The 576,716-nt window shown below is 39.1% G+C and overlaps 9 protein-coding genes and 1 long non-coding RNA gene across 24 annotated transcripts in view; 4 read left to right on the top strand and 6 right to left on the bottom strand.

Annotated features, from left to right (window-relative positions):
• Window positions 1-24,111, bottom strand: part of txk (TXK tyrosine kinase) — a 38,100-nt gene extending 13,989 nt beyond the window's left edge. The window contains exons 1-7 of the mRNA XM_052039695.1: window positions 24,033-24,111; window positions 9,730-9,781; window positions 9,514-9,613; window positions 6,536-6,741; window positions 4,929-4,994; window positions 3,971-4,025; window positions 263-342 (exon numbers count right to left, since the gene is read on the bottom strand). Coding sequence (XP_051895655.1) covers window positions 263-342; window positions 3,971-4,025; window positions 4,929-4,994; window positions 6,536-6,741; window positions 9,514-9,613; window positions 9,730-9,781; window positions 24,033-24,048 — 575 coding nt within the window. The 5' untranslated portion in view covers window positions 24,049-24,111. The remainder of the gene's footprint in view (window positions 1-262; window positions 343-3,970; window positions 4,026-4,928; window positions 4,995-6,535; window positions 6,742-9,513; window positions 9,614-9,729; window positions 9,782-24,032) is intronic.
• Window positions 24,112-28,768: 4,657 nt separating this feature from the next.
• LOC127580258 (tyrosine-protein kinase Tec-like) lies at window positions 28,769-145,640 on the bottom strand. Of its 8 annotated transcripts, none has more exons than XM_052033438.1 (19): window positions 145,366-145,640; window positions 126,502-126,640; window positions 125,653-125,858; window positions 101,756-101,860; window positions 74,721-74,802; window positions 72,546-72,674; window positions 71,183-71,220; window positions 69,711-69,934; window positions 64,247-64,312; window positions 61,856-61,910; window positions 58,589-58,668; window positions 52,576-52,703; window positions 49,601-49,675; window positions 47,681-47,852; window positions 43,513-43,729; window positions 42,661-42,725; window positions 40,475-40,593; window positions 32,856-33,013; window positions 28,769-30,353 (listed from the first exon to the last, which is right to left on the bottom strand). In XM_052033438.1, the coding sequence occupies exons 3-19, from the start codon at window positions 125,788-125,790 to the stop codon at window positions 30,282-30,284; spliced, it is 1,923 nt and encodes a 640-aa protein (XP_051889398.1). In that variant the 5' UTR covers window positions 125,791-125,858; window positions 126,502-126,640; window positions 145,366-145,640; the 3' UTR covers window positions 28,769-30,281. The 8 variants fall into 8 exon arrangements, with proteins under 8 accessions (XP_051889398.1, XP_051889388.1, XP_051889379.1 ...); XM_052033428.1 differs by lacking the exon at window positions 145,366-145,640 and adding an exon at window positions 145,156-145,339; XM_052033419.1 differs by lacking the exon at window positions 145,366-145,640 and adding an exon at window positions 144,954-145,121.
• Window positions 145,641-164,486: 18,846 nt separating this feature from the next.
• Window positions 164,487-169,598, bottom strand: LOC127580317 (uncharacterized). The gene is made up of 3 exons (XR_007957807.1): window positions 169,504-169,598; window positions 168,726-168,836; window positions 164,487-164,576 (listed from the first exon to the last, which is right to left on the bottom strand). It is a non-coding gene; the product is annotated as an uncharacterized LOC127580317 (long non-coding RNA).
• slain2 (SLAIN motif family, member 2) lies at window positions 169,279-207,101 on the top strand. Its single transcript, XM_052033504.1, has 8 exons — window positions 169,279-169,895; window positions 179,806-179,954; window positions 191,659-191,829; window positions 196,891-197,052; window positions 197,935-198,300; window positions 199,224-199,367; window positions 200,792-201,089; window positions 204,076-207,101. Exons 1-8 carry the CDS (start codon window positions 169,471-169,473, stop codon window positions 204,140-204,142), a joined length of 1,782 nt encoding a protein of 593 aa, XP_051889464.1. The 5' UTR covers window positions 169,279-169,470; the 3' UTR covers window positions 204,143-207,101.
• A 7,666-nt stretch (window positions 207,102-214,767) lies between these two features.
• On the bottom strand, window positions 214,768-233,501 carry pglyrp5 (peptidoglycan recognition protein 5). 2 transcript variants are annotated; one of them, XM_052033598.1, is made up of 5 exons: window positions 233,341-233,501; window positions 229,624-229,677; window positions 226,943-227,144; window positions 224,154-224,272; window positions 214,768-215,256 (listed from the first exon to the last, which is right to left on the bottom strand). In XM_052033598.1, the coding sequence occupies exons 1-5, from the start codon at window positions 233,345-233,347 to the stop codon at window positions 215,081-215,083; spliced, it is 558 nt and encodes a 185-aa protein (XP_051889558.1). In that variant the 5' UTR covers window positions 233,348-233,501; the 3' UTR covers window positions 214,768-215,080. The 2 variants fall into 2 exon arrangements, with proteins under 2 accessions (XP_051889558.1, XP_051889568.1); XM_052033608.1 differs by lacking the exon at window positions 229,624-229,677 and having other exon boundaries at window positions 233,341-233,481.
• Window positions 233,502-235,154: 1,653 nt separating this feature from the next.
• slc10a4 (solute carrier family 10 member 4) lies at window positions 235,155-240,982 on the top strand. The gene is made up of 3 exons (XM_052033529.1): window positions 235,155-235,864; window positions 236,659-236,869; window positions 240,248-240,982. The coding sequence occupies exons 1-3, from the start codon at window positions 235,389-235,391 to the stop codon at window positions 240,761-240,763; spliced, it is 1,203 nt and encodes a 400-aa protein (XP_051889489.1). The 5' UTR covers window positions 235,155-235,388; the 3' UTR covers window positions 240,764-240,982.
• A 166-nt stretch (window positions 240,983-241,148) lies between these two features.
• zar1 (zygote arrest 1) lies at window positions 241,149-243,502 on the top strand. Its single transcript, XM_052033543.1, has 4 exons — window positions 241,149-242,024; window positions 242,916-243,008; window positions 243,088-243,162; window positions 243,256-243,502. Exons 1-4 carry the CDS (start codon window positions 241,296-241,298, stop codon window positions 243,397-243,399), a joined length of 1,041 nt encoding a protein of 346 aa, XP_051889503.1. The 5' UTR covers window positions 241,149-241,295; the 3' UTR covers window positions 243,400-243,502.
• A 2,737-nt stretch (window positions 243,503-246,239) lies between these two features.
• fryl (furry homolog, like) lies at window positions 246,240-501,773 on the bottom strand. 7 transcript variants are annotated; one of them, XM_052033379.1, is made up of 64 exons: window positions 501,546-501,773; window positions 499,290-499,349; window positions 426,258-426,457; window positions 410,332-410,385; window positions 403,567-403,706; window positions 402,508-402,604; window positions 398,868-398,947; window positions 394,846-394,926; window positions 393,760-393,928; window positions 391,490-391,582; window positions 390,877-390,975; window positions 388,141-388,242; window positions 387,106-387,150; window positions 383,560-383,663; window positions 381,876-381,984; window positions 376,564-376,650; window positions 375,237-375,408; window positions 368,435-368,567; window positions 360,977-361,084; window positions 360,185-360,422; window positions 359,885-360,070; window positions 357,407-357,493; window positions 356,291-356,559; window positions 355,714-355,903; window positions 346,394-346,518; window positions 345,894-345,951; window positions 343,480-343,571; window positions 338,211-338,383; window positions 337,548-337,708; window positions 332,441-332,551; window positions 331,997-332,151; window positions 330,866-330,965; window positions 329,361-329,529; window positions 325,736-325,995; window positions 324,983-325,123; window positions 323,124-323,292; window positions 322,809-322,896; window positions 319,718-319,830; window positions 319,166-319,316; window positions 316,819-316,922; window positions 316,149-316,334; window positions 315,269-315,473; window positions 312,734-312,855; window positions 312,436-312,623; window positions 311,405-311,499; window positions 309,107-309,714; window positions 304,483-304,580; window positions 302,916-303,086; window positions 302,157-302,297; window positions 299,814-300,017; window positions 298,394-298,555; window positions 295,536-295,610; window positions 291,534-291,710; window positions 287,018-287,218; window positions 283,887-284,057; window positions 281,174-281,382; window positions 277,775-277,982; window positions 276,740-276,889; window positions 274,641-274,739; window positions 268,895-268,963; window positions 260,830-260,847; window positions 254,155-254,265; window positions 249,302-249,486; window positions 246,240-248,149 (listed from the first exon to the last, which is right to left on the bottom strand). In XM_052033379.1, the coding sequence occupies exons 1-64, from the start codon at window positions 501,739-501,741 to the stop codon at window positions 247,891-247,893; spliced, it is 9,381 nt and encodes a 3,126-aa protein (XP_051889339.1). In that variant the 5' UTR covers window positions 501,742-501,773; the 3' UTR covers window positions 246,240-247,890. The 7 variants fall into 7 exon arrangements, with proteins under 7 accessions (XP_051889339.1, XP_051889340.1, XP_051889341.1 ...); XM_052033380.1 differs by lacking the exon at window positions 260,830-260,847; XM_052033381.1 differs by lacking the exon at window positions 387,106-387,150.
• A 45,532-nt stretch (window positions 501,774-547,305) lies between these two features.
• Window positions 547,306-575,600, top strand: ociad1 (OCIA domain containing 1). Its single transcript, XM_052033559.1, has 8 exons — window positions 547,306-547,961; window positions 558,510-558,594; window positions 562,437-562,490; window positions 562,574-562,621; window positions 562,989-563,118; window positions 563,860-564,056; window positions 566,188-566,343; window positions 573,439-575,600. The coding sequence occupies exons 1-8, from the start codon at window positions 547,872-547,874 to the stop codon at window positions 573,474-573,476; spliced, it is 798 nt and encodes a 265-aa protein (XP_051889519.1). The 5' UTR covers window positions 547,306-547,871; the 3' UTR covers window positions 573,477-575,600.
• On the bottom strand, window positions 566,353-573,427 carry LOC127580286 (uncharacterized). Its single transcript, XM_052033516.1, has 2 exons — window positions 571,131-573,427; window positions 566,353-568,346 (listed from the first exon to the last, which is right to left on the bottom strand). The coding sequence occupies exons 1-2, from the start codon at window positions 572,361-572,363 to the stop codon at window positions 568,242-568,244; spliced, it is 1,338 nt and encodes a 445-aa protein (XP_051889476.1). The 5' UTR covers window positions 572,364-573,427; the 3' UTR covers window positions 566,353-568,241.
• Window positions 575,601-576,716: the final 1,116 nt, after the last annotated feature.

The following is a 576,716-nucleotide window of genomic DNA, read 5'->3' as shown; positions in this document are numbered from 1 at the left end:
CAGAACATTCTACGCAAAAGATGCATTTCACTTTGTGTTTCGATGTACATGTGACTAATAAAGAAATCTAATCTTAATCTAACCTAACAGCAGTTCTCTATTGGACTGCCAGCTTTACTGTGAGTTTTGGGCTATGCTTCCAGCTGTATGTTGAAACCTAAGCAGGGACCGTGATAGAAAAACAGTCCAGAAAATATTTGTTACTTTAATACTTCCATACCTGAATTGATAGAATATATTGTCTCATAAAATCATTGCTTACCCTCCAGCCTTGGTAAAAACAGACACAGTGTAAATCCCCTGCTGGCTAGAGTCTCTGACAATAAAAGCCCCTTCTTTACCCTGAAAAAAAAATACATGAAAAGATACTGAACTGTTTTAAAAACCTATGAACTAAAACTTGCAAAAGATTTGGGTGATGAAATTGGACTAAGCACTCATGGTGAAAAGAAGCAGAAAAATAGAAGTGGGCCATTCAGCCCTTTGAGCCTCCTACACCTTTCAATACAATCATGGCTGATCATCCCAATACCATGTTCCTGCTCTCTCCCAACACCACCTCATGTCTTTTGTGTTTATAAGTCCATCTATCTCCTTAAATATATTCAGAAACTTGGCCTCTGTAGATTTCTGTGGCAGTGAATTTCACAGGCTCACCGCCCTCTGAGTGAAGAAATTTCTAAATGTCTTTCTTCATTTCCTGAGACTGTGACTCCTCATTCTAGATCCCCCTTCCAAGATCCCCCTTTCATTCCCCCACCACTGCTTACAGCCTGTCAGAATTTTGTAAGCTTCAATGTGATTTCCTCTTATTCTTCTGAACCCTGGGAATGCAGACCTGATCAATCCAGTCCCTCCTCAACAGTCCCACAATCCCAGGAATCAGTCTGGTTAACCTTAATTGCCCTGTCTCCATTGCAGGTGTATGCTTTCCTAAGTTAGGAGACTGAAACTGTAGTTAATATTCCAAGAGTGGTATCACCTAGACCCTGTATAAATGTCATCAGATTCCTTGTTCCTGTACTCAAAACCTCTTGCAATGTATCATTTGCCTACTTAACTACTTGTTGTACCTGAATGTTTGCGTTCAGTGACTGGTGTACCAGAACACCCAGATCCCCTTGTACGTAAACACTTCCTAATAGATCACCATTCAAGTAATACTCCACCTTTCTGTTTCCCCTACCAAGGTGGATAACTTCCCATTTATCCACATTATCCTGCCTAATATTTGCCTGCTCACTCAACTTGACTAAGTTGCTTTGATTCCTCTTTGCATTCTCCTCACAACTTACAATCCCAACCAGATTCATGCTGGTAACAAATTAAGAAATATGAAGTTTGGTTCTCTCATCCAATCATGGAATAGCTGGGCTGTAAACACTAATCCCAATGGTACTGCACTTATTCCTACTCTCTCTTTCCTATAAACCAATTTCAATCCATGCCAATACATTATCCCGAATCCCATGAAATTTAACTTTGTTCATTGACCTCTTATGTAAGACTTCATCAAAGGCCTCTGAAACTTTAAATGCACCACATTTTATCTAATCTACCAATTACATCCTGAAAAAAGCCTCAGCAGGTTTGTCAAACATGAGTTCCTTTCATAATTCCATGGTGACTTTGTCTAATCTTGTCAATGTTTTCCAAGTATCCTGTTATCAGTGACCCTTGTAAGAGCCTCCAGCATTTTCCCTGCCACTGACATTAGGCTAACCAGCCTATAGATCCCTGTTTAGTCTCTTGCCCTATTTTTTCAAAAATGGATTTGTATTTGCCATCCTTCCATCTGCAGGAAACATGTCATGGTTTATGCAGTTTGGAGAATAACAATCAATGCATCCACTATTTCCTCTTTTAGTACTTTGGGATGCAGATTATCAAGTGCTGGGGATGTATTGTCCAGTAACTTCTCCAGCACATTTTTTACTATTACTAATTTTCTATATCACACAACGTGGTCATCACTACAATGGAGAAATAAAATGCAGATTGAGTGATCACTTTGCAGAACACCTGTGTTCAGCTACAGGGGAGACCCTGAGCTTCCCGTTGCCTGCCACATTAATTCCCCATCCTACTCCTACTCTGAGCTATTGACTGTGGCCTCTTGTACTGATACAACAAGCTCCAATACAAGCTTGAGAAACAACACTTCAATTTCCGTCTGGGCACACTGCAGCATTCTGGACTTAATGTTGAATTCTACAACTTGCAGTAACTTGATTTTTTTTATATAGAGAAATACAGCATGAATACAGGCCCTTCAGCCCAACAGGTCCATGCTGACCACAGTGCCCACCCAGCTAGTCCGAATTTCCTGTGTTCGGCCCATATCCCTCTAAGCCCCACCCTTCTATGTACCTATACAAGTGCTTCTTAAATGATTTTATTATACCTGCTACAACCACTTCCTCTGGCAGCTTATTCCATATACTCACCACCCTCTGTGTGGAAAAATTTCTCCTCAGTTCCCATTTAAATCTTTCCCCTCTCACTCCAAGTCCAGCCTCACCAAAGACTTATACAACTGCAAAGTAATGTCCCAGCTCCTATACTCAATGCCCTGACTGATGGAGGCCTGCGTGCTGAATGCCTTCTTCATCACCCTCTCTACTGGGGACGCTGCTTTCAACAAAATATGCACTTCTACTCCTAGGTCCCTCTGTTCCATTACACTCCCTAGTGCCCTACCATTCACAGTATGAGTCCTATGCTGATTTAACTTTCCAAAATGCATCACCTCACACTTATCTGTATTGAAATCCATTTGCCACTCCTCAGCCCACTTCCCTAACTGATTCCCTGTAATCTACGATAATCTTCTTCACTATCAACAACACCTCCTAATTTTGTCTTTTTTTTATTTATTTAGATAGATTTCTGTCTATCAGTTGCCCATCTGTGATATTGGCTGAGCTAGTTTATTTTTTTCCCCCTTTATATCTACTTTTTCCTCTGGGAGTGGAGAACATGCCCAGCCTGACCAGCTGGGCAGGTCTTCCTGCTCTGCATTTCGCAATTCCTACGTTCTTTTGTCTATGTTCTCACTCTCTAACTGCTTCCATTCACTCATTGACTAGATATGCCACTGATCACCCTGGTTTCACCCTATCAGGGACATTCCCCTCTGCCATCCTCCCACCAGCTTAACAAGCTTCTTTTGTCTCCTTCCCTTTTCTGGCAAAGGGTCATTGACCTAAAACGTTAACTCTGTTTCTCTTCCCACAGATGCGACCTGCTGAGTATTTCCAGCATCTGCAGTCTTTTTGATTTTCACTATTATTTTATTTAATTGCATTTCCTGTATTTGTTCAATTGATTTCCTATTTCTTTGTTTCCCATTGTAAATTCTCCTATTTGTGATTGTAAAGGGGCTACATTTGTTTTCACTAACCCTTTTCTCTTCACAGACTTGTGGAAGCTTTCACAGTCCACTTTTATATTCCTTGCAAATTTATTCTCATATTCCATTTTTATTCTCGTTTAATCAATCTCTTGGTCCCTTTTTGCTGAATTCTAAATGTCTTCCAGTCATCAGGCATGCTACTTTTTCTGGTAATTTTACATGGTTATTCTTTCGATCTAATCCTGACCTTAACTTCTTTTGTTAACCATGGTTGGGTCGCTTTTCTTCAGCCACTGAAGTCAAACAAAAAGAAAAAAATATAAATGGCTACTGGTTCACTAAGGACATGTTTTGCACCACTGATGAAAATCAATTTCATTCACTTCCTCTTGAAAATATTAAAAGAGCTTAAAAGATAAAAATAGTCTCATAAGTGACTAACCACATATATTTCTGCTTTTTTAAATGCAGTTCCATGTAATATCCCACACAATAATCCTAATGCATAATTATTTGTAAATATTGGTCAAAATAATATTTTTTTAAAACATAACATGTAACTTTAATTTAAATGTACATCCAAAATATAATTGTGGAAAGTTCTATATAATTTACCTCTTGCCGAAGAAGCTGTTCTGCTTTGCTCCTTGTAATATTTTTACAATACCACCTAGGAGAAAGGGAGATTGCTATTATCATCATTTCTATGTGTGATGTTTGGTATAGCAGTGCTGCACTTACAATGAAAAAGACCAATACTTCTTTGTACAGCAATTCCTCGATTTGCAAAGGGAAAAATCAAAGAAGCTGGGTGAAATGCATCATTGGCATTTCAGTACAGTGTATTCCAATGTGTGTAGAGTGGCATACTATTCCTTACAGTTTAAATTAGATTTGTGAATCTAAGACATGTAGCCCCAAAGAGTCAATGTTGAAAATGTGTAAATTGAACATTCATAACTTGAGAAATTGCTGTATTCTTATCTCAGACAGGTTTTTTTCATTTCTGTCCATTCTGGAGCTCTGGATCTCAGCTGAGAGAAGCTTAATGATCAACGCTTCTGTTTGTTGTATCTTTCCATTGGTTGACAATCATCACCACTGGCCAACTTTAGCAATATTTCAATAGATACTATCGGCAAAGTTTAAAACTGAAGGTCTCCTGGCTCATGATATTGGGTACAAATAGAAGGGAAAAAATTTGTATCTCACAAGTCTAGGAAAGATTTTAAAGCATCTGGAGTGACGGGACAACCGCCACACAGTTTTGCAACTTTGACTGTTGACCTGCTCAACAATTGGTTCAGGATTATAAAATGCAATGAATTGAAGCACAAATCTTTCATATAATTCCATTCTTCCAAGTCACCCTGGGAACTTCGGCACCACCAAACAATTTGTATCACACAAATGTATCATAGGACTGAGTACCACATCAGTTTGTACCACACATGACAGCACCAGGATATTGCTGAGTTAGAGGCACATATTCATTTTTAAAGGACTACTTCTTAATAATATAACAGAATTCTTGCTAATATTGAAATGGCAAGCAGTTACAGGGTGAACTTACTCAAATGCTTCTATATTATTAGATTTCTTCTCGGTCACATAGTTGCTTGGAATGAATCCTTCGTTTCTGAAATAACACATTAATTATTCTCTGTTTTACAGCAATCAGATTAATGAAGCATAGTAAAAGCATTTGACAGTCTGCAACCTAAATGCAAAGTTTGGGAAATGTGCTTATTCTTCTCAAAGTTAAACATTAAGATGCTTTTGTGTTATACTATGGCATTACACAAGCAAATTCATCATGGTGATGACTATTGAATGGTTCCCTTATATGTTGACGTGGACTCTTGACCTCACAATCTACCTTGCTTGACCTTGCACCTTATTGTCTACCTGCAATGCACTTCTCTATAGCTGTGACACTTTACTCTGTATTCTGTTATTGTTTTTGTCCTGTACTACCTCAATGTACTGTGTAATGAATTGATCTGTACAAACAGTATGCAAGACAAGTTTTTCACTGTACCTCAGTACAAGTGACAATAATAAAACAATACCAAAACCAATACCACTGCAGAGATGGGGAAGGAGACAGCAAGGTCCACGCACAAATGAGTACAGGCTGAGAACATAGCACCATATCAGTGCCAAGGTACCTGGACAGCAACACCAGGCACCCAGGAAGGAACTGAAAGTGATATGAAATGCTAGAAATGACTATACATAAAACATAGATTACTTTAAATATTTATTCCCCTCAGAGTAAAGAAGTTCCTTCTTAAAATTTTTAAGTATACTTTTCCCTCTCCTCTGTTTATGCCTGCAGCTATTTGACTTGAATCAGTTTGATAGCACCTCCAGAAAAGTCCAGCAGAATCTACCTTCAGGTAGGGCTTTAAACTAAAATTCTGATTCACCCGGATGTTAATGATATCTTGATGATGTTTGAAGAAGAGTAGAAAATACTTCTGCCTCCCACCCTCACACAATAATCCCATAAAAATAAATGATGTGTTAATAAATAAAATAAATAAGCTGTTGCCGTTCATGAAACACTGTTGAGAGAAATTGTCTGCCATATAATACAAGTCAGCATGATCAGAAATCCACAGAATGATAACGATGTTTCAATGATAGAGGTCATTATGTGGTTGCAACAGATCTGGCATTCTGCAACATAAACTGGAGATGAATGGATTCCCTCTGGACAAATGATTGTAGCAGCATATACCAACTTATCCCAAGTTCTCTGCTATTCTTGTGTACCCATGGGAGGACAGGAGAGGTAAGAAAGGGAACTGTCGGTGGTGGCTGGGTGAGGATATTAACATTTTTCCCTTAAGAATAGACCATGGAAACCACCACAGATTTTAGGACAAATACAAAAACTATTATTATCATTTTTGAATGAAGCATAGGTGGAAAGAACTTTCAGTATGAATAGATTACTCCCTTATTTAGAATTTTAAACAGAGCCACGTTTTAAAGCTGAAGTCACATAGACATGAACAATATATCTCCCAGGACTACAGTCTCACATGCTGTTCTACAGCTGTGATTTATGCTCTCCAGAGAAGGAGCAATGAGTTGTCTTGTCAAATCCATCATAACTCAAAAACATAAATTCTATATTTTATCAAATGTGCAAAAAAGTGTCATTCTTACCCATTCTTGTCTCTTGCTTTCCACCAGTGAGGGTCATGTTTCTGAAGTATTACGTATTCTTCGTACCTCCTGATACTCAGGTCAGTCGGTTCCTGGGCACAGAAATCATACAGAGCGATCACGATGACCTCCCCTCCATCCTCATCATTAGCAGGGGGAGGTGGTGGTGGCTTCCTTCTTGATGGGACCCCTACTGTCCTGTTCACCTGAACAGTGACATAGCATCATAAAATAATAAATAAAATGCACTCTATAAAAATATTGTTAACCACTGCAAAGTATATACCATCAAAATAATGATAGCACAGTCATCTGTGCTAAATATATTTTCACATCCTTTAGCAGTACAGTGGATGCATCTTATAAATGGACATATTGACATTCTTTTCAGCATAATTAGTTGCTTTTGAAATGCACTTCATGATGTAACATTAGAACAAGATCCCTTTCAAAAATGAAAACCTGCAGACGATGAAAAACAGAAAATGCTCGGGATATTCAACAGGTGAGGCAACAGCTGTGGAGAGAGAAATAATGACTCAGTTTAATGACCATTCAGTAGATGGAAAAAGTTATTGACCCAATGGAGAGAAAGGGTTTCAACGGTTATAGGCATAGAAAGGGTTTAGACGCGTATAGGCCAAATGCAGGCAGGTAGTACCAGCTCTGATAGACATCTTGGTTGGCATGAACGAGCTGGACAAAAGGGCCTGTTTTCATGCTGTATGACTATGACTCTATGACTCTAAAATATTAACTCTGCTTCTCTCTTCATGGATGCTGCCTGACCTACTAAACATTCCCTTGAAGTCAATGTACATAAAATTAAGCCAATGGAAAGGCCCTAAAATATCAGTCCAAACAATTCAGGTAGACTCCCACTGCTTCCAGCCTTTTACTTCAGCTTTAGCATCACTTTGAAGAGGCTGCTGCTTCACAGCAGCACTTACATTGTTGAGCAAACATACTTTTAGACTGGATTGTGGATGGAATTCACATTGATGATGGCTGATAAACTCAAAGAATCTGAATTACTATCCTGATGATGGGTAAATATAATTTGCAATGTTTTTTTAAACAGCAAGGGTGAGAATTTCCTCAAGAAGTTCTGCTGAGAACTATGGCAAAAGAGCTATGGGAACCTCAGATCTCCAGGATCTTTTGACAAATTTATAGTGGAAGAGTGACTGAATCCTGAAAAAAATCCCCACAATGTTTATGAAAATAGCATGTAATATTATGCTTGCACTACACAGTGTTAAAAAAATCATAGCCAATTATATTAACAGAGGCTTGTTTAAACACTACTTAATTTAAATATTCCCATTGTATAATTGTTAATCCCAAGTGTTATCCGAAAACAGTATTAAGGTGATAATGTTATCCTGCCTTCTGATGTATTGATTTATTTGTTTAAAAACAAATATCACAATGATGATACTATGTGCCTGTGTCAACAGATGTTTCTTATAATGGTTTAATAAGTCTACTTGCAGAGATTGTATTTAAAATATATTCAGATGTGACCTAAACAGTAAATTAGTTAAGAGGAATCTGTAGAAGTAAATGAAATGCTTCACCAACAAACCCATATAATTCAAAGAAATTACTTGTTTTGTTAGCTGTGCAAGTGAAGTTCCTTTTCTCACCCAGTGCATAGAGTCAACTATATCTGATGAAAACTTCAGGAGATTGAATTTGAAAGCAGAATACAAGGTTAATGGCAGGACTATTGGCAGTGTAGAGAAACAGAGGGATCTTGGGGTCCACGTCCATAGATCCCTCAAGGTTGCCGCACAGGTCGATAGGGTTGTTAAGAAGGCGTATGGTGTGTTGGCCTTCATTAGCCGGGGTATTGAGTTCAAGAGCCGCAAGATAATGTTGCAGCTCTATAGAACTTTGGTTAGACCACGCTTGGACTATTGTGTTCAGTTCTGGTCGCCTCATTATAGGAAGGATGTGGAAGCTTTAGAGAGGGTGCAGAGGAGATTTACCAGGATGCTGCCTGGATTGGAGAGCATGCCTTATGAGGATAGGTTGAGCGAGCTAGGGCTTTTCTCTTTAGAGAGAAGGAGGATGAGAGGTGACTTGATAGAGATGTACAAGATGATAAGAGGCATAAGTCGAGTGGACAGTCAGAGACTTTGTCTCAGGGTGACAATGGCTAACACGAGGGGGCATAATTTTAAGTTGATTGGAGGAAGATATATTGGGCATGTCAGGGGTATGTTTTTTACACAGAGAGTGGTGGGTGCGTGAAACTCACTGCCGGCAGAGGTTGTGGGGGCAGATACATCAGGGACATTAAAGAGACTCTTAGATAGACACACGAATGATGGAGAAATGGACGGCTATGTGGGAGGGAAGGATTAGATAGATCTTAGAGCAGGATAAAATGTCGGCACAACATTGTGGGCCAAAGGGCCTGTTCTGTGCTGTAGTGTTCTATGTTATATGTTCTATGTTCTAAAACCATGCTTTTGGTAAACTAGTTCCCTGGGATGTTATACGAAGGTTAAGCGTTTAGTCATGACTTCTAAATTATATTTAAGAGAAATAAATGATAAATTAATTATGATAAAAGGAAGAATTTAAGTATTTAAAAACAAATATATAGCACCCCATGATAAACTTTAATGTAAATACTATTAATGCGGTTATCTGTAATGGTTCAACATCCTTTCCCAGTGTGGATTCTCCCAGTGATAAAGAGCCTCAAGCAACATTTATGATTGCCACTTTCCTAAAAATCTTTACCTATCTGTCACCTCAAGTAAGGCCACAGTTGTTCATTGTTCCTTACCAGTGCAAATAGATTACTAACAGATTATTTATTAGATGGTCAATCTGACATGAAAATTGCCTCTCTGTGATTGTTGTGAAAAATTTTCCTCTCAACTGGACGCATAGATTCACATAAGGTGAGGTGTTATTTTTTGTCATTTGTCATGAAAACATTACGAAAATACTTCACCTACTCGGTAAATATTTGAAGAAGGATACGATGGCTGGCGCTCATTCAAAGGATAGTCATCCATGAGATCATTATCTTCCAAGCTCATCTGAGTTGTGACAGCACTAAGATTGAATAAAGATAAACAATGATTAATTATATTACTGTATGGATTACATGGATGCTCAATAAAAACTTAGAAACATACTTTCAGCTGAAAGGAATTAAAAACACAGCTTACCGCTTTTGAACAGAGCAGCAGCAGCAGCAAAACACTGACTGGATGGTATGGTCTGTGAAAACAGGAAATTTCAGCAACAGCACTACATTAACTGGAAAGACAAAAGCACAAGTGCAGCAGATAACAGAAATCTAAAACTAAAGCTATTTTAAAAAGGGGGATGGTATATATTAATCATGCACAAATGCAATTATTTGGGACAAGTTTTATTCTGGAATTTAACCAATATACATATTTAACAATCCACATCCCTCAGCCCAAGAACTGCACTGCCTTCATTAAATCCAGGTAAATTGTAATCTGGGACTATGTTACAAAAATAAACAGCATAAAAGATTGCAGAATTTGAAGCATTAAATGAATTATACCCATGGCTGTTTTGCATTGAATTATCTGTGATCATGTTGATTTAAAAATCTATTCACCAAATCAATTTACCCAAAACAATACCCACCCACAATATCATCCATGTCCCAGAATGGAATGGATCCGTTTGTCACATTGTGCCTTGTAATCTTGGGTGAATGGGCACGTGTGATCACATTAGTCCAAATTGTCAATGATCTGCGGGTGCAGTGACCGACATTCTGTTGAAGCCTCACTCGGGTCTGTTTCACAATGAATGTTACAATTACTTTAAATCACTTTAAATTCAGCTTTAATGAATTAAAATTCTTTCAGTTGATCCACCTTTGGTTGTTAAGAGCCATAGCCAGCAGTCAATTCTACACACTCATTGGTCTCTGTGTTGCAGGAATTACCTGAATAAATCTTCTGCTTAAATTGGTTTAAATTCCGGCTTAATGAGGCCAAAACGGTTACATTATAGTCATTAATTGACTAAATTACAATCAATTATGCTGATTGTTTGGAGGTTTTATGTTTGGACCTATGCTAATGAATTTGCTGGGAAATTTGAGCATTACTGCACTCTGGCAAATCCAGTTCAAATTCCAGGACATTCTGGGTGCAATTTCCTGGATATGGAAACTCTTTGCAGTAATTTCTGTCCACCTCCAGCATGTGCCAGTGGATCTCCCATTCATAAAATCCCCAGCATATCAGAGCTGAGGCAATTTTACGGGAGAGGGCACCCTGCTCAAGTCCTGGACAGAACAAGCTGCAAACTGTCCACACTCACTACTGACATATGTGGTAAGTATAGACTTACCTTTCAGTGATCTGTTATTGTGAATTAGCTGGCAGAAGCTGCCCTGATTCTCATCAGTGAGTCACTGAGAAGTGCCAGGGCCTTGCACAACAAATGCCAACACATGAGGTGAGGCAAGAATGGAGGCAGTTTGGTGGTCAGCTAAAGCAAGTCCTACCCCACAATATACCTGTGAAATATTTTGACAGCTGGTAAACCTACACTCCCAGACTTAGCCAAAAGCCAAACTATCAAGGGCTTTAAAACATCTTAAAGATTAAAACCTAAAAAAACTTTAAAGCACTGTTCTGGGTGCAATTTCCTGGATATGGAAACTCCTTGTAGTAATTTATGTCCACTATTAAATACTTCAAAACACATTTAAACAATTAATTCAAACAAATATATATGACCTTCTTACTCTGGAGCCTGGCAGCCATTCCTTTCCATTCAAATGAAAGGACTCACTCTTCCTGAATCTGATATATTCAAAAGTTGCTCAGAGAGCAGCTTCTCCAAGTGCAGTTCTGGGGATTTCCAGCAGGTTCACAGATGGGAAATCCCTGCCTGAGTTCATCTAGTAAGTTCAGTACCTCCATGTTTGTGCGGGAATCCCAAGCGCCTTGACATTTTCAGGAGTGAAAATTGACAGTTTGTTGCGTTATTGCAGGCACTGCCCAGCAAGTTCCAATGCTGAATGCTAGATGATACCATCTCTGAGATTTACCTTAGGCATACCTTCTGCTGTGCAACTCTTGCGCTGATAGACTAGGAACATTAGGATTTCAGCCACAAAGAGTTTATATTATTTAGCATATACAAGAAATTTTGTATAATGGATTTACTTATAGGTCAATACGTGTCTTCTGAATGAAACAATGCAATTAATTTATCTGAAGTAGTGAGCACTTACTCCCTTAGAACAATGTCAATACCATGTAAATAAATGATATGAACACTACCTTGTTATTTCTTTTTTTGCACTGTATTTATTTATTTTTAAATTCATAGTAATGTTATGTCTTTGCACTGTACTGTTGCTGCAAAACAACTAACTTCACATCATAAGTCGGAGATAATAAATCTGATTCTGATTTTGATATTACACTGGTCTATAAGTTTAGGTCTGTTCCTAATTAACTAACTCTCCCACGCTTACCTCCGATCACTCGTGTGTGAGTTCCTGCTTCTCAAACCTTCAAAATGCTCTATCCTTGCCTTAGTTCCAGGCTAATTTTCAGTAATGTACTGAACAATTTAGCAGCAGAACCTATATAGTAACTGAGTTTAAGCTACAGTATTTATCATATGTCACCATAAGTCTGTATCCAAATCTTCACAGTGTCTGGATCATTGTAACACAGATATCATTTTATGTTTAAAATATCAGGCATATTTTAGTCCGGTTACATATTTATACATTTATATTATCTTTCTAACTGACGTTTCAAATAAAGATTTGGGGCAGAACCTTTAACCTCTACAGAGGTGCAAGCAGGTAATACACCAGTTACACATCAACCACTCGTCAAGCAAAAAATGCTGGAATACTCAACAAGTCGGACCACATCTGTGGGAAGAGAAACAGAGTTATATTTGTTCAAAGGTACTTTGACCTGAAATGTTAACTCTATTTCTCTTCCAAAAGATGCAGCCTGACCTGCTAAGCATTTCCAGAATTTAGATTTCTTGCACCTGCAGTTTTTTTGATTTTTGACCACCCAATCTAACCTTTAGTCATAAAATGTAACCAATCAGCAAACATCACCTTCACACCCTGACAATGTATATCTGCTCTTTCCACAGGTACATTCATTTCATTTCAAAGCAATCACAATTACACCACAAGTTAAATATCTTCTAGCGTTTCCTACTTTCAACGTTTCAACCTAGTCAAAATCAGTTCCTTTTCATGACTCACAAGTGTACGTCCAATGATGGACGGAGTAGTTTATTATTCATTTCAAAGTCAGAAGTTGAAAGTTCTTCCCTACAATTCCTGGAGGTAAGCTACCTCCAGCCCTTTGAAACTAACCTACTTTCATACAGTTATTCCTTTCCTTGCGTTTCTTATAAATGATGGAGTGAAATTAACCTAAGCAGTTCTGAAGAAAACTTTTCAAGTATTTCACGTTTTTTTCAGAATCTCCATTTTCCCTTTCACTCCTTGTGCTCAGAAATCCTGAGACTGGGACTCCCAATTCAGACAGCTGATCTTTATTATATCATTTCCTATCCTATATATTTCACACTGGCAATTTATATGAAAAACTTCAACTTTATCATAATTATATTTTGCAGCTTCCCCACAGTGCATAAAAAGCTGCCATGTAGCTTAACCTGCCTCCCTAAGATTCATGAGTTATACATAAACATAAAGGGAATCAACATGAGATTATTTTTAAGAAACTAAAATATTATCATGAAGTTTACCCAATAAACAATGCAACCAAACTCACCATAAATTGTCAATAAAGGGTTACAGTTTAGGAGGGTGCAGAGGCAGCAGTTAAATAACCTTTATTGACAGATTCCAATGAACTAATATAGCAATCTGACAGCATGTCTGAATAATTCAGTAACACTTGATTATAACTTATCCTAAGTTAGCTACATAATAGTGATGTAATGATAAAGCAACCTGAATAGAGTCATAGAAACAAGCCTTTTGGCCCACCGCATCCATTGTAATCCCACTTGCTGGCATTAATACTATATCCCTCGATGCCTTGCTCATTCAACTACCTGTTCAGATGGCTCTTAAATGTTGTTACTGTTCTTGCCTCCACCACCTCCTCTGGCAGCTCATTCCAGATATCAATCCCTGGGTTATGAAAGCCTAATTTACAGACACCTTTACTAACGATTGAGCTCCCATTATAGCATTAAATTCAAATGTTCGACATAGGTACATACATTCACTCCTACCAGTTTCTTCTCTCTCTCCACTTCTAATAATCGTTCGTTCTTATTAGTCTTATTTTCTTTTGACGCCACTCATTGCAATACTGTGGAGGTACGGTTACCATATTGAGTGATATTTGTGTATTTTCTGACATGGACAAAATTGACTTATGGACATCTATAAAAATGGAACCCATTGCCCATTGGCCAGGGATGTACTCTTTGTGTGAAAAATTTACCCTTTAAATCCAAAAAAGAATAAAAGGGGATACATTGGGCATTTAGTATAGGTAAATCAGAAAAGGGATGGAGAGGGAGAATGGGGAACAGAAAATAATGTTTTGTGAATATTTCTGAAAGCAGTGAAGTTGGCAGAAGTGGTAGAAAGAGAGAGACAGAAGTAAAATAAAATTTCCCTTGTTATTTAATACTTGCTTATCATCAGTTTCACAGTAAAATCAGTTAATATTTCTTAGTATAGTACTTGGCAACTTTTAAGCAAAGAGAGAATGCTCATCGTAAACAAGGTTTGCAAATAGTTTCAAAATGTCTATGTTGTTAGAATGTATACAGGACTTGATAAATTTCACACTGTTAGAAAAAACTTCTAAGTGTCTCATAGTTTTGACGGAGTGGGTGGTGAGTTTGGGCAAACTTTGCAAAAAAAGGAAGTATCAGCAGTGTCGAGAAGGTACCTTATCTCAATGGCCTGTCGGTAACCAGGCAGATGGCCTGGATCAGACAGGTTGGGCGGAGGATTTTTTCACTTGCTAGCCCATTCACCTGCAGCATATGCCAGATGTTAGCAACAGTTGGCAAAAAGAGAGGTGGTTGTCCCTCCTGCAAACCAATGAGAAAATGGGGGCAATGCATACCCTCAAAAAAGTTATGTCTGCTCATAGTAGAGGACATTGACATTATTACAGATTGATCATAAACATTGTAATGAGCATTATTTATTACTTATTTATGAGATGTGTACATTATTCCAATGGCTGTCTTTATTGTTCATTCATAATTGCCTTCTAAGCTGAGGTGGCAGTTAACAGTCAGTCAAAAGAGTCACAAGTAGACTAGATCAGACAAGGATGGCGCATTTCTTTTTGCAAAGGACATTAGTGCATCAATGGATTTATGAAACAGTCAACAGTTTTATGGTTGCTATGACAGAAACTGACTTTTTCCTTCACATTCCTTATTTATCTACTCAGCTGAATTTAAATTCTCCACCTCTCCTGGTAGGATTCAGTAACCCACCATTACAAGATGAAGGCATCTTCCAGAATATATTTTAAATGGTACTATAATGAAGAAGTAATCTTTCATGTTATATGATTTCCAAATGTAAAGCATAAATAAAAATGCAAATCTCTACAACTTGGCTGAATCCTGATTTGACCTTCATATTAACATCGCAGCCACTTTAGTTTCTATCTTTAAAATGTATCCTTGCTTCATTCTCCCCTTATAAAAATAATATAACATAAAGATTAAAATAAAAATAAAACAATTAATCATAAAATTATTTGAAAGAATGTGGTATTTGTTGCTGATGGATATACTTCTATCACTGTCAGTTTTTAACACTTTTGAAACAGAATGCAATAAACGCTGTCCTAATCTTTGTTAATAACATAGCCATTTAGATCATATAATTCATAAAAATAAAAGCAAAACTATTCCCTTGTGTGAAGGAATATAATAAAGGACATGAGGGGAACTCTGGCCATCTCACCTACAGACTGAATATGAAACTTATACTGAACTAGCATCAGATTTTGAGGTCTCCTTTAGATGATTCTCTTATTAAAAATCCAACAAAGTTCTTCCATATGAATAGAGAAATGGGTTAAAACCATATATATATATAAATCTAAATTTTTTGCCTGTTTTGGAGTTAAGATAAAACTACCTGGATAATTCTCAGTCTCTCAGGTTTTATTAAATTTGGCAACAAGGAGTAGAATTAAACAGATTTATTGAAGAGTATTTTGCACAAGAACGTCACAAAACTGAAGTGTAAGCAAGTCATCCTTGATCCCAAGGGACTGCCTATATGGAAATGTTATAAGGTTTATTATCAGTGTTTGATGATGAACGTCCATTTTTCTTTTAAAATGTGCATCAGTCCCATTGCGTCACAGTCCAACAAAAGTTCCTGAGAATGATTGAATTCACTGAGTTAGATCCACAGTCATACAGAACAAAAATAGGCCTTTGGCCTACCAAGTCCACACCAAACATCAATTTACACTAATCCTACGCTAATCTCAATTTTTATTCCATCAACTCTCCCCAGATTCTTGCTAACTAACACACATCCGGGGCAATTTACTGTGGCCAATTATTCCAGTAAACCACACGTCTTTGGGATGTGGTAGGACCCAGAACACCTGGGGATATCCACACAGTCACTGGGAGACTGTACAAACTTCACACAGTTAGTACCAGAGGTCAGGATTGAACCCAGGCTGCTGGAGCTGTGAAGCAACATCTCAACTAGTTGTGCCACCATGCACTACAGATTTCAGCTTGAGTTCTTCCTTACTCTCCTGTCTAATCTAATATATGGTATTAGTCCTATATGTGCCTCTGGACTTCAGTTTTTCTTAATATGTCTTAACATCAACACACCACTTTAGCCATTTTATCCATTCTTGACTCTATTGAATTTATTATGTTGTGGCTTGGAACATTAGTTTTATTAGCTTTATGAATGTTTATGCTAGTTTTTAACAAGGTATCCTATAAAATGGATGGTATATTTTTAGATACAAAACTGTAAAGATGTTATTAGGATTATAGATATGACACATCAGCACTACCAGTCAGGATATGGATTGCTAAATATAGCAAAACTGGTAGGAGGTGTAGTTTTGTTCTTTTAATGTTCCACTTATTCATAAACTGAGCAGAAAGAATCAGAGAAACTTTCAAAGGAATACAAATTATATAAATTTGATAGATCATTTAATACAAATCTCTGTTGTTGATATAGTTAAAGTTAATCCTATATCATGAAAACATTATTTATGACTATTCCTCCAAATTCAAAAGCAAGATTTTCATTCGGGTAATGAGAGATTTTAGCATAACACTATTACAGCGCCAGCGACCCGGGTTCATTTCCCACTGCTGTCTATAAGGAGTTTGTACGTTCTCCCCGCTTGTCTGCATGGGTTTCCTCCAGGTGCTCCAGTTTCCTCCCACATTCCAAAGATGTACAGGCTAGGAGCTGTGGGCATGCTATGTTGGCGCCGGAAGAGTGGTGACACTTGCAGGCTGCCCCCAACACATTCTCAGTAATGCAAAAAGATGCATTTCACTGTGTGTTTCGATGTACATATGACTAATAAATAAATATCTTATCTTACCTTCTTCGGGAACAGTCCCAGTAAGCTCATTACAAAACTAATCTACAATTAGCTACCAATTTGAACTAGTTTTATTTATTCACTTCTCAGGATCTGGGCATAGCAAACAAGGCTAACATCTTTTGCCCAAACTCAATTGCCCATGAAAGGCTGTTGATAAGACACTTGATTGAAATACTGTAGCCCTACTGATGAAAGAATTGCTACAGAGCCACTAGGGAGGGAGATCCAGGATTTCAACTCACTGACAAAAAGGGCATTTAGTTCCAAGTGCAGATGATGTGTAACTTGGAGGGGAGCATGTCCCTGCTGCCCTTAACCTTCTTGGTGCTAGAGTTTCTGTAAGAGTTGCATAAGTGCTAACTTTTACGGCAGTGCATCTTATAGATAACACACTGTGGCCGCTGTGTGCTGGTAGTGAATTTAGTCAGTAATCTGAAATATAAGGAAGAAATTGGCTTTTATGTAACCCCAGACAAGGTTGACTCTTTACTGTCCTCTGAAGTGGCTTGGTAACTCATTCACTTTTATTATGACCACTATGATGAATCGGAGAAAGGATAAAGCAGATGGACCACACCATCAGATTTGGATTGTATTAGCTTTCATCAAGTCCTCAAATGCAACTGCTGTACAGCTTCTCAATTGTTATTCAGAAATTTGTACTTCTATGATGTAAATGTCCTTAAATTAAATACCTTGGGTGTGAGGCTCTAGTCTTTTACCACTTGATTTTCAGGGTCACTGGTGTCAGGAACATACGGGAGCTGATCTTTTTTACCTGTTAAACTTGAGAAGCGCAGGCCAGTGGTAGTGTCATTCTCAAAGGGGCTGACCAATTCAAATCAGGCTAGAAATAAAGTCTAGGATCTTTTGGACCCACTTACTGAATTGCCATTATAAGCAGAATCATAAGCAACGATGGCAGTTGCTGGGAATTCTAAATGTTACAAAGGCTTAAGAGGATTATTATCTTAAAAATTCTTCATCTTTCAGTAGAACTTCCAGTGCTTTATTAAATAAGATTTTACCCTTTTCAAATACACTATCCTCCTTTTTTTATTCTCTTCACTTCCTGCTCTCAGTCTCTATAAATTTGACTATTTTAACATTAATAATGTGCCATCAGTAGCTGGAGCTGTAAGTAAAGAAAATAAAATGACCCTCTACATTGTGGGTACAGAGGTTGAAGGTGCAGAGAACTTGGCCCTCCAGAGAGGACAGGCAGCACACAGGTGCAGGATAAAGAACACTGAGGTTTCTGTCTCTCCCAGGGCACCGCCACCAACTTAAAAACGTTCTCATTTTCTGCCAGACAGCAGGTGCACAGAGAAGTTCATCTTATCACGCCATCTGACTTTTTTTTCTGTGGAAGTGGTTTATCGTCATTTGACAGCTCCTCCCATTGGCCAACTCAGACATTAGAAACTCACTGTTTGTGTACGACTTTAGGCCTTAACCTATAATTTATCAGGCTGTTGTGCAAATGTATGTTTCCCCCTCTTCTTTAATGGCTGTTCTGTGATTTTTATATTTTGTAATCAACTTTTTTTCACTTCAGTTTCTTTAAAATATGGAAACCTATTGGTAGGCAACTATCCAAATCAAGGTAAATTGGTTTATTATTGTCACATATACCAGGTACAGTGAAAAACGTGCCTTGTGTACTGTCCATACAGATCAATTCATTACAACAGCACATTAAGGTAGTACAGGGTAAAACAGTAACAGAGTGCAGAATAAAGTGTTACAGTACTGAGAAAGTGCAGTGCAGGTAGACAATAAAGTACAAAGTCACAACGAGATAGATTGTGAGGTCAAGAGTCCATCTTATGGTACTAGGAAAACATTCAATAGCCTTAAAACAGCGGAATAGAAGCTGTCCTTCAACGTGGTAGTACATGCTTTCAGGCTTTTGTATCTTCTACCCGATGGGAGGGTGCAGAAGAAAGAGAGAGTAATTTCAGAATATTTATGTTTTCTTCCTCTATAGACACAGACAGACCTATTTTCTTTTCAAAATATTCTGTTTTGTTCCCTGGTTGATTATTCTAGGTAATATTAATGCCTGGTTCTTGTTCTGGCTATCCTAAGTCATAATATACAAACTATTGGGTAATTACATTAAAGAATAATCTCATCCATTGCACGGTAATCAGCACCAAATGATTCCTTGCACATTTAATATTGTGACATTATTAAGATAGTTTGAAGAGTGGCTATCAAATGAACTTTGGGTTTTGATACATGGATGCGTAACGTCAGTCTTGGTGCCTGCTCGAGGTAGCGCCATAAACACCGAATACCTGCACAGATGTTTCCTTTTGTCACTGATCTCATTTAGTTCTTTATGGTTTGAACCTTAGCCCAAATACAAACACCATTTTGACCCAATTATGACAATGGTGCAATCAAGTCAAAGTTTTGAAATCCAATCACGCCTTTGGAGCTGGTTCTCTGCTGATCACAGACCATACTGGGACAATATAAATAGTGGTTTAATTTTTCCTTTTGGCCAAAAAATGGGTAGACTGCATTAAAGGATTTAATCTTCTGAACAACTAGTGGTGGAATCTTTCTCCCCAGAATTGACACTTTTAATTAAAACTGTTGAATGAATAAAACTAACATTAGTAACAGCTGTTTAAGCAAAGTAATCTGTGATATTTGCAGCTTCTATATAACTTTCCTGCAAATTTTTTCTCTGTCAATTTTCTCCACTTCCTCCTCTCCATTTCCAAAGATATAAGCTCAAGGGAAGCATGCTGCCCTTGAGTATATTACCGATGCAACCATTATTCATGAGTGAGCCTTGTCAATCTGGATAATGTAAGCTTTGATTCTGTAGAGATATAGTATCGAGTCTAATTCTGTCTGTAGCTGATATTCACACCAGCACATTGTCGGCAGTGTGTGTCGACAGCGACGAGGAGCTGGAGCAAGAAGTATGGCTGACCTTCAGTGATATCTTATGCGTATCTCCAGCGTTTGCCCCAGCAGAACATCCCAAGGCATTTTCCAGAAGCAATTTCAAACAAAATTTGATGCTGAGCTGAAGGGTAGCTCTTAGGAGGGGTGACTAAATGTTAGCCAAAGAAATAGATTTTTAAAAGAAACTTAGAGAAGAGAAAGGTGCAAAGACTGATGGAGGGAATTACAGCACAGGAGATCTAATTGGCAGCAGAAGTTTGGATGCACTGTTATTTCTGGAGGGCGAAGCTTCGAAGACCATCTGGGAGAGTAGTTGGCAAGAAGGCCACACGAAGGACTCTGCAGCAGGTGGGCTGACACAGGAGCGGAGATGGGTGAAGTTGTAGAGGTGCCTTGTGCACCACCCTATGCATATGCTTCAATCTACGTGTAAGCCACATAGTTCAGCTGGGACAGGAAACATAGTAAAATCCCAGCCAATTAGAAATATATGGAAAATTTTTCTCAAATCCTATCAGACAATCAAAATTAGTCCAGTTCATTTCACATAGTTTTTGGTATTATCAAAAAGTGCAAAAGAAAAAAAGTAAAATGGCAAAGCACTAACAGCAGATTTATAAGCATAATAATAAAAAGTAGTTCTGAAACAGCAGAGATCAAACCAGAGAGAAATGCAAGGCAAACTAAGAGGTATGGACTACTTCTGCATAAATGCACCAGGTGTTGTTAAGAAAGTTGGTGAGTTGCAGACACAAGTAAACACTTGGGATTATGATTTATAGTCAATAAAAAGATCTAATTCTAACAAGGAGAGGAACAGACACAATATTGATGGGTACAATGTATTCAGGAAATATAGCTTAGGAAAAAAAGGCGGTAGGGTGGTAGTATTGATCAAGGATGTTTCAGTACCAGAAAGGAATGATGTACTTGGGAATATAAAGACATAATCCACATGGTTAGAGTTAAGGATCAATAGAGGAGTTTTTTATATATTCATCTTTCATCCCTAATTGCCCTTGAGAAAACCAAAAGGACTGCAGCTTCTGGAAATCTAAAACAAAAACAGAAAATTCTGGAAATACTGAGAATGTCAGGCTGCATCTGTGAGAAGATGTACAGAGTCTATGTGTTGGGTCAAAGACCCTTCATCAGAACTGAAAAGAAGACAAAAGAAGTTTGTAAAACTGCAGGGAGATTGGAGGAGGAGATGTCTCTAATAGGTGACAATAGCTACAAACAAGATTATCTGGTCTGTTAAGTTACAGCAAAGTGCTTTAGCCCTGCCTTCCTTTTCCCTCACCTGAGGATTCTCCTGCACTTTCGCTGAATGGCACCACCCATTCCATTATCCACACTTCTTCTCTCCCCAGAACCAAGATGGGGTTGCCTTGTCCTCAGCTCTGGCCAATAGCCTCAACATTCAACAAATCATCCTCTGCAATTTCCAAAATCCCCAAACCGATGCCACCACAGGACATGCCTTTGCCTCCTTTTTCAGCATCCCCTTGAGACATTCTGATTCCCTCCTCCACCTCCACCTCCACCTCCACCATTACTCAGTCCCCAACTCACTTCAGCTTCCTGAGAAGCAGCAGAAAATCTATTAGCTGTCATTTACCTCCTCCCATCCCACTGCAGGCTAAAATACAAGTTCCCGCTTTACTCCTAACTTTTCCCACTTCTGTTGAGAGATCATCTACCTGAACATTAATTCTCTTTCTCTCTTCACAGATGCTATCTGTCTTCCTACATATTTCCAACATATTCAGTTTTCTGTTTTTGGGTAGATTAGGCATTATTTCAAAGTTTATGTATTTCACAAAGCATTGAAATATAATAAATGATGAAGACTACTTCAGGAGAACAAAAACATGCTGGTTAAATGGCAGGCACATAGTGGATGACATTTAATGCAAAATTACTTATCATTATAGGAAAAGTGAAGAGGTGAAGTATAAACTAAATCATACAATTGTTAAGATGGTGCAGGGTCTGCTTTTTCTGAAGATGTTCACTCTGCCCTGGAGTTTGGACGCTCAGAAAACTCAGATTTTATGTGAACCTAACCACTGTAGTCTGGATGGATATTTTATGTTGAGGGTAACACAGCCAAGCCTGATCCTATTCCTTTTGCAACATCCATACATGCTCCTTCTCAGCACAGACACCAAGAATGGAAAACTAAATATTGGTCTTCATCCAAATGTACTGAGATTAACTGTGATGCAGTACCATTGCCTGAACTCTGATTAAGACAAACTAAAACAGAACTGATCTAGGAATAATCCCAGATTTCCCTAATCAGTATCACATTCCTATCACTGGATAAAATCACTGGACGAGCTAAGAATGACTTTGGTAAACAACGGAGCATAATCAACTGGAGCTTGTAATATGATATTAGTGAGTATTTATTTGCTCAACTTGTCTTAATACTTATTATGATACAGAAGGAAGCCATTCAGACCAATAGGTCCATGCAGGCTCCCAGCAGAGAAATCTCATCAATCCCATTCCCCCTCTCTTTATTTTCCTTGTAGCCCTGCAAATTTATTCTCTGTCACTTACCTATCAACTGCCTTTTAACTAAACACTAAGAAGTAATTTACAGAAGCTAATTAATCCTACCAGCACACCTTTGGGATGTGGAGAGATCCAGAGCAATGAGGGGAGAATGTATAAATTCCACAAAGACAGTACCCAAGGTCGGGATTGAACCCCAGTCCCTGCAGTTCTGTGGCAGCAGCGCTACAAGCTGTGCCACCATGCCATCCTTTGTTCTATTTGTCCTTTGGTCCCCTAGGCTGAAATATCTAGCAGCACAGATCAAAATATTCCAAGGCATAGTCTACGGACCAAGTGCTGGTAAATGTGATCAGTGTAGATGGGAACTGGATGGTCAACAAAGACATGATTGGCCAAAGGGCCTATACCTGTGCAAATATGACTCTATGAGAATGATAAAGACAACAATTATTGACCAGTGTAATTAAATAACTAGAGGAAAGTTAATAGTTTTGTGTCATAATTAATTTTGCAAATTACCCCACTGTCAGATGCAGAGCAGGGATACATGTTTCCATTAGTAGTATTGTTTTCAAGAGAGAAACCAACACAAATGCAAGAAACACAATTAGATGAAATTCCAGTTTTTTAAGACATACATCTGTTAAATTGATTCAATTGCCACCGAGATAAAGGTGGCTGTAAGATGGTCACTGTATTTAAACAAAAGTCCATACTGGGAAGAAAACTGAAAGGACAGCATTATGCAGTCTGAGTATGCGGCGGAATAAAGAAAAGTACTCTTATTACACCAATGACCTCATTAGTCATTCTCCATTTAGTATGGTCCAACTGTAAGTTTGGTATTCACATACATTTGTTAACATAAACATTTTTTTTCTCCAGCTTACCTTAAAAAAATAAAATGTAAATCCAAAGCCTTAGGGATAAGCTATACAGAATAATCATTTTCACAATCTGACTTGTGTAGCTGAAATTCACTGTTCATCCTCTCAAAATAATGAAAGTAAAAAGCAGACCATTTTCCCTTTACAAAACGTCATTTATTTTTTGCTCAGTATACTACTGGGTGAAATTTAAATAATAGAACGAACCGCAGTATGTACATTCAATTGCTTTAATGTAAATTCTTTGTTCTAATAATCCATGTATTCAAAGATTTTTTTTTGCTCAAGTGACATCTGTAACAGTCTTTTCAAAATGTGTTCTGAGAATAAGCATTATTGAACAAAGAACTTATAGCACACATTATAGCCATGTTGAAAGCATTTTGTCAATACAACCCATCACTTATAGAAATATTAGAACTACCTCTATAGGTTGACCAATTCAAAAACGGTTATTTACTCCCATTCTGAACATTTCGTCTTTATTCTGTGTATGCATAAAATATCTGCAATATGTAGGTTACTTACATGTGGAAAGAATCATTTTGTTTCTTTTACTGCAATTTAAACATCCTCTTGAACGGCGATTGCTGAAGCTTTACAATACTTGTCATTTTCAAAGTACTGCTTGAATCATGCGCAGCCTTTGAGCTTCTAGCTGTTACACAGTGTTACACCCAGGATGTGACATAAGGATTTGATTTAACAGGTTTCATTTATACTTCATTATGATTCATCTCACAGAAGACATAAGCATGTTAAAATTAAACTCTACACTAAGTTACAACTAAACAAAAACTGTTTAAACACACTTTAAAGTACTTTAATTCAAGAGAAAACCATATTCAATGTTGTCAAAGCTCTGTTTTAAAGACTCCATTTTAGATGCACCTCCCAAACCCCTGACCTCAACCACCTACAAGGCCAAGAGCAGGAAGTGCTTGGGAACACCACCACCTGCAGGTTCTCCACCAAGTCACACGCCATTGTAACTTGGAAATAAATCGCTGTTTCTTCGTTGTTGCTGATCAGGATACTGGAACTCTGAACCCAGCAGCATTGGGAGGGCGCCTTCACCACAAGGTCTGCTGCAGTTCAAGTAGATAACTCAGCATACTTTCTTAAGGAAGATAAGGATGGAGATAAATGTTTGTGTCACAAACAACATCTGTGTTGAGGGAATAAAGATAACATTTTTAATGATTATGAACTGGGTAGTTGGATTTAAAAATGCAACCTTTTAAGAATAAGGAATGAACTTGCAAATAGTTGATGATGATGCAATATGAAAAATAGGATCGATACAGATTGTCAACCTGGACATGGTGGGCCAAAGCAATGCTGTATGACTCTCTGATTTCTTAAAAGCCTTTCACCACAACAAAAGGATGAGTCCAATAAGATTAATGGAAGGCTTTTCAGCAGCATAAGTATTGGCTGAATCATGTTATACAGTCATACAGCCCTTCAGCCCAAATGGTCCATGCCAACCAAGATGACACCTAAGCAAATTCTATTTGCCTGCGTTTGACCCACATTCCTCTAAACCTTTCCCATCTATATTCCTGTCCAAGTGTCTTTTAAATGTCGAAAATGTATCAGCCTCAACCACTTCCTCTGGCAGCTCATTCCATATATGTGAACCACCCTCTGGGTGAAAAAGTTGCCCCTCAGGTTCCTATTAAATCTTTTCCCTCTCACCTTTAAACCTATGCCCTCTAGTTCTTAATTCCCCAACCCTGGGAAAAAGACTGTGTGCATTCAATGTGTCTATGTACCTCATGTTTTTGTACATCTCTATTTTCCTACACTCTAACAAATGAAGTCCTAGCCTGCTCGATCTCTTTCACTCAGTCCCTCAAGTACTGGAAACATCCTTGTAAATCTCCTCTGCACTCTTTCCAGCTTAATGGCATCTTTCATATAGCAGGGTGACCAAAACTGCAACATAATACCCCCACTTCTATCCTCAATGTCCTGACTGATGAGGCCAGCATGCCATAAGTCTTCATCACAACCCTGTCCACCTGTGACGCCACTTTCAGGGAACCATGTACTTGTACTCCTAGGTCCCTCTGTTGTACAACACTCTCCAAGGCCCTACTGTTTGTTCACTGTGGAATATCTCCAATATTTGCTCCAAGTCCCATTGTACTGTTCTGTGGGAAGTTCAAGGACTGAGGCCCAATGATATTGAAGAGAAAAGGATTTAAATGCTTTTGTGCATTGTCTAAAGTCCATGACCAGTACCGTGAAGTGACTGCAAAGGCAAAGATCTTTTGGCTGTATTCCCTGACAATTTGGTACAAAGCAAAAAGAACCCCCGTCTCCTATAACATCACTCTCCTTAATCATTTCTTTTCAGCCTATCCACACTCACCTCCTGCAAGTACAACCACAAGGGCCTCCTTACAAATGAAATTATTCTCAAATTGCCTCAACATTCACTTCTGCCCAACCATGAACCCTCATCTTTCTCTTGTTCCTGTCCTCCTCAGCCCTCTCCCATCTTGTTGCCTGAGACTGGCCTCCTGCTCTCTTGGTCCAATGTCAAATAATTTGCTCATTACCTCTCTTCTTTACAGTCTCCATGCTAGCTGACATTCTTCTCAGGTGATGCTCTTTTTCTTTCCTATATTGCCATGGTTATCCACTGCTCAAAATATCCAAGTATTTGTTCTATCTTACAAATGATCTCCTGATCCCTAATCTTACTCTCACTGTGAAACCCTAAATCTTGTCCATCGTTCCCACAACATTTCTGAATGTTATCAATCAGATATAAATCTTGGTACACCACTGAAACTTCCCAAATGGCATTCCTCTGCGATGTGATCATTATTCCTCTTTTTTAAGTGCAGCCTTAACATAACCTATTTCACCATTCCTTTTCAATGTATCTTCATTTGGTAAGGCAGCTGTGACTTGATTTTTTTCTTTTATTGATCTCAGCTCATGACCTCCCCTCTCCTTATATCAAACCTCCTCCAGCCCTACAGTCCTCAGAGAATTTTTGAGCTCCTCAGTATCTAGCCTTTTGTAAATTTTTACTCTTTTCACCCCATTACCAGCATTCATCACTTATCAAAGCCCAAGCATTTGTAATTCCCCCGTAACCTCGTCTGCTTTTCTTTATGATCCTCTTTAAAACTCACGTGAACAAGCTATTAGTTACCCCTCTTGATAGCATCCTTATCTTATTGAAGATTTTCCTTTGAAAATGTTTCTGTGAAGCACTTATTCATGTTTTAGGTTTTAATGCATGTTGCTATTTCTATTTAAGCAAATGTTCTCGGTTTTTTTTGTTCCTCACTGGAGATTGCAATGCTTGTGGATAGCAGGGAGGGAGAGGCAAGGAGAGACAAGGTCAGGTTCCAGTTGGTCATTACTTGTTCTGTTTTGTATATTCATATATAAACTTCCAGCATAAAGGCTGAGAAATGCAATTGCTGGCAATAATAGTTTGTGAAATTCCAGCCATTTGCTGACAGGAGCTTCCTGCACTTGATGTAAAAATAACTGATGTTTTCTCACATGGATCATAGCTATTTCTAATCAGAGTTCTGTTCTGAAATACATCTATTGATGCATTAAGTCCAAAATCAATCCATCACTGTTTTGCACCCTATTCAAGGATATATAACAGTAGTCTGTATATGGATATTCAACACAACAGTAACAGGATTTTGTATTTTAAAATTGACTGTACCTTTTACCTATTGGGGAAAAGTAGTAAACAAATGTCTATATAACATTTTAATTAGATCATTAATAATGTACAATATCTTGATGGGGTAAATAAGCTGTCTCAATGTCAGAAACCTGTTGTGGTGGATGGCAATTTCAAAGTCACGGTTTCACATTTTACATTTAAATGTATTTATTTGGTCAATGTACAGGAGCAAAGGTGAAAAAAAAACTTAAGTTTTCTGTTTACAATTTGTTGTTAAATATTTGCGCGTCATTAGCAGCAGGAAATTAAAGTTCTTTCAGTTATCACAAAAGTTCAATCATTAATTAGGAAAGTAGAGAAAAGAATAATATATTCTGAACTGATCGTTCATGATCCAGTAATTTTCTCAGCATGTAGATTTTCAATTACTGAACAAGAAAGTTAAACTACATAAAAAAGCAATTAATTGTGTACAAGCATATATCCCAAAAATCACATCTGTAAGTGTTTTAGTTCTTAAAAAGTTACATTTTTATTACAAAAAGAAATATGATGTTTAATACAGTATAAACAATTCTAAACTGAAAAATCTAAACTAAAATCATTCTCTTGCAATATGGTATTTCTAGTGTTGGAAATGTGCACATTTACTCTTTGTTAATCAACAAATGAATATTTAGTAAATATTATGGTAACAGTGCAATGTACATACGTATATTGAAATATTCTAACTTTAAAAAGTTACATTTTTATTACAAAAAAAGTATTCTAACAATAGTTAATTGCCCAAGTTGAAAGTTTGCAGCCCTCAGCCAATACAAATGATAGTTCTCAACTGAGATGTCTAAGACAGATTTGTAGGAACGTGTTAGATGATTCACTTCCAGTGTTTCCCTTCTCATGAAGAAATAGTTATTCACTTGCCTCAGCTGAATATGTAACTTTTACAGAAAGACCAAGCACACAAATGTAACCCCTTTTATTCCAATGTCAACTTGCTCCAGCTACCTAGCTGCCAGCTCAATTGCTTTACAAATTGTTTTCTGGCGCAGTTGAGGTATTTTACGGTAGATGCACAAATTCTGCTGTAAAATGGCAGAAGTTTCTGAAACTCATCTACTAACTCAGAAAAAACTACTTGGCTACAGCACTTCCAAGGGCCTTGATATTCTTCTGCCTGCTCATTGCAATGGAACTGGAATCCCAAACTGCCACTGATCTGAATTCCTGGTGTTGCTGGTATTTGTGACATCCAGGAGGAGCTCACCTTGCTTAAATAAATGTGAAGGGCACCCCTAACAGTATAGGTGAGGCTTAGGTTAAAGTGGGCAACAAAGAAGGGCAATGATACATTGCCTGAGAGCCAAAAAGCAAAATACCGCAGGTGCTGGGAATCTGACTTTAAAAAATAGAAAATACCTATAATTCTTAGCAATCCAAGCAGCACTTGTGGAGAGAGAAACAAACTAGAAGTCATTAAAATCATCACTGCCTTCTTACAAGAGGATCAATCTGCATGCTGCTGTCTTGCTTTATCCCTAGCACCGGTTTCCAATTGATTAAGTGGGTTGCACCTATTCTTCTCCAACGGTCCAGCCAATAGTTACTTTTCAGTGCCCACTGGTACTTAAGAAAGTAGGGGCTATGGGAACTCCCCATCAAAATACAAACCTGCACTAAAATGCTTCAATGGAGCAAATATTTAAACACAGTGTTAATAATGTAAATCCTGTCACAATTTACTGTGTTTAAATTATCTAATTTCATGTTTATATTACAATCTTTCCTGCCTTATCCTCTTTTGATAATTTTAAATAGCAGGTTATTTTTATTCAGTGTTGCAAGTTTTTCTTTATGTTCATATGAATTTCCTCAACACCCCATACTTGCACAGAAGACCTTGTATGGAAATGGGGACACTAACCAGACAGACAGTGAGTCCATGTGCTGATTCACATCATGAACTAGAATGCTCTTGAACCCCACTGGAAGTTAGACTGATGTACTTAGGTCAGACACCCAATATTCTCAGTCATCCAAATTTTCCATCAACAAACCCACCACAACCAGTAATGCAAAACAATTTACCGAAGGCATTGAGGAAAGTTGACACTTCTAATTTTGAACGAGAACTTCAATATCTGAAACTTGATTCGTTTCTTCATACAAATAGATCAGTATTATTTTCTACTGTTATTTACAGTTACATTGCTACTTCTGAAAAATAATATGTACTTCACTTTTTCAATAATTACTTTCACATCAATAATTTCAAGTTAACCAGAAGTACTTATATAATACAAAAAATACAAAAATTCAAAATGAAAGGGATAGGTTTTCATCCCTAATGCAAGTTAAATCTAATGAAAAATCTACATCTTAACCATATTTTTCCAGTTGCTGATGGAAATATTTCCAGCAATTTTAAAAATATGTCTTCTGTTGTAAGCTGTGTGAGCTCTAAGTTTAATAAATCTATCCAATTTGGATTATGGATTGCTCTTCCAATTGTTAATTAGAGCTATCAAATATGATCTCCATCATTCAACAATTTATCTAAGTTTTCAGTAATTCAACAGGATTGTGTGGCATAATGTTATAGAATTATGCAATTGCACTCAGAATATTCAACTCAAGCAGAGGCAATAAAGAATTAAAATTGCTAAAAATGTGTTCAGCAAAATATTTTTGATGGTTTAATTAAATTTATAGTGTCAAGTAAAATAGAATGTGGATCAAAACTTGCCCTTAAGATTTGGAATTGGCATTAAAAAAACTCAAAAACTGAGAATTCAGGATCAGTTTCAATGCAAGGCATTGGTATTGTGTTGTGCACTCTAGATGGAATCAGCTGAGATTATATCACAGAAAATGGATATATTACTTAACAATATGTACTGTTATGCTTAATATTCCATATGTCCCTTGAGCATATGCATCAACAGGTGGCTTCTTGTTCTTACTCATCATAATGTGTTTCAGATACACACAAAGTTTTCAACTGATGTTTTGAACTTTTGACAGACACCAAAAACAACTTGTCATAATCCAGTAACACATCTGCAGATTTTTGACTTAATTCCAAAAGCCAACTGAAAGTCACTTTAATAGTCAGGTTCCATTATTTGATTAATCATCAGTAGTAAGTCTGAAAAACATGGTCTTCCCTCAGCTTTCTGGAAAGATAAATAAACGAACAGACATTAGCATTTTTATTGAAAATTAATTAATTGAAATTAGATTTAGTCAGAAACTGCTCTAACAATTATCATTTCCTCCACAGTTCTAGAAATCTATTTTAATAGAAGCTTTTGCAAGATTGGATGTACTAATAGGCAATTTTAGTACTATAAACACAATCAGCCTTAGTTTTTATATTGACTTAATTATTAAAATAAGCCTTAGCCTCGATCTACCTTTTCACTTTAAATTCTTTAAGCCTTTGAAACCACACCCATTTTTCTCCAAACCACACGACTGATTCTCTGCAATAGTTCTTACCACAACACTGAACCAAAGTCACAAATTACATTCACTGATTCTTTTATTAAAGAATTTGTATTTGCTTGTAGATGTGGATGCCATTAGCAAAGGCAACATTTATTGTCCTTCACAAATAACCACTTGAATTGACTACCTGACTGGACCATTTCATAGCGCAGGTAAAAGTCAACCACATTGATGGATTTGAATTTACACACAGGCCAGAATGGCTAAGCACGTCCTATTTCCTTCCCTGAGGATCAGTGGTGTGGATGAGTTTTAATGACATCTCAGCAGTTTCATTACTAATACCAGCTTTTAACTACAGAGCTAGTTAATTGCTTATATTAAAAAATTTGCTAGCTGCATCATACCCTCAGCCCTCCTCAACCACCTATCTTTGATATCATCTTAAATGTGATCAGTTCCATCATTCTCCTCCAATACCTCTTCCCAGCTCTATCCCAATCATAGCCAGGGCATCTTCAATAGTGACTTATCTTTCCATCCTATCACCTTCAATGATGGCTCAAAAGGGGCAGATGTACAAGAGACCACTGTCAAAAAAACAGATCTATCCTTGGCTCTTCCTCACCTACATGCTGCTCCTTGGTGACTATCATTGTTCCTAGAGTCAGCTTCCAATGTGGCTAGTGATGACCCACTCCGCCTCTCTTGGCTGCTCCATCTTCACTGTTCTAGGACCATGCTCCTGAATTCTCTCCCAAGCCACTCCAATATATTATTCTGCTCGTCCTTTTAAAGTTAAAACCTCTCATCATATGAGCCGCTCATCATCCTTCCTTATATTCCCATTTGTGAATCAGTGTCCAGATTTGTCTGATTAGACCTCAACGAAAAATCTTGGAATATTTTTCCACATTAAAGATGTTATATGAATACAGCCACGGTTGTCATAAACCAAAAGGCCAATCAAGTGTAAACTACACTGAAATCATGACAAATTCAGCCTGACAGAACATGGACAGTTCTTCACAAAACATGGACAGTGCTTGCTGACCAAAAGCAGGTACCGGTTGGGCAACATCTCCATTTTAGAATACGTGCAAATGCTTTTAAATCCCTCTAAAGTCCTGCCTCTCCCTATCCATAATCTCGTCTAGCGATATAATCCCCAGAAATATCTCTGCTCCTCCAAATTTTGTCTCTTCAGTACTTCTGAACTTAATTTCTCTACCTTTGGTAGTCATATTCTCAACTGCAAGATCCTAAGGTCTAAAATTCCCTCCCTATAAGTCTCACTCTCTCTGACTCTTTCTTAAAGCATTGCATGAAGAAGGAATCTCCAGGAATCATAAGAAAATAGGGAAAGTTTGTAAAATGGTCAACTTGAGTGCCATGCAAACAAGGAAAGGGATGATGGGAAAATAGGTCAATAGTGGAGATGGTTTAAAGGTCACATTAGAAAAGAACAGTCATTAGGTAACAAATAGAGGTTGGGATGTAGGCTAAGTGCAGGAGAGCTGATCATAAGATAAGCAGAGTCACGACAGAAAGACAAGACCATAATTAGAACACTGAGTTAGAGAATGGGGGAAGTGGCTATCTGGCAAATGAAGGCACACCCCCGTCTGACAGGCAGATAGAGGCAACTCTTGCAGAGATAAAACAAAGATCAAATACTACAAAGAAAAGTGGGTTACTGATGAATTGTGAAATTCACATGTAACTATTGTAACACGAATACAATAAATTGCTCGAAGTTCTTTGGATCAGTGGAGTATCTTTGAGCTCTCATTCAAAGTGCTCCCCAGTGTACACTACAACAGGGCCTGAATAAGCTGACTTGTTCGAGAAACCCACCACTGCTATACGAGATCTTCTTTGTGTACTGTCCTGATCTGAGCCGTAATTAAGCAAGCCAGATTCAGGATGCAGGCAAAACACACAAATCTCTCGAACACTGCTCATAACCAGAAACTTAGTCTAAGATTATATGCCCTAATTGAATAATTGAATAACCTTCTTGAATAATGCTCCTGTGAAGCACCCTGGGATGTATTGCTACATTAAGAATGCAACATAAAAGTAAGTTTACTGCAATTTCCTAATAAGGACAAGCATAATCCACCACCAGCATCAGTGGATTAAAAATAACATGTTGCAATTTGTTGACTAATTTTGAAATAACATAAACATATGTATTTAAAGCACAAAAATGCTACATCACCAACCTCATGCCAACAAAGATTCATGATCTCATAAACAGCCTTTGATGCTTGTTTTGGTCGATATAATCGAAAGCCAGATGAAATGAAATCAACTACCTCTGCATTTGTTTTAGCTTCAAATGGCATTTTTCCATCATTATAAACTTCCCACATCAGAACACCTGCAAATAAAAATAAAAAAATGTCTCTTGAAGTTCCCAAGACCAAATTAACTTCATATCAAATAATGCACCATATATCAGCAAAAAGAAGGCAGACTGAATTATTCTGGCAAAGTCTACCTTTTTGACAGTGCTTTCCCTAACTGGCTAGAAAGATATGTTCTGATTCTCCCAAATGATTTGTGAAGGGGTAGATACATGATGATATTCAGCAAAGTAAAAAAGATTAAGTGTATATGGACTAAACATTACCCTTATATAGATAATGATAGATTTCACAGGTAGTTATACAGCATGGAAACAGGCCCTTCAGTCCAACTGGTCCATGGTGACCAAGATGCCCCATTCAAACTAGTCCCATTTGCCAGCATTTGGCCCATAATCTTCAAAAAATTTCTAATCCATGTACCTATCCAACTGTCCTTTACTGTTGTTGTACTGCTGCCGCAAAACAACAAATTTCAGGTCATATGTCAGTGATAGTGCATCTCATTCTGATTCCTTTAAAAATTGCTATTGTACCTGCCTTAACCACTTCCTCTGGCAGCTCATTCCAATACATATAACCTTTTGTGTAAAAAAGTTGGTTCTTAAGTTCCTTTTAAATCTTTCCCCTCTCACCTTAAACCTATGCCCTCAAGTTCTTGATTCCCTAACCCTGGGAAAAAGACTGTGTGCATTCACCCTATCTATGCCCCTCATGATTTTATACGACTCTATAAAATCACCTTTCAGTCTCCTGCAGTCCAAGAAATAAAGTCCCAGCCTGTCCAACCTCTTCCTCTAACTCAGTCCCTCAAGTCCTGGCAGCATCCTTGTAAATATTTTCTGCACTCTTTCCAGTTTAATAATATCTTTCCTATCGCAGGGGGCCCAAAACTGAACACAATACTCCAAGGTGCGGCCTCACCAGCGTCCTGTACAACCGCAACATGACATCCCAACCTTCATACTCAGTGCCCTAACTGATGAAGGCTAGCATGCCAAAAGCCTTCTTCACCACCCTGTCTACCTGTGACTCCACTTTCAGGGAACTATGTACTTGTATTCCAAGGTCCTTCTGTTCTGCAACACTTCCCTGGGCCCTGCCGTTCACTGTGAAACTCCTACCTGGATTTGACTTTCCAAAATGCAACACCTCGCACTTCTGAATTAAACTCCATTTGCCATTCCTTGGCCCACTTACTCAGCTGATCAAGATTTCCCTGTAATTTTTGATAACCTTCTTCATTCTCCACTATACCACCTATTTTAGTATCATCTAACCATGCATTACACATTCTTATCCAAATTGTTGATATAGGTAACAAACAACAATGGACCCAGCACTGACCCCTGAGGCACACCACTAATCACAGGCCTCCAGTCTGAGAAACAACCTTCCAACATCACCATCTGCTTTCTACCATCAAGCCAATTGTGCGTCCAATTAGTCAGTACTCCCTGGATTCTATGTGAACTAACCTTCCAGAGCAGCCTACCATGTGGAAGCTTATCAAAGGCTCAACAAACAGATAAGACTCACCTTATCAAAAAAACTCAATCAAGTTCATGAGGCATGATCTTCCACACACAAAGACATGCTGACTACCCCTAATCAACTTTTGACTTTCCAGATGCATGTATAGCTTATTCCTCTGAATCCTTTCCAGTAACTTACCTACCACAGATGTTAGACTTATTGGCCTATAGGTCCCAGGTTTTTCTTTGCTGCCCTTCTTAAATAAAGGCACAACATTCACCACCCTCTAGTCTACTGGCACCTCACTCATGGTTAACAATGATGCAGCCCAGGGCTCCCATAATTTCTTCACTAGCCTCCTACAGTGTTCTTGGGTATACCTGGTCAGGCCCTGGAGATTTGCCTACCTTCATACTTTTTAAGACATCCAGCACCTCCTCTACTGTAATGTGGACTATCCCCAAGACCTCCTCATTAACTTGTCCCAGTTCCGAATCTTCATGTCTTTCTCCATATCCTATAACTCTAAACTTGAAAGGGGGAATATTCCAAATCTGCCAACTTGTGGCTCATAAGAAACTCAAGGCAGATGACATGCCCCCAAAATGTATAAATATAGAAAACTAACTTTAAGTGCAAAGAATACAGTAGTCATAGTAGATAGGCAATGTATTTACCTCAATTTTGAAACATACATAACTGATGTCAAATACCATAAATAATACATTGTGTCAACTGATAATTCTCCTACTTGCAAAATAGGAGCAATTTTCACACATTGAAAGAAGACTGTGAATCTGTGTTGCCTGGAGTGTTAAATGAGTGCGACAGAGTATAGAGTTGGGTTGGGGAATTGCTGACCCAGCTGTGAAGTGTGGTCAGATTGAAATAGATTTTTCATACATTTTTATTTTGAAAAGAACTTTACATAAACAGCACTTCTGGCCCAATGAGCCCGCGCCGCCCAATTCCACCCATGTTAACCTACTAACCCATGTGTCTTTGGAATGTGGGACGAAACCAGAGCACTCAGAGGAAACCCATGCAGTCATGGGGAGAACGTACAAACTCCTTACAGACAGCGGCAGGAATTGAAACCCGATCACTGGCACTGTAAAGCGTTACGCTAACTGCTAGGCTACCGTGCCGCCATTTAACACCTAGAATGCTTCGTAAATATAGTTTTGATCTTTGTTTTTGATTTGTTTTTGGGATCTGGACATTGTTGGGTTTATTGTCCATCCCTAAATGCCTTTGAGGAGGTGGTAGTAGGCTGCCTTGTTGAACTACTACAGCTCTTCTGGTAAGGAAACTCAGGGAGTTTCAGGATTTAGGCACAGCAACATCAAAGGACCAGTGATAATTTCCTAAATCAGGATATTATGCAACTTGGAGGTGAACCCGTGGGTGGTGGTTTGGGACACAATTGTCAGGGTAGCCTGGGTGAAGTGCATTTTGTAGCTGGTACACACTGCACCTGCAGTGCACTGGTAATGGGAAAGAATGTGTAGGGTGGTTGATTGCCTGCAGTCAATTGACCTGCTAGGCTTCTGGAGAGTTGTTGATGCTGCACCCATCCAGACAAGCAGAGACTATTCCACCAGGCTCCTAAGCAGTGCCTTGAGGATGGTGAAAAGTCCATGGGATATCAGGAGCTGAGTCACTCACCAGAGAATAGCCAGACTGAACTGCTTTCATAGCACAGTAGTTTCTGGTCAATAGTGACCTCCACGTGTTTGATGTTGGGGACTCAGCATTAGTAGTGCCTTTGAATGTCAAGGATAGGTGGTTAAAATCTCTCTTGTTGGAGATGGTTATTATATTTGGCTATGATGTGGTCTTGAGCAGTGTGGTCCTCAAAAAAGCCAAAACGGTCATCGATGAGCAGGTTATTAGTGAGTAAGTGCTACTTGATAGCACTGACGATAACAGCTTCCATCATTTTGCTGATGGTTGGAAGTAGACTGACTGGGCAGTAATCAGCTGGATTGGATTTTTCCTGCTTTTTGAGAATTGAACATACCTGGGCAATTTTCCATAATGTCGGGTAGATGGCAGTGCTGTAACTGTACTGGAACAGCTTGGACAAAGGCACATCTGGTTCTGGAGCTCAGATCTTCAGTACAACAGCTGGGCCCATTGCTTTTGCTGTATCCAGTGCTCTCAGCCATTTCTCAGTATCATGTGGGGTGAATTGATTTCGCTGGAGACTGGTTTCCATGAAGGTGGGGAATCTCAAGAGGAATCCGATTACAGATCACCTTTTCTCGCTGAACATGGTTGCAAGTGTTCCAGCCTTTCCATTAGAACTCCAAGTAGATTTGACTATATAATAAGGGAGGCTCTAGCCATTGTGAGAGTGGGCCAGTGTTTGAGTGGTAAGTTAAGAGGCTTTGGCTCGCGGGGCTTTAGCGAGCAGAGGTGCAGGTGAGGTGCCTTGAATTTCCTTTGTAGTCTTGGGTCATTCAGATGGCAGTTAGGGCAGTGGCATGCTCTTCCTGTGGGATGTGGGAGATCAGGGAGACTTGCTAGCGCTACTAGGGTAGGATTAAACTAGATTTAGCAGGGGTGGGATCCCAAGCATCAGGAAGGCAAAGGAGAGGCTGGAAAATGATGCAGAAGTCAGTGACAGCAAGTTGAATAGGCATGACAGGCAGCAGATTGGCCATGAATGAGGAAGGCCTATTGGATTAAATGTAAGAGGTCTGACAGGTGAGGGGGATGAATTTAGGGCTTGGGTAGCTATGTGGGACTGGGATATTATAGCCATTACGGAAACATAGCTAAGGGAGGGACCGGACTGGCAGCTTAACGTTCCAGGGTACAGGCGCTTTAGACAGGATAGAGGTGGAGGAAAGAAAGGAGGGAAGTTGCTTTTTTGATTAAGGGGAATGTCATAGAAAAAGAGATGAAATTACTGAAGGATCATCCAGTGAGGCTTTATGGGTGGAGCTGAGGAATATGAAAGGGATGATCACATTGTTGGGATTGTACTATAGGCCCCCAAACAGTCAACGGGAATTAGAAGTACAAATATGCAGGGATATTGAGCAGAGTTGTAAGAATAACAGGGTTGTCGTTGTAGGGGTTTTTAACTTTCCTAAGATAGACTAGGACTGCCATGCTATAAAGGACTTAGATGGGGTGGAATTTGTTAAATGCATTCAGGAAAGTTTCCTTGGGCAATATATAGAGAGCCCTACTAGGGAGAGAGCAAAGCTCAACCTACTCCTGGGTACTAGGGCAGGGCAGATGACTGAAGTGACAGTGGGGGAGCCCTTTGGAACCAGTGACCATAGTTCTATTAGTTTTAAAATAGTTATAGAAAGGGACAGAACTGGTCTACAGGTTCAAGTTCTAAATTGGTGCAAAGCGAATTTTGATGGTATGACACAGGAGCTTGCAAAGGTTGATTGGAGTAGGTTGATTGTGGGCAAAGGGACTACAGGCAAGTGGGAGGCTTTTAAAAGGTGAGATAGTGAGAGCTTAAGGTCTGCATATTCCTGTTAGAGTGAAGGGCAAAACTGGTAGGAGTAGGGAACCCTGGATGATGATGAGAGATATTGAGACCCTGGCCAGGAGAAAGGAGGCATGGGTCAGGTACAGGCAGCTGGAATCATGTGAATCCCTGGAAGGGTATAAGGGATGCAGAAATGCACTTAAGAAAGAAATCAGGAGGGCAAGAAGTGCGTGAGATAACTTTGGCAGAGAAGATTAAGGAAAATCCAAAGAGATTTCATGTATATTAGGGGAAAAAGAGTAACTAGAGAGAGAAGAAAGGGGCCTCAAAGACCAAAGGGGACACCTTTGTGTGGAGCTGCAGGAGATGATCAAGGTCCCTATTGAATATTTCTCCTCTGTTTTTACCGTAGAGAAAGACATGAAGACTTCAGAACTAGGAAAAGTAAACGGGAAGGTCTTGGGGATAGTCCACATTACAGTAGAGGAGGTGCTGGATGTCTTAAAAGGTATGAAGGTAGATGAATCTCCATGGCCTGACCAGGTTTATCGAAGAACACTGTAGGAGGCTAGAGAAGAAATTGCGGGAACTCTGGCTAAGATATTTGCATCATCATTAGCCATGGGTGAGGTGCCAGTAGACTGGAGGGTAGTGTATGTTGCGCCTTTATTTTAGAAGGGCGGCAAAGAAAAATCTGAGGACTATAGGCCAGTACGTCTAACATCCGTGCTAGATAAGTTACTGGAGAGGATTCTGAGGAATAAGCTATATATACATCAGTAAAGTCAGGGGTTGGTTAAGGGTACTCAGCATGGCTTTGTGCATGGGAGATCATGTCTTACAAAAATATTTTTTCATGAAGTGACCAAGAAAGTTGATGAGGGCAGGATGGTAGTCATGGTTTATATGGACTTCAGCAAGGCCTTTGATAAGGTCCCAAATGGTAGGCTGCTCTGGAAGGTTAGATCTCATGAAGTCCAGGTAGAGCTGGCTAATTATATACACAATTGGCTGATGGTAGAAAGCAGAGGGTGATGGTAGAAGGCTGTTTCTCGGACTGGAGGCCCGTAACTAGTGGTGTGCCTCAGGGGTCGGTCCTGGGCCCATTGTCGTTTGTCATCTATATCAACGATTTGGATAAGAATGTACAAGGCATGGACAGTAAGTTTGCAGATGACACTAAAATAGGTGGTATAATGGACAATGAAGAAGGTTATCAAAAATTACAGGGGGATCTTGATCAGCTAAGTAAGTGGGCCAAGGAATGGCAAATGGAGTTTAATTCAGAAGTGCGAGGTGTTGCATTTGGGAAAGTCAAATCCAGGTAGGAGTTTCACAGTGAACGGCAGGGCCCTAGGGAGTGTTGCAGAACAGAAGGACCTTGGAGTACAAGTACATAGTTCCCTGAAAGTGGAGTCACAGGGTGGTGAAGGCAGCTTTTGGCATGCTAGCCTTCGTCATTCAGGGCACTGAGTTGGGATGTCATGGTGTGATTGTACAGGACGCTGGTGAGGCTGCACTTGGAGCATTGTGTTCAGTATTGGTTGTCCTGCTATGGGAAAAATGTTATTAAACTGGAAAGAGTGCAGAAAAGATTTAAAAGGATGCTGCCAGGACTTGAGGGACTGAGATATAGGGAGAGGTTGGACAGGCTAGGACTTTACTTCTTGGAGTGCAGGAGACTGAGAGGTGATCTTACAGGAGGTGTATAAAATTATGGGGGGCATAGATAGCATGAACGCACTCAGTCTTTTTCCCAGAAATGGGATATCAAGAACTAGAGGGCACAGGTTTAAGGTGAGAAGGGAAAGATTTAATAGGAACTGGAGGGTCAACTTTTTTTTAAACACAAAGGGTGGTACCTATGTGGAATGAGCTACCAGAGAAAGTGGTTGAGGCAGGTACAATAACAACATTTAAAAGACAGTTGGACATGTACACGGTTTGGAGAGGTTTAGAAGGTTATGGGCCAAATGCTGGCAAATGGGACTAGCTTGGATGGAGCATTTTGGTTGGCATAGACTAATTGGGCTGAAGAGCCTATTTCCATGCTGTATGAGTCTATGACTCTTACCTATAAATGAAAATTAGCTTTTAACTTTTCTGGTTAAATTAGAAGTGAAAAAGGAAGAAATGAGACCCATGCCATCATTCTACTGTGACTCTCTTTATCTTTGGTTGATTCTATCTTTGAGGTAATGCATGGCCTTGGGTTAATTAATCTTATAAAGCTGAAGCTAACAGAAGCTAGTCAGCCCTTCAAGCCTGCTCTACCATTGATTACAATCATGGCCGATCTCTATAGCATTTCCTGTTCTCTCCCCATTGCTGTTTTTGGATCTCTAATCAAAAAACTGCAGGAGAATCAATTTGTCACTATGCTACCCACAAAGATTCTAATATCACACTGCAGCTAATTTTCTGAAACTGTTAATGCATTTAATTATAATGTTCACAATAAAAAAATGTCTTTATATTGTTAGAGATACGCCAAATGAAACATGTTTAAACAGCATCCATTTAGATTAGATTTTCTTACCAAATGACCACACATCCGATTTACTGCTGAACTTAGAGTAATGTAGCACCTCAGGGGGTGACCATTTCACAGGAAACTTGGCACCTGAAGAACTAGTGTACTGATCATCCAAGACATATCTAAAGATGATGCAATTAAATAATAGTTATATTATTAATTTCATAACAAAAGGAGGCCCTTTGATTCATCATGAGTATATTGGTGCTGTTGATTCCAATCCATTCTCTCCTATGCCGCTCAGCACTCAATATTTTGCATATATCTAATTGTTACTGATATGAATGCATTATATATTGTATTGGTGCACAGAAAATACATGAATTTCACTTTTAATGTATTCATTCTAATGCTAATATCTCTGCTTCCTTGTTACATATTCACTAACCTATAGAAATAAGCTTTCAGCACAATTGCAAAATGTTTCAATGCCAAGTAATCAACAAGGTTATGGTTTGAAGCCACCCTCCAGAATTTAAGCCTTAACTGTTCAAGGAGTTAATTTTAAAATTATTCCGAAAAACTGAGTAGAAACCACTAAAGACTAAAGAAAAATATTCCTTCAGTACTGTACATTGTATTTTGATGTTTTGTGGGCAATTGTTTATTATCCATGTTGAAAAAGTAAAATTCAGATTTGGGTCAAAATTTAAGTGATCTGGGCTAAGAATAATCAAGTTCAAGCTTAGAACTTCAAGTAAATTTTTTAATGATTGGATTAAAAGCCACTATAGAAAACAAATAACATAGGATATATAATGTCTTGAAATGAGTAATATTTTATTTTATTACGTTATTTGTACTTACAATGGACTTTAAAAAAATTCAATTGCTGAGGAAAAAGACTTTAATTAATTTTATTTTGAGCAAATGTCCATGGATTACAGAGTATGACTCTCATCAGTAGTTTCTATTTTAAAAGTGGATATATGCTAGCATAAGAAGCAGCATAGTTCAATAGTGGTTAATGATTTCTGGCACTGAAGATCCCCCCCAAAATGGTCTTACAGTTCATTCGCAGTAAATATTTACCATTAGTAGTTGTGCTCGATGGGTAGTTAGGAGGAATAAGACAATACAATAACTAATTAAAGAAGCAGACCAATATAACTCACAAGAGAGTTTGACTTCTTGGGCACTGTTTACAGTTACTCAGAGGATTTGGTCTATTAGCCACCTGATGATATTGTCACTGCCTGCTGTTTCCCTAATTAAGTTTGCAGGGCATTATTGTGCCTTGCACCATGTCAAGGAAAAGCATACCTAAAATTAGATACCTGATATAGAGAAACAGGGGAAAAGAACCAAGTGGTAGCAGGTCAGGAGCACTGGGATTGAGGCAGAAATAAAACTTGGCTCTTCATGTGGCACATAAGAGTGAAACTGAGCTGGAAATAAGAGGTATTTTTCTGGTAGCAATAAACTTTACACACTCAAAATATAGTTGCGACTGAAATCAGTGAATTAAGTTCAAAGTGCCTACTTGAAGCTTAGACATTGAAGATAGTTTTAAGTTTTTTTTTAAATTTAAAGTCTCAACCTATTTACAGATTCTTCCCAGGTTACGGCAGGGTTCCATTCCTGTGAAATGTTTGTAACCTGAACAGTTTGCAAGTCGGAAATGCAGCCACAAACTGAATTCCCACATGGCAGAAAATGTCTGCAGCCGCACAGCAAATCTATCCCTCCCAAACAATCGTTCAGAGCTACACGCTGTACGCAAGTCGGGCATTCTTAAGATGAGTAGGGCCTGTAATGAGTAAATTTAATTTTTGAGATCTTTTTGTTTAGAGTAAAGTGTTTCTTTAGACATTACATCATTACATAAAATGGCATTAAAGTTTTAAGAATGACTGATTTAATATAATGTGGAGCAATGAAATCTTGGCATTCATATAATTTGCTAATTATAATTGTTTATGAAGGATTTTTTTCCTATTGAGACTTTAATGTACAGATTTTCTATTATATAGACAAAATACTGGAAGGAAAATTAAAATGCATAAAGTGTGTGCCATATTAAAGATCTTTCCTTCATTATAAATATATGGGATATGTTTATATTTACATTAACTTTTAAGGAATTGAATGACTTTCATTATAGGAAGAACTCTTTTAGTGGATTTGTTGAATTTGATTTCTCATAACCATTAACTACAAATGGTTTTGATATAAAAGCTTGATCTTACCTGGTCATCCCAAAATCAGACACTTTCACCACGTGTGATTCACTCACCAAACAGTTCCTGGCAGCCTAAATAAAAACAGAGTCATATTTCTTAAAATAAATTTTGAGCACTGTTTATATTGCTTTTAATATGAACAGATGGCTATCCTGTACTAATGATGGGAAAAAGCTCACCCACAACATCAATAAAGCATTCACAATCACAACCAACATGTTTTAGAGTTCTGTGAAATTATTATATGGGAAAAGTTCCATGTACTTATCATTATAATCATATTCATGCTTAATTCATTTCATTGGTAATAGGATTTACCTGATGCATCTGAACATTAGAGTTGAATTTACATGTTTGTTGTCTGCTGTAAGGAATAGAAAAATTAACCTAAACTCTTATCATATAAATTCAGAATTGTGCACAGAATTTAACAATATATAATTTAGATTATGTATAAAATTCATAAAGTTGATAACAATGTTGAACTATACCTCCAAACACTTATTTTCAATGTTTCCATGAATAAATTCCTATCTTTGATAATGGAAACTACCCATGCAAACCTGTCACTTATTACTACAGCCTTCCATCACTGGAGGACTATACTTAGTCTTATTTACTCTCCTCCTATCAATTCCATGTACAATGCCATGACAGAAATAATACACATTAATGCGCAGCTGAGCTGCACTTGGTTTAGACTGCTGCATTTGATCTGCAGTATTTCTGCCTACTTTCTTTTATCTTATACTGTGCACGTTTTCTCTCCTATTAAGAAGGAAACCTGTCATTACCATCCACAAAGTTTTTTGGTACAAATTTGCATTAATTTTTTTGTAAAATAATTAAAAGAATTACCAGATCTCTGTGGATGAACTTCTTTGTTTCCAAGTATGACATGCCTTCGCACACATCCTGACACATGCTCAGTAACATTTCGTTGTTTAGCTGCCCTCTCCTTTGTCTGAGATAGTTCAGTAGACAACCGAGTTCCATAAATTCAGTCACAATATAAATTGGCTTTTGTTGTGTGCAAACTCCATACAATTGCACTAATTTAGGATGAGATAACTTCCTACAGATAAATTTAACATGTTAGTGAATATTTGAATTCATAGGTGAATTAAATTTTATATTGTTATGTTTATGGAACATTAACACTAAATTAATATTGACAATTCTAAAATTGCACAGAAACAGCAACACAAGATCGCGCTCACCTTTAGCCAGTGGAACCATTGCCCATCTCCTGCCTATTCTTCAGCTCACCCGTGCATTGAAAGGTAGAAATCAGAAAAGCTGGAGATCGATGCCAGTGCATCCGACCTCCTGCTTTATTTATGGGCACCAATGTGTCCAGTGACACAGCGCAGGTGTATTAAGCAAAGAGATGAATGCTTTTGCATCTCATGTAGAAGTAGAAAATCCTTGAAAAATCAGCAGATAAGGCAGCATATGTGGAATGAGAAACAGCTTCAGGTCAAAGATCCTTCATCAGAACTGAGAAAGAAGAAACCAAATTAGAGTAATGGATTACTAATGTCTAACTTGCTTTCTCAGATCTGATGAAGGGTTCTGTGTCTAAAAGGTTAACATTTCTCTTTCCATAGATGCTGGCTCACTTGCTGAGATTTTCCAGCATTTTCTGTTTTATTTCAAATTTCCAGCATCTGCAGTTGTTTTGATTTTCTTCTGCATTTGCACCTGACCTGATTTACACCAGGGAAACCTTGCACAAGAAGCATCAACTGATCCATTGGAATACATTCACTGATCTTGAGTAAAGAGGCAAGTACAGATAAGATGTTTTACTTAGGAGACACAAATGACTGCAGATGTTGCCAAGTTGTTTACTTATCTTGCATTATCCTAATGTTTTAATAAATTTCCAGTATTCTAGAACATAGAACAATTACAGCACAATTCAGGCCCTTCGGCCCCCCTACCCTAGAAATTACTAGGCTTACCCATAGCCCTCTATTTTACTCAGCTCCATATACCTATCTAACAGTCTCTTGAAATACCCTATCGTATCAGCCTCCACCACCGTTTCCGGCAGCCCATTCCACGCACTCACCACTCTCTGAGTAAAAAAACTTACCCCTGACATCTCCTCTATATCTACTCCCCAGCACCTTAAACCTATGTCCTCGTGGCCACCAATTCAGCCCTGGGGAAAAGCCTCTGACTATCTACCCTATCAATACCTCTCATCATCTTATACACTTCTATCAGGTCCCCCCTCATCCTCTGTGTCTCCAAGGAGAAAAGGGCGAGTTCCCTCAACCTGCTTTCATAAGGCATGCTCCGCATCCCAGGCAGCATCCTTGTAAATCTCCTCTGCACCCTCTCTATGGCTTCCACATCTTTCCTGTAGTGAGGCGACCAGAACTGAGCACAGTACTCCAAGTGGGGTCTGACCAGGGACCTATATAGCTTTAATTGAATTTATTGTTTTAATTGAAGTAGTATTTTACTTTTAAAATAATTTATATGTTTAAAAATTATTTATCTGCATTTCAACACAGTCTTTATATGTCTGATAATCAGACACATTTAAAACAGTTCAGAGGTCTTTAACAGCTGTCACAGGGTCATCGGGAGGCAAGGCCGCAGGGTAGACTATTGAAGGCTTGGTCACTGATCACAAAATGCTGCTCTTCTGAGGATTTGGCTTGACCATTCCTCCTTCTCAATAACAGGTTAGTGCTGAGACAGGCACAGTGGCTGGTGAGATCAGGCAGCGGGCCAGATCCAGAAGGATCTAACCCAGTATAATGTCAGTTATAGAGTTGTACAGCAGAGAAACAGCCCTTTAGCCCACCATGTCTATGCCGACCATCATGCCTGTCTATACCAATCACACATGCCTGCATTAATTCCATATCCCTCTCTGCCTTGCTTATTCAAGGACCTGTCCAGATGCCTCTTAAATGTTGACACTGTTCCTACCTCCACCACCTCCTCTGGCAGCTCATTGCAGATACCAACTACTCTGGGTGAAAAATTTACCCCTCAGAACCCCTTTGAACCTCCTCCATTTCACCTTAAACCTATGCCCTCTGATTTCCCCTCCATGGGAAACAGACTCTAGCTATCTACCCTAAATATGCCCCTCATAATTTTATATACCTCTATCATGTCACCTCTCAGCCTCCTTTGCTCCAGGGAAAACAGTCCCAGACTATCCAACCTCTCCTTATATCTCAAGCCCTCTAATTCAGGCAACATCCTTGTGATTCTTTTCTGCACCCTCTCTGGCTTAATCACAACTTTCCTACAGAGTGACAAACAGAACTCCAAGTGCAGCCTAACCAATGATTTGTACAACTGTAATATGACAACCCAACTCTTGTACTCATTGCCTCAGCTGATGAAGGCAAGGATCCCATATGCCTTCTTCACCACCCTATCACTTGCAGGGAACTATGTATTTATACCCCTTTCTGTTCAACAACAGTCCACAAGGCCCTGCCATTCACGGTTCATGTCCTGCCCTGGTCTAACTTCCCAAAATGCATCATTTCACATTTGTCCAAGTTCAGTTCCATCAGCCATCCCCTTACCCACTTTCCCAGTTGATCTATATCCTGTTGTAACCTTAGACATCCTTCTTCACTGTTCACTGTGCCACCAATTTTGGTGTCATCTGCAAACTTACTAACCATACCACCTACATTCTCATACAAATCATTAACAGATATATGACAAACCCTTTTCTTTTCCTGCCAATTAACTTCCCTCTTTTCTTAAGATCTTGAATGTTTGTTGAGTTCAGCTCAAAAGACAATCTTTAACAATCCCAAGTTACCATAACTCATGTCTTGACAGGAGTTGTTGAAAGACTATTTAGTGACAAGGATATCACAAACAAAACTCATGCAATCCTATATTGTATTGCTATATTCCTATATTGCACGGTGGATGGAGGTAGGAGTCTTATGTGACCAGGAAATGGAAGGCCAGTTGAACATACAGTTGAGTGGTGATAGTGTGGGAGGATGGTCAAACATGCAATCATAGCCCCTGACGATATCATCAGGAAAGGGCAGCTAGGTGAATGATGGAGGAAAGAGTGTGGTGTTGGAGGAAAAGCCAATGAGAGACTCAAAGAGAAGAAAGAAGTTGAACACCTGGCTCCCTGGCAGAGCAGAGCAGACCAGGTAAGGCTGAACCACTAACTCATACTAAGTAGACCTCAACCTTCAAATTAAGGAACATTTCAACGTGAGGGACTTTGGATATGCAAATACATTTGCATGTCAGAATCAGAAGCAGGTTTATTATCACTGACATACGTCGTGAAATTTGTTGTTTTGCGGCAGCAGTACAGTGCAAGACATAAAAATTACTATAAACTGCAAAAATAAATAAATAGTGCAAAAGAGGAATAATGAGGTCGTGTTCATGGGTTCATGGACTGTTCAGAAATCTGATAGCGGAGGAGAAGAAGCTATTCCTGAAACATTCAGTGTGGGTCTTCAGGCTCCTGTACCTCCTCCTGGATGGTAGTAATGTGAGGAAGGCATGTTCTGGTGGTGAGGGTCCTTAATGATGGATGCCGCCTTCTTGAGGCACTGCCTCTTGCAGATATCCTCAAAGGCAATGTGTTGGGCCCAAGATAGATCCTCTGAGATGACGCCCAGGAACTTGAAGCTGCTCACCCTTTCCACCACTGACCCTTCAATGGAGACTGGTGTGTGTCCTCCTGACTTCCTCTTCCTGACATCAAAACATGCATTGCATATTGAGCCCATGCCCAGTCCTTCCATGGATAATTTTCTCACATACAGGGCAGACTTGGAACACATTTTCAGAAGTCTGCAACCTGCACACAAAGCACCCGAGATCTTTCGAGATGGAGATCAAATTCTTTCATATATTGCACAAAGCAAAGATGTTGCACAATGTGAAATAATTTCTAGCCCCAGAAATATAACAGGGGGTTTTAACCACACTGAATAATTTTGCCATACCAGATTTGTTAGAGCTATCTGAAACCTGAAGTGAATCTGTCATCACTCACATCATGATCTTTGCTTCTTCTATGAAATCCTCTTCGCACATTGCACCTTCGCGAATTGCTTTAATTGCTACTTTGTGTTGAGCTCGCCATTTCCCTAAGCGTACCACTCCAAACTGTCCACTTCCCAACTCTTTCATAAATGTTAGTTCAGATGGATTTATTTCCCATTTATCTGTGTGAACAATAAGCAAATATTTTAATTGTGTTACTGAATGGCAATGTTCAATAGTACAGAAGTGAAATGAATCAGCTTACTTGTATCAGCATAATTTTAATTCTATTAGTTGCCTTGGTCATAGAAAGTGCTGACACACAAGTTAAAAGCCTTCTTACAACAGTACACAATTGATAGGAACTTGCAGCTGAAGAAATAAAAACTATTTGGGTTACAACGACACATGGGATTCATGGAGACTTACTGATATAAATGATTTGGACAAAAATGTAGTTGGACTGATTAGCAAGTTTGCAGACAACACAAAAATGGCAGAGTTGTGGACAGTGAAGAAGTTTGTCAAAGGATACAGCAGGGTATAGACCAGTTGAAAATGTGTGCAGATATGACAGATGGAGTTTAATTTGTTCAAGTGTGAGGTCAAATGCAAGAGGAAAGTATACAGTAAATGGCAGGACCCTTAGGAGCATTGGTATACAGAGGGATCTTGGGGTGCAAATTCATAGCTCTCTGAAAGTGGCAACACAGCTAGATAAGGTGCCTTCACCAGTTAGGGGGTTGAGTAGAAGTCAGGATGTCATGTTACAGTTGTATAAAACTTTGATTAGGTCATATTTGGAGCACTGTACGCAGTTCTGGTCATCACATTACAGGAAGGATGTGAGCCTCTTTGCAGAGGGTACAGAAGAAGTTTACCAGGATATTGCCTGATTAGAAAGTATTAGCTATAAAGAGAGGTTGGATAAACTTGGATCGTTTTCTCTGGAGCACAGAAGCTGAGGGTCAACCTGATAGATGTAGATAAAATTATGAGAGGCATCGATAGGGTAGGTAGTCAGAGTCTTTTTCCCAGAGTGAAAACTAAAGGGCACAGCTTTGAGGTGAGAGGGGCAAGGTTTAAAGCAGATTTATGTGGCAAGTTTTTATTTTTACACCGAGAGTGGTAGGTGCCAGGAACACACTGCCAGGGGAAGTAGATATGACAGCAACATTTAGGAGGCATTTAGACAGGCACACGAACAGGCAGGGAATGAAGGGATATGGATCATGTGCAGGCAACTGGGATTAGTTTAAATTGGCATCATGGTGGGCATGGACAACATGGGCTGAAGGGCCTGTTCCTCTGCCATACTGTTCTATTTTCTATGTTCAAGCAAAAGCCAACCTTTAGACATAAAAAAAGCCCTTAAAAAGTCTGTATACGAGTAATATTTGTAAAGCAAAGGTATTTGAAGTATTTTAAACCATATTTTACATCCAGATTTCCATGTAATCAGTAGCACAGTTTGGAAAAAAAATCTTTTTATGCCCAAATTAAATATTTTATAATATTAAACTGATTAAGTGGTTATTTTATGAGATCATCAGTCATTAAAAAATCATTAGAAAAATGTATTAATAAATCAAAAATTATGAACGTGGCAGCCAAAAATTACGAACGTGGCAGCCAAAAATTACAAAACATCTACTTACTAAGGAGTCAAATCAAAGGGTTGCAGCATCCATCTTAATTAAAAAAGACCTGGATTTGACTCCAGAAAATAAATGGGTTCTACCAGCAATGCTACTGATTGAGTTGGGTTGGATGATCTGCAAATAAACAACTACATGTTTAATTGACAGAGAACAAAATAAAGCATGCTAGTGGGATGGTGGGGAGGGCTAAGAACAAGACACAAATCTAAAACAGAAATCTTAAAGCCTTTGGGCTACTGAAGAATTAAGTAATTAGGTGGTTATATTACCATAGCTAAAGCCGGCAGTTTTAGGTGCAGATCGTCCTTTGCGGGCCACTGGATATCGTAATCTTGTGACAAGACCTAAGATGATACCTCATGATGTTAATCAAGGCATTACTTCTACTGATCTGCATTTATTTTTAGTCAATGGCTTACCATCAGCCTTGGGACCCCAAATCACATATATCACTGTACCAGTGATCCCCTATTGCTCATTTATCATTCGCAAGATCAATCTCTATCCCATCGAGCAGAGGTTTTAACCTATTTTCTATAATAGGATTCCTGAAGTGATCACAGTAATTTAGCACGCGTTGGACAAACTTATCACATTGATCTTATATTTCATGTCCCTACCTACTATCTCAAAACATCAATTAACTTTTAAACCCATACCAACTATATTTTTATCATAAAGGAACTTTGCATTTGTTCCCATAAAACTTACTGTTTCCCCACACCATTTAACATCTTTCCATTGACAATATCCTCCCAGCACTTCACTACTGCCTGCACCTACCAATTCCTTGTTCCTTTTTGTTCCAAAATGCATTACCTCACACTTATCTGATTAAGATTTAATTTTACTTTCCTATCTTTAGCTTATTTTAATATCATGCTCCTTACATTCAAATTAATGTGTGGCATGAGCAAAAATTGATCAAGCACAAATTCAATTTGATAGATTACTTCCAATTTCCTGTTGATAATGAGGAACTCCTATTAACTCTTTATTCGTAATCAATTATTTTTCTAGACATACTGTCACATTTTCACTCATGCGAAAATCTTGAACTGTTCTTATGAGTTTCCTTTGAGATACCTTACAAAGATCTGATTGCTCATTAATTTGATCTGAAATAATGGATTCGGATTACCCACACTAACTGCCTCTAGTCTAGTCTCATCTCAAATGAACAAAGACATTGTCTGCTTCCAGTCCATTTGCTTTATTTTCAAGTTTATGAATGAAATGAAACACTTATGGCTGTAACCTGTAATCGCTTCTCTCTAGTTTTTCTGCAACTTAAGATCCATATCATCAGTGATTAATCCCCTTTCTATTAGCACTTTTATAACCAATAAACAATGGTGGGTGCGTGGCACGCACTGCCTGCAGAGCTTGTGGGGCAGATACATTAAGGACATTTAAGAGACTCTTAGATAGACACATGAGTGATAGAGAAATGGGGGGCTATGTGGGAGGGAAGGGTTAGATAGATCTTAGAGCAGGATAAAATGTCAGCACATGTTGGGCCGATAGGCCTGTACTGTGCTGTAATGTTCTATGTTCTAATTTCTTGCCTACAGCATTCTTAAACAATTGCTGTATACCCTTGGATAGGTTTTCACTTTCAAATATGGCAAAAAAAAATTGTAGCAGATTGGTTGATTGCTATACACAGGTGCAATCCTTCATCCATTAATTGGGGAGGGGGTACAACAGGTGGGGAGTCCAATGGAAAGCTGGTCTTCTGTTGCCAGCTTTTCACCATCGGAGTGAAAATTCACCCTGCTTCTTTTATGCCTGCATCTCATTTGCAAGATTAATTGTAAACACAGATCCAAAATATTTAATATCTCCTGTCATATTTCATCCCCCAAAACTAAAATTTCTCCTTCTTCCCTGATCATTGTGATACTTTTCAATTGTTTTATTTCCAATATGCCTACAAAACCCTTTCCTGTTCCCTTAGTCTATCAAATAGCCATCTTCATATGTATTTCTAATCTTACCCTCAATGCACTTTCCAAATGACTTTCATTAGTAATATTAGTCTAATCTTTATCAGATACCTTTGCTTCAGTGATGTTTAAATCTCTAACCTTTTAATCTTTCATCTTATTTTTACTTTTGTGGGCCATAAATCCATTATCTGAAGGTTTTCCGAGTGGTGATCAATCATCTAGTTCAACTTCTCAGTTCTGTTAACTTGAGCTAGATTTGTGCAATATCATACTAAATTTTATTTTTTCCCCAAACCTTTACAACTTTCTTTATTCTTTTCTACCTTCATAAACAAATCTCAACACTGACCCATCTAATTTTTCCACCCAGTTATTTTGGACTCAATTCTATATTATTGTACTAAACTTTCTTTTTCCAGTCCAGCCTATTTATTTCTACAGCTTTCTATCTCTGAATCAAACTGAGCAATTCTGTGGTCACTGTTTTTCAGTGTACCTCCTACTTTCTCAATAGTTATTTGATACAGTTTATTCCCCAGAACTAAATCAAGTAACACTTCTTTACTCACTGATTTTTTTTGAAGTTCAACCTAAGAACCAGGTCTGAATGTATTTTAAAAACTGGACACAGATTGACATCATATACTATCACTACTCCAATTTATTCTGGCCTAATTTAATCAAAATTATTGCAAATTTCTCTGGAATATCCATAAAATATCACTATTATTTTCTCACTCTCATTGTTTTTGGCCAGTGATACACATTGGAAGTTGCACTGTTTTCTTGCTGATTCTAAGCTCTATCCAAGTGGATTCTAATTCCACTCCTTAAACATCAGTATTTTCTGCTGCTGTGATAAGATACTTTGTCAATACTTCTACCCCATTACTTTCTCCCCCGATTTGCACATCTCCTGAAAGTATCATAAGCAAGAACATATGGTCATCAGATCTGACCAGACGTCATGCATTTTCATTTAGTTAATAATACTTCTAATACTAAATTTTGTTTTATACATAGAAACATTTATACATAGTCTGACTCCAATTTTAGATAATTTGGCAATCTGAGATTTTAATTTTCCCTCCTTTTGACCTAGTTTTTACTACTTCCTTATTTGTTTCTTTCTCTTTGCTATACCTCCTTGCCACTTCTACTTTCTGGTTTCTTATTTCTCACCTCCTCGTGTCATGATAATTTAAACAATGTCACACAAAATCAATTCCCAGATACTAATTCAGTAAAGATAAGAATGTTAAATCATTACCAAGATTTGCTGGCCACATTACCTGCTGCATTGTATTGATGATACTCTATTAAATCAGGAATATTAGTAAACAAATGTTTTTCTGCCAGATAGTACTGTCTATGAGGTGTCTGGGTTAACTTTATATGGTAATGTCGAATAGATCCCTCTCTGGAAAAAAAACATAACTTAAGGTCAACAATTATTCTTCTACACTTGTTCAAAAAAAAACACTGGTGATTATGGCTCTTCATCACCTTTGTTTTTTTTTGCCAATCATTTTAAATAAGTAAAATTTAGAAATGATTATTTAATTAAAGCATTCGTAATTTTGAAGACTTCTATCAAAACTCCTCCTAACACCCAACAAAATTGAACCCCCTTTAAAGCTGATTTAATTCCAGTTAATCCTTCCTCCCCAGGCTGTAACATTCTTTCCAACATGCAGTACCAAGAATATTTCAGAAAAATTTAGTACAGCTTCCTTGTAAACCTATTCTCCTGTGAACAAAGCTGACCTCACGTGCATTTTTAATCAGTTTTCTTGATTTGGCCTCTTACCTTCAAGGATTTGTGTAGATTCACTAAAAGTCTGGGTCTTCTGCTATCCACATTAGAATATTTGCATCTAGCACATATTTCCTTTCCACGTCCCTCTTCTGTACACTTAGCAAGTGCTTACATAGTTCAGGAAAGACCTAACAAGGTGCATAGAAATTGTAGGAGATGATACTTAAAAAAAAATTAGGAGGGCAAAGATGGGGCACAAGGTCTGGCAGACAAGAATAAGGAAAATCCCAAAAGATTTTATTAGTACTCAAGTGCAAGAGGACAAACAGGAAAAGAGTAGGGAGGTACAAGGATTAAAAGGCAATCTGTGCAAGTTGACAAAGGATGTAGGTGAGGTCTCATATAAACGAATACCTCATCTGTTTCATGGCAGGGCAGATCATTGTAGTTGAAGAATTTTGGGAGGGTGATGGCAAAATTCTAGAAAAGGTTACCATTAAAAAGGAGGTATTAGATGTCTTATTGGTGTTAAAGGATAGATCTCCAGGGCCTGATGAGATAAATCCCAGGCTGCTATGGGAGGCAAGTGAGGAGATTGCTGGGAGGAGAATCTCAAGTCCATGTATCAGACAGCACTACAATGCAGCAGACAGTGCTGCCGTCTAACAGCTCTAGAAACCCCAGCTCAATCATGACCTCTGCCGCTATCTGTGTAGAGGTTGCATGTTCTCTCTGTGAACATGGGAGTTTCCCTAGGCTGTTCCAGTTTTCTCCCACATCTCAAAGATGTGGTGGTTGATAGGTTAATAGGCTACTGTAAATTACCCATAAGGTAGATGAGTGGGGATGATGAGCATGTGATAGAGATAGGTTTCAGGGGAATAAATGAAGAAATGGGACTATTCTGAGTGTATTGTGGGCTCAAGAGGATGAATTTTTTTTTCTATGTCTTCGTGAAAAATCTAAAGAAACCTTCCCTGCGTTTCAAACATTCTCATTATTTTGAAGACTTCTACCATGTCAGCACTCAGTTGCATTTTATATGAAGAAAACAGAATTATTAATTTTTACTGAAACATACGACTGCCCAAATTCAGTATTAGCATAGTTAATCTTTTTGCACCTTCTCTAGTGCTTCAATGTTCATTTTATAAATTTAGCACAATGTTACTGATTATTAATTTTATCCCTCTAGAAATCTTTGTGCTTGTTTTCTTATTTTGTGACCTGATGGACCCACATTACTGCTTTTAGAGGTGAGTGTAAATATAGCCTCAGATCCTTCTTTTCCTCTAACCCATTTAGACACTCATGTGAGTGCATGTAGCTGCCTTGTACTGTTGCTAAAAATACTCAGTACACATCCATTCTGCAAGCTTATTAACAAGTTCCTATCTTGTTAGCAATACCCCACATCCCCACCCACCCCCCCCCCCCAACTTGATGCCATTCACTGATTTGAAATTGTTTTTCCTGCAAATTCCATTTGTCACATGGCTTTCAATGTCACCGGTCATATGTCTGAAGTCTACTACTATCATTTCAGTTTTTAAGCACCATTCTGAGTTTCATAACATTGGAAAATATTGAAATTTTTCTCTCAAAATCCAGATAATTAAGACATACAATCATATGAAATTTTTCACAGCTCAAGCTATGCCAAAGCACCACATCGTCAATGCAGTTCTTTAACATGCAGTGACTGTTGCAAATTAGGAAATGCAATAGCTAAATTGTGCACAGCAATCTCCCACAACCAGCAAAATGGAAATAAATTATGTTATCATAGTGTTAATTGAGGGGCAAGTACAAGCGACCCCCACATAACGGGTGTGGGGGGTAAGGGGGATTTGCGTTCCTAGAAAGTGGGCCATATCGCGACTTTCCATAACATGAAGCCACATCATCTGCACATGCATCAAGATACTCAAATTGGAAAAAAAAAATTGTGTTTACTTTTTTTTCACCACACAAATTCCCTGAGAGCAAGTTTTTGAGTAGTGATTTGCAAATTCTCTAAGGGTGAATTTCCATAACCCAAACAGCCATAACGTGGGGTTTTGCCTGTATACACCTGAAAGGAACAGTGGTCTTAATAATGAAAGTTAAAGTAATAAAGGATACTTCCTTCAGTCTGAAATAAACTGCTCACCATTACTCTTTCCTTTCTATCCCTTACCCAGTTTTATATCCATGCTGACCCTGTCCATTCAGATCCTTTGGATTTACTTTTGCTAACAAGTCCAAAACATGCAATATCAACCACATGGTCCTAATCCTTCTTCTTCTTTCTCTTCTTAGGCAATCGCTGGGATCATGGATGATTTGCTTCCAATCTAGTTCTGTTGGTTCAGAGGTGGCTGAATAGGCCAAATAGGAACCTTCCATAGATTGGGTAGGAGGTGCCTGATGGGTGAGTAAGTGGGTAGTTTGCACTATTGCTGATGTTATTCGTGTGAATTTTACATCAGGAAAGAAATTTCAGTGCTTATAAAAATCCCCCCAGAAAGTCAAAGGTTGAATTGCCTGCCAGATGTTGAGAGATAAGGGCACAATATTGCTGATCTCCATGTTGTTGATTTTTAGTTCTGCAGCAATTTTTTCCAGCTTTAGACTATACTGTATTTTTCAGCAATTTAAACAATAAATGGCAGACTCAAAGCACCTATTGGGAAACAAACACCTACTTCACTTATCTGCTTTCATCTGGGAATTTAGAGGATAAATATTTACTTTCAAGTGGGTATAAAAAAGGTGAAGCTATATTTAAAACAAAATGATGAAAATTCAGCATTTGAAAGACTGTGGCAGATGTAGCAATTCTAGGCTTACCTCCTTTAGTAACAAATCTTGATAGATACAAGAAGATCCAAAGCCAGATTGATGCAACAAATGTTTGGTGTGTTGGATTAATAATGAAAGACATTAGTTGGTTAAAAACAAATTTTATGGAAGGCACAAAGAACCAGGGCAAAAGACAGCAATATTTCAAGTGTACATTTCCAATCATTTGCACTGGTTTTAGGAACTCTGTGCTAGAAGCTGGCCTCAGGATGAACTAATCACAATTGGGTATCTTTGTTAATTGCATTTGTTTATAAACCTTCAAGGAGGCTCTAAAAGCTAAGTACGTCATCTGGATTCAGGATAGTAAAACAGACTTTAAATCTTTTGAATGTAAATGTTTTGAACTATTAAGAATCTGATTACAGGACCTTAAGGTAACTAGAAAATAGGCCTGAAAACTTCCATTAAATAATCTTTACTAACTTAAAAATCAGGTTAGTCACAAGTGATGGATTGAAATCCTGTTTAAAATGTTTTTATTGTGATACCCTATTTTCAGTTATTTTAATCAAACACCAATTCACCACTCATCATGATATCGATTTTTTTTTAAATCAGCAATTTTTTGAAAAAATGCATTGAAGAACAAACACCTCTCACAACCAGTACTATTTAAGTCACACTGATTGTACACAAAGCAGTAGTCTACAGTTCCATAACCTAACTTCCACAATTCATTCAGCCACTTGCTCCATGTAATTAACAAGGCTAGACTGAGGGGTTTGCAACCAGTGACTCACCTGGTATTACTACATAGGCACATGAGCAAGGAGGTAAGGTTGTCCTGAGCAGCTTACCAGACAGAGCACTTGCAACCGAGCTATGCTATAAAAGGCACAGATACAAGAGGATCATCTCCAATTTACCAGTGTTTGAAGGCATTCTGATGAAGACCTAGATCTGATGAAGGGTCTTTGACCTAAAATATTAACTAGTTTCTCTTTCCACAGATGCTGCTTGACTGGCTGAGTTCTTCCAGCATTTCCATTTTTTTGTTTGAAGGCCTTCAAATGGTTGGTATGCTTTTTGGTCCACATGTCCTCTTTCATGTTCAGTGTAAAAATTTCTGCTCCAGAAGCCAGAATCCTGCAGTTCTCTCCACCCACCTTCACCTCTGAATACCAACACACAAATGTTTTTCCCTCTTGCTGGAATGGCAGTTTTACTGCACCAATTAAGTCAAACTGCAGTTAAAGCCAAAACTCAGCTGCCAGTAGTTCTCCTTTCAAAAACCAAAATGTTGTTGAAATATCCAAAACAAAATAAAGCATGCTCACCTACTAAAACAAACATCTGAAGATTAACTGTAAATGCAACTCTTCTTTTTTATTATTATTATTTTAAGGAAGAGGATTCCTTTAAATGTCAGCTTTAACCTGCATTTGTTGGTTGTGTGTATGGATAACCCTTGCTAGAAAAACTATTATGCCCTGGATATAAATAGCTGCTGAATCCTGTGAGTGTATAAAAATATCGCAGAATATGAATACATAGAGTACTTTTACCAATCAACATTGATAAATGTTTTGCCAGCAGAGGAACCCAGTGAGGTCTTGGTATCATTCCAAGAACACAAGTAATAGAAGTGAGAGTAGAATAAGCAGCTCCTTGAGTTTCAAACACCATCTGATAAGATCAAGGAGTATTGAGACTGATGTGATCATTGGCCTCAGCTCCACTTTACTGCCTGGTGCAAAAATTTATCTAGCAATTACAGCCCTCTACAGTAGAAAATGCCAAAAATTCAACACCCTCTGAAATGAGGGTCCCAGAATTAAGTAACTGAAACTACTTAAGGGGTGCATCCTCAGCGTTCCTATCTGAGGTAACAAAATCATACAAAAAATTGAAAAATCACTGCTTTTTCCAGTAATTTCAGATACAAAATATTTTAAATATGCGGCTACCAGGACACCTTCAATCTGGCACCATTGCCCAAGCATTTGGCACCTCCTGACAATTTGTTCCTCTATCTGAATATGCCCCTGTAAAGCACTTGGGGCTGCTTTACAGTAAAGGAGGAATATAAATGAAACCTTTTGTCATTGTATCTTATGCAGTCACAGAAATTTTACAGACACAGATTAGCTCAATCCAATGGTAACAAGCAGACCTATAAATACCACTTGTGGAGTTACTGATGTACTAGATCACATAGTTTTCTTCTCTCTCAATCACAAATTAATGCTAATCAAACGCCTGTACAAATCATGTCCACAATTTTCAACTGCAAAAACACACACAAAATGCTGGAGGAACTCAGCAGGTCAGGCAGCATCTATGGAGAGAAATAAATAGTCGACATTTTGGGTCGAGACTGATGCTGCCTGACCTGCTGTGTTCCTCTAGCATTTTGTGTGTGTTGCTCCAGATTCCAACATCTGCAGAATCTCATGTTTCAACTGCAAAATCTGTTTACTTCTCTAATTTTCCAGGGATGAAAGCATGGAAGTACTATAGAATTTTGCTATTCCCCCAATTTTCTAACACTTGAGGTTTTGTATGGATGAAAAATGTGTAATCATTCAAAATATAATTTAGTTAGATAATCCAAGACCTTGAGCAATGAGAATCAAATATGGCATAATGCCAGTTGCAAACCTTCCAAAAGCCTGCCCAAGCACGCTTAGTAAAAGAGGAAAATGATTATCCCAAATATTAAACTGAATCACCCATAAAGAAATAAAGCATAAGCTCACCCTCCAAATTTGGTGTAAAGAGACACTGTATACATCCCAGGCTGGCTAGAATCTCTCACAAGAAATCCTCCCTCTTTATCCTGTAAAATAAATAAAAAATTAAAACCTACCACAGTAAATGAAAAAAAGCAAAATCAGTAGTTGATTTCCTCCCTGAATCTCTTTGAATTAATACAAATTTTATGAAAAAACTGAAGGCATTTTACTTTTATAATCTTGATTCGGGATGACACACCCATAAACGGAAGGTTACGGGTTCGATTCCTCTCTAGGGGCTCAAACACGTAATCGCAGGTGGCATTTCAATAAAGTACCTCATGGGTATAACTCAGTTAGAGGTGCCATATTTCAGTTGAGATGCGGAACTGACTCTCAGCAGGTCAGGCAGCATCTCTGGAAAGAGAAGCAAAGTTAATGTTTCTGGTCCCAAGGCCCTCCCTCTGTTAACCTGAATCCTGACCAACATTTAACTATCAATGAACACCTGAAAACAGATAATCTTATTGTGTCCAAACTCTTGTTGTATCCCCTATGTTACAATGGTAATAACACTTCAAATGTTCTTCAACAACTGATGAGTCTTTGAGATCTTGGCATTACAAGTTTTCTATTCTAAGGTATTTCAAGGGACCACCAAAGTGACAAAAGCAATGCTACAAAAATGACAAAAACAATATTTTTAGAAGTCATCCGGCACCAATTTCAATAAATTTGCAGCTGAGTTTTCAGCTTACATTTTCTTTGGTTGGTGCAAGAGGATAGCATATTTCAAAATTCTTGCAGAAGAACATAAAAGATATTGGAACAGGAATAACTATTTGGTACACCTGTCCTAACATTCAGCAAGATTATGACTGAACCTCTATACCAATTCTGCTTTCTCACCTATTCTGATATCTTTTTATTCACTTATTGGGAAAAATCTTTCAGCATTACTCTTGAATACATTGAACAACTGAGCATCTGGAACCTTATTGGCTAAGGAAATTTAAAGACTCACATTGTTAAGTGAAGAAATTTATACACATCACAGTCTTAAGTGGTTGATCCCTTATCCCAATATGATGACCCTTTTCTTGGATTCTCCAAGGGAAGCTGTATCTCAACATCAAGACTAACAAGTCTTCACAGAATCTTCTGGATTTCAATTAGATCACCTCTCATTCTTCTAAATGCCAGAGGATGTAGACCTTGCCTACTCGATATCTTGTCATTGGACAGTCTCTCCTTCCCAGGAATCAATCTCATGAAACTTTGTTGTACCCTCTCAATCAAGTACATCATTGTTCACACATCAAAATGTGTGCCACACTCCATTTGGGACTTCTATCAGTTTTCTTAACTTATAATAAAGCCCAACATATCACTAACCTTCCTAACAACTTGTTGTGATTCTTGGATAAATAAAGGAACAATTTAAATGCTAGGTAGAGCAAAGAGGATCGGGGTGTAGAACAGAGTTGCAAAATGAGGTGTCTCAAAAGGCTGGTAACTCACTGAGAACACATAATTAAAACAGTGGAGGACTAGAGGAGGGGGATAAAAATGTTAAATAGTTCTTGAAAACTTGTATCTGCAATCTACTCTTTTTCCTAGCCTTCTTCAGATATTCCCAAAGGATAAATTTGTCGTTTTATTTGAACATCTAGGGGACAAAACTCTAGATAATGCTGCTTGCTCAAAAAGTGACAGTTGTTAAATAGTGTTGGAAAACAAAATTCTTATCAGACAAGCTGAAGATAAAAATAAACAGAAAGTTACTCTTTTACCAACTTAATTTTGCCTTTTCTTTAAGTACCTGTATGATACCACAACTAGACCAAATATAAACCAGACTCCCACATATATCCTCACCCACCTACAACCTAGTGGAAGGTACCACAACCGTTAAATGTATTCAAAAACCAGTTGCTCCTGTTCAAGAGCATTTCATCTAAAGCATGATTTAAAAAGCAAATTGAAAATAAAAAGGTTCAATTTTCTGATACACTTTAGAACCAAAGAACATAACATTTTGTATTTCTCTAAAATATATTGCACTGCTATCCTAAACATTCTAATTTTGGAAAACAGCAAGACTCCCCAAAACAAGAAGAAGCTATCTGCTCCTGCACTAATCTTTTAATTGGATATGTATGTACAGTAAAAGTAGGGAAGAGTACTAATGGAACAGCACCCTGTTTGTTTTATTGACTGACACAAGAGACAAGATGGAAAGAAAATTGTCTCATGCTGCATGAAATTGTAAGCTTCTTTCCACTGGAGTTTAGAAAAGTAAGAGGTGACTTGGATTGAAACATAAAAGATCCCGCAGAGTCTTGACAGAGTGGATGTGGAGAGGATGTTTCTTCTCAAGGGAGAATCAAAACCAAAGAATCACTGTTCAAAAATAATGGGTCATCCATTTAAGGCAGAGATGAGCTCATTTTTTTTCTTGGAGAATGCTGACTTTTTGAAACTCTTCTTCAAAAGGTATAAGGAAGAAGTTTTTGAATATGTTAAAGGCAGAGGTGGATAGATTCTTGATATGCAAAAGGTTACCAGAGGTACACTGGAATTGGCAATAGCCTTATTAAATGGTGAAGCAGCTGCAAGGGGCTAAAGAGACAAGGGGCCCATTCTTGCTCCTAATTTGGACGTATATTTATGTGTTCTAATGTAACTTGGCACTAAATCAATAAGTGACTTTCAATGGTTTTATTTTCTGTAATGGAGTGAATTTGGGGAGATGCTCAGCTCACAATCAAGCAATATGACTTAACCAAGCCAGAAATGGAATAAGGGACACCAGAAGTATGTACGTGCTGGCATTTGAAGCTGCTCCATTAAACTGAAGTAAATCATGACACACATATATACATGCAGTGATTACGAAATGGATCAATTCAAATAATTCAAGGTGGCCTTGACAAAATTTTGCCCAAGATTCTTTAAACAGGAATATGGCAAATTTTTAATTGAATTTGTGTCGAAGATAGCTTTATGACTTAAGACAATTAATTTTAATAAAATATATAACATTTTGTAAATGCAACCAACTTAATTATAATACGGAAATCTGTAACATATTAACTACATACATTTGACATTTTGCAAAAAGACAATGTTAAGAACAAATATGAAAAAGTAGCCTCAAATTTTGTGTTATTTCTGTTGTTATTTCTATTGTTATCAACAACCTACTTTATATCCAACCTGTCGATTTATTTGAATACTTTTTTTAAATGTGTAAGTTCTTTGTAACTAAAGAACATATTTCGGTATTACCTCAGATTTTAGTAAATATTCTGCTTTACTTCTATTAGCATTTTTACAATACCACCTAGACAAAAAAAGGAAAACAGATCAGAGAATTAGATACTTTTCAGCAAACTGCATCCTCAGCATTATAGTTTTTGTTTCAATCTTTATAACCAGTTATTTATACTTTTGAAGCCTATTGAAACTAACTTTATGATAATTGGCTGCTGAGGCTTTGAAATACCCCAAGGTTGATACAGGGACAAAATGATAGCAAACTCTTCCTAATAGAATACTTTTTGTTTTTAAAAAATCATGCTGGTGTGCCAAAAATCAATTTTGATGTCATCTGCATACTTATTCAAGCCACATGCATTCTCATCCAATCATTAACCTATTTTAGATTGTTTGATGGATTAGAATGACTTTGGTAGTAATCTTCCAAAATTACTTGGATTCATGATTGATCTCTGGAGTGGATGGTAAATCTGCAATGTTGTTATTTGAGAGAGGAAAAAGAAAATAGGGAATTACTGGCCAATTAGCATTACATCAGAAAAATGTCACAACTAATTTTTCATGAAGTGGTGACAGACTTCTTAGAAAATGATTGGGGAGAGTCAACATGCTCTACGAACAGGAAATCACATGTAACAAATTTAATGAGCAGAGTCAATAACAGGGATACCATTAAATGGAGTAAATCTGGATTTTCAAAAGGAATTATTTGCATCAGTGTCAGTTGTGCCTTCATTTTGTTTATACTCTCACCTTCCAGTCAGGATACATAAACCTTGGCTTGATACATTGGTGCAGTAATGAGAGCATATTGCACCATAATAGGTGCCGTCTTTTGGATAAAACATTAAACCAAGGCCCCATTAAATGCCTCAGGATAACACAAAAGATCGCACTGCAGAGGAGTTATCCCACGTGTTGTCCAATATTTATCCCTAGTCTCTGGCAGAACAGAATTAAATATAGTTGACCTTCTTTGAACAGAAACCATCAGTGGCTTTCAAAATGTCATAATGGATGGGAAAGAAGGCCGATCTAGTTCCTACCAGGCCAAGAAGCTCACTGCCAATATCACCTCAACAGTCATTGATAATACAGTCCTTGTCCTGCCCCAAGGGGTGGGACAGTAGCACAACCAGCATAGCTGCTTCCTCACAGCGCCAGAGACCTAGGTTCAATCCCGATCTCAGGTGCTGTCTGTGTGGAGTTTACACGTTCCCTCCCTGTGACTGCATGGGTTTCCTCCAGGTGCTCTGGTTTCCTCCCACCTCCCAAAGACATGCAGGCTGGTAGTTTAGTTGGCCACTGTAAATTGCCCCTAGTGTGTAGATGAATGGTAGAATCTGGGGGGAATTGGTGAGAATGTAGGTAGGATAAAACAAAAATGCGATTAATATAGGTTTAGTGTAAATGGTTGATTGACAGCCAGCATGGACCCTGCAGGCCATCAATCAACGATTAACACTATGAAGTTGAAGTTATAGTTGTGGCTGCAGCAATGATACAGATCTCAGTGAGAATGCCCTTATTGAAGCACAGGCACTCTCTACTTTTGTTGCCAAGGTTCAGGTTGGAGAACTGCTCATCCTCCTGCCAAAAGGGCCTTTCACCCTATTAGCACCTTGTTCTGCTCTACGCGCAGTCTCCTGTTTCCTTGGCATGGTGTATGCAAGCGCAATGCCTAGTGGGGAAGGAGGGGTGGGAGGAAGTAGAGAGAAAAACAGGAGAGAAGATCAGCCCCGAGAGTATGGTGGGAAGAGAGACTCTATGATATAGAGGCAGACACAAGAGGAGGAAAGAGACGAAAGGGCAGAGGACAAATGTGGGGGTTATTCGGGAGAAAGGGAGTAGAGATAGGGAGAAAAAGGAAAGAGATGAGCAGGGGCAAAAAGACAGAAGAGAGAGAGCAACAAGAGTGTACGGGGCAATGAAAAGGGAGGAAATGGACAGACTTACAGCTATACGGGCACTTTCACAAGTTCATAATATTTCAAAGCATTTCAAAACCTGTATGTATTTTCAGCGTGTAGTCAGTATTGTAAAGTACAGAGATGCAGCAGCCATTATGTTCACACAAACAGCAATGGCGCAAGTGGCAAAACAACTAACCTTTTGCAATCTGGTTGAAAAATACACATTGCACACGATACCACAAAGAAAAACCACACTCATCTCTGCAAAATGCCATGGGACCTTTAACATCCAAACAGGCCCAGTTTAATGTTACATCTGACAATGAAGCACTCCTTCAGTATGACATCAAAACATCAGCCTAGATTTTGCACACATCTGTCTGGAGTGGGAATTGAACTCAAGCTATCCCGAGTTAAATCTTAGGGTAATTTAACATAAAGCAAAATTGCATAATATGGCTGCAATTTATTAGACTGTTTGACTTACTCGTATTTTTCTAAATTGCTGGATTTCTTCTCAGTTACGTAGTTGCTCGGTATGTAACCCTCATTTCTGTAAAGGAAAAAAAATTAAAAATTCTGATGATACAAGTATCTTTAACATTTACCTATATTTTAGATTTTAACTTTATACTACCAGTCTGAAATTGTAAACTGTACAATTCTAAAATTGTACATTCTTCCAACAGCTTCTTGTTTTTAAAGTTAGTTGAGTTTGGATGGTACTGTCCACTTTCTTATAAGATTAAAGAAATTCGATGCAAAACTTATAAACTGTATAATTAACTTGACTTCCTGAGTGAATACATCCCCTCTATTGACTCCTGCTGCCTCGGGAAAGTAGCCAACATAATCAAGGAACCCTCCCATCCTAATCATTCTCTCTTCTCTCCTCTCTCCCCTCCCTTCGGGCAGAAGATACAAAAGCTTGAGAACACATCACCAGGCTCAAGGACAACTTTATCCTTCTGTTATAAGACTCTTGAATGCCCCTTGCATTTTATTTATCTATCTGCACTGCACTTTCTCTGCAATTGTAATGCTATATTCTGCTTTTTTTTTTCCTTTTGTACTACCTTGATATACATATGTATAGAATGATTTGTCTGGATGGCATGCAAACAAAGCTTTTCATTGTATCTTGGTACATCTGACAATAATATACCAATAACCAATTAATTGGTCTTTTTGCTCCATTGTGTCCTCATTCTACTATTTTATCTCCCTAACCCAAGATTAAATGTTGTGGTTTCATGCAAATACTGGCCCATAATTAGCACAAATCAGCAATTAATTGGGAACCTTGTCAAAGAAGAATTATTAACATTAGCAGATGCACGAAAATGAAAAGTCCACACCACCTCAGTCAGGAATGCTATTCTACAAATGATGTTACAGAGGATGGTATCTATCTAACCAGCAACATGTGTGGCAATACAGTAACATTTTGCAGGATCAGATCAGTAGTGGTTCCAGTCTACTGTTCAAAACCTTACATCAGCAGTTAACTTTAATTTTAAAAGTAATAGTCTAAACCCCCCCTTCCCTTACAGGAATTCAGCAAGTTATTTAAAAAAAAATGTAAAAAGTACTTCCATTGTGAGCTTGATGGCAATATGGATTATTTTACAATACTTTGGCAAAACAGGACATCTCAGATAGTAACCTCCTCACTTCAACACTTAACCGTTCATGTGTGGTCACCAGAAGTTGTTACCCAATTTCCACATGAATAAGAATCAGCACTGTTAGCCTGACAGTTATTTCTGTTGCAAAATTTGGCCCAAAAGCTGAGTCTATCATCTTGCAATATCATCCCATTAAGCATTTTGCTACGTACACTGTAGCCTAAAAATTTATTTGCACATTAATTACAGTAAAACAGGATTAGGATAAAAGTGCACAAAAAGAGCAGGAACTTCAAATCCAAAGTTCATGGAACAGGGCTGTCAGGTTTCCACATGTAACACCTCACTATAACGAACATTCTTGGTTCAATGTACACCATTCTCACAGTTGTTACAATGTAATAGGGCAAGTGTGATCTACTTAGGCAGCTCTTAAAAGAATGTACCACTATACAACTATCACTTCCAATTAGAGCAGAATGCTGCCAATGAATAGATGCTACAGTGAAGGAAGGTGCCAGGAAAGTGCTCCCAAGAAACCCAGGCAACTGGGTGAAGAAGGTGTGTTCTTTGACCAAAGAGGCCATAGAGGACCTCCAGGATTATAGCAAGGAACTCTTGGCAGGAGGTTGTCAAGGAGGTTTCTATAAGGACATGTGCATTTTATGAATATGCCTACACTTTAGAAAACCCTGCAATTCCCCTGCCTGCTCCAGTAGGCTGAAAGCAAAGTAAATGAAGTCTCCTGTCCTGGAACCTGGGTCACCTCCCCACTGCAGTTGTGAGCAGCAAACTGTGAGATGTGGCAGAGATCAACAGCAGCAGCCTGCATTGATCTTGAAACTAGGAGGATGAAAGTAGCTGTGACCATCACCCCCATGGGAATAGCAATCAAGGAACATATGAGGTAGTATTTACAGTCATAGGAGGTTACAGATCTGCGAGGACATAGAATATAGTTTCAGCATTAGCCCTTGAAATAGCACCAATTCAGACAAAATGGAGTTTGTTAAACCTGATTGTTTTACAAGTAAGTGTGATTTTTCAGACCAGTGAGGTTCAAAAATCAGACTGCAGATTGGTTTTGTGTGTTATGCTACCATTGACATTATATGGCGAAGATACTTGCCAGAAAAAAAACGAAAGAAGATGAAAACCCTGCTGAATAAATGAAAAGACAAATATCCTGATGGGCACGAAGCCATCCAGAATTGCACGCAAAATTATTCTACCCATTGTTATCCCAACTTTCAACAGCACAGCAGAGTTTATTTTGGGGAGTTATGTAAACAAATTTCTAGCCCAGTGCTCCTAATAAGCAATTCTTCAAGGTTTTCATTTCAGATTCTGAGAAGATAGTGCACTGCTACAACATTCCATCAGTTTATAGTAATTTTGAAAGTGCACAATCATGATCAACAGTCCCACATCCTCAAAATCACTTCAGTACAGGAAGTAACAACTAGCTTAATACATGGAATATGTTTGTATTGTCTGTGAACGTACTAACCCCAGGTTATGCAACATACCCAGGTTATGGAGAGAGGCAAGAGACAAGATTGCTGGGGCCTTGACCAAGATCTTTGTGTCCTCTCAAGCCACAAACGAGGTCCCAGAGGACTGGCGAGTAGCTAATGTTGTTCTGTTATTCCAGAAAGGAAATAGGGATAATCCTGGAAACTACAGACCGGTAAGTCTCATGTCAGTGGTGGGGAAGCTATTGGAGAGGATTCTTAGGGATAGGATTTATGAGCATTTGGAAAACCATGACCAAATTAGGAAAAGTTAGCATGGCATTGTGCGGGGCAAGTCGTGTCTTACTAACGTGATTTTTTCGAGGAGGTGACAAAGATGATTGATGAAGGTAGAGCTGTGGATGGATGGATTTTATGGATCCAAGTCTACATGGATTTTAGCAAGGCATTTGACAAGGTCCCTCATGGTAACTCATCCAGAAGATTAAGATGCATGGGATCCACGGTAACCTGGCCATTTGGATTCAGAATTGGCTTGTGATCGATAGGACTTATTCTGGCTGGAGGTCTGTGACTAGTGGTGTTCCACATGAATCTGTACTGGAACCTCTGCTGTTTGAGATAGATTATGAAAATGTGGATGCGTGGGTTTGTAAGTTTGCAGATAATACAAAGATTGGTGGTATTGTGGATAGCTTAGAAGATTGCCAAAGGATAGAGTGGGGTATAGATCAGTTGCAGATATCAGCAGAGAAATAGCAAATGGAGTTTAATACAGCCAAATGTGAGGTGATGTACTTTGGGCGATTAAATGTAAAGGGACAGTACACTGTTAATGGCAAGACCCTTAAAAGTGTTGATGTACAGAGGGATCTTAGGGTCCAAGTCCATAGCTCCCTGAAAGTGGCTGCACAGGTTGATAGGTGGTAAAGAAGGCATATGTTATGCTTGCCTTTATTAGTTGAGGCACTAAGTTCAAGAGTTGGGAAGTTATATTGCAGCTTTATAAAAGTCTAGTCAGGCCGCATCTGGAGTATTGCATTCAATTCTGGTCGCCCCATCATAGGCAGGAAGTGGAGGCTTTGGAGAGGGTGCAGAAGGAGTTTACCAGGATGCTGCCTGGATTAGAGGGCATGTGCTATGAGGGGAGGTTAGACAAACTTGAGTTGTTTTCTCTGGAGCAGCGGAGGCTGAGAGGAGACCCGATAGAAGTTTATAAGATTATGAGAGGCATAGATAGAGTAGACAGCCGGTATATTTTTCCCGAGGTTGAAATATCTAATACTAGGCATGCATTTAAGGTGAGGGGGGCAAGTCCAAAGGAGATGTGTGGGCAAGTTTTTTCTCCCCCCACAGAGTGGTGGGTGTCTGGAATAGTGCTAGTGGAGGCAAATATGATAGAGGTGTTTATGAGGCTCTTGGATAGGCACATGGATGTGCAGAGAATGGAGGGATATGGACATTGTGTAAGCAGAAGGTATTAGTTTATTTAGGCATTTAATTACTAGTTTACTTTGGCACAACATCGTGGGCCAGAGGGCCTGTTCCTGTGCCATACTGTTCTATATTCTAATAATTAGAAAGAATCCAATAATCCTCTGTCGAGTATTTGGAAATCCTCTTCTTTTATAAAATTTCAAATTAATATACATAACAATAGTGATTATACACATGGTGCGAAGAGATCGGGATAACAATAACAGTTAATATATACACTCACAGGGAGTAAAATATATAATCTGAACCTCCCAATCTCTTACTAAGTGAGCATGATACAAAAGAATTTGAAAAGAAATTTAATTATATGAAAAGAGAACCCCCCAAATTAAAACAAAATAAACAAAAGTAAACCAAAAACTTCAAAAAAAAGCTGGACTGATATTTCTTCGGTTAAAAAAAGAACATTATTATGTCATTAGCTCCGCTCCTCTATATTCAAAGGTTATTGAAAGGGATTCGAAAAAGATCTGGTTATATCATATGGAAATACTGAATAAATGAACTCCAGACTTCCTCAAATTTAAGCGAAGGATCAACAGTACCACTCCTAATTTTTTCTAAGTTTAAACATGTTATAATTTGAGAAAACTATTGAAATGTGGTAGGAGGTACAGGATCCATCCATTTAAATAGAATGGATCTCTTGGCCATTAATGTAACAAAAGCAATCATACGACAAACAGAAGCAGATAAGTGGCCAGAATCCATGAGTATTTGGAAATCCTGATGATTTGGCATCAGCTCAGCAGGTCCTGCTTCCCACGCTGTCTTTAAACTGACCAAGGTCCTAGTTCCAGTGCTCTATTTAAACTCACTGGAGCCCTGTTTCACACAAACTCATCTTGGACTTGTTTCCCATGCCCACATTAAGCTCACTAGGGGCCCATTTACTGATCTCTCTTTAATCACTCACAGTTTGATGGAATATTTATTATTCCTCTGTTACATTTATTTAAAAAAATGAAGTAAAATAGCCTTGGGGTATTAATTGGAGTAATATCCAATAGTCCAGAAGATCTGTCAGTCCTGCACCACCGAAGTCCCAAAGGCCCTGGATTATTGGAGTTTTACTATGCTTTTTATTTTAAATATTGCATGATGGTAATATTAACAAAAATAACACAGGTGCTGGAATCTGAAAGCAAAAAAAAACTGCTGGAAGCACAGAATGATTCAAGCAAGTTTTGTGGAGGGAGAAACAGAGTAAATGTATATAAATGCTAAACAGTTTTATTATTGCAATGGAACCATATAAATTGACATGTAACGTAGAACTTTTTTGTTCACATCATATCCAGCACTCAAATACATTGGTTCCAAGTTACAAGAGCCAGTAGAAGACACTTACCCATTTTTGTCTTTTGCTCTCCACCAATGCATATCAGACTTTGTTATCAGCACATATTCTTCACCCTTAACTAGACTTAAATCATGGGACTCCAATGCTTCAAAGTCATACATTGCAAGAACCACCTCAGCTTCTTCCTCCTCTTCTGCCTCCTCCTCTTCTTCATCTTCTGGTAAATGTGCTGGAGGCTTATAAACAATTCCTGGGAGATTGTTATGTAGCTGCTGAATACGATGGAGTCAAGACAGAATATTTTACAATGAAAAGTAACTTCCATGAATCAGATGCCATGAAAATCTTGCTAACATTAAGCTGCATTTACAATAAAAACAATAATACAATAAAAACACTGATAATCCCCTATCTGATCCTTTGGAATCCTACTCACCAAGTAACATTTGCCATGCTCCCTTCCAACTTGCTGGTGCCCTGGTTCCTGCACTCCCCTTCAATTCACTGGGTGATTCCCAGGCTCCATGGCACTTACGGGGACCCAGTTACCTCGCTCCCATTTCACTCACTGGGACCCCAGTTCCCACCCTGTCTTTAAAGTGACCAGGATCCTGTTTCGCACCCTCCCTTTAAATGGGTCAAGTTCACTGGAAAACATTATAATAATGTGTAACATCTTTTTTTTTTAAAAGATTATTCTAAATATGTTAGGGTATTAATAGGAATAACATCCAATAGTCTGGAAAATCTGCTACAGGAAAATTCAGATAATCTGACACAAACAATTTCCCAAATGTGCCAAATTATCTGAATTTTCCTGTAATCACTGAATATCACCTGAACTGAACCTAACTATGGCTGTGTAATGATTTCAAAGATTACAGGAATATTTCTCATTATTCTAATAACCATACTGCCCCATGCAAAAAAAAATGTACTTCTTGTTGTCCAGGAAACTATTTCCCTCAACAATGTTGCTATCACTGTGGCATGAACCTTCCCTTGTCTGACACCTACTATCTCAGAGTTCACTTCATCAGGATTCCTGACATCTAGCTGTTGTGCTATTATCAAGCTGGATGAAAATTCTAATAGAAAGGAAACTAGGAAGCAATTTACTATTAACTTATTAAAAATTAAACTAAGAATAATAAAAATAGTAAAAACAAACATAAGCTTACAGTAGACAGTTAAATGTTATTACTTTAGAAAATAAAATTGCTTGTATGAAGAGAATTAGTTACGATCATATTGAATGGCTGAGCAGGCACAAAGGGATTACTTCTTGTTTTTCTATGCCATTTTTGTGAGGTCAATACTGTAATAACAAATAATAAGCTGGCCTGCAAAAGATGCTTGAATCACTTTGTTCAGGAATAGCAAATGATTAAACTTGCCAGAATTTCTTTCACTACTATCAGCTATACTTAACTCTTAATACTACACTACAGTAAGGAAATAGTCAAAAATTAAGGCATGCAATAGTGCATTAAAATATCGACTTTTTTGTAATTTCTTACCACATCATCTGGTGTTGGTGGAAGTGGTTTACGACTAACTAAAGAGAAAAGATAATGTTTTCAAAGTATTAAATCAGTCTCCAACAGAAGTCTATAAAGAACACACTTATCCATAGTCAGAATAACTTTGTTCATAAATTGATGGTTCTAATGACATTGCTGCTTTTATCAATAAAATTCCCATTCAAATTAACCAATTTACACATTCATTCAAAAGGTTTATAGCCTAATCAAGTTTAACAATATTAGATTTTTTTAAAAAACTGGAAGCATCACTGACAGAATATTTGACTGAATGCATGATACAGTATTTACTTGGGCATACAATGATAACAGGTAAATTTGCATACAAATGGCAGTGGTTAAATTTTGAAAGCATCCAAAGGTATCCTTGGATCAAAAGTGAGAAACATACAATGGAAAAGAAATAGAATATGAATCTAACAAGGCACAATTCTTTCTCCCCCCTCCCCACCCCCAAAGATCCACAATAATAACCTGGCCTGAAACTGAACAATTTCCAGGTGTCCCATTTAGTCACCTAAAGCAGGCAGTAGGTTACTCAACAGTAGAAATGAGGAGCCCAATAACCCTGCTTCAGGTCCCCTACAGTAAGTGGGCAGCAATAAGTGAGGCTGATGTCAGGCCTGCCCTGATCAGAGTTATTTAGCACCCATTCTGGCCTAAATAGTAACTGTCAACTGAAGCAGAGTTCCTTAAGCAGGAGTGCTTAACGATTTAATGACTGCTGCTCCCATCCCAGGCCACCACATTAAGTAAACCACTCCTCACTCGGGACTCACCTAAGACCAAGTGCCAAAATATTGTTCTAAATGAATGTTCAAAATATTGTCCTGTGTTGGCAGGACAGATGCCAACAGCTTGAACAATTTTTTTTCCTGATAAAGCCAGTGTTCAATTTCGGGCTGATCCTTGGCTTTATGGCAAGAGCCAAGAACGTTAGCCCATCGTTCCTTCTTGGCCCAGTAAAAGACCAAGGAAAAATGGGATCAAATAAAAGTCGTATCATAAACAATAACAATGATTCACTGCATCCAATTTATTAGTTCAACCTCAATGGGCAATTGTACCATTTCAATTTTCCAGCAATATTACAAAAAACATAGTAATTTTATAAGAATTATTATTTCTATTATTGAATAATCCCAAAATTTAACTCCATGCCTTTTCATTTAGATCTATTAGATGTATACAGATGGTAATAAAGAAGATGACTAATACCAGAATAAGAAGCAGATTCTACAACAAATGCTTTTCAAAATCAGTAATGACAGTTACTCAATTTTAAATATCTCAATACTCGAACAGCTTCATTGTCAGACATGAGAGACCCAATACTTACGATCACTAAAGAGGTTATATTCCTCACAGCCTGGAGCAAGTTTATCTGCTTGCCTGCAGCACTGCCATGATCCTTCTGCCCAGAACTTTGGGTGATATTTGGGCATTATCAATTCATTATTTCTAATTTCTATTTTTAAAAAAAATCAAAGAAGGTATAGATTACCAATTGTTGACCTGAGCATAACCTTGGTTAATGAAAATACAGTAGCTCCTAATCTGACCACAATCTTCTAATTTTGGTTTATTGCAATAGTTCATGAAATAAACTGAATATATTCTTGTCAGTTTTAAGCATTTGAAACTGAAACCTTGAGATTTTTAATTAAGCTACAAAGCCAAACCAAAAATTTATCTTTATAAAATCAATTTGAAATATCTTTAATTTATATATTTTTTCCAATTGTTTTCTTCAAATATGCACTAGTTTTTAAACTGTGATGTCTAATAATGTGATAGCATAAGTGCAAGAAGCAGCTAAATCAACTAATTTGGCTCAATCACAGCATCTGGTTCAGTAACTCATCAGGGTTTGCTTCATGAAATTAATGACAGTTCCTAAAGTTCCTAAAGCTTAAGGCAAATCAAAACTAAACTTGCCAGAATTTCTTTAGGTTCACAACAGGATGCCAAAGAGATTGGGTACTTGAAGGCTTCTGACTTTATCAAACTCAAGTAAATCTACTCTTGGATTACAATTGGCTACCTGAGACCTGTTCTTTAGGTACCAAAGCCACTGCTGAATCTTTGCACTAACATAAAATTTCACTAATTATAACATGACATTAATAGCCTGGATCTAAAAGATCATCAGACTCATCGCCCACTCTCTTTCCTGTGTTTCAGCATCAAAACAGAGTGCATTTAACCACCGAATGACTCGGAGCTTTTTTCAGTTTTCACCTAAGACCGTACATAAAGACTCCACTTAACCAATGTAACCTCTGGGGGGAAAACGTTTGACAAAATTTTCAAGTCTATTTTTAAAATGAATTTAAAAATGTATCTTGATAATGAAAATGGCTCCCCCAAATTGTTCAGTCGTTAAATGCTCTAGTCTGATGCTGAAACACAGGAAAGAGACATACCCATGGACATGTCACTTTAGGATTCACACCTTGATGCTAGCCATTCAATAGGCTATCAAGAGATAGAAGGATCACAGTTAAGGTCCTTACTTTTCACAATCAGCTCTCAACCTCTTCTAAATATTCTTCTGGAAAAGTCATCTGTGACAAGCACCAATTTTGGTTATGATGACTCATGTGATTTTTCTCCCTTTTTTTCCCCTCCCTTTTGTTATTTTATTTATTCTCTCTCCAGTGTCACAGGCTGTCCCCAGCCCAAGAAGTCTGACCTTACTAATTCCACAACTTAATCTGTTGTTACTGGAAAATATGAATAAACAGTTCAACGTGCACTTTTTTTTCTGTCCCTGCAGATGGATAACTAAGATATAGTTAGCTACTTTTGCCTGGTTAGCACACTTTCCAAATATACATGTGCCAGATAAAATTCATTACTTAGCAAATGGGTTGAATAATTTTATTTTCCTAATTTTGTTAAAATCCCTTGCTGCATGCTATGAAACTCTTCTTATTATGATGGGTACAGCTACCAAGTTCAACTGCAGCCATCAAGGCAGCTGACAATTTGGAAGAAATAAATGGCAAATAGAAGCTACAAACAATGGACACCTGCACTTGCAGCCATACAGAGTTATGGAGTTTATTCAAATTCACTTTAAGATTTTGAAAATAAGCAATGGTTTATTTCTCATCAATTTTATGTTGTTTTAACCACATTCTTCAACTTGAAATAAACCACCAGATGAATTACGGGATGAATTGGCGGCATGGTAGTGTAGCGGTTAGTGTAATGCTATTACAGAGCCAGCGAGCCGGGTTGAATTCCTGCTGCTGTCTGTAAGGAGTTTGTACATTCTCCCCGTGTGTCTGTGTGGGTTTCCTCCGGGTGCTCCGGTTTCCTCCCACATTCCAAAGACGTACAGGTTTGGAGTTGTGGGCATACTATTTGGTGCCAGAAGAGTGGCGACACTTGCGGGCTGCCCCCAGCACATTCTCAGTAACGCAAAAAGACGCATTTCACTGTGCTTCGATGTACATGTGACTAATAAATATCTTATCAGGAGATAATTATTGCCAATAAATATTACCTTCCTTGAGCTTTTTCACCCACGTGTTTCTGCTCTCAGCATTTGGAGCAAAAACGTACAGAGTATTACAATCATATATAATCTGAAACAAAACACAGAATTTACAATTACCATACTGCATGAGAATTTGAACCTTAAGGGGAAAGGAAACATGAAAAGTAGATACTTAACATTTCTTGTGCACAATAATACAGGAATTGGTCAATTGTATTTAGTTCTCCAGATGCACTGATCCTGATGAACATTGTTATTAGACAGTTTAGCTTTTGTGTTTATGTACCACTTTTTTTTCTACTTTGAATTAGCTATTGTTAGTTGATGTAGTAAGTGGTCCTTCAGGACCTCTGAGTAGATATATTTTGAGTCAGTGACTCCATTTCCATATTGATAAATAGTATGCCCATCTTCATGTTCACCATTTATTAAGGGCTTGTAACAGGATGCCAGAAACTAATTAGTAACAAAGAAATGTAAGAATTCCAAACCTTCAAAAAAAAAAGGACAAAAAAAGTGGCAAAAACAAAAATAAACAGGAGGAGAAAAGATTTTAAGAAAAATTAGCAGGTTAAAATTGCCTAATAAAGTATACCAGTGTGGCCAAGCCTGCAGCAGGTAGGCAGGTAACACTTGTATTAAAGAAGCCAAGTAGCTGTCGGGTAAAAAGTTTTGTGGTCAATACATACAACAATTAAGCAAGTTTAAAACCTAGAGTACTCTTCAATGAACTCTTAAACAGCAAGCTGTGAGCAAAGGAAATGTGAGCAGGGTGAAAGGTGTTTGTGAATATTAACTTCTTCTGAACTCCTGAGAGTCACAAGACTCTGACATTCACAATTAAGTAATAACATTGGCTCTTACAAGTCAGGATTCATTCCCACAAGCCTATGGAAATATTTTGATTATTGCTGGAATGATCCCCATTAATCAACTCATAGAAATGCTAATAAAACCAGAACTCTTTAGTTGAAACATCCTTGCATGAAAAAGATCAATCTTCAAACAGAGTGACTTAGCTTTAACAATAATATTCTGGTTAATTTATGGAATTACCACACATACAGTTAAAAGTGATGTAATCAAATGTGGTGGTGCAAAAGGGCTGTAAAATTGTTTGAATACAAATAGACATGCAGATTCATGCACTATATTTCCACACATGTAATGCAACTTAAACATAGATATGTGACCTATTGAATTGTGATTAGGCAAGTGCAAGGCTGGCTCAAATTATATGATAGACAAAGATAAGAAAGTTGCACCTGAATTCCTACAGACTCAAGGCCAAGGTGGGGGGAAGAGGGGTGTGGCACAAATCTTAGTTTTAGATCAATGGGGAAGCTGGAGAGCCAGCTGATAACAACCAACAGTGGTTAATCTGAAAAGAACATCTGCATAGCCACTACAGTCAGGTAGGGGGTGACATGGTCAGTCACCGGAAATCTTAGATTATCAGATCCTTGGCAGTTTGTCCAATGAGGCAGCTGTGACTATGCAAAGTTAAGTTTATAACTGAGAGCGAGAGAGAAAGGAGAGAGAGAGAGCGAGAGAGAAAGGAGAGAGAGAGAGCGAGAGAGAAAGGAGAGAGAGAGAGAGAGAGAGAGAGAGAAAGGAGAGAGAGAGAGAGAGAAAGGAGAGAGAGAGCGAGAGAGAGAGCGAGAGAGAAAGGAGAGAGCAAGAGAGCAAGGAGAGAGCAAGGAGAGAGAGAGAGAGCAAGGAGAAAGCAAGGAGAGAGAGAGCAAGGAGAGAGAGAGAGCAAGGAGAGAGAGAGAGCAAGGAGAGAGAGAGAGCAAGGAGAGAGAGAGAGCAAGGAGAGAGAGAGAGAGAAAGGAGAGAGCGAGAGAAAGGAGAGAGCGAGAGAAAGGGGGGAGAGAGAGAGAGAAAGGGGGGAGAGAGAGAGAGAAAGGGGGGAGAGAGAGAGAGAAAGGGGGGAGAGAGAGAGAGAAAGGGGGGAGAGAGAGAGAGAAAGGGGGGAGAGAGAGAGAAAGGGGGGAGAGAGAGAGAAAGGGGAGAGAGAGAGAGAAAGGGGAGAGAGAGAGAGAAAGGGGAGAGAGAGAGAGAAAGGGGAGAGAGAGAGAGAAAGGAGAGAGAGAGAGGAGAGAGAGAGAGAAAGGAGAGGGTGAGAGAGAGAGAAAGGAGAGGGTGAGAGAGAGAGAAAGGAGAGGGTGAGAGAGAGAGAAAGGAGAGGGTGAGAGAGAGAGAAAGGAGAGGGAGAGAGAAAGGAGAGGGAGAGAGAAAGGAGAGGGAGAGAGAAAGGAGAGGGAGAGAGAAAGGAGAGGGAGAGAGAAAGGAGAGGGAGAGAGAAAGGAGAGGGAGAGAGAAAGGAGAGGGAGAGAGAAAGGAGAGGGAGAGAGAAAGGAGAGGGAGAGAGAAAGGAGAGGGAGAGAGAAAGGAGAGGGAGAGAGAAAGGAGAGGGAGAGAGAAAGGAGAGAGAAAGGAGAGAGCGAGAAAGGAGAGCGAGAGAGAGCGAGAAAGGGGAGAGAGAGCGAGAGAAAGGGGAGAGAGAGCGAGAGAAAGGGGAGAGAGAGCGAGAGAAAGGGGAGAGAGAGCGAGAGAAAGGGGAGAGAGAGCGAGAGAAAGGGGAGAGAGAGCGAGAGAAAGGGGAGAGAGAGCGAGAGAAAGGGGAGAGAGAGCGAGAGAAAGGGGAGAGAGAGCGAGAGAAAGGGGAGAGAGCGAGAGAAAGGGGAGAGAGCGAGAGAAAGGGGAGAGAGCGAGAGAAAGGGGAGAGAGCGAGAGAAAGGGGAGAGAGCGAGAGAAAGGAGAGAGAGAGAGAGAAAGGAGAGAGAGAGAGAGAGAAAGGAGAGAGAGAGAGAAAGGAGAGAGAGAGAGAAAGGAGAGAGAGAGAAAGGAGAGAGAGAGAGAGAGAGAAAGGAGAGAGAGAAAGGGGAGAGAGAGAGAGAAAGGGGAGAGAGAGAGAGAGAAAGGAGAGAGAGAGAGAGAAAGGAAAGAGAGAGAGAGAAAGGAGAGAGAGAGAGAGAAAGGAGAGAGAGAAAAGTGAGGGAGAGAGAAAATAAGAAATTACATTAATTGTAATTGCTTAACTTCTTGTCTGCCATTTCCATCATTTATTGAACCCTTGGCTTGGACTCAATAAATGTACAAGGCAGTAGCTCAATCCTTGGGAAGCATAGTGGGGATATTTGTCCTACACCACCACAGCAAATAAACAAAATCATGACTCTCAATTCTATGTTTATTTTTGAAATCTGCATTGCTCCCATGCACACATTCATTGCGATTGGTGGAATCAAATAATTCTGTACATATGAGTAAATTGCAACAGAATCTGAAAACATATTGGGGATGAAATTTATCTTCACTGCACTAACCACATAAACCATTCACAATCAAATGTCCCTCACGCTCCTAAGATACTTTCAGACTTTCCTATAAATGGTCAGTATACTTATCATTTCGTATATCCCAAATTTCATCTGATAGATTCAAACCAAATAAAACTTCCTATCCAACATAGTTCAATGATCCACAACAATGAACCTTAAGCCAACGTTATAGCTACAGTGACATAGCTTGGCTAGGAATCTACCAAGTATCAATGAGCAAGTCTTCCACAATATAGAGAAGTTAGGAATGCAGGTGAGTGAGTAGGCCTTTCAGCCTCTCAAGCCAGGTGCACTATTCAACCAATTGAAGTCGATCTATACCTCTAATCTATATCCCTTGATATCATCACATAGTAAATATTTGGTGACCGAAGTTCCGAAAGCTGAAACACAGATTTGTAGCCTTTAATGGTGGGATACAGACAGGAAGTTCCTCATTTCCTTTACCTATTGTGTAGTTCACTCTCTCCTGGTTTCAATAAGAAACTGAGTAGCTCTTACTTCTAGGCAGTGCCTCATGTTATGGATTCACCCTTCAGAGGAAATAGCCAACTTTCATTTATTTGAACAAATTTCTTTTTTTAATTCTAAGCATTACAGATAAATCACCTATTCTTCCATTCAATACAGCCCCAATGTGCCCTCATAATTTAATCAGCCAATGAAAATTTTAAAAAACTCCAGAAACACTTGACATGTCAAGCAGGATCTGTGGAAAAGGCAAAGTTAACATTTCAGGTTGAAGGACCCTTGTTTTCAACATGAAACATTAACTGTTTCTCTTTTCACAAATACTGACTAAATTGCCAAGATTTTCCAGCATTTCCTGCTTTTACCTCGTAATTTATCCCCCGGTATCATTTCTATATTTCTGCACAAAATATTTTCTTAATAGTTAGGTTTGGGTATGAAAGGGTAAAAGTCTAGAAATGGTGGATGATCACTAGGGGTGGGTCCAGATGTGGATTTTTTTTTATTCATGTTTCAGGATCTGGGCGCCTTTGGTAAGACCAGCATTTATTGCCCATCCCTAAATGACCTTCAAGAAGGCAGTGGTGAGCAGCCTACAACATGGGGTCAATCTGGAGTCACTTTGAAACTAAACCTAATAAGGATAGCGGATTTCCTCCTGATGACATTAGTGAACCGGATGAGCTTTCACAACAGTCAAGTAATCTTTTTTGATCATTTCCATTTAGTTTTTATTTTTCCAAATAATAGATTATTGACTGAATTTCACAACTCCATAGCAGTGTTTGAACTCCAGTCTCTGGATTGTTAGTCCAGGCCTCTGGCGATGCAGTGGTTAAGTTATTTCATTAGTAATCCACTGTACTAGAGATAACATTTTTAAATATATAATTACATGCTATGTTGACCGAAAATATAAAAAGGAAATAATGGTTTAGGACATAGTCTAATCCCTGGAGTCCTCAGTTCAATTTTTGGAGCATTACCCAAGGAATGCATTGTCTTTGCAAGGATACAGATTGACCAAAATAATACATGAACTAAAAAGATTAAATTATGAAAACTGGCTTAAAAACATGACTTGTATTCCTAGAGTTTAGGAAGTTAAAGGGCTGTCTGATTGAGATGTCTAAAACAATACACAGTTTATTCCATGCCATGTACCTCAGAAAAATTAATCCAAATTATAAAAATGAGAACGATCATGGACCCAATGTTCTACTTTGGCCTCTTGTGCATCTACCCAAGGATAAATAGACTAGAAGGAAAGCACGTGTAAAATGCTGGAACTTGCCCATGTGGACAGGGACTTGGGAAGGACATGATCGCTTTGGAGAGGGTGCAGAGGAGATTCACCAGAATGTTGCCAGGTATGAAGAATTTCAACTTTAAGAGAGTTAGGAGAGGCTGGGTTGTTTTTCTTTGGAGCGGAGGAGGCTGAAGAGGGACCTGTTACAGGTATACAAAATTATGAGGGGCAGAGAGGGGATAGCTGACTGGAAAATTTTCCCCATTGCAGAGGTATCTAAAACTAGAGGACAGAGGTTTAGCACAAGTTAGCACAAGGGGCATGAGGTTTAGAGGAAATTGAGGAGGACCTTTATCACACAGAGGGTGGTTAGAACCCACTGCCTAAATGGGTGCTGAGGACAGGTACTCACAACATTTGAGCATTATCTAGACAAGTACTTAAATTACCAACACATAGAAGAATATAGACCACATGTTGGTAAATTGGTGTAGGATAGATAGGTACTTGATGGTTGGCATGGACATGGTGGGCCAAAGGGTCTGTTTCTGTGCTTTATGACTCTGTGACTTTATGGCCCTAAGAATTCCAGTTTTCCACCAATCTGCCTACATCACAGGCACATCTGAGAGTAATCCTGGATGCCTCTGGAAATTTTACACCAATTCAGCACAGAGGCATGAACAGTGCAGGAATGGTGCCAAGAAAATGAACCAAGAAATCAGGAGTGGCTGCCTTTTGCTTCTGTCTTTTTAATCATTCATAGCACATGGACATCACCTGGAAAACTGTTCATCCCAAAGTGATTCATATAGGAGGATCCTACACTGGATGAAAATCAAAAGAAAAATTCACATGATAAGCAACCAGATCACAGTAATTGAATAAATTCTTCACATTAAGGATGACACCTGCCATAGGTTGTTTTTTGCAGTGAACCACAGGTCATGTTTTATAGGAAGTTTAAAATACACAAGCATACTGCAGTAAGTTGTGGAGCTACCACTTCCTCCAAAATAAAAATATGGGCAACTACTTAATTTAGTACTCTGTGGAGTGCACAGAGGTGGGGGGTGGGGATGGGGCGTGTAAACCACTAATGTTCAAATAGGAAAGCTGACCTCTTACAGCAGTTTAGACGTCACACTTTTTTTTAAACGTACATTCTGAAATATCAAGTCAACTCATTTATGGTCATGTGCACATTTACAGTGAGGTACAGGTATAATGAGAAGTTTGCTTGTAACAGCATCACAGGTACATAGGTTCAGACAACATACAAAACATAAATTATACATAAATAATAGGAGTGAAGAGAAAAAGATACTGTGCAATACAAGACATAAGAGACAAGTCCATAGTAGGGCAAGAGGTGGTCCACAGTGTTCCGTTGCTGAAGTAGAGCTAGGTTCGTGCAGATCAGTTCAAGAACCTGATGGTTGCCTGACAGTAGCAGCAAGAAGAGGGCGTGACCCAGATGGTGGGGATCCTTGATGGTAGATGCTGCCTTCTTGAGGCAGCACCTCCTGTAGATGTTGTCAATGGTGGGGGGGGGCTGTGTCCGCGATGGACAGAGCTGTGTCCACTACCCTCTGCAGCCTCTTGCATTCCTGTGCATTGGAATTGCCGCACCAGGCATGATGCAACCAGTCAGAATACTTTCAACAGTGCATTTGTGGAAGTTTATTAGAGTATTTGGTGACATGCAAAACCTCCTTAAGCTTCTAAGAAAGTAGAGGCACTGATATGCCTTCTTCATGATTGCATCTATGTGCTGGGCCCAGGACAGGTCATCTGAGATGTTAGCACCCAGGAATTTGAAGCTGCATACTCTCACCACCTCTGACCCACCAATGAGATTAGCTGCTTGATGTTGATGACATTAAGTGTGATGTTTTTATTGTGGCTCCACTCATCCAGATGTTCTATCTCACTCCAGTTCATTGACTCATCACTGCCCATGATGGTATTGGAGCTGTGCTTAGGCACACAGTCATGAGTGTAAAGAAAGTACAGTGGGGGACTAAGCACACATCCTTGAGGTGCACCTGTATTGATGATCAGTGAGGAGGAGATGTTGTAACCGATCCGTACTAATTGAGGTTTGCCGATGAGGAAGTTAAGGATCCAGTTGCAAAGGGAAGTACAGAGGCCCTGGTCTTGCAGCTTGGTGATAAGTTTGGATAGGATGATTGTGTTGAACGCCGAGCTGTAGTTGATGAACAGCAGCCCGATGAATGCATTACTGTTGTCCAGATAGTCCAGGACAGAGTGCAGAGCCAGTGAAATAGCATCTGTTGTTGACCTGTTGTGGGGATTGCCAAAGTGAAGGGAATCCAGTTCATTTCTGAGACTGGAGTTGATTTGTGCCATAACTGACCTCTCAAAGCACTTCAGTTCGGTGGATGTAAGTGCTACCGGACGGTAATCATTGAGGCAAGCCACCTTGCTCTTCTTAGGCACTGGTACTACAGATGCCCTTTAGAAGCAGGTGGGAACCTCAGACCGCAGAAACGAGGTTGAGGATGTACTTGAATACACCAGCCAGTTGGTCTGCACAGGTCTTCAGCACTCAACCATGTAGGCCATCTGGGATTTTCGTGGGTTCACCCTTTGAAGGATGCTCTGACGTTGGGCTCAGAGACTGAAATCACAGGGTCGTCAGGAGCTGTGGGGACTCGTGCAGGAGTGTCATTATTCTCCTTTCCAAAGCATGCATGAAAGGCATTGAGCTCATCCAGAAGTGATGCATCATTGTTACTTATGCTACCAGTTTTACCTTGTAGGAGATGACAGCATGCAAGCCCTGCCACAGCTGTCGAGCATCCACCTATGACTCCAATTTCGTCTGGAATTGTCTCTTCGCGCTTGTGATGGCCTTCCAAAGGTCGTACCTGGACTTCTTGTATGCCTGTCCTAGACACCACATATCTGGCCTTCAGCAGATTACAAATCTCCTGGTTCATCCAGGGCTTCTGGTTGGGGAAGACTCAGAATGTTTTTGTAGGTACACACTTGTCCATGCAGTTCTTTATGAAGTCAGTGACAACTGTGGCATATTCATTCAGGTTCAGTGACGAATCCTTGAATGTGGCCCAGTCCACCAATCTGAAGCAGTCCTGCATTCACTCCTCTGTCTCCCTTGACCAATTCTTGATAGTCCTCTCCACCGGTGCCACCCATTTCAGTCTCTGCCTGTATGCAGGAAGATGAAGCATAGCTAGGTGGTCGAATTTACCAAAGTGGGGGCAAGGGATGGAGTGGTAGGCATTCCTGATGGTGGTTTAGCAGTGATCAAGTGTGTTTGGTCCTCTGGTTTTGAAGGTGGCATGTTGATGGTAGTTAGGCATAGGCTTCTTCAAGTTTGCCTACTTGAAGTCCCCAGCGATGATGAGGAAGGCATCGGGGTACGCCATTTCGTGCTTGTTGATCACAGTGCTCAATTCCCCAAGTGCTAGCTTGACATCTGCCTGTGGTGAGATATAGACTGCAGTCAGGATCACAGCAGAGAACTCCCTCAGAAGGTAGAACAGTTGGCACTTAACCACCAGATGTTCCAGGTTAGCAGAGCAGGAGTTGGACAAGACTGTCACATCCAAGCACAAGGACGAGTTTATCATGAAGCAGACGCTGCCTCCTCTTCCTTATGCCGCCATCCAGCCCATATGGTGGATGGAGAAATCCTCGGGCTAGAGCACCGTATCTGGAGAGTTGGGGGTGAGCCATGTCTCTGTGAAACAAGAGTACACGGCAGTCCCTCATATCCCTCTGGTACGGCAGTCTAGCTCTTAGGTCTGGATTGTTGTCAAAAACGGAGACATGAGCTACATTCAAATTTGATGCAACTCTCTTGTAGGATAAAAAGTGAGGGATTAATAATTGTTTTTAAGAATACTACTACTACACTCATGCTTACGTTCTGCAAGCATGAGATATCAGAAATATAACTACCATGATAAGTTATCAGTCATAAAAGAGAGAAGTAGGGGCACAGACAATTAAATGAGACATCCACTCTTCCTGATTTGAAAAAAATATTTCCTGGAACTCATCATGGGTGGTCCTTTTCACATTATATGATTCATGTGCAAAGAGTCCTAAATGCAAACTTGCCTTAAAGGTACTAATTTGGAACCCTCGGATGGCAGCAGCCGTAGCAACAATAGACCCAATGCCAGTTTCAGGCCACTTCTTCTCCAATTACACAAGGCAGAGAGAAGAAGAAATATGCATTATGCTTCCCACCCACCCCCCGCCCCACCTTCGGACAAAGAAGCTAGTGAGTAGCAATCTGATTAGCTGTCAATTTTTTTTAATATAAACCTCAATTCTGAACTTTGGCACTGCCTCTCAGGCATGGCAAAAGCTTAACTTACACAGTTTGAAGGCTCTATGATGATCAGGGAAAATTTGGAACCAGAACTCAGCACAGATGACAGAGTCTCTCACATCACTGACAGTTCATATGACTTCCAAACAAGGTCACTTCACCTGCCTGTTAGTGTCAAGATACTGGACTGGGCTGCCCTAACCATGCAAGGAAAGGGCTGAACTTTTGGGACAGGAATTGCCTTGATCCCCAACACCTCATAACACCACAGCACAGTCAAGCACTTCTGGAGTACTGACCATCAATGTTACACATCAGTACAGTAGCAGGGTAGATTTAAGTACAGCACGGTGAAAGGAAGCCACTATATAAATAGATACACATTAGATAGTTTGGGACAAAATACTTTAATGCGTACTTGAATTCACTCATCACATTATCCACGATCTTACAGTGAACAAATGATCATACCCAAGGAAGAAATTAGAAAGAAGTTCTTATTGTTAGGTCAAACCTGTTGAGGTTTGCTTCTTTACACCAACCTGCTAGAGTGACAATATATCCAGTTATTTCAGTGTGTTGACAGCAGCTTTAAATCAATGGGAAATATGTGATCTTATTTTTAATGTAACATTGACCACTCAGTTTAGCAGCTCATCTGAAAGAGTGAGAGGCTAGTTTTCTAATGCTCAGGAATCTGGAATGGGTCTTGAAGCCACAACCTTCTGATTCAGAAGCTACTCCCTAATCCAAAGGAAAAGATATAAATAAATATACTCCCCCAGTGCACCTGATAGAAAAGCGTGAGCTGCATTATAGAGAGTAATATAATAATAATGAACAAGTGCAAAATTCAGAATTCAGAGTTTAGCAAACTGTACCACAGATTTACTCAGAAGTATCAGATCCTAGAAAAGAGTTTGGGGAGACGCTAAGGTTTACATAGAAATATTAATTGACATTGATTGACATATTTGATATAATTGATATGATTATTGCTAGAAGATGAAATTGGGGACAATCTCTGGCAATTATGCATCACTACTGGATGAGCTTAATACTTTCTATGCCTGTTTTGAGCAGGCAAATAAGGTACCACTAAGGCAAGTCTCCACCCCCCCAACCCCCATCAGCTCTGTCCCTTCCATCTCAGTGGCTTAAATCAGATCTGCTTTCACGAACTAAACTCTCAGAAAGCGGTTGGCCCAAAGAGTCCCTGGTCAGGTTCTGAAATCATGCACCATCAACTGGCCACTGTCTTCGCCGACATCTTCAACCTCTCACTTCAACAATCTACTCAGTCCACTGTCCCCATCTGCTTCAAGGAAACCTCCATCATTCCAGTGCCCAAGTAAAACATCCCATCTCAATGACTACTGACCAGTAGTTCTAACATTGACTATAATGAAGTGCTTTGAGAGATTGTTAATGGCCCACATCAACGCCAGCAAATAGGTCTATGGAAGACGCCATCTTCCTTACACTACAATCAGCTCTGGATCACCTTAGCAACAAGAACACTTATGTCAGGATGTTATTCATTTTTTTCTTTATTTGGCCTTCAACACCATAATACCTTATAAGCTAATTGCTAAACTCTTGAACCTTGATTTGGGGCCCCCATCTGTACTTTCTGATCGGCAGACCTCAGTCAGTCAGAATTGGCCGTAACATTTCATCCACCCTGATCCTCAAAACTGCAGCTCCCCAGGGTTACGTGCTCAGTTCCCTGCTCTGCTCCCATGACTGCGTGGCCAAATACAGCATCAAGTCAATCTTCAAGTTCGCCAATGACAGCACTACTATAGGCCGGATTAACGACAACAATGAGAAGGTATAGAAGAAAGAGATCATGAACCTTGTGTCATGGTGACAGAACAACAACCTAGACCTTAACATCAGTAAGATGAAAGAGCTGGTTGTTGACATAAGGAAGCAGGGTGGTGACGAACACAACCCTGTCCTCATTAACAGAGCTACTGTAGAGAAGGTTGACAGCTTCAAGTTCCTAGGCATCCATATCACCAGCAAACTCTCCCATTCCTCCACACTGCTGCAGTGGTCAAGAAAGAACATCAGCATATGTACTTTCTTAGGCGTCTGAGAAGATTCGGCTTGTCCACAAGGATTCTCTTGAACTTCCACAGATGCGCTATAGAAAGTATCCTGACAGGTTGCATTTCAGCCTGGTATGGCAACTCTTCTGCTCTGGACTGTTGGCACCTGCAGAGAATAGTAGATACTGCCCAGTCCATCACAGGCTCATCACATCCTTTCATCCAGTCCATTTTCATAGTTCATCAGGAAGGCTAACAGTATCATCAAGGATGCCTGCCATCCTGACCATTCCCTTTTCTCTCTTGTACCTTCTGGGAGAAGATACAGGAGCTTAAAAGCCCAAACAAACAGACTCAAGAGCTGCTTCTTCCCCACTTCCATCAGACTTCTGAACCAACCACCTCTTTCACATCTCCTTCCCGATGGTGCTGCCATGTTCTTGAACCCTTAATTCCACCTCTTCCATTATTGTCACTTTAGCATTTCTTTTTGCACTACCTCAGTATGCACTACTACACTTTGAACCATTCCGTTCTTCTTGTGCTTGCTGCTATACTTATTTTTGTATTTATTATTAACATGTATACTGTGAGCTTCACACGATCGAGGAATTTCATTGCACCCTGGTGTACATGACAGTAAGCTAAAACTAAATTAAATGTAATCATATTGTGAAATGCAATTTTGAGAATTTTTGCAAAATGATAATAATGTCCATCTCCACCTCCCTCTAACATCCAAACCCAGTGGTCTGAGCTCGAATAGGTATGCAGATATAAATTAATTTTTCAAGAGCCCAGACTCTGGAGAAAACCAGATGGTCCAGATTTCTGAGGTAGACATGCATGTAAGCGGAAGTCCCAAACCTGCAGAATATTCTTCATTAGACATCACGCAACTGTGCTCCACCACTCAACTCCTCATTGTCTCAACAGTACAGTGCAAAGTTACAGCAACTCCACAGCAATTATGCTGAGCAATGCATATGAAAATCCGGCATGAGTAGGGAGGAATGTGTGCAAGGGATCAAGGTATTAGATAAAGCCAATCATAGAATTAACTGAATTTGCTTCAATACAATTCCAAACATTTAACTGAAAAAGATTTAAGTTCTGTTTTACACACTTTAGTTTTATACATATTAAATAATTTCAATATTTTAAATATTTGTTCATTTTTATATTTTTATATATCAGACACATTCAAAAATTTTGACAACTGGGGCAGCAGCCTAACCAACTACCAAAGTTTCTTTTCAGCTGTTTCATGGGTGATGTTTCTTCTCCTCCATGACCATTTACAAGCACAAGGTCTTGATGATTCACAGGGCCACACCACTGAGGATTAGGCCAATACTTGGCAAGAAAGTGATGGCAGGCTATTTGCTCCTGGCAGGAATTTCTGGGCCAATATTTTTCAAAGACAGATTTAATACAAACATCACATCAACAGTGGAATTTTCAAAGGACTTCAACCTAAATGTCTCAGGCAAACATTTATAGCTTGCATTTATACTGCTGTAAAATAACATGCCTTGATGTTCTGTAACAGCACAGACAACATGCCAAAACAGATATTAGGAATTGCAAATAAAATCTTGTCAAACAGATAGGTTTTGATCATGAAAGGTCCTCCAGAAATGATGGTCAAGGAGATTTAGAGATGTAGTTCCAGAGCTGAATTAGGGTAAGCAAATCAAACAATGAAGAAAATGAAAAGCCCATATCATAGGAGCAGAAGGTGGGCTAAAATCTTATACAAGTGAAATAGGAAGTATCAAGGTCATGGAACAAGCTGAAAATTTTAAATGACAGACATGCAGTGACAAGAATCTGATAATCTGGTCAGGGCAAGGGCAAATATGAATTTTGCATGATATGATTTAGTCAGTAGAGTTTTGGTTCAGCTGATGTTTAGAGAGGAGATGTGGAAATCAAAACTGGCTTGAGAGGAAACCATTTCGCTAACTTTTCCTCCATATTGACCATGGTCAGCATGTTTTTTTCCCCACAGAATCACAGAAGAATTTTCCCCTTCATCCTGCTAACCATTTTGATAACGTTTTGATGTATCTTTGTGTCCAATAATTAGCTTCAAGCCAAATCCAATCCCCTCAAAATTAACACAACTAAAAGCTTTGTTAGTAATATTTTTGAGACACAAGAGACTGCAGATACTGGAATCTGGAGCAACACACAAAGTGCTGGAGGAACTCAGTGGGTCAGGCAGCATCTGCGGAGGGAAATGGAGAGTTGACGTTTCAGGTCGAGACCCTTCATCTGGACTGATGATGGGTCTTGACTGGAAACTTCAACTGTCCATTTCCCTCCATTGATGTTAGTAATATTTTTGTTGCTTTAGAAACTGATTGCTTTATACAAAATTTTGACTGAATGTTGTCACCTTGAAAATTTTACTTCTCTAAAAAGATATATAAATCTTAATTTCTTTTTGTTCATTTCCATAAACTACAAAGTCAATGGAAAAGTTTGCCGTTAACAGTTAGAGGTACTGACTCCTTACACATCAGCACAAGCAACTGCCACTGAAAAAGGCTTCATTTTTACTCAAATTGAAGTTTATTTTTAAATCTTTTACCATAAATGTTCATATAAAAGCTTATCTAACTCAACATTTGCCTTATCTATCCATCTGAAAATCACAAGTACATTGTGTAGCTCCAAATAATATCTCATTATCATAAGATGTAAACTGTGTTTCCATTCAATATGATGTCAGATATAGAAAACACGCTGATAAAAATAGTATATTCCATATAGGCTGGTGGAACACAAACTGTTTCTCCCTCTTAAACAACTTGCAATTTATAACTATTATACTGCAAAACAAAAATGAAATTAATTTTCATTTCAGGAATTCCTCTAAATACTTCCAGATTCAAAATGATTTATATTCTTCACCCTTATAAAATACAAAATTGTTTAAAAAAAGATCCTGAAGAATTTTATCCCGTGAGACCTGTGCAGTGGGTATTGAGTGAGTGTGTGGCATATTTGCTAATTACATGGGAGTAGGTAGGGAGTTCTGGTGATCTAGTTACATGAACAATTGAAACGCTTTAGATATCCACTCATTGCAGCAACACACAATTTAAGAATACTTGGATCTATCCTTTTTTGGAGATGTAGCCAAAAGGAAATCCATCTGTCACATTTTTACTCCCTCATTTTATCTATTTATAGAAAATTCATACTCCTATCTGTATTACTTCGTAAATCACCTATATCCACATCATTGTCAACTTGGTTGCAAAGCTCTCTGTTTTGTTAACTACATCATCAATTAAAAAAAAAGTGACTGAATCCCAGCACAGATCCTTCTAAGAAGGAACTAGTCATTGCCCTCCAATGTAAACATATAATCATTATTCTACTCTGTCTTGTATTTAATCAAACTTATAACCAGGCCCACTCTCCATGCCAATCGAGATGCCTATCTACACTAATCCCATTTTCCTGCATTGAACCAAATCCCTCTGTTCCTTTCCTATCCATGTACCTGGCCAAATGCTTTCTGAAAGCCATGATTGTAACTGCCTTTACCACCTCCTCTGGCAACTTGTTCTATATACCCACCACTCTCAATGTGAAAAAGTTGCTCCCCTAGATCTCCTTTAAATGTTTCCCCTTTCACCTTAGAAGAATTGTGACTATCTACCCTATCCATGCCCCTCTTTATTTTTTTATATATAAATCTCTAAGATCATCCCCACCCCACCACCCATCAGTCCAGATGAAGGATCTCAACCCAAAATATCGACTGTCCATTTCCTTCCACAGGAGCTGCCTGACCCTCTGAGTTCCTCCAGATTTCAGCACCTGTCACCAATAACTTGTCCTGGTCCAGCGACATTGACGCTATAGTCAGGAAAGCACACTGATGCATCTATTTCCTCAGAAGGCTAATGAAATAGGCATGTCCCCAAAGACTCTTTCCAATATTTACAGATGCATCATAAAAAGCATCCGATCCAAATAAATCACAGTTTGGTATGGCAACTGCTCTGCTCAAGATTGCAAGAAATTGCAGAGAGTTGTGAACGGAGCCCAGTCCATCACAGAAACAAACCTCCCTCCATGGACTCCATCTTCACTTCCTGCTGCCTCAGGAAAGCAGCCAACTTAATCAAGGACCCCTCCCACCCCAGTCATTCTCTCTTCTCCCCTGTTCCATCGGGGTAGAAGATACAAAAGCTTGCAAGGACGTACCACCATACTCAAAGACAGCTTGTGTCCCATTGTTATCAGATTTTGAAACTGACCTTTCCTATGCTAAAAGGTGAACCCTTGATCTCCCAATCTTGTCGGGGCCCTTGCACTTTATTTACCTGCACTGCACTGCACTTTCCCTGTAACTGCACTATTTTGCATTCTGTCTTTCTTTTCACTTCCTCAATATACTCCCATACGGCATGACCTACATGGATAGCACATGAGTAAAAGCTTTTCACTGTATCTCAGTACACACGACAATAATAAACCAATACTAATACCAGTACTGGACGATCCAAAATGCATTACCTTACACTTGCCTGGATTAGATTCCATCTGCAACCTTATTGAATATTAACAAATTCTATCAATAGGCACCATCTTATCTTGTGTTTTAAATACTTACTTGAAATAAAATATCCAATTAGGTATATTTGGAATTACAAATCCATTCTGTCTCTCTCTCTCGCTCATCAGCTCAAATTTCTCCAGTGTTTAGTCACTGTTCTTTATTATAGATTTGAATAATTTCTCCACAACAGACTTTAGACCAACAGGTCTACAATTTCATAGTTTTCCTCTCACCTTAAATAATAGAATTGTATTTGCAATCTTCCCAATTTTAATAGACAATTCTAAAAAGGAAGCAATGGACATGTTAAACCAGGAAAGCCAGGAGCAGGTGATCAGAATTAACAGGGAGTAGGTGAGCTTAATACTCAATAAAGGGGCAGTAAGCAGAAGGAATAAATAGGGCAAAGCAGTTAAAAGGTTGAGATTCAATTTGATGAGGGTTAAGCAAGGAAGCAAATGACAAAAATAAAAGAAGAAATAAGTCTGGGGCAAAAAGGAATAGTAGTTAAATAGCAATAAAAATGCAGAGCCCATGTAATGGATGTTAAAGATCTGTGCTAATTTAGGTAATTATAAGCCACTTAGTTTAATATTTGTATTGGAGAGAAACTTTTAATTAGAGTTTGTATGGTTAAATATTTTGAGGAAGAAAACATAATTAGTATTAAACAGATTTTAAAAATGACTCAAAGCAAAATAAATGCAGATGTTAGAAATAAAAAAAACAATATTCTCGGAATAATATACAAAGGTGCTGGACGAACTCAGCAAGTCAGGCATCTATGGAGGGAATTGGACAGTTGACATTTTAGGTGGAGACCCTTCATTAGGACAGAATTCTAGGAATATTCAGTATGTCAGCAACCTGAATATTAACCCTATTTCCCCCACCACACATGTTGCCTAATCTCTTGAGTATTTTCAGCATGTGCTTTTTTTTTCAAAAAACACCTTTTTGATTTAACCATATTTTGGAACTACAGTGGATATGATCCAGAAATGTTTCAGCAGCCTTAGATAAGGCACCAGCTAAATGAGATGTAAGAAATAGAAAATTAGCAGTAAACATAGCAAATTGTATGGAAGACTGCATCGAAAGGAAAAAGTAAAAGTGGGGATTAAGGAGAATATCTTGAAACTGAATAGTGGATTCTGTTCCACATTCATTGTACATATCAACAATTTGAATACAAAGCCTAAAGAAGTGGGGTTGAAATTTGTACATTATTAAAAGAGAATAGGTAATTTTGAGGACACAAGGAAGGCCGCATGAAATGATTAAGGCGTGAAATAGACAAAAAAAAGCAGTACATAGAATTCAGTGTCAGAAAATATAATTTTAGTTTTAAAAACCTTACACTGACAATCATGGATGATGTGCCAGTACAGAGGGGTTTGGGAACTTAAAACGTTAAAACTTCTCTCAATTTGAAAATTGAGAACTTAGAACTTAGAACTTCATTTAAAAACATACTTCAAACACGTTTTCCAGTTTTACTTGCAATGTAGATGTCAAAAATGATGATGCCACATCATTCCATGATACCAAACAAATACACAGAAATAACGATACTACGAAACTGCAACTGTCAGCACTGAATGAATAAAGAAGTAATAAAGGCGGAAATGAGCCTGGTCAGAACTTCTGCTTTTCTCTAAGGCGTACAAAGGCCGAAGATTTGTCATTTTCCTATTTTGACTCAGTGTCACGATACTAGGATATGCAATGCAAACTGGGGGGAAAAGGTCCATACCTATTCATTCAAAGTTCTTCTAATAGAGGAATCTAATGATTTCTCCCAGTGTCTGCTGAGCTTTTGCTGTATCAGTTGCTGCTTTGTTCACTTTTTCTGTTAACTACATTAGTCATATTGTAACTCACATAATTTACATGGATTGTGAAAAATTATTTTTCAATATTTTGATGACATTGATATATGGGCTCCCATACCACGTGGGGAAAACTTCAAAAACTTGCAGCTGAGTTGCAGATAACGCAGACAATATTTGCTTTTCTTAATTGTAGTAATTTGAAAATGTCAGTAACATTTTTGTTTCTTAGGGGAGAGTCACTTAAAAGCTACATAAAATGTTCTTAAAATATTTACATTATGTCATTAAATCATATCTGTAGGATATTTTACTTCTGTTTCCTAGTACACATCAAGGGATCGTTCATTGTAGTAAAGGCGAGATATTGTTAAATCTACAATATGGCTACTGCAATATGGCAGGCACAGCAGCGTAGGGGCAGGCACGGTAGTGTAGTGGTTAGTGTAACGTTTCACAGTGCCAGAGACCTGGGTTCAATTCTGGCCACTGTCTGTAAGGAGTTTGTACGTTCTCCCCGTGTCTACGTGGGTTTCCTCTGGGTGCTCTGGTTTCCTCCCATATTCCAAAGACGTACAGGTTAGGAAGTTGTGGACATGCTATGTTGGCGCCAGAAGCATGGCGACACCTGCGGGCTCCCCCAGAACACTCTGCGCAAAAGATGCATTTCACTGTGTGCTTCGATGTACATGTGACTAACAAACATATCTTAGATCTTAATCTTAGGGAGGGCCTTATTAATGTACTTATATTTTCTTCATTTTTTGCATGACATTCAGAACTTGTATTTTGAATGGGCATAGTGAAGCAGGCAACAAACACAATACATTACCTAGGCCATTGTTTTGCAGCCTGTGACAATGCTCCAGATAGTTGCCACCATGATTCACCTCACCTCCAGCAAGATTCACATTGGAGTGGAGCTAATGTACAGGGCTAATGGGAAACCATACACCCTAATCACCTCCACTCCAAAAACAAAGGTATTCCAATCTCAGCAAACAACACTTGTGTACACGCACATTTGAGCTCCAAGTCACTATCAACTCATTCGTTAAAAGCATGAGAGAGAATATGACTCACATCTAATTCCTAACACACTGTATAGTTCGATGACTCTGTGACCTAAGAAATCGCTATCTTCATAATCAATGGCAAACTTCTTCCTGACACCTTATTCATGAAAACATCCTCTATTTTTGCTAGAGAACTACAAAGAAAGCAGTTCCAAAGGCAAGAAAGAGAATCTTGATCCATCTCCAGTTAAGTGTTAAAGGTACCAAATCACTTACAATTATGCCTGCAATAAAATTTTTCAAGGACAGCTTTATAATAGGCTATTTTGAGCATGATAGGAATTGTTTTTTTTAAATTTTTTCATTGCTTTTAATTTTACAGCATGTCAATATCACTGGCTAGGCCCACATTTACAGTAATCTAGTGTGCAAGTTGATTTTGTTTAAGAATGATTTGAAGAGGTCCAAAGAGTGTCGGAGGTAAGGATATCTTCATAAACTGTGGTCACAACATTAGCCAGGATCAGATCTGGCTGATCACAATAGCTCAGATTGACTTTTCCAACATGTCAGACTGGCCTCTCTATCCCCAAACCCCCACCATAAGCCATACTGGCCTTGTCACTCTCACTAGATAGTTGTAAGTGGAATTGTACAAGGTGCAATCATTAGCAAGTAGGCCATTCAGCACCCCAAGTTCGATCTGACATTTACGAAGAACATGGTTGATTCTGAGTCTCATGCATTTTCTCACCAGGCCTCTATATTTAAGAGCTATGAATTGTCATTTAATCTCCATGCAATTAACTACAAATGTTCACTTTCATTCCCTTCTTCCCATTTCCCTTTCTGAGAATCTTATTATTTGTCTTTCCCAGTTCTGAAGGATAATTGACCGGCCAAAAACACTTCCTGCTCCCACCACATATGCTGCCACACCTAACTGAGAATTGACAGCATTTTCTTTTTCTAGTTTCAGATTACAAGTATTATTGCATATTCATAATTCTAATTGTCATTGGTCTCAGGAATGTAAACATACAAAGGGTAGGGCACTGGATGTTGTCTACATGGACTTTAGTAAGGCATTTGACAGCATCCCTCATGGTAGGTTGATCCAGAAGATTAAGATGCACGGAATCCATGGTGACTTGGTAGAATGGATTCAAAAATGGTTTGGCCATAGAAGACAGAGAGTAGTGGTGGAGGGATGATATTCTAAATAGAGGTCAGAGGTTTGTGACCAGTGGTGTTCTGCAGGGATCAGTGCTGGGACTTCTTGTTTGTGATAATATATAAATGACATGGATGAAAATGTAATTAGGCTTATTAGTAAGTTAGCAGATGACACAAAAATTGATGGAGTTATGGATAGTGAAGAAGGTTGTAAACGGATACAGTAGGATATAGATTAATTACAGATGTAGGAGGAGAAATGGCAGATGGCAAGATCCCACATGGATGGCTAGTCTTGTAGATTAGATTGCAAGGGATCCAGGGAGAGCTAGCTAATTGAAAACATAATTGACTCGATGGAAAGCAAAAGGAGATGGTGAAAGGTTGAATTTTGGACTGGAGGCCTATGACTAATGGTGTGCCACAGGGATCACTGCTGGGCCCAATTTTGTTCGTCATTTATATAAATGATTTGGAAGAGAATGTACAAAGCATGATTAATAAAGTTGCAGATGACACTAAAATAGGTAGTTTCATTGACAGAGAAGAAGGTAATCAAGAATTACAGTGGGATTGTGATCAGCTGGGTAAGTGGACAAGGAATGGCAAATGGCGTTCAATTCAGATTAGTGCGAGATGTTGCATTTTGGGAAGTCAAACCAGAGTAGGACTTTCACAGTGAACGGTAAGGCTCCGGGGAGTGTTGTAGAACAGAAGGACCCATGAGTACAAGTACATACTTCCCTGAAAGTGGCAGGACAGGTAGACAGGGTGGTGAAGTAGGTGTTTGGCACGCTGGCCTTCATCAGTCAGGGCACTGAGTATAAGGAGTTGAGACATTATGTTGCACTTGTACAAGGCACTTGGACTATTGTGTACTATTTTGGTTACCCTGTTATAGGACAGACAACATTAAGCTGGAAAAAGTGCAAAGAAGATTTATGAGAATGCTGCCAGCACAGTGAGAGGTTGGGCAGGCTATTACTTTATTCCTTGGAGTGTAGGAGACTAAGGGGTGACCTTATAATAGTGTATAAAATCATGAGAGGCATAGATTGGGTGAATGCAGAGTTTTGTTTTTTTTTAAACCAGGGAAAAGGATTCAAAAACTAGAAGGGGAAGGTGAAACTAGAAGGTGAGAGGGGAAAGATTTAATAGGGACCCGAGGGGCAGCTTCTTCGCGCAGAGGGTGGTGGGTGTATGGAGAAAACTTCCGGAGAAAGTGGTTGAAGCAGGTATAGTAACAACATTTAAAAGAAATTTGGACAGGTACACGGATCGGAAAGGTTTAGAGGGATATGGGCCAAATGGGACTAATTTAGATGGGCATTTTGGTTGGCATACACAAGTTGGGCTGAAGGGCCTGTGTCTGAGCTGTATGACTCTATGGAGTTTAATCAGGGCAAGTATGAGGTATTGCACTTTAGGAGGTCGAATGTAAAGGGAAAGTATACAGTTAATGGCAGGACCCTTAACAGCATTGATGTACAGAAGGATCTTGGGATCCAAGTCCATAGCTCCCTGAAAGTGGCAACACAAGTAGATAGGGTGGTAAAGGAAACATATGACAATGCCTTGCTTCATCAGTCAGGGCAATGAGTATAAGAGTCAGGAAGTCATGTTGCAGCTGTATAAAACTTTGGTTAGGCTGCATTTGGAGTATTGTGTGTAGTTCTGGTTACCCCATTACAGGAAGGATGTGAAGACTTTGGAGGAGATGCAGAAGAGGTTCACCAGGATGGTGCTTGCATTAGAGAGTATTAGCCAAAAGGAGAGGTCAGACAAACCTGGACTGTTTTCTCTGAAGAGTCGGAGGCTGAGGGGATTCCTGATAGAAGTATATAAAATTATGAGAGGCATAGACAGGATAGACAGTCAGAATCTTTCTTGCAGGGTAGAAATGTCAAATACTAGAGGACATAGCTATAAGGTGAGAGGGGCAAAATCTAAAGGAGATCTGTGGGGTAAGTTTTTTTTTACACACAAAGAGTGGTAGGTGCCTAGAACGCGCTGCCAGAGATGGTGGTGGAAGCAGACATAATATTGGCGTTTAAGAAGCATTTAGCCAGGCACGTGAACATGCAAGAAATGGAGCGATAAGGATCACGTGCAGACTGATGGGATTTGTTTAATTTGGCATCTTAGTCGGCACAGACGTCGTGGGCTGTACTGTTCTATGTATTAGGAGCAGGAATGAGCTCCTCAGTCCTTAAAGCTTCCTCCACCATTTAACATGATCATATGAAACGATCATTATAACCACATTCCTACCTACCTCCAATAATCTTTCCTTCACCCCCATGCTTATCAACAATTCACCCCACATCCACCTTGTCATAACCCCCCAGGAAATTGTGTGTTCCAATTAAGGCCCCTTTCACCCTTCTAAACTTCACCATACAGAATTTTATCCTATCCAACCTCTGATTATAAAATACCACATACTTTGCAGGTATAATCAAGTAATCTGTCACTGAACTACTTCCAACACACTAATATTCTTCCTTAATCAGGGAGACCAATACTGTAGATAGCACTCCAGGCATGTTCTCACTAATGTCATATATAATTGAAGCAGAGCCTTCCAACTCTCTCCCTGGCAATAAATAATAATATTCTATTATCTTTCCTAATTATATGCAGTACCTGCCTTTTGTAAATCATGCCAAGGGCATGAGCGTGATATTTTTCCAGCCAAAATGAACTACTTCACATTTTCCCTCTTTATACTCCTTCCCAGACTATTGCCCACTTTCTTGACCAATCTGTATCCCTTCATAGTCTCCTTAATGTTCTCTTCACAACTTAGTTTCCTACCTATCTTTATGTTAGCAGCAATTTAATAACCATATCTTTAGTGCCTTCATCTATCATTTATAAAAATTGTTATGTCACCCACACTTAAACTTCATCCTATGCTATGCCATCTCAAGTATCAATCCCTATGCCAACACCAATCCCAAAAGCACACCACATATTACATCTTGCCAACCAAAAAATGACTCATTTATGCCTACTCAGCTTCCTGTTAGCAAGCCAATTTTCTATATACGCCAACATGTTACTTCCTACACTATAAGGTTTCATGTTCTGCATAAACTTTAAAGCAGCACCTTACCAAATACCTTGTGGAAACTTGATTAAATGTCTTCAAAGAACTCCAATAAATTGGTAAATTATGAGGACTCTTTCACAAAACCTTGTTGACTTTGTATGATTACCTTGAATTTTCCTAAGTGCCCTATTGCAACATTTTTAATAATCACTTCCGACATTTCCCTATGGCAGGTATTAAGCTAACTGGCATGTAGCTTCCTACTTTCTGCCTCCCCTTTTTAAATAAAGGAGTCGCATTTCCACTTTCCACATTGATCGAACCTTCCCTAAATCTGGGGAATTCTGGAAAATTAAAATCCATGCATCAAATAATACATAAGCCAATTCTTTTAAGACCCAAGGCTGAAGTCCTTTAGTTCGAACAATTTGCATGGTACCACTTCCCTGATAACTGTAATTTTCCTGAGTTCCTTTGTCCCTTCCAATTTGTGATTCACAGCTATTTCTGCAGTGAAGAGTGATGCAAATTACCTGCTTAATTCACTTGACCACTCCTTGTTTTCCATATTAATACCCCAGACTTATTTACTACAGGACCAATGCTCACTTTATAATTCTCTTTAAATATCTATAGAAACTCTTACTTTTATCTTGTGCTCTACTTTTGTTTTATGTATTAATCTTTTAATTAAGTTTGAAACTATCTTTAACTTTTTCAGTTAACCATGGATGGTGGGGATCGTCTCCTTGGAATTTTTCTTTGTTAAAATGTATCCATTCTGTGTACTCTGAAAGATTCCCTCAAATGTCAGCCACTGCATCTCAATTGACTGATCCCTTAGCCTAACTTGCCAGATCACTTTAGCTCATCCTGCTTTCGTGTCCTCTTACCTACATTTAAAATACTAGCCTCTAGCTTGTTCTTCTCTCCCTCAAGCTGTTTGTAAGATTTAATCATATTATGATTGAAATCAAGATGCAAAATCCAGAACTAGCAGCCAAAACATAAAAAGATAGAAATTCACCCTCAGTCACATGGCAAGCTCACAATTTAATCGCAGCAGCATGTCGTGCTAATATAATATTCATGTGCTACACCTGTCAGGAGATGAAGTTATAGCCCAAAAACAATTTTCAATATTTATTGCAGTAATTTTTTTTTAAAAACTTTGATACTGCAAACAAAGATTCCAAGTTGGTTATTATAATATGATTTAATTTTACATTCAGTTTGAGGGAGAGAAGAATGAGTCCAAGGCTAGTATTTTAAGCAAATATGAACAATTAAGCAGGCATTTTAAGCCAAAATATTTGTGACACCGTATCACAGAGTTTACCTTTTGTCTTCCTCTTCCTCCTTTTTCTGCACCTTAAAACTAGTTTTACTTCCAATGTTCCCAATTCTGATGAAAAGCCATCAACCTGAAATGTTAACTCTGTTTTCTCTCCACCATAACTGCTGATACTTCTAGCACTTTCTTTGTATTTCAGATTTCCAGACCCACATTATATATTGCTTTTAAAATCTGTTATTTTCTTTATATGTAATGATATTTTGACTTTTTTTTACCCATTTATGAATAAATAATTGCATGAAGGAATAAGACTTCACTGAACTTTTCCACCCAGTTCTAACATGGGTTAGCAGGAAGCTTGTCAACAGCAAGACCAAGAAAATATTAAACGTCAAACAAGGACAAGTGCAATAGGACAATCAATTAGAATTGATTAAGAGATCATACCTGAAATAAGAATTCTGAGTAAAATCTGTACGACACCAAAACATTAAGTACTTTAAAGGGACAAGAAAAAAAATAGTTTAAGTTAAGTAAAAGCACCTACAAAAAAATTTAAGTTCCTCTCTGCATTATTGCTTTTCTACTGATACATATGGTGTCAGCAAAACTGCAGATGCATCCTAGAGCCCTTCATGAAAAGAATTAGAAGTGACTGAAAACATGGTGAAAGAGATAAGTTTTAGAAGCATTGCAAAAGACATGGAACAGACAATATTAAAGTTTTATTAGCTTAAGAGAGCAATGAGACACCCAAGCTCTATTCCTGATAGATGGAAGACAAAAAGGCTATAGAAGGTTGAAGACAAAAGACTATAAATACAAATTTGGACATGAGACCTGAGATGGTTGCAAGAGATAGGACAAGGTGATAATGATGTTTGTAAACAAGAATGGGCTACAGCTTAGTACATTGGGAAAAATGAGGTGATAAAAATTCTGTTGGAGAAAGGGGTGAAAGGTGCATAGAACAGGACATCATTGAACTTTGACCCAGCTGGAATTTATTTATTGTGGCATTTGAGAATCCCAACGAGAGAGTGATACTAGAGGTGGCACAGGTGAGAATGAAGCTTAAGTGTGGGTGAGGTAAATAGGTAGAAGTATAGAGGTCAGTGAGGTCAGACAGTCTTGATTATGGTTAAGTTCACCTTTATTATTAGTTCAGCTTCAGTTATGCCACTAAAATCATATAACATTAGGTTCCAACTTGTGTAGACATTTGGGAAGTCAAATGGAGCAATGGTTATGATGGAGTTTCTGGGGCCATAAATATGCAGCCCCTTTCGCACATGCCTACCAGAACTGTAGCAATAGTGAATTGGACAGACAGTAAATTTGTTTGGAACCATTGCAGCTGATATCCAACCTGCCCAAAATGATCAGTGTGGATGTCAGCAACAGTGAGGATTTCCACTTGACTTGTGGCAAGCAGATAGATTATTGGTAGCTTAAGCCAAGTAAAGTAGCAGCAGCAGCTTGTTAGATGTAATTTTGGGGATTCAGGAGAAGACCTATAGAGATTCCACACTTTTATTATACATAAACCAGCCAATTCACAATGGGTGTGCTGTATTTCTCTCCTGCAGGAGTGGCTGGGAGCTGAAGTGATTCTTAAGCTTATTTTTGGCCCATGCTGCAGGATGAAATATCAGTCTTCTGCATAACCACTGTTCTGAACCTACAACCATGAAGAAGGCATACCAGCGTCTCTACTTTTTTTTAAGATGTTTAAGGAGACTTAGCATGTCATCGAAGCCTCTGCCAAACGTCTACAGACATACAGTGGAAGGCATTCTGACTGGTTACATCATGGCCTGGAATGGAAATTCCAATGCACAGGAACGCAAGAAGCTAGAGAGTGATGAACTCAGCCAGTTCCATCACAGGTACGGTTCTCCCCACTAGCAAGGACATTTACAAGAGGCAATGTCTCAAGGAGTTGACATCCATCATTAAGGGGCCCCCCCACCATCTGGGCCATACCCTCTTCTCGTTGCTGCCAGCAGGCAGGAGGGAGCCTGAAGACCCACACCTCAAGGATCAACAACAGCTTCTTCCCCACTGCCATCAGGTGCTTGAACCAACCTGTGAAACTCTAGTTCTACCTCAGACTATACCTCCCTTAACTTGCACTAATGTTGTTATGTTTAATTTTGTTTATTTTGTCATGCAAGTTATGTATTATCTACATTAATTTAAGTTTACATAATTTATATTTGTCATATTTGTAATAATAATGTGCTGCTGCGGCAGAAAGCTAATTTTCATGGCATTTATACCCTGGATATGTATGCCTATGACAATGAACATGAACTTGAACTTGAACTTGTAGAATGCACTGCAGCAGCATTTCACTCCCTTCTGTAAATACCTTTGAGAACAACAAGATCAGTAATTTACTCAGTGCACAAATCACCTCCAAGCCATATTCAATGTTGATTTGGCCATCAATTACATTAGATAAAGTTCCCAGAAACTGCTACCCACCTTAACCACAGAGTGAATAAAAAGAAAGGCCCTTCTAAACTGCAATGAAGATGAGATCATATTAGCCTTGTAGTATCACCCATCCCCAAAGAACAAAAAAAATTACATCAGAAGGATGAAATAATGATCGACATACCTGAAAAGGATACTTGTTTTGACAAGGAATAGGGCTACTGTCATGCTTCACAATTTCTGCACACTTGATTTTTTGTAAATCAATGGAGCCCTTTTTGTGTTTTTTCTGGAGAAAGATTTAAAAAAAATCTGTAAGTTCTGCTACTAGTACGTCAGAAATATTTTAAATATTTATCTTCTATAACCTAAATGCTGTTGGAAGTGATAATTTAGTACTGTACATACACTTAGGCAAACCACACATACCTCCCAGTACTATATCTGGGATAGCTACACAAAATACAGTAAAATGCCAATAATCTGCTCATGAGGTGCTGGGCGAGCAGATTTGTTGGACTGTCAGATGTTACTGTATTAATACTTCATTACACTTCTAATACAATATTTGTTTTAAGATATTATACAATGGAATCATAAAGTATCCAGGGAACCTGCTGTGTGGAAAGAGAGCACAGGATCCAGGACCCCAGTGAATTGGAAGGGAGCACAGGAATCAGGGCCCCTATATGTTAGTCCAGGAATCAGCACCCATTGAGCCTGATGCCAAAATAATCAGGACTTCCAAATTGTCAGATAGCAGATTTAAGTTCAAGTTACAGCCTGGCCTTTTGAATGACAAATACTTGCTTAACCTTATAACTGGAGCTGGATCAGCCATGTTAAAATTGTTTTTCACAGCCAAATTATCTTTTCTTGTAAGCCTTCTCCTAAGATTTATGATGACTACTGTAATTCTCTCTCCATCCCTTGTTCCATTACTCCCTTCTCTCAATGTACCACACACTGATTTTCTGTTTGGTGAAAATCTGTTTGTGCAACTGAATATTACTTCTGTACCAACTTCTTTTAAATGGGACACAATCCTTAACCAGAAACACTATGATTTCTTATTATAATTCTGGCCCTTGAGTAACTGAAAAATAGCAGAAACTGAAATATTCCAAGATTCCAACAAGTCAACAATGGATCAGTTTTTAATACTCCTGTGATATTGGGTACATCTTGGAGGTCCTGTATCTCTTAGTAATGATCATTCATGTTAAATTTAAAAAAAAACTAGAGAAGATTAGAATTTTTTTTATTTCTAATTTCCCTGTAAAAACCCATACCACAAAGTAAGATGCCCTAATTTTGGTAAATGTGCTGCTAATTTAAGAGTTGCACAGTATAAAGTCTCTTCAACAACTAAATTAAATCTATGGGTACTTACTCTACCTAAATGCAAGATTACAGCAAGATACATGTTGCAAAAAAAGTTGCAAGCCCCCAGCACACAAAATTTAATTAACATACAAAAATTAGTATGTGATAATGCACAATATCCCAACATGCATCACATGAAGCAAGCAATCTCCCTTAACCATATCAGTATTACACGTTTGAGAGAAAAAAATGCCTACAATAATGGAACTGAAGATTTCAGTAAAGTTTATTTAAAAATTGATAACACAATAATTTGAAGTATGAACTTTAAATATAACAGTAAAATCAAAGTAATGTTTTTGTATTTTGTTATATATTTTAAAATTAAAGTATACTTACACAGCAAATCAAATTTTGCCCTCAAAATACCAAAATACAACAGCAATGTGTTATTTAATCAATTCCTGACCAAGTGCTACACAAGTCAAACTACCATTGCAGATAGGAATTGTACAGTACTGACATCCTCTTATATAACTGCATTTTATGTATGTATCCAACTAAAAGCAAATCACTATAATTTGAAGATTTTAATATTACACATTATCTGTCATGATGTAACTGAAGAAGGTTCCATTGCAAAGTTGGAGTAATATCTCATTCCCAAGGTCATTGTTAAAATTTCAAATGAATTGCAATATTAATTAAGAAAAATAAAGCAAGAAAAAAAAACATCAGCCCTCAACTATTTTAACTTCCGGAAAATTGAGATGACCAATTTAAAGCAAGGTATTTTAGGCCCAGAGTGGCTGAGGTTTCCACCAGGTGTAGCAGCTGCTCAGGAAGCAACTTGCAGGAACATGAGAGGAATGAACAAAGAGGTGTTAAGGAAATGCACAAAGCTAATTAGTGGCTTGAAATCACTTCAGGGGATGAAATGAAGCATTTTTTCTAGAGTGCTTTAGTCAGTTATGTAGCACAGTACTGCAAACTGCAAGATCTTGCAAATATCTCCAGCATTAGCCTGCAAGTAGCCAGATGCATCAAGGTTCATCAAAACAGCCATCATAAAGAGCTGTGGTTGTGGTTATACCTCATTCATGAATCATTTGGTTGGACAGAAATGTACTGTCGATGATGTATCAGCAACTCAAACCCCCTCAACTTACCAGAGTGCTTTTATTTTTATATATAAACTCGCTCCTCCTCAATTCCTTTTTCTTACTCCCATTCATTCAGTCTGCTCATCTTTAGCAACAGGGAATGAAATGAAGTGACCTACTACATTAGAGAAATGTAGTAATCTCTCTAATGTAGCAGTCACTGCAAAAAGCTCGAGGTTACAACAGCCTGGAAGAGGCCATGGTTGCATTGACAGCCTTAAGCAGTCTGGTGTTTTGACAGATTTCAGTCACAGCTTCTCATCATCCCTTTAAATAGCACTGGTGGAGGGGGGGGTAGAGTGAACATGTTAAGCAGCAGAAACATGCAAGGGCGTTGGCTGTAAGACATTTATAAATGGCATCAGATCAGCTGTCCACTCAGATTGATATCTCAATCAATTTTCTCTGTGTGTTGCTGCTGGTTATTAGAAAGTGTATACCAAGATGGCATCCAGCACACTTCTCTTTGGGATCAGAAAATGGACTAATGTTCCAAGTCAACAAGCCTTCAAGTCAGTACTTTGGTGAAAGGTGAATAATCTAAACATTAAATTTATTTGTCTTTCCAATAGATGCTGCCTACCTTGTTTCTTTTTTTATTTCCAGCATTTTCTGTTTTCACATTGCTTACTTACAGCTGTAGGAATTGAGAAAGGCAAAACGATAGTATAGGACTTGGAAGAGAAATCCCCTAAAAAGACAGAAAAGCCTTCTAAATAGTCTAGATGCAAATACACAAATCCAGCAATATTGCCAAGTGCACAATAAGCATGCTAAGTAGAGTCATAGAGTTATGCAGCACAAAAACAGGCCCTTCAGCCCAACTCATCCATGCTGACCAAGATGTCATCTTGACCTAGTCCCTTGTGCTTGCATTTGGACCATATCCCTCTAAACTTTTCCTATCGACGTGCCAGTTCAAATGTCTTTTAAACATTGTAATTGTACCCACCTCCATCACTTTCACAGACAGCTAATTTCATAGTCCCACCACCCTTTGTGTGAAAAACTTGCCACTCAAGTCCCCTTTAAATCCTTCCTCTCTCACCTTAAACCTATGCCTTCTAGTTTTAGATTCCCCTACTCTGGGAAAAAGACTGTGACCATCACCTTATCAATGACCCTAATGATTTAATAAACCTGTACAAGGTCATTCTTCAACCTCCTTCACTCCAGGGAAAACAGTCCCAGCCTGCTTCTGAGAATTCTGAGCAAAACGATCTCAAGGGCCTAAAAGATGCCAGTGGTTTAGGACAAAACACAGTTATTCCATAACAATATAGAATTAATATTTGGCAAGTGCAACACATTTCCAATTGGCTGAATTTGTTGAAGAAAGGAATACTGATGATCATGATAAACAGTAAGCATAGCTCTCAAGGCTTTTAATTATAACAAAGTCATTACATGAAGCTCTGACTTCATCTAAATAAATAGTTGTCTAGTCCTCTGCTGCTGTGCAATCTACTTCACTTACAGAAGTAGTTCAAGCATGTACAGAAATGTTTATCACATCAAACCCCTGCGACACTATTTGAGGTATGTTTTATCTCTTATTGAAAGTAAATAAAATAGCAGGATATGCATTTTGTGTTTTTTTTAAATGTCCAAAGTAATTGGCTGAAATTCGTTTGGATTTCTTCTTTGAATTTCTGTTAAGATTTCAATAGACTAATGTTGTTAAGAGATAACATGTTGTGACCAACCATGATGCTTGATACAAAAGGAAGGAAGGGAGTTATCTGGTCATCTTCACTCAGAGATATTCAACTGCAGGTTTTCAGAAGGAAATAAAAAATGCAAATTATTGAGTATTTTGTAGGAGTTAGAACATAGAACATTACAGCACATTACAGGCCCTTTGGCCCACAATGTTGTGCTGAAATTTTATCCTGCTCTAAGATCTATCTAACCCTTCCCTCCCACATAGCCCCCATTTCTCTATTATTCATATGTCTATTTACGAGTCTCTTAAATGTCCCTAATGTATCTGCCCCAACAACCTCTGCCGACAGTGCATTCCACGCACCCATCACTCTCTGTGTAAAAAAACTTACCCCTGATATCCTGCTTATATCTTCCTCCAATCACCTTAAAAGTATGTCCCCTCGTGTTAGCCATTGTCACCCTTGGAAAAAGTCTCTGACTGTGCACTCGATCTATGCCTCTTCTCATCTTGTATACTTCTATCAAGTCACCTCTCGTCCTCCTTCTCTCTAAAGAGAAAAGCCCTAGCTCACTCAGCCTATCCTCGTAAGACACGCTTTCCAATCCAGGCAGCATCCTGGTAAATCTCCTCTGCACCCTCTCTAAAGCTTCCACATCCTTCCTATAACAAGACAACCAGAACTGAACACAATACTCCAAGTTTAGTCTAACCAGAGTTCTATAGAGCTGCAACATTACCTCGCGGCTCTTGAACTCAATACCCCGACTAATGAAGGCCAACACACCATACGCCTTCTTAACAACCCTATCGATTTGTGCGGCAACCTTGAGGGATCTATGGATGTGGACCCCAAGATCCCTCTGTTCCTCCACACAGCTAAGAGTCCTGCCATTAACCTTGTATTCTGCCTTCAAATTCGAACTCCAGAAGTGCATCACTTCACAGTTTCCTGGGTTGAATTCCATCTGCCACTTCTCAGCCCAGCTCTGCATCCTGTCAATGTCCTGTTGTAATCTACAGCAACCTTCTACACTATCCACAACACCACTAACCTTTGTATCATCAGCAAACTTACTAACCCATCCTTCCACATCCTCATCTAAGTCATTTATAAAAATCACAAAAAGCAGGGGTCCCAGAACAGATCCCTGAAGAACACCACTGGTCACCAACCTCCAGGCAGAATATGCTCCATCTACAACCACCCTCTGTCTTCTGTGAGCCAGCCAATTCTGAATCTACACAGCCAAGTTTCCCTGGATCCCATGCCTCCTGACTTTCTGAATCAGCCTTCCATGAGGAACCTTATTGAACGCCTTACTAAAATCCATGTACACCACATCCACTGCTCTACCTTCATCAATGTGCTTCATCACATCCTCAAAGAATTCAATCAGGCTCGTGAGGCATGACCTGCCCCTTACAAAGCCATGCTGACTGTCCCTAATCAGCCTATACTTCTTCAAATGCCCATAAATCCTGTCTCTAAGAATCTTCTCCAGTAATTTGCCCACCACTGAAGTAAGACTCACCGGTCCGTAATTCCCAGGGTTATCCCTACTCCCTTTCTTAAACAAAGGAACAACATTTGTCACCCTCCAATCGTCTAGCACTACTCCTGTGGCCAGTGAGGATGCAAAGATCATCGCCAAAGGTGCAGCAATCTCTTTCCTCGCTTCCCATAATAACCTTGGATATATCCTGTCTGGCCCCAATGACTTATCTATCCTAATGTTTTTCAAAAGATCCAGCACATCCTCTTTCCTCACATCGACACGCCCTAGCGTATTAGCCTGTTGTACTCCATCCTCACAAATGTCAAGGTTTCCCTCTCTCTGGTGAATACTGAAGCAAAGTATTCATTAAAGACCTCCCCTACCTCTTCCGACTCCAGGCACATATTTCCTCTTTTATCCCTGATCGGTCCTACCCTCACTCTGGTCATCCTCTTATTCTTCACATACGTGTAGAACGCCTTGGGGTTTTCCTTGATCCTACTCACCAAGGACTTCTCATGGTCCCTTCTAGCTCTCCTAAGTCCAATCTTAAGCTCCCTCCTGGCTATCTCCAAAATGCTCTCCCACCAAGAGATCTAAAAATTGATCAGTTCTAGCACAAATGAATTAGCAACCCTCCTCAACAACAATTTGCATTTACCTGCATCTTTAACAAAATTAAAGTCCAAGGCACAAAAGATTGAATGAGCAATAAAGTGATGATATTAGAAATATATTGAAAAAGACACAGGTTTTAAGGAAGATCTTAAAAGAAAATATAAAAGGTAGAACAAAGGCGGCTTTCGAGAGGGAATTCAAGGGGTTGGTAACTACTCAGATGAAGACACTGCCACCAGCAGCAGAGACAAAGGAAATTGGTGACAAACTAACCTGTTTATTCTCTTTTCCAGTCTGACAAAGGGTCAACCTGAAACATTAAGTATTTACCTTCCCACAGTACGAGCTGCTGAGTGTTTCCAGAATGTTCTGTTTTGATTTCAAAATGCTGCTATATCTGTTTTTAAAAATCTTCAAACACAAGGGCCAGTCTCATAAGGCTTCAATATGTATACTTATTTTTAACAATAGCCACGTTCATGATTTGACATTTTGATTAAACAAAATGCTTTTTAAAAAGACAAGTTTCATTTCTAAATCAAATAACCATGAGTGTCTACTAAACAATCAAGGCTGCTGATCAAACTACCATGGTACAAAGTTTATGGAGCAACAGCCTGTAAAATTACTTCCCTCAGTAACAAATTAACCCATTACATTTACAATACGCTGCAAGTGGATTGTTTTCACATGAAAATCCAAATTTGGTTTATAAACAAAAGGATGGAAATACTTGCCAATAATTATGATTCAAAAATAAATTATTCTAGTTCAGATTATTCATATAATAATATGAAACCAAATCCTTAAAGTTGTCACCCTGAAATTGGCAAAAATTTACTATAGCGAAATACAAGGTCCTAGAGAAGAAAAGCTTCAAAATATATACATGATTTGACGACATAGTATCAAAGCCTTCGGCGTTTTCTTGAGCTACTGTAAGGCATATACTTGCATACAACTGCTTTTGATCCACAACATGTAACCAAACTTTTTTACGTGAATGCCAACATGTGCTCTGGGAGAGGGCTCAGTTTTTCCAATCATTAATTTTTTTTTGACTTTTCAAAAATATCAAGTTATCCTATGAGGACATCCATACATCTTGTAGTGTTGTATTTTGTTTGCTATACTTCTTGAAAATTCAAAACATTTGAACAACCCAAGCTTAAGCAAAGGCACAATATAAATGGAACCTTTTTTTCCTCCAAGGCACAAAAGATTGAATGAGCAATAAAGTGATGATATTAGAAATATATTGAAAAAGACACAGGTTTTAAGGAAGATCTTAAAAGAAAATATAAAAGGTAGAACAAAGGCGGCTTTCGAGAGGGAATTCAAGGGGTTGGTAACTACTCAGATGAAGACACTGCCACCAGCAGCAGAGACAAAGGAAATTGGTGACAAACTAACCTGTTTATTCTCTTTTCCAGTCTGACAAAGGGTCAACCTGAAACATTAAGTATTTACCTTTCCACAGTATGAGCTGCTGAGTGTTTCCAGAACGTTCTGTTTTGATTTCAAAATGCTGCTATATCTGTTTTTAAAAATCTTCAAACACAAGGGCCAGTCTCATAAGGCTTCAATATGTATACTTATTTTTAATAATAGCCACGTTCATGATTTGACATTTTGATTAAACAAAATGCTTTTTAAAAAGACAAGTTTCATTTCTAAATCAAATAACCATGAGTGTCTACTAAACAATCACAGCTGCTGATCAAACTACCATGGTACAAAGTTTATGGAGCAACAGCCTGTAAAATTACTTCCCTCAGTAACAAATTAACCCATTACATTTACAATATGCTGCAAGTGGATTGTTTTCACATGAAAATCCAAATTTGGTTTATAAACAAAAGGATGGAAATACTTGCCAATAATTATGATTCAAAAATAAATTATTCTAGTTCAGATTATTCATATAATAATATGAAACCAAATCCTTAAAGTTGTCACCCTGAAATTGGCAAAAATTTACTATAGCGAAATACAAGGTCCTAAAGAAGAAAAGCTTCAAAATATATTCATGATTTGACGACATAGTATCAAAGCCTTCGGCGTTTTCTTGAGCTACTGTAAGGCATATACTTGCATACAACTGCTTTTGATCCACAACATGTAACCAAACCTTTTTACATGAATGCCAACATGTGTTCTGGGAGAGGGCTCAGTTTTTCCAATCATTAATTTTTTTTTGACTTTTCAAAAATATCAAGTTATCCTATGAGGACATCCATACATCTTGTAGTGTTGTATTTTGTTTGCTATACTTCTTGAAAATTCAAAACATTTGAACAACCCAAGCTTAAGCAAAGGCACAATATAAATGGAACCTTTTTTTCCTCTTTGATTGATGTTTTAACTGATCCACTAAACTATGAGTATTGCACTGAAACAAGTGCTTAAAACCCAGCAAGGCAGCTTGTGAATTTGAATTTGGTTGATGAAATTTAAGACAAAAATCTAGAAATGGTGACCATGAAGCCATCAGATGCTCATTAAATTTCTTTGCTCTCTATGGGAGGAAATTTGCCTTTATGTGACTGCGGATCCACAACAATTTTACTGGTTCTTAACTATCCAATGAAGTACCTTAGTAAGCCAACTTGTATTAGATTTCTACAAAAAAAAGTGCACAGTAATAAACACACAGCCCAGCAATGAGTTGGCATTGAAAACAGAGGTACACTAAACCTAGCACACCAAATCCTCTAACTTTGCACATATGCTAAAACAATTCCAAAAACTAATGAATAAACAGCATACAAGGTAACCAGCACTGCCTGTCCTTTGAGCAATTTAGGGACATCAGACATGGCAGCACAAAGTCTCACCTACCTTGGAGATCCATAACTCTCACTTCAATTCCAAACTCCAACAGGTAGAAAACATAGGCAATGAAACCTCCTGCTGATTATCACCTCACCAAAAGCATTGACCAGAACTGATTTTAAAACTTTCTAAATCAACTCATCATAAAAAAAGCACTAGTGTATTAGATTTGTTTTTTTTCTCAAAAGGGGCAGAGTTGCAACTTAAGTCATAAAAATGCAATTTCATTGCTGTTAATTTTCTTCCTAATGCTACATGCAAGCTTCTTAGACTTCAATTTTCAGAGAAAATCTGAACTATGAAATATGATCCAGAAACACAATCCCAAAATCCATGTCATAAAGATGAGTCACCATGACACATGGCCTTGTTAAATGCCTTTATCGGTGTTTGTTTCTGAATAGTTAATTGTTTTTTTTAAGTAGCAAACTTGTCAGCAGCAATTGTTAAACTGTTAGATTTTTTTCTAAGTTGTTAGGTTGGCATCCATTTATATATCTATTTTTGATTAATATTTTTCCATTGAAAAAAGACAACTTGAAATTTCCCTTACCATTTTGGAGCGGCCATTGTGAGAGTAGGCCAGTGTAAGAGTGGGGAGCTGAGGCTCTAGCTCAAGATGCTTTGCCGTGAAGAGGCTGAGTAAGTGGCCCAGGTTTCAGGAGTAAGAGTGGACCTTTAAAAAGGTTTCCGTGAGGAGGCACAGGTAAGAACAGGTAAGGTTTTATATTGCTGTTGGTCCTTAGAACTTGATTCAGTGTAGGCAGGATGGTAGTTAGGGCAATGGGATGCTCCTCCTGCAAGATATGGGAAAGTCAGGGAACCTCCCTGACTAAATCTGTGCAAAGTGCATCCAGCTGCAGCTCCTGACAGACAGCTGAGGGCTTCATAGAAGAGACTTTTACTGAGGTGGTCACACCCAAGGTACAGGCTTCAGAGAGATGGGCGACTACCAGGAAAAGTAAGGGCAGTAGGCAGGCAGTGCAGGGTTCCCCTGTAGCCATTCTCCTCACAAACAGGTCTACCTCTTTGGATACTGTTGAGGGGTATGTTCTTTCAGGTGCTAGCAGCATGGTCAGGTGTCTGGCACCGTGACTGGCTCTGAGGCTCAGAGGGTGCAGTCAGACAGGGCAATAGTGATATAAGACTTGACAATGAGGGGGATTGACGGGAGATTCTGTGGCTGCAGAAGAGATACCAAGATGGTGTGTTGCTTCCCAGGTGGCAGGGTGAAGGTGGTCTCTGGGCAGCTGCAGAAAATTCACCAGTGGGAGGGTGAACAGCAAGAAGTCATTGTATGTGTTGGTACAAACTACGTAGGTCAAACAAGGGATGAGGTTCTGCAGAATGAGTACAGGGAGTAAGGTAAGAAGTTATGAAGCAGAATCTCGAGGGTGGTGATCTCGGATTACTCCCAGTGCCACGTGCTAGTGAGGACAGAAATAGAAAGATAGGCCAGATGAATTAGTGGCTGAGGAGCTGGCGCAGGGGGCAGGGATTCAGGTTCCATGGACCATTGGGATCTCTTCTGCAGTAGAGGCAACCTGTACAAGAGGGACAGGTTCCACTTGAATGACAGAGGGACCAGTATCCTTGCAGGGAAACTTGCTGGTGCTACATAGTAGGGTTTAAACTAGATTGCCGTGGGGGTTGAACTCTGAGCAGTGATGAAGTCATGGGATAATATCCAGTTAAACTTCATTTATTTCATGCATGAGGTTTAACAGGTAAGGCAGACGAGCTCTGAGTGTGGATTGGCTCTGAGGACTGGGATATTACAGCCAAAACAGAAACACGGCTGAGAGAAGGGCAGGACTGGCAGCTCAATATGCCAGGATACAGATGCCACAGGCATGACAGAGGTACAAGTAAACGAGGAGGGGGTGTTGCCTTTTTGATAAGGGAGAATGTAGAGCAGTGCTTAGAGATGACATTCTTGGGGGATCACCCAGTGAGGCCATATGAGTAAAAACTTAGAAACAAGAAGGGGAGTATCAGTCTAGTGGGGCTGTATTATAAACCCGCCAATAGTTAGCGGGAACTTGAGGAGCAGGTATGCAGAGAAATTACTCATAGTTATAGGAATAATAGGGTTGTATTAGTGGGAGATTTTAATTTCCCCAGTATTGACTGGACTACTCAGAGTGTTAAGGGCCTGGACGGGGTGGAATTTATGAAATGTGTCCAGGAAAGTTTCCTGAGTCAATATATAGAGGGGTCTACTCGAGATTGTGCAATACTGGACCTTAGGGAACGAGGTAGAGCAGGTAACAGAAGTGGCAGTCAAGGAGCATGTTGGCTGTAGTTACTATAATTCTATTATTTTTAAGTTAGTGATGGAAAAGAACAGATCCACAGGTTAGGGTCCTAAACTGGAGCAGGGCTAATTTTGGGGGAATTAGGCAAGATCTAGTAGAGGTCGAATGGATGAGCCTGTTTGAAGGGAAAGGAACGAATGGCAAGTGGGAGGCTTTTAGGAGCATGATATCAAGAGTCCAGGAGCAGCATGTTCCTGTTAGGACGAAGGGTAAACCTGGCAAGTTTAGGGAACCTTGGCTGACGAGAGATATTGAGGCTCTGGTCAAGAAAAAGGAAGCATACATTAGGTTTAGGAGGTCGGAGATGAGTGAGTCCCTTGGTGACTATAAAAAGATTAAGAACACTCTTAAGGAGGAAATCAAGGGGGCAAAAAGAAGGTATGAGATGGATCTGGGAGGCAAGGTTAAGAAAAATCCCAAGACGTTCTATAGCAATATTAAAAGGGTAGTCAAGGAGAGAATAGGTCCCCTTAGAGATCAGCAGGGCCGCCTATGTCTTGAGCTCACAAAATCACAAGACAAAGGAGCAGAAGTAGGCCATTCAGCCCATCGAGTCTGTTCCACCACTTCACCATGAGCTAAACTATTCTCCCATCCAGCCCCAATTCCTGGCCTTTTCCCCATATCCCTTGATACCCTGACCAATTAGATACCTATCAATCTCCTGTCAATCAAAGATGAAACATACAAACTTACATTTACCACATTGTTGTTGTTATATCTACAGAAGCCTCAATGCCTGTGGCCGGTATTGATGCTTTTTTATTATCTGCGGTAAGTCCCCACCCTTATCCCTCACAAATAATGAGGACTTAAGTGACTCGGTTTGGTCTCCTTATTTAAGGGAAATACTTGCATTGGAGCACATCAGAGAAGTTCAATTGGTTAAGTCTGGGATGAAGGGATTATTTTACAAGGAATGGTAGAGCACTCTGGACCTGTACATGTTGGAGTTTATTGAGAGGTTGTTAAGATTAAGGGGTTATCTTATTGAAGCAAAAGATTCAGGGGGGCATACTGTTTTCCTTTCTAGAAGAGTCTAGAACTCGGAAACCTAGTTTCAGAATAAGGGGTCACAAATTTACAACTGGAATGTACCAGACTTTTTTCTCTCAGATAGTCATGAATCTTGGAATTCTCTACACTAGAAGGCTGTGGAAGCTAAGTTAACAGAATATATTCAAGATTGAAATAGACAATTTTTTTTAAGTTTATAGGGTTGTCAAGGATATGGGAAACAGACAGGATTGGAGAGGAGGCTAATATCAGTTCAGGTGTATTTTTATTGAATAGCAGAACAGGCATGAGGGGCCATTCAGCTTACTGCTATTCCTACTTCTTATGCCATATTTGAGAATGTAACTCCTGGTACCCTTCATGTGTTTGACTGCTACAACTAACAACCATATTCTTTAATCAAATGTCATTATAGATTTCCTTCCAAACAAGCCTTTTGTCCTGTTGGCTGGATCACACTTCTAAATGGAGGCTTGCATTCCTGGTGTTAATTTGGCTCAGATGACAAGATGGGTGGGATTTTTAATGAATATTTCTCCTTGGTGTTTACTGATGAGAAAATCATGATTGGTCAAGGGATAAGGGAAACTAGTGGAGATGTCTTGAGAACATTCATATTACCAGGCAGGAGGTACTTGCAGCCTTCCAGTGCATTAAGGTGGATAAATCCCCAGGGCCTGACCGAATGCATCCTAGGACTTTGTGGGAGACTAGAGAAGAAATTGCAGAGGTGCTTGTGGAGATTTTTGCTTCATCGTTAGCCACTGGTGAAGTTCCCAAAGACTGGAAGGTGGCTAATGTTGTTCCATTGTTTAAGAAAGGTAGCAAGGGCAAGCCAGGGAACCATAGGCCAGTCAACCTAACATCAGTGGTAGGGAAGTTACTGGAGGGAATACTGCAGGACAGGATCTACCGCATTGGATAGACAGAGCCTGATTAGGAGGAGTCAGCATGGCTTTGTGTGTGGAAAGTCGTGCATGACGAACCTTTTAGAGTTTTTTTGAAGAGGTAACCAAAAAGATAGATGAGCGTAGGGCAGTGGATGTTGTCTATTTGGACTTTAGCAAGGCCTTCGACAAGGTCCCACATGGTAGGCTGGTCTGGAAGGTTAGGCCCCATGGAATCCAGGGAGAGCTAGTTAGGTGGATTCAAACTTGGCTCAGAGGTAGGGAGCAGAGGATGGTGGCTGAAGGTTGTTTCTCAGAATGGAGGCCGATGACGTGGTGTGCCACAGGAGTCGGTGTTGGGACCCTTGTTACTCGTTATTTATATAAATTATTTGGATGCGAATGCACAAGGCTTGATCAGTAAGTTTGCGGATGACATGAAATTAGGTGTTGTTGATAGTGAAGGTTATTGTAGATTACAGTGGGATCTTGATCAGTTAGGGAAGTGGGTCAAGGAGTGGCACATGGATTTCAATACAGACAACTGTGAGGTGATGCATTTTGGAAAGTCAAACCAGCGTAGGACTTATACTATGAATGGTAGTGCACTAGGGGTGTAATAGAAGAAGGGGACCAAGGAGTACATGTGCATAGTTCGTTGAAAGCGGCGTCACAGGTGAAAAAGGCAATTAGCATGCTAGCCTTCATCCGTCAGGGCTTTGAGTATAGGAGTTGGGACATTATGTTGCAGTTGTATTAAGTCATTGGTGAGGTCGCACTTGGAGTACTGTGTACAGTTTTGGTCACCTTGTTAGAGGAAGGACGTGGTTAAACTGGAAAGAGTGCAGAAAAGATTTACAAGGACGTTGCCAGGACTAGAGGGCCTGCGTTATAGGAAGAGGTTGGCCAGGCCAGGTCTTTATTCCTTGGAGCATAGGAGAATGAGGGGTGATCTCTTAGAGCTTTACAAAATCATGAGGGGCATAGATAAGGTGGGTGCTAACAGTCTTTTCCCCGGGGTAGGGGGGGGGTCCAAAACTAGAGGGCTATAGGTTTAGGGTGAGAGGGGAAAGATTTAAAAGGGACTTGAGGGGCAACCGTCGTGGTTACCCGCAATAAATAGATGACCAGGAGAAGCAGAAGATTACTCAAGAATTAAACTTTTATTTGCAAACAAAAGTTGTGACAGGCAGACAGTCAGTTACCAGTCACCTTCTGACTACTGCTCTCTCTGACTGCCCCCGAGCACAGCTCGCGGGCCTTTTTTTATACCTTTTTTCTTAGCTCAATTACATTGTTACAATCCATCATATTCTCTCTTATTTTCACAGTTTCATCCTTCAACCATTTGCCTCCTTTCACAGTTGTCTCCTGGCTCACAACCATTTGTCTTTCGCCACAGTCATTTCCTGCCTCAATCACAGAGTGCCCCCATTATTTATGGGCATTGGGAGTACTGGTACTAGGCTACAGAACTATCAGTTATAAAACTAGGCTTATTAGCTACAAGGCTAACAGTTATAAAACATCACAATGTGCCCCTATTACCTATGAGTTCTGAGACTTGCTGGCACCTGACTTATCAGTTATAAAAACTATCAGCTACAGAACTGCTACAAAATCATTAGTCGCACTAGCTATAAAGACCATTAGCTACACAATAGATCAACAGTGTCTTCCTAGGAATGGGCTAACCATCTGTTTAACGAGCTACACTAAATCAAAAGTGTCTCCCTAGGAATGGGCTAACTATTTCTTTAACGAGCTATATGTTTCCCACACGAAGAGTTTCCCGTGCTCGAGCTGGAGAAGAAGGAGGCCCAGCGGCCATCTTAAGGAGATCAGCAGCCATCTTAAACACAGAGCAGACTATGAATAAAAAAAAGTATAGCCTCTACTTTCTATATATTCTATACAACTTGTTCACGCAGAGGATGGGGAGTATATGGAACGAGCTGTCAGAGGAAGTAGTTGAGGCAGGTACAATAATATCACTTGAGAAGCACTTGGTACATGGAGGGGCGGAGCTTAGTGAGATACGGGCTGAACGCAGGAAATTGGGACCAAATGGGTGGGCACCATGGTCGGCGTGGACTTGTTGGGATGAAGGGCTTGTATCTGTGCTGTATTGCTCTGACGAACTCCCATTAAGATTTTTTTTCTTTTTTTCCATGAAGAAAAGTTAAATTATTTGTGTACAATTTCCAAAAGTAGCTCAAAACACAATGTAAATCTTCGTATATTTCATTATAAGGGTGCGTAATACAGATCTTGAAATAAGTTTCCGTTTTACAATTTTATAGAGCAGAAAGGAGTCCACAAAATGTTTAATGAAAACCTCACCCTTATCTATAGCACTGCATGGAGATTGTAGAAGGAAAACACTGGACTGCTATTTCAAAAATCTTTCCAATTGATGTCATTATGTTTAAAAATCAACACCTAATTTTTATTAATTATCTGCTCCCAGTATCTTTTAAAGTACAGAAATTTAAAAACTATTTGAAAATGATGGAATGTTAAATTTGAAAAAAAACAAAGATTTCTTATTATCATCTGACTAGTGATTGTTCGGCTAACTTTAAGTATTCTTCCTCCTTTGGGATAGTTGAAGCTTCAAGCATTAAAGAGCAATGTCCCTTTAAGGGTTTGATACCACATAATCATGTGGTTATCCCCACCCCCATTTGTCTCACTTGTGATCTGTACAGGATATAAAATATTATTTAAATCATCAGCAGAAACAACAGCTTGACTGAGTTGATGCAATGAGGAAGTTAAATGCAGGGGGGAAAAAAAAGCAAGCTTCCATAATTTGTTGTTGGTTAAATAGTACGTAATTTATTTTGTTTCTCTCCAATGCATCAAAAATTAAAATCAGTAGACCATTCATAGCATGGGTGAATTGATGGTACTGATGACTCATCAGAGCTAACACCATCTCCTTAACTAATGCAGAGGGTTCAGAATGAAACAGAAGAATTATTGAGAAAGTGTAGGTTACTGTTAAAAATTAGTTTTGGTAACTGGCTTGAGGAGGAGTGAATTAGCTAAATCAGATTGGAAAATGCAAATGAAAAAAAACAAAGATTAAATTTAAAGAAAAAGAAACAGAAGGTGGTTAAAGGAAAATAAGTAAACTTTTCTAATTTAATAATTTGGAGGTTCCAAAAATAACAATTAACAACATAAGAACATAAAAAGTTAGTCTTTGGACCCCTTCTGCCTGCTCTACCATTCAATAACATCACAGCTGATGGTCTTTAACCTCAGTGCTACTTTCTTGTACTAATCCCATATCCTTTTGGTGTCCTTAATGTCTAAAACCTACCTTGAATATAGACATAAGAGACAGCAGATGCTGGAATCTGGAGCAAAAACAAACTGTGTGGGAGAAAATACATTGAAGGGATACAGGAAGATAAGGAGAAGGAGAATGGGACTAATGGATTGCTCCCCTAGGTGCTGGCTTAGACCTGAAGGGCCAAGGGCCTGTGTTATTATAAGTATGCGGTTAGGAGTACAAGATTAGAGTCATTGAGAAAGATGGGAAGAAGTCAGATGAAGGCTGTGAGTTGCTTGGAGAGGAGATGTTTGTACTTACCATTGTTCCTCCTATTAAGTCATTAAATGTCTTTTGCCATCACAAGCATGTTCTGGAGGTGATGGTTTTGGCACCCAATTCAGTCACTTCTGTTTAGCCTACATCATCCTGATCATATGAAGTGTTTTGAGGTAAAGCTATCTTTTCTTGTCCCTCACATCCTCTATCAATAGTTCAAAGATATATAATTAATGGTGACTCATTAATCTTGCCAAAAAATCATCCAGAGGTTTAGAATTGGAAATGCAGCAGGCAAGAGGTGCAACCCTACTATAAGCAGATAGCAGATGATGTGTCAGAAACTGCACAGGACAAAGAGGTGAACTGTCTACTCCTTAAATCTAGTAAAGCAGCCCATCCATCAAATTTAAAAGACTGTCAGGTATTGATAAAGGCAAGGGTCTCACATCAAGACGATCCACCCCAAATCCACTCCAGGACTAAGTTGGAAGTCAGGTATCAGCATTAAAATATGGATTGTGCAAATCTGATTACTACAAGCTGTAAAATCTGTGATTCAAATCACACATACACACTGTCCAAGTGTCTAAATACAAATTTTTCAGAAAACTTTTCATTTGGAATGAGACATTTCCATGCAGAACATCAAAAGAAGAAACTGAGAAGGTAATTTCCATCCACCACCTTTCAGCCACCAAAACAGGAGTGGCTCAGCAATCTTATAACATGTCCTTTTGTTTCAATGGAAAGAAAAACTTCCAAGGCTGATCAAAGTATGAAACTCCCAGTTATGAAGCAAGCCTAGAAAAACCTGAGCTCTTCAGGTGACCCAGTGCTTCACCCTGCACCCCATCTGATAGGATGGAGATCAAGCCTGGACAACCTTGATCTCAATCTGTCATAGACATTTCTTTTCTAACCACACATGCCCACCACCACTGCAATTTAGCAGTGCTTAAAGGAAGCACTGAAAGTAGCAAGAGCACAGAATGTACACTGGGTGAGAGACTTCAATGCCCATCACACAAAGAGTGGCTTGGCAGCACCACTACTGATTGAGCTTCCCAAATCCTGAAGGATAGAGCTGCCAGATTGGGTCTGAGTCAGGTAGTAAGTGAGTCAACAAAGAACAATTCTACTTGACCTCATCTTCACCATTCTACCAGTGGCAGAGTTATTAATCCATAAGTGACCGCCACAAAATCCTTGTGGAACAACGTCCTATTGAAGGAAGGCACCCTTCATCACATTGTGTGGGGGTAAATGGGATAAATTCTTAACAGATCTGGCAGCTCAAAACTGAGTGCTATGGACCAGAGGTTTTCAATCTGGGGGTCCGCGAGCAAGCCAAGAAAAAAAATGGAAAAGTGACCTGTTACAAAGTCGTAGCTTACTTGCTTGCTCCAGTTTTCCACTATTCAGAAAGTCGGCCATATCTATTCTATCTGTTATAGGCAACAATCTTAGAGACTTAGACGGTGTTCCCTTCTGGTAAGCTGCCGCTTAATATTCGATTTGTGTAGTCAGAGTAGTCAGTAGTGTTCACTACTCACTACTATTTTGTTGTGCACTGTAGTGTTAGCGAGACTGAGTGACGTTGTTGGTGTGCCTTCATAATATTGCTTACTTACCGTGCATTTACGCCACAGTGACGTCACTGTTAAACGAAAAGTGCGCAAGTGTATAAATTTTAGATTAGTTTTGATGATTTTGTTGATCAGTAATAGTAATTAAACTGTCCAGCGTGTATTGCTGAGTGTGGAGAAATTTCTGAAGAAAAAAGCTGACCAGAAACCGGAAGATTCTGATAACGAAGGGGATAAGGGTGACCAAAAGAGAAAACAATGCAAGTACAATCCAGAATACATTTCATATGGCTTCATCGCAGTGGGGACAAATGCGGACCAACCTCTCTGTGTTGTGTGTTTGCAAACACTGTCCAACAATACAATGAAACCAGTGAAATTGAAGCGCCATTTAATAACAGTGCATCCAGATATTGCCAGTAAGCTGAAGGAATATTTTGAGCAGCAAAAGGAGCTGTACTTCAAGCAGAAAGGCAAAATGACAGCCTGCGCCACTGTAAATGAGAAGGGTCTTCGCGCATCATATTTGGTAGCATTACGAATAGCACGTTCCAGGAAGCCTCACACAATTGGAGAAGAGCTTATACTGCCTGCAGCAATAGATATGTGCGAAGTTGTACTGGGAAAAGAATCCAGTCAAAAACTGAAAGCCATTCCACTGTCTGATAACACAGTAAGCAGAAGAATTGGCAATATGGCGGAAGGTATACAGAGCCAGCAGATAGCACATCTTCAGCAAGTCAGATTTGCGATTCAGCTCGATGAAAGTACTGATGTTGCCAGTGCTGCGCAGTTGTTGGTTTGTTCAATATTGCTGGGAAGGAGAGGCTTTGGAAGACTTTTTGTTTTGCAAGGCGCCCCCAGGGCATACAACTGGTGAAGAACTTTTCCATGTGCTTGACACTTTTTTTTGTACAATCGGCATTGGCATGGACACAGTGTATTGGAGTATGCATGGATGGTGCTGCCGCAATGATGGGATGGAAGTCGGGTCTAGTCGCACGAGTGAAAGAAGTAGCTCCACACGTAGTAACAACCCACTGTATGATTCACCATGAGGCTTTGGCTGCAAAGGATATGGATGAAAATCTTGCGGATGTGTTTTCCACATGCATTAAAATTGTTAACTTTATCAAAGCCAGGCCACTCGATCATAGTTTGTTTGAAAACATATGCCGTGAAATGGAAGCCGAGCATAAGCATTTGTTGCTACATACAGAAGTCAGATGGCTGTCACGAGGCTGTGTTGTGCAGCATGTATACGAATTGCGAGATGAACAGCTCAGTTTTCTAAATGAGCATAACGGATCATTGGCACGGTTCTTGAAAGATGAGACGTGGGTTGCCAGATTAGCTTATCTTGCAGATATTTTCAACATTTTGAACAGCTTAAATTGATCATTGCAAGGACCAGGCTCAAATGTTCTGAAAACGCATGACAAAATTAATGCCTTCCAGAAAAAACTCTGTATCTGGAAGGGAAGATGCAAGCAAGGCATCTATGATATGTTTCCGTTGCTGGCTGACTTCCTGACAGTGAACGAGACTAAGACAGAGGCCATTGCGAGCACCGTTTTGAACCATATTCAACAGCTGTCACATTATTTCCATGAGTATTTCGGCGACGATGACACGAGCATGTTTGATTGGATTCGAAATCCATTTGAATGCATGCTTACTGACTTAACTAGACGTGAACAAGAAGAATTGGCTGAACTGTCATCTGACAGGACTTTGTGCTTGCGGTTCAACCGAATGTTATTGTTGTCGTTCTGGATAGCACGCTCCCAGGAGTATCCACTGCTGTCCGGCAAAGCCGGCAATGTTCTGTTACAATTTGCAACCACTTACTTGTGCAAAATATCATTTTCTGCAGTCACTGCCATGAAAACCAAATACAGATCAAGACTGAATATTGAGGATGACATACGTGTATGTTTGTCGCACATACCACCACGTTTGGACAAACTCTGCAGTGCAAAACAGGCACAACCTTCACATTGAACTGAACATTGAAAGACACCGCTGGTAATTATCGGTGATAGAAATAGTCACTATTTCAATAGGGCCTATGTGCAGTAATTTAAGTGTTGTATGCATGAATTATCGATTGTTTGATTTTGGGGGCTTTGGGGGTCTGCCATCTAACAAGGACATGTTCTGGGGGGCCGCAGCATGAAAAAGGTTGAAAACCACTGCTGTAGACAATCAGCAGCAGCAGCAAGAATGTACACCACCACAATCTGTAACCTGATGGCCTAATATATCCCACACAACCATTCCTATCAAGTCAGAGCATCAACACTGGTTCACTGAGTGTGAAAGGACATGCCAGGAACAGCAAGAGGCTCAGCCAAAAATCAGTTGTCACTGGAAGTTATAATGCATGTTAAACAGCATGTTCTTACAACCAATAGATGAGGGCATAGTCCTGTAACCCTGCCACATATTGTTAGCAATATCCAAAAATGTTCACGTCTTCATCTACATTTGAGTCTCACTCCTGATGGGATCATGTACTGGAACCTAAAACAATTATAGCACTTTGACATACTCTTGGTTTGAGGAGCTCTGTCGTGCAATTTGTGGTAAGATTTTGGTGATTCAACAGAAGTGACTCCATGTGATGATTTGCCCACAACAGTCAAGTTCACAAAAAAGGGGATCCAATGTGGCTAATTACAATCCGACCAGTCTAGTCCCAACCATCAACTAAACAATGGAAGGGGAATTGTCCACGGTGCTATAATGTGGCAATTGCTCACTAATAACCTGCTCATTAATACCCACTACGTATTACTAGATTTCTTCTTAAACATGGACCAAGGAGCTGAATTCCAGATGCAAGGTGAGAGAGAGGTGTGACAAATTATTCTCCAATTGTCTGAGAAAGTGCAGCTCCAACAAGCTCAATGTAGCCCCCTTGACTAATACCACGTCCATCACCCTAAACAGTCATTTCCGCCACCACCATCACATCCACAAAATGCACTGAAGTTCCTAACCTATGCTTCTCCATACCATCTTCCAAGCCTGTAACCTCTACCACTAAGAAATACATGAACTCCAGACATATGGAAACACCATTTTCAGTTCCCCTCCAGTCGCACACCATCCTTTCTTGGAAGATAGTGTTCAGTTATTTGTAAATTATTCAGTTTAACAATTTATAAGGTAGTTTACAGCAATGACTCAACAATGAGGGAAAAGAGCAAGATCAAGAATAAATAGCTTATGACTGTATTCAATAAAGCTTGAAAAAAATCAGTCTCACATCTATTAAGATCAGTCAAAACACTTCACTACATCACTGGCTTAAAATTGTGAACACCCAGATCCCAAAAATTGATTTTAAAAACTAAAACACCCAAGAGTACAGATAAGACTTAAATTTAACTGTTCACATCTGTCAGTGGAACATTATCACAGTATTGCACTGGAGTTTCAGCCTAGGTTTTTGATGGTCAAGTCTCTAATGAGAGAAATAGACCCAGAACATGCTAACCTAGTGAAGCCACTTCTTACAACGGAGAACAGAACACATTTATCAAGCATTCTGATTCAGATGAGCAACTACATAGATTAGGACATCATAGCAAATTAACCTTGACAAACAGAACAGAATGTACTAACGATTCTGACAAAACTGAACGTTTTCCACTTCAGGAAGAATTCTGGGATAAAGAGGAAGAAATATCTTGTGTTAAAATTTACCCCCACTGTAAGTAAGCTTTATTAAAATTGTTTGTGGCATCACTGGACCAGCTGTTAAATAGGATGAAATTTATCACACAACATAATACAAATAGTTGCTATTAACTTTAACAGTCCTAAGTCACTTATAGCCTGTTCAGTTAAAAAAAATATGCAAAGTAGTTTGCATTATTAACTCAAAACCAAGGGAAACAAGCAAGTTCAAGAACGAATAGCCTCTGACTGTAATTAACAAGGGTGGCAAAACGAATATCTATTAGAGCTAGTCAAGCCCTTTCACTATCAGAAATAAAATATGTACATTAATTATGGGCCAAACATGTAGATGACATTGTCTTCTATCTTATATATGTCTGCATCAGTTATTATTTTTAACACAAATTAAATAATATGCTGAAAATTCATGTTTCGATGTATATCAAGACACTCTACTTATTTATAAAGCCAGTTAACATATACACCTGTATCACATAGAACAGAGGAGGTTCTAAATAACTGATTTGTCAAATTCAAGGAAATCAGACATAGTAGTGTAGCAGTTAGCATAATGCTATTGCAGCACCAGCAACCCGGGTTCAATTCCGGCCACTGTCTGTAAGGAGTTTGTACGTTCTCCCCGTGTCTGCGTGGGTTTCCTCCGGGTGCTCCGGTTTCCTCCCCCATTCCAAAGACGTATGGGTTAGGAAGTTATGGGTATGCTATGTCGGTGCAGGAAGTGTGGCAACACTTGCAGGCTGCCCCAAAACACTACGCAAAAGATGCATTTCACTGTGTGTTTCGATGTAAATGTGACTAATAAAGGTATCTTATCTTATCAATTTGCAATGCGACAAATTATACTTGGAGACACAAGAGACTGCCAATGCTAGAATCTGGAGCAAAAAACAAGCTGCTGGAGGAAACCAGCAGGTCAGGCTGCATCTGCGGAGGGAAATGGACAGTCAACATTTCCAGTTGAGACCTTTCATCTGAACCCTTCATCCAGCAACTCATTTTTGCAAAAGCTTATACTTTACTGTATTAGTTATTTGAAAGACTTTTGGCATGGTGATAATGAGACAACCTAACAGACCTTACTTCCAACTTCTATTTAATATTCCCTTTATACAGAGATACTGTTTAAGGGTTGCCAGCAGTCACAGCTGATACAGGATTTCCCTTCAGTCAATGGGAAATTGGCTGTACTGAATGAGACTGATACAGGACACAATTATCTCAGCATGGACACCTGACCTAAAACAATCAGAATTTGCAGTCAGTAGAGGGAACTGCCTGAATATCACTGGCTACAAAAATAAATAGAAATTTAGATTTTGCCAGATCAAGAGTGATCCACCCAGCAGCAACTTCAGAGAAACACTGGAAAATCCTGCATGGCAAAGGTCAAATCTGGCCCACATCAACTTTTCCATAGGAGCTACTACCACTTTTGATAGCAGCCCTGGTGGAGATTACTTTTGCATCTTTAAAATCTTGGGCAACTTGAGTGCATATCATGCTTTTAACAAAATCCTTTGTTAATAGCTTACACAAAACAAATTCCAGCCAATCTTTGTCAAACTTTCAAAACCAGTGACATATGTGCATAATGGGTATGAAACAAGCTGACAGATGGAAGAAAGAAATTTAAAGCTCAACTCATTATAATTTTTAAACTTTTCCTTTCCATGCATCTTTTCAACATAAAAAAACTGATATGAATACACTTTGCTTTAAAACAAAATTGTTTCATTCATAATTTATTTTAAATCCATTTTATGGACAGCGATCAAAAAACCCTGAAACAAGGGACAATCTTCTTGAGTTTTACAAACATACACAAATTTACAAGCAAAACACTCAGTTAAGGCAAGGCAAAAATTTCCAAGATATAATAATCAACCTCACCTCAGAACGACCTTCATAGTATGTTAATCTTGACTTTGTTAAGACAAAGAGCCTTTCTTTGTAGTTGAGTGGAGAAGTCCGTTTTTTCTGCTGTGATCTTTTAATTAAGGTCTCTTGAAGTATAGGATCTGCATTCATCTCTTCCCCAGATCCTGGTTATGTTCGTCCAGTGAGCAAAAGGCCCACTACGCCAAGAACTGAAATAACTTTGGAAAATGAAGCATCAGATTAGATCTTATAACAAAAAAATACAAACTTGTGTGTGATTTATTACAAGTAATCTTACTCATTCAAAAATAAATTAGGTAATTGGAATCATGTTTAACTTTTAATAATTTACTTTGCCATGGTTTGCAAATCTAGAAAAAAGTTCCAATTATGTAATAATTTATACTTAACTATCCTCTAAATAAAATCAAATAATTTACTAATTGAATTAAATTCATTCGTTAAAACCTTCCAAACATAAACATATGTTGTAAAGTAAAAACAAAAAACGTAGCTCAAGCAATATCTGCACTGAGAGTCAGAATTTGTGATTCATGTCTGTAATCTGATGAAACTATGTCTATTTCACATTTTCACTTTCTGTAGTATTTTGTTTTCATACTATTATGGGTCCCCTCTGTTATGAATTTTGCACCAATTGTAGCAGCGTGGTGAACAGCAGTACAAGGTGTTCAGCAAGGGGAAATAGATATGCCAAATGGCTTCCCAGACCATGCAAAACAAATATTTTATTAGTTGATAAGTTACAACATTGTCAATGCAGCCAGGCCCAGCAGCCAAATTCATGGCAGACAGAAAGCCTGGAAGTGTGAGAAAAGCCAAGCACAATCAATTTCTCACCCTCCACTAACTTTGCTCCTTAGTCTCCTCCCTGGCAACTGTCTGAAGCTGAGCCTGAAAAGACACCAAGTTCGCGAACAATCCACTGAGCTGGCATTCCAATCTCACATGCAGGGATTCCTCGATATCTCTGTGTCAGCTACAAACACAAAACATGGGAGGAAGTGTGAAATGCATTATGGTCAGAAAAGGCACAGTTTTCATTATAGCAAAAAATAACTCAGTAAATTGAGGCCATGTACCCAAAGAATCAATGACAATATCATGAAAACCTATACATCAAACAGTCATAAGTTAAGGAATCACTGTGCTTTCCTTCACCATCCACTTCCATTTCTGAAAAATTATCCCTCTCACTGCCTCCTTCAGACCATTTCTGGAATATTTACTCTCTCCACACCTTTCTTAGTCTAAATGCTGCTGAAATTCCAAATTCAATTATTTCACTGTTTTCCTGGTTGAGCTTGGATCTACTGTTCTCCATAAACTTGCTCTAAAGCTCCACTGCCTAGTGCCTTATTCCACAAAGTCCCACTGATTTGCTAACCTATCTCGCCCATACTCAGCAATGCCGAAAAAAATAAAATTCTCAGTTTGTTTTCTACCCACTCCATGGCCTTCACCCCACCATAATTAACCTTTTCCAGCACCACCACATTTCAAAAGCTGAGAACTGACAATTCTGGTGTCTTGATCATCTCAGTTCTCTTTATCCTTCTATAGGTGGCCACACCTTTACGTCTACACACTACAGAATTGAATAGCCTCCTAAAATATCTCTACCTTGAAATTTTCCTTAAATCCTATCCTTTTGACCACCTAAAATAAAAACAGAGAATATTCAGCAGGTAACGTACTATCAGTGGAGAGAGAAACAGAGTTAATGGTTTAGGTCAATGACTTTTCATCAGACTAGGAAAAGCTCGAAGACATTGTGTTTTGAGCTGCAGAGACATAGGGACGTTTTGTGAATAGAAGATGGACAAGGATAGGGGAGAGAAACAAAAATAATACTAGAACTGTGAGATACAGAACACTTCAGTTGCTAAAATCCCGAATTAAGAGTATCGCAGACAATTCCTTTGTTCTCACCACCCCTCATTCTTCTCTGCAATTTACAGCATGCTTGATTCTCATTCTGATGAAGAGGTCATCTACCTGAAACATTAATTCTGTTCCTCTCTCCACAGATGCTGCCCAACAAGCTGTATTTCCATTATTTTGTTTTTAATTTCAGAATTTTGATATACGCAGTTTTGTTTTGTGACTATTTATTCAAGTACCCCTTTTTGGACTTGGAGACAACTTCTGTTTGTGAGGCACTTTGGGACATTTCACTTCCATAACAATGCTTTTTAAATACAAGCTATACTTAACCTATTGCACTTCAATTAAAATAGTAACCTGTACACCTATTGGTATCAAGTGAAGGTCATCCTCTATGTTGTCCTGATCTGTAATGTCAATCTTGCAGGCTAAGACTACAGGTTGTACGTTCTCCCATGTCTGCGTGGGTTTCCTCCGGATGCTCCGGTTTCTTCCCACGTTCCAAAGACGTACGGGTAGGTTAATTTGGGTTTAAAAAATGGGCGGCGCGGACTCGTTGGGCCAGAAGGGCCTGTTACCACGCTGTAAATAAAATTTAAAATTAAAAAAAATTTAAATTAAAATTTATGTATCAGGGGCATATCAGGTGGCTAGAATATGTTTTGCCCAATACACACATCAATAATTTTGACTGAAGTCACAATTGACACCACCCCAAAATATCAAAGGTTTTCAAACTCTAGGAATCTCTTTGAAATTCAGAAATGGTAAAAACTATGATTTTTTTTAAATTTCATAACTGTTTATTGATATTAATAAAACAAAACTTTTAAATAGTTAAAGAACATTAATATAAATACAAATAATTAAAAACAAAAATTATTCCTTTCTTTCTCACAGCTGGGAAATCTTCATTCAAGTGAATGGACTTGCCGATCCTGTGCCATGTCTACACTGTGCAGTAGCTGACTCCAGATTCCTCAGCATGAATGCTGGGACTTCCAGCAAGTGCCCATGAGCCCTAACCTTACTAGTATTTATGAGGGCAACTGCCAGCAGCAACATGCGGGACTGCTGACAAACCCTAGTAAAATCCCAGCCATCAGTGTGCCTGGCATCCACTGGAGCTAGGGAGTATATTTCTGAACGTAAACCATGTTAATAGAAAGTAATAACAAACAATCTGCTGGAGGAGCAGCATCTGTGGGAGGAAAGAAATTGTCGACATTTCAGGTAGAAACCCTGCAACTGGTCCTGATGCAGGGTTTAGCCCCAAAACATTGAAATTCCTTTCATCCCACAGATGCTGCTCCACTGAGTTCCTCCAGCAGATTGTTTGATGCTCCAGATTCCAGCATCTGCAGTCTCTTGTGTCTCTCTCTAACAGTAGGTAATGTCTGGTGACCTCTAGGTCATTATGGCAAAATGTTGCAATACCTTACAAACCTATTCATTTCCACTTCTACTGCACGCCAAGATTCTACAAACTGCCTGTTCAAATCTAATGGCTTTTTTTCTGTGGAGCACCTGCATTCAGATTGTAGAGATGATCCTGAGCTTCGGTTGCTTGCCACTTTAATTCACCATCCCACTCCCGCTCTGATTTTTCTGTCTATGGCCTCCTGCACTGTTACAATGAGGCCCAACGTAAGCTTGAAGAACAGCACCTCATCTTCTATCTGGGTACATTGCAGCCTTCAAGACTCAATACTGAGTTCTCCAACTTTAGGTAACTCACTCCTTCTTTCAGTCTGTATCAGAACCGGCCATTTTTATTTGTCATCATTTCACTCAGTTTCTCTTTTTTCTATTTGTATACACTGGCCTGCTGGCATGTCTCTCAGCCTGCTATTAGTAACACATTGCACAGATAAAGAAGCATAATCTTGACCTAACAGCTAAATTTACTCATTTGGTCCCACCCTATCAGAGATATTCTCTCTGTTCTACCTGTCCTTCCCTGCTGCTCAAACTAACTTGTCTTCTTTCTTTCCCAGTTCTGATGAAGGGTCCCGGACCTGAAATATTAACTGTTTCCCCACAGGTGCTGCCTGACCCACTCAATGTTTCCAGCATTCTATCTTTGTTCAAATTTACATTATCCTTGTTACTCAGTCTCTTCAACCTTTTCTTCAATGTAAAGAAAGATTCTGTTTCCTCAAGTCTTTCCACAGAAGGGTCTATTGCTCTTGGACTTTTTAAATTTAAATGGTCATGAGTAAAGATTGCTAATTGAGGCACTATAAAAAGCAATCAGCTAAGAATGGGCACCCCTCAATCAACTAAGGCATGCAAAAATTCTGAAAAACATTTTCAAATCCAGGATTGAAGGAGTCAATAACCAGCAACAATGAACAAACAACATGCATCTCTCTAAACAGACAGGTGTAGGAATAATAGGGAAACAAGGGAGGAGATTGCTGGGCCCTGGTAGAGATTTCCGTATATTTGTTTGCCACAGGTAAGGTACCAGAAGACTCCAGGTTAGCTAATGTTGCACCTTTATTTAGGAAGGGCTACAAGGACAAGTCAAGAAACGACAGTTAAGTGAACCTTACAGTGGTAGGAAAGTTACTGGAAGGAAATCTGAGGGACAGGATTTATTTGCATTTGGAAAGGCAAGGACTGACTGGGGATAGTCAGTATGGCTTTGTTCATGGGAGAGCATGTTTCACAAATTTGATCGTGCTTTTTTGAAGAAGTGACCAAGAGGATTGACGAGGGCAGGGCAGGGCAGGGCATGTTGTCTATGTGGACTTTGGCAAGGCTTTTGACAAGGTCCCACATAGTAGGCTGGTCCAGAAGATTAGAATACATGGGATCCAGGGTAAGGTAGTAAACTGGATACAAAATTGGCTTGGTGGTAGGAGGCAAAGATTGGTAGTTAAGGCTGCTTTTTGGATTGGAGAACTGTAACTAGTGGTGTGCCACAGGGATCAGCACTGGGTCCTTTATTATTCATCACATATATTAATGACAAGGCAGAGAAATGCCTCAATGACTACCGACCAGTGGCTCTGACATCCACCATCACGAAATCCTTTGAGTGGCTGGTCATGGAACGCATCAACTCCAGCCTCCCAGACAATCTTGACCCACTGCAATTCGCCTATCGCCAAAACAGGTCTACAGCGGATGCCATCTCCCTGGCCCTACACTCAGCTCTGGAGCATCTGGACAGGAAAGAACCTACGTTAGACTATTGTTTATTGACTACAACTCTGCCTTCAATACAATAATCCCAAGCAAACTTGTCACCAAACTCCGAGACCTAGGACTCAACACCTCCCCCTATAACTGGATCCTTGTATTTCTAACCAACAGACTGCAATCAGTGAGGATAGGCAGCAATACCTCCGCCACAATTATTCTCAACACTGGTGCCCCACAAGGCTGCATCCTCAGCCCTCTACTCTACTCCCTATACACTCATGACTGTGTGGCCAGATTCTGCTCTAACTCTATTGACAAGCTTGCAGATGATACCACCATTGTAGGCTGTATCTCAAACAGTGATGAGTCAGAGTACAGGAAGGAGATAGACAGCTTAGTGGAATGGTGTCATGACAACCTTTCCCTCAATGTCAACAAAACAAAAGAGCTGGTCATTGACTTCATGAAAGGGGGCAGTGTACGTGCACCTGTCTACATCAATGGTGCTGAGGTCGAGAGGGTTGAGAGCTTTAAGTTCCTGGGAGTGAACATCACCAACAGCCTGTCCTGGTCAAATCATGTAGATGCCACGGTCAAGAAAGCTCACCAGTGCCTTTACTTCCTCAGGAGGTTAAAGAAATTTAGTTTGTCCCCTTTGACTCTCACCAACTTTTATCGATGCATCACAGCTTGGTACGGCAAATGCTCTGCCCAGGCCGCAAGAAACTGCAGAAAGTTGTGGACACAGGCCAATGCATCATGAACACCAGCCTCCCCTCCTTGGACTCTGTCTTTACCTCTCGTTGTCTTGGTGAAGCAGCCAACATAACCAAAGACCCCACCCACCCGGGTCATTCTCTCTTCTCTCCTCTTCCATCAGGTAGAAGATACAGGAGCCTGATGGCACGTACTACCAGATTTAAGGACAGTTTCTACCCCACTGTGATAAGACTATTGAACGGTTCCCTTATATGATGAGATGGACTATGACCTCATGATCTACCTTGTTGTGACCTTGCACCTTATTGCACTGCACCTTCTCTGTAGCTGTGACACTTTACTCTGTACTGTTATTGTTTTTTTTACCTGTACTACATCAATGAACTCTGTACTAACTCAATGTAACTGCACTGTGTAATGAATTGACCTGTACAATCGGTATGCAAGACAAGTTTTTCACTGTACCTCGGTCCAAGTGACAATAATAAACCAATACCAATAGTAAGCTTGCCGATGACAACATTGGCGGTATAATAAACATTTAAGAAGAATGTCTAAGGTTACAACAGGACATAGATCAACTGGGAAAGTGGGCATGAGAATGGCTGATGGAATTTAACTCAGACAAGTACAAGCAGACAAGTGATGTATTTTGGGAAGATAAACCAGTTCAGGACATACAAAGTAAATGGCAGGGCCTTGGAGAGTGTTATAGAACAGAGAGACCTTAGGATGCAAGAATATAGTTCCCTGAAAGTGGACAGCCAGAGATTGCCACAAATCAGTGTGTTACATTTTTTATTAGTGAAGTTTTAAGAACATCCTTGAAACACTTCCACTACCCTCACCCTCTGTTCTCCTTGTAATCTCTGGCTGCAAAAGAGGTTGAAGAAGAGTGCCTGCTTTGGAAGACTAGCATCAGGAATGTGAATGATATGGCCTGTTGATCAAAGTTGGCTGAGCATACTTAAAAGAGCCTTATGCTGGGGATGCTGGCCTGGGAGAGGTTGGTTTGCTTATTCTGCCAATGGATTTGGAGGATTTTGTGGAAATGGCATTGATGGTACCTCTTCCATGCTTTGATATGCCTCTGTAGTTAGCCTACATCTCAGAAGCATAAAGCAGGCAGTGATCACTGCCATGAGCTTAAGTGTTAGGTTTGAAGTCTTGATCTTTGAATGCTTTCCCTCAAATGGCCAATGGGTGTGCCAGCATACCAAAGATGGGCCTTCAATCTGAAACATTAACTGTTTCTCTATCCATAGATACTGTCCGACCTATCCACTAACCAAACCTATTTTTCCTAGCAGTCAGCATCATCTTTCTACATCTTCAACAATTGTTCTAATTCTTAGGTGTGTTAGGATATTTTCAGTGTTTTAGCACATGAATTCAATCATTAGTCCTAGGAGCTGATGAGAATGTGGGAGAATAAAAAAATGGCATTAATGTAGCATTAGTGTAAATGGGTGGTTGATGATCGGTGTGGACTCAGTGGGCTGAAGGATGTGCTCCTATTTTTAATTTAGAAAGGTTTATGTACATATTGTAAGTACAAAAATAATTTGAATTTTGTATATATTCTGATAGAAATTAAAACTATTCTGTCATCAGATTAAATCTATTCAAAACATCTATGATAATTGTTTTACTCTATTAAAATAAAACATAACCATCCTTGTCCGGGATGCACTCCAGCTCCTGCAACACCCAGTGGCTGCAAGGGCCTCCAGAGAGCTGGTGGACACCTTGTGCTCCCTCTCCAGGGACACCCAGGCATGGATTCATCCTCAGAAGAGGGGCAGGCAGAGCGCTCGGGTGGAGCTCCTGACAACCCACTGCCTGAACTCATAAATGGCCACCTGGGTCAGGCCCAGGAGCAGGCAGACAAAGAGGTCCTCCAACCAACTTCTCCCCCTACCCTCCTCTGTACTGGGTGCCCAATGATCATGAGAATGGGACTAAAATACAACCAGAACTTGAGGAGCAGTGCCTCAAATACTCAAACAAGGGTGGCAACCTCTCACACTCTGTATATAGATGGAATACAGACCCCTCCGGGACACAGAAACAGCAAGCAACCTGGGAGTCTGTTAAATATCTCTCTATGACTCCATGGAAATTTTTTGCCCCACATTCAATTTTATGGTATTTGAAGTCGACATAATTCCTGAATATACCCATCCAATATTTATCTAAAATGTCATCAGCACATTTCAAGAAAAACTGATTTGTTAATATTCTGATAACATCCACGCGCTCTTCTCATTATCTTTGTATATTAATCACCAGCAGCATTCTATTGCCATATTTAGATTATAACTTCAATTGAAACTGCTTAACCTTCAAACACAATGATAAAAATTATTTTTGTATGCTTGATAACTATTCACTTGTTAACTTCATTGTAGTCATTAATGTTACTTAAAGTAACATAATATCACTTAACTAACATGTTTAAAGTCATCTTGGAACAAAAGCTCATGCTGCTGCTGGATTATTAAAACATCTAAAAGGCAACAAAAATAAAACTTTCTATCTTAGATTGAATTTAATAGGGATGGAGTGATTTAGTTAATTTGTTGGTCTCCGGGAAATGACAATGTTTCACAATAGTTCGAGGAAATTTGGGTGGTAACTGTTATGATACAAGTCATTTACAAAATAATTTCTTAGAACATCTGTGGCATAAAAATATATCCTACAACGTAGATTCACCATTATAATGATGGGTCTGTAGGAAATTCTGGGCCAATGTGTGCAAATGCCTTCACATTTAGCCCAATCCAAACAATGGCAGCAGGTTGAAAAACAAAAACCTACAGATGCTGGAAATCTGAAACAAAAACAAAAAGTTCTAGAAACACTCATCAGGTCAGACAGCATCGGTGGAAAATGATCCACAGAATAGGATGAAGATGCTTGACTAAGCAAATGGGCACAAAGGCAGAGGGAGAAGAAGAAAAGTTCAATGTTATATTGGCTCAGAATTTATTAAGATGGAGGCAGAAGGGGATGAAGATGGTGCCTCTGCAGAGGACTGATTGTTTGGGATTACAGAGGGGAAAATCAGAAGGGTTAATGGATACACGGTATGGAGCACAACTGGGGGGGAGAGATGGGATCAGAGGAAAGTGAAGGGGGCAAAAGATCTGGAGGCGTCCCAACTGGTTCATCTTTGCCATGGACATATAACCACTTTAGATCTCCATCCCACACCAGGATGGCCCAAGAGCCTGTTTCTTCCTCAAAGAGGCTTAACTAGTGCTCCTCGACCAACACACTCATTCATCTGACTAAACTCGTTTTCTTTTTGAATAATTTCTCCTTTAACTCCACTCACATTCTCCAGATGAAAAGTACAGCTATTTGAACTTGTATGGACCCAAAGCAATGCCTGGCTTTTTGTGGAATTTGAAGAACAGTCTGTGTTTCAATCCTACTCGGGCCCCCTCCTTCAATTCTGTAATGACTTTATTGATGTTGTTCCCTTCACTCACTTGAAACTTGAAAATTTAATATTTTTGTGGCTAATTTCCACTCTGCTCTCACTGTCCCATGGTCCATTTCTGAAACGTCCCTTTCCTTTCTGGATCTTTCCTCTATCTCCACCTCAAGAGATAGGTTAGCAAAAACATCCAGTACATGCCTACAAACTCCTAAAGCATCTCAACCATAGTTCTTTCTACCCTGTCTCTTGCAAGAACTTCATTCCATTCTCCTAGTTCCTCCATACTTACTACAAAAGATAAGACATTTGACACAGGTGCCTTTGAGGTGTCTTCCTTCTTCCTGAACTCTGACTCCCACTCTTGACCATACCTCATCTATTTCCCACACATCTGCTCTCACCCCCTTTTTCTGCTTGCTTGCTCTCTCTCTCTCTCTTTAATCTACAAACCGGTTGGCCTCATCAACAGTTTATCACAAAGATAACCCTGGCCTCACCCTATCAGAGATATTCCCTTTGTCCAATCCATTCCTCACCTACCCTCTCTAAAAAATGAGACTAACTTTTCTTTCTTTCCAAGTTATGATGAAGGGTGTTCATCCTGAAACATGAATTCTTTTTTCTCTTTCCACAGATGTTGACTGACCTTCTGAGCATTTCCAGCTTGTTTCCAATGTTGCCTTGACCCACATTTAAAAAAATAAAATACATAGCGCTAGATTGTCCCAGACCTGGCCCAGCACCTAGTGTCATCATCTGCCCACATTCACCTGAACCAAATGATGAGGGCCAATCTCATGGACCCTCTGCACCCTAGAGGTAGTAGAGGTGGCGGCAGAGTGGCTTAGTGGGGAGGGAATGAGTACAGCTCAAACAATATACTGTGGAAGCCCAGACACACTTTAACAGGATGAAATTGAATGTTAAAATAAAAATAAAATTATTTAAAAACATAGTAAGACAAATAGTACTTTTTTAAAGTCTACAATAAAATAATTAAACTAAAATTAGTTACCTTACCTTTTTGCTTCCAAATCCACTATTCCTATGAAATGAAATGAATAGGCCTCTGATGTTACACTGGGTCCAACCTAGCATATGATGGGAGAGTTCATTCCCAACCTAATGCTGGGGAATTAGATTGGGAAATACTGCAAGACTGGACTCCACATGGAATCTAGCGACAAATGTAGCAGCATAAACACATAGTAAGGGTGAAAAAACTGAAGATCATCTGACTGTTCCATAAAAGGTACATTTTCTATTTTTTTGAAAATTCTCATTATAAAAGTGATTATAATCACTCTCTTAATAAAATTAATTCTGTTGAACTTCCTGTCAGTTAAAATAGTACTTAGTGTAAAATACGTATATTTCTTCATTAATTACCCATTTATCACTTTAAAGATCACATTGCAGGAATCTTTTTAAAGACAAAAAAGTTTCCACTCTTTTTTTTTTAAATAGAATCAGTCATTTTACTCTTTTCTATACTTTGTCCTGTACTATTACTACTAATTTTTTGCAAATGACATTAGTTATAATATTAAACAGTTTTGGTTGGACCCGCGTATTACAGAGCTTTCCTACTACTGCCTCTGACTTCTGATGTAATTTTTTTCCTTTCTTTTTCAAACTTTTTATTAGTTTCCAAATTAATACAGATTAATATATAACATCGACGTTTGTACATGTAATACAAAGAGATCAGAACAATCATGGCATAGATAATCATAAAGAATAATAAAATATTTAAAAAAATCCGTAGATCCCACAATCTCTTCGTAAATGAATATAATATAAAAGAAAGGAAAGAAAAAGATTTATTAAGTATATAAAAGAAAAGAAAAAAATCCCCAAATCAATAAGAAAAATTATAAACAATATATCAAACCAAACTAAAAAGAAAAATTTCAAAAGACAAAAAAATAGACTGGACTGAAATTTTTCAATAGAAACAGAGCAATACTATGTCGTCCACTCTGTTCCTCTAAATCGGAAAGTTATTAAAGAGGGATCTATATCATGTGAAAATATTGAATAAATGGACTCCAAATATCTTCAAATTTAAGCGAAGGATCAACAGTACCACTGCTAATTTTTTCCAAGTTTAAACATGATATAGTTTGAGAGAACCATTGAAAAGTAGTAGGGGGTGTTGGATCTTTCCATTTAAGCAAAATGGATCATTTGGCCATTAATGTAACAAAAGGCAATCATACAGTTAGCAGAAGCAGATAAATAGCCAGACTATATCCTTGGTAATCCAAAAATTGCAGTGGTAGGGCGAGGTTGTAAATCAATATTCAATACAGTTGAAATAATGTTAAAAATCTTTCCAGTGTTTTCCCAAGAGGACAGCACCAAAACATGTGTGTCAGAGAAGCCACATTTGATTTACATCTGTCACAGTGTAACCTTTTGTACATAATTCAACATCCTCTGGGGTTGTCGAATCCACTTGGACTACCACATCTCCATTATATTCATCCTCGTTATCTCAACCATAACAAGTATGACAATTATATAAATGATTTGGATGAGACTGTACAAGGCATGGTTAGAAAAGTCTTAGTCGGCATGAATGAGTTGGGCCAAAGGGCCTGTTTCCATGTTGTATTACTGTATGACTGCAAGTATGGATGACACTAAAATAGGTGATATCGTAATCAGTGAAGAAGGTTATTAAAAACTACAGGAGGATCTTGATCAGCTGGGTAAGTGGGCCAAGAAATGGCAAATGGCGTTCAATCCAGATAAGTGCAAAGTACTACACTTTGGGAAGTCAAACCAGAGTAGGACTTTCACAGTGAACGGTAGGGCACTGGGAAGTGTTGCAGAACAGAGGGACAAGTACAATGTTCTCTGAAAGTGGTGTCACAGTGTGGTGAAGGCAGCGTTTGCCCTGCAGTCAGAGCATTTAGTTTAGGAGTTGGCACATTATGTTGCAGTTGTACAAGACATTCGTATGGCCATACCTGGAGTATTGTGTACAGTTCTGGTTACCATGTTATAGGAAAGGCATCATTAAGCTGGATAGAGTGCAAAGAAGATTTATGAGACTGTTGCCAGGACTCAAGGACCTGCGTTATAGGGAGAGGTTGGGCAGACTAGGACTTTATTCCTTAGAACATAGGAGACTGAGGGGTGAACCTTATAGAGGTGTATAAAATCATGATCAGGAATAAGAGTGGTGAACTGAGAGCTTGGATAAGCACATGGGACTATGATATTGTGGCTCTTGCAGAGACTCGGCTGTCACCAGGGCAGGGATGGAAATTGAATATTCCTGGATTTCAAAGTTTTAAAAGGGATAGGGAGGGGGGCAGAAGAGGAGGAGGGGTGGTGATACTGGTCAGGGATACAATTACAGTTGCAGAAAGGGTGGATAATGTAGAAGGATCCTCTCTAGAGTCAGTATGGGTGGAAGTTAGGAACAAGAAAGCAGTTACTCTACTGGGAGTATTCTATAGGCCCCCCGGTAGCAGCAGGGATACTGAGGAGCAGATTGGGAGGCAGATTTTGGAAAGGTGCAAGAATAACAGGATTGTTGTCATGGGAGACTTCAACTTCCCAAATATTGATTGGCATCTGCTTAGTGCCAAAGGTGTAGACGGGGCGGAGTTTGTTAAGTGTGTACAGGACGAATTCCTGTCACAGTATGTTCACAGGCCGACTAGAGGGAATGCCATATTAGATCTAGTATTAGGTAATGAACCGGGTCAGGTGACAGATCTCTCAGTGGGTGAGCATTTGGGGGACAGTGACCACCGCTCCCTAACCTTTAGCATTGTCATGGACAAGAATAGGAGCAAAGAGGACAGGAAGATATTTAATTGGGGAAGGGCAAATTATGAGGCTATAAGGCTAGAACTTGGGAGTGTAAATTGGGATGACACTTTTGAAGGGAAATATACTATGGAGATGTAGTCGTTGTTCAGGGATCTCTTGCAGGACGTTAGGGATAAATTTGTCCCGGTGAGGCAGAGAAAGAATGGCAGGGTGAAGGAACCATGGGTGACAAGAGAGGTGGAACAACTAGTTAGGAGGAAGAAGGCAGAATACATAAGGTGTAGGCAGCAAGGATCAGACAGGGCTCAGGAGGAATATAGGGCAGCAAGGAAGGAACTTAAGAAGGGGCTGAGGAGAGCAAGAAGGGGACATGAAAAGGCCTTCGCGAGTAGGGTTAAGGAAAATCCCAAGGCTTTTCTCACGTACGTGAAGAGCAGAAGGATGACAAGAGGAAAGGTAGGACCGATTAGATACAAAGGTGGGAGGATGTGCCTGAAAGCTGTGGAAGTGGGTGAGGTTCTCAATGAATACTTCTCTTCAGTATTCACCAAGGAGAGGGGCCTTGATGACACAGAGGACAGTGTTGGTAAGATGAATGTTCTAGAGCATGTAGATATCAAGAGAGAGGATGTGTTGGAGCTGTTAGAAAATATTAGGACAGATAAGTCCCCGGGGCCTGACAGGATATTTCCCAAGCTGCTCCGCGAGGTGAGGGGGGAGATTGCTGAACCGTTGGCTAGGATCTTTGAGTCCTCGTTGTCCACGGGAATGGTACCGGAGGATTGGATGGTGGCAAATGTTGTCCCCTTATTCAAAAAAGGTAGTAGGGATAGTCCAGGGAATTACAGACCAGTGAGCCTTACATCTGTGGTGGGCAAGCTGTTGGAAAGGATTCTTAGAGATAGGATCTATGAGCATTTAGAGAATCATGGACTGATTAGGGACAGCCAGCATGGATTTGTGAAGGGAAGATCATGTCTCACAAGCCTGATAGGATTCTTTGAGGAAGTGACCAGGAAGATTGATGAGGGTAGTGTAGTAGATGTGGTCTACATGGATTTTAGTAAGGCATTTGACAAAGTTCCACACAGTAAGCTTCTGCAGAAGGTCAGAGGGCATGGGATCCAGGGATGCTTAGGTGAGTGGATTCAGAATTGCCTTCCCTGTAGAAAGCAGAGGGTTGTGGTGGAGGGGGTGCATTCAGATTGGAGGGCTGTGACTAGTGGTGTCCCACAAGGGTCGATTCTGGAACCTCTACTTTTCATGATATTTATTAATGACTTGGATGAGGGGGTAGAAGAGTGGGTTGGCAAGTTTGCAGATGACACAAAGGTCGGAGGTGTTGCGGATAGTGTGGAGGGCTGTAGGAGATTGCAGAGGGATATTGATAGGATGCAGAGCTGGGCTGACAAGTGGCAGATGGAGTTCAATCCGGAGAAGTGCGAGATGGTACACTTTGGAAGGACAAACTCCAAAGCGGAATACAAGGTTAATGGCAGGATTCTGGGTAGTGTGAAGGAGCAGAGGGATCTGGGGGTTCATATCCAAAATCACTGAAAGTTGCCTCGCAGGTGGATAGGGTAGTTAAGAAAGCTTATGGGATGTTAGCTTTCATAAGTCGGGGAATCGAGTTTAAGAGCCACGAGGTAATGATGCAGCTCTATAAAACTCTGGTTAGACCACACTTAAGAGTACTGTGTCCAGTTCTGGTCGCCTCATTATAGGAAGGATGTGGAAGCGTTGGAAAGGGTGCAGAGGAGATTTACCAGAATGCTGCCTGGTTTGGAGTGTATGGATTATGAGGAGAGACTAAGGGAGCTAGGGCTTTACTCTTTGGAGAGGAGGAGGATGAGGGAAGACATGATAGAGGTGTACAAAATATTAAGAGGAATAGATAGACAGCCAGCACCTCTTTCCCAGGGCACCAATGCTCAATACAAGAGGGCATGGCTTTAAAGTAATGGGTGGGAGGTTCAAGGGAGATATCGGAGGGAGGTTTTTCATGCAGAGAGTGGTTGGTGCATGGAATGCACTGCCTGGGGTAGTGGTGGAGGCAGGTACACTGGTCAAGTTCAAGAGATTGTTAGATAAGCATATGGAGGAATTTAAAATAGGGGGATATGAGGGAGGAAGGGGTTAGATAGTCTTAAGCGAGGTTTAAAGGTCGGTACAACATGGTGGGCCAAAGGGCCTGTATTGTGCTGTATCATTCTATGGTTCTATGAGGGACATGGGTAGGGTGGATGCACACAGTATTTTTCCCCCAAGAAAAGGGAATCAAAAACTAGAGGGCATAGGTTTAAGGTGAGAGAGAAAAGATTTAAAAGGGACCCAAGGACTAACTTCTTCACACTGAGAATGGTGCGTATATGCAATGAGCTGCCAGAGGAAGTGGTTGGGGCAAGTACAACAACATTTAAAAGACACTTGGACCGGTAGGTGGATAGGAAAGGTTTAGAGAGATATGGGCCAAACGCAAGCAAATAGGACTAGCTTAGATAGACATCTTGGTCGGTATGAATGAGTTGGGCTGAAGGGCCTGTTTCCATGCTGTATTATTCTATGACTGAGTATAGATGTCTACCCATATATGATCTCACATTTGCATGAAACATTATTTGCCATTATTTTAAATATTTGCATATCTTGTCTAACATCCCATAAGGAGCTGCATTTGTTGATTCTGCCATCATTTCTGGTAAGTCATAATTTCAACATGTGCCCAATTTACATCAATGTTATGAATATATTTACATAAATTGTAAATTGTGAAGTAATAGTAGTCCCAACACTGCACTCTGAAAAATCCAATTCAGTATTTTTGCCATTCTGATGCAATATCTCCAATTAATACAAGTTGTTTTTGATACAGTACAGCACAGCACAGCACAGGAACAGGCCCTTGGGCCCACGATGTTATGCTGAACTAATCATTGGTATTGGTTTATTCTTGGAGAGAAAACAACTCATGTTTGTCCAACTTCTCCATATAACACATGCCCTCTAATCCAGGCAGCATCCTGGTAAACCTCTTCTGCACCCTCTCCATAGTCATCACAGCCTTTCTATTATGAGGCAACCAGAATTGAATGCAATACTCCAGGTGCAGCCTAACCAGAGTTTTATAAAGCTGCAACATAATTTCCTGACTCTTGAGCTCAATGCCTCAACTAATAAAGGCAAGCATGCCATATGCCTTCTTTACCACTCCATCAATCTGTGCAGGCACCTTCAGGGAGCTATGGACCCCAAGATCTCTCTGTATATCAACACTGTTAAGGGTCTTGCCATTAACAGTGTACTATCTCTTTACATTTGACCTTCAAGCCAGTTTTCATTTATCCATTCCTAGTATTTACAGTGAATCCCAAAGCTTTGTCTTTGATTTATAGATAAAACATATAAGACTAGTATTTCATCAAAATGCCCTTAGAAAGTGTTGGCGACGCACCATTCCTGTGAAACATTAACAATAGCATTTTCAAAATTAAGGTGTGGTTTATTTGTCTGGTCCTCACTTGCTCCACCACATTATTCCTGTGGCTGCACTTATTTTTTCTCTCAGTCCTGGAAATCCAGATATCCAATAGCCCTTGCTGCTAGAATTGACCCACTAAGCAGAATTGTCTACAGTGACTAAACCTCGAGTGACAGATTCTGAATTCATGCCCCTACACCTTTTTAACAATTTAAATGACTTTTGTAATCAGAGTAATTTAGAAACATTTGAAATAGGATTTAATTTTTTTTTAATTACTTGACAATACAATTAAGTGATATACAATAAAAATATATAGAAAAAAACTTAAAAACTTAGCTGTACTTAACTTTTCAATCCAGAGCAGAGTTTAGTAATGAAATGCAAGTAAGGTATGTCAGCTTCCAACATCTGACTCAATTCTGATTTCCACATTGCAATGCACAGGCATTGAAGTCAAGAATGAGAAGATCCTCACTCTATATCAAGCTGTTGACTTTCAAAGGAATGTTCTGCTAGCTAGTCAGTTAATCCAGCTTTACATCTCTCTTCAAGTTACACCAAAAAACACCTTTAAATTTAGAATGTTTTTGCCATCTGCCAGTTTATTCTGAAACCTATTTTAAGCAGTGATCATCTATAAATAAAATAATTCCAGACAATGGTCCTTTTTTTCCCTATTTGAACATACACAATGAAGTGCAAGGTAGAGCATTCCACAAATGATTTCACTACTGATTCAAGAAGACTAATTATGGAGTGTTAACAACATCCTTATTTTTTCCATCTAATTTAGCACTGGACAATGCAGAGGTTGCCAACTCTTCTACCCAGCCCCCAATGTAAAGCATTTTAGCCTTACTCATATTGAACTTTAACTGCTATTGTTCCACACCATTATAATTTTATTTAGTCCATTATTTATTTGTTTTTTAATATGTGTATATATATATATATATATATATATATATATATATATGTACATATACACACACACACACATTAGATTACACCTTCAGGCTCCACTGTTCCTTGTGTTATAATGACAAATTTGCATTGAATTCCAAGTCATTGTAATATTAGTGTTAATTCTTTGGGACCCACTAATCATCACTTCCACGCCATGATATCACTTCTGTCAAGCAAACGGTGCTGCTTTCTTTCTTTCAACCAATTATGTTTCCTTTTACAGTCATTACCTTGAAATCCAACTATTAAGTCACTTTTCATAAAGAATCTGGTCAAAGGTTTCCTCAAAGTCAGGATGTCACAAGACTTGCTATTTTAAATGTCACTTCCTTAAAAACGTCAATGATCACAGGAGCAACAGCCAGTAGTGTGCTGTACATAGCTTGGAAACTGAGATATTTGTAAACAGTAACTGACTTCAGAGCTGCTTTTTTACACTTATTAACTTGTTAGCATTTTTTCAGCTCAGGAACATTGCTTTGCAATAGCTTTGCCAGCGTTCTCACATGTCTGTTACTTCCCCCACCTAGCCTGCATGCAATGCTCATGTGGCAAAAAAATTGTTAGTATTTGCTAAAAGGCCACAAAAGTAAAAAGAAAACATATTCATTCTAATAACCTTTAATATTTTAATGGGATACCAGTCCTAATCCCCTCCTCCCCCCCACCCCACCCCTGATCCCCTCCTCCCCCGACCCCTAATCCCCTCTTCCCCACCCCTAATCCCTTCCTCCCCCCCCCCTCAGTTTTTAAATACTACAGTTCTAGGGGAGAAAAAAGATTTGATTGGAACTGAAATATTATTTGCTATCTGACCAACTTTTTTTATTTTAGCGGGAAAATTTGGGACATTTTTAAAATTAACAGAAATTCTCAATCTTCGCTTTTAGCATTTTCAAGTTGTGTGGATTACAAAATGATTTATAGATCTTGTTTCATAGACAGATTTCTAATTCCAATCTGATAAAGGGAGGATGAGAAACCAGTAACTGGGGATCAATCATTTTGACATTACATTGGTAAAGTTACTGAAATTGGAGAGTGAGCACTTGGCCATGCAAAATTTAACGGCAGAGTTAGTGTAGATCTGCGGTAATTACGAATGAACCTGGATGATTTTTTGAAATCACTAACAGTGGATTCTGTGATGGCCTCACATACAGGTACATTAGCACACATACATTACACTGATCAATAGCCTTTGGTTGTCAGGTAAGAACTACGTGTTTTTTTTCCAAATACATTCTCTTGTTAGGCTCTGATAATAGGTGTCAGTTTGAAACAGAAAATACTGGAAAAACAGGATCCATGAACAGCGCAAAAGTACAGCAGTCTGAGTAGTCATTGAAGTCCCACCAATTGTGCAAATGCCTTCGAGTTACAGTGGAGAGGCCATTTCTGATAGTAGCGTGTACAACTCTCGCAAATTCCCCCTTATTACCATACAAAATAAGATCATTTATCTCATTTGTGAAATGGCATTTTGTAACAAAGAAAATGAAACAAAGTCAAAGCACTCAAAAAGCCCGGACGCTGTTATCAGCACTCTCTGTACATAAACGCCGTACCAGTACCTCCTTATCAATTTAGAGTGAAACTTTTCCTGTAATTCGGACTCCAGTACACACTCTACTTGAAACACCCCAAAAAACTAGCCGCCAAAGTTTTTCCCCCAGAAAAATAATGTCAAATCGCATCAAAGCGACAACTTTTAAAACGAGACTAAGTTCACTTCCTGCGTCTCAGCACGCACACTAATTCGCTATCCACGATTTAACTTCACGCTCTCATATTACAATTCATTTCTACCAATAATATATTGTTTGCAAAAGAAATACGCACTTTATTTTTCTCAGACCGGTGTAGCTTCAGAGGGACCGGCTCAGACTCGCCAATGTTCACAGACCTTTGCCCCTTGAGCACCAAGTAGCTGCGGGCTCCCTGAGTGTACGAGAACGCGCGCGCGCACCCGCACGGTTTCCAAACTCCCCCCCCCCGCGCGCGCGCGCTTCACCGGCGTGCGGGAATTCTGGAGCGCGCGCACTTTGCAGGTGTTCGAGAATTCCTGTGGGCGCGGGGGCGCGCTCGCCTCAGGTGTGCGAAGAATCCACCAGCGGACGCCCGCCGTTGGCTTCCCTTTGCTGGGATCTGTTTGCCGCTCCGAGGACCGAGAGTTGCCGCTCCGCTTTCTGCCTTGAGGGATCGGACACTTGACTTCCCCCAGTCTATTACCGCGCGTGTTTCAGAGCATTACCTAAAGCCGCAAAAACACGATAAAGCAGAGCACGCTGGGACAGACTATTCTTGGAAGGGTCAGAAATGAAAACAGAAGTTCGACCATTTCTAGTTAAAAATCGAATTCTTTCATAGAAATCGGCCTAATTCAATACGTAAACGAAAATGTACGAGTGATAAAGCTGTAGAGTATTGCTCAAATTTCCTCATATAGGACTGGTGGGATCAAATATGCCATGTGAGACGATTGAAATCACCAAGTATTGCATTTTAGGCCGGCGATTCTCAGTGTCAGCAGTTATTCCAAATACTAATGCAATCCTGTGAGTGGTTCATTAATAGTGTACTCACGTTCTGTGGCAGGGCAGTGCTGGAGCTGTTTTGGATTGTTGCGTGTAAGCCTCGGCATTTTTTTCATTTTGAGAATGTTTCTTTCATATTCAAAATTTAAACTTTTTAATTTCTCATCTAACTGCAGGAAAAGAATAATCTTTGTCTTCTTCCCTCCCTTTGTAGCTCAAGCTACGTTGCTTTTTCCTACTTTCAATGGATGGCTTGGATGGCTGCCTTTGAACTGGAGAGCAAGAAAGGTGATGAATGGGCTGGGGATATATTCCTAACAGACTGACAACTGAAATGGCCTGGTTCCCATCCCCCAGTGGCCTCAGCTTCTTATTGCTGAAAGGTGCCCACAACAGAAGAAAACAACATGAGATTCCATAAACATCCAGAGTAATAATGATATCTTTATTAGTCACATGTACATCAAAACACACAGTGAAATACATCTTTTGCGTAGAGTGTTCTGGGAGCAGCCCGCAAATGTCGCCACTCTTTCGGCGCCAACATAGCCTGCCCACAACTTCCTAACCCACATGTCTTTGGAATGTGGGAGGAAACCGGAGCACCCAAAGGAAATCTTTTCAAAAATCTGTAAATACAACAATTTAAATCATATGTATGAACAATATCTTCTTTATTTTTTCTCTAATGTTGTACTCTACAGCCCGCTGACTCTTCGGGGGCCTATAGTACAATCCAATCAAAGTAATCGCCCCCTTCTTATTTCTCAGTTCCACCCAGATAGCTCCATTGGACTATCCCCCAGCAATATTCTCTCTGAGTACTGCTGTGATGTTTTCTCTAATCAAAAATGCAATTCCCCCTCCTCTATTCTTCCTATAGCATCTATAACCCAGAACACTGAGCTGCCTGTCCTGTCCCTCCCTCTGGAATAGCTATAATATGTTCCATGTACCCATACGTGTCCTGAGTTCATCTGCCTTACCTGTCAGGTCTCTTGCATTGAAATAAATGCAGTTTAATCCATCAGTGTTCCTGAGCTCCATGCCAAGCTCCTGCTTATCCTCTCTATTGAATATGCTCTCTTTAACTTCTATATTTGCCCCAACCTTCTCATCTGCCTATTCTTGAGGAGAACATAATCAAATTGTCCACAAATCCTATTCACACAGAGGTTAAGGATTCCTTTGGGTCTTATGCACAGAGACATTATGAATGCAGAAAATTTCCACCATCACACGGACAATGTAGTGGAAAGAAACTTATCTCTTGATGCCTAGATGGAGTTTTCTTTGAAGTTGGTTCTTTTGTTGTGGTATCAATTTGGTTTCCAAACCCAGCTGATAAAATATCACATATTGCATTTGCTCAATATATTTAAATACTTACATGGGCTGATGATGATGAAGATTTAAATGAAGGCAATAAACCTAAAATGTTTTTGTCTCATAAATGCAAATTTGAGAAATCAGCATTTAGTCAGGGCACTGGTGGAAAAAATCCCTGCCTTCAATAAGTTTCAATGGATAAGTTTCAATGAACACTTGCAAAACAGAAAGTTTAGATTTTGTGGGTTAAATTAAGCTATGTACCTTTTGTTTCTTAGGCACCAAAGAGTACTCAAAACTGGGGTTTAAGATGCATTTGGAAGTCCATCCTGGTAAAGAAGTGCACAAAATGGCCATGAGATGATGTAAATATTATTTAATGCTGATCTGAAGCCTCTATTGCCAAATCCTAATGAAACCTATAAACAATGTTAAATGGTATGAAGGATGACCCACAAGCACTATTTAAATTAATTGAATTTACTCCCAGGATTTTCTGGCTGCTGATGCGATTGTATATATTTTTGGAGATTTTCCATGTTTGGATAAAGCTTGAATCGTCCATAGGGAATGGTCTTGGTGATTTGCTAGACAAGTAATTGTCATTTAAAGTACTTTGCTGAAAGAAGTTTCTTCCAGAGACAGGTGGACTGGAAGGATTAAATGATGCTATCCAGAGCAGTACAAATTGCCAGGAGAGGAAAGAGGAGGAAGAGATGCAAGACAAAGGGACCATAACAGTTAATATGGGAGATTTTTTTATAAGTCATCTGTGATTCATAAAAGAGATCATGATTGAAATCTGTCGTTTGCTGCACCACAACTACTACATCAAACCAGGGCAAGGACAACATGGCCCAATATTTTCTGGGTTGATGCAGGAGATGTAAACCACATCTCCTAGTTTGTAATACACTTCTGTGTAAGGGAAATTACTTATGTTCTCCATACAGAAAGAAAATATTTCATCTCAGTCCCTTTTGCAGAAACGAGCAGGATGACTGAGCACAAAGATTTTCATGGAATGTGGCTTTTCCCATCATACAATGTGACATTAACAGCACCATTAAAAGAATTCAATCTCCTCATTGCACAACTGTCATGTGACAACAAGCAGTGCATTATTCAGCTGAATATTGTCATCCTGGCGACAGTCATGATTCTTTTTTTCCTCTGACAGTCCTCTATTCCACCCATATACAAACCTCCAAGGTGAGTCAAAGGCTGAACACTGGATGGTGGGGCTTATTTCTCATGACATGACTCATGATCTTTCATTATGAGCACAAATGTTGACTTAAAGTTCCATTGTGATGCTCAAGAAATGCTTCCACTGCCAGAAGCATTCTGGAGGAAGCCTGTTGACCATTATCCACCCCTTTAGTGTTTCAGAATCAGGTTTATTATCACTGACTTATGTTGTGAAATTTGTTGTTATACAGCAGCAGTACAGTGCAAGACATAAAGACATAAAAATTACAATAAGTTGCAAAAATAAATAAGTAGTGCAAAAGAGGAATAATGAGGTAGTGTTCATGGACCATTCAGAAATCTGATGGTGGAGGAGAAGAAGCTGTCCCTAAAACATTGAGTATGGGTCTTCAGGCTCCTGTACCTCCTTCCTGATGGTAGTAACATGAAGAGGGCATGTCCCGGGTGGTGAGGGTCCTTAATAATGGATGCTGTCTTCTTGAGCCACTACCTCTTGAAGATGTCCTCGATGGCAGGGAGGGTTGTTCCCGTAATGGAGCTGGATGAGTCTACAAACCTCTGCAGCCTCTTTCGATCCTGCACGATGGAGCCTCCATACCAGGCAGTGATGCAACCAGTCAGAATGCTCTCCACCGTACATCTGCAGAAATTTGCAAGAGTCTTTAAGTGACATACCAAATCTTCTCAAACTCCTAATGAAGTAGAACCGCTGGCATGCCTTCTTCGTGATTGCATCAATGTGTTGGGCCCAAGATAGATCCTCTGAGATGCTGGTGCCCAGAAACTTGAAGCTGCTCACCCTTTCCACTGCTGACCCCTGAATGAAGACTTCCATGTCCCTTTAGCTTTACAAGTTTATGAGGTGCTTCTGCAGTGGCAGTAACGTGGCTCATGAATTCCTGTTGAGCTGCAATTCCAGAGGTTGTAGATTCCCTTGGAAGATGATCTCAAGCTGAGAGCTATCTTTAAGTTGCTGGTCTGTGACAGATTACTGCACTGCAACAAGGAGCACCATCTACTGGTCAGGCTGAGGCTACTGAAATTTCCTCATTGAAAAAGATTTTTTTATACCAAAATAAACTTTATTCATAATAAAAGACAAACTATATACAAAAATAAGACAGTTCAAACCTTTACATTCATGTACAGATCAATCGTTAGTGTTTTTTTAATAAAAAACCACAGCATCGATGCCACTCGTGTGGCTCCCTGGGGTGATACCCCATCCTGTATTTACAATATTTAAGGGGCTTCCTCACCTGAACCTGCCCCTCCCTCTCCAGTGGCAGAAGAACCCTAAACTGTTGTCCTTCCCCACCAAGCCCTTGCACTGGCTGCACCCAGCTTCAGTACTGGAATAGGCACACCATACTGTTCATTCGTGGATCCCAACGAGCAATTAATTTATGGTGCCACCACCGTAAATTTCAGAAGTGCCCAATGGGTAAGACCTCATGCTCCACTAAACAGTCTTTGTAAATTATTGTGAGTGCCATCTAGGTTAGAGACTGGGTCTGAGATTCAGGGCACTTCACAGATTTTAAATGTCCCTTTGTTTGTTTTGAGCCTAGAAGATCTTCAGATTATTGATAATCATGTATCAAATGTATTGCAGTTTCTTCAGGATAAGTTATAGAGGGACAAAGAGATCTTGGAATGCATGTCCACAGACATGCAGATAAGGTGGTTAAGAAGGCATACAAGATACTTCCCTTTCTGTTGAGGCATAGAATATAAGAGTAGGGAGATCACAGACCTGTACAGAATACTAGTTAGGTCACACATAGAGCATTCTATGTGTAATTCTAGTCACTGTGCTATCAGAAGGATGTAATAATACCGAGAAAGTGAACAGGAATCTTATGAGGAGGAAAAACACTATGACACTGGAGGAACTCAGCAGGCCAGGCAGCATCCGTGGATAAAAGCAGGCAGTCAACATTTTGGGTCAGAACCCTTCTTCAGGACTGAAGATAGAAAAAGGGGGAAGCCCAATATATAGGAGGGAAAAGCAGAGCAGTGACAGGTGGCCAAAATAGGGGAGGTGGGGTGGGCACAAGGTGGTAATAGGTAGGTGCAGGTAAGAGATAGTGATAGGCAAGTGCGGGGGAGGAGGGGAGAGCAGATCCACTGGGGGAATGGGTCAAAGGTAAGGAGAGAAAGGAAAAAGGGTAGAAAAGAAGAGATAGGCTAAGAAAGGGAAGAAAAGAAGAAGCATGGTGAGGGCGGTTACTTGAAGTGGGAGAATTCAATGTTCATCCCCCAGTGGATCTGCTCTCCCCTCCTCCCCTGCACCTGCCTATCATATCTCTCTCCTGCATCTATCTATGATCATCTTGTGCCCACCCCACTTCCCCTCTTTTGTCTTTCACTGCTCTGCTTTTCCCTCCTATATATTGGGCTTCCCCTTTTCCTGTCTTCAGCCCTGAAGGAGGGTCCTGACCCAGAACATTGACCACTTGCTTCTCTCCACGGATGCTGCCTGGCCTGCTGAGTTCCTCCAGCATCATAGTGTTTTTCATCTAGATTCCAGCATCTGCAGTCCTTTATTTCTCTAATCTTATGAGGATGTTGCCAGGGCTGGTAAATTACAGTTACAAGAAGAGACTGGCAGGGAAGGCACTACTTTCTTTGCAACAAAGGAGAGGCCCACACAGAATGAACAGGAAGGCCCTATTTACCTTAGCAGAGAGGTCAATATCATGTGACTTAGATTTAAGTTAGCAGTAGCAGCATTAGAGGGAAGTTGAAGAAAAACCTTTTCACCTATAGATTGGGAGGTTACTGACAGAAATAGTGGTGGAGGCAGAAACCCTCACCACATTTAAAATGTATCTGGTTGAGCAGACTTTCCTCCTGTTCTCTTCTTACCGCTCCCTTTCCTCTGCACTGTAAAATCTTTTTTTCCCTCTAAGTTTGCACAATTCTGAGAGAAGCTGATTGACTTGAAATGTTGACCGTTTCTCTCTACAGATGCAGTCTGACCTGCTCTTAGTCCACACAGTAATTGACCACATGCAGCAGTGAAATAAATGCCCAGATAATCTGTTTTCGTAATGTTATTTGAGGGAAAAAAATAGCAACAAGGACTAAACCAAGCCTCCTCCTTCTTCAGATATTGCCTCTTGGGAAAGCAGATGGAGTTTAACATTGCATCCAAAAGCAGCTTTTCTAACAGTGTAGTCCCAACGGAAGTTTTGACTGAGGCAAGATTGTCCATTCTCAGGAAAGTTTCCTTAACCTCTGGCCACTATGTCAAGGAGCCAGGGAGCAAAGAATTCCACAACGGTAGGATTGGGTTTTTTATGCATCCTCAAGCTCAGAGGTATTCTCAAATTGCTTATCTGTGACAGATTACTGCACTGCAGCAAGGAGCACCATCTACTGATCAGGCTGAGGCTACTGAAATTTTTCCATTGAGAAAAAAATGAGTGAATGGCAGCAAACCAGAAATTGTATTGGGCTGGAATAGGCATGCCATATGGTTGATTCGTGGTATGCCAACGAGCAATTAATTTGTGGTGCCATCATTGTAAACTTCAACAATGTCCAAGGGGTAAGATCTCATGCACCATTAAACAAGCTTTGCATTTTATTGTGAAGGAAAATGAGCCATCTGGGTTGAAGACTGGGTCAAGATTCAGGGCATTTCACAGATTTTAAATATTTTCTCTTTCTCTAACTGCCTTCAGTAATCAATAGATGGCTTTATCAATAGCTTATGCAATGGCAACACGGGCCTCGCCCTGTTAGAGATATTCCCTTTGACCAACCCATCCTTCTCCCACTGTCTCTGCAACTAAAACTAACTTGTTTTATCCCTCTTCCAGTTCTGACAAAGGGTCTCTGACCTGAAAAATTCTCTCTTTCCAAAGCTGCTGCATTACCTGCTGAGTGTTTTCTATTTGTGTATGTACCTCATGAAATTCAAGAAATTGCAGGCACCATTGGCAACTATGTGTCCTCCTTCAGAATGAAAAGGATCTCAGGATTGCTACCAGTACCATGTGCTAGTGAGGCAAGAAATAGGAAGATAGTGCAGTTTAACACATGGCTAAGGAGGTGGTGCAGCAGGAAGGGCTTCAGATTTTTGGATCATTGGGCTCTCTTCCAGGGCAGGTGGGACCTGTGCAAATGGGACATTTTGCACCTGAACTGGAGGAGGACCAATATCCTTGTAGGAAGGTTTGTAGGTGCTGCTCAGTGGGGTGAGGGGGTGGCAGGGCGGTGTTTAAACTTGTTGCAGGGGGTTGGGAATCAGAGTGGCAGGGCAGCAAGTGGAGTGCCTGTGGGGAAAGTAGATGTTAAGCCTGCAAGCAAAGACAGAAATTGACTGGTTGATGAGCATGGTGGGACTAATGTTCTGAAATGCAACTATTTCAATGCAAGGAGTATTATAGGTAAAGCAGATGAACTTAGAGCATGGGCCAGCACACGGAATTATTATGTTGTAGCCATTAGTGAGACTTGGTTGTAGGAGGGGCAGGACTGGCAGCTCAATGTTCTGGGGTTCCGATGTTTTAGACATGATAGAGAGGGAGGTATTAAAGGCGGAGGGGTGGCATTACTCAGCAGGGAAAATGTCACGGCAGTGCTCAGAGAGGACATACTGGAGGGCTCGTCTACTGAGGCAATATGGGTGGAATTGAGGAATAAGAAAGGGATGACCATATTAATGGGACTATATTATAGACCTCTCAATAGTCAGTGGTATTTAGAAGAACAAATTTGTAGAGTGATAGCAGACAGTTGCAAGAAAAATAAGGTTATGATAATAGGTGATTTTAACTTTCTACATATTGACTGGGACTCCCATATTGTAAAGGGATTGGATAGGATAGAGCCTGTCAAATGTGTTCAAGAAAGTTTCCTTAATTAATATGTAGAGGTCCCAACTAGAGAGCATGTGATACTGGATCTCCTCTTAGGGAACGAGACAGGACAGGTGACCGAAGTGTGTGTAGGGGAACACTTTGGACGTAGTGATCATTATTCCATTAGTTTCAAGATAATTATGGAGAAGGATAGGACTGGTCCTCGGGTTGACATTTGAAATTGGAATAAGGCCAATTTTGATGGCATCAGAAGGGATCTGGCAGGGGTGGATTGGGATAGGCTGTTTTCTGGCAAAGAGATGCATGGTAAGTGGGAGGCTTTCAGAAGTGTAATATTGAGAGTACAGAATCTGTATGTTCCTGTTAGAATGAAAAGCAAGGCTAACAGGTTTAGGGAACCTTGGTTATCTAAGGATATTGAGGCCCTGGTAAAGAAAAGGAAGGAGGCACATATCAGGTATAGGCAGTTAGGATCAAATGAGGTGCTTGAGGAATATAAGAAATTCAAGAGGACCAAATCAGGAGGGCAAAAAGAGGACATGGTTGCTCTGGCAGACAAGGTAAAAGAGAAACCCAAGGGTTTCTATAGCTATATTAAGGGAAAAAGGGTAGCAAGGAACAAAATTGGTCCTCTTGAAGATCAGCATGCTCATCTATGCATGGAACTGAAAGAGATGGGGGAGATCTTAAATGAATTTTTTGCATCAGTATTTACTCTGGAGACAGGCACAAAGACTATAGAACTGAGGCAAAATAGTAGTGAGGTCATGGACTGTATTTGATTATGAAAGAGGAGGTGCTGGCTGTCTTGAGGCAAATGAAGGTGGATAAATTCCCAGGGCATTCCCCGTGGACCTTGTGGGAGGCGAGTGCAGAAATTGCAGGGGCCCTGGCAGAGATACTTAAAATATCCTTAGCAACGGGTGAGGTGTCAGAGGACTGGAGGATAGCTTATGTTGTTCCATTGTTCAAGAAAGGCTCTAGGAATAAACCAAGAAATGAAAGGCCAGTGAGCCTGACATCAGTCGTGGGTAAATTATTGGAAGGTATTCTAAGGGACATGATATATGAGTATTTGGATAGACGGGGCCTGATTAGGGATAGTCAACATGGCTTTGTGCGTGGTAGGTCACGTCTAACCAATCTTAGAGATTTTCGAGGAGGTTACCAAGAAGGTCGATGAGGGAAAGGCAGTGGACGTTGTCTGCATGGACCTTAGCAAGGCCTTTGACAAAGTCCCACATGAGAGGCTGCTCCAGAAGGTTAACTCGCTTGGCATTCAGGATGAAGTAGCCAATTGGATTCAAAATTGGCTAGCAGGAGAAGCTAGAGAGTGGTAGTAGATGGTTGTCTCTCTGACTGGAGGCCTGTGACTAGTGGTGTGCCGCAGGGATCGGTGCTAGGTCTGTTGTTGTTTATCATCTATATTAATGATTTAGATGATAATGTGGTAAACTGGATCAGCAAATTTGGGGATGACACCAAGATTAGGGCATAGTGGACAGTGAGGAAGGCTATCAAAGCTAACAGCGTATTCTTGACCAGCTAGAAAAATGGGCTGAAAAATGGCAGATGGAATTTAATACAGACAAGTGTGAGGTGTTGCACTTTTGGAGGACAAACCAGGGTAAGACTTACACAATGAATGGTAGGGCTCTGAGGTGTGTGGTAGAACAAAGGGACCTGGGAATACAGATCCATAGTTCCTTGAAAGTGGCATCAGGTAGATAGGGTCGTAAAGAGAGCTTTTGGCACCTTGGCCTTCATAAATCAGGGCATTGAGTACAGAAGTTGGGATGTTATTGTTGAAGTTGTACAAGACATTGGTGAGGCCAAATTTAGAGTATTATGTGCAGTTCTGGTCACCTACCTACAGGAAAGATGTAAATATGCTTGAAAGAGTGCAGAGAAAATTTACAAGGATGTTGCCGGGACTTGAGGACCTGAGTTATAAGGAAAGGTTGATTAGGTTAGGACTTTATTCCCTGGAGCGCAGGAGAATGAGGAGAGATCATATAGAGGTATACAAAATTATGAGGGGCATAGATAGGGTGAATGAATGCAGGCTTTTTCCCCTAAGGTTAGGTGAGACTAGAACCAGAGGATGTAGGTTTAGGGTGAAAGGTGAAATATATAAGGGGAGTCTGAGGGGCAACTTCTTCACTCAGAGGGTGGTGCGAGTGTGGAATGAGCTGCCAGTGGAAGAGGTAGATGCGGGTTCAATTGTAACATTTAAGAGAAGTTTGAATAGGTACATGGATGGGAGGGGATTGGAGGGATATGGTCTGTGCAGGAAGAAGCGACTGGGCAGAAGATCAGGTCGGCATGGACTAGATGGGACGAAGGGTCTGTTTCTGTGCTGCAGTGCTCTATGACTCTATGAAAATGATCATCTAGTTGGAGTAACAGGTTTTTTTTTAATTTATTCATTAGGATGAATCTGGGTGTCACTGGCTGACCAGCATTTATTGCCCATCCCTAACATCCCTGCGAAGAGAGTGGTGAGTTGGCTTCTTGAACTGCTACAGTCCTTCTGGTGAAGCTACTTCCACTTAGCTGTTCAGTAGGTAGTTTCATAATTTTGACTAAGTGAGGATAAAGGTCCATTGATAATTCGCAAGTTACATTAGCGTGTAATTTCATGGAGTTCCTATGTGCTTGCTCCCCTTGTCCTTCTCTGTGGATAGGTTATGGTTTTTGGAGGTACTGTTAGAGAAGCAAGTAACTGCAGGGCATTTTGTACACAGTACACACTGCAGCCATGGTGTGCTGATGAGAGAGGGAATGGATGTTTAGAGCGGTTTACTAGGTGCCATTCAAGTAGGCTGCTTTGTCATGAATGATATTGAGGTTCCAGAGTTGTTGGCAATGCATTTGTCCAGACAAGTGGAACATATTCCATCAGCTCCTGACATGCTTAATAGGTAGAATTCATTTTGGCTTTTTTTTTGAGTCATTTATCAGGTAAGGGAGAGGGGTACAGGTCACTGATCAGATAAAAAGCTGGGGGGGGGGGGTGGTGGAGGTCAGGAGCCAGCATGGGTGGAGACTGGAGCCTCCATTGGGGACCGTGGCAGGTCAAAGCACCACTACCTTAGTGGATTGATGGGGTTAAGTTCTTGCTAAATAAGGGATTGATGAAGGAAAATTAGTTGGTCTGGGTGAGGGCTATCAATACCATCTCGGGGAGAGCTTGAGGGACAGAAAGAAGATATGGAACAGTGGAAACCAGTTGCTCACTGCACCATAAATACACCGTTGTCCTGAGAATAATCAGCAATATAGTCCAATTGCTCAGGCAATACTGCATTGCATGGGAAATGATGCATTCAATACACTCTGATACTAATGCTGAAATTGTGTCAGACGCACTTATGCCAAGAAAGAGGTTTATTTCCAATGCACTTCTCCTGTTCTGTGCATGGCAGAGAGAGAGCAACACTGGGCCAGTGAAGACTAATGATGCCTTCCCAGTTTAACCTGTCAATAGGGAGCTTCACTGTTAGATTTAAAAGACCCAAATGCTGGACTTTTGAATCTAGGTGTTTGCTTGCACATTTATGAAAAACAGTCAACATTTAGTCACCCTTGTATCTGCATTTGCAAAACCAATCACAATACTTAAGAACCCCAATTCACACAACTAAGAAATGCATAAATATAACAAATTAATAAAAACTCAATAAGTAGAACCCTATAATAGAGAAAGCTGTGACTGCTGAAGGTCTGAATTTATTTTTACCTTTTGAATGCACTGAATATACCAAAGACCCCAACAATATCCCAGCTGCTGTGCTGAAAACTTGTATCCCAGAACTAGCTGAGGTTTCAAACAACCAGCAATCACCTGACAATGTGGAAAAGTATTCATCTATACTCTACCCACAAAAAGCTAGACAAACCTGAGATAGTCACTTTCTCATCTACCTACTCTCAATCAGCTACGGTGTGATTGTGCAATAAATGCCAGCCTTGCCATTAATGCCTTCATTTAAAAAATATCACTCATTAATGCTCACAATGCTGATAAATGTTTTAATATGTTTTTTCACCAAATTTTAAATTACTTGGGAATTCATGGGCAAAATCTATTAAGCAAGCTTCAATAAACTTTGTTGTTGCCTAAAAATTGTCTCTTGCACAGAAAATATGGTGAAAGTGTGCCCAAAAGCAGGACTTTAACTAAAGTGGAGATAGAATCTGCCTTGTGGAGCCATGTCAAACCCCTTCAACCCTCCCACTACCTTTAAATGGCCAAGGACATGCAGAAAAAGTTAATTGCAGAATCAGAATGGTGGCACCACATGACTCAGCATTCGATGAACCAATTCACTTCAACTCTAAGAGGATCCTCTCAATCAGATCATTTATATCTGCCACTGTGGATGCACCTATCATAGAATTGGTTTATGAAAATATGCCAAACACTAGCTTCATAAAATAAAGTTACTCAGCATCTGGTCCCTGTCTGGGCCTCCCTGTAACAATGTACCAGTTGTTTTGTAATGCAACTCCAATCCTGGAGCTGTATTTCAGGAAGTCTGTAGTATACTTATTAATGATCCAGCTAACGTATGAACCATGTTTTACTTCCCATCATTTGGTGTTGCTTAGTTTCACAAAATGAAACTGCAATATACATTATGTCCTAAGGAGCCTTCTGTCAGACTGGGTCTTTGTTAACATGGCGCAGACTTAAAGGAACGTCTTATAATAAAGCAGCTATGATGGCTGTCTGGAAAGCATGCATTATCCTTTGCTGCTGGTCTCTGAATCCCTTGGGATTCATAATAAGAAATAAGTTGAAGAACAATTGAACAATAAGAAAAGTATATTTGATAAGCTGGCCACTATCCATGACATAGAGACCTTGTGGGGAGAGAAAAGCAGACATCATCTCACTCCATTATTTAGTAAGATAATCATGATCATATGATACAGGTGTATTTCTGTAGGTGTGATTTGTTGTGGGTTCTAACAGCACAACATGAAATGGTTCACAAGGGTGGAAAAGCATCTTAATTAAGTGACTGACATGTTCCCCATAAGAAATTGACCCAAGTGTGAAATATAGTGGAGCTCATGATTATCAAAAACTGAAATCATATAAGTGTAATTTCAACTGATTGTAGGCTCATGTAGTTCTATGGTGGGACCAGAAGGAAAGTTAAAGGGAAAAATGAAAACTCTCACCAAAATACTGACCTAGATCAGTTCAACTCAGGTAAAAAGCAAGGATATTAAGATGACGTTGAGGTGGTAGGAGGATGAGTGTTGAATCTTGCCTTTGATCTTTAAAAAATGCTAAATGACAGAGAATGATGAAAATCCCCAAAATATAGCACCAAGATCTAAAAAATGACCATCACCAAGATAAGACAATTGATTGTGAAGATATCAACATATTTAATTTGGAAACAACTATTATTTATGGTATTTGAGGGTACCATTCTCAGCTAAAATAACCTGGTATAGTCTTATGCATCTGTGAGAGTTTTCTGTTGTTTAATCTGCAAAGATAGGAGTTATACTTTGAAAGTATGTAGCATAAAAAAGCATGACACCTTTTCAGGCAGTTAACAAGACTCAGTATGATCGAGTATTTAATAACTATAAGATAAGAATGGTGATCTGTGGGTGCAGCCCAAAGTTGCCAGGTTGTAAAAGATGATTTCCCATTAAAGTAGTCAAAAGGTCAGAGCCAAACAGCAAATCAGATCATTCTCAGTCTTGTTAATCAAACTGCCTGTGTTTTCTAGCCTATCATCTGAAGACAATTGTTAATATTGGTGAGTTAATATTGGTGAGTTAATATATAGTAAAGCTCATTGTTGAATAAACCACACACATCTGAATCACACGGACACTATTGTTGAAGGACCTCTGTTGCAACAGCATCTATAAAAAATCCCCTTTCACAGATTGGACATTGGCACATGAAAGATAGTGGGCAATTTAGCCCTTCACATCCAATTGGCTGACCATGCCAGCTCTATCTTTTTATCTCACTGAAACCATAAGAACCTCAGAATTAAAGAATAGTAAGGAATGCAAAAAAGCCAGTGGGCCCATTGAATATGCAAGGTCTCTTCCACAGAGCAATCCACGTAGTCCAACTTGCCTTCTTTTACCCCATGCCCTGAAAATTATTTTGTCCTTCAAATATGTATCCAATATCCTTTTGAAAGTTACCATTGAAACTGTTTCCATCATTCTATCAGGCACTCTGTTCTAAATCCTAAATAAATGTTACATTAAAAAAATTCTTTTTCATGTTGCCTTTGTATTTTATTTGCTGGCTACCCTAAATCCCCATTCACAAAATGCTGGATATAGAGAAATTAATATTTCAAGTGCAACAAACAATCTGCTGGAAGGGCTCAGCGGGTCAAGCAGCATCTGTGGGATGAAAGCAATTGTCAACATTTCAGGACGTTGCTCCAGATTCCAGCATTTGCAGTCTCTTGTGTCTCTAATATTTCAAGTGGTTGATCTGGGCTTTTCGTCAGAGATACTGGCTGACTTGCTAAATATTTCCAGCACTTTCTTTAGTTATTTCATATTGTGCTATTTTGATTTTAAATCTGCTATCTACGTTTATTGACATTCCAGTTTCTCTTTACTTACCTTATTTAAACCCTTCAAGATTTTAACAGATCTCCTTGAAGTCTTCCTTGCTCTAAAGAAAACAATACCCAGTGTCTTCAGTCTATCCACATACTTCTAATCCTTCATCCCTGGAAGCATTCTAACAGCTCTCTTTCATACCCTGAATAATGCCTTCAAATTGTCCCTCAAGTGTACCCTAAAATGGGGATGAACTAATGTTTTTTACAGGTTTATCATAATCAAAATAGGCCTCTTCATTCACCCTATAAAGTATATATCTTCCAAGTAAATTATCCCTCTTTTAAAAAGTAAGCTGATTCAGATTTCCTGATTTTGTTTTAGGACAGTTATTACAAGTTCACACTTGCTTGCATGAAAAATTGTATTTTAGGATTTACTTTCACCAAAAATAGTTCTCAGTTCTTCTGCTTAGAAGGGAGAATTGCTTGACTCCATCAATTCCATTTACTATTTTAAACACCTCCTCCAGTTTTCATCCTTAACCTCCACATTTTGTTAACTTATTTTGTTTACATAAATCTTTCCTTAGTCTTTTCTTTCACAAAATTACCTGCTACATTGCACACAAGTTCATTTTATCATTTCACATTCCTCAATATTCAGTTTTATTCCCCCAGAGCTTTTCTTCTTTGATAAGTAAAGATTAGTCAGACTGCACACAGCAACAACATAATTGGTTTCCACTTGTGTTCTCTCTCTCTGCTCACATGACACAGTTCTTCCAGTGTGCTGGCTAACATTTGTTGATTAACCAGCTCCTAAAGTGGATTATTTGGGCGGCACGGTAGTGTAGCGGTTAGCGCGACGCTATTACAGTGCCAGCGATCGGGGTTCGATTCCCGTTGCCGTCTGTAAGGAGTTTGTACGTTCTCCCGTGTCTGCGTGGGTTTCCTCCGGGTGCTCCGGTTTCCTCCCACATTGCAAAGACGTATGGGTAGGTTAATTTGGGTTTAAATTGGGCGGCATGGACTCGTTGGGCCGGAAGGGCCTGTTACCACGCTGTAAATAAAATTTAAATTTTATTAGTAATACATTTTATCTAGTAATCTAGTAATACATTTTATTGCTGATTGTGCGGTCTTGTTGTATAACATTAGTCACTGTGATTCCTACAGTGACTATGCTAGAAAATTACATCATTGATTGTAAACCATCCTAAGTTCATGAAAGGCAGTAGTCATCTTTTTAAAAAAGTGATCTTTGGGTGGGCTGTGAATGAAACAAATGGGAGGCAGCATAAATATCCAAATAAGGATCCTTGGATAAAGTAAGCCTCTGGACATGACCTTCAGGTACAAATGGAGTCTGTGCACTGCATTCTCTGCCCTTTTACATTAATTATCGACTTAACCTGTGGTTTTTAAAGGCACTTCTGGAAGTTGCTGAAAAAGTGGCCAAAGAAACACTGCAGAGGGGAGAGGTGTTGAGAGAACAGAGCAAATGTCTGTGATAGAGTGCAGACCAAAGTTGACAGGGTAACAATCATTTAAAAAGCAGAATTTTGAGACAGAAAAGAAAAAAAAGCATATTGAAACAAAGATACAGCCACGTCTATGGGGAGAGAAATAAAAGAGTCGTTACCTGAAATTGTTAAATTCAACATTACATCCTGAGAATTTCAACATGCTCAGAAGGAAAATGAGGTGCTGTTCCTCAAACTTACATAGACTTTACAGGAACAATGTAGGAAGCTAAAGAATGTGTGTTTGTGTGCGGGGGCGGGGGGATGTTTAATTAAAGTGACTGGTGACTGAAAACTCAAAGGTGCTCTTGTAGCCAGAAGTATTCTGCTAAGTGATCATACTGTCTGTATTTGGTTTCTCCAATGTAGGGGAGACCACATTGTGAGTGCTGAATATGGTACACTAAATAAGAAGTACAAGTGTACAGCTGCTTTGCCTGCAAGGATTGTTTGGGTCTGTGGATGATGGAAAGGGAAGAGGGAAAAGGACAGGTATTTCATGTATCGTGGTTGCATGAGAAGGTGCCCTAAGAAAGGAGTGGTCAATGGAGATGGAAGAGTCCAACAGGGAGCCATGAAGGGAACAGTCCTTTTGGAATGTTGAAAGTGGGGAAGTGGGGAAAATATGCTTGGTAGTGGAATACCATTGGAGGTGGTAGAAATTATGGAGAATGATCTGTTGAATGTACAAGTTGGTGCTGTGGAAGAGGAGGAGAAGGGGAACTCTGTGTTCTGGCTAGGAGGAGAGGAGGTGAAAGCAGAAGTGTGGGAAAATAGAGGAGAGAGAGCCATGTGAACCATTATACAGGGAAAACTACAGGTAAGGAAGAAGGAAGACATTTTAGTGATGTGGAAAGTCTTGTCATCATAGCAGATATGACAGAAACAGAGAAGCTGGGAGAATGGAATGAAGTCCCTACAGGAAGGGTGGGGGGAAGGATATTTGAGATAACTGTGGAAATTAGCAGGCTTGTAATGGATATTTGTGCCTATTCTATGCCCCGAAACAGAGGTGACAAGGAAAGGAGTCAAATATAATATGGATCATTGAGAGTGGAAAATCGTACAAAAGTAAATGCATTTTCAAGGTCTGTACATTTGCAGGTAGCAGCATGAATACATTAATTAAGGTAATAGAAAAGAGGCGGGCTGACCCACATAGAACTAAACCAAGGATCATTCCAGATATCCAACAGAGACGGGCATAGAGAGACGAACATTGATTGGTGACCTTGAGTTTCCAGTCTCATGTCACTTCTCTGCCCTACTCCCACTCTGATCTCTCTTTCTTTGGCTACCTACGTTGCTCCAATACACAATGCAAGCTCAAGAAACCTCATCTTCCATCTGAGTACAGGACTTAGTACCGAATTTTCCCCTCCTTGGACTCTATCTTTACCTCACGCTGCCTTGGTGAAGCAGCCAGCATAATTAAAGACCCCACCCACCCGGGTCATTCTCTCTTCTCTCCTCTCCCATCAGGCGGAAGATATAGGAACCTGAGGGCACCTACCACCAGGCTCAAGGACAGCTTCTATCCCACTGTGATAAGACTATTGAACAGTTCCCTTATACAATGAGATGGACTCCAACCTCACAATCTACCTTGTTGTGACCTTGCACCTTATTGTCGACCTGCACTGCATTTCCTCTGTAGCTGTGACACTTTACTCTGTACTGTTACTGTTATTACTTGTACTACCTCAATGCACTGTGTACTAACTCAATATATCTGCACTGTGTAATGAATTGACCTGTGCAATTGGTATGCAAGACAAGTTTTTCACTGTACCTCGGTACAAAGTGACAATAATAAACCAATACCAATTAACACTTTCAGGTAACCACTACATTTTTTTCTCCTACTCCAGATAATGGTTGTAACTTTCCAATCCAATAGTTTTCTTACTGTCTCTGACTGCTGGTTTTCAAAGTAATCGTTACTTTGACAACTTTGATCTGCACCCTATCACAGACATTTCCCCAGTTCTCTCCACCCCTCCCTGCAACTTAACACATGTGTTTTCTCACTTTTCTAGTCATGATTAAGTATCCTTGACTCGAAAGTTGACTTTGTTTCTCTTCCCTTGGATGCTGCCTGGCCTGCTGAGTATTTCTGACATTTTCTGTAGATGAATTGGTGGAAACTTTAGCTCTTATCTCATCATGTGCCTCACAGATAGTGATGTCATCCTCTCTTGGAACTATTTGCACCTACTCCTCAGACTCAGTCAGATTTCAACAGCAGCACTTGGTTAGTCAGGTTCTATTATGCAATACCTTGTCATTTCTAACTCAGGTTGAGTTTGGATATAGTGGTTTAGTTCCTTTCCAGGGTTATGTCAAATTACTTAGATTGCTATGAGCATTGATTTCTCTGACACAAAAGAAAAATACTCTGATGCCAGAAGTCTGAAATAAAAGCAGAAAATGCTTGAAACACACACCAGATCTGGGAGCTACTGTGAATGAGCAAAAGCTAGTTAGGTCACAACTAAGACCGTTTTCATTTTGGAACAGCATGCTGCAAAAAGGATGTAAAAGCACTAGGAAGGGTGCAGAGTAGATCCACAGGGATGTAACCACATTGGGGAACTTTAGTTTGGAGAAGACACTGGCTGGACTGGGATTGTTTTCTTCTGAACAAAGGAGGCTGAAGGAAGATATAAGGTAATTATCAGAAGGATTAAATGGGCCACGGAGAATATTTTCACTGAGAATGATGGCAGTCTGAAACACTGTGTGGAAGGTTGGTGGACGCAGAAACTTTCAATTCATTTAATACAAATTTGGCAAAGCACTTGAAATATCATGACTCACAAGGCTATGTATGAATTGAGTTAGAATGTGAGAGGGAGGGAGAGAAAGAGAGAGAGCAAAAAGTGTGTGGGGTGGAGTGCGTGGAGAGAGAGAGGGAGAGAGAAAGACAGTCAAAGAAAGAGAAAGAAAAAAGGAAAGCAAACAAGCCTAAAAGGAAGCCAGCAAGTTTTGTACTTACACACTTTTTGAAGGGCAGCCACTGGTACAATATAGGAAATATGGTAGCAATCTGTGCACAGCAAGGTTCCAAGTCAATGAGATGATGACCATTGTCCCTTTTCTGTGCTGTCACGTGTGGCAAAAGTTATAGAGGGCAGATTGCCAACTTTTCTTCAATAGTGACATGAAGCAATTAGATGGATTTTACCCACAAACATTAGGCTCATGGGCAGGAGGGGCACCATTGAGCTAAGAGTGATACTTGTTAAGTGTGTGGCCAGGATCTTTCTACTTACATGTTGATATATTTCCTGTGCCCACTAATACAGCAGTCAACATTTTAGTGATCGTCTCAAGTACATCAAGGGTTTTGCAGACTAACACTGTCACTGCACTTTCTCTGTAATTGTAACAGTATATTCGGCATTCTGTTATTTCTTTTCCCTTGTACTACCTCAACGAACTGATGTGATGTAATGATCTGTATGGATGGAATGCAAAACAAAGTTTTTCACTGTACCTCAGTACATATGACAATAATAAATCAATTACCAATTACAAGTAAGCAAAGTTTTTTTGTTAGGTGCAGCTAAAAGACAGACCTGTCCCTTTTTTTGCATCCATTGAAAAAAGATAGAAAAATTAAGCAGTATTTGTGGTGAGCATAAACATTTGGACATTTTGGGAATGGACCCTTCACTAAGCCTCGAAAATATTCCTGATGAAGGGGAGAAATGGAACTGCATATGTGTGATAGCTACTCACCATCCATCATCATGCCCATTATCCTGATCTTGCTGGTCTGCACTGGTTCCCAGTTCTTGATTTTAAAATGATGATTCTCATGTTTTAAACCCTTTCACAAGTCTATTTATGTCATGTCGTCTTTCCCAAACACCATTCCTTTAATTTTGGTCTGCTTAGTATCACTGTCTTGTTTCATCCCACTACTTCAGCTTTTAGGGACACATAATCTGTAAATTTATCTGCCTCTTCGCTTTCATGTCTTCCCTTAAAATCCTTCTTAAACTCAAATTTTCATTGTTTTTGGTCATTTATCTGCGGTGCCCATTTTTGATTACACCTCCATAAGCTGCTTTATACCATTTGTCTGCTAGAAATGCCATATAAATCCAAGTTTTTGTTATTGATAATTTCACTAATCGAGAGTGTGGAAGAAGATGAAGCTAAGGTTGTATTAATGGGTGAATACCGGAAATGTGCTGAAGATTTTAAATTGATCTTTTTGGTAGGGCAATGGAGACAAAAACCTTAAATTTATTCAAAATAATTATGTGACAATCTTTTTCTTGGGTTTATAGAATAACCTTATCAGCTGCATTTATCTTATGATTCAGACATTAAACATCAATATACAAATGTAAGATGATAAATTAAAGTTGCAAAAATATTCCGATATCATGAGTAATGTGACTAATAAAGAAGTCTTATTTTATCTTATCTAATGCTTCTTATTGTAAAGGTGAATATGGAAAACAGGAAATTATAAACCAGTTAGCCTAATTTCTGTCAGTAGAAAATGCAAGCAGTAGCAGATATTTAGAATTACAATTAGACAGAGTAAATGTGATTTTATGAAAAGGAATCTTCAATTTTTTAAGAGTTCTTTGAGGATGAAATGAGTAATATGGACAAAGTATATCTGGATGTCCAAAAGGCATTTGATAGGGTGCCACGTATAAAGTTACTGCACAAGGCAAGAGTTCCTGGCATTGAGAGTAATATATTAATTATATTAGTTAGATAGTCTTAGGCGAGTTTAAAGGTTGGCACAACATCGTGGGCCGAAGGGCCTGTATTGTGCTGTACTGTCCTATGTTCTATGTTCCTGGCATTGAGAGTAATATATTAATTATGAATAAAGAAATGGTTGACCAGCAGAAGTCAGAGAGTCAGGAATAATGTGTCATTTTCACATTGGTAAGCTGTAACTCGTGGGTGCCACATGGATCAGTACAACTTATATTCTATTTAAATGACTTAGATGAAAGTACTGAGTGTATTGAAGCCAAATTTGTTAACATTACAAAGATAGGTGGAAAAGTAAGTTACAAGGTAAAAGTATTTAAAAGTATATAGGTTAAATGAGTGGGCTAAAGTTTGACAGGTGGAGCATAAAGTGAGAAATGAGAGATTATCTAATTTGGTAGGAAGAATTTAAAAAAAACAGAATATTGGTTAATTGGAGTGACACTACAGTATGCTGTGGTTCAGAGAAATCTAGGTATCTTTATACATCAAGCATAAAGTTAGCACACATTTTCAGCAAAGAATTGGAAAGGCAAACAGAATGTTTGCTATTGTTGTATTGAGTGGTGTCACAACAACAACCTCGCAATCAATGTCAACAAGACCAAGGAATTGATTGTGGACTTCAGGAAGGGGAAGTCGGGAAAACACACACCAGTCCTATTGAGGGGGCAGCAGTGGAAAGGGTGAGCAGCTTCAAGTTCCTGGGTGTCAACATCTCAGAGGATCCAACACGTTGATGCAATCACGAAGAAGGCACACCAGTGGCTCTAGTTCATTAAGAGTCTGATGAGATTTGGTATGTCACCAAAGACTCTTACAAATTTCTACAGATGTACGGTACACAGCATTCTGACAGGTTGCATAACTGCTTGGTATAGAGGCTCCAATGTGCAGGATTAAAAGAGGCTGCAGAGAGTTGTGGACTCAGCCAGCTCCATCACTTGGAAAAAACCCTCCCTGCCATCAAGGACATCTTCAAGAGGTGGTGCCCAAGGCGGCGGCATTCATCATTGAGGACCCTCACCATCCGGGACATGCCTTCTTCACGTTACTACCATTAGGGAGGAGGTACAGGAGCCTGAAAACCCATACTCTATGTTTTAGGAACAGCTTCTTCCCGTCCGCCATCAGATTTCTTAACAGTCCATCAACCCATGAACTCTATCTCATTATTCCTCTTTTGCACTATTTATTTACTTTTGTAACTTATCGTAATTTTTATGTCTTGCACTATACTGCTGCTGCAAAACAGCAAATTTCACGACATATGTCAGTGATAATAAACCTGATTCTGATTCTGTTGCAAGGGGAACAAATTATTAAAATAGAGGTAGTTTTGTTAGAGCTGTACAGGGTATTGGTGAGACCACAATTGGAATACTGCATACACTTTGTCCTCATTATCTGCTGACTTCCTGATCTGTGTACTTGTGAGGTGGGCTCCAAACTCCACTTAATTTTTCTCTCAGAGGCACCAAAAGAGAAGGGATGCTGCATGTTCTAGCAAAGTTGGCCAGTTTTAACAAGATCACAAGACAAAGGAGCAGAAGTAGGCCATTCAGCCCATCGAGTCTGTTCCACCACTTCACCATGAGCTAAACTATTCTCCCATCCAGCCCCAATTCCTGGCCTTTTCCCCATATCCCTTGATACCTGACCAATTAGACACCTATCGATCTCCTGTCAATCAAAGATGAAACATACAAACTTACATTTACCACATTGTTGTTGTTATATCTACAGAAGCCTCAATGCCTGCGGCCGGTATTGATGCTTTTTTATTATCTGTGGTAAGTCCCCACCCTTATCCCTCACAAGTAACGAGGACTTATGTAACTCGTTTTGGTCTCCTTATTTAAGGGAAATACTTGCATTGGAGCACATCAGAGAAGTTCAATTGGTTAAGTCTGGGATGAAGGAATTATCTTACGAGGAATGGTAGAGCACTTTGGACCTGTACATGTTGGAGTTTATTGAGAGGTTGTTAAGATTATTGAGAGGTTATCTTATTGAAGCAAAAGATTCAGGGGGGCATACTGTTTTCCCTTCTAGAAGAGTCTAGGACTTGGAAACCTAGTTTCAGAATAAGGGGCTTACAAATTTACAACTGGAATGTGCCAGACCTCTTTCTCTCAAACAGTCATGAATCTTGGAATTCTCTACACTAGAAGGCTGTGGAAGCTAAGTCACTGAATATATATTCAAGATTGAAATAGACAATTTTTTTAAGTTTAAGTTTATAGGGTTGTCAAGGATATAGGAAACAGGAGTGGAGATGAGGCTAATATCAGTTCAGATGTATTTTTATTGAATAGCAGAACAGACATGAGAGGCCATTCAGCTTACCGCTATTCTTATTTCTTATGCCATATTTGAGAATGTAACTCTTGGTACCCTTCATGTGTTTGACTGCTATAACTAACAACCATATTATTTAAATTCTTTAATCAAATGTCATTATAGGTTTCCTTCCAAACAAGCCTTTTGGCCTGTTGGCTGTATCACACTCCTTAATGGTGGCTTGCATTCCTGGTGTTAATTTGGCTCAGATGACTTGAATTGGATAGTGGGTTTAAGAAGTGCCGCATTCTGGCAAGTGTTGACTTTTGGAGCAGATACTGAATTGGAGCCTTGTGTGTCTCTTCTGGTACATTTAAAAGACCTTGTGATTTTTTTCAAGTAAGGAGTTCTATAGGTGCCCATGCTAAAATTAATTCCTCATCCAACATAAGCAAAACAATTTAATTAGTCATTTATCTTATTGTGGCGCTGACTACCACATTCGCCATTCAACAATGACTGCACACAAAAACACCAACCAGTCCTAAACACACGTAAACAAATCCTGGAACTTTACCAGTGCTCTGTCTCTGGGAGTTTCCAAACTGCAGGCGGCAAGCTCCAACTGATAGATGTTCACGCATCCACTTTGGGTAGCATGAGGCTGTGGCTTGTAAGATCCGAAACCCTAGAAACAGCACTTTTTTAAAAATATACGAAACCTAGAATATTCTCAGCTGTCCACTTAAATGCAAGGTCTTTCCATTGTCATCTTGCAACGCCCACCTTCTCAAAGGGACATTTCCAAAAGGATGGACTGTGAAGTAGACGAAGCCCTCAAAACCATTGCTTATGGACCTTCCTCAACAGGGCACCGGTCAATCTCAGCCACAGAGTATGGGCATCAATTGGCCGGCAGGAAGGCCACCCGAGTCCTGCACCGCCTGTTTGGTGGCGCAGCCATGGGGATGAGAATCAAACAATGACGCAATGAAAATGCCGCGATGACGTCATTGTCACCGAGGGGAGCGGTGATGTCATGAATCGGGAACTGGGTGGAACTTGTTGACGTCAGGGCCTTAAAAAAAGGGGAGGGACCCGATGACGTAATGAGGCGGCGGCGGGGGGGCGGGGAGGAGACAAGCGGCAGAAAGATGGCGGCGGGCAGATGATGGCCGAGCTGGAGCTGGGTGTGGGGATTGTGCGGCTGTGATCGCGGTAGCGTGCGTCATGTGTCGGTAGTAGAAGAAAAGAAGAAGGAGGAGGAGGAGGGGAAGGAATAAAGAGGCGACGAGGAAGGAAACGTCGAGCAAAGTGGTGCGATGGAAGACGTTAACTCGAACGTCAGTGCCGACCTGGAAGTACGGAAGCTGCAGGAGTTGGTTCGCAAACTCGAGAAGCAGAACGAACAGCTGAGGACCCGCTCCACCATCCTGAGCCCCAAGCACACGGCGCCGGCCCCCGCACCCCCACCCCCACCCCCACCCGCCCCGGCCGGCGGCAATTCGTGGCAGCCCCTCCTCGCCTGCTGCCCCAGCCCGGCCCAGAATCTGGAAGGGGAGGCGTTGTCGCACCTCACGCAGCGGGGAGGAGCCGTGACCCAGTCGCCGGGATCTTGCGGCCTCTCGGGCTCGCTTGGCTGGGAGAGCCCCGAGCAGGCAGAGCGTACACTGCTGGATGAGGTGGCGACGTTGGATCTGGAGACAATGGGTCTGCAGGATGAGAGTGAGCAGGAGGAGGACAGCTGGTGAGTAGGAGGGCGGGCACAGTCCGACAAACGGCACCCGCCCAGTGTCTGGTTTTGACGGTAGCCTCTTGACACAGTGTCTGGCTTTGGGATGTAACTAACTGCTGCTGCCCCTTCTGCTAGTGTCTCTTCCTCTCATTACATTCGGTGTTTTGATATCCAATCACGTATGTTGGGTTCCTTTTGAAAACCTAGACATCGATGTATGAATCTGAGATTGGAAGCAGGTTAAATGTTAATCTGGTGACAATTAACGATTCAAGTTCTTGGCTGGAAAAAACGTGGTGTTTTTACTGGGTTTCTGTTTGCTGAAATATTAATATTTATGGAAGTAATGTCGCTGTAAAATACCGTTAAAATTCGGAATATTGTGATTTTATAAACTGTTGCAGGTGCTATGAAGGTGTTAGCAAGCCTGCCCTTTTGAAGCAACAACATCAATTCTTGAAAATGTACCCCAAAATATGCTTTAAGAAACCAATTTTAACAATGGAAGTGCAGGAAATGTTCCCAAGCATTTGGTTTTTTTTGTAGAATAATGTTAAACAGTATAGATTTCGTTCTCCTGAAACTGTTTCATGGCATCGCCTACTATATTTAATCAGTGCTTCTTGGTATTAAATTTCCTTTGATGCAATGCTGAAAAGAATCAGAAAACTTTAATATATTCTTTGTAACTTGTTTGGTTGCAATGTCTTTCAGGTCTACTATACAATGAATCATCGGTGCTTTATTTCCTTCAGTATATGCATTGGCCCTATTAACATACCGTGACATCTTCATAAACTCTTTTTAACCAAAACTACAAATCTGAAAAGACATACTGCTGGTTCTTGATTCATACCTCAACTGAACTCTAGCTTATCAGTATTCATTTATGTACAAATCTTAACATTACCAAATATGTCTTATTCTACTGTGTTTTATGAAATGTTGATAAATACAAGTTCAAATTACTCCTTAAACTGACTCATGGAAGACACAAGAAACTGCAGATGCTGGAACGTGGAGCAACAAGCAATCAGCTAGAGGAACTCGGCGGGTCGAGCAGCGCCTGTGGGAGGAAAGGAATTGTTGTCAGTTTGGGTTGAAACCGACAATCCCTCTCCTCCCACAGATGCTGCTTGACCTGCTGAGCACCTCCATCAGATTTTGTGACTTCTGGAAGGTCCTCTGTTCTACATACTTTTGCTGAACCAGAACTGTATCCAAGTGGTCAGTTCATTATGTGACTTTGCTAGTACAATCAAGGGTGATTTATGCAGACAAAAGATTATAGGTGCTGGAATCTGCAACAAAAACTAGAACACTGAAAGAATTCAGTGGGTCAAGCAGCAACTCGGTGGGTCTCAACCTGAAACATCATACTTCACCTTTTGCCTCCACAGATGCTGTTTGACTTCCTGAGTTCTTCCAGCATTCTGTTGTTTTGTGATTTCTTCTGCTGTTGTTCAATAATCTATTTTCCATTGAGAGTTACTAGTGATCAGGAGTGGGAGTTTGGGTTGATTTTATAACTGATTGAAAGCAGGCAAAGCCACCTAAATGGTGAAACCTGAATTCCCTAAAGAAATATATAATTTATCTGTAGAATTTGTCTTGTAATCTTCTACACATTGAGCATCTATTCATTCTCTGTTGAATACAACTGACATTTATTGTTCTTGAGAAGATGGCGGTCTGCTTTCTTGAATCCATGAAGTCATTGTGCAGGTACTCCTGCAGTACTTTTAGGTGGAGTGTTTCAGGATTTTTACCCTGGGACAGCTATGTGTTTCCAAATTGTGACTTGGAGGGCAGCTGCAGTTGTCATAGTGTCATACAGCACAGAAACAGGCCTTTTGGCAGATTCAAGTTCCTATCTGTACTAAATCCAATTTACCAGCACTTGGTCTGTAGCATACCTTGCCTTGGCAGTTCAAGTGCTCATCCAGATGCTCTTCATGTGATGCTTCCTCCACCTTCTCAGGCAGTATTGTTCCAGACCAGAACCACATTCTGGATGGGGGAAAAAATTCCTCCAATCCCTCTAAACCCCTTACTCCTCACCTTAAACCTATACCCGCTGGTCTTGGATACCTCAATGAACTATTGACCTTATCCTCCTTTCATAGAAATTTGGCAACCTTTCCACTGTATCATTCTTATTGTTTCTATAATCAATATTGCATCCTACCCCATACCCCAACCCTCTTATTTCCTCTTGTTTTCTCTGAGAACCCTGCAGCCATTGTTGGGTTTGGGGTCCTGCTTTAAGTCATGTTTCAGAAATAGCAATGATGTTATACTTTCATGTTTGTCAGTGTCCTCAAGTCATCTTCTTTATTCACGGAATTCATCGTAATGAAATGTATAAAACTCTGCAAAATTTTTATTTTGTCTTTAACCTTGTCATTGTTTCCAGTGCCTTCCATACTGGTTATCTCCCTTACATTTCCAACCTTGTGAATTTATGCATGGATTCTCATCTCCTGACCAACTTGGTTTAGAATCTCCCCATTAACATTGGAAAACTCTGTGGCAAATAATCCCAGTTCTGTTGAAGTAGAACAGTCCACAGTATGCAAGTCCTGCCTATCCCTGGAATCAGTCCCAATGTGCCAGAAATCCAAAGCTTTCTCTCCCTACTAGCTTTCTATTTACATATTCGTCTGCACTATTCTTTTGTATATGTACTGATTATCACATGGCATTATCAATAATCTGCAAGTTTTTACATTTTTATTTTCTTTCAGATCCCTAAAATCTGCTTGTAAGACCACTTTCCTCTTTCTACCTATATCGCTGCACCTCAATCTCTAAATATATTCCATCTCCCCTCAAGTGTTGTAAAGTAGCTTGGTGACATTCTTAATCTTGCATCAGGGAGGTGAAACATGTTGGAGTCGGTCTGTGTGGCCAAAGAAACCTTTTTGTTTCCTGATGATCTTTTTACCCTGATTTTCCAGCCAAGCCATCGATGGTGTCATGTGCTTTACTTTGAGTGTACTCCCCAGAGATTGGAGCTGTATTTCAGTTGCAAGCAGCGCTCCAATGCTGTCTGGCTGGTTCTTTTGTCTATCTGGCTGTTGTGCAAACCAAGGAAACTTACAATCTTCAGTTCTTGTAATCATACATCTTAAAAGTGACCAGCAGTAAAATTTGGTCCAATATTTGGAAATGTTTAATCTTTTCTAGAAATGACATTTTCATTATGACATTTTGCATCATTTTTCCAATCCTGGAAAAAGTTCTATTTAGATATTTGAGGCACCTCCAATTTGTTGAAGCATGAAGGTACACAAAGTAATTGTTAACTTGACTGCATTTTGGAATTTCATGTTGAAGGATATGTGCTTAATGGATTAGTCATAAGTGGAACATAAAGGATAATCTCATTTTCTTTATTCATAATTGCTTTAATGTTATGATGTGTAGTTTTGGCTTATTTAGTGCATCAGGAGGAGGTCCAGAGTGTTTCATAAACTTGCACTACTTCTCTTACAAATGCTGGTTGAAAAGGTTTTTTAATTCCCTTTTAGTTTATTTTGAAAAGATGTTAAAATTGCTTTTCCCTGATGTTTTAATGTCTTGAATTTGTGCTTTAAGTGCAGAGGTGATTTCATTAAATGCATTTAATTCTCAAATTTGATAAATCTGAAAGCTATTTATCAGTGTGTGTACATAGTTATTTTTGGGATATGAAAACTTTAAACATCAAGCTAATTATAAATCTTCCCTAGTTCCATGAAAATGCTATATTAAGGAAAAATGTTTATGGGTAGTGCTGCTGCTTTGCAGCTCTAGCAACTGGGTTTCAATCCTGATTTGTTTTACTGTCCACACGGAATGTACACATTCTCCCTATGAATGTGTGTATTTCTTTTCTTCCTCTTTCCACCTCTTCCCCCCCCCCCCCCCCCCCCACACCAATGTGCTCTAGCTTCATCCAACATGCCAAAGTGCCATAGATGTCCACTTTAGGTTAATTACGACTATAAATTACTCCAAATGTGGCTGGGTTGCTGGAGGATCAGGATGGAGTCGATGGGTCTGTGTAAGAGAAGTTACAGGGAAATGGAAGAATGATATTCAGGGGTTGCTCTGAGAGCCAGCATAGATTAGATGGTCCAAGTGGCCTCCTGTGTTATAAGGAAACAAATGTGCACAGCATTGTCAAGGCTGGCACTTACTGCTCATCCCTAATTGTCTTTGAGAAGGTAGTGTGAGCTGCCAACTTGAACCACTGCAGTCCATTTGGTGTAAATGTGCGAGCACAATCTATCCCCGTAGTTTCCCTCCCAAGTTGTACATCAGTCTGATTTGGAAATGCATAGCTGTTCCATTATCATTGTAGGATCTCAATCCTGGAATTTGTGCAGTGTTGTCGACTAGGGGAGTTTCAGGATTTGGAACCAGCAATAATCGTGCAGTAGTGAAATTTCCAAATGAGGAAATTTACGTAATGTTGCAGAGTTGTCAGAGTAACCTTGGTGTGTAACTGCAGTGCACTCTGTAGATGCAGACATGAAAAAAGAAACCCCTACTAATTTACCACTTGTCATCCTGTTTTTTGTTGCTTCACCAGGATGGCACTTCATTTTTAAGCACATCCTCCCCATATTTGATCTGATGTCTTGAGGTTTCATGGGGTCTGGATTCAATGTTGCAGATGTTTAGGACAACTGGTCCACTTTTGTGCTACCATTTCTGGTTAACTTTTTGAGATGATGGAACAAGATGTGCCCAAGAATTGTGATGGAAGATACTGGCACATTGCCTCTGTTTTTGTAAGTGCAAGCATATCAGTCCTAGCAAAGATTTCCCCTTTCAGATACCTGTATTCAGATGTTTTGCGAAGAGGACAATAGGTTGACTGACCTGGGAATGGTTTTGCCCTGTCTGAATCTGGTATGTAGGTTGATGCTGGGTGGTTCATCTGGCTTTATTCCTCTTTTGATTCAACATAGTAATTTGTAAGTGGCTTGTTACAACTTGCGATGTTGAATCAAAAGAGGAATAAAGCCAGCACATGTTACTTCAAAGATGTCAGATAAATTGGTTAAACATGATTTCCTCTTACAAGCCACAGCCCCAACAAACTCTGTTTGCTCTGTACCACTTTGCCTGGTGTTATCCTGAGTTCCTCCCCCTCTTATTTTCAGATTTATAGCCTTTGTGAGATCTTACCTGTATCTTCCATGGTGAAGACTACTACAAAATATCAGTTTGATTCAGCTGTCATCTACTTGTGTTCCCTTGTTAATTTCCCAGACTCGCCTTCCTTTGGGTTAACACACATTTTGTTAATCCTTTTCTTTTATAAATGTCTATAGAGTCTCTTATGATCTTTTTTTATTTCTGGACAGCTCTACTTTGTATTCCATTTTTCTCTTTTTGATTTTCCAATTAGTTATTCCATCTTTAAATATTTTGTCCCCTCTACTGAACTGCTAGGGTCTTTCTGCAATTATGTTTTGTTTCTTTAAGCTTGATACTAATTTTTTTAATTAACCATAGATGATGGATCCTCTCCTTGCTATTTTTCTTTCTCATTAGAATGCATTTATTCTCAGTATTCTGAAAGATACCCTTGTATGTCTGTTACTGGATGTTGACTGATCTTTTAAGTTAATTTCCTCATTCACTTTAGCTAGCTTTGTTTTCATGCCCTCTTAGTTGACCTTATTTACATTTAAACTACTTACTTCAACTTATCTGAGTGTAAAATTCAATCGTATTGAAATTGCTGTTACCTAGAGGTGCAGTCATCATGAGGTCATTATTTAATCCTATCATGTTGCACATTAATAGGTCTAGCATAGCCTTTTCTCCATTTGGCTCCAGAATGTGTTGTTTCCTGGTACAATCTGAATTCCTCGGTTAAACTACCTTCTTATTCATCTGATTTTTCCAGTCTATATGTAGATTAAAATCTGCCATGACTGTCGCCATATCTTTCTAGCAAGTTGCCATTCTTTCCTCCTTTATATTCTGTCCTATCATATGGTAACTGTTAGGGGACCTGCTTTCATAGTGCCTTCAGTGTTCTTTTTATCTCCACCAAAACTGCTTCTACATCCTGGTTTTCTGAACCTAAATCTTTCTGTTGTGCTGAGACCATCATTAATTAGCAAGGCCAGTTCACCATTTACTAGGTTCCAGTGCTTCTTAAGTTTCATGAATACTCAGGTCCCAATCTGTGTCATCTGAATGCCATGTCACTGTAATGTCTATTAAATCATACATTTATTTCTATTAGCATTCAGTCAATCTGCTGTTTCAAATGCTATGTGTATTCAGATACTTTTATTTTGTCTTTTTATTATTTTTGTAACCTCTAGTCTTTTCTACTGATTTAGTTTGAGGTTTGAACACTATCCCTTCTGGTTGCAGTCTGTTTATCATTTCCCATACTAGTGCTTTTCTCTTTAGTCTTGTATTTACATTTCCATATTTTGTTCAAACCATTTAGTTTAAAATCTTCTCTACTTCTCCAATGTTGTGGTTCACTCAAGATCTGGTCCCAGCATGGTTCAGGTGCAAGTTATCCCAATTTGCAGCTTTCAGTGTCTCCATTGTTGATCCAGGTACTCCAGGAACAGAAACCCACTTCTACCTCACCAGCATTTGATTCACATTCATTCCTTTAATCTTACTTATCCTATGCCAATTTGCACATGACTCAGTAGCAATCAAAAGGTTATTACCATGAAGTTCTGTTTCCATATTTGGTACCTAACTCCTAATAGTGACTACACATAACTTCTTATTCCTGCCTAGGTTGTTGGTGTCTGTGTACCAGGACCACAGGATCCATTCCCCCCCCCCCCCCCCCCACTGTACATTTCTGTCCAGCCCAGAACAGAGAACCAAAACCCTTGCACCAAACAGGCAGCCCAGCCTTCTGGACGTTTGTTCTTTCGTGCAGAGAATGGTCTCAATCTCTTTCAACTCTATGGTCCTTCGCTACCACTGCATTCTTGTTTGCTCACCCCTCCCATCTTGAATGGTTTCCAGTGCCGTAGCGTTATGGTCAGTCTGTTAAGCCTCTTCACTCCCATCCAAAAAAGCTGAAAGAACCTCAGTTGCAGACTGGCATTCCTGCCCTCTTATTCCTCCAAACTGCTTCATTTGGAGTCAGACTCCTTTTTCTCTAACCACTGACCATTTCAGAAGACCCTGTTTTATGGGCTGTCCCTTGCTCTGATATATTGCAGTATCTGCAGCTTGTTCTCTAGCTTAATGACTCTAACCCATTTGCCCTATATTGTATTGGTGCCCATAAGCTCCCACATGCCACAGCTGTGACATATCACCCATCCTACATTCTTAATTTGTAATACATTAATTAACTGCTTGATTATTTTGCACAATTAATTATTTTTCTTCTCTGTGGGGAAAATGTTTTATTTCATGGTCACCATTACATAAACTGGTCTTTTTATTAAAATTTCAGGTTAACAACCAATAGAAAACCCCAGCTACTGCAGCAGGATTTACAAGTTCAGTAACGGTGTATAAAAGAATTCCTTATATAGTCATTTGTATGGTTTGACTCACTGTTGTGGAAACAATTCCACTGCTTTGAACCAAATTGTATGTAGTGCAACTGAAAGTCACTTTATAATCATGGTAAATATCTTTTTTAAAAAATCTAATATTTACTATCTTAGAAAATGTTATTATCAGCAATTCAATGTAATTTTCCAGTGTCATGATCATGTTTCTATTAACGTACATGTGAATTGTGCATAACTAAACTTTCATCAACATAGAATACCACACTTTGTGCGATGCTTGAAATGATCTGTCCTTTTGACCTTTTGAGAAATTTTTGTTATTGTCAAACTCATTGTGACCCTTCATATTGAAAACATAAATGCTCATTAATTTATTTCTTAATGTACACCTATCCTTCCACTTGTGAATGCCTTGTGTTAATTAGAGTAATGACATTTGCTAGTCTGACATTGGTAGTTCTATCCAAGACCAGGAGAAAATAGTACTAGTTGCCAAAATGTCAATTTTTGATTTGGTTTTTTTTGCAACCAAGAATGAATCATTACTCAGCATTTTACTGTGTTTCACATGTCCTTGGAGCTCTATTACATGTATGAAGTAGGGAATTCTGTCATATCATATATTTTGTATATCCTTTTTAAAATAAAAATGCCCTCAAGCGCATGCTGCTCTTCATGGTATATTTTCTGATCTAACTTTGTTGTAATCGGTACCACAAATAATATTTGGAATTAATTTTTATTTTCAGATGTTAATTTGTTTTATCCAGCTAAATTGGTGTTATACAATCATTTTACTATGCCATGATCATGATTAATATTTATTCCCTTCTGTAAATGTGCTTAAATTTTATCTATAGACTTTCACACTGAGGTAGACCATTATACCCAGGCATCATTAGAACATGCAACATTTAGCCATAGTGAACTAGGTTAAAAAAAACCTTTATAAAATCTTTTTAAAAAAAAATATATTTTTGTCTTCCTGATGTAATGATTTATGGAATTGAAACTATGACCAACAGTTGCATAAAACCCTTTCCAAGGCAGAAACACTCCATTGTTTAAGTTTCTGTTTCATTCTGTATTGCAGTTCTGAGCTTTCTTAGAAGTGAATGGCCCACTTATATATTCCAACACAAAATGATGGCCCTTAGCTGGGTGTTGAAATTATTTATTAATTTTGTATGAGAAGTATATACTGCAGTATGGTGCTGGCACGGCAGTTAAGTTACCAATTAGCAACAGTGAAATCTGAACTAATAATCTGAAGCCACCAGTTCAAACCTCACCGTGGCTGCTGTTTTAATAGTTTGCAATTTGAAAAAAAATGATCGGAGTGTCGCCAGTAAGGCCAGCATTTATTGTCCATCTCTCTTCACCTGAAAGAAATTAGTGGTGAGCTGCCATCTTGAACTGCTGTGGTTCTGGTGAAGGTACTCCCACAGTATTATTGGGCAGAAAATTCCAGGATTTGTACCCAGCCAAGATAAATGACGGTGATATATTTACAGATCAAGATGGTGCACAACTTGGAGGTGATGGTGTTCCCATGCGCCTGCTGCCCTTGTCTTCCTTGGTAGTAGAGACCACAGGTTTGGAATGCCTTGTTCAAATAGCAGTGCATTTTATAGATAGTACACACTGTAGCCACTGAGTGCTAATGGTGGAGGGAATGAATGATTAGGGTGGGTGATGGGGTGACAATCAAATGGCTTCCTTGGGTCTGAATAGTGTGAGAGTTGCTGGAGCTGTGCTCATCCAGGAAAGTGGAAAGTATTCTGTCACTCTCCTGATTTGTGCCTTGTAGATGTTAGAAATGCCTTGGTGTCAGAGGATGAGTTACTCACCATAGATATATAGCTTATGACCTGTTCTTGTAGCTGCAGTATTTATGTGGCTGGTCAAATTGAGTTTTTATAGTGCTAGGTGGAATGTAGAAATTGCATGTTCATTGCAAATACATGTAAAGACACGAGTCAAAATGTACTTAGTGTTGACCAAAAGTGCAAATCTTTACTGATTTATTTTGTCCTGCATTCTGAATGCAACAACAGTGAATCGTGTTTATTATAGTCTGTTTTGGATTCAGAGTATTGCACCTAGGTTCTTGAGGTCATGAGTTTTAAAGTTATTCGGCAAGTGTCTTCAGCTCCTATGAAAATGAAATTAAGAGTCAAAAAAATTGTAATGAGAAAGTGAGAAAAGACTGCATTAGATAATAAGCATTGCTTCCATGACTTGTAAATTGTAAATCGTGCTTGTGCAAGTATTCTTGGGCATCTGTTTCAATGAACAGGAATAGAAAAGAGAAAAACACCATAGAATTGAAATTCAAAGGAATTGATCTTTCTGTTGCATTTTGAAAAAAAAAATTCCAGTAATTCTTTATTTGCTTTCCATTTTAGGTTATACACATCACCAAAGAGGTTACCAACTCCAGTTCAAAAAGCTTTTAGCCCCTTACAATGGTGCAGACAGGTGTTGGATCATCCAAGCTCAGATATTGAAACAGCAAAAAGGTCATTGTTGCACAGACTTGATCAAACAATGGCAGGTTAGTGGTTAAAAAAAAATCTCTACTTTTAAAGTATGAAGTTGCATTTAAATTTCAAAAATAACTATTGAACAAGAAAAACATATAAGTTCTTCCCAGGTTACGAACACCCTACTTGTGTATAGCCCCTGCATACAAACAAGCATTTGGGAGTGGAATGAATTTGCTGGCTGCTGTGGGGCTGCAGAAATCTTCTGCCTCGTGGGAGTTCTGTTCGCGACTGCATTTCCAACTTGCGTAATGGTCTGCTATAACTTGGGGATGACCTGTCACCAAATAGAGTACGTGATTCCTCTTGTATGTAAAGATGTGTGGGTATAAATGATTTCATCATCCGTATGGAAATATTTTGGGAAAGCTTGATCACATGCAATAGTTATTTCATATCACTGGCACAGTTAACATTTAGTAATAAATCTGTTTATAGCTTTGATGTTGGTTCTAAGAAGAGGCCTTGCTAAACCAATCTTCAGGCCATTTTACTGCTTTGTCCTGCTGAGAATCTTTTCATATGACTTTTGTTACCTGTTGTCATTAATTTTAAAAACCTAATTGTAGCTAAGATCATATGTACAGAATGGTATTGTAACTATGAATTAATGGAATATTTTGAGAATTTCATTTTCCAAGGTAATTGTTGAGTAATGAATATCCAAATAGATTTATAGGCCAGAGATGTCCCAAGATTTTGTGGCTGTGAGTGAATGGAACTCTTTGTGATTGATGCATGACATTTGTATTACTGCTCAAAAAAAATTAAGATTCACTTAAGCATAGAAGCTAGACATCTCGTGCACAAATTCCTTCAAATGGACAACTGTACACTTACTAAATAAGTCATCCCATTATCTTTCTTGCCTCCTATTATCACCTTCCCCTTGCATCCTTGGTCAACTTCCACTCATCCCATCTTCCATTCTGTTCTATCTGCTTGTGTTTTGTTTTGAAGATTACGATAGCTGATGCTGAGAAATTACTTGGAACTCTGCTGGCAAGGAACCACAATTCTTCTAGGTCAAACCTTTTTCTTCCAAAATTAAAATAAGCCTGTTGGCAAGGTATGTTATCAGTGTTTAGATTATTGAGTTTGTAATACAGAGCCCTGGGCAATGATCTTAGAGGCATGGGTTTAAAATTCCAGTGTGTAAGCCATGATGCATCACATATGACCTTGTCTGATGGGTCTGTCTGGCCCACAATGGCCACCCCTGCTGCTCCACTTCAGACCTGTCTGGCTGCTTCCCACATCAGCTATCCCAACCACAGTCATTTTGAATCCATGGAAAGCTCCAAATTATTAAAAGGATCTCAAGTTTAAAAAAAAACTTGTCATTGCAGAAATGAAGTTTAACAGATATTTTTATTTAAAGAAAACTGCTTCATCCTTAACCACTCTGAGACTCCAATTCACAGCAACAGATTTAACTCTCAACTGCCCACCTGAAATGGCTAAGAAAGCTATTCAGACCAATCAACCCAATGCAAAATGTAAGACCGCAACTGGGCTGACAACCCAGCATCCATTAGGCCACAGCAGAAGTAAACATAGCCCAGTCAATCCTGGAAAGTCCTGCTGATGAATATCTTTAAGCTTGTGCCTAGATTGCAGGAACTGTCCAAGAGGCAAATTAAGCAATAACCTTGGATGCTCTTACTCACTGAATTGTTCTTTTGTCAGCACTCCAAAAACCTCCATTCATTTCTGGGTATGTACTGCTCCTCCAAGTTGTAAGGTTGCACCACAGTGGTGTACGTTCAGGAGGCACAAGACCTTTGTTCCCAACATTGATTTCAGACTGTATAAAGCCTTGTGGCTCCAAATGAAACATGGAGAAAACAGTATCTGGCATTTCTAAAGATCTGCTGACAATTGAGGAACGTGTACATCGATGAAAAACAACAAAAGTGGCATACAGAGCCAAACAATCCTCCAGCCAACAAAAACAGAACAAGGGTCTGGAGTCTGCCACATCCAGCTGTGAATGGTAGACAGTTGAATAACAGCAGGAGAACTAGACTCCAAGAACATCCACATCCTCAACAATTAAGGAGCCCAGCACCAGAGGTGCAAACCAAGATGAAAGTTGATTTTCAACCAATTTGCCTCATTCCACATGATATCAAGAAAAGGCTGAGGACACTGCGTACAGCAAAGCTAAGGGATCTGACGTAATTCCAGCTCTAGTGTTGAAGAATTGTCCTCCAGAACTATTTGGGCCTCTAGCCGAGCTATGTTAGTATAGTTACAACTCTGGCTTCTGCCTGAAAATATAGGAAGTTGTCCAGTTACGTCCTGCCACAAAAAGCAGATCCGATCCAATCCAGCTAATGATTACCCAATGGGTCAACAAGTTATCAGCAAAGTGAAGAAGTGGTAATTGGCCATTATTTCAAGGTGATACTTGATGCTTGGTTTGATTTTTGCCAGGATCATGAGGTTCCAGTCTTCACTAAAACCTTGATCTAAACATGGGCAAAAGAGCTGAATTCTAGGGATGAGAATTCTATCCTAGAATGACTCAGAAAGAGGCCATTCAGCCATGTTAGCTCCTGGGGAAAGTGGGGGGGGAGCAAATCCATTTGTCCCACTTCCCCCTTTCCTTATTTTCCTGAAGCCCTACAGCTTTTTCTCTCAACTATGTCCATTAACTCCCCTTCGATTTTTTTTTTATGGTGTTAAGGGGTAATTTACAATAGGCAATTAACTATCAGTGCATCTTTGGGCTCTCTGCCTGTGTCACCCATCAGGCAGCACTTGGCCAAAAGGAACCTTCATTAACTTAATGTTAGTTAGAGTTAAGGGCAAAACTCTCCATTGCACAAAGGAAAGTAGTTGTGGTCATTGGAGGTCAATCATCTTGTCACCAGGGTATTGCTGAAGGATTTCCCCAGGGTGGCTCCTTGGGCCAACCTATAGCTCTTGTCTACCTTCCATGGTAAGGTTGAATGTGAATACTGTCTACGGCTTTTTAGATCACAAACAAAAAAAGCTGAACAACAGTAGAGGACTGATAGGTAGCAAGTAATATTTGTGTTGCAAAAAATTTTTTTTTTGATTTTTTTTTATTTACAGCGTGGTAACAGGCCCTTCCGGCCCAACGAGTCCACGCCGCCCTTTTTTTTAAAACCCAAATTAACCTACCCATACGTCTTTGGAATGTGGGAGGAAACTGGAGCACCCGGAAGAAACCCACGCAGACACGGGAGAACGTACAAACTCCTTACAGACAGTGACGGGAATCAAACCCCAATCGCTGGCGCTAACTGCTACGCTACCATGCCAGACATCTCCAGCAATAGAATGTGTAGCCACCATCCCGCTGGTTATAGAAGTTCAGTAAAACTCCAATAATCCACATCTTTGGAACTTCAGCAGAGTTTCCAGACTCTTGGATGTTTAATTCACTTTTTTTTGGATTTTGCACAGTATAATAAATTTTTACTTCCCAAAGTTTGCCTTCCTAAGGAACTGCTCGCTCAACTCCAGATATCATCTCATCAGCATTTGGTATACCTGTAGAATAATTTCTACCTCCTAGTTTACTCTTCCTTCAGATTTTAAAGTCAGCATTCTATAAACATTTTTGATTACTTTCTTTACCTCACAATGATATTTTAATAATCTACTAACAGAGGCTGCTCTTGGGAACCTCTTCCAGTTTCTTCTTTATGCCATTTAAAAATTCCAACTTTCTGTTTTACATGTAAAGTAGGTGGTCTTGCATTTGTCTGCATTGAAATCTGTTTGCCACATCTTTGATTCATCAAATTGCAGGGAAACATTAATAGATTAAATATCCATCTTCGTGTTGTTCTCAAAGTTTGAAGTGTAGCTTTCTAGTCCATCATCAAAATGTGGTGAACTTAATCCTCAACGCTGATCCCTTGTGGGACACTGTTGTTCTTATTTTCCAGTTTTTTTTGTACCTATCTATTATTCTTATCCTGTCACACAATGCCCATTCTTCTTTGCTTTGTGGAAAACAGGTTAGAGGCAAACTCTGAAACGATATTGGATTAAACTGTGCTGAAGCATCAGGTCAATGTGATGCATAAAAATGCTGCTGATGCAGGAAATTTGAAATAGAAATGCTGGAAGCATTCAGCAGGTTGGGCAGCATCTTTGGAGAGAGATACTGAATTAACATTTCAGGTCAATGACCTTTCATCAGAGTGAAGACTTTTTGAGGTTTGGTATGGATGTTCAAGTCACAGCATTTTTATTGCTTTGTCATCCTTTGGAGCTGGGATGTCATTGGGATATAAATAGATTTGGTCACGTTGCAGCATTTTTGGAGAGTTCTTTGGTTCGGTTGCTGATTGCTGAAGCATCTGGGGAAGCAGTCAAAAGAGACATTAACAAACTGATGTAATAATATGCATTAGGTTTAGTGAAATTGGTACATCTTTGTATATTCCAGTGATAACTTTATTAACAGCTTTATCAATTTTGTCCTAATAGGAATATTTGGTAACACAAGACAGACTGAAAGGCAGTGTTAACTTTCAAGTGGTTGGATAATGATTTTTTTTTTGTATCCAGCAAAAAAAAACAACTCTGTAAATTGCTGAGTGCTAAGGGGTTACAGAATACTTATGACATTCTTGAGATGTGTGCTATATATGTTGCAAGATTATTACCCTGATATCCATTTCTGATGTTCAAGATTAATCAGCTTAAGTTATGATACTCTATCCCTGTATTAAGCAGTTTTGCAATACAAGTTCATATAATTATTTATCTTTTCTTTAATCATTTGATTTAGTCTTTAAGATAAAAAATTGCAGCTAATGAGCAATGCACCAATTCCTGAGTAACAATAGTTAACTTATTTTTGATTCTAAGTTTTAGCACTAATTTGATTGAAGATGCAGATTCTGATCAATTGCACAATAGTTTAAATCATTCAGTATTCTACTATGCATCATAAAACAAGTAATTTACAGTGAGAAAGTAGATTTCACTGTTCTGCCAGATACTGGTAAGATGCCAGGTACAGATAATATTTGTATCCAATCATTAATGCTACTATAAATGTCTGGTGTTAGTTTTGGTGTTTCATAGTCATACCTAATGTCAGACAAGCTGGAAATTCTCCTTATGAGGCTGATAAATAAAGCTTTGCTGCTGCAAAGTATAATTGTGATTTCTGTCTATAAGAATTGAGGTCTTAGTTACACTAAAATCAATGGAGTCATTTTACTGATGATGCCTTTTTAAAGTAGCTTTTCAGGTTGCTATGATCTATAATATATGTATGTATGCAGTGGCATGCAAAAGTGTGGGCACCCCGGTCAAAATTTCTGTTACTGTGACTAGCTAAGCAAGTAAAAGATGACCTGATTTCCAAAAGGCATAAAGTTAAAGATGATACATTTCTTTAATATTTTAAGCAATATTACTTTTTTATTTCCATCTTTTACAGTTTCAAAATAACAATAAAGGAAAAGGGCCCGAAGCAAAAGTTTGGGCACCCTGCATGGTCAGTACTTAGTAACACCCCCTTTGGCAAATATCACAGCTTGTAAACGCTTTCTGTAGCCAGCTAAGTCTTTCAATTCTTGTTTGGGGGATTTTCGCCCATTCTTCCTTGCAAAAGACTTCTAGTTCTGTGAGATTCTTGGGCCGTCTTGCATGCACTGCTCTTTTCAGGTCTATCCACAGATTTTCGATGATGTTTAGGTTGTGGGACTGTGAGGGCCATGGCAAAATCTTCAGTTTGTGCCTCTTGAGGTAGTCCATTGTGGATTTTGAGGTGTGTTTAGGATAGTTATCCTGTTGTAGAAGCCATCCTCTTTTCACCTTCAGCTTTTTTTACGGACGGTGTGATGTTTGCTTCCAGAATTTGCTGGTATTTAATTGGATTCATTCTTCCCTCTACCAGTAAAATGTTTCCCAGTGCCACTGGGCTGCAACACAAGCCCAAAGTATGATCAATCCACCCCTGTGTTTAACAGTTGGAGAGGTGCTCTTTTCATGAAATTCTGCACCCTTTTTTCTCCAAACATACCTTTGCTCATTGCAGCCAAAAAGTTCTATTTTAACTTCATCAATTCTCAGGACTTGTTTCCAAAATGCATCAGGCTTGTTTAGATGTTCCTTTGCAAACTTCTGACGCTGAATTTTGTGGTGAGGACGCAAGAAAGGTTTCCTTCTGATGACTCTTCCATGAAGGTCGTATCTGTGCAGGTGTCGCTGCACAGTAGAACAGTGCAGCACCACTCCAGAGTCTGCTAAATCTTCCTGAAGGTCTTTTGCAGTCAAACAGGTGTTTTAATTTGCCTTTCTAGCAATCCTGTGAGCAATTCTCTCGGAAAGTTTTCTTGGTCTTCCAGTCTTCAACTGTTCCTGTTAACTGCCATTTCTTAATTACATTACGAACTGAGGAAAAAGCTACCTGAAAACACTTTGCTATCTTCTTATAGCCTCCTGCTTTGTGGGCATCATTTATTTTAATTTTCAGAGTACTAGGCAGCTGCTTAAAGGATCCCATGGCTGCTGATTGTTGGGACAAGGTTTGAGGAGTCAGGGTATTTATAAAGCTTTGGAATTTGCATCACCTGGCCTTTCCCAATGATGACTGTGAACATGCCATAGCCCTAACAAGCTAATGAAGGTCTGAGACCTTGGTAAAAGTTATCTGAGAGCTCAAATCTCTTGGGGTGCCCAAACTTTTGCATGATGCTCCTTTCCTTTTTTCACTGAAATTGTACAAAACAAATATAATAATCTTGCTTAAAATGTTGAAAGGAATGTTTCATCTTTAACTTTATGACTTTTGGAGATCAGTTCATCTTCTCACTCAACTATTCACAGTAACAGAAATTTTGACCAGGGGTGCCCACACTTTTGCATGCCACTGTATATGTGTACTGTATATGTATGTTAAAGATCTCTTCAAAGTAACTGTAATAAATAGGTTAGTTTATGCCCAATGAGAAGGATGTGCAGCCCATATTATGACCTCGTGCATAATCGCAGACCATTCTAGCTGTTGGTGCAAACCTACCATTGATTCTGTCTATAATTTTTATGATCTATTTATTCATGTGCTAGTCTTAAAAATCAAGTTTAACTGAAAGTAGCAGAGACCATGTGGAAAAGTTATCTTGTATAATAAAAAGAACAGTGGAAGAGGTAATTTAACCCATTATCCCTTTGGCTTTTTGAAAAAGCTAACCAATTGGTTCTATCTACATCCTGTTTTCCCCCCATGTAGGCCCGTTGTTCATGCTCTCCATCTCCTTCCACTCACCAATTTTTTAAAAAAATTAAGTGAGATTAATTATAAAGGTTTATTTGGTGAGGTTTACCATACGTTCTTGTTTTTCTTTAATACTTATGCCTCTTTATAAGCTGAGAGTCCAATTTTTAAACAGCTACTTCAGTCTACCCTACTACCTTCAAAAAGAATTGTGTGCAAGGCCCAGGTTCTTGGTCTTGCACCCCTTCAAAAATAGTTTTTTTTATTTTTTTTTGTTTTGTTTACGTTTCTATAATATTGAATAACTTCCTATGTCTCTGCATCAAATCTCATCTGCCCATTTCACCATTCTTTCAGTAGCTTGAAGCCTGTTAGTATCCTCTTCACTATTATGTTGGGTAGTAATCTGGGACATTATTATTTGTTGTTTGGAATATTGAAAAACAGGATTGATTTGTTGGAAGACAGTGTCTGTCTGACTGGCTTGATTTAGTTCTCTAAAGTTGTTGATGAGGGTAGTGCATTTGAGTGCGTGCAATTTCAGAAGGCCTGGTACCACATAACATACTTGTTAATTAAAATTACAGACACTGTGGCTATGTGGATAAGGAACTGGCTGAGTGAGCAGAAGCAGTGAATCATTTCCTTCAGCCAGAAGGGAAGTGTGCACGTATTTGACAGGGGTTAGTTTTGGGATCACTACTCAAAATGATGTTTATAAATAACGTGGTAAATGTGTGACATGATTCCAAAGTTTCCAGATGACATGAGACTTGGTGAAGATTCTTGCAATGACAGTCTTACTCCTTCCCAGTCAGCACTGGAATTGGGACTATGGTGGATATATTTGTCAAGATCTTTGTTTACATGTCAGACTATTTATTAGACAAATCTTTGATACTAGACCAGATGGGAGATTAAATCAAAAGGTCTTGAACTTGGCTTGAGTAGCAGTTTAAAGGAAGAGAAACAGATCAAGAGGAGTTCGGGTTCAAAATTCTAGACCTTTGGAGTACATGCAACTGACAGCATAACTTTCAGTGACTGAGCAATAACGCATGGGAATGATCAAGAGGTTTGAATTTGAGGAGCACACATCTCAGACTTGTAGAGCTGCAGAGGTATGGACGAGTGAGGCCATAGAGAAATGTGAAAATGAGCATGAGGATTTTAAAATTGAGGTGTTGTTGGACTGAGGCAATGTGAGTCATTGAGCACAAGGATGAAGAGCAAGTGGGCTGTGAGATAGGATGGTTAATTAATTTCTTCATTTTTCAGGACCCAGGCATTGTTTGCAAGGCCAGTGTTTACTGTCCATTCTTAATTGCCCTTGAGAAGGTTGTGGTGAACCGCCACCTTGAAGGACTGAGCTGCTTTTGCTGAAGTTACTCCCACAGTGAATTAATAGAGAGTTACAGTATTTGGATCTAGCAATGGATGCTGTGCAGCTTAGAGGGGAATCTGCAGACGGTGGTGCCTGCAGCCCTTGTAATTTTTGGCAATGCAGACCATGAACTTGGGAGGAGCTGTCAGTATGGACTAGGCAGCTAACTACAGTGCATTTCATAGATGGTACACACTGCAGCCAATGTGCCCCAGTGGTGTAGGGAATGAATATTTAGGGTAGTTCATGGGGTACCATTCAAGTGGGCTGCTTGGTCCTGGATGGTGTTAATAGACTTGAGTTATTGGACCTGCACTCATCTGGGCAAATGAAGAGTATTCCATCATGCTGCTGACTTGTGCCATGTAGATGGTGAAAAGACCTTTGGGTGTCAGGAGGTGAATCATTTGACAGGATATCCAGCATCTGACCTGTTCTTGTAACCTTGATATTGCTATAGCTGGTCCACCTGTGCTTCTGGTCAATGGTGATCCCCAAGATGTTAATGGTATGGGACTCAGCAATAGTAAATACCATACTGTCAAGGGTAGGTAGCTAGACTTGCTATTATTGGAGATGGTCACTGCCCAGCACTTAAGTGGCAAGCAACGTCTGTACCACTAATCAGCCCTATCTTAAAAGTTATCTCAGTCTTTGTATGTGTAGTTATGGATTGCTCCATTTACTGAGGTGTTGGGAATGGAATTGAACATCATGCAATCATCAGTGAATGTTCCCACTTCTGATCCTATGATGGAAGGAAGGCAGCTGAAGATGGTTGGATGTTGACCTGAGGAACCTGAGCAGTGACATTTTTGGGTGGGGTGGCTGACTTCTGACAGCCATAGCCATCTTCCTTTTGTGTGAGGCAAGATCCTGCCATTGTTTGCCTTTGCCCATTGATTTAAGGTTTGCCAAGGGTTCTTGATACCATACTTCATCAAATGCTTCCTAGATGTCAAGGGCGATTACTCTCAGCCCACCTCTGCAATTCACCTTTTTGGCCTATGTTTGACCCAAGGCCATGAGGAGGTCTGGAGTGGAGTCCTTTTGAAACCAAACTGCATTGGTGAGGAGGTTATAGATGAGTCAATGTCCCTTGATAACACTGTCAGCGATATCTCTTTGCCTTTCATTGAGTGTAGACTAACAGGGCATTAGCTGGCTTTTTTGAACAGGACGTACGTGGGCAATTTTCCACAATGTACGCAGCTGTCAGTATAGTAAGTATAATGGAACAATTTGGCTAGAGATAGAGCTAGTTTTAGAGCACTGTTCTTCAACATTACATCTGAGATGTTATATGGTCCCTTCATCTTTGCTGTATCTGAGGCTGTCAGCCACTTCTTGATAATCATGAAGTGATTTGAGTTAGCTGTGATGTTGGGAATCTCAGGAGAATGAGATGGGTGATGTTTTCAGCACTTCCTAAATGTGGTTATGAATGCATTATCCTTGTCTTTGGCAGTTGCATACTACGACCCACCATCATTGAGGGTGGAAATGTTCTTGGAGCCTTGTGTTGGCTGTTTAATTGTCCACCACCATTCATGATCAGATGTGGCAGGACTGAAGAGATTTGATCTGATCTGTTGATTGTGGATTACATAACTCTGTCCATTGTGGATAGTTTTTGCTGTTCAGTCCTGTGATGAAAGTTCACCAAGTTGACACCTCATTTTTGGGTAAGCCTGATTATTTTGCACTCCTTATTGTACCAGGGCTACTTCTTGACTTCATAGCAATTGTAGAGTGAGGGACAAGCCAGGCTGTGACACTTAGATTGTGGCAGAGGTAGGTTTAATGCCTCAAGGTTCACCCATCACTTACCACATATAATCTGGCAGCTAGGTCCTTCAGCACTTGGCCAGCTCAGCCTACTGATGAGCTTGTGTTTATGAAGAATGAAAGCTACCCAAAGGAGCGTTGGAACAAATGAGGTAACAAAAACATGGAAGAGAATTTAGTAATATTTATTATTGTTGGATAGGGGAATGTTACAGAGATATGTGCAAGCTTAAAGGGAATTGGAAAGAAGAGTTTTTAAAGTGTGGCATTGTTTAATTGGTAGTCAGTACAGGTTAATAAGGACAGGAGCAATGCCTAAATGCAACTTGAGGTAAGTTGATGTATGAATAACAGTTTTGGATAAAATTGTGTTTACAGAGGGTAGAATGAGAGGGGGTTTCTAGGAATTTCTTGGAATAGTCAATTCTAGAAGAAGACCATTACAGTTTCAGAGGTAAGAGATTAACTGATATGGGGACAAAATTAGATGATGCTAATAAAGCTCTTCAGACGTGGTCCATTTTTGAGAAGTAATTTTTCTGATGGTGTCATTTTCTTCAGTTTTTGTGATCTAATCAGAAATTTGGTTAAGGACGTCTTAAACTAAATTCCTTTTTGAAGATTTAAAACAGGGACTTGAGCTGAAATGTATAATTCTGTTTGTATGGTTGTGTTGAGCTGCCCTGTCTAGTCTGTGGGATAAGTCTTCCAATTCTGACAAATCCCCAGAAACTAGTGAGGATTTTACATGGATGACTGCATTGGGTGTGTTTTGTGTCTAGTGCTGAGGCTGATTGAACATCTGGTTTTATTCTTATTAACTTCTGTAATGCTCTTGATATACGCAAGAGACTGAGAGTCCAAAATCATACATAGTACAAGATTTCATTCTCCAGGAGGAATGAATCAGCAATTTTTTTATGATCTAGTAGATGCATGACCATCTATACTGATAGCAGCTTTTTATTAAACTGAACTTAAATTTCCTAATTAAAAACAAAATGCAGGAAATACTCAGCAGGTCAGGCAGCATCTGTGGAAAAAGGAACAGAGTTAATGTTTCAGGTTGCACATCTGTTTCCAGCATTTTCTGGTTTTATTTCAGATTTCTGACATCTCTGGTTGTGTTTTTTGATATATATATAATCATTAAGTTCCCTGTATGCTTTTGGAATTTGAAAGCATTTTCCTATCAGTAGACTTGGCCCCTGGATTATTGGTCATGTAGCATAAGCACTACTGATGTTTGCCCTAATCTGATGATATGTGGAAATTGATATTACTATGAACGTATTTGAGTTTTGTTGTGTCACTTTTAATTTTGCAGATTGCAAAAGACGCAGCCTCTTCGGTAGCTCATATTATCCTGCAAATTACCCAAGTCCTTTCAGTCCAAGTGGAAGCAGCAGTCCTTTTGGCAGTGGCTTCAGTTCCCCGTCCTCCACTCCAGTCCGATCTGTTTCACATGTGAAACAGTTGATGATGCCTGGGACTGCAGGTATGGTGACCTTAACATCATGGTAATCATGAAATATTTTGTAATTGTGCACAATGTCGGGTGTTTGATTGCATCAAAGTTTGATTTTGTGTATCATTGGTTTATCATTAGTAAATCTTAATTCCATTTTTGAGTGGAAAGTTTAGTTTAAAATAGTCATGGAGTCTGGGACTTCAGCTGACGTGTATAATTCTGTATGTATGGTTTTGTTGGGCTGCCCTGACTAGTCTGTGGAATAGGTCTTCCAATTTTGACACATCCCCAGAAGCTAGTGAGGATTTTACGTTGATGACTGCATTGGGTGTGCTTTGTCTAGGCTAATGTCAGGTTGAGCATCTGGTTTTATTCTTCTTAACCTCTAATGCTCTTGATATACTTAAGAGACTGAGAGTCTAAAATCATATATAGTACGAGATTTCCTTCTATAGTAATTTCAAGTCACTTTAATATAATTTTATTTCTACAGTGGTAAGATTGAATGATGAATGCTGTTATTATGCCAATTGCAGACAAGGATAAAAATACTATGGTAAATTATTGTTCAGGAGAAAACAGTTATCAAAAATAGAGAAATTAATAATATTTGTTTATATGTCTATCAAATGTCTGACTTCAAATGTTCAATCCAAGGCAGGTGATCAATTAAGTGCTCACTCCCATTTCCTCTCACTGACCAAAGAACTGTCTATAATAATTTTCGCAGCTGAGGAGGAGAATGATGGTCTTGGGTGGAAAAGGGATTTTAAAAAATTAATTAGCTGTATGTGCAATTTTTTTTGGTGAGAATTTTGAGATATGATTGGTGGTGGAGGTAATTGAGATATAATGAATTAAAAGGGGGCAGGGAAAAGTTTGGATTTCTAAATAGTTTGAGGCCTATGCAAATTTAAAACTCTTTAGTACTCTTCAAATGAATTGACTGTCTTGAGTGTGTACTTCCCTGGAAGGGAAGTTTTCATTCAGACCACCAGAGAGTTAACTCAAGGTACCTTGTATTTATTTCATCCTTTACAGTGATCACGCATCAGTTGTTCCAGTCAGTACATAACTTATAAACTGTAACCTATTTGTTGTGGGAAGGATAGCAGTATTGAAATAACAAGAGGAAATACTACCCATATGCTGGCTGTTAATTATTTTAATGAAATCTCCTCAGTTTTCAACAGTCATATCAAGCATTAATCCTGCTGAATTTTAAGACTGTCATGAACTTTGAAACATTGAAGACTGTCACCCAGAATTTGCATAGCAATGTTTGTATCTAATGACCTGCCCCATTTAATAAAAGGCAGCATTTACTGTATATAGACTGGCAGCACTTCAGACTAGCGCAGGCAGTGGCATGAAGACCACGCTGATTAAATCCCCCTTGATTTCTATGAAGCTTTTGAACAGGTTAACTAAAACGTCCTCCTCCTGCTCCTAATAGCCTAATATGAATAGCTCCCAGGGAATTTATTACCTAACCCCACCCTTTCTCGCTTGCTTTACATCGTGCATGAACGTGAATCAGATTCTGCCTGTCTACTACTACTACTACTACTATACTACTACTACTACTACTACTACTACTACTACTACTACAACAACAACACTTGATTCCAAACCGGCTTTGTAATGTCACACTGCCTCTGAGATTATCACTGTTAAAATCGAGCGTTGCTTCATGAGGTTCCAAATTTGGAGGTTTCATTTGAGATTGTATTCATATTGACTGCTATTTAATATGTGTAGCACCTTGTCAAAGGCCTCATGAAAATCCAAGTAAACAGCATCCACTGACTCTCCTTTGTCTATCCTGCCTCTTACTTCCTCAAAGAATTCCAACAGACTTGTCAGGCAAGATCTCCCCATAAGGAAACCATGCTGACTTCAGCCTATTTTATGAGCTTCCAAGTACCCCCGAAACCTCATCGTTAATGATGGACTCTTAACATCTTACCAACCACTGAATTCAGCCTAACTGTCCTATAATTTCTTGTCTTTTGCCTCCCCTTACCCCCCCCACCCCTTAAAGAGTGGAGTGACATATGCAGATTTTTTTTTTCCAGTCCTCCTGAACCATTCCTGAAGCTAGTGATTCTTGAAAGATTACTACTAATGCCTCCACAACCTCTTCAGCTACTGCTTTCAGAACCCTTGGGTGTAGTCTATCCAGTCCAGGTGACTTATCCACCTTCAGACCTTTGTTTCCCAAGCACCGCCTCCTTAGTAGTAGTGATTACACTCACTTCTGCCCCTGACTCTCTTGAATTTCTGGCACGTTGCTGGTTTTTTCCACAGTGAAGACTGACGCAAAATACTTATTCAGTTTGTTCGCCATTTCTTTGTTCCCCATTACTACCTCTCCAGCGTCATTTTCCAGCAGTCCGATGTCCCACTCTTTTACTCTTTTGGCATTCTCTTTCCTGTTATTGGCTAGCCTACCTTTCATACAGTATTTCATCTTTTCTCCCCTTATTGCTTTTTTAGTTGCTTTCTGTTGGTTTTTGAAAGCTTCCCAATCCTCCAGCTTCCCACTAATTTTTGCAATATTCTATGCCCTCTCTTTTGCTTTTACGCTGTCTTTGACTTCCCTTGTCAGCCACAGTTGCCTCATCCTCCCTCTTAGAATGCTGCTGCTTCTTTGGGATGAATTGATCCTGCATATTTTGAATTACTCCCAGAAACTCCTGCCATTGCTGCTCTACCGTCATGCCTGCTAGGATCCCTTCCAATCAACTTCGGCCAGCTCCTCTCTCATGCCTCTGTAGTTACTTTTATTCAGCTGTAATACTGATACATCCGATTTTAGCTTCTGCCTCTCAAACTTCAGGGTGAATTCTATCATATTATCACTGCCTCCTAAGGGTTCCTTTACCTTTAAGCTCCCTAATCAAATCTGATTCATTGAACAACACCAAATCCAGAATTGCCTTTTCCCTCGTGGGCTCTACCACAAGCTTCTCTAAAAAGCCATCTCATAGGCATTCTACAAATTCCTTCCCTTGGGATCCAGTACCAACCTGATTTTTCCCAATCTACCTGCATATTGAAATCCCCCAAGACCACCGTAACATTGTCCTTTTTACATGTTTTTTTTCTATCTCCTGTTGTAATTTGTACCCCACATCCTGGCTACAGTTCGGAGGCCTGTATACGGTATAACTCCCATCAGGGTCTTTTTACCTTTGCAGTTTCTTAACTCTACCCAAAAGGATTCTACGTCTTCTGATCCTGTGTCACTTCTCGCTCAGAATTGGATTTCATTTTTTTACCAACAGAACTACCCCACCCCCTCTGCCCACCTGTCTGTCTTTTCGATAGGATGTGTATCCTTGGATGTTTAGCTCCCAGCTGTGATCTTCTTTCAACCACGACTCTGTGATGCCCACAACGTCGTACCTGCCAATTTCTAACTGTGCTGTGAGCTCATCTACTTCATTTCATACACTGCGTGCATTCAAATATAACACTTTCAGTCCTGTATTCACCACCCTTCTCAAATTTGTCTCCATAATGCCTGAAGTTAAATTCTTATCCCTTTCTAATCTTTGTCTTATTCTTTATTCTGGAGACTTCAGTAACCTCTCCTGCGTTCTCCTTCCCTTTTATTCTATCCACACTTTTCCAATCTGTTGAACCCACCTCCGCCCTACTATTTAGTTTAAAGCCCTGTCTATAGCCCTAGTTATACGATTCGCTAGGACCCTGGTCCCAGTGTGGCTCAGGTGGAGCCTGTCTCACCAGAACATCTTCCTCCATCCCCAATGCTGGTGCCAGTGTCCCACGAATTCAAACCCACTTCTCCCACACCAATCTTTGAGCCACACATTTAACTTTCTGATCTTATTGACCCTGTGCCAATTTGCACATGGCTCAGCAATCCAGAGATCATTACCTTTTATGGTTCTGCTTTTTAATTTAGTCCCTAGCTGCTCAAATTCCCTCAGCAGAACTTCTTTTCTTGTTCTACCTACATCATTCGTACCCACATGGACCATGACAACTGGATCTTTCCCCTCCCATTCCAAATTCCTCTGCAGGTCAGATAAGATGTCCTGAATGTGGGCACCAGGCAGGCAACACAGCCTTCGTGACTCTTGATCCTTGCGACAGGGAGTTGTGTCTATTCCCCTGACTATACTATCCCCAAGTATAACTACATTTCTCTTCTCTTCTTCACCACCTCCCCCCCTTTCCCCCCCCCCCACCTCTTGGATGGCTTCCTGAACCACAGTGCCACGGTTTGCTCATCCTTCCTACAACCCCCACTCTCATCTGTACAGGGAGCAAGAATCTCAGACCTGTTGAACAAACTCGAGGGCTGAGGCTCCTCCAGCACTACCTCTTGGATCTCCCTACCTGCCTCACTCACAGTCACACCCTCTTGTCCCTGACCACAGACCAAATTTGAAGTAGTTAATCTAATGGGTGTGATTGCCTCCTGAAACACAGTGTTCAGGTAACTCTGCCCCTACCTGGTGCGTTGCAGCGTTTGAAGCTCAGATTCCAGGTCATAACCCATGGGGTCCTAGTAACATTCTGGTGAATTTGCACTACGTTCTTTCCAAGGTCAGCGTATCCTTTCTCTCCAGAAAGTAATGATAGGGCTTCTGAGCAAAAAAGGAGAAATTGTTCCCAACGGCAGAAAAGCCAGTGATTGGCTTAAAAACAACATACACTCTGAGCAAGAGAATGCACTCTGAGGGCAGTGAATGAAAATTCAATAATAACTTTTACTGAGATTGGACAAATATTTGTTGAAGAAAGAACTTGCAGGGTAGAGGGAGTGGAACTAACTGAGTAGCTCTGAGAGACCCAATGGACCAAATGGCATCAGCATTGATATATTAAGCAATATTATGGTTGCTTTCTAACTTTGTTTTTTTGCATCCTGATTCTTCTGAGATCTTACAGAAAGTTTCCACTATGTAGAGTGGAAGATAGAAATAGTCTTTTACAAGTCTCTTTGTTTGGTGCTTAAGTTTTGTTGTCATTAGTGAGAACACTAACATTTTCTATTATAAATACACGAGCCAAAGCAAATTATTGTAATGTTCTTCTTCTTATCTACATTAGGTCACTTTAAAGGTTCCATAGACCAAAATCCCCTCCTTAGCCCTCCATCATCTGTGGACAGTGAGCTAAGTGCTTCTGAAGTAGATGAAGACTCATTGGGATCTGGCTACAAACTTGCTGATGTCACGGATGTGCAAATCCTAGCTCGTATGCAGGAAGAGAGTATGTATTAACCTGAAACAAATGTGTTTTTTTTTTATATATTGTTTGTGATCAGATCATTTCCTTTTGTCAACTATTGATATTGTTCTCTGGTGGTTCTACAATATTTTTTTTTCCCTGTGCCCTGCATATGCTTTTGGCTGGAGCTGGATAAATCTGAGTGAGTTTGCCCTCTGTTAAAGGTCATGTAACAAGTCTTAGTTGCAAAAAAAGGAGTTTGAATAAAAAAAAGTAATATGTTCTTGTGAATAATAACTTCAGAGTGCGTATGGCATGCTTAACATAATAAAATAACTCTATCTGTCACAGACAATATTTGATCTGGGGCAAATGGGTTATCAAAGTGGATGACATGTATTGTCTAAGGAGTGGGTTTTAAAGGGTTTTGCAGTGTAAGAGAGGGGAACAAGGGATTCAGGAAGGAAATTCCAAAGCTGGAGGCACAGCCTCTAATAGTGGAATGATGGCAGCTGGAAATGCAAAAGTGAGCCATCATGGTTTTTGGGGGAATGTGAGGGTGGTCAGCAATTATCTCAGGCAAACTAGGGGTTATAAGAAGTTAAGGAGGGTTACATAGAGGATATAAAATGAGAAAGAATTCTGTATTTGAAATTCTTGCTCAGCCAGGATACAAAATAACCTAGCAAGTGCAGAAGATAACATAATTGCCAGGAGAGATTTGGGTGAGCTTAAGTTTATGGATGGTGTAAGTCAAGAAGCTGCTCAGGAATGCAAATCGAGAAGTAATGAAGGTATGAATAAGAGTTCAGACAGCCTGCGATGGGAGTAGAGGTGAGAAAAATTTCCTGACTATTTAATTTCAGTAATGTTGCCTTAGACAAAAATGGTATTCTTTTATTCAGCTACATTTATTATTCCTAGGTCTCAGACAGGAGTATGCAGCTAGTACCTCAAGACGTAGTTCTGGTTCCTCTTGTCATTCAACAAGACGAGGTACATTCAGTGATCAGGAGTTTGACGTTCAGAGTCTAGAAGACGAAGAAGAATGCGTTCCTCATGCTGTGCACCCTCCTCTGAACCGTTTCACTCCATCTCCACGGCACACCCCTCGAGCTTCACCCAGACATTCACCTAGGAATTCTCCACGCTCTCGCTCTCCTGCTCGCAGTCTGGATTATGGGAGGGCATCTGTCTCGCCACAGCCCATGATCAGTCGTCTGCAACAACCTCGTCTCTCTCTGCAAGGCCATGCGTCAGACCTCCAATGTAATATTATAAAAAATGAAGGTAACTGATAGTAGAGTTGTAGTGGACTTGATCATAGGTTCTAAATGTTATGATATACAGTAACTACTGCATTGATGAGCAGAAATGCTTGGAACAGCATCTGAACTGGTATTTTAAATAACTACATTCTGTAGATGCATTCAATATACCTTCTTTACAATTCAATGTTCAGTTAAGTAATAAAGTTTCCTGTATTTCAATATGTGAATGTCATGGCAAGAACACTGGCCACTCATTTATTTTCCCAATTGCAGAACAATAAACTAAAGAGCTGTGAAGATGGCCATTGAATATATTTAGAGTAGAGTTTGAACTACAAGGGAGCTAAAGGATATGGGGAGAGAATAGGAAAAGGTTGTTGAGGTCAGGATTGAATCGGCCAACGTACTAAATTGCAGAATAGGCGTGAGAGGCTGATTGGCCTACTCCTGGCTCTCATTCTCATTTAACAGTCAGATTGACAGGAGAAGAAAATTCCATTCAGCCTATAAAATCTGAAATTTTCCCTACGAAAGAAAGGTAAGTACACAAGAATATATAGTCCCCTCTTCCTATGCCTAGCTTGACTTTCTTGCCTTTAGAAATATTCCTTTGAATATCATGTTTCAACTTGAAACTGGAGGAAATATTTTTCATTTTTGTATTTCAGTAAGAACAAGTTTGTACTACGACTTGCAAGAATATTCATCAACTGGTATTGATGGCAAGAGTAGCACTAAGGTTAAATGCGCAATGGGAAGTTAGGCTAAGAAAAAGTTATTTCAGTTTTCCACAGAATGAAAGGATTGCCACTGCTTTATTTATTTCTTTAGAGGTTTCATTTGAGATTACATCATATTGACTGCAGTATTTTCTTTAAAAACATTCTTTTGAATGGTTTGTTTGATTCATAAAGACATATCTTGGATATTTCTCTGTTCTAGAAAAGTTGAGACGCAGTCTTCCAAATCTATCCAGGGCATCTAATATCCAGTCGTCAGAATCTGTTAAAAACAGTAGAAGTTGTGACTCAAATTTACAAGTGCCAAATGGGGGAGTACCCCGTATTCAGCAACAAGCTTCCGCTAGTAAGTATGCATTAAAGTCTGAACAGAAAAATAAATTATTCAGAGGTTTCAAAGGGTATTTGGCAAAGTGCTATATAATAGACTCATTCTAAGCTTTGAGAATTGGCAACAGAAGTTCAGGAACTGAGTGAATAGCAGTTGGCCACGGAACAGAAAGTTAGAGTTTCCTGTCCTGGCAGAAAAGAAGAAGTGGTCCTCTACCCAAATTACTACTTGTGTTCAAATTATTTAAGTAAAAGATGAACCTGGGGATCAGAAAAGTTTGTGAATGACACCAACTTGGAGGTAAAGTTACCACTGAGGAAGACTGCAGCAAATGCAAAATGACATTAGTAAATATTCCAAGCCGCCTTGAAGTGTATGAAGTAATTAAGAAGTATATTCACTGTTGTGATGCAGTTTGTGAATGCATGCTCCCACAAAGAACACAATGATAATAACTAGGTAAACTTCCCTTCAAAGCAATAGTGAGAAGATGAATTTAATGTCTTTTAAGTGATATGGAAAATGCACTGGTACATATTTATTACTCCCAGTATCATGGATGGTACGCCAACATAAATCTTGCTTTTACCCCTAAAGGAAGGTCCCATTTAAAAACAAAAACCATGTGTTTTCCAGCGGCATGTTATATCAAAGATGTGAAAGCAGCCTGTTCTAATTTTGTCCACAGTGGTAAGATGTGAAAGTAGCTCACTTAATAATTTCTCATTGCCCATAGAAAAGTAACTAAAAGTTTCTCTCATCATCCACCCACTTTTCATTGAGGCCTGCCTTGGAGGAAATTGCAGTTATGCTTGTGTCCTTAAGAGAAAAAGAAATTCTCAGCTTACTTCCACTCCTTATGTGATTCACTGTGCTGCTTAGAAAACCCCTCTGGCTTCTGCCCTTACTGAATTCTTAGGAAATGTTTGGTGATAATGGAGATTGATATAGTTTCACATGATCAACAATCCATAATCTAGTGCTAGTATTAGAGTGGAGTTGGTGGGGTGATATCTGCCATTCGATAAAAGTTAGTAATGACAGTAGCTTTCTCCAAAGGAATTTAACACTCCACTATTAACCATGTGAGGTACAGACAAGACTGTTTTTCCAAAAAAATTCAAATGAATTGAGAATTAGAATTCCTAACATCTACTAACAAGGTTTAATGGAGAAGAACATTCATTTTTTGAAGATTTTTTTTCTAAATGGGAAGGGAAATTGCAAAAGTACATCAAATGCTACAACCATCTGATTCACTTATTTACTTTGATAATTAACTTAAGAAATACTTGAAATATTCCCCTCAACCTTTATGCATAATGTGAGTCCACATATTATTTTACTTGGATGTGGATGTAGCAAGCTGGAAGGCTTTCTACAAAAATATACTGCCGTAGGGTGCAGAGGAGATGAACTACTTGTATTTTTTTTTGCAGTACCTTCTCCATGTAAGCTCAGACTTCCTTCCACACCATCACCTTTAACTCTTCGACAACCACTGAAAGCAATGGTCAATCCAGCGCCTGTCTCTACAGGCTCTACATCTAGTCATAATAGTTCTGCAACTGGGCCTTCTGCTCAGTCTCTCAGCTCACCAAGTCACAGTGCTGCAGGTGGCACCCCACCAAATAAAGGTCCAGGTGTGGGGATTCGAAGTGGCTTACCACGACCTAGTGCCTCAGCTGGAGGGGGAATACCAGTGCCTCGGAGTAAGCTTGCACAGCCTGTTAGAAGGTAAGAATGTGATAGCAAAATTTTTAATGTGCATGAATCAGTGTCTCTCAGTCATGCTTTAAAAAAAGGGGCAAATAAGAATTGACAATGATTGCTGCAAGTTTTCTGGGAACCTAGAGGTCATTTTTGGGAACCAATATCCTGCACCCCAAGGACAAATAAAAAACCTATTATTTGAAAAGTTGATTGTGCTATTTTTCCAGCTTTCAATGCTGCTCATTAAAACATATGTCTGTTAAATAGAAAAGCTAGCACCTGCTTTATGTATCTTGACACAAACTAGTCTACATTGAGGATACGCACTCTTCAGTGGATACTGCAGCCCATGCATCCACTGCCAGCAATAGATACAGTGGCATGCAAAGGTTTGGGAACCCCTGGTCAAAATTTCTTTTACTGTGAATAGTTAAGTGAGTAGAAGATGAACTGGTCTCCAAAAGTCATAAAGTTAAATATGAAACATTCTTTTCAACATTTTAAGCAAGATTAGTGTATTATTTTTATTTTGTACAATTTCAGAGTAGAAAAAGGAAAGGAGCACCATGCAAAAGTTTGGGCACCCCAAGAGATTTGAGCTCTCATAACTTTTACCAAGGTCTCAGACCTTCATTAGCTTGTTAGGGCTATGGCTTGTTCACAGTCATCGTTAGGAAAGGCCAGGTGATGCAAATTTCAAAGTTTTATAAATACCCTGACTCCTCAAACCTTGTCCCAACAATCAGCAGCCATGGGCTCCTCTAAGCAGCTGCCTACTACTCTGAAAATTAAAATAAATGATGCCCACAAAGCAGGAGAAAGCTATAAGAAGATAGCAAAGCGTTTTCAGGTAGCCGTTTCCTCAGTTCATAATGTAATTAAGAAATGGCAGTTAACAGGAACAGTTGAGGACTGGAAGACCAAGAAAACTTTCCGAGAGAACTGCTCATAGGATTGCTAGAAAGGCAAATCAAAACCCCTGTTTGACTGTAAAAGACCTTCAGGAAGATTTAGCAGACTCTGGAGTGGTGCTGCACTGTTCTACTGTGCAGCGATACCTGCACAAATACGACCTTCATGGAAGAGTCATCAGAAGAAAACCTTTCCTGCGTCCTCACCACAAAATTCAGCATCAGAAGTTTGCAGAGGAACATCTAAACAAGCCTGATGCATTTTGGAAACAAGTACTGTGGACTGATGAAGTTAAAATAGAACTTTTTGGCCACAATGAGCAAAGGTATGTTTGGAGAAAAAGGGTGCAGAATTTCATGAAAAGAGCACCTCTCCAACAGTTAAACACGGGTGGATCAATCATACTTTGGGCTTGTGTTGCAGCCCAGTGGCACTGGGAAACATTTCACTGGTAGAGGGAAGAATGAATTCAATTAAATACCACCAAATTATTGAAGCAAACATCACAATGTCTGTATTTAAAAAAAAGCTGAAGATGAAAAGAGGATGGCTTCTACAACAGGGTAACGATCCGAAACACATCTCAAAATCCACAATGGACTACCTCAAGAGGCACAAGCTGAAGGTTTTGCCATGGCCCTCACAGTCCCCCAACCTAAACATCATCAAAAACCTGTGGATTGACCTCAAAAGAGCAGTGCCTGCAAGAAGGCCCAAGAATCTCTCAGAACTAGAGCTTTTGCAAGGAAGAATGGGTGAAAATTCCCCAAACAAGAATTGTAAGACTCTTAGCCAGCTACAGTAAATGTTTACAAGTACTTAACAAAGGGGGTGTTACTAAGTACTGACCATGCAGAGTGCCCAAACTTTTGCTTCAGGCCCTTTTCCTTTTTTGTTATTTTGAAACTGTAAAAGATGGAAATAAAAAAAGTAATCTTAAAATATTAAAGAAATGTGTCATCTTTAACTTTGCCTTTTGGAAATCAGGTCATCTTTTACTTGCTTAGCTATTCACAGTAACAGAAATTTTAACCAGGGGTGCCCAAACTTTTGCATGCCACTGTAGCTGCTTTGTAAAAATGCAACTTTACTAAACTTTCCTCTGGAGCTGAGGTGCAAGAAGGTTTCCTACTGCCTGCACATCAGAGTCAACTTTATATGAATCATGGAATGACACCAAAAGTCACTTGAAGGTGAATTTGATATATATTGTTGGTAAATTAAAATTAACATTCAAAAGCTTTTAAAATGCAACCATTACATTTCAAACAAACCAGTTTAATTCTTCCTAAAAATTCCACATCTTGATGTGGTTAGTAAAATCTTACAATAGTGATGAAATCGGTCTGTAGTAAAATCTTACAATGGCGGTGAAATCAGTCTGTGGCAAGGCAAAATTTTTGCATAGGCTGGCTTTTACAAACTGATGTAAAAGATGCTCAATTTGGGGACAATTGACAGCATGAATACAATCCTGGTTGCGCTTTGTATATCTATTCAGCTTTGACAATATAAAATCACCAAATTTTTGCTGCTTAAGGAGTATATATTTGCAATTCAGAGGAACTTTGAGCATAAACTTACATTTGACACATTTACAGCAGTTCAAAGTCCAAACATGTACCTGTATTTCTGATTCATTGCCTTGTTTGAAATTTGAGTCATCCATACTCTACCATGCTTATATGTACACATTCAGATCTATTTGTATGAGCATCTTGTGTTATGTCTGAAATAATAAAAGTTTGAATTTAATCTTGGGGAAAGAAAAGTTTGAAAATATTTATATTAATGTGGCAAGTCAGTGGTGGAAGAGTTACATTATACATGAGTGATCATTATGGAATTATAAGGATCAGTAAAAAGCAGTGTCAACCTTTCACTGTATTTTGATGGTAGGGGTGAGGAGTCTAGGGTTATGGGGCACAAGCAGGATCTTATTAATTGGCAGAGCAGTTTTGAAGAGCCTATATATCTCGTTCCTGGGTAGCAAAATTAAAAGATGCAAATTTGTGAGACTTGTTTGCCTTGTAACTACTAGAATACAATTGTGTATTGTCAAATGTATTCACTTTTCTTCCTGTAAATTGATTTATAGATCATTGCCAGTTCCGAAGACCTATGGCAACATTAGAGATGAAAGCTGGAAAGATGGTTGTTATTGAATTAATTACACAGAACAGTCTGAAGCTCACTCCACTACCGTTCCTGGAACAAAAGGACTTTAATAGACTGTTCATAGAAATATATAGCAGGATTTGCGAAAATCCAGTTCTCTGCCATAAATCAGCACAAGTTGGTGGAGATCATGGAGTAGCACTTTATTGACATTAAACATCAGTTTTTACATCAGTTTTTTCATACGTACAATCAGTTTTTCCATGACTATGTCCATCGTTTTGATGCTAGTGAGCAAATGACATTGTCATTCAAGATGTAATAAAAGTCTGGACACAATCCCAAAAAATGCCAAAGATAAAGCTTACAACAACCAGTGGTAGGGAAAAATGGATAATTAACATTGTTGAGACTTTAGAATGATTAAGTAAAGGAGACTATTTGTGGAAGCCTGTTTTGTACAATCAGATATAGCAGTGGCAGATTTTGTATTCAGGAAGGGAAAGAAGGCACAATTCCAGTATCATGAAGAGCAGATCTACAGTCATAGCAATGCATAGCCCAGTGTACCAAAAAGCATCTCATTTGTAGTTGTGACCACCTTCAGTGGTATGTATTCAAATTGCACAGCCTTTGAACTTTGAGTGAAACTTTGTGAGGAAAATGTGTAATTTTAATTTGTAGCAATTTGCAATAATATCCCAATGATAAAGGTTCATATTGTTAATTTCACCCTAAAACGTTTAAAATTCAACCAATAGTTATTATAAAAGTTGGCATGTATTAGCAAGGTGACTTATGATCTGTTGGTGATCACTGGAGTTGTTCTGTTGTACATTGCAACTGACTGAAATTTTCAACCCATTGCTAGTGAGAAAAGGCATGTTGTAACCTGAATGGTGCTTTGTACAGACAAAATTCTGTGGATAAGTGGCTAAGTTGAGTATATATTGTAAGTGAGACACTTTGTTTAAGTCTTTGCCCACACTAAAACTATCAGTCCATCAAAGTGAACACATTTTAGTGGGCATAACTATTTCAGTATCCATTTTTATGGTTGACTTTTATTTTAAATTGCCAAAGGGCTTGGTGTTAAGCAGGTTTTACACAATTGCTTTTGTCAAATTGTAAAGCACTGGCTCAGGAAAGAGTGGTGTTAATGTGCAGCCAGGTTTTCAGCATGCAGCACATAATAGGACTTGTTCACTTTTATGATTTGTGTTTCTTTATAAGGTATGTAGTGAAAACTTAGTCCATTCAATTGTAATCTGATCATACCACAGTGCTTACAAAACTGCAACATAATTCTATCTAAACTATGCACTGGTATCCTGTTACATAAATACACTTGCTTGGAGCTGTTCCATAAATACTGAAGACTGGTAGGTACTATATTCAGTAATTAGCATTTCAAGATGTCACTACGTGTGTGTTCTTATGAAAAATTGAGTTTACATTTAAATATATTTGCATACTACTGCAGGGAGTTGTATGATTATTTTGAGTGATGCCATGAAATAATTTGATTTGACCTTCACATAGTTAATCACCAGAGACCAATGTTTAATTACTTCAAAAAGAATATTTCTTGATTCATGTTTAGGAAGCAGTCCATGCAATTTCAGAAGAAAGCATTCTTTCCAAATGCCCATATTTCTGGTATTGGAGCCTTCGTAAATAAACAGTGGTGTGTCTTCATGTATAACTAATGGTGTGATAGATGTGAGGTGATTGAGCTGGCCGGAGGTATGGAAAATGTCAGAGTTAGGGGTGGACAAACAGTGAGTGGGTGAGATGGATGTGGAGTGACAGATGAGCATAGAGTAAGTGGGGTGATCAGTCTACATAGATGAACACAAGTTACATGTGATTAGATTTGCTGTTAATGTGTGGAGTGGACCTGTACCATGTGCAAATAATGAATTAGTTAAATGATTTTGTTTCTGTTTACCCATCTGACCAGGTGAAGTAACCTGTTGTCTCAATTTTACATTTGGCAAAAACTGAAACTCTCATTAGAACATAATTGTGTGTTGCAGGCAAAAAATTTGAATGTAATGCTATAAACTATTATTTGGGTTTTTTCACAGGCAATTTTTAAAGATTCTCCTCCTGTTGAGAAGTTGCCTAAACAAGAGAATTGTATTTATTTTATTGAGTTATCTTTCACTATCTTTCACTATCTTAAAAGTCATCAAGAGAATAAGCAGTTTAATTTCAGAATTTTGGTTTTATACAGGTGACTTGTTTTTTTGGGGGGGGATGTGCATGTTGTTAACTAAACAATCTTAGAATGGTGGATGTTTGGTTTAGTCCTCTCTACAGGAGGGGTATGATGCTTGAATACAATGAAGATTAAAGACAAGGAAACTTCTAAGCAGGATCCTGTGGGCAGCAGGAGGGAGTGATGGAACCCACAATTGCATTCTAAGTTATGAAATTCCTTTTGTGTAATGACAGTGAACACTGACAGTAAACTATAGTGGGATCCTTTTGGTATTTAAACTTTTTTTTAAAGAAACATGCTTTATACACAGACACTTGCACACTGCAGTACTGCGACAGTTGGACAAAAATGAAACCTTACTGTAACCTTAAGAATAAATTGATGAATAAAGTTAAAAGCATTTGTTACTCCACAGTGATATTGTTAACAGTAGAGGAAACTATCAAAAATTTGACACTCAAACAGCATTGAGCTCATGCTGTGGGCAAAATAAACTTGCTTACACCGAAAAGTGTGAATTAATTTTATATTAAAAAAAATAGTGCCTATAATTTAAATTTATTTTTGAGGTTATTATAATTTTGTTTGTTGAATGTGGGTTAATTTTTGTGCCAATATCTTGGAGTAAATGATACTCAGTGTAAATAAATGGTCATGTATTGCTTTCAATATTTAATTTTTTGCTTTGCCATGTAACTTTTGTAAATGTTAATGAACTTGTTTTAAAAAATATGCAAGAATCACCTTGTTTTAAAAAAAAATAAAGTTCTTGATAATGGAAAACTATTATAGTTTTTTTGCTCTTATCAACATCTAGTGAACAGGCAGAGTCTTTGATCAACATTATCAGAATGCAGCTGAACAGTTTCCTTTGTACTGTCAATACATTTTAAAAAGCCAGTAAATATACTTTTGGACAAGCACTAAATAAGGAGCCATATTATAATTCTAGCCAAATGGAATATGGGAGACTCGCTCTCAACTAAAAACATGAACCTATCAGAAACCTTGAATACATGAAGCCATGAAATGTTTAACACATGTATTAATAAATAAACTCCTGCTTCCTGCAACTTTCCCCTTATCCCCTGCATTCACTTCCACTATCTGAGGAATGGGAAGGCCCTACTCCCCAATCTAACCTTTGTCCCATTTGCTCTTCTCTGTGCTGAAGCTTGGCACACTGGAGTGATCCAGAGTCAAGTACGGTTGAGGTCAGCTTGGTTTTAAAATCAAAACCTGACCTGAGCCCAGAGCTGACAACATACGTAGTCAAGGTGCCAACCTCTACAACAAATACTGCAGATTAAGCTTTTCCTTTTTCTAATGGAACAGCTGCTCCCTTACTAGTTGATTATCAGAAACTCTTTTCAAGTAGGACATAGTTATTATGCAGAGAAATGGGTTCATTGGCCCTTAATGTCCATGCCAACCACCAAATCTGTTTTCCCAGCACTTGGCCCATAACCTTCCATGCCTGGTTGATTCAAGTGCTTTTCTAAATACTTTGCAAATGTTGCGAGAGTCTCTGCCTCCACCCAACCCCTTGGGCAGTACAGTCCAAACTTCAGCCATCTGGGTGGGAGGAAAAAAAAGTTATTCCTCAGGTCCCACCTAAATCACCTACCCTTTACCTTGATTGGCAAGTTGTAACCAGTGATATGCCACAGGGATTGGTGGCGAGGCATCAACTTCTTACAATTTATAAAAATGACCTGGAGGAAGGCACTGAAGGGACTGTTTCTAAATTTGCTGACGAAGCAATGATAATGAGGAAAGCAAGTTCTGAAGAGAACAGGAGGTTAAGATGGGTTAAGTGAATGGGCAGAGGTCTGGCAAATGAATTGTAATTGGGGAAATTATGAAGTAGTTTGACAGGAAAAGAGAAGCACATTTTCTAAATTGTGAAAGATTGTAAAGCTCTGAGATGCAAAGGGATCTGGGTGTTCCTGTGCATGATTTGTAAAAGGTGAGTATACAGGTATTGAAAGAAGTTAGGGAAACTAATATTGTTGTTTATTGCTAGGGAAATTAAATACAAAAGTAGAAAGATTATGCTTCAATTATGTAGCGCATTGGGCAATTCTCATCTGGTGTACTGTGTACAATATTGTTCTTAATTATGGAAGAATGTAAGTACTTCAGGGGTCTACTGGAGTAATGCTTGGAATGGGAATATACTGCCTCGTTAGAAAAGGTTGCAAGGGTTAAGCTTCTGTCTGCTGTTTCAGAAAAGTGAGGTAGTTTAATTGGAACATATAAGGTATTGATCAGTATTAGCAAGATGGAGGTGGATGGGTTGGTTCCTTCTGTGGGGAATCATGAACTAGATGTCACTGTTTAAAAGTCTGGGGTCACCCATGTAAAACATTAGGATTTGTCAGAAGACAAGAGGGATACGAGTCTTTGGAACTTCCTCAAGGCAGTGAAAGCAGTCTTTGGGAATGTGGAGTTGAGATTACAATCAGATCAGCGACAATCTTAGTAAGTGGCAGAGCAAGCTCAAGGGACTGAGTGACCTACTTCTGCTCCTAACTCATAAGTTTGCATGTTCATCCTTTGGGGGTGGGGTGGAGGAAGAGTTCCCTTCACCGCACCAAATCCAGATGTTGGAGAGTAAAGTACAGAATATTTCATTACTTTGTGTTTGCTAGTGAGGGAACAATCTAACTATTTACAAACCAAATATGCATTTCACATTCCAGCAATTTACTCAAAATGAAATATATCGCAGCTTGCACCAGAACACAGACACATTGTTTTGAAAGGGTGATCAAAGATTTTCCTGCTGACTTGAGCTGCAATTCTGTGGGAACATCCTTCCGATCTACAATCTACTATTAGATTGATGCCTTGAACTCCCTTGGAAGCCATAGAAGATGGTGATTGACCAATAAGAGTGGAAACTGAAGCATTAGGGGCAGGAGAATTGTGCCCACCAGCCACCCTCTCACATTCCCCCCCTCCCCACTTCTAGTTTGTTGGGTCCAATGAGAACTTTTTATGTTTCAACGAGATTTTGTCTTATTTTACTAAACTCTGAAAGACCCAATCTCTCCTTGTATCACAGTCCTGTCATTCCCAGGAATCAGTATGATGGCTGAGCTCCAATGTCGTATACAAACTCGCCAAAAGCACCACTGTTGTTGGATGAGTCACAGGAGGCGATGGGTCAGGTTACCGGAGCAAGATAGGACACCTGGTTGAGTGGTGCCGCAAAAACAACCTCTCACTCAACGTTTACTAAAGAGCTGATGGTTGACTTCAGGAAGGGGAAGAAGGGCAAACATGCGCCAGTCTACATTGGGGGATCGGCGGTGGAGAGAGTCAGCAGCTTTAAATTCCTGGGCGTTAACATATGGGATGATCTGTTCTGGGCCCAGCACAGAGATGCAATCATAAGGAAAGCAAGCTTTACTTTCCAGGTTCAGCTTGTCACCAAACACTCTAACAAACTTCTACAGATGTACTGTTGAAAGTGTCCTGACTGGTTGTACCATGGTCTGGTACGGCAATACGAATGCGCAGGAACATAAGAAGCTGCAGAGAGTAGGGGACTCTGCCCAATACATCAAGGGCACATCCATCCCCACCATCGGTAGTATCTCGAGGAGGTGCTGCCTCAAGAAGGCAACATCCATCATCAAAGATCCACACCATCCAGGGTATGCGCTCTTCTCGCAGTTACCATCAGGTAGGAGGTACAGTAGCCTGAAGTCCTACACCATCAGGTTCAAGAACAGTTACTTCCCTTCAACCATTTGGTTCTTGAACGAATCAGCAAATCTTTCTTGTAAAAATTGTGTATAATTTATGTTTAGTTTATGGTCTTCTTGTGAATGCTGCTTATGTGATACTATGTGCCTGTAATGCTGTTGCAAGTAAGTTTTTCATTTCACCTGTGCATACATATACTTGTGCAGCATTTGACAATAAACTCGACTTTTGACTTTTTTTGAACCTTTATAGCCTTCCCCCAATGGCAAGAATATGCTTTGTTGGGAATGGAGGTCAAAACTGCATATAATACTCCATGTGTGGTGTCACCTAGACCCTGTACAATTGTAGAAAGACATCTTTGCACCTGGACTCAAAACCCCTTGCTATGAAGGCCAATGTACCATTTGTCTTCTTAACTGCTAGTTGCACATTCATGTTTATATTCAATGACTAGTTGTACGAGGACACCAGATCCCATTGTATATCAACATTTCCCAATCTATCGCCATTTATATGACACTCTTCCTTTCTGTTTTGGCTATGCAAGCAGATAGCATCATGTTTATCTGCATTATACTGCATCTGCCATGCATTTGCCCACTCACTACACTTGTCTAATTTGCATTGAACCTCTTTGCATCCTCTTCTCAATTTACAATCCCAGCCAGTTTCATGTCATCAGCAAAGTTAGAAACATAACATTCAGTTCCCTCATCCAAGTCATCAACGTATATTGTAATAGCTGGGGTGCAAGCACTGATCCTCATGGTACCCCACTAGTCACTGCCTGTCATCCCAAAAAAGATCTACTTATTCCTAGCTCCTGTTTCCTGAACACCAACCAATTTCAATCCAAGCCAGTATACTCCCCTATCCCATGTGCTTTAATTTTGAACATAACCTCTTATGTGGGACTTTATCAAAGGCCTTCTGACAGTCCAAATACAGTCCATCCATTGGTTCTCCTTATCAACTCTTCAAATTTCTTTCAGTGTTCCATGTTGATTTGTATGGTCCTATTGATACTTTCAAAGCATCCTGTTACCTCATCCTTTATAATAGACTCTAGCAGTTTCCCTGCTACTGGTGTCAGGCTACAGGTCAGTAGTTCTTTTTTCTTCTCTTGTTCCTTTTTTAAATACTGAGGTTGCATTTACTATGATCCTGTCTACAGAAAGTATTCCATAATCTGTAGAACGTTGAGAGATAACAACCAAAATCTATCATTTCCCCAGCTACCTTTACGGCACTGTGGGATGCAGATTATCAAGCCCTGGGAATCAGTTTTCAGCCCCATTAACTTCTCTGACATTATTTTTTAAATAACATTTAATTTCCTTTAATGCTTCCTTTTCAGAAGACTTTTGGTTCCCTAGCATTCTAAGAAGTTGCCTCTGTCCTCTTCTGTGAAAACAGAACCAAAGTATTTGTTTAATTGCTCGGCAATTTCTTTGTTCCCTATTATAAATTCTCTTGTCTCTTAACGTAAGGGGCCTATGTTTGTCTTTGCTGCTTTGTTTTTCTTTTGACATACATGTAGAAGCTTTTGTAGTATGTTTATATGTTCATTTACTCTGGTACTCAATTTTTGCTCTCTTTGCTGAATTCCAAACTGCTCCCAATCCTCAGGCTTACTACACTTTCTGACAACTTTATATGATGCCTCTTTGGATCCAATATTATCCTTAACTTCTTTTGTTAACTATGGTAACAGCTGTCCATAAATATAGTGACAAAGAAGGAAACAACAATTCAATTCAAGTCAGGATGGTTTGTCTGCAGTTATTGATGTTACAGTGCCCATGTGTCGCTTGTCCTTCAAGCCAAAGGTTGCAGGTTTCTGAACTAATCTGATCTTCAGAATCAGAATCAGGTTTATCATCACTGACATATGTTGTGAAATTTGTGGTTTTGCAGCAGCATTACAGTGCAAGACATAAAAATTACTAAGTTACAAATACATAAATAAATAAATAGTGCAAAAGAGGAATTATGAGGTAGTGTTCATGGGTTCATGGACCGTTCAGAAATCTGATGGCGGAGGGGAAGAAGCTGTTCTTAAAACATTAAGTGTAGGTCTTCAAGCTCCTCTACCTCCTCCCCGATGGTAGTAACAAGAAGAGGGCATGTCCTGGATGGCGAGGGTCCTTAATGATAAATGCCACCTTCTTGAGGCACCGCCTCTTGAAGATGTCCTCAATGGTGGGGATGGTTGTGCCCATGATCTTGGAGTAGTCTAGACAAATAACTGCAATGCATTTTATTAATAGTACATACTGCAGTCACCAGATGACAGTGGTGGGGAGAATGAATGTTTAGTATGGTGGATGGGGTGCTGGTGAAGTGGGATCTCTTGTCCTGGATGGTGTAAAATGTTTTGGAAATTGTCGGAGCTGTGCTCATCCAGACAAATGGAAATTATTCCAGCGCACTCCTGACTTGTGCCTTGTAGATGATGTAAATGCTTTGGGGCATCAGGAGGCCTTTGATTTTACAGCACTGTCAGAGACACGTCCCATGACGTTGATGACTGATTGGGTGGCAGAAAGCTTAACCATAGTTATCCTCCTTTTTGTGGATGAGACAAACCTGGGCAATTTTCCACATTGTCGGGTAGATGCCATTGTTGTAACTCTGCTGGAGAGCTTGGCAGGAGACATGGTTGTTCTCGAGCAGAAACCTTCAGTGGTTCAGCCAGAAGTAATGACTGGTCCCATTACTGTGTTGGGTGGTCTCAGCCATTTCTTGATACCATGTGGAGCAAAATGAATTGGCTGAAGACTGCCTTCTGTGATGACAGGGGTCTCAGGAGGAAGCAGAAATGGATCGTCCACTCAGCACTTCTGGCTAAACATGCTTATGAATGTTTCAGCCTTGTCTTAAGCACTCACGTGCTGAGCTCTGCCATCACTGATGGGGACGTTCTTAGACCTTTCTCCTGTTATCTGTTTAATTGTCCACTAGATGTGGTAGGACTGCAAGCTTTGATGCTGATTGAGGGATCACTTAGCTCTGTCTATTGCATTGCTAGCTTTGCAACTTAGTATGCACATAGCCCTATGTTGCAGTTTCACCAGGATGGCACCTCACTTTAAGATATGCTTGATTCTTTTGCACTCCTCACTGAATCAGGGTTGATTCCCTGGCTTGAAAGCAATGGTACAGTGAGGGAAATGCCAGACCATGGGGTTACAGATGGTAGTGTTGTGCATCTCTGCTGCTGGTGACGGATGGTCCACAACACCTCATGAATGCCCGGGTTCGAGCTGCCACATCTGTTCTCCATCCCTACACTCATCCATTACACTCCTGCCTTATCCCCTGAAAACGTGTGGGTGGGAAACAGTATCAGTGGGAGTGCTCAACATTGACTTTAGACCCCATGAAATCCCTTGACATCAGGACAAGCAAACCTCCTGACCGCTGTCCTCCTTCATCTGGTGAATCAGAGCAATCAGGGTTCCTCAGAGTGGTGACAACATTGTCTCCACAAGGACAGTCCGGAGCTCAGTCTCTGACTGGCTTTGGTGGGTTTGCTGGTTACAGTGCCGTTCTGCTGGGAAAGGACAAGTAGGTTCGAGAGGCAGGGATGCAGCTAGAGCGAGGAAACTGAGGGAGGGTGGCTTGCAAAGTGTCCTATCTTACCATATATCTCGGCACAACGTTTTGCCTGTAGTTGACCAAGGTGGTCTGTGTAGGGAGGATCCACTTAATCAGGGAGTTTCTAAAGCGCTCTTTCCACCTGCCACAGGATTAACTGCGACTCAACTAATCTAAAGATCGGATGTTTCTTTGTTTGGGATGATCAGAAACATTCTGGGTTTTTGTGATTTGTTTTTTCCCCAGGATGCAACAGGTGACATCCTCAACACCAAGTAACCTGCTGCACAGGTCTGCAACCTTTATCCCTCTTTCCTTATCCTGATGAAGAGTCTTGGACCTGAAACATTGACCTTGGTTTTCTTCCCACAGACCTGACCTGCTGAGTGTTTGCAGCATTATCTGTTTTTATTTCCAATGGTTTGTCATGTCAATAACACTGATCCCAAGCAGCAAGAAAAGTCTTCACTGGCAGACAGATTGAAAGTGAAGGCCAGGCAGGGTCCATAATGAGAGGAAGGTGAGGTTCATGTATCTGGTTGATGACCTCACATTAGAAGAAGAGTAAAGCCAACAAATACTGTCAGGGAGAGAAAGAATGACCTGTGATTTTTGTACAGGACAGGAGGTGATTAAAAGGCAACACTCAGGGAAATTAAAGAAATAGCTACTGAAAACCCAGAAGACTCAGCCCACACTGGGCAGCTGGGCTAGGGCACACCCTTCCTGTTACATCAATTATTGCTTGTGATTAAATTCCAAGGCAGAAACCACATATATATTTAAAAATGCTTTTTTAAACAAACTATGCCTTACTTTCTTCTGGTATACAAAGGCTATGAGTGAGGATGTTTTACATTGCACATAGAATGCCCACAGTATGAGGGATACTTCCAGACAAGCACCTGCAAGAAGTGTAGAAGTCATTGGAAGTAAATGTGGCTGCTGGTGCATGAATGGTGCGTAATTCACATCCAAATAGTGCTCACACAAGGTAATGACTTTAGGTATGTTTGAGTGTACATACCTTGATGAGTAATTTAAAATTATCTTTTTCCATTCAATATGCCCAGCAGATGGTGCTCATGTCACACTACATATCAACAGCAAGACAATCTGGCCTCATTTTGGATTTATATTTTCACTAATTTATTGTGATGATTTGATAGATTATATTGAAAATTACAGTTCCAAAGACATAGCCATCACATATCCATGTATTACTCGTAAAGGCAAAGAACCTCAGAATTACCACATACATTTAAAAAGCTATTTGGCGTAAGAATGATGCAGTATATTAAGCATGTAGGGCAGATACACCACAAAAATATGAATCATATTAATTTTCCACGTTACTTTACGTCAATCATGTAAAGACGTAAGATAAGCAAATGCGAGAATAGTATTTAAAGAAACAGCAATCAAATTATGAACAGCATTAGGACCAGTTTGGCCATTTCGTTATGATATTGTAGAGTGAATCTCCAGGACATTTGGTTTTTCCCAGCTGCCTGTGGCCCTTCAGCACATAGTTGGATGCCAGATAACCTTTCGAAGCTAAACATTGAATCAAATTCTGGGCAGCAGTTAGTGCCAACTTGTTTGGTGCATCCCCTAATGCAAACAGGGACATTAATTATAGAATAAGTGCATGGGAAGGAAGAGGCTGTTCAAATTAAATTCTCAAGTTCAAGTTAATTGTCATGGGCGTACATACCCAGAATATAAATGCCATGAAAATTGGCTTTTTGCAGCAGCAGCATGGTACATCGTAAACATAAATCACATAAACTTAAATTAACATAAGTAATACATAACTTACATGACACAATAAAAACAATAACAGAATATTAAAGTAAATAAACTAAATTATATCAATATTCTAATAAATTTAAATAAATTATATTGATATTAGAATAAATAAATTCTCATAAAAGTGTTGTGCTTAAAACCATTGCTAGTTCACACTAACTCAATGAGAAAGAAAATCAGGTTGCTTCTACAAGAGAAGTTTTAAAAAATCATAAACTAAGAACCCACCAGTTGTCAAGTTCAAGTTTATTATCATAGATATACATACACAGGGTATAAATGCCATGAGATGGTCCTTTTACAGACTAGTGATTAGGTTACTGCACACCTGCTTCCTACTGATAGAGCAGGTATGTCGTGCACACCAGCATTTGGTAACCCCAAATTGTGTATAGAGATTTGCATAAGCTGAGCTTTGCAACAGTTGATAGTGTGAAGGATTCAGCAGCAGATGGGCAGAAACAGAAAATGTTATGCGGGTGGAAGGTGATTTTTTTTAATGTCAGGGAGGATATGGATTCAAAAATTCAGCCTGTGGTCGTAGGAATGTGAGACTATAACCAGTCCAGCATAGCCTGAGATCATGACTGGGAAGAAAATGGAATTGTGGCAAGGGTATGGAACCAGTGGCAGGGGCCAAATACAACAGTCTCAGTCTGCCCCGTGTTTTATTGAAGAAAATTGCAGCTCATTCCAGACTGGATATTGGATGCAAAAAAATAACACAGAAGCAGTGGACTGCCTAGAAGAAAGGTTGCGGAGAGTTTGAATAGTGCATCCAGCGTACATGGAAAGGCTGGGTTTATTTCTGTGGGTGGCATCACTGAAGAAAGCAGCATGTTGATATGCAAAGTTTGGGGATCAAAGGAGGATATTCAAAGGTCCCTGGAGGAAAAAATGTGGCAGCAGGAAGACAAGCCTTCAGAATACTGGTGATGTCCTCTAGCTACATCAAGCAGCTAAGAATGAATCAAACTGAAAATAATCCCACTGACTCGGAGAAAGGCTTTGAAGAAGAATGACCCATAACAAAGACTGAAGAGAGGACAAGGAAGATGAAGTCAGATAATAAACTGAAACGCCCACATTTTCAAGTCACAAGCATAACTACGGTTAGTTGGAAGGGTGGAAAAAGATCCAACGTTTGGCGTATCAGGTGGCACATATTCTTGGTTTGGTTGGTGTTACGGATTAGGTTGCTATTTGGTGAATGTCCCTTTAAGACATAGTACTGTCGAGTGTGTGTGTGTGTGTGGCGTCATCACGACAACAGCAGGATAACAACGTGCTGACATTTAGTGCTCGGTGAGTCAGAAAGAGAGAGAGAGGGAGAGAGAGACTGACTGCTGGTCTCTGTATCGATGGATGAAGAACAATAACTGTGTCTGTCACGACAATCCACATGTGGATCTTTGGAGTAATCCAGTGGAGTCCACTTTGTCGTTAACCTGTAGAGGGAAACAGGTATTTGTGTGGATGACCACACCTCGAATGCCTTTCGAGCTGGCAGATACTTCGGAACAAAGCAGTGGAGATCATCAGTGACTGAGGTGTCGTATGGGTTCCATCGTGGAACATTTGGATTTCGTAATTTTTCTATTCTCTCTCTACATTTTCTCTTCAGTCAACGGTGGTTTTGCAAAAGCCTTTGCTCACGTTTCACCTTATGACTTGCTGAACTGAACTTTGAGAACTATTCCTGGACTTGAAGTTTGGGAACTTGCCGCACACCCACGTCGAATTTAGTTTTGGGGTTAATGTTTAATATCTAACATTTTTACTTTTCTTATTATCATAAGTAGTTATTAATAAAATAGTTTCTAACACTTATACATGACTCTGTGTGTTCCTCGTCCGGGATTGATCCCAAGATTAACGATGGTGGTCTGAAATTGAAATCATGACTGGTACGAGAGGCCTGGGTTCGAGCAAATTGGGGTCTATTGGACGACTGATTGTGGTCAGTCTGATAAAATTCTTTCTGATTGGTTTGTGTGTGTGGAAACCAGCAACAATGGATACATTTTTGAAAAAGCCAACCCCTGTGGTATTTCAAGGGATGAGGAAGCCTGATTTGTTGAACCTTGCTGCAGAGCTAAACCTTGAAGCAGTAACACGGTTTATGAAAAATGCAGATATTCAGAGATTGATAGCTGGCCATTATGTGGAGAAGAAGGTGTTTGGGGAGAATGTGTTAAAATAGTTTCCTGGGAATGAACTAGTGATTTCTGAGGCCCAGGTGCAACTAGCAAAGATAGAGGTTGAACGAGAACAAACTCGGCTGAAATTAGAGGCTGAGGCAGAACAAAGGAAACTAGAGTTGGAACAAATGCAGCTGAAGTTAGAGGCTGAGCTACAAATGAAGAAGATGGAGGCTAAGGAAAGGAAGAGACAGAGGCGGCATGAGTTAGCGATGAATTGAGGGAGTTCTGAATCTGATTCTGATTCTGATGATGGTTTTATAGCCAGTAGGGAGATTCGATTAGTCCCTCCTTTTGAGGAAGATCACGTTGATCAGTATTTCCAACATTTTGAAAAAGTTGCTGAGAGTTCAAAGTGGCCACGGGAAAGATGGGCTCTTATGTTACAGATTGTGATTAAAGGTAAAACTCAACAAGCTTATTCTGCCTTGTCTGTTAGGGAAGCAGCTGATTACACAAAGGTAAAACAAGCTGTGCTTAAGGCTATGAATTAGTACCTGAAGCTTACAGACAGAAATTTAGAGACCTGAAGAAGTCTGGAGACCAGACATACATGGAATTCGCCAATGGAAAGAGAATATGTTTTGAACGATGGTGCACATCTAAAAATATAGATGGGGATTTTGCCAGATTGAGAGAATTGATTTTAGTGGAGGACTTTAAAAAGTGTGTCCCAGTTGAAATAACAACATATCTAAATGAAAAGGAGGTGGAAACTTTGCAAGAAACTGCTAGGTTGACAGATGAGTATGCTTTAACCCATAAATCCAAATGGGGACAAACTAAGACCTTTCAAAAGAGCTATAAGGACAATCCAGGTAAACCAGAGATTAAATTGGGAAGTAATCAAAAGGGGAAGGATGAAAGGAAGCCAGTGCTGGAGAAACCTGCTGAGCGTACTTATTATTACTATAAGAAACCTGGTCATGTGATAGCTAATTTTTCCCTCTTGAAGAAAAGGAAAGAAAAGGAGGCCATGCCAAACACTTGTTTTCACGTAGTAAAACCCAAAAATCAAAAGGGTTTAGGACATGTTGTTAAAGATCAGTCCTTGCCAGAGGTAAAGGCTGAAAAGTTGGATGAGGTTAGGGAGGAATTCCGTTCTTATGTATCAGAGGGTTTTGTTTCACTGAATGTTGGGTCACCCCAAGTGCCAGTGAAAATCCTTAGAGATACTGGAGCTTCCCAATCTATCTTGCTGGACAGTGTTTTAAATTTTGGTGAAGAAACTGGTACTGGTGAGGTAAATCTAGTGCGAGGCATTACAGGTGACACTGTGTCTGTACCTTTGCACCAGTTAATTTTAAAGTCAAAGTTTGTAGAAGGACCTGTTGAGCTAGGGATACGACGTGTTTACCAGTGGAAGGAGTTTCTTTGTTCTTAGGGAATGACCTTGCCGGTGGAGAAATTGTCCCTGTGGTATGGTTAACAACCAAACCAAGTATTGATGAGTCCAAGAACGAATCAGATGTTTATCCATCCTGTGCAGTGACTTGAGCTAGGGCTGAAGAATTAGCTTAGGCCGATTGTCCTGTGCAGACTGATTTTGCTCCCTGTGACAACCCTAAACAGGATGCAAATTATGACGACTTGTCCGAGACTTTTCTGTCTTCACTGGAGGATCAAAATCCTTGTATTGGGCCTGAATATAAAGATTTGTCTCTATCCAGGAGAGAATTTATAGTGGAGCAGACTAAAGACCCTGAGCTTACTGAATTGAGAGAAAAAGCACTCTCAAGTGATGAGATTGAGAAGATGCCAATTGGATATTATGGCAAAAATTGAGTGTTAATGAGGAAATGGAGACCTCCTCATGTTCCTGCTAGTGAGGAATGGGAAATTATTCACCAGGTTGTGGTTCCTAAAGTTTATAGGAATGAGATTTTAAACCTGGCCCATAGTATGCCTTTAGGTGGTCATTTTGGTGTGAATAAAACTGTGAGGAAGATATTGAAACAATTCTTTTGGCCTGGTTTGAGGAAGGATGTGGTGATGTTTTGTAGAACTTGTCACACATGTCAGATGGTAGGTAAACCAAATCAAAATCCCCCTGTGGCTCCTTTTCAGCATGTTCCTGCTTTTGGTGAACCATTTTCGAAGGTAATTGTGGACCGTGTTGGCCCATTGCCAAAGTCTAAAGCTGGGAATCAGTATTTGTTAACCATCATGTGTGCCACTTCTAGATTTCCAGAGGCAAGACTGCTCAGAAATATTAAGACCAAGACTGTGTCAAAGGCTCTTTTAAAATTTTTTACTTTGGTTGGTTTGCCAAAAGAAATCCAATCTGATCAGGGGATTAATTTTATGTCAGGTTTATTTTAACAATTAGTCTATGAGCTGGGAGCAAAGCAGATTGTATCATCTGCATATCATCCAGAATCTCGGGGAGCTCTGGAGAGATTTCATCCTATTCTCAAAAATATGCTGAAGACTTATTGCTTTGAAAACACAAAGGATTGGGATGAAGGAGTTTGTTTGCTTTTGTTTGCAGTGAGGGAGTCAGTGCAGGAGTCCTTAGGGTTCAGTCCTTTTGAACTTGTGTTTGGACATCGGGTTAGAGGACCTTTAGAATTGTTAAGGGAAAAATGAGTTAATGAGGAGATGCACTTGAATTTGTTGGACTATGTTCAGAAATTTAAAACTTGGCTGGAGAGAGTCTGCCAACTGGTGAGAGAGAATTTGAAAACCAGCCAAACAAAAATGAAAGTAAATTTTGATAAACATGCTCTCCCAAGGTCATTTACGAAAGGAGAAAAGATATTAGTGTTTTTCCCTAGCCAAAACAACCCGCTGGAAGCTCGATTTAGTGGGCCCTATGTAATTGGGTCTAAATTAAATGATTTAAATTATGTAATTGAAACGCCTGATAGACGTAAGAAAAAACAACTCTGTCATGTAAACATGCTTAAACCTTATTACGAGAGAAGTTCAGTTGTGGCCATGGTGGATAACGTGGGTGTTGTTCCGAGGATATCTGAAGTTGAGACTGGGGAAGATCAATTTAGACCAAACATTGTGTCACCGAAACTGAGAAATCAAAACATCCTAGAGAACCTTGAAACAAAGTTGGACCATTTACAAATTACACAAAAACAACAGATGAGACAGTTAATTTTAAAATTTAAAAATTTGTTTCTGTATGTTCCAAAAAGAACATCCATAATTAATCATGACGTTGACGTTGGGGATGCAAAGCCAATCAAACAATACCCATATCGAATGAATGTGGAAAAGAGTAAACTTGTTGACCAAGGAATTGAATATATGTTAGAGAATGATATTATTAGATGTTCCACTTCAAATTGGAGTTCACCCTGTGTTATTGTGCCTAAGCCAGATGGGAGTGTTAGGTTTTGCACTGATTATAGAAAAGTGAATGCTGTAACTAAGTCAGATGGTTACCCTATCCCTAGGGTGGATGATTGCATAGACAGAGTGGGAAAGGCTAAATTTCTTACAAAGTTGACCTATTAAAAGGGTATTGGTGTGTTCCACTGACAGATAGAGGAAGGGAGATTTCAGCCTTTGTAACCCCTTCTGGATTGTATGAATACAATGTTTTGCCATTTAGAATGAAAAATGCTCTGGCAACATTTCAAAGAATGATTAATTCTGTAATTCATGGGTTAAAACATACAGATGCCTACATTGACAACTTAGTGACAGAGAATGATACGTGGGAAGATCACATCTCTGCGTTAGAAAGGTTGTTTGAAAGATTTTCCAAAGCCAACCTTACAGTTAACTTGGCTAAAAGTGAATTTGACCATGCCACTGTGACATATCTTGGTTATGTTGTAGGTCAAGGCAAGTTAGCTCCTGTGCAGGCAAAAGTTCAAGCAATATCTGAGTTCCCCATTCCAACAGGTACGAGGACCATTAGAAGATTTCTGGCAATGGTTGGATATTATCGCAAATTTTGTAAAAATTTTGTAAAAATTTTGCTGATATTGCTCTTCCCCTAACTAATCTTCTGAAGCAGGGAGTGAAGTTTGTTTGGACAGATCCTTGTCATGAAGCATTTGAGAAGCTGACAGCCATTTTATGCTACCATCCTGTGCTCAAATCACCTGACTTTGAAAAACCATTTTCATTAGCAGTAGGTGCCAGTGATGAAGCTGCAGGAGCTGTGTTGTTGCAGAAGGGTGACCGTGATGGTATTGACCATACTGTAGCTTACTTTTCAAATAAACTTAATGAGCATCAAAAGCATTATTCCACCACAGAAAAAGAATTACTGTCACTTGCTTTAGCTTTGCAGCATTTTGGTGTATATGTTTGCACTGCTCAGAAACCACTGACTGTGTATACAGATTGGTGTTTCTGAGCTGAGTCAAAAACAAGAACAGAAGACTGTTAAACTGGAGTTTAATTTTGCAAGAGTTTGATCTCATGATAACTCACATTAAAGGCAAAGATAACATAATTGCTGATTGCCTTTCCCGGTGTTAAATGGGAAAAATGTATCTTTACTAATCTGATTTTCTGTAACTGTGTAGAATGATAATTATAACACATTGTTTTACTAATAGTATGCGCAGTTAAAAACTTTGCTCTTGTAGATCAAATTTTTTTTTAGGGTGGAGGTGTTACGGATTAGGTTGCTATTTGGTGAATGTCCCTTTAAGACATAGTACAGTAGAGTGTGTGTGTCTGGCGTCATCACGACAACAGAAAGATAACAATGTGCCGACGTTTAGTGCTCAGTGAGTCAGAAAGAGAGAAAGAGAGAGAGAGAGAGACTGACTGCTGGTCTCTGTATCGATGGATGAAGAACAATAACTGTGTCTGTCACGACAATCCACATATGGATCTTTGGAGTAATCCAGTGGAGTCCACTTTGTCGTTAACCTGTAGAGGGAAACAGGTATTTGTGTGGATGACCACGCCTCGAATGCCTTTCGGGCTGGCAGATACTTCAGAACAAAGCAGTGGAGATCATCAGTGACTGAGGTGTCGTATGGGTTCCATCGTGGAACATTTAGACTTCGTAATTTCTCTATTCTCTCTCTACATTTTCTCTTCAGTCAACGGTGGTTTTGCAAAAGCCTTTGCTCACGTTTCATCTTATGGCTTGCTGAACTGAACTTTGAGAACTATTCCTTGACTTGGAGTTTGGGAATTTGCCACACACACACTTCGAATTTAGTTTTGGGGTTAATGTTTAATATCTAACATTTTTACTTTTCTTATTATCATAAGTAGTTATTAATAAAATAGTTTCTAACACTTATACATGACTCGGTGTGTTTCTTTTGTTGCTGGTATGTAACATGGGAAAGGGAGGACTCATTTTATGAGTAAGATGGAAACTAGTTGTTTTATCACTGGGGGGTCTCATTCACATAAACAAATCAATCAATGTTTTTTATGCTTATCTGGACCCTTGCCCTAAAAGGTTGGCTCTTCTGCTTTATCATGGCACAAATGGCGTGCTTGAAATGTCACAGAAGAGAATGATGGAATTGTAACAGCACGGGAGGAGACTGTGCTCCCCATGTCTAACCAATGATCTGGTACCTCAAATAAATGGTTATATCTGAACTTTACTAAACTTACTTCCTTTCTCAATGAGTAACCCTCCAGTGTTCAACCAGCACACTTTGAATTTATTTTATGTGCCCATTAGATGAAGAATTAAGCATATCTTTGATGCACCAGGACATTTAAAAAAGATAATAATATTCTTATATGAAAACAGAAAATGCTGGAAACACTCAGCAGACAAACAACAACTGTGGAAAAACAAGTAGTGTTAATTTTCAAGGTCAAAGAACCTTCATCAGAACCAGGAAAGTGAGAAAACAGGTTAGTTTTACTTTGCAGAGAAGATGGGGAAGGGATGGAAAGGGAGTATCTCTGATAGGGTGAGACCACGGTTACATCAGTGATACATATGTTTACAGAGCCGTCTGGTGAATAGATGAATGAGGAAAGATAGAGACAGATGCTGCCCGACTTGCTGAGTGTTTCCAGCATTTTCTGTTTTTTCTTCAAATCTCCAGCATATGCAGTTATAGAGTCACAGAGTTATACAGCACAGAAAAAGGCTCTTTAGAACAACTTGTCCATGCCAACCAAGTTGTCTACCTGAGCTAGTCCCATTTGCCTGCATTTGGCCCATATCCCTCTAAACCTTTCCTATCCACGAACCTGCCCAAATGTATTTTAAAGGTTGTAATTGAACTCACTTCTACCACTTCCTCTGACAGCTTGTTCCATATACCCAGCACCCTCTGTGTGAAAAACTTGTCCCTCGGGTCCTCTTTAAATCTTTCTCCAATACCTATGCCCTCTCATTTTAGATTCCCCTACCCTGGGGAAAAGGCTGTAGCCACCTATCTTATCTATACGCCTACTTCTTTGACTTTCAATTGATATTTTCACATTATCAGAAGTTTAATGTCATCAGAAGTATTACATATAATTTAGCAGCTTTATTACTCCAATTGGTATAAAACCAAATTTTGGTCAGAAAAGATAAATATATTTGCTCACTCATAAAGTTTCCCATGATGCTTATTCCAAGACTGTTCCAATTGTATCCATAGGTATGGGCTCCTTGCTTTGTCCATCCACGTCCTTCATAGATATTTCCATCTTCTCCTATGAGGAAGCTAAACATTAACATTAAAGTGATGCAGAATAGAAGTGGAAAAGGGATCTTAAAAAAAACTATATAAAGAACTATTAAAAATAGCAAAATATGGTAAGTAAAGAAGGATTTACTAGGAGTAAAAACAATGACCAAGGAGACAGAAAGGTTGCAAGGAATGTCCTTTTTGAAGGAAAATGTACCATGGGGATGTGGTCGATATTCAGGGATCTTATGCAGGATGTTAGGGATAAATATGTCCCGGTGAGGCAGAGAAAGAATGGCAGGGTGAAGGAACCGTGGGTGACGAGAGAGGTGGAACGACTTGTTAGGGAGAAGAAGGTAGCATACGTGGGGTATAAGCAGCAAGGTTCAGACAGGGCCCGTGAGGAATATAGAGTAGCGAGGAAGGAACTTAAGAAAGGGCTGAGGAGAGCTAGAAGGGGACATGAAAAGGCTTTGGCTAGTAGGGTTAAGGAAAATCCCAAGGCCTTTTTCAAGTACGTGAAGGGTAGGAGGATGGCTAGGGTGAAGGTAGGTCCGATTAAGGACAAAGGTGGGAGAATTTGCCTGGAGGCGGCGGAAGTGGGAGAAGTTCTGAGTGAGTACTTCTCTTCGGTATTCACCAGGGAGAGGGGTCTTGATGACGCGGAAGGGAGTGCTGGTAGGGGTAATGTTCTCGAGGCTGTTGATATCAAGAGAGAGGATGTGTTGAAGTTGTTAAATAATATTAAGACAGATAAATCTCCGGGGCCTGACGGGATTTTCCCCAGGCTGCTTCGAGAGGCTAGGGAGGAGATTGCTGAACCGCTGGTAAGGATCTTTGAGTCCTCGTTGTCTACGGGGGTGGTGCCGGAGGATTGGAGGATTGTGAATGTGGTCCCCTTGTTCAAAAAAGGTAATAGGGATAGGCCAGGGAATTATAGACCGGTGAGTCTCACGTCTGTGGTGGGTAAGCTGTTAGAAAGGATTCTAAGGGATAGGATTTATGAACACCTAGAGAATCATGGACTGATTAGGGACAGCCAGCATGGCTTTGTGAAGGGAAGATCTTGCCTCACAAGCCTGATAGAGTTCTTTGAGGAGGTGACCAGGAAGATTGATGAGGGCAGTGTGGTGGATGTGGTTTACATGGATTTTAGTAAGGCATTTGATAAGGTTCCTCATGGTAGGCTTCTTCAGAAGGTCAGAGGCCAAGGGATCCAAGGAAGCTTGGCTGTGTGGATTAGGAATTGGCTTGCATGTAGAAAGCAGAGGGTTGTGGTGGAAGGAGTGCCCTCGGATTGGAAGGCAGTGACTAGTGGTGTCCCGCAGGGATCGGTTCTGGGACCTCTACTTTTTGTGATATTTATAGATGACTTAGATGAGGGGGTGGAGGGCTGGGTTAGTAAGTTTGCGGACGACACTAAGATAGGCGGTGTTGTGGATAGTGTGGAGGGCTGTCGGAGCTTACAGAGGGATATTGATAGGATGCAGAGCTGGGCTGACAAGTGGCAGATGGAGTTCAATCCGGAGAAGTGTGAGGTGGTACACTTTGGAAGGACAAACTCCAGGGCAGAGTACAGGGTAAACGGCAAGGTACTTGGCAGTGTGGAGGAGCAGAGGGATCTGGGGGTTCATATTCACAGTTCATTGAAAGTTGCCTCACAGGTGGAAAGAGCAGTTAAGAAGGCCAATGGGATGTTGGCTTTCATAAGTCGCGGGATTGAGTTTAAGAGCCGCGAGGTGATGATGCAGCTTTACAAAACTCTAGTTAGGCCACATTTAGAGTACTGTGTTCAGTTCTGTTCGCCTCATTATAGGAAGGATGTGGAGGCATTGGAGAGGGTACAGAGGAGATTTACCAGGATGCTTCCTGGATTGGAGGGTATTGAATATGAGGAGAGGCTTAAGGTGCTAGGGCTTTATTCACTGGAAAGGAGGAGGATGAGAGGAGACATGATAGAGGTATATAAAATATTGAGAGGAATAGATAGAGTAGACAGTCAGCGCCTCCTTCCCAGGGCACCAATGCTCAAGACGAGAGGTCATGGCTTTAAGGTTATGGGTGGGAGGTTCAGGGGAGATGTCAGGGGGAGGTTTTTCACCCAAAGAGTGGTTGGTGCATGGAATGCACTGCCTGGGGTGGTGGTGGAGGCAGATACATTGAACAGGTTCAAGAGCTTGTTGGATAGGCATATGGAGGAACGTGAGATAGAGGGATATGCGGGAGGAAGGGGTTAGGTAGTGTGAGGGTGGTCTGATGGACGGCATGACACGGTGGGCCAAAGGGCCTGTTTTGTGCTGTATGGTTCTATGGTTCTATGGTTCAAGTCAAGTAAAGAAAAAAAACTGAGTTTGAATAAGAAAATCCAAATCTGATAATGGCATTCAATTCTTGTGTAGAGATAACAAAAGTGATAGGCAGGATAAAATAATTGCTATGACAACTGAAAAAAGAATAAATCAGAAATGCCAGGAGGAATTTGAAGTAAAACTAGAAAAATTATCTGGGCAGAGAGACTTTTTATATCAAATGAGGTGTGAGCTTTCTCTGCCCTTGCCCAAACACTTTGAACTGCCTCTCATCGCACTTGTAGGAGATAAGCCCTTCTGGATGGCAAAAGGCCACATTTCAAAGTGAAAGCAGAAAGAAGTGAGATGAAGCATTGAAAACTGCTGGGACGTAGAGCATTTCCTTACAGTGACCTACTTGTAGCCAATGTCGCACCATTTACGGGTGACCATGTGGTAATGTTGGATATTCTGTAGTTGCTTCTTACACGTCACCATACTAAAACAGCGCTTGCCTAGAGTATGGTGAATCACAGCATACTTTCGGGAGGGTGGGAGTGTTTTACTGCAAAGCGAAGCACGTTGTGACCATTCAGAACGACTTACAATGTGTGGGCAACCTATGAGAAATGTTAATGGACAGTTAAATGTCAGATTCATAGATTGACGCAGAGGCCATTTACACTATTGTGCCAGTGAAACCTTTCTCGAAAAAACTATATGTACTCTCACTCCTCAGGCACTTTCCCAAAGCTCTGCAATTTTACCCCTTCAATCATTTATCCAATTACTCTTGAAGGTTATTATGGAATCACTTCCATCATCCTCTCATGCAGTGCATTGCACATTACAATATTTCCCAGTTTCATCATAAGGCCCCAGACCTCTGCTCTTCACCCCCTTTAACATGGTAGCATTTGGCTCACATTGCCTCTCCTTATTCTTCCTACAAAATTCTTCACTTCACACTTCTCTAATGTTAAACATAATGTCATATCTAAGCTTTTATATTGCACCCTGTATAGCCAAGTACAGATAATTCCAAAGGAGCAAATGTTCTTTCTTCAGCCCCAGCAACTTCTCTCTGATCTGAAAAAAACAAATGTTTATCAGTATTTCCCGCATTAAAAACAGAAATGCATTTCAGGCAGCATCTAGAGAAAGAAAAACAGAGTTAACTTTTCAAGTCAAAGACTCTTTGTCAAAACTGGGAAAGAGAGAAACGAGTTGGTTTTAAGTTGCAGAGAGGGTGGGACAGGTATGGATAGGACAAAGGGAGTATGCCTGACAGGGTGAGATCAGGAAAGCCATGGAAGATAAGCTGTTGATAAAAATTATCTGGTTGATAAGGACAGTTAGTGAAAGAAAACCTGGCGCTATTGAAAAAGCCTTAGTGAGTATCTGGTTTATCTTTAACAGAGAGGATATTTTTTAGTGAGAAAAGTAAAGAGATCATCTGAGATTAGCCGGAAAGTCAAATGGTAAATCATAGGGTGGCAGGCACAGTGTTGCAGCTGGGAGGACTGCTATATCACAGTGCCAGAGACACAGGTCCAACTCTGACCTCAGGCACTGTCTGTGTGGAGTTTGCACATACTCTCTGTGAACACATGGGTTTCCTCTGGGTACTCAGGATTCCTTCCACATCCTAAAAACGTGCGGGTCACTAAGTTAATTTGCCACTGTAAATTGCCCCTAGTGAGTGGTAGGTGAGCGGTAGAATCTGAGGGCAGTTGATGGGATGTGGGGAAGATGAAACAGGATTAGTGTAGAATTAGTGGACAGCTTCTACCTCTCAAGGACAGCTTCTATCCCACTGTTATAAGACCATCCCAAGGACAGTTTCTATCCCATTGTTATAAGACTATTGAATGGTTCCCTAGTACGATAAAATAGACTCTTGACCTCACACTCTACCTTGTTATGACTTTACACTTTACTGTCTACCTGCACTGCACTTTCTCTGTACTGTAACACTTTATTCTGTACCCTGTTAATGTTTTTACCTTGTTCTACCTCAATGCACTGCGTAATGAATTGATCTGTATGGACGGTATGCAAGACAAGTTTTTCACTGTACCTCGGTACAAGTGACAGTAGTAAACCAATTTACCGATTTACTAATTTAGTGTAAAGTGGGATTAGTGCAGGATTAGTGTTGGCACTATCCCATTGGACTGAAAGACCTGTTTCCATGATGAACCTCTCTCCGACTGTAAGGACTGATGCAGGGTTTCGACCCAAAACATTGACAATTCCTTTCTCCCCACAGATGCTGCTCGACCCGCTGATTTCCTCCAGCAGATTTCGTGTTGTTCCAAAATATCAGTTCTGCAGTTTATGATGAGATCCAAAACAGAGCTAAGTGAAGAGTTTTCATTTTTATTATATTTTGTTGAATGTAACAATCATGAAATCCAATAGGATCGCATTAATAGTGTGCCTTTATTTTATGAATTATATAACAGGGTCCTTCTCACAACTTGTTGAAAAATGATAATGACCTCTCCCTTTACAGTCTCTGACTTCAATGAACAGGAAGTATGTTTGTCTCCACATTTTAGGTGCTCCCTTCAACAGTTTGCCCTAATCAGAGAGCCCTAATAAAAATGAGGGGTTTTCTTCTGACTGCCCAAAGTCTTTCTGGCACCTACAAGGCACAAGTCAGGAATCTGGCTGGGTGAAGCTGAATGTCATCCTGTACTAATGAATGATTGGTGTTTCATTCATTCCCACCACCACTGGCACAATGCATCTGCTAAGGTGCATTTGAAAATACTTCTCCAATATCACCTGCCTCTGCTGTCCAGAACACTGCATCCTCAGTCTCCCCTCCAAGTCACAAACCACCCTGATATGAAAATACATCAGGATCAAAATCTTAGAACTCCCCACCTAACAGGAGTACCTTCACCACATGGACTGCAGAGATTCATGAAAATGGTTCACCACTGGTTCTCAAGGGCAAATAGGAATGAATCATAAATGCTGCACTTGCCAGCATTGCCCATATCTAGTGAACAAATAAAAATGTCATAGTAAATAGGCATTACAGGTTCGTTTCACTACAACTATGATTGGTGCACCTGATTTCCTTACCTTGGACTGCCAATAGCATTCCAGAAAATGCAAGGAGGACTTCCATTCTTAAAGCTAAAAAGGTGGAAACAAGAGTAAGATGCATGGTTTTAGGTACTGTCAGTCCGACCAGCATTCAGATTCATTGAATACTCAACTTGAGACAGAAGCTTTGGAGATAACATAAAGGGAGTATTATATTGCCAAGGACATGAGAGTGGCTAACTCATAGAAACAGTGAGTTAGGATAAATGGGTCATTTTCGGATTGGCAATCAGTAACCAGTAGGGTGTCACAGGGATCAGTGCCGGGTCCTCAGCCATTTATAGTCTATGCTAATAACTTGGATAAAGGAAACAAATGTACTATACCCAGATTTGCTGATGATACAAAAATACATCAGTTAGCAAGTTTTGAGGAGGACACAAAGAGTCTGCAAAAGGATACTGATAGATTAGGTGACCAGGCTAGAAGTTGGAAGATTATCCACTTCAGCTCAAAATGTTACAGCACATTGGGATCTGGGAGATCCCAGTACACGAAACACAAAACATACAGATGCAGAAATTGATTAGAAAATATTGGTCTTTATTGCACAGGATGTGGAGCATAGAAGTAGTTAATTCTTGATGCGACTTTGCTGATGAGACGGTACCTGGAGTACTGTGAACAGCTTTGGTCTCCATACTTAAAAATGGATATACTTGCATTGCAGGCAATGCTGAGAAGGTTCACCAGGTTGGTCCCTGGGATGATGGAGTTGACATATGAAGAAAGGTTAAGCAGGTAGGGCCTTGCTGAGTTTAGAAGAATGAGGTGATCTTATTGAAACATAGAATATACTGAGAGGTTTCAGGATATGTGCTGTGAGAATGATTCTCCTAGTGGGAGTACCTCGAACTGAGGCATGCTTTCAGAATAAGGGTTCACACAGTTAAGACAAAGATGAGGTGAAATTTCTGCTCTTAGTGTGTCATGGCCCTTTGGAATTTTCTACGTCAAAGGACTATGGAGGCAGAGTCATTGAATATAATCAAGACTGAGGTGGACGGACATTTAAACTACAAGGGAGTCAAGGAGTATAGAGAGAGAGTGAGAAAATGGTGCTGAGGCCATGATCTTATTGATGAGCCACTCCACTAGCTGCTTCTTAAGTTCATATGTTCCTATTACAAAAAAAAATCCAAATAAATGTTGGCCTGATGGTCACATCCCTCTTTTCCAATTCTGATGGAAGCTCATTTCCCTAAAAATATAATGTTGTTTTTCTCTTTCCACTGTTGCTGCCTGACTTGTTGAATGTCTGCAGCATTTTCTGTTTTTATTTCAGACTTCCAGCATCTGCAGGTTGTTTTTTTATATATAATTTCAATTACTGCAATTAGCTATAGGTCAATGTGCCCTGAAGTTACAGCAGTTGTTTTACGTACAGTACATTCTGCTCCAACTCCACCAACAAGTTTGCAGGTGATAGCTCTGTAGTGGGCCGAATCTCAAATAATGATGAGTTGGAGTGCAGGAAGGAGAAAGAGAGCCTAGTGACATGGTGTCATGACAACCACCTTTCCCTCAATGTCAGCAAAATAAAAGAGCTGGTCATAGCCTTCCCGAAGGGTGCAATGCACACACTCCTGCTTACATCAACAGTGCTGAGGTCAAGAAGCTTGAGAGCTTCAAGTTCCCAGAAGTGAACATCACCAATAACCTGTCCTGGTCCAACCATGTAGATGCCATGGCAAAGAAAGCTCACCAGTGCCTCTACTTCCTCAGGAGGCATACTTCCTATCTGGATGCATCATGGCTTGGTATGGCAACTGCTCTGTTCGAAACCGCAAGAAACTGCAGAGAGTTGTGGACACAGCTCAGCACATGACAGAAACCAACCAACCCTCCATGGACTCTGTCTACACTTCTTCCTGCCTCAATAAAGCAACCAATATAATCAAAGACCCCACCCACCCCTGACAGTCTCTAATCTACCCCCTCCCATCGGGCAGAAGATACAAAAGCCTGAAAGCATACACCACCAGGCTCAAGGACAGCTTCTGTCCCACTGTTATAAGACCATTGACCGGTTCCCTCGTATGATAAGATGGACTCCTGACCTCACAATCTACCTCGTTATGGCCTTGCACTTCATTGTCCGCCTGCACTGCACTTTCTCTGTAACCGTCACACTTTATTCTGCACTCTGTTATTGTTTTCCCTTGTACTACCTCAATGCACTGATGTAATGAAATGATCTGTATGGATGGCATGCAAAACAACCGGTTTTGTTTACTGTTCATTGGTACATATGACCCTAGTAAACTAACTTATCAATTTACATTTAATACAACTTTGTATCAGAACAGTGACAAAGACAGATAGTAGAGTTCTAGTCACTGAACCTTAAACCAAACAGGGCAGGGCCACGTGTGGAATGAGGCTGGAAGTGCCTTGAGAATTAACATTCAAATGAGATAATAACAGCTCCTACAAGCACAGTGCTGCAATGCAATTGTTCAATTCCAGCATTATATTTGGCAACACTTCCTTTTTTTCGTCAGGTTAGCCAATACATAATGAGTATTGAAGAAATCGGATCTAGCTGAAATGGGGAATATAATGTGAGGATATTTCCCCTTGGTAGCGGGATGGAGAACTAGGCGTACTTTCGGGATAAAGGGTCACCCGTGTAGGATTAAAATGGGGAGGAACACACAAAGCGCTGGAGAAACTCAATGGGTCGGGCAGCATCTGCGGAGGGAAAAGGACAGTGGACATTCCCGGTCGAGACCTGACCCGCTGAGTCCCTACAGCACGTTGTGCGTTGCTCCAGATTCCAGCATCCGCATTCTCTTGTGCTTCTCTTTAAGACGGGGAGGAATTGGTTCGCTTGGAGAGTTGTGAATCCTTGGAGCGCTGTGGGCGCTGAGTACATTCACGGTTTGCATGTTTGGACCACAAAAGGCTGTGGGGAACTGGCGGGAAAGGTGCCACCGATCACATCAGCGGGGCAGCTTCAAGAGATCTGCTGACCATTGTCCGCACCCAGTGAGCCGGGGAATCCACTCTCTCGGTCATTGAGTAAATTCTAATACTGGCCTACACCAACCACACCTAGGGTGGATTGGTGACATTTTTGCTCGCCGAAGGAGTGACTATACCCGTGCAATGGGAGGTGCGGAACCCTGATCTCTGCCGGCGTCCGACCTGAATTTCTCCTTCTCTCAGCACCTAAAGTGCGACTGCTGTTTTCTCTGAGTCTATGTTTGGGTTGAATCTCCCGCCCTCGTATGTGTCAAAAATTAGTAAACAGATCGTACTCGGGGCTCGCTTCCAAAGCGGTCTCACAACGTTGAGATGATATCCCAGACTGCTGGGGATAAGGCCGGTCTGAGTCGCTGTGTATCTTTCCACAACCAAAGTAGACTTTAAGCAACAAGAGCCGCGATTTGCTCGTCGGGTTGGGGAGGTGCCGCAGTGAGCATATTACACGGGGACGATATCACTTTCAACATAACAGGGTCTCCTGAGCTGCGTTACACCGGCGAGTGGGGGTGGCGGGTGAGGGGTGCGGAGCGGCAGTGAGATCCCGGGGCTGGGGACGGGGAAACAGGGAGAGCTGTGAGGGCGGTGCGGACGGGCCGGCGATGTTACAGAGAATGTCGCTGGGGGGGGGGGGGGGGGCTTTAAACGGGACCACCCTGAGGCCGCGGTGTTCATTCTAAAGTGCAGTAGTCTGGCTTTACTGACCTTTCATCTTGAAGTCAAACCCAGTTCCAATCTCTCCGCGGCCGCTGCGAGTCGTGTGGACCGTGCCTGGTACCTCCCAGTGTGGCCGAGCGCTCTCAGAGCTGCCGCTAGTTGCCACGGCACTTGGCCAATGACATTGAGAAAGGATGTGGGTGGAGAGTGGTGCAAAGGAATGGGAACCAATTCTGTAAGGTGCCGCCCCGGGGGCATTGACACGGTTCACAGCCCCATTTGCTTAAACACCCAGCCTATCTTGCTATGTTTGCTGTTTATCTCTTCACTATTTTTTTCCCAAATCTGGAAGTATTGATAAGGTAATGCAGGCACTACGACCTTGGTGTATTGGTATTGGTTTATTATTGTCGCTTGTACCGAGGTACAGTGAAAAACATATCTTGCATACCGTTCGTACAGATCAATTCATGACACCGTGCATTGAGGTAGCACAGGGTAAAAACAATAAGAGTACGGAGTGAAGTGTCACAGCTACAGGGAAGTGCATGCAGGTGGAGCCGCCGACCCCGATCACATGAGAAACTCAGCCAACATGGGTCGAGAGAGAGCATCATTATGGATCAGTACCTGTGATGCTGTGGCCATTACAGAGGCTTGGTTGAGTGAAGGGCAGCGCTGGATGCTTAATGTTCCGGGGTTTCCATGGTTTAGAAAAGATAGAGGGGGATGTAAAAGGGGGGGGGGGAGTTTTGCACGTCCCGCCGTTTGACTCGTCGTTCCCCCCTTCAAAACAGTAACTCAGATGTCAACACTTGCTACTTCAATACTTCAAAAAGAAAGCCCAAATATACAATAAACAGACGGTTAGGGACCATCTGAGTTCTGTGTGTTACACAAGAAACCGCAGATGCTGGAATCTGGAGCAACCATCTGCTGGAGGAATGGCGAGATTTCCTTTCCTCCCACAGATGCTGCTCGACCCGCTGAATCCCTCCAGCAGATTGTTTGTTGCTCTGAACTCTGTGTGTGTTTGCTCTATCAGGAGTCCTGTTGCTGTCTTTTAACGGCTTCTCCCACTTTGTCCAGCCGGCTTCACCTTATTGTGAACATCGAGCGCCTTCGCTCAGCGAAGCTCGTTTCCAAAAGTACCGCAGCTGAGACCAGTGCTGGGCGGAATATAGAAACACCCGGATTAGTTTTCTTTGCAATGAACCCCGTTCCGCTCCACACTGGTATCAGTTAGGACTTGAACTGGATTCACATCTAGCGTCCAAATGCAGAGGCGACCGATGTTCCAGTTGTAAAGATTCTGAAACCACTTCACGTACGATTGCTCGCCTTAGTGTCCCAGTTCCCGTTAACCCGAGGGTCGGGGAGGCTTTACACAGAGAGCTGCCGGTGTGGGCGGAGGGGATTCTCTCCCAGGGCCGACTACAGGCTCGGGCACTGTTTGAACGCGCGGCAGAGCGACCAAAGGGCAGAAACTACATTTAAATCGGGAGCAAAACTACTTATTGCCTGGAAAGGAATTCAGTGGCTTTTGACAGAGCATGGTTTTGTCCTCTCACAGGACCGTGCGGTTAAACTGCCAAATGCCAGGTATGGGCATTTTGCCTTCTCACCATACATGCAGTCCCGGCACTCGGAGACCAGAAACAGACGGAAGGTCGGCTGGCTCCCCGCCTCTCGTGAAACATTACAAGCATTTGTGATGCCTTGAAGAAATCCCGAATAAAATGAGATCCACAGACACCATCCCCCGCCAGTCCCCATCCCCGTGCGTTTAATCCCAGAAGCGCAAACCCCAGACGTATTGCGAACAAAAGGAGGGAGAGCAAAGCGGCGCGGGCAGGGTGAAACAGGAGGCTTGTGCAGAGCGAGGGTTGCGTTTTCTCTTATAAGATGCTAATCAGACTTGTATTGAACTGGGGCGAGGACTGCCTTCTCGCCAATAAGATCCCGCTGGAAGCAACCATTGGAGAAGCAGATTCCCAGCTGATATAAATGCAGCCAGAAAATGTGCGTGGGCTGCCCTAGCTCCTTGGAAGGAAGAAGAGAGTTTGCTTCCTTGGCTCTGACCAGGCGGACCCGGGATGGAAAACTCTACCTCCCCGCTTAATGCCACCTGGATGCCATCTACTGTCCCGGACGTGTCCAGTCCCGCGGACACGACTGCGGGCTTCACTGGTCAGACAGATGTGCAGGGGTCCAGCTGCGGAGGGAGCCCGGAGGTTCCCACTCCTGAGGAGTCTCATGCCGATCCCTTCTGGGACTCTGGCCTGAACCAAGGCATCAATGTGTTGGTGGCGGCGCTGCTGGGCTTCACCATGCTGGGTCTGGGCTGCACGGTGGAGCTGCCGCGGCTGGGAGCCCACCTCAGGAGGCCGGTGGGGGTTGCGCTGGCTGCCATCGCCCAGTTTGTCATCATGCCCATGGTGGCCTTCCTCCTCGCCCTGCTCTTCGCGCTCCCCGACGTGGCGGCCGTCGCCGTGCTTCTGTGCGGCTGCTGCCCGGGCGGCAACCTCTCCAACATCATGGCCCTTCTGGTCAACGGAGACATGAACCTCAGGTAAAGCGCGAGGGGTGGAGGTGGGGGTGGGGGGGGGGGGGTGGGTGGCTCCGGTACTGTCCCGGGGCCAGGGGGTTCCCGGCGGAGCCGTTCTACTGGGTTCCAGCCGCCCAACGGACTGCCCGGCAGGGGTGGGGAGGGGGTTTGGAGGGTGTGAGATGAAGGGTTGGAGTGAAGGGTGGTGGGGTAAGGGGTTGTGAAGGTTTGGGTGAAGGGTTCTGAGGGTGTGGGGGAGGAGTGTGGGGCTGTGTGGGCGAGGGGTGGAGTGTGGGGGTGTGAGGGGAGGGGCGTGGGTGTGAGGTATGTGGAGGTAGGGGGTGTGAAGGGTGGGGTGTGGGGATGTGGGAATGTGGGAGTGGGGGCTAGGGTGTGGGGTGGGGTTGTGGGGTGAGGTGCAGGGTGAGGGGGGTTGGCTGTGAGGTGTGGGGAGTAGGGGAGGGTGTGTGTGAGGGGGTGTGGTTTGCGGGGTGTTGGGGTGAGGGCGTGGATGTGTGGGGGTTTGTGTGAAGGGTTGTGAGGGTGATTGGGGTGTGAGGATGTGGGCAGTGAGGTAGTGGGGCGCCAGGGAGGGTGTGGGGTGTGAGAGTTCGAGTTGGCGGGGTGCGGGGGGTTGTGTTTGTGAAGGCGAGTGTGGAGGCGAGCTGGCCGATGGTGGGGTCGGTCCGGGAAGGTGAGCAGAGCCCCTGTATCAGCCACTCGAGCATTGACCGTGCGGTGACCGCGCTGTTGCGGGAGCTCCGTGACTCGCTCACAGGGACGGGTCTGATACACATGTCCTCTGCATTTCCCCCCAGTATAATAATGACCGTGTCCTCCACACTCCTGGCGCTGCTGCTGATGCCCTTGTGCTTGTGGATTTACAGCCGAGCCTGGATTGACACCCCTGTGGTTCAGCTCATGCCCTTTGGGGCGATAACTCTCACTCTCTGCAGCACTTTGATCCCCATTGGGCTGGGGGTCTTCATCAGATTCAGATCCAGCAGAGTTGCTGACGTACTTCTCAAGGTAGGTCACCGGGGAAGGGGGTAGGTGGAAAGGGGTTCGCTGGCGATCAGCCCCTGCATTGACCCATGCTCACTTCTGTCACGGAAAATGTTCACGAAGCAGGGAGCTGCAAGATTCTTTGCTCAAAGGGCTTGTTATGGTGCATTATAATTCAAATATGAATCAGACTTAATGAAAGTGACCCGAGCATTAAAAAATACAAAAAGCAATTAAAATATATTACAAGATATTAAACTATAGTCTGTATTTTAAAGGCAGGGCTTGGAGAAGGCAGTAGGGAGATGGCAGGTGGTCATCTCCCTCTACTCGGTTCATTAACCATTAACCCAATGTTCATCTGTCAGCACATTTATACTCGATTGAGGTTTTCCAACTTGAGAAATTGTGCCATTTGTTTCTGAATTTTGGTCGTGGTTTTATACACACTGCTTTTGCCAAACGAAACTACAATCCCGAGTCTTGACTTATTCAAATATAAGCGGCAAAGCGCAAAATGACACGTCAAGTGACTCAAAATTATTGCACTCTTTCGAAAATGTCGACTGGGGCTTGGGCTGTCAATCACCCCCTCCACTTACCGAACGCTGAGAACCCGCCCCCCACCCCCACCCAAAACAAAACACAGGTACTGTAGATCTGAATTTCCTTTAAAAGTCGGGATCGGTTAGAAACTCTCAGCAGATCAGCAGCGTCTGAGGAGAGGGAGGGGGAGAGAGAGGGAGAGAGAGAACACACACATCCAGTGCTCCATGCAACGTTCTATGTACAAATCCTTAAAAGGACACCTTTGAAGTACCAAAATGCCAACTGGGCCGTTCTCTTGGTTGAGTGTTTTCATTGACTCTTCATTGAAGTGAGGGATCAGAATTGGGTTCATTATCACTGACGTATGTCATGAAATTTGTGGTTTTGCGGCAGCAGTATAGTGCAAGACATAAAAATTACTATGTCACAAAAATAAATAGTGCAAAAGAGGAATAATGAGGTAGTGTTCATGGGTTCATGGACCATTCAGAAATCTGATGACAGAGGGAAGAAATCTGATGGCAGAGGGGAAAAATCTGTTCCTAAAACGTTGAGTGTGGGTCTTCAGGCTCCTGTACTTCCTCCCGATGGTTGTAATGAGAAGAGGGCATGTCCCGGATGATGGGGGTGCTTAATGATGGATGCCGCCTTCTTGAGGCACCGCCTCTTGAAGATGTCCTCGATGGCGGGCAGGGTTGTGCCGGTGATGGAGCTGGCTGGGTTTACAACCCCCTGCAGCCTCTTTCAATCCTGCAGGTTGAAGCCTCCATACTAGGCCTTGATGCAACCAGTCAGAATGCTCTCCACTGTAAGGCTGTAGAAATTTGCAGGAGTCTTTGGTGACGTAGCAAATCTCCTCAAACTCCTAATTATGTAGAGCCACTTGGTGTGCCTTCTTCATGATTGGATCAATGTGTTGGGCTCAAGATAGATCCTCTAACACCCAAGAACTTGAAGCTACTCACCCTTTCCACCGCTGACCCCTCAATGAGGACAGGTGTATTTTCTCCCGACTTATCCTAGCAGAAAAATCTTCGTCAGTGTGTTCAGGCTGTGCGTTGATAAGTCATTTAAAAATAGTAAGAACCACTCTTTGAAAGTAAATATAACCATAAAAAGTATTCTTGATATTTACCTGTGAAGTCAGTGACTTCCAGTTTAACTTTAACTTTTATTTTACTAGTAAACCACTTCTTGATACACATTAATTATAATTTCATTACACAGTTCTGGTAGCCATAAATTGTAAAACAGCTGGGGAACTGAACTAACGCCGGAGTTGAACTCACGCTCTTCCCGACAAGGGGGAAATATGTACGAGTAATTTTGGATGAAGGTTCAATGCCCCAGTTCTCAAAAGATAATCCCTGTTGTAGGAAAGGGTGTGTTGTACCATACGTGTTGTCAGATTAAGTGTATAACGTATCTAAACGATCCAACAAACATTTGTAATCATGTCTTCAAAACTGACTAAAGTTATTTGTGTGAGACAGTGTAAGATAGTACCTCAGAGTAGTCAGTGCAGAATGTATTCTTCAAATCAACACAAAGATTTGTAACAATGTGTCTCCAAAACCACTTTGCATCAATAAAAAGCGTGGCAGAACATGATTTCGTTAGTTGTTTCAGTGCCCAGTATTAACCCCTCCAAATGTGTCCTGAGCAAAGTCTTAATGTCATCCGTTGTTAAAGATTAACACTTTAAATGCATGCAAAGTTTTAAATGCGACTTTATCGCTTTTTTTGATGTCATGAATTATCAAAACAACTAAAGAAAACAAAAAAAAAACCCACAGATGCTGGAAATCTGAAACAAAAACAGAAAATGCTGGGAATACTCAGCAGGTGTCTGTGGAAAGAAAAACGATGTGAACGTTTCAGGTCGCAGATCCTTCCTCAGAACAACAGTTTATGCCAAAGAATTCTTTATCATTACAAGCATCAATTTAAGTCAGTTGTGGAATTTTTGACCTTGGCTCAGGTGCTGTCAGAAACAAGAAAACACCAACTCGTTATCGATTGAGAATTGAATTGGTAATTAACCCCAATTATCCATCATGTACATAATCTATGCCCACTTTCCAGTGTAGTTGTTGGTGCTGTACTTGGAACGAGATGTTAAACTGCGGTATTGTCCGTTCCTGTGGTTTAGTTAATTAGTTAAGGCTTCACAACATTACTTCATCTTATTAAATGCTGTAGTAAACAAGAATTAATCACAATTCACTAACTCTTCACACTCAGAGATTATATGGAAACGAAAGGCAAAAGGGTACTCAAGCCAGCACGGTACAGCTATGATGTACAATAGAATTCTCATTCAGTGAGGTGGTACAGGATGAAATCGTAGCCTGAGATTTTTAAACCAATCTACTTCTTCATTTTACTTCCTTACTAAAGTTTCAAAATTACAGGTTTCAGTTCCCAACTCTAAATGCTTACTTCTAACTATTTTGTAATTCAATACCTTTTTTTTGGAAAAAGGTATCAATACTGGTTTATCAGGACTGTAGATATCACACAACAATTTAAAATACTCTATACGCAAGGATTAAATGTGACTCAAATAAATACTTAGGAGTAACTTGCAAAACTGAAATCATTTTTATAAGGTAACAAAAAATGGGGATTAGACTGAGTCACTAGCTATAAACAGATCGAATTACTTTACTATTTTTATACAAGGATGTAAAAATCTATAATCACGTGTAACTTATGTCTAAATAGCACTAACTACAGATGTATAGAACTTGCAACTTTTAGAAAAAATGTCCTAGTATTTAATTGCATAGAAATCGATTTTACTGTGGAAACATTTTCTTTTTCAAAAAAAAACACAAAATCCTCGTCTAGATTTCACTCTGGTCCTTGATGGTCACTCTTTTAATCCTCTTCATCCTCACTGGCACCATGCTGGGTCCTGCTATTCTCGCCACTATTCCAGCTTCTGTATACGTTGTGGCTCTGCTGATGCCGCTCGTTGGATACGTTGCTGGTTATGGCCTGGCCACCCTCTTCAAACTACCTCCCAACTGCAAACGGACAGTTTCCTTGGAGACCGGATGTCAAAATGTACAACTCTGTACAGCCATCCTGAAATTAGCCTTCCCGCCCCAGATAATTGGTGGTATCTACATGTTCCCGCTGCTCTATGCTCTGTTCCAAGCCACAGAAGCCACCCTGTTTGTTATAGGATACAAAATCTATAGACGAGATGTGTGGCTGAAGCAAGAACCATCAGACGAGGATGAGACGGATATTTCATACAAGAAACTCAAAGAAGAAGATATAAATGAGTCGGTATACGGAGCTGTGAGTGAACAACACACTACTGTGATAGAACCGACTACAAGTGTAACGCAACTGTGAAACACTATGACCCCCGTAACTGACGACTGTGCCTAATTAATGATCAGCGTCTGCTTTCCACGTGCTCTGTGCAATCCTGTGTTCTTGTTTTGGATAATTAGCATATTGAAGAATTTCTAAATTAATAGCAAATTTAACAAGTTTGAGCTTGTTATTCGTTGGGTGCATGTAAATTGATAATCTTTTAGCTGTTAAATATAGCGATCCTGCGAAACCTTCAATACATTCTACCTGGTAATTCAAAGTGTGCTGGCCTTTCGTTAATAACTTTAAGGAAATATTATCTATGTTCATATATGATATTTCTAACACAATTTTCTCAAGAATTATTTGAGCCACTAGAAATAATATAGCATCTTTCAGAGTTGCTTTAATTCTAATTGCAATGCTTTGTTCACACGTTGCTAATAAAGTTGCCTCAAAACCGTGAGAGCAGCTTGTTAAAGGAATTGTCTGAATCAATCAGAAACAGCCTTGTAATTGAGTGGACTATTTAAATAATGCAAGGCTGTGCCTGGAACTGCCTAAGATTATGGCTACCTTAGGTGAAGATGCGTTTGATTATATGTACTCACCGTATAATCCTTATTCTTATCAATACTTGAGTAACCGACCGAAAGGTTCCAGTTGGAGGCAGAGACATTACTTAAACAACTATGGGGACCCTACCGAATATTTTGACAACTATCAACGAGCTCAACTCAAAGCCATACTGTCTCAGGTGAACCCAAACCTAACTCCAAGAGTGAGAAAAGCCAACACCAAAGACATTGGCGTGCAGGTAAACCCTAAAATTGACGCGTCTGTACAATGTTCTTTGGGTCCAAGGACGCTGATGACGATGACTACTATGAGGCGCAGGGGAGCAGCTTTCAAGCGCAGGGCTTCACAAAACCAGGTCCAAGGGAGTCCGGCAAGTATGCCCAAGAACGTTCGGTTCCGAAGGACCATGGCTATCTACTCTCCTATCGTGTCTCCCAACCTAAACACATTCATCTATAGAGGCGACCAGGACACTCGAAAACCCGATTCCAAAGAGCCACAAAAAGAACCACCTCCGGAGGAAGAAGAGAAAGAATCGGAAGTGAAAGAGAATGAGAAAGAACAGGAGAGCACATCCGAGCCGGTGCAGGGTCCGGGAGAGATCTCCACAATCCCGGGTGGGCTGAGTACTGAGGAGCCCCAAAGTACAGAGAAGGAACAAAAGACCGAAGATCTGCTGGACAATACCGCCAAAAGTGAGAAGCGGCTAAGATTTCAGGTGAGAATTTTATTTTAAAACCTTCCCTCGGTTCGAGAGGTAAACGAAAATAACGTGCGTTGCTTTACTACCGGCAAATACACAAGCCGGGAACTACACTTGCTGCTAGAAGCAGCTCAAATGGTATGAAGCACGAGGAATTTCCAGTGCATTTGTAAAGAGGCGCAAGCGGGGTTTATATGGATAAGGCATTTTATTCGTCTATATCTGGATATTAACGATGGTTTTGCTTTCTAGCGGGAAGTGTATAGAATTCCAGGTATTGCAGTTAATGACCTACAAGGTACTAGTGAGGGGGTCATTTAGTGCACGATAATCCACCACGGTTTGATAGTGGGCTATTTCAAATCGAAGTTTAATTTCGGTGATAAGAGTTCGCTTCGGGATATGAAAACAGTTTAGCAAGTGTCGAGCACGCATTTTGTGCATAGACCTTCCATTGCTCCAACACCGCAGGTTAGGAGCGAGGAATTGCCTTGAGGGCAGTGGTCACTACTGTTCCCCTCCAGCTAGAATCGTGCTCTGCGGACACAGACTGCAGATGCTGGAATCTTGAGCAACAAACCATCTGCCGGAGGAACTCGGTGGGTCGAACAGCATTTGTGGGGAGGAAAGAAGTTCTTGACGTTTCAGGTCAAGACCCAGATGCTGCTTTATCCGTTGAGTTCCTCCAGCAGATGTTACTCCAGAATCGTGCTCTCCCTATTTGTGGGGACGGTCTTGGGGTTGAAGTACCAGCAATAAGACTGGCTTTCCCGGTTCTTTTTGCGTAGCTTTTTAAGCCCAAAGACTTTATTCACCACTGGCCATTAAACAAAGGCGACGGGCGGAAAGGCAGGTACACTTTTTAAACATGGATCATTGAACCGTAAAATGTTCTTCTCGCTTTAGTTCTTGGAGCAGAAGTACGGATACTTCCACTGCAAGGACTGCAATGCTCGTTGGGAGAGTGCTTATGTCTGGTGTGTACAAGGCACCAGCAAGGCAAGTATTAAAAACAAACTCGTTCGTGTATGCAACCTCTTTGAGAATTGTCTGTTTCACGAATCCCCTCGCCCCACAGGTCTACTTCAAGCAGTTTTGCAGAACCTGCGAAAAGGCGTACAACCCTTACCGGGTCGAGGACATCACCTGTCAAGTAAGTAGCGCAGGAAGCAGGCGGCCGCTGTAGACGTTTACTGAGGAGTATCCAGCAGCCTGCAGTGAGACATGTTTTTTCCTGCCCCATCAGACCTGCAAACAGACAAGATGCACCTGTCCCATCAAAATGCGCCACGTTGACCCAAAGAGACCACATCGTCAGGATCTGTGTGGCAGGTGCAAGGGCAAACGGCTCTCCTGTGACAGTACTTTCAGCTTCAAATACATCATTTGATTTCGATGGTAGGGTTGATTTCCTGCTAGGACTCAAGTTAATGGAATGCAGGAAGTATTGTTTTTTCGTTTAAAAATGACGAAAATAAAGTGTGTAAAAAGCATATTTTCCTCTTGCTGCTTCTTGATACCGAGCATTATCTTAAAGCAGTTTATGGCTGAAGGTTAATCCACCAAAGAATTCCTAGATAGCTTTGGATCAAGTTTAACTAAAACATCAGTTTCTGGTTTCCATTACTGAAGTTTCAGATTCTGTATTTGGAACTCTTCCCCCTAATTCGTCTATTAGCACATCAATTATTGGTAATCAAATTCTAATCTGTCCAAAGTTTCGATCCGCCTTGTTGACTGTTTTCAGTTCATTAGGACAATTAAATCCACTGCCCCGGTGTGAGTTGCCTTTAGAGTCTACGGACCGAATACCGGTTTTGGTTGGTGGAGACAGGCAGAATCCAGCCGTTGAAACAAGATTCTCCTCAAGCCTTCGCATTCAACGATTCATCGTTTGCATATTCCAGCACCTGACACCTTCTCTCTTCTGCCCCCCCCCCCCCCTTAATACGCCTTGGGAATTCTTTCCTTTGACACCCTGGTCTGTTCTTGTCTCCAACCACTTCCCTTCTTACAGCATGTAACTACAGCAGATGCACTTCACTTCCCACCATTCAAGAATTTGTTCGTCCAGATGAGGTCATTCATTTGTACTCCCAATCTAGTGGACTGAATACCGTGCCCTCAGTGCAGTCTTCTGCACATTGGAGAAACCGAGTGCAAGTGCTCCGCAAAGTGTCGCCCATTAAATTTGAAGGGCTGACCCTGTTTCCTGTCATTTTAATTCTTCGCCCCACTACTTGCCTGTTTGTGGCTTCCTGCGCTATTGTACCAAGGCCCAATAAAAGCTTGAACGGTGGTACACTGCAGTCTTCTACACTTGATATTGAATAAAACAAGTGATAACATGAATGATAGAGAAATGAAGAGCTACGTGGGAGGGAAGGGTTGGATAGATATTAGAGCAAGATAAAATGTCGGCACAACATTGGGCAGAAGAGCCTGTTCTGGTCTAACTGTATCAGAACTAGTTAATTTTGCTGTACGTCACCCATGTGTAACACGGGCTGTTTTTCTCTCCACTAGCTTGTACTGACCTATGCATTTTCTAAAACTGCTTTGAACCGTTCATGTTTCTTTGCTTTCGCTCTGACTGCCATCTAATCTATTAACTAGATATTCACTGCGGCCACTCTGCTATCAGCCTACCGGATATTCCCTTTACTTGATTTGTCCCTTGCCATCACCTATTTGGAACAACTAACTAGCTGTCTCTTCCCCAGTTCTGACAAATATCTTTAACCTGGAACATGAACTTTCTTTCAACAGATGCTGAATGTTTCCAGCGCTTCATTTTTATTTCAGATTTCCAGTCGCAGGTTTGTTTCATTTTTTTCATATTGTTGAATTCACTACTGCCCTTTCAGGATTGTCCACTTAGTGATTTTGCTTATCTAGGTAAAAGTATACCATTGTTCATAAATTTTGAAACTGTAATCCATTACTGAATCAGACCAAGCTGGAAAATTAAGAACACGATTGAGCACGGGCAGAACAACTTTCTTCATTCAGCCATGTGGGTGGTCAAGGGTGCATTTGGTGTAGATAGGAACAGGCAGTAGCTGAATCTGCCTTTGGTGTACAAGGAAACAAATGGCTGACCTATTTCCAATATTTTGACACTTTAAATTGAAACATTAAAAAAGATCTCATCCAGGATTGCATGTGACTGGTAATAGTTTCTCTTGATGCAAGAAATCTTCATCTGAAACATTAACTGCTCCTTGGCCTCCACAGATTTATGCCTGACTTGTGTATTTTTCTAGCACCTGCAGCCACTTGTCTCCAGTATAAATCTCAAGACCAGCTTACTTTTGCCAATAGCCTTGATTTCATTGAAGCTCTTGTACTATCACTAAATGGTTTGCACTATTAGAAATCCAAATTGCAATTCAACATACATAGTTCACACCCCATGGAGGAACACTACACTTGGAAATGTTCATGTCTAAAAGCCCTTAACCAACACTCATGACTTCTAAATTGGTTGTTCAGTTCATCAGTGGACCTTTTGGTGGGGTGGGGGACAGGGAAAGGGATTTTTTATTCCTAGATGTTCAAAGAGAAAATTAACCCCCATTTACATGTGGTAAACAATGTGAATAAAATTGTACCAGCCTGTAAGGTAATATGCTATTAACCATAGCTGAAGGCTGGAAGACATGTACTTTACACAAAGCAAATCTATGATGACTTGCATCTCCAAACCCAGTTTAATTTGAGCTATGGTTTCAAAGTGGGATTTTTAATCCTTAATTGCATATCAACCAAATTCCAGAGATCACCTTGGTTGCATAGTTCACATCCCATGAAGGAACACTACATTTGGAAATGTTCATGTCTGAAGAGTGCTCTCCCAGAATGAGATATTTTAAAACAAAAATTCAAGCCTTGGTTCAGCTGTCTGGTGTGGTGATGTAGCAGTGAAATACTTCAAAGACTTAATATCCAGTGGGAGAGTGAGGAGAAAAGGTTCATGTTTTCTATTTGCATTCTTATTTGTCCCCCCTAAGTTCAGGGGTGTAAGCATAATAAAGTGCTAAATAGTCCAATAATCTTATTCAGATGGTTAGCTTTTGCTTATTCAAACATCTTACAAATATGGGCAGTTCTAAAACTATCCCAAACAGGAGAATTAATCACTTTGTATTATCAACAAATAATCAAATGTATTAAAATTGCTTAAGATATGAAATTTAAAATGGACAAACTACTTTCCCCATTAAATATTTAGAGTCATAGTACCAAACTGCCAACAAAATAATTTATCATTGTTGAAGAATGATTACAGTGATTTGTTAATTTGCTATGACTGGTTACAGAGCCTTAAATTATCTTAACTACTGTTTGCAGTCTGATAGCATGCACAGTGCCTTTAAACTCATACAATTCATTACAAGTATGCCTGGTCTACAGTTCACTTTCTCAGAAGGCAAAAAGCTAAAATTGAACAGTACATTCTATGCTCCATGATATGGAGCCCAATAAAAATCACAGTGGATAGGATAGATGCATATAATAAGCAGGGTCATTCCCAGCAAACAGAGGCAGTACACCATCAATGGGTGAATTTACATTCAATATCTTTCCCCACAGAACGCCACTGCTACGAACAATCTCACTTATTTCAAAAGCTGGAAAGTTTCAGCATTCGTCCTTGAGTATCACTAATGTTGTGTATTCAGTCTTGTCTTTCCCAATAATGCAGCAAAGGATGGTCCCGAAGTTCAAAATCCACGGGAGACAGATGAGTAGACAGAATATTATTTGCTCTTGGGTTTATCTAAATTCAGACTGGAGAGGCAGCAGATAAAGACTCATTACCAGTACTTAAGTATTTTGTTTTGCATTAGTTTTATACACCTATTCTCAACAGTGCAATGCACAAATATACAAGGAAATACTTTTTTTACACTATACAAGTCTAAAATATTTACAGAGTAGAATAACTTAAATGAATTCTCCTAATGAAAATGGCTAGGATGCAGCACTTTTTCTGTTGCCACTTGGTTAAGTCCCTACAGGCGCATTTTTGGTTATATACCATCAGTACTTGTAACATAACTACTGAGCAGAGAACATCTAATGTCCACTGAACAGTAAACAAAATAACAGATGCAGTATTAGTTTTACATTGCTGAGTAAAACTCAACTTGGTATCCCAACTTTCTAAGATTTTCTACAGCATACCATCGATCATGTTAACTCTAATACAAAATAAATTTCTTAAAAAAAAGTTTTCAGACATGCTCTGAGAGACCTTATGAACTATTAACACTTTATGCTAAAGCCTGCAGTCAATGTCAAATCAAGTTAACCTCTTGCATACAATCCTTTGCCACAGGGAAAGTGGCATGAAATTCTGTCTGAGGGGTTTAACCTGTTTTCGTCCAGACACTGAAAGCTGACGTTGCCATGTGTTGCTTTGAAGCCTTGCAGGTTATTCAGCCTAAAGCCATTTCCTAGATGATTTTTAGCATCATTCCACCTGCTGCAGAGAGCCTGAATGTCACTATTATACATCATTATATGGGAGCTGGCTTGTCTTCAGAAAAAGAAGAATATGTGCCCTTCCATGCCTTTTGCTTTCAATATGGCTACAGTACAAGTGCAATAGACCATGTCTTGATTGCACAGACAATCCTTATTTTGCGCACCTAGAGTGACTTGCCCCATACTGCTGTTAATTGTGTGCAGCTACTGCCCACTTTTTTTCTTATCCCCCGTTTAACATCTGGTTCTTTAAATGTCTGACTGTTTCTATAAATAGATGCAACCTGGTGAGTGTTCAAAACAAATTGAAGCTGATGTGAGGGGGGATATGGTTAATATTCATAACATATCTTAATGCAATGTGTAAATATTGAGTTACTGCTGTAGATTAAAATCCAGTACTCTGAACATCAGCCGCAGGTGTTGATTTTGCCAGAAGTTGGTATGACTGCACTGTTCGCAGAGATTCGCGAATTTGTAGATTCAACTCCATCAGTTTGGAGCAGACTTTGGATAAATCCTGGTTAGACCCCACTACAGCAAAGCTGCCAGTTTGGCCCAAAGTCTGATGGCGAAAATAAATGTGTAGGAGGGTTTGTACTGGATCATCTTCCCCACTTCCAAAAATATCATTGGGCCATATGGATCTGGTGGATAAAAATGTAAAGGTTAATTTACAAAGCTTTGATTTTATGTAATCTCTAACATTAATGCATCTAGATCTTCATTATAGTTTTTAAAATAATTGCAAATGTAACAACTGCTTACCAATTTAAGTAGATCTTATCAAGATTAAAAACAAAATGCTGGAAATACTGAGCAGGTCTCCTGCAGGTGCTGTCTGACCTGAGTATTTCTAACACTTTGTTTCTATTTTAAATTTCCAGAATCTGCAATTTTATTTCATTTTCATATCACCAAGTATTTGTAAAATTTCAGGATGTAAAGTCTGTTTGTAAAATCAGCAAGATGTTGTCTTAACGTATTGTAGTTTAACACAAGGAAAAAAACTTTGTTCACAGTGTCATGTGTCTAGTAGGGTACCCAGTTTGACATTCATTTTAGTTCTATTACATTCAAGAATTAAGATGCCCCTGAAACTAATGCTTGTGGCAGGCCAATTGCTTATGATCCAAGATTCTAGCAGATTTTGGCATAGTGATCTTCTTGGTGATGGCAATGAAACAACTAACCTCAAAGAAGTCAGCAAAGTTTGATCAAGGAATTCATAGTCTTGAAATTAACTTGCATCAGCTTTGATAACTGGGTGTGAAATTATTTATGAAAAGGATATTCAACAAATCTGCAACAAGGTAGATTATACAAGATAGGAAAGGGGAGGCTTGCATAGTCAGGGACTTCCCAGTCCATGCTTCCCAATGAAAATTAATATTGGGATTTTCCCTATAACGTAGTCAGGTTCCTTGTTAGTAAAGGCTGCCTAAGCGTGAGAAAATTCATTTAGAAGCAAAAGCCAATTATGACATTATATGACTAATGTTCCAGATTTTTCAGTTGCAAGCCTAAAATCCATCATGAATATTGATGGAGTAAGTAAGCTGGTGCTATATCATGCAGAAATCAGACATCAACTGCACTTTCGAAGTCCTAAATGTGAAAGTAACACAGGAAACTGCATGAAAGTTGCATTAATTTGTTAAATCATGTTGCATTGCTCATAATGTAACTCTAGAATTCATTTGTTTGCCTTCTAACCTTTGGAAATGAGTTAATTCCATAACAAAAAAATGGGATCTGGATTTCTAACATTTATTGAACAAAATAGTCATATGTGTTACCTGAATGCCTTGACTTGAGCAAGTGCAGAAGGAAACTCCTTGTTTCTCAAAGATTCAATGAGAGATTGAATGGCAGTCTCTGTGCATGCTTGCAGGGTTTCAGGAACTTCAACTTCATCACTCATGCCTTCTGCTTCTTTCAGACTGGCTTCCAACAAGGCTAGTTCCTCAGACATATTTATCACCTTTATATTAAAAAAAGATGTATGAAAACAGACTCTCATATGGTTCTCCTAAATCACCACCATGGTATCTACATTGTTAAATAACTGAAGAACAAAACATGATGCACACATTTTAAATTTACCTCTACTATTGTGATGTTGTGTTTCTGAGAAGGCTAGTATTTATTTCTCATTCCTATTTTCCCCTTAAAGAAGTTGGTGGTCATAGAAAATCTTGAATTGACGTAGGGTGTTCTGGAATAGTTGCGCAGTGCTGATTAAGGATCGGTGATTTATTTCCAACTGTGGATAATGAGAGACAGAGGTACCCTGCAAGAGGTGGTGTCTTGATGTGCCTACTGTCCTTGTCTTTCTGTTGTAATCCAGATCAGAACTTTGCATGGTGCTATCCAGAAAAACTTGGCATGTTGCTAGAGTGTAAAATTGCAGACAAGGTGTTCCAGTGGTGAAAGGGGGTCAATCAAGTGAGCTGCCTTATTTTAAACATTATTAAATTTCTTGAATGTTTTTATACTTGAATGGGTATAGCTTCAATAAAATATTTAAGGAAGTGGAGAATAGCATGCTATAGACAATGAAAAGGTTTTGAGGAAATTGGGGAAGTGAATCACTTCACAGAACACCCACTTTGAGTTGATGGTAATCAAATAAACTTTTCACTGGCTGAATCATCTATAAACAAAAGATGATAGGATGTTGGAGGTCAATCATCTCAATCCCATGGCATTGTTGCAGGAGTTTCTTGGGGCAGTGGGCTAGACTTAATTACCTTCACTAATTTTAATGAATGACCTTCCCTCTATAAGGTCAGAGGTGTGAAGGCAGAATTAAGATGAAGTAAACTGGGGGAACTCAGCTGGTCAAGCAGCATCTGTGGTGGCAAAGGGATAGTCATGATTTTCACATTGATTATTTTGTATTCCTGATTTTAATAATTTTCAATCAGGATGTCAGCAGTGAGAGAGTTGGTGATTGAGGACACATCAGTGCCTGGGTGCAGTGGTGGTAGAAGTGGTACTAATGGTAGAAATTAGTTCATATTGAAATCCTTCTGCTATAGTTTTGTCCACTTGCTCTATTAGTATCTTTTGAATACATGGCTTTCTATCCCATCATCTAAGTCATTTATAAATACTGAAAATAATTGGAGCCCCTGTGCAATTTCCTGCAGGTCAGTCTAGTCACATCCTGCCACTTTTAAACACCTGCACATTATTTCTACTTTGTTTCCTGTCAGCCAACTTTCTGGCCAGGTCAATAAATTTCGACAAGCTTTGACTTCAGCAAAGTCTCTTGTGAAGGAAATGCCTTCTGGATGTTCACATTTTCCATTCCATTCTCCCAGTTCCACTGGTTATGTTGGTTGTTCTGATGATGACACTTTCCACTCCAATGCTTCTAAGATGTTTTCTTCTGAACTGTGGCCTTCCCTCGAGTTTAGTTAAAAGGGCTATCAAGCACATCCTCTCTACTTGCCCCTTCCTCTCCCAATCACAGCAAGGGTAGGGTTCCCTCGTCCTTGGCTTCCATCCCATCAGCCTCCATATTCAATAGTTTGCCTCTACCATCAGTTGCATCCTCCCACCCCCATTCTATCCACATGGTTTGTTCTTCCATCTCCACCAACCACTTCCCTTCTCATTGTGTTTTCATACACAACTGCAGAAGATGAAACAGCTGACCCTTTACCTCATTTTTCCCATCATACAGGGGCTCTCACAAGTGAAGCAGCGATTCACTTGCACAGTTTAGTATTTTGCCTTCAATGCTCAACATTTGGTCTCCTCTACATTGGAGAACCCTGCGTAGACTGGGTGACCATGTACTTCCAGATGCCTGCAACTTTTAATTCTCTATCCACTCTCACTCTGACCCCTGTCTTTGGCCTCTTAAACTGTCCTGAGGACCAACACAAATTTCAGCAACCCATCTTCTATCTAGGCTCAGTGTTGAGTCCTGAAGCCTGCAATTTTGCATAACTAACCTTCCCTGTTTGTGTCAGAACTGGTGACTTCCAATGTAAGGTTATTTACCTGTCATATTAACTGATGTTCCCTCCCTGACCTGTTGAGTATAACCAGCATTCTCTTGTACTTCAAATTTCCAGCAACGACTGTGTTGTACATCTCATGGTTCCAGTGCTGTTTTTCTTCTCTCTACTGCCCTCATTCATCTTCCCCTACATGCACCCGTCCAGATGGATCAGCTGCGATTCACAAGCATTCATCCCCCTCTCTTAGACAGCACCTACAGCATTTGTCACCTGGGCAATCTTGATCTCCACCGTATCAGACATTCCCTTTGCTCACTCCACTCATCCCCCTCTCTGGAACGTAAAATGCTTGTTTTCACACATTTCCCTTTCTGATTAAATAATCGACCTGAAACAAATCAAATCTATTTCATTCTCCATAAATGCTTTCTGACCTGCTGAGCATCTCCAGCATTTTCTGTTTTTTAATCATCTACACTTCCATAAATAACATGCAGGAACATTCCCCTGACCAGTACTTCAGTTTCCCCTTCAGAAAAAATTTCATCAGGTCTTTCCCCCTTATCAAACCAGCATTGGCTCTCCTTGATCAACCCAACATTTCTTAAAACATTTTGCTCTAACTTTCCCAGTTCTGATGAATGTTAATTAACCTGAAGCAATGAGTTAGATCTTTAGTCATATTGCCAGCGCACTTCCATCCCTAACTTCCTTGCAGAAGTCCTGTTTGTTCAGTATTGGTAATTGTGGTAGCACATTCTATCCAGACACTGTTACTCTGGTAGATCCCTCATGGAGTACACAGGGCACTGTAATCTCCCATGGGCCTTCCAGCCTGAAGGCTGGGAAATCTGCCTCCTTAAGCCCATGTTGGTTTAAACCTGGCACTTCATTCAACTGAAAGGAACATATTGATTCCTGAAGATAATTAGATATGATTTTATACAAGTTCAATGATTTCAGCTGATTTTGTGGGAGGATATATTTTTAAATGTAAAACATAACTATTTTTGTGTCTTGACTGTTATGGAACGTGAATGTTAAAGGCATTTACAAACATTCGACAATCCGATTGCATCAACAAGTTTGAAAGCCAGTGGATCTGATGACTAGAGACTCAGTGGCTGTCAAAGTGGTTTTGTGGGTCCAGCTGACTGCTTGGGATAAGTCAGCTTGTGCCGTCTGTCATAACTCAGCACGCACACTGCAATAAGCAGTGTGGCCCAGGGCAGGCAGAAGCAAACGGGCAACAAAAGGGCTGTACCAATAATTCATCTCTCTCTCTCTCTCTCTCTCTCTCTCTAAACAGATGCTATGTAAATGCTGAGTATTTCCAGCAATCTGTGTTTATTTTCAAACATTATAGTAAGGGCTTCTTTAATATTCTTACCTACTTCCTTTAAATCTCTGGGATGACATTTCATCCTGAGAATTTATCACTTTTTAGTACCCTTACTTCACTATTTTGATTGAGCTAATTTTGGCATATTCCTATTCTCAATTTAAAATTAATTACCTCAAGTTCTGTGACTTTCCTCTTTACCTCTAATATTGCTGTAGACAAAATGTGCCATGCTCAACACTTTATTTTCAATATCACATCAGTTTTTATTGGCCACACATTGCCCTTGATCACCTGCCTTTTCCTAATTGTTTGTTGAATTTTATATTTTTAGAAGTTTCTTTTCATACTTTTGTTTTGTAGCTTTTACCACTGTTCCATCACTTTGCTACTTATTTGTCCCAGTCACCAGGATCTGCACATATTTACCTATTTCTATGCCTTTTAGATTTATGTGGTACAGATCCCTTTAGCCGCACATTGCTCTTACTTTAGCCATTAGAGTTCTTGCTTTTTTGAGCTACAAGCTGTTTCTATGTTAACAATTATTTTTATCTCAATGTTCTATTATGATTTGTCCATTAGCAGATTCACCTAGTTGATAGGTTCCATCTCTTAGTCTCATCACTTAGAGGTCAGCCTTACTAAAACCTTAACCAAAACCTGGAATTTTAGCAGTTGCTTTGCTTCCTTCCTTTTGAACACTACACTGAACTCAATCTTGTTATGACAGCTATTACAATAAATGTTTGTGCAACTTTAGGCTCTTACCAAATCAGGTTTATTACAGAATATGGATATTGTTGCAAAAAAACTATTCTGCTATAAATGTTTTACACTTTTAACACAATGCTGCCACTGCAAAGAATAATGAAGTGGCTTAAAAATGTATTTAAAAAAAATACAAATTACATCTAACAGTAAAAGTTCAGCAGGACAATGACAGGGAAGGGAAAATACATCTGGGACTATAGAGGGAGTTCACAGGGCTAAAAATAAGCACGAGAAATACGAGGGGAAAATTTCAGGAAAAGTATGTGAAGAAAAGTTTTAAGAGATGGCAGAAAGGCTCTGTGATGGAGCAAACTGAATTATAGGCTAGAAGTTTTAAATATACATCTTGAATCAATTTTTCTTTACAAATTCTGTTGTAAGAAGAGGTTTACTTTGGAAATACATGGAATGATTACTGGAGAACAAATATTACAATAATTGTTAAGTAGCAAGGAAGCTGACTTTAACAAAGTTATACACAATAGAATTCAAGCTGGATAAATCACTAAGCCAATGACAGGCAGAGAAAGCATGAAACCTGATAGCAGAAGGAGTTTACCTCAGCCTCTTTCTTGATCATGTCCACTTGATTTATGAGTTTGCAGTAGGCTTGATACAAAAGTAGTAGTTGGAAGTGAAGTTTGTACAGCCTTCGACATAACTCCAGCTCCTATAAAAAGAGTGGACATAGTACCATGACTTGTTACATATGAAATAATACGAAGATTTACTGGTGAACTTTCTGCAATGAGATATTAAAGATGGTTACTAAGTGTACAAAGTCATTTCCATCTTAAAATGAGCTGATACAATATAAAGCTGATGAAATGCAGATGAATGCTGAGCCTTGCATTACACTCAGTTCCAATCCCAGTAAAGAAAGCATTAAGAAAAATCACATAGATGCACCTGACACAAAGCAGCCAGCATTTGCTGTGACAATGTTAACCACTACTAAACATTAATATATGACTTTCAGGAATAAGGCTCTTAGCAGATGTAGCAAAATATTTCCCACAAACTAATTTTCAATTCTACTGCTGGACTGATAATTACTAGTACTATGCCTAGACAGATATGGTACTTTAAAGTCATTAAGTAAAAAGCAAAATTTTACATTTGACTTGTGATTCCTATATGGTATTATAATACAAAATGATGTGACTACTCTTAAGAAGGAAGGAGTGCTGGAGAATGTACTCAACAGATGCTTACTGATTCCACAAAAATGCAACTCGACTCTGACAGGGAATATTGGCAACCAGCAACTAATAGCTGACTACCCATTAGGAGAAGTGACCACCCACTCAATGGGTAGAAATCAAATCCACCAGTCACCCTCCATCTGCTGCTGCAACCCCCACTGCCACCAGCTCACCCAATTTGACTGCAGACACAAAAAAACTGACAGTGGACCACATTGTAAACCATTGCCCAAGACACGGTTGGGGGTACGTATTGCTAAATATCCACCAAGTAACACCAGAAACCATAGTTTGAGATTGAAACCTGGACAGACCATTCCAGTGTTGAACATCAGATTGCCATATGACAATCACACTAAATCAGGTGTAATCAATAATATACCCATAAGGAACCGAAACAATGAAAACGATGCTGATATCCCATACAAATCTGTAATATAATTCTGAACCCTGATTGAACAGAAGTTTACCTTGCAATTCCCAGTTTCTAACCTTTTTTAAAGATGTTTTATGCATTATAAAAACAGACATTTCACCCATTTTACAAAGATTGCAACTAATGCCTTACAGGGCAAATTTTTCTGTTCCTACTCAGTGACTTTTGTAAATACACAATAAACCTATTTCCTTGATATTAGTCATTACATTTAGAACTGTTCAAAATGATAAAACATTCTCCAATTACCAGTTTTAAAAAGGTCTAATTTGACTGAATGTCTTTACTGTAAAATGCTTCTCCTTTGATCAAATACATATTTATTTTAAATTACTAAATTCCAAACATTTATCTTAACCGCAGAATTAGAAAGGGAGGATATCATGTCTGTGCCAGAAATTCATTTACTCCCTTGCCCGTACTCCATGAACCTACATACATGTCCTTTTTAAGTACACATTCAGCGTGAACTCTTGGCCACAGATAATCTTGGTAAATATAATCTTGTTAGAATGGAGTTTGATATAGATAACATTTATTCATTGTAAGCTTGTGCACATTTTAATGAGAATTCTGCTACGTTGATCCTGTCTCAGTTATACAGCTTCACATAGAATCTAGTTCCTTCTATCCGTGAATGAATTTGTGAACTCTTTTCAGCAAAGTGTACAGCTGCTCCTGAAAGCTTATTACTTGCTGAAAATGGAAGAAGTTGTAATATTCTGGACAGCAAAACCTTTTCAATTTCCTCTTGCTACTGATTTCTTCATAATTTGAGGAAAACAAAGAGTTGACATGGATTCAGTACTAATCTTGCCATATGAATTGTTTTGGAGCAGCTGGTAGTGCTTTTTCCAGGAGTTAGCCATGATTCTCTGTTGAATTCCAATGCTAGCAAGGTGTTAAGCCAGCAGCAGCATCTCTCAAGTCTTTTTGAGCCCCTTATTGATGTGTTTTGCAACCTTTAAGGACCTGTGGTTTCTGCTCAGCGATTCTCCTGTTTCTACACACCTTGCAGTATCCTCCCATTTATTGCGTATTCCTTTGCTTCACCACAGCTCCAGAAATGCATGACCTCACACTTTCCTGGACTTAATTTCATTTGCTATTTTTCTATCCACATACCCAAGACATCCACATCTTAATCTTTCCGAGTCTAAGGCTTTCCTCTCACTATCAACTGCATCACCAATTTTTGTATCAATTGTAAACTTCTTTATTAGTTCCCCTACTTATAAGCCTAAATCATCAATATATACAACCACAAGCAAGGATTCAAGTACTGAGCCTTATAAAATCCCACTGGTAATAGCCTTCCAACTCTCAAACTCACCAGTCACTTCTCTGCTTCCTATCACTGAGCCAACTTTGGATCTAATTTGTCACTCTTCCTTAGATTCCAGCTTTTATTTCTACATTCTGAACATTTTCAATTGTTAATCAGAGTCAATTTCTGCTTAACAATTCCCTGTGAATATCTTTTGATTAATCTGTCCCTCAGAACTGATTCCCATAATTTTTCCATCATTGAAGATAAAATACCTAGCTTGTAATTCTTTGGTTTATCCCTGTCTGCCTTTTTAAACAATAGAGAATTAGCAGCCCAGTAGGCAGGAAGTTTTGAAAACTGATGGTTAGTGCTTCCACTTCCTTTACCAGCCCAGGGTATATTTCATCCTTTTGACGAATTATCCACGTTCAATTAGGCTAAATCCTTCAATACTTCCTTTTCTTTTGTTTAACTCATCCAACAGTTTCTCTTCCTCCCTCATCACAATGTTGGCACCACCCTGAATGTATAACACATACTTGTACAAAGTGGCCATCTTCACAAAAGAATTTGGTCCCTAATCAGCCCCATTCTTTCCTTATCCTCTTGCTCTTTATTTCCAAAACATCGGTAGATTTTATTTGGTTTTTTTAAAATCTCCCATCTTGCCTAAAATCATGTAACCAAAACAACAAGGCTATGATTCCTGCACCTCTTTAAGCTATGTTCAGCAATAGCTATCATCTCATACTTGAACAATTATCTGTGCCTTTAATTCACCTGCCTAATTCATTATAATCTTTGCATTTTAGGATACCCCATTAAGCACAGCCAGAATCCTCCTTTGTGTATTTCCCAACCTTTAATTGTTCTGCATTCCCGGAACTCTCATTCATTTACTGTCTTACTTTCGACACACCCACATTTAATGTTAAATTTTCCACCTGCCTTCTTGCATGAAAGCAAGTTGTTCACCACAACTTCATTTGACTCAGTCCATAAAAATTCTCATGAATTAATTTCTGAAAAATAAATCTAAGTGTTGAAAATTACACTGCAGATTGTTGTTGGAGGAGTGAAACTCTATAGATACTTTGTGCAATCAGAATTATAGGACTTTTTATATTAACATAGTTCAGAATGTATTACATTCAAACTTATAAACATGCTGTAATAATGGGCCTGCAAGTGAATATTTAACTATCAACACTATCTTGTAATTTAATAATGTGATAAAATGTTTATTAATTACTATTATATTTAACAAAACTATAATGCTTTGCTAAAATATATACAAATAGTTTCAATATTTTTGTTAACCAGTATTGAAAAATTCTGGGAAATGTAATTTTTTTTAAAAAATAAGCTTGTTAAATATGGAATAATGTATTGTTAATAGTTTATTAAGAGTTTAAGCCATACACCACTAGTAGTTTAAACTCCAAGGTTCTACTTAATTTTCAAATACTGATTACACAGTACCCTTACAGAGCAATGCAATCAATTAACGTTTGTCCAGAAAGTAACAACTTGAATTTATGTATCACTTTTAATGTAGTAATATGTCTTGCAGCGTTTCACAGGAACATTATCAAACAAAAATGATCAATTATTGTACAGATAAGATGAAACCTAAACATTACATTGAAACAGTTGGAACATCATCTAGTATTTTAATCAGTGAAATGTGATGCATGTCAAGGTAAGAGGGTAAAAGCCAAATGGAACTCTGATTTGGATAACAATGGTATAAAAAAGAGACAAGCTTCAATGAGTCAAATCATTCACTTGTGAATATTTTCAGATTTTAACTGTGTTCTTGATGACATCATAGAGCACAGGTCTGTGTTCCTGCGTAATGACTCTGAAGTTCCACTTGAAGTTTTTCTTCCATACATTTAGCATTTACTGCAAAATTACACTTGTCTTCATAATAAATGAGACAGATAATTTAAGACTCAACCTGCTGTAACATCTTAAAGAGATATTTAGTTGCTAAAATGTTAAATGTCACATTAAAATTGTTACAAATTACTATTCTTTTATTCTCTTCATTTCTCTACTTGTTTTCTCAGTGCAGTTTCAGGTTTTCTTAGTTTGCTAATATTTACTGTACTTCAAATGCCAAATATCTAACACAGTTTCTGAAAATTACTGTTAAACAAAATAATTGAAGGAAGTGGAGAGATAAGAGACTGCAGATGCTTGAATCTGGAGCAAAAAGCAAACCGCTGGAGGACCTCAGCAAGTCAAGCAACGTCTGTCAAGGCAAAGGGATGGTCAATGTTTCGGGTTGAGACCCTGCATCAGGACTGAGAGTGTAGAGGAAAAATAACCAAGGGAGGGGTGAGACAGGGGCTGGTACACAGATGACGGGCAGATGGGGAAAGAGGATAGGATGGGTAGGCCAAAGGTGAAGAAACCCAGGTGGATAGATGGGTGGTGATGAGCAGATGGAACCAGGTGGGGAGGGGAGGGGGAGGGGAAGGAAGAAGTAAACAAAGGAAAGGGTAGGAGCGGGAAAGGAACACAGGAGGCATTGGTTACATGACACTGGCAAGTTCAACGTTCATACCACTGGGCTGTAGACTATCCAAATGGAATCTGGCATCACCAACCAGCCCCCATCTCACCCCTCCCTCTCACCTCTATATATTGGCTATTTTTCCTCTACACTCTCAGTCCAAAATATCAACCATCCCTTTGCCCCCACAGATGCTGCCTGACCCACTGAGTTCCTCTACCAGTTTGTTAATTGAAGGAAGTTGTTAAGTGCCAAAATCAGTGAGTTTTTATATTATGTCAGAACATTCATGTTACAATAAATTGTTTTAAAAGGCTAGGAAACATCTTTAGTATTTATAAGACAAAAAAAATTGAACTGTATTATAACCAGCAACTATTTTCAACTCAGCGAGAATACTTCAGATATTTTAATGTACATGTTGATGTTTTTTTTGTGAAGTTTTACACTCTGGTAGATAAAAACTGATTTTGAAGATTTACTTCATTACAAATTTAATTATTACTGAATAAATATTTACAGCTTCTATATTTAAAGTAAGTAAATAATATTCACCATTCTGCCCAGTTTATGAAAAAAAAATGGATAGAAAAGAATTGACAACTTTGGGACATTTCAAACTTGAGACTTGGCTTACTGTTCAAAAATAAGGTAATCATTTATTTCAGCCTTATTGTACTTAAGTTTGGTATTTTATATAAAATGTACCCTAAATTGATAGAAAAATAGACATTATGAATTTTAAAACTATTTTAGAATATCTATTTGAAAGATATTTTAATACTTCCTAAACTTAAAACGACTTCTGAGCATTCCAGAGAGGAGGAATTTCACCTTCAGGTTTAGGCTGGGGAAACCATGGTTGTTCTCCTTGGAACAAAGAGGATTGAGAGGTATTAAAGATCATGACTGGTTAGACAGGGTGAATAGAGAGATTTTCACAATCATGAATGTATCAAGAACGAGGGCACAGATCTAAACTGCTGGGCAAAAGAAGAAAATTTTTTTACTTCTGCAGTGGTTAGGAGGCGGCATATATTCAGTGGGCCAACAGGTCTCCTTCTGTATCATGAGAAAATATGAGAATTTTAGTTATAATCAACTCAACATCTATAAAGGGAGATGGAAACAGTCAATGAGGATTATTCAAAAGAATCAGATACATAGTTGAGGGAATGTAATTTCCAGGAAAAGAGTAGAACTTTCCAGGAAAAGAATTGATAGGGTTACTTTACTAAGGACCAAATTGCTTCTTTCTATGTGTAACAATTCTAAGGTTCTATAACTTAATGTAATATTGAGATATACTTTCCATTCAGTTCATCATTGCCCACTGCTTGAGAAGTCATCAGTGCATATTCTTAAAGCATGCAGCCAGTATTACTGATGTCAATGTCTTATTTGTACATTTTGTCAAGAATAACCAATGCACAGTTGCACTTGCTTCTGATATCAAACAACTGATGCTACGTTAATTACCTCACAACTGAATGTCATTTTATCAATACCAAAATAACAAAATCCAATGCATTTTATATTGTTACTGAAGATACTGAATGAAAGATTTTTCCTTTTCCCTATTTATGTCAGAGATTACAAGGACCACAAGCATATATGACAAATAGCATAAACAACATGGAAGCAATAAGTAGCATTCCTTGGTAGTTGCAAACCATGTATACACATACATGAATGATGGCAGACACACCACAGGGTTACAAATGTAAACACAGCAAACAAATGTAAGTTTGCAATTCCAACAGTGTTAAGATGTCTAGAAGACAAGAACCATCACTTACTGCTAGAACTTCCATTTGCTAAGCAAGAGGGTGAAGTCACAAAACAAGGAAAGAAAAGAGATCAAGAATTAGTGACAGTCAAAGATGCTCCAGTGTTTATAAGAACCAATTTACAAATTGTTACAGATCAAACCCAAATACTGAGTGATGGTTAGGTGTACTCAAAGGAATTTCAACTCGTCTAAGTCATTTGAGGCCCCTCAACCGACTTAAAAATATTTCAGATTAAACAGTTACTAATATTTATAAGAAATCACTTTTGGCTCTGTGGTAAGTTTATAAAATGATATTTCATATGCAACTGAATAACTCATTCATAAGATTACGTTAGTCATAAAAAATAGCAGGAGTAGGCCACTTGGCCCCTAGTGCCTGCTCCAATATTCAAAGATTCATGGCTAATCTCTTTCCTTAGCACTACTTCCCTGCACCAATCCCATAACACCAATCCCTTAATATCTAAAAAAAATCATCGGTCTCACATACAATCGAAAACTACAGTAGCTAAGACAACGAAAGCTTATTCCTTATATTAGAATTCCTATCTAAGTTCAATTACAACTTTAATAGTAATGCCATGATAAAATTATCAAATTAACATTTTGTTCCAATAATGATGGGTTTAATTAATATGATCAACTTCACAGAGTTATGAATGAAAAAGTAAATATTTATCTTTTGACTTTTTAATTGGATTTGGAATTGTAAAGGATTTTGTATGTCCTGCTACTGCTTTCTGTAATGTACCTTCAGCACCCTAAACAGATTGTGACAAAGTGAAGGATATAAATTATATTGACAATACAGTAACGATAAGCCTGTAAGAGTATTTTTTAAATTATATGACCGCAGGAATTTAACCACAATAATATTCCTTCAGTTTATTGCATGCAGTTGTGCTACAAGTTAGTCACAACTTTAGTTTTAGGCAGCCAACATGAACAGGAGGTAATTTTAGATTCTTTCCTCATCCAAGTTTGGGTTGGAATTTAGGCTATCAATGATATTATCAGTTGAATCTTGAATTCAGTGTAAATCATTACATTTAAGGAGATGAATGGACAAGTCCTGAGAACCACAAATCAATTAGCTTAACATTATTAGTTGGAAACACCCTCTCATTGAATGACAGAAAAAATTTAAAAACTAAAAATGTAGTCAGCATAGATTTCAAACAAGAAACTCATGCCAGGATAATCCTATCGAATTCTTTTAAGAAGTGGCAGAGAAGGCAAGGGAAAGCAGTGGATACAATATCTTTTTAAAAGAGTTTTGATAGACTCACGACTGCAATCAGAGCATTTGGAGTCAGGAAGGAGGGAGCAGAATGCACAGCAAGCTCTAGAATTGAAAACAAGAGGGGTCAAGGGCAGCCACTCAGTTTGGCCAAGGCTAGTAGACAGTGTATCATGATGATCAACACAAGAACCACTGCTGTGATCAATTTACATTAATAATTGGGATGGAAATGAAAGTATACTTTCAAAATTTGGGGGCTAATTAATATGGACAGGAAGATTTTGAAAAAAATACAAAGTGACATTAATCATCCTTGAGGAGGCAACTATATGCTGCTTGCATAATGAGAGTTTGTGGGATAAAGAAATGAAGGAAACACAAACGGCTAAAAGCAGCGACACAAGTTAATATGGCAAATATTAAAGAGACTGATTTCCCGATGATATAATTATAAGTTAAACCTTCCGTGCACAACATATGACTTGGGGGTTTGTCCTGATCTTGCAACCTCATGTCTGCCCTGTCTGTTCACCTTACTAGCTGCTCCTGCTGTAGATTTGCCAACAGTTCAGTAAGTGCCCGGGATAGCTACAGCTCCTTAAAGGAGTAGCCTGTGACTTCAGAGGAAAGTGCACAGAGACCAGGATCAGTACTGTGGCAGCTGTGGGTGAGGATCTGAGATTGAACTTGACTACAGTAAAACTCCAATAATCCAGTACACTCTGATTTTAGTCGTGTCAGACTAGCAGATTTTCATGATTAATGGATGCTATTTCTATTAATACTCCAACCTGCTTTTAATTTGCTTTTTCGATGTTGCGCAGTATTTTCCAAAATGCGCAGGAACTAGAGCTCTGATGAGAGGAAAGGGAGTGCAGTAAACATCACCTAGTGAGCCAGATACCAAACCACTGGGCTTTCTGAAATCACGTTGACCCTGTCTGATTTTCTGGGTCCATTAAGAGCAAGTTCAAATTTAACTCTCCACCAAGGTTTTCTGTACTGGGGTGGGCATGGATATGTCATGTAAAATAGATAGCGCACTGGTGTGCATAGGTCTGTGCTGCATAACTGAGGGGGATGATATTTGACGGGCACAAGTCGAGCAAGGTAGAAAGGAGAAAGTGAGTGAAGCAGCGAAAGCTATGGTATTTGTGTCATTAAAGGTATTTTAAAAATATTGGTAAAAGATTGTGTATGGTTAAGCGAATGCATGTTTTTCATGAGTTTCCTTAGAAATACTTTGGATTAGAAAACTGATCCTCTACACCAAAGAGCTGTGCACCACTGAGTTAAGCATATTGAACCTTTGTTAGACCATACTTGGGAAAACTGTAGAGTTCTGCTCTCCATATTATAAAAAGGATAAGAAAGGCATTGGTCAAAATGAAAACTAGCTCATCCTGCACCATCATCCCTTTTGCTATGTATTACCTCTGCCTTCACCCTGATCAACCCTTTTGATTTTTCCTCCTGATTGCATCCCCAATCCCTTCTCCACTTGCCTAAAATCTGTAACATTTTATACTTCTTATGAAAATATCATAGTGTTGAAAGGTAAACTCCATTTTCTCTCTCCACAGATGTTGCTTGGTATTTTGATTTTTTTTCAAGCATTCTCTAATTATGCATTTTAGAGAACTTGCACAGTTCAAAAGACATACATTTTATAGATTTTAGTTTTAAATTTCATAATTAAAATTTCATCATGTCCTTAGCAAATCTACTTTCACAATGTTAAGAAATAAAAGCACATTTACTTTTGAAATATTTTCCTAATGTTGCACAATCCTTTTGTAAAATATTTATTAAGAAACTTGCAGCATTCAAGGCAGCAATACTGAAATCTTACAAACAACACTGCTGGTTAAACAGGAAATTCAATTAACAACTGAATTTCAAATCTAACGAAGTACTTAGCTCAGATGGAACTAAACTCTCAAACTGTATAACATTTTAAACACATTCAATATTTTGCTCTAATAATTGAATTCAATGCCGTATCAGTGAACTTTCAGATAATATTCAATAAAGTACCTTACAAAATTTCAGGTACAAGATATATCAAATGCAGCAGCAGGTCTCAAAGTTTGCTACATTTGAAACCAAATAACTAAGGTAAATGGATCTTGCATGTTTTTACAGAAGTGTAGGACATGATATCCCCTGAAGTCAGGGATAGGTCCAATTATGTCTTGCTCTATATATTTGGGCTTGAATGCAGGAACCACATTCTTGAAAACTGCTGACAACAAGGACAGACATTTGGTTTCAGGAAAATATAGGACATTTATCAGAAAGAGTAGGAAACTTAGTTGCAATTTAATGTGGATAAAAGTTAGAAAATATATTTTGGGAAAACAAAATGAGAAATACACTCAATGAAAGGACAAAGAAGGGTATGGATAAATATGGAGACTAAAAGGCACTGTTTTTAGTTCCCTGAAAATCTATGTGCAGCTATTAAAAAGAATGATAGCATCCAAGGGTTTATAAATGGAAGCATATAATAAATAACAATGAACTTAAATAAAACACCTGACTCAGTTTAGAGTGCTTCATTGTGGAAAGGCAATGAAAGTCATAGGAGAGTGTACAGGGTAAATTTATTAGGGTCATTTCAAGGATGGAATATTTAAGGGACTGGAAATACTGGTGCTATTTACAATTAGACAAAGGTTAAGTGGAGATTACTTGAAAATAGGAAAAGGAGCAAGCCCCTCAAGCCTGTTCCATTCAATAAGGTAGTGGCTGATCCATGACCCTATTCCTTGACCTACCTTTGTTCCATCGCCCTTAAAACTTCTCATTAACAAAATTTTGAATCAGGAATTAATAGATTTAACAAAGATATTAGCAGATCCATAATGTCTGCAAGCAGATCTTCCTAATTCCTGGCACTAATTCTTAGACAGTAGATCATGGAAACAGCCAAAGCAAATTTGACCACATCATAATTATTTTATCCTTTTCAGGTACTGCTGTTAATAACCATCTCTTATCAAGCAATCCATCTTGTAATGTTTAAACATTTTTACTATTTGGTGTAAGAATACTTTTAATGTAATTCCCAAACATGCTCAAAGGGGGAGCATCTTTCTGCATAATTCTACGGCAAGGCGAATTGAACCCAAGGCTAAATTGGTTAATGTAATCTTGATAGCATAGCATACACAGGAAAGGTCCTGCTTCTGGAAAAGCAGCTAACTGATTTCTTTCCCTTAAGTCAATGACCAAGTGCCAATGCTTGCATGAAACTCATCCATTCATCTTTTGGAATGGTCATCAAATCAATGATGAAGGGGTGCAGAGGAATGCATGAGCTTGATCCTCTTGCCTGAGACGGTGACACATACATGGCACTCCTGTAATTAGCCTGGAAATTGAATGCAACTTTTGCACACGTGATTAAGCCAACCACTTCTCTCCATTATGATGTGCAATATAAAGAAAATATAAAGTAGTGTTTTCAGGGAAGGAAGAGTTGTGCAAGCCATTTGGCAAGAGACCTGGAGCTGCTGAATAAACATAACCTGAAAAACAAGATGGGTGGTTGAAGTGGCCAGATATAACATATCATCCAGGGGAAAGTACGGCAATAAAAGGAGTGGAGATTATTTGGAGATTGCAGCTTCTACTCAGGCTTAGTGGATAAAATAACTCATGCTACATTCTGCCTGTCTATGGTTATGTCTTCCTTGCATTGAATAAAGTACTGTATAGCTACCAAAGGGGTTATTGTGGAATCATTTTAGATTAGGCTAATTGGCAGAAACCCAAGAATATTTTCAAGGTGTTATGAAAGCTGCATTTTACCAAAGTCTGCTTGTTTTCACCAAACAAACAAATTAGTTTAGCTCTTTGGAATGTTAAATAGGAAGAATTCTTGCCGTATAAGGCCACATACATGGATTATTAATTGTAAAGATTTTGGAAACTAACAGAATGCACTTATGTGGACAGAACATGAACAGGAAGAATGAGTTTCCAGAGCTGAATGGTCAGCTCAGCTTGTATGCATGTCCCCTGAAATTGGACATCTGAGAAAGTGTGTACATTTAATTCTCAGCTCATAAAGTAAATCATACAAACAGAGACAGTTAAGCAGAAAGTGTGCATGTGCCGTAAATGCTTCTTCAATGTGATTTTACAAAAATATTGTGGATGAATGTAGTCCAGTGGTCCCTAAGATTTTGTCAGTCAAATCCTGAATTAAGCATAAATCTTACAATTGTTGATCCCCTTAATTTGTCCAATGCCTTCTCTTCAGTGATAGCAATGATTTCATTCTTTGTTGTCACCAGACCTCAGTTCGTCACTGCATTTACTGTATCTTCCATAGTTTCAGCCAATTTTTCCATTCCCTATTATGACTTCTGCCTTTTACACTATGGATCTCCTATTCTTAGATGTCTAAACCACAGTAGATAAAAGCCTATTCCTGGGTGCAATGCTCAAGATGTGGTGTTCAGAACAACTCACACACATCAAGTATAGTCTTACCAGGGTCTTTGTATGGCTGTAGCATAACTTCTACCCATTTCTATTCAAGACTTAAAGATCGGCATTCTATTTGCCTTTTTAAAAAAATTTTCTTTACCTGATCATGCCAGTTTAAGCTGCAATTCTACTTTGGTCTCCACTGTTATGAGCTTCTTAGCATTTAGAGTATGAGTCAAAACAAATGACCTTGCACTTGCCTGCACTGAAATCCATTTGCCACAATCAGTTTACATGCTTAATCTTTTAATATCTCTTTGTAATTTAATGGTTTAGTACTTACAATGCCATTTATCTTTGTGTCATCAAACTTCAATACATAGCTTTTAATCATGAATAGTTATACGGTGAATAGTTGCAGCCCCAATATTGATTGCTGCAGAAGAGCATAAGTCACATTGTGCCAAATTTGAGTACATACCCATTAATCCTACTCTCTAACACCTACCACTCAGGCATTTTCCTAACCAGGTAATAACTTGCCTCCATTTCCATGAGCTTTTTATTCAGCTAATAATCATTTTGTTAACCAATTTTTTGTTTGGAAGTCCAAATGTTACCCCCCACAGATATGCCCTTGTCCACTACTTCGGTCACCCCTTCAAAAAGAAAAATTCAAATCTGGTCCACTCGGCCAGATCTACGCTTTACAAATCCAATGGGTGCATGCTGATCAGCTAAAACCCAAGTCTTCATATACCCTGTCCTTAGGATAATGGGTCTGTAATTTGCCAATCCCCTCCTGTTCGTGTTTTTGAAATAGTGAACTGACATGCACAATGTTCTGACCTAACAAAAAATTTATAGATCAAGAGAATTTTGGAAGATGTATAGTTACAGCATTATGCAGCTATTCTTTGTTAAAATTTGGGGAGAAAACCATATAGCTGAGAAGATTTGTTACTTTTAAAAGAATTAACAGGGAACACTGGTTCCGTAGATTGACAGTTAGTAAGTAAAAAGCATAAATCCAAAATTACTAAGAAAGCAAAAAAGGCTGGAAGAATTCTTGTTGAAGGATGGAATGTTTTGTGAGCAGAGGTGGTGAGACAGAGACCATTACTTTTCAAAGGAACATTGGATAAACATTTTTTGCAGAATACACATAGTTCAAGAAAAATACATGGTATTGCATGTTTTGAAATGCTTTAGCAGAGTTGGTAGAGGCACAATAAGCCAAACAGCTTTCTTTCGTGCTACAAAACAGGATGGTTGTAAATGTCAACACTGAAAATTATGAATGTTAAGATGAATGAAAATTATGAATACAGAAATGTATTGATTGATCAACTCAAATCAAATTGATTCATCAATTCAAAACTTTTTTCGAATAAGTTTCTTCAAGACGTGAATTTAAAGCATCAGATATAATATTGTTGAAATACTGAATGGGCCTGTTAGGGTTTTGAAAATACACCGCCCACAGTGCAGTTAGAAAAATGACATATTCTGAACTGAAGGCAACCAGTTTTCTATGGGAGTATCTTGCATCTCACAGCGAAGTGTCATCATGTAACTTACTCCTGTGTTTATGAACGAGTAATAACACTGTTGATACCAATGGTTAACTAATCTCATTTATATTATTATTGAAAAACTGAAAGTGAAACAGAGCAACTGAATCTGTTTCTTTCACTGATTAGCTATATGGATTTGCTGAGCAAACTTGTTAGAACTTTCAATGGAAGAAATTATCAACCAGACATTATTTTTTCTGAAATGAAGAAAAATCAATTTGATGTAGTTCCAAGAGAGCCTGTTTGTCTCAAGCTAACTGTAACACCACATTTAGTTACATGGTACAAGTTACAAGTTTATTATATAATCTGCAAAAGATAAACATAAATATGGTCAAGATATGGTTCAATATGCTATGGGGCATTATTCACAAATAAATTATGATGCTACAGGCAAATTTGTCTTACTTACATAAACAAAACAAGCATATTTATATAACACATATGATTTCTTAACGGTAGGCCAGTGTTTGCTTTCCTGTGGGCTCAATTTTTAATAAACATAGTGGTAGAAGTTTGAGCCATAGGAGGAAGCCTGCACAATTAACTACACTTGTGAAAATGATACCAGCATTATATACTAAGTGTTGGAATAATCAATTAGTATTATGAGGTAAAATGGTTACCACAAAATCTTTGAGACGGGGAATTATGCTTTGAAAATAATTATACTAAAGCTCAACCTTCCATTTCTTCTAAGTGTTCCTCTATACCTTAGCAATCAATAAATATAAAGATGAACATATCATATGGAAGTGGGGGTGGAGTTGGAGAGGAAGGTGGAAGAATGGAATAATGTAGACACTCACCTGTGCACCTCTATTGGTTCTTTGGAGACTATCCCCTGCACCAAAAGTCCTTTTACAGTTTTCCAACCACTGCATTAAAAAATATTCAAAAATATCAGCAAATCAAAAGGTCAAAATATACTGAGTCAGTGATAACTTTAAATATGTGGCTACTTGCAGATAAATCATACATAACCAGACCAAGAACCTCCTCATACAGCAAAACCAACACACAACTTAAACAGCAAATCCCCAGTCCACCACATTCCCAGTCACTGATCCTTCCTTACCTGTTGAACAACCAAGACTACTTAGCAAAGTAAATTGAGTGTATTTCAGCTGCCACATTATGAATAACAGATTCAATTAGCATCATTGCTGGATCTGTCTTCCAGGATCCTGTTTCTCAGAATTTGAGTGAAAGTGGTTGTGAAGGGCCATCAACTTGAAACTCTGCTTCTCACTCCACACATGCTGCCTGACCTGTATTATTTCAGAATTCCAGCATCTGGAATATTCATTCTAAAATTACTTGGCTATGGATGACAGTGTCTGAGTTTGTAACTCTGTACTTGAAAATATGTGTGACATCACCTCCTAGCAATGGAAAATTAAGGTATACCCACAGAATTGCAAACAAGGAACCAGAATTGTAAATGCAAATGATGCATTTCTTCTGGAGGAAAAAACAGATGCAGAGCACCAATTATCTGATGCCCACCCCAGTAGCTTTGGGTAAGTATCAATAGTTTATTATGTACATACAATAGGTACATATCTCTTATCACCAGCTCTGCTAAAAATATCATTTTCAGTAACAGGCAAGGAAGACAATTCTTCATCTAATCAATTTAAGGAGTTCACCAGAATCAATCAATTATATTTGATGGCTTGTTCAAGAATGGATGGAATACTTCAGAAGAGGGTGGGGATTGTTTAGAAGACTCTGGCTGCCTGTCGAGAATAATGTGTGGAAGATCTATTCCTGTACCCAGATTCATGAAATTCTGATTGATAAATTTAAAAGAGTTAATACTTTTGAAAATAAGGTCTAACAATATTTTTGTGCAGAGTTCTTATAACTTGTTCATCATGTTAAGGAGAGCTGGTAATTTTGTCACAAGAAAACAATATTGTGTATAAGATACTATAGTACTTACCACCAGCCTGCTCAAAATGTCACTTTCAGTGACAGGCAAGAAAGACAATTTTTCATCTAGTTAATTTAAGAAGTCCACCGAAATCATTCAATTATATTTGATGGCTTGTGCAAGAATGATGGAATACTCCTGAGTGTAAGGGGCCTGTTTAATTAGTGAATGGATTTCAAGTTCTATTAGTAAATCTTATTATGCTTCCTCTGTGACCCAATTTAATTAAAGTGTAAATTTATGAGTCAACAGAATTTGCTTGTAAAATATAGCAGATCCTCATGTCACCATCCTCCACCAGTCAAATGTTTAAAGGTGACAATGCTGATTATGTTGTCGTAAAAACAGAAATGGGAGCAGGGGAAGAAAAGAATTTAATATAATTTGATATAAGCAGGTGGCATTCATGACTATTGATACAGCTTAATTGTGCAACTATCTCAGTTTCTTTATGGAAACTGTTAACAATGCATCTAGGCAGTAAATGTACACAATGATCAAACTCATAAAATTATCAGACTTTAAAATGGAGTCCCTCTGCAATTATCATTCTTAATCTATATATTCCAAATGACCCAAATGTATTAATATTATTGCAGATAAAGTGTGAAAAGAAATTCTTCAGAACCTGAATGGTAGCAATTGTCATCGTTGTTGAATATTTGTACTTAGCTTTTTATGAACAACTTATCACTTGTAATGAAAACAAAACCAAAGAACATGAATCAAATTACCTACAGTATGGATACTTCATATGCTAGATAACACTATATCGAAAGCTGTCTATTCAAGCGGGGCGCATCAAATTGTTCCACCTCATTTGCAGTATGGGTTACACAACTGTTAAAATAGAGGATACACACAGTATGTCTGCGTTGGGAAAGTAAAAACTTAAGAAGCTAGAAACCTGAAGTAAAAACAAAAAATGCTGGAAATATTCAGCAGTTCAGACAGCAACCGTTGAGAAAGAGAATAATGTTTCCGTTCAATGATCTTTCAGCAGAATGATTAGGTAAGAAATCAAACATGAGAGATACAAATCACAATAGAAGTAAAACATTGCAGCTGCTGGAAAAGTAAAATAAAAACAAACAATACTAAAACACTCAGTGGGTCAGGTATCATCAGTCTTTCCCATGCAACTGCAAAAATAAAATGCAACACCCACACTTTTACCTCTTCTCACATTCCTAACACTCCTTCCAGGTGATTCTATATTAGGTGCACTACATTAGGTGCTCATGATGTAGTTTCCTCTGAACAGCAGAAACCAAATGCAGATTGGGTGATTGTTTTGCCAAATACCTTTATTCAGTCCACAAGGGGGATCCTGGACTTCCAGTTGCCTGTCACTTCAATTCTTCCATTTCACTCCTAGCTTGATCTTTTACACTGTTCCAGTGAAGCCCAACATAAGCTCATGGAATAGTATCTCACCTTCCAACTTGGCTTATTACAGCCCTCACTAATGTATACAGAATTCAAAAATTTCAGATAACTAGCCTTTCCTGTTATATCAGGAAAATCAACAACCTATAATATTGTTTTCCTCTCTTCACAGATTTTTCAGCATCTCTGCATTCATTTCAGAATCCCAGGATCTCTTGTGCTTTTATTAACCTCTCTGTTCCAGTATTTTTTCTTTTATTTTTCATTCTCTCTCCTCTGCCTTCATTAATCTCCTTCTGTTTCCATCTCTTCCAGAAATAAAATAGAAGAGGAGGCATAGGATATTCGGCCCCTTGCGCTGCTCTGCCACTTAGTAAAATCATGGCTGATCTTTTACCTCAGCACCACTTTCCAGACCAACCTCATATGCTTAATTCCTTTAATATCCAAAAACCTTATCAATCTCTATCTTGAATATACTCAGTGACCTAGCCTCCACTGCCCTCTTAGGTAGAGAATTCTAAAGATTCACTTCCCATCTGTGTTTCAAATAGATGACCCCTTCTTCTGGTTCTAGATACTCTAGCAACGGGCAAACACCAACTCCGCCTCCACCCTGTCAACATCCTTAAGAAATATGTGTACTTCAATGAGATCACCTCTCATTCTTCTAAACTCAAGATAGCCTAAGGCCAGAATACCTCATCTCTCCTGGTGAAGCTTTGTTGCACTTCCTCCATCACAGGTATATCCTTCCTCAAACCCTTATGTAAATATGTTCACATCCACATATTCATATTCGGTTTTTCAAACCCATTTCACAAGATAGAGAAAAAAAACAAGAAAACAGGGAAGGTTTCTGAGGAACTGACAATTGGTTCAGTCAATAAAGGGTTTGCTTGCCTGACACCAAACTTCTAAAATAGGCAGATTACTCTGACTTCTGCAAAACAAGAAGTTATCTAGAGAACAAACGAAATACTTCAAAGATGTTCTTAAAATCTCTAAATAAAGAATCTGCAACACCCTCATTAATGCGAATCCTTTTCAAAAAGGAGGACCTCGCACGGCACTACGAACCTCGTCTCTTTGTTGGGAGGATATGGAAGCCCAACGAAAGCTGTGCATGGTCTCCCTGTCGAACACCTCCTGGCCCCAACGTGGCAGAGTCTGGAGATCCAACAATGCCCTCATCAGCCACCTCAGAACCCACAAATTTGTATTGGAAGCAAGTCATGCTCAACCCCCAGAGGTGATGAAGAAGATAGTGGTGGATAGGTGCAAATTTTGTGTTGTGGAAACAAAAGAGATCATTTAAAGGAATCAAGTGGGTTTGAAAGGTGGAGGTGGGGGAGTAGTAAATGCTATATCATGTGGTTAATATATGACTGGGGAAGGGAATGTAACAGCATTAATATGAAGTTACTGCCTCTTTGCTACTGAATATAATGCAGGACAGGGTCTAGCAGAATCGATGGATAAATTCCAGAAATCAACAACATTGTAATGCAGTATCAGTAACAAAGATTTACTGGATTTAAGTGTAAATAGACAGAAAAATAAAAGAAACTTCAGGAGGCGACAATAAATCTCTACAAGGCATTGTGACAACCACAGCAGGAATGCTATGTAGAGATCTGCTTAGTGCACTGAAACAAGGGTATTCAAATTTGGAGCAATGCAAAAAAGGGCATCTAAGCTAATATCCTTCTTAATCCATTTAAACTGGAAGAAGCTGATTACCTGGAGATTCAGATGATAAACGAAAAGACGATGTGATTCAAGATTCTTAAAGGAATAAATTGAATTTTAATTACTTAGGGAGAAGCCTGAAAAAGTGATTCTGCACACAGCTTTGATATACCTATTTTGCGCAGAGGGATGAAGACCTGGGCTGGACTAAGGAAGCAGTTGAGATTGACACTGTAGCACCTTTTGGGAGAAATTTAGACATTTGAGGCATGGAAAACAAGGGTTCATTTGTTTTGGTAATGTCAGATTGATTGCAGAGCACTTTGCAGTTTTCTTTTTTTGTCCTTCATGATTCACTCCCAATACTGTAGCTATCAATTTGCTCAAACCTGGCAAGTTCTCCTTTAACACATAGTGACAACTTCCTATCATGTCTTGGCAGCTTATCTCTGTTGGTAATGACTCACTAAAAAAGAAATATTTTGGCACGTCACCAAACAACCAATACAAACATTATCCAGAAATGACCTCTAATTCTACCACCCTTACCCATGTCAAATAATGCATCTAACTGGACTGAATCCAAATCTTTCACCATTCAAACATTGTAATTCAATGCCTTCTAAACTTGCTATGCTTCAACTATATAACCAATTAGGGAGTCTTCATCATAGTGGACTACTCCAAAGTTTCACTTCATGTTGCTCACATGCTTTTGCACCTTCTCAGAACCTACCTAATCTTCAGCAAGTGTGTAAATCAAAACTGGATAAATTACTCCAAGTAAACATCCAAGGGAGATTTGGGTTGCTTGTTTGGACTTACTGATCTCACCAAATTCAAACCAGGATGTGACTAGTTTTGCCAGAAAAAGCTTTAACCATCCCAGCTGGTCAAAAAAATATTGATCACTAATTATGAAGTACTTATTGCAATTCATGCCATGTAACCGGTGGATAATGTAAAGGACATCTTCCAGTTTGTCAGTATCACAATAATACATCATTATACAGCTTATGTCAGTGAAAGCAACATACTTTTTTTATATAGTCAACTTACTAGAAAATCACCGTCAACAACCCAAACAGCAGCAGGTGTTCTGAATAAAAGCTAAACCTAAAAATAACTGACAATCCAATCTGTCGCATACGTATAGAATAAACCAAGTTTAGGTTTATTCCATATCACCTACAGGAACGGATTATGTGCCTTTACATGAATTAGACACTGTAAAATGTATAAATAAAAATCATGCTTTCTGCTGTGGAAGATTTAATAAATGTTAGTAGTAGTTTTTAATGTATTTCCAATATTTGGTGTTTTAAAGAGAGTGGGACACTTCACAATGTTAAAAATCTGCTGAATTCCACAATTCTACTGGCATGAACTGTTTAGCAGAAGAAAAAGAAACTTGATTAAGCTGAAGCTTTTTTTTAAACTTTGTGTTAAATACTTTATCATAAAAGTCTGATTATAAATATTAACTTATATAAATCAAAAGAAAGTTGAAATACAAATGTAGCTCTATAGCTCACCTGCTCAGCTCCCTCCCTTTTGGCATTGTAGGTATCCAAATGTTCTTGTAGCTCTAACACACTAAACTTTAATGTCTCTAACAATCCACAGGAGACAAGCTGTAAGAAAATAAACAAAATGTTTGTGTGCTTTATGTATTTAAATAAGGTAAAATAGATGTTTTGTGCCAGAACAAATGTCAAAAACTGAGGAACACACTCAGCTCCTTAGTTTGCATCCAGAGGAGGGAAGGAAAAAACAGGGTGCAAATTAGCACTTGAATATCTCCAATTACCAGATTGGTGTTGTGGGGAAGTGGATTCAGATTATCCTGCCATCAATGGAATCGTGCACTAAACAACTCTAGCAGGGGTTAGGAAGGAATACTTACCACAAGAGTATGACATTGGTCTTGGGTAGACACTTGAGGTTAGTTCTTCTTTTAAAACAACAAATTCTAGCATCACCAAGAAAAAAAAATAGAAATCGGATATAGCTTCACTGAAAATGGTCATGTCACTGGTGGGTTTTCCACTGGGTGAGAGTAACGGCAAATGTGTCCTCACTGAGTCTCAGGCAGTTTTCTGGCTACTTGCATATGCTAATATCATAACAGTAGTATAACCATTACCCAATCATCAAATAACTGGAATATCAAAATGCTTGAAGCTCTGGGTATCAGCCCCATAAACCCCACCTTTTAGGTAACAATAACTAAACATTCACATCAATAAGCTGTTAATTTGCCTGTTATTCAATTACCCTTGGGGGGGGGGGGGGGCAGTGGAAGTTAATATGATTAGGAAGGATAACAGCTTAAAAAGAAAACACTTTTTTTGTAATTGTACAGGTAAATTCAAAGATGGATTGTGTACACCTAAAATTGGTCCAAAAACTCTCCATAGGAAATACAAGGTATAACCATTGTATCCAAGAGAGATGGTAGTATAGCAAAGTTCAGTACTGTAGTCATATTAACTGGAAAGCAGGTGGATGTTACTGGGGTCAGTCTGGAGGAGGATGGAGGCAAACAGGCCACTTGTTTTGAGTTTGCTTGTTACTGCAGTTGAAAGGAAGACGATGATTTAATTAGTTGGGCCCAAAGGACAGAAGAGTAACCAACCTGGAGAGATTCAACAAATCAACCATTGTTATTACCTATTGTGGACAAATGTAATACTACACTGGACACAGTTATTGCCATTTTTATTAAAATACATGGTACGTTATTGCAATTTTTCTTGTTACTATTGCTATCTTCCTACAAATAACCAATGTTTTATTTACTGGTAAATATGGGTGGAACCGCTGGATTTAACTCTCTAATGGAATTGTTATCTTTATAATTCTTTGTCTTTCTTGGATCGAGCCTAAGGTAAGTCTTTCAACTGTGAAAGAATGAAACAAAGTAACATAAATTTAAAATAAAACATCCATCAATGGACAGAGAAACAGAGTTAATGTTTCAGAACTGGGAAAAGTTAGAGATAAAAGCTAGTCACTTACAACTTTCTTCCAGCCGGTTCCATCACCAATTCTGTCATTCAATCACTTCTGCTCCACTGTATCACAGACGTTTCCTTCTCTTCTCTCTACATCCCCTCCAACTCCCCCTGTTTCACTGCAACTTAAAAATTGTTTTACCTCCAGATTTCCCAGTTTTGATGAAAGGATATCTACCTGAGATTTTAGAACGTAAGAAATAGAAGCAGGAGTAGGCCATTTGTCTCCTTGCACCTGCTCCACCATTAAATAAGTTTGTGACCAATCTTTTCCATCAGTATCACCTTTCTGTACTGATTCCGTATCCTTTGGTTCTTGCAATACAGTATTCAAAAATCAAGCAACTCTTTTTCTCTCTTCACAGAAGATGGCTGAGTACTTCAGCATTTTATGAATAATTTCAATAATTTGCATTTGAAAAGTAAATTTGTTTACTTTTGAACAGAAATTGTGACTAACCAGAAGGTTCAAAGATATAACTGGCTAGTTATCTCTGAACATCGCCTTTAAGAAATATATACCCATACTTGAATAAAGTCTTCTGAGTAAATGCGAAACATCATGTAAATTAGTTTATACCAATTTCAAACAATTGTTTTATAGAGGGAAAACTTACAGTTTCAGCATCCACAAAGACAGTAGGGCAATCAGAACACATCATCATTACTTCCAAAGAACTCTTGAATTTTGACCCAATCCTCTGCAGGCTGTCTCCCAAATGACTGACTGAATCATGAGTTATGGCACAGAATTTTTTCTGAATGTTCTGCAGAAACAAGCAATCAATTGTCAGCTTCCCTTTCGACACCATTTCTATCACATGTTTTGAATAAACTTTTACATCAGCATGTTTACGTACATCATGAATGTTTAGCACAGACACAAATCAGTTTTGGCTCCAAATCAACATTAACATTTTTGTAGAGTAAACCAAAATGAACACAACTAGTTTGGAAACCATCATGACATCAGACTACTCCTCATCAAACACTATTGAGCATGACAATATAGAGTCCCTTCCCTACTCCAGGATTATCCTGCACAGCAAAAATAACTTCTGGTGTTTCCGTCCACTACTACCATCTCCTTAAATCTCCCACTTTCCACCCTCATTTCCAACAAGCAAGTGGAATTTATGAGCACTTTTGTTTCTATGATGGTGCCAGATGCCTGTGTTTTCTCCTTTAACACACTCCAGGCATGAATAAATTAGAACAAATGTAGTTTTGCCAAAGAGAATGGATAAATATTGCATTTTCCTAATAATCTAATCCCTGCAGAACACACTATTTGTAAATATTTCAAAACAGTGTTTAAAGGAGAGATCTTAAATGTATTTTGAAAGCACATTTGACTTTAATTTTTAACATGTACTTTTGCTCAAGAGATTCTAATATCTTGAAACAAACCTGTTGAATTGGTTTCAGGAAAGCTAAGTCTGTTTTTATACAAATAATATCCAACCATTAATGAAGAACAACTTACAGGATTCTCAGTTAGAGTCTTTCCACTGACTTGAATTCTGTTTCAACAACTTTAATATTGAGTAAAGCAAATACCATGGATATCACATTTATTATATTTCCTGAATTGATAAGATCTATTATTTCCTCCAAAAACAAGTTATACCATCAGTTGATACACTACTGACCTGAAACAATCTAGAAAACACATGAAATGTATGCACAGCACAGGATCCATCTGTATCGGACAGCATTTGGTTGACATGGCAACGCCAGGCTTCCTCCTCATCCTCATAAGCCACTGGTTGGAAAGCAGCCAAGATAGCAGAGAGGAAGGGTGATGGTGGTTGTAAGATTTGGATCTCAGCATATCCTTCCTGATCTCCCTCATCTTGACTGAAAATGAAACAGAGGGTACACAAGGTAAAGGGACTAAATTAAGTAGGCAGAAATCTACACTATTTCAGATGATGGTTCATTTAAATTTTCACTGATGCTTTGTTACATTCCCAAAGCATTGTTACAATATATTTTTATTATTGCACTGGAAAACAATATGTTCTTGGAAATATTTTTTCTTCAATATTTCAACTCTAAAGAACAATTTTTCCCTCCCTTTGTGATACTGTACAACTTACACCATTCAAGAAAACATTTTGTTAAAGTATCAAAAGATAGACTAAAACTAAAAAAGGCTTACATTAGGCAATGATGCTTTCCTAAAACTTGGACTGTTTTGTTGGAAAATAGCAGCACAATAAAGGTATAACTCAAAAAAAAAATTTTGTACTGTAATACTGTAAGTAAAACCAGAAGAATACTTAATTAATACGGTGATCAACTTAAAACCTAACTTGAGCCCACATTTTAGCACAGTAATAAAAAAATAATTTAAAAAATCCTGCCTTGACCAAGACCTAGCCGTCTCATCATATTGACAGGAGTCATAAAGCAGTCCATTATTCAAACCTGCCCACATGCCTAGCTTAAAAGATAACAGTACTGAGATTCAGGAGTTTTAAAATATGACAGATATAAATACAAATGGGATACATTTCCTATTTTTGACTACAGCTTAACAACTTGTGATTATTTATGAATCCTTTGAATATGGATTTCCTTTTGTACCTTTTTCCTTAGTACATTTCTTATAATGTGGTGACCAGAGCTGAGCACAATACTCAAACTGTGGCCTAACAAATACTACATATAATTTTATAACTTCCCCACTCTCATATGCTGTGCTCCAGTTCATAAAGGAAAGCATTCCGTATGACCTTTTACCAAATCATTAACCTGCCCTCCAACCTTTTAAGATCTGTGGACATACACTCCGGTGTCAATCTGCTCCTCCACACTTCTCTGGATTAAATTCCATTTGCCATTTTTCTGCCCATCGGACTGGACTATCATTATCCTGACATCAAAAGCTTTCCTCCTCTGTCAACTACACTGTCAATTTTTGTATCACATGCAAATTTCTATATCATGTCCCTCCTTTTGAGTGTAAATCATTAATATATGCGACAATAGCCAAGGGTCCACGTACTGAGCCTCGTTGAACAAAAAGGGAGAAGGTATTCCGTACTTTTGAAATCCTCATGGTGAGAAGAGATCTAATAGTCTTATTTTCAAATCAGAAATAGTACAAGAATCATCAATTTAAATTGGATTTGCGTCTGCAGCCTGGGTTTTGTGTTTTAATCTAGTTACCTCCTATAATGTAACACATAGTTACTTACTACTCATTGTGCCTTTTTGTGTTTAGGCCCATGATAACACTCTTCCCCTCTGTTTTTACAGGTCTTTCAATGCTTCCCCAGCAATGTCCCATATGGTTCTTGGCTATGTTATTTTCCAGCAGCCTCATTTTCATTTGCCTTCATTTGACCATCTTATGGTGCTTCAATTGATGGAATAGACTTCCATCCAATGCACACAGCCAATCTATCTCCAATGTCTAAGGTAATGACGGTGCTCATATCTTCTTGGCTGCACTACAAGATGATTTCAATTTGAGGTGGTTCTGGGCCAAATATATTGAGGATTTTTACAAGGTGGGTTGGATGAATTGAAGATAGTTTGGACACATCATACTCTCAGGTACCCTGCATTTTGCACAATAGTGTAATGCTGAAAGTATGCAGCTGTGATAAATCTTCAGTTTGGTGCAAGTGTTGGATTGTGATGATTCTCACACTATATTTAAGCTCTGCGTTTCTGGCTTTGTTGACTCTGTTCTGGGTGCTTTGGCTTGTTACACTATTCTGGCTAGTGCTACTGGCGCTGTGAGGCAGCAGCTTTACTAGCTGCACCGCTTACCAGACTTCTCAGCCTTAGCTTGATGGAGGATGTCATAAGTAATGGATGCTGCCAACATCTTCTCCCCTTCCCACCTTAATATCCATCAGAGAGCATCTCGATTTGTCATTGAAGATCATATGGTCAATCTGGTTCTGACCACTGCCATGTGGAGAACACTTTGTCAACTTGTGAATTTCACAATGTTGAAATAATGTTCAGCCAATGAGTAGATTGTTCACATTGCAGTATCAGTAAATATCTTCTTTAAATTCATTATGCCACATGCATATCTTCCCATTGCCCTGCTGTTATTTATGTTGCTCATATTGACCTTGGAATTCAGGTTTTTCATGATAGTTAGCTCATGATGTGGTACTATCTTGCACTCCATCTTGTTACGAGGTAGAATCTGTCCCTTGCTTCTTTATCGATGTCCTTTGACAGCATGCAACATTAAACCAGGTGTGACATTGCTGCATTTCCCTTACAGGTTTGTTTTCATAAGTCTGCTACTTAAGGGTTTCCACTCAAGCAGGGACCATTTCTTTTCTTTCTTCGGTATGAATCAGTACTTGGCAGGGTAGTGCCAAGCAAATTTTAGATAACCAGCCTTCTCCAATTTGTGTCAGAATTGGCAAGTCGAACAACCTGCAATATTAACTCAGTTTTTCTTCACTCCACAGATGTAACCTGACCCATTAGGTGTTTCCAACAATCTCTTATTTCAGATATCCTATGATTCCAACAATGTTTTGTTTTCCTCTCTTCTCCTCATCCATGTTTATATTTACATCCTCCCCAGTCAACAAGCAATGATCAAGTCTTCATCCTCTCTCACCCAGCACCACCAATGTTTTCAGCATTTAGTTTTTCTTGGTCTCCACCCCATCTTTTCTTTTTTTCCCACCTCTTTTCTTCTAGCTTTTCATTAATTTGAAATTTTAATTGTTTCTCCACAGAGATGCTGTGTGACCAGCTGAAAATGATCAGCATATTGTTTTTATTTCAGATTTCAAGTATCTGCAGTTTTTTTCTGTTTGTCAACATGTTATGTTGCCTTAATTTAAAATAATTTTGGATCAACATTTATTTTTCTAATCCTATCAAGTATTCAAACTTCAATGATGTACATATGTTGTAAAGTGCCTGTAAAGAAATAGCAATCATTTTAATCCTTTTAAAACAGATAGCAAAAACGGTACCATCAAGATGTACACTTGCTAGAAAAACAGTAATTCATATCCTCTTTCATTTTATTAAATGGATAATATGGATCTAACTACCTTGAATGTCCTGAAAGATCTGCCTCCTCCTCTTCACATCTCTCATCCAGCTCTTTAAGAGCAAGCGTGACATCCTCTTCACAGATGGACTCTGGTGAACTCCCTGGAGCAAGAAACTCTTGAAACCTCTGGGATTCATGGTTGATGTCTGAACCTGTGTCTTCATTAACAGTGCTGGCCAGTTCATCCTTCACAGCCACAGTGACATCCTGTAATCAAATACAGAACTAAAAATACAGCAATGGATATGACTTGCATGTCAAAATTTGGTAATGATTTAAAATGTACTTTCAGAAAATTACATTTTAACAATTGGAGTCTTATTGCTGCTTGGAAACAGTTTAAGGCTTTACTAAAAGGCAGCATAAAATTTTCCTTTTTAAATTCTAGCAATGGTTATACTGCTGGGCCTATATTTTTGCAAAGACAAATGGAGTCCAATTGATAGTAACCAATATAAACACTGATGTTGCAGGAGTTCTTTTTTTTAAAAACAGATCAGACAATAAAGAAAAATAAGGTCCTTTAATCTGGATGGGGGAGCTTGGTAATACTGATAATCATGATTAGTTAAGTTCCTGATGAGACATGCCATAGTGAGTAAATTACAAGCATTTCCTCTGAACTGAGGAAATATTCCTGAAAAAGTAATATGCCTAAAAATTGCCTATAGAATCACTGCAATTCATGCCATTTGGTTTATGATGTCCATGCCAACTATTGGATCTATTTTAGTTAATCCCAGTTCCCTGCTCTTGGTCTGTGGCCTTGTAGATGACAGTGTTCATCCAGGTACATTTATATGCAAAAAAGATTTCTGCCTCCATCTGGAGGGTGCAGTTCCTCTTCATGACTTTTGGGAACATACTGTATCTGGTCTAAACCACCCATCCTCTCCACCACCCCCCCCCTCTTCCAATGACCTTCAAGGAGCTGTTGTCAGTCTATTTTGCTGAATCGTATCTCAGCCTAGCAAAATTGGCTTTACCCCAGTTTAAAAAACCTTTTGAACTGGTTTATTTTTACCATTTTCCACCATAATGTTAAATCAAACTGAATTAAGTTTGCTGCATTAAAAATGATCCGCTGACCCACCCTTTACTATTTCCTAAAACTTAGTCCAGCACCACCCACTTTCTTGTTAGGCCTGCTAGTTAAAAGTTCTCTCAAGTGGACTCTAAGAATTCTGCACCCTCCACAACCTGGTATTGTCCTAATTATTGCTGGGTAATTGAAATCCTTATTATTACTGTCTTGCAACTTTTGTATTTCTGACAAGCTTTTGGACCAGGTTGATACTGGAAACAGTCTGCTGGTCACCTTTTAGTTAAAGATTGATGGAAATACATTAATTATAGATGCAATGTGTTTTCTTTTTCTAAAGCTTTGCAACAAATAATAAAGACTTACAAAAAATATCCTAAAGTGAACTTCAATGCCCCTGCTCTCATATTTTCTTCACAACTCTAAGTAATGTGACTCTATGAGGCTTCTTCATGCAACAATAATGCAGAAAAAGTAGCAAGAGAAAGTAGCAAGCTTCCTTCTTATCAGTACCCCTTGTTGTATGTACCAATCTTTCACATTGGAGTTTATATTAACATAAAAAATGGAATTAGGATAGGATTATTATAAATGGATGGTTGATGGCCAGTGCGGACTTGGTGGACCAAAGGGCATGTTTCCATGACTTTGTCTCTCTATGACTCTACAATGATTCCGTGATGTAATATCAATGTACATCTCAAATGAAACTTATGGCAAGACATCAAGTCTTAATATACCAGTTACGCAATTTATAAAATCAAATACACAGCTAAATTCAAAAATCAGAAAGGCTAAGTGTTGAACTCAAAGGCAAAGACAGTAGCCAGAAATACATCTGACATTCTCCAGTGTTATTTTCTTGTATCTCCAACCAGGACAGTCTTCTCAAGACAGTGATGCAACCTCACCTTCACTTTATTAAGCTTGTGTTTAAATGTGTTAGGAAGTGTAAAAATGAGAAACCATTCTCATTTCAACCCCCAACTTTGATAATGCAAATCCATTTAGCCAAATGCTTAACAGCAATACATTTGACTGGAATTTCACCATTTAACAGAAGGTTGCTATTAAAAATTATAAAAATTGTGTTAGATTCCAACCGTAATATAAAAGTAATGTTAATACTTACAAATCAGAGTTAGCCCCAGCCTTATTCCACAGGTCTTTACACAGGCATTTTAAGGACAGATGACATAGACGATGTGCTAACACAGCAAGCCTGAGGCTAGTACCCACAATCTCAACCCCAATCATTCAGCATAATGCAAAGCCAAGAAAAGATTAACACAATGAAGCCATTATTTAATTTTTTAAAGAATTAGTTGCTTAGAAAAAACCCATCACCTTGATGACCATAGGATTAACTACAAGAAACTGCAGGCTCTCCTTTACCGCAGCAAAAGTGCTGAACAAGTCGATTAAATTAAAGGAGTTTTTTTTAACCTGTACAGACAGTTCATGTCTAATTAGAATCCTTCAAGGATTTTATGACACGTATTTTGTCTAAAAACTACCACAGGTTAAAAATATTGAAACTTCAATGGTTCTATGAAACTGCAATTTTAGATCAGCTTTCAGTGCAGAAATATACAAGAAATAATCAGCATTAGAAAGATCCCAAATCAGTCATGCACCAACCCATATTTCTACCCACATTATTTCCCACCTCAGGCAGCTGGTTGTTAGCGCTATCTGGAAGAAGTGTTTCTAAATTTGGGGTCTCAGCTCTAGGCAGTGGTGCTTCTTCAGACACCACACTGGTTGTCGTGTCTCTTGACTGCAACAGGGAATCCACATGATTTGGTACAGCATCATATGTTGTTGAATCATTGTTTAGCTAAGGGAAGATGGAAGAATTTGTGTGAGAATAAAACCATATAAATAATACTACAGTTAACTACAGCTAGGAAAAAAATAAAGGATATTTACTGTCACCAGAAATACTAAAAATTAAATGGCATGGTGACAGCAAAACAAACAAGATGCCAAATACTTGGACAATGCATGATGCTAGATGTTCTAGAGTCTTTTGAAGCAATCTGTTCTCAATATCCAAGATGTTCACTGTGACCGTAGGCACTAATGTGCGTAAAGGGCAGGATTTTCAATATTCTGTAAACCTCAAATCTTTGTCCATGAATTTTTGCAGAGAATTCTGACTACACCTAAACAAACATCTAAATATCCCAATGACATGAAATGAATACAACATGTGGAGCACAAAATAACTTATTTAGCAGCCAGCCTGTTTGGGTTCTTTGCGAGTTCAACAGAAGCTTTGAATTGTCCATATCCTTTGCTGACCACTCACTGAATAGAAAAATGTAATTTCAGTCAGTTTTACTGACAATGAATTTTTCAATTTGCTCAAGATTTTATAAATATATGAATCTGTGAAATATTGATATATTGCTTTGTCTCTCCAGTGAGTTCTTAATGTCCCAAATAGATTCAACTGCTGCCCAAAACAAGATGAAGGAATAAAAACACTAGTTTTTTAAAAAGATTTTAGCAACTGGTTTGGTTATCATCAGTAAAGGTTAAGGAGAAAAATGTTTTATCGATTGATTTAACAGTATTTCCTTACTTAACCTTGATATATTATTCTCAGTGCAGGGTTATGCACATCCATAATGCAAATTTAAAGTAATGGGTGAAAGAGCCAAAGGAGACAGGAGGAAACCTTTTCTGGTTCTTTGCTCTCCACTAGATACTGCACCCCTCTTTCCTTCCATAATGCCATTCGAAAATAACATTGTGTAAATTTAACCAGAAGTGTGACTGAGCAATATGGATCATCTTATCACCTATGGCAAGAGAGGATAGCAAGTGGGTGAAGAAGAAACCAATAATGCAAAGGAAGCAAGAATTGAGGAAAAAACAGAATGAATGGTATAGGGCTGGAGCAAGTTGTAGAAATATATAAAGAAAATGTTAAGTTATTAACACAAGGCATTTTCCAATGAACCATTCAAGAATACAGGTACAGAGAGACTAAACCAGTAATTACGTTTTTTAAAATTTGCTTGGCAGTTTAATATACCTTTGGTTAACAAGCTATCAATCACAGATTTCAATTAACAACTGTCCCAGCATTAATTACCATTTGAGGAAATGTTCTAAATCTCCACCATCCTTTGTGAAAAATGTTTATAACATACCTGAAAGACCTGGATCTAATTTTTAGGAAATGCTCTCTAGTCCCAGACTTCCCAACCAACAGAAATAGTTTCCTTTTCTCTCCATCCTATCTTTAATAAACTGAAAACTCCAATCAAATCACCCTTTGAACTTGTAAATTCCAGAAAAATTAATCCTATTACATGTAAACTCCCAGTGCAACTTAACCCCTGGGTCCAGGCTTCATTCTGATTAATCCATGCTATCCTCCCCCAAGGTCAGTAAGGCAAATTAAAGTGATTGTGGGTGGTGGTGTTCAATCAGCCACTTGTACATCCTGGAATTAGGCAGCCTCAATGGGACCAGACAAATGACAGATGCCAGCATGAATGTCAGTTCATTCTAAGCCATAAATTAGAAAGAAAGATACAATAAAATAGGTTAGACTTATTATAATGATTACTTTGAACTATCCAACTGCAAAATGAAAATTATTCTATCATTTTCATGGAAATTTCAGTGTGCTTAGTTTAACAAACTTATGGATTTCTAGCATTAATTATATTTTTCCCTTTTATGCTAGCCATTTCCTTAAGTATGGGGAAAATAGAAATCTTGATCCATTCTGCAAACCATACAAAAAAGCAACAAAGCAGCATTAGGTTCATGAATGGTAGCTGTGGAAAAATTTCCTTACCAATTAAGTTACTGCCAGCAAAATTAAGGAACATGGAAGTGGGAGTGGGGGAAGAGGGGACAGAAAGTGACAATCGCAAGACAGAAATTGTGTTCTTTTTTCAGGACCAGTAAAGAGGTGTACTGTTACACCAATGTCACTGGACAACAGTTAACAGCCAAATATGAAAATATAAAGGAAATTTATAAATAATAATGTGATTTAGGATACAGTTACTGTGTTTTTATTAAAGTCAAGTTTATTTTAATATGAATATTTATTCAATATTCCATACAAATATATAATTCATGAAAATTTCTAAATTAATGATTTTCCTTTATTATATTAAGAAAACTGATTTTCTTCTGCAAGACACTTAAAGTATCGTACAATATTATACCAGATCTTGTTGGAGTAAGAGGTATTGTATGAAAACATCAAATAGAATTAAATTGAAAGAAATCTTGAAGATTCACAAGTTTTTAGAATCAATAAGAGACAGTTTAACCTTCATTTAGAAAGAATTAGTTAAGGATGGTCAGCATCAATTTTGTAAGGTGTATCATATTTGACTAACTTGATTTTTTTTTTGAGGAGACAACAAAGAGGGTTGAAGAGGTTAGTGCACTTGGTGTCTTTCGACAATGCAGCCCATGGAATCCAAGGCAGAAGAAGCAAACTGATTCAAAATTAGCTATGTGGCAAAAACCAGAGGGTAATCAATGGGTGTTTGTGTGACTGGAACCGTTACTAGGCAGAAGTCCTCAACATATTTTATATGTGTTCATGCTGTGACTTGCAGGGGTATATGCCAAGTGGTATAAGATAAGATTGGGAGATTTTTTTTATGACTGGCATAGACTTAATGATTCAAATGATCTCCTGTATCATAAATTTTCTATGATTTTATGTTGAAATTAAATCAATACATTTATAAGCAGATCATGTCACAAAAATACAAATAGATACAATTTTGTAATTCAAGAAAGAAGGTAACTTACTATTTGTGTGCGGGTTAATATCTGACTAACGGTCAGTACCTCCTCCTCAGATGACTCATCAGTATCCTCCTGATTAGTTAAGTTTAAGCTGGGTGTGCTTCCCAAAGTGTGGAAATCTTGGAGCGATGGTGTATCTCCCTTCTCAATGCTTTCCAAGGAACGCCTCCGCACACCCCAGTTAAAGTTGTCCATGCTTTCACCCTGCAATAGATTTATCTGTTAATCTTTTTTTTAAAAGAGAAGGAACATTTTTAAAGCTACTTTTCATATGACCATTTTAAACATTGCCAGAGCAGTGCTGCACTGTATATTAGAGGTGTTCTGCTGTAAATAGCTTAACCCCAAAACACACCGCACAGCTGCTAATCCTTAGTGATTTACCAAAATACCCACAAGTGACAGTATACAAAGAACTAAACATACAACCAAAATAACACACAGCTCATTATCACCTATAACAGCACTTTAAATACATAACTGATGTATTTATAAAAGTTAAAGATAATTAATAATAAAAATTATTCATAAAATTTTGTTAGATAATTCTTTACTTCAATGTATTGCTTACTAATTTTATTTTGTTACAATTATGCAAAGGCATATCCTACAAATAGCCAAAATTTGCACACGTATTTAAACAGAACAGTAAGGCCCCACGCAGTAATACTGTACCGTGAACATTCAACATTTATCACACACAAGACAGTAACTTTACAAAACACTGCACCAGGCTGCAACTTACCTGCAGCTCCTGGTTAGCAATGAAGAAAAGAGATGACCAGCATTAAAAAGTAAGAAAAGAGAAATATTTGGCACGATGTGAGAAACAGGAGTACGCCTTAATCTCAACAAACAAAATTACATTGAAATTAACAGACAGTTTAATAAGGATGTGATACCTCAGGTTAAAAAAAAATCACCTGTTAATTAAAAGGTATGAACCTTTGGTTGCTTCACCCTTTTTCCCAATTTAAGCAACTACACGCTTTACTGATTGCCCACCATTAGATGTTGCAAATATATTACAACATAATTAAAAAAACACTTTTATATACCACAAAATAGACCTTGAGAATAGATTGGATCACAGTTTTTAAATTTACATATAGCTACTAACAGTATATATGGCAATAGACCTGTTGAGACTTTACATCTGACAAGATTTGCTTTCACACACTGTTGATCTAATTTGTTTTTGGAAAACATTGCACTTCTCACCTGCTCCTGGTTAAGTCCTGCCCTTAAGACTTCAGGACCAGACCAATTCTCAAATAATATTAGTTATACTACTAGTAATTTTTCAAACAATTATTCCCCTGTCTTCTGCACAAAGTATCAATTTTTTTTTGAGGAAGAAAGATCTCAAATCTTTACTCTAAATCAAAATGCCCAACTTGTTCATCTAAAAATATTAAGAAGTTATCTGTAGACTTCTTTGCATATTCCTGGCAAACATATCTGCTTAGCTAACATTTAATGAATTTAATAGCTGTTGTTATAGTAAGTAGATAAAATGCTGCCAAAAAAAGGATAATGATGCCAGCAAAATAAATAGCAAAGGAACTTATTCTGTCCAAGAACCTTTTTTTTTGGTGAACATACCTCTTATTTCTTGCAACTTAGCATTCATTATAGACCATCCTATTTTTAAACATTTTTCCACTTAATGATCCCAAAGGATATCAAGTGTCACATCCAATGAATCTCCAAAAATGAGTCAGTTACTTCGAATATGAAGTAGCTTAGTATTCAAAGATAATGCTCAGGAACATGTTTAGGAGCTGGCACAGATGAACATCACTCTCCCCTCTCCCTTTTTAGTTTATGTGGAGCTATGAATTAAACATCAAATTTCACACTGGACACATGCACTTTTGATTAGCAGTCTGTTACTTAAAAATAACAGGTTATGTTAAAAAGTATTGCACCAAAATCCTCCTCCTAAAGCACCAAATTTGAAGTGCTTCGATCTGAATGCTAAAGTTGATGAAATTCTAGGTAGGTGAAATAGATTGTAGTATCAACACAATAAATTTCACTTCCTTTTATTATTTTCATTAACCAAATGAACTATGTTTGTACAAAATCATTCAGCGATATGGTGATATGAAATATGTGCTAAAAATTGGATCATAAAACTCCCAATTTTTAGGCTCCAATTCTGCAAAATTTGATAAAACTGGAGACATCATTACGGCCATGGCAGCCACTCAGGGTTGATTGGTGACAAACGTCTTACACAGGAGGCAAAGTTATGTCTACCTGTCAGGAGCCTATTCCCAGAGAGATTTCAGAGACACCACATCTTACCTAGACCTCTCTGATTAACAATACACCCACAAGCCCAGGTTTTCCAATGCTGTAATTACCAAGGTACATGACATTCCACTGGAAGAACTCTGCTATGCTTGCACTCTAGCACTGCTCTTTGTGTGGATGTTAAGGTCATGTTGACTCTGAACTTCCTCATTATAAGTTCTTTCTAACCTGCGACAACAGATCTTTTTCATGTCCCCCAATTTGCTGCTCCAACACAATGGTAAGCACTGTATTTGGAAGAAAATGATTTCTCTCACATTGATTTCAGTGAGGAATAGGTGGCATGGCAGGCAGTGGGATGTGCCAGTATTGCTGGCTTCCCACAAGTGCAGTCAGCCATTGACTGAACTCATGTTTCCATAAGGGCTCCCGTTAAGAATCCTGACCTTTCCATTAACAGGAAAGATTCCATGCTCTCAATGTGCAACTTGTTACAGATCACGAGAAGAGTTTTCTCATGGCGAGCACCAGGAATCTGGGATGCACACATGCCTCCTTCATCCTAAGGGAGTGCGTACTGCTGGCCATCTTGAGTGGCCGATAACGTCTGAAGGGACAAAGGCGGCTTACCCTCTACTTCTGTGGCTGCTCACGTCATGGGCTCTCCAATGACAGCTGCTGGGCGCAGGTACAAAGAAAGCCATACAAGTACCAGGATAATGGAGGAAAATACCATTGGTCTCCTCAAGATGAGATTTTGTTGACTGCATCAGTCCAGGGGTGTACCTTCAGTACACGCCAAACAGATGTGGAAACAAAAGGCACCAGTTGGGTGTCAGAGGAAGACAGGCAAGAAGTTCTGGAGCCTGAAATCCCAACAGACAGAAACTGAAGAGCACCATGAGCAAACGGAAGCAATAGCATCAACATCCACTGCCTCATCTGAGTAGAGAAGCATAGCAGCACGGGCTTCGAGGGAGTCCCTGATAAAGAGAATCTTCTAAGTTGCAAATTCATGGCTCCTGGTGCAAGCCAAGTGACCCTTGCCACGCTTGAATCATCACACCAATAATCATACGAGGAAGCCCAGATGATGCCTAAAAATGCTTCACATCCTGCATCACCTGCACTGATTTTGACACGCATGAATCCATGATCCAGGCATTTAAGTGGCTTGCTGCAAAATCTCTATACTTCCTGATGAGTGACATCTTGATTAAGCAACTCAGAATGCCGTATTAAAAACACTTTGCCATGAGGATCTCCACTCTGCAAGTATAAACAATGGTGCGCAAAGCATCCTGACGTATCTTGGGGACATTAAATTCTTTCTGTATTGGTCCACTGTGCAGGGATTCTCACCACTAGTAAAGACTTCTGTATCCATGATAGGCCTGGCAAGTTTCCTGGTCCTACCCCAGCTCCTGTTGTACACAGGAACTGTCTTGGCTTTCATTTTGTTAACTGGTATTTGCATGTCCTTCTGAGTGAATGTAGGAGGAGTCTACCCCTCCCCTGCAGCCTCCGTCTCCTCCGTGTGCTGCTGTTGTCTGCAGTAGGGAGTGTTCCCTTTAGGTTTGACACCTTTCTCTGATTGCTGAGCAGCAAAATATTGGGAGCTGCTGAATGCAGTGTGGTCTCATGGGAATTGTGCAAATCTTATTTCGATGCCCATTTCTGGGTGTAAACCCTCCTCACACAACACCCTTATATGTGCCATTGATACCTTCAGACTCTCCCTTCCTTCTGTATTTTTACACCTCTGTGAAGTGTCTGGTTACATTTTTCTTTCTTAAAGGCACATTACAAATTCAAAATTGTCACTGTAAAGGTATTATGGAAATTTAATGGAGATTTGGGATTTGTGAGAAAATAAAGGAGGAAGCAAATCACTGGGAGCTCTGGTCACGTTCCTATGATATATTCATGTTACTTTGTTGGTAGACTTTTGTTCTAATTTTGACTTATTCAGCTTAAGTAAATTTAGTGGACATCTCCTATTTTTTATTTTACTAAATTTCTGTAGGGAAATAATAATTTCTTTCAATGATGACCAAATTTAAATTGCAGGAGTTTTTCTTTTAAATGGAACCTGTTCAAATTTGAGATGCTGCTTCAAGATGAGTAAAGCGCAACACTGCTGTTTACTACAATGAAATTTTCCTTTCATTATATTTAACTTAAAAACAATGTACAATACAATAAAAGACTGCATAATTTTAGTTTGCTATCTTAAACCACTATGTAAGCTTCTTACCTCCGCATCTTCCAATTCAACATCCAAGAAATCAAAATCCTTCAACACTCCAAATTGTTGTTCACTATTAGCATCCTCCACCGGTACCTCCTCCTCTCTAATAGGATCTTCAGTTGTGGAAATTAAACTTGTCTGTTGTTCTGAAATATCTAGGTCTTCACTGGACGAAAATACAACCTAGAAAAAAATGTTTTGAAATTACATACAGACTTATGATATACTTGCAAAAACAATTTTCAAAATGAAACATTTTCCCAATTTTTAGGCACCTTTATGCTTTCATCATAGTCTGAGGCCGTATATATGAACAGTTCAAAAATCCTTACTGAAGATGTCCTGGGAACTACACAAACAAATGTTGTATTGCAAGTTTCAATAGTGTTTAGATTTGTAAGCTTCATGAATGTAATTTAAATCTAATGATAAAAGGATTCTTATTTTAATATACTGAATTAATAAAAGCAAGCTAAAATACAAGCACAAGAATTGGGGACAAAAATGAGTAGTTATGGTGGGAAGCAGCATACTTAGATATAAAGCAAGTTTCTTTGGCTCAAGGAGAATAACTAATAGGGAATGCCAGGGTTATGGAATGAGCAGATGGCTCAGAGAAGGTGCTAGGAGAGAAACTGGTAGCGGTGATCCTTCACACAAGAATAAACATGAGGAATGAAACACTCCAAAATTTCCACAATTAATTTTTGGCACATTACTTTCAGGTTGATTGATAAATATATTATGTAGTTAAATTTTCAGTGCAGGTGCTAGTCTTCAGCCAGGCCAGCAAGTTGATGAGTAGAATGAATAATGAGTGAAAAAGTGGCAGGCAGTCTCAGACAAGTTAAATCCCATTGTTTTATAGATAGTTGATAATTGCATCTTGGCTAACCGCGTATGTTTGCAAAAGAGAGATGGAAACTAAAGTACAACATAATGAAGATGAAAGTCAAAATATTTGGTAAATATGGAAGGGGGAAGCTTTGTTTTCACCACAGGACTTTGATCGAAATGAAGAGAAATGGGAATGGGAACATCTTCTGCTGCACTTTTTATTTATTTGGTCATACAATGTGTAATTCATCAGCAAGCCTGTGTTTACTGTCTGAACCTAATTAGCCCTAAATGGTTTGCTCAGATGTCACAGGGTCATATCACTGATGGGCCTGGAGTTACAGGAAGGTTAAACCAGAGAAGAATGGCAAACTCCCCCCCTTAAACCTTTCCTTAAGTTTTTAAGCTACATTGCCACAAATTTGTGTCTCAATTAATCCCCCATGGCCTCTAGTGTTAAGACTCCTGGATTACTGATCCAGAGAATGTACAAGATTTATATGTGGGTGCATCACTGGAACCTGGCAAATAGTTTGCAAATTTTAAAAGGGAAATAAATCAAATCAAAATAATTAAAGGCATATGTCAATATTGGGTAAAATAATGTAAAAATTTCCTTGCATTAACATAATTAAACAGTCAGTATTTCATAGAAGGGAAGATACCTGCTTGATAAACTTCAATACTTAAAAACCTTGCATAAATTGGAAAAAATAGAAAATCCTTTATTATGTTACGGTTTGCTTAAACTTGCAGAAGGCACATGACGCAAGTTCTACATTAAGCATTTTGAATTAAACGAATACCCAGAAATATCTAAGGAAAAACGTGAGATTGAATTGCTAATTTGGATTAAGAAAAAAAAAAGCTGTAAGGAATGCAGCTCATTTAAGATAGTGACAAGTAGTTCAACTGCAGCTATAAGAGCATCTCCTGGTCTTTTATTTACACAAGTGACCTGGGATATAGAAAAAAAATTATGAGTTTGTTAAACTCATGGATTGGTGGTATTAAAATAGGGCATTGAGCAAGAATTGAAGGCAAGTCTTGCAGTATGTTTAGATTGGCAATGTAAATTGGTAGGTAAATGACGAACCTCAAATTCAATACTGGCAAATCCAAACTAATACATACTCAAAGGAAGAATGAAAATAAAGGTAAACAATGAAAGATTCTGAATTAGCTCAAGGAAACTTTGGAAGTGATTTAGATATGATTTAGAATAGAACTGACCCATCATTTTCAATGATGAGAGTAATTTTGAAAGCAGGCATGTTGGAGTGCATGGTCAGAATCAGGCCTGAGTGGTTCTGGTGAGACACTATTAAATACTTCTGAAATTACACATGAACTCTGTGGGAAATGCTAGTTGGCAACCTTCAAAAGAATTTTATATGTAGTTCAAGTATCAACTCTTCAAAAGAACTGTTCATTTTAGTCTTGTTTTATAAATCTTCTACATAACTGCCCAAAATGTATCTTATTCACCCTAATGTAGGTTATTCTCCAGTCTAAAATTAATCATTGACTACAACCAGCTGCCTTTTAAGCCAATTACCCACCTTTGTTACTACTATTCCTTGAACAGCTTATGCTTTTTCTCTCCTTCTACATGTTTGTTTAGGGGTACATTATCAATTTTATTTTCAAGTCCTTAGTGCAACAAATGGAGCACATATCAATACTGTTCTCTTGCTACTATTCCATAAAAGAACACAATCAGATCAATCAGGTATGATACAGATTCAACAAGTCTGCAATGGCAATCTCTTCTTCCATGTTTCTCCAAATACGTGTTAATTATGTCCATGACAAGGGCTTCTGGTAGCTTTTTCACTGCTCACAACTTGCTGGTTGTTACAAGATTATTCTTCACCCACTTTTCAACGCGAGTTTTGCACACTTGATGCTCCAATCCTCTTATGCCTTTCACATATCCAAAACGGACAGGGTCAGAGCTTTTGCTTTCTTCATATTGTTTAGGTGAAACTGAGAATGCTGCCCACCTATTTAGCATCTCTTTTCAGTTTTAACCTATCCATTATCACCAATCCCTTCTCTTGTACTGCAACATTAACCTTATCCCCTTTTGTGAAGACTGATGTAATGTACATTTTCAGTACCTCAGTCATGGTTTCTGCCTCTGCTGATTTCTTCTGTTTCTACAGCAGTACCAGCGTTCCCTTAACTATTCTATTTCTGATATACTTATAAAAGGTAAGTTACATACCCTATTTTTTCCAGATTCCCTATTCTTTTTGCCCCTCTTAAATCCCTTCTTTAAATTTGTACTCATCCTTCCCAAACTACTGCCCATCCCTGACCTTCAAGCTCTATATTCAGAACATGACATTTGCTACAAATTCTCTTTTCCATTTTACTTCAATCTTTATTTCACTAAGAGGATTTTGACTTTATCTGCCCTACTCCAACTGTTACCTTGAAGACTTCCCCTTACACATTTAGTTTTCCTGGCTAATCTTTAATTCAAGGTGATCTGTGCAAGTTCACCTTCCAAACAACTAAAATTGGCTTCCTTCTACATTGATTATTCCTATTGCATTTTGTAATTACTTTAAACCTAGACTTCTTTCTCCTGAACATAATGCATTCTGTTTCATTCAACATTTCCAATTCAGCACCATTACTTACTGGGCTAGAGATAAAAGGATTAAGAAAGCTCTCCTGTACAAACATAGTAATTCTTTTTTCCACCTTGTCTTTTACAATGGTTTTTCTCCAGTTTGTAGCTTATATGAATGAAAACACATGCTAATACTGCTGAATTCTTTAAAATTTCTCTGAGCTTCTCCCACAGTTTTGGCCCTCCTTCTTTTCATTATTTGGACATCTACATTAAGCAATGTTCCTTTTCCATTTCTTAACTCTAACAACACAGATTCATTCTTGAAATCCACTAGTATATTGTGACTTTATAAAATGCTATATTATCCTTGATTTCACTTTTATTATTCCCTTTCATACTTATCCCTGATTCAAAGGGCAGTCCACTCTTATCCTTGCTTTCTCTTAACGTTTTGAATAAAATACTTTGTGGCTTGCCACGAAAACAGAAAATACAACTTTTCAATGACTAATGTAAACAAATGTAGATGTATAAGATTATAAAATAGGAATATTCCTTAAGTAAAATAAGGAGGTTTAACCTACCGATGGGTTCTTTGGAAGACCAACTTCTTGGCCACAAAGTGAGAGGACATTCATTAATTTCTCTCTAGTTCTTCTCTAAAATAAAACATACAAATATTTCAAGAGATCACAAAGGTTAAAACGATTCAGATATTGTTAACAAACCATTACTAAATTCAAGTACACCAAACTTTTAATGAGATGGATTATTCTTACCCTTAGCCAGTAATTCTGTAGAGAACTGCTGGCTATCCTGCACTCACATCTTTGATTTTTGTGCCCATGTGCTAAAATGCCGAAGTTGGAGATGAGCTACAGGTCAGATGCCAATGTGCCTGAACTCCAGCAGTGATGTTCAGGAGTACTGGAGAAGGGCTGAACACAAAGTGCATCTGGATCCTCTCAGCTTTATGTTAGGGATAAATGCAACCCCATTCATATGAATGAGGTCGATGACCTTAAATTAGAAAGGTAATTTATTTTACTCTATTTTAAAGTTTATAATTATATGTTTATATAACTTTTTTGAGTTATTGAAAATATTTGCAGTTTAAATGTATCTGATCAGATTACATTTTGAAAATGAACAGACTTCTTCCTTAAATATATATTTAATTTTGCAAAATTAGGCTGAGTAAGAATATGACTTTATTTCAAAATAATGTTATATCCATTTTCCCACTATCATGATTCACCTTATGTCCAGCCCTTCTCTTCTGTACTCCCCAAGCATCACTGCTGGAGCTGAGATACACGGGTATCTGACCTCTATCAATGTGAGGGCTCCTTAACTACACATTAAAATAATTATTGATTGCACAAATTAAATTACATTAAAGTTAAAACCACAACTGTTTTATTTTAAAGTAAGCCAAGGACAGCTAGCATTATTAATCTGTAAATATTGCCTATTAAGTTTTTTTTAATAACTGCAATATTACATGTACACGACTTCAACATCACTAATTCTATTGAGCAAACAAAATGATACCCCTTAATAGAAATAATTATCTTGTGTATACATTTTATGGTGTTAGAACACAAATAATTTATAATGACACATCATTCCAATTCATTTGATGTGAATGGTTATCAACTGTATCGTACGAGCCTGGAAGAGAGTAGAAGGGACTTGATAAAAGAATTTTTTTTTTAAAGTACTTTCATTTATCAGGATCATTGCGTGGCTGGCAAGGCCAGCATTTATTGCCTAATTGCCTTTGAGAAGGAAATGGTCAGCCACCTTCTTGAAATATTGCAGTCCTTCTGGTTAAAATACTTCGATAGTGATACTCGCTGGAGAATTCCAGGATTTATACCCTGGAATGAAGGAGGAATCTTACATTTGGTAGTTTTCCCTGGAAGCTGTTATCCTTATCCTTCTTAACGGTAGTGGTTATGGGTTTGGTGGGTTGCAGTGAGATTAGTTTAGTTCAGTAAGTGCAGTGCATTTTGTAGATGGCACGTGCTGGAGGCACTGCACATTGGTGGTGAAGCAAATGAATGTTCAGGGCGGTGGATGGGGTGCTAATTAAGCTGGAGGCTTTTTTCCTGCATGGTACTGAGTTTCTTGAGAATTGTCGGAGCTGATTGCACAGCACTGTACCCCTGATTTGTGCCTTTTAGACACTGGAGTGAAGTGCCAGGAGCTAAGTTATTGCAACAGGATATCCAACCTCTTAATTGTTCTTATAGCCATAATAGTCCAGTTAAGCTTTTGGTCTATGGTAACCCCCAAGATGTTCATGGTGTAAAGCCTGTCAGAGTAACACATTGAATATTAAAGGAAGGTGTTCCGGCTCTGTTGTTGGACGTGGCCATTGCATATTACTATTCTGTTGTGCAGTGTTTCTTGCCACTTATCAGCTCCTGGCTGAATCTTGTAAATGTCTTGCTGAATACAGGCATGGCAGTACTGCTTCATTTGCTGAGGAGTTGTAAATGTAATTGAACCATTGTGCAACCATGCAACAGAAAGAAGGTCCCTGACGAAGCGGGAGTAACTGACTTCAGAACTCATATGATACGTTGTCTGGTCCCTTAGCCTTTGCTGTATGCTGCACTCTCAGCCATTTCTTGATATCTTGTAGTGTGAATTGAACTGGCTGAAGACTGGCTTCTGTGATGGTGGGGACCTCAGGAGGAAGCCAAAATGGATAATCCACTCGGTACTGATTGCACTGGAGAGACTCCAAGGAGATTCACCAGGATGTTGCTTAGATTGGAGGATTTTAGTTATGGGGAGATTGGATAGGCTGGGCTTGTTTTTCCTGGAGCAAAGAAGGTTAAGGAGGTGACCTGATAGAAGTATACAAGATAAAGAGAGACATAGATAGGGTAGACAGTGATCATGGTAGGAGTATGGAAAACAAAAGAGAATAGGTTAAAGGGGATCTATGGGGTAAGATTTTTTTTAAAACACAGAGTGGTTCGTATCTGGAATATTAAATCGCTGCCGAGGGAGGTGGTGGAATCGGATAAAATTACTACATTTAAGAGAAATTTAGACAGACACTTGAATAGGCAAGGCATTGAAGAATATGGTCCTAATGTAGCAAATGGGATTAGTCTAGATGGGCAAGAAGGTCAGCATGGACAATGTGTACAGAAGGGACTGTTTCTGTGCAGTAAGACTGACATTTCCAGCTGAACATGGTTTCGAATGTTTCAGTCTTATCTTTAGCACGTACCTGCTTGGAACTGGCATTACAGAATATAGAAATGTGCTTGGACACTTCTCAACTCAGAGTGTGCCTGGTGGAATTACTGTGCAGTTATCATTATACTCAGAAACACAATGATCAATCCCTGTTAATAACACACTGTCTTTAAGAAGAAATGATTTAACTAGACCAAACTTTGAGTGGAGTCCACTGTACCTGGGATAGCTGTGGCCTTTTCCAGCTGACTGGCACTAAGGCGTTTGAGTTGGATCCTGATGATGTGGAAGAAGTACTTCGAGTAACAGCAATGACTTTTGGCTTTCCATTTCTGCATGCAGCACTGTGTTGATCACCATATTTCTGTCCTATAATTGGTGTCTATTGAAATCAAAATGGTATTAAAGTAAACCCAGCACAATGCACGCAGTAAAAACAGAAAATGCTGTAAAGGCAGCAACTGTGGAAAGAGAAACAGAGTTGACCTCTCAGGACAATGACCTTTCATCAGAACCAAGAAAGTTCACATTGAAATGTCTCAAGATGCAGAGATGTGGGGAGTGATGTGGTGGGGTGAAGAAAACAATGGCAATGTCTGTAGTTGAATGGACACCAAGAGAGACTGAATGGTACAACCAGTTGTGGTGCTGGCTGAAAGAGGGCGGTGAAGGCTTGTTAATCACAGATAATCTCCCTGGAGATGTAGACAGATGGAGAAGAATGAAAACATAGAGAGACAAGGTTAACAAAAAAAATTGCTGGATACACACTATATCTTAAATGAGAACTGAAAATATTCAGCAAGTCAGGCAGCATCTGTGAATAGAAAAAAAACAGAATTACCATTTCAAGCCGATGACCTTTCAAACTGGATCTGATTACCTGAAATTGAATCTGAATTCAGTGTTAAGACTGATGACAGTAATGCGTTGGGAGATATAACGCTGCTCCTCAGGCTTCAGTTGGGTTTTGTTGGAACGGTGTGAGACCAAAGACAGAATAGAAGTGCAGTGATGAATTAAAGTGGCAGACAACTGAAATCTCAGGGGTCACACTGAATGAACGTGATCTGCAAAGTAGTCATCCAATACTCTACATTATTTTTTCCACTGTAGAAGAAATCACATCATAAACACCAAATTTCAAACACTAAATTGGAAGTGGTGTTTGAGTTCTGTACAAAGTAGAGTGAACTTTGGTGGAAATGGTACAATGTACTCATGGACCACAGAGGGAATTGTCCTTCTAAAGTACTGAATGGGGGTGCGGTGGGTGGGAACTGAGTATCACATTGAAGGGGGCAGTGTCAAAGAGCTGGCAATCAACCTCTGCAATGTAGAGGTCAGTCTGGCAAAAAAAAATGCACTGGCTTGTCGGCAGAATGATTCTGATGAGCTTTTGTTGCTCTACAGAATAACAATCATTCACATTCTCACAGAAAGCCTTGTAAACATCTCCTTTAAATGAGATACATGGGCAAAAATTTGATTCAGATATAAATGTGTGATGTAATACTGTACAATACAAAAAAAAAGCAAAATAGATTATACAGTAAAACTAAAGGTTTCAGATCAACAAACACAGATTAGAAGGTTCAGTTTCAATTTATCAGCAATAAGAATAATTTTCAGTTACATACCTCAGTGATGTCAAAGTGGAAATCTAGAGTCTTTCCAGGCAGTTCCTTTGAAGCATTGTTCCAAATTTTCGTGAAGGAAATTTCAGGAGATGAAGATGAATCAACTCCATAATTTGTTCTATGTGCCTCATCTGGCACAACAAGACTGGCTGAACGAGATACTACCAATTTCAGAATGTTGAGTGCTTCTTTCCAGTATGGACTCTAAATAAAATAAATAAAACAATGACTGTACAAATAGACATAGAAAACTTTGTTGGTCTGCCTCAGCTACCAATAGGCAATGGTAAAATACACTGAACCTGAACCACAAGATTGCAACATGACACTGTTAAATCATCAGATTGCAAAAAAAATTATCTGACACTTCTTTTTATGAGGGTGACTCTTCATTTTTTCCTCTAATGGAAACATTTACTCCATTCTTTTCTCTGCTTTCCGATCTCCAAGTGTTGTTCATTACCCATGATTTTCTCAAACTTCAGACAACACCTTTTCAAAACTAGCTGATAGGAGTTATATTCTGAATTCCCTCCCTCATTTTGTTTAAAAGGGAATCTGGTCTTTCTTCATTTTGGGGTAACAATAGGCCCTCTCTGAACCACATCCTGCATTCCAAAATGGTACCTCCAGTGGATCTAAAAATAATATTAACATTCCAGTTGTAGAAAATCAGCCAAAGAAAACCGATCTACTCCATGATCAATAGCTAAAATTGGTTGGTTCCTCCCTCAGTTTTTAAATGGAATATATTTTTAAATTATGCTTTTATATTTCATTCTGGGTTGAAAGAATATTCCCAAAAAAAATCAAATACAACATAGATAGCTCTATTTCTTCAACTAGAAAAAAATGTGAATTTCTCCTGTTTATGCCAAGTCTTATTTGAATAACAGCTCTGAGCATATTTCCATCACTTTTCATGTAATAAAGGTTTCCTTGTGTTACTGTTGGAAATTCTGAATGTTTGCCTTTGCACTCAGTCCAAGGCTATGACCCCATGTAATTTATTATTCCTTTGGGCAAATGCACACACTCAATTGACAGCTGAAATTTCATCAAAATCCTTTCAGGGTTAAATGACTATGACTAGGGAAGACAAATACAAATAGAGTGGACATAAAAATTCAAGCATTTACAGTAATGGTCACTGTACTGACAGGCCTCTCCAGATAAAAGCATAATAATTAAAGTGCCTTGCTATTGAGATTACTATCTCAGACACCTGCCTTCTCATCTAATTATTTACAGATTCTTTGACCAGTATTTTGTATACATGGTACGTAGTTTTAACTATTTATATTGCAGTGCTAAGATTAACAAAAGCAGAAGCAGCAATATGCTTTTATATAAAAACAAATGTTTTCATTCTTTTTCCTGCCAGCCTCAAGCTCACTGCATTAAAAAAAATCAAATCTTTGAAAGGAAATCAAAGCAAAAAGCAAAATCCCCTTTAAGGTACACATTGTGAAGCATAAGTTTGTGTTTTATACTGTTTCCTTCACTGTCATAAATGCTGACTTGAAGTCATCCCGAGGCAACAAATGAACATTGTGAAAAGCACAATACATAAAGGCAGTTGTCTCGATTCACATCTCAGACATTTTATCCACGTGGTGCAGGTTTACTCAAAATGCTAGAACCTGTGTTGCAATCTTTGAGATCTCCAAGATTCAACAAAAGGACAAACGGACTTGTGTATGAACTTGCCTGAACTAAAAATCCCAATATGTTGAATAAGAAATTATACATTTTCAGTTGTATTCTAAATATAATTTTAACAGTATACAAAAAAAATCTAGAAATAGCTGCCTTCTCAGACTGTTATTGAATGAACACGACATACAACAAAAGTGAAGCAAAGATGTAATTTAAAGCCATAATTTAAATACTCCCACAAAAACCTTCAATTTCAACAGTGACTAATTTATCTGAGGAAATGAGAGCATATAGTTTCTGAAATCTGATTTTTATTCTACTAAGCAAAATGCTCAATTGTTGCAGACACCTCTCCTAGGTATCTGCGTTTCTCTCCCAAGATGTGGCCTGATCTGCTGAGTATTTCTAGCATTTTCTGTATTTATATCCCCAAGGTATCAGACAGAGGTACAATGCAAGTTACAAACTGAAAGTTTTTTTATTGTTTTGGCTGCAGCTATCTATTTATATCACAAAGCTAGACTTGGATACTGCAAAGATATTTCATTAATAGATTAAAATAGCCATTTTTACATGTTTCAGTAGTTACGTACTCTTATACTCTCACTTACTTATTATAAAAACCAATAATTATAACTTCTAATAAAATAAACATCAGCACAGCATTATTTCATTATGACTCACCTGCACATATTTCCCAATGATCTTCATGATCTCCAAATTAAATTGTTTTACTGGAGCTCCAGACAAATCAATATGACTGAGAAGGCTGTATATAATTTGTAGTAATGACTGCTGCATGCTAGTTAGGCCCTTTTCTAATAACTGAAGAGAGAAATCATACAATAGAGAGGTTATGCCTTTTCAGTCAGTTTTCTGTACATTTATGCACAAAAACTAATCATGCTAACATTTTATAAACTCCATGTTAATTAAGTGCTATCAATGATGCGAGTGCAAGTATCACAAGGAACAATTTCATACATGGTATTAAGATTTAGTAAATTCAGCTTTCATGTACTTGATTATAAAACAACTGCAGGGCCAGAAGCTTTGTTTGTAATCAGATTTCCCTGAGTATGCGGCAGACATAGATACAGGGATTTACTATGTCTTCCATCTAGTGGCAGGGGTGAGAGTTGCAGGCGACTCAGTCTCTCCTCATAGGCTAACCCCTTCATCTCTGGAACCAACCTGGTGAACCTCCTCCGCACTGCCTCCAAAGCCAGTACATCTTTCCTCAGGTAAGGAGACCAGAACTGCATGCAGTGCTCCAGGTGCAGCCCTCACCAGTACATGATAGATCACCAATTCTACCACAGAAAGGATAAAGTGGTCCTGGCCAATACCAGTCAAAATGTAATTTAACTGACTATAGAATTAAATATTTTTTCTGTATTACTCGCTACAAACTAACATTTCAAATAAATTTTTAAAAATTACCTCAGCTAAGTAAGTGACCAGGTTAAAAGTGATATCTGAGAAAGCATCATGGAGGTATCGGCAAACCACATTAATCCAATTTGCACTGTCTCGTGAGTAACTGTGTGTGCTATAAAGGCTCATCATGTGAGCCAGGTTGGAAAGCGTGGCTGTTTTTTCTTCTGCACAAACCTGAGGAAAAAATAAAATGTTTGCTTTTGAATAAGTTATTAACTAACTTTCTTTTGTTTAGAAACTTTTAAAATTGATTACAGTGACAATGTCCACTACTTCAGCTTAACTTATTTTGCAGTAGCAGATGACAGTGAAAAATATTTTTAAACACTCTTGTAACATTGTTTTTATTAAATAAATTCCTTTTGGGATTTGTTGTCATTCTCACACAATAGGAGACATTTTCTTTTAACGGGTCTTCACCCATCCCACTTACGATACTTCAGAGCCAGTTTTTTTAATGCACTGATATTTTTCCTACATAAGCAAGAGGAAGAAGAGTATGCCAGTCAGACCCACGAGCCTACTTCAACCCTTCAATATCATGGCCGATCCATTCTTCGTTTCGTAATCACTTTCTCACTCTCTCCTCCTACCCCTGGACTCCCTTGCAGTTTAATTGTATCTGCCTTTAACACATTGAATGACTTCATCTCCACAGTTTTCTTGGGTAGAGGATTCCAAAGGTTCATCACCTTCATTTCTATCTGAAATGGGAAAATTCTTATTCTGAAATTATACCCCCTAGTTCTCGATGAATCTGTCTTCATATGTCAAAACTGTCATCCCAGGAATCAACCCCAGTGAAGCTTCTCTGCATTGCCTTCAATGCAAGCACATCCTCCTTAAATATGGGACCAAAACCGCACGCAGTACTCCAGGTGTGGTCTCACCACTGCCCTGGAAAATTGCATCAAAATTTCTCTACATTTATACTTGATACCCCCTTGCAATAAAAGCCAACCTTCCGTTAGCCTTCCCAATTACTTGCTGCACCAACATGCTAACTTTTTGGGTTTCATATACTAGGATCCCCAGAACCTTCTGTAGACTCATTCCATTTAAGTAATAATTTGCTTTTTCATTTTTCCTTCCAAAAAGTGGATAACCACACATTTTCCCACATTGTACTCCATCTGCCAACTTTTTGTTCGCTCACTTCATTTATCCATTACCCTTTGTAGGTTCTTTGTATCCTCCTCAAGAACTGCTAACCCACCTATTTATGTATCATCATCAAATTTGGCTACAGTTTATTCAGTCCCTTCATCCAAGTCATCAATGTAGATTAGATTTCTGTTTTAAACCCCACCCAAACTTCTCATGAGTTAAAATTCATTCCTGAAGGCTTCTACAGCACGTATTCAGATTTTCCATTAAAATTGTCCAACTTGAACTATTGAATAATTTTCTTTCAAACAAAAGGCATCCACAACAGACTGTAATCAATACTAATGCATTCGATGGCATTAGTCCTAACATTTGACTATTTACTAAATATAAAACTTTTTGAAAGAATAATTGACATTAATTATTCCAATACGTAAGTGATTGTTCATAATTGGGTACATACCTTTGCTATTCTGTCAGCAGTCTCCTTGCAGAATTGGGTAGGGTTATCAAAATGTTGAATTAAATGAGGTAGCAGGCATAGAATATTTAACGGGAATCCTGAAAATAAATTAAATTTCGGTCAAATCCAGATTATAACAGTAGGACCTTTCTTTAGTTAATAACAAACTGCCCATAAATTTGATTCCAAATACATTAAAAGTAAACTAATCAAACTTGCTCACCTGAAATTCAGTTCCGACAGATTTGAATTAACTGACAGAAAAGCACAATGTTAGCTCTCTTTCAACTGATAAACTGATAAAAATAGCAGATTCCCCTCTACAAACTGGGATTGCTGCACAACTGGTACAAACGGGCTTTTCCGTAATTACTGAAATTACCATTAATCTACCACCACAGACTGCCCAACACTGATCCTCTAAACATCTTCAGTATTTCAACATAATCTCTTATTTCTTGTATAATCCTAGTGATACTTTGTTCAATGGCTCCAATACGTTTTCACTTAGAAAGCGCTCAGAATACCAGCGCAATACTCTTACTGCCACTTAACCAATGTTTCATAGAAAGTCAATCTCGCTTTTTTATCTTGCATTAAATACTTGTGTTTAAGATCCAGTACCCTATTCGATTTACTTTTAGGAACAGCCTCTCTAACTCAATTGACTGGATCTCCCTTTTGAAAAAGAGGAAGTCAGCAATAACATGAATGAAAAGGTGTGCTGGATACTGCTCAGTTTGGCTTAATCCACACATACATTGCCCACACTACTCTTCTGAATCCACTTACATTCTGCCATTCCATGGGATGAATCAAGCTCCAAGCCTCACTACTGTAATCACTCCATAAAATGTGGCGGCCTGCAAGCAATGAATAGACTGCAGGTGGTGGTTCCCGAGGCCCTGCCTCCAATTACCCTCAAGGCCTAATGTCAGCCATTGCTGTCAAAGGTCATTTAAACTGTGTTTAAATGTCTCTGATAATCAGAACCAATTAAAAATGGTTGAAACAAATTTAAATAACTCCAAAAATTAAAAGCCATTGAAAAAACTAACAAATATTAAATTTACTTAAATAATAAATTTCATTAAAGTCACATTTAAGTGATTGAAGTTAATTTAAAATGTTATGAATATACAAAATAAAAAAAACACTTATATGAAAACAAAGTACTTAACTTTTCAAACCAGGTTGCCACTCTATTGAAATGGATGGTGCTGCACTACAGACTGTTGAGGGGCTGAATGAGAGTACATCCTTCAGAACATTGGCCCTCTCTTTGTGTATTGCACAACTCTCCCCAACCCAAAGATTTCTCTGTGGTAACGAATCTCTCTATATACATAATGCTATGATAACCCATTTTGGCACCGATTCCATTATTGCTTTTCCTCCTGGGAATGCATTCTGAGTGATAGGTGATGAACCAATGTAATTAAGTGATACAGAGGACAATTGAACAGTTCAATCAAAATGCTGATATCTGGAACAAAGAAATTAATAAAGATCTGAGCTAATCTGTCTATGATTTGAAAACTAATCATTTCAAGCCATCACCTAGCTCACCATAAAGGAAGTGTCCATGTGTAGGCACATTTCGCTGAAGATTATCCACACACACGTAGTGTACTAAAGGGCTGACAGGATATTCTTTTATTGCCAGAGGCACAGTTTTTAATTCTGCTTTTTATTTGGAAAAGCTTCACATTACCAAAAATGTTCTTTCAAAAAGTGTATATACCAAATTGCAGATGACAAAAACAAACTCATCAGCAAATTCAGGCAGCAGATTAAAACAAAGGGAAAACTGTACTTAACCCTCACATCTTAAATCTAGTAATAACATGCAACAACTCCAGGTGGTTTTATTAATAACCAGCCAGTCAGAGCATCAAAGTAAAAAGGTATAATAAAACAGCAAACTGCAGCCTAGCTCTCTATGATTTAAATGAAAGGATATAACCTGCAAATGCAAGTTGAGGAAAAACAGTACAGCTTTTCTATCATGGCTTGCATGATTGAAAGATTGTTTCAGATTTGCAGCACATTCTGATTTGTTGCTTTTACTTCAATCAGTCTTATACTCCAATGATCTGGCATGGAAGTTTATTTTGTTTGTTCTGTTGACTAATGCCCTGCAGTGAATGATCTTGACGAATGATGAGTTGACAATTATTCTCACATTTCTTTGAGCTTGCTCAAAATCAGCAAGTCTCCTAATTTTTCTGGGCAACATCATGCAATTAAAAATTAACACTGAAATTCATCTACTATTATCTCAACCATTTATAAATTTTGCCTGAGCATTATTTTTTATTTCACAGTTCCTTTAGTACATTGGACAATTGCTCTTTCAAGTGGACAGCACAGTGGTGTAGCAAGTGGTGCTGCCCCCTCACAGTTCCAGTGACCTGGGTTTAATTCTTACTATAGGTACTGTCTATGTGGAGTCTGAATGTTCTCCCTGCGACTACAAGGATTTCCCTTGTGTGTTCCAGTTTCCTCCCACATCCCAAAGACATGCTGGTCAGTAAGTTAATTGGACACTATAAATAACTCCCTGTGTAGATGGGCTTTTGGAGAATCAGAGTTGAGTTAATGGGAATGTGGGAAAGAATATGTTATAGTTAAAGAAGTGGGGTAATGGGATTGATGGCTTTGTTCTGAGAACCAGCATTGATTTGATGGGCTGAATGATCTCCTTCTCTGTAGTAAGAAAATATGAATACTGTTTTGACATCAAATGTTCATTTGCCAAACCAAACCACACCACACCTAAGTATAAGTTATTTGAGTAGATTTTTTAAAAATCTCAGGGAATTCTACGTCATATTGGCATGAAGGGGTATTTTTTGTTTAATGAGGAGAAATTGCTGTTTACTAATTGGAATCAGAAGATGACAAGTGATTTGGCTGAGACAAGCGATATGCTGAAAGGGAATGATGCACAGAGGCTGTTTTCTGAGGCCAGGGGAACAAAAACTAGAGAGATGAATCTCAGGATAAGGATAACCTTTAGGACTAAGATGAGGATACATTTTCTTTTTGCAAATCTTTGGAACTCTCTATCCTAAAAGATTGTCAGCTGTGCTCTGAAAACTACCCCCTTCCCTGATCTTTCATATATTCCCATTTATGCAAAACTCACTAGAGTGCCCATGCCTTTATACAGTCACCAAATAAAAGAAACAGCAATATCATTTGAAGATTACAAGTAGTTAATATTTATAAAATGATTCTCAGGAATATAATCGAAGACTTTCTGAAAAGAGGCAGGTAACACGATAGTTGAATGTATGGGCAGGAAGTCAGCGTGCACTTAAGAAGCAATAGCCACCAAACAAGTTCATTAGTGGAATTATAGGCCTTGGTGAAAGAGAATTTTCTGTGGCTGTGATCTAGCTGAATTTCAAAATAGTCTCTTTATACTATGAACCCAAGCAATTATTCCATACAGAAGAGGAAAGAGTTCAAGTTGGGTGCAAAATGGTCTAAGCTAGAATGCTTCAATATCAGGTAACATTAGGATTACTCCTGGTGCCAGTTAATATAAATGCATATAAATGAACTGCAACTATAAATTAGAAACAAAGCTGACTAACTTTGTGAATGACACCAAATGACAAAAGGTGTATATTAGTACATGTGTATGATTATAAAAGTGTCTGGGGGTAGGCAGGGTGTTGATTGGATTGTGCTAGTGGAATTCAAGCTGCAAGGGAAAGGAATTCTAATTACAATTGGATAAATTGGAAAGATGGGACAAGTGGAAAATGCCTTTTCATGTGGACAAGTGATCAGGCTAAAAATGCAAAATAAATTGCTCTACATTGTAGAACATACTGCAGGATACTGAAGGATTCCAGGGATACGATGCATATTACACTGGAATAAGCAATGCAGGGAATATCAGGGAATAAGATGCATTTCACTGTGTGTTTCGATGTACATGTGACTAATAAAGATATCTTATCTTTTATCTTAGCAGCAGTAAGTAAAGTTTTGAAATTGACAACAATTCATTTGTTGTAATGAATCAACACAAATATGTGTATGGTTCTGATCAAATGTCAGAAAAATATCCAAGCAATAGTACAGTAAGTGGCAACCAAAGCTCTACCAACCAAAAGGTACCTGAGCCTAGCATTGTTTCATTCAGAAAAGACGAAAATGTCTAGGAGCAATATACTTACGTATTCAAGATCTTATTGGTAAAGAAATCAAAAAGAAATATAACTAAAACTAAAGGAGAACACAAGATTGGAAGGGGCAGCTACATAGACGGTTTATAGATGGTGATGAATATCTAGAATGAACTAATCAGAAAGCACAAGAACAAAAATATGAACTAAATTAAGGAAGAATTGATATTTGAGGTATTAGTTTTCAGAAACAGCTGTGAGGAACAGTGTTTTCCAATCAGTTATTCGCTGTATTCTTATTGTTACAATCTAGGTAAATTTGGGCTTCACAAGACACGAAGAATATTTCTTGACAGTTTTCCTGACCAAAGCGTAAGTTGCACCGTCCCCAAATTTAAATTTAGTAAGAATTTGCATATGTAAAATAAAGCAAATTTAGAACCTGAAAGAAAGCTCGAAGACCAAAACCAGAAACATACCTGCCACCTGAGCTGGATCCACCAGAGTGTGTCTAGAGATGGAAATTAGCTTGCTCAGAAGGTGAACTGTCATCTCTTGAGTGGAAGCTGAGGTAAAGCCCTTAAGAAATAACTGTTGAAGTCCAGGAAAGTTGGTCCACTTCAGTTTGCTCTGCACTTTTTCAATCTTCTCCCGACTCTCTGATTTATCCAGAGGCAAATGTGTGAGTAATTTGTTGAGCAATTTTAGTGCCAAAAGGTATTCATACTCATAGTCTGACTCTAGTAGGGCTGCAGCTATCCAGAAAATGGTGGCCATCAGGCTACTCGGGTCAGTAGTTGGATGCTGGTCAGGCATTTCTCCCTCTCTAAGAGAGGATAGGCTTCGAGTCCTTGCTAGGTTACCATAGTTCACCCTCCCATCCAAAATATCCAGTGTATTACTTCGACGTCTATCACAACGCCTGTCTCCCAGCAGACTGGCTCGCAAGGAGTTACTTCTTGCATGACAACTATAATGAGTTAGGAAACCACTGGTGTTGAGTGGGCTTGTGCTTAGGTTTAGTTGTCCAGTGCTTTTCCTGTTAGCTGCCAACTTGGTGCCCATTAACGAATCAGTCAAATGTGTGCTGTAACAAGACAAGAACAAACACAAAGGATTATTTGGCATGTTTAAGGAGCATGCAGATTTGAACATCACCATGTGAAGACAACAAATGCAGAATATGACAATTTTCTTTCTGTTCCCAAAGCAATTTCCTTTATGACTTTGGTCCTCTTTTTAAATCCTCTTCTAATCTCACTTCACTTCAGTAACAGAAACATTCAAAATAGGAATAGCAGGCTAGTCGGCTGTTCAAGCCTGCTCTGCCAAACTTCAGGCTCGTGGTTGATTGTCCAAATTCAGTACCAAATAATTTTCTGCATAATTGTATATTGCCCACATATACATCCTCCATTCAGACTTCCTGCTCATTCCCTTATTTGCATCATGGAAGGCCACTTTCAAAATTTCTACCAAATAGTTTGATTTTGTCTTCCAAATCGCTTTCTTTTAATTCTTCTTTCCCGATTTTTACTTTTCTCCTTGTTAAGTGATTGGACACTTTCTTAAGATTAATTGACACTACACAAATGGAAACATGTTATTTACTCATGCAGAAAAATTAGTCACGATTAGAAGACTATATTCTGAAAGCAGGTGCGCAGAGGTGTCAAAATGGAAGATACTCAAATTGCTGACGGTGTATTATACCTTAGATCTACACCCTTATCAACTTTGAACATATGCAAGTTATTTTCTCCTGCACAGTCTCTTCAGGCAAAGAATCAACTGCAGGTGAGAGTCAGTGACCCGAACGCAGGTTGCTGCCCCTTTCCTCCCTTAGTTGGAGCCAAGTCAGAGTATTCTTCAAGCAATTAACTCTCTCTTCTTCACCCACTCCACAAATTTCCACTAACAGCATTGTAATCAGAAGTTCAGTTTAGTGCATGGAGATTAAAAATGACATCTTCCCTAGCACACTTTTCCTGTGATGCAATTGTACTTGGGCTCTCAATATGATGCGGTCGAACACAATTAGGTGATCACATCACAGAGTACCTCCATTCAACCACAAGGATGACTTTCCAGTTGCCTTCAGTTGAATTCTCCATATAACCCCCACTCTAAACTCTATGTCCATGAACTCTTACACTATCCAAATGATATTCAGTACAGACCTGAGGATCAGTATCTCATCTTCCATTTAAGCACATTACAGCCTTCATCAATACCAACATGTACTTCCAGCATTCCTTCCCTTCCCCTTGTAATTTCAGATAATTACTTTACACCCTTTCCAGTTTAAATATTCCTTCACTTATTTGTCCTATTACTACTGTCTTTCACCTGGCACCATCACCTCTTTGTCATCTAATCTCTCCTGTGATTGACCCTATAATTAGCATCCCTTTTATCTGCACCTCTTCTCCCCTCTTTCTCTGCATTGTAAAATTTGTTTCATCTCTTAACTTTTTGATAAAGGTTCGTCAACCTCAAATGCTAACCATTTCTCTCTCCACAGGCACTTCCTGACCTGCAATTTCCACAGTTATTATTTTCAAACTATACTACCACTAAGACTACTTGTGTAGCTGAAGTATGATCAATGTAACTTTGCATGAAGAAAATCCACATATGTACCTGCAAAAGAGCAATCTTTGCAACAAGAAACACTCAGACTCAGATTAAATGCATTTAAATACAAAATAATGCGGCTTGGAATAAACTTTTTACTTTTTAAAGACTGATGGTATATGAAATGAAAGAATACTTACTGAGAAAGTGCAGAAAGCAGGTCATAATGCTTTATTGTGTCTGCTAATGTGTCAATGGCAGACTCAAGAGTGAGCAGTAGTTCTATAACAAAACCCTGTTAACAGAAACATTAATAAAATCTGAATTCATAGAATGCAAATCATAGAAGTATCATATAAACTTCAAACACTTCCACTCTGACTTCTCTGACTTCAGAATTTTACACTGTCTCAATGTCCAAATAAAGTCCCTCCAGATGGAACACCCAGTTCAAGAATTTCAGATCATAACCACTACCTCCATTAGATAGGCAGCTGTTGGCAATAACACTATTTACACCTATTTTCAGTGGTTTTTGCTTTACTTGATCCACTACTTTCCCCTAAAGCTTTGTACTGTCATTTGTTAGGTCAATTAATTTCTTTTGTCTGCTGCTCTAGCACGGACCTATTTTACCTATTTTCGCCACCCGTCACCATCTTTAATTTCTTCAGTTCTGAAGAAAGATAAGCAATTTGTAACAGATGATGCCTAACCTATTGAGTACATGCAGCATCTTCTGTTTTCACTCAAGTTGCACACATTTCTGTTAAAAGGCTGAATGGTTGAGAAAAGGGGAACTGAAAGGGATAAATAGAATGGTTGTTGTCTACATAAAAGAATTTTCCAGTGTTGGCCAGAAGCAAGAAGCACAGTTGATTCTTCCCAACCAAATGGACAACCTTATTTACCCCCTTGGCCGAAATCAGCAAAGTCAACATATACCACAGAGCACCTGGTATTCTTCACAGAAAGAATACCAGATGTCCAGAGGACATCAAATTTATTACTGCAACCTACCATGTAAACACCAAAACTAGTTTGCTATTTCTAATAGAGTGTTTTATTACTTGAGCTTGCGAAGCAGGCAGGCAGCCTAATTATTCTTTGGCTAATCAACATACAGGTAACTTTCTACCACTGTGATTGCTAATCCACAAAGATGTTTTCCTTAAATTTCTTTAACCTACATGAATACACTTGTGCACTCTCATTAAAGTTGATTATTCACCTGAGCCTCTTCCCCAGCATCACCAACTGTTTCAACAAGTCTTGACAATACATCAGAGAGTGTGGATACAGTCAATGGTTGTTTTAGAGCTCTGAAGATCTGGAAGGACCTTCCAGCATAATGCCTGTTTGAACACGAAAGTGCTGTCTGCAAGGCCACTTCACTGAGGAGCTGCTCCAGCTGAAGACCTGGTTTGAGGAGATCCAAAAAGAAATGCAGAAAAAAGTGTGATTAAAAGTTCAAGTGCTCAGATTATAAACATTTATATTTATAAATTTAGAATAAAAATTCTGATTACCTGATCTACATTGCTTGAATATGGACATTACATGTTTTAAAAACACAGTTAACTGTTCAGCAGTTTTAATGTTTGGGTTCTTTGGAGAGACATCTTCATGATTCCAAAGTGGCCCTCGTTTTCTTTTAGAAAAGAAGAGAGTGTTTTTTAGGATAATTAAAATATAAACAGATACTATTTTCCTACTGTATAAAAGAAGTCAAATTAAATGGCCTATTATGTCAACTAATGGCAATTTACTCATATATTCTGTGAAACTAACTACTTTGTAGGAAAAAGAGTGCCATTTTTGATTTGAATATAATTGAATGCAACAAAAGAGACCTCAAAAATATTCATGTGGGACCCAATAAAACTGAGGGCATTTCTTCCCCTGGTATTGATGGTATATGGTAATGAGTGTATAAACTCAGAAGGTCTGTGTGATTGATATGAGTTGATCATCAAGGGCCGACAATATATCAAAATTCCCTCTCCGCATAGATGAGTAACAGAATCAAACAATGCTACCTCACTGAATGTCTAATGGTTTTTAATTGATGCCATGCAGATTCTCCTGGATAGGGCAAGAAAGGCAGTTAAATGGATATATATCTCCTCAAATACCAGTATTTGTGTGCAAGCAGATGTTGGCATGGAAGGATGAGAGAGGCCCAGAGTGCCACATCCATACCTACAAGAGCAGGAAAATGTCACTCCATGCATGTTTCCTTCCCCTCCCCCCCCCACCAACTGAATGGGAGTACCACCAAATTCAAATCTATGTCATGGAACTCCTTATTCAGTGACTGTATATCTAACATCATGGAAAGCTGCACCTTCAATTGCTAAACATATATGCTTTGGTAAACAGCAAGGCAAATTATTCTTTTCTCTTGTCCTTGCAGATTAAGTATACAATTCTGGGCAAAGGACATTACAAGAGCTGGGGCAGACCCAATTCCAAGGGACAAATGTCCTTGGAGAGAGTCATGAGAATTTAATTCCTGTCTCTTTTTCTTGCTCCTTCCTCTCTTACTAGGGGGGAGAAAATCACCAAGCTCCCTGATAAAAACTGTTTTATTTTGCTTATTTATTGACACTGTAATATTTTTGCTTGCTGCAAAGGAAGCACTATTTTATTTTATAGAGATCAGTTCACTTTCATTTGCCAATGTTTACAAGTTTTGTCAAAATGGGACAAAGATTTGAATCAAATCTTGTAATGATTCCATCCCTTTGGCTGTTGAAATTTCTACATTCAATTTACCTTTGTTATGAAATACTTTTTTCAGAAGAACTTGAGGAAGTGCACGATTTTCTTCAGAACTTCAGAGTTCACAATATCATTTGATTAGTGAAAATTTCAGTGAGAACCTCCCCCTTGAACCACCCTCTTGAAATGAAACCTTGTGCAGTTGAATCACATCACATTCACCAGCTTAAAATCTTGTGACTGGTTGGCAAATTTATGCTGGGCACAGCAGACAATGCTAATCTTTTATATGATCTGCAGATTACCAAAGCACATATAGAACCTTTCAGAACTCTGCAGGTCCTTGCAACCACCTACCTGGTGGTGGCACAGACATGGTTGTAAAGTGCACTCTGATGTCAGCTGAGGAACACATAAACATGTTAGCAGCTATGTCAGTAAGTGACAGGGCTTATCATTGGTCTCAAACAGTTGAATGAACAAGCATGAAACAGCCAAATTGCAAGTAATTAAACCAAAATGGCAAGGCCCAACATACTACATGTTCATGTGTTAAGAGATACAGCCAGTCTACGGCAGATGATTTGGACATTGAGTGATTGTCCTTCCTCTGTTATGGGTGTATCAAATTTTCAGAACAGGGATGCCACTCATCTCATGAAAAGCAGTCCTCATTGCTCCTTCATCAACTCATTTCAATTATCAAGGAACTGCACCATTTTGAATCAGACTGGAAATCACTGAGGCCACACTGCAACATTGATCATAATCTATGCATCCTGCAGGGCAGAAAATTATCTATGTATGGGGTGATGCTTCAATGGTGCTGATTTATTTTTCCAGGCTCTGGTTCTTCTCTTTCTCCTCCATTCTTATATTAAGGAAGTAAGTCTATGGAGGAGCCAAATTAGTTAAGAGAATAGACCAAGAGATGTTCATCCCTTCTCGTTCTTCAATCGCTGACTACGAATGCCTGAAATATACCAGCTCTGAAGTAGTGTAATAAAAGAAATCAGCATGTACCGCCCTTTGGAATACAGATCACCCTTGGTGTACCCTGGCACAGTCATTACGGACACACAGAAGGTTTAGAAAATTTAGAACAAATTTATAGGTATAGATCACTTGCCACTGAATTTCTTGCATTTTGTTTTTACACCAAACACCAACTTCAAACCTGGTTTGCTTGTCTTCATACACAATTTCAAATTACAGCCCTGCATTTTTTTTAAAAGGGCAGGAATTGTCATAAATGCAGTATCTGAAGTGTTAATTCAGATCTATTTTCAAGCCTCGTATATGTCAATTCTGTACACAAGTTAATTTTCAAAGCATCTTACCTTGTGGTTATAAATTCAATGAGTGCTTTCACCTTCTCATCTTGATCTGCAGTAATATCCACCTCATTTAAGATGGTGGGAGTGAGCTGGGGAATGGCAGCACTAGTAGTTCCCAAGCTGATGCTAGAAGAGGTAGAGCTTGAGCTGAGTCCTGAGTCGGTCATTGGCGATGGCTGGTAATCTGGTGCAAATTCACTGCCCCCTGCTGGAAGAATATTTTCTAAAAACATTAAACTTCTAAATAAAAAGGCTGTAAAATTAGAATTTAACAATTTAAAATACAATTGCTAACAATGCATTAGAAAAAAAATACAAGCCCATTAAGCCATCTATGGTATTAATTCATAAGAACATTTTTGGATGTAGGTGTATGAAAACTATGATTAACACCAACACAAAACATTTTTATAATCTTTTGATAATTTTAGTCAGTTTTCAGTTCCATTTGTTATTTTCTAATTGGGTAGATTTGTTTATTTCAGATTGAGCTCTTGGCAAGTTCACCTCCAAACTGACCTGGCTTCAGTTACAAAAATAATCAATTGTGCTTGCTGTTCAATGCTTCATCTCTTCCCTAAAAACAACATCTGGAATTATTGTTACAAAAATAACAGAAAATTGCAACAACACTAAAATTGGAAATACGGATTATGAATGTTTCATTTTCCTCAAAAGTAACTGTGATCAGATTTTAACCTTGATTGGCTATAATGGTTTCAGTGACTCAGCATACTTCCTTTAATGTAGCTATCTAATTAAACCAAACTGAGCCTGTGTTTTAATTCTACCTCTCGTTAAGAACTGACCTTGAAAATCAAGTGACAAAAAAAATCATAAAAGGCTCTTACGCTGACTTATGACATATACAACAGTCACTGACCTGTAAAACTGTACTCTACTTGAGTTGTTGGTTTGACAGTAAGCACCTTAGGTTCAGTAAAATCTCTGTTCCTGAGGAGAACGGAGGCCATAGCTTGAACATTACTGTTATAGGCCATTACTATAAGCAAGTGCAAAAGCAATCGCTTACAATGTTCATAAACTTCAGGATGCTGGTGATCAAATCCTGTATAAAGGGGAAAGAAAATCAGGATTTTTTAAAAAATCTGTAAATAATATTTGTTATAAAACTAAATACGGTTGTGTTATTTAAAGTGATAAAATAGGCCTTACAGATCTATGCATGTCAATATACAATTGAAACAATTTGATAAAAATCATATATTTTTAAAATGCCATAACAGAGGCATGTCCAAAAAGGAAACATATTCTCCCTCTCACAATTATTTTAAAAAATTTATTTGTTTTTAATTTTGCTTGTCCTATTACAAAATGAATTTGTAAAATTCACGAACATGTTCCTTATACTTGTACTGTGACTTTACTGCAGTAATAAACAAAAAGTTTTTTTTCATTGGTTTCTCTTTAATATCCTGGCTAAAACATGTCTGTAGAGAGCTATGCATGCACATTATATCGCTCTGCACATCATCTTAAGCTCAGCATTCTGCACCTGCAATCAAAACACAGCACTTTCACAGCAGATTTACCTATAAATATTGCATGAAGCAAAAGATGCATGTAGTTTCCCCATTCCACCTTTACACTGTGATCAACTATAAGATCTGTCAGAAGGATCACTGCTATGTTACACCTGGGAAATAAACAAAAACAGTTTACTTATGTTTTCAAAACTATATGAATGTAATGCAACTGTCCATCAATGCCAGCAAGTTTTCCTGAAAATAGAGACATCACTCAACTATTGAATTTCTGTAGCCTTAATTGACTTAATTGTATGACAAATCATTACATCATCCCAGATTAATCAGGTGTGAAGACTGCATTTGCTTAAATATGGTACACAAAAACACCCTCAATAAAATGAAGTTACTTACCAGAAAACATTCACTAAGCTAAAAAAAAACACATTGGACATGTTAATTAATCATTCTGGAGATAAATCCAAGATTCTGGTTTGTTTTGTTCCCTTATAAATTCTTACATGCAATAAGCTGCAAAATGTCCATGCCAGGGAATGGAACATCACAATGGATTTCCATACAGATAAGTGTGAGGTGATGCATTTTGGAAGGTCAAACCAGCGTAGGACTTATGCTATGAATGGCAGGGCACTAGGGACTGTAATGGAACAGGGGGACCTAGGAGTGCAAGTGCATAGTTCATTAAAGTAGCGTCACAGGTAGACAAGGTGGTGAAAAAGGTGTTTAGCACACTGGCCTTCATCAGTCATTGAGTTTAGGAGTTGGGACATATGTTGCAGTTGTATAAGTCATTGGTGAGGCCACACTTGGAGTACTGTGTACAGTTTTGGTCACCGTGGTATAGGAAAGACGTGGTTAAACTGGAAAGAGTGCAGAAAAAATTTATTAGGATGTTGCCAGGACTAGAGGGCCTGAGTTATAAGGAGAGGTTGGCCAGGCTAGGTCTTTATTCCTTGGAACGTGGGAGAATGTGGGGTAACCTTATAGAAAATTAAAATTATGAGGCATAGATAAAGTGGACAGTAACAGTTTTTTCCCCAGGGCAGTCTAAAACTGGGGGGGCATAAATTTAGGGTGAGAGGGGAAGGATTCAAAAGGGACCTGAGGGGCAACTTTTTCAGAGGGTGGTGAGTATATGGAACAAGCTGCAAAAGTGGTTGAGACGGGTGCAATAGTATCATTTAAGCAGCATTTGGATAGGTACATGGAGGGGTGGGGCTAAGAGGGATATGGGCCGAATGCAGGAAATTGGGACCAGCTGGGTGGGCACTGTGGTCAGCATGGACTCGTTGGGCCGCACAGCCTGTATCCGTGCTGTATTGCTCTGTGACTCTAAATACAATGAAGAACACCCAAATCAGACTATAACACAGAAGTTCCACTACTTTGCTTCATCTTTAGGAAACTAACTGGCCACCACCACCTATGAATTAATTCTCTTTTCTTCACAAGGAATCACGATGATCTGCCTAATGCAAACAACTTATTAAATTAGCTTTGAACTCAACAATGAGATGAACACAGAATAAAGTTGATTTCTAAATTTGCTTTGCTTATTCATATGGTTGCACCCACAGAATAAACTATAACTTTTCCTGGGTTCTCATCGTTCTTTCTCTCTCAATTCTTGCTTTTGTGACCTTCCAAGTATTTTCAGCATTTTCTTTTTTTATTTCAGAATCTGCAGGTTTTTTTGTACTTTTCAAATCTGCATTCATATTATAACCTTGGAAAGCATATAAAATTCACTGGAAGTTTAATCACTTGATGTAGAGTCATAGAGAAGCACACAGTATGGAAACAGGTCCTTCAGCCCACTGAGTCTGCACCAACCATCAAGCAGCTGCTTACAATAATCCTGCACAAATCCTATTTGATTCTTCCCTCCTTTCCATCAACCTCCACCCCAGATTCTACCACTCACCTAGGCACTTGGGGCAATTTATAGTGGCCAATTAACCTACCAAGCCGCATGTCTAAGGGATGAGAGGAAACTGGAGCACCCAGAGAAAACCACACAGTTACAGACAGAAATTGCAAACTCCACACACACAGCACTGGAGGTCAGGATTGAACCAGAGTTGCTGGAAGCTGTAAGGCAGCAGCTCTACAGGCCGAAACTTAATTGTAAACTACAAAAATATTTTCTAATGATCCAAAATTTTACAATAAAACATAGTGATAATTCAAAATTTAACTTGGACTGTACGTAACACTCAATCTAGAAATATAATTTGTCACTATATTTTCTATATATATCAAACACGAAGTACACATTTTGGTCAACAATAAGAGCATATGATTTCAGTAATATTGCACACAGGATATTGCAATCATTTAATTTTAATAACTTTATAAGAAGCTTGGAGTGATTGCTTCAGTTTTCACTGACCTCTGTAAGGGTACACCCGGGTTACCAGTCTCGGGCAAATAATCAGCCAGTGGTGACCAGCTTCCACCTGAGGGAGGAAACGGCAATGGTTCTGCTTTGTTGAATTCCATCACTTTCAGCCTCCAGTTTGCATACATTGGCATGGAATCACCTTTTAAATACACAAAATGTAGTAGTAGAGTTAGTAACAGGTTCTTTAAATGGTTGATTGAACTTCTTTTCCCCCCAGACACTTATCAAGTATTTAGCTGTTTATATGCAATATGCTGTGCAATCAAATTCAAGTGCAGAATATAATTGTGTTACTAAATTATATACCCTCCCTTCCAAATAGAGTTCTGCTAAAATTTATAACATCAAAAATATAAATTCTGTATGTATGTAGTCTCTACAATCCTAATTATCATTCCCATCAATTCTAAACATTTAGTCAAGAGTCCTAAGAACCATAACTGCCCAGCAGACTCAGCCGAAGTGGCAAACACATTTGGAACTTAACAGGATTAAACCTAAACCAGGCTCTGTATCGTGATTTGAAACTAATTTACGTACTCTTCTCTTCTTCATAGGATCCCCCAGAGCTGCTGCTGTAACGAGATTCTAGCCGGTGATGCTGCCGGTTTAGGTTACTATTCAGTCCACTGTAGATGTCAAGGTGTCCATAACTGATAAAATAGAGAAAGTAGTCAATTAAATTTGACAACATTCTATGTTCACATGCATGCATGTCAAATTTGGAAACAAAGGTTTAAGCATTGGGGTCTAAATATGATGGCTTCATAAAATGGCTAAAGGAACCACAATGCAGAATTGACTCGAATGAAATCAGTAAACATGGTAAAATTGGGCCAAACCTTGCCTGCCCAGTAGCCCCCACTCACGATTGCCATCCACAGTTCCTCCAGACCCATCCCAACCTGAACTAGATTTGGCAAACCAATCTTGCCAGTCCAAGCATCCTGGACTCCAGTGACATGGTCTTAGCAGCAGCAGCCTACCTTAAACCCTCCCAAAATGATTGACAGTCAGCAAAGACACTCCTTAGCTTTGCCAACCATAAAAGTTGTGACCTAGGCATTTGAAATAAATTAAAACTTCTATAAAATGAGTTAAGGAAAATACTTTTAAATAATTTTAAGCATGAAACTAAATCAAAATAGTTAAAAAAAACTTAGCATTCCCTTTTCCTCCAAATATGAAGCCCTACAATCCTTACTGAAACCCAGGATGTTCGGATCTTGGACAACACCTGACCTGGCCCAGCATCTGTGAATTCATTTCCCAGCATTGTGTAGAAAGCCTTGAATGCAAGAGTCAAGCCCTGAAGGCAGACAGAGTGCTGTAAAGAGTTTAATGATCCCACACAGTGGACAATGTAAGTGGCTGCTGCTTCAATTCCATTTCATATCAGCTGCATCACAGACACATCACTACGTCACCATACTGCCAATACTCATCTACCAGACTCGTACTTAAGTTTCATATCCTCACATGATAAGTACAATTGGAAGCCTCACTTTTCACTGCATACCCTGCTATTTATTCAATTACGCCAGTCACATTATTTTTAACTGCATTCACTGACACACCTCCTTCTCTTTTGCAAGACAAGATGGTATAGTTGACAACACCATGAGCTCACTGGAGAGCAAATGTTCTTCCTGGGTACCCTAACCCTTACAGACAATTGTGCTTGGGATGCCTGTGTTGCTGATGCCATGGAAATGATGGTATCAACATACATATTCTCACTCCTCTCAACCACACTCTTCTCATTTACTAGCTTGTCCCTTTTTCAATTCAGATATCTAAATTTACTAGCTTGTCCCTTTTTCAATTCAGATATCTAAAGACTGCAACCAAGGCAAGCAGTACAGGCAATGATGACAATGACATGGTCAGTCAATTTAATTCTGTTAACCACCAGCTCAAAAACTGTCACTGTGAGCAAATAAACAATATCTGCACTTTCAGAGACACCAAGCATGTGTAGTGAGGAAAAATAATAACAGAAATGCCAATTCAACAGGGTGTAAAAACTTGTCCACAAAATTCTAAGTAAACTTTGACAGATTGCTAAAATAAATGACTTGGTTCAGCTGGCTGTCAAAACCATGGAAAACATTTGATGGTTTTGATGTTTTGACACATTCCAAACAATCCAACGTTATTAGAAGTCAAGCCATTAAAAAGTATTTTAAAATCATCAGCACATTTAAGAAAAAAATTAAACTAAAGTAATTTAAAATATTTTAAAAATTAATGTTGCAATCCCTTGAAGCCAGTCACCTCTATTGAAATAAGTGGAAGAGAATTCCACGTACCAGGTATAACCCGGCGCAAGTTACTTAAGTGGATTTTTCAGTGCACGTGATAGGCAACTGTGCAACTTCACATTCCACACAGATATAGTTGTAGGATGACCTGTGAACAACTATGAGTAAGGTTGGGACTTCTGTGTTCGTGGAATTTCTCTGGCAAGTCTCTCTATTGTTCCCTGCTGAGGTTCAGATGGAATAACTGCTCCCTGAAGATGTCGATAGTTCTACTCTACCCACTTGCTCTTGCTTAGCTCGCTCACTGTTCATACTCCCATTCGTTCTGCACTTCACACCTTGTGGTAACTAGATTGTGTCAAACCTTTAAGCTTGCAAAACATTCTTTAGCACTTGCTGTGATGGTCCCCTTAGACTTCTACATCTTGAACTACAATACAAACTTGCAAAATTGTGCCAATGACTTGAAGAAGTCAACTACCAGTTAAGTTCAAAGTTGATGATCTCTTCAAAAAAAGATAGGCAGAAGTTTTTACTTTTCCCTCAACTTATAAAACACTCCTTCCTCAACTCTGTATTGAAGATTTTGTAAGTAACAGTAATGTTCCGACAGACTGGTAAAAACACAAACCTGTAAGTTCAATTACCCCAAAAGGAAATTCCCATTGTTGCCTATGCCAGTGGAGAAAGGTCAACAAGGAAAGATGGAAGACTGGCATTTACATTACACTAAGACATCTATATGTGCTCCTCTACTTAAGAGATTAATGAGACAGTAAAGCAGTTAAAGAAGTGAGAAGTTTAACAAAATAATAAGGAAAGAAAAGAGAATAAAGACTTGTACTCATACAATAAATTTCAGTATCTCTAGACATCCTAAAGCAAACCAGTGAAATAAGGCTTCTGAGCAATCACTGCAAAAATGTAAGAAATGAGTCAGCCAAAGTTGCAAAGAACAAACTCCCACAAACAGCAATGTAATCAGATTCTTGATTCAAAGGCAAAACAGACTGCTGGTGCTGGAATCTGGAACAAAAAACAGAAATACTGGAAAAACTCAGTGGGTCAAACAGTGCCAGGTTATACCTGGTATGGGGAATTTTCTTCCATTGATTTCAATTCGTGGACGCAAAAGATGTATGTCGATGTTTTGTGTTGGGTAGGAATTGGTTGAGGGATAACTACTGGCCAGGACAGTGAGAAAACCCCCCCCATCTTCCTTGAGGGGAAAAGAACAGAAGAGCAAAGACTACAGGAATAGTAAATCAAAGACAAGAAAAAGAGTGACAACATATCCGGCTTGCTCTGTTAAAAGTAGCATGTTCAGAAAATACAACTTAAACAGAATTTTTTATTAAAGTACGTACTTTTCTTCAGTAGTAGAATCCTTTGCTAATTTACTGTCCTGATGACCATCATGTCCAGCCACCATTGTATTGCTACTGGAAGTGGTACCTACACATTAAAAAAAAGTGAAATTAGAGGGGGCAACAGTTGCCTGAAGAAAGTGCAATCTCAATTTATAATAAAAAATACACTCCTTATTTAAAATACAACAATAAAATTAAGTATTGAAAGACAAACAAAGCAATCAATTTTTCAGGATGTATTCCTTCATGATAAATATATAAAACCAGAAATAATAATATAATCCTTTGTATATATTGGCAAACCAAGGTTACCTGAGGTGATAGAGGGGATTTTGTAGCTAGAGGTGATGCGATAGTAGGGAGGGTTGTCCATGTGAATTACAGCCGAGCTGACTGGATCAGTCAGTTGCAGTTCTTCCACCAGTTCCTCTAACAACTGCATTGTTTTATCTCTCCCCAAATAGACAACTACTTTCTTGATCTGCAGAGACATAACGAATAGTAACGATCATGAAGAAATCTGTGATTTCTGGAGAACTGCATCACTTTCTACCTTCCCTGTGAGCTAGATTATTAAGGCCAAGCAACTCGCAGCGATAACAGAATTAACTTCAAATCCTCAGAGCCATTATTCCATTAAATCATACTGAATTTAACATCTTACCTTCAAAAATATCACGATACTTAACACAATTAAACAATATTGACTTAGGTTTATTATCGGTCTGATACGTTGTAAGTAATTTTAGGAGAACTTATTCTTCCTCCTTTTGTAGAAGTAACAAATTTTATATTTTATACAAGAATACTGCAATAGATTACATACTTCCAGTTTTCTTGCTATAATCCGTTCGATTGTTTTGTTTCTGCCCCAAAACAACATGTAAGGTTTTTCTTCCTCAGCTTCAATTTTCAAATACAAATACTGAGTTCTCTAATATGCCCAACAATTCAATGGTTTAATACTCCAGTAACTGCTGATAATTTTTAATCATTTCACCTCTTCTTTCATTATGATAGATAGTCACCTTCAATCTTGCTTGGTGGTATTCACCCTGTAGCTAAGCAATATTTAACTAAAAAATGTGAGTAAAGATGATGTGGAAACTGTACTGCATCCAGAATGTCTTGTGCATTGGATAGCAAAGTATAAAAAGAAATATCAGGATGGTCTTTGTACCTGACAGCCAACTCGGAGTTTTTCTATTATGAGATGTATTCACTGCTGCAACACACAGAGCAAGATTGCACAAATGCAAGATTGCACAAATGGCAGTGAGATGATTTGTTATGGGTGTGTTGGCTGAATTAATTCGCCAATGATGGATAAATATCAAACCAGGAAATTCCTGTTTTGTTTCTGAACCAGTGCAAAAGACAGCTTAATTCCAAATATATTGCAAACTACATAGTACTGCACTGAAGGGTGAACTACATTATATGTTCAAGTCCCTGGACAGCAAGGAGAAATTGTAAAGAAAATCAACTCAGCCCTTTGCATACACATTTACACAGCTAATTTCATAAGAACACTGACAAAAACCTGTGCTCATCAGCCTAAGGTAAAACAGGAGGTTCTATATGAGCAAACCTAGAAAAGGAAAACATATAAATTAAGAGAAGAACATTGTGAAAAATACTATGATACTGATAAATATTATCTTGTTTGTAATACATTAAGCTTTACAAAATAATTGGATTTTTAAAAAATCTGGCTTGGTGGACGTCAATTTCAAAGAAGGATTAGTTTGTTAGGACTACAGGACCCTTCTTATTTCTAAGAATTCTTATATTTTTCTAGTAAAAAGACATCATGTTTGGCAGAATTGAAAATAACAAATAAATGTTGAGGTGAAAATATACAAGTAAAGGAAAATGCACCTCCCTAAACTGTAGCCCCTTTTGCTGCTCTCCTGTAGTCAATTAATCAACACTCATGGATAAAAACCAAAAAAACTTGTTTCCAAACTGATAAAAAAAATTACAACATCCATTTAAAAAGGAATACAAAGACAAAAGATATACAGTTAAAACCACTTTCTTTAATGAAGGAAAATCTATAAAACAATTAAATTTCAGATCTTACAATAGTTAATTACGAATTGCAAACAAATACATGAGGATAATTGGAAGTAACAAATGATTTAGACACTCTTGAGGCATTTACTTACATAAGGCAAGAGGCTGGGCTCACTTGTCACACCACACATACTGATGAGGAAGTGCAGAATTATTTTCAGATTTTTGGGCCAGCTGTCTGCCAGTGTTGTCCATACATTCTCTATCTCTGACCATGCTAGCTCATCACCATACTGTAAAGAAAAAAAATATTACAAACAAATTAAATAGCAACAAAAAATAGAGCATCAACTCTGGCAGGAAAGTAATTCTCACAATCAGGGACAACTTGTACTTTTTTTTACTATCAATATTAATATATTAAAAGAATTAAAGTAATTTGCGTCACTGTGATTGTATATCAAGTAGAAATTAACAGCATGAAAAACGTTGCAAGTTTCAAAGATTTGGCAATATAAGTAATTATAATTGAACTTAAGGAAACAAAATATTCCAGTTTCTGAAAATAGAAATCACTGCACAAAAAAAAACAATTATTTCATGCATCCTGGCACCACAGGTTTATTAATGTAGTTTATATTTTTATGGTTAAGATGATCACAGATCCAGCTGTATTTCTCTATGCCCAATCTTCAGGTTTGAGATAATGACTGATAAAATCAAGAGTTTATTACACCTGGCAGTGAATCTCATTGTAAAAACCTGTTGCACCATATGTAAAAATCATGATCCTTTCATGCAATAAAACTTTTGATATCTAACAAATGATTTCGTATTCTGTGTTGAAATATTTTTCATGATATTGCAAACTTCCTTTGAAAAGAAAACAATATTAGAACACTTACTTTTGCTGTCATATACATCAGGTTATTTAGCACCATGATAGTAGCTTGTGGAGATCCCCAACCTTCCCCTTTCAGCCAGCGTCTGCTGTTAGTCATCATTTCCCTGTCCTTCATGTAGACTGCATCAGCTTCATCTACAGTCTTTGCTGAAGGCAAGGGTTTGAAATCTACCAGTTCAATGTTATTCATCCAGGGTAGAAGGTAGTGCAGCATCACTTGCCGACCAGCAGGGTGTGCTGTTTGGATTCTGTGACTAACTTCTGTGAAGGTTAAAACAGTACCATATTCAGTACCAAATATTCTAAAGTCAATTCAGTAGCTTGTAAAAAAAAAGACACTTAAAATTAATTATAAACATTTTCAGAAACAAGTCCTGTATCACATTAATATTGGTTTGAGCAAAAACGAAATCACATCTTCTTAGAGACAGACGATAACTTGCTTCCACTCCGGTTTTGAGGTGGCTTGTGAAGCCAATATGAGAATGCAGACTCCTTCACATAAGGGGCTGGAGGTAACTGAAAGGGACAAAAGAGTGCATTGACATGCCCAACTGCCACTTATACAGAGGTTCTGATGGTCCCACTGCGTGGCCGCTAATGTTCCTACTCCACTTTAAGAAGTCATGGGCTAGAGGGTCTCATAAGTCAGTGACAATGTTGTACCTCTTCAAGGAAGCTTTGTGCATTTCCATGAATCTTTTCCTCTGGCTGCTCAGTTATCTCCTCCCACAAGAGGGCATAGAATAGAATGTCCGTTTTGGAAGTCTAAATGTTGGACATGTGAACAATGTACCCAGTCCAATGCAGCTGACTCAAGAGTAACTAGGGCCTCAATGCTGACAACGTTGGTCTGGAAGAGCACACCGATATTGGTTCACTTATCCTTCCAGCGAATTTGGAAGATTTTCCAGAGACACTGTTGCTGATACTTTTTTCCAGTACATTGCTTGAGAGGTTTGCTGTAGGTAGTCCAGGTCTCAGAAGCATAAAGGAAGGCAGGAATTATTGCTGCCCAGTAAACCATAAGCTTTGCGTCAAGGTTGGGGGTTTGATTTCCAAATATTTTTCCTCAACTGAGCTAAGGCTGTACTGGTGTAAATTTCATCATCAATGTCTTGCTGAGAGGTGGCTCCAAAAATATGAGTAGCAGTCCGACTTTCCAGGGTCTTGTGAACCTTTATTGTCAGAGGGCAGCCTGGTGGCGGTGGTGAGAGGGGTGGAGTAGGTTGGTAAAGGACCTTGATCTTGCAGACGTTGAGTCCAAGGCCCATTCTCTTGCACGCTTCAGTCAATGAGCTGACATTGTCTTGGAACATAGCCCCTGAGTGCATCCAAATGCAAATGTCGCCTACATTTTGCACCTTGAATGCTGAGGTTTGGGTGCTGTTGGTTCTGGAGTGTAACTACCATAGGTTGAACAGTTTCTAATTAGTTCTGAGAATTAGCTCCACTCCCACAGGAAGTTTGTTGGACAAAAGGAGTAACATTGAGGCAAGAAAGATTGAGAAAAGTATTGGTGCAACAACATAGCCTTCACTCAGAGTGATTCTGTATAGACCAATCGATTAGCACTATAGCTTGCGCGGCAAATGTATTTAGAGATGAATTTCTTTAGCCAGTCGAATTTGAGGTGTTCCACGGTCCTTTCCAATTGATGGAGGTAAAGTCTTTAGTGACGTTGAAGGAGGACGCAAATAGCAGCTAGTACTGTTCCCTGCCTGTATTTTTCTTGGAGTTATCACAGTGAAGTTCATGTCCTGTGTGCCTCTAGATGGATGGAATTCCCTGCAAGAAGCAGCTGAGAGGACTTTGATGAAGACCTTCGCCGTGGGTGACACAAAGTAGACCCCTCTCTAGTTCCCACAGTTGGGCTTATCTCCTTTGTTAAGGATAGTTACGATTACAGTATCCCTGAAGGTCTCCTTGTACATCTTCATCTTCCTAGATGGGGACGATGAAATTGTAGATGTATGACTGAAGCTCTTAATCGCCAAGTTTTAGAATTTCAGCTGGTCACCTCAGCTTCCAAGGCTTTGTTCATTTTGAAAGGGCATATGACTTCCTTGATTTCTTGTCAGTCAGTATTAGCAGCAAAGCTGGCCCAAATAGGTTGCTGGGGCGATGGAGTCCAGGACACTCATGTCAAGTACAATATAGTGGTTGAGAAGGTCTTCCAAGTGTTCTTTCCAGTGCACCATGTAAAGGAACAACATCTGTAATCTGAAATTCTGCAGATGCTGGAATCTGGAGCAATACACAAAGTGCTGGAGGAACTCAGCAGGTCAGGCAGCAGCTATGGAGGGAAATAAACAGTCGATGTTTCGGGTTGAGACCCTTCATCAGGACTGGAAAGGAAGATGGCAGAAGCCAGAATAAGGTGGGGGGAGGGGGAGGAGCACACACAGGCAGGTGATAGGTGAATCCAGGTGAGGGGGGAAAGTAGTTAGGTGAGGGAGGGGGGGAGATGTAATAAGCTGAGAGGTGATAGGTAGAAGACGCAAAGGGCTGAAGAAGAAGGAATCCGGTAGGAGAGGGCAGTGGACCATGGAATAAAGGATGGAGGATGGGAGGAGAGGGGATGGGCAGGTCATCGAGGAGCGGGAAGGGAGCCACAGGAATAAGGGAAGACAAAGGAGTTGCGGTGGGGGGGTATCGGAAGTTAGAGAAATCGATGTTGAAGCCATCAGGTTGGAGACTCCCAAGGCGGAATACGAGGTATTGTTCTTCCAACTTGCATCTGGCCTCAACGTGGCAGTAAAGGAGGCTATGGATTGACATGTCAGGATGGGAGTAGGATGTGGAATTGAAGTGGGTGGCCACCGTGAGGTCCTGGTGGATGGAGCAAGGTGCTCGACAAAGCGATCACCCAAACTGCGTCAGGTCTCACCGATATACAGGAGGCCTCACCAGGAGCACTGGATGCAATAAATGATACCTTCTGACTCACAGGTGAAGTGCTGCCTGATCTGGAAGGATTGTCTGAGACTCTGAGTGGTGGTGAGGGAGAAGGTGTAGGGATAAATGACATGGGCAGGTCATAACTTCAAAAATTTAACATTTTGAATTGATTCAATACTTGTAAAATTAGCACAGCATTGATGAAAATTTGAAGAATATTAAGGAAAAGAAATTCCTAGGGATTAGTGTTTACTTTTTGTCAAATCCTCTGGCAACACAAGGCAGATATTGGCCTTGCATGTCTTCACAGGGCAAGAATTTTCAAATTGTCAAATTTGTATTCCCTTTTATAAATCTGCCATCCTTACACGAGTTATAAATATTTTATGCAGCCTTTTTATAATCTATATTATATGTCATAATCTGGGCTGTAAAAAGGCTGCATAAAATATTTATAACTCGTGTAAAGATAGCATTTTTATAAAAGGAAATCCAAATTTGCCGATGGCAATATTTAGTACAGTATTTCATTAGATTCTTTTAAAACTATTCAAGCATTATAGGCAATAAAAGGGAAAAGACCTATTTGAAGTTCTTTTTTAAATGCACAAAATAAGTAAACAGAAGTTCTTTTTTCCCCCCCAAGAATGATAATCTTAGGCAACTTTGAAATACCATTTCCACAAACGAGAGAAACTGTTGCAAATGCAACAAATGAAATATACCTGAGAAGACTGAGATTGTGAGCTCTGGGTAAGTCCTTGCCAATTCCTCTGATAATTGATAATAGGAAACTGAATACAGATGTGGCAATGGAGAAGGGTGATTTAATATTCCATCAGTTCGCTGTACTTCTAGCTTGTGGGCATAGCGAAATAGCTTGGGCTCCAGTATCTGCAATAAATTAAACCAATACACAAAATTTAAAAATCGTACGTCCACTGTGGAACCAAAGATGAAAACACCTGCTGCTATGATGATCCAAAAATTTTTAAAAGGTAGTGTGAAGGAATTCAGCAAAACAGGGTCGAGGTGCCAAAGACACTATCATCAAATGCTGGAGTGCCCATCATAATTCTCTAATTCAAGGTTTGTTAAGTAAGTACCATCTATAATTTTTTAAATGTTAGTTATTCAGAAATATTATCAAAGCACCTTTCTGTACATTCTTAGAACTCTACAGAAGATCTCAAAGTCTTGCACCAATCCAGACCCATTCAAATATTTGACACAAGAGAGATTGCAGATGCTGGAAACCTACCACGGCCTCCTCTACTGCCAAGTAGAGGCTAGACGCAGATTAGAGGAACAGCACCTTATATTCCACATTGGTAGGCTCCAACTGACGGCACGAACATCAATTTCTCTAACTTCCGGTAACCACTCCCCTCTCCCATCACCCCACCTCTTTCCCCTCCCTCGCCCTCTTGATCTGCCCATCAACCACACACCTCTCTCTCCAGTTCCCCTATTCACCTCCTTCCCTGTCCACTGTCCTCTCCTAACAGATTCCATCTTCCTTAGCCCTTTATCACTTCCACCTATCACCTCCCAGCTTCTTACATTATTCCCACTCTCCCCCTCCCCTTTATACTGGCTATCTCCCCTTTTGTCAGTCCTGATGAAGGGTACTTATCCGAAATGTTGACTGTCCATTTCCCTCCGTAGATGCTGCCTGACCTGCTGAGATTCTCCAGCATTTTGTGTGTTGCTCCTTTCAAATGTTTTCCCTCCAATTCATCAACTATCTCGACATCAAACCAAAGAAAATTGCAAGGTTGGGCAGAAGATTGCCAACTTCAGGAATATTTCAGAGACCATGACTAATTCAGTACTTATTCAGTACCATGCTGAATTGCCTTGGATTATGTACTCCAATCCTTAAGTTCACAATGAGTGTAGAAAAATGGAATTGTGACAAATGGAATTTGCCCATGCATTGATGGATCATTGAATTGACAAGTCTTAATTGTTTGTTGTTGATGAAATGGAGAGAATACTACGAAATATAGTATTTCATATTACTATATGAAATATAGCAAATCATATAACCATAATGTGAATTATAGTAAAATAATTATTAATACAATAATTTCAAAATTCATAATATTTAGATTTAGAATTAGGAGAGTTTTTTGCTGGGGTTTAATAATGGAAGAAAAAATCTTAAATCATTATGTATTTTTCATTGAAAAAATTCCACTGGTTCCATTTCAAAACACGGACAAACCTGCAGCAGCTGCATGGCAATTTCATAGATCTCTCTGGATGAATCAGCTGCTTTGAAAAGTATCAGGTTCAGCAGAGTCACTGTGTCAAACTGGTAATCCCTGTGAGGAAATTCCACAAGTATATGCATTATTAAATTTAAAAGGCTAGATTTTGAATTAGACTTGCTATAATTAACACAAGTAAAGAACACATGAACAAACACAAATACTAAATCCAGCAGTACAATCGCTGGGTAAATACATCACCATATTTGTATAGTAAATATGTACAACTGTTAATGAAAGTTCAAATAAAGACCTGAAGATAGAGCAGTAAGGGGAAAAAAAACTATAATGCTAAACTGGACATCCAAGGGAATGTACATGCATCAGTGTAAGGCTACCTGATTTAAAAGAAAATCATATTCTGAAGACAAATAAAGACATTATCTGCAATCAATGCTCTTTAACAGATATAATAAATGATAAGAGTACTTGATAAGACATTTTATTGGACTTTAGTTTTGTAACTTCTAAATGGGCATTGACATTTAATTTTGTCTGTACAATATTAAAGAAAACCTTACATTTGATATTATTTCCCACCATGGAGAGAACTGTGCACTTCAAGCCATGGTTCTCCCATTGTAATAGTTCACCACACCCTCAGATTCCTCTGTGAACTAACTGCATGTCATGTGCCATTCAATAAAGGTGAGTGGTGTGACTCTGCAACAAGTTTATACCAGTGCTATATAATTAGCATCCCAGAGATGCACCAGGTTAGTTCAGCATTTGATTTTATTTCTCTTGGGAACTGTTTTCTATAAATGACTTGAAATTTCAATTCACATGAATAAAAAGAGGTACATGAATGTATTTCAGTTGCTCATGACTACCAAATGGAATAAAATAATTCAGTTAATTAATATCAGGTAATTCATATTTCCTTCCCAGTGGTCAATTTGTAAACATGTATGACTTGTGGTAATTAAAAACCAAATATTTTCTTTGACTGAATTAACCTGATAATTCAAGAAATTCAATGCTCATAATGTTCAACTGAGCTACCTCAAAATAAGTTCAGCCTATTACTGCTTAATCAGCCTATTACTGCTTAATCATCAATATATGATGGTTTAAAATCATACCTGTTATGAAATACATTGGTTATTGCCTTGAAACATCCAGCTGCCACACGTCTTGAACCTGTATAGCATCGATCTACAGCCCAGTACATGAGATTACTCTGGTCTGGATTCAACTCCAATAAGAGCATTACTGCTTCACAACCTAACTGATGAACCTAAAAAACAGATAATATTGAAACATGTATTAATTATATAATAAATTCATCCACAAAACAATGCTTACTGTTACAATAAGCAAGGACAATTGTATGAGTTACATGAGCCACAGTTTGATTATAACAGAATGTTTGCGTTAAAATCAATCTATATTCATCTATCTTGTAAATTTACACGCATTTTCATATTATGTTTAACAGTGAGTTTTCAGGACACAAGAAACCAGAGATTATAATTGTTCTGCCTTTAAAATTACGACAGGGCATTTATTCAAAACAGATTTTTTACCTTTTTTTCCTGGGAATCTAGAATATTATCCAACCACTTATACAGGTAGCCATCTGAAGACAAACCTACATTATCTGACACAGGTCCACAACATAGTACAGCTGACATCGCCTATAGTGATGAAAGATGAGATTGAGACTCATGGTTAAAGACATAGTACTTTGAAAATAGTTATGACAATGTTCCTAGCCCTAAACACAGGTGCTGTAGTAACAACAATGCCTGTAGTGCAAGGACTGGTAATACAATACTTCCATAAAGATGAATGGCATTATGCACTTGTTGAAATTAAAGTGATTAGTAACATAATAGGTAATATTACCAATCACTTTAACCTTGAGCTTTCTCCCTAACAGCATTGTGGGTATAAACACACCTCAAGGGCTGCAGCGATTCAAGACAGCAGCTCACCACCAATTTCTCAAGGGCAACTAGAGATGGGCAATTTAATGCTGGCTCAGCCTACGAAGCTCACACCCCTTGAATGAATATTAAAAAAAATTGACAGCATTTACCTGAATTTACTCTTAAGCTTATCACATATCCAAATATATTTCAAATTTTCACTGATTAAAGTGCTTTTAAGATATATTTTGTACTTCTGAGGACTCAAGAACCATTCAAAAATTAGGAACGTCACACATTAGACAAACTTCAAAGGCAGATTCTTAAATCCACACTCAAGTTGAGGGAGACTTGTTAGGGAGTGCATGGAATAAACTACATTATTGGTTTCTGAAAACCTATAAACATCCACTGTGGAAAGATACAAAGGACTGCAGATGCTGGTATCTAGATGAAAAACACCATCCACCAGCATCATAGTGTTTTTCATCACTGTGGAAAGAAGCCATGCACATGCTGCTTATGACATTATATAGAGGGTTCCTGTCCATATGCCTTCTTATGACACTGGGGGCAATGGACCTGATTGATGACAAGTTCAGATTCAGTTATGGTAAACTGCTCTCAAAGCAAGTTACTCAAAGATTTGAGAATTAAAACAGAAACATTCAGCAGGTCATGTGGCATCTGTGGACAGAGAAGCAGTTCAAGTTTCAGGTCCAGGGCTCTTTGTCAGAAATGGGAAAGAAAGAAAGACAAATTAGTTTTCAATAGGAGAGAAGATGGGAGCGACATGGGTAGAACAAAAGGAATGTCTATGGGTTAATGGGGTCAGTTACCAACCCAAGCTATGGGGCACACCAGATCATATGAATAGAAAAAAGAAAAACCTAAAGAACCTGATATTCTACAACTTTAGGTAGCTTACTCTTTCTTTCTGTCTGCATCAGAACTGGCCATTTCTGCCTGTCATCATCTTGGCCAAGTTTTTCCTTATTCCATTCCCTTTGTTTTACCTTTCCCTACTCTGCCTTCTTATTTACTGAAAACTAACATGTTTTTCCTTTCTCATTTCTGATGAAGTGTCCCAGACCTGAAATGTTAATTGTTTCTTTTTCCACAGATGCTGCCTGACCTGCTGAGTGTCTCCAGCATTTTCATTTCTTATTTCCAGCATCAACAATTTTTTGATTTTTTTCTTACAAAGATCTAACAATCTATCTGGCATACAGTTCCCATTCCCTAACACGGGGGATCTCTGGCATCCAGCAATCTCATACCACCAATGACATTGAAGAATTTTGACCGTCAGCAGACTGTTAGCTTTTTAAGAGTAGAGCATGAAATAAAGAATGGATTGTACACATAAGATTAAGATCTTAATAAGATTAAACTAGTTATATAATATTAATATAAGATTGAATTAGATTTTACTCAGGAGTTTATCAGGGCCAAAAAGGTATTTATAAAAATTGAAGCTTAATACTGTTTAAAACACCATTTCCACCCAATTGAAAAAGATAGCCCTGACCAGGACTTTTACAAGAATATTGCTTAAAATTGACATTCTCCGCAAATCTGCAATTTAAAAAATTCATCTGCAAGAGCATACCCAGTGGAGGTGCAGGATATCAATGACAGCACTTTCTGGGTTTGTGTTTTAACTATGCATGTGCATATTTTTTGCGCATGCACAATGTAATGACGGTGAACACCAACATTTTCACCACTACTACAAAATCCAGGCCAATGCTTCCAGCTTCAAGACAAACATTTTCAACCATAAAATATAAACAAATATGTTTTAGTTTCTCCCTTTTCTCCAATGCTGAATTTCAATGCTTTAATAATGAAAACATGCACGTGTGCTAGAACATAGAATTGTTATGGTACAAGTGGACACCATTTGGCCCATCAAGTTTAAGCTGTTTCCTAGTTGATGAATCCTGTCAATCTTGTTCCCTCGTTCTTTGTCAACAACCCTGCAAATTATCCTCTCAAGTACTTACCTAATTTCCTTCTGAAGGATTCTGTCTTACCACCCTGACAGGCAGTGAATTCCAGATCAAACTTATTCTTTGAATAAAGAAACAAAAAAATCTTCGCCCTAATAAAGTTACATCCTTTCTTTTGCCCAGAATTTTTTTTTATTATTTGAAACAATCTGATAATGGGAATAGCTTCTTATTATTTACCCTATCTAAACTAGTCATGATCCTATATGCTCTCAAATATCATCTCAGCCTTCTTTATTCCAAGGAAAATAACATTAGTTTCACCAGACTAACATTACAGCTCAAATCCTTCATCACTATAACTGTCCTTTGAAAACTATTATGCACCCCCCTAGGAATATCAATTGCTTCTTAAAGTATTACCACTAATAATTGGACACAATACTCTAGTTGTGGCCTAACCAATGCTTTGTACAGGTTTAACATGGATTCACATACGACCGAAATATGAAAGTTTTTTCTGAATTCTGCTTTACTAATCTTTCTCAACATGCTCTGTCCTTTTCAAGGATTTATGCACATGTACATTCAGATCACTTTGTTCCTGCACATCTTTGAAATGTGCACTGTGCATAGGTTTATAATTTCTGTGAAAATTCATTCATAAATCTATTTTTAAGACTGCGATAATCAATTATAACCACACCTTGGAATGCTACTTAAAGGCTACATCTGGATTACTCCTTATGCTTGTGAGAACAGGAACATTAAGGTTAAAATAAGTTTAGGTATTGCTGCTGAAATGTTGCAGAAGGGAGGGCTTCAGTTTCCTTGCACTTTGGAACCAATTCTGGAATATAACATTTGCACTTCAACTGAGCTGGGACCAATAAGCGATAATTGGGAATGGGTTTAAACTAATCTGCCAGGGAAATGGGAAACACTAGGAAGTATTATGGAGAAGCTGCAATGTCTATAGGGGACTGGGAGAGATGACAGAACAGAAGAATGGATCATAAAAGGAGTGTGGCTTCGTGGTGCAGCAGATATTGTTGCTGCCTCACATTCAGAAACTGGTAGAGAAAATTGCAACTGAACAGGAAACCATCATAGAGAAGATGGCTTACGTACACAATCCTAATAGGGAGAAATAAAAGGTATCCAAAGCTAGAGCTACCTGGATCCTTCCATGATAGTAATGAAACAGAAAAAGATGGCTTTATGACAAAGGCAAGGATGGTAATATCATAGAGACCCAAACTAGAGCAAGCATAGATGAGATGTAGAGAAAGGAATCAGAGTAGAAATGAGAATGAAAGTGGCCAATGAAAAAGGAATCCAAAATCAATAAGGATAAAATAGAGTAAATAAGGATAAAACAGCTTTTGATGGCAGAAGGAATGGTAAGCAGAAAGCACAAATTTGAAGTGATTGCCTAAAGAAATATATCATTACTGATTTTTTTTTTAAAGAAAACAAGTTTCAGTTTTGTAAAATAGACTGATTTAATTGGATGGTGGAAGCAAATTCCGAAGTAACTTTCCAAAGGCAATTGGATGGATACTTGAAGGTAAAATATTTATGGGGCAACCGGAAAAGAACAAGGCATTGAGTATGACTGTATTGCCCAACCAACCGTCAGCTTATGCACTAAGGATCAAATGGCATGGATTGTTACATGACTATAGCCCTTGATTTTGAATTTTAAAACTACAAAAGGTTGTTGTTAAATTAAATTTCAGTTACAGCACACCTAGAATATGGCAAAATAAGAGAACTGGAGCTGAGAATGTTTCATAAAGGAATTCTTTCATACAAGTGAGTTGCACAAACACGGAAATAATTCTGAAAAATATTCCAAGCTATTCCAGTTAATACCAGCAGGTGGTGCACATGTGAATTAAAAAAATGTACAGGCAGATCAGGCTTTGCATGGGAAGCCCACTGGACTTTTGCTATTCAGTGTGTCTTCAACTTCTGCATCAGTGTACTGCAACGCAAAAGTCAGAGACATGCTGGATATCAAATGCCATTTCTCATCCAGTCCCTTAGCTTTAAATTGGGATGCAAGCAACCCCCCTATTCACTTGAATAAAGTCACTGAGCATCATTAAAAAGACCAAGTTAACTTCTTGACTTTTTATTTAATTCAATTTATATTTTTTAATTAATTTACAATACTTTTACTGACTTTATTTTTTAATTATTTTTAGATTTTATTTTTATAATAACTTAAATCCTTTTAAACTAATTTTAAATATCTCTGAATACCAGGGAGATCTCAAAATCGTGAACCATGCCTCTAACAATGATGTGCAGCTACCAGAGGTCTAGTTGTCACTCTCAGTCTGCTCCACCTTGCAGAAGGGTATAGAGTGGAGGTCTCCACCACAGGCCACTGAGACTGGTCAATGCACGCAGGTATAGCCAATGATCTAGTGTGGGGTCCAGGTCTGGGCTGCAGGGTCAGATCAAACACAATCTGACCCATTATAACTTCCTCTTTTAGAATGAAACTGTATTTTAGTTAAGCTAGTAACTAGACAGCAAAGTATATTCATGCAGGAAAGTTACAAGTATTTTTATTCTTCCACAAGCTACAATAAGAACTCTATTGATGAATATATGTTGTTACGTGTATCAATATAACATTTGTTAATCTTTAAGATGTGGTTCACCTAAAAAGTATGTTAATCTTAAACATTTGTCAAATGGCAGGTTGCAAATATCCAGGACAAAATGTAGAATTAAGTTCAAGAAAACATTTATGCATTTTCATCATGAAAGAGAAGAATAATGTCTAATACCTTTAATGCAGAGTACTGGTGCCGGTTAATTTGCATGTTCCTATCACTGTACCTGTCCAGGGGAGTAAACATTATGCTAAAGGGACCGGCCCAGTGGCTGAACAACATAAATAGACTATGACGTAGACTCTGTTGTGGAAAGATAGACCTGCGTTGGTGCACTGCAAGAACAGACAAAAATAAGAAATAAATTTCAGTATGATTCCAAGATAAATTAAGGTTTGCACGATACATTATCTTTACAATAATTTAAACTAAAAGCTCCCTTTGATGCACCACTGCTAAACATCGTCAGGAAACAATTTAATTTCTTTGGTTGCAGTCAGATTTCAGGCCTTGTAGACTCGCTCACACACACACTCAAATATAGGTCTATTTATATTTTGAAATTCTCTGAATTTGTTCATTTTTTCTTATTGGCACTGATACACCACTGAAAATCAACTAAACTGTTGTAGTGTAGCTCAAGAGTTAAGACAAACTGGATTTACCACATTGGAGTAAACCTTGGTACAGATTAGTATGCTTGTCCAAAGACCAAAGCAGGTTATGATAAAATACCCTCATAAAATGGACATAAATCTGTGTCCTTTCAGATAATAAGAAATTACTCGACACTTTGTGGCATCATTAACACATTGCTTATCTTATAATTATCCATACCTGGAACATTTTGAATGATATTTGCCACTAAGGCACTGAAATGGCATCGGATATCCTTTAGTGTGTCAGAATCCTTATCATTCTCAGCTTCAAGTAGCTGCCTAGTTAGATCAACATACTCCAACAAAGTATTATTGAGGGAATGTAATTCATTATCAAGGCCTCCACTTCCACTGATAATAAAGGAAAAGAAAAGAATACATTAGAACAACAAAAACACAATCAAATCAAACATGCTTATTCAAAGAAGTTCAAGAAATTTTTTTTACTGATAATCTCAAGCAAGGAACAAATAAATCATTACTCAATTTAAGTGTTATTTTCCCCAATCAGCTGGAATGCTGCCAAACTGTTTGCAGCCTAACAGCTAGCCCTACACCTTGACTTCGAAGCAAGGCAAATCCTGACCCCGCATCTATTCCATGTTCTTAATAATACAAGTATTCTGAACTCTCTGATAGCAGCCCTTTAACAAGTAGTGGCGTATATTGAAGTATGCCAACAAGTAGGTTGTTCTAATTGGGGGCTTTGGTTCCTTTCAAAAGTTGGAACATCTTTATTACATGAACAAATTCATATGTGTGGAATAATTTACGATTAGGGTATGTGTGCACATTGGCACATGCTCAGAACTTGGAAGAAAACATCTTTTGAACTGAACAACACAAGTAAAGCACTTTGTCTGTTGTTCATCATTGACGTTGAACTATTTATGACCAAGTTTTCTCTCAAGTATCATTTTCACTTTAAATTTATTAGAAAAATCAAGAGAAAAGCTTCAATACAAGTAAAGGTGATCAGTTCCAAAGAATTACCATTCATAAATGTAAACTTTGTAGAAGAAAATTCTATTTACAATATGGATTACAGTAAAAACTTTTAGCAACTTCAATTTGAGCTCTCTTTTTATCTTAACAGTGTAAAAAATTCACAGCTACATGCAAATTAGGTACAATTTCTTAGTCAATCAATTGATGAGAACCATGGGCAGTTTGTAGCTCATTTTCTTTTTGAGGGAAATTAAAAATGCTTTCATACACAAATTGTTCAGAAAACATATTTCATGCCAGTCTATTTTTTCATGTCAGGAAATAATGCTTCTTATAAAATGTAACTATTTCCTGAGCTCTTTCTCATTTCTTCGTGATTGCTAAAACTAAGAGTTTCATTTTCCCAACACTTCCTTTCTAAGCTGAGAACAAAACGAAGGACACTGTACTGAACATTCCTGCTTCAAAGTGATTGATATACAATATGGTGCAGCAAAACTCATAAGTCATAATGGAACAATACTTGAAATTGACACATAACAAAGACTCTCCAAATAAAGAAAACTACAGACAGCAAAGATATTTTATCATATTAGAAAATCATGTCCCTTATGCATGTAGGGAGTGTTACAAATAAGCTTTTTAAATTCCTTCTTCTGGTGAACTGCAGGCACTTGCTGTGTAGGAGAAATAAACAAAATATTCAACTCTAATGGCTTTCAGATCAGACCCTCTTACTACTATTTCTGCTATTGTTCATCTACCTTATTATTTCATGTAGTAAGATACAAAACATTTAGGACTACCTTTTGACATTTTTAATCATCTTAACATTGTTTAGTATTTTGGCTCTAATTGCCTCTCACTCTTGGTTTTCTTGCCTTCTGCTTTTTCATTCCACTGTCCTTTATTTTATTTCTGCCTTTGTTTCACTGTCCCTAGTCATTCTGTTTAGGTTTCTATCCCCTTGCCATTCTAGTTTAAACTCTCCTCAACAGCACTAAAAACTAGCTCTACTAGAAACTGGTTCTGATCCTGTCTGTGGGTAAGCTGTCCCATTTCTGGAGGTCCCGCCTTATCCAGAACTGATTCCAGTGTCCCAGGAATCTAAATCCCTCCTGCAACAATTCTTTAAACACATAACTTCATAAAATCATACAGGACAGAAACAGACCTTTCAGCCCACAAACTCTGTGCAGACCTCGTGCACCCACTTACACTAATCCCATTTTCTTCTTCCCAGATTTCCATCAACTACACCCCACCACTCCCTGCCAGATTCTACCACTCACCTACATCTTCAGGGCAATTTACAGTGATTAATTAACCTTCAAACGCACGCATCTCTGAAATGAGAGGAAACTGGAGCACCCAGAGAACATGCAAATTCCACACAGTCAGCCCCAGAGATCTGGGTCACTAGGAGTGTGAGGCAATAGCTCTACTAGCTGAGCCACTGTGAAGACCTTGGGTCTATTCTCCTGTTCTTACACTCACTTGGTGCTGGAAGTTGTCCTGAGATTGCTACCTTTGATGTCCTGGTTATTAGTTCATCTCCTAATACAAATTCAATCCTGCAGGGCCTTATCCCCCTTAATCACCTATGTTGTTGGTACCAATAGGTGCCACCACCACTGGCTGCTCATGCTCCCCTTTCAGGATGCTCTGTAGTCATTCTGAGAAACCCTTGACCTTGGCATCAGAGAAGCCACATATCACCTTGGAGACATGTCTACAGCTACCTGTTTCCCTGCTGCTACAGTTCTACCACTCTTTTTCCTCTCCTTCTGAGCAGCTGAGCCATCTACGGTGCCATGAATTTGGCTCGCTGCATTTTCTTCAGTCTCCCCAACAGCATCCAAAATGGAGTGTGGATAGCCACAGTGAGTGCATGGGGTATTTTGGTAATGGAAGGAGTGAATGTCGCAAGTGGCAATCCCATTGCCACTTTACACTGGATGTTATCAAGTTCCTTGCCTGTTGTTGGCACTAAAATTATTCAGACAAGTAGCAAGTAATCCATCACATTCTTGATTTGTAGCGTACAGATGGTAATAAGGCTTTGCAGAGTCAGGAGCTGAAGTACTTGCCTCCTGGTCTCTGACTCTTCTTTAGCAACAGTATTTACGTTCCTGAAAAGCACTACGATGCTGGAGGGACTCAGCAGGCCAGGCAGCATCCGTGGAGAAAAGCAGGTGGTCAACGTTTCGGGTCAGGACCCTTCTTCAGGATTGAAGATAGGAAAAGGGGAAGCCCAATATATAGGAGGGAAAAGCAGAGCAGTAATAGGTGGACAAAAGAGGGGAGGCGGGGTGGGCACTAGGTGATGATAGGTAAATGCAGGTAAGAGATAGTGATAGGCAGGGGCAGGGGAGGAGAGGAAGAGCAGATCCACTGGGGGATGGGTCAAAGGTAAGGAGGAAAAAAAAGGGATAGAAAAAAAGAGAGAGGCTAGGAAAGGGAGGAAAAGGCATGGTTGTGGAGGGTGTGGCGGCGGGATGTGTGGGGATTACTTAAAGTGGGAGAATTCAATCCTGTTAGGCTGCAAGGTTCAAGACAGAAAATGAGGTGCTGTTCCTCTAGTTTGCACTTGAACTTCTCCAGGCAGTGGAGGAGGCAGAGGACTGACATATCTGTGATGGAGTGGGAGAGGGAGTTGGACTGATTGGCAACAGGGAGATGCAGATCCTGATTACAGACAGAAAGGAGGTGTTCTGCGAAAACATCACCTAGTCTGCATTTGGTCTCACTAATGTAGAGGAGGTCACACTTGGAGCACCAAATGCAGTAGATGATATCAAGGGAGGTGCAAGTAAATCTCTGTCGCACCTGAAAGGACTATTTGGGTCCCTGGATGGAGGAGATGGAAGTGGTGTACGGGCAGGTGTTGCCCTATGGCGGGGGCAGTGGGAAGTTCCCGGAGTGGGAGCAGAATGGGGGGGTGAGGAGTAAATCAGGGAGTCGCGGAGAGAACGGTCCTTGCGAAAGGGATGGGGAGGGGAAGATATGCTTGATGGTGGCGTCCCGTTGGAGATGGCGGAAGTGGCAGAGAATGATATGTTGGATACGTAGGCTGGTAGGATGAAATGTGAGGACAAGGGGGACCCTATCCCTGTTGGGTCTGGGAAGGGTGGGGTTGAGAGTAGAAGTGTGGGAAATGGCAGAGATATGGGTGCGAGCTCTCTCGACCACAGTAGGGGGGAAGCCACTGTTAGTAAAGAAGTTGGACATCTCGGATGTTCTGGAGTGGAAAGCCTCATCATGGGAGCAGATCTGGCAGAGGCAGAGAAATTGAGAAAAAGGGATAGCATCCTTGCAAGAGACAGAGTGGGAGGAGCTGTAATCAAGGTAGCTATGGGCGTCAGTGGGTCTGTAGAAGATGTTGATGGGTAAGGAATCTCCTGAGATGGAGATGGAAAGATTGCGGAAGGAGAGAAAGGTGTCAGACATAGTCCAATTGAATTGGAGAGCAGGGTGAAAATTAGTGGCAAAATTTATGAAACTGTTGAGTTCCGCATGGGTACAAGAGGTGGCACCAATGTAGTCGTCGAATTAGCAAAAATTAATGTTGCCAGTTTACTTATAACTGCTTTTCCAAATTGACAAATACCTATACTTGTCTTATCTGTTGCACTGAGAGGAATGGGCTTTATTAAAATGGAAGCATTCAGCCTTACTGATAGAGAAGGAAGCAGCTCAAAGGTTAGCCCATAGTTAAGAACACTAGGTTTATGAAGAGTGTGGTTCAGCCAGATATGGGAGATTGGGAGGGGAGTGGAATAAGCGGCAAGGCTGTGAGAGTTTGTGGTCAGAACAAAAGACACTGTTTTGACTGTGAGTGCCACCAAACCATTCAACCATGTAGAACACAGCTATTGAACCCAACCCTGGCACTTCTGCATCCCCACTACGAGCACCAGGATCACTGCCAGTAGTTGAGTGTAGCTACTTTGGTTGACTGAGGATCAAAGATGATGCATCTTTAACACTATCAAGCACTTAATAGTGCTTGTTTAAAGTCATGGAGTTGCACAGCACAGATATAGGCCCACCATGTCCAAGCCAACCATTTTGTCCATCAACATTAATCCCATTTGCCCACACTAGGTCGGCATCCTACTATGCCTTGCCTATTGAAGTGCCCATCTCTATGTCTCTTAAACATAGTGATTGTAGCTGATTCCACTACCTCCTCTGGCAGCGAGTTCCAGATAACAACCACTATCTCTGTAAAAAGAGCTTTCCACTAAAATCTCCTTTAAAGCTCCTTTAAATCTATGCCCTCTTGTTTCTGATACCTCTACCATGGGAAAAAGATGTTGACTATCTATCTTATCTGTGTCTCTCATACTCTTAGATACTTCTTTCAGATCACCTCTCAGTCTTCTTCACTCAAGGGAAAACAAGCCCAAGCTTATCCAATCTCTCTTTGACACTGTAATATTTCCATTGCAGTTTGTTGAAAACTTGAAATGGTATGTTAATGCTTTATTCTTTACCTGTGACTAATTACACCAGCATCTGCCAGTAGTTCAAAGATCCTCACGAGTTGCACTCGTAAAATGTCTCGACGCCTGCGTCGTTTCATATTCTGCATGACACACATAAAATGTTACTTCATTCTGGTACTTTGAAATTCTATCCAACAGTACAGATAAAATAAAACGAATATAAAACTATTCAAAAATTCAACAAAATTTATCAACTGTAAAATGATATTATTACTGAACATCTGAACATAGTCAATTAATTTCCAAGCAAGTAGATGTTGTAACAGGCAATGTAAAATCACTAAAGACATTACCCATACAGTCTTACAGCATGGAAACAGGCATTTCGGCCCACTGAGTCCACACTGGCCAGTGGGTACCCTTCCGTATTAATCCCATCTTCCAGCATTTGGCCTGATGTCAGCAACTAATTCCACCAGCACCCTCTCTTCAGATTGCCATTTTATACCAAGAAACTACAAATACCAATTATATAAACTGAGTAATAGATGTCAAACAAACATCTGGTGTGGCTGCTGCTTGGATATCACAAGGTTACTTCTATTGATTTAAATGAAGCATCACACTGATGCCTACCAGAGAGGGGCAGTACTCATAAGATTCATCAAGGCAGGCTAGCATGAAAGATGTTTGTGCAGAACTGAATTTTTTGAATAAGCATGTTAGGCTGAAAGTGGAGTGCTTCATCTTAAAACTGAGTAGTATGCTCTTTTTTCAAGGCAGGGAGGGGCTGAAGGAGGAGGGATGGGGTAGTACGAAATGACAACCCCTGGGCTCTGGAAACTTGATTTGTGATGCCATCAGGAGAGGCAATTTTAGATGAGTGTTTAAACATGCTTTTATTCCTCACTGCCATTTTTTGGAACTATGCCATCAGTGGTAGAAGACACACTTTTGGAATAGAGACTGTGGTTCAAGATTCATTTGAAGATTTGAACATAAAATCCAAGCTTTCAGGTCAGTGCAGTACTGAGACAGCGTCGACTCTTGCGAGAAACATTAGAATAAGCCTATCTTGTTAAATGGATATAAAAGAGCAGGATTTCTCTCCATTCCCTTTGCCAATCATAATCTCACCTAACATTTGCTGTTTGTGGAATCAATTGTATGGAAGTCAGCGACCATGTGTCCTATGCCATGGATTGGACTTTGCTAAGTGGAGACTGGGGCATGCTGCAAGGATTCACCATTTGGATACCTGTATACCTTTTACAAGGTAAAGAAGGACTTGTTGAAAGAAAGCCTCCCGAACCCAAGCATGGAGGCCCTACATGGTGTCAGGGCCTGGTGTAATGTAATCTGGACATGAGTGGGCGAGAATAAGCCCCATCCACAAACTACTAACAAGGCCAGACAGAAAAGCCAGGCTTCTAGTTTTGTTTGTCAGTAAATACAAATTTTTAAAAATCAATCAATAAAATAAAATTTTAAAAATTCTTATCCTTAACATAAATAAAAACACCGAGAAATACTTAAAGAAAAAACACCAGCAGACTGCCCACTTTAAAAGCTGCAGAATTCCAGCAAGTTTGCATTTAGCTGCTGGACTCCACAGAATTTGAGAGCCAGTTTGAATTTTCTGTGTTCAGATATGCATGCACTAATATCCTGTATACTTTTTACAAGGTAAATAAGGACTTGTTGGCAGCTATGCGGACAAATGGCGGCAGCTTGCCGTGGAACTGTTGCCAAATCCCAGCAAAATCTTCGTTAGTGTCCAAAAGTATTTCACTGATTGTGAAGCGCTTTGGGATACACAAGTTCATAAAAAGTGCTGAAGAATTGTAATATTTTTCCATTGCACAGATGTATGACTGCATGAACAATAATAAAAATGCAGGTATATTTTGAAATAACAATCTTCAATTGTGCTTTTCCAATTATGTCAATTAAAAATTCATCTACAAGTGAAAGTGGTCCTGCAGAGAACTAACACTTGTAAGAACTCAAAAGTATGATCTATATTTGATATATTTTGAGACAAAATGTTACAATCCCCTAAATGGTTTTAGCATAAAATAATTTCATTAGCAATTGTGGATGTTGAGCTGGTTGGAACATCACAGTTTCTCCCAAACTGAGGAACACGAAGGTGCAAATTTAATGTGTTACATTAGTGCCACGGGCATAAGATTAGTTATATCAGTATGCCAAGTTTACATATTGTCAACCTGGACTCGGGAATTATCTGTGTCATTGTTTTCTACTATGTGACAAGGATATGATAAGAAAAAAATCTGTAATACCAAATATACAAAGACATGATCTTTTTTATATGAAGAAATGTTTTGAAAACTTATAAACCAAACCTGTGAATTTATTCCTTCACAACAAAATCAAACTTTAGTCAGATGCATTAGAATGTTAATGAAGAAATAGGAATCTAGCCCACTTTTATTTACCTCTGGTCTTCTTTCAAGTGCTTCCTTAATAATGGGGTGAAGTTCTTCTATCAAATCTCTGCAACAAGGAAGCAAACAAGAAATAACCTACTCAGAATTCAATTTACTTGGACTAAGAATACTCACAAAATGGATATTCAATTTTGTTTGCAAATTCATGGTAGTCTTTGTTCTAAATGAAGGAAAGTGAAAATTTAACTTGCACCTGACTGTGAAGTGGGAATGAAAGAAAACTGTACTCAGTCTCTTTAAATGTAGGGTCACAGAAACCTCAAGTGGATAAGGAGCACAAGAGAATGTCTTCTTTGAACATAGCACTTAATTTTGGTTAAACATAACTGAGCAGCTTCAGAAGTGACTCCACAAAATGATGAACAGTTGGATAACTCTGCATCATGTATACTGCTCTCCAAATACTTTGAAAGAGAAATCAAGTGAAATCTTAAGCTGCTTCGTTTGTGCTGAGGATGTGTGAAAATTCTGTAATGAAATGCTCTTACCTAAATGCTACAGGATTGGTCCTGCCAAGCCCCAGCACCAGAGATTCTGTAATTTCCATGCTCTCAGAGCGCATCATTGGAACTATAAACTTGAATAATGAGGATGGGGACGGAATGCCAATTACCTGAAATAACATGGTGATTCATATTAATACAAGATTTATATTTTCAGAACTTCATGCTATTTACTCCTCAGTTCACTACTGAAAATATCAAATTGGCTTGGTTAACAACAGTCTTGTTTGAGACAGGAAGTTATGGATTCAAACCATGCTAGAGTCATGAACATTAAGGAGATCTATACGGTTATAATCAGAGTCATACAGCACAGAAACAGGCCTTTATTCTGGATGAGATTCAAAACCATGATCCCACATGTATTATCAAACAAAAATAGGGAATTTTCCTTCTCAGTTGGCTAACAATCCTTTTAGAAAACAGAACTGTGATTTATGGGATTTTGCTGTGTGTAAGTTGGTTGCTTTGTTTCAAAAGAAAGTTATGGATAAGAGATGGTGTCCATCATTTTAATTAATCTTTCCGGACAGACCCCAGACATCCTGATTTCAATTGTTTCTCAATGAAATGCAGGTCTCTCGCTTCTTCAAGTCTAGGCACTGGGCCATTCTATGGGTTGATCATATTTTATTTGAAGATGTAATGTTGTCTCAACTTTAATCTAAACCAGGTTGAACTTCTTACACATTGTTAAAAAGAATTGTTTTAACATATAGCATCTTTAATTCAACCAAATTCCCCAAAGTAATTCACAAGAACATTATCATACAAAATCAGGAAACTGGGATTTGGTGACATTTGCTTAGGGGATTCCCGTGCTTAGAGTCCTGGTAGCTGAAGGCATGGCCACCAATAATGAAGCAACAAAGTTCAAGGACAATTGAGAGGTAGATATTTCAGAGGATTGGGGGAGATTGCAGAAATAGGAAAAGCAAGACAATTGAATGATTTGAAAATCAAGACACTGCTAATGTAGATAGGCAAGCACAAGGCTGATGAATGAATGGAACTTGGCAGAGACAGCAGAGTTAGCCTCGAGATAGTCTGATCCTGGAGTTATATGTTCCATTCTCTTGACAATCTAACTGTAGCTAAACTTTAGTGATTCTTTCATTGAAAGGCTTTTTGCCAAGATCTTCTTTCAGCACATGCAAAAAGATGAACCATTGGGAATGAGGCATCCATTTCCCTTGCAGTCAGAGTTATGTTAGCAGTAACCCATTTATGACATACACAAAAAACTTATGCAGTTTGTCCAACACAGTATTCAAACCACCCAACTAACAGTATGAACCCAAATATGTAATGCAAAATCATGCAAATGTTCAACAGGCATTCAATTAATCCAAATTTTAATGTCTTTTCTATTTATCATCCACAGTACAAATCATTTTGATAGAAAGGGCTAAAGAAAAAAGGAATCAAAAGCCAAAGACAATTGGCCAAATCTTGCTCAAGCAGATCCTTTCATAGTATTGGTAATACAGTATTTACTCTTTCTTGAATAGATTTTGTGCAAATTCACAATGTCATGGTAAAGGAAATGGTTTAATTGAGACCTTAGTGAACAATAGGACCAAACATTGACCAATATGATTTAACAATTGAGAAAGATAGAGGGACAACAAAGGCGAAGTAGGTAAATTAGAAACAAATCAGCACAGAAAAAGAGCAAACAAAACTGGATGAAGACAGAACAAAGGGTTTATTGTCATCACCATGTCAGTTAATGAGTTGGAGGAAAGGTAGGACCTATATAGGCACAGGTAAACCTGGAGCTGGAGTCTACCACTCAGCCCTTTGAGCATACTCTGGCCTACCATGGCATATCATCCATAAACATGATGTGATTTTAACCCACCTCTGCATTCCTGCCTACCTCCTGTAACCTCTCACTCTCTTTTAGCAGCACCCACAATACTTACAACAGAGCCACAACATTTGTTGTCGGACGAATCACAGGTGGTGATGAGGACACCTGGTTGAGTGGTGCCGCAACAACAGCCTCTGGCTCAATGTCAGTAAAACTAAAGAGCTGATTGTTGACTTCAGGAAGGGGAAGGAGGGCGAACATGCACCAGTTCACATCGGGGGATTGGCGGTGTAAAGGATCAGCAGCTTTAAATTCCTGTGCATTAACAAATTGGATGACCTATCCTGGGCCCAGCACAGAGATACAATGACAAGGAAGGTGCACCAGCATCTATACTTTCTTAAAAGGTTAAAAAGGTTTGGCATGTCACTGAACATTCTAGCAAACTTCCACAGATGTACTGTTGAAAGCATTGTGACTGGTTGCATCACGGCCTGGTAATTCGAATGCGCAGGCATGTAAGAAGCTGCAGAGAGTAGTGGACTGAGCCCAATACGTCACGGGAACATCCCTCCCCACCTCCAAAGAAAAACAAGGCAACATGCCTTAATGACTATCGGCCAGTGGCTCTGACATCCACTATCATGAAGTGCTTCGAGAGGCTGGACATGGCACTCCAGCCTCCCAGACAACCTTGACCCACTGCAATTCGCCTACTGCAAAACAGGTCTACGGCAGACGCCACCTCCCTGGCCCTGCACTCATCTCTGGAGCATCTGAACAGTAAAGACACCTACGTAAGCCTATTGTTTATTTACTACAGCTCTGCCTTCAATACTATAATTCCAAGCAAACTCATCTCCAAACTCCTGGACCTGGAACTCAACACCTCCCTTCGCAACTGGATCCTTGACTTCCTGACCAGCAGACCGCAATCAGTTAGGATAGGCAGCAACACCTCCGCCACAATTATTCTCAATGCTAGTGCCCCACAAGGCTGCGTCCTCAGCCCCCTTCTGTACGCCCCATACACTCACGACTGCGTGGCCAGATTCTGTTCTACAAGTTTGCAGATTATATCACTGTAGTGAGCTGTATCTCAAATAACGATGAGTCAGAGTACAGGAAGGAGATAGAGAACCTAGTGATATGGCATCATGACAACGATCTTTCCCTCAATGTCAGCAAAACAAAAAATAGCTGGTCATTGACTTTAGCAAGGGAGGGCAGTGTACATGCTCATGTCTACATCGATAGTGCTGAGGTCGAGAAGGTTGAGTGCTTCAACTTCCTAGGAGTGAACATCACCAATAGCCTGTCCTGGTCCAACCACGTTGACACCTTGACCAAGAAAGCTAATCAGCACCTTTACTTCCTCAGGAGGCTAAAGAAATTTGGCACCTTCCCTTTGACCCTCACCAATTTTTATCAATGCATCTATGTGGATGCATCATGGCTTGGAATGGCAACTCCTCTGCCCATGACCACAAAAATCTGCAGAGAGTTGTAGATACAGCTCAGCACATCACAGAAACCAGCCTCCCCTCTTGTGGACTCTATCTACACTTCTTGCTGCCTTGGTAAAGCAGCCAGCATAATCAAAGAGACCACCCGCCCTGGACATTCTCTCTTCTCCCCCCTCCAATTGGGCAGAAGATGCAAAAGCCTGAAAGCACGTACCATCAGGTTCAAGGACAGCTTCTAGCCCGTCGTTATTAGACTATTGAATGGCTCCCTGGTATAAGATGGACTCTTGACCTCACAATTTACCTCATTATGACCTTGCACCTTAATATCTACCTGCACTACACTTTTCCTGTAATTGTAATACTTTGTTCTGCACTCTGTTATTGTTTTACCTTGTATTACCTCAATGCACTGTTGTAATGAATTGATCTACATGAATGGTATGCAAGACAAGTTTTTCATTGTATCTTGGTACATGTGACAATAATAAACCAATTTACCATTGGCAGTTATCTACATGAGATGCTGCTTCAGGAAGGCAACATCTATCATCAAAAATCCCTACCATCTGGGCCATGCCATCTTCTTGGAGCTATCATCAAGCAGGAGGTACAGAAGCCTGAAGTCCCACACTGGTTCTTGAACCAACCTGCATAACCCTAATCATTACATCAATAATAGCAACACTATGACCACTTTGTACCACAATGCACTTTGTTCTTTTTTGTTCTAATTGTATCATTTCTTGTAAAAATGGTGTAGAATTTATGGTTGTTATGTTTTTCTTGTGAATGCCACTTATCTGATGTGTGTGCCTGTGATGCTGCTGCAAGTAAGTTTTTGATTGCACCTGTGCATACATGTATTTGTGTACATGACAATAAACTTAACTTTGACTGATTTTGTTTAATAAACAATCTGCTGGAGGAACTCAACGGGTTGAGCGGCACCCGTGGGAAGGAATTATTGATGTTTTGGGTCAAAACCCTGCAGCATGACTAAGAGTGGAGAGGCGAGATGGCCAGTAGAAAGAAGAGAAGGCAAATGGCGAGACAGTAGTCCGAGGTGACTGGCTGACCGAGGAGGGGTGGACGGTGACAGGCAGGTTGCGCCAGGTGATGGGGAGGAGGGGGTAGGGGGGAGAAGGGGAGGGGGAGTAGATGATAGATGGAACGATGGAAGCAGACAAAAAGAAAAAAACAAGAGAGGCAAATGGAGTGAGGTGGACGGAGGAGAGTGTTAAGGTTGGATACAACTGCTGGAAGGAGATAAGCAGGAACACAAAGGGCTAGCAGTGCTGGAATGTGATAAGTTAAGGAGGTGATAATGGCAACCATTTGGGAAGAGGGTGAATGGCAGATGGAACCAGAACCAGATAGGGGATGGGGGGGGGAGGGGGGGGTGGGAGTGGGAAGGGCAGAAGACTGTGGGGTGAACTATATGTGTAGTGGGTGAATGGAAATGGAACAGGGGGGGAGCAGAAGAGGAGGGCAGAGATGGGTGACGGGGGACTGGAAGGAGCAAGGGAAGGGGACAAAAAAAATGGGAGGACCGGAGGAGGAATTGAAAGGGGGGGGGGGGGTGAGGGAGGAAGAACCCACCAGAGGGGAGGATAACCTAAAATTGAAAAATTCACTGTTCATTTCATTGTGTTGTAGACTACTTAGGTTACCCAGGTGGAATATGAGGTGCTGTTCCTCTAGTTTGTGTTGGGCATCACTCTGGCAGTGGGGAAGGTAGGTCAGTGTGAGAATGGGAAAGGGAATTGAAATGGCATGCAACTGGGAGCTTGGAAGAGCCATTGCAGACAAAGCACAGGTACTCTGCAAACCGGTCGCCCAGTCTGCACTCGGTCTTGCTGATGTAGAGGAGGCCACAATGGGAGCACAAAATGCAATAGATGAGGTTGGAGGAGGTGCATGTGAATCTTTGCCTCACCTGGAATTGCTGCTTAGGTCCCTGGATGGTGGTGAGGAAGGAGGTATAGGAACCAGTATTACACTTCCTGAGATTGCAGGGGAAAGCGCCAGGGGTCAGGGAGGGATGAGTGAACCAGAGAGTCATGGAGGGAGTGGTCCATGCAGAAAGTGGAAAGCAGTAGGGAGAAGAAGATGAGGCTGGTGGTGGGATCTCGTTGCAGCTGGAGGCGGAGGCTCATAGGGTGAAAGACGAGAAATTATCTCTGCTCTGTGTGAAAGGAGGTGGGGTGAGACCAGAAGTATGAGAAACAGAGATGTGAGATGGAATCCATCAACCACAGTAGAAGAGATGCTACATTTCCTGAAAAAGGGGGACATTTCAGATGTCTTGGAATGGAAAGCCCCATCAGGTGCGGCAGAGACAGAGAAACTGGGAGAAAAGGATGGCATCCTTATAAGAGACAAGGTGGGAAGACATGTAGTCTAAGTAGCTGTGGGAGTCAGTGGGTTTGTGGCAAACATCAGTGGACAGTCTGTCTCCCGAGATGGAGACAGAGAGATCTAGAAAAAGGAGAGAAGTCTCAGAAATGGTCCACGTGAATTTGAGATCAGGGTGGAAGTTAATGTCTCCAATACCAAAACCAAGATCCTCCCCCAACCTCAGTCATCAATTTATAGTACATGCCTCCATACATGTATATTTGGAGGCCAAGCTTCAAGTCATCATTGACTTTTACACTGAAGCATATTGGTCTCACACAAAGGTTCTTTACCAGGCCAACCTTGGTGCTAAACAGCACCCCTAAACAATCGCAATACATGATGAGACATTGGAAAATAAAAATCACTTTTCATATCTTATGAGCCACCTTCCAGCAGTCATCGGTGATAAAATTCACTACTGTCTCCAATACCTCAGCACAGTTTTTGGGCCAACCAAGGAAAAGAGCATTCAAAGATGCCAAATCTGGCATTAAGCTGTTCACTTACTTTGCAGCGCTGACTCCACACTTAGTTTGAAGACATGAACAAACTCAAAGCACTGCAGAGGTACCTCCAATGTTTCCTCTGAAAAATTTTATAAATTCATTGTCAAAAGAAAAAAACAAAGTCCATGTCCCATGCCAGCTCAACAGTCCCAGCACTGAGACTCTGAACACACTTGAACTTGTGTCAGTGGGTGGATCCATATCGTTTGCATGCCTACACCACATTCCTAGGAGTTTCCTTTAAAAAAAGTAATATTCTCAATAGTTCATAGGAATCCCTGGCCCTTATTGCTCAGAATGATGAAAGACTCTCAGCAGGCACTGAGCATGTCATATTACTATGACGCTAGCAAGTGGAGGCTATGCAAACAGCAAAATCCAGGCAACATCTCAAACAACCCACGCGTATGCCCTATCAAGCATCACCTGCCCCACCTGTCTTTGAGTTCAGCTGAAGATTCTTCAGCCATTTCAGAATCCTAAAGGCTGGAATGGACATGTTATTCTTAACCCCAAGGACCGCCCAAGAAGAAAAATGATTCAAAGAATCCCTACAACAGTAGTTAATGTAACTCAACAACTTCTCCTAATAAAATCAGTAATTTTTCCAGCCGAGTGCAATTTGAGGATTAGTTGTATCACACAGATTAGATTGGTAAAATCAATGTAGGCACAGGGTGTGATTCACAAAAGAATTAAAGCTATTGTCTCCATTCTGGCATTCAATAGCCATTTCACAACATGAAATTACTTGCCAGCCCTATTTCTGCGGTTCTTAGGAAGAATGAGCTGTTGTTTATGGAAAGCAAAAAATGAAGTGGCATAAATCAACCAGGTCAGTCATGGCAAATATTAGTGTCTTCCAAACTTGCTAGTGATTACACATTCAATAACATGTCTACCCAGAAGATGATAATTAACCAAGCAAGACCACAAGCATGTGCATCATCCATTCCACAACTGTGTCTCGACCCGAAAGGTTGTCTGTCCATTTCCCTCCATAGACGCTGCCTGACCTGCTAAGTTCCTCCAGCTTTTTGGGTGTTACCAATGACTGTTGGATTTTTCCGCAATTTAAGGAACTTTAAAAGATCATTAGCAAGGCATTTGGTATCACTGCACCCGCCTCTTTTAGAACCTTGTGATAAAACTATTGAGTTGATGGGATTTGACTAGCTTTAATCCTCTTTATTTTTCCAGTACTTTCTCTTTAATGATATTAATTACTTTAAATTCCTTATGGTCATTAGATTTGTGGTTACACTCCACTTCTGCTACAGTTCTTGTTTCAATGACAATAAGTACAAAATATTTACTTCATGCCTTTGTCATTCCTTTACCCACCCCCCATATAACGTCACTGCCTCAGTGAGCCCTCTATTCATTTTGTTACACTATAGAAGAGTAGATTATAGATTATTAATGATTATAGATTATTTCTTCTTACTTCCAAATTTTATCTTTTCTCTGTTTACCAATTTCTTTGATCATATGTTGATGCTTCATAAATCTCCTCCCAATATCACACTTACTCTCATTACAATTTTATTAGCCTCTTCTTTTAATCTAACATTATCTCTAACTTCCTTCATGGAGTTACTTCTCAGTGAGAACTTGGAAATATTTCTTTCCGCGCTTACCATCGTTTACCTATTGCATTTTAATCTAACATCAACCTACTTCAATCAAATCATCGCTCATCCCTCATTGCATTTATTTAAATTCAAGACTTTAGTTTTGGAATTATAGACCTCAATGGAATTGAAGCTGTCAAGAGCTGAAATAAAGAGTGGAAGCTTTTGGTCTGATTAACTGCACTTAAGCCAAGGCTTGGGTGAACTGGAAGGTAAGCTTTTGCTTCTTTACCATCATAGCAGAATTAGAGCTTTCAGGTTTTTTCTGTAGTGTTGAGGACCTTCTTGGCTAGGTAATTAGCTCCTGTAAAGTACCCTTTGGTGTAGGATAACGGCCAAAACAATCAAAGGGGTATTATGTGAGAAAGAATCATTTCCAGGGATATAGGGGAATGAGGAGGGGCTTGGGGGGGTGGTAAATGGGACTGCTCCAGAGAGCAGGCATAGACTTGCACACACATGCGCAGTGACCATGTGTTGTGTGCACACCCACCCGCAGATCATGCAACAGGTGCACACCAACAGATCATGTGACACGCACGCGTGTGCACACACACACACACAAACACAGACTTTTCCCTCGGCCTTCTCAGCATGATTCCCACCCTCCCTCAGTCTCCCTTCCTCTCACTTCACTCAACTCTCTCCTCAACCCAGCCTCCACCAGCTTTCCAGTTGCCAGCCATCACCCTTTTCAAGAGTATAACTTCAGGGCCACCCCCAATGGACAATTGCCCTCCCTGCCCTCGTGACCACAAATGCCAAAGCCTGCAACCTAGCCAAGATGCCCAGGCTACAGCCCACGAGAAGCATGGTTGCCTCAGCAATGTAGGCTTAAAAAGAAAAGCAGACATTACTATGGTACAAAGGACCCAGGCTGATCTCCTGAGTTCATTTTATCCCAACCACTCGCACTTCCTGGGACTGATGTTTAAGCCAAACACAGCAAACTGGACAAGATCCTTGTGGAAGTAGAACAGTGCCAGAAACACACAGAGATGATGCCAAATGACGGCCCAATTCTCGTTGGAGTGCGAGTTCAAGTGACTTTCTTCAAGTACCGCTTTCAACTGCGAACACAGAATGTAGAACAGCACAGCACAGGAACAGGCCCTTCGGCCCACAATGTCTGTGCCGAACACGATGCCAAATTAAACTAAATCTCTTCTGCCTGCACATGATCCATATCCCTCCATTCCCTGCATGTTCATGTGTCTATTTAAAGCCTCTTAAACGTCACTATTGTATCTGCTTCCACCACTACCACTAGCAGCCAATTCCAGGCACCTGCCACTCTATAAGCCACCTCAAAATAAAAACATACTTTCTTCTCCAGTTGTATTGTTTTGAAATATATTAAATAATTAAGCCATTTAATGTCTAACTAATTTTTTTGAGACTTAAAACTAGTTCTTTTCTCTTGTCATTCTGCTCAATTAGTTATTTCAATTTTCTTGAAAAAAAATCAAGTTGTACTTACTTTAGAATCCAAACTATATCCACTATCTGGTGTAGACGCCAGCGTCTCTGGAGGGGAGCAGCGCACCGACCCGGAAGGAGTCATGTTACACGTTGCTGCACTGCAGCAAAGAATAAGGTAGTTTCTCCAAAGCCCAATGTACGAATCATTGCCAATTGTGGTGCTCACCTTTTTGGCATTTATAGGACTGCTGTATGGAAAGAGAAAAGAAAATTATTAATGTTTAAATATGCTCAGACTTTGGTAATTTTTTCAAACTTCCCAACTTACTAAAGAATAAGCATTTTGATTGAATATAAAAAGTAAAATAGACAAATATTGGAACATTTCAAGCACTTTTAAAATTTTACAAGTAGGTTAACAAGGTTAATGTTTTCAGGTAGCTGATGTAGAAATAAATCAAGACACTGAAGAAGTACACAAACACTGCTCAAATTCATTGTTTATGACTTAAATTCATTAATTAATTTAAAATACAAATAATGGAAAAAAGGGATAAATTGTGTATAACCAACTGAAAAGAGACCAAGGCTGTGGTCGACATTAAGTTTTTACAATTAGTTCAAGAAGGACTCACTTTATATCCACTTGTGGAGAAAGCATCTGTAGACGAGTATATGAATACATCCATGCAAAACTCAGTGCTGAGGGACAATGTTTGGGCAAATTTTCTTGCTTGAGGAAGCTTGATAAGCTGATAACCCAAGGGTCCAGACCCTGTGTCACATGTGCAAATATCCAAATATGTGAAGGACTGACCACATCAAACTGATGACTGATGGGGGAGGAACTCCATTCTGCCAGTGTCTGGAGGTCTATCCCACTGGGGCAATACAGCAAGTTTGTCTGATTTAAGAACAAAAAGTATTTTAAAATTAGAAGCTGCTTTGAATATACATCACCAAAGGAAATTATTATTTAATACAATGTTGTATTCAGCAGTTTAAGATAAAAATCAACAACTCTTAAACAGATTGACAGGTTTTCTTTTCTCTCATCATGCAGATCATCATACCCTTTGTTGGGATACAATTAAAGCAATAACAGCCGCCTTCCAGTACCTCACACAATAAGTTTCAGTATTCATCAATGACTTAATTGGGGCAGACATCATTTTTGAGTGTGATCCTTTGCTTAAATGGTGTCCACCCACATATACTTAACTCACGGTAGGGAGTGTCACTGAAGAACAATCCCTTTGAATCACCCAGTAACTCAAAGGCACTCAAGATCAATTATACCAGGAACACAGGTGCAGTGTACGGAATCATTAATGTGAATCGATCTTACAAGAAAGGGGGCAGGAGATCAGGGATAATGTATCTGAAGTATGCCCTGGAGATGTACTGAATTTGTACATTGTTGCTATTAGCCACCAAAGAACCATTGTATCTTTAATATGGCTTTCATCATGAACTCTATAGCCAAAATATAGGACTATCATATAAGGGATATTTATTCTGACTCTCGGAGCTGGAGTGTGTGCTGTCAGGGGAGTGGGGGGGGTTGGGGTTGGATGTTATTATAGACCTGGTATACACTACCTCAAAATAGCACTAATACGAGCACTAAAAAATAGACCCTGAATAATCAAATTAGGTTCATAAAACACATTTATAATGTGCTCAAAACTGTCAAAAAACAATGGCCTTCAAGGCATAAAGTATCAAACAGTTCTAGCTCACTGTTCTACCTGGTCTGCTCCAGTGAGGTGTATAAAGCTTTCCAAGATGGAAGGACTTAATCGATCCATGACGTCAATTGCCAGCTCTTCATCTCCCTGGGAAAGAGAACAAAAAAAATCACATTTGTTGTTGTACAATGTGTTGAATGAATAATGAATTCAGTAGAGGAACATGCAATGCTGCCTTCAGACTAATTGGTTGGAGTGTTTGCAAAAAATATTAAAATACACAAAGCATTTAATAAATTAATTTAGAAGAGATTATGATGTTCATCAATTGGACAATTAATGACAATTAGTAAGCATTCTTGATACGTTAAATTATAATAATAGCAACTACCATCATCAATTTCCACGTTGCCTATAAGAACAATGTAGCTATGTTTTTTGAACCTCCAAATTGCTACAATGGAGCCTTGGGGGTCATCTTAAAAAGTTAAATCCAGTGCCTTGCTTTGATTGAGAATTTATTAACCAATGGGACAACATTGTTACAGACCTTTGGACACTTAGGCTGACAAAATTCAAAAAGGTCAAATAAATACAGAGCCAAATATGTTGGTGTTGCTCAAGGTCCAATGGCCAGATTTTTCCATGGCTATACTAACCATTTCCATCCACACAGCTCCCAATGAGCTTAAGATCTTGCTACAATGGCCACGAACCAGAGCAGTCTGTGAGCTGTGACTAAGTCTCAAGTGGTTGAATCCAAGGTCCTGCCATTGGACTGCCCTGATAGCCTTTTGAAAACTTACTTGTGTTGATGCCCTTTTCAACATTTTCTAAATACCCCTGATAATCAGAGACATTTAAAACAGTTGAAACAGACTGAAATAATTTTTAAAAATGAAAAAAATATTTAAAAGTAAAAACAACCTTAAAAGTACATTCATGTGTTGTTAATTAAAAACTTATAAAGTCAAATTGAGAAAAATTAAAACTTAGTTATATTTAACATTTTAATGAAGGTCAACAGCCCCATTTTCGTGCCTGGAGGCTACACCAGATACTTGAGCCACAAATGCCATAAAGCTGAGGTGCCAGATCATTTTGTTTTCTATTAACAGTAATTAAACCATATACTTTCAAAAGCAATTCAAACAAGGCTCTGTAAACATGCCCATTAGGGATTCAGGAGTTATGGAATTATGTGAATATAGCAGGCATTAATCATTTTGAAATTAAAAGGACAGCTTTGTAAACAAACAATATTGTCGTCAGAGCACTAACCCACAGCAGGAGGCTGGCTGCTCAAGAGATAGGGTTTGTAAACTGACATGACCATGAGACGTTCTCTATGCACCAGGCAAACGCGAGATAGTGGGGTATGTTAGTTGGCATCAGACACTTTTAGCTAAGTTATTTTGCATCACTGTGATAGAAATCAAGTAAACTTCCAGACCAACACGTCAAACATGGTCATAGGCATATTTCCTCCGTCTATCAATAATTGGGATATTTGTGTACTCATAGTCAGCCCTCGTAACACTAATCTTGGGTGTCTGGGTTCTCCATCCTCAGAAGCTTTCAGACCATCCAAGTGAATTTATCCCAGCCAAGTGTTTGAACATTCAGTGGTGCTGTGTCAGTTACAATATCCTCCCATTGTAAATATGTAATTCAATATGCGTTTTACATGGGTAATAGGTGGTATTGATAAGGCTACCTAACCAAATTCCAGACACTTGCATCATTCTTAAAGGAGGAACAAGAGGAATTTTTGCAACAAAATAACTCCTTACATTAGAATTTTGACAACCGAACCTCTGTTTTACCTGTTATTGTATATGCTATTGTGTTATTTTTCCTAAAATTTCTCACCCTTAATTCATTTGATATCCTTGAACTGGATACTAACCAGACTGTTGAAAGTGATATAGTTTTTTTTAAACAAACGTAAATATGGAAAAGTCTGTATGGATGGTCAACGTAAAATGACAATTATTCAAGTACAAGAGTCTATAAACATTTCTTTATAGATAAGATTGTTAAGGCACTGAATCCTTTGAGATGGAAAGCCATTGATGCGTTGCATTACATTACATTGCAGTGTAAGGCCATTACATTTTGCAAGGAAAAATTGAATAAAGATTTGATGCAGAGAAGATACTGCATTATGCACAAGGTAGCAGGTTTGGTTCAAGATTGCTCTAGCAGTGACATCTTGGGGTTGCTCTGTTCCATGTCACATAATTCTAAGATAATTACAGTCCCAAAGAGCAACAACAGATTAAAGTGCAGTACAATTTCTGAAAGAATAGCTTTAGATTCAATGCTGTGCTTATTTAATGTAGCTTTTGTTTCAAAATTCTACATGCCAATATGCATAGTTCCTTTATCTTAAGGGGTATCAACATTTTTGAGTCAGTTGACAATGAGCAGCACAGAGCTGTAGCTGGATAGGGTAACACAGGAGGAAGTCATATGAACATCAATACTGCCTTTCACAACTCTTAATAATAAAATTTAACTAATTGTGGCACTGACCTTTGAAAGGCCTAAAGCCGTGAACAAACTTCTAATTTCTCTTAGAATGTTGACAGCTAGTCTCCTAGTGGCTGGCCGACAGCTGCAGAGAACCACTAATGCAAAACCTTCCACTGCATGGAAGACAGAGGAATAAGGGCTCCGTTCCAGTGGAAGTGTGTGGGCAGCTCCATTGGGAACAGCACGCTGTGGATAACAAATTAAGCGTGAGTAAGGAGAAGCATGAAATTACAAAATGAGTTAGCAATTGAACAGCATAGAAGAATTATAGTTTATTCAAAATAACTTTTTGGTCATTACCTGCAGGTCATGGCCTTTCACGTGAGATTGAACTGCTTGTTTCCAATGGTTTATTAACTGTACTAACATCTTGACAGAGTTATCAAGGAGTGTTGGATGGACATCATTCACTTCTCGGACAATGAATGACACAAACCCCGAGAGAACATCCTCCCTCCAGTCAGGAAAGTCAACCATTAAAGCCTGTAGGGTAGTGAATGCCAGACCACGAAGTTCTTCATCCATGTGTATGGTGAGTCTAATTTTTTTTAAAGAAAAAGATGCCTAATTACCAAGTAATAAATTTCTAGCGCACAATGCATTCCCCTCCAAAAGTTAAAAACATGCAGGTTACAAAGGGCAAACAGAAAATGCTAGAAAATGAAAACAGGAACTCAGAAATACTCAGCACTTATGGTAGGATGGTAGGAAAGAGAGTTATTGCTTCAGTACAATAATCTTCATTATAAAATCTAAACTGGCAGTTTCTTTTTTCTAGGCACCATTTCCTATCTTTTTTGAAAGGTAAGTTTCAGGGACAGTTTTACAATCTTCTAAGCTAACCAGGTCCACTCAATGTGAGACAGCTGATGGATACAAATGATCAAATCATCAAGGGAAGCTATTTCAAAGTCCCAGCAAATGCCAGATTCATTTATTTCATGTAGCCAAAATACATCCTCATCCACAGGATGCATTTTAAGCTTTGTTCAGTATTGCTGTTCTCTATTCTAAGTTATTCAATGCTTCATACATTAGACCATATGTTGTCGAAGATCCAAAATTCATAATGTTTTTTTTTATTAGCATCACCTTGCCAGAAGTTCAACAAGTTCTGCCCTGCTCATGCCATCTGGAATCAGCCTGGGTATAGCAGCCACACAAGTCCGGAAAAGGTCAATCTTAGGCTTTCTTTCTCCCCTTTTAAAACATAAAAACATTGAAATGGTTAATCACTGTAACTTCCAAGGGTCATGCATAAATATAAATTAGACTGGGAAAGGTGATAAATTTATTTTCAATTCTTTCACCCAGTCAGCTAATCCTAAAAGGATTATTAATAGATTAGACTGGTGAGCTATAGAGGTTTCCAAGCATCAGTAATTTCCAATGTCAGGAAGCATTTAGGAAATTTGACTTGATTTCAGTCAAAATAGATGTTGGAGTGATAGTTGTTCTCATGACTATAATAAACAAAATTCATCGTGACAATTTTTTCAAAAATATCAGGAGACACACTACTTAGGAATTTGGAAAATAAATTTATATGGAATTTTAAGCTGAACTGTTTAGTCCACAGGAAGAAAACTGCATGAAAACAACAGATGGATTTTGAAAATAGCAAATGGGATTAAGAAACCATCAGCTGCATTTCTGAGATGAGAAGGGAATGTGATAAGGTGAAATTCTTCAGTTGATCTATACAGGAAGAACACAGCTTATTTGAAAACATTTTCTATTATGTGGCCCTCAAGACATGCAAAAGATGGGCATAACTAACCATTATCAACAAAGTCACATTAACAAATAATTTATCTAATTCCAATGCAATCAAATAATGTGAAAGATCTTAAATGTGCACTTTCCTTGTACAAATAGTTTTTTTTAAATTGGAGATTTGCTGGACTTAATGTAATGCCAAAATCTAAAAATGGCACAATAACAATAGTGATAGTTTTTAAAAAAATTGAAATCCTGTATACAAGATCACAAGACAAGGGAGCAGAAGTAGGCCATTCGGCCCATCGAGTCTGCTCCAAAGAAAAGGAAAAAAAAGAGAAATTGGGGGGGGGGGGGGGAAATAAAAAAAAACTATTCTAACCCCAATTTCCGGCCTTATCCCCATATCCCTTGATACCTTGACTAATTAGATATCTATCTATCTCTTCCTTAAACGCCTCCAATGATTTAGTCTCCACTGCTGTACGTGGCAAGGAATTCCATAAATTCACTACCCACTGGCTAAAGAAATTTCTCCTCATTTCTGTTTTAAACCTGTACCCTCTAATTCTAAGATTGTGCCCTCTGGTCCTGGACTCACCCACCAAGGGAAACAGCTTGGCCACATCTACTCTGTCCAGTCCTTTCAACATTTTAAATGTTTCTATAAGGCCCCCTCTCATTCTTCTGTACTCCAGTGAGTACAGTCCAAGAGCTGACAAACACTCATCATATGTAAGCCCTTTCATTCTGGGAATCATCCTCGTAAATCTCCTCTGAACCCTCTCCAACATCAGCACATCCTTCCTAAGATATGGGGCCCAAAACTGTACATAGTATTCCAAATGAGGCCTCACTAGTGCCCCGTAGAGCCTCATCAACACCTCCTTACTTTTATACACTATACCTCTCAAAATGAATGCCAACACAGCATTCGCTTTCTTTACCACCAATCCGACCTGGTGGTTAACCTTTAGGGTATCCTGCATGAGTACTCCCAAGTCCCTTTGTACTTCTGTACTTTGAATTTTCTCCCCTTCTAGATAATAATCTGCCCGTTTATTTCTGTTTCCCAAGTGTACAACTGCACATTTCTCAACGTTGAATCTCATCTGCCATTTCCTTGCCCATTCTCCTAAATTATCTAGGTCTCTCTGCAACCTGTATCCTTAATACTCTCTACTCTTCCACCTATCTTGGTGTCATCCGCAAACTTAGCCACAAAACCATTTACTCCATCATCCAAACCATTAATGTACAGGGTAAAAAGAAGCGGCCCCAACACCAACCCCTGCAGAACACCACTGGTAACCGGTAGCCAACCAAAACAGGATCCTTTTATTCCCACCCTTTGCTTTCTGCCAACCAGCCAATGCTCCACCCATTCCAATATCCTACCTGTAATCCCATGACCTCTCATTTTATTAATCAGTCTCTTGTACGGCACCTTGTCGAAGGCCTTTTGAAAGTTTAAATACACAACATCTACCGCCTCTCCCTTATCCACCCTACCTGACATTTCTTCAAAAAACTCCAATAGGTTGGTCAAGCAGGATCTTCCCTTCATGAAACCATATTGGCTTGGACTATCTTGCCTTGCACCTCTAGGTATTCCATAATCTCATCCTTGAGGATCGATTCTAATGTCAGACTAATAGGTCTGTAATTTCCTTTATGCTGCCTCCCACCTTTCTTATACAGCGGAACTACATTTGCGACCCTCCAATCCTCCGGAACCATGCCGGAGTCTATCGATTCCTGGAAAATTATCACCAATATCTCCGCTATCTCTAAAGCCACCTCCTTCAGAACCCGGGGATGCACCTCATCCGGTCCGGGAGACTTATCAGTCTTTAGTCCATTTAGTTTTCGTAGCACCTTCTCTCTAGTAATCTTAACTGAACTCAGTTCCATCCCTTGAGACCCTGACTAACCAGTATTTTGCTGATGTCCTCCACAGTGAAGACCAATGCAAAATACTCATTTAGTTCCTCTGCAAAATACTCATTTAGTTCCTCTGCCATCTCTTTATCATCCATTATAATCTCTCCTGCATCATTATCGATTGGTCCTATATCAACCCGTGTCTCTCTTATATATTTAAAAAAACTCTTAGTATCCTTTTGAATGTTATCTGCCAACTTCCTTTCATAATTCATCTTTTCTTTCCTAATGACCTTCTTAGTTTCTTTCTGCAGGTTTTTAAAAGTATACATCTAGTGGATATCTGTGTAATAGCTAGCATCAATCATACAATCATTGCACTTATAAGGTTGATAATACTATTAGTGTCACTATTTATTAACATGAGAAAGAAAAGGCATGAACATGAAATGAAAAAGAAAGCAACTTTAGAACCATAGAACAATACAGCACAATACAGGCCCTTCGGCCCACCATGTTGTGCCGACCTTCAAACCACTCCTAAGACTATCTAACCCCTTCCTCCCATATATCGCTCTATCTTAAATTCCTCCATATGCTTATCTAAAAATCTCTTGAACTTGACCAACATATCAACCTCCACCACCACCCCAGGCAGTGCATTCCATGCACCAACCACTCTCTGGGTGAAAAACCTCCCTCTGACATCACCCTTGAAATTCCCACCCATTACCTTAAAGCCATGCCCTCTTGTATTGAGCATTGGTGCCCTGGGAAAGAGGCGCTGGCTGTCCACTCTATCTATTCTTCTTAATATTTTGTACACCTCTATCATGTCTCCCCTTATCCTCCTTCTCTCCAATGAGTAAAGCCCTAGCTCCCTTAGTCTCTCATCATAATCCATACTCTCTAATCCAGGCAGCATCCTGGTAAATCTCCTCTGCACCCTTTCTAATGCCTCCACATCCTTCCTATAATGAGGCGACCAGAACTGGACACAGTACTCTAAGTGTGGCCTAACCAGAGTTTTGTGAAGCTGCATCATTACTTCGCGGCTCTTAAACTCGATCCCACAATTTATGAAAGCTAACATCCCATAAGCTTTCTTAACTACCCTATCCACCTGTGTGGCAACTTTCAGTGATCTGTGGATATGAACCCCCAGATCCCCCTGCTCCTCTACACTGCCCAGAATCCTGTCATTTACCTTGTATTCCGCCTTGGAGTCTGTCCTTCCAAAGTGTACCACCTCACACTTCTCCAGATTAACTCCATCTGCCACTTGTCAGCCCAGCTCTGCATCCTATCAATATCCCTCTGTAAACTTCAACAGCCCTCCACACTATCCACAGCACCGCCGATCTTTGTGTCATCTGCAAACTTGCTAACCCAGCCTTCCACCCCCTAGGATTTTGGATTTAGGATTTTGGCAAATTCATTGTTTAGAGGAGCAATCCCAAAGCTCTTGTTAGTCATTCAACTCTTACACAGGCTAATAAGATGGACTCTTGACTTCACAATCTACCTCCTTATGACCTTGCACCTTGTCTACCTGCACTTCACTTTCTCTGTAACTGTAACACTTTATTTTGCATCCTGTATTGTTTTCCTTGTACTACCTCAATGCACTGTGTAATGAATCGATCTGTATAAACAGTATGCAAGACAAGTTTTTCCACTGTACCTCAGTACCAGTGACAATAATAAACCAATTCCAATAATATATTTTGCAGTCTTCCTCACTGGAAGCAAGGGAAATCTATTGAATTTACATGAACTTAAAGTATTTACTATCTTCTGAAAATGTTTTTTCACAGATGTGGTCAAAATGAGATTTTATGCCATAATTAAAATGCCTTATGGCAACTTTATAAAACACTGGTTAGACCGTACTTGAAGTATTATGTATAGTTCCGGTTGCTACACTATAGAAAATATGTGGATGTGCTGCAGAGGAGATTCACCAGGACGATGGCTGGACTGGAAGACTTTAGTTACGGGGAGAGAGTGATAGTCTGGGTTTGTTTTCCCTGGAGCAAAGGAGGCCAAGGGGCAACCTGACAGAGGTATATGGAATTATGAGAGATATAGAGAGGGTAGATAATCAGAATCTCTTCCCACAGTAGGGGTATTAAAAACAAGTGGGCATAGGCTTGAGAGGAAGGAATTTTAAAGGATATTTGAGGGGATGTTTTTGTTTTACACAGGGAGTGGTTGATATCTGAGAGTCATTGCCAGAGGAGGTGGTGGAGTTGGATACAATCACCACATTTAAGAGACTTTTTATATATGCATTTCTTTACATAGCCATATAAAGGTCTTATATAGGCATATGTAAGATTTTTTTATATACTTATATAGGCATGGCATAAAACGTTATGGATCTAATGCGGCCAAATGGTATTAGTGTAGATGGGTAAATAGGTTAGCATTGTGTTGGTGGACCAAAGAGTCTGTTTACGTGCTGTATAGCTTTGTGACTCTGTTTACCATTTAGCAAGCTTTCTGGCCCTAACACAGTAATTTTAAGTATGTGGATTCTAATTTTTTTTCTGATAAGTATTTTGAAATATAATGGGCAACATCTTATTGCATTAGGCCTGCTTTCTAAACCAGTCACCATTTGTGCCCACCTGCCTGCATTAACTTAATCTGGACATAGGGAGCCAGCTCTGCTCACCCTCAGTATCTGTGAGTCCTCCTGCTAAACAGAGTGGACCACAAGTGGAATTGAGGCCTCAGATAATAAGAGACATTTAAAAGCAGTTCAAATTGGCTTAAATAGTTGTAAAACATTATTCAAATTATTTTATGAAGAATACCTTGAAGTCTTAGAAATAAATTGAAATCATCAGATAAAATTAAGTAAACCACTTACCTGCACTTATATTTTTACTCAGATCCAGAACCCACAGTCAAGTGAATGGAATCACACAACTTACTCCAGCCATCACAAGGTTAAGCTGAGGGGCTGGGTCCAAAGTGGTGAACTTAGTGGGATCCAGATATGGCATTATCAGACCTCCACCATGCCTCTGATATCCATACTTCAATATGTAAGCATGGATGTCAAAAATAAACTGACTGGCTATAGGGAGAGATAGCCATACTTCTCTTTGGAACTTCCAGCAGAAGTGAGCAGTTCAGCTCAACAGAACTTTAAATGTAAGGAATATTATTTTCAATGATTTAATTTCAGAGAGCTTAACCATCTGCATTTCCAATTTTTACTTAGCATCTGTAAACTATTTTAAAAATCAATTAAAAATTGCTTTTTTTCCTTCCTGGTTTGCTACTCCGAGAAAGTCTTCTTGCATTTGGGTGCTCAGCTAGCTGCTGGATGATAGGGATGTGTTTGATTTATTGCCTGACAGCAACGAGCATCGAGAAAGGTCAGCAGAAAGTGCCTTGGCCACAATCTGATTAAAAAATCCAGGCCTTTAATTCTGAGATGGTTCTTTGAAAGAGCATTTCAATAGTCTCACTTTAATACAGAAAAGTACATTTTCTATTTCAAGTATACTTCAACAACCCTTTCATAAGTTATTATTGAATCTGTTTCCACCAGCCTTTCAAGAAATGCATTCCAAATCTAAATCCAGTGCAAACAACAGTTTTTTTCCAGCTCTCCCCCATCCCTACACAGTATTTTTCACCAATTATTTCAAATCTGTATCCTTTGGTTTCCTTCTGACATTGAAAATGTTTATCACACTTGCTCCCCCACCATTTAATCTATCAAAATAATTTCTTCAATCAAATTTCCAAATCCCTCATCTTCAATCCTTAACAGTCACCTTAACAACAATCCCATGATCTCTGCAAAGCAAACTAAGTTCAGTGGGCATATGTACAGTTCAAGATTATGCACAGACTAATTGACTACAGTTTGGCTGCAGTATGTTAAAAATTAGAAAAATATCATTCAAATCTATTGAAATTTATTAGCAACTTCAATGCATAGTGTGACGTGCTATATTTTGGTAGGAAAAATGAAGACAAGAAAAGGTAAATGGTATAAAAGTAGGTATAGGATCAGAGATAATGGAGTGGGAATGTGCACACATTCTCTGATGTTGGCAGAAAAGCTGAGCATCTGGGATCCTTGGCTTTACTATGAGAGGCACAGAGTGCAATAACAAGAAAATTACGCTGAACTTTCAAAAAATAGATTGACTCCTGATTTTGAGACTGTGGCCCCTGTTTCTAAGATCAGACCAAGGACAAACATCAACTCTGTCAAATACTGTAAGAATTTTGCAGCTTTCAATGAGATCATCTCACATTCTTCTAAAGTAAAGAGAGAACAACCCTCTGCTCAACTCCTCCTCACATAACAAACCCAGGAATCAATCCAGTAACCTGAACTTCACTCTATCACAATTTTTTGCACCCTTAGGTAGGGAGACCAGACCCAATATTCCGCATAGAATCTTAATGAGCACTGTATTACTGGAGCATGACATTTCTGTCCTCATACTCAAATCCTCTTGCAAGAAAACAAAAACTAATGCTGGTGTTCACTTTGATTTCATATGGGACAGTTTGGATACAGCAAATAAAGAGAAACTGTTTTCAGTGGGAAAAGGCTTGGTAGCCAATGATCATATATTTTTAAGGAATAGTAGAGATTAAATGGTGCCTTTCAGAAGGAAATTGTGTAAGTAGATGAAGGGAAAACATTTACAGGCGTACAAGAAAAAGAGCAAGGAGAGGTATTCACTAAATAGCTCTACCAAAATAAAGGTATAGACAGGAGGACAAATGTCCCTCTTCAGTGCTGTATCATTTGATGAATTCCACCGAAAATTTTTTCATGAAAAAAAAAGAAACTTGGCAATGCTAAAACATCATTAGAAAGCATGTTGGTTATTATTAGTATTCATATTTCTAAGAAGGCTTTGCCAACCAATTTTTTTTTTACAATTTTACATATTTGTTTCTTACGTGATCATATCTTCAGGCTCCTTGTTGGACATCTGTACATTAGTCATGCTCATAGATCTTCCCACTTCCTTGTCCAAATGTCTAAGAATGCTATCAAGAGCCTTCCTCACTTGTGGGTGATAAAATGACATTCCTGATAGGGAAAGATGTTGGCATAGTTAATACACTTCCTTTTTTTTTCAAATTATGAACAAATACAAAGAAAGAAATGTGAAACAAATATAGAAAACTACTAAGTTACAGATGCATCCCTGTGTAGCATTTTCTTCTTGTGTAATCTGATCGTTATGAATTAAAATGTTCAGCTAATATAATTAATTCTGTGGCCTTTCCTCTTCCACGTGACCAACTTTGTTTATTTTCCGGTTGTCTGTAACATAAAAGGCTACAGCAACTTCTTTCCTCCCCCACACCACTGCATCTTTTCAGGCAGCTTCAAAATTATATGAAACAGAGCATTAGAATAACAAGGCCAGGTACTAAGAAACTATAAGAGTTTAAAAAGCAGCAACTGAAAGGGAGCAATTGCCGGATTTTCAATTTTCATTGTTATCACTGAATATTGAGTATGGAAACATGACAGTGCAGATAAATGTATAGCTGGAGCCATGGTACAGGAGGGAAGACTTAAGATTCCTCGGGCACAGGGACACAGTTCTTGGGGGTGAGTTGGGATCTATACCAGCCAAATGGGCTGCAGCTCAACAGGATTTGGACTGATATCACCATAGGGAGATCTGCTCATGCTGTTGTTGTTACCATGGTGATAAGGAGCTGAGCACAGTTTCAGAAGGCGGAGAGGAAAAGATGGTTACAGAAGACGGGTCCAAATCCATACAATCAGATTTATTATCATTGACATATGACGTGAAATTTGTTGTTTTGCGGCAGCAGTACAGTGCAAAGACATAAAATTACTATAAATCACAAAAATAAATAAATAGTGCAAAAAAGGAATAACAATGAGGTGTTCATGGGTTCACGGACTGTTCAGAAATCTGATGGTGGAGGGGAAGAAGCTGTTTCTGAATCATTGAGTGTGGGTCTTCAGGCTCCTGTACCTCCTGCCTGATGGTAGTAACAAGAAGAGGGCATGTCCTGGATGGTGAGAGTCCTTAATACAGATGCTTCCTTCTTGAGGCACCACCTCTTGAAGATCTCAATGGTGAGGGCAGTTGTGCCTGTGATAGAGCTGGCTGAGTTTATAACCTTCTGCAGTGTCTTGCGATCCTGTGCATTGGAGCCTCCATACCAGGCGGTGATGCAACCAGTCAGAATGCTCTCCACCATACATCTTTAGAAATCTGTAAGTGTTTGGTGACATACTGAATCTCCTCAAACTCCTAATGAAGTAGAGCTGCTGGTGCACCTTCTTCATGGTTGTATCAATGTATTGGGCCAAGGATAGATCCTCCAAGATGTTGACACCCAGGAACTTGAAGTTGATCACCCTTTCCACCGCTGACCCCTCAATGAGGATTGGTGTGTGTTCTTCCGACTTCCCTTTCCTGAAGCCCACCATCAGTTCCTTGGTCTTGCTGATGTTGAGTGCAAGTTTGTTGTTGCAACACCACTCAACCAGATGATCTAACTCACTCCGATACACCTCCTCGTCACCATCTGGGCTCCCTGAAACTGGCTGCTCAGGCTGCTAAGAGTGGTAAAGAAGGCATATGGCATGCTTGCGTTATTAGTTAAGTATTGAGTTCAAGCATCAGAAAGTTATGTTGCAGTTTTATAAAACTTTGGTTAGACCACATCTGGAGTACAGCATTCAATTCTGGTCGCCCTGTTATAGGAAGGATGTGGAGGGTTTGAAGAGGATGTAGAAGAGGTTTACCAGGAGCTGCCTGGATTAAAGGGTATGTGCTATAAGGAGAGGTTGGACAAACTTGGGTGGTCTTTTCTGGAGCAGAGGAGGCTGAAGGGAGACCTGATAGAGTTTATAAAATTATGAGAGGCACAGATAAACAGCCAGTATCTTTTTCCCAGGTATGGAAATGTCTAATACCAGAGGGCATGCATTAAAGGTGACAAAAGCAAGTTCAAAGGAGATGTTTGAGGCAAGTTTTTCACACAGAGAGTGGTGGATGCCAGGAATGCATTGCCAGGAGTGGTAGTGAAGGCAAATATGATAGAGGCATTTAAGAGGCTCTTAGGTAGGCACATGAATGTACAAAGAATGGAGGGATATGGACATTGTGTAAGCAGAAGGGATCAGTTTTATTACTAGTTTAATTAGTTCGGCACAACACCATGAGCCAAAGGGCCTGTTCCTGTGCTGTACTGTTCTATGTTCATGTGTATAATTTTTGAAGTGGCAACACATGTATTGATAGAGTTGTGAGCAAAGCTTGTGGAATATAGGCTTCATAAATACAGGTACTGAGTGCCAAGGCGGAGAAGTTATGCTGAATCTTCAATGCTCTGGTTAGCCCAGATCTAGGGGTTTGCATCTATTCTGGTTACATTTCTTTAGGAGGATGCAAAAGTCTTGAAAGGATATGAAGGAGATTTACCAAAATGGTTCCCAGCAAAAAGTCTCTTTAGCAGCAAAGTTTGGTGAGGTAGGGATTGTTCACCCTGGAACAAAGGAGGTTGAGGGGACATTTGATGAAGGTGTATGAGATTAGAGTCAGAGGGTTGGACAGCATGGTAACAGGCCCCTCTGCCCAACTCATCCATGCTGAGATTATGAGAGGTTTTAATGAAGTTAACCAGGAAAAGCTCCAGATTCTAGCATCTGCAGTCTCTTTTGGCTCCAGTAAGGAAAAGCTGATGGCACAAAGCCTTGAGGATGCAGATTTAAGTGTCTGGACAAGAGATCTGGAGTTTGGGGTTGAGGGCAGGGCAAGGTTGAACTTTTTTTACACAAGTGATAACGATGGGATAGAGAAATGGAACTGAGAATGTGTGAAGTGCTCCACAGCAAGCCAGCATTGACTTGATTGGCCAAGTGGCCTCTTTGTGTGCTGGAATGACTTTATGATGCCCTGCCTAAGAAAAGATACATCAGTCTTAGCTTAAAAGCTTACAATTGCCTTAGACTCACACAACTTGAAAGAGAAAGAAAAAATATCTAAACTTTGTATTCTTCCCTTGGTAGATGCAAGCAGACAAACAATGGGGAGAAAGCTTTATTTCATAAATCATTTTGAGTTTTGCTACCTAACCCATTATTTTATGCCAAGGATCTAATTAGATAGAAAGCAGGTTTCTTTGACAAAGTATGCTGTGGTGCTGCTTTCCACAGATGATGCACAGCATGTGTCGGAAGTCAGTAGTGGGCCCAACTTTCTACATAAGGCTTGTAACTCTCAATCTTCGGTGTCTGGCTCCCTTAGCATCATTGGCACAATGTATAAAAAATAAAGTTTGGTATCTTTCTATAAAATATGTCAAAAGGACTAATTAAAGCAAAATTAACACATGGATCACTAGTTTTGCTTGCATTAATTTGCTGTAAGTTTATGAACCTTTCTAAGTTCCTGCACAGAACTGTAATTATTTTCAATCACTGCTGAATCAGTTGAAGTCATAGGCTGTGGCCCACTGTCCCGGTGTGATTTGTAACACGGAGCCTGAGACAATGGAATTTACTCAAACTTTAATTACGGGGGCAGAAAATGATCAGAAGAAGTCCTGTGTTGACCCTATTATCGCTATAGGATATCAACTGACGTGTCGAACAAAGAGACTCTAAACCAAGACAGAGACACAAGAAATTCTGCAGATGCTATGCAGAAAAATAGAGGGCTATGGGTAAGCCGAGTAATTTCTAAGGTAGGGACATGTTCGGCACAGCTTTGTGGGCCGAAGGGCCTGAATTGTGCTGTAGGTTTTCTATGTTCTATGTTCTAAGATGGGTAATCAGTAAACAAATTTGAAAGGCAGGAGGAACAAAGCTGGAAAACAAAGGCAGCAAAGGAGTTTGACAGTGTGGTGCAGCAAGTAGAGCCACTGTTTTGCAGCGACAAGAGGCCCAGGTTCAATGCTGACCTAGGTGTGTCTGCATGGAGTGTACATGTTCTCCCCGTGACCATGTGGGCTTTCTCCACGTTCCAGTTTCCTTCCATATCCCAAAGACTTGTGGGTTCATCAGTTAATTCTCCATTGTAAAATTGCCCCTAGTGTGCAGGTGAGTGGTAGAATCTGGGTGGTGTTGGTGAGAATGTGGGGTGAATAAAAAATGGGACCAATGTAGGATCTGTGTAAATGGGAGATCGATGGTCAGCACAAACTCAGTGGTTATGATACTCCTTCTCTTAACAGCGTATGGTACTTTTTATCTGGACTTGGTGATGCCAAAAAACTGAATAAATAAAAAAAACACAAGAATTCTATATGCAACAATGTAACTTTACAGGACGTGATAGCACAACGAAGAACACTGTGGTCATTTACAAATGAGTCACCAAGATCAGAAACTTTTTCTGAGAAAAAAATTGACTGTGCCAAAATTGATTGCTTTGGAACAAAGGTGGCTCAGGGCATATTTAATTACGTCGTATAAAATTATAAAAGCCCCAGGTGTGATGAACGGGAAGTGACGTCAACTGCTAAGGGACTGTGATTTCCTCAGCAGAGAGATCAGTTACATTGGGACTTACGGCATTTGGTACATTTGGAGAGGAGTCAAGAATGTTTTTCCATCAAAGGGTGGTGGGAGTATTGAATTCATTGCCTGAATGGGTGGCGGCGTCTAAAGCACTCATTAGATTAAAGAAATAAGTTTTAGTAGGATTCTGACCTAATCATGTTCAGTCATAATTCCACACATAGTAGCTTCGCACAATTGTCTCCTCAGCCAACCACAGAGGGTGGTGCGAGTGTGGAACAAGCTGCCAGTGGAAGTGGTAGATGCGGTTCAATAGTAACATTTAAGAGAAGTTTGATGAAGTACATGGATGGGAGGGGTTTGGAGGGTTATGGTCCGGGTGCATGTAGACGGGACTAGGCAGAAGATCAGGTCGGCATGGACTAGATAGGCCGAAGGGCCTGTTTCTATGCTGTGGTGCTCTATGACACATCTAACAAATGTTCAAACCTGCAGTTCTCTCATACTGAGCAGGATTTATAGGAGAATGGACAGAAACTTGGGAAATGGGATAAGCCTTTATAGCACTTTTCTTGACTAACATGAATACACTGGGCTAAAAAGTCCCCTTTTATGCTGCAAAATACAATGATTCCCCGACCCTACCAGTGACTTGTGGGATCTCCATGTGATTACTCAGGCGAATTGAATGTACACAAGGTCACCCATGCTTAACAATGGTGAACATAAGGAATTCCTAAGCAACCAGTGAATATGAATTCAGTATAAGTTTTTTTTTCAGAAACAAAATTTTTAAGTCTGTGGTTTAATATTAGATGATGGATTTAGTATCAAGGCACGAGGAAAATAAAAATTAACCAATCTAGCCCTGAACATTAAACATGATCACATTAAGGAGGTTAAACTGCTTTTTCCTTCTTATTCATCCTCAAAAAATATTTCAACATAAAATTAAATCAAGTTTCTCCATGAAACATAGCTCAGAATTATCCAGAACGTGTGACTTTAACTGACCAAATATCTGGAACAAGCTGGCAGAGGAGATGGTGGCGGCAGACGCAATTACAGCATTTAAAAGGCATTTGGATAGGTACTTGGATAGGAAGTGCATAGAGGGATACGAGTCTAATGCAGGCAAATGGGATTAGCATAGATAGGCATCACGATTGGCATGCATGAGGTGGGCCAAAAAAGCCCATTTCTGTGCTGTATGTTTCTATGATTCCATGACTATCTGTGTTTCTAAAACCAGAAATGTATTGATTAACATATTGGAAAAGTGAATTTCAACAGAATGATTTTCAAATCCAAATCCTCTGTTTTCAGTTACAATACAGCTTCAGATGACATTACCAACTTCATTTAATTAGCATCTTTTCTCAAAAAGTGTAATTTATCCACAAACAGACTTGAATAGATGCAATTTACAAAAAAAATAGCAGTTGAAATACCTTGAAGATTAGTCAGGGAGAGATCCTTTCAGGTATCAAAAATGATTTTCCTTCAAATTCTGGCTGAAGATCAAAAGATAAAAACATCTTTCTCCCTTTCAGCAAATGTTTTACTGTCATATGCCCTACTTTTATCAAGAGCATTGGCTTAAATGGTTTAAATAGACAAGCTTGAATAGGAGCCCCCAATAAGAAAGTGCAATATGATGATTCTGCACAAATGTGCAAGATTTTTGCAAACTTGCCACACTGAATATTTTGACCTGGGGAAATGCAGTTTTATGGGAGGGGATTATTCAGAGCAATGCGACTTCTTTCTAAGTGTAAAAACTCACTAACAACATAAACATTGAGTTTAACTAAAATTTGAAATCCACAATCTTCTGCACTTACTCAGATGATTCAATGTGAATTCCACTGATAAAACTAGCAGAAACTCAACCCCACTACTCGTCTTTGCTAATGTTTAGTTGTCTATTCTTCCTCATCTTGGACACAATTTAATGGAGCATTTTACCAACCACAGCAATTACACGGTGATAAAGATTTTGTTTAATCTGCGGTCTCACTATTTAACTGCTGGACAATTAAAAAGGCATAAACTGACTAAGAAAATACAGGACAATATTCAGCAATTATCTGCAATCTGAAGCAAAGTTGAATCTCTTGGGTAAAAATAGAAATATTTACTCTAAAAATATCAGATATTTTGTGATTATAATATCATGTAAAAATGAAGTTTAATAATAAAGACAAAACATACAAAAATAATTTTTAAGTATAGAAAACCAACCTATCACTTTGGCTTCTTCATCTGTGAGGGTTTTGTTCAAAAAGATCTTCTTTACTCGCAGTGTACTACCCGATGGAAGGACAACTCCAGTTGTTGGCATTGGAGGCTCCCCATCTTTTTGTTGCAAACTATCTGCAATTACTAGAAATGCTCTCAACCCTATGTTCATTCTCTGCAACAAAAAGATATAAACTTTGCGTTCTTTGAGTTGTAACAAATTCACACACAATCATATCCTATGCAATAAACACTGGAAATCCAATTGTACCATCATCACCTTATGATCAAAAATTGCTTCAAATTGAACATAACATATAATCTAATGTACATTAAAATATTATCAGGCACCGTGAAAATGTGAATATCCATGCATGCAAAAAATAAAACACATTTTAAACCAGTAACACGTAAAAACATTTTAAACAGTTGGTTATGATGCAAGAGGCAGAGAATAGCTTTATTACAATTTCAAGGTTATTTCAATGTCAATACTAGTTTTAGTTTTGCACTACATCACCATTTGGATAAATATTGGTACAATGAGAGAGACTTATGGAAAATAATTGTCAAAATAATTGATTCTTCTTTGCAAAAATATTATGATGTCAACTGGATATTTTTCTTGAATAAAATAGTGCCATGAAATCACTTACACTTATCTGGGAGAGCAGCTGGTTTTCTGACAGTACTTATTATAATGGTGAAGAAGAATAGTAGGATTGAAAAGCCCTTCCTTGATTTTGCTGACTGTTTAAATATTACCAGGTTGTAAATTTCAGAATCCAGTTTAGATTGTTTGGAAGAAAGTTATAACTAGTATATCAATTTTACATGCTTATAGGGTAAGAAATTCAGAAAACTGAAGAGCATAATTTTAATGTTTGTTGAGTACTGAATTTTTAAAAAAAATATATTCTGCAGGTTGACCTCATGTTTGAGTCCCAAGGGTTTTCTTTCACTTTTCAGAATGATCACAACATCTCAGTGGAGTGCATAATAGTTCTACAAAATATTGCTGTTCCTGATGACTTCAATACAGGATTGAGCAAAAGTGATTTTCATTTGCAGCAAATTATTAAGTTAGACTTATTAAAAGTAAAATTGAATTTGACACTCTCTGAGATTAAAATGTATATATCCCATAAACCTAAGATTTTCCATCAAAAGAGACTGTTTCTAAATGAGAAAACATCATTAAACATTTGTGTCATTTAAAATTTTACACATGCATAAGTTCCATCTCGGTTAGATACATGAAGCCTAGTTTTGGGGTTTCTCAAATATCAACACTGAAAAATTACGTTAATTAGTTAAATTCAAGTCTCACCTCTGGGTTAATGGCAAATGTTTTTGATGGTTTTCCAACACAAAGCAGATCAAATATAATCTCTTTCATTGCAAAATCAAGCCGCTCCTATTGTTAAAACACAAAAAATATTGTTGAATTTCAAAATAGGTGTACACTTGCAATTCACGCTCAATGCATATCATTAAATTGTTGCTTAGTAATTACAAGACAGAAACTGGCAATTCACTGCTGGGGGACATGCCTGTGTTTATGCTCCACACCAGCTCCTCCCATTTCTCTTTACCTCACTTTCATTTAAATGCACTTAAGCTAGTCTTCATGTGGAGATGAATTCTACATTCGAGGCACACTTTCAATCAAGGTTTCCCTTGAACTCTGTACTGGATTTTTTTAATGGCTTTTCGTTTTTTTAAAAAAAAGGTATAATTCTGCTGATCACCATTGTAAATGTTTTTCACTGCTGCTCAATTTCTTTATTTATCAGCAAAATTTTCCAGTGCATTTTCTCTCCCTCCATTTTCATCTCCATGATGTTCATTTATCATTTCCTCTTTTAAATACCTTGGCTTTTTCTTTCCATGAGTCATTTCAGCTTTACTTAAAATCTTATTCTGATGTGGTTAGTTTTGCCTGGTCCCTTGAACCTACCTTCTAGATTAGGGTTCATTTTCTAGTACTAGATCCAACAGTGGTCCCTTCTTCGTTGAAAGTTTCATGTACAGAGTATGAAAGGAGACGGCACACATTATAAAAACTCTATTCCCTGCACCACCCACAAAACATTTTAACAGCATGTTCCAGTACTTTCCCTTTTTACATCAGCAGTATTTGCTTTTGGATTACTGTTTCATTTACTGTCGCTTGCTTTCCAAAAACACCTTTTCTTGCAGTCAACAAACTTTTAAGTTTATAACCACCTAATCATTACTGCTTGGTTTATTGACTTTATAACTACTCTTAATCTCAAGGTGTGAGATATTGTTGACTTCAGGCATGATTTCCATGGAGTGGATTAAGAGCTCTGGTGGTATTGGGTGCTTGTAGGACTAAAGGATGTTAGAAATATGGCCATAAATAACAATTCTTTAATTGAGCATTTGGAGGACTGAGAGCCGATGTCCATAGGCAGCAGTAAAGAATTAATAGATCAAAAGGTCTTTCCAATGTTCACTTGGGGGAAAATATGTATAATGCAAGACTAGCAATGGACCAATAATATGAATGCACAAAGGCAATAGAGGAGTCACAAAACATAATGGAAAGAGTTAAGTATTATCAGTGCCCACATAGAGGTGATATCATTGAGAGGCAGCATATAAATGATTCAGAATGGGGATGACAAGCATGGTTCCATGAGGTCGCTGGAAGTGACAATCCAGTAATTACTCAGGAGGGCAACCATGTAACAAAATGTCAACAATAGAGTGGCACTATCAGAGAACAACTAATTATTTCACTCAATGGAACAATGTGGTGGAGCTGAGACACAATGCGAAGACATTTTCAATAAATGATGGTGTGAGCACACACTGTAAAATATCAAGAAAAAGACCATAACAACTTGGGCTTCATAAACAAAGACAGATTATAGCATCTCTTTAAGGGAAGAGTAAATGAACATATGAAACAATGTAAGATATAGGGCAATGGGATTAGTTTTAGACTGTTCTAAAATATAGCCTCCTTCTACAAACTAAATAAAATTCCACCAAAACATGGCCCATTCTATTGAAGAAGTTTGTGAAACACGAGGTGATTGAAATTGTTTGAAAAAGTGCATTTCCATTTATAGCAAGATTTATTAGAAAGCTTTGCTCAGACAAAGGAGAAACAAAATCACAAATCAAGAGGGAAAAGCGAAACTATGCCCTTAACATGTTACCCAAAACATGCATGTTTTTCTTTTAGTTTCTTCTGCAGATTACAGAATTTTAAAACATTAAATATTTAAAAAAGGGCAGGAATCTTAATTGAGCTTTTATCATAATTAAATCGCAAAAATACGAGATGTAAAAGTGGGTGATCATGGAGCAGCCACTTTGAGTTACATCTAATGGGACCAGCTCAACATAGGCGAATGCCAAATGGGTACAGCCAAGGGAATTTTTTTTTTGACTTGTGTCACGGACTAGGTGAATGTTCCTTTAAGATAGAGCATAGTGGTGTGTATGTGTGTGTGGCGTGCTTACGTCAACAGAAGATAAAGGATGTAATGACGTTGTTGAAGAAGTCAGTTGAAGTCAGTCAGAGGAGAGAGAGAGAGAGAGAGAGAGAAAAGAGAGAGAGACACCAGCCTGCTAGTTTTCTCTATCGATGGATGAGAAACAATAACTGTGTCTGTTACTACAATCCACGTATGGAAATTGGGAGTAATCCAGTGGAGTTCACTTTGTTGCTGACCTGTAGAGGGAAACAGGTATTTGTGTGGATGACCACGATTCAGATGCTTTTTGGGGTGAGGAAGTCACTACTGAGTAAACACTGAGGTGTTGTTTGGGTTCCATCATGGAACATTTGGATTTCGTAATCACTCTCTCTATGTTCTCTACATCTACATTTTATCTTCAGACAACGGTGGCTGTTGAAGAAGCCTTTGCTCATGTTTCACCTTATGGCTTGCAGAACTGAACTTTAATAACCATTCCTGGACTTGGAGTTTGGGACTTTGCCACACACACATGACGAGTTTAGTTTTGGGGTTAATGTTCAAAGTTTAACATTTTTACTTCTAACTTTCTAACATTTTTACTTTTATTTTTCTTATTATCATAAGTAGTTATTAATAAAGTAGTTTTTAAACACTGAATCATGACTCAGTGTTTCTTTTGTTGCTGGTTCGTAACACTTGACATAGGTTCACCCAAAGGTCCATCAAGGAAAGGAGGACACTTGGTCTTGCATGCTCCTTGCTAATAAGGTGCCTTAGTACTTGCCAAACAAACACCAAAAGGAGTTGCTAAAATTATGATCAAAAGAATTTTAGTTCAATTATACTAATGCAGCTTAGGCAATTTTGCAAGATTCAGGAAATATCGTTACAACAAAAGTTGTTTTTTTTTTAGTTCTTTCATAGGTTGTGGGTTTTGCCTTCATACCTAGCAGTTACATCTAACCCTAATTATCCATCTTAAACCACTGTAAATATGTTGAAAATATTACCACAATGCTACTAGAAAGAGGGTTCCAGAATTACGACCCAGCAAGAATCAGTGCTAAATTTCAAAATCACGACAGTGAGAGGTTTTGAGGTGAGAAATAGCAGGTGATAGCATTGCCATATGCTTTCTGCTTTTGTCTTTCCAAGAAGCAGAGTTCACGTGTAGGAGGTGCTATTGATGAGTTGCTGCAGTGCATCTTATACATGGCACACACAGCAGCCATGGTGCACTGATGTTAGAGTAACTATTTAAGATGGTGGCTGGGCGTGCAAATCAATTAGGCTGTTTTACCCTGATTGGTGTTAAACCATTTGAGTGTTTCTGGAGCAGCACTTATAAATGCAAGTAGAGAGCATAATATGTTACTCTCCTAACTTGTACCTGACAGATGATGGAATAGTTTTGATAAGTCAGGAAGAGGGTCTGTCAGCACTGAATCCCCAGCCTCTGACCTGGTCTTATAGCCAGAGTATTTATGAGACTGGTTCAATAAGTTTCTGGTCAATGGAATCCCTCAGATGTTGATGGAGAGGGCATGCTAATCTTTGAAAATGTGCAATTTTTAAAAGCATACCATCTCAAAAGTTGCATTTTCAATAAAGCCTAAATTACTTGATATTATGCATGCAAAACAGTATACATTGCAAATGGATGTTTTTCACAAATGAAATTAATGACTGGAAAATGATGCCTAATATTTACCAAGTCTCTGTTAAAATTAATTCCTTATTCTTGAAGTTGAATTATATTTTTTTACAAGAGGATGCTGAAGATATTTACTGGGGCAATACTAGATAGAAGTAATTTTGAATTAACATTTTTTTTATTATTTCCCAAGGTGGGGGGGGGTGGGAAAGAATCAAAGTTGCATCTTCCATGAGTGTGCCGCCTTCTAAAAATTGCTACTGCAAGGTGTTGTGCTATATAATTCTTAAGATTACAGGAGCATCTCATATCCACTAAGCCCTGTTGCCCAGCCTGCCATTAGCCCCATTCCTGCCAGTGCAGGTAGGTCCTCCTGTCTACAGCTGCCATCTCTGGAACCTGCACTTGTCACTGCCACCTCCAGGAGCCCACACCTACCACTTCTTTCTCCACTTTTTGGATCCCATACCCACCACTTGTGAGACCACTCCCATTACTGCCTACATAAGGAGCCTACCACCACTGCCACATAAATGCTCTTTGCACTTCAGCACAACCATATTAATACATAATCACAGAATTTTATGTAAATGCAACCTCTATGATGATGGTGGTGGACTTGGCATGTTAATGTCAACTCTTACAGATGATCATTCCCTGGATTTATGCAGCACAATTGTCACTTATCATTTATATCCCAAGCTTGAATATCATCCCAGCCTTGCTGCTTAAGAGCATAGGATACTTCACTATCTGAAGGGCTGCAAATGGAACAGAACACTCTGCAATCACCAGCAAACATTCCACTTCTGACTTGATAGAGGGAAGGTCATTAGCACTTGTGTTTCACAGGCTACCCTGGGAACTTACTGCAACATTGCCCTTTGGTTGGTTATCTTCCATTGTGTTAACTAATGATATCCAGAGCTGAATAGTCCTGGCAGAATCCAAACTGGCATTAGTGAGCCGATAGATTACAGGCAAATGAAAATCACTTGCAGGCACAGTCAACTATATCCTCCCCATTGCTATTGACTAGGAGATTGGGAATAGGTTATATTTAATTTATCCTATGCAAATTTTGCAGAAATTTCCAGAGAAGGACGCTTTAAGGCCAGGTCACACCCAGCACCTGGGTGAAAGCCGAGTGGTCATCCACTTTCCTTTTTTGTTTTTGTGACGGTTTAATATAAAACATGAGTTTCTGGTCAATAATCAGATTAAGGTCATCATGAACCAGATTTCACTGGTAATGGTAGCAGATCTGAATGGAACCACAGTGGGAAAAAATAGCAGGTTTCAAGAACAGGCAACTGGCACTATCAGGGCAATTTAAAATCAATGCCTATGTTTAATGTAGCGAAAATTAATCATTTGACATGGGACAGAATTATAAACAGTTACACCAGATCGTCTAGTTTCATTATTTTGCTTCCCAGGTTAAATGATGCAGAAATGGAAGTCAGAAAGCTTTTAACTTTAGGATTGATAAGGAATCACACCATGAATATTAATGGAAAACCATACCTGAGCAATAAACTGGATGATTTTTACAAATATGTTCAGAGGCGTATCACGTGGGACCACACTGCGGGAGCCTTTGGGGAAAAGTGCTGATACGATACTCAAAAGGCGACTGTTTAAAGAAGTAAGAAAGTGGAAAAACATAGATTAAAAGTTAATCAGCACTAGTAATGGATACAGTGTATGGAATTGTAGTTTACAAATAGGAAAACAAAATACGTAACACAACAAGTTCTAAGCAAAAAGTAATTCATAAGCAGCATTTAATGCAAAATGCCTAACAACTCTCCCAAGAAATTCAAGTGTCCAATAATAACGGAGATGTCACAAGCAAAAACAATTTTACTAATCAGTCCAGAATTAACCTACAAGAAATGTTCATTTTTAACTAGTGGATCCCTCACTGAGGACACAGGAAGAAACAGGAAGAAAACAGCACTGGGTGAGCACCTACACAGCAACAGGATCTTCCCCCAATTAACAGCACTGACATCCAGTGAAGCAAAAGTGGAACAAACCCAACTCATAAACATCTGGAAAAGAAACCAGTAGCCAGCTAATGCAAGTCATCAAAGCTGACTATGCTGATTGTGGGTCAGAAGTCATGGGGAACACCTGAAAGTTTGCACAATCAGGCTTCAAAGCACAGTTAGGAAAACTACTTTGAACAGTTAACCATAACTTCAGAACTTGGGGGTTTGCACAGAAATCTCAAAGTATCTGTCATTTACATTGGGGTATGTTAGTGTTTATGTGGTGAACTGCAACAATTCCCCTGAAAAGTACAGCTAAAACCTTTAGTAAAGATCTGAGAACCTCTAATAATTAACCTATTATAACAATATAGGACTGTTTTCCATGTTGAAACATACAAGATCTTAGTGGTCTTAACAGGGTGCATGTGGTTTGCTTGCTTCCTCTTGTGGGAGAATCCATAACTAGCAGTCACTACTTTTAAATAAGGGGTCACCCATTTAACAGAGATAAGGCAAATATTTTTTTCACGAGACACGAGTCTTTGGAACTCTGCTTCCATCATCTTTTGAGGAAGAAAGTCTTTGAATATTTTTAAGAAAGAATTAAACAGATATTACAAAGCAAGGAGATAAATGGTTACGGGGAGTTGGAAGGAATGTGGAGATGAGGTCACAATTAACCATGATCTTATTAGAGGAGGAAGCTTGAGATGCTGAGTGGCCTAATCATATTTCTACTCAAAACAACTGGCTCCACAACAACAGATTAACAAACCAAATACAACTTTAAGGTGTTCTTGAAGTCTATAGATGGCAAGATAACAAAAATAACTTATTGGTGATTTTTTAAAAACTGGGGTACTCCAAGTCAGTCACTTGTGAAGTGTGCAACTGTGGAAATAATTTGAGATTAAATTTATCTTATGTTTTAATTCTCTTTACAGACACATAAAAACACAGCATCTGGGTCAACCACTGAGATTTCTAAAACAAAATTCCTCCTCTTTGGGCAGTATCTCTAAACCTACTCCAAGAAATTATGTTTTGTTCCCCATGTCCTTAATTTTGGCAAACATCATATGTTCTGTTCCTAAGGGAAACATTCTTCCACATGCCAAGTTTCTGACACTGCTCAATGTGTTCCAGGATATTACAGTGCTTGACAACAATTCATTGATATTTCTAAAATAAAATTGCATGCCTGTACCTACCTTTGTGTTACAGTGTTGCTTTCACATTTTATTCTGATTACATAAACCCATAACAACCTATACAATGATTCCAGTGCAACCCGAGACATTTTGGGATCTTTGTTCTAAAAAAGAAAAACAAAAAGTTCCATTGGGCAGAAATCAAATACTGACTGGTACCATAAATATGCATATGTCACAGAACAGATGTAGAGATTATCCATAAACATATTGAAGGTAAAATAAATACAAAGAACTTTCTAAATAAGGAAGCAAGCCCTCACCTGTGTTGACTTGTTTGGTCTCATTGTCACTGCTATTAAAATTTCTCGTGTACATATCAGAAATGAGTGGATTGGCATTCAGGATGCTATTTAAATTGCACAAGGCTGAATATACACTTTGAAAAAATCTTGTAAGTATATGTTAATCAATAACCTTTAAAGTTCTCTGCAAAGGTGCACAGCTCAAGAAACAGCTATGGCAAAATATCCTTCCTTATTGTAGCATTTACAACAGCTTCATTAACATATTCATTATGTTATACAAGCCAAAAGCATTTGAGATCACTAAAGGATTTACAAATGTCAGCACCTCAAATGCAAAATACTTTGTCAGCCTCCCACCTTCTCATTAATCATTCTTTACAGAAATGAGCTAATTGGCCAGCAGACCAAATGCGATTGGGGATGAACATGTCAAATGTGCAGGGTGTCAAGAAAATGTCATGAACTCAAAGAAATCACTTACACACTAACTTTTGACATATAGGATAAAACCAGAGTCAGTATCAAAAGCACTCGAGGTAGAGTGCCTGAAAGGAAAAGGTAGAATTTTCAACATAACTCAAATTGGACATCTTGCATTTGTGAAAAGAGCTTTATAAATGCAAATCTTTCTTTTTTTAATGCTATCTCATTAGCCTATTCCTGTCTGTAAAATTACTCCTTCCAGGGCTCCCCTTTCTCTGAATGGATCAAGGCCACACTGGTGGAGATATTAATCTGAAAGGAGCTGGTTCTTTTCCCAGATGACAGATGCCAATTGTCCTGGTAGATAGACAGATAATATTGAGTGCATTTATACCAATGTCATGCATTAAGTGCGGCAATGATTTTGGCTTTGGTTTTATAATATTTTAAAGTGTGAATTACTTTCATCTGTTTAGCTCAAATTAAAAACAAAACTCTGTACATTTGAACAAGACTGCAATTTGTTTCAACATTGTGGATTGTAAAGGTCCTTCCTAACACTTTACAATTTAGACTCCTCCTTGATGATTCCAGTAGCCAGCTTGGAGGAAAATTGCACATCGGTTGTACATGATATATAGTTCAGCTGATTATAAATTTTCCTTTGATCAAAACAAAAGCTCCAAATTAACTGCAACACTCAATCCTAACTGTAAGGAATGCCTACCAAAGAATGCATAATAAGGAAAGCATAAGCAATGTTTTCTTCTGAAGTCCTACAATTCATCCTTCACGACACTGCAGATCACACATTCCTAAGAAATTCTTGGCAATATGGCTAAAATGGAAGCACATCAAATCTAACCCAGCAAGATCCTATGGCTATCACTTTAGTATGACTTATTACAAATATTGAACATGAATTCAAAATGAGCACACCATTTAATAAGAAGAGAATTTGATGAGTCAATGCTCATCATCACTATTACCACCAACCTATAGACAATCCAGCACAATATTTTGGGAGAAGAAAAACAGAATTGTTGGGACTTTTCTTTTGAAAAAGCAACCCACAGAATCGACAACAGGAACAAGGTTGCAGGGAAGACTGGTTCTAAACAAATGCTTTAAATACTTTGAAGTTTTTAGCTTTACATTGATTGTCTGGTTGAGTATAAACTTCATTGGATCAGATCATGTTTGACCTGGCCCTTGCCTCACAATCATCACTGCCCTACACCATCCCTGCAGCTGCACTAACCTTTCATGGCCCGGCAGGTCAAACTAGTCGTTGTGGCTTTACTACAAAAACTAAACCTCAGGTGGCAGATCACGAGGCCACTCAATGGCAAGAGTTTCTGTGAAGAGGAGGTGGCTTGGTTCACTTCCAAATTGTTAACAAAACCCAAATGGATTACATTTGTGTTTTATATCCTCCATTTTCTTATTAACAAACTTGCATATCAAAATGCTATAATTACCACTAGATCCTGAAGATTCTACATTTGATACATTTACACAACAGTAGGTTTACCTCAAGGACAATGCAAGCAATACTGAATTTCTGGATCTTTAGTTGTCCAAAGAATAACGTGCATTGAAGTACAATACTGCAAACTAGCACAAACAAAAAGGCTATAATTTCCATACTTTGTGCCCTGTGATTTAGCTGTAAAAGCATGCCTTATAGAGCTGGTTCTAGATTACTGAATGTCTTGTTCAAAAACAAAACTATGAGAATCCTGCAATGCAAAGGCAATTTCAAGCAAAAACTGAAGACTTTGATTATGACTTTGTAATAGTATATTGTATGCCGATTTTGAAGGATTATAGGTATCATATAGTAAGACGCTGAGAATCAGGCACCCTCGGACCTTTCTTTGGTGGTGCAAGACTGGCTGATTTTCTGGACTATTACTGTACAACAACACACTTTCAAGTTACCTTTTCTTAGATTTTACACAATAGTATAATAAGCTTTCCAGTAAACCAGTTGAGTTTAAAAGAAGCATGGGAAATGGAGCCCTGGTGAGATTGGGAATGGAACCCCCAAAGAGTTTAAAAGGAGTGCAGGAATGGGTCCTCCAAATAGTTTAAAAGGAGCGCAGTAATGGGTCCTCCAATGAGTTTAAAAGGACTGTGGGAACAGAACCTCCAATGGGTTTAAAAGGAGCATGGGACTGGGGCCCTGCTGAGTTTCCCTTGAAGTTGAAAACAGAGCCCCAGTGAGAAAAAAGAAGTGTGGAATCAGGGCCCTGATGCAATAGTTAGAAACAGGGCAACAGAACCCAATGAGCCAGATGTCAAACCATTGGATTTCCAAATAGGAGAGCAGATGATTAAAGTTTTACCTGAATCCTAAAAAGTGATACAACAAGCTAAACAATTACTTCTCTGCCCTTGTGACTGCTATAGATGAAAGAGAAACTAATTTCCAGAAAATGGGACAATTTTAGATTAAATGATATGTGAACTCATTAGCAACTATGTGGGCCTAATGCTTACATTCCTCCCTTTCATTGGTGGAAAGCATTCAGGAAAACAAACAGGATCCACTGCTTTTGAATACTTTCTTTGAGGCAATTGGGTTAATCATACTCTTAATTGTTTCTTACAAATTTAGCTTTGAGATCAGAGGTCTCACATTATCTTTTTTTAAACCAGTAATTGACAGTATTGAAGGCCTTAGTCAAATCACTCTATGCAGCTTAAACTCTCTGAAGAGTTAGCAAGTGAAATATAGTCACTTCACTCATATGATAGCCTGTAGCTGACCCCAAAAACAATATAAAGACACCAATTTCTTTCTAGATCCATTCTTTTATTATCAATTTTCTAGACTACATGCTTGAAAACTTGGTCCGTGCATACTCACCTGTAATGTTTCTATTTGCTTTCTGATAGTGTTGTTAGATGGCATCTGAATAAAGCAATGCAAGACAGCAAAACATAAACAAGCATGAGAATGGGATGTCCATGCATGTTAGATGGGGAATAAAGCACAAACATAAATTCTTACTAGCCTTTGATGAACAAAGTTAGATACAACATACAGCAAAGTAAACAGCTTATAATAAACATAACAAAAGCACCGCAATGCATTTTCACAGTTAAAATAATTATACAAAATAATTATTTCAGAAAATATGACAAACAAGTAATGAAATATGCTGCAAATATCATAAGCATCTTGCCCCTCATTTTGAGGGATTTCTTGATGCCAAAGAAGCACAAATAATTATACAGTGAGTTAGTTGCGATTTCCACATGACAGAATATACATATACAGCCATGAGTAGGATAAAGATTAAGCATGCAGAATGAATATACACGTTCTCTTGGAAAACTGATGTCTGGAATTTACAGCAAAAAATCATGCCTCATATCAAACTATCAGAAATTCAAAGATTAATTCAACCCAAATAATTTTCCACATTCAAAACCAAAAAAAAAACTCCATATGTAAGGACATAAACAAAACGGAACACTGAACAGGAACTAGACATTGACAAACATTTCTACTTGTTGCTGGTCCAGATGTATTGCTTTATTTTTAAGAAGTTTAAACCAAGAGTGGATAAATGGAAGTCAAATGGGGGATAATAATCTCCAGAATTTACTTATATCTAAGGAGAAAAATACCGGTGTTCAAAATGATCAGAATCAAAACAATTCAAAAAGCAAAACAAAGATTATAGGAATGAAATAAGGTAATTTAAACAATTTAAAATTGCAAGATTACAATATTCGGGCTAGTGACATGCACACCAAGATTAGATTTCTACCTTTTGTTCAGATTGTTTTGGCCCATGTGTTGTGCATTAATTTCATTTTATAGATTTATTTTGAAAGGAATTCTTAAATGCATATATGTTAATCAAACCAATTGTGTTCACTGCCCTTTCCCTACCTTTAAATGAGAAAGACAGTTCTGAAGGAATATGTGCCAGTTGTTGAGAAAGAACTGCTTTTGACTGACACACAGTAGGCAGGTAACCAATGGGTACAGGGCCTGGAAAAACAAATATTAAAATTAATCTAGTATCACTGAACAGGAACAGATAATCACAAAATGATGCCATAAAGTAACTGGCAGAAATTACAAGGGGATAAAGTCAGAGTTTCACGAGGTAAAATGGAGATGCATTTGTATGAAATTCTATGCATATGTGATTACTACTAATTCTGATATTTCGTCTGAATTCAAGAAAGACTATTTCATTCAAAATACATCTTTTTGTAACAATGTGCCTTTTAATTCAAGATTATTTGATTCAATAAACTTATTCCAAAATATTTAGCAAAGTAATTACATGTTTACTTCTCCCAGTGAACTACTTTCTTAATAGTAGGATCAAACTCAAATGACACACATGAGATTCTGAGCTACTTTCAAACAAAACTGGACATCCATAACAACTATCATATACAGTGTACTCCCGCTTTACAGAAGGGCTGTGTTCCTAGAGAACTGTTCATTTCACAATTTTCCATTGTGCGAGGCCTTTCTTCTCCATTGAATACCACATTATAGGTGGAGATGTGTTCTTATGAGGTTATTCTCTCAACAGTAATGTGGGGTCAATAGGCAAGGGAATTCTGATTGCATTGTAAGCAGAAGAGAAAGGGTAGTTGTTTTAATTAACTAGAAATGGATGTTACATTGTTGGACGGAGTATTAATAAAAAGAATGCCTTGTTAATTTCCAAAGCAAATCTCTTAAGTGTCCTCCTGCTGTGAACCGTTAGCCTATGATCACTGTCCTTGGTAAACCAGTTGAATTCTCTGTAGACATTTTATTTATTATTTTCCCACACAAGTTCTGGAAGAATGAACCTTTATTCTGTATCTCAAAGTTTTCATAGTGATTTCTAAGTTCCATAAGGGCAAATTTCCATTACATGACCGACATAACATGGGGGTATACCACATATGTAAAACACTGAAAAAAAATTTCAAAATATTTCATATAAGTCTTCCCAAATGAAAAGCTGGTCCAAGAGGTTAGAGTCCATGAGATCTGAGAACCTTGCTTTTAATGATTTGGATATGAATGTAGGAGATATGATTAGTAAGTCTGCAGATGACATGAAAATTGGTGTTGAGGTTGATAATGAGTATAGACCCAGGTTACAGAACAATACTAACCAACTGATAAATTGGGCTGAGCAATGGCAGATAAATTTAATCCTGATAGGTGTTAGGTGACACATTTTGGGAGGTCTAATAAGGTAAAGTCGTACACCATGAATGGTAGGGCCCTGAGGAGCATTGAGGAACAGAGGGATCCTTAGAGTTGGCAACAAAGTGGTATAGAAACATATGGGATGCTGGCCTTCATTAACCAGGGTATAGAATATAAGAGCACAGACAGGACAACTTTATTAAACTTTGGTTGGGCCTCAGTTGAAATATTATGTGCATTTCTGGTCATCACACTATAGGAAAGATATGAATGCATTGGAGAGGGTGCAGAGGAGATTTACCAGGATATTGCCTGGGATGGAACACTTCCGTTGGGAAATGAGACTAGATAGGCTGGGTTTTTGTTCCTTGGAGCAGTGGAGGTGGAGATGGAGACAGAGGTATATAAAATTATGAGGGGCATAGATAGGGTGGATGGCGAGACACCTTTCTCCATAATAAAGATATCTAAAACCAGCGGGTATAGGTTTAATGAGAGGAGTAAGGGATTTAGAGGGGATCTGAGAAAAATAAATTCACCTAGAGGGTGTGTGCAATCTGGAATCTGAGGTGATGGTGGTAGCAGGTATATTTAAGAAGTATCTGGATGAGCACTTGAATCACCAAGAAATCTACTGACCAAGTACTGATAAATGGCATTAGTATAAGTGGGGACTTGAGGATTGGCATATACAAGGTGAACCAAAGGGCCTGCTTCTGTGCTGTCATTTTGGCTCTATGACTCTATAATTCTAAAAGAAGCTTGATAAGGCAAAAGGCAATGCTAATCCAGATTTTAGGTCTGGTGTTTTCAAGCTTGGTCAAGGAGTAGGTTAGGAGGCAAAGTCGGTGGGTTTGAGGTGAATACAAAAGAGATCAGATTTGGACACAACGTCAGATAAATCTGTTCACTCCAAATTTTAGTGATGAGAAGAATAATTAAAACTAGGGTAGAATTTCTATTAATGCACTAAACAAGAGAATCAAGAGAGCTTTCCATTCATTTAAATTGGAAAACTAAAGAAACAAAGGACCGAAAATTGCGTGACCACAATGTAAAACAAAAAACATATTTAAAGTCAAAGTGCAAATCAACTTTTTCCCTCTTCAAAATAGCTTATGTTATTAGTCATGTTAAAAATGCACATTACTGCTAACACTAAGTAAATAAAAACAAAATATAGCATTCCTCATGGGCATCCATTATGGTTTTAATCTAGCGCAAGCAAGTCTTTTTTTAAAAGAATGTAATTGGAAATTTGGCCACCCTGCATTCTAACAAAACATGTAGCATGCAATGAATGTTTATCCAATATTTGTTTAGATGGATTGTGAATATAATACCTGGACACCTGTGCTGTAAGTAAACATTTTTCTTTAACAATACCACAAGGTATCTACATTTATCCTGGCAAATAAGTACATGCATTTGGCACAAACTTGGCATTTTCGAAACACTTACCAATGAATGTTTCTTTCTTGATGAAAGTTCAAATGTGGTCTGATACAGCATCTCTACAAAATTCTTGAGACATGGCACATTCACTTCATTTTTAACAGCCTAAACAAACAAGATTAGTGAGATCAGTATTATCTGCAAACACAAGTCTCAAATAATCCAAAATATATTAATTTGGCACATAACACTGAAGTTATTGCCATTGCCATTTCCAGAATCTGACATCCCCACTCATTTTTTTTTTACTTTGTTTTGTTATACTAAAGAATTCTGGCACCTCAGTAACTTTTATGCCAGCGTGAAATGTGAAGCTGCAACACAGTGGTTTAAACTGGCATATCACCATTATTATCCTTTCTGTTTCCTTTTGCCAACAATGTATGTGCATGAATTTAACAGTGTTAGAAGTTGTAGCTTGGAGAAAAAGGTATCGTGTATTTTTTCAGAGAACATCACTATTGGAATAGTTAATTTTCACAATGTTGATAGTACAGGAAAATCCATGTGTATAATCAATTCCCAGCTTTCTATAACTGTGCAAGGCAAGAACATTTTTCAGTTGCATTTCCAGTCACTTCTCTTTACAAAATGTCAGAATAAGAAATATTAAACTTACAGCAGCCACAGGTATCAAAATTTCCACAAAGAGTCCAGCTAGTGCATGTTTTATGTCTTTGTCTTTCACTTCATGGAAATACTGAGCACATTCCTGTTTAAAAAAAATCAAAAATTTCAATGACCAAAAAACAACTATTAATAGGATCAAATTGTAAGTTCAAAACTTGACAAACAAACAGGCAATCTTTAACTTGCAAGAAAAAACAGGGGAGGCACTTGTAGCTAAAAATAGAACCCATCAGACAGATGCCTGGCCTAAAATCTGCTTTGCCTCGAGGTGATGTAAATGAGGAAAGTATCATCAATGACCACTGATAGTCTCTATTCTGAGAACAATGCAGATAAATTTATATAAAGCAGTCAATTCTCTTCAATCGGCCAACACAGCACACTAGTGGAGGGTGTAATTCATGCTGAATATGATCCAACACCTGCTTCAAGCAGAAGAATATTCCTGCCTGCCATCTGTCCAATGCTTGATTGTACTCTAGCTTGATTCCTTACCAGTTCCGTACCTTACTTTTCAATAAGCCTCTATTTGAGGCTCAACCTTTGGGTTGCAGACAAATCACTCGCAATTCTTGGCCCACTATGCAACAAAACCTAACTATCTCTATTGTGTTCAGTTCTGCTCGCCTCATTATAGGAAGGATATGGAAGCATTAGAAATGGTGCAGAGAAGATTTACCAGGATACTGCCTGGATTGGAAAGCATGTCTTATGAAGATAGGTTGAGAGAGCTAGGGCTTTTCTCTTTGGAAAGGAGGAGGATGAGAGGTGACTTGATAGAGGTGTACAAGATGATAAGAGGCATAGATCGAGTGGACAGTCAGAGACATTTTTCCTGGACGACAATGGCAAACATGAGGGGACATAATTTTAAGGTGATTGGAGGAAAATATAAGGGGATGTCAGGGGTAAGTTTTTTTTACACAGACAGTGGTGGGTGCATGGAACACACTGCCGGCAGAGGTTGTGGGGGCAGATACGTTAGAGACATTTAAGAGACTCTTAGATAGACACACGAAAGATAGAGAAATGGGGGCTATGTGGGAGGGAAGGGTTAGATAGATGTTAGAGAAGGATAAAATGTCAGCACAACGTTCTGCACCGAAGGGCTTGTAATGTTCTAAAAAATAATCTCCTACTATCTCATGATCCATATGGTCACAATACTATCAGTTCCACTTACCTATTTTTGCCACTTGGAACTTTCTCAGAGACTTAGCTTAATGACATCACATCAGCTAGGTTTAAAAAATGCATGTAACCCACACCAATTAGATTACCTCTCTGGTGCTAAAATTCCAAGTAGAACTTCATACAATTCCTTAAAGCTAATTGAGTATGGTCTGTCATTTAGAAATCAATATTCAACAGTTCTGGTTCTGTTCTCCATATAATTAAACCTTTTATCCTGTTTTTATCAGCAGTAAGCCTATGATTTTATGTCTGTCTCCTTTTCTGTAAATGAATGTCAAATATGCTCTGCATCCCCATTGCCTCCCCTAATCCACTACCTTCAACCTGCACGAATGCGTGAACAGAGATTTTGGTTAGCATCTAGCACACATTGTTCAATGCTAACTAGAGGGGACCAAGATTCTATTTGTGTTTTTTTGTTAACATGGTTGATCCACACTTAAATTTGCCTTTGCATTGATCATATATTTTAAATGAGACTAATTAACCCTACAGGAAACAAACTCTGAATTGTACCCTATCCAGGAACACATCTACAGCACTAGAAGAACCTCCCTTATATGGCAGTGTCTAATTTTAATATTCTACGGATTTTCCCACAATTTATTCTTCTTAATATATTTAACAAAAGTGCACATTTCAAAGTATCTTACAGAATTAATCTAATACAACATATAGGAAAGAGTAAAATTTTACACTGGTAAAGGTCCATTAAACTGTAATCCAAAAGTATAAGCAGCCCTTACGAAACGACATAAAAAGAATGTGGAAGGTGTTCTAAAGCATTCAAAAAGTAAAATTAAGCAAACAATACTGCAAATGGGCTCCATTAAAAATCATCTCCTCATCAAGAAATTAAAGAAGAAGAAAACCAAAAAATTGCAGATGCTGGAAATCTGAAACAAAAACAAAAAATGCTAGAAACACTCAGCAGGTCAGGCAGCATTTGTGGAAAGAGAAGCGGAGCATAATGATTCCCTCAAACCTCACTGTTAAAATTGAACAAGAGGTTTAAGCATGAGTAAAGACTGATTTAAAGGATTAAAATAAAAAAGTCCAGTATACCTGCATGAACTGAAAGGAAGCTTCAAAGTCCTCCACTGGATACATTTTGACCCGGAAGAACTTCATTCCCATTATTAGACTGATGATGCTTTGCACTATATGAGGACTCTGCTCTTTATGACGAAGTTCCTTCAACTCAGTCATAAACTTCTTTCTAACAGCCTGAAATCTAAAATAAATTGAAATCAACTATTTGAGTGTATTTTACAAAATAAACAAATAAATGTTAAGCATTCTCAAAATGCTTCATCTATAGATTTATTCCAACATCGTCTCCCCTCCCTCCCTTTTCAGTTTTTCTTATCCTTGTTTCCAGTTTTTCCTCAACTCACTAGGATGCAACATCATAATCATAAAATCACTGTTAATTTTGTGGGTGTAACAGGAAATATACATTAACTTAAATCACATCTATAATCTTTACTTATAGATGGCATGACTAGTAACTTCATATTTTATTACTGCTAACTTGTCTTTTCACAGTATGGAAACATTTATCTCGGTCTAGAAGGCAAATGCTATGTCAAAGACATATATAATACATTTTGATTGCAAGATGAGTGAAAGTCACTTAACTCAGATTACTTAATTTGTCCTAAAACTAATCACCTGAAGCAAACCATTTAGTAACACAGGTGAATAGAATGTAGTCCATAGATGGATAGCATTCAGTAAACCGTAAAGTTAATTTGTTAACAAAGTGTCAACTGAGGACACAGTTTGCTTATCTTGCATCCTCATTTTCAACTTCAGAAGATCCGAAAGATAGATGCTTAAACCACAAGCTCATCGGGTGAAACTGGATCATTCTACAGCTCACATGAAGGTGTTAACTGCAAGTTCTACGACCAATCATATGTCTACTTGTATAAAATTTACCAATTGAACACTAATCTAGATTGAATATGGACAAGTACCGAGGAAACAAACTCTGCTTTTGCTATTTCTGAACACATCTGTTAATTGTATGGATTAAATCACAGCCTGGAGGCCTATTCTTCCATTTCTGGGAATGGTCCAGGACAGAAATGAAATTAATATTTGGGTAATAGCTCAAATCGCAAAAGATGAGATATTGACTCTTACTTTGATTGTGCAAGAACTCCAATCACTTCTGCATACAAATCTGCAATAATATGCATGTTCCCAGTGTTGGGTCCTGAATACCTGTGAAAGAACAAAATGGAGACTGAATAAAAATTCATAGTAGAGCCAAATTGGAAACTATAATCAAATGGATCAAGAGTAAATCCCGATCAGAATCATGTAAAATGTGAAGCAAGTAATGCACCAATAGTGTACTTTTGATTCTGACAAGAAAATAAAAACCCATTTGAACATTTACATCACCCAAGGAACTTAGCATTTATTAAGTAAAGAGTTGGGGATAAATGTCATACATTTCAGTTCCCAAAAGCCTTTCTTCAGCATTAGTACTGAATTTTATATCATCCTTGGCTTCCTTCTATTGCTTAAATGAAGGCAAGTTGAAAATGTTTCAGAACATTAGCTTCTACATTCCCAATATCAATATAATGCCACATTTAATTCTTTGTGAAATATGGTGAATGCAATGGATAAAACATGCAAGCAGTCATCCTTGAAATATTCCTGGCAACAAAGTGGTGGTGGTACTGAGGATATCCAATGCTGCCTATTATAACAATGATTATTAAGAATGAAAATTTCTACCTTATCCTTCTCAGCTTCAATCAAAAATGAGGTAGTTTTTCAAATTTCTTCACAACTCTTCCTCCTTATACACGTTAAATCTCACCCTTGAAGGTATATTTCCTTTCTAAATCTATTACTTCACATTGTTCTACATTCAACTATATCAGCCATTTGCTTATCTTGCCAACCTCCCAATGATGTCCTGCAGTCTATCAAAATATTAAATAAAAATTTGTCCATTAAAATGGTATCAATGAATTTTGATATTGTGTCCTTAGTTTAGAAGGAAACATCGTTTATATATACGTCAATAGCCAAGTTCAACCAGTGTACCAAAGGGAAGACTGAAACGTGCAACTTTCTTCAACCTGAAATAGTGAATAATCAACTTGGTCTCCTCCCAAGATCTCAAACTGTAACAGAGGCCATGTCTCAGCCATTTCAATTCACTCCAATTCATATCAAGAAACAGTTAAGAATACTAAATGAAGTCAAGGGGGAGCCAAAATCCAAGAGGTAATGTTGAAAACATGGACCAGAATTAGATGTGGATTCAGCCAAAGCAGTTCCAATGCAGTTATAATACTGGCGACCATCCAATAACCTGAAACATTGCTGAGGAATGTACTATGCACAAAAAGTTGAACAAATCCATTCAGCAAATGACTGCCCCAATTGACTGGTCTCATTCATCAGCAAATTTCTAGAGTGTTGAAAGTGCCATCAAGTAGCTCATGATTATTCTGCTCACTGATGCTTTATTTCTATTTCACCAAGATCAATGGATGGCAGATCTCACTACATCCCTGGCTCAAACAAAAAAGAACTAAATTTTAAGGGAAAGGTGAAGTGACTATTCTCAACAGTAAAACAGAATTTGACCAGCTGCAGCATCAAAGGCCTTGAGCAAAAGTGAAGTCAATGGGAATCAAGAACTTATTACAGGCAATGCTGTGGAGTATTTTCACAAGGACTGCAGTAGTTTAAGAGGTTGCTTAACACCAGTTTCTCAAGTGAAATTAGCATTAAACATTAAGTGTTGGCTGCCCAGCAAAAACCACATCCCATGAAGGAATGAACATATTAAAGTACTACGTCAAAAGAAAGAAAATACCATAAACAAAGAGTTGCTTGGAATTTTGAATATTGCCCATGCATTACAATTAAGACAAAACTTTAAAATGCATTGAATGATAACAAAAGGATTAAATTAAAAATTAATTGAGTTGTGCACCCCATGGGAAGCAAAATCTCCAGACTACCATTCAGTAATTGCTGCTGGGAAGTGAATGTATAGGAATGAGGTTTGTAGCACTTAGGGAGGAAGGGAAAGAACAAGAGGTTAGAGTTAGTGATGGTGGAAACTAAGTGAATCAGTACCAAAAACATCTTCAACCTTTTATTTTTTCATCTTTAAACATATGGGTGTCATTTGCAAAGCCAACATTTATTCCCTATCCTTTATGGCACTTGAGAAGGTAGTGGTAAGCCACAGTGCGCCTGGGTTCCAGGATTTAGAACCAGCAATGATGAAGAAACAGTGAAATATTTCAAAGGTAGAATGGGATATGATTTGAAGTGGAACTTCCCGATGGTAATTCCATCCATTTTCCTACTTGGTAGTAGAGATTGTTGGTTTGGGTGGTGCTCACTACGAAGTGAGTAACTGAGCAATTTTGGGGAACAGAAGTTCAGTCATTTATCAGCCCGTGTTTGAATGCAGTCTAGGTCTTGTTCTTCATAATTATGGTCGGCTTCATTTGCTTAGGATGGAATTGAATATTGCACAACCAGCAAACATGCCTACTTCTGACCTTAAGATGCAAAGAAGGTCATTGATGAAACAGCTGAGGATATTTGGGACTTGGACACTTCCCCAATGAACTCTTGCACTGATGCCTCGTGGCTGGGCTGACTGACCTCTGTCAACCACAACCATCATCCTTTGTGCAAGGCAGAACTCCAACAATTTGAGAGTTTTCCCTTGATGCTTACTGACATCAGTTTTACCCTACCTCAGTGAGGCCATAGTCAGTAAAATGCAGACTTGATGCTTAGAACAGTCACTCTCACCTCACCTCTGGAATTCAGTTCCTTGGTCCATTGGACCAAGCCTGTGATGAGGTCCAGAACCAAGTAGACCTGACAAAACCCAAATGCATATTGCTGAGCAGTGTATGGGTGAGTAATTTGTTGCTTGATTGCACTGTCAGCAACACCTTCCATCATTTTGCTGATGACTGAGTAAAACAATAACATTAGAATGAACACTGCTCAGACATTTGGCTATATCTTCAGAATGCTTGAAGGCATCTTTGAAAATATAAAAAATAGAATATGCTGGAGAGGCTCAGCAGGTCAGAGAGCATCCATGGAGGGAGAAACAGTTAACATTTCAGGTCTTCAACTAGCCAGTAGTTTTTCTTTTCTCTCTCTATAGCAGTACTACATTTGCTGTTTTATCACCGGGAACATTCTGATAGCAAGGAATTTTGGTTTAAATACAGCCACCCCTTTTACAATCTGAGGATTCTGGGAATTCTTCTTTTTTAAGTCCCATTTGTTGTTTTCCTACATCTTCTTTACTGATAATAATTACTTCAAGTTTCTCATTCTTATTTGTCCTTGGTTCCATGCTATGTTTGTAATGCTCTTTTGCATCATCTACATGTTTATCCTCCAATACAATATCAACCATCTCAAATTCTAAGGAACCCATTTTCACCTTCTAGGGTCTCTTCAATTTAGTATACTTGCTACTTTACTGTTGTATTTCATTTTCACACTTTTGGTCCATCTTTTGGTCATCTTTTGTTAACTTTTAAAATTCCCATTTACTACTCTGCAACATTATAAGTCTCCTTTCTTAATCTAAAGCTCTCCTCTTCACTTTTTACATCACAATGGAATTCGACTTTGCAGTGATGTTTCAGACATTTCTTTAAACATGTACTCTCTTTCATCTACTGTCATAAAAGTTAATACGATTTTTAAACCACCTTAACTGGCTCATCCACTCCTATGTCATGGATTTTGATGCAAGAACGTCACCGTCAAACTCCATGTAAAATTTTAGCTTGTTATCACTTCCACAGAGGATCCTTTACTACAAAATTACTACTTAATCCAGTCTCATTACACACGACCTAAAGTAACTTATACCATTGTTTGATACACGATTTATTGTTCTGGGAAACTGTCTCAGAGATATGCAATGAACTAAAATAACTTTATCAACTTGATTGGTCCTGACCATATGAAAATTTGAAGTCTCCCATGATTTCTGTTTCATGTCAATGTGTTGCAGGTTACTTTAAAAAAAATGGATAGTGGCCTTAGATAACAGAAAAACATTGCACCTCAGCAAGCGACCACAGACATTTATGCTTACATTTTGTGAAGGCATACACAAAGTAGACAAAGGTCCAACTTACCCTTCCCTGTGTTTAAAGTGCTTAAAAGCCAAGTTCAGAACTTCGTGTACTAAAGCATCTGGCACGGGATGTAGAGGAATCTATAAAATAATACACAAATCAGCAGATTATGGAATATATCTGTTTTTAAATTGTAATTAAGGCAATGTTTTACCTAATAAGTAAATGGTTAAAAAGCAGCTTCTCCAATCCTTTGACAATCCTAACTTTTAGGCTTCACTGAATTCTAGCGTGAGATGACACAACAAACAAAAAACTCTCTTCACCCCTCAAAAACAGCCAGTTGTTCTTAAAGTTCATAGTAAATGTTTATACCATTTCTTCTGAGCACCTGTATTTTATACATTAAAGTTTAGACACTTGCTTCAAGGTTTTGCATTATTTATCACTTTTGTGTTACAGTATCTACAGAGTACATCTTGAAAATAAATGAAACATTAAAACATTCAAAAACATTACTGAAAAATGTTCTACTTACGCAAAGTGTTTTTGAAGTGAGGCCTTAAAGTGCTCAAAATGAAGCCCATTATCAATTTGACTATTTCTGCGAGGGAAAAAGCTACACAACATTGCTCTCAACTAACTATGGGTCATATCAGCATCTGTCCACACCTGTACTAAGTGACCACCTCATAGCCCTTTGGTTCTACCAAATTGAATGGGATAAATTCAGAACATATATTAGCAACTATAAAAACAAATAGCATGGAACTATTATGGGCCACCAGCATCAGAACTACATTTCTCCGCAATCTGCAAGTCCTGCACTCAAGCATCATCATCGAACCAGGAAACCAAACTTATCTCAATTAATTATCTATAAAATAACATGAAACTACAATATAGAAGTACATACATGCTTATCGGTAGAAGTAGCATGTTACAGATGGACCAAACAATCCCACACTAATGGAGCAAAAGAAAGTTTCAGTCTCCTCATATCCAACCTCAAATGATAAAATATAATTGAAGAAATATGGCTGACTCTTGCTCTCCTGCTCATACATCACTTCAAGCCAGTTTGTTTAAGATCATGGCTTGAATTCACTTTCTTGACTGTTCCTCATAACCCTCGACTCACCTATAGTCCAAAGCTCTGTCCACGTCAACCCCTAATGCATTCAATGATTCAGTCTCTTTGGGGCAGGGAATTCTAAAGGTTCATAATCATCACAGAAGACATTGCTAAATAAAATGGGTGACTTTTTTTTATTTTTAAATAATTCACTGAATGTGGATGTCACTTAGAATGGTAGTATTTATTGTGGACCTTCAATTACCGTTAAACTGAGAAGGCAGCTAAGAGCCAACTGCCTGTGGATATGAAGTCGCATATATGCAAGACCAAATAAGGATGGCAGATTTCCTTCCCTGATGGGTTCTAATGACAACCCAGTTTTTTCACAGTTACCACTACTGAGACTAGCCTTATTTCTAGATTTATCTTATTATTTGAATTTAAATACCCAGGCTATACACTGGGTTTCAGAACTCTGGCTGCTGGTCCATTAACTTAACCATTACACTACAGTCCCCTCGAGGAAAAACATCCTCTCAGTACCTTGTCAAGTCCCCTCAGTATCCTATACATTTAAATAAAATTACCTCTTATTTTTCTTAACTCCACTGAGTATATCCTGCCCTGCTCAACCCTTCCTTATAACAAAACTATTTCACCCCAAGAACTAATTTAGTAATTCTTCTCTGAACTACATTCAATAAACAAATATCCTTCCTTAAATAAGGAGACCAGAACTATATTCAGTACTGCAGGGGTAATCTCACCAATGTCCTCCTGTAACAACACTTCAGCATGTTTGCAATCCATCTTCCTTTCAATTAAGGAAACAGTCTATTTGCTTTCCTACTTACTTGATGTAGCTGTATGGTCATAGTGTTTCACTTATGAGGCTACCCAGATCTTTTTTACAGCATTATTCTGCAGTCTATGTCCATTTAAGCAATATTCTGTTCTTCTTATCAATTTAGATAACCTTGGATTTCCCCACATTGAACTCGATCTGCCAAATTCTTGCTCACTCATTTAACTCATTTATATTCTTTCGCAGATTCTCTGCAGCTTGCTCTCGACAAGCTTTCCCATCCACATTTGTAACTTCAGCAAGTTTAGTTAAAATGTACTCAATCCCTTCATTTGTTGTTAATCTAGATTGCAAATATTTGGGATTCCAGTACTACCCCTTGTGGCACCCCACTGTTTCAAGCTTGCCATCTTGAAAAGGACCCTTTTACCCTACTTGAAGGTTGACTGCCCAAGCTCAAGGACATAGTTGTGAATAAAGTGAACAAAATGGAATGACAATGTCCAAATGGGAGTACTGGGTGGGAAAATGGGCAAGATGAGCAATTTGGGGACCTGCTTGTAAAGAGGTTATGACAGATACCACATGGGCCGGATACAGTAAGAGATTATTAAGGGGCATAGTGGTAACCATAGGATCATTTTTTCCTTAATAGAAGGAGGCATCTATAGGATACAAATCGTTGTCAGAAATAGGAACAAGGCTTTGATATGTTGTGCAAAAGGACTATTCTGTAGAAAATACTGGAAAAATTGAGCATGTTGTGGAAAGAGATACAGTCAATGTCTTGGGTCTGTGGCTCTTTCTCAGGGTGACCTTGCCTGACCTGTTGAGTGTTTCCAGCATTTTTTGTTTTTATTTCAAATTTCTAGCATCTGCCATTTTGCTTTACTATTCTACCTGTGTGAAAATATAAAGGAGATGAAGTGATGCAAGATGTTAGATAGGGACTTTCCACCCTGGCAACCTAAGTTGACTTCCTGAATCAAACAAAAGATTTAAGTATCTTATCTAAATTGAGCTTGAGAATTTTCAAACCATTTTCCAATGTGAGTAAACTGACAGCACAAAACTGTTTAACTTAATGTAGTTGTCCAAGATCAAAGGATTTTGTCACAAGGAAATACTCATCTGAAGTTGGATCTGAGATACTTTTTGAAAAACTACCAACATTTAGAGGACCCAGTACTGCTTGTTGTTGAAACCAATGATGTACCACACAAAAAAAATCCATGAAGTATAACATGTCAATAGAACCACATCAGAAACTGTGATAAAGAGCATAACCAATCAAATGAATATAATAAAACTAAGGATATAATAACAAAACTTAAAAGGAAACTGGTAAATAATTGTTTCTATTCAAATTCATTTCTCTCATAATTCTCTACTTCAAATATATAATAGCTCTTAAGTCATCAATCTATCCAACTTTTCAAAGAATGATAAGCCAAGACTGTATAAACTAGAGGTAAAAACATTGGATTCAGTAAAGAATAAAGTCTGTGTAAATAACATAATTATTGCATGATACAAGAGAAAAACATGAATATAATTACAAAATATGGGGTTCTAGAAAACCATAAGTGCTTACAGGAACATTTTATAATATATAGCCACATTTTTAAAAATGGTTAAACAGTGAATTATTAATTTTCTTTCTTCACTCCTGTGCACAAAAAGAAGCCATTTCTTCCACTTTTTTTTTACAAATTGTGCCATGACTAAGACCCCAAGTTACATAGCAGTGGTATAATATCCATTAATATTTTTTGCTGTGTAGAGAAAACAAAGTCAAGAGCACTGCAGAAGCTTACCTGTTTTAAAACTTCTATTAAAACTAAGCAAAATATGAAATCTATAGCTAAGTCTCTTCGTTCAAGCAAATAATCTCTATCACGATGTTGTTCATCCCTGAAAAAGAGAAAAAAATTGATAAAGCGTTACACTATAATTGTTTCTTGTTATACGTTCTAATTTTGTGATTTAACAATATCATGGCATCTACAATGTTTCTTCTTCCTGTCTATGTGATTGATATGAATACAAGTATTTAAATTAGTTAATTATAGGGCAATGGATTAAAATGAAAATCAAGTATTAAAGAGGATATCCCAGGAAAAATTTGGACACCTTGGCAGACAGTTTGGAGTATGATGCCTTAATTTATTAATAGATACAGTAAAGCTCAACTTCTCTGGCACACTCAAGGCCATGCCGGACTGGCAGATGTTCCGAACTACTGGATGTTATTCTAATTAATACTCCAATAAACTTCTAATACACTTTTTTTTAAAAGATGTTACAAGGTAGCAAAATAAACTTTCCAGTGAACCCTGTAACATTTGAGAGAGCACAGGAACCGGGAATTCTAAACAAACAGATACTGGATTATCAAAGTTTCATTGTACCTGCACCAAAAAGTGACAGACTTAGGCAGCTTCCATCAAATAATATATTATTCATCTTGTCATATTTTTATTGCTTGTTTATTTCAGAAAAAAATTAAGTATTTTCCTCTAATAACAATTCACTTTTCCTGCATAAGTTACAATTAAAGATTTAAAGTGAAAAGGAGAGTTGAGGGAAAAAAAAATCACCTGAAAAAATGGTGGGGATCTTCCTGAGATGGCAGTGGAGGGGAAAAAAAACTTAGATTTTAAAAAACATCTAGATGAGCAACTGATGTACTGTGACTGAGATTTGGAAAGTGGTATTAGCTTGAATAGTCTTTTTTTAAAACCATCATTGGCACAATGAGTTGAATGGCCTTTTCCTGCTATAATTTTTTATGAACCCATAAACAAAAGATTATAAATCAAGCATGATTTGCTTTACTTTTCTTATTTCTCTAACCAAAGATAAAATAAACGTACCCTTTTGATTTTGTACTTGACCGCGGCCGATATTCATATGATTCGTCTTCTGTTCCATTCTGCCGTCTGTACCAGTCAAATAAGGTGCGTAATAAAGACGGAAGGCAGTGTTCTGCTACTGAGCTCATAGAGCTAATCACCTGTAAATCACAAACACGGTCACAAAAACCCGAGTTCAAAATATCCCAAAGCTTTTGTGCATTTCAGGCAATAAAAAGTATACTTCCCCACTCATCACTGTGACTTGGCTTGATCCCCAACCCAACTCAGAGCTTCTGGAAATTCTTCAATACTTTAACCATCAATACTGGACCTAGCTCCTAGCAATTCTCAAGGCCACCTTAGGATTCATTTGTAGTATTGATTTTCCTTATTATCTGAACATGGGCATGACTGGGATTATCGACATTTAATTCAATAAATGTCACTTTATGCATGAGTGAAAATGGTTATGTGCAAATTATTGTGATGCTCTACAAATATATCTAGTTTTCTTGCCTAATGAATTAATGATTTAGTTGGCCAATAGAGGAAAACTAACTCATTACCTCATTTTCTAACAAGATATATTCCAGCTTTCAGGACTTCATACCAAGATCTGCATTTACAGATAATCAACTAAGCCAGCTTTTGTAACTTGCATTTCCAACATTAATGGGGGTTCTCCCCCTACTCGTTCCCCCTTTCACATAATTATTCGTCTTTTTTTCAACTCTGCCAGATCTAATTTTTGTTATATGATAATGTTTAATCATTCTTTTTCACCCGGCATTCTCACCTCTGGTGTTATCTGATATCTCCTTCTATGCTTTCACAGAATTTCCTTTTATTCCCCTTTCCCTACTTATCCACCTTGTTTTATCTCTAACTTTTCCCAGTTGCAACATTAGCTCTGTTTCTCTCTTCACAAATGCTGCTTAGTCTGCTGAGAATTTGCAGCATTTTCTGTTTCATTTTAAATTTCCATCATACGCAATATGGTGTTTTTAGTTAAGATTCAACTAAACTGGCACAGGACTGGAGTGAGATTAAAATCTCACCGAGATCAGGACTGCAGTTCACATTTCTTAAAGGCCATTAAAGAACCAGCTAGATTGTATGATAATCAGGCAGCCTATCATGCTATTCATTTTTGATACCAGCTTCTTAAAACAATAATCTCAAAACAATGTCTATGCTATTAATGAATTTAAATGTGTAAATCATACTGTCTGATTACTGGTTTATTATAATAACCAATTTGCTTCTTACCCAATTATGAGTCACTTCATGTGGATGAAGTGACACAGGAGGGAGAAAATAACAAAATTCAGGTATAATTCTGAAAACCTCACATCCTTTGCACGTTCTACAGATGTAGCACTTGACTTCGAAATTTGGAAGAGAAGTGTGAAATTTTTAACCACGTTTTATGGAAACATGAACTTTGCTCTGCAACTACCTTTCCTCCCACCACACACACACACACACACACACACACACAGCCTTACTTCATAGGCATTGAACATTGGGACTATCTAACAGTCCCTAATGTTATTTTCTTTTTGAATTATGAAACACTTCAGCCTTTCTCTTCTTGAAGTGGCAAAAAAAAGATGCATTCATATACAAATAGTGTACATCTTACAATGATATTTAAAAAGGCTACTGGGCCTGCTGCTGATAGCTCGAACCAATTAATTACTGGATAATCCAAAACACTCTCCAAAGCTGCTGGACTCAAATTGCTCTTATAGATGCAACTAAATAATGAATGGAAGCCTGAGGCTTATTACAGTCGCAAGAATTTATTTTACTTACCTGTTCACTTCTTCCAGATTTGGTTTACCTCTAATCCCTCAGAGTTAGATTTCAAAGGTAGCTAAGAATTGAACTCTAAAATGGTTTGCTGACTGCTCCCATCACACAGCTGCCAGCTATTCTCCATGATCAGATTACTCTTTTTCCTGATGACCACTGGCTTGACCCAGCGCTTCCTCAAGCCTTGCTGCCTATATAATCGCAACTCAGTCTCAAGATCCTAAAAATACAACATTACCTTTGCAATCAACCACTTCAGAGTTTGGCTCGCAGCAATCCTCATGAGAGGATTGAGAGGGTGGTGTCCAAGTTGTGGGAAAGGAGGAATTACAATATTTCATTAGCTGTAAAGTACCTCTGACATCCTTAAACCATATTGCATTTAAAGGTATTTTGCAGCACTGGCTTATAGAAACTTATTTTTTTAAATGAATAATTGATAAGATATCTTTATCAGTCACATGTACATCAAAACACACAGTGAAATGCATCTTTGCGTAGAGTATTCTGGGGGCAGCCTGCAAGTGTCGCCACACTTCCGGCGCCAACATAGCATGTCCACAGCTTCCTAACCTGTACGTCTTTGGAACGTGGGAGGAAACCAGAGCATCCAGAGGAAACCCACGCAGAGACGGAGAGAACGTACAAGCTCCTTACAGATGGCGGCGGGAATTGAACCCGGGTCGTTGTCACTGTAAAGCATTATGCTAACCACTACACTGCTGTGCCTGCCCACTACACTACCGTGACTTAAATAATTCAGGTTTCCCAAGTCACTGATCAGTAAATCATTTAAAAATACCTTTCCTAACCAAGGATGCAATCTAATCTACATCCAAAGAATGGCTGGTGCCTTTGTCCCTCCTCTGCCTTTCTGAACAGCTATAAATTTCCTTTCCTTCTGACCTGCCATATAAAAAAATTCCTGGCGCTATGTTTTGCAACAACACCAATCAACCTCTTTCTGGAAATTGCCAACATAGCAAATCCTTTGCTCCAGCTCCTGTCAGTCAACATTCAAGTGTTAATTACAGTGAAAACCTTTCAAGGTGTTGACAAGCTCAGATTCTTTCCTGTGAAAACAACTTTTCTGTGAAAATGGATGACAAGGGACTAATTAAATTAGGAACATAAGGAATAAATGGACACAATTGGTACAATCAAACTGGCAAGTTTTCATTTATCAATTGTTACAGGGATGATTTTGAATTGTAAAAAAAGGGGGGAACTTGCAATGAAACTGTGGACTAGATGACTGCCTGCACAGATGGGAATGGGCTCCTTTCAGTGATCACAGAGTTGGAGTTAAGAGTAGTAAATATGAGTTGAAGTTATAGTTAAGAGTTAAAGCTAAGCAAGGTCAAGTTATAGTACTGAGGTTAGGCACATGGAAACTTGTAATTGAAACTAAATATTGCTAGATACTACAATTTTAACTCATCCATCAATAAAGGATATGTTTTATTCCCATGATATGGCCACTTTTAGTTGGCTAACATCTAATGCCTGTCCTCAGTAATCACGGGGTTTTTCTTGAACTACTGTAATCCCTATAGTGATGGAATCCTAACTAGGTATTTTCAAAATTTTGATCCAGCACTAAATGAATGTGTGTCCAGGTTAAGGTTATTTGTGTGTGGAAGTGGAATTCTGAGGTAAAGCTGTTTTCTTTGCCACTTTTTCCCTTCTCTGGTATAGAGACCAAAATGCAGAGAATCACTGTTCACTTAGTTTGGGGAGTTAATACTCTCCATTCTCTAAACCTCATGTGCAGTAGCCAAGAATCCACTGGTAGTTTAGAGGATGAATAGTCTCCAAGAAAAGAGATCAAACAGACTTCCTCATCCTAAGCAGACTGATTTTCCTGAGTATTGCTTGACTGCATTCATAAATAGCAGGTAATGACCAACTTAAACAAGAGAAAGCTGCCCCCACTCCAACCTTCGTCAACCAGATCTTTGCCAGGACATTCAGCATGATTCTTTTGTTGATTACCATGGCCAAAACACAAACTGGATTAAATGCATCAATATTACAAGAGCAGAACTGAGCATGAATACACTACTGGGCGGCTGACCTCCTCATGCCTCAAAGCCTTTCCATCAATCACAATGCTCAGTAAATCAAAATGGGTGTAACTTCAGTAACAGTCAAGAAATTTGTCATCATTTTTAGAAATTAGCACATCATGGGAAGGGCAGAAAGCAGCTGCGTTTTATCGCAAGTTGGAGCTTGATACATTTTGGTACTGAAGTCCTCAGGTTATGACAGGCTCCTGTTCGTGAGAACTGTTCATAACCTGAACTGGCTGTAAGTTGGAAATGAACAAAGACAGTGTGTGGGGGAGGATCACAGCTGCAATAGGAGAGTGAGTAGGCGCAGGAAGAATGGCCACCAGCTGGCCTCACTGACTCAGTGAATGAGTGAGTGAGGCTGCTCAGTGCTCTCGGTTTTGCTCAGCTCAGGGAAGGGAGGGGTGGAGTGTCGAGAAAAGGCACGTGGAAAAGCCCCATTCCCATTCTGCAGAAGATGCCTGCAGTCCCACAGCAGCAGGCAAACCCATCTCCATCCATTCTGCTGGTCTCCCAAATGCTTGTTCATATGTACCGGGGAGCGTCCATAAGTAGGACGTTCATAAACTGGGGAAGACCTTTAGGACAATCTTGAAGGCAATGTAATAACTGAGAGACCTGGATGGGTAATGCACACAAATGTGGCAGAAGTTGAGAAAGCTGGTTTGATATAATCAACATGGCAAGGAGGAGGCAACTGAATGGACAAGGTACATCAGGTCCATACACTTGTTGGAAACGAGCAGTAGAGATAGCAGAGGAGATGTTTAAAATAGATTGTTGGCAGTGGGCCAGTAAGGGGAGGGCAGAGGAAGGGATGTGAGGAAATGCTGGAATCACCTTCACCTTCCTGATGCTCACAAAACTGGAAAACTTTGGCAGATGAGCAAGGCCCAATACTGCAGTATCGTGTTTCTGTTGTTGCTCTCAGATACTGTACTACTAACATTCATATGGCTACATCAAAGTAGCAGGTCCTGAGGAGAATCAGTATTTTATGTAAAAAAATAAAAGCTCACAAAGACGGATTCCAACTAACTCTTATCACATGCATCACCATAACATAGCCTTTCATTCTGGAAACTGCTTTCATTAATCATTTATGAAGCAATCTTTAAATGGATGAATTGTACAATATCTTTATTGATATTCAATTTTCTTTCAGTTTGGCTACCTTGTGGTATCAAGCTTTTTAATTTTTCATGGTGATCATCCAATTTACCAAATTTTTATGACACAAGCCTTTCAAGTTTACTTATGCAGGAACAGCAGTTGTTAAATGCACTGCTCAGCATACAAGCAGAGAACTCATACAAAGAAAGCTAGGTTCAATTAGCTTATATCCTGGATTAGTGGCTTTTCGGCAATGTGAAGACCTTCAAAAATAGCCTCAGCGGTCTCAATTTATAGTGAGTGGAAGAGAAAAATCAGTCAAGCCTCTTATTCTGAAATTCCACAGACATCATAAGCGAACACAATGCAAGCCAAGTGATGTCCTTTATTCAACATTGACACTTGTATTATTAAATGTTACAGCAGAAAACAGATCATTTAACTAATCAAACCTAGAAGAAATGCAAGCACATACCAAATGAGAAGAGCATATTTAAGCTCAAATTCCTTCTCAAATGCCATCAAATTAATTTGGATCAGACAAGTTCTTTTCTGGACAGATAAGAAAAAACTAAAACCATACTTAAAAATGAGATTTTTCAATGTTTGCTTATATAAATAATGGATGGCTACTTCACTACATTAAGTGTATTAATTTTATGGACCTGTTATTTTTAAAAGTTCTCATACTTATTACCAAAGTTCCATAAAAATACCTTAATAATCATCACAAAAAAATTAAAAAAAATTTTAAGGCATTTAAATTCTGGAATATTCTCGAAGCAGCTTTGCTGTAAAATATTGATCTTGTTTTACATTAAAAATGATGCATTCTGCATCACTTTAAGCAATTTCACAATAGAGTTTGTTTCCTCCTCTGTACATGCTGACACTCGTCCTCCCTATTCCACTGCAGTTTTTGCTGCCACACTCCCTCCAACCCCATCGCATAGTCAATTCAAGATTCTGTTCATGTCTCCCCGATTCACTTCAACCCATTTGTTCCTAGTCCAGCCACTACTTTCACATCTCCCACCTCCCTCCAACGTGACTCACTTCATGCTCCCAGATGCCTCTGTTTATTAAACCTCATTCCTAATGCTAAGGACAGTGAGTATTCCAACTGTTTACCATAAAAGAAAATACAGATTCACTGAGAATACTTGCCCATGCTTTTAGAACACAAAGTTATTCCCATTAATGTTGAAAGTAACACAGGGAAGAGGGGTGGGTACATTCGACTAACAACAAAACCTGAACAGGGGTAGGATCAAGGCAAGGGGCTTCCAATTGAGATATCTTTGTAAGCAAATAACAATATACTTAGCAAGCTTCAGAAAACTGATTTCAAGCTAAAATGCCATACTTTAAGGGACACATTTCTTTCAATGCAGATGAAAAATTCAAATGACTGCATAAAAAAGGGCTTGAAGTTGTTTAAACATTTCATTAACATTTCCTACTTATTAAACCAGAAGCCACCATTTTCCATGCGAAGTTAAAATTCTGTGATGGGTATGGCTCAAATATCAATTTGATTTACACAAATAAAATAACATCTTGGATAGTGCAGGTTAGATGGTAACATCTTGGATTTTTCTCATGAATTGAGTTAAATTGTAAGCTTTTGATGTAATACAATCATAAACAATACACAGTAACATGCAGAATGTTGTTTCTGGGGGATACAAACTAAAATATCAGAGATTTCCTGATACAACAAATATAACGCTTCACAGTTACAATTTTTTGCAATTTCAAAATACAACAATTTTCTTACCTGATCAAACTGTAAATCTTCACCTCTTTGTAATGATCTGGACAATGGCTTCTCCTAAAAGTACAAACAATGAAAATAGTGATGATTCTGTAGTTTTCAAATAATAAAGCTAAATCTGCATCAATAGTACTTGTCATTCAGTTTAGAAAAGTCAAACCACATGTATGCTATTTGATAATGCTGACAGTTGGTTCTCAAAAACAGTACATTCAAAGAACACAAAATAAGTTACTCAACTCTACAAAATGCTACATTCTGCTTTGACTGTCAATATTTGAACTCCTGATTGCAAATACCTAGATGATTCTGGGCTGTTGTTAGTTGTAAAACCAGCAGAAGTGGGCTTAGTTTCACTACCTGCTGCTGTGCCTTGGAGAATTGGGAAAGACTGTGCGTTTATGTGATACCACACTGGGTCAAATACCAACGGACAATGCAGGTTATCACCAGACTATTGTTCAACAGATTTTTGTCAGGACATGGTGGAATCCAAAACAGAGAGCATGATTCATTGTGGTGGGTTCCAAAAATCAGTTATACCTTCTTACATTCAGTTTGTTTCCCCCTATCTTGTGATCCAGAGCATTTGTGGATTATGTATTTGAAAAATAATTTTGACTCAGAAATATTTTTTGAGTGGCAGTCACATCAATCTTTGACTTATTCTGTAAGACTCTGTTTCATAGAGAATAATTCCAAGGTTTTGAAAATCCTCACTTTGAATTATACAAGAAGCCAGTCACATTTACAAAATGTGCAGACATTGGAAAATACAATTTAAAATAGATGCATTTTTAAATAAAACATGGAGAAATGTAAAGATGAAGGAGGGTCTCAGTCAGGGATACCCATAATGATGGCCCATAGACCAATGTGGGCATGATACCTATAAGCTTGACCAGATGAATAACTCTTTGGCTAGAATATTCCATCATGAACCTCAAAATGTCAAAAGCAGTAACATTTCCTCCATGATCTCTCACCATTAGAGAGAATAGTGATTGCAGAGGAAGTGTTGGGGAGCCATTTGAAAAAGATCATAATGGGTCTGTGGAATTAACAACCTTAGTTACGTGATGGTAGTGAGCAGGAATCAAAGAAAGGGTCCAGACCTAAATGAAGTAACAGAGGACTTGCTGGTTGTTTAACAAATATCAAGACCGGGGAGTTTTGGAGAGACTCAAGGGGAAAGGAGGCGGGAAGTTGAAAAAGAAATCCAATTGAAGAAAAATGAACTGCTCAGAATCTCCTTTCACTAGTGCCACAGCAGGCCATAACTTTCCAGTGGAGGCCTGTTTCATTGAGACTGTCAGGTGGTCTCATATTGCATTTTGCATAAATGACATTAAAGAAGCATTTCATAAATACTGGTGTCACCACAAGTGCCAAATTGCTTTCTCGCACTAACAGGCCCTGCAGATGGAAATGCTGACAGCAATCTTGGAGTGTGGTCTTGAGAGAGTAAAGGTCGGGAGTCCCTTAGGTAAACACTGAGATTCATGAGAAGATCTGATTATTCTCTAATGAGGGGTATAGCGTTGTGATAAATTATCACAAAATAATGTCCAAGCCTTAGTAATGAGAGAACACAGAGGTACTGAGAGTATTTCCACCAGAATAAAGGCGACTTAAAAAAAAAGACAAGTTTTTTTTCTCTGAAGTAATGATTGGTTTTGACACAGCATCTACAGTGATAGCATTATTCTACTTTGGGCTTATTTAATTGATCTCAATGCAGCATGAAACAAAACAATTAATTTTAAGGTTTGATATGTAACATGACAAGTAATTTAATATTTTCAATATTCCAGGAGATGTCTTTAAAACTGGTTTTACGTCTGACAGTGAGCAATATTGATAATTATACTACTCTAATGTCAGTCAAAAATGTTCTCTTTTTTGGTAATTAAGTGCAACAGTACAGGACACTGGTGAGTGGCTACGCAATCATACATAAGCAATTCAAACTTCACCCTGGTTAGTTTCAGCAAATAATTATCCACTAATTTGTCCTCAGCTAAACAAAAACTCTGTTGGGTATCAACATGTGGTGAAAGGATGTGATCCCAATAAAAGAAAACTAGGTTTGATGCTCTATCCTAATACTGACACGGAATTTGGACCTTCTGAGATACTGCACTCATCTAATTCTTAAACATACTGAAATTTAATTGCTCCATTGAAAATAAGTGCGCTTTCAGCTGCCAAGGCCATAAGCTCAGGAATGTGCTCCTTACAACACTCTTTCTTTCCTTAGCACATAATTTAAAATCTTCCTCAAAAATCATCTGTCCTAATATTTCCTTGGGTATTAAAGTACTAAATTATGTGTGCTAATATCCATTAAGTCCTTTATCATGTTTTCCTACATTAATTATAAAATATAAATACAACTGAAAAAACAGAAAATACTGGCCCACAGGCCATACTTGTTCTATGGCAACTCTTGGCTTGGCCGGGTTTTATTTCCGATGCACAGTATTGCTGGTATTTTGGTTATGAACAGAAAGAGAATGCTTAAAATGAAACACTATCCTTGCCAAATGGCTGATCCCAAATCAAGAACGGAATACCTCTTTCAATACAGTTCCTAAATGTTTGTTTCTTTTTAATTTAATTGATCTTTTGTAAAGTGGGCATTGCTGGCAAGACCAGCATTTATTACCCATCCCAAATTACCTTCAATTACCCTTGACTGCATCGCCTGGAGTCCTTTTGCTGAAGCTACTTCCACAGCACAGACTTTTAAGATTTAGACCTGGTGACAATGGAGAAGTAACATTTTGCCAAATTAAGATGGTGTGCGACTTGGAGAAGAACCTGCAGCTGGTGCAATCATAAAAGCCTACTGCCTTCAGCTTTCTTGATGGTAGAAGTTGTGGGTTTAGAATGTGTTGTTGGAGTAGACTTGGAAATTACTGCAGTGCATTTTGTTGATTGTACACACTATAGTCACTTGTACTAATGGTAAAGGGAATGAATACTTCAGCTCGTAAATGGAGCTCATATTAAGGTGGTACTATTGGCCTGAATGGTGTTGAGGTTCTTCAGAAGCATTATTGGAGCTGCACTCACCCATCAAGCTCCTGAATTCTGCCTTGTGGATGGTGACAATGTTTTCAGGTGGCAGTAAGCAAGCAACTTACCACAGGGTACACTCTGACGGATCCAGTTTCAAATCAGTTGTGATCCCCACAATGTTTGATGGAACAGAATTTGATGATGGCCATTCCACTGACTGTCATGGGTAGGTGGTTATTGCCTGGCACTCGGGTAGTTAACATTCATGCTACACATCGGTGCATGGCTGAATATTGTCCAGGTCTTGTTGCATGCAGCTATGAGCTGCTTCATCTGAGGAGTTATGAATGGAATTAGAAATTGTGCAATTAGCAAACGTCCCCACTTATAGGAGTTATACAGCAGGGAAAAAGGCCCTTTGGGCCACTTCTGAACTTACAATGGACGGAAGGTCATTGATGAAGCAGTTGAAGATGGTTGGACCTAGGACACTGTTCTACACAACTCCTACAGCAATATCCCATGGGCAAGTTGACTGACCTCCAACAACCACAATCATCTTACTTTGTGTGAAGTTTGATGCCATCCTTTGGAATGTTTTCCCTTGATGGTCAATGCTTCAGATTTACCAGGACTCTTTGATATTAAGGGCAATCACCTTCATGTCACCTCTGGAATTAAGCACCTTTGTTCACATTTGGACCTAGGCTACAGCCGGGATATCCTGGCAAAACCCAAACTAACCAATGGCAAGCAGATTATTGATAATTAAATACCACATCATTGCACAACTGATGAAACCTTCCGTCAGTTAGCTGATGATCGTCATTAGTGGTAATTACCCAAATTTTGTTGACCATGCACCTCTAGGCAAATTTCCACATTGCCAAGTTGATAACGGTGTCTTAATTCTACTTGAGCAAGTTGGCTCGAAGCGCACAGCATTCCAGTAAGCAAATCTTTAGTGCTCAAGCCAGACTCTTGTCTGGGCCCATAGGTTTAGTTGTAACTGATCATCTCAGCCTTTTCTTCATACCACGTGCAGTGGATTGAATTGGCTGATGATTGGCTTCTGATATTATAAAAGGCTTTAGTGCAGTCTTTGGCACTCACATGTAAGCCATTTTATTATTGAGGATGGGTATACTCTAGGACACATCCTTCTAATAGCTACTAATTATCTATCAATATTCATGACAAGATGAGGCAGTACTATAAAGCTTATGTTTTGCTCAGTCAGTTGTGGGATTATTAGCTACCTATCACGTGCTGGTTTTGCTGTTCAGTATGCACGTATTACAGCTTTGCCATGCTGGTACCTCATTTCTTCCACAAGCACGTTGGTGCACCTGGCATGTTCTTCTGCATTGAATCAGGGTCGAGCTGCTGTCTTCCTAATGATAGAGTAAGAGATATGCTATGCGGCGAGATTACAGATTGTGATGGAATACAACTTTGTTATTGTTGATAGCCGTAGTGCTTCATCAAAGCCCAGCTTTAAGCTGCCGAATCGGTTCTGAGTTTATCCAACTTAACGCAATGGGAGTGTCACATCATACTCGGTGTGAATATGTGACTTTAATTTGCTGTTGTGACTGCTACCAATGGTGAAGATTGCTGAAGTTGTTTTTCAACTCAGTGGAGTTTTGATTACCACACTCCACTGAAGTATAGAAAAATGAGATTTGATTTTATTGAACCATATAAGGTTCCGAGGGATTGACAGGGTGGATGCCGAAAGAATGTTTGGAAATATGGAGAGGAGTTTCAGATTATGAGGTCACTCGCTTAAAGTGGAGATAAGAAGGAAGTTGTTCCCTCAGAGAGTCACATATCCCTTGAATTTTCTACCCCTGAAAGCTATGGAGGCAAGGTTATTGAATATATTCAAAGCAAAGACTGAGAGACATTTTAACTATAAAGGGAGTTAAATGGAATGGGGAGAGAGACAGACAGAAAAGTGTGCGTAGGCCAAGATTGGATTGGCCATGAAAACAATAAAACTGCAGATACTGGGAATCTGAAATAAAAGCAGGAAATGCTGGAAACACTCAATAGGTCAAAGGTTTGTGGAAAGAGAAACAGAAAGCCTTTGACCTGAAACATCAACTGTTTCTCTTTCCGCAGATGTTATCTGACCTGTAAATGTTTCCAGCATTTTGTTATTTATCTTATGTTCTTACACTACCAATTGAAGTCATGCGACACATTAGTACTTGTAGACTAACTGGTTTCAAAATATAACAAAACCAACCTCATTATGCATTGTACAGGCAATTATAATTTGGTCACAATATGGGATCTTCAGGCCATTGATACCCTGGCCTTTTAAGCATTCTTGGAAAATTAGAAACAATTTAGTGATCTACATTATAACCTCTGAATACCAATCAGAAGAAAGATTTTGCTATACCAATGCACATCTTGCACCAGAATTTGACATGCATTGAAACAATGTTCCAATTCAATCTAAGTAATTATAGGAAATTAATAATAAATAATTGTATAATAAATAATTCCCAGGCAAAAGACATGATACCAATAGAATCACACGTGGCTTTTATGCCAAACATGATTCTTCTTTTGGCAGATAGCCATGATGTTTGTACTTTCGAGGTTTGATGTTGTGAAACATTAGTAACTCAACAGTGTACAACATCAGCATTGTCACGCAAATGTTTTTGCCTGAATTTATTAACAATATTGGACTATACTAATATTATAAGTCACCTGATTTGCATCTTAATTAATTGTTGGCAATAACATAGAAGTAACCAGGGTCACACTTATAAGATACTTGTTCTTGTTACGAATTGTCCACAATTATATCCCAATCTTCCCCTACCCATTCAGCACTGCATAGTTGCTCAGGTCAGATTCATCCTTGGTAGGCTTCATTCCTCAACAACTACTAATTGTTAAATGCTCATCACCTACTGTTCACTACTCCTGCCTTATGCCTTTAAAATTAAGTCATAATTTAAGTGTTTTAAATGGATCCAACTGTGAGATGGTTTAGTTCTTGTACAGTGCTCAAAAAAATTTCCATTGCATCAATGAATGTGATGCAATTTAGAACTTCTTGAAACTCCCAAGCTGCTTCACAGTAATGTCATCAAGCAAAATCTGATAAAGATATTTAGACAGGTAGCCAAGAGGCCGATTAAGTTAAGTTACTCCTTTTGACTTCTCTGGCATCATTTGTGTTTAAAGCTCGAATTATTTTGTGGTAACTTCTAGAAATGTAATTTTGGTCTAAAGTAGAACTCATTGCACAAAACTAGATTGAACATTACCTCATTAATTCACTAATCTATTCTCTTTACGCTGTAGTATACTATGCGGCAGTAGCAAAATGAATAACTAACAAAGGCCAATCAACACAAAGTCCACCTTATGACCTTGCAAACAGTGGAATCAGCTATTTCACATCCCATATTTATCAGATGGAGAGTGCTGATAATGACTCTATTATCACCTACAGCTCTTCCAAATTGGGCAGGATTTTAAAAAAAGTGCAACGCATACCAGTTGCAGAACTACATGCTGACATATTTTTGGTCCATCCTGACCATGTGATGAGCATGCTGTAGTTAGCACGGACCAATCTGCAACCTAACAGGCACTTGAAAATGTTAGATATGTCCTTATACATTTGCACAGTCAGTGTCTGTAGGCAGAAATGTTTTAATATTTATTTCAGGGAGTGACTGAAACAATGGATCGACTCAGTTAGACTTGTAAACAAAGTAGTAATTTAGAATGTTTTGCAAAAATTACTTACAGCTGTAGAAGAATAACAAAAAGCTTAATCAAACTGATGAATGGTAGTCTTGTTTATTTCACACAAACATGATACAATGGTCATCAGGTATTCCTCCTAAATTTTATGAGCATGTGAGGAATAATTGCAATATTTGCTATTTTACTGATTTTTCTCACCATTTGAAGCAGCAATTAAAATCACAAAGTGGACTCATGGAAGATTTTCAAATCTATTTAGTTAATTGACCCTTGCATTACAGTTTTCCACATTCACAGATATGCAGCATACACATGGAGTCTTACTTTGAAATGTAATTTGAGAGAAAAGGTTTGCAAATTCATTGGGGAAAAAAATGTGGCATCTACCCAGTAGTTAGTCAACTGGAAAATAAAAGGGAATTCATACTGTGTACAAAAGGTCTTCAATGTACTGCAGTTGATTTTTTTCTTTCAATTTGATTTCAGGATTACTTTTCGAGTATTTCCTTACTAAATTACAATCCTAGATTTTAACTAAATCAGTTTCCTAGATCACTCATTTGTGCTCCTAATACAGACATAACGATTTCTATTTATCTATTTTGAGAAATTCACTATTTCTGAGATCATACAGCATCTATTAGAAATCATTCTCAACAGACCCATAAAGAGCCTGGCCGAGTTAATCCAAAGTTCAACTCTGCCCGCACATTCTTACTGCAGCAAGAGCCACAATTCCAGCCTCTTACCATTTTATTCCCTGTTTAGCATCAATCGACTTTCCTAATGATATCCACACAATATATATTTTATAATAGGTCTCAACAACATAGCAAATCATTTAACAATTTAAAAAAACCTCTGATCAGAACCGGAAAAACATTAAAGAAATTAGATCCACCATAAATGTATCTATGAGAATTCAGGGGACCACAGTTTCTGACATTTGTTCAGTGCCACTGCAGTTTACATTACTCAGCGTTGCAAAACTGCTACGCCTCGTGATGACACAAGGTGACAATACTGTACATATTACAAGTGCTAAAAGATACAACCCTGCACAATAATGATCTCTGACAATATGTATTTATAACTACAGAAAGTCTGTGACATCTTAAATCTCCACCTACAGTTAATGTCAGGCAAGGATGGCAGGCTTCAGCTCTTAAAAGGTCTACCGTTCTGATATGATAGACTTACACATTGCTTCATTGCTAAGTAGGAAAATTTTGAGCAAAGGGATTTTCTTACCTAGAAATGAAGAAATATTTGAGAAAACTCTCCCAACCTTTGATAATATAGACTTGTTTCCTCTCCACAAAAGCATTATGTCATACAATTCTGTCTGGAATTGTATTTGGCACACAGCCCTGTTGCTTTGTTCATTACTATCAACCAAATAACCAATTATTGTTAATTCCTAATTCTGACTCTTTCATTAACATCCAAATAGTTCATTTATTGTGTTGATTTGTTAAACATTGTTACTTAAAAGTATGTTCACTTGCTGTCTCCTATGATGCATATCTGGCCGTGTCATGGTCAGGGTTTCTCATTTTTCTCCCCCCAAGAGAATGGAGAGCATCAACTTTTGAATCACTGGGGATGCCACTTTCTTAAACCCATTGCTTCCACAATCATATAATTGGAAACTGACCTGTACAGGCACACCACTAACGTAAATTGTTCAGTTACTTAAGGTGGATGTGTTACCCATAAATCCAGTGTAAAAATCTGGTAAGCATCAACAACAAAATAATTCTATGCGTTGATGGAAACTAAGTTTTTGAGGGGTAGTTTATTAATGGCAGAGCTCAGCGAAACAGATGCAAAGTTTTATCAAAATTTCCCCACAGATGCCGTCCAACCTTCTGAGTATTTAGAGAATTTTTATTTTTAGTAGAAATATGTCACTCTCATTTTGCAAAAGCATTTAAAAATATGCACACAGTGAAAAATAGAAAAATTCTCTGGCACCTGAAATATATTTTTTTCCACATCCTAAGTTGTTTGGCTAAGCTGTTGAATTTTAACTAGTTGTTGGGACTCTTGAGAGAGAACACTTGACAGAAAATGATAACACTACAAAAATATTTAAAATATACTCTTAAACCAAAAAAATTAAATGTTACAGTCCAAATGGCACAAGCTTAGCTTTAAAAATAAGGCCAAAGTCTCTAGTACGTTCCATTCTATCTAGTTCAAACACTATTGAGTCAATATTTTTCAAGTAGTATCTGGCTGGCTACAAGATTGATATTTAAACAGTGTGTAACAGTATATAGTTAGTTCCAATACTAAGCTGCATAACCTGTGATTTTGTGAATACCTGTTCATTACAAAATAGAAGGAATGTTGCAAGGAACCATAAAGATACCAGTGGAAATTAGATCCATCTGAATAATTCTCTCATTTCTTCAAGTGATGTCTCTACATTTATAGGAGTGACATTCCTATATGGCACAACAAGTCTTTATCCTCAGCCACCAGGACAAAGTTCAATTCATTTATCTCACAATGGGCAACAGTGAAGTATAAAGCTCCATGAAAACAGAATAAATTTTTTTAAGAAAAGATGCAAGGGTGATAATATAGAGGTGAGAGATTTGAACATCTGCCAGGTAAGCAATATATTTCTGCATTCTTCCATTCTTTTCGATAACCTTATTAGTCACATGTACATCGAAACACACAGTGAAATGCATCTTTTGTGTAGAGTGTTCTAGGGGCAGCCCACAAGTGTCGCCACACTTTTAGCACCAACATAGCATGCCCACAACTTCCTAGCCCGTGCGCCTTTGGAATGTGGGAGGAAACCAGAGTGCCCAGAGGAAACACACACAGACTCAGGGAGAACGCACAAACTCCTTACAGACAGCGGCCAGAATTGAACCCGGGTCGCTGGTGCTATAATAGCTTTATGCTAATTTCAATTATGAAATTAACCCAAATTTCAGTGAGTAACAAGGATCTTGATTAACAACAAGCAATAAAGGCGAATCCCCAAATTAAGATCAATGCAAAAGAATAAAAAGCAAAATGATAAACACTAGTTTGAGGATGAATTCTGGCCTCGTGTGCCCCCAACAGTAATCATTCAACCAAAGTTGGCAGTGCCTTCAGGTGTCAGGGCTCAGGGCTCTGAAATATTATGCACAGTAAGGAAAATTTAAAAAAATTAAAACTTTAAAACTTTATTTATACAGCACAGTTACAGGCCCTTCCAGCCCAACGAGCTTGTGCCACCCAATTACACCTATACTAACCTACCCACCCATACATCTTTAGAATGAGAGAAAACCGGACCACCCAGAGGAAACCCATACAGTCATAGGGAGAACGTACAAACACCTTACAGACAATGACGGGAATTGAATCCCGATCGCTAGTGCTGTAATAGCGATACACTAACCACTATGCTACCATGCCGCCCTGGCATCTGAATTCTTCGAAACTTGAAATTCTCTGACATCTGATTTTTTTTTCTCATTTTAAACCTCTCATGGGAACAAATACACCAAAATGGGCCACCTACCATACAATGAGGTTAGTCGATTTGAGACCAAGCTCCACCTTTTCTCACTTTATTTCCCTTAACACCTCTGTGTTACAAAAGTCTATCAATCTTGAAATTAAAATTAATCAATGACCTCACATCAAATGCCATCAATGAAAAAGAATTCCAAATCTCTATCATTCTCTACATGTAACAATGTTTCCAAAAGTGATTTCTGGAAGACCTGCATCTAATTTCTCATCCTGATTCAGCTCTTGGAATCCAGGTTTCATTCTTGTACATTTACTCTGTAATTCCTCCAAAACCAATATGCTTCCCAAGATGTTGTGCTATTATTCGGCTTTGGGATTTGTATTGGATAATTTCTACAACGAGCTGGTGGCATTCAGAATTCTTATGCCAACTAAATCAAAGACTATTTTGTCTTCTAGCAATGTACCCCATCTCAGAGGAGATATCCTGCAGGGTCAGTGTAAATTTTCCATTGCCTATATTATTCATTCTCTGAAGGAAATTCTATTGTGGTCACCATGTGCTTGGAAATGTCATATTACTATATTCACTTTATTAGTTTGGGAATTCCAAACCACCTTGATGTTATTTGGATTTTCAGAAGACTTTTAATAACATCTGAGAAAGGAGGTTGGCGAACAAGGTTAGGGCACTTGAAAATACAGGCAATATACTAGGGTGGATTAAACTTGATTAACAGAATATAAAAAAAGTAGGAATAAACAGATACTTCTCAAGTTGGCATGTTGGGACCAATGGTGTTCCCTGGATTTCAGTGCTTGTATCCCAATATATATCAATGACTTGGATCAGGGGACAAAACGTTACATTCCTAATTTTCATGGAGTGGGAATGTGCATAATAACAGGGATATAAGAGATGCAGTCAAGCTAAGTGAGTGAGGAACATCAGGACAGTTGGAGTACAATGTGGAAAGATGAGGTTACCCTCTTCAGTAGGAAAAACAGTAATGCTGATTAATTTTTAAATAGTGAGATATTGGGAAATATTGATGTTCAAAAAAAAAGCAAGGTGTCCTTATATGCAAGTCACTGAAAAGCTAACATGTAAATGCAGCAGACAGTTCGTAAGGCATTGATATGTTTGCTTCTATTGCTTGAGGGTTGATTAAAAGTATAATTATGTCTCACTACAATTATTTAGGGCTGGACCTGAAGTTTTATGTACAATCTGGGTCTCCTTGCATTAAAACTTTCCATTTGAGGGAGTGCAGCAAAGATTTACCAGACTGGTTCCTGGGACGGAAGGTTTGTCACATAACAAGAGATTGAATGGACTAGACCTATATTCTCAAGTTAAGAAGAATGAGTTGTGGCAGGTGTGACAGCGGCACCAGTATGGGCATCTGCACACTAAGCAACCTCCAACCTACAGAAACAAAGGAGAAATAGACCTGGAACACTTTAAACTGTCTCCATACCTAGTCTGTCAATTCAGCAATTACAAAAAGTCTAAATAGCTGGATACACTATTTAGTTTTTAGCAGTGACTCTGATGTGCATTAGACCTCCTTGTGGGGTAATACTTGTGCAACACTGACCACACGATTAAATTTAACATGAAGGGTCAAACCAAAGACATCTGGGCTCATCTCTGCAGTCAAGGTATTCAGCAATGATCTTTTCTCAATTTTACCCACTTTCTCAATGCTGCTTGACTGAAAGACAACAACTACATTGTGTTACATTTAAACAAAATATATCTTCATCTAGTTTCAAATGCAAAGGCATGAATGCATTTGAATCCACAAGATTTAAAATTGTAAGATTTTAAAATCAATAAAAGAGCCTAATATTAATAGCTGAAAAATTATAATTATTGCTGTTAAGTTTGTCATGTGGGAATGAAAATAAAAAAAAGCTCATTCAATGGGACAAAGACAGCTTTATATGGCGTGGGAAGGAAAATATCACGTGAATGAAGTAATGGACATCCAAAATCTCCAAAGAACATAATCCCTTGTATTTTTCTTCCTGTAATAATCTGGGCTCATCTCTTTTTAACACTGATTCCAGAATGAAAAGATAATTGATTGTTCTTTGAAACATATTCTCATCTGACTCTTCTCATTTTTTTAAAATCAAAAAATTGCACAGGTGTAATGATTTGTCTACTATTTATATAGTATCTCATACTTGAGACCAACAAGCAACGAGCTGTTTATGCTCCAGATTTATTCAAAGAACTTACAATAAACCCTCTGACGGAATGTTGTTTCTTTGGAATGTTTTGGCAGTATCAGAAATTCATTAGGAAACTGCAGACCAAACAGAATGCCAGCACTTCAGTAAACAACTCGTTATTTTTTTCCAGCGGCTTTAGATTCTAACAATAAAACACTACACTCTATAGTATAAAGTGAAAACCTGTGGATATTACATTTCATTGTGATATTCTTTTGTGCATTCCAGGAGAAAAATATAGGCCCCAAGGCAATAAGCACTTGAATTGGAGTATTCAAAAAGTTGCTGTAAAGGAGCGACTGTAATCCCAGTGTGATACTGTACTACTGCTAAACTCTGGTCTGTCATCTCAACTTTAATAATGGAGCCAAATTAATTCACCCTCACATCCATTGTTAGCTGTTCTGATTTAGATGGGGCTTTTCAGTCACGTCTATTCCTCACTGTGATAAATCACTCTTAACATCCAACGAAGAGGAAAATGAGCACAACTGCAGATGCTACACACAGCAAGAAATATTTACCGTAACAACGAAAAAATAGTTAAGGAAGAGTTTCACAAATTGCAGATGCTAGTAAGGGCGTGGGAATTTAAAAAATGAATCTGGGAAATGAAATATACCTCAAATTTTTAGGAGCAGAAGAATTTGTGCAAAGTGAGACATTTCATTGAAGGACTCTTCAGTCTCATATGGGTAAGCACAAAATATAAATGTAATTAGAGGTGTGCAGACTGACATTTTGAAGATGATGCTGGGTTAAAATAGAATAGTTGATGATCATTTGTTTCTGCTGATTGGCGAACTAGCAAAAGGAATGCATAAATTTAAGATAATCTATGCGTGCATTGGTACACAAGAAAATTTCCAGGTTTCAGAGCCACAGTAAGTGAACTGTGTACCCTCTATAAGAGGGCTGTATATTTATTTGCCAAATCCAAAGTAAATTTAATAAAAAAGCAAAACACTGCAGATACTGGAAATCTGAAAATACAGAAAATGCTGGAAATACTCAGCAGACCTTATTAAGTAGTTGGTAAGAAAGCATTGTACCACCTGTACATCACAGTATACACCACAGCGGCATAGCTAGTAGAGCTGCTGCTTCACAGCCATAGCAATGGAGTTCAATCCTGACCTCCGGTAGTCTGTGGAAAGTTTGCATATTTTCCCTGTGACTGCATGGGTTTCCTCCAGGTGCTCCAAGTTTCCTCCACATCCCAAAAAGATTTGGACTGATGAAGCAATTATCAGTGGCCAATTGATCTTAGTATGTAGGTGAGTGGTAGGATCTGGGAAAAGTTAATGGAAATGTGTGGAAAACAAAATAGGATTAATAAAGAATAATAGTAAATGGGTGCTGATGGTCAGCAGAGACTTAGTGGGTTGAAGGGCCCATCTCCGTGCTCTAGGATCCTATGACTCAAAGGCACCTTGGTCGTCACTCCATCAGATAGTCCCATTGTTTCCTCCACTTTCTCTTTCTCTGCAACTTAAAACCCACTTATTTTCTCATGTTTCCAGTTCTGATGAGGGATCACTGAGATGCTGCCTGACTTGCTGAGTATTTCCAGAGCTTTTATTCCAAAGTAAATGTAGCTACTCCAAAGGCAAACAGAGAACCACTCCTCTCTAGTTTTCTGAAATAAAGTACATGTCACTAGGTGGTCTTATCTTCAGTAGGCAGAATATAACTCCATAGCAAGCCTTTCAGGTTATAAAATACTCTACACTGGTTATACTAAAGTAAGAGTTTCAACATCTGTAGTATTTTATGTAAAAAAAAGAAATACTTGTCTGCAGAGAGAGAGAAAAACAGCTGGCATTTCAGGCCAATGACCTTTTATCAGAACTGAGCACTCAGATGCTGGTTGCAGCATACGGAAAAGTATGAGGATGCAATAGAGCACCTTAATATTAAATGCAAGTCCTAATTGACAGGGGCTGTTGGTACAAGAACTTGGGTAAGTGAACACCATTTGAGGCTTCGTTAGATTTTGATTCATGCTTGAAACAGGATTATGCCTGATATAAATTTAGTCAATTGTGCTTTTCCTTAAAAGTCAGTATGATTACCTCAACAACAGATATATGAGTTTTCATATTTCCCTCCAAAGCTTCCCCCCACAAAACCAGCATCTGAGTGCTCAGTTCTGATTAAAGGTTCTTCTTTCGCAGGATCAAAACATATTAATTTAGTGTTCCATATGTCATTGCTTCAAAGACAGATTCTGGTTTGGTGGGGGGAGGCTTTGGAGGGAAATGTGAAAATTCATATATCTGAGTTGGAGCAATAATGGATTTTAAGATGCATTCACTGATTATGACCAGAATTTCAGTTCAATGAATTTCTTACCGGATTGTATCCAAGTCACAGAGTCATGAAGTCAGCACAGATACATACTCAGAATTGCTAATATCATACATACAAGGTACGTCTTCACATATTTTTCAAACAGGCTTTATGCTATGTCTAGTTTTCAACTAACGCAGATGCTGAAACAAATCCTGTTACACAAATAAATACATGATGCATCTTCATCATTGTAATATTAGCCCTTCACTTAAAATGAATATTACTTATTACTATGACACAGGAGGCCATTCGGCCCAATCTTTTGACTGTTTTTCCATATTATTTTCCATCTAATGTTCTTCTTTCCCAGGATCAATACATATAATTTAATGTTCAATGTGTCATTGCTTCAAAGACAGATTCTGGTTTGGTGGGGCGAAGCTGTGGAGGGAAGTATGAAAATTCATATATCTGCTGTTGAGGTAATCATGCCGACTTTTAAGGAAAAGTACTAATGACTAAATTTATATCAGGCATAATCCTGTTTCAAGCATGAAGCAAAATCTAACCAACAAGCAGTTGCTACTGCATAAATCAACCAAATCACTTCATCAAACCTAGTACTAAGTTAGTATTCATTTAAATGGTTCAAGCAATTTATCTCCAACTGCGTAAGAGAGCCACACTATTAAGTTGTTGTCTATGCAGCTTCATAAACAATAGTGCATTTATAGGCAATGCACTTGAGGAGGAAACAGTAAGCCAGCCTTTGAAGAATAGTTAAGAAAGGTAACTGAAAAGTTGCCTGAAATGATGCTCAGTAACCCAGCTTTTGAGAACAGCAAGAGGGGAAGAATGAGGAGCTTGGAGGTGTTTTTGTTTTGAGAAGCAGGGTTCTCTTGCCTTGGGTTAGGAAAGATGGAAACAAATAAATAGAATCAACCTACTCTTTGAAGCTATTCCCAAACACATGCACAAAACTGAATATAAAGTAGCATTAATGGAAATCTCAGAATGTTATTCCAATAATTAATCTTGTTTGGAGAAGTACTGGCTTCTTGCTCAACAAATACAGTAATTAAAAAAGTTAAGAAAACCCCTCTTCTAAATATTTTTATTAAAATATGACTTACCAGTGGTTCAGCCATCACAACTTCAATCTTTTTTTCAGCCTGAACTGTAAATTCTGCAAACAGGCTCTTAATAACATACTCTCCAGGTTTGATATCCGGGTCAACCGTGATGTTTGACATGATGACACCCTTCTTCACCCAGCAGGGATTACTACCTGGAGAAATGCGGCGCCTGGTTACAGTGCTAACAGGTGCTGAAGCTGCATGAAAACACAAGGAAAAAAATTATTTTTGATAATTAGCTAGCAAAGAGTGAGTGAAGCAGTATTGCAAGTTTCATAAAATAGACAATAGAAGGCTACACCAGTTTGAACAACAAATTTAAATTTCTGCATCATTCTTAAAAATCTTGGATTTCCTACTTCACAGAAAGCTGGGGATAAGAGTCCTCACGGCCAACCCAATGAGTGACACTGCAGGAAGTAGGGCCACATAATTAGACCAGGGTCTGAGGGAATTTGAAGTTAGAATGAAGACAACATGATGATCTAAAAACCTTTTGTTGAGGCACAAAGGGACTTGGCAAGGGTGGAAGAAAAGAGTTTGTGGATCTTTGTCTAGAGGAGGAAATATCCTTGATTTGGATTTCACAGTCATGACGGGGAGACAGTAGCACAACAGGAAATGACCAAGAAGTGAAAAGTGATCTCAGTGACAATTTGAGAAAGTGAGCACAGATTGTGATCAGAGAGGACCATCAAGGTTCAACATATCCAGAATTAGCTTTAGTGGGCAGAAAAAAAGAGCAGAATATAATAGCTTTGTATATAGTCCCCATTTTGGAAACAAATTCAGAAGCTTTTTTTAAAATTTAGTATCAAACTTGGGAAGAAGTGAAAAGGAAGCAGGTGATCAGCATGGAGAATATCTAATTGAGGAAACAAGTATGAATTACTCTTAACATCCACAATATATTTGGCAAACAGAATTTTGTGCAAAAAGGGTACATATTAACTGCTCAAATTGATATAGGTCACACAGGATGGACCTATATTAATTTAATCCTAAAAATTGTAGAATAGAAATGTAGTCAAGATCATACCAGTAAGGATAATTTGTGAGAGATCATCTAAGATGAGGAGGGAACCAGATAACTAATGAAAGAGATAATATTTTACAGCACTTCTATCATTAATATCATATGTGGCACTTCTAGGTGCATTAGGGAATAGAATTTCCTTCAGTAGAAAAGAGACATAGTAGAAAGGTTTGGAACATCAGAAGGTGGTGTTGGAGGAAGAGATGGCAGAATTTTTTCAATAATGCAAGGACTATGCAAAAAGGATAACAAGAACAAGAATGTCAAAGGAATTAGAAAAGAAAGACAAATTCATGCAAGAATTAGTATTACAAGGACAAAGTTTCAAGCAAAATCAGACAGAAGGCAGGAGAAAGAGGAAATTAAGAGAACAATTTCCATACAGGTAATAAAGTAGTCACAGGAACAAACCTGGAATCCTGAAATCACAAATCAGGCCAATTAAAACCTACAATATAGTGAGGAGACTTGCTTATGAATTTCTCCTCCCTCCATCATTTTTTTCCTGACCTTATCTGCACTTCTCTCACTTGCTATTTCGGATATCACCAGCTAATACTGCAGAACATCAAGAATATTTCAGCTGAACCCATTATATGACTGTTTGACACTACTCAGGCACCATTTTCTTGGTCTAGCACAAGTTATAAGTACATACCTATAAAACTTATACAACCAATGCCATGTCCTGCACTTTCTCGCAATTGCTAATAACATTTCTGATAATACTGAGCAGTGCATGTTATTCCAGTTTAAAAAACACATAGGAGCACATTTCAATCCATTAAGAATTACAGTACAGAATCAAGAGTATTCAAATTGACAAGTCATCCCAAGGAACCAAATGTCTCAGCAATACAACACAAGTTTTTAATTCGAAATATGATGGAATAGCAGTTAATCAAAGGGAATACATTTATTTGAAAGTTATTATTCAGGATATAACATTTCATTCACTCTCATTTAGCAGTAAAAATAAAGGTGAGGCTAATCAGAAACACACCTGAAATCCTCCAAATGGATTCCTCACTCCTGATTAAACAACAGCAAATTAAAATTTGTATCCTATTATGAAATTTCTCCATAGCATCACTGCCCATCATGTCCTCCAGCCTATGTGTGCTCCTCCAATTCTGGCCCCTATTGATATGCAGCTTTAACTGCTCCTCCAAGGGCAGTCAAGCTTTCAGTTGCCAAGGATTCAAACTCTGGATTTTCTGCTCTCAAACTCTGAAAATCCACCAGTACCAACCCTACATCTCTAAACTGCTCTTTCTTCCTCCAAAATACTTTCAAAAACCTACCACTTTGATCTGCTGCATTGAGTCCTTAAGCAGCTTGGTGCCAAATTTTGTTTCATAATGCTCAGAAGAACCATCAGGGGAATTTGCTACTTTAAAGCACTATATAAATATGAGCTACTGTGCTAGCCATTATTGAAGTGCAAGGTGGGCTGCAACATCCGGAAGATGCATTTACACTTAAAACTCTAAAATCATGAATCTACTATCTTAATTGCTATGCTCCTCCAGAAAATGTCGTATTTATTTCCACCAACCGCACACCCTCCCCAAGATATTTGTGACAGAAACACATGCAAAGTATACAGTTCATTTATTTTCATGATTCAGAACCACTAATCATTCCAACATTGTATATAGCCTTTTCTTTCAATTTGATACCATCCTTAACTTCCTTAGTTAGCCATGGATGGTGCACCCTTCTCTGTCTCTCATACACACACATAATGTAGTATTACTCTGCTGAAATGTATGAAGTATCCCCTTAAATGTTTGCCACTGCTGACCTACTGCCTTACCCTTTAACTTATTTTCCATGTGCACTTTAGCCAACTCCTTCCTTTGTAACAGCCTTTATTTATATTTAGGGCACTAGTTTCTTACCCTCATATTGAATTTGACAATTCTATCATGCTATGATCATTCATTCCTAAGAAATCCCAGATCTAAAATATGTTAGGTTACATTCATTCCAGTTTATGTCAATTTATAAACTGTGAGGCCCCTTAATTACTGCCAAATAACATCTCTGGCATAGAAAAGTAACTTTTAAAATTGTGGAGTCTCATTCTATCAGATAGATACTCTCAATATAGAAATATTAAAACATTCAATTACTTATTTTACTTGTCTGTTTCTATTACTTTTCTGTTTCTCATGTTATCTTTCTTTCCCTAACATTATTTCACTTTCTGTACATGATTTGGCACTGAATTAATCATTCTGATTGATATTTGCTGGTTCAGAGCCTGCATATCACGGTGAGTTGAAGAACCCTCATGAATTGTTTAAGGAGATACATAATCACAAAGATTCCACAAACTCTGAAAGGGTGAGATACAATAATTTGTGGTCCACAAGTCCATGAGAAAGTTTGTATGAAATGAACAGTGTGCTGATTTGTTCACCCTGTCCATAAGTCATTGATTTGTGCTATTTGCCTATCACACTTTCCTATCTGTACCTTATTTGCTTAAGTCACTCTTTTGTTTGTACATTCTATTTCAACCAGAGACAATTTGGTTATCCTTACCTCAGAATCAGGTTTAATATCAGTGACATATACAGTGTTGTTTTGTGGCAGCAGTACAGTGCGAGACATCAAGACATAAAAATTACTATTACTTCCTTGTCTTCTCTCTTAACCATTATAGATTTTCTCTGCCAGGTAACTCACCTCTCCCTTACTTAGTTTAAAGCCCTATCTACCTCCAAAGTTATTTGATTCACTCAAACTCTAGTCCCATCACGGTTCAAGGTCCAGCCCATCACAAGAGAATAGCTCTCTCCTACTGACGAGAGAACTGAGAGAAAGCTCTTGTGAAGTGGAAACACTGCCAAGTTCAGCTGAGCAAATAGTTTGCTTCTGGACAGCAATTTTTAACTCTATACATGTACTTGACAAAGGTTTCCAAACTTTCCAGATTGTCCAGTAATAGAAAACTGATCTACCAAGCATCAATGCAAGCACAGTAAAAAAAAAGCTTTTCAAATGAGATTCCCATCAATATTTCTGAACTTCTTTGATAAATGCCCATAAAACTTTCTCTTTGCACAGATACACCCTGACCTGCTGAGTGTTTCAACGTTTTCTGGTTTCAATTTCAGATATCCAGCATCTGCAGTTTTAACAATTTTCTTTTGTCATTTCTCTCTAGTTTATTTCCACATGGACAGTGAGCCTCTGATGTTTTCTCAGGAAATATGCTATCTTAAATGCTCTTCTTCCACCCTGCATTGCCAATATTTTAAAATCAAGATCTATACCACAGTCCCTTCTCTCAGGACATTCTTTTCCAGGGGGATAAAACTTTGAAATTGTGTATATTTTACTCTTTCATCATTAAACTTCAAGCTATCCAAAGTTATATCTAGTTGGCAAGATCCAACTCTGACTTTGTGATCAGCATCATTATCCATTTCAACTTAACTATCTATTTCAGTTTTCAAAGAAGGCCTTCCATTTATATTTAGTTTAACTCTAAATACAAGTTCCAAAATCTGCACTGTTAACTGAATGGCAAAATTGCACACACGCATAACTTCTTTTTATACAACAAGACCTACAAACAAAAGAGGATAGATGCAAGGATGCACGATGGGTTAAATTTGATCAAAAGGGAAGAGAAAAGGTTGTCTATTCAAGATCTGAGTTAACTCCTGGTACTTCAAAGCTTCTCCATCTTCCATACAGCTTCCATACATCATCCAGGGTACAAAGTACACAATTTGTCCTTCTAACATAGGATTCGATATATACCATGACATCAAGGGCAAACTATGGCTACAGCATGTACTACGTAGATTTTAGAGCACAAGTTCTGCAGATCACATCAAAAGATCCACAAAGAAGGATATGAACATCAAGATCATGACGTAGTCACTATCTATAAGATTCCCTCCAAGCCTGATATCTCTTATTTGACTATCGATATCTCTTTACTGCAATTGGCTTGCAGTCATGGAATTCCCTCAACTAATCGTACAAGATAATTTATTAATTTTACTCAGTCAGGACACGAGTGAGCACATTTATATAGTTTAAGTTGGATAATTTAAGTTGGATGGTTCAGTTTAAGACTATGGCAATATCCCACAATCACAGAATGATTCCAGAAGGAAGGAGGCTATTTGGCCATGTGAGTTTGTAATAGCTCTGTGTAATCCATTCCTGTCTTTCTGCCTACCAATTTATTTCCTTTCTGGTACGTATCCAGCTTCTCTTCTGAATGAATCTGCTGCATGTATACCCAGATTTCCCTGCTTTTTTAACCACTTTTAGCACTATGCCCTCTTTTCATTCTACCAACCAAATGTAACACTTCACAATTCTTCTTTAAAAGATTGGTTAGCTTTTAAAAATATTTAAGTGCATGTAAACCGATAACATATAAATCATTGATTTAAATCATTGATTTATATGTTGCTATGTACTTTGTGAATTAGAATGTTAAACGATAGCTTATGTGGCAAAACACCTTTTCTTCCTAGTTCCTGCAGTCTTTTGCTCTCAAACTAGTTTTTTTAAACTTTGAACATCATAAGTACTCAAGTGTCATCCTGCAAATTAGAATTTCATTCCTTTCTTCGGTGACAAAAATATAGACTGAGACTTTGTAGCCAGCAGTGAAGCAACACCACTGCTGCTGACCTCAAAAAAAAACATACAAAAACAAGCAAACTCCACGGGGGAGGTTTCCCTTTCCTAACACTAATGCTGTCTCTGACATCCAACAATGCTGATGTCACTAAGCAAGCTGAACAACCAATCAAAATTAAGAATTCTCACAAACAACAAACCAGCGAGTAAAAAGAACAATTTTTTTAAACATTCCACAGTGTGAAGTAAAGACTGAATCACACACTAAGCAGATGCTGATATATTATAAACAAATTAAAAAAAACTTCCATGGAACTGTGAAATACTTCTCTGAGAGAATGGCAATCCACACATATAAAGTGAGTGTTTTAGGCTCAAGGAAGTCGTTAAGCAGTATTAATAGTTTAAAAACACATTTAAACTCTCTTGACAGCAAAACAATGTTTAAATACCTTAATGTGTAAATGTTTAAATAATGTTTAAATGTTTAAAATGTTTAAATACTAATACCTTAAATTTTTAATGATTCACTTATTTCTGAAAGCTCCACATGAAAATATCTGAAATAGCACATGCCAGAAGATGCAGGAAATTACTGATAGCAAGTTCTTAATTGTTGAGTAAAATTGTCCATGTGCAGACTCCAAAACTGCTGGTGAGGACTGATAGACTAACCATAATTTCTTACCACAAATTCTGGGCTATAGATTAACACTTCAAAAAAACAATCATCAAAACATTTCTTATGGACAGTCTTGAATCTATATCATTAACTCAGTCTTATTTTCCCACAGATACTACCCAGCATCGAGTGCTTCCAGCATTTCTTGCAGTTCTTAATTTCAGATTGCAGTTCTTAGATTTTCAAATGAACGCAAGTGTTTTGCCTTCAATTTTCATTTCTATCATGAGCTTAAGATGATATTCACTTCCTGCAGTTCATTGAAAATTTTGAATACAAAACAGAGAAGTAACATTCCCACCTTTGTAAAAGATGATTGCAGCACAATCCTCAGTGAATTACACCTGTCAATCTTTAACAGTGAAGAACACTACGCACCAATTAATCTTGGAACTAAACGTAACCCCTAATACAATGCCCAACTTATATTAACCGAAATATTCTAGTATTTCATCAGTCTTTTGTACACAGTAGTTTACTATTGCCTAAACCTGATTAGAGATATTAGGCCAGAATTTTCTGCCAGTAGCAAGCCATCTGTAGTCACTGCTGGCCTACATGAAGAAAGAACATACCTTTTCTGGAGCTGCCAGTGAACTGCTGGTAAATGTCACCCCAAGTCTAAATGTCAAAGCTGTTATCAGCAGAAGGGCTTTGCATGGAGCACTGCCATCTGTGGTGGCAGTAGAACAAGACCCACCTACCATACAGCTGAAAGAACTAACATCCAGTTAAGCCACTTCCTGGTTTAAATGACTGTGAAAGCTGTTAGCATTTTTTTAAATGACATTCAAAAAAATCTTAAAGCAAATTTAATTGATTAAAATGCAAACTGCTTTGTGCTTAGCCAAGCCACCCTCAGCTGTTGTTCTCTGCTGAAAGGGATGAATTTCTTGCTCCTGGACAACTTATAGCTGTGCAGATTTCCCCAGTGAAAATGTTGGGAAATAGCAGCTGAACTCTGTGAGTAGTCCAATGTCTAGATGCAGACGAAGAATCAATGGTGAAGAGTGGCCAGCAAGTTCAGGGTTTCCACGTTTGTAGGGAAATCCCAAACCCAGTGACATTTATGCCAACAGTTCAGCACCGAGTAATAACAATGAATACTGACAGATTGATCTCCATTATAAATGCAAAATCTAGAATAGTACTATGGATTGTCAATAGGTGAGTCACAAACTCAGATCCTTGCAGTATTCCACTAGTTACAGCTAGCTGAAATGGTCTTTTTGTATAATCCATTTCATGTCTTTCAACAAATCCTTAATTTATTCTATTATCCCAATCCCATGAGCCAAATTATTCCATAATGACTTATTAGGCATCTTATCACAGTGACCGATATCACTTTACCCAAGACACTAGCTACGACCTCAAAACACTTTGCAGAATATATGTACCACTGAGTAGACACAGACATGTATCAAGTATGATTTGTCTATCATAGATCAGGGTCAATTCTTCTCAATCATATGTTAATTTGATTTTTTTTAAATGCTCTATTGCAAACCCCCCCCCCACCCCCCCGTTATGGATTCTACCATTATTTAGATATAAACTGAAATGCTACTATTTCTCAGCAGGTAAGGCAGTATCTGTAGATAAAGAAACAGAATTAACCTTTCAACCTGACATTTTTTTACACTGACATTACTGACAAATTCCCCACCTCAATCACAAAATGCTGGAGGAACTCAGCAGGTCAGGCAGCACCTATGGAGGGAAATAAACAGTCGACGCCTCGGGCCGAGACCCTTCATCAGGACTGGAAAGGAAGAAGGCAGAAGCCTTCTGGTTCAGAGACTTGAGTTCAAATCTCATCAATGCAGCTAGACAGCATGACAATAATAGAATTGTGCAACTTGTAGATTGTTATAAAAGCTTCCACAAAATGCTGGAGGAACTCAGCAGGTCAGGCAGCAGGGGGAAGGTGGGTGGGGGAGGGAGACCCACTTTCTCACCTGGACTCACCTATCACCTGCCAGCCTGTGCTCCTCCCCCTCTCCTGACCTTATTCTGGCTTCTGCCCTCTTTCTTTCCAGTCCCGATGAAGGGTCTCGACCCGAAACATCAACTGTTCATTTCCCTCCATAGATGCTGCCTGACCTGCTAAGTTCCTTCAGCATTTTGCTTGTTGCTCCAGATTCCAGCTTCTGCAGAATCTCTCATGTCCCTGCCTCAATTGTTCGAATTAAGAGCGAGTGGAGGCCACTTGCTCCCTTGAGTCTTCTCTACCATCAGTCATCACAAGTGAACTGATTGCAAACTCAACTCTACATTCCGTACTCCACACACCTTGTAATCTTCCACCCCCTAACTTATCAAGAATCTATCTAATTCTAAATTAATATTCCAAGAATCTGCTTCCACCATGCTTCAAAGAGAGTTCCAAAAACTCACAACTCTCTCACAGAGGTGCCAACTGAAGAACAACAATACCTCAAGAGCAAGCAGTATCCTTGCTGGAATACTTGAGTGGCACAGCAGCACTGCAGTTAGTGCTGCGGTCTTTCAGCTCAAGCTCCCACAACAGTCACTCCTTTTCCAAGCTCCACCATAGCAAGACCAAGTGGACAGAAGGTTCAAGGATGTTCTCAAAGACTACTATGAAAGGATCCCTACAGACGTGAGAATCCCTGCCCCATTACTGCTCAAAATGGACAAGGGGCATTCACGATGGCATTGAGAATACAGAGTCATAATAATGCCAGACAGAGATACAGTACGGAAACAGGCCCTTTAGTCCACACCAACCAACAACCGCCTATCTACACTAATCTGACATTAATCCCACTTTTTATTCTCCCCACATTCTCATGAACTCTGACAGATTCTACCACTCACCTTGGCACTAAGGGCAATTCAGTGTGGCCAATGCTCTGCCAATGCTCACGTCTTTAGGATGTGAGAGGAAACTGGAGCACCCAGAGAAAACCCATGCAGTCACAAGAAGAACATGCAAACTCCACACAGGCAGCACCCAAGGTCAAGAATGAACCCAGGTCTCTGGTGCTATGAGGCAGCAGCTATACTAGCTGCACCAATGTACTGCCTGAACCTTGATTCATTTGTTAGGAGCATACAAATGCTCAATGTAAACAGAAGAAGCACACTATCTCCCAAACTACCCATGTACCTGCCCCATCAAAAACCTCTAGCTCTACCTGTGGCAGAGTCTGCAGGTCCACATTGACCTCATCAGTCACCTCAGAACCCACAGAATTTGAGTGAAATCAAGTCACTTTCAATCCATAAGGCCTAATCTAAGAAAAGATAGCACAAAAGTGGGCTATTCAAAAATCTGTTTCTAACAAAACAACTTAATTAACAAATCAGTTTAAAGTGCATGATGTTTTACTTCCATATCATCAATTTTGTTGTAAAGAGCTGTTTGAAACTCAAACTATATTACAATATGGAAACATAGCTAATTTACTGGACTAATAGCCAACTGCTACAGAAAGACCAGTTTAACTTCCACCAGAGCAACTGGAAAATTTAAGTTCATGTAAACAGTACAGCACAGTACGGGCCCTTCAGCCCAAGATGTGCCAACCTATATAAACCTTATCCACATTTAATCTATCCCTCTCTCTGCTTCACCTCCCATAACCCTCTATTTTTCTTTCATCCACGTACCTATCTAAGAGTCTCTTAAATTACCCTATCGTATCGGCCCCTACCACCACCCCGGCAGTGCAATCCAGGCACCCACCACTCTGTGTAAAAAAAACTTACCTCTAACATCTCCCCTGAACTTTCCTCCACGCGCCTTAAACAGGTGACTAATAGTATTGGCCATTACTGCCCTGGGGAAAAGATGTTGGCTATCCACTCTGTCTATGCCTCTCATAATCTTATATACCTCTATCAAGCCACCTCTCATCCTCCATCGCTGCAAACAGAAAAGTCCTAACTTCTCAACCTCTCCTCATAAGGCAGCATCCTTGTAACTAAATAAATTTTAAAAGGCTATTCTCAGTAACAGTCACCATGAAATACTGGACTGTAGCAAAATCCCATCTGATTCACATGTCATTCAGGAGGAAATCTGTTACCTTTAGCCAGACTGGCTGAAAACGTTTGCCTGTCTCTTCAGTTCAATGCAATTAGAGATGAACAATAAATGCCATCATTATCAGTGACACCCTGTTGACAAACAACTCTATTTTCTTGAATTAATGCAGCTCCAAAAATACTCACGACAAATGATCCTTTAATTTGCACCACATTTCCCATCCACATTTACACTTTCCACCACCGATACTCTAACTTAAGTGTGTACCATCTACAAAATGCATTGCAGCAACTCATCATGCCTTCTTTAACTGCTTCTCCCAAACTCTCACTCCCTCTCATCTGGAAGAACTGGAACATTATCAAGTGCACGTTTCCCTCCATGCTACACCCTGCGCCATTTTGGAAATATATTACTGGGTCTAAATCTATCAAGTTCCGAACAAGTATTATGGGAACACCTTTACCCAATATACAGAGGTTCAAGATGGTAGTTCGCTTCCACTATTTAAAGGGAAATAAATGCTGCCCTTGTCAAAGATGCCTATATTTAGAGTCATAGAGTCTTACAGCAAGGAAACAGGCCCTTTGGCCCAACTTGTTCATGCTGACCAAGATGCACATCGGTTAGTCACATTTGCCCATGTTTGGCCCATATCCCTCTAAATCTTTCCTATCCATGTACCTGTCCAAGTATCTTTTAAATGTCGTTCATGTACCTGCCTCAACCACTTCCTCTGGCAGTTCATTCCACATACAGACCACCCTCTGAGTGAAAAAACTGCCCCTCAGGTTCCTATTAAATCTCTCCCCTTTCACCCTAAACCTATGTCCTCTAGTTCTTGATTCCCCAACCCTAGGAAAAACACCGCGTGCATTCACCCTACCTATGCCCCTCATGATTTTACACACCTCTATAATATCACCCCTCATTCTCCGACACTCCAACGAATAAGGTCCCAGCTTGCTCAACCTCTCAACTACTGGCAACATCCTTGTAAGCCTCCACTGCAACCTTTCCAGCTTAATGGCATCTTTCCTAATAGCAGTGTGACCAAACCTGAACACAATATTCCAAATGTGGCCTCACCAATGTCTTGTACAACTGCAACATAACATCCCAACTTCTATACTCAATGCCCCGACTGACGAAGGCCAGCGTGCCAAAAGCCTTCTTCATCACCTGTCTACCTGTGATTCCACTTTCAAGAAACCATGTACTTGTACTCCCAGGTGCCTCTGTTCTACAACACTCCCCAGGGCCCAACCCCAGGGCACTGTGAAAGTCCTAGTCTCATTTGTCTTCCCAAAGTGCAACACCTCGCACTTATCTGAATTAAACTCCATTTGCCATTCCTCGGCCCACTTACCCATCTGATCAAGATCCCTCTGTAATTCCTGACAACCATAGCTCCATATTTCACAAAAGGAATAATAAGACTCTTCAGTTTTGACATGTGGTTTTTGTATTTTTAGTTCATGGGAGAAGAAAAACATAAGCCAGTTGGCCTCTGAAGCCTGTTTTGCCATTTAGTGAGATCTTAACAAATCTGTGGCCTAATTTCATCTATTCTTTATATCTTTAGTGAATAAAAATGTGTCAGTCTCAGCTGCAAAATGAACAATTGACCTAGTGCTACTAACGTGGAAGTTCCAAATTCGGATTACTTGTTGCTAGTAGAGATGCTTATTCTTGAAGTACCTACCTCTAATTCATAAAGTATGCCCCTGATCTTAGATTCACCAACAGTATCACAATCTATACAAGTCATTTATAAATACGGTGAATGGCTATGACCCCCAATCTGGAAACTTGCAAAAGGCCACTAGTCATACAGTGGCAATTATCTCTCTTGTACTCTCTGCATTATTCTTAACCAGGCCATAATTTTGTTTCAATGAGAAGAGCATTTTTTTCAGGTTGATGTGTGCCTCCTAAAATACTTGCTTAACTGTTAAAGGCAAGAATAGAACAACTGATATTTGCATTCTGTCCCTTCTTAAAACAAGAGGGTACTTCTATCAAAACCATGCCGAGTCAGATTAAGAGGGATCAATAATACAGTCATAACCAAAAATTTCCGGTTAGCATTAAAGCAGATGACAAAATTAAGGGGCAAAAGCAGAGTGGTTAAAAACAAGAATTAACCTCCACCTTTTTCCAAAACAGCAATATCTAAATTGACAGAATTACCACACTTGCATCCTTTAAAGTTAGCTCTATATTTACAGAAAGCATCATCAAAAGCCCAAACACACACCATAATTCACTGTGCTGGCATTCATTTAAAAATACGTAGTTGCTGTGCTGGCAATTACAAATATGCAAACTAAAGATCAAAAATCTTGAAAGCAAATTACCAGGAAAATAAAATTAGCATGAAAATTAGAGAAAAATATATTGCTTAAAAGGAGGTTCAATGCACCGACATGGTCCCTGAAAAATGCACTCAAGGCTGATTAAGAAGTGATGAATGGAAAAAAAACACCAAAAAAAAAATCACCAGAGGGATTGGCAATGATACAATCAAGGTCCCTGAACAGAAAGAGAAAGAAGAGAAAAAAAAGAGCTTGATGTTTGAGAAAGCAGAGTTAAAACTAAAGTAGTAAATGTTCAATCTGCGAGGCAGCAGCTCCAGGAGCTGAGTCACTGTGCTGCCTATTTCTTAAATAGTAGGATCACATTTGTTATCTTCCAATCCACAGGAACAATTCCTGAATCGGCAGAATTTTGAAAGACGATAACGAGAGTATCTACCTCTTATAGCTATCTCTTTCAAAAACTCTGGAATATAAATAACAACAACATTTATAACATTAAATGAAGGACTCGGGACTCAAATACATTAGTACCATAGGGTTTCCTATAATGCGTTTTTAGTGTGCAATGTCTCTTATGATCCATATCCTTTCAGAAGTATGATTTATAATGGAAAACTACCAAAGAAGGGTCATAAATCCTTTGACTCAGTTCAACATTGTTTAAGAAATATGTTTGCAAATTATCTGAATATACACTAGCCTCAGTATTATTTGAGATGAAGGAACTCATGAAGTATCTAAATGGAGACACAAGAAAGACTGCAGATGCTGGAAATCTGGAGCAACACACAAAATGCTAGAGGAACTCAGCGGGTCAGGCAGCATCTATGGAGGGAAATAAACAGTCGACATTTCGGGTCGAGACTCTTCATCAGGATTTGAAAATGAGGAGATAGCCAGAATAAAAGAGTGAGGGGAGGGGGGTGGAATAAGAGCTAATGGCTGATAGGTGAATCCAGGTGAGAAGGGGAAGATGGGCAAGTGCGGGAGGTGGAGAGTGGGAATGATTCAAGAAGCTGGGAGGTGATAGGTGGAAATGCTAAAAGGGAATTAGAAAGTAAAATCTGATAGGAGAAAACAGTGGACCATGATAAAGGGATAGAGGTGAGGAAGGGAACTGGAGGAAGGTATGGGTGATGGGCAGATCGAGAGGGTGGTGGAGGGGAAGGAGAAGAGGTGATGGGGGCCAGTGGAATAAGGGACAGGGGAGAGGTTACCGGAAGTTAGAGAAATTGATGTTCATGCCGTCAGGTTGGAGACTACCAAGGTGGAATATGAGGTGCTGTTCCTTTAATCCGCATCTAGCCTCAACTTGGCAGTAGAAGAGGCCATGGACAGACATGCCGATGTGGGAGTGGGAAGTGGAATTAAAATGGCTGGCCACGGGAGATCCTGGCCAGCCATTTTAATTATTAAAAGGATTCTATTTAAGTATTTATATTTTTTGACAATAGATCTTACCTTAATTTTAAAATTAAAATATGATTGTTGCGATGCATTGCAAATCAGGAAAATGTTACAAGGAACACAATGAGATTGGATTGTACATTTTGAGCAAATGTTGCCTATTGTGAATATATACTGACAGTATCTCAACATTTCTGGAATATTCTCTGTGATTTCTGTTTTTAATTATGTTGAAGCTTAATAATTCAAAATATTTCAATTCACCTTTTAAGCCAGATAAATAATTGCTAAGTTGGAACAAAAGGGAGTGTGTGCATTCTACTAGTAGTGGTTTTCCAGTAAATGAAGGTAAATTCTTTTATCTATAGCCTGGTAGTTGCATTTGGTCAATAAAGAAAATCAAATCAATAAGCTGTCCACACACATCACCATCACAAAGAAACATCCCATTGTCTTGGATAAAAATACAGCTAGTCAAGTTATGAAGTGTTCTTAAATGTTCTAAAGAATTAATCAACAGCAGTTATGGTACCAGCATTAAGTATGAAAGTATTTCAGCTGTCTGTCACATAGAAAGCTGAATCAGAATCTTACCTGCTAATAGGAGCTTTACCTGGTGTACTGGCTAGCACTTATCATTCCACCAACATAACCAAAAATATCTCATTATTGTTTGCTTTGCCTCCCAAAAGATAATAACGATGTACTCAGTAACATTTTATAGTTTTTAAGGTATTTTGAGAAAAGAACTACATAAAAATCCAATTTTTGTTTTTTCTAAAATTTTTGTTTTTCTTAATTAGATTGTACAGTAGTAAACAACTGTATACAATTGTAGTAAAGACTAATTTTACAAATTTGATCCTGGCAGTTACTGATATTTTGAGTAAATCAATGCAGATTTTTAATTTAAATTGACGGAAATAGGCAACTTAAATTGAACAAATACAATATGATAATGGAATTGTTAGAATCAAAATGTTAAGCATAAAGAAGACCTTCTAGCCCAACAAACATGTCCAGTTTTGGTCATACAGATAATAATCAATCCCGAAAGCAAATGAGGAATAATTTGCAAATTAAAAAGGAATAGGAAACACAGAATGAGTACTTTGCCCCTATCTGAGGAGACAACATTGCCACTGCCAAAGTAAATGAGGGATGGAGAATTTACATAGGACATAAAGAAATAGTAAAAAGGCCAGGAGCGTTCAGAAGTAAAAAAAAGTTTGCTGCTCTGTTGTAAAGGATGCATCATAAATTGCAGAGAGAAGCAATGGAATTAGCTGAGACCTCAATCATGATTTTTCAGTATCCTTAGATATATATATGAGTTACAGATGCAACATATGGGTTCAAATGGAAACAAAAACCTGATGCAATTTTACAGCAGGACAGAGGTCTGCCGTTTTACATACTTAAATCATTGATGACAGAATGACAAGCCGATAAGATATCAGATCCTGCGTTTTATATAATAAAGGTAGAGTACAAATTGAAAGAGAATTTCCTAAACCTGCGTGAGTCACTGCTGAGGCCATAGATGGGACTGTACCAGATCTGAGCAACACACCAGACAAAGGATGCAAAACATTAACTAGAATAAAGAACCTTACTTAAGTAGAGAGACAAGAAAATCTGTAATTGTTTTCTGCTGAGTTAGGAGGGTTACGGGGAGGTGTGACAAAAGCATCTCAAAATGCCAAGTATTTTGGTAGAGTTGCGAAAGAAAATATATTCCATTGGTAAGTGGGTGTGACAACCAGAGGAGACAGATGTAAGGTAATTAGCAAAAGAACCAAAAGCAAAAGAAAGAGAAATGTTGATATGCATTGAACTGTTTCAAACTGGAATGCACTGCCTGAAGAGTTGATACAGCCTGATTCAATAGTAAATTTCTAAAGAATAATGAAGATATAAAAAGCAAAAACTTGCAGGGCTTTGCAAAAGCTTTTCAGAGACCTCAGACATGCACAATGGGTCAAAGAACAACCACCTTCATTTTGATAATGGTTTTAAGGCAACAAAGAGTTGCAAATGCTCCACGTGGGAGTATTACCATTGAAAATTGATAACTAGTCATATAGAGCACACTGGGGCAGACACCAAAATATCCATCAAAAGAATTTAATGGGTATCTTAAAGGAGCAAAGAAAGGTGGGGAGGTGGAATGGATTTAGGAGGGGATTCCAGAATTTAAAACCTTGGCAGCAGAAGCTATCAGTAGAGTAACTGAATTGGAGGAGCACAAATATTTGAGAGTCAGTGCGTTGAAGGCTAAGGAAGTGGGAAACTACAGTGGAACAGGAGGCATCTGTTTAAAAACAAAGGTAAAAATTTTAAATTGAAGTACTTCTTAACTGCATGGTAATGCCAGGCAGAAACAGAGACCCTGGGTGAACCAGTCTTGGTATAAATTTGGACACGACAGCAGATTTTGGATCACCTCTAATTTATGTTGAGAAAGAAGTCATTCAGGAGTGTCAGTAACTCAGAGGTAACAATCACATGCTTTACAGTTTCAGCAGCAGATAAACTAAGTCTTGGTGACATCACAGGAATGTACTTGTTGGTTAGGGAACTGAGTTGCTGCTGGGAACCAAGGATGATGGCCCCAGTCTTCCCAATATTTTATGTGCGAAAATATCTGCTCAAGGTGAGATAAAGAATCTGACAACATAGAGATACTAGAAGGGTTCAGAAATATTTCAACAGTGAGAAAGGAGAAAGCTATGTTAAAGGGTCTGAGTTATAAGGAAAGACTTGAGAAATATGGGCTTTATGAATGAGATCAGTGAAGTGATTTTGTAAAAAGTCATTGGTACAGAAAAAGTTAATGCAGAATACTACATTAAACTTTTCACAGTTCTCACTCTCCAATAAATTTTCCATAAACTAAGCCTTGCAAACTACAACTCCAAACAACCCCTTTGTCTTTAAGTCCCTTGAATTTTTGCAGTCTCACAAAATCATGGCCACCTTGCTGTGTTCCCCTGGTTCTATTCTTCTCTATCCAGTGGTAAGCCAAAGAGTCATTAACAATGGATTCTCTTTCTGCACAAGAATCTCTTTCTTCTAATGTCTCTATTCCTCTATTGTATTGACACACAAAGCCAGTTTCCATTTATACAATAAACACCTAAATCTACTTCACTAGCACCTCTTAACCTTCTCTACTTCTTCCAATTGCACACCACTGCTGCCATCACGCTCTCCTCCCACCCCCTCTCCACCAGTGCCACAAAATCCACTGAATCACTGCCCAAGATTCAGTACTAGATAAGCAGAAAACTTCTCCACTTAACCACTCAGATGACTGAAACCATCAACTTCAGTCCTCAGATCCCTATCCCTTGACTCCATACCTGCCCATGACGGCTGCCTGAAAATGAAAGAAATTATTTGCGGTTGGTATCATAAATGGCCTCAAGATGAGCATTCAATTGTGCATGAGCACCATCACCATTGCTACCTATTTTCACATCTGTAAAAATGAACAATTCAACTTGCTTGATTCTGAAACTTTTCTGTCCTACATTACCTCTTGATTTGGCCATTCTGGCCTATGCTTACTGCTCTCTATTACTCTCCTCTCCCTAAATGAGGTCATCCAAAATTCTGCTAACCATTTCCTAATGTATGCCTAGTCCCACCCAATCAATTCCGTGTTTGCTGATCTACATAAAACCCTGATTGTACGCCTCATTTTAAAAAATTTCATGCTTATTTTCAAATCCCTCCATGGGTCTACACCTGTCAGCTCTTCCGGCTCTCTAACCTAATATATGCACTAACTCTGGCTTCCTGCTGAATTAATTTTTTTTTAATTTTTTTTTATACAAAATAAACTTTATTCATAATAAAAGACAAACTATATACAATTACAAAACAGTGCAAACCTTTACATTCTTGTACAGACCATTCATTAGTGTTACCTTTTTATATATATCTATATATATATAAACAAAGCACCGATGCCACACGTGTGGCTCCCTGGGAGCTATCCGGTCCCGTATTTACAATATTTAGGGACTTTCTCGCCTGTCCCCGCCCCTCCCTCTCCAGTGGCAGAAGAACCCTAAACTGTAGTCCTTTCCCACCAAGCCTTTGCGTTGGCTGCACCCAGCTTCAGTGCGTCCCTCAGCACGTACTCCTGCAGCCTGGAATGTGCCAGCCGGCAGCATTCCCCTACGGACATCTCGCAGTGCTGGAAAACCAACAAGTTTCGGGCAGACCAAAGAGCATCTTTCACTGAGCTGATGACCTTCCAGCAGCAGTTGATGTCCGTCTCTCTGTGTGTCCCCGGGAATGGCCCGTAGATCAGAGAATCCTCTGTTACGCTGCTGCTGGGGATGAACCGTGACAAGGACCCTTGCATCTTTCGCCACAACCTCCTCGCAAACCCACAGCCCGCAAAGAGGTGGGCAACTGTCTCGTCTCCAGCGCAGTCCTCCCGGGGGTAGTGCGCACTGGGAGTGAGGTTCCAACCATACAGGAAGGATCTGACTGGGAGGGCCCCTCTCACCGCCAGCCGAGCGAGGTCTTGGTGCTTGTTGGTGAGTTCTGGCTATGAGACATTCTGCCAGATGGTCTGGACAGTCTGCTCAGGGAACTACCCCACAGTATCCATTGAGTCCTTCTGCAGTGCCTGCAGGATCTTCTGTGCTGACCACTGCCTGATGGACTTGTGGTCAAAGGTATTGGTCTGGAAGAACTTTTCCACGAAGGACAGGTAGCGTGGCAGCGTCCAGCTGACTGGGACGCCATGTAACCATGGGGCCAGGCCTATCCTTCACAACAGCAGGGACAGGCAGAATCTCGTACGTAGTGACACTTGGTGCCCACATACTTGGGTTCCACACACAGCCTGATGCAGCCACGGACGAAGGTGGTCATCAGGAGGAGGGTGACACTGGGGACACCTTTACCCCCATTGTCCAGGGACTTGTGCATGGTGGCCCTTCAGACCCGCTCCATCTTGGATCCCCAGATGAACCGGAAGACGGAGCCAGAGGAGCGAGGAACAGGCCACACCTGCACCAAGTACAGCAGCCCTGAGAGCACCTCACACCTGATGACCCAAGTTCTTCCCAGTTATCGATAGGGAGCGCCGTTCCCACAGTCCGTTTCTGCTTCACCCTCCCAATCCACTCCTGCCAATTTTTGTTGCACAACCCAGCCCCTCCGAACCAGATCCCCAGCACCTTCAGATAGTCAGGCCTGACGGCGAAGGGGACGATGGATCAGTCGGGCCAGTTGCCAAAGAGCATGGCCTCGCTCTTCACGCGATTGACTCTGGCCCCGATGTCCCCCAGTGGACATCTGAGCCAACACTTGTCAATGGTTTAAGCTCATGAACTTGCAAACTCAACCATTCTACCTCTCTTTCTGCTTTGGGTGGCACAGTGGGGCAGCTAGTAAACTGGTGCCTCACAGCTCCAGTGACCCAGGTTCAATCTCGACTTCCAATGTCTGTGCAGAGTTTGCGCATTCTCCCTGTAAATGCGTGGGTTTCCTCTGCGTCGGCTGGTTGTGCAGTTTGATAGGTTAATTGGCCAGAGTAAATTGCCCCCAGTGTAAGTAGGTGAGTGATAGAATCTGGGGGTGAGAGGAAATTGAATCGATGGAAATGTCGGGAGAGTAAACTAGGATTAGTGCGAATGGTTATTTGATGGTCTACATGGACTGGTAGGCCACAGGACCGGTTTCCATGCTCTGTGACGCTATGCTCCTGAAAGCCTATCCATCTGGCTGAATTTATGATCATGTTCTGTAATGGCATCGCCTTATGTGGAGTCAATTTTCATTTCATAATTCTCCTATTAATCACCTATGTTAAAAGTGCTATATAAATGAAAGGTGTTGTATTGTTGTTATAATAGTAGTAAACAGAAGGAAGAGGGTGTGGTCAGGCAGGTTTAAACAAGTTGTACACTATTAAAAGACATGTTTTAGTAACTTAGAAATATCACTCTTAAAACTTAACATTTCGAAGCAAAATGCTAGAGGCTCACTGACATTTTCTCTGGGGCAACTGGGAGTAAATAATAAATGAAGGCCCTGCCAGTGATGCCTAAACCCTTTAAATAAGAGTTTAAAAACCCTGAATCATGCAAGGGGTAATTTGATACAGGATTGAGAGGTATATTGATGGAAAGGAGAGATTGTTCATAATGGATGAACTGACATGTTCAAGAGCTTCCCTCCCTGCACAATTACGTTTTGAACTGGATTTTCCTTCATCAGGCAATTAGACCAATCCCAATCTTTTGCTTCCTTGCATCTCACCCACCCCCCAACTTTCACCTTAAAAAAGTTTTGTTTGATTCAACAAAAGCTGGTGGCAGGATTTCCACACTATCTGGTAGAAATATTTAGCCTTTAATTCTTTGTGAGGTATTTTTATATCTACAGATACAAATGTGCTGGATAAAAATGGGGGAAAAGAGAATAGGAGATTTCTGTGCTGATTAAATTGACTGTGCTGTGTAAATTATACAAAGGGTAACTTCAAATTTTGTTAGTTTCAGGATTTCAACAGTCAGTATGAAGAGTGCCTCCACACCATCATTGCTCAAAGTGGCTTTGAAATTAAAACTGCCAATAAGGTCCTTGTGAAAACGAAGTTTCATCTCCAAAGCAAGGACATCTTCCTTCTTGTAGTATGGTGGAATCACACCAAATGACTCAGACTAAACACATATCTAGTATCCCAAAACATAGCACCATTACCATGTACATAAATACATTTTGCAACCTCATGCTCCAGTATTTTTATCACAATTATGGAAAGTGACTAGTTAGTCAATGGAATGTGTCGAAGGGCAAACAATATATATACCTTAATATCAGACTACTGATAGTATTATACAGGAACACCTATTTGCTAAATACTAAAAGCAGGACATTACTGTGATAGCTGAACAGTTCCAAACTAGTGGGTTAAAGTTCCAGTGGACAACCATATACAGTCAAGCATTGGAAAAATGAGCAGCCTCTTTGAATATTCACATCAACAATGACGTCGTCACATTCCAGTAACAGTTGAAGGTCAGTATAATCATAGGAAGCTGCAGCCCTTGCCTAGATGTTCTAGTATAGTCAGAATAATTGAAATCTACCCAAAGTTGTCCACCAGCTATGCTCAATTCATCCAGTCAGTCCTAAGTGAGGAGATAACGAGGCATCACAGAATATATCTAACAATTAATGACTTGTTAATGCTTCATATTTCTCTCCTTGACCTCATCAACTAAGGCCGAGCACCTACTGAGAAACCAGGATTGAGAACCCGAGGTAAGCTGGTTCTCAACAACATAGCACCAATGCAGAAAAATTTCAACAAACTTCAGTAAAAATGGTGATCAAGGGAATCTTTGCCAAGTGGCTGGAGACACATCAACAGATGGTCTCATTTGTTGGAAGCCTATTTTGTTTTATCTTCAGGTGACACTATAGGGGTTATTAATGGCAGTATCCATGCCCCAACCATCTTACTGCTTTATCATGAGACCACTGGTGAGACTGCATGGCAAAGATTCTACATTATTAAGCTCCACTCACAACTCAAAGAAAATCACTCTGCAAACATTTTTGATACTTCCATTAACCAAAAGCTTATCAGGTACAGCTAGGCCTTAACTGAACCTATAAGTTCAATGCTGATGTTGAGAAATCTGAAGAATGGCTCACTTCCTAAACTTCAGTATCTATTCACCACCTACGACATTTATCAGCAATGGAATGTAATACTCACCATGTTCCAGAATGGAGTAGAATGTTTAATCAACACCCCTCCTGCTGGACTCTATCCATTCTCTCTGTCATCCTTATACAATGATTGGTAAGTATTGGCTTGAATATTTCAGTCTTAAGTAACCAAAACAAAAAATCCCCCAAGGATTATTTTGAAAAAGAATTTTATTTCACCAATAAAACTCCGTGCTGATGATAAATATCAGCTATGCACAACATACATTTTCATTCACTTTGCTTTAAAAATCCTGCATGTGGCTTTTAAACTGTGGATATAGTTTAATGCAATTCAGATTAGTTTGTGGAAATGTGCTAATCAGTGGTGTGATGGTGGCAAATTTTAATAAATGAAGATGGCTCTGAATCTGTAATGTTATTATCAATGTCAATTTAGTCGCTCTTTAAGGAAGCTGGAATTTCACACCTTGAAAGTTCTTTTTAAATAAACGAAAACACTTGATTTTTCCCAACACACTCAAAAACTGAGAAAACATCTCTGAACTGAACTAGAAATAGAAAAAGAATGAAAAATTCCAAGTACGTGAGATCCATAGGATACAGTGTACCAAATCTGTTACTGCAATTGCACCGTGGTCTCTACTAAAGAAAATACAAAATCAAAAATGTCATGTGAGCAGCATCAGCTTCAAGTCACACTCTGTCATAATATTATGATTCCTTAACAATCCTAAAATATCCTACGAATTGTCATTATGAAAACACCATCACAAAAAAGAGAGCAGCAGTTCAAATAGATAGCCCTCGACCTATTTCTCAGGTGCGGTCAATAAGAACATAAGAGAAAGAACAGAGACCGCTTCAAGCCTTCGTCACCATTGAAATAAGATTGTGGTTGATCTTCAACTGAGCATCACCTTCCATAGCTCTATATTTCTGGATGCCCTTGCATCCTAAGAAAAATTATCAATGCAAATCGAATATACATAATGGCTGGGCATCCACAGCCCTCTGGTACAAATTCTAAAAATTCATAACAATTTTGGTAATGAAATCTCACCTAAACTAATATCCCCTTATAATGGGAACTGTAAACATATAATTATGACTTGCCAGCAGGGGAGGCATCCTCCTAGTGTCAGTCCTTTTAATCCCCTAGATATGGAGCCATTTAGTATGGCTACATCCTATCAACCTACATATATTATTAACCAACATGGAGAACGACAGAATAGGGACAGATAAGTGGTTCAAAAGGAGCAAGGACATGTTTATAGATACTCTTTTCCAAAAACCATTTTGTTTCTCTCATGACCAACTCCCTATTTTCATCCAATACCAACTGACTGGAGGGAAACGTGGAGGGTCAAACTTTGTGACTTCTGCATCCCTCCCTTTGTTGAAAACCCAATCCCCTGCTTGCTATTTGGCCATTTAGCCAAGAAAATTAGGAACTTGATGCATTAATATTTAAAATCCTGGGCTCTACAAGCATCTGAACATCCTTAATTTTTGACACATATGGTTATGGAAATTAAAGGATGAGAACTTTTACCAGTTCTTCCCAAAAGCATCTAGGGAATTAATCAGAAAATGACAAAACTTTTATTTATCTTTAATGCAGCAAAATATCAAAGCACTTCACAGGAATGTTGTTTAAAAAATTGTTGCCAAGCTACACAACAAAGTATTAGATCTGGGAGATCGTTTTTGAATAGCTTCTTAAAAGAGGAAAGAGAGGAAGTGTGGCAGAGATTCAGAGAGGATTCCAGGGCTTAGGGACAAGTTAGCTGACAACAAGGATGTCAATGATATACTCACTAAATTAGGGTACAATCAATAGATCAAAATTGGAGAAGCTCAAATACCCAAGGACGACACAGGGCTAGAGATTACAGTGTTGAAGCAGAACCCAATACATACCTAGAAGCATGGGATAACTGAATGGGATTTAGTGAAAATTAAAGCTCAGGCCAGCAAAGTTTTGAATGCCCTCAAATGTATGGGGATTGAACAAAGTCAGTTAGTAAGGGATGCATTGGAATATTCAAATTTGCAAGTAATAGAGACATGGATATGAGTCACAACATCAGCTGAGGGAGGGGCCACATTCAGGCACTGAAAATGGGTCTTAGCAATATAATATAGTCTTAAACTTGATATCGAAGGTGACACAAAATTTGCAAACAATTGTCAGGGAAAGAAGGGGTAGTGGAAAGAGATAGAGTTTATGATCCACAATGATAATGGCATCAATGCTGTGAACATTTAGAAAAAAACATTTGCTAACCCACTACTGGATGTTAACAAATTAGTTGGATATTTTAGAGGGAGTAGAGAGGTAAACATGGAGTGGTGAGATAGCCATGTGGAACCAGACACTGTTTTCAGATGATGTTGCTTAGTGGCAGCAGAGGATGGGAAATAGAAACTGGCCAAACACTTGTAGGGAATACCAGGGGTAATGATGAGGATATAGGAAGAGAAACCGTTCTAGCTACAACTAGGTACATGAGAACTGAATGGTCCGCCCTAGGTAATGAGATGGATGATGGTGGAGAGGCCATGATATGATCAACTATGCAAAAGGTTACACACTGGTACACAAAGGAAAGGCAGGATAGATTAACTTTGTCACAACCAGATAGGGCATCGCATGCAACTTTGATTCGATATGTTTCAGTAATGCACCAGGGAAGAAATCTGAGTGGAAGAATGCAAGCAAACATTTGCAGATGAAACTGCAGGCTACAACATGTTTGGAAACTTTGGAGAGAAAAAAGAGATATTGCAGTAGTTATTACAGACTGAGGGAATCAAGGCTTATTTTTCCGGTGATTTACCAAGGTGGTTGACAGATTTACAGAGGTAGGATCAGTACCCGAGAAGAGAGAACAGTTAACAATGTCAGCCCACATGGGAACCGGTAAATGAAGTTCAATGTGAATACGATCAAGGGAGCAGCTGCTGAGTGTCATGAGCAAGATGACTTCATTCAAGGCACGAGTGAAAGAAGAGGGAAACTAGAATTAGAGTTCACTCTTGGGGATGAGCTGTTGACAGTGGAAGATGGTGGGGAAGGCTGGAATTAAAAGTTTAGTTATGGACAATATGTATCATGTGGTTATATAATGTAATGATGTCATATGACATTAGCACCACATACTGATTGGCCTTGCTGTCAGACTGGAATAAAGTTGTTTTGAAGTTTCTCCAAGTATGGTGTTTACAGATTACTGACACCCCAATATAATTCAAGGTCAATTCCAAACTGCACTCCAGTGAGTGAGTGGAAAGTAAAGCAACAGACAATCTGTTGAAGGAACTCAGTGGGTTGAGGAGCATTTATGGAAGGAAAGGAATCGTTGACATTTTGGGTTGAAACCCTGCGATGCAAGGTTTTGACCTGAAATGTCGACAGTTCCCTTCTTCCCACTTGAGAGAGCAAAGATGAGTTCCTTCGGCAGTGTGGCCAGGACAGAATAATAATTTTAGTGTGACCTAGGAAATTTGGAGACAAATTCAGTAGGGGCAAACATGTGGCAAGTAGAGGATGAAAGGCTTGGGAACTAAGATTTTGAAATGAAGTGTCACACTTCATAATATACAGAGAGAAAGCTTTTCGTAGTGGCAATCAGAAAAGGAAGTTGGAAGGAGGAAGTGGGGATATGAATAATAAATGAGATATTTAGAGATGGTCATGTGATTAAGATACCAACAAGGCCACTTGAGATGGCCGGGTCGGTGTTGGGGTGGGGGTGACTGTGAATAAGAATTGGGGAGTTTATATAGAAGCAGAGATCTCGAGATGATAGGAGATAATAAATTCAAACATCTAAAAGCGAAGTGAATTGGGATGGTGGATAAAATCGAGGTGGATAAGAAACTGCTCAGCGCACAAGCTGTAGTGAAAAATGAGTGTGAAAATATCTCAGTGAAAAAAAATTAATTATGCCCAGAAATTTCAAACAACTTTCTAGTATCCTACACATATACTGTATCTTCAAGTTAGTTCATATACCTTCATGTTAGTAGACAAAATTTACATGAAACAACTTTTCAGAATTCAAAATATACTATAATATCTCTAGATTCTCATTAGCTTGTTCGCTTGCTTGCTACCGCCCTGCCCTATCTGATTTACCAATTCCACCATTATGTCATACCCCAACAGTGGAAACTGGGCAATGTAATATTGCAATGAGAGATTATTTTGCTTTTCTTTCTCTTGAATTCTCCCAGCCCAAATCCATACTACTCTCCTCAGAAGTTAAACTAGTTAACTATATATTTTTTTAAAAGTGCCACTGAAGAACTAAACAACGATAAAGAATCATCTTTGCAATGCTCACAATGGATTAGTTTAGGATTATTAGTTTTCAGATGAGTGAGCTAGTTTCCACCACTAGGCTAGCAAATCCACCTGTATTGCAAAAACTAAATAGTGCAAATGCTGGAAATATGAAATAAAACAGAAACACTCAGCAGTTCAAACAGGAGTTGCACAGAGGGTTAACATTTCAGGTTGTTCTGAAATGTTAATTGCTTCTCTCACCATAGATGTTATGTTGTCTGCTGACTGTTTTTCTGTTGCTGTTTTTAACTACCAAAATCCCAACCTTCAGCACTCTTCTTTTTAAGTATGGAGGGGTTCATCAGAATATTTCTTGCAGTTTCACTGCTGCTTGATCTGTGTCTAAACAGACACTGACTGGGTACTGCATGACTTTAGTCACATTTGAATACTGCAGTAAGCAGACTTCAACAAAGAGTTGTCATGCAGCAAATTACATACAAGCCTAGGAGGTGGCAATGATAGACAAAAGCACTTTCAACATACAAGAGCTGGACAGCTGTTTCACATAATGTTCCTGACAAAAGTATGAACTACCAGCATTCAAAATGTTGGCAGAAACTGTGCATACCAAAGGCCGGCCATATTAATGTCACTCCATTGTTGCTGCTGAATAGGAAAAGCTAAACTATAGTCAAACAGCAGCTAGCTATGTATTGACATCTTACAAACTAAGCCAGCTGATCACACTGGAATAATAACTCCATATCTGGCTTTCTAAAAAGAACTTAGCAGCATAAATAACATGTGAGCATTTCACAGCACATCTCTTTGGCAGTAACCAGCACAGCCATTATTCTTCTTCTATCAATAAAGATATTAACCACTCACTGTAAAATTAATTTGGTTCCAATAGTCCTGGTTATAATTAATTATTAAGTTATCTGATAACAGGCAAATTAACACTCAAATTTGGGCACATCACTGTTGTGGTAGCAAAAGAAAGCAGGGTTAAAATTTTGCCTACATTTCCTTACAGGACGTTGGGGGGGAAAATTAAAAATAATTGAATGAAGGGGCTCTGTAAAACAATGGATTATTTCAGTTTATTTGCATCAAAAGGAAAAATAATAGAATACTACCCATAAAGTAAGATAATTTAAGAGGTTACATTAAGGACACCATTCTTCCATTTTATGCAGCTCTTATTATACATAAATATCAAGCCTTTACCTGGTAATGATCACTGTTATTATTCGCACTTAAATATGATTGTATTTACTTACAGCTACTACTACTCCAAGACTTCAGTAGAGACTTGATGCTGATTTCAAAAAACACAGAGTCCTGTAGGCTCAACATTATGCCTTTTGATGAGCAGCAGCGACAAGAAGATTTATCACAGCAGCTTTCCCAGCTGTTTATATATTATATCTTGTATTGCTGTCCCCTCACTCCATTCAAAGACAGCGCAGCTCTGGCCTCAAGTGTCCTTTTTTCATTATCATGCAGTCTTTCTGTATGACGCACGCTTCCAGTACCAGCAATGCTGAATGCAGATGAACTCAGTAGCTGGCTAGAAAACTTACTCTACATGGAGGGTAGTTTGAAGGTCAATTTCACCTTCCACAGGCCACAACAACATCTTGAATAAAGACTAAACAGTACGATTCAAAAACAAAGGGTGGCCTATAATGGCCAAGTCGAGCAACTGCTGCCAGCTGCTTCCTATGATGTTGGTAAATACAGTATTGAAGGGTGGAGCTCAGAACTGTTGAAAATAACTGCTCAGTCTAACTACCAGAGAAATATAAATGCACAGAGCGGAACCACCAGAGTACCTCTCCTCGCATTGCCTTGTGCAACTGACAACCTTTCACAAAGTCACAACTGAAGTACATTCTTTGGCACTGTTTGCTTCTGAAAATCCTGGCTCCAGCGTCTTCTCACAGCAATGCATTACTTCCTACAGCACTGCCCACCCAGTCAATAATCAGCGACTTCTCAGCATGCTTGCGATGACGCAGGATACAGCGTCCCATTTAATCTACCACAGATAATGTTAGCTGCCTGGCTTTCACTTGGGGGAGGGGAGGAGGAGGAGAGAGGAAGCTGGGTGATGCAATCAATACTGTGGCTTTCCAGCCTATGGTGCAGCATTTCAGCTTACCTTACAACAATATTTTTCTCCCCAGCTGCTTATACTAAATTCCTCTATTTCATAATTGCAGTATAAAAGAAACTGACTACAATCTTAAAATGGTCAGAAACACATTTTACATGTTTGATTTTTAACTAAGACTCAAGATTTTAAAGCTAATATGTTGTCTCAGCAATTAAATGTTTAAATTAAGAATTTAACAGGGATACAATTTAAGTTAAAATAAATTGCTTCATTTTAGGAAATAGTTTCTCTCCACATTAAAGTCTCCATTCCCTCCACAACCAACCCCCACCCCCACCCCCCTACAGTTCCTTAGATAAAGTATCCCTCAGTAATAAAAATGAAATAAACTGCAGTTGCTGGAACTAAAATATTGATGGCTGGCACATAATCAGTGGGCCAAAGGCCCTGTTTTTGTGCTTTATCTCTCTGTGATTCTATTAACAGAAAATGCTGGAATCACTTAGCAGGCAAGGAAGCATCTGTGGAAAGAGAAACAGTCAACATTTCGTGTTGAAGATTCTTCAGAGCAAGGACAGAGATCCCCTGGTTCTGACCTTCCATTCACCAGCCTCGGTATTCAATGAAATATCCTTCACAATTTCCTCCACCTTCAATGAGATTCCTTCAACAGGATTCTACCACCAGACACACCTCCCCCGATCCTATCAGCATCCATAAGGGATTGTTCCCTTTGCAACATCCTGAACTGTTCTTTCTTCTCCAAAAACCACTCAGTCATTTGGCACTTTCCCATGCAACTACTGGTAATTCAACAGTTGTCCTTCTATCTCTTCCCTTCCAAGTGAAGCAGAGATTCAATTGCACTTCTTCAAATCTTATGGACTGCATTTCGTTTTCACAACGTGGTCTCTGCTACACTGGAGAAACTAAATACAGATTGGGTGATCCCTTTGCAGTGTTTCTGCATTTATTCACCAGTGGTGACCCTGTGCTTCCTGTTTCCTGCCACTTGAATTCTCTATCCCACTCCCACTCTGATCCATCTATGGACCTTGTAACAAGGTCAAACATGAGCTTGAAGAATAGCACCTCATCTTCAAGCATTTTGGAGCTTTCCAGACTCAGTATCAAATTCTATATTTTCAGGTATTTCGCTTTCTCTGCGGGAGCTACTATAATGGACGATAGAGAGATGGCAGAGGAATTGAATGAATATTTTGCATCGGTCTTCACTGTGGAGGACATCAGCAATGTGCCGGTTAGTCAGGAGTCTCACGAAATGGAATTGAGTTCAGTTAAGATTACTACGGAGAAGGTGCTAGGAAAACTAAATGGGCTAAAGACTGATAAGTCTCCCGGACCGGATGAGGTGCATCCCCGGGTTCAGAAGGAGGTGGCTTTAGAGATAGCAGAGGCATTGGCGATAATTTTCCAGAAATCGATAAGATTCCGGCGTGGTTCCGGAGGACTGGAGGGTCGCAAATGTAGTTCCGTTGTATAAGAAAGGTGGGAGGCAGCATAAAGGAAATTACAGACCTATTAGTCTGACGTCAGTGGTGGGAAAGTTATTGGAATCTATCCTCAAAGACGGGGTTACGGAATACCTAGAGGCGCAAGGCAAGATAGGTCCTAGCCAACATGGTTTTGTGAAGGGAAGATCCTGCCTGACCAACCTATTGGAGTTTTTTTGAAGAAATCACAGGTAAAGTGGATAAGGGAGAGGCGGTAGATGTTGTGTATTTAGACTTTCAAAAGGCCTTTGATAAGGTGCCTCACAAGAGACTGATTAATAAGATGAGAGGTCATGGAATTACGGGTAGGATAACAGAATGGGTGGAGCATTGGCTGGTTGACAGGAAGCAAAGAGTGGAAATAAAAGGATCTCGTTCTGGTTGGTTACCGGTTACTAGTGGTGTGCCGCAGGGGTCGGTGTTGGGACCGCTCCTTTTTACCTTGTACATTAACGATTTGGATGATGGAATAAATGGTTTCGTGGCTAAGTTTGCGGATGACACCAAGATAGGGGGAGGAGTAGGGAGTATTGAAGAGATAGGAAGGTTGCAGAGGGACCTAGTTTAGGAGAATGGGCAAGGAAATGGCAGATGAGATTCAATGTAGGGAAATGTGCAGTTGTACACTTTGGAAGCAGAAATAAGCGGGCAGATTATTATCTAGGAGGAGAGAAAATCCAAAGCACGGAAGTACAAAGGGACTTGGGGGTACTCGTGCAGGATACCTTAAAGGTTAACCACCAGGTCGGATCGGTGGTAAAGAAAGCGAATGCTATGTTGGCATTCATTTCGAGAGGTATAGTGTATAAAAGTAAGGAAGTGTTGATGAGGCTCTACGGGGCACTAGTGAGGCCTCATTTGGAATATTGTGCGCAGTTTTGGGCCCCACATCTTAGGAAGGATGTGTTGACGTTGGAGAGAGTTCAGAGGAGATTTACGAGGATGATTCCAGGAATGTAAGGGCTTACGTATGAGGAGCATTTGTCGGCTCTTGGACTGTACTCGCTGGAGTACAGAAGAATGAGAGGGGACCTCATAGCGACATTTAAAATATTGATAGGAAAGGACAGAGTAAATGTGGCTAGGCTGTTTCCCTTGGTGAGTGAGTCCAGGACCAGAGGGCACAATCTTAGAATTAGAGGGTACAGTTTCAAAACAGAGATGAGGAAAAATTTCTTTAGCCAGAGGGTGGTGAATTTGTGGAACTCCTTGCCACGTACAGCAGTGGAGGCCAGATCAGTGGGGGCGTTCAAGGAGGAGATAGATAGATATCTAAATAGTCAGGATATCAAGGGATATGGGGATAAGGCCGGAAATTGGGATTAGAATAGTTTTTTTTTCTTCTTCTTCCCCCATTCCTCATTTCTATTTCCCTTTCCTTGGAGCAGACTCGATGGGCCGAATGGCCTGCTTCTGCTCCCTTGTGTTGTGATCTTGTGAACAGGTCAGGTCATCCATCTGTGATATCAGCTCAGTTTTACCTCTCTCCATGAGCACAGCCTAACCTGCTGGGCACACCCTGCAGCCGTGCATACCATAACTTTTACATTTGTTATGATATTAGCAGCTCTGATAAGCTCTGGTTAATGAAGGGTGGATGCTGGATGATGGAAAGGTCAGGAGAGCAATGAATTAACAGAATTAGGAAATAACAAAAGCAATAATGACATTTTCAAATGAGCTGTGGCAGAAGAAAAGACTAATGATGTTATGGAACAGGAAAGATGCAGCTTTTAAAATGAGCACGTTCTTGGAAGATGGCTAATGCTGCAAGGTTACGCAATAACACCTACGCTCTCCTAAGAAAACAGTGGAGCTTGATGATGTTCATCTACAAACAGTAGCTCCAAAATAACGTATGGAAGGGAATTCCAGGACGCTGAACAAACTACGATTAAGAAGCAGTAATATGTGTCCAAGTCAATATGATGTCCAACTTGAAGGAAGCCAGAGTGTGATGATGTTCCCATGATGTTACTGATCTCGTTCTTCTTAGCAGAGGTCACAGGACTGGAAGATGCAAGCAAATCAAGTTTATCTTGATGTTACAGTACTTCATGTAGATTGGACACTGCAGTGCTGCAGCAATTGCTGCCATTGAGCACTTGATAGAAAGGTTTTGAGCTGATCTGGGGTGAAATATTTGGTCACAGGCAGCCTAACCTCTTTCCTGTTTGGTAACTTGTCTGCTAACCTATTAATTGTGTGTTATTCACATTTTCTGACTGTTAAAATGATTGTTTCAGTTAAGGTTGTGATCAATGGTGAACTCCAAACATACTAATAGTTCAGTGGAGGTGGGGAAGGAAGGCTTGATAATAGTGAGGCTTGGTGAAATGGTTGTGGTATTATCTCTTGTTGAAGATAGTTATTGCCTAGCATTTCTAAAACGTTAGAGGTCAAAACCAACTGATCATATCATAATGCCACGATTGGCAATTTTATTTAAAGGGGAATCATGAATGAAGCCAACCATGGTGGAACTGTCAGTGAACAACTCTTTTCCTAACTTCAAAAAGGTCTTCAGTTTTCCCACAGCCAAAGTGAGTACAAGGAAATGAGGAACTGTCCTAAAACAAAATGAAAATATTCATGTGATCAGACAACATCTGTGGAGAGAGAAATAAGGCTAATATTTTGGGTTGACAACCTTGCATTGATCTGAAGTGTTAACAGTGTTTCTCTCTCCATAGCCGCTGCCTGACTTGGTGAAGATTTCAAGCATTTTCTGTGTTATTTCCAGCAACTGCAGCATTTTATTTTTCTGGAATTGAACCTTCTAGAAATCCCCAGATTTGATCCCCAGACACCCAAGAGGTCTGATAAATAATTATTAGTTTGCATGATTGCCTATGAATCCCTGCTGAATCAGCAAGCTCCATAGTTAGCACAGTTTATGCTCTTCCTTTGTGAGGGATACACATGAAGATAGCCACTGTAAAATTAAAAGCCCACCATAGAATGCATCAGTATGTTTGAAGAATAAAGAGATTAAGAAGAAAAGAAAATTTGAAAGGAAGTTGCAATATTTATTCCTAAGTGTCAAATAGCATTGAGGCCTGCAGAAATACATTTCCGAACAAACACTAGTCTGTACACACATGGTTTCCTTCATTGACACTTTGATAACATATGTAGTATATTTTAGAATGCATGTGCTAAAATTCAGGGTCTGTAATTTCAGTGCTCTGGATGTCCTACTCCTACCAGGAATTTTGTATTCAGGGACTTGCAGTTGATACAGTGTTAAAAACATTTCAAAGATAAATTATAATTAATTTAAAATGATCTAACTATACTGGAAAACAAAAGGATGGATAGTGATAAAACATTATCTCAAATGAACTTGCAGTCAGCAACCAACTTCATGGTTTAAACAATTTAGACTTACTGCACTAAGTGGTGCAGTAGGCACTTCCTGCCTAAATTGCGATATTGCAGATTCTGCAATATCATGCCTCTACCATAATCATTTGACACAGTCCTGCTTGAATAGGGAGCAGCATCAACCACCATGCATGTCTTTTTCTGATGTCTCAAAAACCTTTGACTCCATCAGTTGAGAGGTGGTATCCTTTTCAAGTGCCTGCCCTCACAAGTTTGTCTTCATCCTCTGTATACTACGTGATGACACATCAACCCTGATTCTAAGCAAAGGGGTCACCAGAGACCCAGTGCCAGTCCAGAACGACTTCAAGCAAGGCTGCATCATCAATATTTCGTCACAATACTGTGTATTATCTCCAACAAGCTTTCCACTTGAATGAAGTTAACCTGCGGGACAAATTGTTTAACTTGCATCACCTTCACTCCTGAAACAAGATCACTCGGTCATCACACTGAAGTATGCAGATGATGCTTTTCATAGTCATACAATCAAGACTCCGAGCACCAAGGCATTGTTGATTCATTGAAGCACATAAGAAATTGGGCTTCACACCAAACATATACAAAACAAAGTTTCTCAATCAACCTACCCCAATTGCACAACTAGACCTGCCCAAAATAAAGATCCATGAATGGACTGTTTCCCATAACTTGAGAACCACCTCTCCAAGGCAGACTTCAATGATGAAATTCACTATCATTGTGAACGACTATCAATGGTTCAGTGTACGCAGGATGGCAGTGGGATGCTCCTCCTGCAAGCTGTGGGAAGTCAGGGAACCTCAAAGTCTTCCTGATGACTACATCTATGGGAAGTGTACCCAGCTGCAGCTCCTGACAGACCGGGTCAGGAACTGGAGGTGGAGTTGGATGTACTGAGGATCATCCAGGAAGCTGAGGGTTTCATAGATGAGATTTTTACTGAGGTGGTCACACCCAAGGTACATGCTTCAGGTAGATGGGTGACTACCAGGAAAAGGGCAGTGTGCAGACAGCGCAGGGTTCCCCTGTGGCCATTCTCCTCACAAACAGGTATACCTCTTTGGATACTGTTGAGGGGCATGTTCATTCTGGGGTTAGCAGCAGTAGTCAGATCTCTGGCACTGTGACTGGCTCTGAGGCTCAGAGGGAAAGGGTGCAGTCAGACAGGGCAATAGTGATAAGAGACTCGATAGTGAGGGGGACAGACAAGAGATTGTGTGGCCACAGAAGAGATGCCAGAATGGTGTGTTGCCTCCCAGGTGCCAGGGTCAAGGATGTCGCTGAGCAGCTGCAGAAAATTCGAGCGGGAAAGCAAACAGCCAGAGGTTGTTGTATATGCTGGTACAAACAACATAGGTAGAACAAGGGATGAGGTTCTGCAGAATGAGTATATGGAGTTAGGTAAGAAGTTATGAAGCAGGACCTCAAGGGTAGTGATCTCTGGATTACTCCCAGTGCCACATGCTAGTGAGGTCAGAAATAGAAAGATAGGCCAGATGAATCTGTGGCTGAGGAGCTACTGCAGGGGGCAGGGATTCAGGTTCTTGGACCATTGGGATCTCTTCTGGGGTAGAGGTGACCTGCACGAGGGATGGGTTGCACTTGAACCAGAGAAGGACCAATATCCTTGCAGGGAAATTTGTTAGTGCTACACAGGAGGGTTTAACTAGATTGGCAGGGGGGTGGGAGTCAGGGGGCAGGAACAAGTTATAGAACAAAGCAGTAGCCAGCAAGAGCATATTTGGTAATCAGGATAGCCAGGGGCACAGTAAAGGCAGGGAAAGGAATACCCAGTTAAACTGCATTTATTTCAATGCATGAGGTTTAACAGGTAAGATGGACGAACTCAAAGAATGGATTGGCTCTGAGGACTGGGATGTTATAGCATTAACAGAAACATGGCTGAGAGAAGGGCAGGACTGGCAGCTCAATATTCCAGGGTACAGATGCTACAGGCGAGACGGAGGTACAGGTAAGCGAGGAGGGTGTGTTGTCTTTTTCATAAGCAGTACTTAGAGATGACATTCCTGGAGGATTGTCCAGTGAGGCTATATGGGTAGAACTTAGAAACAAGAAGGGGAGGGTCACTCTAGTGGGGCTGTATTATAGACCCCACCCCGCCCCCCAATAGTCAGCGAGAACTTGAGGAGCAGGTGTGTAAAGAAATTGCTCATAGTTTAAGAATAATAGAGTTGCATTAGTGGGAGATTTTAGTTTCCCCGGTATTCATTGGACTGTGTTAAGGGCCTGGATGGCGTGAAGCTTGTGAAATGTATCCAGGAAAGTTTCCTGAATCAATACATAGAGTGTCCTACTCAGGAGGGTGCAATACTCAACCTTCTCTAAGGGAACAAGACAAGGCAGGTAACTGTAGTGGCAGTCAGGGAGGACTTTGGCTTTAGTGACCATAATTCTATTAGTTTTAAGACAGGTCCATAGGTTAGGGTCCTAAACTGGAGCAGGGCTAATCTGGGGGGAATTAGCCAGGATCTAGCAGAGGTTGAATGGGTGAGCCTGTTTGAAGGGAAAGGAATGAATTACAAGTGGGAGGCATTTAGGCATATGATATCAAGAGTCCAGAAGTATCATGTTCCTGTTAGGGTGAAGCGTAAACCTGACAAGTTTAGGGAACCCTGGCTGACAAGAGATATTGAGGCTCTGGTCAAGAAAAAGGAGGAAGCATACATTGGGTTTGGAGATTAGGGAGGAGGGAATCCCTTGATGACTATAAAAAGCATATTCTAAAGAGGGAAGTCAGGAGGGCAAAGAGAGGACGAGATGAATCTAGCAGGTAGGTTTAAGGAAAATTCCAAGAGGTTCTAAAGCTATATTAAGAGTAAAAGGGTGTCTAAGGTGAAAGTAAGTCCTTTTAGAGATCAGCAGGGTTGCCTATGTCTTGAGCTGCAGGAAATGGGTGGGATTTTTAACAAATATTTCTCCTCAGTGTTTACTGAGGAGAAAATCATGGTTGCTCATGAGATAAGGGAAACAAGTGGATACGTTTTGGAAAACATTCACGTTACCAGGGAGGAGGTATTTGAGCCTTACAGCACATCAAGGTGGATAAATCCCCAGGGCCAGACCAAGTGCATCCTCGGACTTTGTGGGAGGCTAGAAAGAAATTGCGGAGGCCCTTGCTTCATCGTTAGCAACTAGTGAAGTTCCCGAAGACTGGAAGGTGGCTCTTGTTTCATTGTTTAAGAAGGGTAGCAAGGATAAGCCAGGGAACTGCAGACCAATCAGCCTGACATCAGTAGTGGGGAATTTACTGGAGGGAATCCTGAGGGACAGGATCTACCAGCATTTGGATAGACAGAGTCTGATTAAGCGGAGTCAGCATGGCTTTATGCATGGAAAGTCATATTTGATGAACGTTTTAGAATTTTTTTGAAGGTAGATGAGGGTAGGGTAGTGGATGTTTGGACTTTAGCAAGGCCTTCACAAAGTCCCGCGTGGCAGGATGGTCTGGAAGGTTAGGTCCCATGGAATCCAGGGAGTGCTAGTTAGGTGGATTCAAAATTAGCTCGGAGTTAGGAAGCAGAGGGTGGTGGTTGAAGGTTGTTTCTCGGAGCGGAGGCCAGTAACTAGTGGTGTGCTGCAGGTGGTGTCGGGACCCTTTGTTATTCATTATTTATATAAATGATTTAGATGCAAATACACAAGAATTGATCAGTAAATTTGCGGATGACACAAAATTAGGAGGTGTTGTTGATGGTGAAGAAGATTATTGAGGATTACAGGGGGATCTTGATCAGTTAGGGAAGTGGGCCAAGAAGTGGCAAATGGATTTTAATACAGATAAGTGTGAGGTGATGCATTTTGGAAAGTCAAACTAGTGTAGGACTTATACTATGAACGGTAGGGTACTAGGGAGTGCAACGGAACAGAGGGACCTAGGAGTACAAGTACATAGTTTATTGAAAGCAGCATCACAGGTAGGCAGGGTAGTGAAAAAGGCATTTAGCACGCTGGCCTTCATCAGTCGGGGCACTGCGTATAGGAGTTGGGACAATTTTGTTGCAGTTGCACAAGTCATTGGTAAGGCTTCACTTGGAATACTGTGTACAGTTTTGGTCACCCTGTTATAGGATAGATATTGTTAGACTGGAAAGAGTGCAGAAAACATTTATGAGGATATTGCCAGGACTAGAGGGCCTGAGTTATAGGGAGAGGTTGGCCAGGCTAGGTCTTTATTCCTTGGAGTGTAGGAGAATGAGTAGTGACCTTATAGAGGTTTATAAAATCATGAGGGGCATAGATAAGGTAGATGGTAGCAGTCTTTTCCCCAGGGTAGGGGAGTCCAAAACTAAGGGGCATTGATTTAGGGTGAGAGGGGAAAAATTTAAAAGGGACTTGAGGGGCAACCTTTTCCACACAGAGGGTGGTGAGCATAAGGAACAAGCTGCCAGAGGAAGTGGTTGAGGCAAGTACAATAGTTTAAGCAACACTTGGACAGGGACATGCAGGGGTGGGGCTTGAAGAGGGATATGGGCCGAACGCAGGAAATTGGGACCAAATGGGTGGGCACCATGGTCGACATGGACTCATTGGGCCAAAGGGCCTGTATCCGTGCTGTATTGCTCTATAACGCTATCATCTTCAGTGCACCAACATTTGGCCATCTGAGAAGAAAATTTTTGCGTTATACTATGATAAAAATCAAAGTCACAACTTGTAACATTGAAACTCCAATAGAAAAGTAATGCATACTTGAAATTTTTGACCGGTTATTTCAATGCTAGTCTATTCAAGTCACAGCATGCTCCACAATATTATAACCCAATTACTTCTTTGAATTTACTTACTAAGCATTTGAACATTTGTAAGCAATTCTTAAGAAATTACACCTTAAAATTAAAATGTTCTCAATGGTAGAAACAAATATAGGAGCAGGAGTAAATCACTGTGCAAACTTAATACTATTTCTGACATGCCATATTCAAATTTTAAAGATATGCCCCTTGTTTGCAACAGGTTCACGAGAGGGACTAATTTCTATCTTATCAAATTCTTTCTTCATCTTCAAACAGCTCAACAACATCATCTTAATCTAATGTAGCCAAGGAAATGCCAGCATAGTCTATGTAAACTGTCTGCATAATTTAATTCCATTGATCTGGATATCTTTCTGGTGAATCTGCACTGCACCCACTCAAGTGCCAATAAATATTTTGGAGGTGCTGTACGCAAAAATAAACGCAGTACTTCAGATACTCTTTAATCAGAGACTAAACCTAACTACACAATAAACTTCCATCCCTTTGTATTCTAGCCTCCTAAAATAAAGATTAAAATTTCAATTAGCATTTTTAATTATTTCTGCCCAAAACTAAAGACTGTAATTTTGCAGTAACTTTCTAACAATTCATTGGATCATTTATGTTTTCGATCTTTAGGTAGCTTGCCTATTAAACTATTTCTTGCAAAATTTTTCATTAAATAGTCTTTTCCAACTAACTATTTAATGGTGATCAAGGTAACTTATTATTGGTAATGACATTTTCCCTTTACTATTCCTTGAAGTCCAAAATGGGTGATCTCACATTTCATCACACTAAACTCGATGTTCAAGAGCTTTGCCCCCTCATGTAATTTGTAAATTTTTGCTTTTCAGTTTTTTGGTCACATTACTGTGTTCTGGTCATTCCATTGAATGGTCTGCTTCCTTTGCATATTAATTTAAACTCAAATGGAACCATTACTCTATATTTTCAAAGTAGTCCTTCAATCCTGGCAAATATAAATCATGAAACAAAATAATGTAATTACAAATCCCAATCTGCATCAATGTGTATGTGAGAACAGAAAGCAGAACTGCATATATGGAGAGCATGGCGTAAGAGCACGGTGTAATGTATTGCACCAAATCATGTCTTTTTTTTTGGTTTTTAAGGAACCTGCTGTTACAGAATGAAAAATAAAAATCCACTAACTGAAGGGAAGAGAGGCCTAAAAAAATCCATTATCTGATAAACTAAATAGACAATACAACTGACTGGACTATCATAGGATATTTAAGTGGCTGACTAAAAGAAAAATCAAGGGTGGCACACCAAGCTGTTCTTCTTTCAAACTTAAGAACATCTACTTTAAGAGATTTGACTGACATTAAGATTCTACAAGACGTCCAAATTACTCAATTGATATGCAAGTTACTGATTTCAAGTTTGGCCAAGATTCACCCAATGAAAATAGCTGATGAAATCACTTGTTATAGAACATAGAACATTACAGCACAGTACAAGCCCTTCAGCCCACAATGTTGTGCCGACATTTTATCCTGCTCTAAGACCTATCTAAACCTTCCCTCCCACATAGCCCTCCATTTCTCTATCATTCATGTGTCTAAGAGTCTCTTAAATGTCCCTAATGTGTCTGCCCCAACAACCTCTGCCGGCAGTACATTCCATGCACCCACCACTCTCTGTGTAAATAACTTACCCCTGACATCCCCTTTATAACTTCCTCCAATCAGCTTAACATTACGCCCCCTTGTGTTAGCCATTGTCGTCTTGGGAAAAAGGGCGACAATATACTTGAACTTGCTAATGATAAATGCTATACTTTTATACTCATTAGGTATGCAAAGACAAGATAGACAGTAAATTTCAATGGAAATATCTGAGTAGTCCAAAAAGGAGTTAAATCATAACAAGAGGCAGATCTGCAGGGCATAAAGAGAATTGGGTGGGTGGAAGAGATTGGGGCAGGGTAGGGATAAAAGGTGGCATTTCACGAGGGCTTGGTTGGAATAGAAAGCTGAGACATAAGGTGGAAATTCCGCAGCAACTAGAGTCAAATGATTGAAAACATTAGACACAGTTAATTGAGAGATTAGAATGAACATTTATCTGAAACTACTGCAGTTTTTATCATATTGTTAAAAACAAAAGCTGGATACCATAGAGGTAGGCCCTTTGGTCCACCCAATCTGTGCTAACCATCAAGCACCTTTCTTTTTTCTCCCCACACACTCATTATCTCTACCCAAACGCCTTTGCGAGGTGGGAGGAAATTGAAACACCAGGAGTAAATCCATGTGGTCACAGGGAGAACATGCAACTTTCACACAGACTCCAGAGGTGAGCATTGAACCTGGTCTCTGGAGCTATGAGGCAGAAGCTCATTTAACAGCATCACTGGCCTACTTAAGTTGAGAAGCATTCACTTTATATTCTGTTATATACATTCAAACATAACACAATACAAAGTGTACCATTCTCAACTTAAGTAGGCCATTAGTTCCCACACACCTGCTCTGCAATTCCATAAGCTACTGGCTCTTCATTTACATTGGCACCACTTTCCTTTACTAATTCGTAACCCTTGATTCCCTTAATATTTATTATCTGAAGTAATATATTATATTGTTTTACACTAGACAGTTACATTAAAAATCTATTTATTGTTGAAGTACAACATACAAATGTAGGTTAATATTTACATAACAGCATTCAAATAAAACAAAGTTTCAGGGCCTACCAATATACCATCCCGCATCTTGTTCTGCCTTTTGCAGAGAAACAATTGTTTTTTTTTCTCCACACTTATAGGAGATAATTTTCTCACTTCTCATTTTCAGTGTAACCTGTCATTCACATGGCATTGCTGTAGTTGGCATTACTAAGTACTTATGTGGCAGTATTGCCCTAAACGATGACTTTTTGTTGAGTGCAACCTATCCAAAGCAGTCTGAACAAACACACCATCATCTGAGTCAAGACTATCAAGAAAAGGATGGCTTTCTTTTTATTAGTTTAGATTCTCTATTTTTTCATTGGTGTTCTGTACTTTAGGTCCTCTGACTGCACTTTCCACAATTTGTCCCTCTCATATTTTGGAGGGCACTTTGATTCTTATACCTTGCGTTGAATGACACAGCTATCTTTCAGAATATTACACTGACATCTTTAAATTCTGTCAATGTGCAGTGAAAGTATTCTCAAATCAAACAACAAATGCTGAGTCATCATCTGAGACTGCTAATAACACAAAACATTTGGCAGAATGCAGGTAAAACCAGAGCAGGACACTTACAATTATCATTCAAGGAGTTCAGTCACAAACCTGCAGTGCTCGAATAATATTTCTAGCCTCTATTTTCTTTCAGTCAATGTCTATCAGAATTAATAAATTCTTTTGAAGGGTTAGTGGATTTCTAAACAGGCACAAAACCATTCCCATGTGCAGCTCCTTCTGATCCAAATATCTTGAAAAAAAAGCTCCCATTTCTTTCTGACCATTTGCAGCTAATTATACTTCCAGTTCTATACTAACACTGGATTTCAAAACTGCTGCCAATTTCTATATTTTGACACTTTTTTTTAAAAACCTCATCATGGAGTGCTACAATAAAGGATAGCTGTAGCCTGTCGTGAATGTGTCGTGTACTCAAAAGGGAGAATACCCAGCTTCTGTCAATGCCAATTTTAATTACCTTTTCTTAAATATTCCACTCTTTTGCAATATCCAAAAAGCATTCAGCAGACGTTACAGTATAATGTCTCTCTTGTGAAACAAACAATTGCAGTGTCCATGTAGCATTAATCAGGCATGTCATGACTCCAAGAGAGCTTGCCATGAATGCACAAGGGTACTCAATGATCATCAGTCAAAGCAACAGCTGGAGCATTTTTCTGACATTCCAATTGTGATGTCTATTCATTGTCATATAGGTCATGCATTGGGAGGGCAAGGTGAATGAAAGACAGAGTTTGAATAACAGCTCTTATCCCTCTTTTGTTCATAATATTTGAATAGGCTGTAATATTTAGTGTTCCACTTTGCAATACCATTGGTTAAACCGCTGGACTTTATTTGTTCCACGGGTTTGAAGCAATACTGAAACTTTGTTGCACCTGGCAGGATTTATTTGCATTTGGCAAGTTATCAGTAGCATGGAGGCAAGGATATTTAGCATGTAGGTGGTACTGTGGACTTGAAGTACTCAGATGGTTTGGAAATCAGCCTCACAAAAGCTAAAATGTATTTTTGTCCAGGGAACTTGCACAAGTTTTTTCAGAAAATAAACTTCCCTTTGAAAAGACCTGAACTATTTTTGCTCCATCGCATAAACATTTTCTGACGAGAACATAGCAGAACTATGCAAATGTCAGCCAGACAATAAAGTGAACAGCATCAAAGCAAAAGTGTGCCATGTATATTCAGTGAAGGAGCACGAAGTCAGGGTTTATGCAATGAAGGAGGCCGAGAGTAGCAATCCAGATTTTTGACAGTCACTCACTAGAATCACTTTCCTTATGTTATGCGGGGTAAAAGGCTAATAATGTGAGAAAATGGCAGCCCATCTGCACACTGCAGAAACACACAAACAGTACCTAATCTTGTTGCAGTTGGTTAGGATTGTCTGTCAGAACATTTGTACGCATTTGATATTTAAACAACATTGCAGAATTTCTAGCACTTATATAAACTGCTCAAATGGGTAGATTTCTTAATGCATCGTCAAAAGTACAAATTGGGTATTTTCAGGACTCTAGCCTGCAACAGGCTTTTTGAATTGGGGTAGGAATCCTGCTGGCTGAGCAGAATTAACACTTGCTGCTCTTAAAATTTTTTAATCCAAATTAAGGACACTGGTACGATGAGTGATGGTTCATATGATTTTGGCCTCAGTTCACTGCATTTATGGTGTCAGGTTTTATTTGTACTTATAATGAATTACTCTATTTCTGGCATCCATAACTAAGGACCCTCACCATCCAGGACATCTCATTACTACCATCGGGCAGAAGGTACAGGAGCTTGAAGACCCACACTCAAAGATTTCAGAACAGCTTCTTCCCCTCTGCCATCAAATTTCTGAATGGCCCATGAACACTACTTTGTTATTCTTTTTTTTTTGCACTATTTATTTATTTATTTTGTAATTTATAGTATTTTATGTCTTTGCACTGTACTGCTGCTACAAAACAATAAATTTCTCGAGTCAGTGATAATAAATCTGATTCCGATCTTTCCAACGTGGTAAAAGACTTCTCATGATGCTGCACTTGTTCTCGGTTCACTTTATTTCTACCTCCATAAAACAGTAAAGCTTTGATAATCCAGCACCCTCAAGACTTCAATGGTGCCACTCTAGTGGATTTTCCAGGCCACTGAATATTACACCTATTAATAGACCAACACAAATTTAACTCACTTTAGTTTAAAGATGTTATATAGTTGTATAATGAATTTTCCAGTGAACAAAGTGAGTTTAAAGGGAGCACGGAAAGCAAAACCCAGTGAGTTTAAAGGGATAGAGGGAGAGAGGAAACTAGACCCCCATGTGTTAAAATGGAGAATGGAAGTGAGTACCTGGTGAACCAAGCCAATGGGGTTTCTGAACAACGGGACAGCAGATGATTGGAGTTTTACCATATCAGGCTTAGCAATTTATCAGTTGCTGACACCCTCAATTGTACCTTTTTTTACCTTTAGGTTTGACAATTCCAATGTAATCTTGGATGGCATTCCTCATTCAATGCTCCAAGAACCCATCATCTGAGATTCTCCTATCCATGCCTATTAACAAGAATGGTCCTAGGACGGAATGCTTACAGCAGCTGTTGGATCTAATAAGCCCTTCGATCTTTTACTGTAGTGTGAATAATTATAAAATTGTAAACATAAGATTTGGTGAAATAAGTTACATCATGCAGCTAATATGTAAACTTAACATGAGCTGATATATTAACTGCTATTTGGTTTTATAATTATCTGAGGAGAAGCTGCAGGACTAAGACCATGCAAATGCATCTATTAAAGTAGCCTTTCTAACAGCAACCATTAATACTGTCAGTTATATTTAGAAAGATTGCAAACAAAGGCTTAGATCAAAACTGCAAGGCCATTAATTAGGCAGAGACAAGACATGTGCAATTGTTCACAAGATCAGATGTTGGGAGGAAGACTGGGAATGGTAGCTTTTCTATGTGGTAAATTTTTAATAATAAAGCAGACAAACTGTTGACTAAGGCAACAAAGCATCTTTGCAAAAATTGAATTATCATGATATACTGACCTGCATGGAGTTAAAGTTAACATTGGGTCATAAATGGCCGTGCCATTTTTGAATACTCAAGGCAATGAAATCACAAACTCCATTAAAGATCATATATGATATTGATTGAGTGGCCTTTATCAGAAAATTGAAGGATGGAGATAAGCACATGAAAAAAAAATTCACCAAAGCCTCAGGACCATATAGAAGCCAGGTCAGAGGAGAAAAGACTGAAAACAATGTAATCAGTGTCTGAGAGGCTTCAGAGACTGTGAGAGCTGTGAGCTACTCAATAGCAATCAAAAGTATAGAAATTTTGTACTATTACACAAACATTACTGGCTGCTGCTCATTTTATCTTGTCCAAGAATGGTTCCAATGTTACATGATCATTGAAGATGGAGCACATTCTGAATTTAAGAAACAGATTTTAAGATCACCTGATAGAAGTCATTACAATATAAATATAGGTTGGACAGTGTAGATGCAAAGAGGATTGTTTCATTTGTGACAGTATCTAAAACTAGATGGTATTAATAAATCTAATGGGGAAAAGAAAGTAACGCTTTTAACTCGAGGAGAGGTTAAAATGTGGAACTCACTACCACAGAAAGTACCCGAGGCTTAGATTTTTCCACTGGGAAACTAGATGAATACACAAGAGAAAAAAAATAGAAAAACATGTAGAAAGGCTGACATGTGGGAGATAAAATCTGAGTATGCTTATGTGGCATAAACTACCTTGGCTAAATAGTGTGTTTATGTTCTGTATATTCTATTTATCTTTAACTCATTTCAAATATGCTTCTAGTCAATGGGAGTTCAAAGATGCTTCAGCCATGCAAGTTAAGAATTTTCATATCAGAGTTTGGAAACACATAATGGACAGATCAAGAGAGGCCTCCACATCCATCCTTTAATGTGGCAACCAGAACTTCACACAATACTCCAAATGTGGTCTAACCAAAGCTTTATACAGCTGCAAAATGTCTTCCTGACTTTTATACACAATACCCCAACAGATGAAGGTAACCATGCCATATACCTTCTCTACCACCCTATCTAATTGTGTTGTCACTTTCAGGGAACAATGGACTCGCAACCCAAAATCTCTCTGTATATCAATGCTCCCAAGGGTCCTGCTATTTACTGTACAATTTCTGCTTGCATTTGACCTCACAAAATGCAACAGCTCACACTTGTCCAGATTAAACTCCATCTGCCATGTCTCCACCCAAATTTCTAACTGATCTATATCCTGCTTCGCTGTCCACAACTCCACTCATTTTCATTTCATCTGCAAACTTACTAATCAGACCACATATATTTTCCTCCAGATCACTTACATATATCACAAACAACAGAGGTCCCAGCACTGATCCTTATGGAATAATACTGGTCACAAACCTCCAGTTGCTACCACTTGTCTTCTATGACCAAGCCAATTTTGTATCCAACTTACCGTGGACCCCATGTGACTTAGTCATCTGGACAAGCCTACCACAAGGGATCTTGTCAAATGCTTTACAAAGGTCCATGTAGGCAACATCCACTGCCCTACTCTCATCAATCATCTTCCTCACTTCCTCAAAAAGACTCAAACTTGTGAGATAAGACCTCCCCTACACAAAGTACATTTGAAACAGTTGAATTCAACCTCACATTGTCATTTGAATTCATATTCTTGAATTACTCTAGCAATTCCAAAAACATATAACACTCAAAGGCTTAAATTTAAGTTAATTGGTGGAAAAATTGGTGGAGTCGAGGCAACAAAGAAATTTTTCACTCAAAGAGTATTTGAGAATAATTTTTCACCACAAGAATAGATGGCGGGTGGTAAGAGAATTGGAAATTCATGACATGTATGCATTCTTCAATGCTCTTAAGATCATTTACAGCCCAAACACCCAAAAGCCCACCTACCTGAAAGCCAATAATGGAGAGGTGCTTATCAAGGATAGAGGGGCAGTCAGAGCTGTTGGAAGGAGCACTCTAACGAACTTCTCAAGTGTGATTCTATCCTTGATGCAGATATCCTTGACACCATGCCACAGTACATTATCTAGTTAAAACTGTGATCAAGCCTATGCCGGAATTACCAAAATCTAAATTCAAAATCTGACAATTAGTTACATAACCGAACAATTAAACAGTATATTGGGTAAGCAAGCTCTTCCTAAAAAACTAATGATGTGGTTACAACCCAACTGTTCATTAATTATTCATGAATAATTCGGATAGGTTGAGGTTGGTGGGTGAAGATTTGCCTGGTCAGAGCGAGAGAGAGCAGATAAGTTAAATTTGTTTTTGTTTCCTACAAATGATTTGGTATTAATCAGAAGATTTGAAGTTCACAATGCAACAAGGAGGAATTGAAAGCGAAAAGGAAGAAAAGTAGCCAGTTACTCTCATTCGTCATAATCCAGCAGTCCTAGATGATAAACACATGCTAGTAGACAGTTAGATTTTGTGTGACAATATTGTAATAGGGAAATAAACTTGGACAGTCATTTATAGGATAACAGTAAAGAGTGCATCATTCAGAAATAAAGAAGAAAATTAAAAAACAAAAAACTTGGCTCAACCCGAGGTATACATAATTTATATCACATGAAAATGTTCAAGTATCATTTGGTGTCTCCTTTCTGCCTAAATACAATTATTGAGAAGTTGAAAGAAAAAAATCCACACATCAGAAAGAAGAAAAACACGATGATGCTGGGAAAAACTCAGCGGGCCAGCCAGCTGCCTGGCCTGCTGAGTTTCTCCAGCATCATTGTGTTTTTCATCTAGATTCCAGTATCTGCAGTCCTTAGTTTCTCATGCATCAGAAACTTTGATAGCAGTTTTTAAATCAAAATACTGAAAAAAACCTGTCAATAATCCTACATTTTCACATGACATGAAATACAAGCAACTTGGACAATGTGCCATGTGATATCAAGAATGTGAAAGTTATATTAAAAATGTTTTATTCCACACAAGGTACTTTGTATACATCAGATCTACAGATGTTATTTTCTGAACCATAAAGATTTCCAGATCACTAAAACTTGACTGCACACAAGACAAATTCTAACTATGTCATTAAAAATGGTATAGCACACTTACATCATTTGTATAACTGAGGTAATGGCACAACCTAACCAACATTTTATATTATATAAAGTAATTGGAAAGGATGACTTAATATGGCTTTGAAATTAAACAATCTACACATTCAATATCCCTGGCACCAAGTGACATCTGAGAATTGGTTGTGAAATTGGGAGATTATCACAAGTCAGTCAAACTCAACAATCACCATTACTCAATTTGTTCTGGCAAACCAGCAGAAATGATCTAACAAAGGTGATGTAGCTGGATGACCTGATGGCTTTAGACCACAAGGGAATTACCTAACATTAATTAGTACATTTGAATCACTGTTCAAAAGAAAAAAGTTTTTCTTCAAATTGAATGCAAATTAGAAAAAGGGGACAAAACATACACTGAGTACAGGATTTCGTAATCCACCATCAATACCAACTCATAAAGGTCCAATTCTTCAAAACTCAGAAAGACTTAAATGTCGAACAGCACTCATACCAGGTTATTTCACAAGATCACAAGACAAGGGAGCAGAAGTAGGCCATTCGGCCCATCGAGTCTGCTCCATGAGCTAAACTAAACTATTCCCATCTAGCCCCAATTTCCCACCTTATCCCCATATCCTTTGATACCTTGCCTAATTAGATACCTATCAATCTCCTCCTTAAACGCCCCTAATGATCAGGCCTCCACAGCTGTATGTGGCAAAGAGTTCCATAAATTCACTACCCTCTGGCTAAAAAAACTGTTCCTCATTTCTGTTCTAAATGGTTACCCACTAATTCTATGACTGTGTCCTCCAGTCCTGGACTCACCCACCAAGGGAAACAACTTAGCCACATCTACCCTGTCCAGTCCTTTCAACATTCGAAATGTTTCTCATTCTTCTGTACTCTCATTCTTCTGTAGTCCAGTGAGTACAGTCCAAGAGCCGACAAACGATCATCATAAGTAAGCCCTTTCATTCTGGGAATCATCCTCGTAAATCTCTTCTGAACCCTCTCCAACATCAGTACATCCTTCCAAGGATAAGGGGCCCAAAACTGCACACAGTATTCCAAATGAGGTCTCACCAGTGCCCCATAGAGCCTCATCAACACTTCTTTACTTTTATACGTTATACCTCTCGAAATGAATGCCAACATAGCATTCGCTTTTTTTTAACCGCCGACCCGATCTGGTGGTTAACCTTTAGGGTATCCTGTACGAGAACCCACAAGTCCCTTTGCACTTCTGTACTTTGAATTTTCTCCCCATCTAGATAATAATCTGCCCGTTTATTTCTTCTTTCTGCACATTTCTCAACATTGAATCTCATCTGCCATTTCATTGCCCATGCTCCTAAACTATCTAAGTCTCTCTGCAACCTTCCTGTTTCTTCAATACTCCCAACTCCTCCACCTGTCTTGGTGTCATCTGCAAACTTAGCTACAAAACCATTTACTCCATAATCTAAATCATTGATGTACAATGTAAAAAGAAGCAGCCCCAATACCAACCCTTGCGGAACACCACTGGTAACCGGCTGCCAACCAGAACAGGATCCCTTTATTCCCACCCTTTGCTTTCTGCCTATCAGCCAATGCTCCACCCATTCTAATATCCTTCCTGTAATTCCATGAGCTCTCATCTTATTAATCAGCCTCTTGTGCGGCACCTTGTCAAAGGTCTTTTGAAAGTCTAAATACACAATATCCACAGCCTCTCCCTTTTCTACCCTGAGATTTCCTCAAAAAACTCCAATAGGTTGGTCAGGCATGATCTTCCCTTCACGAAACCATGCTGGCTTGGACCTATCCTGTCTTGCACCTCCAGCTGTTCCATAACCTCATCCTTGAGGATCGATTCCGATAACTTTCCAACCACCGATGTCAGACTAATAGGTCTGTAATTTCCTTTATGCTGCCTCCCACCTTTCTTATACAGCAGAACTTTATTTGCGATACAGCTGAACTACATTTGGAGTCTAACACGAGACAGTAAACTAGTTGATCATATTTTCAATTTGTCCTTCGGAAAATCTGTTCAGGATAGCTCACTAGGAACATTTCCCTCTCCCAGCAACACCCTTCTCCCCTCCAGCAGCACCACTACCGCAATCCCCATGAAAGCAAAGTTTAATTTTGCCAGATGGCTTACATCTGAGACACTATGGCAGGGGATCAGCAACAGCATAATGTCCAACTGCTTCATCTAAGGGGCATTAGCAGGCATTCCTCTGTATGTGGCATTAATCCAGCAAAGCGGTAATGCAAAGCTGTATGCATATTAAACTCCAAAGACTAATATTAAGAACCTCAAGAAAGTTCAATAAATAATATTCCAACTTCAAACACTGAAGCAAATGCATGCATGGGAGTGTTTTCAAGTTTCAAGTTTTGTTTAAAGGTGCCAAGAGGAAACTCTTACATTGACTCTGCCTGTAATTCCTACCAAAACAGATACCAATCCAGCCGATACATTTCACATTACTACACGTTATTTATTACATTGAATGTGCTAAAATCTACAATCGCTGACATCTTTCTGGCTGTCATGAAGAATTGCAAACCAAAATAGTCACCAAGAGCATACCTTTTTTGGTGCATTGTGATACTTGCCCAGACTTGTACCCTCCATAAAAATAACGATTAAAAAGCATAAAAGCCTAAATTGGACCTAGGCAACAATGAGTCTTCAATGGACATGGGATATTTAACACATACGTCTAATAAAAATGTCGTTGAAGAACCTTGGACAACCATATCATTTAGATTAAGGCAAAGGTCAAATTTGATTGATGAGTGAGTGGGTCTCAGTTGAGAGCATTTTGATGTACTAATCTTGTTTTTGTGGTCAAAACACAGATGAGTGAAGGAAATTTGGCAGAGATCAGTAAGTAGGATTCAGGGGGCTAAGTGAATTACCGGGATAGAAGACTACATGCTGAAATTAATTAAATCATTTACTTTAGGAGAGAAATGGAGAAAAAAAAGAGACAAAAAGATATAATATTTTTCTAAGTACTAATATATTAGTTTCTGTGATTCTTAAAATACAGGAAGTGTTCATCCCTGATGTGATTCTGTACCACTGAAGCTTGTGGATTGTAAATTAGAAAAAAACCAACTCAATAATAATTTCTGCACTGAGACCAAAACTGAACATGGTTCCTTGTGTACCCTAGCAGCAAAAGATAGAATATAAAAATTCCTATGAAAATTCATTACCAAGATTTTCTGATCAATGAAATGGTCATCCACAAGCTTCCAATTCTGAACTTTGCTATGTTAAAGAGTGAAAGCACAGTGTCTAAAATTTTGAAATTATAAGTATTATTAGAAGTTTTCACCCTCTGTAGCATTCATAAGGGAATGAAAAGTTTCTGCCTGGGCTCTTGCCCTCATAAATGATGGGGGTGGGGTAGCACAAGTTAAAGGAAAAAGTACCAGTTCAATAAAGGGTTTGCAGTACCTGGATCGCTATAAACTGTTAATGTTATGCAGTCCCAGTTTATAAAATCATGGAACTGCAAAACACAGATGGCCATTTGGTCCATCAAATCTGTGGCGATTTGTTTGAACTGCAATCCAATGCCCTTCTTCAAATACTTATCTCCGTATAAAGGCCACTATAAAGTCTATACATACAGTACCATGTCACTTCAGGTTCTAAACATAAGATCACAAAAAAGCTTTCCCTCAGGTTTTTCCTTTCCCAAGTCTCCATCCCCTATTTACTGATTCTTCAATAATTGGAAAATGTTTCTCTTTATATAGCCTCTCTTAATCATACATGTTTCAAAACTCCTCTTAATCTTCCCGGTGAAGTCAATGGGCATCAATGGGAAAATATGCCATTGGTTGGAATCATATCTCACACAGAAAGGAAGACGGTTGTGATTGTTGGAGATCAAATCATCCTACCCCAAGAACATCACTGCAGGAGTTGCTAAGGGCAGAATCTAAGTCCAACTGGTCCATGCCCGCACACAGGAAGACCTCATCACCATTCAACCATGGAGTAGCAAGTTACATTCATGCCACAAAGGTTTAGGCAATAAGCAGCTGCAGTAAGGAGGTGCAACCACCTATCTTTGAGATATAATGTTATTACCACCACTGAATCCCACTTCATCAACCAGAAACTCAATGGCATCAGCTATATAATTATTGTGGCAAAAAGAGCAAGTCAGAGGCCAGGTATCTGTAGCAACTGACCCACCTCTTGACATTCCAAAGTCTTTTCACTGTCCAGAAACCACATCAAGGGAGTTATGAAATATTTCCCACTTGCCTGGATGAGTGCAGCTCCAATAACTCTTAAGAAGCTTGACACTACCCAGGACAAAGTAGACTGCTTGACTGGTGCCCTAATGGCAGGCACGGTAATGAATGGCAGGCACGGTAGTGTAGCGGTTAGCGTAATGCTATTACAGTGCCAGTGACCCAGGTTCAATTCCAGCCACTGTCTGTAAGGAGTTTGTACGTTCTCCCTGTGACTGCGTGGGTTTCCTCCGGGTGCTCCAGTTTCCTCCCACATTCCAAAGACGTATGGGTTAGGAAATTGTGGGCATGCTATGTTGGGGCCGGAAGCGTAGCGCCACTTGTGAGCTGCCCCCAGAAAACTCTATGCAAAGGATGCATTTCACTGTATGTTTCGATGTACATGTGACAAATAAAGATATCTTATCTACCAACCTAAATAATCAGTTCTACTATCAGCAGTGCACAGCCGCTGCAGCACAGATAATCTACAAAAATGCACTGCAGTTATTTGCCTCAGTTGCTCTGACAGCACCTCCCAAACCTGCAACCTCTAACACCAAGGACAGGGACTGCAGGCGCATGGGAACATCACCACATGCATGTTCCCCTTCAAGTCACACACCACCCTGACCTGGAAATATATCAATGGTTCTTCATCACAATTAGGTTTAAATCCTAGAACTCCCTCCTCAATGGGGATGTGGTAGGACTTTCATTGTAAAGGCTGCAAATATTCAAGGTAGCTCCACCACTGAATTCTGAAAAGCAATTAAGATATGCAATAAGTGCTGATGATGGCAGCAAAAATCACAACTGAAAAAACATGAACTAAAACAAAAGTAATTCTAAGAAAGTGCATTGAAGCACAATTTTCTCTTTCCAGATGATACGTACCAAGATCACCTCAAAATTACCCAAGATTAGTACACTAATGATATAGTCAGAATACAGAAGCAGCTCCTTCGGCCCACTATATCCATGCCAACCATTGTATGTACTGTTATTGTTTTTACCTGTACTACCTCAATGCACTCTGTACTAACTCAATGTAACTGCGCTGTGTAATGAATTGACCTGTATGATCGGTTTGCAAGACAAGTTTTTCACTGTACCTCGGTACAAGTGACAATAATAAACCAATACCAATATAGTTACACAAATCCCATTTACTTGCATTTAATCTGTAGCCTTCTATGAAGGATATGGGTCAAACACAGGAAAATGGGACTAGCATAGATGGGAATCTTGGTCAGCATGGACCAGTTGGGCCAAAGGACCCGTTTCCATGCTGTATGACGATGACTCCATCTACATCTTGACAATTCTACTTCTGAGAATCCGAATTTTTCAAACATTGTTCTGAAAAATTCTCTGCTAACCAAGGTAATAATGGGATAAAAAGCATAAGAGTATGATCATCATTGTAATAACTTGTCCATAAAATAGTTGCAATTTATAGTATCTTACTTAGCTGATCAAAAGTGAACAAGTTAGTACAGGAGTACAAACCAATGTGCAAATTGCACTGCATATTGGATGAGATTAAAAATATCCACAAGTAGTATTACTGGATCAACAGTTTTGCAGATATTTCTGCTAGAAGCTATTTGTGATCAATCAGTGCACTGCTTTCTCTCCATTCTCCACCCTTAAGTGATAGCAATATATAATGAACTTCATGTTATTACTTTGCCCATCAGATGCCAACCTGTTGATTAGTTCTCACCAAAAATCTTATCTATAATTTTATATACTATACAGCTGAAACATACAAAATAACATTTAACAAATACAATTGCAAATAACTTGGTTTAGACAAATTTCTAATAATCATTTAGAATAAGTTATTTATTAAATTCATCAGAGAGGTTTTGATAAGTATGATCCCAAGATGGCAATGAAATCTACCATTGGTGGTCTTTGGCACTGGGAAAGCAAAATAACCTGAATTTAGATGCATTCAAGCAAGTGTTGAGAAGAAAAATATCCATTTTACCTCAAGCCCATGCTATATTATGCTCCCATTACCACAACATATATTTATACAGCTGAGCAAAACAAGACAGAATATTTCACAGAAGTATTATCAAATAAAAATTTAACTCTGGAGTACACAAAGAGATAGTGAAGCAGACAGCCAATCCACTTGGTTGTCATTAGGGATATTCTTGGTGGAAGAGACAAGGATTATAGAAAAAGTTCCTGAGCTCAAAGCCTCAATGGCTGGCAACTGGGTCTTTCGGAAGGAATGATAAGGTTCAGAATTAGACAAGTGCAGGAATCTAGAAGGCTCATGGGTGAGAGGGTCATGGGGGGTTTTGGGTGGGAGTTTTAATATTAACCATGATAAAAATCCACACTGCAAGCAGCAGAAAAAAATGAGTGAAGGAAATTTAGTTCAGGATAGGATATGAACTTAACTTTGAATGATACCGATGGAAGACAGGTGGGCCAAGAGTGCACTTGAATAATCAACTCTGGAGATAACAAAAAGGTTTTGAGAGTAAAATAGCTAAATCAAGTTAAAGTCGGACAATGAAACACACATGAAACCAGGCAGTTCTGGTAACTGCACAGCTATATGGCCCAATGCTGCTTTTAGCAGCATAAATGACATCAAGGTTCCAAAAAATCTAGATCAGTTTCAGAAAGAAGCTGGGGGTAGGGGGAAAATTGGAGACTGTGGCTACTGAATGAAGTTTGTAACAGGGATCAAAAATAACGGCTTTGTCTTCCCAATAATTGATTGCAGCATATTTCTCCTCAAGCAATACTAAATGTCAGATAAGCAGTTTAACAAGTTAAAGAGAATGGAGCTGGAGAAGTGGCAGTAAAGAAGAGCCGGATGGCATTGTGTTTTCACTTGTTGTTGTCAAGGCGTGGCATATGGATAAGATGCAGATAGCGGCCCAAGAGTATTTTACTTGGTGAACACCAGAGATAACACAGCATGGGCATAGTGAAAGAAGCACCTGCACACGATTTGCTAGCAATGACTGAATAGTTAAGAAAAGAACTAACAAGTGTCATCCCATTCAGCTGAGTGGAAGTTAGAATATAGAACAGTACAGCACAGGAACAGGCCCTTGTCTGCACCAACTATGATGCCAATCTTAAAGAAGGAAACAGTTTCAATCTGTGCCAGTTTACTTGGATGCTGGCACGAACACTTACAATTAGATTCACTCTCCTGGATAGAGAGTGATTCCAAATTACATATTTGAGTATTGTGCAAGGAAGTGATCACCATCCATTATGATTCCCAATATGTTGGCAGTTCCTGTCAAAGATAACAAATAAAGTAGTCGTATGGACGAGGAATCATGATGTATGTTGAAATTAAGCTATTCATGTGCCAACTGCAATAAACATTTCTCCAGAACTCAAACAGTCAGTAGTAAACTTGAGCCACATCTAAAAAATACACATTGCTCTTACCATCAAAAAGATTTAACTATTTAGTTGCAGATTTCTAAGTACAAATAGGGATTTTGGGAAACTCAACTTGATATAAACTTCATATAGGGTGAATCAGTATTAAGTGTATGCAAATGCTGGATCTCCAAAAAAAATAGAGCATATAATATCTCAGTGAGCTCATTTAGAAATTCCAGTGAAAGTGAAAGCTGCTTCCAAAAACCACAGCAAAAGACACAACACAGAAGCATTGTCGTTCTACTAATTACGACAGTAGCAACATTTACAACCACGTTTACATTTACAGGCACGGTAGCATACTGGTTAGCATAATGCTTTACAGCGCCAGAGACCCGGGTTCAAATCCAGCCACTGTCTGTAAGGAGTTTGTACGTTCTCCCGGGTGCTCCGGTTTCCTCCCACATTCCAAAGACGTACAGGTTAGGAAGTTATAGGTATGCTATGTTGGCACCAGAAGCGTGGCGACACTTGCAGGCTGCCCCCTAAAATCACTATGCAAAAGATGTATTTCACTGTGTGTTTTGATGTACATGTGACTAATAAAGATTTGTTATCTTAAAAACAACACAAATTACAAAGTTTACATCGCATTTATGCAAAGTTTTTAAAAACAGAATTTGTAAACACAGTAAAATTACCTTTTACAATTGTTGCCCTCTGCATGTTACTAACAGTGAATAATCGCACAGTTTCCAATCAAATGAATAATCATTTCATATTACCAACATACTAAAAATAGATAGAAGCAGATCATTTTAAAGAGGATTCAGCCATTCATTTACTGTTACAAAACCTTACCCTTATGGAACTACTACATTCTAGCCCTATGATTCAGAACATTTCAGACAGAAGAGGTAACAATTTGATGTTTTATTGTTTACACTCTCAGTAATAAATTGATTTTTTTTAAAAAAAGAAAAATACCTTTAACAGTTATTATTACTTCAATGAAGCTACGAATATTTTGTATTCATGATTGGAATTCAACTTCAATTGCTAAATACTTGTGTCTTTCTCAAATGCCAAGTGAATACACAATAAATTCTGTTTTTCATGTCAGTCTGATGACGCCTCTTTGGAAATTTTTCCTCCCATACACACAAAGATAGTAAAATATTTTGAAAACTTGAACAACTGAAGAGAGAGTAAAACCATTCCACGATTTACAAAAGGGATGCACTCCTGGAAAATGGCCCATTGCAAAACTTCATAGATCTGGAGGGCTGGGTGAAATGCAGTATGGGAACTTGGGTAAATTGTATTCTTTTGCATGGAGAACATTGCGCCATTTGTTATAGAGAAAAATAACTTTGTAAATTGGACTTACATATTCCAAAGAGTCTATAGTATTGAAGTGAAAATTTGTAAATCAAGTAATTACTGTGTATAGTCTGAATTGCAATGGCTGTGCAGTAAAAACTGAAGACATTTTTGTCCTGTCAGGTCTGAGAGATTCCAGAGAACAGAGTGAAACTCTGATAATCGGCTTTCAACTATTCAGAAACCTCAATGGTTCAGCATCCAGCTCAACAGGTGTGGATCCAGCTGCTCCCTTCCATTTACCGGGGCCCCAATTACTGTCCTCCCTTTGTGCTCCCCTGGTTTTGTCTGTGGCTTTCCCTTGAAATTTACCTGGTTGTTTTTCCCAAGCTCCTTTGAAACTTACCAGGACCTTTAAATTTACCTGGTTCACTGAAAAATATATTATTCTACATTGTAACACTTACAAAAATGAATTAAAGGTGCATTGGAGTATTAACAGAACAACACCCGATACTCCGAAAAATCTGTTCATCCGACACCAAAGTCCTGAGTGTACAGGAATAACAGACTATGTGGTGGAGGCATTTACACAGACTGGAAGAAGGTGAGAAGTGGTGTTGCACAGACCTCAAATACTAGAATCAATGCTTTACATGATTTATAGCAACCTTTTAAACATTTGAACTAGAAGAATTAATAAAAAGGTCTGCAGCTAACAAAAGCGGGTATAAAAGAACCTGCTGCATTTAAGGGAAAACTACTGGAATACAAGGAAGTAAGGATTGAAGTTGAAGACGCTCAGAGGTAACATGTAAATAGAACCAGTTGGGTCCAATGGTATCCTGTGTTTTAAATGATTTGCTGTATGCAATCTTATTCTCTTGTACTACAGGAGAAAATAAAACAAAAATACAACTAGCATCAGAAGGATGAAAAACAAAAATGCAATTGGTCTGAACAACACAACTGCAGACAATTAACACACTGCCTAAAATCTGCAATGACACAGAAAAGGAAAATCTCACTTATAAAATGGAGAATAATAACCTTACATCAGAATGATGGGGATCCTATGCCATTGTACCATCTAACACACCATTACCTTCATTATTGATCCAAGTAAGGTGCTTCTTAGAATAAAAAACTGAGTCAGGCCACAGGTGGAGGCTTTATTAACACAAAAACAAGGTTATTTCAAACATTAGAATTATGTGCAAAGAGTGATGTAGCTGCAATAAATGCAGAAGAAATGAAGGTTGGCATTGGAAATGTATCACCATTCCTTCATTGCCCCAGAGTTTATATACTGAAATTCTCTCCCCAAAAGCAATAAGGGAGTACCTTCACTAGATGCTCTGCAGTAGTCTAAGAAAATTCACTATAAGCTTCCCAAGGGAAATTAGGATGTATATTAAATGCTGGCCTTGGGAAGTGAAGGCCACATCTTGTAAAAGGTAAAGAAAAGTCTATCATCATATTTTAAAACCAAAATAATCCCTACAAGTCACAACCCCTGCCTTGCTTTAACCTTGCATTTCAGCTAATGAACAATTAACATATTTACAATTTTTTCCATACATAAACATAACTGCTGTTTCATTTATCACTTGGTTCAATTCAACAATTATGATGCAATCACATATCATGGTTCCTGTTGCACAGAGTTTTTATAAACAGTTGATGACCAAAGAATTTCCTGACCTTTTTCCTTTTTCAATAATTTTTGGCTGCAGCTTCAAATATCCAGTTAGCATTAAAATAAACAGGCACTGTAATAGGAGTGCTGCCATCTCTCTTGTTTTTCTTGAGGTCAGCATTAACCAATACAAAAACAGAATAACTGCAATATATTGGCTTTACCATTTTAAAGTTATACTATGACAACTTCCTCAGAGAAAGCTAAACTACTAAATCATCTGAAACATATTTTTAAATTTAATGAAACCTAGTTAGTAACATTTAGCATTTAATACAAACTGTTACAATGAAACAAATTTAATTCAATTTCCTCCCCCCCCCATCCTCCTTTTCCCCACAAAATGTTATCAATAAGGGACAGAGTTTCACCTCAGCCAAATAATCATTTGTTATAATGTGAACTTGTACAGTAAAGATTTGGCAATTTTTTTTGGCCAAGGAACACTTCACAAATGCGTCCAATTACATAAGAGTAGAAGACAAGCAGATGGCCAACTGGCTCCTTCAGTCTGCTCCACCATTTAATAAGATCATGGTTGATCTAATCTTGGCCTTGCACTTCCTGTTCTTTTCCCAGACCCCTTGACTCACTTCCAGTTACATGTCTGCCAGTCTTCACTTTGCATATGTTAATGAACTCCACTTCCACAACATGCTGAATTCCAGGAATTCTCTACCTTCTGAGAGAAGAAATTCCTCATCTGTCTAAAATGGGCGACCTCTTGTTCTGTCACGAAGTGGGTGCCCTGCAGTTCTAGATACCTTCGCTGAGGAAAATCATATTCTCAGTATCCAGCCTGCCTCAGAATCTTCTTTCATTTCAATAAGTTCACCTATTAATCTTCTACATTGCAATGAGTAGATGGCCCAACCTATTCAACCATTCTTTATATGTCAAGCCCTTCATTCCAGCATTCAATCTAGTGATCTTTCTCTGCCTCATCACAAATGCAAGTGCAGCCTTCCAAAAATATGGAGACAACAACTGTATGTATGATCCCAGCTGTGGCCTCACCAGCACCCATAAAATTGCATCAAAATTTCCCTAACCTTATACTGCATACCTCCTGCAATTAAGGCCAATGTTCCTTTAGATTTTGTGGTAGTCAAAGGGTTAAAACATACATCACAAAACAGAAGAATGGATTGTGTTTCCAGTTTGAACCAACATTTGGAGGTTGCCACATGCAATGATGGTTAATGGTCTGTGAAATTCTCTGAGAATGTTAAGGAAATATAACCAAGAAGATTGATAATGACTTCAGTGAAGGAGTGCTTCTCCATAATTGACTGATCACAGGATGAACTGGTAAACATAAAGGGACAATACCCTAATATGACATTTTCTCAGCTTCACTAAGCAACAGTAATGCATTGGGAAGTTAGCCTGCTTTACTGAGATCCCAGGTCTCAATTGGAAGGAACAACGCAGCAACCATCTGGTTGTGGTGAGATAAGAAACAATCGGTCTACACCAAAGTATCTGCAATTGCAACCACTGCCTTCATGACAGGCAAAAGAGATCGCTGTTATGATGGTACTAAGAGATTAATTGGAGGCCAAAGGAGACCCATGTGGTTAGACTTGATAATGAGAACCCCATGGAGAATGAGGTCTTTGTACGATCTGTTAGGGGTATTCAGCTCCATTCTCCTCTGTACCCAATTGGCTTGATGCCAGTAAGAAGGATGCTGCACAATTGCTGAAGTGGAAAATGGGGTTGGTACTGTGGTAGCCAATGGTTTAGCTGCAAAGGGATGAAGATGGATGAAATAGGTCAGACCTGGATTGGAGCATTCATCTTATTGGAAGAGAACTGAAGGGATAGAAAGGAGATGGGGTATTGAGAACTGGATTTAACTCCTTTCCAATCCTGGAACAATACAACACCCAGGATCACAGAGAGGCCCTAGAACCAACATCCACGAGAAGAGGCACTCAAGAGTTTCAAAGGGAAGTCATATGTTTATATGAGACTGGTCACCTTGTGCCTGGACAAACTTATGGCTGCCGGTCTAATGTTTCTGCAAATCCAAATTTGAATAAAGCCAAGCATACCTTTCACCAGCTATCAGATATGATTGTAATTTATGTTCAAAATTGCATAATACCTTTCTACTTATTTGCTGTCTTTTTATTTACATGCTGTCTTTTTGTGTTCCATGTACCATAAGGTCCCACAGATCTTTTTGCAGTCTCATTCTGATGAAACAAAAATTTGATTACTCATATCTCATTCCAAAATGAATAACTTCACATTTTTCCAACTTCTTACCAACTCACTTAACCCCAATCTATATCCCTTTGCACAATTTTTGTAACCTCACAACTCACCTAACTCACTTACCTTTGTGTCATCAGCAAATCTGGCTAAAGTACATGTGGTGTCTTCATTCAAGCCATTAATATATCTTTGAAATAATTAAGGCCCCAGTACATATCCTTGCAGCACCACACTAGTTACTGCTTGCCAATTCAAAACTGACCCATTTATTCCAATTCTCCATTTTCCATTAGCCCCAATACACAACCCCCAACCCAATATGTCCTTACTTTGTGCACTGGCACCTGACCAAAGCCTTTCTAGAAATATAAATACACTTGATCTAGAGTTTCCTTTTATCCAAACTATTCATCACATTTCAAACAACTTTAGCAAGCTTATTACACATGATTTCCTTTTCATAAAACCATGCTGACTCTGATGAATGTCCTTTAAATATCTTCCTGTTACCTCAACAATGATTCCTCTTAATGATGGATTCCTCTTAATAATGGATTCCAGCATTTCTCTAATGACAAATGTGAGGCTAAATAGCCTATAATTTCCTACTTTCTGTCTCTCTCCTTTTTTGACCAATGATGTTACATGTGCAGTTTTCCAATCCTCTGAGGCTTCTTCATAATCTATACAATTTTCATAGCTGACAATCAAGTCATCCACTATCTATGCACCAGTTTCATTTAAGACCCTCAGAGTGGGCCATCAGATCCAGGAGACTGTCAGCACTTGGCCCCATTAGTTTGCTTACTACTTGTGTACTAGTGTCAGAGATTATTTTAATCTTGCCCCTCCTTATGGTCCCATGATTATCTATTATTATTAGTACGTTCTTAATGCTTTCTATCATGAAGGCCAATTCAAAATAATTACATAGAATCTCGACCATTTCCCTATTTCCCATTATTAATTGCTCCATCTTATCCACTAGGAGATCAAAGTTTTACTTTAGCTATTCTTTTCCTGTAAAAGCTCTATAACAGTATTTTCCATTATTTACTTGTTTGCTCTCATATTCCATTTTCTCCTTCTTTATAACTTTTTAGTCATCGTTTGCTGGTTTCTAATCATTTGCCAATCCTTTGATCTACACTAATCTTCACAACACTGTATGCCTTTTTGATGAATTAGATATCTTCCTTAACTTCATTCATGTAGCCACGGATGGTGCATCCTTCATATAGAATCTTAATTGCTCACTGAATATACCTTGGGAGTATCTCTGCTCTAATTCAACTTAATTCAGCCTCTAAACTGATCCAGGCATTTGGGCCTAGAAAAACATAGCACTTGCATCATTCAAAGTGGTATGCAGTGTGGTTAACTTGAATATGGCAGTAAGGAAGTGGAATGGAATCTTCAACAAGCAACTTAAATTTTTGGTCCAAGCCAAAAACAATCACAGCTTTATTCTTGGCACTCACCTGGTTTATATATATCAACAGCAGATAAATAGTTCACCAGCACAAAGATAAAGGCAATGTATAAGGAAGTTAACACGTTTATTGATGCTATGAGGTACAATGTTCTAAACGAGGAGAAAAAGAGCTGCAATAGTGAGAAAAGCATTAGCAGGATCAATGGTGAACTGACAGCAAGTGGATAAGCTGTACCTGAAATTGCACTGGATGCATTAGGATAAGGAATTCTGCACTAAGGTTCTTCCATTAAAGGAAGATATGACATGACAATGCCAGGACAAATAAGCACAAGGTTATAGTCACAAATGTTATATACCACTGCTGATTTTACCCATACCAGCAACACCTTGAACCAAGCGAAACAAGACAGAAAGGATTGAGTTTGTGAAGGTGGAGAACAATCCTAAAAGGCACACATGTAATTGCCTTGGACGAGAAGCGGGTAAAAATGAAAAATCCTGAAAATGCTCGGCAGCAGAGACAGCATCTATGGAACGAGGAACAGAGAGCAGACATTAGTTTGACATGACACTCTGTCTTTTTTAAGGAAGGGATAACGTAATGACAGTTTGTAAAGGAATGTCAGGTGCACGAATTGAGACATCAGCAACTATGAAATCTATTCTGGGTGAAAGGGAAGAATAGTCTATGTGGTTATCTCATAGAAGATGAGCTTGGAGTAGAAAATGAGAGAAATGTTTGAGAAAGCAGTGTATAAAAAGAAAAAGGAGATAAGAATTATTTGACCCGTATGATGATCCTAAATTAACAGAAGAATTTGACTGAGAATAGGGATGTGTGATAATGGCTGCCAGAGATCAAATTGCTTTGGTGATGGTCCCTCCTTCAGTGCACTTCAATGTACAATCTGTAGCCTTAAGGCAACAGTACCAGATGAACGATGGGAGGAACAAATGACTTGGTGGATCAAGCAACAGAGAAAATGACGGAGCCATTTATTGTTACATAGTTGATTCAACAGATTTTAAGATCTGAGGGAGAGCAGTTAAGAGAGAATTAACTGAAGGTTAAATGGGTAGCAGTGGTGGTAGTTTGTGAGTCAAGAGATAGTATGTGAAAGTAGCAAGGGTTGCATGTAGTAAAAACTGCCTCAGGCAGTGACCACTGAGCCCCACACCTCAGAGCTGAGCTGAGGCGATTCACTGCTGGGGAAACACTAGTCGAGGACAAGGCTTCCAACCAGGCTCCTACACAGAAGTGTGCAGCCCAAGTGGATATCGTTTTTAAAGTACAAGTGGCTACTTACCTGTAACAATTCAGACTGGAGGACCAAGAATGCTATAACTAAAAGTCCCCCTGAGAGGTAGCACTAAGTGGGGAACCAGTGCAGTAAACCAGTGGTTTTCAACCTTTTTCATGCTGCGGACCCCCAGAACATGTCCTTGTTAGATGGCGGACCCCCAAAGCCCCCAAAATCAATCAATAATTCATGCATACAACACTTAAATTACTGCACATAGGCCCTATTGAAATAGTGACTATTTCTATCACCAATAATTACCAGCATTGTCTTTCAGTGTTCAGTTCAATGTGAAGGTTGTGCCTGTTTTGCACTGCAGAGTTTGTCCAAACGTGGTGGTATGTGCGACAAACATACACGTATGTCATCCTCAATATTCAGTCTCGATCTATATTTGGTTTTCATGGCAGTGACTGCAGAAAATGCTATTTCGCACAAGTAAGTGATTGCAAATGGTAACAGAACATTGACCGCTTTGCCGGACAGCAGTGGATACTCCTGGGAGCGTACTATCCAGAACGACAACAGTGACATTTGGTTTAACTGCAAGCGCAAAGTCCTGTCAGATGACAGTTCAGCCAATTCTTCTTGTTCACATCCAGTTAAATCAGTAAGCATGCATTCAAGCCCAATCAAACATGCTCGTGTCATCGTCGCCGAAATACTCATGGAAGTAATGTGACAGCTATTGAATATGGTTCAAAATGGTGCTCGCAATGGCCACTGTCTTAGTCTCGTTCACTGTCAGAAAGTCAGCTGGCAACAGAAACATATCATAGACGCCTTGCTTGCATCTTCCCTTCCAGACACGGAGTTTTTTTCTGGAAGGCATTGATTTTGTCATGCGTTTTCAGAACATTTGAGCCAGGTCCTTGCAATGATAGATTTAAGCTGTTCAAAATGTTTAAAATATCTTCAAGATAAGCTAATCTGGCAACCCACGTCTCATCTATCAAGAACTGTGCCAATGATCCGTTATACTCATTTAGAAAAATGAGCAGTTCATCTCGCAATTCGTATACACGCTGCACAACGTGGCCTCATGACAGCCATCTGACTTCTGTATGTAGCAACAAATGCTTATGCTCAGCTTCCATTTCACGGCATATGTTTTCAAACAGACAATAATTGAGCAGCCTGGCTTTGATAAAGTTAACAATTTTAATGCACGTGGAAAACACATCCGCAAGATTTTCATCCATATCCTTTGCAGCCAAAGCCTCACAGTGAATCATGCAGTGGGTTGCTGTTATATGCGGAGCTACTTCTTTCACTCGTGCGACTAGACCCGACTTCCATCCCGTCACTGCGGCAGCACCATCCATGCATACTCCAATACACTGTGTCCACGCCAATGCCAATTGTACAAAAAAAGTGTCAAGCACACAGAAAAGTTCTTCACCAGTTGTACGCCCTGGGAGCGCCTCACAAAACAAGAAGTCTTCCAAAGCCTCTCCTTCCCAGCAATATCGAACATAAACCAACAACTGCGCAGCACTGGCAACATCAGTACTTTCATTGAGCTGAATCGCAAATCTGACTTGCTGAAGACGTGCTATCAGCTGGCTCTGTATATCTTCCGCCATATCGCCAATTCTCCTGCTTACTGTGTTATCAGACAGTGGAACGGCTTTCAGTTTTTGACTGGATTCTTTTCCCAGTACAACTTTGCACATATCTACTGCTGCAGGCAGTATAAGCTCTTCTCCAATTGGGTGAGGCTTTCTGGAACGTGCTATTCGTAATGCTACCAAATATGATGCGCGAAGACCCTTCTCATTTACAGTGGTGTAGGCTGTCATTTTGCCTTTCTGCTTGAGGTACAGCTCCTTTTGCCACTCAAAATATTCCTTCGGCTTACTGGCAATATCTGGATGCACTGTTGTTAAATGGCATTTCAATTTCGCTGGTTTCATTGCATTGTTGGACAGTGTTTGCAAACACACAACTCAGAGAGGTTGGTCCGCATTTGTTCCCACTGCGATGAAGCCATATGAAATGTATTCTGGATCATACTTGCATTGTTTTCTCTTTCGGTCACCCTTATCCCCTTCGTCATCAGAATCTTCCGGTTTCTGGTCAGCTTTTCTCTTCAGAAATTTCTCCATACTCAGCAATACACGCTGGACAGTTTAATTACTATCACTGACAAACAAAATTATCAAAACTAATCTAAAATTTACACGCTTACGCACTTTTTGTTTAACAGTGACATCACTGTGGCGTAAATGCACGGTAAATAAGCAATATTATTAAGGCACACCAACAACATCACTCAGTCTCGCTAACACTACAGTGCACAACAGAATAGTAGTGAGTAGTGAACACTACTGACTACACAAATCGAATATTAAGCGGCAGCTTACCAGAAGGGAACACCGTCTAAGTCTCTAAGATTGTTGCCTATAACAGATAGAATAAATATGGCCAATTTTCTGAATAGTGGAAAACTGGAGCAAGCAAGTAAGCTACGTCTTTGTAACAGGTCGCTTTTCCATTTTTTTCTTGCCTTGCTCGCAGACCCCCTGGCAACCCCGCAGACCACAGGTTGAAAACCTCTGCAGTAAACGATGCTGTGTGGATGAACTCACATGTGAGGCAGACTCATTAATGGCAGGTTTTCTTTCCTCACGGTATTAGTAAACTAGTTGGCATTTTTCAACAAATCAAAAACATCATGGACACCTCCATCAAAACTAAGTCATGACGTGCAGTCTTTTTTTCAGAAGCTGAACTTAAAATTAGAAACTGCAATAGTGGGATTTGAACTATTCTTTAATTTGTTTGTCCAGTCCTCTGCTTGTCCTGTAACATAACCATTCCAGGGCTTACCACTAGTTTGGGAAACACAGAACTAAAGTTTTATCCTCATAGAGGCATATTTCCAATCGGAAAAAATACACAAAATTGTCGGTCTTCAGTTAACTTCACTTTTGCCAAGTGCTTTGCAACAGGCACAATACTAGCTTACCTCAGATCTGGCGTTGATACAGAATTAATTCGCTCCGTTTACTAAAACTGGTCTAAATAGGACTGATTGCCAGATAACAGAGTAACCATCTAGCAGACAAGAGTCAAAAGTAACCCAAAATGATGTCTTGGAGAACTATGCACACAAAGAGAAAAAATAAGACTCGTAAACCATACCCTCTAGGGAATGAAAATAAAATAAAGCTACATGTAATGTCAACTGGTAGGTCAGCCGTGCCTGACTAAAAGCAAATGTTAATTGTGCGAGAGATAATAAGAACACAACAAATAAATTTTGACTTCATTTCCCATCTCAGTGTAGGCAATTATTACCAAAACATTATAACCAGCTGATGAAGTGGTTATGGATCTCCTTATAGTGGAAGAGAACGTTAAGTGAGAAATTTCTATGAGGCCCCTTATACATACAGTTTGACACACAGCCAAGCAGGTTTGTCAGGGAGGTAGTTTCACCCACCCATCTTCTCAGGGCAAAGTTGTAATTTTGTTTAGTCATCACCTTCAACTTGTTAAAATTCTTACAAATTAAATAAATTAATTAAAAACAAGGCTACTTACCAAACATTAATAATTGAAACATTATTAATAGTTAAACATTTATAACAACTAAAAGCATAAATTTTAAAACTGATATGAAAACAACATTTAGAAGAAGGGGGCCAATATCCTTGCGGTGAGATTTGCTAGGGTGGTTCGGGAGGGTTTAAACTAGTTTGTGAGGGGGAAGGGAACCGGAGGAGTAGGTCAGAGGAAGAAGGGGATGGGGAAAAGTTAGATCAAACAGGTAGAGAGGCTTTGGGGAAGGAGAAGCAGAATACAGGCTATAAAAGTAGTAAGGTAGATGGACTGAAGTGTGTTTACTTAAATGCAAGAAGTGTCAGGAATAAGGGGGATGAACTGAGGGCTTGGATAAGTATGGGGGACTATGATACCGTGGCTATTACTGAGACGTGGCTGACATCAGGAGAGGAGTGGATATTGAATATTCCTGATTTTCGGTGTTTTAAGAGGGATAGGGAAGGGGGGAGAAGAGGAGGAGGGGTGGCGATACTGGTCAGGGACACTGTTACGGCTGTGGAAAAGATGGATGTTGTAGAAGGATCATCTCTAGAGTCCGTATGGGTGGAATTAAGGAACAAGAAAGGAGCAGTTACTCTACTAGGAGTAGTCTATAGGCCCCCCCAGTAGCAGTAGAGATATAGAGGAGCAGATTGGCAGGCAGTGTTTGGAGAGAAGCAAAAATAACAGGGTTGTTATAATGGGAGACTTCAACTTCCCAAATATAGACTGGAACCTGCTTAGTGCCAAAGGTTTAGATGGGACAGAATTTGTTAAATGTGTCCAGGAAGGATTCCTGATGCAGAATGTTGACAGGCCGACTAGAGGGAATGCCATGTTAGATCTAGTTTTAGGAAATGAACTGGGACAGGTGAAGGATCTATTGGTGGGTGAGCATTTGGGGGACAGTGACCATTGCTCCATAACCTTTAAAATTGTCATGGACAGGGACAGGTGCAGAGAGGACAAGAGGATTTTTAATTGGGGAAGGGTGAACTATGAGGCTATAAGGAGAGAACTTGGGAGTGTAAATTGGGATGTCCTTTTTGAAGGAAAATGTACCATGGAGATGTGGTCGATGTTCAGGGATCTTATGCAGGATGTTAGGGATAAATATGTCCCGGTGCGGCGGAGAAGGAATAGCAGGGTGAAGGAACCGTGGGTGACGAGAGAGGTGGAACGACTTGTTAGGGAGAAGAAGGTAGCATACATGAGGTATAAGCAGCAAGGTTCAGACAGGGCCCGAGGAATATAGGGTAGCGAGGAAGGAACTTAAGAAAGGGCTGAGGAGAGCTAGAAGGGGACATGAAAAGGCGTTGGCTAGTAGGGTTAAGGAAAATCCCAAGGCCTTTTTCAAGTACGTGAAGGGTAGGAGGATGGCTAGGGTAAAGGTAGGTCTGATTAAGGACAAAGGTGGGAGAATTTGCCTGGAGGCGGCGGAAGTGGGAGAAGTTCTCAATGAGTACTTCTCTTCAGTATTCACCAGGGAGAGGGGTCTTGATAACGCGGAAGGGAGTGCTGGTAGGGGTAATGTTCTCGAGGTTGTAGATATCAAAAGAGAGGATGTGTTGAGGTTGTTAAATAATATTAAGACAGATAAATCTCCGGGGCCTGACGGGATTTTCCCCAGGCTGCTTCGAGAGGCTAGGGAGGAGATTGTTGAACCGCCGGTAAGGATCTTTGAGTCCTCGTTGTCCATGGGGATGGTGCCAGAGGATTGGAGGGTTGCGAATGTTGTCCCCTTGTTCAAAAAAGGTAATAGGGACAGTCCAGGGAATTATAGACTGGTGAGTCTCACGTCTGTGGTGGGTAAGCTGTTAGAAAGGATTCTAAGGGATAGGATTTATGAACACCTAGAGAATCATGGACTGATTAGGGACAGCCAGCATGGCTTTGTGAAGGGAAGATCTTGCCTCACAAGCCTGATAGAGTTCTTTCGGGAGGTGACCAGGAAGATTGATGAGGGCAGTGTGGTGGATGTGGTTTACATGGATTTTAGTAAGGCGTTTGATAAGGTTCCTCATGGTAGGCTTCTTCAGAAGGTCAGAGGCCAAGGGATCCAAGGAAGCTTGGCTGTGTGGATTAGGAATTGGCTTGCATGTAGAAAGCAGAGGGTTGTGGTGGAAGGAGTGCCCTCGGATTGGAAGGCAGTGACTAGTGGTGTCCCGCAGGGATCGGTTCTGGGACCTCTACTTTTTGTGATATTTATAGATGACTTAGATGAGGGGGTGGAGGGCTGGGTTAGCAAGTTTGCGGACGACACTAAGATCGGCGGTGTTGTGGATAGTGTGGAGGGCTGTCGGAGCTTACAGAGGGATATTGATAGGATGCAGAGCTGAGCTGACAAGTGGCAGATGGAGTTCAATCCGGAGAAGTGTGAGGTAGTACACTTTGGAAGGACAAACTCCAGGGCAGAGTACTGGGTAAATGGCAAGGTACTTGGCAGTGTGGAGGAGCAGAGGGATCTGGGGTTCATATTCACAGTTCATTGAAAGTTGCCTCACAGGTGGAAAGAGCAGTTAAGAAGGCCAATGGGATGTTGGCTTTCATAAATCGCGGGATTGAGTTTAAGAGCCGTGAGGTGATGATGCAGCTTTACAAAACTCTAGTTAGGCCACATTTAGAGTACTGTGTTCAGTTCTGGTCGCCTCATTATAGGAAGGATGTGGAGGCGTTGGAGAGGGTGCAGAGGAGATTTACCAGGATGCTGCCTGGATTAGAGAGTATTGAATATGAGGAGAGGCTTAAGGTGCTAGGGCTTTATTCACTGGAAAGGAGGAGGATGAGAGGAGACATGATAGAGGTATATAAAATATTGAGAGGAATAGATAGAGTAGACAGTCAGCGCCTCCTTCCCAGGGCACCAGTGCTCAAGACGAGAGGGCATGGCTTTAAGGTTATGGGTGGGAGGTTCAGGGGAGATGTGAGGGGGAGGTTTTTCACCTAGAGAGTGGTTGGTGCATGGAATGCACTGCCTGGGGTGGTGGTGGAGGCAGATACATTGGACAGGTTCAAGAGCTTGTTGGATAGGCATATGGAGGAGTGTGGGATGGGGGGATATGCGAGAGGAAGGGGTTAGGTCGTGTGAGGGTGGTTTGATGGACGGCACAACATGGTGGGCCGAAGGGCCTGTTTTGTGCTGTATGGTTCTATGGTTCTAAGACTATTTCACCTCCCTAGGTTTGAGAATACTTGCTCCTTCCAGTGTAATATTAAACCATACACATCAACAAAGTCCAGATTCAAAATCCATTCATCCAGATTATGTTGAGTTGTTCACCTGGGTTTGGGTAGTAAAGGAAAGAACGAGGACTCTTGCATCAGGTGACTAATGCTGCAAATTATATCAGAATATCTTAAGGAACTTATCTTAACTGAAGTCGCCATGTTAAAGAGCATGCTAACATTCAAACGAGAAGGGCTAACAATGAGAAAATTATAAGGGGCATATAATCACAGAAGAGAGATGACGAAAGAAAAAATGAAGTAATACCAGTGCTGGATTGTCTCCGAAGACACAGCCAGTTTGTAAAGTGCCAGAATATAAAACTGTAGTATTCTGCTACCATTGCCTTATAATTGCACTTGAAATAATGATTGGATATATTAGGCAAAATAAAATCCTTATCAAGACTAAAATGATAAATGTAACCAAATCAACTGCCAATATTGTCAATTGCTGTAGTGTGGAATTTCTGATTATATTCTGCTACTTTAGTTATGAGTACAGGATTTCTTTCCTGAATCAAAACATTGTCTCTATGTGTGAATGTCTTTATAATTAGAGCCCTAACGTTAATTGTTGAAAAAGGAAAAACACACACTTCTTAATCACCATTCATCACCTCAAGATAACAGCATATTGCAATCAAGGAAATTATCTAACCAATTTGTATACATCAAAATTCCACAAAATTTAGTAGTGACAAGTTAGCATTTTTTTTTAGTGATATTGATCTGTTCACAAGGATAACAAGCCTACTATTCTTTGAAATGGCGTCTTGGGATCTTTAATATTTGAGAGCGTATCTGAAAGGCAATTTTAACACTGCAGTATTTCCTCATTATCACACTGCTGAGTCAACCTGGACATTGTACTCACATCTAGAACATGGGTCTTCAACCCAAACCTTATGACTCAGAGGCAAAAGTACCACCAAATGAGCCACAGTTAAAATTACAATTGCTGTGGACAATATTTCTTCATCAGCCAGCATTTACAAATCACATTTGACATAGGAAAATCACTCCAAAGCATGAAGGCCCAAGGAGAAAAATAAAACTAGTAAGACAAAATAATGTAGACAATGAGGCAATGGTATGGGAGTTAAAACCTCGGCATGAGATGGAGAAGTGGCTTCTCAGACTAGATTACTGAACTTCCATGTGGTCGATGAAAATACAGTTTTGAAACAGTACAGAACAAAGAATTTTTAAAAATTCAAAATTTGAGCAGAAAACTTTATCGATAATATTTCCTCCTTATCACCTTTTCCCTGATGTCACCAATTCATATGGCCTTCAAGTTACTAGCCTTAAATCATCAGCCTACTTATTAATCTTTTTCCTAATAAATTATTACATTTGGTTCTCAATACCCACATTTGCACAGTTCAACCACAACCTGCCAGAAACTGGGGTATGATAGCAATTCAGATCTGTTAAGTAATAACACCAGAGTCATGGACTAATGATCAAGTGATGAGTTCAAATCCCACTTCAGCAGAAAAAATTAATTTCAGTTACTTCCATGAAGTAAGAATTTAAAAAAAACATCAGATATGATGATTTTGAAACTGGTGGATCAAAGTCAAAACCTCATCTGGTTCACCACTGCCCCTTTCGAAATGAAATTTACCATGCTTACACAGTCTGAACTGCGTGCAACTCCAGAACCTCAGCTGTGTGGTTATCTCTTAAATACCTTCATAAAAAGTCAGTGATAATAGAACTGGATGGACCTTGCTGTATCACCCTTGATTCTGGGTTAAGACATGATTAATGCACAGAACCTCTAATCAGCTTTTGAATATTCTCATCACTAACACCAAGGAAGTTATGCCAAAAGCAATAGGCTGAAACTGTTATATCCCTAGAATCATACCTTTCAACCAACAATACACCAAACTGTTCCATCACAATATAGATTCAAAGTGGGTGACACAGAAATCAGACATGAGAGGGCCTGGAAGCCCCTAATATTGACTCCAGATCCCATTAATTCTCAGGCATCAGGTCAAACATAGGAATGCAAACGACTTTCAGGTTATCATCTGCTGCACACCCTCAGCTGAAGATACTGTGGTCTTCCACGTTGATCACTTTGAAGGACTGTGTAGGAGATTTCCAAGGAGTGGCTTAGTAGCAATGTTGACTGAACTGGCTGAGTTATGAAGGAAATGACCATTAGACTGGGCTTGTAATGGGAAACAATCTAGAAAACAAAACTACTTATTCACATCCACACTAATCCACCAGTCACAGATGTATTTGTCCATGACAGTGTTAGCAGGAGTGAACATGGCCTCATTTATTGACACTAAATCCTGTCATACTTTTACAATTTCTTGCTGATATTGCCGCTTTTTAAAAAAAATTGTAGTATTCTTAAATTGCTTTGATTTGAGCAAATTTTTAAAATATATACAAACCTGCATTCAACTCCATTGTCAATTGGTAGTTTATCTTTTTATTCCGAGTTGAATCATAAAGTCACTGCTACCTGAGTGAATGAGTAACCATGAAGCCAGGGTCAGTTATTTCTACGGTAGCTTTGTAAACCGGGCATTTGTCCTTCTAACTAATAAGACTATCGTTCAGTACAAGTACCATTCACACAAGATGCAAGTGAACTTCAAGAAAGACTGTGGTGGTCAAACTTATTCAAAAACAATAAAAAAAGAGCAGGAGTAGGCCAATCATCCCCCCAGAGCAGGAGTAGGCCAATCATCCCCCCAAGTCTGGCCTGCCATTCAAAAGATCGCAGCTGATCAATGCTGGCCTTAACTCCACTTCTATACCATTTCCCCATAACCCTCAATTCCTTGATCTTTCAAATATTTACCTATCTCCATCTTAAATATATCTAATGACCTGGCTTCCACCACCCTCAGGGGCAGAGAATTCCAGAGATTCACAACCTTCAGAGGAAGACACTTTTACACAACTCGATTTTAAATAATTGGCCCCTTATCTTGTATCCCCTTGTTTATAACTCTCCCATTAGTGAAAACATCTCAACAATTATCCTGCCAAGCCCCCTTAGGGTCTTTTATGTTTGAATATGGTCACTCGTTGTTCTTCTGCTTTCTAAGGAATACAGACCCAAACTCTGAAGTCTCTCTTGACATGACAACCCTCTCATCCAGAAATTAGCCTAGTTAATCGCCTTTGGACTGCATCCCAATGCTACTATAGCCTCTTTTAGGCAGGGGAACAAAAACTGTGCAGAGTATTCTGGTATTCTTTCTTTTGCTCCTCAAAATATCCATAAAATAAGTTCTTTAATTCATTCTATTTGGTAACTTTAATTTGTAACCCAATATTACTCTTGACTGACAGGTCCTTTTAAACTTCCTTAGCAAAAAAAGTGTTCTTTTGAACATTTCTTGGTGAGTTTGGTAACCATTCTGCTACAAACTTAAAAATCAATGAAATTGCAAAAAGAAACCAACCAGAACAACCTCCAGCCTTTCGAAGATCAAATGTAAACATTTCCTCCTCATCAAGTGAATCTGAAACAGTGGAAATGTATAGCTGGTAACCAAGTATATTGGAAGCAAAGGCTAAGTCAGAGGAAATTACAAAAATCAAAACAGAAGATACATTACACTCCTTATAATTCAAAACTGTTTCTTGCACTGAATTATTCAATTGTAAGGAAGTTAAGAGAATGGGAAGATAGCTGATGAAATTGCAAGGATATTTGAGAGGTAATATATGTGTACTCCATAAGATTCACCTCCTATTACCTTAATCCTATTTCCACAAACAATGGACTATCCAACCTCTGCATGCTGGATAACATCTTCAATTTACTCTTGTATCATCCCCTTCTTTTTCAAATTTATAGTCACCACTCCACTCTTCAAAAAACAAAACAACCTTCACCTGCCCAACCTTTAAAAAATTCCCATCCTATCTCCAACCTTTCTTTCCCCTCCAAGGATCTTGAATGTGTTGTTGCTTCTTAAATCCATCCAAATATTCTATCCCCATCTACCTATTAAATGCATGTTTGAATTCTCATCAGGTTTCCATCACTGTTATAAATTATATTGCATAGTATAGGAGGACCAAGTTGTCACTCATTTTTGTCAACCCATTTACATAATTTACTTTATCATGCTCCTCTGATGTTCACATTGTAGAACTATTCATCCCTGGTTCCATTATCTAAGATGATTCTTCAGCTAGAGTCAGATATGGCTTTTCATCCTGTTCTCAAACTCTTACGTCTGAAGTGCTCCAAGGACCTCTTACTGGCATCATGCACATTTGTTATCTATATTATACTCCAAGGCAATGTCATCCAACAATAAATTGCCAAAAGTAAATTGAATCATGTGCTCACAGAATCTATTCAAAAAAGTTTTCTAGGTCATTATAAAAGGGAACCAAACAGGAAAGAAGCCAGTTTGTCTTATCTTTTATAATTAGTAATCTCACAGCAAGCTAGCATCTAAGGAAAAATATCCAGAAATAATAGAATTTTATATTGTAGGTGAATAGTAAGAAAGTGACAAAAGCAGAACAACTTGAAGACTGAGGCAGGAAAAATTATTATGGGGAATGAGGATATAAATGTCATTAGACTGTGGCGGTGCTACATTGAATTCTCTTAGCCAAATCTGTGTCTTTGTCACTCTCAAAATGCCAAAAGGCTCCATGGGGTGATTTCACAAACTATACTGGCACACTGATGCATTTTAGGATGGTTACTTCTAATACCTATCCAGTCTGATCTTAAGTGAGGATCTCTGTGAACAAAATCTAGATATTCCCATTGCCAAAATAGCTCAGCAAATAAAATAGGTTCAGTCTGAAGCAAGATCTATACATTCAGTAGTAGTGACAAAGTAAGATTCACAAGTATCCATCAGAAGAATCCTTAAGGGCTCAAAATGAGGTTTTAAACAGGAAATATAACCTACTAACAGGTAAGAATTAAATCATTTAGGCAACACCAAAGGCAAACTTTAAACCATTTTGAGAAATGCTTGAACCAGAAAAATAACTGTAGGCATTTTATAACCATTAAACGAGTAATACAGGTGTTCAACTGGAATTTGTTTTCTTAATTTTTTTATTCTTCGGTAAAAGGCAAATAACTAATTAATTGTTTACGGAAGTTCAAGAGGCCTATTAATAGTTAAATTTAAGGAAGGTGAAGAATCATTAACAGAAGGTATTAATGGAAAAGCAAACATTCCTTCTCATTGCTATTTTGAAAGAAAGAAATTAATTCAGATTTTTAGTTTAGGCACACTTTCAGGTAACACAAGCAAAACAAGTTTTTAACAAGTTTAAGATTTCTTAATTCCTATGATAGATATGTTCACCCAATTTCACACAAAAAATAAAGAATAAATGCAATATAAGCAAGTTTCTCCATTCCTTTTCTAAATGTTTTACCAAAGCTTTCAATCATTTGAAAAAAGTCAACCAATTGATCAGATGGTTTGAACAATGTTTCTTTGTGTCACAAAATTAAGACTTTTTCAAGATCTACCTATTTTTTCCTCCTTTTGAAAAGGTTTTTATGAAGTTGACTTGAAAAAGGTCAGTACAAGATTTCTAAGCTTACTGCAAGATACAAGTGTAATTATCTTAAATCTTACCATTTTATAGTACATTACATAAATTCCAAAGGGTTATTTCTCTACCCGTGATCAACCTACGACAGTTAAATATATTAAATTGAAGTGCACCTTTTGATGGCTCTAGTTCACGTAGTTGAACTGTGGAATTTGTTTCTTCTGTTGTATGTCCTACAGAAAGCAGACTCAAACGTCTCATTTTTAAAAGCCTGGGAACACTATCACGATCAGTACGCTCAACATCCAAAACCACTTCCCCAGATACAACAGCAGGAACGACTCGCTTCAAAAAATCCATTACTTGCATCGGAAGTCTCACAAAATAGAAGCAGCAGCTTAACTGCCTTACCCATACATCGAATACTCATTCAAACTTCCTTAATACACAAAGGTGAATTATTTGCACTGGATTTCACAATGATGTCATGGGAGAATTGGGTGGGGCCCAAAAGCTGCAGGTCAACATGCAGCTATCATCAAACCATTTTTGACACACATGCCCTGCCTAGCAAACTGATAAGGGGACACAGCACACTAATAAACAAGCTTGAAGGCACACATTAGCATAAAAATATTGGTTTATAGACCTAGGAGAATCCATTTTGACAGTGTATAAAGAACTGAAAATTTATGTAATTCCATTAAACATCTGTTATTCTGGGATCAGTAAAGTAACATGAACTTGGCTTCTGTTTATCAACTTGCAAAACTGCCTCACTCAAACTCATTCATAGTGGGTGCAACCTCATATTTCCAACATCTCTGTTCTCCAGAGATAATGTGCACCACTTTAAGTGCCATGTAAACAAAGTACATCTAGATTTACAGGGCAAACCATTTACTTTTATTCAAAGTTACAAAACTTGACCAGCAGAGTTGTTCATGCCAGAAAGTAACACAAAAAAAACTGCAGAAGCTGGAAATCAAAAATAAAAACAGAAAATGCTGGGAATACTCAGCAGGTCAGGCCACTTCTTTGACCTGAAATGTTAACTCAGTTTCTCTTCCCACAGATGCATCCTAACCTACTGAGTATTTCCAGCATTTTCTGTTTTTATGCATGACAAGAAATTAGTACTGAAACAAGTTCAAGTGGCAATGATTTATTTCATAAGCACAGATAGCATAACCCATAAAATAATGTCTTCAGTGTAGAACAGTCTAAAGATACTTCAAGGAGATAAAATGATGAGGCAAAAAAAAAAATGACAGAAAGCATGGACAAAAATTTCTCTCTTCAAGACCTTTTATTACCCCATGGAGATAAATAATGGTGGCTCACTGAAAGAAGACAAATTCGTATCCAAAGAAAATATCAACAATTTTATTAACACACTAAGTAGCTGGAGGAACTCAACGGGTCAGACAGCATCAATGGAGGGAAATGGACAGTTGACATTTCGGGTTGAGGCCCTTCATCAGGACTGGTGAGAAAGAGGGGAGATAACCAGTATAAAAAAAGATAGGGGGAAAGGGTGGAGCAAGGGCTGGCAGGCAATAGGTGGATCCAGGTTTGGGTGGGGGGGTGGGGTGATAGACAGGTGAGTGAGGGGAGAGTGGGAATGATGCAAGAAGCTGGGAGGTGTTAGGTGGAAGTAACAAAGGGCTTAAGAAGATGGAATCTGATAGGAAAGGACAGTGGAACATGGAATAAAGGGAAGATGAGGCGGGGAACTGGTGGGAGGAATGGGTGATGGGCAAATTTTCAGATTTCCAGCATGTGCAGTCTCTTGCGTCAACAATTTTGTTAATATATTGTTTCTGATTGGGAACTTTTCCTGTCTGCTAGGAAACCAGCAGAACTAACTGTTTTTTTTAAAAATGGCAATCAAGTAAATCTAACAGACGTTTTTACATATTTCAGAATTTGAAAAGGAGTCATGGTTGATACACAGATTAATTGTAAAGGTATTGGCATGATAGTGCTCATTAAGTATGATGATATATTGTTTTACAACACTGGAAGAGTAATGTCAACACCAGGTATTAAGAGGACCATTGATGTAAGGTGACTGAGAAAGCAAAATTTTCTTTTTTATATTTCGTCCAACTCATTTTCTAATCCTAAATTAACTCAATTCCACCACCTCCCCAAATGTTGCATCAGTTGCAAATTATACTTTGAATTTCTAAATCGCTTACATAAATTAGAAACAGCGACAGTAACATTATGGCCCAGCAATCGGCTAGAGGAATTCAGCGAGTCCTGATGCCGGGTTTCAGCCTGAAATGTCAACAATTCCTCCCCACCTCCCCCCCACCAAGCACACCATACCACAGAAGCTGCTCAACGCACTGAGCTCCTCCAGCTGATTGTTTGTTGCTCCAGATTCCAGCATCTGCAGTCTCTTGTGTCAATATTAAGCCCCAAGTTGCTCAGTATCTTCCCTATGCTCAAATCATACCCTGATGAACATTTGGACAAATCCACCACCATCGTACAAGGGGTAAAGCCTCCTGACATCTTCCTGTGCTGAAGTATTTTATACTCAAAAATCTCCTGGTTCTCCTTGACAAGGGAGAAAAAGATCACATTTGTCTTGATTGCTTCCTAGGATATCCAATTCCAAAATTTTCCAAAACCAGGCACAATGTAATCCCTTCATTACGTTAACTACCCCCAATCAAATCTCCACTCCCCACCAGATCCCATTTATCACTACTATTCCAAAATAAAAGTTACAATGAGAGACAAGGACATTTAAGTAGCCTGACATTCTAGTGGCTCTCCTTTGAACCATTTAACTTTCGTAAAGTGTGAGAAATTTAAATCTGGGAGATACAATATTCTAGCTATGTACAATGACAGTTCCCCACCCCAACAGTGTATTTGTCTAGCAATGGATCCCAGTATTCCATAAGCCAAAATCAATGACATTTAGAAACTCAACACCCAGGTCAATAGTGCACCCAGACTTTAAAACAAAGCCTTGTGTGAAAGGTGTACGTCTGGCGTAGTCAGCGTAAAATATCTTCTGCCAAACAGAGGCCAATTCATCATTTGATTCTGGATCTGATTTTAATGTGAGCACAATTATCTATCAGTTCATAACTTACTAATTGTTCCCCCAACACTTCATTGATGTCATCTGTGGAGCAAAGAGAAATTACCCTCTAATAACAATACTACTTGCAATGATTTCCACACAAAACCATTAACATTAATAACAATCCTCTACTTTTGGAAATGTGGCAATTCTTTTTCCATCTCAGGACCTCTCCTTTAAACCAAAGATCTAAACCAGCTTACTGCATTGCAACTTGTAAAAGGCTTTTTGAAAATCCAAATGCACAGAACAGACCAGGTTAGTTTCATTCACCAACCAAGTGACCTCATCAAAATTTTCAACCATGTTGTTCAGATCCTTGGCAATGGAAACGTTAAACAAAGGCCAAACTTCATTTAGTTTATCCTCATGGTAGTCATATTAAAGTTGATACGGTTGTTGATAAAAGTGGATTTGCAGATTAGTCAATGAGTACAAAAAGACCCAAATACAGAATGAGGAACCCTCTAATCAGGGTGAGCTTTAGTAACTATAGGTAAAAAGACACCAGTTTACGATTAGCACACTGTGCACAATGTCTCAAACTACTGGTATATTGTACAAGGAAAGAGCTAGCATTTCTCTGGCACCTTTCACAACCTCATGATGTCTCACAGCATTTTTAGTAACACGTGAGTGAATATGTGTGCAAAATCTTTCTAAAGTAAAGGTAATAACTACATCAGTAAGGAATAAATACTGGCCAGAACAAGAGGATAGTGATTCATGTTGCACTTATTGTTTAAAACTTCCATATTGCAGTATTTACCTTCACCTGAAAGACCAAAAGGAGGTTTGATTTAACATTGCATCCAAAAGATAATGCAGCATTCACTGAAAACCACATTTATTTCAGTTTAGATTGTGTGTTAAAGTTGGGTCATTCAAAATAGTCTCCAAATTTGCATTTGAATATTAGCTACTTCTTCTGTGTGCCCAGGGAGTCTGTTCCAATATCTACCAAAGTATCTTACAGAACAGAAACACAAGGCATTTGGTCCAAAGGGACCTTGTCCATGTTCACCTGCAACGTGAATCACTTCCCATTTTAACACATCTCATCTTATCAACTTTTATCTTATTCCTTTCTCTCTATTTTGTCTTTTAATGCATCTCTACTAATTGCCTTAACTGTCCCATGTGGTAGTAAATTCCATATTCTCAGTATTTTCTGAACTAAGAAGTTTCTTCCTAATTCATTAGCAATCATCTTGTGTTTATAGCCTCTAGCTTTGAACACTTTGATAAGAGGGGATAACTTCTCTACATCAACCCCATTAAACCCCTTCATAATGCTGAACTTCTTTCGATACGATAATTTTTCGGTAGAACAGAGCATCAATCTAATATATATAGACACATTCACAGAAACAATTCGGATTCAGATTACTTTATTGTCATATACACCAGGGTGCAATAAAATTCCTTGTTCGCATGAGGCTTACAGAGTAAACGGTATACTTGGTAACGATACAACAATAAATGTAGTGACAAGGTGACAAGAGCAAAACAACAGAATGGTGCAGAGATAGTAGTGCAAAAAGAAATGCTAAAGTGACAATAACGGAATAACTGTTGGAGGGAGAATTAAGAGCCCAAGAACATGGCAGCACCACCGGGAAGGCGATGTGAAAAAGGTGATTGGTTCAGAAGTCTCACAGCAGTTTCGAGTCTGGTGGCTCAGACTTTCAACTTCCTTTATCTTCTCCCAGAAAGTGGAAGAAAGAAAAAGGTGGCAGGCATCCTTGATCATACTGTTAGCCTTCCTAGCAATGCACTGTGAAGATGGACTGGACAGTGTTTACCACTCTCTGCAGGTCCTGTAGGTCCCGAGCAGACCAGCTGCCACACCAGGCTGAGATGCAATCTGTCAGGATACTTGCTGGTACATATTTGTAGATGTTCTGGAGAATCGTCGTAGGCAAGCCAAATCTTTTCAGACACCTAAGAAAGTACATATACTAATGCACTTTCTTGATGACCTCTTCAGCATGGAGAGATCAGGTGAGGTTGCTGGTGATATGGATGCCAAGGAACTTGAAGCTATCAACCATCTCCACCACAACTCCATTGATGAAGACAGGTATGTGTTCACTCCCCACTTCCTTAGGTCAACAAACCAGCTCTTTCATCTTGCTGATGTTAAGGACTAGGTTGTTATTCTGATACCATGACACAAGGCTTGCAATCTCTTTCCTGTACTCCATCTCATGATTGTTGTTGATCCAGCCCATAATAGTGGTGTCAACAGAGAACTTCAAGATTGAGTTGGCATTGTATCAAGCCACACAATCATGAGTATACATGGAGTACAGTAGGGGACTGAGCACACAACCCTGGGGAGCACCAGTGTTTTAAGGGCCAGAGTGGATGAAATGTTAGGACCAATTCTAAACAACAGAGGTCTCCTGCTCAGAAAGTCTAGGAGCCAGCCAGATCAATGAATAGCATCCAGACATACGTATTCATATTGTTGAGGTGATCCTTCAATGTAGTGCAAGGGAGATAGTGTCCTTCATAGACCTATTTTTCCCATATACAAATTGCAGGGAATCTAGATTTTCTGGGAAGTAGATGCAGATGTGGGCCATTACCCACCTCTCAAAGGATTTGATTATGGTCAATGTTAGAGCTACTGGTCAGTAGTCATTGAAATAGAACACTACTTTTCTTGGGACTGGAATGATGGAGGTTTCCTTGAAGCAGATGGAGACAGTAGACTATTGAAGTGAGAGGTTGAAATGTCAACAAAGATGGTGGCCAGTTGGTTGATGCACAATTTCAGAAACCAGCTACGGACTCCATCTGGTCCAGCTGCTTTCCGAGAGTTTACCTTCGTGAAAGCAGATCTGACTTCTGCCACTGAGATGCAAGGGACAGAGCCAGTGGGGGATGGGGGTGGGGCTTCGGGAGGGGGTGCAGAATGCACTTCGGTGGAACTTTGTTTGCCCGCTCAAAATGAGCATAGAAGGCATTCAGCTCATCCAGTAGAGATGTGTTGTTACTAGAGATCGCCCCTGATTTCACCTTATAAACAGTGATGGTATTTTGGTCCTGCCACAGTTGCCTGGCATCAGCCTGAGTGAATGCAATCTCAGATGATTATTTTTAAAATAGACCCTTAAAGCACAGACCATGTTCTCTGGTTCCATTCTAATTTGTCAGGGATGAAGATGACATGCTTCCATTTCAACTCAGAATGGTAGAATAGAAGATGCCCAAGCATGTGTTTTTTTTAAACATGGGGTGAAAATTGTGCACATGCACATGCACACACACACACACCTCTAGCTGCATCATTCCCTGCTCCTCCCTTCACTCATCCCCTTCTAGACAAGGTAAAGTAATTCCTTTTCCAAAAATGCTGAAAATCTTTAACAACTCTTGGAACAGAAAATGATCCTTTGTTGCATCTGCTAAATTTGTAGTAGCATCTGAACGTTGTATTCTACTTCTAAAGCTCAATTCTGTTGAAGTTAATTCTGCAAATAAAATTAATTAGTTCAAAATGTATGTGTCAATTAAGGGTAGCCTGCAAGAAGATATTAAAAGAACGTTGTGTATGGACGGATTACAAAAAGATATTCATTATTGACCAAGAAAAAATTGCACTTCATAAAATCATCATTCAGGGTCTAGGAGGACTTGCCTCCATTCCAATTCTATGGATTCTGAGATGTCTGTTGAGGCAATCTGATCCACCAGACTCTGCCACAGACTGGGCCAGGAGGTGGGGCAAGCAAGCAGCCATTTGGGAGGTAGTGGTCTCATTCCGCCCCTTACACTGGACTTTTGTGTGCTCAAGGCTCTCCATGCCAAACTGAATGCTCTTTCTGAATAGCCTATGCAATGGAGCTGATTGAGTGTCATTAGGGATGTTTGCTTGGGAGACTATATTGACATTGGCTCTCTTATCCCAACAGTAGATCCAGATGCTTTTGTGAATAACTGCTGCCCATAAGCTTTGCACTTTATTTCAGGTATTCATCTTTTCCTCAGATGGTGCAATGAAGACTATTGTGACTTTCTTCAGCAAAATTCACTTTTCTTGAAAAGTGGCTCCCAAAATAGTATTCAATGGTCTTGTCATGGACATATATTGTCAAAGAGCAATGGACAAATCCACAAATTCCTGAACTAACAAGAAATCTATTTGAAAACTTGAATGATAAACTCGATTTAATCATTAAACCTCGCTCTCTCTCTTGTGGGTACTAATGCAATTTTCTCTGAACTGATCCAACTTTGATGTAGAGGCCTCCTCTACATCAGTGAGACACGATGCAAATTGGGGGATTGCTTCATCGTGCACCTTCACTCCATCCATCATAAAAGCCAGGATCTCCTCGTAGCCAGCCATTTTAATTCCACTTCCCATTCCCACACTGACATGTCCGTCCACGGCCTCTTCTACTACCAGGTTGAGGCTAGATGCAGATTAGAGAAACAACATCTCATATTTCATCTTGGTAGTCTCTAATCTGATGGCATCAACATCGATTTCCCTAACTTCTGGTAACCAGTCCCCTCTGTCGCCCCCCCCCCCCAACCCCTTTGTTTACCCTTATCGCTCTGGCCCCTTCTCTTTCCCCTCCCTTGCCCTCACGACCTGCCCATCACCCACACCTTCCTCCCTCTGGTACCTCACCTCCTTCACTTTATTCCATGGTCTACTGTCCTCTCCAATCAGATTCCATCTTCTTCAACCCTTAGCCTCTTCCACCTATCACCTCCCAGCTTCTCACATCATTCCCACTTCCCCCCCACCTATCTGCCTTCCCCCCTCACCTGGATTCACTCATCACCTGCCAACTCGTGCTCCTCCCTCTCCCCCCCCCCACCCTTTTATTCTGGCTTCTACCCTTTCTTTCCAGTCCTGAAGAAGGGTCTCAGCCCGAAACATCGATTATTTCCCTCCATAGATGCTGCCTGACCTGCTGAGTTCCTCCAGCATTTTGTGTGTTGCTCCAACTTCATTTATACTACTTCTACCAGAGAAATGCTGTCACATTAAAAATGGACCTTTCTAATTCTATATTAAATCATGATGATGTGCAATGTCAACTACCAACTATCTAGAATCACAAAAGTTCCATTAAAAATATTTATCAATATAGCATTTAAGCAAAATATAGTAGCACAAACAGAAAGCTTAACAATACTGTAGCAGTCTGATACATATGTATTAAAAGTAGCAAGAAATTATTTTGAAGTATTTTTTTTATGGATAGGAATCTACCTGAAACATAAATATCCTAATAAAAGATTGGTAGTAGTTTGGATGATTCTATTACCACTAGCCTTTTTTTTAATTCTCAAACACAATATTCTTTTGAAAAAAAATGTTGGGCTGTTACGTGTTGAAATAAAATTCCAGTCATGTTTTCTTTTCACTAAAAACATTCCACTTTAAACTTTCTCCTCATTCACATTTTGAAGAAAATGACTGAAATATAGAGGCACAAATATTCTCAATTTGAACATCCAGAAAAACTTTGAACTGTAAATATTGTTATTTTTGACAAATGCTTCAACTGCCAAATTCAATTCAAAACACCCTAAGTCACGTAACAGGCAAGAGGTAACCTATGCACAGATTTACATGAGTCAAGAAGGTTTGCTTTCTTCCATTATATTGTCATAATAGATTGAGTTACAACTGATAAGCACATATCTGCAATGACTTGGTTCAATATATCTTTATATCTTTCCCACACATCAGCCTGGAAATATCACTATAAGAGAATGATTCTATCCAAAGTTTCTCACATACACACACACGAATTCCCCCCCTCCCCCCAAAGGTAGGGGGCAAAAATTTAGATAGTCAAACAAGAATTCATGGACAATGCTGTAAAAATAAAATAATGATTAAACTCATTCAGTTTGGAGGATTTCTATTAGTCTTTTTTTTATTGTCTTACCCCTAATTGCAAATTGTTGTTACTTCTGAACTAGTCATTTACTGGTGAAAGATAACTCCAGAAAATATTAATGTGCAAGATAGGACAGGCACAAAACATGTTTTCAGATATGTTTGATTATTTTTTTTGATAAGATATCTTTATTAGTCACATGTACATCGAAATACACAGTGAAATGCATCTTTTTGCATAGTGTTCTGCGGGCAGCCCGCAAGTGTTTATTAAGAACACAGAAGTCAGACCAACAGCATGTTTGTTCTTCCTTGTTCATATTAATACATTACCTCTGTGAAACACCTGGAAGTTATTTTTGACATAACATTTTGCCACTAATTATGAAAAGACATACTTTAACTACTATCCAAATCCTTCAACGTGCAGCAGCTGAGTCATTTGTCACAGCAAATACAAGGCACACCATATGATTCATGTAAGCACATCTTTCACAGACACACTCAATTCATGCACTTAATAGAACCCAAGCTTGATTAATCCATGTAGTTCTAATTCTTTATAAATTTTACTTGACCAATTAACTTCAAAGGTATTACAAGGGGACAGGGCCCTGAAGTCCTGACATGTGCAACAGAACACAAACTCTTTGTTAGATGATTAGTCATACACAGAATAAATTATAGTCTTTCAAGCAGAGCCCTCTACAGTAAGGAGAGGAACATGTTCTGCAGGAAAGACGGAACCCTTCCATTTGATTATGGTAGTAAACAAGTATCCCCAGGATTAGAGATGATAAACCATTTGTACTGTATACAGTGGCATGCAAAACTTTGGGCACCCTGGTCAAAATTTCTTTTACTGTGAATAGTTAAGTGAGTAGAAGATGAACTGATCTCCAAAAGTCATAAAGTTAACGATGAAACATTCTTTTCAACATTTTAAGCAAGATTAGTGTATTATTTTTGTTTTCTACAATTTTAGAGTGAAAAAAGGAAAGGAGTACCATGCAAAAGTTTGGGCACCCCAAGAGATTTGAGCTCTCAGATAACTTTTACCAAGGTGTCAGACCTTCATTAGCTTGTTAGGGCTATGGCTTATTCACAGTCATCGTCAGGAAAGGCCAGGTGATGCAAATTTCAAAGCTTTACAAATATCCTGACTCCTCAAACCTTGTCCCAACAGTCAGCAGCCATGGGCTCCTCTAAGCAGCTGCCTAGCACTCTAAAAATTAAAATAAATGATGCCCACAAAGCAGGAGAAGGCTATAAAAAGATAGCAAAGTGCTTTCAGCAGGTAGCCATTACCTCAGTTCGTAATGTAATTAAGAAATAGCAGTTAACAGAAACGGTGGAAGTCAAGTTGAGGTCTGGAAGACCAATAAAACTTTCCGAGAGAATTGCTCATAGGATTGCTAGAAAGGCAAATCAAAACCCCTGTTTGACTGCAAAAGACCTTCAGGAAGATTTAGCAGACTCTGGAGTGGTGCTGCACTGTTCTACTGTGCAGCGACACCTGCACAAATACGACCTTCATGGAAGAGTCATCAGAAGAAAACCTTTCCTGCGTCCTCACCACAAAATTCAACGTCAGAAGCTTGCAAAGGAACATCTAAACAAGCCTGATGCATTTTGGAAACAAGTGCTGTGGACTGATGAAGTTAAAATAGAACTTTTTGGCCACAATGAGCAAAGGTATGTTTGGAGAAAAAAGGGTGCACAATTTCATGAAAAGAACACCTCTCCAACTGTTTAGCACGGGGGTGGATCGATCACGCTTTATGCTTGTGTTGCAGCCAGTGGCACGGGGAACATTTCACTGGTAGAGGGAAGAATGAATTCAATTAAATACCAGCAAATTCTGGAAGCAAACATCACACCGTCTGTAAAAAAGCTGAAGATGAAAAGAGGATGGCTTCTACAACAGGATAAGAACCTAAACAAGAGGCACAAGCTGAAGGTTTTGCCATGGCCCTCACAGTCCCCGAACTAAACATCATCGAAAATCTGTGGATAGACCTGAAAAGAGCAGTGCATGCAAGACGGCCCAAGAATCTCACAGAACTAGAAGCCTTTTGCAAGGAAGAATGGGCGAAAATCCCCCAAACAAGAATTGAAAGACTCTTAGCTGGCTACAGAAAGCGTTTACAAGCCGTGATACTTGCCAAAGGGGGTGTTACTAAATACTGACCATGCAGGGTGCCCAAACTTTTGCTTTGGGCCCTTTTCCTTTTTTTGTTATTTTGAAACTGTAAAAGATGGAAATAAAAAAGTAATCTTGCTTAAAATATTAAAGAAATGTGTCATCTTTAACTTTATGCCTTTTGGATATCAGGTCATCTTTTACTCGCTTAGCTATTCACAGTAACAGAAATTTTGACCAGGGGTGCCCAAACTTTTACATGCCACTGTATATCCACTGCACTGTCAAATCTCAAGCTGAAGAACGTCCTCTGTACCAACTCTGATATGCAGTTTAGCTCCCATTAAAATAACCAAAGAATAGGAGCGAACCTGCAATTATCGTGGTAGGCAATGTCCCCATGTCATCTGCACAAAGCTTTTCCAGAATGAACATCCTAATTCCTTTCAAAAACTTTGAGAGTATTAAATTTACATACTTGACAGATTTTAGACCACCGTATTGGAGAAGTATAAAAGTGTAAATCTTTGTCTACTATACCAAAAAGTTCTTTCAGCATAGGAACATAAGTAGAAGCAGGTGTAGGTCATTCTGTGCCTCATGTCAGCTCCACCATTCAGTAAAGATCATGGTTGGTCGACCTTAGGTCTACCTACGCTAACCTGATATCCCTTCATCCCCTTAATAGCCAAGGAACCATTGATCTGTGTCAAATATTCTCAGTAACTGTGCACTCGCAGCCTTCTTGGGAAGAGAACTTCAATGGCTCGCTACCCTCCGGCTAGAAGCATTTCTTCTCATCAGTCCTGGTTGGTCAACCCTTTATTTTGAGACAGTGAACCCTCGTTCTAGACACCCCAGCAAGGGAAATATCGTCCTTTCATCTAACTTGTCACTTTGTTTCTTTCCATTATATATCTCATTCTTCCAAGATCTAGAAAATATAGGTCCAGTATGCTTAATCTTTCCTCATAAAACAAATTCTTCCAATCCCTGGAATCAGTCTAGTAAACCTTCATTGTATATCCTTCCTAAGAAAGGGAGGCCAAACCTGTGCAACCTCATTAAGATCCTGTACAAATGCAGCAAGATATCTTTGCTTTTGCAAATAATCCTCTTGCAAAGAAAAGGCCAGCATACCATTTGCTTTCCGAACTGCTAACTGAACTTAGATGTTAACTTTTAGTGACTTATGTGCCTACATAGGTCCTTCTGCACACCAATACCTTTCAATCTCATACCGTTTAAAAGCAACTCTGTTTTTCCATTTTTTCTAGAATGACAGTGGATAATGGATTTTTCACATTATATTCCATTTGCCACTTCCTCACCTATTATATTAACCTGTCTATATTCCCTTGAAGGCCCTCTGTATCCTTGTCACAAATCACACTCAGTTATATCATCAGCAAACCTGGATATATCACACTGAGTTCCCTAATCCAAATCATTGACATAATCTGTAAAAAGCAGGGGCACATGGACTGATCACTGCAGCAACCCAATAGTTACATCCTCCCAACCTGTAATGAATTGTATATTCGTACTGTTTTCTGTTCAATAACCAATCCCCAATGAAATCATCCAACTTACAATGTATTGGCAGATCTTGCTCTCCTTTCCATTCCAATTTTATTTAATAGCCTCTTCCGTTGCACCATATTGAAAGCCTGAAAATCCATAAGCACTGGTTCCTCTTCTCTGATTTGCTATTTACATCTTTAACAAACTAATAGATTTGTCAAATGTCATTGCCCCTTTCATAAATCTCTCTCAACTCTGCCCTACCCAATTATATTTTTAAGTACCTTGTTACATTTAACTTAATTATAGATTCCAGCACATAGTCTACTATTGATGTCTGGCTAATTGGTCTATATTTCCCTATTTTCTCTTTCCCCCTTTCTTTGTTAAATAGTTGGGCTATATTTGCTAACTTCTAATTTGTGGGAACCATTCTAAAATCTTCAGCATGTTACAAGATAAAAATCCATGCATCCATTATCTCCATAGCCATCTCTTTGGGATGCAGGCCATTATGTCAGAATTTCATAGACTTTCAATTCCATTAATATTATTTTCTACTATGGTTTTAATATCTTTTAGAACCTCATTCTCTCTATAAATGTTATTCTTTATTATTTCTCAGAGGTTTTCTGTGCTATCTTCTCTTAAGACAGAAACAAACCTAGAGAGGGTGAAGAAAAGATTCACAAGGGTGCTGCCTGGACTGGAGCGTTTGAGAAACAAGGACAGATTGGATTGGCTGGGACTGTTTTCCCTGGAGCAAAGGAGGCTGAAGAGTGACCTTATGGAGGTTTACAACATTATGAGAGGCATAGATAGGATAGATAGTCACAGTCTTTTTCCCAGGGTAGGAGAGTCTAAAACTAGAGGGCAGAGGTTGAAGGTGAGAGGAAAAAAGATTTAAAGGGGCAAGATTTTCCACACAGGGTGGTGGATATATGGAACAAGCTGCCAGAGGAGGTGGTAGAGGCAGGTACATGAATTGGAAAGGATTAGAAAGATATGGGCCAAATGCAGGCAAATGGGATTAGATAGACATCTTGGTTGGTGTGGGTGAGTTGGGCCAAAGGGTCTAATTTTGGTGCTGTATAACTCTATGAATCTAAAATAATTGTTTAATTTTTCTGCCATTTCCCTAATTCCCCTGATATAATTTTCCACGACTCTGACCATTAGGGACCAACATTAACTTGTGTTAATTTTTCCCTTTTGACATATCTACGGAAGATATTAGTTTATTTTCATGCTCCTTGCCAGATTACTCTTGTATTCTGCTTTCCATTTCTTTATCAATTTCTTGGTCCTCCTTTGCTGAAGTACGAAATTATTTAGTCCACAGGCCTACAACTCTTTTTAAGTATTAGAGACATTTTCCTTTGGTCAAACACAATCTGCACCTTGTTGTTAGCCATGGTTGGATCACTTTTCCTGATGGGTTTTAGCGCCTTAAATAGATAGGTATGCGTATTAATTCTTTAATTTCTTTAAAAGTCAAACCTCAATATAATTTCCCACTCTACCCTAGTTTTATACTTTAGCAATTTTCTTTTTCTACATACAAGATCCCGGCTTCAGCCACTTTCAATCTTAAAGCACTTTGAATCTGAATTTAAATTCAATCAGCTCATGATCACTCTTCCCCAAGGTTAAGTATGTCTTTAATTTTCATTGCACAATACCAGATCTAAAATAGCCCGTTTCCTAGATGGTTCCTCAAACTACTAATTTAGAAAACTACCTTTTATATGTAACATGAATTAATTATACCTACTTGTTAATCTATTGTTACGGACTCAGTGAAAGTCCCTTTAAGATAGAGAGTGTGTGTGTATGTGTGTGTGGGGCGTGCTTACGTCAATAGAAGATAAAGGACGTAATGACGTTGTTGAAGAGGTCAGAAGAAGGAGAGAGAGAGAGAGAGAGAGAGAAGGGAGAGAGACACCAGCCTGCTTGTTTTCTCTATCGATGGATGAGAAACAATAACTGTGTTTGCCACTGAAATCCATGTGTGGAAGTTGGAAGTAATCCGGTGGAGTTCACTTTGTTGCTGACCTGTAGAAGGAAACAGGTATTTGTGTGTGGACGACCACGATTCGGATGCTTTTCGGGGTGAGGAAGTCACTACCGAGTAAACACTGGAGTGTCGTTTGGGTTCCATCGTGGAACATTTGGATTTCGTATTTACTCTCTCTCTGTTTTTCTACATCTACGTCTTCTAACAACGGTGGTTGTTGAAGAAGCCATTGCTCATGTTTCACCTTATGACTTGCGGAACTGAAGTTTAAGAACCATTCCGGAACTTGGAGTTTGGGACTTTGTCACACACACACACGACAAGTTTAGTTTTGGGGTTAACGTTCCAGGTTTAACATTTTTGAATTCTAACATACTAACATTTTTACTTTTATTTTACGTATTATCATAAGTAGTGATTAATAAAATAGTTTTTAACACTGAATCATGCTGTGTGTTTCTTTTGTTGCTGGTTCGTGACACTATGCAAATTATACCAGAAGCATATTACAGTCACAAAACTATAAAATTTAAGGAAGCAATGTGACTATAAGTAAAACAATTGTCATTTGTGCAAAATCTTTCAGTTCTACCTTTATTCAAGCATCCAGTCATTCAACACTGCAAAAATTGGTACTTCAGCAGTTGTCAAGACAATGAATTGATACATTTTATTTTTGTTAAATTAAGACTTTCACAAGTTGAGAAATGTTTTCACTTCCACAAGTTCCCAGAAATAAATTTTAGAATATCTGAGCATCTTGCACATCCATTAATCTTTCATACTTACAGGAATACTGCCACGTTTTGTCACTTACCCAAGTTTTCTACGGTGATTGATCTTGCCTAAATTCCATAGAGGTGAGCTGCGTCTTCTCAAATGGTATAATTGGAATGGGACAAGAGAACCTGCAATGAAATAATTGATTTAGTAATGTATATATTAAAAAAAGTAGAAATGAAATAAAATCTTATTTAAATCATTTTCTTCTTTTCCAAATAGGGAAACTTGTATAAGCAACCAAACATGCACATAAAGAACAGTAATAGAGCACAAATGGTCCCTGCCAATCTGCCACCGATGCTCTCTACTTAGATATGTGTGAGGATATCCCTACAGAAAGTGTGCACACACCATATTAGTGAACAAAAAACATGTGTGTGGATTTCTAGTCATTCTGATTGAAGATTCAAATATTTTGGTATGGTTTTGTACGAGTAAAATGTATTCATTTATAGAATGTGAGCATCTTCTATCATCCAGCATTTATTGGCTATTCCTAACTATTCTCGAGAAGATGGGAGTGAGCTACCTTCTTAAAGCAGTGCAGACCTCCTGGTGAAGATACTCCAACAACATTACTGGGTGGAGAGTATTGGGACCTGCACACAGCAACAATGAACAGACGGTGATATATTTCCAAGACTGGATAGTGAGCAACTTGAAAGGAACCAGCAGGATAGCAATTGCCTGCTTGGTAGCAGAAGTCACAGGTTAGGCACTGGGCTACTATCCTTCAAGAATTAATCCTGATAATGAGCAATGGTGCCTTGGTAACACCAGACATACAGACTGGATTACAAACAATATTTAAATTGAGAACAACCCAAGGACTATCAACATACCCTCAGGTCGCTTGACTAATTCAAATTTTCATTTTACAAAACATCTGAAAACCCAGAGATATTACTTTCAGGCTCATCACAAATTTCACTACCTTGCATTGATTCTATTACACTCTCTGGACACACAAACTGAATCAGTCCGTAAAATATTGGCATCTTGTTTAATAGAGAATGGAGTTTCAAATCCTCCACTCTCTCAATCAGCAATTCTTGCAAGGTCACAAGTAGCTGCTCCAGGTCTCACAATCATATTTTAGTTTATTGGTTCTATAATGTTCAAGTTTCAAACCAAATTTGTAATACATGTAAAATCAATAAGCAAGAGGAGAATGGAAACTTAAACCCTGGCAACTGAAATATTTATAATTATTATTTAAGATAATGTCTAATACCACCAGTTCCTAAACATTTTGAATAATAGATCCACTTGTTCACATTCATTAAAAAAAACACTCCATCCTTAGAAACCACTGATGTTGTCACATGCCATTCCTTTTGAGGAGTTGGGGATATTCCAGGTTACTCCAGAGGATAGTTTGCAATACTACAGCAAGGCAACTATTGAGCCAAAAATATTTATTTTACTTTTAATTTTTTTTGTGAACTTTCTAGTTAAATGTCCTCTTTATTACTGAAGTCTCACAGATTCCACAAAATCTTTGGTACTCCTGCCCCATCCCAGTTTGGAAATTATTCCTTTATACCACTTAAGAAAGTATTTGTCACTGCCATCTAGTGTGTTATTTTTGGTGAACAAAGCTTCTTCTAAACCAATCCTTAAAAAAAAATCACTGCATGGTATTCATGATTCTTTAGCAAACTCCCAGCTGGCAACGAATGCCTAAACGGTTCAGAATGCACAATAGGCACATTCAAAGGTTCTTAATTGAAGGAAAATAAATAAAGATCAGATTCTCTCCTAAATTCCCTATATTTTACAAGATTGATTTGTCAAGTATATACAAGTGTTCTGATGAAATGTCGTTAATGTAAAATATTAACTCTCTTCCTTCTCCATTGATGCTGTCTGATCTGCTGAGTACTTCTCGCATTTTCTGTTTTTGTTTCAGGCGGCACAGATGCATCCAGGACATCTGCAAACGATCACAATGATCAGGCTGCAAATTTTGCACTTAATTAACAGTATTATTGTTTGTGGCAAATACTAAATACAAAGTTTTGGTTTAAACCCAAACTTTAGGTAAATGGTCTTAAAGAGAAGACATTAAATGATACCCAAGAGAAATATGAGATGTGTAGTGGTGTTTTTTTCTTATTTTGCTAAACCCCTCACTTTGAACATCATATATTGCAACCATAAAGAAAACAGCAGCTTCACCTGGAAACATGGATTGATTTGTGAGGTAATACAGGTACTTAGCACCAACTAGTGGATATATTGTCTTCTTCTTCAACAGTCCTTCAATGTTCAAGACTATTTGCTTGTGCTCCAGTTCTGTGAACTCTGAGATTCTGATGTGATCAGTGTGGGCCCTCTGCCAAAGGCATGGCAGATGCATTTATCAGGACAGACAGGTGGGTAGTATGGGAAGTTGTGTGCTCCTTTCTCCATCTTTGCTGGGCTTCTGTATGGTCCCAAAGAAATTCTAGGTTCTCAGTGCCTCCCCAGATACTTTTTCTCCATTTTAAGTGGTCATGAGCCAGGGATTCCAATAAGTCAGTGACGATGTTACACGATGCTACAATGACAATTTTCCCCCACAAGGTGGTTTCAAGAACATCCTGAAGTCATTTCCTCTGTCCAGTTGTCACTGAGACGGAGATCGGATTAAAGTGCCTGCTACAGAGTCTGGCATGGGGAAATGAACAATGTGGCACGACCCTTTGGAGCTGGCTGAGTATAATTCAATGCTTAGGAGGGGATGCTGATGTTAGTGTATTTATTCTGCTCTTGGATTTGGAAGATTTTACGAACACACCAATGATGGTATCTCACTAATGCTTTAAGTGACCACTGCAGGTAGTCCAACTCACTTAAGTATACAGGACGGAAAGGGACCATTGCTCCTTGGTAGACTATGAGCTTTGTGCCTTGTTTGAGGTTTTTCCTCAAATGGCCAAAGTCAGCGCTAGCAACACTGGAAGTGGTGGTGAATTTCATCAATGCCTGCCTTAATGGAGTATTTAGTGCCAGCTAGTGGATATCATTTGTAATTGCAAATGACACCTGCAAAAGTATCTTATCTATTTTTATACCAGATATAGGAACTTTACTCAGAAAAAACATGAAAGCAGAACAAAATGTGGGATAATGGAGTAAGACGTTGTTCAAAGGACACACGCACAGATCTAAATATTGTCAAAGGTTTTGTGACACTGCTTGCCAATTTGAAATTACCATCCAAAAAATAGCATGCCCATTTATCAGCAATGCCATTAGGACTTCGGACTTGAAAAACATGTCTGATATCTGGTAGGACCATAATGGAGACAATTCTAGCATCATTTTCAAGGGGTTGAGAGGGCATATTAGCACAAGATCCAGAAACACTGGAGAAAAGAATTTCTGGGGAACTGAAGTAGATCCTGATGAAGCTTAGGGAACCACTCTTGGATGAGAAGTAGTACTAAGGCGGCTCTTGATAAAGTAACATTGACAACAGTTTGGGAATCACCAAATATTAGGAATGTAATCTTACAGTTTTGTAATTAATCAAATGGCACCTCCAGCTGGAAAAATGTAGAAGGAAATATCAGAATCTAGCAGGATTTGGGCAAGGTGGGACAGTGGATGTCACCTATGACCAGGTGTAAAAATTGCTTCTATCACTGCATTACAAATCATATCCAAATGCAGGCAGTAAATACTCCATTAGGGCAGGCTTTGATAATGCAAATTCACCACCATCACCTTTAATGTGCTAGAAATTTGGCCTATGTGCTAGAAAAAGTGTGTTCACAGTTCAAAGCCTCAAACTGGACCACATACGGAGCACACGAAGGGCTAAGCACATTGATAAAATCAAGATGAAACCCAATCAACCACTGGCCCTTTCAAAATATGAATCACACCTCTAAGATAAGTGAAGAGTGCTGCTAATACATTCTATAAATTCTGCCTGGGCAGCCTGTGACTATTATTAAGTTGTCCGTATAACTTTCCCCAAGTAACACTGGGGATTCAAGCAGCATATAAGATGCTGGAGGAACTCAGTGGGTCAAGCAGCACCTGTGGAGGGAAGTGGACCACCACAGATGCTGGCACGGATGAAGGGTCTAAACCCAAAACGTTGACTGTCTGTTTCCCTCCACAGATGCTGCCTGACCCACCAAGTTCCCCCGGCATCTTGTTTGTTGCTCCAGATCCCAACATCTGCAGTCTCGTGTCTCCACAGCTTTTCACGTCAGCTTTTCATTTTAAAAAAAAATCAATGAAGACTCAACCAAACAACCATCCAATTCATACACAAAAATTCTTCAATAAACACAGAATGCGTAGGTTGCAGGTTGAGAAATAATGCAAACTCCACATCTGCAAAATACACAGGTATAATTGTAAAACAACTTTTGAGAAAGACTGAAATCTTGAAATTAAAATTTGCATGAAACAAGAGTTTTGGTTTAAGTATAGTAAGGTTAAAGAGGTGGAAAGAAAATAAAACTATACCTCTGAGCTATCGAAGCAGAAGGGGCTTGAGAACCTTAGGCAGTGGAAATACAGCCTAGGATCTGGGAATTTTAGAGGGCAGTTAAGTGCATCAGGTGGCTGCATCGATATGAGGCCAAGGCACATGTAAGGATCACAAGGTTACAACTACGAGAAAAGGATGAGTAGTTGAGTCTCATTTCTCTGACTGAGAGGTGACTTAATGAACTAGGAAAACTAGAGACCAAGACAGTCCTGATGCAAGATGATTATCAAGACTACAGTAAATTCTGAAGAACGTGGAAGTTGTCACTAAAAGCAGTAGTTGAGATAAACCGTGCAGACTTACTTAAAGGAGAACTTAAGTGCATGAATGAAAAGAGGATATGGAAGGATGGGAAGTTTGACAGCAGCATAAACAACAGCGAGTGCTGTTTCTGTGCTGTACATTCTATGCAATTCTATGTAATACTTATGAATGCATGTAAAGATTCAGAGATTATAGATAAGAAAACTGAAGTTTAAGGACATGCGGGAATTTAAGTTTGTTTGCTTTTGGAGAGGTACACTAAAAAGATGACGTACTTAATGATTACTGTACTCGAAGACCCTCACCACCCTTCTGCTTGAAGTCAATAAACCGTCAGGTGGAGGCTAAATGCAGCCAACGAGCAGGTTGCATGGGAGCTGAAAACAATGGACGGGCTGCAATGTAGGAGAAGTTGAGTCATGGAAGAGCGCAATTAGCTGAGGTCTATAAATTGTAAGAGTAAACACACTGTAGTGGGACTTGCGTGTTTGGGGCATTGTGAGGTTGTCAGTCTCAGAGTACCAAAAAAAGGAAGTGGGTCCACAGGGAATCTCATTGCAGAAATGGCAACTGAGACCTCTAAGGAGGAAGGTAGGCTATTCTATGCCAGATCCCAGATTATTTTGAGAAATCCAGAATAGTCAGAGCTGAGAATGGAACACAAAAGCCAATGTCAAGAATGATAGTGATGTGTAACAAACAGATCTATGTGATGGCTGGTCTTGATCTCAATTCAGGGAAGGTCTTAATGATGCAATAAGAGAAGTTGCAAAGCCAGCCTGCAACAGCTTAATTTATTATATTATGTCAAGATTCAGTTACATTGGACACAACAACTCAAACTTTGATATTGTGATATTACTGTGAACAGTTAACAACCAAGGGATTTTGCTTAACAAGTACATTTTCAGACTATACACTTACTACCTGAATGAAGCAACACAATGGTAACCACAACAAATCAATCATGTTGACCTCTCAATAAATCATTGCACCACCACCTCCATATCCACTGTGATTAAACCCTGGCATATGGCTTTATCCTGCAATGTTCTAATTTCTGGATCACAGCCACTTTTTACTTATGTGTATCTAATGATCCGAGAAACATGGCACTGTGAAGTGATGCATTGAGACTACCTTGAAAGGAACAACCACAGTTTTACATAACAAAGATCAGTGCAAATCCATAATCTCATTCCCACAGTTTTTTCCCTCAAATGTACAAATATACTGTATATTCAGAAAAAATTTCAATCTCCAAAAATCTTTTCAAAACATTTTTCATATTTCCCCTATTGTCCCTTTGGAATCAGAGATTCACTCCTATACTACTTTTGTCAATACATGTTAATTCTGGGTTTTTTCTACAGAACTGAAATAATGTATACATTCAACTCATTTGTTTATTGCAGAGACAGAAGAATGATAACAGAAACAAATATTATAAACTAGACTGATAATGTGGAGCAAGCCCTTATATTTCACGGGGGGTATACTCCAGAAGTGGCTGTAAATCCTGAAAAACACAAATACTATTTATTCTCCTTTGACTCAGAAGATTACTTTGTGGGCAGAGTTTGTTGAGCTGAATAAGACTTTCTTTTGCTGGGGGATTTGCCCTGAAACTTCTCAAGGTGGCAAGTGATGAGATCACAGGAAGAGGAACCGACTATGACTGTCAGCAGGGCATTTAATAGTGGAATACCTGAGTGAGGAAGAATTGTGGATTCCACCACCTCAATCAAAAATTTCACATTTTTAAAATTATAGGAGAAACTCCCCAAAGCTCAAATTCATTGTGTGGAATGATTTCCTCCTTAGCAGAAGAACCAACTTGTCAATCCTATACCACTAAATTCACAAAACCACAGAAGTGCAAAAATTAAGGGTTTATTCTAGTGTTTACCTCCCACCTCTTCAATATCAATAAATTTGTTAGACCTGGATATTTCTACTGAAATAATACAAAAGACCTAATTACAAGAAAAATACACTACACTCAAGTCAAAATGCAGAATACATCTTGTCAGCTAATAAGTGAAATGAACATCCCCATCCCTAGGTATCAGGTACATTGATATTTTTACAGAAGCTCATTTGAAGATACATGATAACACAACCCAATGCAAAAATATTATGCATATCAGCAAATTACACAATCTAATACACTTGACATTAAAATATCAGAATGCGAGTCTACGTTCTTTCTTAAGAGTAAAGTTACAGGCTTCAGTCTTGATGAAAAGCTGTGCAGCAAGATATACTTCAATGACAGCCAAAGACTGGTTTAAGCCTTTATCAGCTTCCTCAAATTTACCACCAGTAAAGCCCTGAAAGCAGGCTACCAATCCAAACAAGAAGAATTAATTCCCAAGGCCCAATGTCTGTAGCTTTCTTCATAATGGCAGTTGCAATAATTCACTGAATACTTAAGGTTAACAGTCATATATCATTTTGCAAATTTTTTTACCATGCAATCAGCCAGGCCATAATTAACCAGGCTGTGGTGTCAGCCAGCATCACTTATCAGATTACTGTTTTCAGCCAACACAAAGATCAGGTACACAATTAATAAACTTTGGTGTCTATTAGCAGAATTACCCAACAATACTGTTTAAAAAAAAGGTCTGAAGGAACAGATAACAACAACAGAATAATGAAAATAAAAATCAAGAGTGGAGCAGAAGAGAGGGAAAGAAAGACTGAATGCCAGAGAGACAAATGAATGAGGAACAAATCTGAGGCAGAAAGAGCACTTGGAAATAAGATGCACTGGCAAAGACCAAGAGCAAGGGGGAGAGAGGCAGAGACCATGCTCAGAGGCACAGCAAGGAGTCACGCATTAGGATGGCCAAGAGAAGACCGAAGCAAGCAAGCAAGCAAAGTACATCCAAACTAACAGAAAAACTGATTTCATTTAGTCCTAGCAGTCACATTTTTATTTTCAACCTATTAGGGCACTGAGTATAGGAGTTGGGACATTATGTTGCAGTTGTAAAAATCATTGGTGAGGCCACATTTGGAGTACTGTGTACAGTTTTGGTCACCTTGTTATAGGAAAGATATGGTTAAGCTGGAAAGAGTGCAGAAAAAGATTTACAAGAACATTGCCAGAACTAGAGGGTCTGAGTTATAGGGAGAGGTTGGCTAGGCTAGGTCTTTATTCCTTGGAGCGTAGGAGAATGAGGGGTGACCTTACAGAGATCTATAAAATCATGAGGGGCATAGTTAAGGTGGATGGTAGCAGTCTTTTCCCCATGGTAGGGGAGTCCAAAACTAGGGGACATAGATTGAGGGTGAGAGGGGAAAGACTTAGAAGAGTCTTGAAGGGCAACTATTTCACAAAGAGGGTGATAAGTATGTGGAACAAGCTGCCAGAGGAAGGGTTTGAGGCAGGTACAATGCAGGGCAGGGCTGAAAAGGATCTGGGCCGAAAACAGGAAATTTCTTTGACCAATTAAACGTTCCTATACTTTCTACTAAAAACCAAAAACAGTTGGATCAATCTATTACATATGAGGAAATCGCCGAGGTTGTGCGATCTTTATATTCTGGAAAGACTCTGGGTCCTGATGGATTTCCTGGAGAATTCTATAAGGCCTTTTCCTCTTTGCTTATACCTCATCTATGTGCTGTTTTTTTGATTCTTTTAAATTGGGTAGATTACCACAATCTTTTTATAAAGCCTCTATCTTACTCATTCTTAAGAAAAATAAGAACCCAATAGAATGTGCTTCGTACAGACCAATTTCATTACTTAATGCGGATGTTAAAATGTCATCTAAAGTTCTAGCTCGTAGATTGGAAAATATTTTACCTTCAATTATATCCGATGATCAGTCTGGTTTTATTAAAAATCGATATTCTCATTTTAATATTTGTCATTTATTGAATATTATCTATTATCAGAAGGTGTGATATCTCTAGATGCTCAGAAGGCCTTTGATCGGATTTAATGGAATGACTTACTTAAAACTTTAGAGAAATTTAATTTTGGGCCTGATTTTATCCAATGGATTAAATTATTTATCCCCTTCTGCTCGAGTTCTTACTAATTTTCAAAATTCTACTTCAACGTGGAACCAGACAGGGATGCCCTTTGAGCCCTTTGCTCTTTGATTTGGCCTTAGAACCTTTGGCTATTTCACTCCGAGAATCCAGAGATATCCTTAGTATCTCCAGAAGAGGTATTAACCATAATGTTTCTTTATATGCTGATGACTTATTACTTTTTATATCTAATGTTGAAGCCTCGTTACCTCCTATGCTTTCTTTACTTTCTCACTTTAGTCATTTTTCAGGATACAAATTGAAGTTACACAAGAGTGAACTTTTTCCTCTGAATAACCTGGTACCATTTGATATTAACATTCTTTTTAAAATTGTAAGAAATCATTTTACCTTTCTGGGGGTGTCAATTACTAAAAATTATAAACATTTATTTAAAGAAAATTTTTTCACCTTACTGCATTATGTGAAAAGGGTCTTATCAAGTTGGTCTCCCCTTTCTAATATCATTGATTGGTCGAATTAATGCTATTAAAATGAATATTTTACCTAAATTTATATATCTATTTCAGGCTTTACCCATTTTTATTCCTAAGTCTTCCTTTGACTCTCTTAAGTCAATTATATCTTCCTACATATGGAATAATAAACATCCTAGACTAAATAAAGTTCACCTTCAGAAGGTTAAAAAGAACGGAGATCTAGCCTTACCTAATTTTAGATTTTATTACTGGGCAGTCAATATATGAAATCTTACATTTTGGTTACATTACATTAATCAAGAAGCTTGTCCAGTATGGGTTTCTTCAGAAGTTAACTCTGTTAAAAAAAAATTTCTATTATTTCTCTGCTTGGTTCTTCACTTCCAGTATCATTAAATAAACTAACAGATAATTTAGTAGTTAAACATGCTCTGAGGATTTGGTTACTATTTAGAAAATATTTTGGTTTGAGTTTTTCTTTGTCCAGTCCCATTTTCTCTATTTTTTTAAACCTCCTTTGACTGATATAGTTTTTAAAGAGTGGGACAAATTAGGTATTACTTGTTTTCACGATCTGTTTGTTGGAGGAAACCTTTCTTCGTTTGAACAATTGTCCACCAAGTATAATTTACCAAAAACCCATTTTTTCCGATATTTACAAATTAGAGATTTTCTTCTATCTCAATTACATTCTTTTCCTTTGAGTCCTGATAAAAATTTATTAGATGTAATCTTTAATTTGGAACCCTTTCATGATGGCTCAATATCTAATATTTATGACAGGTTACTAGGAATGAGTAAGGTGTCACTAGATAAAATTAAAAATGCTTGGGAACAAGATTTGCAGATGTCAATTTCTGAGGAAACTTGGAATGAAATTTTCAAATTGGTTAATACTTCCTCATTATGTGCCCATCATTCTCCCCTTCAATTTAAAGTGGTCCACAGAGCTCACTTGTCTTAAGATAAACTATCCCATTTTCATTCCGATATATCTCCTTACTGTGACAAATGCAATAACGGAGTGGCTTCTCTAATTCACATGTTCTGGACATGTCAGAGTCTTAAAAAAATATTGGACAGAGGTCTTTCAAACTTTTTCTGTACTTTTCAAAATAAATTTTAAACTTAATCCTTTGACTGCATTATTTGGGATCATTGGAGAAAAAGATATAACTTTGAAGGCTTCTGATTTACACATTTTGGCTTTTATTTCTCTTATAGCCAGGAGAGCTGTGTTGCTCAAATGGAAGGAAGTTACTCCGCCTACTCATGCTCAATGGTTACGGGATGTTATGTCACACCTGAATCTAGAGAAGATTCGTTGTTCAGTTTTTGAATCTAACTTAGACTTTCAAACCTTGTGAAGACCTTTCTCGAATTGTTTTCAAAATCTCTGATTTGGTGACTAAAACGCAGATATTGGCTGACACGATTATGTTTTAAGGGTTTTTCCTTGTTTTTTTCCATCAAACAGCTTCGGTTTTTGGTAGTGGGAGTAGATTTTTTTTGTATAATAAAATATTTCAATTTTTTTCCTTTATTAACTATTACATGTGATTATTAATTTAGAGTATTGTGATCTTAAGTATGATTTAACACAATGTATTTAGTAGTATTTTTACTCTCTTGATGCATGTACTCTATTTTTTTTCATGGATTTAATACAAATATTGTAAAAGAATATTGTAAAAGAAAGAATTTAACTAACCTTGCTTTCTTACAAAAAAATCCCAAGAGATTCAGTGGTGATCATTAAAAACAGACAGCTATACTGAAACATGCTATAGGTTACTCAGTCAGCAGAGGAAATAACTTTTCTTTGGCTAATAACCCATTGAAACATGGTGCATTGTTTCTGTGTGTCCACTTTTCAGATACTCTTTCTGAGGAAGTAGCCTAATTTCATTAATTACAATAGTTGGAATTTTCTCTTGTATGGCAACCGTTTGGTTCCCCTCATTTTATCTGCAGGTGATCATACTCATAAATTTAAGAGAAAATAATGACTTTCTTTCCATCATTTCTTTTTATATTGTTTGAAATTCTGAAATCTGAAAAATCAAAATTTTGCTTTCACACAAATTACCCATGGTATTGCTCTCAATGAACTGCAATATAGTTTTGGGTTGAATGAGGAGGAAATGCTGGTTGCTAGCGGGCACTTCTCCACTTTGGAGAAGAATACTTTGGGGAAAAAAATGTGTCCAGAAACAGAGAAAATGCAGTTTTCACTGGGTCCTGAAAAGTATTTTTTTTAAAAATACACCAGGTCTATAACCTTTAAGTAACAAAATCTGCTAGAGGAACTCAGCAGGTCAAGCAGCATCAGTGGGAGTAAAGAATAGCCTGATGCACGGTTTTGACTCAAAACGTCAACAATTCCTTTCCTCCCTCAGATGCTGCTTGAGCCAGAGTTGCTCCAGCAGATTGTTGCTCCAGATTCCAACATCTGCAGTCTCTTGTGTTTCCATAAAACCTTTAAGTATGCAGCTAGACAAATAAAAGACTTGGTTGAGTTAAAAGGACAGCAGCTTTTGGAGTGCATTATAAAATATACTAGTCAATCTCCTTCAAAGTCACACAAGAGAATGCAGGAATTGTAAATGAAGTAGAGTTAAAGCACAGATGATAAGAGCATGAGACCATACATTCAGACAGAAAATGATAATGCCTACATTCTTCCATGAGGGGTAATGGTTTATCATCTTCACTGACAGGGCACTGTGTTTATAGCATGTCAAGTTTCCGTTTGAAGTTTCATTATTTGGAAACTATTTTTGGCAAAAAAAGGAAACCTGTGCAGGCACAAGATTTATTAATATACTACAAATCCATTTCCTATGCCACTACACACTCAAGCAGCATGGTCATTCTCACAAGTCTCTGCTAGTTTAATGTCATTGATTATCCCTCCATTTCTACTGTTTGTCTCTTACCTCCACTTCAGCTGTCTTAAGGGAAAAGGAAACTAAATGAATATTAAGGCTGGTAACTACTGGTTGATGTGGCAGGAAAAGAAGTCACCAGCAGTGCATCAGCACACAATTATTGGAGTCAGAGAGGTAACATGGATTCAGTCACTCTCTTACTGGTTTCTTAGTTTCCTATACCTGCCCACGACTCCACTCTTTTCCTACCGCAACTCCATATCCATTATTCCTCCTAATGCTTCCGATTTGAACCAACAGTTCTTCCATATTATCTGTTCTTTGTGCTGTTCTCAATAACCTCATTGATAAAAACCCATCTACTTCCTCATTCTAAGAGCAAGTAATAATGGGTGAAGATCCTCATCCTCAAGCAGCTTACTCCATTTATTTCCTTAAAAAAATTGCTCTTGTCAAAACTCAACCAGTATTTTTATAAAAACAATCAAGTACATGAGGAAATGTAACTTTTCTGTTTCCAACAGTGTGTTTAATAAAGAATCTCTGACAAATATAAAACCTAATCACTCACCTTTTCTATTTGTCAATAATATGCAGGTGATGGAATTAGCTGGTTTCAACATTCAACTCACGTTTGTATTTGAAAACTGAAATATTGCTGCCTGAACAAAATAATCCATATTGTACTGGTGACTTTCTACTGCATTATTGGGACAGATTTATTCATTCACCTTTCAAAATCTGATTTTGTTCATTATGAAATAGGCTTTGGGAAAACTAGTGCTTCAAATTTTTTTAAAAATGACAAAGTCATTCTGAGATACAAAATAAAACTAAATACATTAAATCACCAATTCATTATCTTACTTTGACAAAATCTTTAACTTTGGACATTAGGTATCCCATAGTGAAGCTACATAAAAAAAGTTTTTTTAAATGTTAATTGTCAGAACCCAATGATCATTAGTACAAAGTGCCAAACATAATGGGAGATTCAATATGTACCAAGGACTTTACAGTGAGGAAGTTAAAGTAACTGGCACAAGCAGGACATTCACACAGACAAAAATACCTTGGAATCTGGTGCATCTATAAATTTACTTTTTATACCTGTAGCATGTTGCAAACAAGCAATAACTGAACCTATTTAGGACAATGGAAAAAATAACTGATGAAAAGGGCTGCATTTATATTTTAAAAATCTCTTCAGTCAAACAAAACTAAATACCACTCACAGATCTAACTCTCTAATCAATGCTAAATTTCTTGCTAGCTTTAAAGCATGTAATGTATCTTCATCACTTCAGTCCTCCCACTCATTTCCTTCAAATGCTTGTCATTCTCTTCCCCATCTTTTCCTTCTCCTCCCTCACTTAAGTACCTTTCTTCAACTTTATTTCAATCATAGATCCATACTAGCTGACCTGAAATTCTAGACTCAAGTTACTTCAATCAGATTTCTGTTCCACAACTGAAGTAACCCTAACCAAAGGAACACATTTCATTCCGCAAAATTAGAACATTAATATTCATTGTCCACTGAGATCTTTGTCAGGGCAGATTACACCAACGTCCTTGAATGCCTCTCTGCTACGTGCAGCTTTGTGGAAATGATATTACTTTATCCATTTATTTTCTGGATCACAGCCAGGGTATCTCAAAAAATATGTTTTTAATTCCTACAGCCACAGACCATAGAAATTATTGAAAGAACCATCCTTACCATCTCTCTTACCCACATGTTGCTTTCTGACAAAACTACTCAAGTACATGCTAGAGCTTCTAACTCTTCAATGTTTGCATGTTGTCACAGTGCTTGATTGGCAACCTCATGGCACACATTAACTCCAGCCTCCCAGACAACCTTGACCCACTGCAATTCACCTACCGCCAAAACATGTCCCCGAAAGACACCATCTCCCTGGCCCTACACTCATCTCTGGAGCATATGACACCCAAGTTAGATTGTTTATTGACTACTGTTACGAGCCACGTTGCTACTTGGTGAATGTCCCTTTAAGGCATCTGGACAGTAGAGTAGTGGTGTGTGTGTGTGTGTGGTGTGTGTGTGTGTGTGTGTGTGTGTGTGTGTGTGTGTGTGTGTGGTATCTACAAGCTATAAGACTATAATTGGAGTTGGACTGGCTGTTTTGCAGCAAGAGAGGGAGGGGAGGAAGGGAGAGAGAGGGGGGAGGGGGAGGGAGAGGGATATGTGTGTGTATGTGCTGGTCTCTGCATCAATGTGTGAAGAACTATAGCTGTGTCTGTCACTGAAATCCATGTATGGATTTTTGGAGCAATCAAGTGGAGTCCACTTTGTCGTTAACCTGTACTGGAAGGCAGGTATTTGTGTGGGCAGCCATGTATCGAATACCTTCGGGGTGGCAGGTACCTTGGAATAAAGCAGTGGAGATCTTCAGTGATTGAGGTGTCGTATGGGTTCCATCGTGGAACATGTAGATTTCGTAAACTCTCTCTACATTTTCTTTTCAGTCAATGGTGGTTTTTGCAAAAGCCTTTGCTCACGTTCTACCTTATGACTTGCTGAACCGAACTTTGAGAACTATTCCTGGACTTGGGGTTTGGGAATTTGCTACACACACACTTCTAGTTTAGTTTTGGGGTTAATGTTTAATATCTAACATTTTTACTTTTCTTATTATTACAAGTAGTTATTAAAAAAATAGTTGTTAACACGTACATGGCTCATTGCGTTTCTATTGTTGCTGGTACATAACAAAATTGGGGGCTCGTACGTAATACTACAGCTCCTCCTTCAATTCCAAGCAAACTCAACTCCAAGCTCCTAGACCTGGGAATCAACACCTCCCCTTGCAAATGGATCTTGACTTCCTGACCAACAGACTGCAATCAGTAAGGAAAGGCAGCAACACCTCTGCCCCACAAGGTGCTGGTGCTCCACAAGGCTGCATCATCAGCCCCCTACTTTACTCCCTGTACACTCACAAATGCGTGGCCAGGTTCTCCTCTAACTCCATCTACAAGTTTGCAGATGACACCACCATAGTGGGCAGAATCTCAAATAACAACAAGTCAGAGTACATCAGAATCAGGTTTATTATCACTGACATATGTCATGAAATTTGTTGTTTTGTGGCAGCAGTACAGTGCAAGATATAAAGACATAAAAATTACTATAAGTTACAAAAATAAATAAATAGTGCAAAAGAGGAATAATGAGCTGGTGTTCATGGATTCATGGACTGTTCAGAAATCTGTTCCTGAAACATTGAGTATGGGTCTTCAGGCTCCTGTACCACCTCCCCAATGGTAGTAATGTGTAGAGGGCATGTCGTAGATAGAGAGCCGAGTGGCATGGTGTCATGACAACGACCTCTTTCTCAATGTCAGCAAAACAAAAGAGCTGGTCATTGACTTCAGGAAGGAGGGCAGTGCACATGCTCCTATTTACATCAACAGAGCCGGGGTCGAGAGGGTTGAGTGCTTCAAGTCCCTCGGAGTGAATATAGCCTGTCCTGTTCCAACCATGTACTTTCTTGGCCATGGCGTGTACATTAGCATCTCTACTTCCTCAGGAGACTAAAGAAGTTTGGCATGCCCTGTTTGACCCTCACCAATTTTTAATCGATGCATCATAGAAAGCATCCTATCGGATGCATCACAGCTTGATACGGCAACTGCTTTGCCCAAGACCGCAAGAAACTGCAGAGAGTTGTGAACACAGCTCAGCACATCACAGAAACCAGCCCCCCCTCCATGGACTCAGTCTTGGTAAAGCAGCCAGTCTAATCAAAGACCACACCCATCCCGGACATTCTCGCTTCTCCCCCCTCCCATCGGGCAGAAGATACAAAAGCCTGAAAGCATATTCCACCAGGCTCAAGGGCAGCTTCTATCCCGCTGTTATAAGACTACTGAATGGTAAACTAGTATGATAAGATGGACTCTTGACCTCACAATCTACCTCAACATGGTCTTGCAGTTTATTGTCTGCCTGCACTGCATTTTCTCTGTAATCTGTAACACTTTATTCTGCACTGATATGATGAAATGATTTGTATGGATGGCATGCAAAACAAAGTTTTTCACTGTACCTTGGTACATGTGACAATAATAAACCAATTTACCAACCAGTTCTAAGTATGCCACAACTTTCTCCAGACTGACCGAAGGTAGCATCTTCATACCTTGTCAATATGTATTGTGATTCCTTCTACCTCCCCAGTTAGCCCTCACTTGACCAACTCTGCACCTTGTTAAGACAACTTAAGCTTATCTATTAACCCCATATCCTCCCCATTACAAAAGCCATTGACTTTTTTCCTCAGGAGCACTGCCCTTTTCATAGTAAATTTGTTGCTGAAATCATTTAAATCTTCAGGTTCAATTATTATAATTATTCTTGTCAAGCTCCATCCACCATATAATAACTAAGTTCTCCTGCCCCATCATTTAATCTTCATTAAAATCTATTTAGTCTTTCATCCCAATCCTTGCTGGACTTAACTGACAACTAGGCCACCAATACATCAAATTAAAAAGTATATCCTTATTTATAAATTCTTTCCAAGTACATCATCTTAACCATTCTGCTGCTACTCTGTCATACCAACCCTATCTCCTACTGCCCATCTTCCTTACTACCGTCACTTTCTGCCTACTGCAATCTATGGCTGACTAGGGGAAAAATCTTTGATGCATTTTCCACAATGTTCTATTGTACATTATGCCTGAACAGTTCTGCTAAAGAGGTTTTGCACAGGCTAAGTACCCTATGCCATTTTAGACTGAAGTATTTCCAAGCCAACTCTCCAACGAGCTCTGATCACCTGCCTTTGTTACACTTGTCTTTTTTGTCCTATTCTTCTGAAGTCTACTGCAACATTTTTCCAAAGTAAGGATTCCATATATATCACACTTGTTGTTGTATTCCCACATTAAGAATGCTGTTGGCTGATCTAGTTAAGGTTTTTTAAAAAAACTATCAATGGATCCCTTGGATGAAATTTCTGTACAAGGGAATTATAAAGGCTGGACCACTTGGAAATAGAACTTTGTGAACATAGTCGCTTATGAAAACCTGAAATGCTCTTCCCTAAATATGCTAGGTTGCTTGAAATTTTCAAGACTAAAAGACAGATAAATGGGGTTAAGTACAGATTTGTCATTGACTAACAGAATAGCTATACAGGCTCAAGGGGCTGATTCCATTCCTAGTTTTCTTCACTTCCTGTTTTCCCTCTCTGTCACAAGGCACCTTTGTGTGCAATTAAGTCTGTAAGCTCTGTAAAATCCTGTACAAGGGAACAAATTGTTGTGAAAATATTACTGGGAGGCCTTGCACAATAGTGACAATGAACTCCCTACACAGCATTGGTTTATTGAGTCTACCTAGTATCTTCATTAGATTTCCAACAACTTCATTTGTCAATTACTTTCTGCCTCTCAGCAAAGCCAAAAGGTACATCAGGTCTGCATGTTTAAAGTTGGGTTACCAGCCCTAATCTAAAGGTCATCAGCAACAAAGGGACACCATCAGCTGACATCAAAGTAATAGAGAAATGAGTCACAGCAGAACTGCTACATAAGACACAGAAGGAGAGTCTACACCTAGAGTGAATTACAATGAATCCTCCACAAAAATAAACCTTGGTTGGAACTGTTCCCAGTATAAAACTAATTACTTCGCATTTCTGGTAAGCTTGCATCATTGAGGAAATATAACAGCGTCCTTTGACTGCTACAATTATATTGTTACTATACTAGTATTTGAAATCTTAATACATTGAGATTAAATTAATTTAGTTTAAAGTACAAACGTAATGAAGCTAATTTAACAGAACTGAACCTAAATTATGCTTGGAGACATGGTACATACCACAACCAGAAAAAGGGACTGAATATATTATGTAATACATTAACTCACACTTCTCTGAGTTAAAGAAGAAAATGCTAGAAACACAGGAAGAGAATTGTGATCAGTAATGTACTGGGGATAAGAGAAGGGGTTGTGGTCTTGTGGATAAAATGAGAGGGTTGGAACAGAGTAGGAGATTTGGAGGGGGAAGAAGAAACTGTCGATAACTGTAATTGGGAATAACATATTTGCATAAAAAAAGGAATGACTAACCAACAAACAAAAAGGGTCAGGATAACCGGGTCATTTTCAGGTCATGTAGAACATAGAACAGTACAGCACAGGAACAGGCCCTTCGGCCCATAATGCGGTACCAAACTAATTAAACTAGTATTTAAATGCTAAACTAATCCCTTCTGCCTACACAATATCCATATCCCTCCACTCTACGAATATTCATGTGCCTAAGGGTCTCTTAAAATGCCTCTATCATATTTGCCTTCAGTACCACCTTGGCAGGGCATTCCAGGCACCCACCACTCTCTGTAAAAAAAAACTTGCCCCACACATCTCCTTTGAATTTACCCCCTCTCGCTTTAAATGCATGCCCTCTAGTATAAGACATTTCGACCCTGGGAATAGGATACTGGCTGTCTATTCTAACTGTGCCTCTCATTATCTTATAAACTTCTATCAGGTCTCACGCTGCTCTAAAGAAAACAACCCTAGTTTGTCCAACATTTCCTTGTAGTACATGCCCTCTAATCCAGCCAGCATCCTGGTAAACCCTCTCCATAGCCTCTACATCTTTCCTAAAATGAGGCAAACATAATTGGATGCAGTACTCCACATGCAGCCTAACCAGAGTTTTATAAAGCTGCAACATAACTTCCTGATTCTTTGACTAATAAAGGCAAGCATGTTATACACTTTCTTTACCACCCTATCAACCTGTGCAGGCACTTTCAGGGAGCTATGGACTTGGACCCCAAGATCCCTCACATCAACACTGTAAAGAGTCTTGTCATTGACAGTGTACTGTCCCTTTACATTTGAACTCCCAAAGTACAACACCTCACACTTAGCCAGATTAAGCTCCATCTGCCATTTCTCCACCCATATCTGCAATTGATCGGTGTATCCTTAGGCAATCTTCTACACTATCCAGTGCCACCAATCTTTGTACCATCTGCAAAGTTACTAAACCACCCATCCACATTTCCATCCAAGTCATTTTTATATATATAATAAAACAAATAGCAGGGCACCCAGTATGGATCCCTGTGGAACACAACTAATCACAAATCTCCAGTCAGAATTAGTCCCATTGATTGCTACCTTCTATGGCTTGCCCATAGAAGACCTACAATGTCTTCTATGGGCAAGCCAATTCTGAATACCAACAGCCAAGTCACGATGGATATCACCGTGCATTTCACATTCAACAAACTTCCTGTGGGAGCGGTGCTAATCATCAAGTTGGTACTGCAACTTCTGGAGTGCCATGGGATCAAAGCTTGGGCATCAACTATTTACAATCTGTATTAATCTTTGATAAAGTGACCTAGCACATTGCGGTCAAATTTAATGACAATATAAGGATGGGTGGTAAATGTGTATTTCCCCTTCAACAAACCTCTTGTAGAAATGGTGCTAATCTTCAGAACTAACAAGAAACTGTTCAAGCAATGGCAACTATCCTCCAGAACCAAGCTCACTTGAACTTCAGTAGTAAAGCCACAGTATGCAGATGAAGTTTGCGTTTGCACACATTCAGAGCCCAGGCTCCACGATATTCTGAAAACAAGGTCCTCCACTAACCTGTCCCACTGTGCCACACTCCGCTCCAATAATGAACATTCAAAGTGAGTCCTGGGAAAAAGTGGACCACTTCCCATATCTTGGCAACTCTCAGCAAAGGCAGACATTGATAACAAAATTCACCATTTTTAGCCTTTAGTTGATTAAGGAAAAGGGCGGGGGATACAGGCGTATTTCACCTTCAACAAACTTCCTGTAGGAGTGCTACTAATCATTAGAACTAACAAGAAACCTTTCAACCATTGTCACTCCAAGACCAAGACTTCAGAACTCGTGGTCTACTGGGAAGAAGTGATCCCTGTCACCCTAGGTGTTCCTGAGATGTGGACTAGCTACAGGAGGCAATCTCAAGGTACTAAAAAAATATTGCCAATGCTAGCTACACAAAAATCCTCTAAATTTATTAGGATAACCAAACCAAGGTCAGTGTCCTCTCCCAGACCAACACCCCTTGCATTGAGAACAGTGTTACTCTCAGTCAGCTACAAAGGGCAGCACAAGACATCTGCATGCCCAACACCCAGACTCTGGAAACAGACACTCAATTCAAAGCTCTATTGTGGGAGGGAAAAAAAACAGGACAGATGAAAGCATTCAAGGATGTGCTCAAAGTTTCCTTGAAGAAGAGCAGCATCGCTCGAAACCTATAGTCCACAACAGCTTAGATTGGAGGAGCAACTTTGAGGATGGTATTGAGGACCTCAAGGTTCAGCATTAGGAAAACACAGAAGTCCTGTGTAAGCAGCAGAAGGAGCACAATACCGCACAAACAACCCACCTGCCACCCTGTAAGCCACTATGGAAGAGTCTGCAGTTCCCACATTGGACAAGGAATCAAAAAACTGGAGTGGAAACAAGTCACCTCAATCCTGAGGAACTGGCTAACTTGAAGGTGGTGGGAAACACACTGTGGAGGAGGACAGAGAGACTGCAAAGGGACATTGATAGGTTAAGTAAGTGGGTAAAATCTTGGAAGTATAATGTGGGGAAGTATGAAAAAGCCCACTTTGTAAGAATAGCACTATATTGTTTAAGTGAAGACGCTGCAGAGTGTTAGTGTACAGAGGGATCCAGGTACCTTATACACAAGCAAAGAAAGTTAGAATGCAGGCTCAGCAAGTAATTCAGAAGACATATACAATATCTTAATTATAAGGGGGAAAACAGGATATCAAAGTAGTCTTTCTGTAACCGTATAAAACATCAGTGAAACTCCGCGAGAGTACCACGTAGTTTTTAATCTCCTTATTTAAGGGGGGAAGAATACTTGCAATGGAGGCGGTTCAGAGCAGGTTCACTATGTGGATTCCCATGATACTTAAGAGGAAGGCTGAGCCTACTCATTGTTTAGAAGCATAAGTGGTGATCTTATTGAAACACAAGATTCAGTGATGTCTTGGAGGATGTTTCTCTTAGCATAGTTTCAGAAAGAAGGGTCACTCATTTAAGATGGAGGCAAGGAACAATTCCACCTCTTAGAAGATCATGAGCCTTCGGAATTCTCCACTCCAAGAGCTGGGGAGACCAAATTATTCACTATATTCCATGGCTGAGAAAGATAGATCTTTGAACTATGGGCAAGTCAAGGATTGTGGGGAAATAAGCAAGAAAGTGGATCTGTGGCCCAGATCAGATCAGTCATGAGTGTATTGAATGGCAGAGCATGCTTGAGGGATCAGTGTCATTTATGTTCTGTGACAGTATTTAGATACACAAGCACATGTGTACGCACAGATCAGAATCAGATCCATGATAATATACAAGTACTTGCAAAAACTAAATTGGGTATTATAAACATAAATGCATTGTCAAATTTAAAAGGCGTTTTACATTTAGTATTTTCATGTGTTTCATGAAGTCTGATTCATGCCCCAACCTTGCCTAATTAACTTCTATATCATTGCTCCTATTGCAATGAAAGAATAGAAATGTTAGATGCTTGCAAGTTTTTTTACAATATTGTTCTTCCATAGTTTTGGAAGTTAGACCTAATAGAACAACAGAACATTTATAAGTAAACAATAAAGGTCGCTTAATAAAAATACTTGTAGGATTCCAAGTTCTATCTATAACATAGAATGTAAAGCAAATATGTGCATTTAAATTGTATCTCACATCCCTTCCAACATTCCAAAGCAGTTTACACCAAATGAAAAACACCCAAAGTTATAAACGAGGGCAATCATCCTGTACATTGCAGCATTCCAAACAGCAATGTGTTAATGACTAGATAATCTGTTGTTGATATGTTGATTGAGGGATAAAACTCAGCCAACCCTCTAGGAATAACTTCTCTGCTCTCTTTAAAATAGTGCCATGGGAGATAGCACGTAGGATCTCACTTCATAATTGATTCATTCAATACCACGCTGGAGTCTCAGCCTACATTTCTGTATTGACACATAACACAAAAAGTGCAGGAGGAACTCAGCAGGTCAGGCAGCATCCATGGAGAGAAATAAACAGTCAACGTTTTGGGCCAAGACCCTTCATCAGGACTCTGTATTAAAGTACTTAGAATTAGACATAAATCTAGAGCGTGTGAGGTTAGAGTGGTACCACAGTCACAGGAGAAATAAGCCAAGGTAAAGTTAAGTGATAATCAAACTTCAGAAAAGTTTAACGAAATCTCAGAACATTGTGTTCAATCCAACCTAAAGGACATTAAGGCTGTAGAGTTGATATATCTTAATTCACTTGGAGATTGCCTGATACGGGAAAATGCAAACACATCAAAATTAAGTATTTTTGCTAAGGTATGCAAAATACAAGGCAATATTAAGATTTGTTTTCAAATTATTGAAGGATCAAACAAATTTATTAGAGGCAAATATTTTCCAATAGCTGTAATGTCAAAAACAAGATTTAATACAGTCTGTAAGAGACAGTGCAAAAAGTTGTGAGCCAATGGATTTCATATCCATTATTCATGATTGGGCAAAACCCACTGTATCATCCAATATTAAATTGTGAAGACAAGGAAAAAGGATTTGCAGTACATAGTAGCAAACGCATAACTGCAATTGGAGCTAATTGCTTATGTGGAGGGTAAACAGCAACCTAGACAAATCAGACCACATGTTCCAAGTAAACGTAGATCTCCAAACACGTAAAGTGTAACATTTGTGTCCAGCAAACTCAGAACAATGAACAATCTCCATTAACTGTTCTAGCACCAGTGCCACTAGAAATATCAAACCATCTTTGAAAATATGAAGAAGGGTCCTGACCTGAAACATTGGCCGCCTGCTTTTCTCCACAGATGCTGCCTGACCTGCTGAGTTCCTCCAACATCATAGTGTTTTTCATCTAGATTTCAGCATCTGCAGTCCTTTGTTTCTCTTTGAAATTATATTTGTTGGATGCTTCCAATTCCATCAGTCCACAATCCCAATTTAAACCCTCAGTCTCTCCTTAGAAATCAACAAACCACCTTGCATCTTCCAAAAATGCTAAGGAAAGTTCCAAGTAGTTGTCAAAGAGAATTGTGTTGCATACAGAAATACAAATTGTAAAAACTGCTTTCACAAATGCAGTGCCTGCAAATGTGTGCAGTATAATGACACCTTCAGCAGCAACAGAAATGAACTGCTTACAGGACAAACACAGCATTGCTCTGAAACATGTACTTCAGAGCCCTTGAGCATATATATCTGATTCAGGCCACTGTAAACAAATGAATAGATGCAAAGATATTGTACAGACATATAAACAAAGGAGTTCTTGATTTTCACACACAAATTCCCCATCCAATATAACAAAAAAAATCCATATTTGTATCTGCTTCTTTCATGACCCCAAGACATGAAAAGCACTTTTACAGTGAAATATGTATGCCTTAAGTGCAGTTGGAAATCTAAAAATGGATCCTTATATTTAGCTCACCTTTTGCTTACAAGATATTGTGATGGTTTGTGATCCAGATACTTGGACAAAAAATTTGAAAATAGTTCAAATCCCACCTTGACTGCTGATGAATTTAAATTCAATTAATTCAGTAAAATAAAAGTAAACAGTCAGATTGTTGCAAAAATCCATTACTCTCAGGAAACCAGTCTGACCTACACATGACTCCAGACCTAAAATATGAATGACTCTTAATTTTATATTTATTCACAATGTGTGGATGTCACTGACAGTGCTGGCAGTTATCGTCAAACCCTATTGTCCCCAATTTAGAACATCGAACATTACAGCACAGTACAGGCCCTTCGGCCCATAATGTTGTGCCGACCTTTTATCCTGCTCTGAGATCTATCTAACCCTTCGCTCCCACATAGCCCTCCACTTCTCTCTCATTCATGGGTCTATCTAAGAGTCTCTTAAATGTCCCTAATATATCTGCCCCAACAACCTCTGCCGACAGTGCATTCCACGCACCCACCATCCTCTGTGTAAAAAACTTACCCCTGACATCCCCCTTATGTCTTCCAATCACCTCAAAATTATGCCCCCTCGTGTTAGCCATTGCCGCCTTGGGAAAAAGTCTCTGACTGTCCACTCGATCTATGTCTCTTATCATCCTGTACACCTCTATCAAGTCACTTCTCATTCTCCTTCTCTCCAAAGAGAAAAGCCCTAGCTCACTCAACCTATCCTCATAAGACATGCTCTCCAATCCAGGCGGCATCCTGGTAAATCTCCACTGCACCCTCTCTAAAGCTTCCACATCTTTCCTATAATGAGGTGACCAGAAGTGAACACAATACTCCAAGTGTGGTCTAACCAGAGTTCTATAGAACTGCAACATTACCTGGTGGCTCTTGAACTCAATATCCTGACTAATGAAGGCCAATACACCATACGCCTTCTTAACAACCCTATCGACCTGAGCGGCAACCTTGAGGGATCTGTGGACGTGGACCCCATGATCCCTCTGTTCCTCCACACTGCTAAGAGTCCTGCCATTAACCTTGTATTCTGCCTTCAATTCGATCTCCCGAAGTGTATCACTTCACACTTTTCTGGGTTGAACTCCATCTGGCACTTCTCAGCCCAGGTCTGCATTCCATCAATATTCTGTTGTAACCTACAGCAACCTCTACACTATCTACAACACCACCAAACTTTGTATCATAAGTGAACTTACTAACCCACCCTTCCACATCCTCATCCTAGTTATTTATAAAAATCACAAAGAACAGGGGTCCCAGAACAGATCCCTGTGGAACACCACTGGTCACCAACCTCCAAGCAGAATATATAAATCAGATAAAGTCAACTACAAAGATCGGTCTGGAGTCACACGTAGGCCAAATCATGTAAAGACTGGGCGACCAAATTAGGTTTATAAAGTCATTACCAACATAAGCTTTTATAGCCAGATTTTGACGTACTTGACTTTAAATTCCAAGCTGCCGCGTCAAGATTCAAACTCATGCCTCTGACCCAATGGTCTAGATATCTCAATGCAAATCAAGCTACTTTAGCACTATGCTGCCGTAGCTGATGAAGTGGCCTTGCAAGCCACCCCGTTGCACTAAACCAATTCAACAAAATACGATAACATTAAACTTGATCAGACAATCTAACAACAGCCTAGATGCCAGATAATACAAATACAAAAACAGCTAATTAAGAACATTTGGCAAAATCTACCTCAAGAACATCTAGGCCTTGTGCAAATTTTGGGAAAGCTTCCCTTTGGACTAGTCAAGTAACAGCATCATATTGACACTCTAAGAATCATATCTCTTGGTCAACATTCCAGAATCTATCACCATCTGGATAGAACCTATCCCTTCAGCATGGCAGACCCACCAAAGGTGTCAGGCATTTGAAGGTGTGGCTCTGAAAGACTTCAGCACTAACTCCAAACCCCTTAAAGACCCATGTCAACAAGTCAAAAACAGTTAGGGAGATCTTTTGCTGCTGACTAACTACCAATCTCCCTCACCTAATGTATCAGTATTCCAGTAACTACAGCACCACTTGGCAACAAGAGGAAAGACTTGGTCAGGGATTTCAGCACCAGAGTGCCTCACAGGAGCATGAAAGCACATACCACCAGACTTAAGGACAGCTTCTACCCCACTGTGATAAGACTATTGAACAGTTCCCTGATATAATGAGATGGACTATGACCTCACGATCTACCTTGCTGTGACCTCACACCTTATTGCACTGCACTTTCTCTGCAGCTGTGACACTTTACTCTGTACTGTTATTGTTTTTACCTGTACTACATCCATGCACTCTGTACTGACTGAATGTAACTGCACTGTGTAATGAATTGACCTGTACAATCGGTTTGTAAGACAAGCTTTTCACTGTACCTCGGTACAAGTGGCAATAATAAACCAATACCAACATCACTATAACTGAACATGCTGACCAAATCCTAAATGACATAGTTGCAAGACTACCTTACAGGAGATGATGACTGTAAAACAAAAACAAGGGAAAAAACTTAGTAATCACAGATCCTAAGCAATATTGATAAGAGTGGTTACTGCATAGCCCTTGTGGAGGCAGAAATCAGTCTCACACTGCCTCCGTCAGGGAGAACACTGTCCCAAAACTTGAGCAGCAACATCTTATTTTCCATTTGGACACAATGCAGTCTTCTGAGCTCAATATTCAATTATACAACTTCAGGTAAATCACTTGCTATCTGTATCAGAACAGCCCAGTCCATCTGCAATAACGGCTTGTTTTCTCTCTCCCCATTACCACAGCGTGAGCTGCTGGGCATGCCTTACAGGTCTCTATTTCACTTTCCTTTGTATTCTCACTCTTCAATTGCCCTCATTTCAGAACTTTTATGTTCCTTTGTTCAGATGCTCTCTCTCTCTCTCTCTCTCAATTGCCCCCATGAATCCATTAACAGGATGTCATTGTCTGCAGCTTACCCACAGCAACCCTGGTCTCACCCTATCGCAGATATTTCTTTTGCCTACTCTCTCCAAAATTTAAAACTAACTTGTTTTTTCTCATTCCCAATCTGATAAAGGATCTCCAACCTGAAATGTTAACTCTGTTTCTCTTTCCACAGATGCTGCCTGACCTTCTGAATGTTTCCAACAATCTCCATTTCTGATCTGTCCTAAAAGGGACATATCCGATAACCACATAGTTGCTTGGTTTTAAGTTACGTTGGTCATTACGACCAGCAAAATTGTTTTTTTACCACAATCCATAAACCTGCAATCTAATATTTTATTCTTTATTAAAATTACTCCAAATACAATGGAGAGTCTAAAAGAGAACGGCAGAAGTGGCACCAATCATAAGAACATTAGAAACAGGATCAAAAGTAAGCCATTTGACCCTGCTCTGCAATTCAACAAGAAATGCTGATCTTCAACAGTTTTCCTGCACTCCCTTGACCTCTGTTATGAATGAACTCAGTAAGTCCCCCACCCTTTTGGAGGTAATGAATTCCAAAGGTCCACCATCATCCGTGTGAAGAAATTTCTCCTCATCTCAGGCCTAAATGCCCTATCTCCCCTTGTTCTAGATTTCTCAGCTAAGGGAAGCATTTCTAAAGGCTAGAGAATGCAAGCCATACATATATAAAAATGAGATAACAACCTTGTGGAGCTACAATACAGAACTATATCCATGTTAAATAGTGAAGAACTATGTGGTCCAATCTCAGCAGCTCAGTCTAAAACTCTGTGGTCCCAAGACACCCAGTCTTCAATGCTTGTGGACAAGTAAGCTGCAAAAACAAAAGAGTACAAGTCTCCATGGACATCCCAATCATCTAATTATCAATGATGGCAAATTCTGGAACACATGCAATAGACAAGTTTGAAGCATTTTCAATGCCTCCAGCCAGAAGTGCTAAGTGTGGCCTTAATCATCAGGGACAACTAGGTTCAGTGGATACAACAAAGACAATGAGCACTGATTACACATCAGGAATAGCCTGGAAGACTTGTACTCCAGGCTAACCACATTTCTAGCCAGACTGGTTTAGTTCCACAAAATTTGCATCTGACACTTACAAAGGGTAAAATTGCCCACATGTGCCATGACCCCAAAATCAGGGCCAACGACTACTCATCAGACTATACTCCAAAGTCAGCAAAGTGATGGATACACATTCATTAACAGAGCCATCAAGCAGCACCTAGACTCTAATAACATGCTCACCAATGCATAGTTTTTGTTCCATCAAGACCACTCATCTTCAGATCTCATTACAAATGGAGCTGCATTCCAGAAGCGAGGAGAGAATGCCTGCCTTTGACATTGAGACAGCATTAGGAAAGATGGATTTGTTTGTCAGAGACCAAAGACCTCATACCCAGACCACCAATGTAGGCATTCCTCAGAGAGGGTTCAAGGCCCCTGCATCATTACTGACTTGCCCTCCATCAGAGAGTCAAAGTGAGAATATTTGCTGCTGATAGTGAATTGGAAACACACTTCCATTTCTGCACCATCTCTGGATCAGATTTCCAAGAACTCACTAACTAATGACCTTGTGGATGCAGCTTAAGATAAGATATCTTTATTAGTCACATGTACATAGAAACACAGAGTGAAATGCATCTTTTGCACAGAGTGTTCTGGGGGCAGCCTGCAAGTGTCACCACACTTCCGGCACCAACATAGCATGCCCACAACTTCCTAACCTGTACATCTTTGGAATGTGGGAGGAAACCGGAGCACACGGAGGAAACCCACGCAGACACGGGGAGAACATACAAACTCCTTACAGACAGTGGCCGGAATTGAACCCGGGTCACTGGCACTGTAAAGCGTTACGCTAACCGCTACACTACCGTGCCTGCTTAACAGCATGGATGGTAATGAGTTTAAAAAAAGTTCACTGCCACCTTCTCTAAGGTAATTAGAAATGGGTAATAAATAATATCCATGTGCTCATGAAATATTTTCTATTAAAATGGAGTGGTCCCATGGCACAGATCAGTTTCATGGTTGCCAAATTTACTTCTTAAGTTAAAGTCTGCTCATTTAAAAAGTTAAAAGAAATTCTGACTATCCCATTTTACTAACATTGCCTACTCAAGTTAGATGATGGAACATGTTTAAACACAAAAGTGTGATGTTATCAGGAATGAACTGCACTCTCAGCCCAAATCCATGAGGTGCCGAGCTACTGTGGTGACGCAAAACAAAAATACCCTTCTAGCAGGGCACAACTAATACCGAAAAGGGAATTAAATAATGTTTATACCGCTTCCAGCTTGTCCTCAGTACCCACAGGTCATACAAAGCTCAAGTGTATTGACAGACAAAGTGCACCACCTTTCTCTTGGGTCACCTTATACTGTGATGCCAGGGGTATACTCTTTGCACCATCATTGTCAAAACTACATTGCTGGACCTTCCAGTCCTGGAAGGGACTCCAAATACAACTGCCATTGCTAGTAATTATTTGCCTTCCTATTAACACTACATCACTTTGCCTCTAAAAATGCATGTCTAAAGCCAATCTCAAAGAGGGCAATGGTGCCTCTTGGACAACATGCGCTACATTCTTTAAAATATAGGTTTGTAAACAGCATAACACCTCTAATAAAACATAAGAAAATAAAAACAAACTGCTCAAAACGATCAGTAGATCATGATTTAAGTTTTCAGGTCTACATCTATTCATCAGACCACATCATTTTTTTTCAGATCTGCAGTTTTTGTTCCACTAGGTAAAACTGGCCTCATGCGCATATCAGACCTAGGATCGTTTAAACGCTAGAGGCTCACAAATCAGCCAATTCAACTCGCATACAAGCGGGGACGGAGTAAACCAGTAACATACAGCGCATTTCTAAGTTAAAAAAAACTCTTCACAGAAACAATATCATTCAAAAGCCACCTAAAACTACATTTTAAAGCAGATCGGTTACAGAAGTAAATTTAAAACAATTTTGAAACTTTACAGGTAATTTCAGAGCTTAGGGTCTTTTTGTGATTTTTCTCTCGCACACCACATTCTGAGACACAATAACCGACCAACGCACGTTCCTTCCCTTGCACACAGACTACAATGTGAGACTGAATATCGCAGACACTTTCATCCGCCGACTGCAGTGTATTGAAGGGAAACCCGAGGATCGGTCGCTCGCTCGCTCTCATGCACACAGGATAACCCACAGAGATGGGGCACTAAACTCCCAGACAATAATCTAGAGTTTCTCTTCGGTCTCTATTCCCCCCCCCCCCCCATCAAAAACTCTCCCTCCGCTTTCCCACTTCCCCACCTCCCCACACACTCATCAAGTAACAGCAAGGAGCTTTGTTCACTCGGGCCCTTGACGAGCTCGGCCTCACGCTCGCTCCCAAGCGCTTTGTTGCCCCCCACCGCCGCCTGCAACAACGACCGAGGTCGTGTGCCTGAGCCCACCGGGTCGGATCCGATCGAGCGGCCTCCAACACACACGCTTGCCGTGAATTCCCGGGGTCGGGAGCTCTACACAGCATCTACCTGTAGCGCTGCAGATCGGACTGGTGTGTGTCAGTGTCCCGGTACCGGACCCTGGCCGGTGTTGCTCCGAGCTCCTACTGGTTACTGCCGGCAACCGCCCCCCCCCCTCTCCCTCTCTCTCTCTCTCTCTCTCTCTCTCTCTGTGGTTTGCTTGTTTGTTTTCTTCCCTTTCTCTCCCCCGTCCCCCTCTCTCCTTCTAGGCCGGTCGCCGCGTCCCTTCCCCCCAACTCTCGGCCGCCGCTCAACTCGCCTGCTTTTTTTTCCCCCTCCCTCCGTGACAACCGGGCTCGCTCTTCCCGGGAGTCCCGCCCTTTCGCCTCGCCGGATTGGTTCGATGGCGTCACATCGCACGGGTCAGCGGCGGGGAGTCCGGTCGCCCATTGGCGAGGACGGGTCGTCGATCAAGGTAGCGTCGCAGATCGGTTACTTTCCGGTCTCCCGACTGTTTTAAAAGGCAAATGAGGAAGTGGGGGATAAAAAGTGCAATGGAAGAGTGTGAGTTGTGTGCGAAACATTGGACCTGACGAGGTCACATCGCTGCTCGCCTGTAACTGTGTTGCTCCTATGCTGAAGATGATAGGAACACAATTAATTAAAAACCTCCTTTGCTGAAGACATAAAATGATGAGCCCAAGTTACTAAGCAGCAGACGGTGAACATTTGTTTGCGCCACCTGACGGATTCACCTCCCTCCTGTGCGAGCAGAGGGTTGTTGACCCAGTTTAAGGGTCCGTCCGCAAAACCGTTTCCGGCGGTGCCGTGCCATGAACAGAAATGTTTCCGGGTCTTTACCCGTGTCAACCGTTGGAGGGAGAAGCGCCCCCGGAGCTGCCGGCGTAACCGTTGATGGCGCGAACTGCGGCTGGGGTGGAGTTCCCCCTGAGCGGGGAGGAACAACAGCAGCAGCCGCCCGGGCCCACGGTCGGCACTGCCCAGGTATCCGCTGAACCGGGTCTTTCTTTCTCCCCCCCCCCCCCCCCTGCGCGCACGGAGGGGTGACCTCGGGGGATGGGTTTAGGCGTGACATTCGCAGTCAGTGGGGTAGGAGGCTGGGTTCCAGGCAGAATGGATCAGGCCCGCGTTTGCTCTGGGGGAATGGTGACAAGGTCCCCGGACTGCCTTGGTCTGTGGGTCCGTGGTACCCTTCATGTGACCTCCGTGAACGGAGGGAAGTTCCTGGCCAGGTGCTGCAGTGAGGAGCTTAACCCTCCAACTGGCTGAGTTGCAGAGCGGCCACGGGCTGCTTGTCCGTCTGCACTCCCTGCCCGGCTTTTGGGTTGTGATTAATGCTCCTACGAGTGATTCCGCCCTCTCCTCGACTTTTGCTTGCACTGCATTATCCCTTTTCAAACTTGCTCTGTGTTGCTTTAGCCCCATAATCAGTATCAATCCTTTAAGTATACCTGGGGTCCCTTTCAATCATTTTGCTGACATGCCAATAAACGAATTCTTATAACTAGATCAACTACCCTTTATGGGACAGTATTAGACCAAAGACAGGTAAGGGAGTTATAATCGTAAATTGCAGCCAGCTCTCGAAACTGTTGACGGAATAATAACAATCTTCTGGTCTCTTTGTTATAGACACCGCTTTTGCACTTTTCAACAAATGGGTATTTCTTAGGCTATACTTCTAATGGATATTAGCAAATTTAAAGATCTTGACTAGTCTGTTGACATTTTTTCTTTAGATAGTTGAGTACAGTTTGAAATTAATGATCTGCATTAGGGAAATAATACAGTTCCATCTTGGCTTTATTCAGCAGCATTGTTACTTGAAGCCCCAATTCAAAATGTTTACATACTCCAATGCAGACAGCTGTTATTTTTAGTTGTTATTGAACTTGTTGAACTGAGGCTTTGTAGTTCGAGTGCATATTAAATGGTCTGTAGCATTAATTTGAAGTAAAGAGCATGTCTGTTTTCATAGCCAGAAGCCAATGTTTGTCTGGAAATGGGAATTGTTTTCCAAGAACATTTGCTTCTTGGTTAAATCACTCATTGAGCATGCACATCATGTAAAGTTGAAGGTCGTGGTCTCTGAACAAGTTTTTCACTAAGCAGTTAAAGACTACTGGTGCACCTGAGGTCCTAGTTAGTTTCATTTTTAATTTCTGGCTTTGCTGACAGATGACTACCAAGATATGGGACATGATCCAGGTTTTCCAAGGTCCCTTTGAGGACCTCTCATACTCAGAGGGTGGAGACATGGAGCTCTGACTTTTGAGTCTGCACCCAGGCAGGTCATCTGCATACTACATCTGAGTCTGGAGTGGAGACATTGGAGTTTGAAACATTTTTCCTTTTTGTTCTGTGGGAAGCTTGATGGAGTTAAGGTGCAATATTCTGGAGAACAATTAAAGAGACTGGAGTGATGACGCAGCCTGTACTTGGGGTGGGGGGGCGGGATTGCTGGTTGATACATTGGTTTAGAATCACACCTTGCATTTCCTTAGTAGTGGCACTCAGTTTGTGATCTACTAGACAGGAGCGGTTTCTCCCTTCCTGCATGCTTTGGAGATGCAGACTTGCAACAGATTATATATGATTAAATGATTTGGAGACGCAAGCAACTGTAAATGCTGGAACCTGGAGCAGAAGATAAACTGCAGGAGGAAATCTGTGTCGAACAGCATCTCTGGAGACAAAGTGATAGTTGATGTTTTGGTCAAGACCCTACATCAGGACTGAGGGTGGAGGTAGGATAGCCAGTAGTATCCAATTGAGAGGAAGGCGTAATACAGAGGGTGGTAGATAGTTGCAACCAGGTAATGGAGGGATGATGGAATGGGGGGGGGGGGGTGGGGGGGAGGAATGGAGAGGAGGAGAATAGGGGGGATTGGATAGCTGAACCAAGGGAGGAAAACCCAAGTTGATGTATGTGGGTGATGGGCAGATAGAATCAGGTAGGGAAGCATGAGAAAGGGAAGGAGGGTTGAAATGACATGCAACCAGAAGTGCAAGATGGTCATTACATCCTGTGATCTTACGACCAGTCACACCTTCCCTCTCCTTTCCCTTTCTGCTTTCTGAAGGGACCACTCTCTCCATGACCCCCCTATCTGCTCATCCTTTTTCACCCACCCCTCCCCATCCCCTGGCACTTTCCCTTGCAATCATTGGAGGTGCAATGCTTATCCCTACACCATCTCCCTCACCATCAGTAGGGATAGGCAGCAACACCTCACTGGTGCCCCACAAGACTGCATCCTCAGCCCCCTACTCTACTCCCTATACACTCAGGACTGTGTGGCCAGATTCTGCTCTAAGTCCATTGACAAGTTTGCAGATGATACCACTGTAGTGGGCTGTATCTCAAGTAACAATGAATCGAAGTACCGGAAGTAGAGTAGAGAACCTAGTGACATGGTGTCTGACAACAAACCTTTCCCTCAATGTCAGCAAAACAAAAGAGCTGGTCATTGACTTCAGGAAGGTGGGCAGTGCACATGCTCATGTTTACGTCAATAGTGCTGAGGTCTAGAAGGGTTGAGAGCTTTAAGTTTACTAGGAGTGAACATCAACAATAGCTTGTCCTGGTCCAACCACATTGACGCCATGGCCAAGATAGCTCACCAGTGCCTATAATTCCTCAGGAGGCTAAAGAAATTTAGCACGTCTCCTTTGACCTTCACCAATTTTTATCAATGCACCGTAGAAAGTATTGTATCCAGATCCATCACAGCTTGGTATGGCAACTGATAAGACTCTGGCGCATGACTGCAAGAAACTTCAAAGAACTACACAGCTCAGCGCATCAGGGAAACCAGCCTCTCCTCTATGAACACTTCTCACTGCCTCAGTAAAGCAGCCAGCGTAATTAAAGACCCCACCCACTCTGGACATTCTCTCTTCAATTCCCCGTTCCGCCATCAGGCAGAAGATAAAAAAAAGTCTGAAAGTGCATACCACCAGGCTAAAGGACAGCTTCTATCATAAGACTATGAATGGTTTCCTAGTAGATGGACTCTTGGCCTCACAATTTACATCAATATGACCTTGCACCTTGTCTACCTGCACTGCACGTTCTCTGTAACTGTAACACTTGATTCTGTTACTGTTTTCCCTTGTACTGCCTCAATGCACTGTCGTAATGAATTGATCTGTATGAACGGTATGCAAGACAAGTTTTTCATTCTACCTCAGTACATGTGACAATAATAAACCAATTTACCATCTAAGGACTGAAACAACCCTTTCAGGAAAAGCAGAGATTTGTGTGCACCTCCTCCAACCTGGTCTCTAGAACATTATTAAATTCAGAAGTTTGACATATTAAGTTCTATGAATGCCAGAACTAGTTCTCTCTCTCGTGCTCGCTCTGTCAATGCTATTCCTTACTATACTGTGGGGTATGATTACTATATTAAATGTTTTTTGGTGTATTTTCCAACTATTGGCAATATCAACTTATGGATGTCTCTAAAAACAGAATCTGTTTGTTACCTAGGGATAATCTCTAAATATTTGGTTCAATCTGAATAAAGCAAACAATGAAGCCACAAATTCACTGTGGCAGTGTGGGAAACAATCTGAGATACCAGAATGCTTCCTTGAAAAGAGCTTTTGTTCAGTGAGGAGAGGTAAAGTAGTCTGGGCTGATACTCTTGAGCACAGAAGAATGAGAGACTATCTCATTGGAATGTACAAAATTCTTAAGTTGACTTGACAGGGCAGATGCAAAGTTGGTTTTCCCGGGTTGGGGAGTTCAGAATGGGTAAGGGGTGGCCCTGGCACATAGTGGTCACAATCTTAAAGTAACAAGTTGGCCATTCAGAACAGATGAGGACCTTCTTACCCTTTTGGCATTCACTGTCTAGGGGGGCTGTTGAGGCTCAGTGGCTGAATATATTGAAGGCAGAGAATGATAGATACTAAGGAGATCAAGGGTTGTATGGTGAATGCAGAAAAGCAATTCTAAGGTCGAAGATGAGCCATTATCGAATGGCAGGGCAGCCATGTCCCTTTTGACAATCACCAACTTTTATCAATGCACCATAGAAAGCATCCTATCTGGATGCATCACAGCTTGGTATGGCAACTGCTGTGCCCAGGACTGCAAGAAACTGCAGAGAGTTGTGGACATAGTGCATCACTGAAACCATTTCTTTTAACATAACCTAGGAGATACAAGCCATTTGGCCCTCCTGTGTGCACTGCCATTCAATGAGATAGTGGCTCATCTTTTATCGTCGTGCCATGTTCCTGCACTAACCTCATCACTTGACTGCCTCAGTATCCAGAAATCTATATTGATGAAGCTTAATGACCAAGTTCCACAGCCCTCTTGGGTAGAGGATTCCTAAGATTCACAACTTTTTTCACTTCAGTCATGAATGCCTGTTATTTTATGATTGTAATAACTGATTCTAGACATCCCAGCCAGGAGCAACATTGCTGCATCTACTCTGAAGACCCACCAGAATATTATGTTTCCATGAGATCACCCCTCCTACTTCTAAATGTGAGAGTAAAGGTAGACTGCTTAATCTCTCCTATAGTACAGCCACCACCCACTCCCCCACCCACCAATCCCAGGAATCATTCTGGTAAAGCTTAGTTGCACTCCCTCTATTGTCAGTATATCTTTCCTTACGCATACAACATCACTGTATTCCAGATGTTTTCTCACCAGTGCCTGATATGATTCCAGTAAGAAGTCTGTACTTCAGTCCTCTTGCAATAAAGAGCAGCATCCATTTTACCTTAAATTTCATGCTGCATCTCTATGGTAACTTTTAGTTTGTGCAAGGATTCCTAGTTCCTCTGAATATCAACAACTGTCAGCTTGCTATTTTGAGATGTCTGCCTCTTCTGTTTCTACCAAACTGCATGTCCCCACGTTTTTCCACAGTATTTTCTACTTGCAGAATCCTCACCCATTATTCCAGAATTGTGAGGGGGAAGGGAACCGGAGGAGTAGGTCAGATGAAGAAGGGGATGGGGAAAGTCAGATCTGACAGGTAGAGAGGCTTTGAGGAAGGAGAAGCAGAGTACAGGCTACAAAAGTAGTAAGGTGGATGGGCTAAAGTGCATTTACTTGAATGCGAGAAGCATCAGGAATAAGGGAGATGAACTGAGAACTTGGATAAGTACATGGGACTATGATATTGTGGTTATTACAGAGACATGGCTGACATTGGGGCAGGAATGGATATTGAATATTCCTGGTTTTCAGTGTTCTGAAAGGGATGGGGGGGGGGGGTGGCGATACTGGTCAGGGATACAGTTACAGCTGCAGAAAGGGTGGATAATGTAGAAGGATCCTCTCTAGAATCAATATGGGTGGAAGTTAGGAATAAGAAAGGGGCAGTTACCCTCCTGGGAGTATTCTATAGGCCCCCCGGTTGCAGTAGGGATACTGAGGAGCAGATTGGGAGGCAGTTTTTGGAGAGATGCGAAAATAACAGGGTTATTATAATGGGAGACTTCAACTAGCCAAATATTGATTGGAACCTACTTAGTGGTAGTTTAAGTGTCCAGGATGGATTCTTGACGCAGTATGTTGATAGGCCGACGAGAGGGAATGCCATATTAGATCTAGTTTTAGGTAATGAACTGGGTCAGGTGACAGATCTAACAGTGGGTGAGCATTTGGGAGACAGTGACCATTGCTCCATAACCTTTAGAATTGTCATGGACAGGGATAGGAGCAGAGAGGATGGGAAGATATTTAATTGGGGGAAGGCGAATTATGAGGCTATAAGGTGAGAACTTGGGAGTGTAAATTGAGGTGACACATTTGAAGGGAAATGTACTATGGAGATGTGGTCGATGTTCAGGGATCTTTTGCAGGATGTTAGGGATAAATTTGTTCCGGTGAGGCAGAGAAGGAATGGTAGGGTGAAGGAACCATGGGTGACGAGAGAGGTGGAACAACTAGTTAGGAAGAAGAAGGCATCATACATAAGGTGTAAGCAGCAGGGATCAGACAGGGCTCGTGAGGAATATAGAGTAGCAAGGAAGGAACTTAAGGGCTGAGGAGAGCGAGAAGCAGGCATGAAAAGGCTTTGGCAAGTAGGGTTAAGGAGAATCCCAAGGCTTTTTTCTCGTACATGAAGAGCAGAAGGATGGCTAGAGTAAAGGTAGGTCCGATTAAAGACACAGGTGGGAGGATGTGCCTGGAAGCTGTAGAAGTGGGTGAGGTTCTCAATGAATACTTCTCTTCAGTATTCACCAAGGAGAGGCGTCTTGATGATGCTGAGAACAGTGTGGGTGAGGGTAATGTTCTAGAGTATGTAGATACTAAGAGAGGATGTGTTGGAGTTGTTAGAAAATGAGGACAGATAAGTCCCCAGGGCCTGACAGAATATTCCCCAGGCAGTTTTGTGAGGCAAGGGAGGAGATTACTGAACCGTTGGTTAGGATCTTTGAGTCCTTGTTGTCAATGGGTATGGTACTGGAGGATTGGAGGGTGGCGAATGTTGTCCCCTTATTCAAAAAAGGTAGTAGGGATAGTCCAGGGAATTACAGACCAGTGAACCTTATGTCTGTGGTGGGTAAGCTGTTGGAAAGGATTCTAAGAGATAGGATCTATGAGCATTTGGAGAAATATTGACTGATTAGGGACAGCCAGCATAGCTTTGTGAAGGGAAGATCTTGCCTCACAAGCCTGATAGGGTTCTTTGAGGAGGTGACCAGGAAGATTGATGAGGGCAGTGGATGTGGTCTACGTGGATTTTAGTAAGGCGTTTGACAAGGTTCCGCATGGTAGCCTTCTTCAGAAAGTCAGAGGCCAAGGGATCCAGGGAAGCTTGGCCGTGTGGATTCAAAATTGGCTTGCCTGTAGAAAGCAGAGGGTTGTGGTGGAGGGAGTGCATACAGATTGGAGGGCTGTGACTAGTGGTGTCCCACAGGGATTGGTTCTGGGACCTCTACTTTTTGTGATATTTATAGATGACTTGGATGAGGGGGTGGAAGGGTGGGTTAGCAAGTTTGCAGATGATACAAAGATCGGTGGTGTTGTGGGTAGTGTGGAGGGTTGTAGAAGCTTGCAGAGGGATATTGATAGGATGCAGAGCCGGACTGACAAGTGGCAGATGGAGTGCAATCCAGAGAAGTGCGAGGTGGTACACTTTGGAAGGACAAACTCCAAGGCGGAGTACAAGGTAAATGGCAGGATTCTGGGCAGTGTAGAGGAGCAGAGGGATCTGGGAGTTCATATCCACAGATCACTGAAAGTCACCTCACAGGTGGATAGGGTAGTTAAGAAAGCTTATGGGATGTTAGTTTTCATAAGTCGTGGGATCGAGTTTAAGAGCAGCAAAGTAATGATGCAGCTTTACAAAGCTCTGGTTAGGCCACACTTAGAGTACTGTGTCCAGTTCTGGTCGCCTCATTATAGGAGGGATGTGGAGGCATTGGAAAGGGTGCAGAGGAGATTTACCAGGATGCTGCCTGGATTAGAGAGTATGTATTATGAGGAGAGACTAAAGGAGCTAGGGCTGTTCTCATTGGAGAGGAGGAGGATGAGGGGAGACATGAGGTATACAAGATATTGAAAGGAATAGATAGAGTGGACAGCCAGTGCCTCTTTCCCATGGCACCAATGCTCAATACAAGAGGACATGGCTTTAAGGTATTTGGTGGGAAGTTCACGGGAGATGTCAGAGGGAGGTTTTTCACCTAGAGAGTGGTTGGTGCATGGATTGCGCTGCTTGGGGTGGTGGTGGAGGCTGATACGTTGGTCAAGTTCAAGAGATTGTTAGATAAGCATATGGAGGAATTTAAGATAGAGGGATATGTGGAGGAAGGGGTTAGATAGTCTTAGGTGTGGTTTGAAGGGCAGCACAACATGATGGGCCGAAGGGCCTGTATTGTGCTGTATTGTTCTATGGTTTATTTGATCTGTATATCCCTGTGAAGCCTCTGCATCCTCTTAAAACCCTCACTGCAATCAGCTTTGTATCATTAGTAATCTTGGATATATTGTTCTTAATTTCCCCCACCCAAATCATTGAGAGACTGTGAATGCCTGATTTCCCCCAGCACCAAACCCTGTGGCACACCACTATTCCCAATTTGTCATTCCAAAAATGAACCATTTACTTCTACTGTTTTGTTGATTAACCAATTCTCTACCAGTATATTATCATCGTTACTATGTGTGCTAATTTGTTTACAAATCTCTTGTGTGATACTTTATCAAAAGCTTCTGAAAGTTGAAATACACTGTGTCAGTTGAATTGCCCAGAACTAAAACTTAATAGATTGCAGCATTTTCATTAGTAATGACTTGGGGCTAACAGATCTAGGTAACCCCCTGTTTATTCTCCATCTATCAAATCGTGAGGTTATATTTGTAATCAGCAAGAACTGTTTTAGAATCCATGGAATTTTGGAAGATGACAACTAATTAATTTACTATCCCTAAAACCAGCTTGCACAAAATTCTGAGGTGCGGGTCATCAGGCCCTGGGTATTTTTTGGCTTTCAATGCTATCGATGTTTCCAATGCTTTTTATAAATTAATGCTAATTTCTTTGAGTTCATTCACTCTAGACTGTAATTTTCCAATATTTCCAAAAGATTTTCTGCACCTTTATGATAGTAGGCAAAATATTTGTTTGATTTCTTTGCCCTTATTCCTGGATATAATTTCTCTTGCCTCAGTGTGTCCAGGAACAATATTAATGGATAATGTTTTCCTTTCTACATATCTATGAAAGTTCTTGGACTTTATTTTTCACTAGATTATTCTCGTATTCCACTTTTCTTCTATCAATACCTTGGGCCCCTTTGCTGAATTTTGACATTTTCTCAACCACTGGGCAATGGCTCTTTTTGGCAACATTATAAGTCTTTGCTTGTTCATTAACACTCTTTAACTTATTACCTATCGCTGGACCACTTTTCTTGTTGGGTTTTTGTGCTCAGAAGGAATACTAATTTGCTATAAACTATTAATTCTCTAAATGTTAACCATTGCTTGTTTAGTGTCATGCCTTTTAAATGTAGTTTCCCAATCTACCATGACCAGCTCATGTCTCCTGCACTCAGGATTGCTTTATTTAAAAGTCCTAGTTTTGGTTTGAACTCAATCACTCTTACTTTTTTCTTATAAAATTCTGTTGCATACTCATTGCTCCCTGAATGATATCTTAACTACCAAATCATCAATTAACACTTTCCCATCAAGCAGTATGAAATTCAAACTAGCTTATTTCCTCCTTGGTTACCCAAACATACTGATTTGTCCTCCACAATTGTTACTCATTTAGTTTTCCTAGACTAAAGGTAGATTAAAGTGCCCCAAATGTGATCCTGAAATATTTAATTTGTAACCCTGGTCACTTTACAACTACATCTCCACAGTGGCTGTTAATTAACTCATACCTGTTTATTTGTGTACTCTGACAAGAATACTGTTTTCACTGTTGGTGATTTTTTTTTTGGATACTGGGGATACGGCTCAGACAGAAAGTACCATGGAGGTAAAAGATCAATCTTGATCTTATTGATCGTGGATTATGCATAAGAGGTCAAATGTACTATTGCTGCTATTTTGTTTATGTTCCTAAACTGTTAAAAGCTGAAGTGGGGTGGGGAAAGTGGTGTCTTTTGTTGTGAAAGCATCCTGCCTATAACTTGTATATGGGCAATCATTCCAAAGTCAGATGCAAAAATAGTTGAATAGGAACCAACATAGTGCACAGGTTGACTGATGATGAGCAATGACATCAATTAGTTATTTAATACATGGCTTCAAGGCCTTGGCTTCAATTTAAAAACAAGTTGTGTCTAGATGACTTCACATGAGGTTCACCCCTCCCTAGTTATTTTTTTCAATCTCATCCAACATTTCAGGTGAAGTACATTCCTTTCGAATGATAAGTACAAATAAACTGCCCAAGTCCTATGCCATGTCTCTTTGGAATTGAGGCACACTCCATGAGTTGTACCATTTTTTTGCAATTTGTCTAGAAACTTATTTTAAAGCCACTGGAATTATGACAGCATAGGATCTTCAATAAATGACAATATATTAAATATTCTTCTGAAATATTTTGAAATATTACTAAAAATAAACTAATGATATGAACTAAAGAAATGTCTATCTCTCAAAGGAAACTGTTATACAAGCAACTTCCATATAAGCAGCACTCCTTTATCTTTGCAAGCTGCATATTTACCTTGTTGCATTGTACTCTGTTCATTCCATTTTAGTTCTCTTGATCTGTAGGTAAGGCTTGTTGTAAGTTTATAACTGCCAAGCTCATTTTAAACAAAAAAAAAATAACCAACCTCATCGGTAACTGAGCCTTGAAAGACTCCACATGGTTGAGGAACCAAAGGAGACAAAGCTCATATCTATAGTCCTGTTGAAATTAAAAATCAGAATTTGATTCTAGACCAGCGTAGTTTGAGTGGCTCAGTTTCACTCTATCAATCTATTTACAAACTAGTAGTGGTGCAGTTAAGTAACATTGTACGTTTATTTTCACATTAGATGTGGAATGACTCCTATCTTTTATTATTCACCAGAATCCAGTGGGTGCGTCATACATCCCCACTGAAGAAGAAAGGAGAGTCTTCAGGGAATGTAATCAGGAGAGTTTCTACTATAGGTGTATGTATATATTTTGCTCAATCATTGTTCACCTGGATCGTGGGTTGACTTTTAAAATGTATAAATCAATGGAAAAGTAAATTGTTTTTAATGGTATATAATTAGCACTAAATCTTTTAAAGGAATTCAAGCCAAATAATTTTTCATTTTCCAAAATTAATATTATTTACAAGTATTATTCTGCTGTTAAAATTTTTCTGTGATGATCAGTTGAGTCATCTTTGAATCTGCAGATCATAACATTAAACAATAGTGATGCATATTCATCCATTTGCGTCTTGCATTATGCAACTATAAATATTTTGATAGTGAATGGTTCCAATGTTCTCATTGCATAGTTGGATATATTTTGCTTTTACTACAAATACTTTCAATGTTGACTGGAAGTTGGAGCAATTTATAAAACAGTCCTTAGTTAAAGCTCTTGCAAATGGTTATTAACTCTGCCTAACATGATGTATTTATATTTCACCTACTTTTCTATTTTTTTTTCTTCCTGTCTCTCATTGAATTTGAAATTATGTATTGATTTCTGCCCCAGTTAATAGGAATTAGTAGGAATTCCATTTATACCAATCTCAACCTCTCACTAAAATTCCATTTAGACCCTCAATCTAATCCTACACTTGACTGCTCTTTCAATAATATATACATTCCCCTTTGCAAACTGAGCATTTTCCGTGAACACTAGATCCTGGCTCCAGTCAGAGATGGGTAATGACAAATAAATCTGCACAAAAGGCAATGAAGATCATGACTGAAATGGACAGGGTAGGTCCCCTTAAGGATCAGTGTGGTAATCTATGTGTAGAGCCACGGGAAATAGCTAGATCTTAAATTAATACTTCTCATGTGTATTTACCATGGGAAGGACATGGAAGCTAGTGAGTCAAGGAAGGGAACAGTGATATCCTGGAGCATATCAACGTTACAATGGAGATGGTGTTTTGGCTGTCTTAAAATGCATAAAGGTAGATAAATCCCTAGGGCTTCACCAAGCGTATCCCAGGATGTTATGGGAAGCAATCTTTGTTAGCCACATGTGAGGTACTGGAAGATTGGAGGATAATTAATGTGTCTTTATTGAAGAAGGGCAGCAGGGATAAACTGGGGAGCTACAGGCCATTGTGCCTTGCATTAGTGCTGGGAAAGTTATTAGGAAGGATTCCAAAGGACAGGATTTATTTACATGAGTAAAGGGAAGGATAAACAGGGAGCAAGAGCCTCTTATCAATTAGATAAGAGTAAAGGCTGAGACTCCTTCAGAGCTACCCTTTGGATCCCTTTACCTGCCTCTTCTGCAGTCACACCCTCCTGTCCCTACTCAAATTCAAGATCATTAACCTAAGCTTTACTAATCACTTGCATGTTGGCCTTCTGTGCAAGGCCATTTTGATTCCATTGAACGGTCAGTACTATCCTATATCTCGCCATTTAACAAATACTTTGATTTTCTGCTATGTGTACCAAAATGAATGACCTTGCATTTTTCCACAATATATTGCCATGTTCTTGCTTACTCTAAGCTTATCTATATCATCCTCTGGGCTCGCAAACCCACCAAGTTTAGATTTATCAGAAGACTTGGAAATTTGACATCTAGTCTCTTCAACCAAATCATTGATACAGTTTGTAAGTTGATGGGGCCTGACCATTGATCCCTGTGGTACCCGACTAGTCACAAGCTGCGACCTAAGAAGGATCCATTTATTCCCTCTTTGCTTTCTATCCAGAACCAATTCTTAATCCACGTCAGTACATTACCCCCAATTCCACCTGCTCTAGCCTTGTTAACCAACTTGCTGTGTGAGACTTTATTAAATGCCTTTCAGAAATCCATCGTTCCCCGTATGTTCTACTAGTCACCTTTTAAAAGAACTCCAATAGATTAGTCAAACATGGCCTACGTTAATCTATGCTGACTCTGCTCCATCCTATTGTTCATTTCATGGTGTTTTGTTATTATATTCTTTAATATAGGTTCCAGCATTTTCTCTACCAATGATATAATGTTAAGAGGTTGGTAAATCTGTTTTTTCTCTCCCTCATTTCTTACATGTTGGAGTCCTTTTTGCTATTCTCCAATCTACAGAAACAATTCCAAAATATACAGAATCTCGGCAAATGATAACCAGAGCATCCTTTTTCTTTAAAGCAATCTCTTTCAAAGCTCTGAGATGCAGATAATCAGATCCTTGAGTTTTATCAACTTTCAAACTTGCCAACTTCTCTGGTTGGCTTTTGACTAATTTCTTCATTCTCACTGAACACTTAATTTTCTGATACGTCCAGCAAACTTTTTGTTTAATTCCTGTCATTTCCTTTATTCCCCCACTATAAGTTCTGTCTCATTCTGTAAAGGGCCCACATTTGCCTTATTTACCTATAAAAGCTCTTAGTCTGACATATCAACACTCATCGTCTTGATCAATCATTTGGTTCTCTCTGCTGAGTTCTAAATTGTTCTCAATCCTTAAGCCTACTGCCATTTTGGGCAGTTTTTAGGTCTCTTCCTTAATTTCTCTTGTCTGCCGTGGCTGAATCACTTTTTAGGGTTTTGTGCCTTAAGCGGACATGCGACCTCATCTGCTGGATATCGCCAAATTCCATATTTTCAAGAACTGCTGCGTTCTGCCTCAAATGATTTCAACATGTTCTTTCCTTTTCTCTAACCTTTGGCACCAAAGGCAATTACAATACCTGGGCAACCCTGGCCTCCATCCTTCAGACACTGTTTCTCCACCTTCCCTTCGCAGCTTAAAACATGCTTGTTTTCTCATTTTCAAGTTCTGATGAAGGATAATTGACCTGGTGTTGCTCTGTTACTATCTTTCCACAGATGTGCCTGACTGCTCAGTGTTTCTAGCAATTTCAATTTTTCAGCATCTATAGTTTTTTGCTTCAACAAGGCTTAATTGATGCTGCAAACTCAGCTTTCAAAAGCTATCATAGTGTTTCTATTTTGCAGGATAGATGGACTTTTTAGGGCTCAGTGGTAGCATTCGTTCCTTTCAACTAGGTAAATCGGTCCATTCCAGAAGCTTGAACAGATGTTTCAGGCTAATACAGTAGTGCCTTCCTAAGGGCACCATCACTTATTCAGATGAGGTTCAACATAATCTATTATTGGTGTCTCATATGGTGTAGAAGACCTATGGCAGGAAGTTCTAGTATGTTAGCCAAACTTTATCTATTAGTTGACTTCACTAAAATAGGTTATCTGTTTATTTTGTGTGCAGTGCCTTGTGTTCAAATGCCTAGCAAATTTCCCTCTTGCAGTAGTGCACTTGTGGCTACATTATGCCTACACTTACCTCTAAAGTGTTTTGGGACGTGCTGCATTTAATATAAACACAATTATTTACATTTTAATTTTCCAGTAGAATTCAAGGTACTTTGTTTTCATACCAGATTACAATCCCATGTCTAGATTAGTTTTCCATTTATAAACTAGGAGTTGCATTTTGTAATTGAGATACTGGAATTTTTCAACATTTTGCATGTTGTATTCTTTCCTGAAGTTCAGTATTTTCAAATAGCTTAAATTTACTTTTTCTCAAATTGACAACACAATTATGCATGTGCATTGATCTGCTGTAAACAACTGGACCAAGTAAAACCAAATTAATTTTAAAGGCCTTTCTGGTGAATAAACTTCTTTGCAGCATCTTTCTCTCCAGAATTTCACCTCGTACTGTGGGTTGCATTGATGTTTTAACAAAATAAGTCATCAGAATTATTACAGTAGAAATATCCTTTTTATTGCAGAATTTTAAATTAGAGCTGTAACTTTGCACAGTCACTTCTCAATAAGACAATAATTCGAGTTTTAATATTTACAGCACTACCTTTTTCTGGGATGAGCATGCTGGTAACTCAAGTCCTCATTTCTAGAGGTAAACTTTTAAAGTAATAAACTTTTTAAATTAAAATTATTATATTCCTGATTAGTTAACTTGATTCTCTTTTTCCTGTTTAGGAATCCTTTCTACTTCAACTCGATTTGGATCCATACCAAAAGTTGCATGTGAGTGAAGTTAGTGTTCATTTCTGAAGCTTCAATGAAACCAATTTGCAATTAGTGTACCTTTTGCTGATCTAATTGCTCTGGTTAGAGAAGAATATTCCTTGCAATCTGTCAAAAACAATATTTTCATGATGCAGAATGCAAAATGATTATTTTTTTATTTATGGCAAAGAGATCATAGTTTCTCTATGTAACTGAAGACTTTCAGTCCTGGTACTGCTTTGGCACACTTTGTATGTCCCCTCTACTCAGCTGACACCTTCTAAGCTGGTTTGCCCAGAATTAATCAACATACTATTCAAAGGTTTATAAAGATTCAAGATTAGAAATCCTTAACTTTTTTCTGTTTACTGTATTCCCTTCTCAGTTGCTGGTGTTTGTGGTTACCTAGTAGGAAAGATTTCCTACATGAGAACGTGCCAAGAGAAGTTCATGAGATTGGAGAATTCGCCACTCGGAGATGCTCTGCGGCAAGGGCGTAGAAGATTTTCACATCAGTCAGTTGCCATTATTTTGTGTATTTCAAAGGAATAGTTATATAACTATATATAGCTTGCAATTGAATATTCTCAATGTGAACTAATGCAAGGAAGTTTTGTTATTTTGAGAAATGGATCCTTCTCTCAAAAATCCAATAAATGCTTGCCATTTCTGAGAACAGCAAATGTCTTCAAATGAACACCAATAAAACTGATAGTAACTGACTTCTTGGTTCCTAATACTTGAATAGAGGAGGATACCTTAACTCATCTACAAAAGTAGATATCTAACAGACCTTGAGATTGCTGAAACTTTTTCGTAATGGATGGTGCAACTGCTTGATATTTACTATGGTATTAGACAGCTTTGAGAGGAATGTTTTTGCAGAGCTTTACCTTCTGAAAGGCTGCAATATAATTTTAAAATTCTTTGTATTATTAAAGTGTTGACCCACTCTTTGCTGGTGATGATAGGAAGACTGATTGATTGACAGACCTGTTCATATATGCATGTCCAAAGATTTGCAAAAAAGCAAGTCATATTTTAAATCATTATCTTTTATTGATTATGATACAGATACCCATGCAGTATAAAGCATACTAACCAATATGACAATAATTTTGATTTTTGTTTCATTGTGTATGAGCATACTTATTGTTTTGGCATGAACATATTGAGTTAGTTTTTTTTCCACTGGTTAATTTTGGCTTAAATGTAAATTGGATTTTCTGGTGAAGCTTAAACATTTTGTATTGCAGATATTCAAATCCAAAGTCCGACTTTTCAGAGAGCACTGGAGAACATCAAACATTACCTTCTACTTCAACCTTTCAACTTGACATAAATAGCCCTTACTCTGATTACAGTTACAGTTCCCCAGAGCCCAGCTATGAGTCTGTTCCATTCAGTTCTACACTAAGTGAGTCAGCTCCCACAGGGATTGTCGAAACACCAGGTGATACTTTGTTTGCTTTTTGTTAACACATTGTTTTGAAGGGAATTTCTATCAGTTTATGAACTTAATCTGTTTAATTTCATTGGAGCTTTTGATATTTTTATTCCATGGCAAAATATTTCTTTTGGATAGCATGTCAAATGTTAATTTTGTTGATTTTTAATTTTTGTATAGCTGTAACTTCTGGAGCATCCTTATGCACTTTGATACTTTTGAAAGCATATGTGCCAATCCACAAACTTTAAAAATATGCTTCCAAAGAAAACCATGCAATCTTAAGCTGAATGCTTCAAATAAAAACTCTCAATTAAATAACTGATTGAAGGACTTTAAGATGATTAGATAGAAACTTCTATTTTTAAGAAGCTGTTTTTCTGTGGAAAATTCAACTCAAAAACCTAATGATGTTTGAAGGGTATTCAACTGCAGGGTGATGTGCACATTCCTTCATAAAAACAGTTTTGTTTTGCAGTTTGTAGATATAGAAATTTTGAAAGGATAATAGATTTATTGCATACTACTTAATGGCTAGATCTAATATTCTTAAAGATATTTAAAATGTATTTTCATATCTTTTGAAGTCAAGGCATATTGATAGAATTTTATTGATGTGATTGGAGATGTTCATAGGAATATTCCCTTTATTTAAGTGTTATTTCTGAGAAATTGTGTACATAATGTAGTTTTCACTTGGCTGCCAGAGGTTTTATAAATTTCCAATGATGTTCCTGTATCAAGGACCTCTCACTTCGGCATTTCCAGTTGAATAGTCTGAATAGCTAGAGAAGCAGTTATCTTCAATAAAAATGCAATTTTAATTGAAGGGCAATTCAATTCAATTGCCCTTCAATTAAAAATAACACTATTTATGACTAATTTTGAATTGATTGTCTTTATTTTCTTGTATAAATAGAAAATGCTACATAATCACAGAGGAAGTCAGTTTTTAAATATTTATCTCTGGAAATTGGCCTGAGTCTTCCATTGACTGGCTTCCCAGCCACATTACCAGGAACTGGGAACTTGGTGCAAGCATACCCAGGACTTGGTCCATTACCCCAGATTCCCTTTGAGCTTTTACTCAACGTTAGACCCTGGCTTCCTCCAAGATTGTTTAATTTTCTGTAAGATATCTACTCACCCTTAAATGTTCCTTGATAATTTTTCTATTTCAACTTTATCCAATGTACACAACATTTCAGTATTCAGCTTCTGCTCCATCACCTCCCCCATGTTCCTTGAACAGTACTTACCATGCTTCCATTGGTTTGCCACCAAATTCCATCCAGTAGAGTCGCCCCCTTCCCAAATGTAGGAAGCCTTCAAATATTCTTGTTAGATAAAATTTTGACTAGCTAACCAATACTATCAAAACACATTAATCTCCAGCCTATGCAAATCACTGGAAAAGCACTTCCTGAATTTTGGATATTTCTTCCTTTCTCACTCCTTCCTTTTTGCTCCTGCTGACCACCTGTGTACTTCTTTATCCCCTTATCCATTGTTCTTGGTGTCATATCAGAAGCTGCTTTTATATATATTTTGCTGTGTATTCTGAGCACATATGGCAGACAGAATTCAAAGCTGCTCATTTATGATTTGATTGAGAAAATTAGCAAGGAGTATTTGACCTGTGAAGCTTGGAATACAGTGTAATATAAACAATAATTGTTGTTGTCCTGTTACTTTCAATCCACTCATATTTTGCTATTAATGTCCACATCTGTTTTAAGATTATGTATCCTCTTATGTACTATATTTAAAAAATGTTCTTGTTAGTGAGTGACGTTCCATAAAGTACAATACTCTGGGCAATTTACTTTTCAGCTTTTAAATGTCAATATGCTACAAAACAAGTCCCTACCTTTAATGACAGAGTGGGATTATATGAATTTCTGCCTGAGCATGCAGAATTACTTCATGGCTGACTTTGGTATGTTGTACGGGTGGTAGCACGACTACAGTTTACCAGTTTACACTGCAGATGTAGGTTCAAGGCCACTGACTGTTTATAAATGGAAATGTATGTATTTTGTGAGGCAAACAAAGTTGTGGCTTGTTTTCTTTTTTTAAAAATACCACTCAGATCATTAATCTCACCTAAAGTGGTTTTATTTGTTTTTTACTACAGCATCTGATCCAGAGAGTGAAGAACTGAAACCTCAAAGGAAGCCAATGACATATGATGAATTGAGAAACAAAAATAGGGAGCAATATGAAGTTACCATTACACAAAAGGCAGAGTCTCTGCACAAACCAACTCCACAGAGAATACCTAGCAACAAAGGTGCTCAGTTAGTCGGTTTTTTTCTGAGGGAGAATGGGAAGAATATGTTTCTTGTTTCTCCGCATGTTGCATCTCAAATGAAAAGCTAGATTTTTTTTGATGGTGGCAACCCAATAATTGTTGATTAATAATTACAGGAATCTGAATGAGTAATGCACTCAAAATTGTCCAAATTGGAATGGTATGAACTGTGGAGATTTAATTTTTTTTAAGCTGGTTAAAACAAATCTAGCTGAGATTTGGTTGGTTATGATGCAACTGCTTGGTAATATATTCACTTCCAATGTGACTTGGTGGTGTCCCTATTAGTTGCTATTATAGGAGGTGCCATCGGAGTAGTCCAGGCAAGTAAGTACAATGCATTTTGTATATGGCACACTGCTGCTACTGTATGCTGGCTGAGAATGGGGTACCAATCAAATCAGACTGTCCTGGATGGTGCACAACTACTCAGGAGTTGTTAAAGTTACGCTTATCCAGTCAAGTAGAGAGTATACCATCACATTCCTGACTTGTGCCTTTTTTTAGATGTTTGAAAGACTTTGGATGTCAGGTGAGTTGCTCATGTCACGAACCAGCAACAAAAGAAACACACTGAGCATGATTCAGTGTTAAAACTATTTTATTAATCACTACTTATGATAATACGTAAAATAAAAGTTAAAAAAAATGTTAGTATGTTAGAATTCAAGAATGTTAAACCTCGAACGTTAACCCCAAAACTAAACTCTTCGTGTGTGTGTGTGTGTGTGTGTGACAAAGTCCAAAACTCCCAGTTCCGGAATGGTTCTTAAAGTTCAGGTCTGCAAGCCATAAGGTGAAACATGAGCAAGGGCTTCTTCAACAACCACCGTTGTCTGAAGATAAGATGTAGATGTAGAAAAACATAGAGAGAGTACATACGAAATCCAAATGTTCCACGATGGAACCCAAACGACACTTCAGTGTTTACTCGGTAGTGACTTCCTCACCCCGAAAAGCATCCGAATCGTGGTCGTCCACACACAAATACCTGTTTCCTTCTACAGGTCAGCAACAAAGTGAACTCCACCGGATTACTTCCAACTTCCATACATGGATTTCAGTGGCAAACACAGTTATTGTTTCTCATCCATCGATAGAGAAAACAAGCAGGCTGGTGTCTCTCTCCCTTCTCTCTCTCTCTCTCTTCTTCTTCTTCTTCTTCTTCTGACTTCTTCAACAACGTCATTACGTCCTTTATCTTCTATTGACGTAAGCACGCCCCACACACACATACACACACACTCTCTATCTTAAAGGGACTTTCACTGAGTCCATAACACCTCCCACCTAAAAAAAAATTTTTCCAAGAAAATTTTAACCGCGCATACAGTTAGTAATGTTAATAATTATCATGCTACACAACTACAGACTATCAGATTAGTACAGATACATGTTTCCCATTTAACATCGAGAAAGACAATCAGCAATCACATTGTCTTTGCCTTTAATGTGAGTTATCATGAGATCAAACTCTTGCAAAATTAAACTCCAGTTTAACAGCCTTCTGTTCTTGTTTTTGACTCGGCTCAGAAACACCAATGGGTTATGATCTGTATACACAGTCAATGGTTTCTGAGCGGTGCAAACATATACACTGAAATGTTGCAAGGCTAAAACAAGCGACAGTAATTCTTTCTCTATGGTGGAATAATTCTTTTGATGCTCATTAAATTTCTTTGAAAAGTAAGCTACAGGATGGTCAATATCATCAAGGTCACCCCTCTGCAACAACACAGCTCCTGCAGCTTCATCACTGGCATCTACTGCTAATGAAAATGGCTTTTCAAAGTCGGGTGTTTTGAGCACAGGATGGTAGCATAAAATGGCTTTCAGCTTCTCAAATGCTTCTTGACAAGAATCTGTCCAAACAAACTTTACTCCCTTCTTCTGAGGAAGGGGAAGAGCAATATCAGCAAAATTTTTACAAAATTTTCGGTAATATCCAACCATTCCCAAAAATCTTCTAACGGTCCTCGTACCTGTGGGAATAGGGAACTCAGATATTGCTTGAACTTTTGCCTGAACAGGAGCTTGCTTGCCTTGACCTACAACATAACCAAGATACGTCACAGTGGCATGGCCAAATTCACTTTTAGCCAAGTTAACTGTAAGGTTAGCCTTGGAAAGTCTTTCAAACAACATTTCTAACGCAGAGATGTGATCCTCCCATGTATCATTCCCAGTCACTAAGTCGTCAATGTAGGCATCTGTATGTTTTAACCCATGAATCACTGAATTAATCATTCTTTGAAATGTTGCCGGAGCATTTTTCATTCCAAATGGCAAAACATTGTATTCATACAATCCAGAAGGGGTTACAAAGGCTGAAATCTCCCTTCCTCTATCTGTTAATGGAACACACCAGTACCCTTTTAATAGGTCAATCTTTGTAAGAAATTTTGCCTTTCCCACTCTGTCTATGCAATCATCCACCCTAGGAATAGGGTAAGCATCTGACTTTGTTACAGCATTCACTTTCCTGTAATCTGTGCAAAATCTAACAGTTCCATCAGGTTTAGGTACAATAACACAGGGCGAACTCCAATTTGAAGTAGAATGTCTAATAATATCATTTTCCAACATGTATTTTATTTCCTGATCAACAAGTTTACTTTTTTCCACATTCATTCGATATGGGTGTTGTTTGATTGGTTTTGCATCCCCAACATCAACATCATGGGTAATTATCGATGTTCTGTTTGGAACATCTGGGAACAGATTTTAAATTTTAAAATTAATTCTCTCATCTGTTGTCTTTGTGAAACTTGTAAATGGTCCAACTTCGTTTCAAGGTTCTCCAGGATATTTTGGTTTTTTAGTTTCGATGGAACAATATTTGGTCTAAATTGGCCTTCCTCAACATCAACATCAGGCATTCTAGAAACAACCTTTACATCATCCACCAAGGCCACAACTGAATCCCTCTCATAATAAGGTTTTAGCATGTTTACATGACAGAGTTGTGTTTTCTTGCGTCTATCTGGTGTTTTGATTATATATGTTAAATCAGTCACTCGAGATTCAATAACATAGGGTCCAGAAAAACGAGATTGCAAGGGATTATTTTGGCTAAGGAAAAATACCAACACCTTTTGCCCCACTGCGAATGTCCTAGGCCGAGCACGTCTATCAAAATATGTCTTCATTTTTATCTGGCTGGTTTTCAAATTCTCTCTCGCTTGCTGGCAGACTCTCTCCAACCTAGTTTTAAATTTTTGGACATAGTCCAACAGACTCAAGTGCACTTCCTCATTAACCCATTGCTCTCTTAACAACTCCAAAGGTCCTCTCACCCTATGTCCAAATACAAGCTCAAACGGACTAAATCCGATTGACTCCTGGATCGATTCTCTAACGGCAAACAAAAGTAAATGGATACCTTCGTCCCAATCCTTGGTGTTTTCAAAGCAATAAGTCTTCAGCATATTTTTGAGAGTAGAATGAAATCTCTCCAGAGCTCCTTGAGATTCTGGGTGATATGCAGATGATACAATCTGCTTTGCTCCCAGCTCATAGACTATTTGTTGAAAAATTTTTGACATAAAATTACTACCTTGATCAGATTGGATTTCTTTTGGCAAACCAAACAAGGTAAAAAATTTTACAAGAGCCTTTGACACCGTCTTGGCCTTAATATTTCTAAGGGGTATTGCCTCTGGAAATCTAGAAGTGGCACACATGATGGTTAACAAATACTGATTTCCAGTCTTAGACTTTGGTAAGGGGCCAACACAGTCCACAATCACCTTCGAAAAGGGTTCACCAAAAGCAGGAATTGGTTTCAAAGGAGCCACAGGGGGTTTTTGATTTGGTTTACCTACCATCTGACATGTGTGGCAGGTTCGACAAAACATCACCACATCTTTTCTCAAACCAGGCCAATAGAATTGTTTCAAGATCTTCCCTACAGTTTTATTCACACCAAAATGACCACCCAAAGGCATACTATGGGCCAGGTTTAAAATCTCATCCCTATAAACTTTTGGAACAACAACCTGATGAATAACTTCCCATTCCTCAGTAACAGGAACATGAGGAGGTCTCCATTTCCTCATTAACACTCCATTTTTGACATAGTATCCAGTTGGCACCTTTTCAATCTCCTCACATGAGAGTGCTTTTTCTTTCAATTCTGTCAACTCAGGGTCCTTTGTCTGTTCCACCATAAAATCCTTCCTCGACAAAGACAAATCTTTAAATTCAGGCTCACTATAAGGATGTTGATCCTCCAGTGAAGACAGAAAAGTCTCAGATAAGGCATCATAATTTTCTTCCTGTTTAGGACTGTCACAAGGAACTACATCAGACTGCACCGGACTGTCTGTCTTGGCTAATTCTCTAGCTCTAGCTCGAGTCACTGCACATGATGGGTAAACATCTGGATCATTCTCAGACTCATCAATCCTTGGTTTGGTCGTTAACCGTACCACAGGAACAATTTCTCCATCTGCAAGGTCATTTCCCAATAACAAAGAAACTCCTTCCACTGGCAAACTAGGTCTTATCCCTATCTCGACTGGTCCTTCTATGAACTTTGACTTTAAAATCACCCTGTGAAAAGGGACAGACATGGTGTCACCTGTAACGCCTCGTACTAGATTTACTTCACCAGTGTCACTTTCTTCACCAAAATTTAAAACACTGTCCAGCAAGAGAGATTGACTAGCCCCAGTATCTCTAAGAATTTTCACTGGCACCTGGGGTGACTCATCATTCAGTGAAACAAAACCCTCTGATACATACGAACGGAATTCTTTTCTCACCTCCTCCAACTTTTCCGCTTTTCCCTCTTGCAAGGACTGATCTTTAACAGTATCTCCCAAACCTTTTTGATTTTTAATTGCCTGAAAGCAAGCATTGGGCCCAGCTTCCTTCTTTTTCTTCAAAAGGGCACAATTAGATATCACGTGGCCAGGTTTCCTACAGTAATAACAAGTACGCTCAACAGGTTTCTCCAGCCCTGGCTTCTTTTCATCTTTTCCTTTTTGATTACCTCCCAATTTAATCTCCTGTTTACCTGGATTGTCTTTGTAACTCTTTTGAAAGGTTTTAGGTTGTCCCCATTTGGATTTATGGGTTAAAGCATAATCATCTGCCAACCTAACAGTTTTTTGTAAAGTTTCCACTGCCTTTTCATTTAAATATGTTGTTAACTCAGCTGGAACACATCTTTTAAAGTCTTCCACTAGTATCAATTCTTTCAATTTATCAAAATCCCCATCTACATTTTTAGCCAGGCACCATCGTTCAAAACACATTCTCTTTCCATTGGCAAATTCCATATAAGTCTGATCTGCAGATTTCCTCAAGTCTCTGAATTTTTGTCTATAAGCCTCAGGGACCAATTCATAGGCCTTCAATATAGCTTGTTTTACCTTGGTATATTCAGCTGCATCCTCAACAGACAAAGCAGAATAAGCTTTTTGAGCTTTACCTTTAATCACACTCTGTACCATAAGAGCCCATCCTTTCCTTGGCCAGTTTGAACTCACAGCAACCTTTTCAAAATGTTGGAAATACTGATCAACCTGATCTTCTTCAAACGGAGGGACTAATCGAACCTCCCTGCTGGCTGAAAAACCATCATCAGAATCAGATTCCGAACTCCTACGCTTCATTTGTAACTCATGCTGCCTCTTTTTCTCCTCGTTATCCAGCTCCATCTGCTTCATTGCTAGATCAGCCTCTATCTTCATCTGAGTTATCTTTTGTTCGGCCTCTAATTTATTTTGCTCTCGTTCAGCCTCTATCTTTGCCAGCTGCACCTGTGCCTCAGAAATTGCTATTTCACTGCCAGGAAACTGTTTTAACACTTCCTTCTCAAACACCTTCTTTTCCACATAATGGCCAGCTATCAGTCTCTGAATATCTGCCTTTCTCATAGACTGCTTTACTTCTGTAAGGTTTAGCCTTGTAGCAATCTTTATCAAATCATCCTTTTTCGCCACCTCCAATCCCTTTTGGGTTGGTGACTCCAAAAATGCCTTAATATCCATTGCTGCTGGTTTCCACACACACAAGCCAATTAAAAAGAATTTATCAGACCTCCCTCAAAATCTTTGGATTGAATCCCGAACAAATCTCGTCAATCTGGGGTACAATCCCAGACGACACTCGTTAATCTTTGGATTGGATCCCATACAAATCTCGTTAACCTTGGGAACTATCCCAGACGAGCCCCCAATTTTGTCACGAACCAGCAACAAAAGAAACACACTGAGCATGATTCAGTGTTAAAACTATTTTATTAATCACTACTTATGATAATACGTAAAATAAAAGTTAAAAAAAATGTTAGTATGTTAGAATTCAAGAATGTTAAACCTCGAACGTTAACCCCAAAACTAAACTCTTCGTGTGTGTGTGTGACAAAGTCCAAAACTCCCAGTTCCGGAATGGTTCTTAAAGTTCAGGTCTGCAAGCCATAAGGTGAAACATGAGCAAGGGCTTCTTCAACAACCACCGTTGTCTGAAGATAAGATGTAGATGTAGAAAAACATAGAGAGAGTACATACGAAATCCAAATGTTCCACGATGGAACCCAAACGACACTTCAGTGTTTACTCGGTAGTGACTTCCTCACCCCGAAAAGCATCCGAATCGTGGTCGTCCACACACAAATACCTGTTTCCTTCTACAGGTCAGCAACAAAGTGAACTCCACCGGATTACTTCCAACTTCCATACATGGATTTCAGTGGCAAACACAGTTATTGTTTCTCATCCATCGATAGAGAAAACAAGCAGGCTGGTGTCTCTCTCCCTTCTCTCTCTCTCTCTTCTTCTTCTTCTTCTTCTGACTTCTTCAACAACGTCATTACGTCCTTTATCTTCTATTGACGTAAGCACGCCCCACACACACATACACACACACTCTCTATCTTAAAGGGACTTTCACTGAGTCCATAACACTCATCATCGGGTACCCATGAGAAATATGCACCTGACTTTTACATGTAAGATGCAAGTGAAGATCAGTGGCTGAATAGGAACATATTATGGTTTCTATATTCAAATTATTTATTAGTTTATCAGATGTTTCTTGCTAACTAGTGTTTTGTTTTCCCTGTAGCAAAAACCAATAAATATGGAGATGCCTGGGAAGAATAAGAAACAAAGCAACAACAAGAATCTTGTAAATAAACCCAGATGGGCTTTAAAGTATTTGTTATCACCCCACTCTTCAGCATTATTTAATCTGAAAAGCTGGACTCTGCTTTTGGAAAAAAAAAATTGACCCCAGACAGATGAGATGACAAAAATTGCTATCTATGTTGCAATGGAATCTATTTCTTCTGTTGACGGTAGTAAATCTAAGCTGGTAATGTCAGTCAAAGACTTGTCTGTCCTGTTTCTCATTATAACAATTATGATGACTTTTAGAAATGCCACACAAGTGTTCTTGTTAATACATGCAATAATTTCTCAATGTAACTGTTTTCCACAGGGAAAATACTCAAAATAAAATCTTCCTTTAGCTTAAAGGTGTGATGAACAGGCTTAATATGAATGATTATTTACTGTTCATTCTGAACCATGTTACTGCTGTTAATCAAATTGAACCAAAGTAGTGGACTATATTGAAGTGTAATTTCCATGTATATTATTTTCATTGCAATTATTTTCATACTGATCTAAGTATAAATTTGAACTTATGAACAATTAAATGTGCAGTGCTTTGTTTCTAGGAAATATTTATTGAACGTAGTTGTGTAGTTTCCGTCAGTCTATGCAAATCTTTACTTCAATTAATCATAATTAGCTGGAAGAGTTGTGTGGGCAGAGGGAATGAAGGTAGAGATCTTCAGGGAGAAGAAAATAAGAAACTTACAATGGTATTTAAGAGGAGGCTTCAAAAGTGAATGTAAGTACATTAGCAGTTTCTTGAGAATGCAAATGAGAAAGAAAAAAAAGTGGGCCTCTGACTTAAGCAGACCTCAGTTCTGATGAAAGATTATCAGCCTGAAATGTTAATCCTATTTCTATCTCTGTAGATGCTGCCTGGCCTGCTGACTAATTCCAGCATTTTCTGTTTTTTCTCCAGTGACCAGCTTTCCAATGAAACTACAATTTGAATTGTTAAATAAGGAAAATCCCCAAATAGGGAAAACTATCTCAAAGCAAAATTTAATGTATCTGTTATGATTTTTCTGGGAGTCACTGGTGAGGCTACTATTTATTGCTCTTTGCTAATTGCCTTTGAGAAGCTGGTGGTGAGCTGCACTTTGAATCGCAGCAGTGATGGCAATCCCACAGTGTTGTCAGATAGTGACTTCCACTATTTAGACCCAGTAACTATGAATGGTCATTGATATATTTCCAAATCAAGATGGTGTGCAACTTGGAGGGGAACCCACAGATGGCAATGTTTTCATTGCCCAGCTCCTTGAAAGTACAGATTATGTGTGTGCAAAGTGCTGTCAGAGTACCTGGGTGAGTAGTGGCAGTGCATTTTGTACATAATAATGTGTAGCCACTGTGCCAGTAGTATGTGGAATGGATGTTTGGGTGTTTGATCAGCTGCCTATCAAGCAAGCTGCTTTGTCCGGGATGGCAATAATATTTTGAGAGCTGTTGGCGCTGCACTCACCAACTGGAGAGAGTTCTATCACACTCTTGACTTGTACTTCATGGATGATGGAAAGGACTTGCAGCAGAATACATTGCCAAAAACCTGTTCTTGAGTTTCTAGTCAACAGTGACTCACAGGATGTTGATGTTAGTAGTGGGGGTCTTGGTAATGGCTTTGAATATCAGGGCTAGGTGGTTAGATTTTCCTATTGCCTGGCACTTTGGCATGAATGTTGCTTACCACTTATCAGCTCATGCTTGAATTTTGTGTGGGTCTTGCTGCATGCAAGCTTGGGCTGCTTTGTTTGCTGAGGAGATGCAAATGGAATTAAACATTGCACAATTACCAATGAACAACACCACTTCTGACCTTCTAGAAGGAAGGTTCATTGATGAAGCAGCTGAAGATACTTGGGACTAGCTCATGTGTCCTAAGGAGCTCTCGTGATGTCTTAGAGCTGGGATGATGGACTCTAGCTGCAGTCTGAAGTCAACATGGTTGTGCTGTCTGTCTCAATGTACACTTTAATCCTTTAAAGTGTAGTGTATATTTTGTGTGGATTGTTAAATAGAAAAATTGTATCAACTAGTTATTAATATATATCAAGTAAAGCTTTAAAACAAAATCAAGTAATTGAGTTTGATCTCAACTCTTCTGTGTCACCATCTCTTCCCCCATAAGTCAGGCTCAATGAAGTGATGCTGCAAGGGTTAGAATTAACAGCTAAAAGTCTCTGTATTCTTGGCTGAAGGAGTGTTTCTTCCTGACTTTCAAAATGTCAAAGCCTCTTGAAGACATGCAGTACTGAGCCAAATTCTAAAATACATAACCTTGTGGTTCATGGAGGAGACAGCATTCTGCAGCAAATCAAGGATTTAACTTTCCCTTTTGATTTTTCTGGTTACTTTGTTACTTTCCCTGGATTTGCTGACAAGTTGTTAATTTTGTAGAGATTTTCTTTAGGCCTACTTTAGGCCTTGATATTTTGCAAAGCAAGTACCTGTTCCATCAAGTTGAATGCTGGGAGGTTGTAATTCAGGCAAGATAGCTTTAAATACCATATGGTGCCTGTTTTCTCACATGCACATTTGCACACATGCATCCTAACAATGTTGCTGGCATTGGGCAGGAGACAGTTACTGGCCTTGGGGTTAAAGATGTAACAGAATCCAAAGTGCAGCTTGTTTAATGCATTGAGGCTCTGGTGCAATCATAAGGGATTGGAAGCTAACTTATTTATAAAGTCCAATTAAACTCTGAAAATGCAGCTTCAAGGTTTGTCAAACCAATCAGTGAAATCATGACTGATTTCTACCTCTGTACCACTTTCCTGCACTATTCCTGTATCCCTTGATTCCCTTAATAACCAGAAATCTATTGATCTACATTTTCAATGAACATACCAACATATAGAAAATTCTACTCCTCTCAGTCCTACATAGCCTAACCCTTGTGAAAGTGAACTGTTTGATCCTAGACTCCTCTGCCAGGAGAAGACTCTTTCCTGCATTGAGCCTACCAGGACCTGTAAGAAACTTAAGTTTCAATGAGATGTTTCTATTGAAGTTGGGGAAATAAAAAAACAAGATGCTGGAGGAACTCAGCAGGCCAGGCAGAATCTGTGGAGAAAAGCAGCTGGGCAACATTTCGGGTCAGGACCCTTCTTCAGGACCGAACATAGGAAAAGGGGAAGCCCAATAAATAAGTCGGGGGGGAGGAAAGAGCAGTGGTAGGTGGACAAAAGGGGGGAGGTGGGGTGGGCACAAGGTAGTGATAGG

This window comes from Pristis pectinata, chromosome 2 (assembly GCF_009764475.1).
Source record: "Pristis pectinata isolate sPriPec2 chromosome 2, sPriPec2.1.pri, whole genome shotgun sequence".
NCBI lineage: Eukaryota > Metazoa > Chordata > Chondrichthyes > Rhinopristiformes > Pristidae > Pristis > Pristis pectinata.
The sequence above is the reverse complement of the archived record's forward strand: the minus strand, read 5'-3'. Positions and strand labels throughout refer to the sequence as shown.

What these genes read in the sequence shown, in the direction of transcription:
- slc10a4 (XM_052033529.1), top strand. Translation starts at nt 235,389, where the DNA reads ATGGAAAACTCTACCTCCCCGCTTAATGCCACCTGGATGCCATCTACT. An exon ending in AACGGAGACATGAACCTCAG is followed by an intron (nt 235,865 to 236,658) that starts GTAAAGCGCGAG and finishes ATTTCCCCCCAG; the next exon opens with TATAATAATGACCGTGTCCT. An exon ending in TTGCTGACGTACTTCTCAAG is followed by an intron (nt 236,870 to 240,247) that starts GTAGGTCACCGG and finishes ATCCTCGTCTAG; the next exon opens with ATTTCACTCTGGTCCTTGAT.
- slain2 (XM_052033504.1), top strand. Translation starts at nt 169,471, where the DNA reads ATGGAAGACGTTAACTCGAACGTCAGTGCCGACCTGGAAGTACGGAAG. An exon ending in GAGCAGGAGGAGGACAGCTG is followed by an intron (nt 169,896 to 179,805) that starts GTGAGTAGGAGG and finishes TTTCCATTTTAG; the next exon opens with GTTATACACATCACCAAAGA. An exon ending in CTTGCACAGCCTGTTAGAAG is followed by an intron (nt 201,090 to 204,075) that starts GTAAGAATGTGA and finishes ATTGATTTATAG; the next exon opens with ATCATTGCCAGTTCCGAAGA.
- ociad1 (XM_052033559.1), top strand. Translation starts at nt 547,872, where the DNA reads ATGGCGCGAACTGCGGCTGGGGTGGAGTTCCCCCTGAGCGGGGAGGAA. An exon ending in TCAAGTCCTCATTTCTAGAG is followed by an intron (nt 562,491 to 562,573) that starts GTAAACTTTTAA and finishes TTTCCTGTTTAG; the next exon opens with GAATCCTTTCTACTTCAACT. An exon ending in AGGGATTGTCGAAACACCAG is followed by an intron (nt 564,057 to 566,187) that starts GTGATACTTTGT and finishes TTTTTACTACAG; the next exon opens with CATCTGATCCAGAGAGTGAA.
- zar1 (XM_052033543.1), top strand. Translation starts at nt 241,296, where the DNA reads ATGGCTACCTTAGGTGAAGATGCGTTTGATTATATGTACTCACCGTAT. An exon ending in GTGTACAAGGCACCAGCAAG is followed by an intron (nt 243,009 to 243,087) that starts GCAAGTATTAAA and finishes CTCGCCCCACAG; the next exon opens with GTCTACTTCAAGCAGTTTTG. An exon ending in TCGAGGACATCACCTGTCAA is followed by an intron (nt 243,163 to 243,255) that starts GTAAGTAGCGCA and finishes CTGCCCCATCAG; the next exon opens with ACCTGCAAACAGACAAGATG.
- LOC127580258 (XM_052033438.1), bottom strand. Translation starts at nt 125,790, where the DNA reads ATGAATGCAGATCCTATACTTCAAGAGACCTTAATTAAAAGATCACAG. An exon ending in AATATTTACTAAAATCTGAG is followed by an intron (nt 58,669 to 61,855) that starts GTAATACCGAAA and finishes TTTATTTTACAG; the next exon opens with GATAAAGAGGGAGGATTTCT. An exon ending in TCATCAATACAATGCAGCAG is followed by an intron (nt 49,676 to 52,575) that starts GTAATGTGGCCA and finishes GTATCATCTTAG; the next exon opens with GTCTTGTCACAAGATTACGA.
- fryl (XM_052033379.1), bottom strand. Translation starts at nt 501,741, where the DNA reads ATGCAAGTAATGGATTTTTTGAAGCGAGTCGTTCCTGCTGTTGTATCT. An exon ending in CACTTTAAACACAGGGAAGG is followed by an intron (nt 394,927 to 398,867) that starts GTAAGTTGGACC and finishes GTTCTTTCACAG; the next exon opens with GTATTCAGGACCCAACACTG. An exon ending in ATTGAATTTATAACCACAAG is followed by an intron (nt 312,856 to 315,268) that starts GTAAGATGCTTT and finishes CTTTTCTAAAAG; the next exon opens with AAAACGAGGGCCACTTTGGA.
- pglyrp5 (XM_052033598.1), bottom strand. An exon ending in AATGCTATTGGCAGTCCAAG is followed by an intron (nt 227,145 to 229,623) that starts GTAAGGAAATCA and finishes CATTTCTCATAG; the next exon opens with GTTGCCCACACATTGTAAGT. An exon ending in CATCATGGGAAACTTTATGA is followed by an intron (nt 215,257 to 224,153) that starts GTGAGCAAATAT and finishes TGTTTGCATTAG; the next exon opens with GGGATGCACCAAACAAGTTG.
- LOC127580286 (XM_052033516.1), bottom strand. Translation starts at nt 572,363, where the DNA reads ATGGATATTAAGGCATTTTTGGAGTCACCAACCCAAAAGGGATTGGAG. An exon ending in AAGCGGAAAAGTTGGAGGAG is followed by an intron (nt 568,347 to 571,130) that starts GTGAGAAAAGAA and finishes CTATTCCCACAG; the next exon opens with GTACGAGGACCGTTAGAAGA.